This window comes from Acipenser ruthenus, chromosome 14, assembly GCF_902713425.1.
Source record: "Acipenser ruthenus chromosome 14, fAciRut3.2 maternal haplotype, whole genome shotgun sequence".
Taxonomy (NCBI): Eukaryota; Metazoa; Chordata; class Actinopteri; order Acipenseriformes; family Acipenseridae; genus Acipenser; species Acipenser ruthenus.
The window spans coordinates 19,580,093-20,051,849 of record NC_081202.1 but is presented as its reverse complement, the minus strand read 5'-3'; the positions used below and the strand labels follow the sequence as shown (position 1 = coordinate 20,051,849).

The 471,757-nt window shown below is 36.6% G+C and overlaps 14 protein-coding genes, 1 long non-coding RNA gene and 1 pseudogene across 28 annotated transcripts; 7 read left to right on the top strand and 9 right to left on the bottom strand.

Moving 5' to 3' along the window:
* Positions 1-14,103: 14,103 nt before the first annotated feature.
* LOC117419391 (fez family zinc finger protein 1-like) lies at positions 14,104-17,031 on the bottom strand. The gene is made up of 4 exons (XM_034032105.3): positions 15,966-17,031; positions 15,705-15,839; positions 15,334-15,466; positions 14,104-14,822 (listed from the first exon to the last, which is right to left on the bottom strand). The coding sequence occupies exons 1-4, from the start codon at positions 16,755-16,757 to the stop codon at positions 14,557-14,559; spliced, it is 1,326 nt and encodes a 441-aa protein (XP_033887996.1). The 5' UTR covers positions 16,758-17,031; the 3' UTR covers positions 14,104-14,556.
* A 9,888-nt stretch (positions 17,032-26,919) lies between these two features.
* Positions 26,920-186,014, bottom strand: LOC117419891 (calcium-dependent secretion activator 2-like). 13 transcript variants are annotated; one of them, XM_058986045.1, is made up of 31 exons: positions 185,254-186,014; positions 151,548-151,661; positions 139,490-139,822; positions 130,539-130,619; positions 129,822-130,058; positions 128,906-129,027; positions 120,433-120,544; positions 118,150-118,289; positions 105,848-105,914; positions 105,577-105,685; positions 104,921-105,130; positions 98,199-98,335; positions 93,593-93,780; positions 85,126-85,227; positions 78,825-78,888; positions 76,055-76,178; positions 74,484-74,587; positions 70,582-70,738; positions 64,462-64,603; positions 64,090-64,209; positions 60,126-60,155; positions 58,372-58,527; positions 57,915-58,062; positions 57,346-57,360; positions 55,749-55,823; positions 54,111-54,194; positions 53,977-54,009; positions 51,741-51,848; positions 36,007-36,054; positions 31,118-31,222; positions 26,920-27,928 (listed from the first exon to the last, which is right to left on the bottom strand). In XM_058986045.1, the coding sequence occupies exons 1-31, from the start codon at positions 185,575-185,577 to the stop codon at positions 27,758-27,760; spliced, it is 3,960 nt and encodes a 1,319-aa protein (XP_058842028.1). In that variant the 5' UTR covers positions 185,578-186,014; the 3' UTR covers positions 26,920-27,757. The 13 variants fall into 13 exon arrangements, with proteins under 13 accessions (XP_058842028.1, XP_058842032.1, XP_058842033.1 ...); XM_058986049.1 differs by having other exon boundaries at positions 51,777-51,848; XM_058986050.1 differs by having other exon boundaries at positions 104,960-105,130.
* A 4,878-nt stretch (positions 186,015-190,892) lies between these two features.
* Positions 190,893-205,507, bottom strand: LOC117420081 (solute carrier family 13 member 1-like; annotated as a pseudogene).
* A 4,274-nt stretch (positions 205,508-209,781) lies between these two features.
* LOC117419573 (V-type proton ATPase subunit S1-like) lies at positions 209,782-220,068 on the bottom strand. Its single transcript, XM_034032444.3, has 10 exons — positions 219,939-220,068; positions 218,329-218,455; positions 218,167-218,235; positions 217,038-217,231; positions 215,486-215,526; positions 215,154-215,239; positions 212,943-213,184; positions 212,540-212,593; positions 212,084-212,318; positions 209,782-211,476 (listed from the first exon to the last, which is right to left on the bottom strand). Exons 1-10 carry the CDS (start codon positions 220,043-220,045, stop codon positions 211,267-211,269), a joined length of 1,365 nt encoding a protein of 454 aa, XP_033888335.2. The 5' UTR covers positions 220,046-220,068; the 3' UTR covers positions 209,782-211,266.
* A 1,171-nt stretch (positions 220,069-221,239) lies between these two features.
* Positions 221,240-225,126, bottom strand: LOC117419568 (IQ and ubiquitin-like domain-containing protein). Its single transcript, XM_058986504.1, is given in 9 exon segments — positions 221,240-221,409; positions 221,989-222,174; positions 222,700-222,870; positions 222,873-222,956; positions 223,125-223,259; positions 223,904-224,119; positions 224,437-224,497; positions 224,499-224,578; positions 225,118-225,126. Coding segments are annotated over 9 exon segments (1,110 nt in total). The 3' UTR covers positions 221,240-221,241.
* A 310-nt stretch (positions 225,127-225,436) lies between these two features.
* On the bottom strand, positions 225,437-228,320 carry LOC117419569 (NADH dehydrogenase [ubiquinone] 1 alpha subcomplex subunit 5-like). The gene is made up of 5 exons (XM_034032440.3): positions 228,200-228,320; positions 227,744-227,788; positions 227,154-227,270; positions 226,973-227,038; positions 225,437-225,694 (listed from the first exon to the last, which is right to left on the bottom strand). Exons 1-5 carry the CDS (start codon positions 228,218-228,220, stop codon positions 225,593-225,595), a joined length of 351 nt encoding a protein of 116 aa, XP_033888331.1. The 5' UTR covers positions 228,221-228,320; the 3' UTR covers positions 225,437-225,592.
* A 1,345-nt stretch (positions 228,321-229,665) lies between these two features.
* LOC117420137 (ankyrin repeat and SOCS box protein 15-like) lies at positions 229,666-236,917 on the top strand. The gene is given in 10 exon segments (XM_058986042.1): positions 229,666-230,048; positions 230,804-230,856; positions 230,951-231,082; positions 231,873-232,031; positions 232,445-232,690; positions 232,782-232,844; positions 232,847-232,952; positions 233,213-233,771; positions 234,940-235,093; positions 235,721-236,917. Coding segments are annotated over 10 exon segments (1,758 nt in total). The 5' UTR covers positions 229,666-229,935; the 3' UTR covers positions 235,894-236,917.
* Positions 236,918-236,998: 81 nt separating this feature from the next.
* LOC117419682 (leiomodin-2-like) lies at positions 236,999-242,794 on the top strand. Its single transcript, XM_034032675.3, has 3 exons — positions 236,999-237,954; positions 238,430-239,770; positions 240,368-242,794. The coding sequence occupies exons 1-3, from the start codon at positions 237,679-237,681 to the stop codon at positions 240,392-240,394; spliced, it is 1,644 nt and encodes a 547-aa protein (XP_033888566.3). The 5' UTR covers positions 236,999-237,678; the 3' UTR covers positions 240,395-242,794.
* On the bottom strand, positions 242,178-271,528 carry LOC117419683 (actin nucleation-promoting factor WASL-like). Of its 2 annotated transcripts, XM_058986043.1 has the most exons (12): positions 270,871-271,528; positions 258,140-258,274; positions 256,098-256,184; positions 254,611-254,707; positions 253,530-253,553; positions 250,704-250,878; positions 250,556-250,598; positions 249,271-249,424; positions 248,635-248,652; positions 247,416-247,966; positions 244,015-244,123; positions 242,178-243,403 (listed from the first exon to the last, which is right to left on the bottom strand). In XM_058986043.1, the coding sequence occupies exons 1-12, from the start codon at positions 270,979-270,981 to the stop codon at positions 243,342-243,344; spliced, it is 1,566 nt and encodes a 521-aa protein (XP_058842026.1). In that variant the 5' UTR covers positions 270,982-271,528; the 3' UTR covers positions 242,178-243,341. The 2 variants fall into 2 exon arrangements, with proteins under 2 accessions (XP_058842026.1, XP_033888567.3); XM_034032676.3 differs by lacking the exon at positions 248,635-248,652.
* LOC131697418 (uncharacterized) lies at positions 271,255-279,824 on the top strand. Its single transcript, XR_009307260.1, has 3 exons — positions 271,255-271,324; positions 279,149-279,288; positions 279,437-279,824. It is a non-coding gene; the product is annotated as an uncharacterized LOC131697418 (long non-coding RNA).
* Positions 279,825-279,938: 114 nt separating this feature from the next.
* Positions 279,939-288,826, top strand: LOC117420082 (hyaluronidase-like). The gene is made up of 4 exons (XM_058986041.1): positions 279,939-281,472; positions 285,886-286,851; positions 287,442-287,531; positions 287,889-288,826. Exons 2-4 carry the CDS (start codon positions 285,895-285,897, stop codon positions 288,324-288,326), a joined length of 1,485 nt encoding a protein of 494 aa, XP_058842024.1. The 5' UTR covers positions 279,939-281,472; positions 285,886-285,894; the 3' UTR covers positions 288,327-288,826.
* Positions 288,827-302,999: 14,173 nt separating this feature from the next.
* LOC117420084 (hyaluronidase-4-like) lies at positions 303,000-306,337 on the top strand. The gene is made up of 3 exons (XM_034033602.3): positions 303,000-303,941; positions 304,840-304,929; positions 305,362-306,337. Exons 1-3 carry the CDS (start codon positions 303,000-303,002, stop codon positions 305,755-305,757), a joined length of 1,428 nt encoding a protein of 475 aa, XP_033889493.2. The 3' UTR covers positions 305,758-306,337.
* A 9,751-nt stretch (positions 306,338-316,088) lies between these two features.
* On the top strand, positions 316,089-321,764 carry LOC117420085 (hyaluronidase PH-20-like). The gene is made up of 3 exons (XM_034033604.3): positions 316,089-317,073; positions 318,220-318,309; positions 320,485-321,764. Exons 1-3 carry the CDS (start codon positions 316,120-316,122, stop codon positions 320,920-320,922), a joined length of 1,482 nt encoding a protein of 493 aa, XP_033889495.3. The 5' UTR covers positions 316,089-316,119; the 3' UTR covers positions 320,923-321,764.
* Positions 321,765-327,636: 5,872 nt separating this feature from the next.
* Positions 327,637-329,998, bottom strand: LOC117419442 (transmembrane protein 229A-like). Its single transcript, XM_034032185.3, has one exon. It carries the CDS (start codon positions 329,870-329,872, stop codon positions 328,835-328,837), a length of 1,038 nt encoding a protein of 345 aa, XP_033888076.3. The 5' UTR covers positions 329,873-329,998; the 3' UTR covers positions 327,637-328,834.
* Positions 329,999-352,734: 22,736 nt separating this feature from the next.
* Positions 352,735-355,899, top strand: LOC131697467 (uncharacterized). The gene is made up of 2 exons (XM_058986503.1): positions 352,735-353,985; positions 354,427-355,899. The coding sequence occupies exons 1-2, from the start codon at positions 352,735-352,737 to the stop codon at positions 355,876-355,878; spliced, it is 2,703 nt and encodes a 900-aa protein (XP_058842486.1). The 3' UTR covers positions 355,879-355,899.
* A 6,450-nt stretch (positions 355,900-362,349) lies between these two features.
* On the bottom strand, positions 362,350-371,929 carry LOC117419446 (prosaposin receptor GPR37-like). Its single transcript, XM_034032191.3, has 2 exons — positions 370,374-371,929; positions 362,350-365,725 (listed from the first exon to the last, which is right to left on the bottom strand). The coding sequence occupies exons 1-2, from the start codon at positions 371,463-371,465 to the stop codon at positions 364,865-364,867; spliced, it is 1,953 nt and encodes a 650-aa protein (XP_033888082.3). The 5' UTR covers positions 371,466-371,929; the 3' UTR covers positions 362,350-364,864.
* Positions 371,930-471,757: the final 99,828 nt, after the last annotated feature.

Below are 471,757 nucleotides of genomic sequence, written 5' to 3'. Positions count from 1 at the left end.
GCAGTATGTGTTGGGTGATCAAAGGCTTCCAGGACAAACTGATCACAAGGGTCCAATGACAAGATAATGTATGTCCTCTTCACAAGCCTCAATGTCTTTAAAAAGGGATCACCCAAATTAAAGACTACAAAGTCCTTTAAAACTGAGGTAACCCAAATACAAAGGACTCACAAGATTTAAAGTAAAGATTTAAATACTGGTGTATTGCTTGTCCAACTGTGCCTATTTGTCTGCAGGATTATCAAGATTACCTTTTTCATGGCTACAGATTGGCTATTTTTTAAGAAAGAGTATATACTGAATAATATATTGTAAGAAACAGGTCTTAGAAAGATGGCGGATTATGATGTTTAGACACAGAAATGTCTACATTAAGATAACAAATAATCCCCAAAGGAAAGGGTTATTCTAATTAATTTTCACATTATAATCCAGTCTCAGACTTCCAAGATACTGTTCATTTTATTTATTTTTTTCAAAAAATGGGTCAAGTGTCGAGACAATCTCTTAACAAATATAATGGTATCTGCTCCTTCAGCATTAACTGCATCTTGAAAAAAAAACAAAAAAAAAACACCAATTAAATTAGCAACAATATAAATCAACCATATATGGCACCTCTGTAGAGCCAAACATCTAAACTGTCTAAACACACACAGAGCTTTACATATTAATGAGTCAGTCTAGTGTTAAGAATACAATATAAAACCAGGTATTTTACACCGCTAATGAGCTAAGAAAACGTGTAATAAACCATGTCCTGTATTTACAAATCACATTTCCAATTCTGAAATACTCAGTTCAGTTAAAAACTAAATCTTTGTGCACTGGTACCTTACAGAATTCTAATCTGATTAATTGCCATATGGCTCAGCAGCATATATGATATTGTCATTCTTGGGCATGCACTCCGTGACATAATCTGGAAGAACCCGGAGCCACAATCAGGAACAGCTCTACCAGCTGGCCTTTTAAGAACATGTGGATTAAAAAGGTTAACTAAACATTACAGCATATGTAGGTATGAATATAAGAATGCATCCTGACCAGGATTCAACAGAAGCACAAACCTGAATGTACAAACTGGATTACAGATATATAACACTACAAACCCTTGTCTTAATGTGAGTCAGTTTACAAAAAAAAAAATCACTGTATTGCATTACATATTTAACCATTAAAAAGCGTTTTAAATTATCTGATTAAAACTCATGATCCTCCCTAGCCTTGTAGTGAACTTCTGAATGGACAGAGCAAGTTACAGTAATTAATGTAGCTTTATTATTTATTTTCTTAAATTATTCTGTAAATATATGTTTATGTGTAGTATATTTATTTAGATTTTATCAGCCCTTTAAAAAAAAAAATGGGCATAAAAATAATTACAATATTTATTCAGAAAAAAGTCTGAAAATGAATAGTGACGTTTAAAATTGAATGGGAGTGAAAATACATCAATATGATGCTGATTCTCTGGGGCCATTGATTAAGGTAGATAGAATAATGGCTTCAACATTACATTGTTCACTTTTGGTATTTAATGAGGCTAACCATCCCAGTCTTAAAAACTCCCATGTGCTCTCACTTTTTTAAAATGTCTTATTAAAACATCTTTCTAACACATTTGATTATTCCTTCCATCAATAGCTAATCACGACAAAAGCACAAAAACCAGGAAGTTAATTAAAATGTTTTGTACACTAATTGTAAGAACATTGATCTATGCAGATTAACTATACTTTCAAATTCGCACACCATAATACTGTACAAAACAGGAAATGTTAACCATTTACTTACAACCATAAATATAACTGCATTTGGGCTCTATAGACTGTAGAGGATAATTAATAATAATACTACCACTAAATGCTGTGGTAAAGGTACAGTAAGCCAGACATAAGTCTGTTGCCAAACAAAGGGGTAATGTATTGTCTTATAAAGTACTTTTTTTTTTAAAACATGTCAAGTCAGACTTAAATTTACTAATAAGGTCTAAATATCCAAAGACAGGACATTTAACAATATTGTAGTTATTTCATTACCATGACCACATACTGTATACAGTAGCTAACTGAAAAACCTCCACTGCTCCAGCAACACAAACCTATAAGAAGAGAAGGTTAAAATGGTGGGATGCATGCCATTGATAGTTCAGAAAACAGACAGCACGATCCAGCATTGTTGTATGCTATTGAGTGGCTGAATTGATGGTTACTGTTGCATTTATATAACAAGCACCCTTTGAAACCATCTAAAAATGTGGGAGGCAATTATTTGACAATCAAAATCCTGGAATTAACATAAATGAATGTGAAAGGGCACCGCATTAACACTAGAACTACCAGAGTGGTCATTTTGACCGATCACGTTTTTTAAATGCGTTTTTCTCCACTGATTTGGCAGCTAGACGCCTGTGCTTTTTGGACTTTTCCTACATATATGTATTAAACATCTCAAAGCATCAGTAGACCCAGGGTTGCAAAAATTTATGAAGATATAATAAATTATACCTAGAACTACCAGAGCTGTCATTTTGACTGTCATATTAAAAACAATGGGTTTAGCTGCTGGGTTTAGCTGCTGAACTTGAAAGTTTCGAGTTCATTATTATCACAATGAGGTTAGTGATAATGAGTGATAACGAACACAACCACAGCTGTGGCAAGTGCACTGCACTGCACATGTACAGAAGTGGCATGTCTGTGTTGATTGCACAAACTAGACTACATTCCACATTTTGAACAGTTATATGTTCCAGCTTTTGAACATTTGAATAATCCACATTTCTAACAGTTTTATCCTTACATCTTCTGAACAATCCACATTTTGAACAGTTGATTTAGTCTATTTAATTTAGTCCTGTTGTGCATGATTATACTGAAAAAACAAAATAAGAAAGTTAAGAAATAATAGTGTAGCAAACGAGCTACTGCAAGACTGGAGACAGAAATTACCGTTGAATAGCCAACAGAGTCGAACTCAAAATAAAAGATGGGTAAATGGAAAAGACTTGTATAAAATACAAACAATCACATCTCGGGCACTGTAATTCTCTACTGTTCCACATTGTCATAAGCTCCCGCTGCATCCCGAAAGTTGTCTCTGAGGTGCTAAAACCATCCCGTTTTATAGTCTAGCATTTGTATAAACTTACAGCATTTTAAACAATACAACCAATCATAACCCCTTCCAACACCATTTATACAACAACCTACGTTTTTTGTTGACTAAAATGTTTTGTACATTCCACAAATAAAACATGCATCTAAAGTAATTATGACGGGAGTTTGCATTTTTATTATCTCACTCCAAGTGTCTTTCCAAATTTGAAATAAATATACTTTTTTTCCCACCAAACTCACATAGATAATAGAAACACATTTGGTTTAGTCATGAAAGGTGCTTTTTGTTGTGTAATTTAGACCCTCTGACTTAAGACGACGTAACACTGGCCCATATATATTCTTCGTTAGTGGCCTAACCAGTCCCTTGGTTTTAATTTCTTCTGCAAAACAGTATGACAAATATTATAAAACCCATGTTATTTTTTGAAGCAATACAAGAATAAAACATTCTTATTCTACAGGTACTGTTAAAATGATACCATGTTGCAAACCATTGCGTTTTACTACAGTGTGTTTGAAGAAGCTGTCTGGTCAATTATACCCATATTAACTCCTTTGCCAAGATACTTTGCAATGTGATGTACAGTGCCTTGCATAAGTATTCACCCCCTTGGACTTTTCCACATTTTGTAGTGTTACAACCTGGAAATTAAAATGGATTTAATTGGGATTTTTACTATTTGATTTACACAACATCCTTAACACTTTGAAGGTGCAAAATATTTTTTATTGTGACACAAAAGTTAATTAAACAAAAAAAAGACATTTGTTGGTTGCATAAGTATTCACCCCCCTGAGTCAATACCTGGTAGAAGCACCTTTGGCAGCAATTACAGCCGTGAGTCTTTTTGGGTAAGTCTCTACCAGCTTTGCACATCTTGATCCTTCATTTTTTGCCCATTCTTCTTGGCAAAATTGCTCAAGCTCTGTCAAGTTGGATGCGGACCGTTGGTGAACAGCAATTTTCAAGTCTTGCTACAGATTCTCAGTCGGATTGAGGTCTGGGCTTTGATTCTAAGACATTCAGGCTCTTGTTTTTAAACCACTCCAGTGTAGCTTTGGCTGTGTGTTTAGGGTAATTGTCCTGCTGGAAGGAGAACCTCTGCCCCAGTCCCAGGTCTCTTGCAGACTGAAACAGGTTTTCCTCTAGAATTTCCCTGTATTTGGCTCCATCCATCTTGCCCTCAGTCCTGACCAGTTTCCCAGTCCCTGCCGATGAAAAGCAGCCCCATAACATGATGCTGCCACCACCATGCTTCACCGTGGGGATGGTGTTCTCAGGGTGATGAGCAGTGTTTGCTTTGCGCCACACATAGCGTTTTGCGCCATGGCCAAAAAGTTCAATTTTGGTCTCATCAGACCAGAGAACCTTTTTCCACATGTTTGCTGTGTCTCCCACATGCCTTTTGGCAACACTTCCATAAAGCCCAGCTTTGTGGAGCGTCCGGGTTATAGCTGTCCCATGGACGGTTTCTCCCATCTCAGCTGTGGATCTCTCCAGCTCTTTCAGAGTTACCACTGGCCTCTTGGTTGCTTCTCTGACTAATGCCCTCCTTACCTGGTCACTGAGTTTTTGTGGACGGTCTTCTCTAGGCAGACACGGTTGTGCCATATTCTTTCAATTTTTAAATAATGGATTTAACGGTGCTCCGGGGGGGGGGTGTTCAAAGTTTGGGATATTTTTTTATAACCCAACCCTGATTGGTGCTTCTCCAGAACTTTATCCCAGACTTGTTTTGATAGCTCCTTGGTCTTCATGATGCTATTTGTTTAGATAAGCTCTCTAACAAACCCTGGGGCCTTCCAGAAACAGGTGTATTTAATCTGAGATCATGTGACACTTTAATTGCACACAGGTGGACTCCATTCAACTAATTATGTGACTTCTAAAGGCAATTGGTTGCACCAGAGCTTATTTAGGGGTGTCACAGCAAAGGGGGTGAATACTTATGCAATCAAGACTTTTCAGTTTTTTATTTGTAAATAATTTTGAAAAATATGTAGATTTTTTTCCCCACTTCGACATTATGGACTATTTTGTGTAGATCAGTGACAAAAAATCCTAATTAAATCCATTTTAATTCCAGATTGTAACACTACAAAATATGGAAAAGTCCAAGTGGGGTGAATACTTATGCAAGGCACTGTAGTACCAAGTATTCATTTTATTTTGCTTTCCTTTCATGAAAGAAATACAACTCGCCAGTCAAGTGTCTTATTCCAACATCATTTCTCAGAATTATCATATCTCTCTCTTCCTTTTCTAAAATGTAAATAAATAAATAAATACATTTGTGTGACTGAGCTCCTTTGGAGGTCACAATGGAGGGTTTCAATTAAAAAAAAAATCACAACTTTCACAATTTAACACATACAGATCATTTGTAACAAATGTATTTCACATTACACTGTACCAAAGCAGTAAACCTAAAACCATTCATTTCCACAACATTTTAATTACAGAGTATCAGTTAAACTGGCATCAATTAATACACTGCAGTTCAGTTGTAATTTTGAAATGTTGACAGCTTCTTTCATATCAATAGCCATTGTATGAACCCAAACTCTTCCACTAACTGAATGGATGTTTAGCTTCTAGGTGTTTTGCTACTGCATGCAAAGTGGTATTAGCCTTTGGAACTGGTTCTTACATATATATATAAAATCAATAAAAAGGCTCCACATTTTACATATGTTTATTTTATTTATTTTTATTTATGTCCGCATTCTGTAGATGTCTTTTCCAATCCTGTTGTACACACCATCTGAATACATCCATGCTGGCTGATGTTGAAACTGTTCAGCAGAAGTTATTCTGAATAGAAATTATATAAAAAGTAGATGTCATTTTTGGCATTTTAAATATTGTCTTCGGCCCCTGAATCCGTTGCAGCAAAGTGTGGTTTGTGAGTAATAAAGAAAGAAAGAAAGAAAGAAAGAAAGAAAGAAAGAAAGACTGTCCTTAAAGAAATCTGTCATCTAGAAGAGTTTTAAGTGGTTTCAATGGTAGACACTGAACTGAATGGCCATAACAGGCAGTGTTGTGTGATGCACAGCCATGTCACATTCCAACCCCTGCAGGAGAGATAATGCTAAAAGCTCTACAATAAATGTGTCTCTCTTCACGCCTTCCTTTAAAAAGATTGCAGGACTGATGGTGTTTAAGAGAATTCCATACGGGCTCCAGCTGAACTTGTATCATAGAGGGTTGCCAGAGCATTCTGGGGCAGGGAGACCTCCACAGAATGACACATAGGATTGCACCTGAATACATAGATGGAAAAGAAGAAAATATTCCATTCAATCAACTACCCAAAAAAAACATCTCAACATCTGTCAATGAGAGTAGCTAGGACTGGAGTACGTCTGAACACAAACAGTCACTGTCTGATAATAGGGGCTCTGGGTCACCAGTCATTCTTATTTCAAAATCTTGCTGTCCTGTTCACTCCTTAAGGAGTAAACACCCTCTCTCAATCTTAATGCCCAATATGCTCACAAAAACACAAAATTCTCACAGTAGCTTCATCTGCTTTTGCCTGATCAATGTACTCCATTGCCAACATATGATCTAGACCCATTTCATTCACAATGGTTATTCCAGCTTCTTCTGCACTACAGGGGAAAGGATTTAGAGGATAACTATAAATAATGCATTCAACGGCCATACACACAATATAATGAAACATGGGGTATTTATATTTTATTAACACAAGACTTAGTTAAACCTGTGGTAATTTCACTAGAAAATGTAATACTAAATAAGATTTAACCATAACTAAAATGAGTCAACTGAATGTTTCTCTGCAGAGATTTACCCACCACATAAATATTATCTGCACACCTACCATTTTTTGAAGTTATTTCATAGCAGGCGAGAGGTAGCTGGCAGTAAGCATGTTCACTTTGTTGCTAATACAATGTTTTGCCACAACAGGATGGAACGCATAAGGCAGCAAACTGTTATAAAAAAAGTAAAACACAAATTGAAAATGTTAACAAGTTTGAAACTGAAAAACACAAGTACTAGTCCATTGACCCACAAGTATATTAACTTGGTATATTCCTGCAGTTAGAACATAAGAACATAAGAAAGTTTACAAACGAGAGGAGGCCATTCAGGCCATCTTGCTCGTTTGGTTGTTAGTAGCTTATTGATCCCAGAATCTTATTAAACAGCTTCTTGAAGGATCCCAGGGTGTCAGCTTCAACAACATTACTGGGGAGTTGGTTCCAGACCCTCACAATTCTCTGTGTAAAAAAGTGCCTCCTATTTTCTGTTCTGAATGCCCCTTTATCTTATCTCCATTTGTGACTCCTGGTCCTTGTTTCTTTTTTCAGGTCAAAAAAGTCCCCTGGGTCGACATTGTCTATACCTTTTAGGATTTTGAATGTTTGAATCAGACTGCAGTGTAGTTCACTATTCTATATAAGCAACATGACCAGCTATTATTTAGCTTTGTATATGGAAATCATAAGATAAGTTAATACATTCCTAAAAGGCATAAGTGATGTTCTGAATCACTATCCCTGTCAAGCACCCACTGTACTCAAGCCTGTAAAGTAAAACACAAGCTGCTGCTAACCTGATACAAAGTTCATCATGTTTATTAAAATGTTGCTTTACATCTTTCTTAACTTGTACAGCTATCCAAAAAGACTTACTTCAACACTTCCCATTCTTCTTCAAATATAATCCATATTAAAAAAAAAAAAATCCAAAACTGAAGTAGTGTCCTTCAAAAAAGAGGCTTTTTACAGTACTGGACTGGATCTTAGATAATCTGATTTCAGTTCAATGTCAAGAAATGAAAAGTATCATTTTTAGTACATTTAGATTAGCAGACAGACCATTCTATTCCATAGTGTGTTCTAAGGTTTCGCGGCACACTGTTTTTGTTCAAGATTGATTAAAAGTATGATTCTGTTTCCATGGTAGTGCAAATCATTCATTAGTATGCTAATATGACAAGACTGTCTACCCACAATAAACCCATTTTAGAAGAAAGTCTCCAGCTTCTTAGACAGCTCACACAAGACCATGCAAGGTGTTAGGAAGGGAGCCAACAGACAGACCACAACACTGTGCAAGGAACTACAAGGCAGATTAGTGAGGGCAGCCATCTCCAGACTGCCAACTGTTAGGTGATCCAGCAAAGCTACCAGTAAACCCACCACTTGGGATCAAGTTTTTATGGATTTGCACTAAGCTGCTTTTAGTTAACTTGCTTTTTTTTGCCACAATCCCAACATCATGAAGATCAGTCTTCATTTACTATATGATGATGTATCTTCAAAAAGTACACTTTTTGACTGCTTTTTTCTCCATCAAGTGCTATTTTAACCCTCCAATCGCTGTGCCATACCTGAGATACTGATAATAAGAAGCTAATTTACCTCTCATGATCAATATGCTGATCGGCATCATACATACAAATAATATATAAAAATAATAAAAATGTTTTTGTTCATATAAACGTGTTATGCTGCCTTGAATAAGCTACAGCAATACAAAAAAATTATAACTTTGGTAGGCCGCTGGTAATGTGGGTGAGATATGTACCACACTCTTTTGTAATAAATGGTCTGTCCCTGGAATAATTAGTTACATTTTATTTGTTAAAAGGCAGTCTATAAAAGCTGCCTCTCCCTGTCGCAAGTCAGTATCTGTCATTCTGGGCAAGACTGAAGAACCGATAAACTTCTATAAATGCTTCAGTATCCAAGGCAACACATATTTCTGATGTTCCAAGAGGAAAGGTTTCAAAAGTGATAACTCTACAGACACAATTTAAAGACCCTGCAGACTTTTCATGTGAAAATGGTGCCAACACTGTATTGACAGTTTATTATATTACGAGAAATATGATGTTACCATGAAACTAGGAGTAATATATTCATTTACAATGCATTACATAAGCTGAAAAGTAATCTAAAAACTCAACCCCCAACTTCTGGCACTATATCAGTGCTGTCATAAAATATTCTTTGGCTTTATGCTTGAATCTGGAAAGTGATTTTCTAAATGTGCTGTATATATATATATATAAACTTAAAACTACTGTATGGTCTCCTTTGTAAGGCCTTCACAACCTATTCTTACTTCTGTTTGTTTTTTTTGTTTGTTTTTTTGATACATATAATGGTTTTGATTCAGTTAAACTTAATTGGTGTCATGTTGACAGGTAGGCTAGCACAACCCTCCATCTGCATGCCATTAGATCTGAAAATACATTAACCACTCAACACAAGGAGAACGTGTACTCTGAATGTTCTTCGAAATCATGTTTGTGTAATCGTTACTCATATAGACAGAAAATAGGTTTAAATGACCTAACACTTCATTTTCTATCTATACTGTATGTGTAATTTTATTATCCCTGTGTAATTGACACGTTTGGAACTCAGCATTGTGGTATGTGACATATTAAAAAAAAAACTAAATATAATCAACCTATTTCGGATTTGAACTGGTGACCTTCTCCTTACAAGCCCTGGACTTTAACCACTGGACCACGCTGCCTGTAATCATATCAAAACAAGAAAGAAAAAGAAAATGCAACTGATATTGATTAAGGATTAAAACTATAGGAGCAATGTAAAATATTAAGGTAGTGTACAATTCATTTGAGACCCTGACATTTGCAAGTGCCTCTTTAAAACAGTGGATAGCGCATGGATGTTATGTCTTTATTGTGTAGTTCCTTTTAACCATTCAGCTTTTCCTCAAGGTTATCCATTTCATCTGTATCCACATAATCTTAATAAAGACATTTTTAAGAGTGTTTGTGCTTTTATTTGCTCCAGCCTTGCAACTGTTTATAGTATTTTTTATGACTTTATTAAGTTTGTCTTTAAAACTGGATATGAGGTTCTCAATTTGAGTGCTCCTTTACTAATGCTCTGCTGCTGAGGACTTCAAAGCCTCAGTAGTAGCACTGGCATTTAATAATTTCATTAAACCTCTACTCACCCAGACAGTGCTGCTATTCTTTTTTTTTAATTTATTTATTTTGGTGCTTGCATTAAATTCTTATTATTGCCTATCATAAGAGGTTGTGACAGGTGTGCACATTCACTGTATTGAAGATTTTATTTGACACGCTACACAGGCGCGCTGATTTATTTACACAATTCTGGCAGGTGCTATTTCATGGTGCCACCCATAAGGTACCAGCAACGGTAGGGCCTAGGGCAGAGTGAAATAACACAGGGCAAACCATGTGACCGTACCAGCAATGGTAAAGTCCTGGGCATATACACAAACAGGAGTGTAAACAAAGAGTGTGAAAGAAAACGGCAATACAAAATTGCAAAACAAAGCTATAAAATAAAAGGTGGCCAATACGGGGGGCGAGCGCTACCTTCACTATAAGGACGGTCCCACTGACGAAGTACACGCGCTACACACACCTCTCACTAGACTGTATGGGGATCGCTCTTGATCCCGCCAAACTAACCGTACTTTATGGCAACGATGAGTGCCGCTTTCACACACGGTGACTCGGATTGCAATATTTAAGGTCATTTTTTTCCTTCCTGGTTTTGGGTGCTCTCCTGAGTATTAAGCGCTGCCTCTTTTGGTGCTGTTTAGCTGGCTGTTTGTTTCTCTCTCTCCAAGAGTAATCCTGCACCATTACTTCAAGCAACCTGGGTGCGTCTTTTTGTTTGGTTGGACCCTCCTCAGGGCCCGCCCCTCAGTCGATCAGGGATTCACAGTCAGCCAACCCTGGCCGAGCCCCCTGTTCAAGCAAATGACTATCAAGCGATATCCCTGGAGCGTCTGAGCTGCTCATGCAGAGATTTGCATGCGGCGAGAAGCCAGTGACAAGCCTGTCCCTCACATTGTCACAATGTCTTATTACTTTCTACAGTACAGTTGTATAACACAAAGGAGGGGTGAAGGGTATGCGTATCCACAACACCAAAAATTGGAGCTAAAAATGTGCAGGCTTAAAGTCACCATTATTATTTGTTTATTTAGCAGACGCCTTTATCCAAGTGTGGGGGTGTGTGAACTATGCATCAGCTGCAGAGTCACCTACAATTACGTCTCACCCGAAAGACGGAGCACAAGAAGGTTAAGTGACTTGTTCAGGGTCACACAATGAGTCAGTGGCTGAGGTGAGATTTGAACCAGGGACTTCCTGGCTGCAAGCCCTTTTCTTTAACCACTGGACCACACAGCCTCCAATCCACAATTCTCACCCGTCATGGACTTAATGTGTTTCTGTTTGGAAAGAAACATCCAGTAAACATGTATTTTCATTTAAAAAAACAATATCTGGTAGTGTGCTAGGTTAAATAAAGTTCTTGGATTGCTTGAATGATTAGTGAAACCTAAACACATAGGACAGATAACTGTTCCCCTCACTGTTTTTTGTTAGTTGCTATTTTATTTACTATTGCTTGTTCAGCAAAATGTGGTAAAGAATTGTGGTGTTCAGGGACAACACCTGGACTCAAAGGCTTAATAGGTATTATGTGTACTGTATATTAGATCTTCCACACACCTGTTATTATTATTTTGTGTTATTATTCTCCTCTGTTTAAATATATTTGTAAATTACATTAATCTTTAATAATATTACCTACATGTACAAATGACTTCTACAAAGAAAACTGTAAATATATTTGAACTTCTATAAATCTATACAGCCTTTACTGAAACATCTTTGGCAGCAGAAGCCCATGAACACTAATCCCTGCTGTTCTCCACGTTAGGCTTTCTTCTTTTACTTACTTTGATTTCCTCTAGAGCATTTTTCAAGGAGTCTTACAGTTAATCCCTTTCCAATTTACTGACAAGGGGTAACAATTGCGGGTCTTGCAGTATTTATTAAAAGCAATATGAATTTGGGAGGAAGAATACTACAAGAAATTAAAGCAGATTAAAACATATCTGTACTGGCCTAATTCTTGAAAGAAGATTTTTTTAGCAATCCCCTTCAGCATATTACATATTAGTAATCTTACTTAACCAAGTAATCTAATACATCACACTTTAACTAAATTAATTGATCATCCTCTACGGGTAAAATGAACATTGTATGATTTTAATTAACTTCTGTGTCACCTAAAATGGTGTGTGTGTGTGTGTGTGTGTGTATATATATATATATATATATATATATATATATATATATATATATATATATATATATACACACAGCTATCATAAACACTCTATATAAAATATAACAATATACAAATTGTTTTGCATACTCACTTAAAACCGAAAGCTGTTGCAGGGATATCAACGCATGGTTTTTCATATATTTATATTGTTTGCATATACTGGTGAGCAATTTTTTAACACTAATATCAATGATCATTTTTAAACATATACAATTTGATCACTGAATACACATATTAAAGAAATGCTAATCAATGCTTTGGAATCTATTTTCTTACCTCCAACATCCTGCTCACTGGCCAGGAGCCCTATTTGCGCAAGATGTTTTTATTTGACTATTCCTCTCAAATGTTATTTAAAAAAAAAAAAAAAAAAAAAAAAAAAAAAAGTGCAATATTTTCAAAGTTACAACTAATATGAAAAATAGCATAATTCTAGTTAGCTCAGTATTGCACTATTGTGGCCATATCCATACTAAGGAACACCAAACTGCTACCGGTTGTCTTACAAAAATAACGTTAAGGACGATCCTAAACTAAATGACATTAAATAATGTTTGTATTACATACATTTGGAATATTAATATACGTAAATACCCGTGTTACACAAAGTTGCCACAAGATGGAGACCTTTTCTTTCTCACGGGCGTCCAGTGCAAGATGCGGACATGATTGGATGTGAACGATTTGTAAGCAGGGGCGCTTTGCATGGCTTCCATCATATACAGGGGTTACAGTTTTGTTCGATGGCTTCAGCACCCCCACTATAATAAATGTTCCAGCGCCTCTGTTTGTAAGAGCGAACATTTTAAAACAATGACAATGTATACCAAACACATGTTATCAATCGAGTTGACCTCAATGTTAAAAAAAGAATTCTCTAAATATTGGAAAATATGTTTACACATTGTTCTGCTGTTTATTTTAGGCTACACACAATTGCGTGAAACAGTTATTGTGGTTGGCTTTTTAACATCGGTCTACAACAGTTTTTTGAACACTTTATTTAATTAATCAGAACACAACAGTGTAATTAACTCACGAATTAAAGCTTTGTGAATATGGCCCTTATATGGATACTCTGGTCTTAATTCGGTCTCAGTTGGTCTTGGTGGATCTTGTGCACTTTGTTAATGAGCAACTCTTCAATGAAGTTAAATCAGTCTGCAGTACGGATTTCATTCCAGTTTAAAATGAGCCCTCCCTATCGACTTTCTCCTGCTCAATAATATAAAACTTGTAGTAAAAAAAAAAAAGTGCTTAAAGATAAGAATACAAATAAGAATCACTTTGCAGGGAAAATATTTATATTTAAGATATAGGCACATGTATTTTTGTTCGGTTATTGTTTTGGTCATTATTATTATTATTATTATTATTATTATTATTATTATTATTATTATTATTATTATTATTATTATAATGGAATTGTAAGGAATTGATGATCGCTTCTACAAATATTCCCAATGTATGCAATAACATTCCGCAGTTTTACCCCTTTGTACATTTGTCAGAATTATATGCTAAAAAATAAACACGCAATTATATAATGGCGTTTTTGTTTCATTATTTTTTTTTTACTGATTTAAATAAAAGGTATTTGCAATCGGAAAAAAAAAGTCTCTGTAATCTGGCTACAATAAACTTATACTGAGCTACTACAGTCTCAGATGCAAAGAGTATTTTTTTTAAAATTATATATATATATATATATATATATATATATATATATACACACACACACACACACACACACACACAAACAAACAAATTGCTTTCTTAGTTTTTTGTTTAACAATATTTCAAAATTAGTATCAGAGACATTCTAAGCTTAATACCAAGTTTTATTTTCACCAGAAACATTTTTTGTCAGAATAGAGAAACGCATTTTTTTCCGCAGATACATTGCATCACATTTATATACTTATATCAAAAAAATATATAAACAAAAACTAAATAAACAACAATCAAGCATTTATAGCATATCAGTGTCACCACAACAGTAAATATATTTATACATTCCTAAATAGTTCTATAAAGATACAAATAAATTCAAATAAATATGACAAGGCTTTTTACATCCTTAACCCTGAGACGTAAAAATAATCAAATTATTTCGTGAAGCGTTCTTAAGTTTTTTTTGTTGTAGTTGTTGTTGTTGTTGTTTTTAACCAACTAGTCTTGTCAAGAAAAAGTATAGCTCAGATAAACCAAAATGTTGCATGCAAAGGTGAATCTTGAAATGAGCTAGGTGCACACTAGCGTACAGAATATTTCCCGCAAATCGGTGGATACGTTATTGACTTTGGTGCTGTTCATTCAAATTGTCGGTAGAAATGGACTGAGCTCCAGAGCAACTGTCATGCAGCTTCCTGATGTGTTTCTTTAAATCAAAGTTCCGACAGAATCCTTTCCCACAGGTTGGACAGGTGAAGGGTTTTTTGTCGTTGTGGGTGTGCATATGGAAAGTCAGGTTGTAAACTTGATGGAAAGCCTTGTTACAGATACTGCACTTGAACTGCTTTTCCCCGCTGTGTGTCAGTTTGTGGTTTTTGTAGTTGCCTATAAATGTAAGCACAAGAACACACAACGTAAGCACAACTTATTCATGCTCATTTATATTCTATATACATTAAGTATACATTTACAGTTTGCACGTTGCAGGAAAAAAGTCGCTGACATTTGCGTTCGCAAGCTGCAATGATAATGTGCAATTTTCTACAAATATAAGGAAATCATAAATCATTGGAAAACTATCAACCAGTATATATTTATTCAAAATAAATAATATTATAGATAGATAGATAGATACACAGATAGATAAATAAGCCTTAGAACTTTCAAATATTTTAAAAGAATAACCTTTGTCGACATAATAGTCAATTATACATAGCTCTAACATAAATACATATGGCCTACGTTGTGTTTATTTTTTTTTACCTAAATAAAACATGGTTCTATTTAAAAATGATATAAGTTAAAAACGTGCTCACGCTTATACAGCACAGTATTCAGTTCATCGCGCACGTATTTTATTGAGTTCCATTTAAAATATCAAGCACATATTTCTCACCTTTTTGATGAAATCCTTTTCCGCAGAATTCACATATAAATGGTTTATATCCCGCATGGATTCTTGTGTGAGTGTTCAGAGTTGAGCTCCGGTTAAACGCTTTCCCACACTGGTTACACTTGTGGGGTTTTTCCTATTGGAAATAAGACAGATTAGTACTGCATAGAGGAAATTGTAAAACATTATTATCACAACATAAGTTACGTATAATACGTTCACACACACTTTAGACACCATAAAGTTTAAAAACTCGGCATGGCTGAAGTGTCTGCAGAACTTCCACGCATAGTCTATACGGAAACATGTATATTTGGTAGTCTCTTGCACGAATAAACAGCATTTCGGTTAATGTTATAAATTGTATGTTTTACCTGTGTATGGATTATCTTGTGTCTACAGAGAGTGCTTGCCTGTCGGAAGCCTTTCCCACAGACTTTACAAACAAACGGTCTGGCTCCGGTGTGTACTGGCATATGACGGGTTAAATTGTAATGTGCATTAAATACCTGCAATTAGAAAAAAAGGCACCAATGAAAACCTGTTTCTTGTGTTATACTACAAAAAAAATAAGTAATTAAAAACAGAATTATATAAATAATACACTAAAATAGTGTTAAATTATAAATACTTGCCTTTCCACAAACGTCACAAGTAAACACTTTGGGTTTAATATTTGGGGATCCGTTGCTAAGTTTGGAGGCGTTTTTAAACAGTTTTTCAGACAGAATCTGTGCACTCTCTTTCATATAGTGCTGGAGTTGGGATTGAGACAAGTCTTTAAAGGCAACCCCAGACTGGTATTGTTCCACTGAAGGAATAAGTTTGCTTTTCTCCGAAAGAAATGTTTTCTGATGTGGGTTAAGTGGGGAGTTCAGGAGATAGGAAGCCACTGGATGGACGTTAAGAATACTTGCAGGAGGGGGGCATGGGCTGTCTCCACAATTAAGATAGCACAAAGTTCCCATGGTCTGAAACGAAGACTGGTTTACCACCCGTGGTCTAAAAAGTTTATATTGTCCAATCGGGGGGGTTACACTTGACAATTCAGTTTTATAATTTAAGCCAATACTTAACAAATCGTTGGAATTATAAGACGACGTATCTAAATGGTACTTTCTTGGTTCTGATCCAGTGATGCTAAATGTGTGAGCAGCTTCATATGCCAATGGAACAAACGGTATCATGCAAGGAAGTGTGGTGGAGTTCACATGAAGAGCTTGCTTTGGGTCTGTCTTGGTCGTGGGTGTCTGAAATAAGTTCAGAAGTGGCATCGACTTCGGTTCTGGTGTCCTTGCCATAATCCTTTCAATAGAGAAAGCAAGAGGTTTCGAAGTGCTGATCATGTTGTATCCAGCTGATAAATGTTCTCGCACTGAAGATGAACCAAAGATTGACGGTGTCGTATGGCAGAGAACACTGTCCATGTCTTTAAATCCACTTCTTGGTTGGTGTATCTCCTTTGTAGATGCCTCTTCTTAATTCACTGTCCTGCAAGAAAGCACATCATGTGTGGCAACCAGGGTGGATGTCAGCGAATCGTTGACTCCTTACTTATTTCTAGGAAGACTGCTCAATCAAACGTGTTGTGTCAATAACGCAGGAAAGATATCGTCAATCGTTACTTTCCAAGAGGAGAAGGTAAACTAGATAATTGCTCAATTCACTTCCATTAGTCAATAGAGAAACTTTTTTTTCACTTGCCTACTGCTATTATTGGTGACTGAAACACACCCGCCCACAGAAGGAGGTGCTCACTCTTTATTTGTAATCTTCATGTTTAGCTTAAACCCTTCAGCAAATCTGAGATCAGCTCTCCCCTAGTCTTTAAATGACATCAGAAATCATAGAACGACGTGACAAACAAAAGGGGATGTCTGTGAAGGTTAATGTCAGTTAACATTTCCCCCCCCAGCTCTACTTTCTATGTCAAGATATTTCAAGTCGAATTTATGGCTAGATCTGTACAGAACCGCTCTCCGATCTTGAGTCTATTGGATACATGTATATGACTGTAAGTAAATGGCTGAGAATGAGTCTAGGTCTACTTCATTAAAATACAATTTAATTAGTAGGCAATGACATAAAAAAAAAAAAACAACTACAATATAATATTAACATTCCGATTATATTAGAAATGTTGGTGAAAGAATGTTTTTAGTCATGCATTAAAACGATCACCTTCATTTTAATAAATTAATGTTGATATTGTACATATTATTATTATTATTATTGATTTGGGGGCCGTACTAAGCCTATTTGGGGGGAAAGATTTTGTGTCTTTCATGTACCGTATTTTCTGTTTATTATATGAAGGTTTTCTTCGATTTTGTTTTATAAACCAGCTTAAATATTTATTTAATTGGAGGATTCATATTACAGTTTGATTTCTCACACCAGACTAATCATTCATATTAATAGTAGCCTATTGAATTCACCCAAAAATGTATAACTTTGAGGGATATAAATATTTAAATGTTTGACTGTCCATAGGCTATCCTTCTCGTGTAAACACAACTGGTACCACTCAGACGTTACACGTGAATTCTCAGGTGCGTCAAACCTTTTGCCAGCCAATGGGTACCCCCGCCCCCGCCCCCTAAGACTTGGTAAATTTGGATTTCAAGAATGGAATGGATACAGTTGTTTGTATTATGTACACCTTATTGTGCAATTGATTTGGTTATAACAATTGTATTAAAAAATAAACACAGTCAAGAAATATTGTTGGCATCATTGAGTTTATTTCTGCTAATGAAGTCTGAAGATAGAAACCGGGCATAATGGATATAAAGAAAAAAGAAAGGTTTAGTAAATGCGGTCTACAAGAGAATCATAGTAACATGGCAAGTTTAAACTAGTTGGCCAAAATTTTGAGCATGTCACCTTCATATTTTTGCGGGACTCGTTAGTATAATTCAGTGATGCACTAGCAAAAGATTTTAACAAAATATATGCAAATGTTTGCTTCAAGTTGGCCCTACTGCTGCGAAAACGTAATACAATGGAGTTCGATACAAAGACTAACTCCAGAACAACTGTAACTTGCCCGACCGACGATTAATTCAACTGTCTGAAAATGTCATGAAACCAATAGGTTTTGCTAAACTGTCAAGGGGAATGACAAGGTGTTGCAGTTGTTTGGACCCAGCGGAAACTACACCTTCAACAGCCAGTGCAGTGCTGATAAGAGGGACGGGATATTTATCCAAGAAAATGTGGATAATATTCTCAGTGTTTTCAAAGTTCTTTGCATTGCAAATAAAATGAAGATTTTGACAAAATCGACGCGGAACGAGTAGTTATTTTCAGGTAAAGACTGAATCAATACAAATGGAAAAATTGCAAATTCGTGGTTATATAACTTGTAGTAACTAAATTGTGATTGGGTTTATCTTTATATTGATCTAACAAATAACCAAATAACTGATAACTTAGGCCCAGTGTGCAATGTGTTTCATATATATATATATATATATATATATATATATATATATATATATATATATATATATATATATATATATATATATATATATATACTGGGTTTATATTTTACCTACTTCAAGCATTATCTAGGCCCGACAACACGTTTATTTATTTCTGTTATGACTAGATATTCTACATGAAACCCTACCCCATTTTAAACATTTCCTTTAAAAATAATATCAAATCATGATACAAAGATCCTGAATGTCCGCACCATTATGCTTTCAACAAGCAACATAGGCTAGTGACTGATTTCATTACTGACATTGAAGTCATTCTCTATGGTGTTTGAAATTACGATATTAAGTTTGACAGTTGTAATAGTTAATTAAATGAAAAATGCAGTGTTAACGTAGACACAATAAAGCAAAATGATGTGTACAGTGGATTAGCCGGCTCAAATATTTTAAATCACCTTTATTCTCGTCACGTGTGTATGTATTACTTACAGAGGAGCACTATCCCCCCTCTCCCCTCATTTACCTAACTGTTGATGGGGAAACCCTCAGTCTGTGGGGGAGGGAACAGTAACAGATGGGGTCTCATTTAAGACTATAATTGCAGCGTTTTATATGAAATTCAGCTACTGCCCTGCTATTCTGTACAGTGTGTTACCTTCACTGCGAGGGTTCTTAATCGTTTTTAGGAATTAGGGATTGTTTTGTGTCTTTTATTGTATCGCGGATAAATTATTTTCTCTGTCACAAACAACTTAAAAAAACAGATCGTTTCTAATTGCTCTGCCCTGACACTGCGTACATCTCTAGATGTCATTAAAGGCTTTTAACTGAAATAGTCCATGTTTCTGTTTTAAGATTGCGTTACCTAATTATTCACTTTGTGCGTTCGACAATAATATCTCAGCTATTAATGATTTTTTTTATTTTGTTTAGTTTTTATCTTCTAAAACTGCATTCCATGTACGGGCTGAAATTGAGATAGGCAAAATGTAAAAATGCCTATAAATTACTAAGGAAGGATAAATAACTAACCTAATTTCTTTAGCAGACTTTTAATTGAAGTGCATTTGTCAAGTGCACTGGAAAAAGCAAGTGCTTATGACGAATGTCCCAGCCACACATAGGCGATTATATGGAGAGGTAAACCACTGTTGAATCCATGGTTTTAATTTCTTCGTCTTTGCCTGCTTTTTTATTGTATAAATAAAGCACAGAATTCTATGGGGATTAAAAACATGACCGTTTTCTTAAACCGTCCTACTCACTGAAAGGCGAGCGCATCACTTTGGTAATGTATCTGTCCATTAATTCGACTTTCAGTTTGTATCTTATTTATATTTTGCAGGAAATCTCAAATCGGTCAGACATACATAGTTGGCTTTTCATAAATGCATTTTTGTCTCAGTGTCATTGACAAAATGTGTTAGATTCTAACTGATGATTAAATAAGTAATGGGTAATGGATGTGAGAGCGTCACGGACATGTGTACATAAGTACGACATTCATTCCAAAGCCCAACGATTTACAGAATACAACACAAATTTGCCTACTTAACATGATCTACACAATTACTATCTTGGCCGATATGCCTACTGTTGTGTTATGCGTTAGTGATACGTTTGTTCACAGTCGTTTATAAATAAACTATTAAAAAAGCCACAACTTTATGCAAAACAAATATGTATTTAAAAATAAAAATGGAAATGTATTAAGTTACTTTATCACTTGTGCATGCTCTATACAAATGCCAACATCCTTTGAAATATTACAACTGGCCATTTATCGATACATTAAAACAAATAATTCCATACAAAAAATACAAGGCATTTAAGTATCGGTCTACTTATTTAAAACCGTAAAAGAAGCATTAATCTGATTTGAAAAATATACAATTAGGAGTTGATGCAACACCAGTGAAAACAAATTACTGGTTGAATTGAATAAAAATATGCATTTCGCTTTATCAGCTTTGACTCATTAATATTAACCCACATTTTCTTTAAATCTGACATTTAGATATTGTTTTGTGCATGTTAAAAATCAGTTTTACGTTTTAGCAAACGAGGACAGACTACTGCAAATTATGTGCGCAGCCTTAGCTAAAGTGGGATAAGTGTTGGTAAAACAAAAATTCAAGGCGCCTTACACAGGGGATTTTGCGACTTTTCTAGAGTGAGTATAGGGCCCATAGGTCAGGGTGTTCTTGAAGATAACGTTTAAAAAACAATAACACAACATGTAAATGAAATATAAATATAACACAAAAGTATATACACCGTACATAATTAAACACTATAGAAGAGTAAAATACTTCGTTTTGAGTAGCCTACTTATTATTGCGTTTTACTTATTTAAGAGACAGTAACCAAATACACAGTAAAACCTGTCTAATCGACCTTCTAACATACCGGCTTACGTTATGTTGCAGGATAATTTTGGGGTCCTGACCAAATCCTTGTTGAAATTAACAATCCGGAACCTGTCTATTATAGAATCCGACATGATTTGTAAATCATGTGTGTCTATAAACCTGACTGCAGTCTGACATCAGGTCATGTGATTTTTCTTCAAGTATAAATACGCACCTGTGCCACAGTAAATTAATACAATCCTTGGTTTACGTTATTTTTACAGTAGGCCTATTTCTGTAAACTAGCACACTATTATAAGGCACAAGCGACGGGATGCTAACATTGCAATCAGTTTATACATATTTTTCAGTTTGTAGACTTTGTATGAAAAATATTTCATATAAAGACATTTAGCTGACATATTCATTTGTAGTGTTTCTAGATTTATTTATGTTATTTAGTTATTGTATTTCAATATTGGAACGTTCCCACAGGCTATATTTTCACCTCCAGCCATTGTTTGATTAAAGAGCAGCAAAAATGTAATTCTTTATTCATGCTCTTTTTTTTTTGCACAAATCTTAAAATGATAGAAAACAAACATTCAATATAAACTATGTTTAAAAAAAAGAAAAAAAAACTTTTATGTTGACCCTAAATACATTAAAACAAACAAACAAACAAACAAACAAACAAAAAACAATACTGTACCTCCATGGATTCCAGGGTCGTTACAATCTGCAATCGGCCTCAAGGTCATTTCTTTGCAGACATACATATTTCGTACATAAAATCACGTGTCACATATTTACATACTTAGAAGCACATACAACTGGCCTGTACAAGCCCTTTTCGTTGCTGTGGATAGGCTAGATTTCTTTTACATTTTATAATAATAATAAATAGTTTCGTCAACGTAGATGCCTGTATTTATAGATCCAATGTATGTAAAATAAATAAAGTAATAAATAAATACATATTTATATACAGTAGAAGTACAATCCCGGTATACACTGTAATTCCAGGGTTATAATTGTATTTGTACTCCCCAATATGTAAACAAGAATTGTACTACAGATACCTGTAGACACAGTACATTTTCATATTTACGCAATATACTTGATCATACATTTAGAAAAGAAAAATCACTTGAGGTGATAAATTGGTTTTAGACAGAAAAGATTTACAAATCTCGCCAGATTCCATAATAGACAGGTTCTGGATTAGAAGGTATCACACCATTCATTTCAATAGGGATTTTGCCTGTTTTGTTATCTTTAATGTACAACGACTTAAGAAATCTGCCTGATACAACTGATAAACTGATAAATACACCTGAAAGAATAAAACCATATTTAAATGGGCAGTATGCTGCGTCGTAACCAGAGGACACCACCTCGGTGTCCTCACAGCCAGTGTCACCCCATCTGAAAAACCTTGGAGATTGACAAAAAAAATTAAAAAAACAAACAAACAAAAAAAAAACTTAAACCTACACACACATAAGAACTGGAAGACAGCAACTTAAATATATTATTACATTATTTATTATTAATAAATGGAAATATATATATTCTTTTTACATTAAATAAAAACACTTCTCATAACATTTCTGCTGTTCACAAAAATCAGCCCAAACATTAGGCATGCTCTTTATTATATTCATGAGCAGCCCTCTTTGCACTATGCATCATGCATCAAGTGACAGGAAATTTGAAGCAGACACAGTCCACATTTAGCTTGCATTGCATTAAAGCACTGAATGTATCAGCCCCCATATTCTTCCTGTCTTCCTACATTCAGTGTGGATTTTTCTAACCACTGAGAAAGCCCTCTCACAGTCAGCATCGCTATGGTGTAAACTCAACACAGCTCTCATCACAGTTCTTAAGGCATGGAAACCTCTGCTCACACACTGCTGTTTTCATCCTGCACACTTCAGCCCAGAAATAATCCACTATTTGGCTTTTCATCTTCTAGCATGCTGGGCAATGCTTCATCTTCCACCACTTGAAACTCCATACTCATTTTTCAGCGCCTCTGAATCAAAACTGGGGGTGAATCTAACTGCAAGCCTCACAACTGAAAAACAAAGATATACAATATGTAAATATCTAGAATAGTTAATATATAATGCATAATTAAGCCATGTTTATTTTATGCCCCCAAAGACAACTGAAACAATTTAAAGCAAGCAACAATCCTACAGAAAAGCTGGACAGAGATTTCATACTTGGCTCACAGGTAAGTTCATTCCTTCTAGCAGGGTCCAGGACGACTAGATCGTTCAAAACTTTATCATCAAAAGACAACTTCTGAAGCATCTTTTTGACCACAGCAAAGTAGAAACCTCTACCTTCCCTAGAACAGCAAACAAAACGATTTTTAAATTTAATATAACTTACTACACATGAATTGGTACACAAAAAGTAAACATTTGTAAAAATACATGCATGCACACACAGATAAATCTAAACACTCACCAAATTAAATGGCACATGTTAGTAAACATTAAATGCAAGCCCCTTTACCTAAAGAACTTGGTCCTTGTAGCACGGTTAACAGCAATCTCCTCTGCGAGAAAGGTCCTGACAGACATACCACCTGCTAATATGTTATTGTCATGTTGCTTTTCCAGGACATCATACTCCACTTTCGTTTAATCAGCCTTCCCTTTGATGTACCTCATGGAAACACATTTCAAAAGCAATTTCCTAGGCAGATGATCCATCTCTGGTACCGTGGCCCCTATTTTTGTTTCATCAGCCTGTAATATTAACAAAAAAAACTGTTACAGTCATCTGCAAAATAAATCATTAATTAAATAACAGATAATGATTGACTAAACTGTATTATTAGTAGTACTACTATGAATAAGTTCAGCTGGAGCTCTCTTGCCCAAAACCTTCCCTTTAAATGGTCCACAAAAGTTTTTAGATATCTGGAATACAGATTCAACACCAAATTTAAAATAACTGTTTGACCTTAACCACGCCCAAGTTCTAAGAAACATTGCTGAAGATCTCGCAAGGTGGAATGGTCTCCCTCTGCATCTAATGGGACGAGTGGCAGTGGTTAGAATGAACATCCTTCCTAAGATTAATTATTTATTTCCATGACCCCAGTTTTTCCCAGTGCTAACTAGTTTACTACACTTAAAAAAACACTTAAGTTTTATTGGAAAAAGAATGTACCTCGAATTAAATGATATAAACTTCAAAGAAAAGCAAAACTCACTCTGTTAGCTTATTACCCTCCCCCTTATCACTAGTATATTAAAAATAACATAAAGAAATAATTTTGTATCCAAGATTCACAAACTGTTAGGGTCATTAGATGGTGATATCTGTATTCCAATAGATGAGTGAAAGAGAGATCTCAATATCAGTGGCAGTGTAGACTTCTGGAAAGAAATCTGTGCACAAACCTTACTCTCATGCAATTCCAAAACTCAACTCATTCAATACAAGGTACTGCATAGGACCCATTACAGCAGAAGGAGATTATTTCTGATGGGACTTTCCAATACTGACACATGTCAACATTGTGTAGAAGGGGTTCCTGACAATTACCTTCATGCCCTTTGGTCATGGCCACCGATTCAACAATTTTGGTCTAAGATTCTGGAGGTTATAGCTGACTATGGGCCTTAGCAGTCCTGGCTCCCCAGCTGGGTGTCTAATTGGAGACCTCTCTGCCCTTGAGCTCCCCACCCATCACTCAAAGTTTCTGCTTCTTTCTCTCACAATTGGCTTAATCTAATGACCGAGCATGCATCCCTCGAAAGACTCACTGCAAGACTTTGAGATAAAAACTCTGAATTTCATCTTATCTGGGATCCTTTCTTTATATTTCTCAACCAAAAAATATGATTGCCTCAAACACTCAGAATCATAACACTCACCAGCCATTGCCTGTTATAGTGAACAATACTCGATCAAACTGTTAAGACCCAAATCAGCAGCCCTCTCTTCTTTAAACCCTTTCTTGCATCCCTTTCTTGTATGTGTTTTCTATCCCCTCACTTCCCGTCTCTTTCTTTCACCAATGTGTTTTTTGTTTATTGTTTTTTTAATTTTTTTCCTGTAAAAACCGCAACAAAAAATAAAGAAGGATAAATAAATAAATAAATAAATAAATAAATAAAATCTCCATCTGGTCAACTTCAACAAACTCCTGAAACTCTTTGTAGGCTTCCTTCCATTTGGAACTGAGAACAAAAAGCAAACACAAGATGTATATTACTGTAGGATTGCTCATTATATTATATATTATGCTAGTTAAAGTTTTACAGGCAGGCATAACATACCTATCTATATACATATATATAACTATATACAGTATTTTTATATATGTAACTATATACAATATATATATATATATATATATATATATATATATATATATATATATATATATATATATATATATATATATACATACACACTGCATATAGTTATATAGGTATATAGTTAGGTATGTTATACCTGCCTGTAAAATTTTAACTAGCATTGCAAAATTGCATATATCTGACAATGAAGAAAAACAAGCAGATGTTCCTAAACGAAATTTGCTTTAACTGTGAAGAAAGGTATGTAGTCACTACACAACTCTTGTTGTGACCATTTTAGTGGCATAATTAAATACAACTTTTTAACAGTATAAAGCAAAAGCATGAGTCTTCAGGAAGACAGGCACATGTGAGATATTTAAAACACAGGACAATTAACTAGGGTATGTCAAAATAATGAAAAATATCTGTCTTTTTTTAAAATTACGCCATTTGCAGAATTAGTAAAGAAACAATTGGTAGGGTTAATAATTGCAAATGTTTTTAGGAAAATAATTCATAGTCTATGTACAGAATCTAGAAATTTTATATTAAAAAATAGGCGTTTAAGTAACAGTAAATATTTTCTTAAAGTTTTATTTAGTGTATCAACGACGACTTCGTTTGTTCCAATGTTGCAAACAGGCATGTCTAAAATCCTGCTGGCAGTGCCATCATCTTCACATAACCCGACTAGAATGACCAGCCTCTTCTCACCCTTATGGTCATTTGATTCACCAATCATAACCGAGTACGAACCGGTTTTGCACCTCTCAATAACTGGTTTTGTCAGCTCTGGGGCGATGATTTTTTTAAAGATTTGTGTCAGTTTAGTCCTCCTGCACATTCTGGTGATGAATTTGCGAGAGTTGGCAATACTGCCACTGTATCATGTATAAAGGGTTTCGCAGCCTCTCAAAATTATGAAAAACCATGAGTTTCACGGGTAAACATTGAGACTTGACATCCATGATGGCAGTATGTGATTTAGGAGTACAGACAAAACACGATTTTACAAAAGTGAGTGTAGGTACAAATTCAAATCACTACATTGCCATTGTTGGTTGAACTGTAACAACAAATAAACATATTATAGTAAAATACTTTTTTTTTTTTTTTACACTTTTTATTTGTTATTTTTATTAAATAAAAAAATATAATTAAATTATTTTTTGGCATGGTGGTAGGACTTCAGTATGAGTTATTGGTTTAAGAAAAACATATTTCTTAGTAATTCAGTATGTGCAGGCAGAATATGTGTTCCACAGTTTTTTCCGAAATACTGTCAACATCTGCTTTAGTTTCAAAAGCCAGGCTGCATGTTTTAAATTGTGAATTATGTAATACAGACAGATTCATATGCAAGACTCCTATATGGTCAGCATGCCACTTTTTATGGAGGTACTGTGTGCATCTGCATTAGAAGATCTGTAATAAACCATAAACAGCCAGACTTCATGAAAACACTTTATTCTAACACTCAGAAGACACCTGGATGAAAGCAGGTGTAAAAATGACAAATACAAATATGCATTCTTAATGGCAGGTAGTTATGAAGTGGTTTTGTAATGAACATAACTAATATGATCTTACTGAAGTATACTGATATCTTATGATATTAGACATCATTAATCTTTCAAAGAAAATGCACTGAATGTTATGCACAAGTCACCTTAAAAATTTATGAATGGATTGCTTGACACGATTGCCAAGCATCATGTCAGTTTTGTTACCAATTGGAAGCATAAAAACATACAACAAATGACATACCATAACAATGATCAGCATAATGCTTTGGTCATTTGGCCCCCTTGAGAGAATCCCAGCATGAATATTAAAGTAAGCATACATGTTGTAAGATCAGATCTTGGCACAAAGACATCATGTTTATCACAACTGCAGTGACAGTTCTTAACTCAAATTATATATGTTTATTTCAATCTTGTTCATTTCCAGCCAATTGTTACCATAACCTAATATATAAAATAAAATGGTTTTAATTTACAGGATAAATTGCAAACTTAGATTCACCATTGTACAGATTTGAAATTTGTTCAACTTTAAAAACTCAAAAGTAAAAACATGTAAACATTAAATTACCATAACAGTATTCTTCATAATTTCTACTCTTACACATCCTTGGTATTGCGTCTCACTTAGAAATATTATGTAGAAAAATGACTGGCATCAATTCAGTAACAGCGGTACACAGTGGAACAAAGCAAATGTGAAAGTTTCTATTGCTGTAACACTGAATAAAACTGATTGATCGTTGACTGTTCAACTCTTTTGGCAATCACCCCTCTTCTTCATCACTGTCTCTCATTGATATCCCTTGAAGGTCACTCCCATTAGTCACTGAGACGGTGGCCTCCTCGACAGTAAGGCGGTTGTAAACGGTTTCATAGGTTTTGTTGTTCAAGGTTCCTTCCAACACGCTCTGCAACCTGAAATCACGGTATGATTTCTACACCAGAGAAGACAAAAAATACAATATTTTAATAATGAATACTAGTTGCAATATTTCAGAAATTATTGGTCTAGCATAGATAGCTCAACTGAAATTAAATGTCTTTGCAAACAGTTTTATAGGTGGTGGGCTGAAGCAGAGTTGAGTCAAGTCAATAATTTAGAGGATGGATTGTGGCTGCTGCTTTTAATTTCAATCTCAAATCACTCTCAATAATAATAATAATAATAATAATAATAATAATAATAATAATAATAATATACACTCAATTGTGCATAACCACGTTGTAATTCCATTGAGATGTCACCAGACACCTGAAGTGGCAATTCAGACTTCTCAAAAGGTTTTGTATATTTCATTTGTTATAAAACAAGGTATATTCACACCCATTTTGGTGTTTTTCTGAGAGAATAACAAAAATGTCACACACTGTATTTTTTAACTGCAATAGTTTTAAATATCTCTTCTATTTTTCCTTAAGAGTGACTTATTCAAAAGCAAAGTTGAGACACACTTGAACTATTAATATTATCAGTGGGCCATTAATGAATGTTTAACTGTATAACAGTGCACTTCAACAGGAAGGCACTTTGAGATACTATCCAATAACAGGATTACTAGCACTTCTGTGGAGACTTGTTTTGCCACCTTGGCAACAGCTGATTAGCCAACCTACAGCAGAGTTAACAATTGAAAAGCATGCCTTCAAAATATGGAAAGGAACAAAAGAGCAGGTGTGGTGATTTGAATGACACAGTGCCAGACTTGTGATCAGTGGAACACGCAAGACTGGTAAACACACAAGGTTTGGAGTCTTTCATGCTTTGGACTTGCCATAGTGATAAAAGCAAAGATTCCAGGAACACAAGGTTTATCAAGAACATGCTATGCAATTGTTATATCACATGAATTTTACTATATGCAAAACAAGATTATATATTAATACTAAAAGAAAATAGTAAAAATGTTAGGTTACGGATGTAACCCTGGTTCCATGAAAGAGAAGACAACCACCAACAACCACTTTTGGGATATGCCTGCCACAGGTCAGGTATTCAGTGAGCATTTTATATCAGAGCTACCGATAGGCCCCTGCGGGGAGTGACGTCCTCGGTCCTGCCTTTCCGAGGGAACAAAGTGTCACTCCAGGGAGCTCACTTCCTCTTTTGCATCAAACCCACGAAGCAACCTCGCAGGTTGGTGGTCGTCTTCTCTTTCAGTGAACCAGGGTTACATCTGTAACCTAATGTTCCCTTTCAATTCGAAGACGACCGCCAACAATATTTTTGGGAATGTATAGCCGTCGCAAGGGAGCATGAGCGGAGACAGTAGACCAGGGAAGTCTCAAGACCACAAAACCATGGTTAGCAGTGTGAGCGTGCAACCTCAAGGACCCTTGTGCCTAATGAAGACATAGAGGGATCTACCACATTAAGTCGGTAGAACCTGGTGAAAGTATGCTATTTAGCCCAACTAGGCATAGTACATATGTCAGATAGTGAGGCTCCTCTAAAGAGGGCCCATGACGTAGCTACTCCTCTGGCAGAGTGCACAGCCACCCGCCCAGGTGGGGGTAGGCCGACATTAGTATATGCAGTCAAAACTGTGTCCACAATCCAGCGAGACAGCCGCTGCTTTGAGAGGGCTTGATCCAGGGTCCTTATACCATAGCAGACGAGCAGCTGGTCAGACTGATGCAGAGCTCCCGTCCTGTCAACATAACATCTTAATGCCCAAACCGGGAACAGTGAGGTGAACCGTTCTCAGTTCCAGTGCATTTATATGCATGGATGTCCAGCGACCCGACCAGGAGCCGCAGACTCCTCTGCCTGCCCAGACTGCTCCCCAAAGTTTATTTACTTATTTTTTTTAACTGCAAGAGCAGTAGAAGAAAAAAAACACACACGCACATACAACAGCCGAGCTGTGGGGGTAGAGCAGTCACCACGGCAGACGGGTAGACTGAAGGGTTTATTTATTTATTTTTTTAGGCTAAGCACACTGAATGGGCGGGCCGAGACAATTGGTGGAGTTGACTCAACAGCGGGACGCGGAAGAGCCAGGCCCCAGTGGAAGAATCACGTGTGTCTTTTTTTTTTTTGCTGCAAATAGCAGGAACAAATAACATACAACAGCAGATGCTGCAGGTTAGACTATTTTTTTTAAATAAAGCATGGGTACTCCAGCAAAACTTGAGGGAAAGCTCTTTCATACAGACTCAAATCACAGCAACTGGACAGGTTAATATCTTACCTTACTGCGGTGAGAAGCAAAACAGGAAGTGAGCTCTGTGGTGTGACTATTTGTTTCCTCGGAAGGCGGGACCGAGGACGTCACTCCCTGGAGGGGCCTATCGGCAGCTCTGATATAAAATGCTCAGTGAATACCTGACCTATGGCAGGCATATCCCAAAAGTATTGTTGGTGGTCGTCTCCGAATTGAAAGGAACTCAATGAGAGATGTTTAAACAAGAAGTGTTTTTTAATGTCTTAAATTCTGGTTGAGATACACATATACAAATAATAATGTATACAATATGTTGCTGTCATCAATTAGTTTCTCTGCCAATGTGCCTGGTTTAAGAAGAATCACAGTTAATTTTAGTATGATTTTCTTTAAATGAACTAAGAATTAGCATATCTTTGCAGGTATGAAATGTTAGGGATTTTTTTTTTTTTTTTAAATAACGCAATACTAAGGAATAGGAATAGTGCCTTAGAATGTTTAAAGTACTGTACTTTATCAAAACAGAAGTTTAAAAGGGTTACAGAACACCCTTCTGTGTTTACCAGAAACACAGTACTTTGCTATATCTTATGTTGTATGTATTGTGGCAATATCTTTTTCAATGTAATCCAGAGGGTCAGCAGAACTTGAAAATACATTGGGGTGTATTCAATTGATATAAACTGTGGGGAATCTTCATACCACCGCTTTTCAAATCAATTAAAACCTTTTTTTTATGTTGTAACAGAAATAAATTAAATTAATGAGCTCACTTTTTTGTGCTAGAGTTATTGGTTGTTATTAAAGTCATTTTTGAATCATTTCAAGGGTGGAGGTATGTTTAGATCAACTGAATAAACCTCATTGTGTGTGTGTGATAGTTTTACCTGTTTATGTTGGCTAATATAAAACCTCTTCAGAAATCTGTTATGTAAAATAGTAAGATGACATTTATTTTACCTTGACTATCCTGATGAGAGTTTTCAGCTGATACATGTGGAGCTGGAGATCAAGTCTGTCAGTAAGCCAAACACAGATAGCTTTCATTGAACTGGTATACCATTGCTGTGAATACAAAAAAAAAAAAAAAAAAATTGCAGACATTCTACATTTTTTGATATATATATATATGTATATATATATATATATATATATATATATATATATATATATATATATATATATATATTAGTATTTTTAGAATATCAAATACTTTGAACACATAACCATTTATATGTACAGGACTGAGTTTCTACAAGACAGAGAGATACACTTGTGTACTTTTTTCAACCTTGTTATAAAACTGCCCCAAGTGTTTCAATTGCTGTAATTAATATACCAGTCAAGAGAAAGCTTCACATATGTGATTCATTCGTAGATCTGTGCTACCTCTGCCAACTCACCTAATAAAAGCTAAATCAGTATTATTTTCCTATTTATGGATCAACCAGCACTTGCAAGGGCATGCGTTACCCACTGATACATCTCTTTCAGGATAAAAAAAAAAAACAGGAAGGAAACAGCCGTGTTCGACACCGCAAGACCTCTGTATTTATTCACGCTTACTGTGCATGACTGTAGGCTGGCAAATCATATTAGTGGCCTGTCTTTCCATCAAGCTGGTACTTGCTTCCCAACTGGGGAAGGTTTAACAAATCAACAGGAGCACAGAAAACAGAACATCAGTCTAATCTAGTGTTTATGGTGAAGTTTTCAAACCCAATCTAAAATGATCTTCAGTGCCTTGGACAAGCTGAAGGACACAGAAGGTGGTGGCAGTTATGAAAGAGTGCTGAAACAGTGAGGCTTCCTATACTTGTGTGCATTTTTAATAGTAAACAGGTCAACAGTGATGGAGAACCCAATATGCTAACAGTTGCAACTGGATATGGAAATTGCCACAACAGGGTTATAAACATTCTCAGTCCATCAGGTTTTTTAAACACTCTCCACCCCCCTCCAGATTACCTTTAGTCTTGAATTAACAAACTGCTGCAATAAAGAAAAAAAAAGGGACAGGCCTGAATGGCTGGGATTGATCCCTGGCCGTGTGCAGCATTGCTGCAGGCATTGAATAAGGGCAGCTCCATTGTCAATAGAGACTGACAAATCTCCACTCACCTAAATAGTGTAGCCGAGCTCTGTCACTGCAGCTGTAAAGGGCTGCACTCAGAGCTTGGGAGCCCCAACAAAAGGACAAGGCATGGGCTTTTTGTAAGCTTCAGACACTGCAATTTTCTAAGACGGATTAAAGTTGTTTCTGGGATGTGTTTTTTTTTTTTTTTTTCAAAAGAGATTTCACAGCACAGTGGGCATTTCTTTTTACAAGTTGAACAGTAGTTATTTAAAAAAATCTCAAGGGAAATGCACAAATATGTTAAAGATGGGGTAGCAGTTTAAAAAAAAAAAATGCTTTGCTTTTTGGTAGGCTTCTGGTCCTAGACCTAATTAAATGAAGCCTCTTATCCTAAAATAGGTACTTGAACATACTGCAGTACTATGCTGACAGCCAAGTGTTTCCCTGTCAGGAAAATTGCTTTTCTTAATCCATTTTGTCACCTGTTTAAAACATGATAAACAAATAAAACATAGTCCATAACAATGTGTGTGCAAGTAAAACCTTTCACAAAGAATGTGTGCATTTAACACACATACACACACACATATATTTATCAATGTTTTCTTAAGTAAAGCGAACATTATGAATATATTATCAGGTCAATCCATAGAAACCACTCCACTTTAATAAAACAGTTTCCTGTGCATTTCCCAAGATTTATATATTGTATGATTTACTATGCCTTATCTACATTTTTACAATGCTTTACTACACTTTGCATATTACGGCTGTACAGTATATGTTTAACTACAATCAATTCCAGAATTTTGCGGGATTCAAACTGAGTGGCTAAACATGTATTAAATCATACAAAAATAAATATTGGTCGTGATATTGTTTTTTAAACTGATTTATCTTTTAAAATGTGCTTTATTAAATAGCCATTTCCTGTTTTTGAAATATCAGCCCCTCTTACTGTGAAAAAAGCCACATTTGTTTCTTCTAACTTTTATTTTTTATAAATTAAAAAAGAAACAATACAACAATTCTTAATGACAATAAAAAGAGCAGCAGAATAGCACTGCATTATCACTTTTGTGCTACAAAGTACCTAAAGTACTGCCAGAAAAAGCACACATTGCTAATTATTATAGCAACATTTCTGAAGAGGAAGGTGAACTATGGGCTTTGAAAAACTAAAAGATGTTGGCCAGATTAAGCTTTGCTCAATTTTTTAATTGCTCCCCCCCTCCCCTTCTTGGTAGAATGGTGTAGTCCAGCAAAGAACATTTTTTCTTAATTAGTCACAGCTAATTAGCATTCTGGCGCAGACAAGGAAACTGAAATGTCCGAGAAATAAGGCTATACGTCTTTGTAATCCTTTGATAATAATTCAGGCCCCTGGGAGGGTGTCAAGCTGTGGTAAATAGTCGCTTTCAATAGGGTAAAATTAGGTGGGCAGCAGACCATTAGGGCAGAGAATAAGAAGCACTACCAAGTCCTGCTGAGAACCAACAGGCGGCTAACTACACTGCCAGATGAGGTGCCTGTTAAAACCTGTGTTGTTAATTAGCTGATTCCACCATCCAAGCCACACATAGCCAGCTGCATTAAGCCAGAAGAAAACTCTGGCAAAATTTACAAGGTTTACATGTTCCATATTTTTCATGCCATTATAATGCTTTCATGACTTTAGCATTCAGAAACCATGTAAAATGTCATCTGAATAATGCCATTTCGCCAGGGGAAGGGTGCATTTACAGTTTTATGATAAAATACCTTACTTCATTTCCACAAGTGAACCTATTTTGAAGTAAAAAGGCAACTTTCTGGAGAGCAATACAACATTATAAACATATCAGAAGACAACTTACCCGCAGGAAAATTGCCCCCAAATTAAGCAATTCCAAAGTCTTATAGGAGTTTGTACCAAAATCTCAAGATGCTCAAAAGTCATGCAACTGGTATTACATGCACATGCTTAAAAAGGGCAAATAGTTCAGTACATATCACTGGCTGGCTCTGTCTTACCATTTATAATTTTAAACACTGCATTAAAGATCCAGTATCATAGTTTAACTTTCATTCTTTTAAAATTATGAACAATTTTACCTTGAAAAAGTTTGTGTGCTCTGTTTTGCCATTCTCTCATTTTCCCATTTTGGAGAGACCCGCCTCCTGATGGATTACATTCGTGCATTTTCCATTTACATCCCGGAAATAAAATTCCAGCCATCAAAGTGTTACTTAAAAAAAACAAAACACCGACTTGTTTCCAAGTCAATATTTACCTGCTCACCACAATAGAAGTAACCTGTCATTCAAATACTGCGTACTTGTCCGTGGAGAAGGACACTCAGGTTAGATTTTTTTCTAAAATAACTAATAATATAAGTGTTTAGAATCATATTTGTTATAAACATTTGTAAATTATTTATTAAGAGGTGCATTTTCAAGATCCTGACCGTAGTCGAGAATAAAGCGGTAAATATAGGCAAAATAAATATAAAATATAATGTCTAGGCAGCACATCCGCTAGTCAAAGCGATCGTTATTACAATGTTGTAGCTTTAATAATAATAATAATAATAATAATAATAATAATAATAATAATATTAAGTAAAATAAGGAAAGTGAAATGCTGCTTTGATTTATTTCTTGCTGCCACAATATGCAGAAATATACTTTGAGAGGTTTTTCAGAGTTGATTGATATTTTAATAATTCAAAGGACTTTGTAAATCTTTTTTCATTACAGGAACAAAAAAATGAACGAATGTATAAATATAAACCATTATCTAACGTTAAATATTTCTGTGTGTGTGTGTGTGTGTGTGTGTGTGTGTGTATGTGCTCGATATGAACACAAAATAAAAGCAGGTGTATTAAACACAGAATGGCAAATTATTAAAACAAATATTGAAAACATACGCAGTGTATGTTTTCAAAGGAAAAATAACACCGATTTTACCCTCAGCTGCCAATAGTCCACAAAGCAGGCTCAAAAAGAGACCAGGGATTACATGGGAATGGAGGATAACCACTCCCTTAACCCCTTTGAGAGTGGTTCCTTCTGAACAGGTTTGAGCAATACAGTATATGGAAGTTTGCTTTAGCACTGCTACCTCTGCTCTGTGGATAAATAGCCTCCACTGCAGCAAATCCACCAACATCGACCACGAACTCTAATGTGAAACTTAAAGAAAACTTCAGTATAATGGAGGCAATAGCCTCAACTGCTTGATTTAGTTAGCATTTTCCTCAAAATAAAATAAAATAAAAAATGTAACAATGTTATGTGTTTGTGTTTTAATATTACTAAAAAGCGAACTAAAAATCTCATGTGACAGACCATAATATAATTGTTTCAATAAAAAAAAAAAAAAAAAAAAAAGATTAAAACTCTTTCCCTTGCGGACATTGCAAAATGGATCACCTTCTAATCATTTCACACAAAAGATGAAATAGTATTACACCTGTTCTGTAGCTCAAGCTGAAAAGATTACATAAAACAGCATTTCAAAGAGGTAGAGATGTTGACCAACAGGAAAAGCGCTGATCTTTAGAGCTTAACATGGTTAACACATAGTCAGCGACTGGCTACATATAACAGAAGACTTAGCGTGAAAGAACATAACGTGAAGGAAGAATACACAGCTTGATTGCAAGTTCAGTACTGCCTATACAACGACTGGATACAGACCTTGTGCTTTGTATTCTCTTAATTTTTTTTACTTTCAGAGACACGACAGCACAGAACAGCACTGGAACATTTAAGAAGAAACTGTTACCTCAAACAGCCTCAAGTACATCACTGAACTTAAATCATCCATCCTTTTCTAAAGATGAAAAAAGGAAAACAATGGTTATGGCATGAAAAAAAATAAAGCAGGATTGATTTCAGTATGGAAATGTGTAAAATGTTCCATTTGTCTGCAAAACATAGGGCTCAGTTCTCTAACTATTTGTGAGTTACGGTCTTAACTGAAATATATAACCAGTGTTTCATATTTATTTTTTAAATTCTCAAACGAATTTTCTAAAGTTGTGCGTGTGTGCGTGTGTGTGTGTGTGTGTGTGTGTATGTGGGGGGGGGGGGGGGATAAAAACAATGATCTATAAAATGGATCATCAGACCCAGACAGATTTTTTTCACAATTACAAACCTTTTAACTATTACTTACCCAAAAGCCAGGCACATTCTCCATTGCAAACAACTTTGCAGTGCAGGGTTTAAATGTCTTTTTAATGTAATTTAAGTGCCATATATTTATACAGTAGTTCCCATAATATTGGGATTAGATGCAATGGCATACCAATCGTCATTGATTTTATGTAGAGTAGTGCAAGTTGACTTTTTTTTTTTTTTAAACAAAACAAACAAAAATATATATTATTTTCCTTTCCACGTCTCACTGATTTCAAATCTCTGCAGAAACATATTTGCAAGGTAGATCTCAATATTGGCAATAATTACAATAATAATTTGTATCAGGAAAGAAATTAGTTTGTGAATTGGATGTGAATGCTTAAATAGTTTATTACCGTACTAGAAAACAAATAAATTGAGAATTAGATTTAATCATTTATGTTCCTTAAATTTGTGAAAACCTACAATATTTACACATTTTATTCATTACAAATAGATTGAGAATCCCATTCTCATTAAATAAGCTATTAATCATTAAATAACAGTAATCATTAAAAAAGTGGTGATCAAGTGGATTGAATTAATCTCAAAGCATGTATTAGATTTGTTCTTAAAAATCACTACACGTCTAGTAAGCAGTGAAAGAATCAAAATATATATCTATGTATCTATGTATCTATCTATCCATATCTATATATATATAGATGGAACTGTTATATATGTCTATATATATCTATCGGGGCAGCAGTGTGGAGTAGTGGTTAGGGCTCTGGACTCTTGACCGGTGGGTCGTGGGTTCAATCCCCGGTGGGGACACTGCTGCTGTACCCTTGAGCAAGGTACTTTACCTAGATTGCTCCAGTAAAAACCCAATTGTATAAATGGGTAATAGTATGTAAACATAATGTAATATCTTGTAAAAATTGTAAGTCGCCCTGGATAAGGGCGTCTGCTAAGAAATAAATAATAATATATACAGTACTGTGCAAAAGTTTTAGGCAGGTGTGAAAAAATGCTGTAAAGTAAGAATGCTTTCAAAAATAGACATTTTAATAGTTTATATTTATCAATTTTCTTCATTGCAAAGTGAGTGAACAGAAGAAAAATCTACATCAAATCAATATTTGGTGTGACCACCCTTTGCCTTCAAAAACAGCATCAATTCTTCTAGGTACACTTGCACACAGTTTTTGAAGGAACTCGGCAGGTAGGTTGGCCCAAACATCTTGGAGAACTAACCACAGTTCTTCTGTGGATTTAGGCAGCCTCAGTTGCTTCTCTCTCTTCATGTAATCCCAGACAGACTTGATGATGTTGAGATCAGGGCTCTGTGGGGGCCATACCATCACTTCCAGGACTCCTTGTTCTTCTTTACGCTGAAGATAGTTCTTAATGACTTTCGCTGTATGTTTGGGGTCGTTGTCATGCTGCAGAATAAATTTGGGGGCAATCAGATGCCTCCCTGATGGTATTGCATGATGGATAAGTATCTGCCTGTATTTCTCAGCATTGAGGAGACCATTAATTCTGACCAAATCCCCAACTCCAGTTGCAGAAATTCAGCCCCAAACTTGCAAGGAACCTCCACCGTGCTTCACTGTTGCCTGCAGACACTCATTCGTGTACCGCTCTCCAGCCCTTCGGCGAACAAACTGCCTTCTGCTACAACCAAATATTACAAATTTTGACTCATCAGTCCAGAGCACCTGCTGCCATTTTTCTGCACCCCAGTTCCTGTGTTTTCGTGCATAGTTGAGTCGCTTGGCCTTGTTTCCACGTCAGAGGTATGGCTTTTTGGCCGCAAGTCTTCCATGAAGGCCACTTCTGACCAGACTTCTCCGGACAGTAGATGGGTGTACCAGGGTCCCACTGTTTTCTGCCAATTCTGAGCTGATGGCACTGCAGGACATCTTCCGATTGCGAAGGGAAGTAAGCATGATGTGTCTTTCATCTGCTGCAGTAAGTTTCCTTGGCCGACCACTGCATCTACGGTCTTCAACATTGCCCGTTTCTTTGTGCTTCTTCAAAAGAGCTTGGACAGCACATCTGGAAACCCCTGTCTGCCTTGAAATTTCTGCCTGGGAGAGACCTTGCTGATGCAGTATAACTACCTTGTGTCTTGTTGCTGTGCTCAGTCTTGCCATGATGTATGACTTTTGACAGTAAACTGTCTTCAGCAACCTCACCTTGTTAGCTGAGTTTGGCTGTTCCTCACCCAGTTTTATTCCTCCTACACAGCTGTTTCTGTTTCAGTTAATGATTGTGTTTCAACCTACATATTGAATTGATGATCATTAGCACCTGTTTGGTATAATTGTTTAATCATACACCTGACTATATGCCTACAAAATCCCTGACTTTGTGCAAGTGTACCTAGAAGAATTGATGCTGTTTTGAAGGCAAAGGGTGGTCACACCAAATATGGATTTGATTTAGATTTTTCTTCTGTTCACTCACTTTGCATTTAGTTAAATGTCTATTTTTGAAAGCATTCTTACTTTACAGCATTTTTTCACACCTGCCTAAAACTTTTGCACAGTACTGTATATATATATATATATATATATATATATATATATATATATATATATATATATATATATATATATATATATATTGTGATTATGTAATCATTCCATCTTCATTCATGTTGGATCTATAACTATGGCTTATGAAAAGAAACAGCTTGCAAAAGACATAACTGTAATTATATATTACAGACTAGTAATTGTATATATTACAATTACTAGTCTATTAAACAGTGAACACATTTTGCAACCCCAGAGCCATAATACATAACTGTAGCCATGTGGCTCTAGGGATACAACACAATGGTCATTATGCACAAAACAAAGTGATAAAAGCACAATTAACATTTAAAAAAGTGAAATCCTCTGTGATGTTTTTGCATCCCTGCTGTCCCTGTGTTATTTTGTACTGCGTCCAGAATTCTGTATATACATAAACTGATTCTTTTTGATACAATAGCTTCTGTTAAGGAATGTTCCTATCAAGTTTATTAAAAAGAAATACAGCTAAAAATGTAAGTGTGACATATAGTATATACCTGTCCATACACCTCAAATATACAGTCTAGTCTATGTCTGAAGCATATATATTGGACTATAAAAATCCCTGCTTGCCACTGTGACAGAGACACATTTTTTTAACTGCTGTCACTCGATAGGTGTAAGTCTCCAACAAGAGGAAGCGCATACTGGATTCAGAGATGACAAACCCAGGGCTGGTCATTCTGGACTACCCCAGGTGAAAGCCTAGTAGTATGACATAGGCTACCGCAAACACACATTTCCAAGTCAATATGGTATCCAACTAATTCAAGCATACGATTTGAAAATGGATCAACACAGTTTCTTCTCTTCCACCTTGACTCAATTAAGGAACCTACCGTAGGCTTGAAAAGCTTGTATATTTTGTAAAACAAAACAAAAAAATGTTAGTCAATACCAAATCACCTTACTCTATGTTTTCCTCACCCCGTGCAAAAACAACAAATAATTCACAAAGGACTACATAATTTGTTGAGTCCATATAAAAACTACTAAAACGACTATTGTAGCCCTGCAAAACTAAACAAACTAACTGATTGCTGCAACAACCCTAAATGAAGCTGATGCCAATTAACAAAAACACCAGTTAATTTCTCCGGTATTATGAAAATAAAAACCAAAACAAGTGTGTGTATGAAAGATGTTCCCTTCGAATTCAAAGACGACCACCGACCAATACTTTTGGGATATGCCTGCCACAGGTCAGATATTCACTGAGCATTTTACGTCAGAGCTGCCGATAGGCACCTCCGCGGAGTGACGTCCTCGGTCCCGCCTGTTGAGGTATTAAATAGTCACTCCACGGAGATCTTGTTCTCTTTTGCTTCTCACAACCAGGTAGGTAAGGTGGATATAACTAATCTCTTTCCAGTTGTATGATTGTTTCTTAAAAAGCCCATTTATGTAGGGCTGACAGTGTTTTACTAATGCTGGGAATCCCGATGCTGGTGGAGGCAAACTTCTCACCTGCGCGACGGCGTAGTTATGAGTGATACACAGCTGTCAAGTGGTGATGACAGACGCATCCAACTTGGGTTGGGGTGTGGTCTACGCAGGCAGAGGAGTCTGCGGGTCCTGGATGGGTTGCTGGACATCGCTGCACATAAATGCACTGGAGCTTTGAGCAGTTCACCTCGCTCTCCAGCATTTCATTCTTGTGCTCCAGAACATACATGTCCTCACCCACACAGACAACAAGTCAGTAGTGGCAAACGTGAACCGCCAGGGAGGGCTTCGGTCCCCGGGGTTACACCGCATAGCCTTTCGGCTGTTGATCTGGGCACAGAGGCAATTACTATCCCTCCGGGCTGTTTATCCTCACCCGTCAGAATGGCGAAGCCCAAGTCAATCTCTTTGCCACGGCAGAGATGACCCATTGCCCCCTGTGGTTCTCCCTCCACCACTGTGGAGGTCTACTAGGCGTTGACGCCCCAGCCAAGTAGTGGCCACCCAGAACCGGGCAGACTCCAGCTGTGGGTTTGGCCCCTGAGCGGGACCGTCTGTCCACCTTAGGGTTCTCAGATGCGGTCGTTAGTACACTGCAGAATGCTAGGGCTTCCTCCACAAGAGCACTATATGCCTATAAGTGAAGTAATTTTCAAAAGTGGTGTATGGCCAGAGGTCCTGATCCCATCTATTGCCCCATAGCAACTATTTTACAGTTTCTGCAAGATCTGCTGGAGGCACGCAGGTCCCCCTCTACGCTAAAAGTGTACATAGCAGCTATATCTGCATGCCATGTCCCTATTGACTTAGTTTCTCTGGGCGCCCATATTTTGGCGACCCATTTTGGGCCATCACCTCCGCTATGCGGGTCAGTGAGCTACAGGCTCTGTCTGTGCACAGTTCCTGTATGTATGCTTGGGATAATGGAAACAGGCTATCACTGATTACAGTTTTCCACTTGAACCAATCAGTGGAGTTAAGAGGCTTTCTATCCTCCTCCTTTTGATTCGGAGGAGGACAGGAGACTGAATTCCCTCTGCCCAGTGCGGGCATTGAGAGGTTATGTAGATAGGTTGAGAGCGCTGCGTCAGTCTGACCAGCTCTTCGTCTGTCATGGTGAAAAGACCCTGGGTCAAGCCCTCTTGAAGCAGCAACTGTCCCACTGGATTGTGGACACAGTTTCGACTGTGTATATTAATGCCTGCCTACCCCCACCTGGGAGGTTGGCTGTGCACACTACCAGAGGTGTGGCTACGTCATGGGTCCTCTTTAGAGGTGCCTCATTGACCGGTATCTGTACTGCGGCTAGCTGGGCTACTCTGCATACATTGACCAGGTTAGGCGCAAGGGTCCTTGAGGTTGGACGCTCACACCACCAACACTAGTTGGCAGTAGCGACACATCCCTCATATGCTGTCCACTCATACTCCCTCGTGATGGCTTTGGTATACTTTCCCAAAAGTACTGGTTGGTGGTCGTCTTCGAATTGAAAGGGAATGATAGGTTACGGATGCAACCCCCATTCCCTGAAAGAGAAGACGACAACCAAACCTTGCAAGGTCTCATCACTCGCATTTGCGGGTTCGATGCAAAAGAGAACAAGATCTCCTATTTAATACCTTGGTGGGCAGGACCGTGGACGTCACTCCATGGAGGGGCCTATCGGCAGCTCAGTGAACATCTGACCTGTGGCAGGCATATCCCAAAAGTATTGATTGGTGGTCATCCGTAACCTATCGTTCTTTTACTAAACTTCCCAACTTCTCTCAATCCAGTAGGCTACACTGTGATGATTTCTTGGTGACACTAAAAAGTTGGATATATACTTTCTGATTCTGCTTGTACTTCCCATTGTGTTCTTTTCTTTTCCATGTAGCCACGAAGATTATTCATGAGATTTAGGTCAGGGCTTTAAGCAGATATTCAATACATCTGTTTGAAAGAAAGTAAATTGCAAACTCTAAACAAAAGTGTTTGGCACTAAATGACTTGCAGTATTTCAATGCAGAAACAGCTTTTTGGTCAGACGTTTTTGTTATATAAATTTTATTGTTTGACGATAAAGTACAATAACTCTTACTGCCATGGACTGGCTCTGACTTTTTTATTAATCCTTTAGTCTGTCAATGACATCTGACAACATCTCCACTAAATTTTAATCATGAGGGTCAAAGTAAATAAGACACATTCACAAAGTCTTTTTTATTAAAGGAAAATACATATAGCTTATAGACTAGCATAAGGCTTCTTTCTGCAGCCACACCATATTCACCTCTCAAGGCTATGGCTTTGCCTTTTGAAAAACAGAACAAAACAAACATGAATGGTTTTCTCTGTGGGTATGGAATGAATACTTTCTATTAGCTGTCTGCTGTTAGTTTTCTACTTCACAGACCAGATTCTTTTCACAGGTCTCTCTATACTTATTGACACCACATTCCACTGTGAATGGAACTGTTATTTCTGTTAATATTCTCCCCCGAAAGTCCCGATTCAATATTAACAATAGTAAAGTATATCAAATATAGTTTAGAATTTGAACGTGTTAGCATTGCACCTGAGATTTGTTTAGGGTTCCATATAACCTTCACTGTGGCAGTTTTACTGAATGCCACCAACATGCTGAATGGGTGCAATGGCAGGATTAGCTTCAGGTTACTGTACTGATGTGTGTGCATTAGGTGCAATGAGAGGTGCAACTTCTCAAACAGGCGTACCAAGAATGGATCTTGCTAGGTGCAGGCTAAAACTGAACCCACGATGCCGAAGAACTGGCACCAAGAGACAGTAACTTCTGAGAAGAAAATGATTATGAATGCTCAATAGGACACCTGTCTCTCTTTATTTTCTTTTTGACGACATCCACTGGATAGCATTACGCTAACTGCAGTCCAAATATTTGGTTTGCCTATTGTCTGTATAGTTCTTAGGGTTATAATTACGTTCTTCTGTGACTTATTTATTTTGACGCTGTCCTAATTACACTGTTTATAAATGTCATGCAAGATTAATTCCAGAATTAAGTTTCCAGTTACTTACATTATCTCCAGGGGTAGGCTGATGCTGTTTTGTCATAGTCCTCATACTGGTTTGAGGCTTGGTGAAATCTTGGACAAGTGTGGGTAATAACACCACTAATAAATTATACATTTCATGGCCGGCTTGGGAATTTCATTGATGCACCACAGAGGATTTCACTTGCAAATATAGCAATAAAATGTGATAGAAAAAATAAATAAATAGAAAAAGTGAAAATAATAAAAAAAAAACATGCTGCCAGATTCAGTGCAATATCAAGTGAAATCAAATGTAGCTAAGAATGGATTTTGGTGAAGTGCCAGCTGGATGGATGATAATTAATCTACCCCTGCAGGGCATCAACACTTTCATAAAACTTGTTTTCACACATTTATTAACACTCAGCTATTAGAAACAGATGCATTTTTTCTTAATCCTGTACAACTGCAAAGCAGTCTAGACTTGTTGGACTTGGGATGTAAGTATCATTTTGATTGTCCACCATGACACACAACAAACACCTACATAACTTTCAAAGTGACAACTAGACCTTGTATAACCAACACCACTTTAAGTGTTACTGTGAATTACTGTTATAACATTTGCTGTATTTTTTGCGTAATTAAATAAGAAAACTAAAAAAAGGTGGTTAGTGCTAAATGGTGAGAAACTAAATAGACTAAATAGTGCTACTCAACATGAACATTATTGTAATGGATTGTTTCCGTGAGATAATTTGTCAGGTTTTAATCAATGTTGACTGCTTTAAATCGAATAATTGTTTTGACTTCTTACCAGCAAAACATGTCTGAATTAAAATTAGAAAACTTTATGAGACATCTGGAATTAAAATTACATATACTGTGTTGTTTTATTTAATTTTTGGAAAGTATAGGAAGTATTTTACCTTATATTATGCAGTCACAAACATGGCAACAGTATCAAATGACAGTCAAAATTGTGCCAAGCTCAGCAAAGTGTTATGAACCTAATCTAACTCACAATCACTGCTTTGGTCTTGTACTGGTTTGTTACAATGTCTCTATTTTTTACAACCAGTACAAATGATGAATTGGTTTACATCAAAAGCTGGAATATACCTTCCATCCAGTGTCAATGACACCATCTTGACAGATATATCAGCTGTAAAAATTGTCAGAAATCAAAACAGCACAGTATAATCTATATCTAACCTTCAGAGCAGTGGTTAAAGTGGGGCGGCATATGCCGTTATGCATACCAGTAACAAGAAAACTGACGGTATAGCATACCGGCAAAAGAAAACAAATCTAGGGGGAAAAAATATATATAAATGTTTTACTGCTGCAAAACAACCATCCCAGACCTCTTTAGTTTCAAACAAAAATAACTTTGACTTTACTGTCTCTACATAGTGCAAGGATGTTTCACCTTATTCTTTGGAAGCACTTCCTGTGTAAGTCATTGTACCTGTGAATTTTATGCATTACATTTGTTTTGGAAATCGTACCAGTCAATTAGTTAGTTTTGTGTAATAATTTTATGTCAAAATTAAAAGAGCAATCTAGGCCAGCCAAAGCAATCTTATACTGAGCAAATCACCAAGTGACGATTCCGACATTCTGGACAAAACAGAAACATCAGACCTAAAAAGAAGTCAGCACCAAGCCTGAACTAAATCAGCAACATTCTCATCAGCCAGGACCTTCAAAATCTGGACAAGAGCAAAGAAACTCCCCCGCAAGTATTAATTCTGTCGATTACCCTGATTGTTGGAGTAAAGAACAATATCTGGAATACAAAGATGAATAGAACTAGAACTGCCAGGCAGTTTCATGACTTCCAAGCTCAGTACCAGTTGGACATTTTGGCAAGCTGTGTCAGCAACAAGTGTCAGCTACAGATCCGTTTTATGGAGCAGTTTCAATTCAAAATACTGCATTAGTTCATTATCTCACGATGCTTTATAACAATGACCCTATCTACACACTGTAAGGAGTTACAGTGCCTTGCGAAAGTATTCGGCCCCCTTGAACTTTGCGAACTTTTGCCACATTTCAGGCTTCAAACATAAAGATATGAAACTGTAATTTTTTGTGAAGAATCAACAACAAGTGGGACACAATCATGAAGTGGAACGAAATTTATTGGATATTTCAAACTTTTTTAACAAATAAAAAACTGAAAAATTGGGCGTGCAAAATTATTCAGCCCCCTTAAGTTAATACTTTGTAGCGCCACCTTTTGCTGCGATTACAGCTGTAAGTCGCTTGGGGTATGTCTCTATCAGTTTTGCACATCGAGAGACTGAAATTTTTGCCCATTCCTCCTTGCAAAACAGCTCGAGCTCAGTGAGGTTGGATGGAGAGCATTTGTGAACAGCAGTTTTCAGTTCTTTCCACAGATTCTCGATTGGATTCAGGTCTGGACTTTGACTTGGCCATTCTAACACCTGGATATGTTTATTTGTGAACCATTCCATTGTAGATTTTGCTTTATGTTTTGGATCATTGTCTTGTTGGAAGACAAATCTCCGTCCCAGTCTCAGGTCTTCCCATCAATTTTAACCATCTTCCCTGTCCCTGCTGAAGAAAAGCAGGCCCAAACCATGATGCTGCCACCACCATGTTTGACAGTGGGGATGGTGTGTTCAGGGTGATGAGCTGTGTTGCTTTTACGCCAAACATAACGTTTTGCATTGTTGCCAAAAAGTTCGATTTTGGTTTCATCTGACCAGAGCACCTTCTTCCACATGTTTGGTGTGTCTCCCAGGTGGCTTGTGGCAAACTGTAAACGACACTTTTTATGGATATCTTTAAGAAATGGCTTTCTTCTTGCCACTCTTCCATAAAGGCCAGATTTGTGCAGTATACGACTGATTGTTGTCCTATGGACAGAGTCTCCCACCTCAGCTGTAGATCTCTGCAGTTCATCCAGAGTGATCATGGGCCTCTTGGCTGCATCTCTGATCAGTCTTGTCCTTGTATGAGCTGAAAGTTTAGAGGGACGGCCAGGTCTTGGTAGATTTGCAGTGGTCTGATACTCCTTCCATTTCAATATTATCGCTTGCACAGTGCTCCTTGGGATGTTTAAAGCTTGGGAAATCTTTTTGTATCCAAATCCGGCTTTAAACTTCTCCACAACAGTATCTCGGACCTGCCTGGTGTGTTCCTTGTTCTTCATGATGCTCTCTGCGCTTTAAACGGACCTCTGAGACTATCACAGTGCAGGTGCATTTATACGGAGACTTGATTACACACAGGTGGATTCTATTTATCATCATTAGTCATTTAGGTCAACATTGGATCATTCAGAGATCCTCACTGAACTTCTGGAGAGAGTTTGCTGCACTGAAAGTAAAGGGGCTGAATAATTTTGCACGCCCAATTTTTCAGTTTTTTATTTGTTAAAAAAGTTTGAAATATCCAATAAATTTCGTTCCACTTCATGATTGTGTCCCACTTGTTGTTGATTCTTCACAAAAAATTACAGTTTCATATCTTTATGTTTGAAGCCTGAAATGTGGCAAAAGTTCGCAAAGTTCAAGGGGGCCGAATACTTTCGCAAGGCACTGTATAAGCTAATTTTACATTTAAGGAGAGGTCAAAGGTCATGATCAAGGTAATCTTTGAATAGAGCATATATGGGTTCCTAAATGACTTGTATAGTAACCATAACCCTATGTACACTGTAAGGAGTTATAAGTTAGTTTCACATTTGACCTTAGAGAGGTCAAAGATCACAGGCAAGGTGGTTTTTGGATAGAGCATATGTGGGTTCCTATCTGTGTTCTATAGTAACCATTGGCTTATCTGCACTCTGTAAGGAGTTATAAGCTAGTTTTACATTTTAACTTAAGGAGAGCTCAAAGGTCGCAGGCAAGCTAGTGTTACATTTGACCAAAGATTTTGAAAGGTTTTTAAAGAAATGCATCAGGTGGCCATATTTTGAAAAAATCAATTGTATTGACACAGGGATGATGCTTGTCATCTTTGGAGTTAATCAAATAAACCATATTTCAACTGAAGTGGTTTTAAATTTAAGATGAAAATGTAGGTCTGGTGGCCATCTTGTACAAAAGAACACAATCTTTCCCTATTTGAATTCCATTATCCCCAGGATTATGCCTACCAAGTTCAGAGTTAGTTGGTTAAACGGTTTGCAAACAGAAGCAGTTAGATGTTTGGGGCACGTTTTGGCGAATTTGGTGGCAGCCATTTTGATAGTAAAATGTAGGCTTGGAAGCCTAAATAGCTGGGTTTTTTTTTTAGAAAGGTTCTGTCGTGATGCAAATAAATTAGATACTGTCTATTCAAGGTGTTACATGAGCCCCCCAGGGTAACATATTGTATCTTCCCATTTGGAAGCACCCCTAAACTTCAACAGCAGTCACCAAAAAAAAAAGATTTATAAATAATTATTTTATATAGACCTTTTATGATGCATGATCTAAAAGCAACTGACAGTAAAACAATGTTATGGTTTCATTGTATAACATTACAACACTAACAAGTCCTTTAGAAAAGCTTAATAATATCATATTGTAGATGGCATTTAAAAACAATACATAATCCGTAGCTTTGGCTGAATGTGGTAAAATCATCCAACACCCCCCCCCCCCCCCCCCCCCCCCCCGGCACCTTTTTCAAACCACTTTAAACACTGCTTCAGAGGAATGTTGTAATTTATTTGCAGGTTAGCATACAATATAGGGTGTAGTGTGTATTAAATTTGCTCTATAATGACATTTATCTTCAGGCCATTGCTTTTTAAAATCCATTACAATATTAGACAATATGAGTGTAAGAGCAGTGTAATGTAGCCACATATTTATACCAGGGAGGTAGGTTCGGGGAACTGTCCTTGTAAACACCAAAATAAATTAAAAACTCAAGTCACTGGGTTCACTATTTTGATGGTACTTTAAAGACTTTACAATAACTTTGTAGATGAATAACTTCTACATTTTTGCAAATGTTGTCTTATGGTTTTGAGAGAGTTATGAACGATAGGTTAACCCCGGTTCCCTGAAAGAGAAGACAACAACAATACTTTTGGGATATGCCTGCAACAAGTCAGGTATTAACTGAGCATTTTATGTCAAAGCTGCCGAGAGGCCCCTCCGGGGAGTTATGTCCTCGGTCCTGCCTACCAAGGGATTAAGTAGTCACTCCGTGGAGACCATGATCTCTTTTGCATCAAACCCGCAAATGTGAGTGATGCGATCTCGGATGGTTCGTTGGTCATCTTCTCTTTCATGGAACCAGGGTTACATCCGTAGCCTATTGTTCCCTTTCAATTTGAAGACGACCAACAACAATACTTTTGGGAAAGTATATCAAAGCCATCGCGAGGGAGTGTGAGCGGACAGCAGATGAAGGACGTCTCGCTACTACTGAACTAATTTCTGTGGTGTGAGCGTGCAACCTCAAGGACCCTTGTGCCTAATGAAGGCATAGACGGATCTACCACATTGAGTCAGTAGAACCAGCTAGCCGCAGTACAGATGTCAGTCAATGAGGCACCTCTAAAGAGGGCCCATGATGTAGCCACTCCTCTAGTCGAACGTGCGGCAACGGTGTCTGAGGTGCAATTGCGCCAGTATTGCAGTTGGTGTTGGGAGAAGGGGTGGGTCTGAGACCGCAAGCCTTCAGGGGCCCTGCTGGGGCTGCTGAGGCTGTGGTGGAGCCTGTCTAGGAGGCTGCCTTGTGGACGGCCCCGAGTATTGGCTGCCGCGGAAGCCTGCAGGCGATGCCTCAGGTCAGTGGGGATTGGGACTGTCCGGGTAACCGTGGTTACGGGCGGACACCAGCACCTCATCCTGTCCTATACCAGAGCACTGGAAGGGAGCATTGCAGCGCCTGTCATGATGCCTCCCGCTTCCTGTGGGAGCGTTGCAGGATCTCCTCCACCACTGGCCCGAAAGTATGGCCAGGGGAGATAGGCGTGTCCAAGAGGGCTGATTTGTCCACATCCAGAACCCTGGCCTGAGAAAGTAAAGCTGTCTACGCGCCACTACAAGCCCTATCAGGCTTCTTGGAAGCCTGAAATCTGGAGCAGCGTACCTGACACTAGGCGCAGGGAGAGGCGCCGACGACAGGATGCCATCCAAGTAGGCCGTTAGGAGACCTGCTATGTTGGCCAAGTGTGTTACCTGCACTTCAGCTGCGTAAGCCTTCTTAAGGTGGGACTCTGTGATCCTGCATTGGCCATTAGGGCATACAGGATCCTTGGACAGACCTCCTACTGGAGGGTCTCGCACCAGGGCTGCTATGGTGGAATCCACCAGCGGAAACTGCGCTAGTCCCAGCGCCCCTGCGCCTTCCAAGAAGGACAGCGGGCCTGCATGCTTGGAAACGCACGGCACCGAGGCCGGTCGATGCCAGGAAGATTGAACCTCCTCTAGAATATACAGGAATACTGGAAAAGGCTGGGGGTGTGGAGCACTGCCTACAGACAGTATAAGCCTGGCCCGTGAGTAGTCATGTATAAGTAGGTCTGTTGCACGGCTACAGACCTATACAAAAAAGGAGAGAGACAGAAAAGAGAGGTATAAAAAATAACACACAAAGCAGAGCTGAAGGGTAGAGTAAACCATTTTTTTTTTTTTTTAGGCTGCACACACCAAGTAGGAGGACAAGGTACACCCAGCGGCGTCGACTCGACAGCCGGTATGGCAGCGCCGGGCCCCGGTGGAGGAAGAGATTCTCTTTTCTCTCTCTCTTATTTTTTTTTTTAGTTGCAAAAGCAGAGGAAAAAACACAAACAGCAGATGTTGTAGGTTAGAAAGCAGCCTACAATCAGTGAGCAATGTAGGCTGTTGCAAATGGCAAACGCTGTTGCAGCAGCAAAGGTCATTCAAAATGATCTAGACAGAATTCAGAATTGGGCAGAAACATGGCAAATGAAATTTAATAGAGAAAAGTGTAAAGTATTGCATGCAGGCAATAAAAATGTGCATTATAAATATCATATGGGAGATACTGAAACTGAAGAAGGGAACTATGAAAAAGACCTAGGAGTTTATGTTGACTCAGAAATGTCTTCATCTAGACAATGTGGGGAAGCTATAAAAAAGGCCAACAAGATGCTCGGATATATTGTGAGAAGTGTTGAATTTAAATCAAGGGAAGTAATGTTAAAACTCTACAATGCATTAGTAAGACCTCACCTAGAATATTGTGTTCAGTTCTGGTCACCTCGTTACAAAAAGGATATTGCTGTTCTAGAAAGAGTGCAAAGAAGAGCAACCAGAATTATCCCGGGTTTAAAAGGCATGTCGTATGCAGACAGGCTAAAAGAACTGAATCTATTCAGTCTTGAACAAAGAAGACTACGCGGCGATCTGATTTAAACATTCAAAATCCTAAAAGGTATAGACAATGTCAACCCAGGGAACTTCTTTGACCTGAAAAAAGAAACAAGGACCAGGGGTCACAAATGGAGATTAGATAAAGGGGCATTCAGAACAGAAAATAGGAGGCACTTTTTTACACAGAGAATTGTGAGGGTCTGGAACCAACTCCCCAGTAATGTTGTTGAAGCTGACACCCTGGGATCCTTCAAGAAGCTGCTTGATGAGATTCTGGGATCAATAAGCTACTAACAACCAAACGAGCAAGATGGGCTGAATGGCCTCCTCTCGTTTGTAAACTTTCTTATGTTCTTATGTTCTTAATAAGAAGAGTAGTTTTTTTTATATATATATAAACAGCACACAGTTGTGCAACGTTTGCTTAGTCCTCAGACGCCGAGTTATCGATTCCAGGTAGTGGCAAGTCAACTTCCAGCAATTTCTTGCCGTGGAATTACAGAAAGCTCGAAGTGAGAGCTCTTTTTACAAGATACAATCACGCGACTGGAGAGGTTAGTTATACCTACCCGATTGTGAGGTGACTACTTAATCCCTCGGTAGGCGGGACCGAGGACGTCACTCCCCGGAGGGGCCTATCGGTAGCTTTGACATAAAATGTTCAGTAAATACCTGACCTGTGGCAGGCATATCCCAAAAGTATTGTTGTTAGTCACTTCGAATTGTAAGGGAACTAGAAGTTATAAGCCATCCAAAATAATTATTTAAGCCTAGAAAATTGTGTTGTGTTGTCTGAAAGTTAGTAACTTATTTTGTTTAATAGCTTTATTTCTGCTTAAAACTTAGATTTATACAAAAGAAAATAAGCATGCTGGACGGGTAGTTAAAGAAGTACAGAGTACTTGTGACATGCAGTGAGTGTGGCAGAGACAGTGTTAACACTCAGTGAGCATGCTTCACAATACATCTCAAAATGCAACTTATCCCTCCCTTCTAGTCCTTTCTAAATCATTATTTCAGCATGCCTTGCAAGGGTAGTTGGTCACTTACATCAAATAATTTTTCTATATACATATCCTCAATGACCTTGTCTCTGAGAATATCCTGGTTCTGTCGTACAAACGTTATGTAAGTGTCTGCCAGATCCATCCCTGGATTCTGAAAGAAAGATAATACATACATTAATGGCTACCTTGTAAGACAACACAAAGTAACACATACGTTAACACTCATTTTAGAAATGCCAGCAAACACATTTCAGTGTTTTAAAAGTAATTTGATGAAAAAACAGGTATTGGCTATTACCATTGCAGAAACCTGATTTTGGTCGTTCTGCATTGGTAGAAAGTTTGGTCATGAGCATAGCAAATGCAAGACACTACTCTTAGCAGGATATGTGTAATTGCTATTAATGGGGACGTGGCTTATAATAGATTACTAAAGTATCAAGGCAAGACAAAAATATACATGATTTACTGATACATATTATTTTGCAAAACTACTGTTAAGGTAAATTAGTTACCATAGAAAAGTATAACTAAAGGGTTACCGGTAAGTAAATTAAGCTAAAGCAGCAAAGGTGGCACAATGTACCAAGCTGTACCATGTTTCCCCTAACTCCCCTCCCCCACTGCCTGTCTACCTGTCGCAGGCACAAAGCCATATGGGAATTTCACACCTTTCTCGTGCAGCCTCTAATGTGAGACTGTGGCTAATTATTAGTGGAATATACACAACTTAGAGGAACAATCGCAACAGCTGGTGACAGTTTCCAATTAGTGTTATAGTTATTTTAAACTATATTCACTCTCCATTATATGTACTCAGGGTAATTATCTGCAATGAAATGCTAAAAGTTATCTATAATTGGAGAAATCCCAACTTGCACTGGATAATTGGTAACACTTTATATTAAGGTGCTGGTTATTAATGTTTTATAAAAATATAATATATGCTTAATAACTGTGTTAAAGAGTGTTAAAAAAGCATTATAGACAGTTTATAACCATGCAATAGCCATAGATGGAACTACATTATAACTAGGGGTCTACCTAAATCGTGATTTTGTGGAAATCGTGAAATTGAGGGGTCACCGCGAAATTCACCTCTTTTAGGGGCCAATGCATAGCGGACAAGTACGGAGAACAAAAAAAAAAGAAACCTCGTTTAAATGAACTGCTGCACAACGTAAGCAACGCAAACTACATATCTGCCTTCTTTAGACAGTCTTTTTTTTATTCCTTCTCCGTCCTGTGTGCATTGCACTTAGGCAAAAAAAAACAAAAAAACTCCTTAGACAAATAACATTTACAAAAAAAATCTCCAAAAGCGGTTAGCATTCTTGTTTACTGCTCAAATGACAACAATGTTTTAATCAGCCTATCGGTGTCAGTTGAAGGACTATAATAACAAACCATTACATTTGTGCAAGGCAACCCAAAGTGCAATCTAGTATAGAGATACAAATGGAGTTACCGGACTTCAGTAATGGTCATGCGTATTGTTCTTTTTGGCTAGGGGTAACCACGGGGATTCAAGAGACTAAAGTTAAAGAACGGTATAAAAACAAACTGGATTCCGTTTCTGTGCCGACATCAGCAGCTCATCAAAACTGGTAAACCTGTAGGGTTAAATAAGGGTGTAGTCTAGCGGATTAACTTGAAGTTAATTACCAGTTAACCTGGACAGATAAACATGTTGTGTAAAAAGAAATGAAAAAGAAATAAATCCTTGATAATTATATACTACAAATACTATCGCTTCCTGCTGTTACTCCTAATCTCACAGGTGCAGCTTTTAAAAGTTGGGCTGTTCTGGTACTGTAGGTGGGTCCTTTTCCTGAGCTGTTTTTCAGCAACAAGCTTGAGAATAGAATAAGTAGCTTAACCTTTTGTGAGGGGGTCACAAATATGTTCACGGTGAGACAGAACACTGTCACGGTGCTTTCATTACTTGTTTTTTTTAACAAGCCTATAATGCAATACAACCTGGAAGCTCACCTGCACCAGTTGAGAATACTTAAGCTGACATACGCGTTTTCCTGATAATTATTATTATTATTTTTAAATCAATTTTTATTTCTATTTTAAAAAACAACAACTCCAAATCCCCCCCGTCCCCTCCCCTCCCCTCCCCTCCCTTTACAGCAGGGCAAACCTTTTACATTTCAGTCCACTAAGCTGCACCACATTATTCTCAAGTACAGCTTACACATAGTTAAACTGAGTCCCTGGTTTATAACCCTACTTCACAACCTAGTTTTAAATGCCAAGGAGGTCATACTTACAGGAACATCAACATATTTTGCAGCTGCCTTCACCTGGAAAACAAAAAGATAAAGAACTAGCAATAATACCACTACATGTGGAGTTTAAAATTCTACTTTAAAAATGGTGGTTCAAGAACACATTTAACACTTACAGTAAAAGAAAGAATGGAAGAAAATAATGTTCCTTCATCATATCTTGATAGTTTGGCTAGTACTCCTTCCAATACTGCAACAAACTAGAGTAAAACATATTTATTAATAAGATTTATTTCATATATCACATATAAGCAATAAAGCCAAACAGATTACCTTATAGTGGCTACTAAAAAATATAAGGTGAACAAAAGTGAAGCTAAATATCTACTTCCAAAGTCTTTAAAACATGAACTGATTTAGTTAATCAGTTAAAAACATGAACTGATTTAGTTAATCAGTTAAAAACATGAACTGATTTAGTTAATCAGTTAAAAACATGAACTGATTTAATATTTAACCTTAATTGCCACAAACTGTATTTCACAGTTTTTCCCAAAGGTGTGAGCCGGATAACAATGTATCAGGGTATTCTAGTTTCAGTATAGAATATACTGGTATGAAACCACTTTCTGTCCTAACTCACTTTTCAATACTGGCACAGTACCGATACAGTTGCAATATAACTGTCCACATTCATGTATGTTTAAACCGTGTTCGGGTTCTGAACTCGTTTCCATGACGACCGCTGTCATAGCTGTTAGAAATGGATCTGTTGTTATGTAATACAGCACGTTTTGTCGTCCTGTCCATGTACAGTATTTTGTTTTGGTGTTCAATCAGTATTAAGAGACGCGAAAGGATGAGACGAACAAAAAGACGAAAACAATTCGCCGTCTTTAAAAGCATGAGGTTGCGAAGACAAAAGGCTTGCATCACGGCTTTGGGAATGCATGTTTTTTTGTTTGCTTTTTGATATTCCCTCACTAGGGATTTTATTTTAGAGTGGCACTGTCCTGCTGTATGCTTTACCTCATAGTCATCATCACTAATTTTGTGAAGATTATTTTGTCACTTATTTTGGCATTTTTTGGTGTAGCCATGATAAAGGGTCTGCTCACCATAAAATGTAAAACTGTTTAAAGTATTTAAGCTGTAAAGCAAGACGTGTGCGTGCTTCAGAATATTGACTTAACTGTATTGATACTGTGTCGGTTTACTTGTCCACACTTAAGCTGTTCTGAATCATACTGAAACATTCCTGGTACGAAACCTACTCTTTTTTGAGTTTCGTACTGATACAGTTACAGTATATTGGTATGACACAGATAAGAACTCCAGTCTGGACTGACGTTTCGGAATTGTTTCGGTACGGTTCCGCAACAATACTGGTATGAAAATGCTAGTGTGAACAGGGCATAAGTTACATTCATTTCAGGGTGAACCACTAGTCTGTTTGCCTCATATTGTTATCCAATATCTGACTCTGGCTTTTTTTTTTTTTTTTTTTTTTGCAGCAAGCATGTCTGTTATTGTTTCCTTACTCTCAGTGGGGAAACTACTAGAGGAAATGTGACATATACATAGAAGCACCCAGAGCTTTAACTTTCACAATGTCAACAAGTCAGTTATGCTCAACACTTTTACAACATTGAATGTCGCAATGTTTTATCCAGCTTCGAGAAAAAGTCTTTTGCATACACATGGCAAAATGTATTTAAAATATTAAACAGTATAGGGCACTGTACATTTTCACTCAAACATGACAGAATGCAGCATGGCAGCACATATATAAGGGGAGTGGGGTTTGCCAATACCTTTGAAACCAACAAGGAAATCATTTCTTTAAAGGCTTCTTCAATTAAGTCATCTGTTTTCGAATGGTACTGTTGCTAAAAAAATGAAAAATAAAAAAGGGTTTTAAGACTCATAATTCAGTGATATTTCTGTTTAGGCAGAGACTGGCAAAAGCTGCAAAATACTCTATGCCTTGAAGAATTGTTATTATGAACACCACAGACCTGAAACCCTGAACACAATCCACCCACCCAATTCATTTTACATTCACTGCTGAAAATCTTCCCATGTACACTGTTGCGTTAAGCAGCTACAAGCCTATTATTGGAATGAATTGAATTCCCGGTCTCATTCAGACGAAGGAATCTGAAGGATACTCTTTGTCTTCCAAACAATTATGACGGCCATGTATTTTTCTAAGACAGGTCCAGCTGGGAGGACGAAAGACTTGCACAAGATTCAATTAATGCAACATTTAAATGTCTGATCATTCTTATTCACAAGTTATTTGTAGAAAGATTGAAATCTAGTTTCAGGCAACAAAGACAGCTGATCTGTCACAAATTAAAAGGTGCTTGTTGGTCACGTATGATTAAAGTAACGCTGTATTGTTTTTTTTTTTTTTTGTTTTTTTTTTGTAACTACTGGAAGATTTTAATAGTCTGTGGTGAATAGGTGGCAATAAAAATAACCCTTCCTTTGACATTGTTTGTCTGGTTGCAAGCTTCCAATAGCCACTTTTAAGTAAATATGTAAGTAAATATATATAATGGCTGTAGTATGCAAAGGCAATTGTTATGTTAGATAAAGGCGATTTTTCCTGGGTAAATGTAAATGAACACAAGTGTCCATCTTTGCAGAGGTATTTTGTTAAGATACAATGAATTCACCTCAATGAAACAACACTAAACAATAGACAAGTGGATATATGATGAAGGCAGCGTCTTTCTTTTACAGTTTTGGTGTTCAAGCTATTCAACTATTAAACATAATACAAATTCAATATTATTTCCTTGCTGCATCGCTGAAAGTTTGTTCTGACAGCCATCTTAGTATTACACAAAGAAGATGAGGCGATGAACTGCTATTGAAAAGCCATTCAATGTGTTCACATGATGAAGCACGACTTTGTGTTCTAATGAATGAAATAAGGAAATAAAGCGAACAGCAAGTTACCATCAAAAAGGTAACTTGCTGTTCATTAGTGTGTGTTTAAACACTGTTTAAACACTAATTCAATTGATGCTCTTTATTTGTTCCACAACATCCCGCAGCATGAATTATAGGAGCTGATATGCAGATATAAAACTAATTAAATGTATAATTTAGATAACAAATAACATTTAGTATTTAGTTATTATATATGACATCTTTTTTATAGCAAGTGAGAAACAATCTTACCAGCAGCAGAAGGTGGAAGTCGAAATAATTTTGAATTTATAATTTAGAAAATTTTATGAGTTATAACTACATGTATATTTGTTTTCATATGCTAACAAGCACTGATAATTGTTATAACTATTACACATTCTACTTTGACCTGAACAGACTGTATACATGTCTGGTCAAAACTATTCCCCTTTTTGTCCTGGATCTAATGAAATAAAAGACACTTACCCATTGTTTACCAAACTGGATGCAAATAATGGTGGACAGGAATGGCAAAAACAAGACAGAAGATGGGTAGAAGAACATTATAAGCAGTAATGAGGGCAAAATAAACAGAATCTCGAAAAATATCACATTAGCACAAATATACAGGGAAAAAGCAAGTGATGATGATCAGTGACTACAACGAGGCTTATTACACTCAAGGAAAGGTCTCTTATTTCCAATGTGGTGACAGGTTTAGCAGCTTTAACAAGAGTAATATTTTTAAATTAATATTTTAAAAGAAAACAGAGGTCATAAATGGCAAATATTACATTACTGGTATTTATTCACTAGTATAAACTTTAAAAAAAAAATTATCAGAAAACCACATTAGCAGAGAAAAAACAACTGTTATATACCACATCAATGCACCATATCTCATATGGTAAACTTACTTTCTAATCACTCTGTATGTATGTATGTATGTATGTGTATAGATACTGAAGATAATCTGAACTGAACATATTTTTGCATTGATATCATTACTAAACAAAATACAAAATAACAAAATAAAATAAAGTGTAATTGCACACCTCTTGTCCTGCATCTAAAACACAGAGCTTGGTGCACTGCTTCTTGGCATCCATTAGCACATTAAACATGGTACAAACAGAAGGAGAGATTCTGTAATCCGTTGATTTGTTGGCCTTCTGCATCTTGGCATCAAAAGCTATTCTTGTTCTGCTTAACAAAACAAACACCATTCAATCATTTTCAAAAAGTATGACCATGGAGAATTTTAAACAATGTTTTTGAAAAATCTTTAAGTATGAATGAAAGATGCAGACATATATCGTGTATATATATATATATATATATATATATATATATATATATAGAGAGAGAGAGAGAGAGAGAGAGAGAGAGAGAGAGAGAGAGAGAGAGAGAGAGAGAGAGAGAGATAGAGAGAGAGAGAGAGAGAGAGAGAGAGAGAGAGAGAGAGAGATAGAGAGAGAGAGAGAGAGAGAGAGAGAGAGTATATTGTCTGACCTTTTAACAGAGGCCTCCACCATGTCACTGGCCATCAGTTTGAGCCTTTGCTCTAAATGTTGGGCAAATTCAGGCTCGGGCCAGTGCAAGTCACAGACAAACATCTGCAGTGCATCCAGCTTCCAGAACAGGTCTTCTGATGTAGTTGATCCATTGCTAAAAATACAATAAAATAAATAATCATACATTCTTTAAAGTTGCATATTTTCATAAATATATCGTACAATCCTGCTAAAGTCACATATCTTCAGACAAATGAATGATCTAGAATCTCTCACACAGTAACATACAATACTACCACAAAAACAACAGCAACACTGTGCAACGTAACCAACAAAACAATAATTATGCAATGTAACAGATGTCATAGATGTCTTCATCATTTAATTGTTCACAATTTACTGTTTTTTTCCTCATTTTAAGTATCATAGTATGCTGCATGTTATCTCTCTGAACATATGCCTTCACTTCCGCAGACAGCCTGATCTTGTTTAAGGTTGGGTTGTTGAAGCTTCTCTGCTGACCCTACTCCTCCTTAACATGCCTTGAGATAGCGGAGGTGTAAAAGCAGATGGCTGCCCACTTTTGCATCACGTCTGAAGCAAGAATCCTCAATCAGCATGGCTCCGTGACACATGCTTCTTACAGAGTCAAAACACTCAGGCTAACATTCATTAAGAGGGAGGCAGGGAAACACCAGTACCATTTGTGAGTAATAACCAATATGGCATTTTACATTTCTCCCTGTGCTATCCGACCACCTGAAACTCAAAAGGTTATTTTCTCTTGCATACAGACAATCACTCCTCCGAAGTATTTTTTTTATTCAGGGATAAACAACATTTTAAAGGATAACTTACAAGCTGTATTATTATTTATCTAGATTCAATGAAAATGATGTGGATTTAATTATGTGGATACACATATATACAGCACAAAAGAGATGGACCTCCCAGCCTACTTTATAAAAAATGCATTGTGTGGGTTAAAAATGCTCTGAGCTGCACATTTAACAAAATGTACAGCAAAACGCAAATAGAAACTAAAAAAGGCCTGTCTTTAAAAGACTGTTATGTTCTCCAATGTAACATAATAAAAATAGTTTGGACACATACAAACAGACAAGTTACTTGAAACATTAAGTATGTAAGCGTTTAAAAAAAGAAAACCTTATCTCTTATTAACATTACCATTGTCATTTTTGTACTTTAAAAATTGGGATATGAAGGTGTTTCAAGACAGCGATTTACAGTATACAATATCTTGTTCTCAACAATCCAATAATTTTCACAAGCAATAAATTTTGTCTTTGTCAAATACTGCATATTTACCGTACACTGGCACCTGACTATCCAAAAATATTTTAAAATCAGATGTCGTAGACAGAGGTCTGTTGAACTCCCCTGTGTATAACTGATTGTCTTTGAATCTAATTGTTTTGGTTTTTTTATGCTTGCACAAAATTGGATCAGGATCAATGTGAAGAAAAGTTAATACCTTTACTGTAGTTTTTGCATTTTCACATTGCTTTGCGATGGCTTTAGAAGAATTTCAAACTTATATAAAATATCAGGGAGTGTAAAAAGATGTATCAATATTATTTACATTTGGTGAAATACACATCTACACACAAGGTGTTGTAAATATATATTGATTGTATATTGATTGTTTTTTTTAATATTGATAACTGACTAGACAACATACCGAAAACATTTTTTTTTTTTTTTTTTTTTATGAACAAAAGTTGTACTTACAACAAATCAGCTAAACGCATTCCACACAATCTAAAAGGTTAAAAATGAAATAATCACAAGCAGAAATAGGAGAAAACAGCAATGGGCAATATTCCCAAAACTTCAAGGACTGTTAATTAGTGTTTATGAAAAAAGTGCTTTGAAAAATGAGAATAAACCACTTCTAAAACAGCTGAATACATTCATGAACTGGAAACTTGATTTAATTAGTCCTTAACAAAAAATGCTTTTGGAATAGGGCCCAGTACTTGTAGCACTAAAAGCTGTATTCAAGCTGTTCCACGTAATACTTCATATAAAAAAATAAAAAATGTTTGAATTAAAATCCTATGACAGAATAGCTGGGCAGATCGCATTATTCAAAATTTTGCCAAGTTGCTAAAAAGTTAGAGCTTGGTTTAAGGAAAGTAATTGCTCAAAGTCAGTTGTTTAATTTAGTAAATTAAATAAAGTAAAGTTATTGATCTTGACATTCAATTATAGTAAACACATCACATATGATCAATACTAATGTCATCTTTACATATAACAACTTTATTAGGACCTGGATGGGCCACTGTTTGTACTGATCACACCCTGGTACAATGGGCCCTATTTAGCAACGTTCACAAACCCCCAAGGCAATCACAAAACACTTTTGCGAACAGTTAGAGCACCAGAATCAGGCAGACGTGTGGGAAAACAGACTTTGTCCACATATGTGATTTAACAAAAGTGTTTTAGTCCCCACCCAGCAAGTCAGCGTTAGCGCTGGACATGGGCTGAACTTTAGCGGCATGTCCTCATTTACATACAAATGTAGCGATTTAGCACACCATCAACAGTGTTAGCGCTTGCGTTTCAATTGACATGTGAAAACTAGGTCTAAACTGTGCGCAAATTACATGGTCGACTATAAATGAAGATGAAACTACCAGGGAAGCAGGCAAAGAAAAGAGAGAGAAAAAAAGAGAAATAAAATAAATATGTGATTTTGAAACAATTGTAAGTCGCCCTGGATAAGGGCGTCTGCTAAGAAATTATTAATAATAATAATAATAATAATAATAATAATAATAATAATAATAATAATAATAATAGCTACGTGGCCAGACAAAGAGAGGGAGTCATCTGTCTTTTCTGAGCCTGTTGTGACACACAATGTATGTAACAATTTCGCCTCAACAGACAAACAATCACTGACATCTGCCAACTGCTTCATGCTGACCTGGAAGGAGACGTGCGGAGAGCACACTGTTTGCCTGTAGCACTAAGGTACGCGCACCAACACAGAATAGGCACTTCTACGTAAAATATAAGGGGACCTATTCTGTCAATGTGCAAGTAGTGTGTGATCTGTGATGCAAACAAGTACATCACAAATCTATATGCAAACTATCGCTGCTCCGCTCATGACTTGTTAAACCTCGCTAATTTGCAGGTGGCAGCTGCGTTTCAGCAGGATGACACAGTCTGAGCGGTGACTATTGACACCATTGTTCAACCCCATGACCCCTGTCGAAGAGACGTATAACCGCACCTTTAAATGTGCTTGTACTGTAATTGAGCGAACACTTGGAATCCTCAGAATGTGATTCCGATGTTTGGATGTCTCTGGGGGAACACTACAGTACACTCCTCAGAAGATTAGCAATATCATCCTGGCTTGTGTTTTACACAACATAGCTCTCTGTAATGGATGTTGAACTTACAGAGGAAATATTACAGGGTTTGAGGGAAGCAGGTGCTGAATTTGACGCCCCAGTGTTAAAAGTTGTAGATTTTGCAAGTGCCAGGCAGGTCAGACAAAGCCTTATAGACAGGGGTTCACATAACTGTTATGAAGGTATGCACGAGGACCAATAAAAAAAAAAAAATGCAGACTTAGTTTTTGCTGTTTAAAACCCAAATGCGTACCATCAGTTTATATATTTTTTTTTAATAGGAAAGCATTTATAATGAAGGCAGCGACGGTGCTCACGGTTCGAAGGTGCGCTATACTTTAGGAAAACTGATTCTAACCCCCCCCCCCCCCCCCCCCCCGTTACTCACTTGCTCGCTCGCTCAGCAAGTGAAAAAAAATAAATAAAAATATGTAACTTTATTTTGATTATAGATCACTTTTTTAAATTTCCTATTCACTCTTCCCCTCCAAGCTGCTAAAACAAATGTGCAGACTTGCTTGAGGGGCTTGGTCATGCTCTTCACTTGGGCTGCTGGACATTTAAAAAAAAAAATTGCACTTTTGTCTTCCTTCTATCGCAGACGCACAGGTGCTCTTAAAGGGAATGTTAAATCCTTATTATTATTATTATTATTATTATTATTATTATTATTATTATTATTATTATTATTATTATTATTATTATTATTAATTTCTTAGCAGACGCCCTTATCCAGGGCGACTTACAATTGTTACAAGATATCACATTATTTTTTACATACAATTACCCATTTATACAGTTGGGTTTTTACTGGAGCAATCTAGGTAACGTACCTTGCTCAAGGGTACAACAGCAGTGTCCTCCACCTGGGATTGATTAGCTGGGCGCATGATTCGCTATTTGATATGCATTAGCCCACGCATGAGACCCGACTTCTAAATCACGTTTTCGTACACTATCTCGTCGGTTCGTTAACGCTATAATTTTTGCGGTAGCGGCTGCATACATATTTGCTAAATAGGGCCCAATGTAGGATATACTCAACACGGTGCTGGACTTGACAAGTCTCTCCAACCATCTGTTGACAAGAATTTTCCCTTCGTTTTGCCTTAGCTGATACACTGATGACCGATGTCAGCCTACCAACATGACTTACCAATCACAAACAGCCACCATTGTTTCTACAGTAGTTTGCTGCGTTTCAAAATATTTTCTTTAGCATTTTAACACTATCACAAATCAACTAGGAATAATATAGTGTCCATTTATATATTGAAGTACCTACCATATGCATACTGTATGTATCCATGTACTGTAATTGGCATGTCAATATTGCAGAGGTACCACACAATGAATCATTAAATCACTAGCAGCAAACACAAATAACAATCACAATTTTAGTGAAAGCCTAATGTATAAAAAAGTAAATAGGGCCGTCAATCGGGAGTAATAAAAAAATGCATAATGCCATTTCATAAATACCATCCATTACTTTTACAAGAAAAACAGCACATTACAGTAATTGAAGGTCTTTTAGCTCTTTCCCTCCACACTAACCACTGCGAGTTGTATATTCATTCCTGAATCCCAATGGGGGATCAAATTGTTGTGTTTAGAGGATTTTAAATACAGTGAAAATTGAGGCATTGACAGAAATTATGGGCAAAGCATGTGATCCACCCTTGGTATATAACAAAAGGTTCACTATAAATTAACGGAGTAAGGGATAAGGAGTCAAGGCTTCAGTCAATGTGGATGCATTGTATACAATGGAATGGAAGTACTTAGTACCAAGTACTAAAAAACAAGCAATTGAAAAAGAGGTTATCTAAATAAATGTAAAACTTAAAAGTGTGACATATTCAAGTGTTTATGAAAACTGAGTATAGGCAAGTAACTGAGCCAACAAGAAACGTGTTTGTCCTTTGAGAACCAATCAATGTTACTGGAGGAGGGTGGAGGAAGATTAAATTCTATTATCCTACTTTTGCAGGGGATTTTTTTGGTTATATTTTCTCAGAGGCTTATTATACGATTATAGTCGTATAATTTATCAGGGAATGAAACTGATGTTTTTCAATGCTTCAGGATCCATTTGCAACTAACTTTAAATTATTGTACAACAAAAAGGGTAGACTGACATTGTAATTATGTGCATGATCACAAGGCTGGGAACAGAAGTTCATCAATGTGGAGGAAAAGGGGTAGACACACACGCACTGTACACACGGAACAAAACCATTACTCAAAACACCACAGGACAGGTCATGCTCATTTCATTCATGCAAATAAAGGACTCTTCAATGCTGAGAAATACACACGTGTTAGCATATAAAGGAGCCATCCAGGATGGTGCAGAAAAGCTAGGTATTTGAGGAAGATTAAGGGGCAGACTTGGAACCTTTGGTAGAGGCACATTTGGGAGATTGTTGGTAATAGTCCTGCATGGGAACAAACAGCATATCAAGATATATCTTGATTAGAAAAGGGGTGAAAGTCTATTAGTACAAGTCTATGTCCATTAAAGAAAATAAAAAAAGAATGCCTATTGCTTGCATATTATTGCTCACAAAAACTTTTTTTTTGTTAATCTACAGGAGTTGGAACATCATGTCATAGTTGGTGCAATAATAGAATTAGGGGCATTTGTGGAAGCAGATTTTCAAGCTTTCAAGCTTTCTAAAACTGCTTACTTGACTGGCTGCCATGTTTCCTGTTCAAATCCTCTGTGAATAGACTGGGCAATAGAAGACTCCATTAGATCAATGTAGCGGATAACCAGGGGGATAAAATAATCTTGTAAGTGCTTATGAAACTTCCCATTGCAGAGGAGAGCTGTCAGGGAACAAGAAAGAAAGAACACACAATTAAATGCTATCCAAAATATTTACATGCAACCCCCATTGCATCAAACCGCATGAACCAATTCAAAGGATTTTGGTCAGCAAATACAGCAAAGAGAACTATACGTTAGTACAGTGCAATGGAAAGCAATTGCATCTTGGTATAGAGCCTTTTAAAACATCTTAAAGCCCTGCAAATAAAATTACATGAACAAATCATCATATAAAAAAACACATGCGATGCTGTTATGTACTGTAGGTATGCATGATTCTTCCAAAAAAGTGTATTCATACAATAATCAGTTGAATGAATGAAGTACAGAAAATGCATTTCCAACATAAACAACCAATCCATAACTTATAATACATGTTAAATGGTCTCATTGCAAGATTTGGATGTAGAACAGAAAACTCTTTTAAGCAGAGTGTGGGAGGCTGCAGCAGACCTCCTTTCTGAGAATACAATGAATGGCCAGGCGTATAAAAAGAACAATATCAGACACATGTGAAGGAGCAAGGTCGTAGATAGATTTTTTAGTAGGAACTATAAATCAGATGTGGGAAGAGTTTAAATTAGGATAAACGTGGGATAAACCAGCTTTTTTATTAGTCTTTATTTGACCAGCAGCACTCAGCATGACAAAGTCGAGACAAAACATTAGCAGAGATAAAAGCAAACAAGGCACTGAAATAATCAATTATTGTTGAGTTACATGCATGAACTGGTCCTTCAGCGGTTAGCAAAAGACACATTCTTAATTGTAAGGTTTTTCAAATTTTGCACCAAGAAAGGGTAAACTTAGACATTACTGGGTTATGAGATCCCTAAAAGCAGTGTATGTGTTGGTAGTATTTATGAATGTTTTCTTTAAAATTATCTTGTGTTGGCTTTGCCTGAAGTTAATTTTAAGAACGTAGAGCTAAATTCAAAGCTATTTACAAATCGTCATTAGATTTTTTTTTCTGAAAGTCTGGAAGGATAAAAACACCACCTACAATTCTAAAACAAACATAAAACAACTTGATACTGCTCAAATGCAATTCAATAAATGCCTTTCTGGTTTAGAAACTTTCTTCTGTGCGTTTTTCCTTACTGAGAATAATTGTGCTAATAACGGTTTGTTGGAAAAAGCTTTGGGAATTTAGCCCTTTGTGAAATAGAAACCAGAAGGAACAGAGAAGAAACAAATACAGTAGAAAAAAAATGGCTAGGCTCAATTAAGACGATTTTAATTTTTCTGTAGCGGCAACTATACTAAATGATTTAAATTGTAAAGACAGGAGTTGTGATTTGTAAATGGCACTCCCACTAAAAAGAAAACAAGCAGGAGTTTTGGTGGCAGACTGAGTTAGTCCCATTAGTCCCATGTAAAGAGCCTCCAAAGGATCCTGGTTGAAATCCATCTCTGCATCATTTTTACAGTATTTCAAATCTCTTTACAAACAATGCTCCTTGTTTTATTCTGTTTCCAATGACTCATTCAACATCACTGCAACAACCTAAAAATAAATTCATTGGAGCATTCACACAAGTTCACCTCAGCCATTCCCCATCAAGACCTCCTCCTGGGTCCACTGCCTGCACCAGCTTAATCAGAGAAGCACACTTCAAGTTCTACTTTAATCCACTAAGGGAGAACATCCCTTTAACTTAAAATAACAAAGGGTCTGCACGGTTACAGTATTATCAACACTAGCTTCAGTACAATTATAATGAACTTTTTTTCATACAGATAAATTATTTTTATGTGCCTCCAAATATTAAAATATGGGTAGGGCTGTACCATTTCAACACATCTCATTAGATGTGCGTCTCGAATGTATTTAGCAGCTGTCTGAGTTATTATCAATGGTGTCCAACAGTATAATGTTAGAATGCCCTCTGTAATGCTATATTGTAAACCTTGAGATGAGCTTTGTTTTTTTGTTTGCATGGCATCAGATTTCTATCAGGAATAAGAACATTTAAAAAAAATGGAGTTGAGCTTCCCAATGGGATTTTCACATTTTCATTTCCTAATGAGGGATTTTTTTCGATAATGAGAGTTGACTTTAGCAGTCACTCTGGGCTCTATTATGACTAATTTGACTCCACTTCACTCTCCTTGTTAATTATTAACACTAGCCTTTTTATCCTCTTGAGGTTGTTTCTTTGTTTTTCTCATTTGATTTTTTTTTTTTAGATGAAATTTCATTTGTAAATAGTATTCAGAACAAAAAAACAATAGTTTGTTAAGTACTGTATCATTACAAACATAGGGGTCTATTCAATTGATCTAATGGAGGTGCATACAAACAGCGCCGCACTTTAAATCATTAAAGGAAAGAAATTTTGTTAGATCCAGCATCTCTAACAGTGTGTGTGAGTCTCTGAAATATTTAACAGTAAGCAAAAATCCAGGTTTCTTCTTATTTCATTATTGTCTAGTTATTATATAAACATTACCTATAGTAGCCCTAGATATCTTAGTTGTGATTCTAGATATTATAGTAGCATTACATCACCAAGTGAAGGTTACAAATTAAATACAGTACTTTTTGTACTGTAGGCTTATATTTATTGTGATATAGCCCCCAGTCAAGGCTGGGTTGGCACCCTTTAAATAGGTGACTCAGACACAGAAACTGTAAGTTTAAGCACTTTTATTACTCACACAGTAGCACAAAAACAAACAAAACAAAACAAAAGCCTTTCCAATTGGGAGCACTAACCAAACTTGTTTTTCCCTAACTAAAGGGTTAGGACAGCTAAACCATTTTCCCAACAAAATCGCTCCTTTAACCAGGCTAGGCAAAGCCTTCACTGGTTTTCTTTAACTAAACTGGACAGCTAAGCTGTTTACCGGTCACAAAACATATACTCTTCAAGAATACACACACAGTACTTCCTCTTGTGACAAGCTCCATGGCAGTCCTCTCTCTAATGGAGCTTCAAGCTCCCTTTTTATATCCTGTGGCTGTTCCCAATTAGCACCAATTATCTAATTTGGGAACAGTCACATTCTCACATGTATTTGGCAGGGATATGAATTAACCCCATCCCTGCCAACCACCCCCAAAAACACATGACCCCAATACTTTATTTACAGGCAAGGCTCTGCCCTGACACAGTATTTACTAAAACTATAACTGCTTTGTTAGGATTGGCATTTATGTCCCAGTATTAAACAAAACAGCACCAAAACAACTCTATAATTGCTATGCCTTGTCATTTGAAATGTTTTTGCTTCATTGACATTCCCTGTTTGTTTATAAGGCAATTGAAATTGTTATGATTGTAACAGACACAAATAAACATTTAAAACTGAAAATCCTAGATCAAATGATATCACATTTACTTAAATTACTACCCATGTACTTTATCTGAATAATAATAATGCAAGTTATACAAATCAGTCAGTGATATGTTCTTAGATATGAAATCATCATGACCTATTTTTCTGAATATCCAGAGTATACAATAAATGACTTCCACGTTAACTTTTTTAAAATTATTATCTTCAGTTAATGAAGTACATATAGGTGTGCAATTGATCATTGTACATTTATGTAGCTCTTCATACTGTGAGTGTCCATAAACTATATTTAATATACATTGAGGTTCAACAAATTGATCAGTAAAGCAACTATCATTTGTAAAGCTAATTATAGGGTAACTGACTCATTTTTTGTGGCATTCACACATGCATGCAGGGACACAAGATCGAAAAGGAGGACACTCAATTCTCATGATATATTAAATCAGACTACAAGCAATCCAAAAAATAAATAAAAACACACACACACACACACACACACACACACACACACACACACACAACATATTATTTTTTTCTTGGTTGTCTATTTTAGTTGCTACAAATCTGCTAAATCTGATTGTCCTGGATCTTGTTATTATCCTAAAACCCTACAACACATTTATTCAGTTGGTATTCTAAAGTAACATGTATTCAAATAAATACATAAATAAATAGCACACAGTGTGCTGTGCAAGGGTTATGGTGACTCTAATTACATGGTTACCATTCTTAGTAAAAGTGTTTGGTAAAACAAAGTTCAGTCACAATGAAGTACTTCCTTAAACAAAAACAAACTTCAAGCACCTGAACAACCTGGCTTTCTCCCAGAGAACAAAACATCTGACAGCATTTCAAGTGTCTTGGACAAGAGCCTAAGCTGAACTAATGTGTACCTGTACCTTTAACATGGATATGATGTACCTGACCACCTTGTTCCAAGCCATCGCCCACAATGCTGCTGGATTAGCCAAGGTCTCCAGTATTATCTTGCAGATGGATCACATACTGTAAATTCTAATTTGACAAATTACCAATGAAGCCCTCTCATCTTGGATACAATATTGTTTACAGTTTATAAAACTCAACAGCTTTAAGTATCACTTATGTGCAGATAACACTATTCTATACTCCATTGACAGAACTCCCCAGATGGCTCTTGGACACATGCAAAAAGCTTTCAATGTTTTAAATACACGTTGTTTCCAAATGCGAAACTGAGTTTCCATGGTGTTCAAGAGAAAAATAGCTCAGTAAACACGTTTGATGGCAAAGATTAATACAAGATGAATGCATGTTTCAATGACGTTAAACCAGGATGTGTAGGTCAAAATAAATTTAGGTCAAATAATGTAGATTCTGATAACCTTAACAGTTTGTGTGACGGTCTGTACTGCAGACATTTGTATCACAGTTGAATGAAATTTTCTCACACTATTGCTACGTATGTAAGTGTGATATACTTAAATACGTCTCTATAGCTCTGTCGTCAGTGATATGAATCCCCTCAGGGAAAAGTAAAGTACTAAAAAGTTAAAGCCAAATGATAAATTTCATTTTTTATTTTATAGTTTTAAAAACCAATTATATCCTGTTATGGCATTTAAAACCAATGTGATAATTGCTTGTTATGAAAAAATAAATTGTTAATTAAACTGTAGTTAAAGCATGCTTTTATCATCTTTACATAGCCCACTTTAGTAATTATGCAATAGAAAAATTCTGTAAATAGTTCATCCAGCTTGAACTGCTTCTAATTAATTTAAATCACTGTAAAAGGAATCTCAGCCAGTATGAAACACATTCACTTTCTGAGCTGCAGGCCTCGATGATATACAATTTACAGTGTTAAAATCTCTAGTTCAAAATGCATTTTTCAACCTGTTTAAACAAGCTTTTTGGAGGAAAAATGCTTTAACCTCAAAAGAAAAATTGTGTTTGCTGTTTAAACACAAATGTATAAAGATGCAGTCATCTGTGTCTGAAGAAATACCCAAACATGTATGGATATATATATATATATAAAAATAATAATAAAAAAAAAGATACATTTTTGGTAACAATTGTTTTTGGTACTATGCTGTAAGAACAGTGGGAGCACAAAGGTAGGGTACCTTAAACCTCTGTGACAGTACAGTAGGCTAACTCAGGTCAATCCTGAGCTAAAGGTGAGGGTACTTAACTAAAAGACACAAAAAACATTACCTAAAACGAAAACACATTTAGTTTGTGATGCAGTTGCATCTAATCAGTGCTGTGATAATAGCTGAGAGATTGAAGCATTATGAATGTAATTTACTTTCCCTTAACAAAAATGGTTTCTAGTTTAAGCCATTGGCCACAATGTTGCAGGATTAGTTATGGTTTCTAGTAGAATCTTGCAGATGGATCACATATTGTAAATGACCTTGGTTACTATTATCTTAACAGTTTATAATCATCTGTGTAAAACTGCATCACTTATATACAGATAACAAAACACCCCATATGGCGCGTGGACATGCAAAAAGCTGTTTCAAGTCACTTGCCCCAAGTCATTGTGATGTGCTGAACTATCACACCACCTGTTGTACGATAATGATGAAGTATAAATACTTTTGAAACTTTTGAACTGATTTATATTAAATTGATATTATGATTTAAATAAAGAGCTACTGAAAGAAAGATTACTTACTATCATTTCTTAGGTAGTTATTGAGGAGCTGGAAAAGTGGAAAACTATCCCAGGAGTCTTGAGGCTGTGCCTCAAGCGAGGCATCCATGTCAACAGCATATAAGGACCAAAATATCTCTGCGTGTTCAGCCATTATTTCTGGCCACCAAGCAAAGGCCTAAAAAGAAACATGAAACAATCATCATAAACCAACTGAAGGCGTAAACAGTATGGACAGAATCCTTAAAACATGCCGTCCACTGTAAACAGCTTGCATTCTACAAGCACAAATCTGCAAGCCAGGAAAACAAACTAGTCTTCTACTCAACGATATGCTATCTCCATGGGGCTCCTTCAGCTGATAAGCATACACAAGCATAATAAACTGCTGCTGGTTCAAGTACCTCCAGGAGTTACTATTTATAAGTATAGACCTGGCCACTTTGGAGAAGTTTCAAGACATTATTAATTTACACATGAATTATGCATCTTAAAATGTTTTTTTAGCTTCGGTTGATTATGTAAAATGGCACAGGCTTATGTATGAATATCTATAAAAGATTACCAGGCTGAATCTAATTAGAAAAGGGGCAGTGTCACTTGTAAGAGGGCTAATTCTGTATGTCGAATACTTATTTACCTATTTAATATATGATGTATGCTCTAACATTCTCCATTGTTGTTTCTAATTAGATCATTTAATTTATAATACCATGTCACTTCAGAAATACATCCTTTAGGAGTCTTTTCAGAAATGCCCAGTAGTTGAAAAGGGGCATTAGTTATTAAGCCTGGTAAAGAATGATCTAAGCAGAAAAAACTAAAAAGAGAATTGTACAAAACACATACACTGTAAGATATTAAACAGATAAGAAAAAGTATCCCTTTAATCCCTTTAAACCACAATGATCTCTACTGACTTGAATTTCTTTTTTTTCTTTTCTTTTTTTAAACTCAATTACCTTTCGCTTGGACTTTGTGAAATCTGTGACTGAGATCTAACACACTTTTTTTTTTTTTTTTTTTTGCCTGAAGCGTTGACCAGTAAATACATTTTCTCATAACAATGGGCAGGCCAGAAGAAACTATTTCCTTGACCGTTTTCCAGGTAGACTGCACACAAACAGATCCTCCTGTCGGCCCTTTAGGATTAACAACTATTTACATCTTCATAGAGTTCGTGGTAGAGTTCATACAGGGAGAAATCAACCATTGTAAGTGGTGGTGGTGGTGGTGGTGGTGGCAGCGGTGATGGGGGGTGGCACACAGAAACAACACGGAAACAGTGATAGGTTTAATGCAAGCTAATGGTGCAAAATACCAATAGTAGAGAATAGGCACATAAGATGAAAGCAATCTAGTACACGATGCTTGTAAAATATTAGTTTTAAATCATAGATACTACTATACATATTGATTTATTCATTGTAAGCATCTACAAGGAAACCTTCTTACCCAATATACTGCAACCAACTTATTTTCACTTTAAATACATAAATTATACTCCTGCTAAATAAGGTAAATTTACACTAAGACTTTTCTTAATGCAATTGTACTTGTTTTTTTGTATGCATTAGCATTTACATTGGCAATACAAACTGAAAAGGAACATAAGTGCAGCAATGAAACTGTTGTCACAGAACTAAAAAATGCTGTAATTAAATTGTTTTACTGTTTTCCTCTTGTTTGTCACTTCATATGCAAATCTACTGCCCATCAGAGAGAGTGTGTATGTTGTAAAGGACCAGTACACACACCCGTAAATGAGCACAACAATGAAAGCAAAACGAAGAAAAGCTCATCCTGTAAGTCACCACAGTGATATAATGTCTGGGCAAAAAAAAACACAGTTCAATAGTATTTGTAAAGTGTTTGAAATTCATAAAACAATACTTTATTCACAAAAACATAATTTTTTAAATAACATTTATTGTCATTTCATTTGCTGTCAGGGCCTTAGGGAAAATTAATGAATGCTTTATCTACATTGATATTTGAATATATAAAATCAGCATATATAAACATGTTAGTGATAAAACCTTCTGAAAAACTTATTTATAGCTATTGCTCCATCCAGAGAACTGTCTGTTAGTGAAAGTAAAATGCTTTTATTTTTTCTTTTGAAACCCCTCCTTGAAATGTATTTGCTGTCTGATGCTTGTTGGAGCTCAGCACAGCCGGTCATGTTTTTCGAAGCTTCAGACTGCAATATAGATTTAAAATGAATGTTACCAGACAAAATTCACTGGAATGGCACTTTCAGGCAGTTCACACTTAACAGGATGGCAAGAATGTCATGTCACTGAATGTAACAGCAGCAAAACATACCTCTCTTCCCTGGACAAATCCATGCGTTTAGTTTGAGTAAAAGAAATACAAAAAAAAAAGTTACAGATCATCATGCAAGACTGTCAATCTGTCCTCTTCTCTTTAAATAGTGACAAGCAGTAAAACATCTATGTATAAGAAAATCAGATGTAGTGTTATGTATTTCGAGTTTCAGTTCAAAACTTACCTGTAATTTACTCTATAGCATTTATTACAAAATATGCAATGTTATAAAAGCCATTTGGTATAGACAAAAATGAGAATGAAATACATTGCCGTGGTAGGAATATCCGATTGTAACCTATACACGATGGAGGTGTGGTTTTGGGTAAGAGAATCATAGTTTTAATGCATACGTTCAAATAAAGTGGGCAACATTGAAAAAACAGGTAAATGAAATCATTCAAACTGAAATGATTACATATGTAACTGCTTTTTTAGACAATTATTATTATTATTATTTATTTCTTAGCAGATGCCCTTATCCAGGGCGACTTACAATTGTTACAAGATATCACATTATACATTATTTCACATTATACAGACATCACATTATTTTACATACAATTACCCATTTATACAGTTGGGTTTTTACTGGAGCAATCTAGGTAAAGTACCTTGCTCAAGGGTACAACAGCAGTGTCCCCCACTGGGGATTGAACCCACAACCCTCCGGTCAAGAGTCCAGAGCCCTAACCACTACTCCACTGCTGCCCTGACAATGTAAGAATATCAAAACCTTATAAAAACAGGTTTATACAAAACATGTAACTTATATGTATAGGGCCTCTTGCCTACAACTAGATGAAAAAAAAATCTAGAATATTGAAATAGAGATTACAATAATAGCTGGCTACTGTACTCTAATGTTCAGCTGGAAACAGTAATAAATCTTATACAATGTAGTAATAATTTAACTTGATGAAAATAAGTGCAAAACCACAGGGACATTTCAGAGAAAATGGTGGATTATTTATATATTTTCAAAAATGTTCCAACACCACGGAAGAAAAACTTATCACAGATAAGGAGACCTACGTGTCTATTTTACAATCTGTGCTAATTTGAATAAGATGTTTTATAAAACTACACGTGTCTCTTGCTACAAAAGTGTGAAAAAAGGGAGTCAAATTGAACAGATGTTAGGAAAAAAAAAGTCTGAACTGCACTGCAATTTTGTTGATTGAATCACCTACGCAACATCTGCAAAGAAGAACTAGTTGTAGCTTAAGCATTTTTTATTTTACCAAACCCTAATTCCCTTATCCCCTGCCTGGCTGTGTACGCCAAATGCCAAGTCACCGCTTTAGGAGCAACCAGCTGTGGAATAAGGCTAAGGATGTTCTCCTATTCTAAACAGCCACAGGATCAGGAAACATCACGTTCAGAAGAATTGACAATCAACATAAGTGTGCTCTACATAACATTCTTTTAAGACATATTCATTGTAGAAATGAAAATTAATCAAATGGTGATATGAATTTTTCAATAGTTTTAAAAACTGCTCCCTGTACGCTTTAATTAACTAACTTGACAGACAGAAATATATAAGTGGTGAAAGTGATCAGTAAACTCAGCAACTCTTCACTCATTACCTCTGAATGATGTTCTTCGTTCTGTTGTAGTACTTCAATGCACAGCTCCCCCAGTCGCATAACATCCTCTAGTTTTTTAGCAGGAGCAGCTTGGTTCATAGTATCTAGATTCAAATTCCCATAAAAAGGCTGTTATTTTTCAAAATGTAAATATATTACATCAACCAAAAGCAATAAATAAACAAAACACAGACATCAATGTTAAGTGAACTGCTTTATAAACTACGTACTTTCAAATGATAATACATTTTTTCCCTTTTAATATTGATCTTATACAGTAGGCCACAACTACATACTTCCTTTGTTGAAATTAATCTCTAATTTCCTGATCCCAATGGTTTTGAAAAATGTTTTGCTTTGTTTAAAACATATACATTTCTTGCTATTAATCTATTTTTTAATGCATGCATTTCATTTTCACATTAAGGCTGTATGTGTGAAGAGTGTGCTCAACCTTAGGTTTCTATAGTTGCTGTATTAAACAAATGTGACTAAACCATCAAACTTTTTTTTCCACAGCACTGACATCACTAAAGAGCATTTAAAGGGTAAACATGGACATATTTATTCACATAACATATTTAAATCAACTTTGAAAATGATGCAACATTTTAAAAGAAATAAAAGGGTCTGTATTTTAATTTAAAATACATAATTTAGATAAATGTGGTTTGGGTTCTTATTCTTATTATGTTATCATCACATAATGACAACCAAACAACTTCCCCTAACAAGTGCCCTTGAGTAAAAGTATACTAGTTTGATTCTAGTATTGTACATGTTTTATGAGTTAGTAAATGACGGGAGCAAATGCTTTAAATATATACAACCAAAAGTCTTGTTACAGTTTAGTTATAGGATATGTTGTAAACAGTTAATAATACATTGCTAAATGGTTATAAAGCATTGAATGTAACTAAACCATTATAGAAACCTACAAAATACAACATTAAATCTTTCATTACACTGATTAAATTGGTATCCTTTGGTAAATCAGCAACAAAGTAAATATGATTATGGATATTTATCAATGAAAGCTTAGCTAAAGTGTGGCCAAATGGAAAACAATATTTTAAGACAAGCAGAATGGCATATACATAAAAACACAATTGGTATAATACAATAAATATTCACTGTGCTAATAGATTTTTTTTTTTTAATGAGCAAAGTAGAATTTTGATCTTTCTTGAATTCTTAGAAAAATATTTCCTCAACAATTGATGTTAAACCCTCAAGCCATCAATTTTATATTGAAAACTTTTTTAAAGAAAAGAAAAAAGGAGAACTAATCTAGAATGAGTTCATATAATAAAAGGGCTAGGGAGAATGCAACAGGGAAGTGTTATGTAGGGGTTCCCACTAAAGCAGGGTCCCTGGAGGCAGATTAGCTTAGTGAATAGGAAAAGGTTCTGTAGTTCACCAGCTGAGATTTTAATGAGACACTTGCAGTTGAAATTGCTCAGGTTTTTTCAGAAAAGGGGAAAGAAAAAGGAATACTTTTTCTTTTACTATTCAGTTAATAGACCTAGCTCGTTCTTTCTGCCATTTTCAAGTCTGCACACAGTACAAACCTTCTATTTTAGCGTACTCTGTGAGTCGGGAGTAATTGATCAAAGCAGCTTTCTCAAGACATTTGCGTATCACTTTCTTCATATCGTCAGGCAGCACAGGGGTGGAAATGTCCTTCATTAAAACCTAATGAAAGAGGAATTCATTGATATACAGTACATTGTTATTACTGATACTCTTAGTTCACATGCCTGTCAGTGGTGCAGTCCTAAATCTGACGGTACCGAAGCACCACTAAAATACAGATTTTCTTAAACAAGAATTATTCTACAAATTCACATTTTATTGTATACTAAATTTCAAGTAACACATGTAATAGGTAATGCACATCTTTAATTTCTACAAGTATTTCCACAAAGTGTATTTCTTCATCTTTACGTGGCTTCATTTGTGTTTAGGACCACCATCATAGTCGATGCACTGTTGCTGTCGTCTTCATCAGCATTTTTAGCCTTCGTAAAGAAGTAGTATGTAATGCTCTTTTTATTGCATCAAGGGGGCTACTGACTGAATCAGACAGTTGTGCAGGAGATGCGAGTCATGTGACTTAATTAGCCTAACTGCATTTCAGTGCGTTCTGGCTCGACTATACCACTGACGCATATCTAATTTTAACTTTTGCTAGAGACTGAGATTTTCAACAAAGTTTTCAGTTTCATACTGTGCTATTTATTGAGTTTAACCTGTGGAAAATGATGTATAACAAAAAGAAGGTTCTTATTGTCATTATTTAGACTCTGACAACAACGCAAAATGCCACACCGCCAAACAAAGTTTTATAAAAATTCAAACTTATTAACAGATTGTTACTTCCATGAGACAAAATGACAGTCCTGGAGCTCCTGCTATCGGATAAGTCCTTCTCTTTATGCTGAAATGTCCACCATGTTGTCTCTGGCACGCCTGTCAGTTTAATCAAGACAGAATCTGGATTCATCAGTGAAGACGACTGGCGGACATTCATTGATGTTCCACCTGATGTGATCCCTAGCCCATCTCAAACATTCCAGAATAGAAGCCACAGAAAGCTACCTGCAAACTGTCTGGGCAGAAATTTTTAACCCCTGTTGCATTTTGACTTGATTTTAATATGGTCATCTACCGAAGGGGCTGTGATTCTTCTGTGTCCCCCACCCTGTTTTCACTGCTTTGGTATCAACTCTACGCACCGGAGACCAAACTTGACAGCATGTTTCAAACAAATAGTATTTGCCTTTGTCGAACAAAACCTACACTTCTCAGTGGTAGCATATGACAATGTTTTGTTAATGTGAGAAGCCATAAGTTAACAACGGAAATAACTCCCGCTCAGCTACTCTTAAAATTAACAAATACGTTGATTTGCCTTTAAATATTACGATAAATCTAGCCCTACGTATTTAGCAGTGACAGTGTATTGGTACTTTTCAAGTATAATGAGGACAACAATAATCAAGCCAGTTCGCTTCCTTCACTGTAAGCTTTGTGTGGGGAGTTGATATGGGCTCAGGTGCAGAAAAATCCCCTTGCCCACAATCCCCTGTAGTCTAAAAAAGACACTAGACAATGATATGTGTAATAATTCCTTAATTGCAAAAAGAACATACAAATAACTCTTTAGCGCAACGCTTACTGTGTTGAGATACAAGACATATATGGGTTTCCAACCTCATTAAATTCCAGCTTAACTCATTAGATATTACATATTTTCTTTAATACTTTAATACAACTAAAAATGATAAAACATCACCCACAAAATGCATGAACAATCCTGCATTTGATATATTGTACTAAAAAATGTATGACTTCAACTGAACAGTCATTGGGCTCAGCAACAGACTGCTGTCGACATGGACCCTTTGTGATATTTGTTTTTGTTATTGCAGGGTAGCAGGATTTGGAATCCTATAAAAGTGGATGGCAGAGAGGGAGAGAGAGAGAGAGATTCTGAAATACTTTACATGCATCTTTATAATGGTGGACAAAATAAAGCTTTTCCCCCAAAACACCCACCCATAGTCAATGAGATCTAATCATTCATGAGCACACACTGGCATGTTTTGCAGACCCACTGGATATTAATAGATCTATGAGCATAATCATTTGCCAGCACATATTGGCATGATTTACAGCAAACACTTTTCTTAGCCTCAATTTAATTTATTTTCTTCCATTAATTATTGTCCTTTTAATAATTTTTCTTTATATTAAAAAAGTCTCAGGAGATTATAGACCTATTCTCAAAGCTTATTATTATTATTTTTATGTTTTTATGTTTTTATGAACCAAACACAGTTTGATAATCATTAAACTGACTCTTGGCTTACTTAACAAACCTTTGAATAAGTGGTAAGAAATGACCCTCATTGTAACTAACAACTTGGCTCATTTCAAATTCAGGTAATTTTAATTTAAATACACAGGCAGTATCTTCCCTCCTTGTGCTTACCCAAACTATAAAGAGGGCACTGTGTTATTGTGCTGACATTTCTATTGGAACATCACCATTCTGTCGATTCCAATGGACTCATTTTATCTGACTTCTATTTTAATTGGGTTATTGGCATATCTCCCAGTCAGATACTTTCAAATGATACCAGCATGCTAGGCTGTACTCTATCCTGATCTAACAATGGCCTTTAAATGAGATAATAAGTACCTACATTGAAGAATTGGTTAATGCTGTCAATAAGTTTGTTTAATCACTGTGTATTCTGGGTTGCTTCTATTCCATGTGACAAAAACCAAAGAAAACATGGGGAAATCAGGGCAATTGAAAAGTAAAATACTCACCCTTTCAAGCAAGGAAAGTGTAGCTTTTAAAGCACCTTCAGGACGCCCAAAGGGGAAACAATACCTGTAAAAGAATGTGAATCATTTCTATTTTTATTATTTGTGAAATTAAGAATGAATCATAAATAGTACAACTGAATAGGTTGTTCAAGTATTACATTGTAGAGCAACCCCAAATTTATAAAGGGGAAAAACCGACTGCAAAAAGTCCCGTAATGTGCGTGTTCAGTACGGCCGCACTCAGCTAATTAGGTGAAGCAGGCGATTCCGCAATCAAACAATTTAAATACCCCTCACCACAATTAGCGGTGGAGAATTACACACCTCTCACAATAAATAGCGGGTTTGGGTCAACCCTGCGTGTGTAGGCTACACATTCCAAAAGAAAATGAATGGCACACAAAGACCTCAGCGTGGTACTAGCCATAGTGATGAGGATGCTCAGAAGCGAAAACTGAAATTTACCAATCAGGAAGTCGAGATTTTGGTACAAGCAGTACTTGTAACACATGAAGATACATCACCAGGACAAAGGAATAAAATATGGAATGTGTGGTGGCTTCTTATTAAACAAATGTACCACTTCAGAGTTTGTAGTCTAGGTTGCTTATACATTACGACGCATCATCCAGTTACTGTGCTTCGCATATTAGTTCAACTTCTTATTTCGTATAGAATAATTCCAGGCATATAGACTTTTCAAACTTCAGGAACAATACGTTTTATTTACTTACATCCATGGCAGTCAAACGGGTGGAAAATCCTTCCATTGTACAGCAATATGTTCAACAACAATAACTTCATACAGCTTCATACGAACAGTCTTCAGTTTAACTACAACTTATATCTTCTTAAATTCTTATGCAGTTACAACTCTCCCATTTCGTATATGTATGTCTGTATTTCTGACTCTATGTATGATTTTAAAGCATATCTGTATGGTCTATAATACAGCTACATTATTCAGATGTGCCTACAATCAGCTGTACTGTATTTGCTATAGCTACAAACTAACTGCGTCATCTGTCCCTCTGTCCTTTTTTTTTTTTTTTTTACCGTTTTCTTTCAAACTTAAATTTAACAATACTGCCTGAACCAGTATTGTTAAATACCAGAATGCCATATTACAAAACATAAATTCTGTAGGCATTACTAAAATAACAGTGGAGGATGAGCCTTCATTGTATTACATGTATATGATACTTTTACTTTCAAGCGCCTCGGAATATTGTTCCATCTGTTCTTAATCTCCACTGTTCTTATAATGATGCCTACACTCTAGAAGTAAAGGCTCTCATTAGAACCTTGCTTTGCCACTGTGGGGAGACCTTTTTAGGTGCTTCTAAGAAACTTTTTTTTTTACATGGATTCTATACTCTCTATTTTGCAAAACAATACTATTATAAACTGCAATTTACAAACTGACTTGATCAGAAGGGTTAAAAAATGAGCTCTTTGCAAAATGTTAATAAATGTTTCTTTGTCCTTGAAAATGATGTCTCCTTTTTGCTGCAGACAAGTCTCCCACATGACCTTGCCTTTTATATAGCCTACTGTCTGACTGCGACAAATTAACGCCTGCTTTTCAGAGCTCTTAAAATAATCAAGCAAATACGAGGCCTGCAATTACTGGCAGCTTTAATAAATTAGACAGAATATTTAATAGACCTCATTTGCAAAATTTTGGCGGTTTCGTTCAGAAATGCCCCAGAATTACATATGCATGCACAGAATTACATGTACATCAAGGGCTAAAGCGCACAGAGACATTGCCCCCACAATTCACGTGTTAATTGCGTGTTTATGCCATTGCGTGTGTTTTATAAATCCCATCCAAGAATTCAGAACCCTCAGCGCCCGTTTTACAGTCTTAAAACATGTGCTGACAGTACCTACCTGCATTCTCTTGTTCAATGTGCCCCCCCCCCCCCCCCTTCTACCTAAGATACAGTTCAGATGAGGGATCAGGTCAAATTCATGTCTTTCTTGTGCTAGCGTATCACCATTGCCTCTCTTTGCGAGAGCCCCTATGCTCTAATATCTCAATCAGAATTACGCTGGTTGTAGGTAGCCCAGGTGCCAGAGCACACATTAAATTCTAATGTCATTTAGTGTTGGATTTAATGTCATAATGTTGTCTACTGTTGCTCCCAATCAGGGTGTCCTAATGAATTTTATGTTATAAATCTGTTCAATAAACCTGACTACTTGAAAATAGTTTTCCTGCTCATTTTAAACTATATATTAAATCTCCCAGTGCTACAGCAGATGTCAAGCCAATTGGCCACAAACAGCTCCTGTCCCATTGCAATGGCAAAAAGGACTGTGATTGTAATCATGTTGGCTGTTGTGAAGGGGTCAATAATAGGTATTGTACCAACTCATGTTATGTTATATTGTATAATACATGCAGTATCAAATCATATAATAATATGAACTCTCAGGTGCTGCAGTGACTTGTAGCTTTATCTCTTTTTCTTGTACTAAAACAGAAGAATCTTGTTTATTCCCTGCAGTGGTTTACAATATGTTGGCAATTAAGAAAAAAACACCACAATTTTGATGGTAAAACACACGTATTATTAAATATCTATTCCTGCTATTTTATTTCGACAGATATACAGAATATAAATATTTCTGTCAATTTACAAGCAATAAGGTGTCAGCTATGTCTTCTAAAACAGGGGTTCCCAAACTGTGGTCCTGGGTGGGCCACGAGAGCAATGACATTCTATGGATTTCTTTCTATTAATAGCGAACAGCAGGTGCCGGCGGCAGCTGTAACTGTAGGAAAATAAAGTGTAGCAATCAAAGCAGAAATTCACAATTCAGAGCTAACAGATTGCCTACCTGTAGGCCGGATGTAGAGCGAGTGCTCTGTCAATAGGGCAGTGTTAAGGTCATGTAATCGCTCTGCTGGCAGATGTAAAAAGTGTGTTCATTTCAATTACAATATGTCGAATCCGATACCAAAGAATACGTTTTGTATAAAGAATAAAGTATAAAAGAACTAAAAAGGCAGCTACAGGAGTTTGTACCATGTGCTCAGTTTTGAGGTGGTCGAATGGGTTTTTTTCTTTTGTAGAAATGTTTTCATACTATAGCATTCCTTTAAAAATTCAATTGATGCCTATGATGAATACGTTTTTTGTGACTCAGCTATTAACATTAAATATTGAGTAATTTGATGTATGTTTCAATATTAACTAAATAAAGTTATTAATCAAACTGATAAATCTTGTTACATACCGATAACACCGTGTAACAAATTATTTTATTTTTTTTGGTTCCTGGGTAGTAAGTGTTATTTCCTAATTGCTTATGCCTCAAAAGTATAGAAAATGGCTATTATTCCCCACAAACTTTGTTTTTGTAACCAGGACAGTGATATTTTGAAATTTACCTATTTTCCAGAACACTCCAGATAGATTCAGTGCTGAGTAAACTTGGAGTAACTTCTAGAACTTTCTAGAACTTTCCAGTAATATAAATAGTAGTATAAATACAGGGGCCTTAAGCCCACCAGTTCAGTTTAGTTCCAGCTGCCTAAGTGGATACATATCTGCATTTTTCTGAGATGGCATCAAGGTCATAGGAGACTTCAAAATGGTGGCATTCCTGATGGGTCTCCAAGGCGGTTTTACCAAGTTTCCCTGCTATCTTTGCCTTTGGGACAGCAGGGACACCAAGGCGCACTACCACAGACGGGACTGGCCACAGCGGACCGAGTTCTCTGTGGGGAGGAACAACGTCAAGTGGGAGCCACTGGTGGACCCCTGGAAGGTGCTGATGCCACCACTGCACATCAAATTGGGCCTTATGAAACAATTGGTCAGAGCTCTAGATAAGGAGTCGGCAGCCTTCAAGTACCTTCAAGACTTCTTCCCTAAGCTGTCTGAGGCAAAGGTCAAAGCCGGTGTCTTCGTCAGACCACAGATAAAGAAGATCCTGGAGTGCAATGAATTCCCCAAGAAGCTCACTAGTAAGGAGAAAGCGGCTTGGAACAGCTTTGTCGCAGTGGTTCGGGGCTTCCTGGGCAATCACAAGGCCGAAAACTATGTGGAGCTGGTTGAGACTCTGGTGAAGAACTACAGCACAATGGGCTGTAGGATGTCCCTCAAAGTCCATATCCTTGATGCTCATCTTGATAAATTCAAGGAGAACATGGGAGTGTACTCGGAGGAGCAAGGCGAGCGCTTCCACCAGGATATACTGGACTTTGAACGCCGCTACCAAGGACAGTATAACGAGAACATGATAGGAGACTACATTTGGGGGCTGATTCGTGAAAGTCATTTACAGTATAATCGTAAATCTCGAAAAACTACTTGCTTCTAAATCTTTTGTAGTCATTTTTGTATTACTTTAGTATAAATACATGTTAATTTGGATTCATATGTCGTTTTTTTCTGACTATGTGAATGAAAAGAGACAAATTTGCCCGTTTTCTCATTGGAAATAGGTAAATTTCAAAATATCACTGTCCTGGTCACAAAAGCAACTTTGTGGGGAATAATAGCCATTTTCTATGCTTTTGAGGCATAAGCAATTAGGAAATAACACTTGCTACCCAGGAACAGAAATTGTGTTACATAGTGTAATTTATTTATTAAAATGTTTGGATATTCTGCTATTTTATTGATTACTGGCTCATTCACAGTCTTAAAATAACCTTAAAATATGTTTTGTTGGAAAATTATAATAAAACGTTTTTTGACTGATTCAAATTTTTCTGCAGATGGATTTATTTTCATAAGTTTTCTTTTGGTTAAGTGGCACAGAAGCACTCTGCGATTTTTTCTTTTTTTTTCTTTAGGTTGCAAGCCAACTGAATGGGAGTTATGTTTTTGTGCACGTTGTACTGGTTTTACTCAAAAGTGATTCCTGTTCAGGTATTTATGAATGGGAATAATAAGAGACATGCACTTCTTTCTTGTTTGATGACCAAGAAAAATAGCTGCATTTGTAACATTTTCAATAATACAAAGGTACTTAATTTAAACGTTTGATAAAAAACGTCTGTTTAGTTTTTGCAATTTATTTTATTACGAAATAAAGTGTTTCATTTTTTTGCATATTTGTGTGATTTCCATCTTTCACAATATTTATTCAAATGAAAAGTCAGTTTTGATTAAGTTTATGTATAATGTTACAGGTTTAAAAATATAAAATGTTTTTAATTTCACATTTTCCCAAGGAGTGCTAATAGTGGTCCGCAGTGCCTAATGCAGCTGAACAGGTGGGCCTCAGGAAAAAAAGTTTGGGAACCCCTCTTCTAAAATACATTCATTTAAAAACTTTAAATTCAGAAACTATGTGGGCAGGTGCAGATTTGATCTACTGAAGGGTCTTTCACTTGTACCAATAATTTTCCATGTGCTGACACTCCAAAGCTGTCCCTTGGGGGTATTAACAAATTAGCAACATAGGCTTAATCAGCATCAGTGTGTTGCCCCTAATCCTTTTTTTCAAATGAGCTACATGTTTTTGCTGTTGTAGTTCCCTCCTACAGCCTAGTCCTTCTCAAGGTATTTGCATAATCCATACATTCTTTATCCTATTGTTTACTCCCATTAGCCTGTTGGTGAGAGGCTGTTTATGAATGAATGTTGCTGATCCCAACATTACATTCCCTGATTCCAATCAATGGGGGCCTCCACTGGATGTGTTCTAAGGGGCTCTTCACAATTTATGATATGCGAAGAACACAAGCAACCAACAAGGGAGATTAATCCTGTTACAAACAGATTAAATAAAGAGACTCAGTGTTAACTAGCATTTCATCTTCTCAAAATGTACATCTTGTTTTTCTTTCTATATTAAATGAATATGCCTATTCCATGGAGGGTAAATGACAAATTGAGAGAAATTATTCGTATAACCTTGTAATTTTTTTTTCTTCATTTCTCTCTACGAATTCACCACGAACATGCATTTTAAAAATGCTTGTTTTGTGTTTTTCTTCTATTCATGTTCTGAACTTGGGGGAACAATTACAATTTAATCCATGTTAAGAGAGGTTATTTTACTGTTCTGTTCCTAAAGCACAAAGGAGTGTGCTATATACACTGCATTTTTTATTTTATGTTATGTAGGTACAGCGGTAGGGGGTGATTCGTTAACTTAAAAACCTAGTAATTGCACTGTACTGTATAGAACAAAATACAACAGTTGTGCTATTTATCCTTCATCGCTAAAATGTATGGCATCTTTTTTAGTTTTTTGACAAGTCCTGGACATAACAAGATAGTACATCCGTTGTTGGTTAATGTGCTTCAGTATATTGTGTAAGAAAATGTACCTGAAATGGACGATCTGGTTTTCAAGAAGAGACAAAAGTCTACTTTTTATGTCTTCAAATTGTTCTTTTTCTTCGGTGGTCACTGTTCCAATCCCATCAGGCCTGTAAAATGATTTCAAAGAAAATGCTTTGGTACAAAAGAAAGGAAACCATGTGGCACTCTGAATATTACTGACCATTTTATTTTAATATCTCTGACATTCTGAATAATGGCTTCCTGGCAGAAATATATCACAGTACTCTATACAAAATCATATTCTTTGAAAAGTTGAGCTTGTGTTTAAAGGTAGTATTCATTACTTAATAATGTTTAAATCTGTAGCAATAAAATGTAGATCAAAATAACAGATACATCCACAATAATATGTTAAATGGTGAAATAAGTACAAAAACACTATCCTAAATACCTTTGATTTTCAGTTAAATCCACATTTAATTTGTACCTATGCTTAACACCCACTTGCATTTTTCCTCTCACTGAAACTGCAGATAATCAATGAAAAAAAACCCCTACTGACTGAGAAACACTAATCCAAGCCAAAGAAAAGGAAAGCGATTTCATATTCTTTCCTTAGAAAGACCTGCACAAGATTTGAACTTTGTAAGCTAAGAGGTGCAATGCTGTTTGGGGATTTTCTAAGCATTTGCACAGACTGAAAAGTAAATCTCTTTTCATGCAATCTTAAAGTGGAAGCTGGGAGATACTCCCTGCGTAGCCCTCCTCATTGCAAACAGCCTGCTGTGAAATAAAGCCCTCTAAATCTGCAGTTACTCCACCACAGGGGAAATATTACACAAAGGTCACAAATACAATGGTTTCTTACACATCAGTAATCAGCTGTGTACAACATATACCTATCTGTACATTGAATGCATTATCTTAATGAGAATGTGTGCCACAGTCTACATGCTTAGGTTTGCAAAAAAAATTAAATCAGAATAATAGTAATAGTCCACAACCCCAACTTTGACAAAAAACAACCAGATTTTTAATGTTTGTACAGCACACAATACTTTTAACAGCTTATTTTTCCCTAAAACACAATTTTGATATGCCCTGTACAACAGCAGGTTTAAGTATTGCCTATTTAACTTCTGCTCCCATCTTTTACATAAGTGGTTTAAATGCAGTGCATGGCACTACATGCAGTGAACAGAGGTTTGCAAAAGAGCAGTTAGGTGTTGTTTAAGAAATACAAATACCAATTAAGCAGTGGGCTTTAATAAGAATTATTTAGAATACCTTCATCATTTTGTGGTACCCAATTAAACCACCTGTCAAGTCAAGCATGATACCCTCTTTTGTTTCTGAACAAATGATTACACACATGATTACTGTACTTTAAATCCATGTTATTCCTTTTACTACAATTTAATTCTATGTTTTTATTTATTATTATTTGGTACAACCTTAATAAATAGAAATACAAATGTGGTACTGTTTTTTTTCATTACAAATAGCTGGATCAACTCGTAAATCACACTTTCACATATTTGTTTAGCAAAGTTATATTGAGAGAATTTTAAGGTGATGCATTATCAACATTCAAATCTGTCACTGTGACCCTGTTAGGATTTTTGGTAAATCATTTAAAATGCTACCTGTTGCACACAAGTCCTTTAACTTCAAATTGTGTGTGTTAAAAAGAACTAAATACCTTGATTAATCTGTATCAAAAAAGAGAAATTTGGTATGACTCTTTCAAAAGATAGAAAGAAAGAAGGAAAGAAAGAAAGAAAGAAATTTAAAAAATGATCAGTCAAATAAGATTTTAAAGAATGCATGAAATGTTTACACCCTGTTTGGTTATCGATCTATTGTATAATTAAGCATTACAATGTAAATTGTGCAACATAAAACATAACCAAATAATCTGGTATAAAATCTGCATTGTTTTGTGTATGCATAAAAATAAGTAGCTTTCCAAAGTCTAAGCATCACTCTTAAATCCTATCAAACTTCCCATAATCCTCCGCTGCACATGTCAGAGTTCACTAGAGCGAGACAACAGGTCAGTGACAACTGTATTGTCCTAATGAAATGAAGGAACTATGTTTGAGCACGGATAACACTGACCTGGTATAGAGAGGGTCGTGACAGGTTAACCAGATGCTTAGATAGAGGAACGACGTTCCTCTTCTTCAGCTGCGTTTTAAGGGCAAGGGTTACTTACTGAGTCTTAGTTCATTTTTATTATTACTATTATTATTTGAATCCTTCAGTCCTAATGGCTATGAGACTGACATCTATGAACTCTGAAGTGAAGGTTTCAGCAACAACAAAATCAAACCAAGAAGAATCTGGGGTAATGTTAAGAAAACAGTAACTTAAATAAATTGAATGTGAATGAGCAAATACAAGTTATTATTTTTTTTTCTTCTCTTTAGGTCTAGTACATGTCATGTCCCCTTAAAAGACTGACAGCTATGGAAGCGCTGCAATGTTTAAGTACATTTCACCTTCATGGTTGAATGTCAGGGGGGATTGAAGCCTGAAGGGATGAGGTAAATAGTTCTGTCATATGCAGCCTCCCCATAGCAAGTGACAGATACGGCAGAGCGCGCTATAGGTACAGAAAGTGACAAGTGAGAAAGGTAAGTTTGTAGAATGTCACTCCTGTCAACCTGCACTACAGCTCCTCTCAATCACTTCCGGGGAATCTGTCACTTTACTCTGTCGGTTTACCATCATGTCTGAAACAAAACTGTCATATCATATGCTCAGGTTTCTGTTTCTGGAATATTGGGAGATAAAGCGAAGCTTCACCTTTTCAGTTACATTACCTAAGTGTTATCAGTTACAGAAACACTAAAGTGAGTTTGTATTAGTTTACTATAAACCACAGATACTAAGGTCAAAACATTTGATTTTTGTGAAATATGAGGAGGGGAAGCCCTATTAAAACAGACTAAACTTGTGCCGTATTGAATTCAGCACTAGCCTCTTTGGCTGTCAATCATTTTAAAATTGTATAAAGACGTCGGGTGGAGGAAGAGAGAGGATGGTCGTAGGAAGTGACGTAATAGTTGACGCAGTGAGAGAGAGAGAATGAGAGAATGCAGTATGGCAATAAGTTGTAATAGTTTTTTTTTTGTTTATTTTTTTTTTGGTGTCTAAGCTTACTGTTAATTAATATATGAAATCTAGCTTTGACACCACGGATGTTTTTGTGTATGGGAAACTCGTTGGGACAGGAATGATGTCAAGTCAACGATTGAGGAATAAAATGCCGAGTGATTTGAAACGTGCAGGACCAGTGAAGACGCCGACACGGTTTGCAATTTCGAATACACAAATGGTTATTTAATGCGTGGAGAGCAATCCTTATTGAGTTTTTTTTTTTTTTGTTCAAACAATTGAAGCTGCGGGTAGTGGTTTGTTGCACGAGTCTGTGAAAGCAACGTGGATTCTGCTTGTTGTTTTAAACTAGCGAGACTGAAACCTGGAGTTTTTCATACTGCTGTACTACTAGCTGGACAAACCTGGAGTTTTTTGCATATCGCTGTATTACTGGCGAGACTGAAACCTGGAGTTTTCTGCATATTGCTGTATTACTAGCGAGACTGAAACCTGGAGTTTTCATACTGCTGTATTACTAGCAGGACAAACCTGGAGTTTTCTGCATATTGCTCTATTACTGGCGAGACTGAAACTTGGAGTTTTTTTTTTTTTTTTTTTTTGTGTTTTTTGTTCCCTACTGGATTGTTATAGAGTTGTCCTGCACATGTATTTGAGGAGGACGACTGACAACTGTAGCGGGACTTAACCAGTATTATGGAAGTTCCTGTCGTTTCTTTTTTGGGAAAATGACTGTTTAGATCTATGTCACTTCCTTTCTTACTTTGCTTGACTTTATTATAGCCTCTCGGTCATTATTACTGTTACATACCTTAATGCAAACTGCTTGTTTATTATCTGTATGTTGGTTGTTGGTGTAATGACTTGGAAAATATTGCCTGTTTGAAACCAGGTATATTTATGACCAGATTTAAAGAAAGTGTTTGATTATTTTCATACTAATGTTTTTTTTTTCTCTCTCTCCATTTTAAAACTGTATTAACTGAGTTTCTTTGCATATGAATCAGCTAACCTGAATTGCTATTTGCATAACCTGTGATATGAATAGTTTATGAATGTTTGTGTTAAGGGCATAAAATTGATTCTTTGCATATGAATCAGTTAAACTGAATTGATACTTGCACAACCTGTGATATGGATAGTTTCTTTGCATATGAATCAGTTAAACTGAATTGCCATTTTCTCAATATGTGATATAGATGGTTTGTGAATGTTTGCTGTGTGTAAAGAACTGCATCCGAGGAATAACCATAGTTAATCCGTTAAGAGGGCTCAATATGAGTAATTTAATTACCATTTAACTATAAAAAAAATCTTATTGGCTATTCAGTTTAATTGCTTACGCTATGCTTAGGATAATGCGGAGACTATGTAAATTTAGAAATATACCATTGTATGTTTCTTAATAGATATGTTATCAGTAATTGGGAACTAATTGAGTACTAAAGGTGTCAAGGAAGAATGCTCTTAAATGTGTGTTGTGTGTAGTGTGTAAAAAAAGAACATGATTGACAGTACTGGTTATGGAATAAATGTTAATTGGTGTTTATTTAAAAACCCTATTCTTAAGTTATCAAGAGTCAGTTGCAATTTTTATATTGTAGGGTCGCGTAGGTAGAAACTGAGTTTTACTACAAGGTCTGAGTAACGAGTTGTTTTTTTTTATTGGGAAGTTTATATATACTTTCCTGGCACCCAAACTTTATTATTAGGCCAATTTCGTTACAAACTTTTGAAAAGAGTAGATTTGAAAATAAATAAATAAATAAATAAATAAATAAATAAATAAATAGCAGCTAAAAGGGAGACTTTACAGTTCAGATCAAATCAAAATATAGCATCACTAGTGGTAGCTTGTGGCAATTAAAAATGAGACCTCAAACCTACAGGTATGTGGTTGTCACATACACATTGCACTGGCAGCACCTCATATCTCAGAGATCATTTCAGACTTCATATTTGGAGGCAAATATTCTGGTGAATTTGATCTTGACCGCTGACCTAATATGGCTGCTATACTGAGGCCATGTGTCATTAGTACACAGCTGTATTCCATGATTCTCTCAGTCAATTATGATTCAGGATATCACCCTACATAAAATTAGTACCTGTAGTTTTAAACTGAAAGGCATCCACCCTAAAACCAAGAAAATAGTTTTGCAGAAAAGATAACCTAAAAGATAATTGAACCTTTTCATGGCTTTACACAATCGTTTTTATTCCACAAAATGAGTCGAGTTGGCTATTTTAGAGCAATTTTTGTAATTAGATTTGGTACAGCACAAACAAACAAAATGGTTAAATCAGCACAAAACATTCTAAATTGTATTACATATTTGACCAGAAATTAGATTTAGTACTCTCACAAAGCTATATTACCAAAAATTGGATTCCAGAATGCCTGTCTCAGTCCTATTTGTATCTGCATCTCGTAGCTTTGCTATTGCAGAAAAGGATATGAGCAATGGTGGGCTTTTAAATACGATGTAGCATAGAATTGAATATAATAGACTGTTAATCACTTAACGAATATACAGAATACACATATTTGAAAAAAGTAAATATGCTCATTTTAATTCAGATTGCAGAATGTGTCCCATTTTATTGAAATGCCTTGGACTTCAGGTTTAATAACAATCTAAGTTCATTTTCTTTTTTAATTAAATAATTATAATGCCTTTTTAAATGTGCAGCAATGCAATTATTTTCTTTAAAGATGTAAGCACAAGGTCATTATAATCCATATGCTTTTGTACTAACACTAATAACTTGGGAAGGCTATTATCCTCTCTTCACTCCTGGAGTTAATTGGACTGGTCTGTAATTGATGTCCTACTTGAAAAAAAATACAGTTTAAAAATTACAGCTGACAAATGATTCACAGTTTCCTCTCCCCCTAACCCACCCCTTAAAGGCCTTATTGTAGAACACAAGCAGATGGCAAATAAAAAGACCTGAGGTGGGAGTAGTTATGACACCTGGTATGGACCACATGACGGCAGAGAAAAAGATAATAGAACATACGAAGGGCTGCAACAGACAAATACCCCTGCCAACAGGAGCCTCTCACACATAAAGAAATTGATTATATCCAATCTGTCCTACTGTGTCTATATGGTAAAGAAAGAAAGAAAGTCTACTTTTCTTCTTGAAATTTGAACTCTCACTTGTTGGAACTAATTCGGTTGTAGATGTATATTATTTGTTATATTGTTTGGTGACATAACAGACAGAAATTGTAGAACTAGCAGTGTTTATTTTAAGCAACTGAAGAAGTTTTGAGAATAAGACTGTGAAACAGAATTTAAAAAGATACATGTTTTTTTTTCATTCCGAAATATTTTTGGAGGCAAGGGTGGGTGAGCACGGGAAAAACGACATATATTATTACTAAGAATTGGAGTAGAAAATTCGCTTGACTTTTTTGGAGGGTGGAGTTGGATGACTTTCTCGTCACTCATAGCCTGTGTTTTCTGAAGCCATCAGTCTACACTGTAACATCCCATGGAGGGCATGTGGCTGAGGTCATTTTTTACTATATGTATTATTATTATTATTATTATTATTATTATTATTATTATTATTATTATTATTATTATTATTATTATTTATTTCTTAGCAGACACCCTTATCCAGGGCGACTTACATTCGTAAACAAAAATGTATGTTGCTTATTATTTTATTAAGAGTACTTACGTTATTCTCCCAGTCTTCTGCGGATAAAACTTTATATTTGCGGGCCATTGTTGTTTGTTTTGGTATTGACAGTGTTTTGTTGTGTTCAAGTACTGGTGGTAGTTTTTAAAATTGGAAGTTGACACTTTTATCGTCAACCTTATTATACACAGACAATCTAATTATATACGGGTTTCACACCAGAATCTAATCTTATTATACATGGTTCTCGTGCCACTACTCTGTATAATAAGACTATAAAACACTGAAGTTTAAAGGAAAATTATCATACACCATGTACACTAATAATAATAATAATAATAATAATAATAATAATAATAATAATAATAATAATAATACAAAAAACAACCACACCATTGGGCCATTATTAGAAAAGATCACTTAATAATGTTCGCTAAAAAGGACAATGCTTTATATACAATTAGTTTTTTCTAAAAAAGGAGGAGGCGAGGGGACCACCTCCACCACAACCCCGACCGCTAACCCACCCACAAGAATCCAGACCTACTCTTTTGTTTATCCCTTTTATTTTGGCCCTCGCGCCATGTTTAATTTGTTCCTGTTTATGTGTCTGTGTTTGTTAAATAAATGTGCACACCAGCACTTAAACTGCAGCTTTCTGTCTCTGGGTCTCTTTCCTGCAGGTAGCCAGCCTAGGCCATGACGCTACCCTGTCACATAAGATTCAATGTACATTATTTTATTCTTTTAAAATGTGGCTGATAAATCATTTAAAATAATATATTAAATAAGAATTATTAAACCTAGAATGCATACCATTACTTTCCTTCCCTGACATGAATTTTAAATCTTAAAAATCTGAAAGTAATATTTAACTATTTTAAGTTCGGTAATAAATGCACTAAATGTGCTTTGATAAACAGTCTGATTGTGTTTGTTGTTTGAAACAACAACTATTATTATTATTATTATTATTATTATTATTATTATTATTATTATTATTATTATTATTAATAATAATAATAATAATTTAAAATGTCACATGAACACAGTGTTAAGTTTGCACCATTTGTTCTATGTCCTGAAAGGTCGAAATTCCTACAGACTGCGCTCATCAGACTACTTCATATTGGTCAATTGGGTATATTTAGCCAAACAAAAACTCAACCACAGTGAAATCTAATCTCCAAAATCATCAGACATATATTGTGGAACTTAGTCTCCAGGGAGTTCATTTTTCACTCCCATAGCTTCCAAGGGCACTGTATATTAACTTCAAATGGAGAAAAATACTCCACTTATATTTACTTTTCTGTGAGTCTAATACAAAACAAAGGAAACTAGAGATAACATCTTAATGAGCAAAACAACAAACAAACAATAAATAAACAATTCAAAAGGTTACATTGGATAATTTGGTACTATTCTGCATGTATTAAACAGTTAACAATGAAATGGTTAAAATTACTGACAAACACCAAGAATTGTCATACAATCTTATTATGATTAGTCCCAAGCCTGACTCATTAAAATGCAGCTACAGAATACAAATTGGAACAGAAAAGAACGTAAGCTTATTTGTAAAAATGCAAAGCATTCCCTTTCCACGTCAGTCAAGCACTCAATAAAAAACAGCTAAACAAAAGGTGTGCATTAGTGACAAAGAAAATGTCTACCCATTCTCTGAATGTAGGCTATTGATTTCCAGTGGGTGTTAGGATATTAGGTTACCTGTTTCCATGAACGTGAGAAGCACAGAAGGCAAAGCTGTAATGAAGCAAGGTGGGGTCAATCACAGCACTGTTCTCTGCATACTCAGTGAGCTCTTTGAGGTAACAGAGATGTCGATGGCAGCCCCGCACTCCGTATCGGGCACAGTATTCATCCAGCACAAACACCTGGCCAGGACTGAACCAGCCCTAAACAGAGACAATAACGTTCAGTGACAACTTCAAATCATCGCATTTCAGATTTATTTGCTGTGCTAACATTGTAAAATAATGACATATTCTATATACATACTATGTAGCTATGTAGTACCATGTAAAAAGCATTTAAATGGTATGTGTAAGGATTTCATTCAAAAAAAGGAAAAACAGATTGTTTACTGGAGTATTATTTTTTAAGATTCGTTCTATACCTCTTTTTTAACCTTGTCATTATTTAAATATTATTTAAAAGGTATGAATAGTACTGTCATTATTATAATGGGTTTGATGGAATAGATTTTACAATTGCTTAACCAAGAGTTGTTCATAAAAATGGCTAGCAAACTTCAATTGTATCCTAGACCACACACTTTTTTTTTTTTTTAAATACACCTAAACAACACAGTAGTTCCATTATTTGAAATCCTAACAGATGTGCAATAGCCCACTAACCTGGTGTATTGGCCATTAGACCTAAGGGAGTTCAATATTAACGTAAATATGCTGTTGCTTGAGGCCAACAAGACTAGTGTCGCAACCTTGCTAAATAGTTTACTGTAGGAACATAGACAAATACCTTCTGTGGCATTACAAACACGCACCTCAGTACTAACATGGGAAAAGACCCCGACTGTTTGTATGCTTTTATTTTCAGCCCTAGAAGTCTAGTATAAAATCTAGACTTTATTATGAAAACTGCTATGCATGCTTTTGGTGTAAACAGAACTCAAATACAGTCCATAGAAAATGTTTTTTTCGTTTCTATCCTAACCACGCACTGCATGCAAAACAAGGTATTATAGCAATATAAACATATATTTATCAAACACATCCACACTCAGTAGGAAGTCACAGCTATAAAAATTACAATTTACAACTGTTAAAGAAAAATATCAGCATTGTATCAAATGTAAACATGGGTTTGAAGAGTAGGGTTTATTGGCTCGGTGGGAGTTCATGTGGTATTAGATAGACTTTATTAGAAAAGACCTTTGTAAGGACTGACTGATAGGAGCTGTTTCACATTGCTGCCAACCAACATGTGATATCTGTAGAAACAATCCACTCTGGAAGTACAATTTAATGTTTACAGCACTTTCTTACATTCAGATTTAATTTCTGTAAAAAGAAACAAAACAAAACAAAAATTATATTCCCTCTATATACTACTGTGAAGATAAAAAGTCAAAAGAATTGTCTTTTACAGACAGAAATAATTGCATTTTAAGTTTATTATTGCCTTGAGAGACAAACTATAGTTGTCCAATCTGTTGTCCATGCAGTTATCAACATTAAAATAGTAATTGCCTGAACTCAACTTCAGTACCATTTCTTTTTTTGTTAGGAATTATTCAAAACCTGGGCACATTGGCATTAAACTCAAAAAGGAACTTTATAAATTGAAAAACATTCTAATTATTACAATAATTACAGTTAACTGGTGATCTTTTTATGTATAACGTGGTTTTAAAAGACACCCCGCTGTTTACAAAGCTGTTAAATGACATGCTGTTTAATTAACATTTAATTACATTTGCACAAAATCCTGGAAGACAGGAAGATATTGTACTTATTTCTCCCTATTTAGAAATAGAAATTATTCATATTTACACAAGTTAATCAAATATGGGGATGAAGTGGAGTGGATTACGTGGAGGAGGGGCATGTAATGGCAATCATCCCATCTGCTTCTGAATGTTAATTATGTTTAAAGATGAAAAGACATATGTCAGCTTGCATTTTTGCAAGAAAAATACAAAGTATTTAAACTGATTAGGCAATTGCAGCATTGGGCTTATATTCAAAGTAAAAAATAAAGTCTGAGAGACAGTGTTCAACACACAGACAATGATGCTTCTTTTGAGTACAGTATTCAGCATTTGTTTTGAACGCTACCCAAGTATATTTCTGTGTGAAATGGCCTCTGTACATAAGTTTAAAACAAGTAACAAATAAAAGTTTTTTCAATTTATTTTATTTTATGGATGTTAAAAATTAAATCATAACAATAATAATAATAATAATAATAATAATAATAATAATAATAATAATAATAATAATAATAATAATAATAATAATAATGCTGTGACTGCCAAATCAATTTAAATAATTTGTATTTTTCTTGCAAAAATGCAATATATATATTCAATTATTCATAAATAGAATTTGGTAAACAGTTTCACATAAAACAGCAGTTATTTGGCCTATTTTGACTGATTTTAACAAAAACAAAATGTCATTATTGCAGTATTTTAAAGATGTGAGATGTTGAATTTAACAGGATCTGATAGGAAACATGTGCCTTGTTGGAAATAGTATTTATTTTAATTTTGTTATACTAAATTTCATAATGGTAAAAATGTTTTTCTTGCATACAGTATTAAACGTCTATTAAACTGTGTTTTAGAATTACACACTTCAAATGGTCTATATTAGGTACCTGTAGTGTAATTGGAATGAGGACTATTTTCCTTAATTAAGAATGATTCTTTTGAAGTCTAGAGGTAAATTATTTCTAATTCATTAGCATTTAATTGCACTCTATATAGCAAACAAAAGCAGAGGTATGTCTCACAAGGTAAATGTACTATTAAGAGAGAGTAGAAAATTGAACATGTGTAATTACATTACAGCTGTGCATGACTTCCCTCAACATTTCCTGATTTAGGGATAACACTCATGTGAATCCGTCAGGGAAAAGAAGATTCTAAGTTGGGGTGATTTTTTTGAAAAGTGACATTTGCTTTCCACAGATTCCCTAAATCTACCTTGAGGCTTTTCCTGTGGCTAAATATACTACTCAAAAAGCTAAATATTTGTGTGACAGGGTTGCTGTGCGGTGACGTCAAGCCTGAAGCAGGAAACCAAACAAAACTGACACCAGTCCTGCAGATTCAAAACAAACGCAACGTGCTCCGTTTTATTTAAATAATACAAAAAAATAAATAAAAAGGTTTAAACAGAAAACACTTGCTCACAGAGCCAAATAAAGGGTTTAAACAAAACCACAAACACAAAACAAGAAATGATCCAGGTCAGGCTGGGCAGTAGCCTTCACTGACCCTGTATTTACTTTTAAGTTTCGTTTCTGTTTCGTTTCTCTCTCGCTCGTTCCGCTCTCGCTCCTAACACCCACCCTGTGTGCAGAGAGCTGCAGGCTTTTGTGCAGGTGACCATCTCCCCATTAGCAACAAATGAATCACTTAATATTAATTCGGGAGATGGCCACCTTCTGCACGAGGTTTTTCATTTGGATGGGGCTACCCATCCACGCTACTAAACAAAACAAATAATCGGCTACGTCGTCAATGCATTTCTAAATAAATACAAAGACAATAACAAAACACAATAATAAATCAAAAAACACAAATACAAAATAACACAGGGGCGGAGGGGGAAACCCCATTCTAAAAATAAACAAATAATATATTTAAAGAGCAGGGCTTTCTACCGCCCTGCTACAATTGGTATTACATGACGTTAGTCACAGTTCAACAGACAGCGCCCACGCAGTCACTTGCAATACATAATTTTGCTCTCAGTAAAATTATTATTATTATTATTATTATTATTTATTTCTTAGTAGACGCCCTTATCCAGGACGACTTACAATTGTTACAAGATATCGCATTATTTTTACATACAATTACCCATTTATACAGTTGGGTTTTTACTGGAGCAATCTAGGTAAAGTACCTTGCTCAAGGGTACAGCAGCAGTGTCCCCTACCAGGGATTGAACCCACAACCCTCCGGTCAAGAGTCCAGAGCCCTAACCACTACGCCACACTGCTGCCCCTAAAATGCTTCTTATAGTGCATCTATAAAGCTACAATGAAGGTAGATCGCACAAGTTCAATTTCCTAAAACAGTATGCATCATGCCTTAGTTACTTTACACTACTACCTCGGGAAAATGAACAGATTTTCCCATTGCTGTGGTGGTGAGAAGAATAAAGCTTTGATTAAAAACTGTAACCAAGACACAAATTTAACATTCATTGTATTTTTGCAGATTTGTCCATATTTTCTTAGTATTCAAATCTAAAACAAAGGACAACATTACACAATGACACAATGTCTGGCATCTGGTAGATCCATTCTGCACCTTCAAATGCCAGTACCAGTGTTAGTAAATCCTATACAGTCTTCTGTCTATAATTAAGCCTTCTGCCCTTGTTGAGCTCTCTGGGAGAAGCAATAAACCACAGTCTAGAGGCAGCTTGAGTCTATTATCTTCTCTATTGAGTGGCACAGCAGTAGCCTTGGAGTATATCATTTCATATTTGAAACCAATTGATTGTAATCCTTTATCCTAACTCAGAGTATGACTATTAAGAGATCCTGGAGGTTAGGACGACTTCATAACAGCAATTTGGCACCCTTTTTTCTTCCACCGCTTTGTACTCACCAGACAAGAAAAGGAATCGTTCATTCTGTGTTGTAGAGTCTGCTTCTGAAGCACTTGAAACAGGGCAGTGTGCATACACTTACAGGGATCAGCAGCTATAAATTCATCCATCCCAAGTTTCTGGGTACGTTCTGAATCTGCTCACCCAGGAAATGAAAGAAAAGAATACATTCAAAACAGCACCAACTAAAGATGGACAGAAAGATTATTGGTAAATGTATCATTAAAATTACAATTTTCCCATTAGTGGGCCTGGAAGAAACATAGGAAGACCAATACAAGTTTGTACTACCTGCAGTGTTTGTTGTAAAGCACCAAAACAACATAAACCTATTTAGCCACCATTTTCATTTTCAGACTGTGTATATTTTAGCAACATCATGTAATGTTCACAACTGTTCTACCGTATTGTAAGGTACCTATTTAGACTCATGCCTAATACACCAAAGCATTTGGCTCCAGTGTGAAATGTGCCGCATTTCCAAGAAAGAGAGAAATCTCAACAGGTGTTGTTATTTATATAAGAACAGTTATGTCAAAAGCCTTTATTTAAATATAAAGGAATTATGCGCTATACATACATACATAAATACATACATACATTCTTGTCACACGGCTGGCTGAGTGGTGACACCAGAACCAGAAGATAAATAACACAGACAGGACAGATGAGGTGAAATGATGAAGGCGCTTGCTTGCGCCGGTTTATTATAAATAAAAAGGTTTGAACAAAACATAGGACACGGCACTTTAGCCAAAATAAACAGACAAACAAAACGGACTAACACTTAAACAAACGGTGGACGGACAGACACACGAACACGGTGAGTAAAAATAAACAAACAAGTATTGTGCTGGTCCTACCAGCATGCAATAGCAATTGTTATTACTTTATTTATCTTTAGTTCTCCTCCTCTCTCTCCCGTTCACTACTCACCGAACACCCAACCGCGAGTGAGTAAAACGTGCATCTATATATACTGTTGTGCCGGGATTCAATTACTAATTAATTATTCACTTGAATCCCAGCACGTGAATTAATTATGTGCAACCTCGTACTCACATATTATATACTTTAAATGCACGTGAAGTGATTGTCAATCCCGTGCCTAAATACAACTATACATTTTAAATCACACGTGAAACACAGACCCATTTATATCCCGTGTACCAATGCCTATACACCAACATTAACACACCACACACAACATACAACACAGAAATGCACACAGGGGCGGGGCACATTGCCACAATTCTTCATATAGAGCACTAGGTTGACAGATTTTTAAGGCATTGAACATTTGATCTGATTTTCTGTTCAAGGACAATATGGTAACCCGTGCAGTCTCTCATCAAAACTTAAACTAGAAATTAAGAGTTTGGGGGTCATCTTTGATCCTGATCTCTCATTTTACTCATATTAGGGAAGTTACTAAAGTATCTTTTTACCATTTGAGAAATATAGCCAAACTTAGACCAATTATTTCCGTATCTGATGCTGAGAGACTAATGCATGCCTTTGTCTCATCTAGAATTGATTATTGTAATGCACTTTTCTGGTGTCCCAAAACGTGTGACATTCTGACTAAAACGCTAGAATTCTGACCTAAACCAGGAAAAGTGAACATATTACCCCTGTTTTAGCCTCTTAACATTGGCTCCCTGTGCAGTATAGAATTGATTTTAAGATTTTGCTGTTAACTTACATAGCCCTGAATGGATTAGCACCTAGTTATTTGCAGGAGTCACTGACCCCATACCTTCCAAACCGCACTCTGATCATAGGATGCGGGGCTGCTGGTTATTCCTAGGGTCAACAAAAGCAACAGGGAGGTAGGGCTTTTTCTTGTAGAGCTCCTAAATTATGGAATGCTCTGCCTTCGTTTATCAGGGAAGCTAGGGCCGTCATAGTTTAAGTCAAGACTAAAAACGCACTTTTATAAAATGGCTTTCTTATATAGTTTTAATGTAACTATAAAATTGCTGATTTTGTATTATTATGCATATATTGTTATTTAATCATCGTGTAACAATTTTTTTATTTTTTTTGGTTCCTGGGTAGTAAGTGTTATTTCCTAATTGCTTATGCCTCAACAGTATAGAAAATGGCTATTTTCCCCCACAAACTTTGCTTTTGTGACCAGGACAGTGATATTTTGAAATTGACCTATTTCCAATGAGAAAATGGGCGAATTTTCGTTCACATAAAGTCAGAAAAAAACAACATATGAATCCAAATTAACATGTATTTATACTAAAGTAATACAAAAATGACTACAAAAGATTTAGAAGTGAGTAGTTTTTCAAGATTTACGATTATACTGTAAATCACTTTCATGAATCAGCCCCCAAATGTAGTCTCCCATCATGTTCTCGTTATACTGTCCTTGGTAGCGGCGTTCAAGGTCCAGTATATCCTGGTGGAAGAGCTCGCCTTGCTCCTCCGAGTACGCTCCCATGTTCTCCTTGAATTTATCAAGATGAGCATCAAGGATATGGACTTTGAGGGACATCCTACAGCCCATTGTGCCGTAGTTCTTCACCAGAGTCTCAACCAGCTCCACATAGTTTTCGGCCTTGTGATTGCCCAGGAAGCCCCGAACCACTGCGACAAAGCTGTTCTAAGCCGCTTTCTCCTTACTAGTGAGCTTCTTGGGGAATTCATTGCACTCCAGGATCTTCTTTATCTGTGGTCCGGCGAAGACACCGGCTTTGACCTTTGCCTCAGACAGCTTAGGGAAGAAGTCTTGAAGGTACTTGAAGGCTGCCGACTCCTTATCTAGAGCTCTGACCAATTGTTTCATAAGGCCCAATTTGATGTGCAGAGGTGGCATCAGCACCTTCCGGGGGTCCCAGCCGTACTCATCATACTTCAAGGCGTCCAGCAAGGTCTTGATGCTGTTGTAATCCTCTTTGAGGTGCACCGAGTGAGCCAGGGGAAGAGACGGGTACTTGTTACCATTATGGTAAGCACGGCTTTGAGGCTCCTGGATGAGCTGTCAATGAAGGACAGTATAACGAGAACATGATGGGAGACTACATTTGGGGGCTGATTCGTGAAAGTGATTTACAGTATAATCGTAAATCTCGAAAAACTACTCACTTCTAAATCTTTTGTAGTCATTTTTGTATTACTTTAGTATAAATACATGTTAATTTGGATTTGTATGTTTTTTTTTTTTCTGACTTTATGTGAACGAAAAGACACAAATTCGCCTATTCTCATTGGAAATAGGTAAATTTCAAAATATCACTCCTGGTCACAAAAGCAAAGTTTGTGGGGAATAATAGCCATTTTCTATACTTTTGAGGCATAAGCCATTAGGAAATAACACTTACCACCCAGGAACAAAAATTGTGTTACATAGTGTTATGGTAGTTGTATGTGTGACATGCTATACAAATATATTATGGTTTGTTCTTTTTTTCTGCTATGTACTGTACAGTGCTTTGCGATACTTTTGTATAAAAAGCACTATATAAATGCAATATATAAATAAATAAATAAATAAATAAAAACAAACAAACAAACAAACTTTAGTTTAGCTATCTGTTTAGTGATTATAAACAATAGCAAAAAAACCCAAACAGCAACATAATTATAGTCTTATTATTTCTAATCATTTTCTATAATTGTTAATAGCATAATTAATAACATGTTTATATATTGTTTATAATCATTTAGAACAGATGCCTGGGCTAAAGGGTTACAAATAATATTAGACAGTTATTAATAACAACAGTGTTTAGCAAGACAACAGCAAGTTTACATGACAGTTTACAGTATAAATGCGTCCTTGTTTTTGTTATAAACTGTTATGTTGAACGACCTATACATTCATAAATTATTGTTCTTTAAAACCACAAATCTAAGCCAAGCAAAGCAGGCATTCAGTGTAAGATTTATAATGAAAAGTAAATTATAAATTAATTTAAATATGTCAGATCGATATGTTCAGTTATTGTACATTATGATTTTCAATGAACCTAAGTCTTCTAAAATTAAGCTCCAACTAGAGCATTAAACCTATTGAACTGTACACTAATTATACAGTACAGAGATAAAAGAAGATGGATTTAAGTGGCAAACATGGTCGGGAATGGAAAAGCAATGAAGGCTGGTTCATTTCTCAGGCTTTGCATTATGCTCACCACATGAGAAGTCTAAATGAACTAATGGCTAATGTGTAAGCTATCAACAGTAGAACAGCTCTTTTGCTTTCTGTACAGATACATTTTGGATAACGCTTTCTTACAGGACATGGCCACAAAAGACCAAATATAGATTGATCTATACAAATGCATCTTCCGACGCCTTGAACCCCTGCGGGTCTATCAAAAGCGAGCCTTAGTGATTGCTTTTCTTAACACTGCCCTTTTAGGTATGTAAGAAATGTGAATTATTTTATCGGCACTGTAGAGACGGTAAAAAAGCCTTACAGTGCCCGTGAGGGATATTTATTTATTAGCACGTCATTTCTTTTAAAGTGTATAGCAGCATAAATCAATCTGTGATCAACTTAGAATTGACCTTTTCTTACAAAAGTGGCTTTGCCCTTCTTTGTCCCCTTTTAATTCCGATGTAGGTCATTTTATGTTCATTACCAGAAATATACAAAAAAAAAGGAAATTCTAAAGAAAACGAGACAGATTAAATCCAATAATAGAGATAGGAAAACTCAATATTGATCTGGGAAGCATGATGTTAACATTTTCAGTCACATTTAGAAATGTTGCCTGAGATCATATTGATCCATGTCATATCCAACTTTCAGCTATTATTGTAGACAGAGTACTTATTTAATCCAAGCTGAAGGACTCATGGTCTCATGTCTTGAAATTCATCTCACTTGGCTTTCCATTGTCAAAGCAAGAGTCACATTCATGTGACAGTTTTCAGCAAGGTGAATGCAGCATAAGAAATGCTTGGCAGAATATTGACATAGCTTAATAAGATTTCAGGTATCAGAACATTTCTGGAGAAGTTCATTCTACAAGACCTGTTTGTTAAGAAGATTTATACAACCAGCTCTGCCATGCACATTCTGAAGATCAATGACTTCCGAAAAACCTCATCAAAAATAGGTACATTTTCAACTTACCAATTACAAAAGTTATTACCTTCAGTAAGATATGAATTCAGGTCAGTGGCATCTTTCAATAACAAATGTATTTTTGTTTGTTTTATTTTTCACATAAAACAAATCTAGTAGTCAAAGGAATCCTAAAATCACCACTCAGCGAACTTAATTTATTGTTGAGCGAACATTGTTGCTTAAAAACAATAATGTTTCAAAATAAAATAATTGCATTGCTCTAATGTGCATATCAACTTGAATCATACAGTATCCTATCAGGTACAGTCAGCACTCACGTATCCGACCCTATAAAATTTTGACTTCAGTGACGGTTAAACACGTCTGACGCATACCTGATTATTTCATTTTAGCCCATTCCAACCCTTGTATCTTTTTTGCGTTCCCTGAAAAACAGACAATATCAAAAATACATATCTGAAAGTGCTGTGTTTTAAAATACGTAGGCTTCTATTTAGATGTACTGTATTGGTTTTGTTGGTACAGTGCTGTATTTTTAACAGAAGTAGTATTTTAATTCAGAATGATATGATTTTGAAAATATCACTTGCCAAAACGTTAACTGTAATACAGTACATACTTTTGAATAAGGTATGTATTATAGCAGTATAAGGCAATGCAATTTAACAAAATGAAAAGATTAAGAGAAAAAAAAAAAAACATCAACACAGTTTCCAGAATTAAAACAGTATCCAAAGTCAGTATTCAAAATTGCAGAATATAGTGCTCGATAAGGCGCTAATGTCACAGATTAAAAAAAAATAAAAAATACTTCACATTATCTAAAACTGTTTAATGATGAACTGTTACATTACCCTAGCTTGTCTCATTCGCTTTGTTTTGGCTGCATTTTCATCAGGTGAAACTGGACGAAGCGCTGTGTAACTGCACAATACAAGACAGACTGATTTGGCATTAGAGAGAACTTTTTTTAAACGCGGGCTGTGACGGATATTCAGATACATTGTAACAATGTAGAGATGGGCTTTGTATCAGAAAACTGGTGAGAGTCAGAAATCACGTGTGACAGGTAAGTGCATTTATTTGTTATTATACATAATGGGGATTGATTTTATTCTTAACACAAGGGCAGTAAAATGTGAATGACGTGTATCTGGGTAATGGATATCCGAGTGCTGACTGTAGTTCGATGACTATACAATTATAAAATGCATACTGTTTAGTGTCAGGTATGCCTCCTTCCTTTAGTCCCTGAAGACCCTTATAAAATGGTATACGTTAGCACAGTGCAGCTATTTTCAGAACAGCAATGGAAACAGACCACGCTGATTTGCCTGTCTAAATTCCCTGAAAGCTGGGAGCTATGGGCTTGCTCAATGTGTTCAGAGACTGATTAGCTGTTCAGTTTGCCTGCAGCAGCACTGGTCAGAACACTACAGATAACTAGCCCTTCATGCCATTAATTAAAGAGCAACGATTCTACTTGTGGCATTGACAGCAGTTTATAACGACCAAGAATCGGCTGGTTTCTACAAGGATTATTAGCTTTCCCCAGCTACAGGTTACATTAACTAAATGATGCTTGTGCAGAGATAATAATCTCAGTCCAAAGTAATATGTAAAAACCTAAATAAAAAATCTAATCCTAATAAAGCAAAAACTTACTTAGTTGAGACATGGGCATATCTGTGTGGAGGTTCCCACCTTTGAAATTGTGTTTTTGTGCCAGTGTTGGGGCAACAGGTTTATAAGACTGGCCTGTAGCTCGACACATTGCCTGCACCCAAATGTTTCGGTCTTGGTCGTCATCACTGGCAAAAACCACTGTATCCCCTTCTTTCACTGCATTGAAAAATGCTCGTCCACCTGTAAGACCTTCAGAATTGAAAAGTTAACTTTTTAAGCATACCAAAGAAAAAAGAAAGTCTTATCAAGAGTGAAGTATTTTTAAGTCAAATTGTTCCTTCTGTCAATTAATAGAACATGGAAATATTTAACATTTTCACTCCCTTATTATTATCATCATGCATTGAATTGACAACAGAACTGGCAGAAGGCACAGGCGTCGTTGTCTGTCCATCAACAGTCCAAAGCACCTTTGACCATTGTTCCATAATCCCATTTCTGTGTTCTTCTGCATATTTTAGTCTTTTAGTCTTGTTCCCCTTTCTTAACAGAGGTATTCTTACTGCAACACATCCTTTAAATCCTGATTTCAAGAGTGACCATCATACTGCTGATTTGATGGACAACGACACCTGTGCCTTCAAGTCAAATTTTCTTTTGAATGTTATTAAAATATATAACACTGATAAGGGTACCTGGTTGAGGGTCTGTATAATCCACAGTATATCCTTCCAACTGCATTAGCTCCTGAGGTTCAGATTTCTTCTCTCTGTAACTGCACATGGCAAAGGTGTACTGGCTAACCTGAACAAACAGCAGAAGAAAAAATCCACTGGATTTACAGCTTCTGGTATCCCTCACACCGCAACTTAATAATCATGTCATATATATATAATGACAAATAAAGAAATTATAGAAAGTAACCAAGAAGCACATTTCCCTATGCAAAATTGTCAAATTCTTTACCTGAACAAGTACAAAATATCTCCTTTTCCAGCGCTTCCAAACCTTCTGACCAAGTGCATAAAGATACCTAACAGAAAACAGAATATAGAGATGTATAGATTACTTTATTTATATAGATGCATTAGTGTGTGAATGTTTTTTAATGGGTTTGTTGGATTTTAATAATAAACATACATGACCAACAAGCCGCTACGTTTCAATGTAAATAAATGACATTTGATGCAATACAGAAAATGCCTGAGAAAGTATTAGCAATTTGTAATTGCGATATTTTAGATTGATATTTTCTTAAAATTACAAATATTTATTAGAAAGTTTTATATACTGACACTGTTGAATTATAAGATTATTCCAATGTATGGTATAACATTTGTAATGCTTTATTCAAGTTTCCAAATTATCATTACTCATGAGTAATTTGCTGTAAATGTTTTCTAGAATTTGATTTTAATTTTAATGTTTTTTTTTTATTTTTGTGATACATTCCATCAGTTTCGAAATATAACAATGACTGCAGCAGCCAATTAATCTACAAATATTCCTGCATGAAATAACTGTAGTCCAATTACCCATCAGTAAAACATAAAGCAAATGCTTAACCATAACATGGGTCATTAACATATACTGTATATGGGCAGCAGTGTGGAGTAGTGGTTAGGGCTCTGGACTCTTGACCGGAGGGTTGTGGGTTCAATCCCCAGTGGGGGACACTGCTGTTGTACCCTTGAGCAAGGTACTTTACCTAGATTGCTCCAGTAAAAACCCACCTGTATAAATGGGTAATTGTATGTAAAAATAATGTGATATCTGTATAATGTGAAATAATGTATAATGTGATAGCTTGTAACAATTGTAAGTCGCCCTGGATAAGGGCGTCTGCTAAGAAATAAATAATAATAATAATAATAATAATAATAATAATAATATATACTGGTTCCATTACAGCCTTTCCAGCTTGATCTACAGTACTATAGCGTCATACAGTCTGAATGCCTGTTGATTTACTGTCACTGTAAAATGATAGCATTATGTATTATTTAAATGAATTGAATGTTTGTATAGAAGGTATATCTGTACTCTAGCATTCTCTTTTCTCATTCAGTATGCAAAATGTATACAGTACCCTAGAACACGGATAAAAAATCTTTTTGATAGAATTTTTTTATGGAGACTAATACCAATATGAATTTGATAAGTAAACAACAGGCTCTGAAGACCCTAATGAAGAGACAGCATCCTGGCATTCCCCTTAATGCAGACTGTTTATCTCAGCAATACCACTGGTGTTACACAGGATTAAGTAACACCAGTGGTATTAACAGCGAAGCACTGCCTTGTCACAGGGATTTACAAAACACTATAAACACAGCAAGTTAATCCCGCAGTTTAAATCTGCTCCCGTGTTATCTCAAATGGGCTAAGATTTCCATCAGATTAATACCTCAGTCATTATTATATCATGTAAACCAACACCATGGCAGCACTTGTCTCAGTTATGATACAGTATGCATTAAGGTTGGAGTAACACAATCGTATGCTTTTACTGTCATCTATATGTTTAAAAAACATACATATTTTTGCCAAGTGTTTTTTTTTTTTTTATAATACAACTAATAAATATATCATTAACAAAAGAACTCACCTTAATTGTGATGAGCTAACCTCTACCCAGTACCAATTGTATAGTGAGACTGTTGAATTCTTATTGCAGAGTTTTTTTATGATTGAAAAAAAATACTATGGCAGCTCTACTGTGTCTTAAATGAAAAGGTGTGATTCACATGATTATTATGATTTTCTGCTAGCTTTTTTTAATTAACCAAGTCTGGGATGAAAATGATCTGAACATACAGGAAGCACAGGGTTTCCTTAAAGAAAAACTCTCAGTCAAGGTTGAAAGAGCAATTAATGCAGTCTAAGAAATCTGGGCCATTCTGATTGAGTTCGGTTAACATGTGGCAGAAGTAATCATCCACTTGTGAAAATGATTTTCAGTTCATTCTCAAACACCTTTCAGACACTCATGATCCCATTTAACTGACAACAATACCGGCTATCTGTGGGCATCATAGCAATGGATGTGAAAACCAATAGGACAGAATGCCCACAGGCACTTTCAGTCATCACTGGACATTCTGTGCTTGCTGCATAAAGTAAGTCTCTCTAATAGTGCATTCCTTCTTTTATTCACTCGCCACAAGATTAAGCCATTTATTTCTTCATTCAAAAGACAAGAGACATAACCAAATCAACACAACAATATGGACAGGATCATCAAACCCTTACAACGCATCAATAAAATGTATATTCTTCTTGTTGCTTTTTGATTTATTTTGTTTCCATGATATTAAACCATTCCTTGATTTGTAAATTACAAATAAATATTTTTTTTGTTTATTTGTATTAGTTGTGTAACTACTCCACGCAACTCCTCAAGACACACCTCTTAAGACAACACCTGTAAAACTCAACTCTTCCCTTCTGGACAATACAGCACTCTGCCTTAATGCACTTTAAATTGCACTTATCTGCTCCCTATTTTACTGTACTTAATCCTGCACTTAACCCAATCTGTAGTATCTTGTATTTCACTTGCACTCGTATCTAACCCTGATGTAACTATCAACACTGGTATCTGCTCTTGAACTGCCCCGATATCAAATTGTACTGTGTTTTGTATTTGCTCTTATTTGGACTGAAGTCATTGTATTTTGTATCTTGCTCTTAACATATAGTAATATATTTGCTGTACAGAAGTGCACACATTTCAGTGACAGGCTGGAAACCTTACCAACTACAGATGACTCTATGAAATTGATTAAAATTACATGTTCTTTTGTTTATATGAATAACCTCTTCTAGTATACTAGCAGAAAGAAAATGACAACTTAGTCATGAGCAAAATTAGAATGACTGCTGTAGTTTAGCAGGTGTTTACAATAGTTGTAACAGTGCCATCTGCTGGAAATCTTAAGTTATATACGTACATTTTCCAACAGGAATAATAAAAAAAAAAGAACTGTTATAAAACTGGCAAGAAACTAGTCACAACAATAACTTGCTCCTTCCTGTTTCATCATTTATACTAATTGTCTTTCCAAGGCACTGTACAAGAGCATATTGTTATATTAAATATACAATAGCTTTATACTGAATAGGGAAATAAATAGACCAATGGTATGACAGGATATATTTATTTAGCATATACGTTGATGAGTTATAGCCTAGGAATCCAACAACTTAGCAAATCAAGCTACTTAAATATTGCTTATCTAATTGCTAAAAAATATTTTGTGCAATACTTCAAGGTTTTCTAATGAACTAATAACTAAAATACAATGTTTTGCTGTTCTGTGAAATCATATTTCAATTTTATAGTGTCTTCAAATGGAACTCTGTTTTCATGGCAATATATTAGATAACTCCACCAGAAATGTGTCAGACTTCCAATTAAGGAATGTTATAAACTGTGTTATTATAAGTGATGTAGGGATAGCCTTCTTTATTTTGTTTATATCATTCGTTTTTTGTATTTAAAAGAATGTGTTACTTATAATAACCTGTCCCAATTAATAGAAAAGTGTGTTATCATCTAGTAACAGACTCAATTAAGAGAGCCATACTGCAAGTTCCAGTTTTGTTGTCATATGCTAAAAGCTGATATTATAAATATCTCAGCTAGAATGTTGAAACACTACAAACTACAGATGAGTTTATTTATGGATAATAACATAAGGAACTTAAATCAGAATTACATTTAAAAATCTGTCCAGCATGAAAGAAATTTCCCTTTAAATATACTGTATGTACAGTCTTGGCTACAGTACTTAGGTTTTGCGCAATATGTTTCTTATGTAATGGAAAGAAATTCACTCAATAAAGAAAGCAGCAATTATTTGCCAATTACAGTTACTGTACTAATTTGTAATTCTTCCTTTTTCTTCACTTAAAACATTAATTACTTGAATGAAATGAAACTGTTTAATTACTGTATGTATTCAGGAATTTAGGCATAATGCCACTGAAATGCCTCCTCCTTCTTCTCCTCCAAAATTGCAAACAACCACAAACTATTCACTACCCTGCCTCCTTCCCCAACCATATCCTGTCCTCTGCTCACTCTCTCCCCATCACCCTCTGCAACCCCTACTATTCTACCCTCTACTTCTCACCCATCTCGGACTCTGATCTCTGCCCCCTGCTCCAGAGCCATAAACCCACCACGTGCTCAGACCCCCTCCCCACTCACCTCAGCTGACCTGGGATGCTCCGGCACTGCTCTTGTCTGGCTCTCCTCCTACCTCTCCGAGTGCATGTACCGGGTTGTCCTGGCGTGGCTAACCCTCCGCCTCTCTCTCTCTTTTGACAGGTGTCCCCCAAGGCCTAGTCCTGGGACCCCTCCTGTTTTCTCTCTACACCAGCCATCACTTCTATGCTGATGATGCCCAGACATTTCCTCCCGTATCTCAGCCATCTCTTCCTGGATACACTTGCATCATCTCATCCATTTATCATTCTTTGAAATCATTCTCATCCATTTATCACACTTACTACCTGTTCTTACTGGATTTTACTCATATAGCAAATATTTACTATAAGTTTTAACTGCTCTTAGTCGAACTCACTCTTACTTATAATTGACTGTAATCTTTATTTTGCTCTTACTTGATTTTGATCTTATTGCACGTTCATAACTGCTCTTTACCCAACCACCCAGTGTTTGGCCTGAAAAAAACTTTTTTTATTTTTATTTTATTTCACTAAATCAACAGATGCAATTGTTCAGATCTACACATATCTAAAGATGAGCTAGGTCCCATATGCTATGGAACACCATTAAGTTGATGCAACAAACAAAACAATTATATACGTCTAGAGATGGACATCAATTATCCTGCAGGAGTCCAATTTAATTCTATTGATGCAAGAGCAATTGAGATTTACAAGATACTTACTAACATTAAGAACTAGACCCTATTGTTTGTGAAGTATGCTATGAATTAGAGTAAGCTTTTCAATTCTCATATGCCAAGTTATCTGGGTGAGACAACCATTTCAGGCTTAGTAAATTAAAAGGGAATGTACTTTATGTATATCAAACACTCTAAGTCAATGGAACAAACAGTAGCAGCGTGTGATTACAATGAAACGTCTGTCATGTTATGGGAATCTTTGTCTTCAACAGGGTATGAAAGAGAATTAACTTTTTTTTTTTTTTTACTAATACTCTCATATACTTCAGAAAGGACTAGCCGTGACAGATTGTCAACCATTTAGATGAAGTAAAAGTGGCTGAAAAGGCATTCAATCACTCACAAAGTGCCTTTCCTTCACTATTAGGATCAACAGATGGCTGTTTTAGCAGGATCACTCAACCTTAAAATCTGAGGAAAGAGCTAGGGGTCTAAATTCCCACAGCAGCTAGTTAAGCACATTCTCAGGTGCCTGTGAAATTAAATACAGCAGAGAATCCAAATGTCAGGTACAAAACTGACCATCGCTGTATAATTATTATGATTCTTGGGGGTTATATGCCTGTTAATTTTCATTTACAGAATAATAATATTATACTAAATATGCAGTACAGTCAGTTCACGTGATATTTTAAATTAAATATTGATTTTAAAAGTCTTAATTACACTTAAAAGAAATGTCAGTAACATTCACCCCCAGCCATGGCTGTGCATACATAACTTTTCAGTACCATGAAATAGTATATCAACATAAACTCAATATACACACAATAAAAAATGTAAGTGTGACAGGCAGACAGACTTAATATCCACACTTTGACACATTTTGCTAACAACATTACGTAGTGTCATTACTACTGGATAAGTGGTCTTGCAGGAATAGTTTAAAAAAAAACATTTTATTAAAATACTGAAACTATTTTTGAATATGGGTCTGTTATCTATTCAGAGATATTAAACATATGTGGTAAACGAGTGAGATTAAAGGGTGATAAATGTCCCACCACCAGTTATTTGCCATTCCTATTAAATGGGTAACATTTTGGGGCAACACTGCTCTTGTTCGACAGATGTTTCAATTCAATAATTTGCATATATTTGAATGGCAGGTAATTAGCTTTTTTTAAAGAGTCCAATATTTGGTAAGGAAGCAGTCTGAGTGTGGTAAAATGTTCCAGAAACTTAAATACATTTACAATTAGGTCCATTTGGTACAATGAAGACATTTTGTCACAGAATTTTATAAGCGTATTTTAGTATTGCTACTTATACCATTGAGTGTTTTATGCTTATTGCACAACCTCAAATTGAGCTCAATTCAGGCATGAAGAGTGTGGACTGCTCTCATCAACAATACAGCCCAATTATTTAAGGTCAGTGCAGAATGACATTACAATTAAAATTATATCCTCAGGCAATTAAAAACAGGCATTCACCTCCTCAGGACTCCTCATACATGTAGGTCCTCCTGAGTAATTATATTCAAGCCAATAAACAGCTCCGGCTGCTACTCTTTAAATCTTATTCCAGGAAAAACCCTTTAGCTCCTTTATGCAGTAATTGTTTGGGATTAAGTTCCCCAGTCAATCATGTTTACATGAATATAAATGGAGACTGGCATAATGTGCAATAAGTAAATAAAGAAATAGGCAACGTCGCTTTATCAGGCCATCTCCAATAACAGGTTAAAAATAGTTATGCAATATATATATATATATATATATATATATATATATATATATATATATATATATATATATATATATATATATATATATATAAAAACAAAAAGGGATGTGTAAAATGTTGTACAATGTATGTGTTTTTCAAATACTGCAAAGTTTGTCAACAGGCTGATTGCATGAGCCATGAAATTAAGTTCCAGTTAACTGAGAGTGCAGTTGAACATTTTGGGCTACATTTAATATGCCTTTATTCCAAAAGCTAATCAAAACTAGAAATATATTTTTACTTACCATATGCTACCATTAGTTTTGAAAAAAAAAAATCAGTTAGATAAAAGCGGAGCAAAACCTCACACTGGAGATGGAACATAATTAATCTGGTATTAGAGGATAGACAATTGAATAACCTGCCAACCAATCCTTAGCTTTACAATTATAATTGTATATATAAAATGTAACTTGTTAAGATGCATTGCTTGCCTTTCGGTTTCATTAATTTCAGGTAGCTGTGGCTGTTCTTGAATGAAGTCACTATGGAGTAATTTAATTTAAAGTTTTCAATGACTGTTTCAAATTTTCTGATTCATGTTCCCAGTAAGAATTTGTATGTTAAGAACTTTATTTACACTCTTAAAAAAAGTGCTTCTCATGTCCATGTAGAAAACACAAGCCTGACTTATAAAAATGACATCTCAAGTAAAAATAAATTAATAAATAAATAAATAAATAAATAAAGCAAATGTTGCTTCTCATGTCCATGTAGAAAACACAAGCCTGACTTATAAAAATGACATCTGAAGTAAAAATAAATAAATAAATAAATAAATAAATAAATAAATAAATAAATAAAGCAAATGTTGCTTCTCATGTCCATGTAGAAAACACAAGCCTGACTTATAAAAATGACATCTGAAGTAAAAATAAATAAATAAATAAATAAATAAATAAATAAAGCAAATGTTGTATAAGCTAGTTCTGTGAGCAATTTTTTCAATGGGCTTCTCCAGTTGATATTTACTTTAATAAACCGTCTGGTTATTATGGGAAACATGCACTCATTAACACCAGCAACAGAGCACACACAACCACAGCGCGAACAAATAACTTACTAAAGTATACTAAAGTATAGTGAGCTCCCAGAGATATAAACAATACTGCATGGGGTAGTGTGTGATAAATGACAATTTAATACCAACATGTGGCATCCAACCCCTAGATTAGAATGCTTCCAGAATTATTTTTAAATTCACATGTTGCTGTAATTTATTTTAGATTTTGTTTTAGATCCACTGTTTCATAAAACACTGCAAAGAAACGTTTTATTTAAGGGGATTATTTTATTAATTTGCAGTGCCATCTGCAGGTTCTACTAGAAAATGCAAATGCATCATCCTTATTTTTCTTTCTCAAAAACAGTTTAATTAAACAGAATGTGTATAAATCCTGTATATCAGAATGTGTATAATTCCTTTATATCAGATCGGGTTAACTGCAGTCTTGACATTTATGTTCATTAAAAAGAAAACAAGAGATTAACCTTCTCACTTTTCAGCGTGTAGGTTCCAATGCTGATGACAGAATCAAATATTTACAAACAACAAGGAAAAAGCAAGAAGTGTTCCAATCTGTCTGCAACCCGTTTACAGTACAGTACAGACCTGATAAGGCCAGGACATTATAGTAATAGATTTCTGGGGTGCTCAACTCCCTACTGACCAATGGTTCAAAGAGAAAATGAAAGAATTATAAAGCATTCACCTTTACAAATAAATTGGTATGCACCTTTTTCAGAGCCCAAGGAATGTTTTCTTAGTTCAGTTCTAAAAATGGGGCAACAACAATATGATATGGATACAAGATGGAAGTGTTCATAATGATAAGCACGATAAATCTTATTCCAAAAATAAGCTGGTATATCTTTTTTTCATAATCCACGATACATAACAGGCTCCCAGCTCCCTACAGATCAATGGTTAAATGAGAAAACGAAAGATCCACAATCTCATTCCATCCATCAAAACAGGGAATAGATGCTCATGGTATAAAGGCCAAGGAAGACACGAAAACTGCTATTCCAGTGAGATGGGTCAAGTCACATATTTACTGTCTCCCTGCAAATATACAGGTGGGTCCTCCCAGGATCCGACTCATACGGACCATTGGTTCTGGTCCAGAAGGTCAGTGAACATGGGATTACGGAGTTGATGCTACTGTACTTAAAAAACACATTAGTATGATATAATGAAGCTGGAATCTCCATCAACTTAATTAAGATGCATTCATTGAAGTGCTGTGCTTCATCTAGTATGCAGGACATAAATAGAAAAAACTTAATTAAACCGTGTTGACCTTTCATACTGCTACATGATTTTGGCAGTTCTTACAAATGCTAGTTCACTTTTGTTTTTACTTGAATCTTTAAAAAATATTTATTGCGGTAAGGGCTTTATAAAGAAAATAGTTCATGGTTTTTATAGTTTAAACATGTGTAATGTTTCATTTAAACAAATTGTGACTATAATTAACTTAGGAAGAACCTCAATTGTACAACACAAACTAATGAATTCACCAAGGGAGAAGAAATCCCTTATTAAATGGGTATGTAAACAACTTAAAATATCCCCAGCCAAGGACATAAACAACACTTATACAGGTTGTCAGTAACATAAGTATATCACCATGACCTAACAGTATGCAGAATGACATCTTACAAGAAATGCTCGTGCACAGGACAATCAAAATTGGGCAAGCCGTTCTGAAGATATACTTTTTAACTCATGGACAACAAAGTTAAAACTAAGCACTGAGTGCAAAGTTCTTTATTATAAATGTCAATTGCACTATTTTGCTAGATTGTTGTTCTACCATGTACAGTATGTACATGTTCAGGCAGTAGGATTTTAATCTATTTTGCTACGATTCCCTTAGGTGGAATCTCCACCTACAGCCGGTAAATCAATTTATCGAAGTAGCTCGGGCAATTCATACTCACAGTACATGTTGAAATCAGTTAATTTGTGGTTTATAGGTCAGCATTAAAACTTGACCTGGGATTATGGGGCCAGATGGGCTGAAGCTGAAGCGCAGATGGGTCATGCAGCAGGACAATGATCCGAAACACACAAGCAAGTCAACATCAGAATGGTTGAAGAACAAGAAAGTTTAAAGTTTTGGAATGGCCTAGTCAGTCCAGACCTAAACCCCATTGAGATGTTGTGGCAGGACCTGAAATGAGCAGTTCATGTTCGAAAACCCACAAATGTCACTGAGTTGAAGCAGTTATGCATGGAGGAGTGGGCCAAAATTCCTCCACGGCGCTGTGAGAGACTAATCAATAACTACAGGAAGCGTTTGGTTGCAGTTATTGCTGTTAAAGGTGGCGTAACCAGTTATTGAGTCTAAGGGGGCGATTACTTTTTCACACGGGGGCATTGGGTGTTGCATAACTTTCTTTAATAAATAAATGAAATATATATCACATTTTTGTGTTATTTGTTCACTCAGGGTCCCTTTATCTAATATTAGGTTTTGGCTGAAGATCTGATAACATTCAGTGTCAAAAATATGCAAAAATGCAGAAAATCAGACAGGGGGGAAATATTTTTTCACGGCACTGTATATATATATATATATAACATACAAATGGTGTTAAATTATGCATCACAGTAGGCTATTTGGTAATAAGATACATAGATACATATTTTGTTTCAAGGGAAAGTTTAAATGAGATAGAAAGAGCAGGTATTCATTAACTATAAATGGCATGTACGCATCACTTAAGAACCATTTGGTTATCTATCAAGCTACACACCTCTATCACGGCACAACATGTAAACAATTCACAATGAATCATTACATACCCCAGTTTAATACATGTAAACCCCAGGGAACCATTTCCATTTGAAGCTTGTTGTGATTCTACAGGTGACAGGTAGATGGCGCTAGTACACTTTCTTTCACACAAATGAAGATTTTTCACTGTGACTTTTGACTGTGAAATAATACAGACTGCAACACAATCTCCAGCCAAAACAAGCAAACTTAAACACTTAAAATGATCTTGATGGTACCCTGAAGTAGAGAAGATATGGGTTAACAGGGGAATGTAAAAAAAATTAGAATCATAATCAAAGCACATTATCTGAACATCATAAGAACCTAGATATCTGCTCCTTGGTATTGTGTTTAGTACCGGTACATTCACCAAAATATGGTGAGAAGTCATGTTATGAGAGCACAATTGTCAGCCTGGTAGCCATTTGTGAAAGTTGGGCAGACACACACTGTTTAATGTGATCAGCAGGGAATGTCATCTGTGTTAAATTTGATGGAAACAAAGCCAACACTACTCTTTAGCACCGCTTTTGTTAAAAGGAATGTGAGAGCATATTCTGCCCTGGGGGACAGTATATGCACCAGCTGTCACCTGCAGAGTCACTCTGTAATTCCTTCTTAACCCACTGCTCTCAAAACTCACGCATCGCCAATGTATCCTTCATGTGAGCATATTTATCATATTGATTTCCTACAAAGATGTATACCTCCTAAAGAGATGGTTGTTTTTTGGGGTATATTTTTTCAGCGTTTCATGATTTCCCACTTCACTGCTGTCTGGGTTTTCCTCAAGCACCCATACCGCAAAGTTATACATATTAGTGGTATTACAGTAATACTGTACCATTATATGAGTGATCATGAAAAACAATTGGGTGCATCATTGTTTTTCTTTATTATCTAAGTTACTAGTTAGTTATGATCTCAAATTGCTTTAAAAAGGCAACATTTTTATAACACATTTTTATAACACATCTACTATTGATGATGTTGATGTACATTCATGTACATTCTCCACCTAATATCCGGAACTGAACACCTCAAATTAAATACCGGTATTAACTGTAATTGAAAATATCCTTTCATGTTATCTCAACTGTTAGCATATGTGGCATTAACACCACACCTACTACAGGCTTTTTGTTGACATAGGGATTGTCTCTTTGTGCAAATACCTGCTTCTATGCCACGTAGGAACATATCAAATGGTCACGGTTTATTTTGAGGGACACATTTTTAGTTTATGAGCTGTTAACAACTAGCTTAATATTATATTAAATAAAAAAAGATCCTTTTTTGTTACTGGTTAGTTAATATATAGTCACCTATTTATTGATAAAAATAGGCTAAAACTGTTCTGCGAACATTAGAAACCTACTCAGATGCCTGGGATTATATTTGTTTAAAGGCACTTTTAAAGATGCCACTATAGTAAGAGTTAGCAAATAAGGTTTTATTTGATTTATTTTTTTTGTATTAGTTTGTAAATAGGTTCAAAATATTGAACGACATTTTGTGACATGTTAGTAATATAGTTGTTAAGAGTTAATAAACTGTATATTTATTTATTAAACTAAACAAAATACACAAAACAACCCCCCCCCCTCCCCTCAGTAAAACAACACTATTTTTTTTTTTTTCGTACAAAAAATAACAAATGTAGAAATCATCTAGTTTGTTTAGTTTTTATACTTACTGTTAGTCCTGTGTCCATTCCACTCTGAATGGCTAGGTGTCGCTGTCAATCATTTCAGTGATCTGTTAGTATAGTTTCACTGTCACTTTACCCAGTTCTGACAAAAATACCTACCCACAATGCTTTGTATTTGGTGGTTTGTCCATCCGAACAGCAAGCTTTATTCTGAGCTCTGAGTCTTGACTGTTTTTTGGAACTATCATTTTGTGCAGCTCTGGACACTTTGGGCTGTTTGGCGTTGGATACAGAACAACCTGTTAAAGGACAAAGAAATATCTATCAATATTTAAAGCTGTAAGCAAGATAGCCATTGGATATCATGAATATGATATGGCAGATTGAGTGTGGCAGCTTGTCATTGTACGCTTGAATCAGGGCTGGCATTGCTGAGGCTAGGCTAATAAACCCACTAACTCCATCACATTCACTAGATGTGTTTATCACAGATTCATTTATATTCTGACAAATGGGTGTTTTTCTATTACGAACAACACTTTTTCCTCTGATTTTCACTAAAAGCACAACAGTACCTGGTAATGGCGACAGTAAAGAAATGTCGGCAAAAATGACACGCAATTGGATAGACCCCAGGAATCTAAATCACACCTGACAGTAAGCATCCTTATCTGTTTACATGCACAAGTCATGACAGTTTTCCTCACAACCTGTTTGCCGTACTTTTCAGGAAATGCGTTGCTATGCAGTTCTGATTTAGGAAAAACATTGTCCGTACCAATGCAGATTACTCAATTCATAGTCATTTAGAGGAGGGGATATTTAAATGTCTGTGTCTGTCGAGTAATTAGGAAAAGAACGACTCTGAATATCGTGAGGAGAGCTTCATGCGTTGCCATGAAGATAAAAACATTTAACAATTACGCAGCGCATTAGCAACTTGTTTGTCTGGTTACCTTTCCAACACACACACACACACACACACACAATTATATAAAACATAATTTCTACAAGTTTTACTACTTAGAATTTATATTTGTGTGTGTGTATTTGTGGAACATCTAAAAGTTACTTTTCATTAACACTAGAAACGATTTTATCTTGAAGCTAGCCACAGCGCTTCAGCAGAAACATTTCAATCAGAAAGCTGCAGGCTGCAGCAGCTCAACCTGGATTCTGTGCTGCGAGTGACACACACACAAGATAAATCATATGTTACTTTCGTTTTACATTAAAAACTACTTTTGTTTTTACAGTTTTGTATGTGCATATACCTGTTTACACACTCTTTTGAAATGTTTATTTTATTATAGTTTTTCATTTTTTTGAAGTAATGCTTTATATGTGTTAAATTAGAAAATAAACCCTTTTATGTTTAATTGTTCATTTAAATACAGTGTTTCGGCTGTGCAGATATTTGATATGATGTGCTTGAATACAACTTTTGAGTTATATCCGATAGTTTGTCTTTCATTTTAATATTGATGGTGTTTAAAATGTACCGACGGTTGTGGGTATGAGTATACAAGCACGATTCCTGCTCCGGTTTACATGGGTTTTTACAGCTATTTTTATCGTGAGAAAGTGATTGACCCTGCCCTTAAAGTCGCGCTGCCAAAAGGACGTTTTTGTGATGTATTCGTGTGACAACGTCACACAGTAATGACTGTAGAGTCGATTTTCAAGTGCATGTAAACCAAGCCATAGATGGCACCTTTGTTAAATGAAAGCTATAACTACCTATTAATAGAAGACACTACATAGTACACCATGCAGTAATGAAAATGTAACAACTGTAAATCTATGTGAACATGGTTTTTCCTCCATTGTCTTTCGCAGACACTGATTAAGGCTCTTATGAGTAAAGTGTGTGGCCGTTTTTTTTTTTTTTTTAATGAAGTGGTAGCATCAGATAGAATGAAAAACAAAAGTTAACGGCTATATCATTCTGCTGCTGTAAGAAGCAGATAACGTGAATTTAATAATTTCAGCTTTTGAGAAAGTAAAACGGGAAAAGTTAGTGAATTCCACATCAGCTCCTGTCCTCGACACAATTTCTCCCCTGCTGTCACTACAAGCATTTTTATTACAATGTGAGCAATCTACAAAAAACCTTCAAATTTAACTTGAACATTTTTTAACGAACCAAGTGAAAAAAGACTGTAATGTAACTAAAGGTAGTCATTTAAAAGGAGTCCACTTCATTCAGAAAACCTCAGAAGGAAACATCTTTTATGTAAGTTAGGGGTGCAGTTTTAGTAAACAATAAAACACAAAATGCCACAGTGAGCTGCTGGCCTTTATGCCTGCAAACAGACAAAATAAAGGTTAGATTTGGCTGCCAGTTGTAATGCACATCAAATGAAAAGATCCAACAAACCCCTACTCTTCCAGTGAGAACTATAGATCCCAGAGTTCCTCAACTCTGCAGAAAAAAATTACCTTTCCCAGTTCTTTGTCTTCCAGGGCCAGGACCCCAGTACTTTCAGTGAAGAGTTTCACTTTGACAACAGGGAGAGGATGGGTGGTGGTGAAATCCCCTTGGGTCCCCCACCTGCAAAACAAGAACGTTCATTATGCTGTAGAATTGTGGTTCGGGGCTCAATAAGGAATAGTTTGAGAGCGGATTCCTGATTCTCTTTGTTTGGTCATTTATTTTTCTGTTTGTAGTATTAAAAATAGGAAGCTTCATAAGCTGACCATAAATACCGTTAACTATGTCCCCCTATGGATTTGCAATAAATTTGATAAATACCGTTGCCATTAATCTGTGTCCTTGTTTTCATGTTAAAGGAAGGGACATTACCAGTAGTGCTGCAAAGTGCTAGATAGTGATGAAGAGACAGCTTTACCCACACAATACCCGATTCCCCCCAAAACTGTGATTAATATACTGGCAAGCATCTTAAATAATGTATTTTATTTGAATATTCTGAATCAAGGTCATATAAAACAAGAACTGTTCAAGACAACAACATGGACTGCTGGTGCATTTTTGAAGTCAGAACACTGAATATGAACACATGAATATTGACATAACACTTACTTCAACATTATGCCATAAAACTTGCTAAAAGGTTTCTAAACCCAAATAAAATAAAATCACATTAAAAATGCAGCAAACATGCCTTAGGAGAATAATTATTATACAATAAAAGTCTGCTACAAATGTTCAAGCTAGCTGTAATTACTGGAAAGTAATTTTCCAATTATGGAAGAATTGTGTTACCACTTTTGAAAGCTGGAGCCCTGAGGTATATTTCAATGGCATACAGTATATAAGGAGGTAAAACATTTTCTAAAACAGTGACTGAAGTCTTGTTAACACAGTGAGTTCTTCAGTTAACTGGGTGGCTTGCATGTTCTATCGGTATACATTATTTTTGTTTTAAGCAGCTTTAACATGAGGATACAAATGTGTCCCTCAGCTGTATAAATATACGGTCTCATTGCTTACCATTTGGAAAATGTTTTTCTCTTTCCACACTAGATGCTACACTTAACAAGTTTTAACAAATATATATATATCTCACAAAAATTATAAAAGGTCTAGTACAGGTGCACATAATCTTGACCATACAGCTGCTGGTTGAAATAGACAACCAATACCCGGTCAGTCCTCATTACACTACACTCCGTTTGGGACAAAATAATTCCTATACTAACCATGCTAAAATGCTACAGGCCAGCACTAAACCCAGACAACACTGCACTTCTTCACAATTAATTGTATTTTCACCACGAGCACTACAGCACCCACTTTGGACTTCTGACCGTGTTTGTGTTTATTGTGTGTGTTTAAATACAGTGTTTATTATTTTGGGACGGAACCCGTGGATTTAACAGAGCAATACGTATCACTGTGTATTGCATGTTCTCTTTATTGTTTTCTGTTGTCATCAGACCTTGGATTATAAATAAACCACTGTGCTTTGTTGTTTGTCCTTGTCTTGAGCACTGCATCACCTCTACACCTGCGCACTGCAAACCACTTTGCCACACGTGTACAGCCAATAAAGCTGGACAAGTTTGTTATCAAACAGTGACTGCACCACTGCATTGTGCAGGTATGTTTTTTTGTGTTCTCTGTTACTGAAAAGTGTTATTGTGCGGCGGCATGATGAGGAGGGGGGTGGGGTTGCAGAGCTTTGCATCCCCGCTTAGTGAAAAACTGTGAGGTTTGCATCGCAACTGAAAGTAAGCCACAGATGCTTAAATGCAGTGGTAGTCGCGACACTGTACTGTAATGTCATTTTAATTCAAAGGCCATTACACCTAACACCACATGGCAGTTAAACTAGGCACCCTCATGAGACAATTGCTTCTCAAGTATACTGTAGTAAAATAGGATTCTGCAGCCTTGAGTAAACATAATCGTGATCATATAACAAGTTGCTTAACCACAAGGACTTGTTTTGATTGTTTTGATGTATTGTGCTCAGTGATTGAGCACCATTGACATTTGTATACTGTATTTAAACTGCTGATACGCAGAGGCACGCTTTTGCTAAGTGTATCCATATTGGTCCACTTTTAAGAATCAACCTCTTATATGAATCAAATCATCTGTGACGGATGTGATTCTTATAAAATGAGTTCACTGTATAATGTATGGACAGGTTGAAACAGGCAACCAATACCAGGTCAGTCCTAATAATAATGTACGGACAGGTTGAAATATTGCTACAATTAATGTTTCTATCTGTGTAATATATATATATATATATATATATATATATATATATATATATATATATATATATATATATATAGATATAGATATATAGATATATAGATATATAGATATATATATATATTTTTTTTATTTATGTGACAAGAAAATGCTATTTCAGAATTTTCCTTTAGAGCACTGCTCTATATAGGGTGAAGGTTACTAACTAATGTTTTACTCTGTATGCTGCCCTGGATGGCCCTGAATGTAACAGCAGGACTAAATCTGCCCAGTTCCAACTCTTCAAAGCACTTTAAGATCTGATGAAAACACAGCTTGAAATGCCATAAAATACTAAATAAAATAGACCTGTCTTTTAGCAGCAAATAATGTAACCCTTTCACTTCTATGCACTGTAGATTCAAATACATATTCTGATAAAAACGAATACGCTGAGAAAAATGAAAACTGAAATCAATTTGGGAGACATTTCCTGTTATATATTTCTCTGTCTCATCAATGGAATAACCAATTCTATTCATCCTGGTGCCTTTTGAAATTTTGTTATCTTAATTGGGTTCATATCAATAGTTCTGCTACAAATGGGTTTCAAATCAGAAAACACCCATGTGCTACAGTCCTTACGGATTTGAAAATTTGTATTCCTTTTGAAGCTCAATACCAAAAGAACAAAAAAATCATTCCTGTGTAGATCAACAGCACACAAGCACAATGAATGGTTGCCTAGCCTACAGGGACCTGTTCATACAGTAGCTGTATGTACTGCAGGGAGTGAAAACCACGGAGGCTCTGTGTGCTCCCCGACACAAGCCATTCTCAGGAAAGCTGCCATCTCCAGCTGCTCAGTGCACAGGTCTTTATCTAGTCCTTCTTGTCTAGCAGAGGCATCCTGACCATGCTGAATTTGTTAAATGCAAAGAATTACTAACAGTTGCTGACATCTGAAATACATATCAAAAGATTGTTGTATAGTTCGCCTTTTTTTTTATTTAAACTCATGTTTGATTATTTATCAGTGTGTATTGTATTATGTACTTCTGGGATTATCTTCATAGTACTTAGTCTTACTGGTAATGGGTACAAAAGGTAAAAAATAATAATACATCAATTTTCATATTAGCTAGAGCCAAAGGATCTCTTTAGATTTGCATGTCTTTTCCAGCAGAGCAGGATCAATTACACCGAGTACAGACGCTGCTACTAATAGAGGCTTTTCAAACGTACTAAGATTTACCTAAGTTCAGGGAATTACACCAAAATATGTAGTTTTGCATGTTTATAAAGCATTTGATGTTTTAACTACAGTTTACAATATAATGAGTTTAGAGTTTGTGACCCCACAATACAGAACTCTTGGAAATGCCACTGCATACAACTTAATAACCCATAGAAATTTGAAAATTTGTGTGACCTTTTATGGAATCCAAAAAAAGTACTCTTATTTAAAAAGTATGAATACACTTAAAATGTGTTCTGACTGGGATATAACTGGGGGCAGCAGTATGGAGTAGTGGTTAGGGCTTTGGGCTCTTGACCGGGGGGTTGTGGGTTCAATCCCTGGTAGGGGACACTGCTGCTGTACCCTTGAGCAAGGTACTTTACCTAGATTGCTCCAGTAAAAGCCCAACTGTATAAATGGGTAATTGTATGTATGAAATAATGTGATATCTTGTAACAATTGTAAGTCGCCCTGGATAAGGGCATCTGCTAAGAAAGAAATAAATAAATAACCATGGACATTTTATAATTCTACTTTTTAATTAACATAATTCAACAATTGTGACACATGATTTAACTCATTTTCAAACTGCACAGAAAACTTTGTCAAAAAGATCATTCACTCTACATTAAGAGGATTATGAGGTTTCTTGGATAGGTTTTAACTAAACCATACAAATCAGTCATCTTTCATCTTTAGTTATACAGTTACGGTTAGTTTGATCACAACATTCCTATTGCTGCTTCATTTCCAGAGGCAAATCAAAACCCTACATCTCACAATATGACAACTGTAAATATCAATTGACACAGGTTCAGCTGCAGAGATTCAATCTTTATGCATACATATTGGGGCAATGTACAGATACGAGAGCTAAGGAAAGAAATTCCACAGACATTCAATTTAAGGACTATAATAACATATAAGGTAATTCTACTGTAAACTCAATTCTTCTGGCAAAGGAGACTTTCATCCTACAGGAAAGACACTGTAATGAATTGGCATCTTGGCTCATTAAAATTAATGGAAAGGCAAACCATACAGTTCAGAGACAAACACCTTACCATTCAACTAAAGAGCAAGCTCTGTAATTATTATAATATTATTAACTCATCAGCTGAAGGAGGAGAGTCATTACATTCTCCACTCGCTTAATCAAAGCACGTCCTCTAGCCAGCATACATGCTATAGCTTATAATAATGTAAAGAACACAAAAATTAAATTACCTGTTTCAACCACAGGGGTGAGGACTCATACAGTTCCAAGACAAATGACTTGCCATTCAACTAAAGAGCAAGCTCTGGAGTCGAGAGGTTAGTAAGTGACTTATGCTGATCTCAGTATGTTTAACTCATCAGCCACCAGGAAGAGATTCATTACAACCCGCATGGCAATTGCAAACTCACAATCAGACATTATAAAGTCTATTTATGACCTATTCATTTAGGGTTCAAAAACAAACTGTATTTCAAAACACACTATTGTATCCAATAAAATGTTCCTTCCCTGGTACAGTTGGTAAACTAGCCATTGGCCAAACTAAGTGTGTACCATTAATCTTGTGTCATGTTTGCATGGGAATACATGTTTATAATTGTATAAATTAAATACAAAATAACTTACTGCTGTAAATACAGAACTAGAGCTATCAGGAACATGAAAACATAGATATATACATAATATACATTTGCATGGCCATCTCCATTAATTCTATCATCAGAAAACCTCATTTAATCCCATTAAAATTTAGCATGTTGTGCAGACCAGACCTGGAAATTACTGTACTTTATATTATGTAGCAGTTTAGTAATTCCCTGCCTTTCCCAAAATTCCATAAATGAAACTGTTTCATAATTGAAAAACAAAAGCTCCAGGACTTAAGACAAAGCTATTATTATCTCCAAAGCTAAACGGCACATGATTCACAGATTCATAGTTTGATTCAAACATTTGTTTCTTCACGGAAATAGGAATATTCAGAATTCAATCTGAAAATAATAATCCTGTATACCATTGATACACATTAAAAGTAAATAAATCTATTTTGCCCTTCCATTGGTTGCACACAGGAGGTCTCGAATGTGCAGTTTTGAAAGAAAAACACATGTTACAGCAAACTAAGTTTAATTTTCATCATGACTGTGTGACTGCAGCTTTAAACCACCAGCTGGGACACACAGACCTAATAATTGCTTCTATTTGAAATACATCACTAGTGTAAGGCAAAATCATATTCTCTACTGCCTTTATCAGTCAATTTGCCATATCAGGATTTTGTCTGCTTCAAAGTAAGAAAGAAAATCCGTCACACTGTGTACCACTAAGTGATTTTCAATGACAATCTGTCACATTCTACTAATTTGCTAGAGCTATCCCAATCAAAAAGAGCTAAAACCAATCTGAGCAACGTCTCCTAAATTACTTTAGTCTTGTCTTGTGGAATCCATGTAGGTGCTGCTTGAAAAAGATCATTGTCATGCAAATGAGCAAGTGTGTCTGGATTAAAGGGCTAAATCTACATAAAGGATGGAATAATACATGCAAGCTTTGCTATTATTACTCAGTACAAAAGGTTTAATCTCTTTAGGTAAAATAATAAAAATAGGTAGGTAAACACATTTAAATCACTTGAGGATGAATTCCTATGTGGATAATAAAATGTATCATCCTCGACTGGTTTCACACACCCCTAAATGTCACTAGTCTTGGACTGCCTTACCTAAGATAACAGTAGGTAGTCCAAGATCAGTGCTAATCAGGGCCTGTGAAACCAGCTGACTGTTAGTTAATTTGTTAGGCCAAACTGTATGAATGTGTCATATAAATATATGACTATTCCAAATGGGGTTTGTCCTTTTGTAGCTGACATAATTAAATATGCTAAGCGCCAGTGTAATTAAATCAGTATGATTTAATTCCAGCTTTATTAAAATGTATTAAAAGGACCTAGTTCATCTGTTAGAGAACATCCATGGGTTCAATAAGAATCTTAAATGAGATTTGGAATTTGAGCATGAATAGGATTTTTAAACAGGTATTCTCTTCTATTCTTACCACTTTATTACAATATCCACGGTTACAGCAGATTCATTTGACTGAGAAATAAAAAAAATGAAAAATGTTGCATTTGTCTTTTTTTTCTCTTTCTTTTTCTGCAAGATCAAACGGATTCTACCAGCAATCAAAATGTTCCTTTCCTACCGAATTTCACATTTGGATTCACAAATGTGTAAAATGTGTACATGGATCAATGAACTCAGCTACTGCATACTAAATAATGTTGAAGCAGACAAAATGTCCCCCTGATGTCTACACTGTATAATAGTAAAAACTCAAAGGATTAATGAAAATGAGGATGCAATTAAAAATAATGCATTTCTTGGGGTTGCATTATTACCTTTGACCCATTGCGCAACAGTATTAAAGAAGTTTTGACAAACTGCACTGACCAAAATGGATAAGAATAAAAATGACCTAGAGTACTGATACTGTTTTGTTTGTTTGGGATTTATGGGTGAAATACTGTATCTTATTTCTGAGAAAACGGATACATTTTAGAATGAATAGCAGAGGTACAGTAGCTTCCTGACACCAGCAGTGATCTGGCAGGAACTGTCACCAATCTTAAACACTGGAAGCTTGTTTTATGTTGATTCACTCTTCTCACTCAATATTTTAACACTCATCTTGGTATATTGTTTGCTGTTTCAGTACTCCTCCACATCCAAGGACCATAAGCATGGAAAACCTCCTCAGATGACAAATTGAAATACAATTGCTTTTTCAGTGAGAAACACACAAGAATAAGCTTGCCTTTGCAGTGTTGTTGCAACTATTCCAGAGCAATAAAATGCAAATATTAAAACCATTGTGATTTTATTCATATTAAAGCATTACGTCTGAGAAAGATCTGTGGAGTGTATGCTCAATGAACATTCTTTTTCAAATGGAGAGCATTTATCTTAGGTGGTCAGACACTGGTGGTGCATTTTGGGCCTTCTGGTCAAGGGGCCTTTTCCCCATATACAATCAGTATTCAAAATTGTTTTGTCTGCAAGAGAGTTGATGAGATTTTTTTTTTTTTCTTACAAGCATGCAAATGTTTCTAGATCATGCTATTTCTGCAACACTGCTTATTGATTTCAGATATCACAATAAGCAATTACAATCAGAGCACCAGTATTGTTCCCGGAGGGAGCAGGACTGGATGTTTCTCATAAAACAAATCCTTTTTTGTATAGAAATTCTTGTGTTGTGTGTTTCTGGTAAACGATGGTTTCTACTAAAAGGTAACGCTTTAGGTGTTACGCATAAATTATGATTCACTTATTATTTCAGGTATTATCAAGAGTCATCACAGTTTTAGAATGACATACAAAGTGAAGCATTTCAGGGCTGTCCTCATAATACAATAAAGTGAAACAATGAAAATGGACCTATCATGATAATGGAATTCATTTTTGCTTTGCATCCAAGTGGTAGTTGAGGCAAAACAATAAGTTAAATGCTGCACTTGTATTACTAAACTTTTAAAAACAATAAGATGGATGGATATTAAGGATGTTTTTCAGCTATGCAACTCACACGATACGCAGCACTTATGCTTACAATGAAGTTGCACACAATTCATTACAACATCTGTGTAGTTTAACTCACACAGGTGTTTCTAGTGTTCTGCTAGTACAATCTTTATTACTAAACCTGAACTATTCAGCTAAATTCAGCATGTTTACATGTTAGTTTTATCCCTTAGTTACCAATAAAATGTTTTCGCTGCAAACTATAGTACTATAATACCAGGATGAATAACTGCATGTGCAATAAAAGGGAAAAGCATTTTGGTTCCACAGACCCTGATTAGCACACATGTGAACTACCTAATGTTACTGTAGCTTAAATAAAATTATTAAAATCAGGGTCTGTGAAACCATTAAATAATAATAATAATAATAATAATGCATTAATTCAAAACTGAGAAATGGGGAATAAAACGTATTCTTACTGTGGTCTTGAGGCTTCTGCTTGGTCTGTCTGTAGCTTTTCTCCTCCTTCTACTTCCATTGTGCAATACACAATCCTGTTGGGAGCCACTGACCTCAAACCTTGCACCTCGATAATAACAATCTAAGACAGAAATAACAGACCACAATATTAAGCATACACCACAGCACTTGAATGTGTTTAGCTGAGGACAAATATATTGGTAAACATTCAAATCCAGTATTATAATTTTTGAAGAGGACAATATCCAAATAAAAGAAGCTGTCTCAATTACAAAAAAGATTCTTTACAAATAAATATACACGTGTAAAATTGGATTTCAATGAAATTATAATGGCAGTCTTATGTGAACTGATATAAAAATTAATTAATAAATTAAGCAAAATGTTACATCATTATGAAGCCAAATAAGGCAACCATTCCGCCACTCTTGATCAGATCATCCACATCTAATCACATCTAATCACATTTAGAGAACATAACATAATATTCTACTGTTTTGGAGCAATTGTGGTATTATATTGGATAGATGTCAAATAACCTTTTTGGAACTACTGGTATGTCAGCAGTCAATCAGGATGCAGGAAATTCACAAGCCATTTTATAAATACAGTGCTCCCCTTTTATAACGTTGTAGCCAGGAGCCATAGTTAAGAGACTGTGCTATTTGTGTTCTGCCTTATAATGAGACTACTAGTGTTAGTGTAGTGGCATTATGAGGCAAATGGGAGCCATGACTGTACCGCCTTATAACCTGTTCAGCAATATAACGGGCCGCCTTATAAAGGGGGAGCACTGTATAAATTTGAACTTTGAATATTTGTTGTGGATTTGTCCTGGTACAGTTATCTCTGTTACAATATGTCTGAAGCCATTGATTACTCAGTGAATAACGCAGTCTTGTGTACATTCCTCACCTCGAGTGTAAATGACAGAACTACATCTGACTTGGAGAGCTGGGTGTCATTTTCATCTCCAATGTCAAGAAACGAGGAATTCTGGGATCGTTTCAGTTTCTGAAGCTTAAATTCAGAACCACCTTTTGAAACTGGCAGGCTCTCCAGGTTGGCCATGAGCAAATTCACTGAGGATTTCAACTCTTCAATGTACAGGATTTCCATCTCTTTTGCAACAAACCTTGGATATTTCCTTTCCTTAAAACGCAAATAAGAATACACTAATGTTAACATGAATAACTCAATGTAATTGTATTAATAATTTTCCATTTAAAAAACAAAAAAACAGATTGCACTTTTTCAATAATAAATATTCAGTGTTAGAAAACATGGAACATATTACTTTAGGTCAGTCAGAATTGTATTTTATACCTCTTATTCTGATTTTAAACCAGTGCACTCAGAAGATTCCTGTATTGCCAGTGAAAATTATTACATTTGTATTCTATAACCAAATATCAATTGATTCATTACAGTACACCAGGAAATAACCATTTCCTCAGTTTTAGTGACATTCAGTATATCAAGTTACTGTGATTGTCATTTAGGGGTAAGTTGAAACGGTTTCTGACACACATACAATGCCTTAGTACAACACAAGTGAAAACCCATGGAGAGCTGGTTGCAGATTTAGAATTTTGTTTTGTTTTTTTATGGATGAATTCTGTTAATTCTTACTTTAGCCATTTGATCAGCTAGTTGCAAGCGTCCATCCAGTTCCCTTCGGATCTGTGCTGCCTGTTCATCTGCATTGTCCAGCTGATTAAAAAAAAGAAGATAAGAAATTGTGTTCATAAAACCAAAATATAGGTTAAAACAGGAATAGTATCTCAATCAAGCAGGACTTATCTTTGATTTAGCATAGTACACACTTCACTGTCTAACTGCATTTATTATTTTTTGGGGTCATTCTTGCTCACGTGGAAGAATGGGTGGTGTTTCGTCCATTTGTGACTCATGATACATTAACCAAATGGCCATTTATTGACCTTTTCTCCATTTTGGGAGGGTGGGGCTAGACATAAAATAACACAGGAACAAATGAAAAGGTTTAAACTAAATAAATAATTTAACCAAACACTTTTTTGCTGTTCAGACTGGGCAGTTGCTTTCATTGAACTGAACCTCCCAAAACTCACCCACAAACAAAGGACCTGCCTCCTTTTTTATACCGTGTGGCTGTGACTTAATTGATCATCAATTAGTCAATCAAGACCCAGCCACATTCCACACGTGGATCTGGCAGGGACAGAATTAACACCAACCATGCCAAACAAATTTAATTTATTTAAACTTTATTTAAACTAAACAAAATACACTATTTACATCCACTTCATTCCAAAGTGTTGTTTCTGACTTTTTGTGCCTTCAAAACTCATCTATCGTCTACATTACCAATAAGTAAAAGTAGGATCTTTCTTTTTTAGCTGAATCTCACCAATGAAGTTTTTCTCATTTTTTTTTTTTTTTTTTCCTGCTATCGTGAATTTCGGATATAGATACGCACCAAGCCTTCATTTTTCATTTACAAGCAGATTGTGCAAAAGAGATTGTAATAATAAGAGACTAATCTTTATTAAAGCTACAATGAGAGATTTTATGCTGGACACACCTCATTACATATCGCTATGCATAACTGTATTTACATTAACAAAGATTAGTCACTTCTGCTTTTAAATGAAAACGTAAGACTTATGATTTAAAAGCCGATTTAGTTGTTTCACAAGAAAAAAAAAAGGTAAATTAAATACCTTATACTATTAACACATTTCTCAGTTGTGATTGAGATACGTGAATGGCTTAACAGGTATAAATTTAAATTTTTAAAGGAGAGTAGAAAAGTCGGGGTAAAACACAGAAAACCAGAAACCCTAATTTCATGTTAACTTTAAAAAAATATGTGTCTCACCAATTGTCATGAATAACATAAGCGACGAAACCGGGGGGCACTATAAATATGTTTTCACCTCCCCAACTCTGAGCCTGTAAAAATACGTAAATACAGTATTCTTTTATGCATTTTCCTTTTTTGTTCTGCTTGGTGAAAGAAAATATCTGTTCTAGTACACACTTTGAATGTCTGAAGGTTTCACTTCCGCAAGGAACATTTCTTTTTATTCTGTTTAGCCATATTTTTGTTGCTTGAGACAAACCACGAGCCAGATTGCAACAGGGATGAAGAAACATTTGCTTTAATCAACATTTGGGCTGATGGTTCAATCCAGAGAAGCTTGGATGGAAGTATCTGTAACAAGCTGCTTCCAGGGCACTGATACACGCATTGTTTACTTGCGTCTGTCACCCAGGTCAACCCTGCTTTATCAAAAGCAGTGTGAAATCACGTACCCGACCTGCATGACACCGGGTCCTGACCCGGGTAGGTTCCGACCCGGGTAGAGCATGCCAGTGTGAAAGGGGCTTAAGCCTGCTTCCTCGCTGTCCTGTATGTCCAATCTATCTCTTTAAATTTAGTAACTATAAACACACAGCACAAAATACATAACTGTCACTAGTCTTCTAGTATCCCATGATGCACTGAATACAAATGGGTTAACTGATCTAAAAAAATTACTTTGACTGATCACCTAGGAAACAGTATCATATACTTGTAAAATCAGCTCAGCAATGTGCTTAAATTAAAAAGCATATGTGTATATATATATATATATATTATATATATATATATATATATATATATATATATATATATATATATATATATATATATATATATATTAGTGTAGAAATGGTCAGTATGATGATTCACTGCTAAACTGCTACTACTATTTACTGATCACTGCAATTCAAGAATATTTTATAATATTTTATACATCTTACATTATTTTGTTACATTATGCATTATTTACAGTTAAATTACCACTGTATACAAATTCTATACTGTGATATATTTTAGTTAACTGATCAACGTTTAATATAAGCATATCCCACAATCTTAAAAACGTTATGAGATATGTTTATTTTAAACTGGGGTTCATTTTCCCCCCTTACTGCTGACAAAGGGTTAAGTAGTCTCAGTGTCTAATAATGAAAAACAAATGGGCATAGGTAAACATATTAGTATATTAGATCAGTTTACCAGTCTGATGTTTTGAGTGGAGTTTTGTTTCCTGTAAGTTTTGAGATTAAAAGAGTTAAAACATAATGAAATAAGCAAGTACAGAAGTAAAACCAAGTACTATACAGAATGAAAGCTACAGAGCTTTCAGTCAAAGACGTTTAAATCGACAATACATCCTCTATTGAATATGCAATGGAAGCCTGAAATAGAAAAGCTGGAATTGAAAAGGTTACAATTATGTAGGCCTTGCCAAACAGTGCTGTGATTTTTTTCACTGTAAGCAAAGTTAATGTTAAGACAAAATAAGAGAAATAACTCTTGATATGTTAGCATTCCACAGAGTAATCTAAAGGCCAAATGCTTAGATACAATATTATTAAGGTTACAGGAGATCAATCAAATCAGGGGAAAAGGCAATATACTTACAGATAGATATACTCCTTCAATAGGAATAAAAAAAAGAATATTTAAATCTAATACGTGATGTAAATTGACTTTCCTTTCAAAAAAGCACAGTTTTTATTAACTTTAAATACCTTATTTGACTATTCTTATACCCTGCCCCCTTCACCAGTCTCCATACTGTATCTCTCTGTCCACAATGCAGTATACTGCTCTATGCACTTGACAGATCATGCTACCTATTCTGGGGGGGGGGGGGGGGGTTTGGATCATGTTGGTTTAGTTACTAGATTTTAAGCATGGTCTGCCACATAACCATTACAGCTTCTGTGTCTTTTTAGTACAAATACATAAATATTGTTTACTGAGGAATGCTGTCATTTTATAATTTCACTTTCACATACAGCCTACAGAAAATTGGAAACCTCTAAAGCAAGTCTGTAATTAATAATTGTTTCATGTAGGAGGGAGACAGGCAGTGCTAAAATGCACATTTTTCCAATTACACCTCCATGGTGATATCTAAATTTAGACAACACACACTTGTCTGGTTAAAGTGTACATTAGTAGTTCATGAAATCTTGGTATTTTGTAAATTGCTTCAAGTTATAAGAAATTTCTCATACTAGAAATAAATACAGACTTTTTTAAAGTTGAAGATTTCCATACAGTTACAAACACTGCTTGTTCCATACTTAAGAATGCTGTTAACTTATTGGACCATCAAATATCATGTTGTTTCATGTATAATTTTAAATACTTTAAAAATCATTAAACAAAGCCACATAAATGTAATAAACATGCAGCTATGCGATTGTGATTCATATGGCAAAAGATGCCCCATAGAGAACCATTTCAATTGCTACACCTCTAATCATATATTCCCATTTAACCTCTATGATTAACTAGGTTACTCTACCATCAAAAAGCATAAAAACTAAAATACAAATTAAAAAAGCTTAAATCCTTAGTTATTTATTCAGTAAGAAAAGTTAACAGGAGTCCTTTGAGCTTCTACCCCCAGGTACCAGGGGTCTTCTGATGGACTGTAGCTAATGACATTAAGTAGATGAGAAGACCACTGATCCTATCTGCTAGACTAATTTACACTGGAAGGATGTACCTCTATGTATACTTATTCAGTCAAAAAGTAGCAATGTGAAAATAGCAATGGATATTACACTGGCACCCTTAATAAAAACAACAAAACATTAAAACTTCACTTAGCTACCAGATCCTCTTATCAACATCAACAATGTGAAAAATAATAATAAAAGTAGAATGGTTTAAATATATGCTCTGGAAATTCCCTCTCGAGGGGTTGTGGTTAGAAATTCAATCCAATTCTACCAATTATGTAAGAGGCAAGCAATTATTATTTTTTTTTAAATCCCTTTTTCATTGTTATCACTGAGAATAATTTGAACCTCAGAAATGCAGCCAAATGAATCCACGCTGGAATTCTATAATTAAGTGTGATTTATATCCACAATAGTTTTCACAGGCATTAAAGCACCTTTACATGTTTAAAGAACATTTGACATGCTTTTGATTTTTTTAATGGCCCTTTTTTCATTGCAATTAGTTATGAAAAATGTACTGAGGGCACTCCTTGAACATGTTCCAATGCTGTGTTTCCAGCTCCCAGTATTCCTACTTCAAAAGGTCACATGAAGGATGCAGAAACTTGAAAGCATATGAGTCACAAGAACATAAGAAAGTCTACCAACGAGGATGAGACCATTCAGCCCATCTTGCTCGTTTGGTTGTTAGTAGCTTATTGACCCCAGAATCTCATCAAGCAGCTTCTTGAAGGATCCCAGGGTGTCAGCTTCGACAACATTACTGGGTAAAAGGTAAAAGGTAAAATTCTCTGTGTAAAAGTGCCTCCTATTTTCTGTTCTGAAATACAGCCTTCATCCATGTGTGTGTATATATATATATATATATATATATATATATATATACACACACACACACACACACACACACACACACACACACACACACACACACACACACCACTTCCAGCAGGTATTTTAGTACAGTACAACGTAGCACGTAGCAAGTCGCCCTGGATAAGGGCGTCTGCTAAGAAATAAATAATAATAATAATATCCAACCCCCTGTGGACTGGGGAATAGGCGGATATGTGAAAAAAGTCAGATTTGCGAACATCTATAGAAAAAGCATTTACACATCCATGAATAGGTTTGTGAATAAAAACAACATGCAAACTCTTTTAAACATGGGGAAATGTTTTGCTTTAAAAGTAAGCAAGCGTAAACAAGATTAATTAGGCTACAAATATACACAGTGTTGCTATGTGGTTTGCTATAAGCCATCTCTATGCAAAGCTTTAAAAAAATACTAAAACAAACAGTAAATGTACAGTAACCTGCAACTGATGGCTTCTTTCTTAACTCTAGAAGTCACTGCCTCCCTGGTTCTGCTTTCTTAATATATCTGTCATGTATTTTGCACTCTTTCTTGATATTGCCAACAGCCGATAAGCAGCTTGGTTTGAATATTGCTTCGGCTATTTTAAACAAACGGCCGGTAAGCACTGCGTTTATGAAGCTTGCTTTGTTTAATTCAAATGCATTTAAAAGCTACAACAACACGCTGCCAATATCTGTAAGCATGCGCTCCATCATATAAACACATTGCACAAAAAAAAGCTTTCTCGACTGGTGTATTGAAACGTCACTGCTACACGCAGCTGACTGACACACGCACACAGCCCGCCTCTCTTAAGGGGAACGCATCAAAGGCGGATTGCTATAACGCTTTCTTTCTGTTTCCATCACGGAAGCTGCATTTGCTGCCAATGCCCTTACTCTTGTATCCTACTTTTAATATTTATTTATTTACTTAGCAATGCGGTTAATTGATCAGGGCGGTTATGTGACGGTCGGATATGCGACTTTCCTCTGTACATACATGCAATAATAAACTTCTAGTTGACTGCAATGTCCACACTGCAACAAATCAGTTTTTAAGGCAAGCCTCACCCAAGTCAGTTGAACTATCATAGCATTCCCCATTACTGCCCTTCAAACTTACAAAAGGGCAAATTTTCTGAAAAATCACTACAGTAGCATTCAAGAAAACATTTCTGACAGGAAAGTTGATTAAAAATAGACCTATTAGACCACAGAATGTGCGTGAACATAATTTGCAACAGCCTCCAAGATTCTCAAAAATAATTAATTTGTACATGACAAATGCAATGGTTTGTCACATAATCTTAACCTCATTATGTCAAAAGCTTGATTTATGCACACTCCACCATGATTTCGTGATACATAGTTGGTACTTCACAATCAACAGCAATCAAAGCCTATGTTACTGTTTTGATGAGTAGAGGAGAGGAGATAACCAGAGTATAATTAATGTCCCAGATTGTCATTGATGTTCCCTTGTGGTCATAATACAGACGGATGTCTAGGGTTGTCTCTGTTCTTAGATGCTGATGTATTACCATCTGTACATGAGCCCTAGGAGCTATGAGCCCTGTACATGAAAAGGGGGTAGGGCAAAAGCCCTGCCATTAAATGTATAGTTTTGTGTTAGTTAAAACAAGTGTTTTACTTTGTTATTGTTTTGTTATGGTTAGTATTGATTTAAAATACAATGTTTTGTTATTGTTTATGTATAAATGTGACGGCGAGAAGCCGTAGCTTGTTTTGTTTTGCAGCGTGGATGGGAAGCCCCATCCACCTGAACACCTTGTATAGAAGGTGGCCATCTCCCAAATGAATTAAGTGATTAATTTGTTGCTAATCGGGATTTAACATACTGTATGATTGTGTTTTTAAGAAACAAATGTTTTCCTTTATTATTAACAGATAATCTAAGAAATTAAATATTTGAAAATATAATGTATGTAGGAAACTGACAGCAATTAAGAAATTGTTAGAAGTCTCTTTACATTTTATAATCCAACATTCCTATTTTGAGTTTAGAACATAGATGTGATGCAACTTTTTTTCCGTACAATCTTGTGAGTTAAGGAAGCTGAAATGTTTTTCTTTCCTAACACTGTCTCCGTTGTGGGATGAGCATGAGAAAGTTTAGGTCACACACTTATTATAAAGAAATTCTATTTAAGTGCAGTTTTAAAAGTCTGAAAAGCTATAGGGACTATACAGTTGCTTTAAAATTAGACTGCAGGTACAGTATCTAAAACAATAGTTGGAAATTGTATATTAGAGGTATAGCTATGTAAAACATTTTTTCTAAAACTAAAACATTATGTAATTAACACAATACTGTACCCTGTTTTATCTACCCTAAAAAGACAGTATATTCAACGAGGCAATCATTGTCTTACAGTGCATACAACAACCAAATGCTGATTCCAGTTACTAGGTAATCCTCAGTTCAAAGTCTTATATTTTAAAACATCAATAAATTCAAGCTTTCAGAAGTGGCTGGTTTACGTGGTTTGACAGATCCAAATTGCTCCATTAGGTGATTTTCTATGAACCTTCCCTTGATTAAGCAGAGGTAGAGGTAAAGGATATAATTTACTTCAAGTGGAGCTTATGCAAACAAAACCCTTTTAAAATCTCTCAGAAAGTTAAATAGGTTCCGTTTCAGATAGAATATACATAAAAACAGGTGTTTTTTTCTGTTTGTTGGTTATTTATCAGTAGATTCTGATAAACATATAACTAGCAATAGCTGTCCTCAAACAAAAATGCAGAAGGGACGAGCGTTTTGATGCGATCTGATTGAACGATGAGGTTGCTGCATCCCTCTCCAATTTGTTTAACAGATCCTAATTGAAATTATTATTATTTTCCTAACAAATAATCTAATCCATATAGATGTAGTTACAGTTTAGTTTTTGCATATTGTACTCAGTTTGTTACATGAACAGGTATTGATCATTCATCATTTATTACTGGGCAATAACATACAGTTAAGAATAAATATAAAACAAAGATGGTAACTTTACAAGTAAAGTTGTGGGGCTTGCTTTATTGGGAAAGTGGTCAAAGTAGAGGATTTGTGTCAAAAGTCACATTGTTTACTAATTGTCTCATGCACACTACTCCTCTTGCACCGTTTAAGCTAGAAACGCTGTTCAAACTTTAAAACATGTAGACCGGTCTGCAATAGTGTGCTTGTTGATATCTTTTATACTTTTTAAACTATTAAGCTTTTTATCCTTTTTTTTGTCCATCTTCATTCACTTTAATGGGACTTTTTTCAACATTCTAAAGCTCCCCATTGTTTGAAAACTCCCAGACTTCCAACATTCTACTTACTGTAAACGATGTAACTTTTGACACAAATCAGCTACTTTGACCACATGAAATCAAAACAGAATTAACTTTTACCAAGAGGTACACCTGTTTTAGCAACCGCAACAACTATGTTTTCTGTGAACTTTTAGAAATAACTGCCATTTTGACCACTTTCCCAACAAGTTAGACAAATAAAATCTTCCTCTACTTCTCAGCTATTCAAATATGGAAAATAAAACAGGAATGGCATCTACCAATCAAGAGGTACAGCTGTTTTAGTAACCGCATCAACTTCTTTCGGTAGGCTACTTCCCACTGTTGAATTAACGGCCATAGAACTTTGAGAAATTTCAAATTATAGCACATTCTAAGCATGAGACAATTAGTAAACAATGTCTCTTGTAAAGTTACCATACAGTTAGAATTCACTGTTGAAACTATAGATAGATAGATAGATAGATAGATAGATAGATAGATAGATAGATAGACTAGTACATGGGATCCACATATTTATTTTGATTTCAATTCTTAACCTACTTTTGTTCTGTAGTTCTTCATAGCAAAACAATTCCAGTGAATTGTTAGCTCTCTGGTATAACAAGTATTTATTTTCTAGTGTAATTCTACCTGGTGATTAAGTTAGAAAGCTTAAAACTGTCAGAATGCTGAAAGTGAAAATAACGCTAATTTTTACCACCTGTGAAGAGTAAGATATTGGGCTCTTTTAAAATTATAAAAGAGTCCACATATTGTGGAATACACTGGGATTGAAAGGTATCATGTCCTTATATACATTTGCTCAGAATGTCAACTCAAAATGTAAAACCTAAAAGAATAAATGTTCAACATTAATATTCAAGTGTCATACAATAAACAATCAGCATACCCACCTGACAAGCATTGTACAGCAGCTGGTGTTCAAATTTCTTGACTCCCAGAATGTGCTGGAACATTTCATAAAGCTGCTCTTTACTTAGGATCAGTTCTGATACAGCGTTTAAATGCATCCTGGGTAGCTGCTTGCAAAGGTCCTCCTCTCCTCTGTAGATCGCATCAAACTTGGCAATCCAGGAACTCAGGACAGTCTCCTTGCTCAGGCCATCAATTTCAGGAAGGCTGCGCACTCTCTTCTCTATGTTCTTTTTAAAGACTTCTCTGAAGTCATTAGCTGAGCAACCCCCACTTTGAACCAACCTCGCAACACGGTCGCTCTTGAGGAACACCTGGATATAAAAAAGAAAGAAAATACATATTATATATATATATATATATATATAATCAACTTTTTATCAGCTTCTTAAAGCACTGGGTTTTTGTATTCAGCCGATGAAGGACTTGTAGTCCGAAACCTTTTTAAGTACCTGAAATATCCTTTTCTTTTTTCTTATTGATCATTTTGGTACACAGCAGTTTTCCTTTTTCTCAAACTTATATATATATGTATATATATATATATACACACACACACACACACACACACACACACACACACACACACAGAGTGATTAGAAAGTAAGTTTACCATATGAGATCATATATAAAATAGATGGATGAAGGCTATATTTACTTCCTGAAGGCAGAATAGCACAGTTGTGATGTTAAAATGGCATATTCCTCTAAAAGATTATACTTGACCCATATTTAAATTCTGTGCACCCAGAGACCACTTTCAAACACAAAATGTCTCGTTTTCAATCACTCGACAACTCCCACAGCAGTAGAGAAATGTTAATTTGTGAACTAAATTTAATGTAGTGCTGGTACATTCGTATCGCAGAGAAACTGGGGAGGAATGCGAAATGAAAGACATTCCTATCAATGACTTGGAGCAACACCGGGCAAACTTAATCTTTTGTGTAAAAAAAAAAAAAAACACGGGATGGCAGTGAGTATGAACCTGCAACAATTTGTGGTTTTTTAGGCAAAATGATTACCCACATTATGACGACATTTTGCCCGCGCCACATCTAATTTGAATAGGCCCGCGAAAATAATGAAATGGCGGACGTGAGGTCTTCGTCCTTGAACGCAAAAAACAAAGACTCAGACTCCAATTCTGCAACCAGCTGTTCCAATGGACCAGTTTCATCCAAAAGCACTGAAGCAAAGAAAGTCAAAAGCATGGGATTTTTTTCTTCCTCCAAATGGAAACACTGGCACGGTGACTTGCTCTTTACGCACAGTCAATGATTTATCATAACAGCATGACCGATCTACTTGAACACCTAAAAAAAATAACACCCCTTTGCATTAATGAATGAAACAGAAGCCAAAATGTAAGTAATACTTTCTTATCAAAATAAAACATTTTAATTTATGTTCATCTGGTCATTTATAAGAAGGTAAATGACCAGATGAATGAAAGGCCCATTTTAAGCCATGCATGTAATTAATACATTAACTTGTGTCGGTTCAGCCTAATATAATGAAAATCGGAAAATATAAAATACATTTCTTACTTATCAGGCTCACTTGTGTTATATTCCTCGTTATTTTGAAAGGTTTATAACTATGCTGATGCATCTGTCTGAAAATATTTGGTGACTCAAGTTGCAAGTGATTTATATTTTTGCAACAAAGCCCCTTTGTTGAATAATATTTATAATAATAATGTAGGGATAATATTTTGTGTATTTCATTGTTTCATTATTGTTATTCTTTCTTTTAACTCTACCACTGATCGCTAAACACTAAATACTATTATAAATATTACTTAGTGTTTAGCATTCACTGTTGAGTGGTAGTTAAAAGAAACGGCTACAATGAAACAGAAAGAATTACACAAAATACTATCCTTACATTATTATAATTATTATTAAATGAAGGGGCTTTGTATGAAATACAACACAAGTAAAACATTAAGTAAAAAGATGTACTGTATTTTTTAAATCGTTTTTGATATTTTATAAACTATATTTTTCTTCTGTTTATATTGCAGCTCTTCCACAAAATCAAAACATTGGAGACTTGATGCCTTCATTTCCTACAAGCCTTCTTGCAGTGTTGAATGTGCCAAAGCAGTGAATAACAGCATTGTGAACATGCCAGAAAACTGAAGTTCAGCTGGGCAAACATTAGCTGTGCAGGGCACACAATACAATTAGTAGTGAGCAATGCTCTGAAAGTTACAACTATTGACCGAGCTGTGGGAGCAGCAAAATGTCTGGTGGAACATTTTCACAGAAGTGAGGCAGCATCCAGTGCTCTAAAAATCAAACAGCAGCAGATGAGTGTGCCACAACATTCCCTGAAACACGAGGTTTCCACACATGGTCACACGACTGCTAGAGCAAAGATAGCCATTGACTGCTGTGCTTTCTGATTCATTGATGACTGCAAAAAGTCAGCATTACCTGGACCTGCAGTCACACCAGTGGTCTGTACTTGAAGAAATTAAACAGCTACTAGAGCCTTTTGAGGCTGCAACCACCTTCCTCTGTGGGGAGAAGTATGCATCACTGTCAACTGTACCTTCACTCATTGATGCTTTGATAACGGAAATGCAGCCTGATGCTGATGATTCACCATCCATGAGGAATATCAAGACAGCTGCCCTTGAACAAATAAATCAAACCGCTGGAAATTCCTGGACAACCCTTCCCCTGAAACCAACGCCATTGCTGTAGCAGCAGATCTTGACACATGATTTCAGAAACTAAAATTTCTCAACCCAGATGATGTGTTGCAACTGCAAGTTGGACTCACGAACTTAATCTATACAGATTCAACTTCTGTTTCAAGTAGGGCAGAAAGGAGGCAGCCAGTTCAGTCAACCCCCAGCAGCAGTGAAGTTTCTGATGGAGAGCAAATTTCATGTGCACAGAAAAAAGTCACGCAATATCTTTCAGAAAAGTCTAGAGACACTGACTCTTTAACATGGTGGAAGGCAAATCAGGAAAGACTCCCTTACCTGTCAAAATTAGCAAGCAAAATACCAGCAACATCAACTCCCTCTGAGAATGTGTTTTCAACAGCAAGCTCTATAGCTTCAAGGAAGAGGGCAAGCCTAACCCCAGAACACGTTGATATGCTGGTGTTCTTGCAAATACTGTGGACTAGCAAAAATGCAACTTTGTACTGCCATGTGACTGACTTGAAAAGACTAAACATAATTCATGTCTTCCTCAACAAATAATTATAAAATGGGCTATTCATATTTGAAAACAAAACAGGTTATTTGTTTAAAGTACATCCTGCTGCGAAATGTAATAGAAAAGTTTGACCATTTTTGGTCAAAGTAAAGAAAAATGACTTTTTTTCATGTCATTCCATTGACCAAAAAGCAATAATTAACATATACTGTAGTTGCTTTTTGTCTTATGAAGTGGTCAACTTAAATAATTTCTGCTTGTAAATTTGTGGTATGTTTAATTGTCTCAGTGCATTATTTAGTTCAATTAGCAGCAGTGTGGAGTAGTGGTTAGGGCTCTGGACTCTTGACCGGAAGGTCGTGGGTTCAATCCCAGGTCGGGGACACTGCTGCTGTACCCTTGAGCAAGGTACTTTACCTAGATTGCTCCAGTAAAACCCAACTGTATAAATGGGTAATTGTATGTAAAAAATAATAATAATAATAATAATATGTAAAAAAGAATATAATTGTATGTAAAAATAATGTGATACCTTGTAACAATTGTAAGTCGCCCTGGATAAGGGCGTCTGCTAAGAAATCAATAATAATAATCATTTGACCTTGGCAGTTTTTATCAGAAGGATACTGCATCGAGTATTCCTTATTTAATACTTTATTTTAGATGCTTTAGAAATTATAAAGTAATTTGTGTCGCTGAAATAGAAAAGCAAAGCAAGCGTATCGAGACATATATTGTACTGGGTACATACAAATCTGTTAAAAATGGTTCAGCTTGCTAGCTATTGAGTGATGTGTTGGTATTTATCCGAATAATCGATTAATCAAAGCAATAAATCGATAGATTAATCGATTACATGAATAATCGTTTCATGCAGCACTACTGAAGACTACTGATGGTCTGGCGAGTCTTGCCCAGATCAATCTAGTTTCGCCAAGGGCTTCTGGGCGAATCTCGAAGTTACCATTTTTTTTGGCACTTGTCCACATGCAACCGGGTGAATCTAGATTGGCCCAGAACTTGAAAAAGATGAGGGGCATTTAATTTTCCACTATGAGCTGAGTCTGCAGTACATATTTAATATATGAATAAGTCAAAACAATAAGTGAGGCAAGGTTGGATAGTAAATATTACTTTATATATTTTGTTTAAATATAGCTGTATTTTATATAGTAAGTAAATAAATAAATAAATAAATAAATAAATAAATAAATAAACAAACAGAAATGTTTTTGAACTTCATACTGCATAGTTATCAAAGTTTTGTTTTTTTTTTGGATACAGTGCTCCGCCTGGCTTGCTGACTGCTGCATAATCCAGTTTATATTCTGGTCATCATATTTGTTTACATCGTCGAGTTTAATTTGTTTGAATTTCAGAAAGTCAGAAAACAGTGACAGTGACATTTTAATCACCATTTTAGTGTTTGGAGCATCTTTCTATTGTAGTATGTTTTGTAATTCATTTTCTGTTAAGTCACAGAATTGCTGTTCAGAAGATTTTGCATTCATCCATTTTCTCTTGCTATTAGGAGTAGAAGTGAAGAGCGTTCCTTTGAAAAGAGGCAGGACTGACAGTGATGTGAACCAATAACATATCAGAGTGAGACTATTGCCCAGTGGTGTAAGGATGTTAGGGCAATAATTCAATCTATTTTTGCTCCTATGATGAGGTTTTAACCAATCACAGGCCAGAATTTCCAAGTTGTTGAACACTATATCTGTTTTCTTTCAGTTCCTGGCAGATCTGCTCAACTGGTTAGATCCAGCAATCTGTCAGTCTAGTTCATCGTCACAAATTCATATTTTTCTGTGCCAAAATATTACAAGCTGGAAATGCAACATCACAATTAGGGAATCAAGAACTAACCATATGTTAAACTATCACAAATACAGCAAAACAAAAATCAATGATACAAAAGAACAACAATTTAAGGAAGTTTTTTTTATTTTAAGCTAAATATATACAGCTATATACAGGCCATTTTTTTTATTGATTACAAGAAATCAATACTGTTTTTTGGAATACTTTAATTCCAGACTGAAGTGAACTGTGGAGTGATAAACCTCACTGAATTTTCTGTTTTACTTCTCCAACAAAGCCTGTCAAGAAAAAGTATGTTTGCGCAATTCACTGTGCAGCTACACGGTTTTAGTTTCATGTACGTTTTTGGTTTGGTTCTTTTTTTCTCAGGTCAGCCTGTCACTGATCAGTAGATCTTTTTATCATCATTTCACCACCTGTGTGCTTAGTCTCCCTGTTTTATTCAACTATATTCGCTGTGACAGTATTTCTCTAAGAGCATCTGCTTTTCTACCTCCATGTGGCCTTTGGTCCAGCACTTTACTTGTTTCTACTTCAGTTTGCAAATATGTTTTAGGAAAAGGTGCTTAAAATAATTAAAATGGAAATAAACAACTGTGAAGTAATGTATTTTGTGTAAAGGATCCCCACTGACGTTGATGTTGAGCTCAGTTAAATGGAGTGGTTTCCCACAGCATATGCAATACATGAAAGCAAACATCAAACAACTATAAACAGAGCTACTGAAATCCTTCAAAAACTGGTCCCATGTCAGTAAGATCTATTTTAAGAAAGACACATATTTAAATCTGACCAGTAAATGAAAAGTAAATCCTAACTGATGAAATGCTTCTGGGGAAGAAACAAACGGCGCGTTACCAAGGGGGCAAAAGCAAGGGTAGCGCTCAAATCTGGAAATTGTGAGCGAGAGATACCAACACAGAACACTAATTGTGAGGGTCTGGAACCAACTCCACAGTAATGTTGCTGAAGCTGACACCCTGGGATCCTTCAAGAAGCTGCTTCATGAGATTCTAGGATCAAAAAGCTACTAAAAACCAAACGAGCTAGATGGGTCAAAAGGCCTCCTCTCATTTGAAAACTTTCTTATGTTCTTATGTTTTCTATGATGCCAACAGCAAAAATATCAAATGCTCAATATGTGATAAATGAATTTAAATCAGACAGAATTATTACAATAGCATTATATGAAGATAATCAAAGCAATGTTTTGTAGTCTGCTTTATTTCTCTTATAATGTACCTGTTATTGGTTTAAATTCAGTAACCAGATCAATGTAAAGCTATGCTGTGGTTTCAGAGGATTAACTAAACACTGAAAGAAACTTTTAATCTTATTAGAAAATGTCATCCATATTATTGCTAATGAAAGGGGCACCATGGGACTTCCTCCTATCCTGCTGTTACTTTTAATTGGGACTTCAAATCCAAGTAAATTATTTATCATCATCAGGGATCAAAACTGCTCTTATTTTTAATATTATACATTAAGCAGATATAAATGATCCTCTGAGTTTCTAATTGAAGTTGATATCTGAACATAAATTAACCCTACAGGTTGATACGATGCTTTAAAGTTAATAAATCCTAAGTGATCTGGGTAACATTCTACCAAAATATAGGAATAATAAACTAAATTATATTTATATAATAAGTAAATAACAAAACAATGCTAAAAAGTAGATTGGAACAGCTGTGTGTGTGTGTATTTTTTATATATACACCAAGTCAAAAGCTACAACTTGATTGCATGGCCTATGTTTTTATTATTTTTTTATTTACAATATTGTTTAACATTCAGTTTAAACCTGAAAATGCTAATACGTCTGCACTTACTGTAGGCTTGGAGTGCATTTGATATTCTTCTAATCTTGTATTATATTATGAATGTAAACTGTGCAATAATCCCAGTGCATCATGCAGCTCCATAACTGTGATCAGGAGAAATGGTTTTCATAAGATAATTATTTGGCAAATGGTGATCTAATGAACTCATGTCATCTGCAGCCAACATACCAACTTTCATCCAAGAAAAAAGCATCATTTACAAGAAAATACACACATTTTAAAAATAAACAAATAAATAAACCGATAAACCATTCAAATTTGAACAATCATTACAACGTGATCTTAGTTTGCACTCAAATACTAAGCTGTTTTAAGGGTTTGAAAGGTTAACATCACTGATTTGCTTTAATCAGTCTGTTTCTACTTCTGCTCTTCTTTCAGATCTGTATCGTATCTGTGACGGATTAGGGCAGAACTGTAGCTAATTCATCTGGCGCTTCACTCAAGCAAGCAGAAAGTGATCGTTTAAGATGCTGTTTGTAGAATACGCAGGCGTTTTAGTTTTGGTAGCATTACAGTATTTGTATGTTAAATTAAACCATATATAGTACCAATGACCCAAACACCTGAGCCTGTTTCTATTTGCACTTGCTGATTCAATTTAGGCAATCTGTTTTAATCTAGCTATATACAATAGACTGTACACAGACACATACACTATCATATTGTAGCGTTTGGGCATATTTGATTCATAAACCATTTCAGATTAAGAATGTGCATGTACATGTATATGGAGAGATTAAAGGTTTACACATGGTTAATATATAGCACATTTAGCTGTAATATGAAGCATATGGTAAAATGTGAAGACAGTCAAGTTGTATGTACATTTCTGTAGCTAAATACAATCAATTTGAGTCAAACTTAATACGTACAGAATTAAGGCAAATGACAGGATTTATTTTACCGGTAATTTGCAAACTGTATTTCCAGATTATCCTAATTACTGATCCTGTAGAGTATACCGCTAAAGGCTGGCAATTAGGAGCTAATCTTGATAGCATAGATGTTGTAACTATAGTATTTTAGGGTGTAATTAATTGTTTATCCTGTTGCCTACTGGTCCTGAACAATTCTGTAGTGGAGGAAGAGCTGGTGAAGCTGGGGCAACTGCACAGGGGCCCATGCACTCATGGGAGTGCGGAGGGGTACGAAAGTTTGGAAAAAAATATTTAACAGTGATAATATCCTTCACATATATCTTTGCAGATGTTGCAACCTTTATATTCATTTCATTGTAGCTACTGGTGTCAGTAATAGTTTTTATCATCCCTCGTTTCAACATGTACCACTGTTCTCTTGTTGAATTAAAATTAGTTTCCTAACTTTTCTTCTCCCCCTGCTGCAACTGTCTTTGCATGGAGGCTGGTACTAGGCACTGTCATGTGTCGAAGACGTCTCTTTTTCGAACTCTGCAACCACTGTAGCTTAGTATTTATATATTGCAAAACAGTTTCCCACTGTCTTCATGGGAGGTTTTGGGGCACTGTTCAGCAGTCTTCTGCATTTAAATTCTGTGTGCACGATTCATCCTGTAGTTTAGGCAGAAGCTGTTAACGGGTGCTGCTGGGTATCAAAATAAACGAAAGCAAATTACCATGCCTGTAGTTTTGATTGAAAAAAAAGTTTTTTCTATGTGTGAAAATGTGAGAGGATTTCTGCGTAGAATTCTTCACCGGTGTGTGAATTCTGTATTGATTTCTGCAATCCCGGAATCATGGAATCCTAAAGGGATTGGTGATTAAACTTCTTAGCTTCAGATTTAAAATAGTGTAGTGCAGTGCTAGATGTAAATACGCACACAAAATGCAATTCAAGTAGGTGAATAGATAACTTTCTTCTTGCATGTAATCACTTTACCGTTTCATACATGCTTACATTTTGAGAATCAAATATTGGCTTGGCATGTTTGTTTATAAACACGTGTTACATTAAGTTTGGGGCCTTTGCCACTGGAATAATTTGTTCAAAAATAGTAGACCATTGACTGGAATTTATCTCAATATAATAATATAATATAAATATTAATATAATAATAGAGGTACAAGTAAGTCTTGAAACATTTGGAAACATGCATATTAACATATAATAATAAAAATAATAATAATAATAAACATAGCATCTCCTGGGCCAAAACAATACATCTTTATCTTTATGACTTACATTATGACCCAATTCTATGGCACTATAAACCTCCAGGAATACGAGGCCAGGCATCTACATTTCTCCAGACATTAAATACATGACTTTATATTATCACAATTGCACCTGGGAGCTTGCCATTGTTACAATGACCTCCGACTATGTCATTGTTTACACATGCCTGCATGTACATTTTGGTTAAAAATTAACTACAAGCTTTCACATCCTAAAGCTTGGAATTTCTACATAATTGATCTTCAAAGCCAATGCCTAGAGCATGCTTTCAAAGAAGTTAAAAGGATTTCAATTTGAATCTCTAGGGCAGTAAACACACCACTGTAATATGGCAAGATGATGATAAATTTTGTAGGAGCCTCCGATTTAAATTTCTTTAGGACCTAAAATAACAAACAATTTGAGGACTTCTAAATTGCAAAACTCTGAATGGACTTATTTCTCCTATTTCAGTGAAGACCTTAACTACCCTGAAATAACAAAAAAAACAGTATCCTGTAAACCAGTAACCAGTAGCCATGAACTGAAGTATAAACCCATTCCTCTCACAGACATGTTCTGCAAGACATCATGAAACCTAAGAAATCATTATCCTTTCCAAAGTGCTTCTATTTAATAAAACATGTGAAAATGTATTTTCAGAAATGAATGAACAGTCTGACAGACACTTTTGTTAGGGGATTTTCAAAGAATACACACTTGCAGTGGCAAAAAACATTCTGCTGACAGGTGTCTCAGTCTGAGCCAGTCATTCTCTAAAGCCATGACAACTATATAGATAAGAAACATCAGGTTCAACAAAACAATGGTTAATCTTTTAATAAAGGCATTCTTGTGGTCCTCGAACTGCATGTACATTCAAATAAATGTGCAACCTTTCTTCAGGTAATTTATGGCTAAAAATAAATAAATAAAACGTGACTTGCATGGATCAATATGGATTTCAAGCTTCACTTCTCACCAGAAAGCCATTTTTTTTGCCATGAATTCATTGACCTTTCAAGTTGTACATTCCCTGACTGGCTTCTCAGACATTTAACCAGATGAAAGTCTGTAAGAAATTACAGTGGACAGTTCATGCAATCATTTTTCACATGTAAAAAAGAATCAAATAATTCTGCAAGGAACCAATAATAATAATAATAATAATAATAATAATAATAATAATAATCTATTCATTATATTGGACTATTCAATCAATCAAGTTACTTCAACATATTTGCTCAACCTTTAAGCCAGAACATAGAATGCCAGCACTGCATTCAAGGCAGCACAAGATTAATATCTGCTTCACAGGATCAGTGTCCTTCAGTAATTAATACATTGCAAATGCTAGACACAAACGGACTACCTCACAGTCCCCCAAGCATACATGTTGACCTCAGTAGAATTGGATCCCTTTAGATGAGTAAGTACCAGCCTTCAGTGAAATTGCAATATCTTGTCATACTCAGGATCAGTGTAATGTGCAACACCAGAGCGTCACATTACACACCCGAACCTGATTACAAAGAAAAGTGTTCAAACTATTTCATTATGAAAATATATACTGGAAATAATTATGGAAAACACCCATACTATAATATGTGGTTTATACAGAAAAGTATAAGCACCAGGTCAGCTGCAGTGGTCTCCTTGTTTTGCACGCTAGAATATACTGAATATGTGAAATATATTTAACAGTGCATGTACATGTAAAAATGTGTGACATATTGTACAGTCGGACAGACAGGCTCCTTGATTAAACGGCTTCCTTCAAGTTCAACTGCACAAGAATAGTATGGAAGCAGTGATGTGAAATATTTAGATAAGTGAGTTTAAAACCTTGAAATGGTATTATTAAAAAAGAACCAGGATAATAAAACATTCTGATACAGCACTTTGAAAAGCATTTCATGAAGACCATGCTGGTCTTCTGCTAAAACCCAAAAGAATTTGAATCTGGAGAGCAAATTATAAAACTTTCTTTATTTATTTATTTATTTTTTAATGGCCACAGCAGACCGGAATGGAGGATAACAAACAGAAAATGACTAAACCTTGGTTGAAAATAACAGCCAATGTGTTTAATAACCTCGTCAGCATAAGGTTTTGAAACAGGACTGCATGGGGGTGGCATTGTGAATGAAATTAGAAGCTGAAACAACCTTTTCCATGTCAGCTAGAGAGCATGGGATATCTATTTTTTGAATTATATATATATATATATATATATATATATATATATATATATATATATATATATATATATAGATATATATTCCTAATTAGCAGGATTACTCCATCTCTCCAGGTCTGCTAAACTTTGCTATGGGAAATTAACACATTAACTTGAAATGAGGTGAGATTATCCTAAGGAGAATGAGATAGTAACATCTTAGCACAAAAAAAAAAAAAAAAACTGGTAGCTTATTGCTTGCAGTTATTTCTTTGAAAACAAATTGCTCCCTAAGCTAGTTTATCTCTGTAACCCAGACAGCAGATTTAAAGTATTTTAAATTGCAAAGCAGTAAGCAGTAAGTTGTAATGTGTGTTGATTGGTTAGTTACCAGCTGAAACTCTAGCAAGCAATACATCCCATTATAAATGTTTCTACAAGGTATAAACACGTTTGTTCAACTTACAGGAGGTGGGGAAAATTAGGCTTCTTGTGGATACATTACCTGGACACTTGAGCAAGTATCTGACAGCAGATGTTCAGTCTCTATTGTTGCAGAAATAAAATGCTTATTAAAATCACCTGTAATGTCTACAATAACTGCTTTGAGGTCAGCAGAACCGACCTGAAATACCAACTGGAGTTCTGTGGCAGTGATAATTCTTCCCAGCTTCTATGAGCCTAGACTGTAAAATTCAGGATGTAGGGCTTATCTGTATGGCTTGTGATGTTTTCCCATAAAATACTCAATAAAAGAAAACATTTTTTTTTTATTGTATACCAGGATCAATCCCACTATATGTAAATGATGACCCCCATAGCAACATCCGCCTCACTAACATAAATAAATATTTGTTTTAAATGTACTTGCCTCAAAATAACTTCGAATCGCATTGCAAAAAGCTTCATCTGCGACAATCTGGGTCTCTCCGCTCAAAAAGGCCTGGAAACGCTCTTTAATTGTCAGTAGCTGTTGCCTGTTTAGCTGTAAAAAAAAAAATAAAATCTATTAGGTTACAGAAAAATACATATACAAAAAAATAAAAAATCAATCCATACACTCAACTAATTAATACAGAATATTCATTGAAACTGCAGTCCAAAAAATGGCATAACAAAATTTACGAACGAAAGGAGGCCATTTGGTAGCTGATTGATTTAAAACTTTGTCAAGTTGGATCCAAGTGATTCTGCCTTAACATGACTAGATAACCCAGTCCTTACCCTCACTACTCTCTGTCTGTCCAAAGTCTATCACCACTTAATTTCCAGCTGTGCTCTCTGGTCCTGGTTTCTCTACTGCACTAGTATTGGTTAGGGTTAACAAGGTCAACTCCTTTTAAGATTTAAAGACTTCAATAATGTCCCTCCTAGCTAGAATTTAATATTTAATGGGATTGCTAGAACTTTTTCAAATTAATTAAAACAGACATTTACAATAGGGTTTTCTTTTCGGAATGATTAAACATGACTTTCAGGTAAAAATAAACATTACTTTTCAGCAAGTGAACTGACTTATTTAATAAACGAAAGATATTCAAATGCATTTTTGGATGTCTGATTTTCATAACTTTGGGCAGTTTCATTTAAACAATGATGGTCCGGTATAAAAATCCACCTTTAACTGTCTTTAAATACCTATGGTCAAGTTTGATCCAGCAGCTTCATAAGGCAACCTGAATTTTTCTGCATTTCGTAAAGATAAAAGCTCTTGTTTTACAAAGAAAATGTTTAGGAATCATATATGACCATTTAACCTTCAAAAGAACACCTGCATTTTGTGTTGTAATTATTATCTTCCATGGGGTGTTCTGTTAAAGGTTAATTGAGAAGGGGCAGAAACACCCCCTGATTCCAAATCCCATCTTGAACATACAGTATACGGTTTCACAAACACTGATTATCACTAAACTCGGACTACCTTAACTATGGTAACACCAGGTAGTCCAAGACACGCGATGTTCAATACATTTCTCTCATGCTTGGTCTAAATGAGAACACGTGTATTACCTTTATCAATAATACACTAATGGTTCCCACAGCTAGAAAGAAAATATATTCAGGACATTAAGTTTGCTTACTAAAGAACGGCACATTCCTGAGCTGATGTACAGACACAAGAACAATAGAAACCCCACTTCCAATCCACAGTTGCAACAACACTAGAACTGCTTACAAATCTAATGTATTTCTTTATCTACTTGAAATATAGATCAAAACAAAGAATCTGTTTTCATAAATCAAAGTTAAAAATGAATTACTTAAACACTATTCAATTTACATCTGGGAATACATATTTTTCAAAGAATAAAAGTAGACGTATAAAGTATAAAAATAGGATATTTAAGGTGTTTGATCCCTCTTGATCATCCACAAGATGTTTCCATTTAACATCATTTCTGTGCACTAAAATCATATGCCATGCACTATGTGGTTTAAAAAGGGATATGCATGAGGAAAAACACAAATACATGCTCCGTGTGTGTGTGTGTGTGTGTGTGAGAGAGAATTACTAGATTGTTTTACACAGTGCTAAATATTATTATGTATAGTAAAGTTTCTAACACATTTGAGAAAATTCTAGCCAGCTGAGGGTTCAGTGGCTATGCCAATCAAATGTGCCAGTGTTAAATAATTGCTGATGGGCACTTAACCTAGGACATAATAATAAAGACCAATCAGTTGTCTTAGTAACAGCTTTTACTGTTGCCAACCAACCATTCCAATATATATATATATATATATATATATATATATATATATATATATATATATATATATATATATATATATACACACACACACATACAGATTATATGTGGTGAATGAAAACCATAGCACAAACGATTATATATATATATTCTTTCAGTGCTTGTTTAACCACCCCAGAAAATGTACAGCTCAACGTGTATGGAGTACCAGTAAGTACTATGGGTGTTAATAGTTTAGAATTGTGCCTAATTGTTTACCTTTGTAAAAAATATGCATGTCAAACATAGGTGTTAACCTTAGCGTTTACACAGTAGTAAGTATGCAGTTTATTTGTAAATATTTAAAGCATTTTCCACTTCCACATAAATGTGCTACTCAGCACTCAACTGGAGGGCTTCTCGTGGTGGGTTTCCATTCAAAATATGTAAAATGGTTAAGAAAATAGAAAATCCCTTATAAATACGGTGTTAAAGAGCAACTTAGTGTGGGTATGAAACACCACAGTTATCTGAACTAATGATTATCAGTTTCTGTTTCAGTCATCACAACCTGGGGACTTCTAAAACCTTTTAAACTCAGAACTAACCCTATGGCCTCAATACAATACACCTGGTACACCACTGTGTAACCATTCACTTTTCCCCCTGGAACACTCTGCCCCTAGTGGATATTCGTAATGCACTACATTAGTAAAAACACCACGCATTTCTTACATCCAGTGGGGTCCGAGTGCTGCAGAGAACAGATTTTTAAATGTTACACTCTGGTTTATCTGCTGTACTTATAGAAAAAACATGTTTGAGAGCTCTATAGAGGCAACACGGATGCAGAATTAGCACATCAATTCAATGACATAAATAACAGTTTAACTAGAAACACTGGGATTAAACCTTTAAATGTACAGAGGTCAGCTGTATTATATAAGGCCAGGCTAAATATCCATGTACAAAAAACATGTTTTATAATTTGAACCCGATTCATCCTGTCTATTTCTAACTAAATATTAAAATGAAAACAAAAGTTGTCTGTAAAAATAGTGCACACTATTATTCTTGCTCTAAGCCCTTGAAGGGCGCAGGGGGTAGGGTCCTGGTTGTCCATGGTGTAACTGGGGTGTTCTGTTACTGTGTGGGTATCGGCTGAGAGACAAGAAAAACACAGAGGCTGGAGTTGAAAATGGAGCTCAGGCATTCAGTTTTCATTAACAAGACACAGGCAAGTGCAGTGGTAGGTAGCCACCACTAGGGTACCAGCAATGGTAGTCCTAGTGCAGGAGGACATACACATAAGTGTACATGAAAATAATAAATACAAAAATGCAAAACAAAACACAGTTCAAAACAACTAGAAAATAAAAGTTGACCCAACAGTGGTCGAGCGCTACTCCACTAGAAAGGAGATCCCCGCTCCAGGAACAGTCTCCCTGACACTTCCTGTCTATACGTGGGTGGGATTAATACCCTAAGGTTTTCCCCTATGCCTTCCAGTACCAATGATCCTGGTATACACACAGTGATCTAGATAACAATACATGTTTCCTTTTATATTTTTCCCACCCTGGTTGACACACATACAGTCATGAGCGATTAATCGAAAATACGGTTAATTTCCCATTATTAAATTAAACATCGACTTCGAACGATTAATAAACTGCACAAATTCGATAGATTATTATACTATAAAACATCATGTTTTCTTTATGGTCACTCATCATAAAAGTTACTTCTGCATCTCAGCCACTTTCAATTCCAGCAGTTCGCTTCAGGCAACCACTGAAGCTGCTCTCACTCTGGGATCTGCAGTGCAAGATCCTCGAGACCCACCCTCCTGTAAAGCTCCCATAATGCATACAAAACAGCGTCATGAACAAAAACATACAGGGGGCGTAGCGTATCAGAACTCATCATTATAAATACTCATCAGAGAAAGAAAGTGAGCAAGACATTTCGTTCCGCAACAGAAAAGCGGCGGATATTAAATTATATTTAGGGTCAGTCCATGTCAGATCAATCACCCTCGAAACAGAAGTGAAGGTTCATGGATGTTGATATAAATATGTATTTATAAGTCAGCTACCCAAAGTTATTGTATTGTTTTACTGGGACTTTCACTTGTATGTATCTGTTATTGTTGACTTGTTTTCTCATTTTAGTTTAGTCAGCGAGAATCATTTTTTTTAAAATAATAAAACAAAAATATTTCAAATTACTATTTCTTGTACTATGTTTCATTTAATATTATTAAATGAAACGTAATTCAAGAAAGAATGGTAACCTGAAACAAAAGATTATAAAAATCATTGTAATTATTAATTACTGACAATTATTTTTATAATATTTTGTTTCATGTTGCCATTCTTTCTTGTATTATGTTATATTTAATGAGTTAAACTCCCAGTCATGTATTATTATTATTATTATTATTATTATTATTATTATTATTTTCTGTTCTACAGCATTATCAGCCCCAGAGAGTTAGGGATTCAAAAGAGCTTAAGAGAAGATTTCAGGCAGTTGAGAGCAAGAGAGTGCTTTGTCAGATTGTGCGTGCTTTTCTTCTTTATTTAAAAATGGTTTCTGTAGTGGTATTATTTCTATATTGGTTATGCTGCTTTAGCAGTGACTTCAATATATACATATGTTTTGTAGGTTTGAAAGTGCTGTTGAAAAAAACATTGAAGTTGTATTGCAGTTTCTAATTAGAAATAAAGAAAAACATTTAATCATGAACCTTTTTGTGACTTTTTTTCCCCTAAGAATGATGTTATTAGAATAATTGATAATCATAATCGGGATTATTTTCAAATATCGAATCGACTTGTAAAAGTGATAATCGCTCATCACTAGTCGTACAGCCAAACTCGCCTTCCCAGACAGTTTGTATTTCTGCTTGTAGAACAAAAGGAACAGGCTTTTCAGCCCCTTTTTAAAAGCATGTGGCCAGGGTTAATTGATAACTACTTTGTCAATCAACACCTGACCGTCTGCTGCTCATGGATTTCAAGTCGGCAGGGAGGGAATTCTAACCTCCCAGCCCTGCCACATCTAGCACAAACAATTTCCAAATTAAATACATTTTCTTTACAAACATTCACTAAACGGCGGTAAATGAGCAGAATTACCACGTGGCAGGGGGAAGCCACACCGCACACAAAAATGAACTAGTGGTAGTTCTATTCACTAAGCTAATTATATGCACAAACAAAGCTCACTAAATGGGTCATTTGCAAGTTGTCACAACGTGCGGAATTCAGCAGAATTCAACACGCGGAATTATGCATGAGGTTTACAAATGTGGTTCTTTTTCTGCACGCTTTCTTCCACGTCTGCTTAGGGGAAATGGAATACCCATCCGTATTGAATAAAATATCTTCGTTGAAATCTACACCGGAGTTCGGAATCACAATAATTACTTATATTCACGGGTGCACGAAGAAGAAAAGAACGCTAACTTCTAACTAACATTTATTTTTAAAACAACAAGGCCCTAAAAGTTGCTCCACTAAGCAATATCGGACATCAGCTTTTATTAATGTTCAGTTTCCTATAGATGGTACAGCCAATATGTGCAGGGATTCACATGTTCAAAAACGGAAACTTACATTAAAACTAAATCCAGGAACTGTGGACAAAAGCATGTTTCCAAGGGTGTACAATATTACAAGGAGGCCTATGTACATGTGCTCAATGGTGAGTATTCATATGCTATAAAGAGTGCTCGAACTGCAAACATTTAACAAGGGGAACTGCACAGATATATAGTACATTTTGTGACTGCGGGGAAAATGACATGCACTTGAGAAGAATATTTTAGGGATGATAAGCAATGAATAATTAATCGGTTCTCATTCTCTTCTCAAGTGTGTGTAACTTTCTCTGCTGTTTTGAAATGCAATATAATTAATTACAATGCCGTTCCAAGTCCGGCTCTTTACGGCTTTTACCCCAAGTCGAATGTAAATATAAAACAAAGGCTTGAACTTTATATATTTTTATGTGCATCATCATCAAAGAGTCATTGCAGCTACAAAAGTAAAAACAATGTAGCTTGACTACAGTTAATTGCTTTCAAGTTTAATTTAAAAAAAAAGAAAATAGATCAACAAACAATTAACCTTGGTGTGAATTTAATGTGCCCGCATGGTGGACACCTTCACTTACTTCCAACTATAGGAATTTCCGTTACGTTTTAAACATGCAGTAACTCAAAGAATATGTCAGACTCACAATAGCACGTGTTACATTGGTACACAAAGATCAGACAAGGATTTTTGTAACCACTGTTGGTGCAGCCTGGCACTGAACACGCAGCATGAACAGTGTAATCAAGACATATCTTTTTGCTTGTTGGCAATTCTTCAATCAAGGCAAGCCACTTTGTTTACTTTTTATCCCTCCTAGCCTCTCTTTGGGGAATAGAATGTGATGCATACATAATATGTGAAAGGGGCCTCTGTTCAAATGTTTCTGTCATAAGTTTCTGCCTGGTACTTCAACATCAGGATTTAAACTGCAGTCAACAGCTGTTAACAAACTAACAGATGTGATGGCTGAGCTGACGGACACTGGCATTTTTCCAGCACTTCCACATTTTTTGTTCCTGGCTTCTAAAAAGCAATATTTACATTTTGGGCAGTCTTCCCTACTGGCTCCAGCATATCACATACATGCATTACATTATTATTTATTTCTTAGCAGACGCCCTTATCCAGGGCGACTTACAATCGTAAGCAAATACATTATCAATAGTCCAGTCACATATCCACGTACTGCCTGGGATTACCTGAGCACATATCTATTAGCAATTCAACAGGCGTGGGGGCATTGTGATAATACTCGGCTGAGACATAAAACCAACATCCTTCCATTTGCCTGTGTAAAAATGGTTCCCATGGTAGCAGCTCAGGAAGAGCCGTGGCTTTGGCCCCCAGGTCTTGATAGATATGAACAAGACATGGTAGATTAAGTTGGCGTTAAAAAATGATGCAATGCTACTATTGCTACCATCAATTGGTATTATGAAAAACCTTGCCAATGCAGCTGTTTCATTTTGATATAGCTCAGTGCTAAGTTAAATACAGTAATGTAAGATAATCACATCAGCTCTGAAGCGAAGGGGTATCATTTGACTTGCGGTTTTAAATGTTAAGTTACAAGAGACAAATATCACCGAAACGAAATTGTTACTAAAACAAAGTGTGAAGAAAGATTATTGAAATGCAGAATGTGGCAATGAAACATTCCTTTTTATTGGACAACTAATCATAGAATAGTGCTGGGTACCAAATATTACGACTATAACAAAAAGTATGCTGACTTTTTACCCAAGAATTAGGTCAAGGGTCAATGCCACGGTCATCAACGAATGGAACTATTTAACATCTAGCTGAATCACAGTCTATTTACTCAAATTAAAACCATGAAGTAAATGCTTTAATGTCTGCAGTGAATTGAAATTTCTTCACATTGAATGACAAATGCTTTTTTTTTTTTTTTTTTTTTTACTTAACCTATTCTATCACATTAAGCATACAAAATTACAAAGCTTTACAAATCATTAAAGTAATGCAATTCAGTAAAATTAACACGTACAGTTAAGGTAATGAAATACTGTAATTAAATGTACCATATACCAGATTTTGAAAATCAAAGAATATAATTCAGTACAACTTTAACACATTACAGAACTTTAGGAATCACTAAACTTCAAAAATTCAGTAAAATGTTTCTATACTTTGATACTTGCTGTTAAGGCATTGTAATGATGTGCAATTGAAATGAATACCATAAAAGTAACATAGACAGGATCTCTAGCCCTTACTGACGAAACAGACAGTGCTCCATCTGAGGTTTTGGTGGACTGAATAATTGTGTAACTTTCATTTGCCTCAGTCTGCTGGTCCATTTTTTGGCAGAAGCTGTGTGAGTAATAGACCACACAAAATTAATCATGTGATAACAGGTGCTTTCGGTTGATTAGACAGTATGGTTGATCAAAGACTGGATAATTGACTCTACTGTATACATATACATATATACAAATACTATTCAACATGACTGTTATCCTGAGCAAATTCCCATGGAGTTATTGGTAAAAAAAATTGGGGATTCCAACATAGCAGCTACTGTCATAGTACCAAGTGCTTAGTTTGGGATGTTTTTTTTCTGGTTATGAGCCAGAAGATGTATACCTGTGTTTTAAAAAACAACATGACTGTTTTTCTAATTACATTTTCTAGGTTTACATATAGTTCTTGAAAGTGGTTGTAGCTAACAAAATACTTTCATAAATGTTACCTGTCATGCAATTGCATTGACTGTATAGATCTGAAATGAGCAGTTTTAAATAAAAACGTGATACTGTAAACATGTATTATCATTTTAAAACACGACATATGCTACTACACTAGGTAAAAGAAAGTTTGCTCGCCTTCCCTTCCAGGAAATCTGTTACACTTTCACTTCCTTGTCCTTGGGTCATTTCACCAAAGCAGTATCTTTGAGCCTGTCAGTCACCAGGGGAAGAAGCTAGTAATGGTGGTCCCTGAAATGGTGGACCAATTGCACTCGTCAGATGAAATGATCACGTGCAAGACTATCAGAAAAAGCAAGGCATGCAAACAGAGATCTCTTTAACCTACTGTAGTTCTGGATATCATGTTTGTTTTTTTTTTAATGAAGATTTCTTTAAAAACTACACATTTGAGACCAATATAGTGAATGATGGATGTGCATAGCTTGGAGAATGTATGGAATTATTTTGATGGCTACTATCACTTTAACCGTGTGTCAGTCAATTGCCTATTGTGTTTATAACATTATGCAAATATAACAACTGTACTACCTTTGGTCGCTTTGATGCAATTGAGGATATTTACCCTTTCATATTTTAATTAAATAGTCCATTTTAAAGTTAACAAGAACAATACGCTGCAAGCTAGCAGCTGGAAAATATTTTGAAAGTTGTAATGCAGATTTGTACAGCACTTTACTTTTCAAGTTGTTATGTACCAATATGCCAACAGAAATACACTCACTTCATGTTGTCCAGTGCACTTACTGTCATGTAAATCAGTCCCAGTAAGTTTATACAAAAATATAAGTGAACTCTGTCTCTATACTTGCTCTGTCTCTTACAATGCTTAATACAATGGTAAACAAGGCATAATTATTGCTTTCATTACATAAAGAATACTTAGATGTATTATATGTAAGAGTCAACACATACTCAACTTGTCATTACGGCTGTTAAAAAGGTGTCAGAACTTGCAAAGTGGTGAGGAGGCATTAAAGAGTACACAACAGTAGAAAATAATGGTACTTCAGTAGAAATCTGTGCCTAGGCAGCAATCCAGTACAGGGTGATACCTTTTATAAGTTTGCAGTGAGCAGTAATTATAATAAGAAATTAAATGCCATTTGATAGAAGGTTGGAATCAAACCAAAGAGTGTCTTGAGATGGTTTTAAAATAATTATTGCTGCATGTTTGTAAATAGAAGGGAATATCAGATAATTACTGCTGAGACAACATGCCACGGTCGAATAAACCAATCACCTAAAATGTCTACCAAAATGAAAAGGAATATTTACCACAAGACTTCGAAGTATGTTCTGTTGTTGTATTTTTAAATACTGTAAAGCACTTTTTTGGAATTATCCATGCCTAATAAGAATGTACCTGAATACTACTCAACACGCACACTTATTAAAAGGGTAACAGCATTCTGATAAGTTGCTCTTTAAGATCTAATGCCATTTGGAGCAATTGTGTATAGTGTATAAGTTACACGGGCATTTGTCCTATTCAATAGGTCATTTTATAGCAACAAATCCCATCAAACTACTGTACTTTATAGTGTGTACAAATCCTTGAGGAAATCATACAACTGATTCACTACAGAAGTTATGTACATAAGGCCATATAACAATGTATGTGATACTTAAACCATAGAATGAACTACTGTACTGCACTTTGCATAGATATTTATATAGAAACCATTATCAGAATTACATGAGCATCTGAAGGTTGGAGTGACATTAAAACGCAGGTGAAGGAAACAAGATTTTATGATAATGGACATTGTAATTGCACACTATATTAAACAAGTCCAGGTCACTTTCCATCCAGTGTTCCTTTTATTATTACAACACATAATGCCAACAATATGAAGTACCCTCAGGGGATGGCATCGGTCTGCAGATCCACTTTGATAAGAACAAGGTAATGGACTATAGATTTAAATATGCAAAATTGTCAGGCAGAGGCTAATGTCACTGGCTATTACTATTAACAGTAATGGATATTCTGTCCTCTACACTGATTCAGATCCTTATACACCAACGCAAAAAAAAAAAAAAAAAAAAACATTAATTTTTTTTAAATGCGTGTGGGATGTTACAGACACCAGTCAAAAGAAACACAAAGCTGGCTTGAATAAAACTACATTCTTCTTACTAAAGGTAATCTTTCATTACACAGCTGTTTGTTTTAAAGTGTTACACTTTAACAGCCTCGGTGTGTACAAACCTAATCCAAACCATACCGATTCTGTCGTTTTCCATGGGTTTGGGTGGGCGGAGTCATGAACCACCATTGATATCTGTTGTGGATAAAAGCTGAAAGATGTTGATATGTGTAGAAGTCAATTTCAGCACTAAGTAACTCAACAGAAAAATATACAGGCATACACTAGTCTGGACTGGTGTTTTGAGTGGAGTTATTTTTTCTTTGACAATGTTGAACGGGTCGATGATAAATCAATAAATAGATATTTTACTGAGCAAATATCCCTAATAATTATTGTACATCTTAAATATACAGATGTGCTCAAATTTGTTGATACCCTTCCACAAAAAACGAAGAATGCACAATTTTCTCTGAAATAACTTGAAACTGACAAAAGTAATTGGCATCCACCATTGTTTATTCTATATTCAATAGAAATCAGACTTTGCTTTTGATTTTTTATTCAACATAATATTGTAAATAAGAAAACAAATGAAAATGGCATGGACAAAAATGATGGGACCGCTAACCTAATATTTTGTTGCACAACCTTTAGAGGCAATCACTGCAATCAAACGTTTTCTGTAGCTCTCAATGAGACTTCTGCACCTGTTAACAGGTAGTTTGGCCCACTCTTCCTGAGCAAACTGCTCCAGCTGTCTCAGGTTTGATGGGTGCCTTCTCCAGAATGCAAGTTTCAGCTCTTTCCATAGATGTTCGATAGGATTCAGATCAGGACTCATAGAAGGCTACTTCAGAATAGTCTAATGTTTTGTTCTTATCCATTCTTGGGTGCTTTTAGCTGTGTGTTTTGGGTCATTATCCTGTTGGAGGACCCATGACCTGCGACTGAGACAGAGCTTTCTGACACTGGGCAGTACGTTTCGCTCCAGAATGCCTTGATAGTCTTGAGATTTCATTGTGCCCTGCACAGATTCAAGGCACCCTGTGCCAGGCGCAGCAAAACAGCCCCAAAACATAACCGAGCCTCCTCCATGTTTCACTGTAGGAATGGTGTTCTTTTCTTTGAAAGCTTCATTTTTCCGTCTGTGAACATAGAGCTGATGTGACTTGCCAAAAAGCTCCAGTTTTGACTCATCTGTCCAAAGGACATTCTCCCAGAAGGATTGTGGCTTGTCAATATGCATTTTAGCAAATTCCAGTCTGGCTTTTTTATGTTTTTCTGTCAAAAGTTATTTTTCCATGGAGCCCACTTTCGCTCAAAAAGCGACGGATGGTGCGATCAGAAACTGACGTACCTTCACCTTGGAGTTCAGCTTGTATCTCTTTGGCAGTTATCCTTGGTTCTTTTTCTACCATTCGCACTATCCTTCTGTTCAATCTGGGGTCGATTTTCCTCTTGCGGCCGCGCCCAGGGAGGTTGGCTACAGTTCCATGGACCTTAAACGTCTTAATAATATTTGCAACTGTTGTCACAGGAACATCAAGCTGCTTGGAGATGGTCTTGTAGCCTTTATCATGCTTGTCTATTATTTTCTTTCTGATCTCCTCAGACAACTCTCTCCTTTGCTTTCTGTGGTCCATGTTCAGTGTGGTGCACACAATGATACCAAACAGCACAGTGACTACTTTTCTCCATTTAAATAGGCTGAATGAATGATTACAAGATTGGAGACATGTGTGATACTAATTAAAGAAACTAATTAGTTTGAAATATCACTATAATCCAATTATTTATCTTTTCTAAGGGGTACCAACAAATGTGTTCAGGTCATTTTAGAATATCTTTGTAGAATAAGCAATAATTCACCTATTTTCACAGCTTCTTTGCTTTATTCTATGACATACCAAAGGCATGCAAGTATACATGATAAAATAGCTTTTAATTTCATCACTTTTCAGGAGGAATGAAGCATTATTTCAATGAGCTGTAAGGGTACCAACAATTTTCAGCACGTCTGGGATTGAACTGGGAACCTGCTGGTAACAAGCCCATTTATCTAAGCACTGGACCACACATGTATTTATGGTGGAACATTAGATTATATTAGCAAATAATTTGAGAGAGGCAGAATGACAAACACTCCCTGATAGCACCATCATCTCATTTCGATGATCCTGTCATATAAACTACTGCAGTTATAAACTTGTTTGAAAACACAGGCGCCTCAGTAACACTAAATCAATACACTCTGTTTGTATGGAAGTGGATTTTACAAAACAAAGGAAATCAATATATCTGTGACTGGACTTCATAAATATTTGTTATTTAAGACAACATATCTTATGTCCTACTACTACAAAATAAACTTTTTTTAAAACCCTTAATAACCTGAGTAAAAATATATTTTCAAAACTACATGAATAGATTGTGACTAAACCCTTCTTTGTAAAAAAAAAAGAATATCACTTATAAACAGGCAGTGCATGCAGCTCTAGTAAATACTATAACGACAGGAGCATCATTAGGGGGTACAGAAGGGTAAATATCTTTGAACAACAAATAGCAAGGATTACATCTGCCTCAATGTGCCTCATTTTGAGCAAGATAAAAAAAAAATTGAACACAAATGCACTCACTGGAAACATTATGATATTGTCTCAAATGTATTTTGTGCATGTTTTTTTAATAAATCTAGAAAAGTTGTGAAGACATTTTTTTTCAAACTTTGTATTGGATAGTAGTTACATAAACAGTATGTACACTTCTGTGTGCCATTAAAATGGTGTTTGGTTTGAAGTCTTAATGAAAGTCCCTTAATGAATGCGTTACTTATAGCAAACCTAAAACTATTTAGATCAAGAAAAATGGTTAATTCACAAATACTACCAAGAGTAGTAAATTGTGGAATGAATGTTAAAAAATGGCTTGATTTGGCCTGAAAAAGATAGAGGAAAACAGATTGTTTTCCCATTTGGCTAGGTAAAACGCGCAGAACCGTTACTAAACTCAACACAGAAACAACACTAATGAGTCTGCTCTTGCTCTACAATTGTCATTGTTGATTAGCTCTTTAGCATCAAGCTTTAAACCCTAGGGCCAGTATCTAAGGCAAATGATTACATGTAGCTACGCCTTGGCAATCAAGAGTGGGAAGATCTGTCATGTAGGACATCTCAGAATTCATTAAAGAATACCATGGGAGAGATCTTGGAGACTTTTCTACAGAAAAACAAAAACAGACCCATATTAAAGCCATATGTCTTCTTGAGTTAGATTTCTTTTGATTATATTTTGTGGGTATATATATATATATATATATATTTTTTTTTACTTAACTGGAAAAGCTGTTTGAGAGGGACTCACCAGGAGCTGTATAAAAGCTTAGCACATAGATAAATATAGTACATGTAGCGTACCAGTGCACTAAACTGTATGAGAAATTATACAACACAATATAAAAGTAAGGGATGACAAATGACAGGGCGTGCATTGTGTGGCATCAACATATGGCTGTAGTTGGCCTTCACAACCAACAAAGCCGTGTTACAACGCACAAGCCCTGGAGTGTGTTATCTCGCTTATAGAACAGATACAATTACAAAAAAATTAAAATAAACTTTTTTTTTTTTTTTTTTTTTAAAACCGAACAATATTAATATCCTTCCGCTTTGGAGAAAAAATAGTCCCTCAAACTGGAGGTTTTCTACATTTCCATTTGTTGTATCCATGCTTGTCTCAAAACACGCTACAATCTAATAAAATAAAAATAGTGCTTTCCCTTTGAAGCTAGGAGATGAAAGTAGCACCCAATGATTAATTTATGTGCATCTAACTTGTGAGGTGACAGCATGCTTGCTCTTATTGTATTACTTGTATTGTAACACTTGAAATGTATTTGCTTACGATTGAAAGTCGCCCTGGATAAGGGCGTCTGCCAAGAAATAAATAATAATAATAATAATAATAATAATAATAATAATAATAATAATAATAATAATAATAATAATAATAATAATGCTGCTATGACATCCACATGGCCAGAAGACCCAGAGTAGTTATCTTTAGCTGACTAGGAAATAGCCATATAGAAAATACAAATAAATGTGCGCTGGCTATATAAACGTAATTATGAATGCCACTTCATTTATATAACCCATACACAGACCTTAAGCTTAAAGAGATACTTTGGTTTTATATGTGTACGCAAGGTGTTTTTATCATGGTATTCCATAGTACTCTTTTATAAGAGCTAACTGCATCTAAAACTATTTTAACTCATCTTTTGAATTTTATTTCCTACACAAAGTAAAACGAAAAGGAAAATCCAGGACGAATGTGAATGGCCTTTGCTTTTCCTTGATCACAAATGAAAATATGCTGAATATCCCCTGAATCACACCTCCAAATTGACAACTGGCATGGGATGTTGCAGTAGGACTAGAGTGTGTTTTAAAGGAGGGGGAGTTAAAACAGCAATGTTTTTTAAAGTCATGTCAAGTCATTCACTGTACAGTTTGAACAACAGACAGATGCATTGGATAAAACAACTGTAGTTTCGTACATAAATCAGTATAATGGATTTGGTGTCTAATGCTTAAAGTGAGGCAGTTTTTCTCCATCTGCATCAGCTGTTGCTCACCAAAATTACTTATTCAACACTGCTGAAGCATTTGATACTATTGTCATGGCAACACTATTTACAGCATGAGCAAGTGTCAGTTACACAAGCAGGGAATGTAAATAGATTGTGTTACTTGTAACTGGAGGGGGATGCCAAAAAGCATAAATCCCCCCCCCAAGTATTCAAGAAATCCATTTATCAGTGCCAAAAGCAGCCTGCCAGAAGTTTCACAGTACATTCACTTCTCCTGTACCCTGCTCCAAGTGAGTCTGTATGAATCATAATGAAAGGACATCAACCCATGGAAGCGTTTCCCAAAGCAGGCGTTTCCAGGAAGTACAATCCATTCTTTAAAATCATTGTAGCTAACAAAATACCGGTAGCTATTGTGAGCTTCCATTCAATATATAGGTCTCAGATGTCCAGTAGTTAACATGTATTTTTATTTTAAAACATGTTGATGTAACTTTAAAAAGAGGATGGTGAGTAAGTAGATTCAAGAAACTGCACAGAGTCCTTTTCTTCAGTCAGTTATGTTTATTGAAATATGCAGGGAGTCTGGTCCCAGGTACAGGACACAGAATACTCGTTCTTACAATTGTTGCATGACATTAAATACCCTTCTGCATAGGTGTCTCTCTCCTCCTCTTTCTCTGACACTTAACCAATAGAAAAGGTACAACTCATTATCCTGTTACCATACATTTAATTTTGTGTGAGTGTGTGTGTGTGAGTCTAGTGTGACGACCTCTGAACTCAGTGCATTCCTCAAACCCCTGGTGCCCCAAAAAGGTCCATACATCTGGTTTTTGTCATCTTCTCTCCGTTTTGCCTTAGACCCTTCAAGTCCAGTAGTATTATCTCTTACTCTCCCTGTGAACCTCTGGGTCCAACGGCAGTCCCTGGGAGCCTTCTAGCCCCTTTATGCTTTGTATTCCTAAAAGTCTTAGAGCCTAGCCCCTCCTGGTCCATAACACTTGTTAGCTTGCAGTCAATGTTGGACAAGAAGCTTGTAGAAACAAGGTCTCTTATCAATTGTTAGCAGTACATGCAATTTGAACCAAACAGTCTGCTATCTGCAATATTAGTTTCTTTTCAGAAAAGAACACCAGTATAGCTCTGCCAGTCCACATGCGTAGCAAACTGCTAATCAATTCTCAATCCATGTTTTCCAACACATGTTTTATGGTACTACGCATTGTTAAATAAATCTCTGTTTGCAACCACTCTTACACTTAGTGTTGAACCTGCTTGGAGGATGATGATTTATATTATATGCTAGAAGCTGTTATTTAGCTTTGCTGTAATATATGAGTCTTCCGTGCTTTTCCTCTGTCAGGCAACGTGGATTTCCTATTGGCCCGCTGTTGATGGCTGAAGTGCAATGCTGGCTCCAAGGATCAGCCTATTTGCAGCCTCCCTGGCGCATCAGCACACACCATGGCGATGATGCTGGCTCCAGCAATCAACCAATGTGTAGCCTCCCCACAGCATCAGCATGACAACCGCCTAGAACAGCCTGGTGGGGCACTGCGCAGGATACTCTTCAGCCCTTGCAGTGCCTGCTTGATCCCCTCTCCCACTCGGACTGTCCTTTAAATCCCCATCGTACCACCTCCCAGGACTTTACAGGCTTTTCTGACACTGTTGGAATGGCCTCACCATCAATACAGAACACCTTATCCACTACTTTGCCTTTTATGATGGAGATGCTATTCGACTTGGAGAGCTTGAACAGCATACGTGTCCATCTGATATTATCTGCTAGTTTGCCGTTGTAGTTATGGTGATCATGTCATCCATGTATGCTCTAAGTGGTGGCAGCTACATGCCAGAAGTGAGATGATCTCTACCCATTACCTATTTTGAGGCACTAATAATGAATTCCACTGCCAAGAGTCTGACTTTGACAAACCGCCAAGTAGTGGTAAACTCCGGAATTGAAAAAAAAGAACTGCAAGTCCCTGAAACAGGCTTTCACTAATTCTGTTATAGCACTCCAAAGGAGTTAATGTGGCACTGGACGATATGCATTAGCTAAATCCTGGAATGTTACATGGAGCTCCTATTTCTTTTGTCCAGACTGAATCTGTTGCCAGATCACACTGTCATGCTCCAAACATACTGGAAAGTCTGGGATACCAGAAGTTATCAATCATGCGGTTCTTCAGTAGATAGGTGTACAACCTTTGTGCCACAACGCAGAAGATTCTTCATGGTTTGCTTTTGATGTAAAATGCTGGCTGCACAGGCCTGTCATGGTGTTTGCAGAACCAGTCCGAGCTGAGCCTGGCGCAGAGTAAGAATCCTGTCAGGAACGTGCTGAGTTTTAGACATGAGTTGGATTATTTAAACTAACCTGTATTGATTCAAATAATATGATATACTCTTTGTCAATAACTATAGTAATACTGTATATACTCCTTTCAGATAGATCTGTAAACTAGTAGAAAATATTATTATCAGTCTATGAAAGCACCTGCTGGAAGGAGTCAAATTTGGCAGGCTCTTATCATAATGCCTTGTTAACATATTCCAGTTTTATGAGAAAGTAGCTTCTTTCGTTACTTTACTTCCATTACTTCATGTCTCATATTAATCAACACCAAAAATTGGATTGCAGCAAATTATGAACAGGTTACAATGATTTGAACTAAGAAAACTGAACAAGTGCTAATGTTAAAAAACAAAAAGCTTGTCTATGTGCCTTTGTTATTAGTGCACATACACTCGTGGAAGTCTATAACCTTGAAAGAAGCATGGCACTGACAATATTGCAAACATATTGTTAACACACATTTGCGATAATGTTCATTTAATTTAATCAATTTAAGAATTAGTTCAGTTTCTCCAACTAAACAAAAAAGTCTTTAAGACATAACATTATCAATTAAACCAAAGAATACATCTGTTTAGCTTATATAAAGGTTTTACCGCAGTAAGAAACAAAGGTATTTATTCACAGGGAAACTGTAAAGTGAAATATTTAGATGTTTGTTTCAGACACACAGTGTTATTCTGGAAGGGCATTAGACCTTCAAAAAATAAAGCTTGGTCTTTGGCACCTCAAAGCAGGATTCGCTGTTGGCACTTGAAAGCGGGATTTGCCATCCTTTAATGATAACCAACAGAATGTGCTTTAAGAAAGACAGCAGTATGTATCTCATTATATTATATGAAAATAATGAGAGCTGAGTGTAACAGGGGAGATCTGTGCTGACTGTCTGGCGCATGCAGGTACTGCAGGAAGGGGGCAGCAGCCTTGTAGGTCCACCTGTCAGTCATGGCAGTGACACGGAGAGGTGGGGAAGAGGGTGTGTTGGCTTTCCCTCTTTCTGAGTGGCCGAGAGGAGGGCCTTGGGGGATTGCTGACCCTATAAGATAAAGCTGTGTTGTTCCGTCAGCCTGCCCCTCTAAGATGAAACGAGCCAGCTGGCGGAAGATCTGCTGCCGGACCAAGCACAGCCGGAGAAGAACCAGCACCACAACAAGTCAATTAAAAAGGAAAAGAAAAGGAATTTTTAGGAGCGGGGAAAAACTTGGGCAAAACCCCGAACAGTACGAACACGTTGAGGGAACAGGTGAGCTTAGGATGAAGACGCGGGTTGTGAGGATAGCGACGGCCGGGGTATCGCTGCCGAGTGAAGCACCTTTATTTTGTAGTTTTATTACAGTGTTTTATTTTCCCTTTTTCCTTCGCCTTTTGTTTTCATTATTATTTTTCTGCACTTGTATGTGCACTGGACTGTATACCGGTATTGGTAACCCTGTGGTCCCGTTTACTGTTGCCAGTATTCAGGCAACGGACAACAGCTCCCTCTGCGGGTAAAAATAAATCAGTGCACCTGAGCGGCGTTACAAATGGAAGTTCTGTCTCTGTGTCAGTAAATTGCCCACCACCCTTCCACACTAAGTTATAAAAAATAGGATGTAAGCTTTTTCTTATTAATCTGAAAAGATACCGGTCTATACCGGACTTACAATGGTTACAAGATATCACATTATTTTTACATACAATTACCCATTTATACAGTTGGGTTTTTAATGGAGCAATCTAGGTAAAGTACCTTGCTCAAGGGTACAGCAGCAGTGTCCCCACCGGGGATTGAACCCACAACCCTCCGGTCAAGAGTCCAGAGCCCTAACCACTACTCCACACTGCTGCCCCATTAGCAAGTAAACAGGGTGTGTGGAAACCTGCTTGTGCAGGTAACTTTTAGAAACAGAGAGGGGTAAGGCTTGGTCCAACCATGGTACAAGTTAATATAAGGCTATTATATTTAACATGTTTCATTATAGCTTGAATTTAAATTAAAATAACTGGACTTGCCACTGTATGCTTAGTGGTCTTATTCAAAGGCTTATGATAAACCCCTACACTCTTTGTCAAATACTAACACACATTTGTATATGAAGTTAAACTGACCCACTGACAACACACTGAAAAGGTAACATAATATGCAGCTAGGAGGGCCATATATTTATGACTCGACTAAATGTAATCACATAGAGCTGCTGTTACATATTAAAAATATCTGTCATATATACACATATACTTGTATTATATTATAGCAAGGATTCTGTGAACTTTGGTCCACCTGACTTTTTAGAAAAAGGAAGAGTTGGAAAAAGAGAGCGATGAAATCTGTTCCAATATTTTTTGGCAAGAAGTTATATCCAATCAGTTTTGAAAAAGGAGTTGACCAGATCCTTCTAGAATGTATAATTAACTTAAAGATAAGAAATGTCAAGGCCGAGTGATGTATTCAATGGAGGGAAAATCCTATATAAGCCCCGAGCAAGACCCCATTCGATACCATTCAATTTGATCTTGGAACCTGACATGGTCCATGCTCTGAAGATCTCTGAAAAACGGATTGCTGTTTGGTCGAAATTAGTCCCTGCCTTTTGAAGACAGTTCTTATTTTTCAAGAAGAAGAAGAAGAAGAAGAAGAAGAGGAAGAAGCAGCTTAATAAACTAAAAAATGAACAACAGCAACATTATCTGATCATGTGACCCTGTCACTGGGATGGCTGCTTGCTGTTACAGCTCCTGCTACCACATCGCGATTTTCATTTATAAATCGAACAATTTAATCTTCTTATATTCTTTTTGGATTATTTCCTATATAAAATTATCTACTTGCCAGTCTTAAATGGCTACTTCACACAAGGGAACCATTGCTTCCCCTCAATCCACACTGGAGGAAAAGCGTATGAAGAAGTCACTGGGCCAATATGATTGGGACATCTGCCTGACAGAGGTTGCACGCACTTTCCGTGGATCAGTTCAGAAAGCAATTAATGCAGCTTTACAGCCTCCGATTCAAAACATAACCAAAACAGCTACTATCCGCAGCGCTCTTAAACAGAAGGTTGCTGATATTTCTTCCTCTTTGAGGCAGCTAACTGCCAGGCCGGCTAATCACCAGAGCTGATCTTAGCCAATGCAATGCTTGTATTGATTCTATGCAGGCTAAGATGGCGATCCTTGAGGACAGAAATTGTTGCTGTAATGTCAGATTGTTGGGGTTGAAGGTGATGATCCCATCCATGTTCTTCAGCAGAAAATTCCAAATTGGTATCCAACCCTGAAACCGTCCAATGACCACCCTTCTCTGGAGTTAAATAGTGCACATCATGGATACGCAGGTGGCCCTCGAGTTTCCAATAAACCTGCACCATGATATTTCAATGCCTTCATTATACTGATTGACAACAACTCCTCCAGGCTGCTAAAATATCCGCTCCGATCATCGTGCAGGGACAAAAGCTCTCTTTTTATGTGGATTACTCTGCTATCACCACTACGAAGAGGAGGGCATTTGGCGAAGTGAGAGCAAAGCTTCGATCCCAGGAAATTGGCGGCTGTCCTTCACTACTCCTGAAGAGGTCAATTCCTTTTTTGCTTTATGTTTTTCAGGATACGATGGGGTCTATTGATCCCTCTGCGTGCAGGACCCTGTGCTTCTCATCCCTTGGTCCGGATGGAATGTCAGTATAGATGAACAAACTTTGCTCCAGATTACAACTTTTTGTATCTTCACAGTATGGAAGTGAAAACATCTTACGCCAAAGATCACAACCATCATCCCTATGTCAATACAACTGACTTTTTCAAAAATGATGTTTGTGTGTAAACTAATATGGCCACCGGACACATTTCTTTAAAAACCTTTCAAAATCTTCGGTCAGATGTAAAACTCTCTTATAACTCCTTACAGAGTGCACATAGGCTTATGGTTACTATACAACACATTTAAGAACCCATATATGCTCTATTCAAAAATTACCTTGATCGTGACCTTTGACCCCTCCTTAAGGTTAAGATAGGCTAGATAGGGTGATGGTTACTATGGTGTTTAAAGTTATAAAGCATTGTGAGATAATGAACTAATGCAGTATTTTTAATTGAAATTGCTCCACAAAACTGATCACTTGTGCTGCAATGCTACAGCTTGCCAAAATTTCCAACTGGTACTGAGCTTGGAAGCCGTAAAACTGCCTGGCAGCTCTAGTTATTATTATTCTTTATATTTGTGTATTAATGTGACTTTTTTTTTTAATTGTAATGCCTCTCCCATTTCCCTATTCCCAAAGGGTGGAGAAAAGAAAAGGAAAATCAATAAAAATTGTTCACAAAAAAAAAAAAACAGCAACATTATCTGTAACATTATCTGTAGTGGGGCATACCATGTGCTATACTGTAGCAAGCTTGCATTCTGTGTCGCAGGGTGCTTCCATAAATCATCATGCTGCAGTTCTCTTTCTCCTGCGAGTAGGGTCATGAAACTTGAATCTTGCAGAATCTTGCATCAATATCAATAAAGAATCGTGGATTTAAGTTGCATAATTGAATTATAGAAATTGATATTTGTTAAAGCATTCTTTTTTTTTTTTTTTTTTACAATTTTCTAAAAATATAAGTAAGCAATAAGGACGACACAAAGGGCATAACCAGGCATGAAGGATTTGGGTAATGGGGCTATTACATCCAAATGATCCATAATGCCTGATAATGCCTGATGTGAACAGTCTTTTTGCTTTTATACTTCAATGTTACAGCGCAATTAATTATCATTTTTATTCATTTTAACAGAATTTAGTACTCGTTCTAGAAAATATAGTCCTCCATTATAACAACACTGCCTATGAGCTTCTCTATAAAACTAGTGTATGAAACAGCATTTTTAACACGGTACACTTTTATTTGAATAAAAACAATTGTGCAACTGTTTATTATTATCATCATCATCATCATCATCATCATCATCGTTGACGATCCAGTAACCTTTAAGGCTACTTTTACATTGATGACCAGTCACTATTTGCCTGCTTTGTAATTGGACTGTTGTAGACCTAACTGAATAGCGACAGCTTTAGTTTTGATCACAAAATCCAGGCATTTGGCAGAAACATACAGCTTTGAGTATTTTCCTACAAAGCAGGAAATATGGTTTTATCTAGCCATTTCCTTTAATTGTTTAGCTGGAAGTCTGCCTGCCAGGTCCAATATACACTTCTGTCAGGTTCCATTAGATGGAGATAAATACTATCTGCAGCTTTATATTCTATGCTGTGCTGCACACTTCCCTTATGTTGAGTGTAAAATTAAGAACAATACCATAATGATAATGATTCAGAGATCCAATAGACTTCCTGGCAAATAACCATTTTTAGCTAAGAAATCACTAGGCAATCAAATATATGCCTCTCATTCTGCCCTTACAGTAGGTTCCAGAGCATTCTTTCTCCTCATTTATTTAGTTCACTTATTACATTTATCTTTCACAAGAACAAACAGCCAACACATACAGGACCTGAAGTCATTATTTAACTTACAACTTACTAAAATCGTGAAGTATTTGTCTGAGAAATGCAGTATTTTTAGACTCTCAGTATCGCCCCATTCCATTTGTACTGTGGACACAAAACAACAGCAATATTCCAGAGCATACCTAATAATAACTAAAATACCATTCCTAAAACAATCAGTACTCTGTGAGGTCTATCAAACTTAGTAAAAAAGCATTTAAAATATTTTTATATCTGTGTTAGGATTTTTGCCTATGTATTACCCTAACTTTGTAGCTTTGATGCTTGGCTTGTAGCCCGAAATACACCCATGTAGGGAGTAACTGGCTTTTCATAACTCTGAGTGCAGCTGTGACCTCAGAGGGATGATAAAACCTTTGTTTCTGCTTAATAAGCTGTTTTGAACCTATGTACAAACCATAATCAAACAAATTAAAACTGGTTCTAACTTTTGTTAAAAGTGACATGCTATAACTTTGGGTAAGTGCCACAGAACACATAATAACACACTACTGGAACACGTAGGCTTTTCTGATAAACAAGCAACTTGTGTGAGGCAGTGTACACGTTGTTCCAGTTAAATGGCACAAGCTCTTACTGTTTCATCAGTCTTTGTTCCTTTCCATTATGCTTCACATTTAAATGGTAAAGAAACAATTGAAACTGTCTGTAAACATGGTGTGATTTTCCTGTGTTTAATGTAAGCTCTGAATCAATGCAGGGTTAATGCACACATCAGTAGTTTGCAATCACCAGCCCTGTCGTTCGACCTTGTGATGCATGGGTACAGCGCTATGCTGCCTGTGAGAATTGAGCAAAACTCATACCATTGTTCTTAAATGTTACTTCTTGTTATCTGGGTTGCTGCTGACATTGGTAAAGTGAGGAAGAAACGGAATATACACTTCCATCATGTTCCATTAGCTGGAGATAAATACTATCTGCAGCTTTATATTCTATGCCGTTGTGCAGACTTCCTTCTGTTGAGTGTAAAATTTTAAAAAATACCATAATGATAATGATTCAGACTAATTCCAATAGGATTCCTGGCAAATAACCATTTTTAGCTAAGAAATCACTAGGCCAGTGGTTGGCAATTAAATCTGACGGCAGGCCAAATGACCCGCGGGCAGCCGCAAATCGCGCCACTTGCTATACCCGACCCTATAACCAGTAGATTTGCAGCCTATATATGTCCAGAGAACTACGCGACCATGAAGAAGCTGGCTCTGTTTGTGCTCTCCATGTTCGGATCTACTTACACATGTGAAGCAACTTATTCCACAATGCAACAAAAAAACAGATGCACGAAACAGGCTGACACAAGACTCTTGAAGGACTGCCATACGTATCGCTGGCACATCTATCACACCTGGTGTCCTAAAGCTGATCGCAGAAGGAAAGTGCAATTTTTCTCATTAAATTTGTCATAACGCAATGAAGCACTTAAAATAAAAATGTGTGCTACTTTTGAATTTTGTTTTATGTTATCCTCCGTTCCTGTTTATGTAGGAAAGTGCCATTTGACGTTGGTGTTTTGTAACTGAACTGTATCCCGTTAAGACCGCCCACGAAGCATTTGACAGGCTGCACAAAATGTCAGTTTATCAGCCAAAATGATTAGGTCCTATTAGTTGTTAGTTGCGTTGGAAATTTATTATTATTATTATTTTTTTTTATTTCTTAGCAGATGCCCTTATCCAGGGCGATTTACAGTTTTTACAAGATATCACATGGGTTTATGGGTTTATGTGTTATGGGTTTTTACTGGAGCAATCTAGGTAAAGTACCTTGCTCAAAAGTACAGCAGCAGTGTCCCCCACCTGGGACTGAACCCACGACTCTCCAATCAAGAGTCCAGAGCCCTAACCACTACTCCACATTGCTGCAGTATAATTATATACTGTGGTTACTCAGTAAAGCCCTGCCATTCCAGAGCATACCTAATAATAACTAAAATACCATTCCTAATACAATCACTATTCTGTCAGGTCTATCACTTAGTACAAAAGCATTTATTTATAATATTTTTATATCTGGGTAAACCTGATCACACTAGCCTCCTCTATAGGTGCGTTTACACTGGCACAAACATTCCGGATCGAGAGGATTAGAGGACGGGATTCCAGTCACTTTTTGCTTGTGTAAATGCTACTGAGCATGTTCCGGAATCCGTCCTCTTATCCTCTCAAATGCTGAGTTCCTATTCCGGTCACTTTGTTTCAGTGTAAACGTGCTGAGGAAACATTCTGGAAAGTTGGCAGAACTCCAACTCCTAAAAAAGTAAGTGTAACACATTTCTATATTTTTTATATTAAGTATTGATAATATGTTTGATATATCAATTAACAGTGGTGGCTGCATGTTTTTTTTTGTTATGTAGTTCACATTTTTCGATGTGTAGCGACTACTGGCGAAACCTAATTGTTTTGTATTACAGATTTTGGAAATAATGTCTGAAGGACGCTTGTGCAACTTCACTGATGAAGAAAGCAGGGTTTTAATATCTATCTCGAATGAAGAGAGGATCCAATGAGCACTACATGGGCAGTGGAAAAAATCTGTCACTACAGCAGGGCTTCAGCTTCTTTTTTTTCTTTTCCCCTCAAAGTATGCATGCTCAGAGTCTGCCCCTGTGAGAAGTACCCCTCACTGTTTCAATCAAGTGTAAACACACCGTTCCGGTACAGACTGTCCCAGAATCTTATCAGAAAGATTCCGGAATGCTAGTGTAAACGCACCTAGAGTCAATCCAGTCTGCTTGATGTGTTTCTGGGATTGTAACAGGGGAGATCTGTGCTGACTGTCTGGCGCATGCGTGGTTCTGCAGGAGAGGGCAGCAGCCTCGTAAGATCACCCTGTCAGTCGTGGCAATGACACGGAGAGTTGGGGAAGAAGTTGTGTTGGCTTTCCCCTCTCTCTGAGTGGCTGAGAGGCGGGCCTTGGGGGATTGCTCGGCCCATAAGAACTGCACTTGGTTATGCATTCGGGTGGCCGTGATTGGGAATACTCAGAGACGCTGGTTAAGAACGTCAGTGTAAATAAAGACCAGGCAGGAACGCCAGCGGTTGAAGAGGGGATGAAACAGGCAAGCACGGCTGAGGAAGACAGCCCGCCTTAAACAAATAAAACAGGAATTAAAATAAATTATTACGTACCCGAGAGGACATGTGTAGATATACGGGGTACTCTGGCCATCCCAATGTACAGAGAATAACCGAGCGGAGGACGGAGACCCGAGCTGACCAGCGCAGTGGAGGCACTGCATAGGCAGCACTTTTGTTTTGTAGTTTTATTACTGTGTTTTATTTTCTCTTTTTATTTCGCCTTTGGTTTTCATTATTATTTTTGAGCACCCGAGTGCACCTGAGATGGTAACCCTGTTGTCCTGATTACCGTTGCCAGTATACCGACAACAGCGCCCTCTGCGGGCTAAAACAAATCAAAACGGAAATAAATAAAACTGGGCACCTGTGCAGTGTTTTCCAATGTCATCTTCTGTCTCCCGTGTCAGTGAATACCCCCACCCTTCCACAGGGATTAAAACAGTTTATTATCTAGACCTGCTTTGACAGACAGGATTGGGGCAGCCTGATGTTTACCCAGCAATGGCCAATGGCCCAGACTACACTGCACCACTGTTTCACGATCGTTGTCTTGCACCACACCTGCACAAAGAGCACTCACTATCTGAAGAAGTGACTGTGTTGTGTGCTATTATCATTAGTGTCTTATTATTTCGGGACTGAAACCCTTGTTTTGCACGGAGCGGTACACATGGCTGTGTAGAGCCTGTGCTTATTATTCAAGTGTTGTTGACATGCAACCCAGCCAAATTAATTGTGAACTGTCTTGTGTCTGTCATTTCCGGAGCACTGCATCACCACTGCACCTGCGCACTGCAAACCACTCGTTCACAGACACCCAGACAGACACACATATGTCGAGAACAAGTTTGTAATCACAACTGACTAAGCACTTTTCTACGCAAAAAATGTAGTTAAACATAGACAGCGTTTATAATAAACTCAATAATTTAGGCTAAATAAGATTCTTCGAAAGATGAATCCAAATTGGACAAGCGGTTCTCAATATATATCTTCGGTATACCTCCAGACACTGTAACAATAGGCAGCTACACTGACCCAGTCATTTATCGCTCCCTAAAGCCTGAATTGCAATCTGAAATGATTGCATTTACTGTTTGCAATTATTAACTAACACAGTGTCCAAAAACCTTTTTTCCTGCCCTAGCTGCTCGCACCCAGCCCATTCGTGACGGGCTAGCAGTTTAGGCCAATTCCATTTTAATTAGACATGAGCTTGTGATATATAAGTTTCATTTGGTGACAAACCTGGAATACCTCAACATGCAATGCAAAGGGGTCTTACACATCCTTTACTGATAACCAAAAGCAAACACAATGTAAACGTCTTCTATTAATTGCGTAGGTGACTGACAGCTAACACGAAGCTATGATGCGTGTGCAAAATCCCACCGAGCACACACAGGTCTCCCCGACCAGCTCTGCAGGCTGGTGCACAAGTCCCTAAACCAGCTGCCACAGCCTCCTGCAATGCCCAGCTGCAAGCCCAATTAAGGATACACTAGCATATTTTGACTAGCACCCTACTGACCATAAATAACTGTTACAATAATTATCAAAATCTAAATAAAAAGATAACAAAAATGATTTATTTGATCACAAAAAACCCAAATAAAAGCACTTTGTGGTACTGTGAAATGTGAATGTCCTGTTTGAATACTGTGGTTCGATGCAAACGGAGGAGAATATGAAAGCCAACTAGTCAGTTTTCATTGGACGATATTAATAAATCACACCTGACTGAAAAATATCATTTGGTCTTCAATGATCAGGAAACAAAGCAGCCATATTAAGATAGAGGTCAAGGTAACCAGTATGATTGCCAAGGTATTTATATAATCCTGCATGTCAGTGACATTCTTCCCTGCCAGAAAAGGTAGATCACTATGGCCAAAGTTTGACACAGATGGAAAGATTATTCTGATGCTCTCAATATCCAGATCAGATTTCATCACAAATATTTAAGCAATTTTCTAGATGCACTCATTAGAAGGCAGCCCATTATACAGGGGAGCAGGTTATAAGGTGGGTCCAATGTGGCTCTCATTTACCCCATATTGACATCACACTGGCACTTGTACTCTCGTAATAATGGCATGGCCTCTTGCCTAAAGCCCTCGATTATATGTAAAAATGTTGTGATATACAGAAGAAAATAAAATGGTCTCCGAGGTATGCTTTACTACAGTGGTTCTCAAACTTTTTTGTTCACGCACCACACAATAAACAGTATAGCTGACTGAAAAATAAGCACATACAAAAAAAAAAACACTATAATATTAAGAATAACTGCAGTCTTTATTTTAATGCGATGGGTGGCCCTGTTTCTGTGAGCAAAGTTATTTTAAAATTGGAGTTTTAAAGAACGGTTCTAGTTTACTTTTCATTAACACGAATTTACTAAGAGAAAAAAACCCAATTGTTTTATAATTGATAATTATAGCAGAAATTGATTTATGTGACTTAATCATCTGTGAAGTTACACCCATGAGGTACCAGCACAGTCGGAGCTACGAATCTCCAGCTATAATCTTTATTTAGAAAACTGGCTTTTTATTTCCTGGCATCTCATTGGCTAGTACCCTTGGAACGGGGGTACATTAACCTTCGATACACGACCCAGGAAATAAAAAGTAATGGCATAAATGCCTTTTCACCTGGACAGATATCCTTGTGCCTCCTGTTCAAGAAATAACCACCAGAAGAAAAAAAAATGTCTGACAACATTTCTTTCAGTTTTGAACGTAACCCAGAAGAAACCATGAAGAGAATGTTCCCACAGGAAAACGACTCACAAATGCCCCACAGAAGAACAAAATCTGAACAAACTGTAAGTAAGAGATTTGTAACAATAGATGACAGGCAGCTATACCTGATAAAAACAGAGCGTAAGGAAATAAACACACACAAAAAAACACCAAGTGGGTTGTAACAGTATTCGAACAGTGGGCTGGGCACAATAACATCACTGTTGACTGGCACAATGACACTGAGACTTAAAATAATCACCTTCGTAAATTTTACGCAGAGGTCAGAACAGCCGCAGGAGAAAACTACTCCGTGGCCGGCTACCTCAGATCGGCTAACAGCTCAATATACACACAGACCCCACTTTCAACCCAAGCAACTGCACATTTAACTATCCTATAAACTTCATAACCCACAGCAAATAATTGTCTTTACCAACCCAATAAGACAGTGTTTAGTTTAAAGACTACTTTTTTTCTTGTTTTGAAAAAATAAATAAAAATTCTATGTTCAAGTTTTAAATCACAAAACTTGTTTTTGTCTTGTTTTTTCGTAAAAGTTTCCCGTTTTCTAACCGGTGGTATGGGCAATACCACCCACCCTGTCAGGTTTTTTTAACTTGGAGATATTCTCCATGTAGGCATTTTCTTCCTGCTTTTAAGGTCTCAAATTGTGGGTTTGCAACAGGATCTATTAACTATGCAGCCGCTTCCTTTTTGTAATTATGTAACCTTTCCACAGACCACATGAAGGGAGCTGGCGAACCACAGATTGAGAACCACTGCTTTAATAGATTCATCACCTGTAGAGAAACTACAGCTCTGCAAGCTTGTAATTTGCATGGTGACTTATTTGCAAATCAGATCATATTTTGAATTGCGATCTTCTTGCTTCAAGGTGCTTCAACTACTCAGTGATAACATTATACTGTGATTCTAACAGTGTATGCCACAAAGTATGCTCAACAAGCAAAACAAGTTCTTTAGTTTCAAAACCAGACTGAAAAAAAAGCATGTAAGCAATTTCAAATATTTGTGGCAAAAGTATTGGCACCCTTACATTAAAAGCCTGTACAAATGTAATAGAACAAATTGAGAAATATATTCATTGATTGCAAAGCATTACACAGTAACTAAGCTGCTTTATAAAGTCAATAGACAGAAAAAGAGGTTATTTCCAACATCTGATGAAAAAGAACGTTTTGGCAACACAGCTAATGATGGTCAAGACAAAAGAGTTGAATTTACATTTGAGAAAAGCACTCATAGCAAACTACAACAAAGGAAATGGCTAAAGAACAGTATCAAAAAAATATGGAATATCAAAATCCACAATCAGAGCAAGAATCAAGTACCACAGAACAAAATCCAACTGAAATGCTTGAAAGCAGTGGACGTCTCAAGTAAGCTATGGGTACATCTGGTAGGAGAATCGTCCGAGCAGCTAAACAAAATCCAAGATTAACAGCCAAGGACTTAAAGAATGACTTAGAAGAATCAGGCATAATAGTGCACGAAACAACTGTACATAGGCACCTGAACACAGAACAGGATTGTATGCACACAGACAAGGATTGTATGAACACAGACGAGGATTGTATGAATACAGAAGAGGATTGTATGAACACAGACGAGGATTGTATGCACACAGGCCTTGTTGAAAACCACTTCTGAAGTGGTTAACAAATCAAACCGTCTAAAATTTGCCAAATAATATGAACAGGAATCTGAAGCATTCTTCAACAAAATTCTCTGGTCCAATGATACTAAAATATAACTTTCCCCAAAAATGGACCACAGTATGTTTGGAAAAAGAAAGGTCAAGCCTTAATGAAGAAAACATTGTACCTATAGCTAAACATGGAGGTGGTTCGATCATGATATGGGGGTGTTTTAGCAATTCAGGGACTGGAGACATTCATGTGATTGAAGATTGAATTAATGCAGTCACACATCAAACATTAATGATACCAGGCAGCCACACATACGCTGATTGGCAGACAATTTATCTTCCAACACGACAGCAACCCAAAGCATTGCTGTACCATACCTGGCCTTTACAATGCTTTCACTATGCTTTATATGTTGCAATGATGAGAAAATTACCATATGTAGGGTGCCAATACTTTTGTCTGTCACGTTATATATCCTTCGTTAAAGCAGATGTTGGGAGACAAACATGTTGTCCATAATAATGAAGTGCTCGATTTAAAAAAACATCTCAAATCAAATCATAGCGTGGACTGTGCCAGTCTGCCTCATGCAATTCACAGCGTCACACTAAATTGGTTAGTATTGGGTGACATATGTTATACAGCATGACAGTGTCTGTATTAGTGAGGGACTACTGAATGTACAGTATGTCTATATATGTACAAAGGTTTGCAAACAATTTAAATAAATGACAAAAATTAATTATTTTTTTTTAAATCATTTAAACCTTTCGTGTACATCCAAAAAACATTGTTTTCATCAATATATAACAAGTCCTCGTGGGTTACCGTCAGGACTACCACTGCATTTAAGCATCTGTGCCATGCTTTTTTTTCAGTTGCGATGCAAATCTCAGTTTCTCACTAAGCAGAGATGCAAAGCTCCCCTCACCCACCCACCCATCAACGTGCTACGCAATCCCCCTCCCTCTACATGCATATCACACAATAACACTGCTGTACTCCGTATGTATCCAATGAATGTGTATTCACTTTATTAAAACAAATTTCACTAACAGAGAACACAAAAAATACCTGTACAATGCAGTCGTGTGTCTTTCTTTTTCCTGCCATGTCAACACACAAACTGCACGACAGCCTTATGAATACATTGTAACATTCTCTCTGAGGGGATAGCTCCAAACATTCACAGTTCCTTTGTGTTTGTATGGCAGACTGGCCCCCTGAATGTCTGAGCACTACTTTTGTTTTAACTTATTTTCCTGTGTCCCTGTCAGCAAGAATATAAATCTCACAGCAGATAATTACAATGCCTTCTTATGAAGTAAGGGGTCACATCTACACAGAAAGTTTCCTCCCCAGATTCAAGTTCTTTCATTAACTTGTGATAAAGAATGTCCTAACCAACTTTCATCAGATTAGTGGTTCTATAGAACTGGAATACGTGGCTCAAGTACAAGCATCTCCACTATATCGAGTATAATAATGATAATGCTGCTTTTCCCTTAACACCAAGCCTTGCACTTCAAATTAATGCACGGATATCACGATCCTGGAGTATGCGCTTCCGCCCACTGTTGCCCTTTGCTGATGATGTCTTTCCCTCAGAGTTCCTTGCCGACATCACCTTAGACACCGTTGCTCGTGAAACATCAGCAGGTTGAGCTGTCTTGGTCACTGAAGCTCCTGCCAAACTCGCCCCAACAATCACCCCTCTTTCAAAGTCACTGAGGTCTCCTCTTGCAGCCATGCTAGCCATAATTATAGGCAACCAGGCCTGTCCAGCATTTTTATACATGACCCTAAGCATGCTGGGATGTTATTTGCTTAATTAACGCATGAGCCACACCTGTGTGGAAGCCCTTGCTTTCAATATACTTGGTGTCCCTCATTTACCCAGGTGTTTCCATTTTTTTTGTCCACTACCTGTATATTAAGGACTGGACCAAATATATCTTCAAATCCAGTTTTTAATTTAAACATCACATAGAGCACAGATAGATGGTGCATTGAATTTAAAAAAAAAAAAGTCTAACAGAACCTTCCTTTTTTATCTGATGAATGACTATTTGAATTATACTGAAATGCAATTCTTTAGGCTATTTTAAGAAACCTAAAGAATTGTAGTTGTCCCTCATTATCCTTGACTGCTGTAATGCAGCTGTAATGCAAATTTCACTTGTCTCAACCCAAGTACTCTTTGGAAATGTGACCAAACTTTGGTGATCAACAGAATGTAATCCATAAAACTAGATGATGTTGCAACTCGTGGACTAATAGGCATTTTAAATATAATAAAAGCCCTTGTCTGTTTTATCCGTATAGGTCAACAACAAAAAAGCACTGTGTAGCCAATATGCTGTTTGACAGGTAGAATGTGCAGAATAAACAGCACGGGTGATGCATGAATTGTACACATTTAAGTACCAAATACGGCATAATAACTACGAAATGATCACTGCCCTGCATAAAGTTCAATATAATAATGTTCGTTTCATGCAAAAGTATTTTAAACTTGTCCGTAATTAGTGACTAATCAATTGATTTCACGTATAATGTATATGAGAGCTTACCAGCAGTCTCAGGGTGGAACAGTGAAAAGGGGTCCCAGTCTTTTAAATTGTTGAAGGAAAGTAAACACAGTACAAACAGGTCTGTTTCATATCCAGGGTTTCCACTGAGGAATTATGCACCCCTCCCTAATAAACAATAATATGTAAACTGGTTGTTCAGCAAAACAAAGTTCCAACACTTTGCATATTGGGCTTTAATTAAATTCCCTCAGAGCTTTTCTGAACATTATATTTGGTTCTTCATGGAGGCTTCTCTCTCTGTTTGTTTTTTTAATTATTTTTTTTAATGAGCGTAAGTGTTGGAAAATGCTCATTTGACAAGTTCTCTAATGCTGATGCAAGCATACCTGGTGCTGTATGTTTTCCTAAGGGGTAGGATATTTACTGTAACTCAAATATTAGGGGAATGGTTTTGCACGTGGGTTTACCAAGTATATGTAACTGAAGGTTAAAAAACATCTTGGTGTCAATGGGTGTCAGAATGTAGATATTGTATCAGTGCTATTGTCATGTGTACTGGTACAGAAACCTAAGCATCAGGTTTTCTCAATAGTTAAACTACATCTGTGCTGTGCTGTAATCTAACATTTAATAGTGAAGTTTATTCAGTCTGAAGAGCTAGGCGTGAATAGGCATTTTCCCTGACACGCGCGCCCACACACAGACAGACAGTTGTCTATTAACTTACGCAATTTACATTTTTAAAATGCCACCTTCACATGACCATTTGCATTATTATACATGCCAGAAAAGTAACTTTCAGTCGGCTAAGTTATGTGTTCTTGCAGATCTGCAGCACCTGTTGCGTGAAAGGCGCTCTGATGTGCAAAAATAAGATAACCTTTCAGCGACTACATCTCACGAACAAACATACACACATGCATCATGATGGGTCATTATACGAGTGTGTCTTCATACCTTTTGCTGCCTTCTGGACATATCTGTAGGTTGCTTGGCATTAAAAGGATATGCTATGCACCTTAGCACAAACACATATATCTGTAGCCGTGTCCTCCTTTCATCCTCTTCTCTCTGTAGCCGATCTTGGTCTTCCTTCTCTTTCTCGCTGATGACAGCGGGACTTGGGCTTGCAGGTCTAGCGGTACCTGATCGCCTTTCATTCCTAGAATCTCGCCCCTGTGCAGGCAGGGACCTCTGGGAGCCGGCCAGCAGGACATCTCGTCGCTCTTGTTCCAGGACCTCATCACCAGACTCCTCTTCGCTTGAAGATGGGTCCAGCATTTTAACCACTGATCTGGACTACTGAGACAAAGAATTCAACAGGCGCTCCAGTTTTTGGCGATATGCTTTTTTGTACACGTCGAGTTAAAACTGAATGTTTCCTAACAATGATCGAGAGGGCGGAGTTTAGAAAGAGGCGAGTCGACTTCCCTGGGAGGTTCGCTCAAAAATGTTTCTGTCAAGGTTGATGTAAGCAGATCACGGCTAGGAGAAAAAGTAAGGGATGCAGGGACCACAGGTAGGCAACCTGTAACACTCAACAACACGCAACATGTGAGAGCAATTTGCTTCCTTAAGGGGACCTTGCACTAATAAGTTTTTTGTTCTACTCTTATTTTCTTAGGCCACTTTATAACACGAGAATGTCTTTACATGTTTATTCCTAGCATGTCTTTTAAATTAAAATCAAATAAATTAAATACGCAGTTTACTGATTTTTAGTGGGACATGTTATTTTAATCCCCCGTTTCCTGGAATATAGAACAGCCCCCGTAATTGATACAATTTAGATTCTTGGAAGCAGTGCTATTTTTTTTTTACTCTATCATCCGCATTCCTTCGAGCTCAGCAGGCTGTATAAACTGTTCTCAAGAGGGCACTTCCTTGTAACCTGGGACACTAACTGTGGTAATCAGAATCGAGCGCATTTTGCACAGCTGCGATTCCTTTATTAGCTGCATTAGAATTAAGCTGTAACATAAGCGACCATACCAGCTTGTAGATCTTTACCTGTTGAACTGTGACGTTGTTCGAACTTCTTTCACATTGTGCACTAAGAAACAACTTGCTTAAATGTAGTATGGGCCGTATTACCGTACATGAAAACAGTGCGGCGCCAAACAACTAAAAACATTTTTTTTTTTAAATCCTTTTGTCATTAAAATATTCGACGTCGGAATTCCCATGCGTCACAGGACTACTGTATGTGTATCTACATCCATTGCAGTCACGAATTGCCGCCCATCTTATGAACAGCATTCATTTGCAATAATTAGCAGCACAGGAAGACTAAAATATGTTTTGTTATTTGTTTGTTTATGATTTGGTGGTAATCGCACCTCTCCGTTACTTTTGTATTTAAAGTCAATTTGATGTTGTTTGTCATTGTGCATATTGCAATATCACGCATGTACAGCTTCACGTGTTTTGTGCTTTAGCGGCATTGGGACTATTTTTTTTATTTTTGCTCCTGCTGTTATTTATGAAATATAATTTAGAATGTATTTATTTCTAAGTCTATTGGTGTTCATGTTAGCCACAGTTAAATATCCATCCTCCACAAACCCGCACATCAACAGTTGCTAATCCCTACTGGGGCTTATTAGTAGAGCATTCAACACACGATGACCATAAACAATAGAGAACAAAATATGAGGGTGAAATACTTTCATATGCCTGAAAATGTGCACTTGTCACAAATTGTGCCATTTGTCTACAACACAGTCCATTGTGCATGTTGGGATGTTACTACATTATTGAGAATATATTTGTCAGTGAAATTTCATTACAAATTAAAGTCATTAAATGTGTAAGGGTTCAGAAGCAGGACAGAAAGACTGCCAAATTCAGGAGCAGATAAAATTCGCTCCACTTTCAAGCGCAACTAATACTCTACTGTATAATAAGTGTAGAATAAAGAAACTCTTATTTTCCCAAGAAGTAGTCGTCTAATACCTCTAGTCTTGCCTTAATTTTAGATCCATATGTGTCAGATTTTGTTTTCTCCATATTATCATTATTTTGTTGGCTGTTATTGAAAAGTCATTTGTTTGAAGTAAATATCAAAGGACTTGATTGAAAAGGAATAGGAAGCCAAGCAGACCAAACTATTTCTGGTGGTTCATTTTCTCTCTATATGTATTTTGGCAGTATAGGCTTGGTGCTCAAATCATGAGCAATTTAATTAATAAGATAAAACATTAAAGCCCAGAGACCGATCCTCTGAATATTGTATTAATAAAGTTAAAAGCAGTTTGACAAATTGACAGTAGTAAGAAGCAGTACAAGAGTACCGCAGTGCAGCGTGCACCTCAGGAGATTTCCTTCACAGTCTTGGCAGTGTTATTATTATTATTATTTATTTCTTAGCAGACACCCTTATCCAGGGCAACTTACAGTTGTTACAAAGTATCACATGCAAGTACAAGATGATGCAAATACTGATACAATATGGTCCAGTATAGTCTAGAGTTGTGAGGTTTACAGATGCTGTCTGAACAGGTGTGTCTTGAGGAGGCACCGGAAGGTGTTCAGGGACTGAGCAGTCCTGATATCCTTGGGTAGGTCGTTCCACCACTTAAGGCAAGGGTGGACAAGGAGTGGGCTCTGGAGGCAGGGGAGCGGCGGGGGGGGGGGGGGGGGGGGGGGGGGGTGATACAGCTAATCTCCCAGTGGCAGAGGTGGGAGGGGACAAGAGGGGTTGCAGGGAGAAATAATAGTCTCAAGGTAGGAGGTTGAAACAGCGATAGGCGAGTACAAGAGTTGAACTGGATGCGAGCGGCGACAGGGAGCCAGTGGAGGGAGCGGAGCAGTGGAGTAGCATGCATGGGAGAAACAAGGAAGGGAAAAGACAAGGCGAGCAGCAGTTTTGGATGAGCTGGAGCGGACGGATAGCGGAAGCAGGGAAGCTGGCAATGAGGGAGTTCCTGTAGTCAAGGCGGGACAGTACCAGTGCCTGAACTAGGAGCTTTGTGGAGTAGTCGGTGGAAGGGGGAATTCTTTATATATGTTGCTGAGGAAAAAGCGACAGCAGCGTGCCAGAGTAGAGATGTGCTGAGAGTAGGAGAGCACCAAGGAAAAAAAAATACATATTATAATGATTCAGTAATGCTGTGTGAATTATTATCTATAGTAAATAATTATTTTTGTCTGTCCATAAAAAAAATATTATAGATTAGATATTTCAAATATATATCTATACTATATATACAAACAAAAACACCTTTAAAGTAATAGTAATGGTGCACAAGTACAACATAAATACTAAAGTAGTTAGGACGTTTCGGACATAAGCTCTGTGGCATTTTTATGTTGTTTTTTAAAATCCTAAAAGGTTAAAGATGGTAATGTGTAGCCTCCAGTTGCTGACATAGTAATATTTGCACGGCTATTAGGCTGTCAGGATGAGGTTCAAGAAAGATGCTTCTGTCTTCAGAGCTAAAACTACCTTTGGGAAATGTAAACAACTTGGACAGTCAACAGGGTCTGCTACCTGATAAAGTGCTAAATTATGGAATTATATTTTAATGTAAAATGAAAAATCACTGTGAGATGCTGTAGTATTTTAAAAATGTATTTCATAAATTGCAAAAAAAGCTTTCCAAATCCATTAGTGATGTCTGTGTTATGCAGTGAAAATTTTACCACATGGTGGTGCTGTTCTTGTGCTTTATGCGTTTTTACGTCCTGGGGGAAAACTATTCTATGTTTAAAGTAATGCATCTTGGACATTTTTTATTTCATGATCTTATTAACATGCATTTATCTTCTGTAGTACAGATCGCATGTACTCACTTACTTTAAATATAACTGAGAGAATGATAAATTGCAGTATAATCTCCATACATATTTACTGTATATATATACTGAAATTAAAGAGGTACATTTATGGTTCACTGTACATGATTTAGACAGTTGTAATGAATCTGTAAATTCTGTCTCTTGTTATTATAGGACATTAGAACATTAAGTGATACGTAATAATTCAGTACAGTACACTTTTTTAAGAACTGATTTCATTTGCATGTAGTACAGAATATAAATGTAATAGGCTGTATACTGTTTGTCTGCATATAATACTGAACTTAATAAAAAAAAAACTGTAGTACTGTTTCTATAGCTCTTTAACATACCAAACTAACAATTGCTGCATTGTGTATTAACAATTTGTAGAGAAAATGAAAAAGAGAGGTAACATGCACCTTTAATGCACGCAGAAATGGCTGGGGTCTTACAAATGGCTAAAATTGAAGGAAAAAAAGAAGATTCTTATGACTATATCAACATTGTATTGATACATTGTAGATAACAACAAGGCAAGGAAAACTAACAAGAACCAATAATATGTGGACTGCTAAAAAAAAAGGGCAATTAAGCACTAAAAATTTTACTGGCTATGTCAATTCAAACCGGTACATGGTATTATTATTATTATTATTATTATTATTATTATTATTATTATTATTATTATTATTATTATTATTATTATTTCTATTTCATATAAGGTTTTTTTCCCCCCATGTATCCTTATTGCTCTTCCTTTAAGTGGAGTTTCAGATTTGAAAGTCTATCAGTCCAATGTTCCAATGCAGAACAGAAAGGCATTTGATAAATGTTTAACAGCTACACATGCATCACTTCAAGAATATAATAAAATATGATTGCAATTCTGATGCTGTAAAATTTAAATAAAAGAATGTTTCGCCTAAATTTAAAACATAACGTTTGAATCCAGTCAAGGTTTTTTTATTTGTTTATTTCTTTTTTTATTAAACACTAAACAAGTTTATAAAATAGCCACAACAAAAAAATAATAAATGTGTTATTTAATTTTTTTAATCTTTTTTATTACAAATGTAATATATAAAAAAGACATTTCAGCACATTTCACATGAATAACAACAAAAGTCAAAAGTATAGTTTGTTAAAGATTAAATATATTTTAAGTTAGAACACATGACCTGCTTTATAAATGCTGAAAATAGAAAAGTTAAAAACCCAATTATTTTAAAGTGAAATGAATTTTCTGTCCAGACCCTTTCCCGTCATTACACGATTTATTTACATTTGTGTAAACTTCAATGGCTTTGCAATAGTTTTTGACTGTTATCCACTGAATAGCTTCAATACAGTGAAACAACCATTTTCTGTATTGCTATCACTATTTGGTGTTTCCCCATTGCAAGACTATCTGGACCATATTTTCAAAGTGTTTACTCCAGTCTTTAATGAACTGTTATTTTTGGGTAGAGGTCACAATGGCTGTTAATTTGACAAAGCTAGAACCAAACAACTAAATAATGTAATCCAAGTTCCCTTGAGCACCCTCAGGGTGTTTGTTTTTCATTTTGTAACATTAACATGGATTTTTTTCTTTTAAATAATAGGAGTTAATTAAAGACTGGAGGGTGACTGTGTCTCAAACTAACCAGGTAAGAGGAGGATTATTTGAAACGCAGGAGAAGGAGCGAGCCGGAGACAGAGAACACTTTTTTCAAACAGTGTTCTACTAATATTAACATATTTTGTTTTTTAATTAAAATACACAATACATATTGTTATATGTTTTTGTTTACATACTTCAAGTGCTAGTAAGCATTAGTATGTGTATTTAATTTAAATGTAGGGTAACTTGATAATGTAGCCTACATTATTGATTTTTAGGACAGCTCTGGTACTTTTATTTTTTTTTTGTTACTACACCCCTCCTGCTGGCTTCATTAATGTGAGTGTCATTGCCTTGCTCCCCATTACATATCACTCAGCATTTATGGGCCAGTTATGTTGGCAGAGAAATGTGGTGGAGCCCAGGACGGATATGTCTCCAGATCAAAAAGAGGGACTCCCCATACTCGTACACCCAGCATGACAGCAAGAACTCCAATGATGTTAACTCCCAGTCCAGCCTTTACCTGAGGTCGAAAAAAACACAATCATTATCTGTCTTAGGTTATTTTATATTAAAAGCAAATACATTGAACATATAGGACTTACCATATCTATTACTTGTAGGTGACCATAGGTAAAGACAATGGCATTAGGTGGATTTGCCACTGGCAGCAAGAATGCAAATGATGTGCATAATGTAGTTGGTATCAAAATATAGAGAGGATTGACATTGATGGCTTCAGCCTGTCAGGGAAGAAAAGAGATGTACAAATAAATGAACCTCCTTAAATAGCCCAAGTTGACTATCTGAAACATACATTTCACATTTTCATTTGAGATAGCCATGAAGAAATGAAATACACTATCCACAAAGAACATTTATACAGATGCTTTCTGGTACCTTATTACAACAAAATAAATACTTACCAAGGGAGACAGTATAGGCAGGAATATTGTGATAGTAGCTGGATTGCTTGCAACTTCAGTCACGCTGGTTACAATTAAGCTAGACACTGCAATGGTTACCCAAATCGGAAGGGACCCTAAAGGAGTTAGCTTACTTCCGACCCACGCAGAAAGTCCAGAATCCTGCAAATGTAATGTATCTTGGAGTTAAGTGGTATATATCAAAAAGCTTTCAAGTCTGCATAGTTTAGCAGTTTTGATTATTGTCAATTAATACATGACTACAAGAGGAAAGAACAGAAAAGAACACATATGACAAGAATAAAAATAGCAAAAAAAGTTAATTTACCAGCATGTTCAGAGCTTGTTATCAGAACACCCATTAATAATCTGTTGACCAAACTGTATCATACATTGTGGCAGCCTTTAAGAGTAAGTAGCCGGTTTCATAAAAACCTGGCTACTAGCGTTATACGTCCTCACGTGTTGCTACAACTGTTTAAATAATGTACCTGTAATTTTTCTTTTCATTGTTAATATCCTGACAACCTTTTACACTTATAACTTTAAAGTCTGTTTCAAAGTCTGTTTTCAAAATGCCTGCTCAAGTGCACTGGGATTTGAGATCTGTCCTTTAAATCACTGCAAAAAACATAACAACAAGAGCTCTGGCCTTTCTGTTCCGTACCACATTGTGATAGGGGAGACCTGTGCTGGCTATCAGACGCAGGCATGATCCTGCAGGGGGGAGTTGGGAGCCCCGTGGGATCCGCTTGTCAATCATGGCAATGACACAGAGAGGTTGGGTGAGGGTGTGTCGCCTCTCTCTCTCTCTCTCTCTCTCTCTGAGTGGTCGGGAGGCTGGTCTTTGGGGGGGTCGCACAACCAATAAAAGTGACACTTTGCTGTTCCTTCGTTTTTGCCCTTCTAGGAGAAATGACAGCAGGAGCTGGTTTCAAAAACCTGGGGTATCGACCATAAAAACAGATCACCAGTGTCTGGAAGGGATAAGGGTCAAGCAAGACCGGCTGAGGAAGACAGCGGCATAAGAGCACCCTCTGCTGGAATAAATAAAACAGTGCACCCCAGTGGTGTTTCAAATAAACTTTCTGACTCCTGTGTTCAGTGAATTCCCCACACCCTCCCACACGCATCATAGATCATCATTGCTGTGTTACCTGTTTGACAATGTGGGCAGTAATCCTTACACTATCAGAAAAGAGCTGAAAAGAGCTTTGAAACAGACTAAAGTTATAAGTGTAAAAAGTTGTCAGGATGTTAACAATGAAAAGGTACATTATTTAAACAGTTGTAGCAACACGTGGGGACGTGTAACGCTATATTTTTTGGAACCCTGCTACTTGAGCTCTATCAATATTTTGGAAATTAAAAAAAAACAATAATAATACGTGGGTAAAAGTTTCTGTTTATCCTTTCTGTTCTTATAATTGTTTCTTGTCTATTGCGCATGACACACATTCCCTGAAAATGCAAGCAAAGTGGAACTAGCTGAGGCTGTGCATTACCTCAGTGCCCTGTGCCAGTGCAAACCCACCACCCACAAGGAGAGCAATTTGCCAGGGCATGCATGACTGGAATTCCTTCCATGTAATCAACGTAGTGTAGGACAAATCATCTGCAAGACAAAACCATTGTAAGGAAGGCCGCACTTAAGTTAACAGAAGAAATTCTGATGATTGGACAAAGTACAAAGTACTGTATATGCTAGTTTCCTCAGGCCAGATCTTATTATGCAAATAAACAGCTAGCAGGTGATTCCTGTGATATATTAATTACATTTTTATTTGAAGGCTTTGTAGTGAAGAAATTAATTATGAAGTTATTTTGTTAGAGCCATTTTGTCAAATGGCTTTAGCTTTGGAAGGAGCACTTTACATTGTAATCTTTAAAATACAGTATATAGTAATTAGTAGTTTTAATTGACAATAATTGGTATACACTTAGAAAGAGAACTTCATAAGAACAAAAAGCTACAAATGTGTAACACATTATATTTTGTGGGCTAACTATACAAGTTAGTTGTTACCTGGAAATATTTGTAAGGGAGAAATACTATTAGTATGCTGATTACAAGCAAGTTGATAGAGGGTCTCCTCTTAATGATAAAAAAATACCTACTATTTTTGCCAAATGAAGAGTTGGTTGGCATGTTTGCAGGAATGATGAAAAATAGAAGGCCAAGAATTAAAGCTGCAGTAGAATCTGTTGCATAACCCTTGTATCTATGAACACAAATCCATTTAATTAGCAGTGTGGTGTTAGTTGTAGTAATAGCAGTTTATTTGCAACTATATACTATTCCTAGTCTTAAAAAAAATAAAGATGTAGGTAGGGCCATGCTTATTTAAACGGGCACATTTGTATTAACTGTCAACAATTAGCTTACTAAAATGTTAATTTATAAATAGTTTACTATTGTATATATCAACTAACTATAAACAATGAAATATATGTGTTAACATGTTAGTAAGCTAGTTATTAAGAATTGGTTAGATATGTGTGTTGAATCTTTTAACCTTTCATCTTTTATTGAAACAGACCTAAGATCGTTTTACCTAAACCAAACTTGCCTTAGCCTGATAGATGTTAATACCTGATAAGGGACTAGTTCATATAAGGAGATGGAAATAAATGTACAGTTATAGATTGATGACTATTCCTGAACCAGCTGATGCACAATACAAAGAAACATATAACATATTGTATAATAATATAATAAATATTCTAAAATGATACCAACATTAGTTACATGTCAAAGTCATTTCATGAGCTTATTCCATTGGAAAAGCCATATGGTGCTTTGTTATGCTTTAAAAGAAAATGCAAAAATAAACACATCACTGATATGCTATGCTGCCTTCATTATAAGGAGTATAAGTCACTCATACTGTACATAACTATGAATACCCAATGTTTAGCTTTCAGTTCTTCATATGTTCAGTACCTTAGATATTCAGTAACTGCTCAACCTACATTTACTACTGCTGAGTCTGCTGAATTTTGTAGATTATCACCATTTTTCAGACCCTTCAACAATTTGACATTGTATCTCTACAAATTCTAGGCTGGCTCTGGTGTCATAAATTGCATTGATCTTTTTTATGGTAGACACAGTACTGCATCTCTTTTGTGATGAAGTGAAATAAAAGCAGATATTATACTTTATTTGAAATGGATACTGTGTAGCATTCATAACACTTTCTTACAATTTTTGTAGTTGTGTTGTCATAACATTAGTTACTATTGTTGATGCAAAAATGATAGATCTCAATAATTACAGAAAAGGTGTTAAAGTGTTACCAAACAGGCTGTCCATAAGATTTCATCACACAGAACACAATACGGTTTTTTTTCTTCTCTTTTTCTTAGATTAGTTTTAACATAATATATATATATATATATATATATATATATATATATATATATATATATATATATATATATATATATATATATATATAATTAATCATATAATTTCTAATTAACCATTTTCTCTCTTCTTTGCATTGGTGGCACAGTTGCTGGGAGCCGGGGGTCCTCTTTGGGGGCAAGTGGAGCTCACTTCCCAACCTTAGAGGCCGACAACGTTGTCTAGAGAGAGGAAGGTTTAGTTTTCCATTCTCCTACTTAAATCTATTCATTTGCACCCGTGCCAGTCTCCCCCTTCGGAAAGCAAAGCTTGCTCCCAACTTTCAAGTTAGTCATTGACTCAACTTATCGAAGGTGACTCTTACAGCTGGTGGGGAGACCCCTGGCCCTCTTCATGTGTTTATTTCTTTATTCTCTTTTCCAGTGCTTTTGTTCTCCCTGCATAGATTGCGAGGCTCTCCATGCAGCCTCGGAGCGTCAACCGAGTCTGACCTCTCTCAGTTAGACGTCTCAGTAAGCCAGGGAGACCTCTATCCTTCCTTAGTTTCCCTTGGGGGAAGTTCCTCGATTCCTGTCCTTGGAGGCCTATTCTGTTGCTAAAGTCACAAGCACTTAGTCTCTTTATTGTAGTACTCCCTTTACGCAGGCCTGGTTCCTGCCTCGTGAAATGGCTACAAGTCACACAAATGCACTTGAATTCATCACATTCTAATGACAGTACGTTTAGATTATAATTATATATGACTACTACAGTGGCCCTGATGTGCTAAACACATTCAAACTACAAAAAAAGCACATACAGATTAGAAAAAAGAAACACATACCAAGTTATGTTGGACCTAAATTACAAAACACATACACACCAAAAAAATAAATAAAAACACATACAAATGTATTAATGAGCCACGGCTGCCGTCTAGACAACCACTTAGTTTTCAATGTCTTAGTTTAACAATGGCAGTGTGTACTGAGTATGAGTCACTGCTCCACTTAAAATGAAACCATATATTCATTCAGTATTATCTTTTGGGTTGGAAAAACTTTGTCTGTGTTATTGATTCCTACAATGAAATTTTAAACTTATAACCCGACTTGGTGTAGTTTCACAAATCAACACGCAATGTGATTTAATTTGTATGTGGGGGGTTTTCTGGTTTGTATGTGTTTTGCACTTCAGGACCAACATACATGTATGTGTTTATTTTTTTCTAACATGTTACATGTGTCGAATTTCATGAATGGCATTCTACATACTTCATTTTACCTTAGCAGTACACACAACAAAAAATTATGCAAAAGGATCTTGTTCTTAAAAACAATTTGATGCTCTGTAGCCTTCTAAAGTCACTATTTTGTCTCCTTTAATTTGTATGTGAAGACTTGACAAATTGACTTCTATTATAGTGTATATCAAGTTTGAATCTTGACCTGTGCACAATTCTAGCACAACCTTTAGTTTACTGTACAAATGTATGTGAGCTCTAGCCTCTTGTTATAATTGGGGATTAAAACCTCATAACTAAAATACATTTAAAACATATTGTTTTTACTTACTGAGGAAAGAGTGATGACCATCCAGGAACAAATCCAGGATCTCTTGTAAGCCAAAGCAGCGCCATTAAGATAAATATAACAAGTGTGACAAGTTCCTGATTGCTGGAAAAACAAAAACATACGTTTATTGTTCTGTTTTCTTTATGACATGCTTCCTCGTTTTATTATTTATGGGAACTATTACCTTATTGAACCAAGTTGTTTATATTGATCTTCTATGATTTTTGCAGAGGCTTTCTCTTTTTCTGATTTGTCCTTAGCACATTTGAACATTCCGGAAAAGCTGTAGGTTAAAAACAGAAAATAATAATCGATATATAGAAAGTTTTAAACAAAGTGATTATTTTTCCCTTTACACATGAAACAAGACATTGTAATACAGGAGCATCATATAAGGTGAATGTTTAAACCACAGTGGCTCCAGTCCATCTTGCATTTCTAGCATAAAAGTGATATAATTGCACTGATCTTACTCTCAGTGTTTTAATACTTCTACCTTTAGTGGCTACTAAATTTGACGTCACATTCCACAGTGCAGCTTCTACTTTGAACAGTAGTGCGAACACACCCGAGCCATGCTGGGTAGGCTCGGCTCCTCGTGTTCTAGTGTGAAAAGGCTATAATTGTTCGCATGCCTCAACAAGAAGAAGGAAATACTTACTCGAAGCCAAGATAAAGCCAGTGCAGCCAGACCCAGGATAGAATCAGAATGATAATAGTTATCGGGAAAGTGAGAACAAACCAAGTTCCAAAGTTAATGCACTGACAATCTGGGTAACGGCTAGGAGAAAAAGAAAACTGATTAAGGCAAATTATTCAATTGTATGGGTATTGCCTGACAATTAAACTGTGGCTTTATATTAATTACATTTTTTTTAAAAAGCTGCTTGAAGGGAAATAACAAAATGATCCACTTTACTGGTATCTAAAGCCTTCTGACACACTAAAGGGGCAGCTTATAAGCAGAAAATAAATGTACCAGTATTATTGAATTAGTCAACTCAGGTTGCATCTGATACAGTAAATTCAAATTATAGTAAATTCAAATTATTTTAAACACATACTTATTGATGTGTTCAGCAAAAATAAGGTTGGTGGATGTTCCTGTTAATGTGCTCAATCCTCCAATGGTGCAGGAATATGCAATGCACAGCGACATTCCTTTGCACATCATATGATCTTTCTTGCTTATGTATTTTCCTTCCATCTCTGGTTTAGGCACCTAAAAAAATGTAGTTGTGGAGATAAACTATTTTGTTTACTTTTTGTCAGTAATGTCGTGAGGTTGAAACAACACTGAGCTTTTTATAAGCCTTAGATACCATGCAGGAAGGATGTGCAAAATGTAATGCCCCATATTGAAAACAAATGCACACTTTGGTTTTGTTTATAATTAAGCAGCAACCTTACGCATAGTTTAATTCAAAACAAGTTATATTTACATACATTATAATCATAAACTATTAAAAGATAAATATCAATATAAAATTTGCAAAACACTTGCAGCACTTATTCTGGGGCACAGCTGGCTGGCCATTACAAATCCACGACTTATTTCAGTAAAATAATGCATCCTACATGTATTTTGGACACTGTAATTTAGTTTTGCATAGTTAGTAAGAAAATCTGTGGTGTTTGTATTATCACTGGAGGGCTCAAATCATAGATTGTAATGAACTGAGTCACATGGATCCAAAGGACGTAAACTGATCTTGAATCTGATAAGCAACAGGTATAACTAGATGGTAACTTTACAAGTAAAGTTGTGGGGCTTGCTTTAGGGAAAGTGGTCAAAATGTCAGTTGTTTATAAAAAGTTAGAGAAAATTGAGTTGATGCGGTTACTAAAACAGCTGTACCTCTTGATTGGTAAAAGTTATCTGTTTTGATTTCAGATTTGAATAGCAGAGAAGTAGAGGAAGATTCCAATACTCTAACTTTTTGTCTTACTTGTTGGGAAAGTGGTCAAAGTAGCTGATTTGTGTCAAAAGTTACATCGTTTACAGTAAATAGAATGTTGGAAGTCTGGGAGTTTTTAAACAATGGGGAGCTTTAGAATGTTGAAAAAAGTCCCATTAAAGTGAATGAAGATGAACAAAAAAGGACAAAAAGCTTAATAGTTTAAAAAGTATAAAAGATATCAAAAAATTTTAAAGTTTGAACGGCGTTTCTAACTTAAATGGTGTAAGAGAAGTAGCGTGCCAAAGAAGAAGAAGAAGAAGAAGAAGAAGAAGAAGAAGAAGTATGTCGAAGATTTAAAGTGGGGACTCTTGTTTCGCAAGCCCCACTAATTATTCAACATTTCCCTACACAGTTCTTCAGTCTCATATTATCAATGTTTGGATGGTTGCACAGCTATTCCACCAAGTGTGATGTCACCCTTAATGGCTTTGGCTCCCTTTCTTAGTAGAAGAAACCTTTCGGGGGGGGGGGGGGGGGGTCAGTTCTTTTTTTATTATCTTTGGTAGAGTTGTGTTATGAAAGTCTTGAAAACAATATTTTAGACTTAATATTCAATCATTTTAAATGACACTTACCGATCTTTGTGGAGACGTATCCTCCGGGTCTATTTTGCACACAGTATTATGTTCAACTCCATTGCTAAATATTAAGACAAATAAAATGTATAAATGCTGAAATAAAATAAGCATTATTGCCTGTAAACTAACAATAAAATATAATAAAGCTACACTACCTTACTGCCTCTGTGTTATTTTCATGTTTTACTTCATCCTCTGTGAAAATATGATTTTAAATTATTTCACTTTCTTTAATACATGTGTAAAATGTTTATAATGTATTATAGCAAAGATATGTACCATCAAGTTGTAGTCCTAAATTTGATGTTCCATCCATATTTTCCATCTGCATAGCATTAACCTCAGCTTCAGCATTTAGAATCTGCTGAATAACAGCCTCAACAATTGGCATCACCATGGCAGCAGTGGAGGTGTTACTAAGCCACATAGACAGGAAGGCAGAACTGATCATGAACCCCAGCATAAGCCTGAAAAACAAATAAGAATTGTTAGCATTTTAACAAATTGTGCAGGAATGCAGTGATTTTACAGCCTTGACTTAACTCAAAAACAAACTTTTATTGGTACAGTCTAGACAGCTCTACAACATGAAAGTCTGCCTCTTGAAAGGTGCTTACAAAAGGCCTAGCAGCTTACTCCCTGATTATCTATCACAAGTCTATACTGTGATTAGTATTCTTTACCATGGTAAAGATGTATTCTTTACCATGGTAAAGAATACTAATTTCTCAAAAGACTCCGTGCCCATCAAATGTAAATATCCAGTTGACTGACCAATAAACTCACAGCAGTGCTTTCCACACATCCCTTAATATTAATTTACTATGATAGCTGAATAAAAAAACACACTAATAATGCCTTGAAATAGAATAACTCATTTATGTATTTTTGCTATCTTTAAATATGAGATGATAAGTTAAAAAAAAAAAGATGCAATGCAATACTCTATGAAGAAGTTTATGCAAAGTAAGGTTAAGCTATTTAATCGTTATGCTCATTTTTAGTAGTACAAGTAACATTTTATCACAGGTGCACAGTCTAGGTTTGCTAGAATTTGGATAAACTTGTCTTACCAACCCAGGTTGACTCCTACCAGCATAACCATCCTCAGAGCAATGCGTTTGTGCAAATTCCACTTTTCAATCGACGTGGCCAAACAAACAACCCCAATTAGCAAGAGATGAAAGTCTTTGAAATATGCTGAGGCCACCTGCAACGATCACACAAAACAGTTTGAATCAGACTATAGACACATCAAAAACATAAACTTAAAAAAAAAAAAAAATACCATTTTATTATGTACAATTATAGTACATGGTTAGGTGTTTAAGTTTTTTTTACCGTTTTGGATTTCATAATGCCAAACAAAGGAAACATCAGGGCTGGGATGAGAGCAGTCACTGCAAGTGGCATTGCTTCTGTTACCCAGTAAGCAGCAACTACAAACAGTGTGTAAGCACATTGTGCTTCCTAGGAAAGTACAGAGAACAGAAGTACATGTCAACAAGGGCTGAATATCACGTATCCACGAGTTCTTAAGCTGCTCTTCAGTAGACTTTTTTAACATGGGCTAGATCAGCCAAAGTGTCTTTATTGAAGTAACAGGCAGTGTCATCTAGTGACTGGCCACTTATGAGGTTTCCTTTAGTTTTTCTTGTACACCTAATATTATTATTAAAGTCATTTTGTCTAGTCTAGCCTATGTTACATATTTCTATTGCAGGCAGCTAGAACTAAAGTACCTTAACACAGACATTGCAATAAGAAGCACACACAATTTCAATAAGAACCACACATAATAATTAAAAACATCATACAAATATAAGGGAAGAGTATATCAAAAAATGAAATATGATGCTTCTGACTCTTTAATTACATTTGCGAACCATTGGTTCTTCTATAAAATACATATTGTGTAAGAATTCATCAGTGCCACCAAAAATTATAGGAGGCTGTGTGGTCCAGTGGTTAAAGAAACAGGCTTATAATCAGGAGGTCCCTGGTTCAAATCCCATCTCAGCCACCAACTCATTGTGTGACCCTGAGTAAGTCACTTAACCTCCTTGTGCTCTGTCTTTTGGGTGAGACGTAATTGTAAGTGACTCTGCAGCTGATGCATAGTTCACACACCCTAGTCTCTGTAAGTTGCCTTGGATAAAGGCGTCTGCTAAATAAACAAATAATAATAATAATATAGTTTTCCAGTTCTTCTCCAAGGTAACACTGCTATAGCTAACAGGAATTATAGGTCTCTTAAATAAATTCTTTGTTTTTAGGTTTTTAGTGGTTAATTCAAGACTGAAATACTGTAATTTGAGGACTGTAATGCACACCCTAAGTATGACACATATCGCTTCTATAACACGCTCCTCTGGCATACCAAGTTTTTTTTTCAAGTTTTCTGTAATTCTGTAATTGCTAGGAGTCGGCATGTCACTTCCTGGAATCGGTAATTCGGTGTCTGAGGACTGAGCAAATTCTGCGCAACTGTGCTCCGTTTAAAAAATAAAAATAAAAAATGTATTTCTTCTTATTTGAACAGCCTACATTGCTTGCCTATTGTAGTCTGCTTTCTAACCTACAGCATCTGCTGTTTGTGTTTGTTCCTCTGTTTTTGCAGCTAAAAAAACAATGAGAGAGAAAAGAGAGTCGCTTCCTACACCGGGGCACGGCGCTGCAGTACCAGCTGTCGAGTCAACGCCGCTGGGCATACCTTGCCTTCCGAATGACCTTTTTTTTGTTTACCCTACCTTTCAGCTCAGCTGTGTGTCAGTTTTTAAAAAAACAGTATACTCTTCATTCTGTCTCTTTTTGTGTATAGTCTGTAGGCAGTGCACCACACCGCAGCTTGGTGCCCCCAGTGCCACAGAGCCTCACCCCCCCCCAGTACTGGCATTGAGAAGCTAGGACAAGAGCGCTGCATCAGTTTGACCAGTCTGAGGTTAGAAAGAGAAAATGGGGAAGCTCCAAGCCCTCCGTACAGTCGATACAATGCTACCGGTGTGGAGAAGATCATGCACCTGATGTCTGCCATTTCAAAAAGGCAGAGTGCCACTTTTGCAAAAAACGGGGGCATATTGCTCGAGTGTGCCACAGGAAAACACTGGACAAGAATAAAATACCCCTTGCCAAGCGTAAAGTCGGGTTAAGTGCATACCAAGTTACTGAGCCCCAAATCCCTGCTTCAGAGGGAGAGGAGGCAGCATACTCTCTGTTCACTGTGCGAACGCGGTCCCGTAGACTGGACATTCAAGGTAGAGTCCTCCGCAGTCAAAAAAGGATGAAGCAGAAAGTACGACAGCCGGCTCGAGTACTAGCCACAGGGTCAGCTGTTTGGGTGAAGAATTTCACTGGGAAGGTAAAATGGCTACCTGGTTCCGCTATCGCCCAGTCAGGACCCCTTTCTTACAAGGTTGAGGTGGCCGGTAATACGTCAATACATGTAGACCATCTCTTGGCCAGGCAGGCGTCCACTGCGGTCTCCGAGTTTGGCCCAGGGTCTGACAGCATGCCTACTGAATTGGTCTCAGTTCCCCTGGAAGGTTCCAGTGACAGCCCCATCACATCAAGTTTTCAACCTAACCCAGCATCAGCAGGGCCTGCTACTCCTGTGTTGGCTGCACCATTGTCAAAACCCTATTGCTGCCTTCCCTGTGCACGCTACTATATATATATATATATATATATATTTTCTGAAGAGAAATCTCAACTTTCATTTCTGTGTCAATGTACATATTCTTCATTAGAGTCAAAAATTTGATTACATTTCAGTTTACTGTCCGGGAGCCAATTGAGCATTTCCAATCAGTCCTAATCAATAGATAAGTAAAATGCAGAAGCTTGAGATTATGCATGGCTACTAAAGGGAATGTGTCTTGTGGGATGCAATGCCCAGTTTGTATTAAAAACACGTGTATGACACACTGAGTGTACTAAAAGAGTCTTTATTAAGCACAACTGAACAAAATTACAAAACCGTTTAGTAACGCGAGTTAACAAAAAATATGCTTGAGTTACACAACACTTGGTCAGAAAGGAGATCCTTAACGTTACATTAACTCCAAATAAACTGTACAGGAATAACAGAAAGAGGGACGTTTTGATTCTTGTTTTTAAAATGTCTTTACTTACCTTCTTATTAGTATACTTACATTTGTTCTACACACAAAACATTGAATGTGCTAATGGAACAGCGGATTAGTATACAACTGAACAGAATCTTAATAATGGGATCATTATTATTATTATTATTTATTTCTTAGTAGGCGCCCTTATCAAAATACATTTCAAGAATCACAGTACAAGTATTAATACAATTAAGAGCAAGATAAAATACGACTTCGGTTCTAGCAAGTACAAGTATATGACAAAATACGATTGAATAACTGAGCAGACAACAGTGTCAGTGATAGTTACATCAGGATATAATTAAATACAGAATACTACAGATTAAATAACACTTGTGACAGATTTTACAGTACTCTAAAGTACAGGATTAAATGCAGTAAAATAGGGAGCAGATAAGAGCAAGTAAAGCGCATTTATATTAAGGAAGACTGATACGTGGCCAGATGGAAAATTAGTTCTACAGGTGCTGTCTGAAGTCAAGATTAACTGAACAGAACTAAGCTTGGAGAAACAAACCAAGTGCCTAGGTTTTTGGATATGGTGTTACTTGTAAAGTGACTCATTCTTTTTCATTGACCAGCAGAAAGTTAACCCGAACGCTACATCCATTCTCCTGCCTCTTAACTGTATTTAGAAAAAGATTAACACATGCTTATACCAAACCAATACACGTGAAACAATACAGAAGCTTAATATCAACATCAATATTAATTGAAGTAAACGTTCTCTAATTAAAACTGCGAGATATAAACAGATTTTACGAATCTAGTATAGGCTAGTAGATTCAGTTTCCGATCACAAATACGCTTGCTAATTTACCTTCTACTTCATAAATATAACCCTCGATCCAATTGCTGTACCCTTTCTGCTGTATGTTTTTTGGAATGCTCGCATTATTATCTGCCCAATTATCAATTTCGTCAACTTATTTGAGGAACACATATTAAAGATTTCGTCCAGATAGTGATATTATCAGTAGCTGCGGCGGCCATGAGTCAGTTGCTCGCACACCGAGCCTCGTTTTCAAGCAAACATGGCCGCTGCGTGAATAAGGTATATGCAGTACTGACTGTCCCACCCCCTAGTACAGCCTCAGGTCACAGAAAGACAATACAGCAGGCTGCTTAAAACATTGTTGTCATTTGAACAGTAAACAAGAACGTTAACCGTTTTGGAGTATTTTTTGTAAATGTTATTTGTCTAAGGACGTGTTTTTGTTGTTTGTTTGTTTTGTTTTGTTTTGCTGGCTAAGTGCAATGCACACAGGACGGCGAAGGAATACAAAAAAATAACTATCTATAGAAGGAAGATACGTAGTTTGCGTCGGTTGCGTTGTGCAGTAGTTCATTTTTAATTTTTTTCCCGTACTTGTCTGGCATGTATTGGCCCCTGAAATAGGTGAATTTGACGGTGACTCCTTAATTTCCCGATTTCCGCAAAATCGTGATTTAGGTAGACACCTATGTATATTTAAAAACCACCGGCACCAGCATAAGCTAAAATAACTACTTCCGGTATCTTTGGATATCTGTATTCACGTTTTTTTTGTAGTTGCTCTTATCTGAAAGCATTTTCATCCATTCGTCTTACTTACTAGGTGCTTATATGTTCAGCAAGTATGTTTAGTATAATTTATCTGCTCTCGGTTGAACACGCTTACATGTAATTGTTTACTGTATTCTCTATTTTTTGCTCTTATAAATAAAATACATAATAATAATAATAATAATAATAATAATAATAATAATAATAATCTGAAAGTTTCAGAAAGAAAATAGTGAAGCCTAAGTGTCATTTGTACTGCTACCTATATTAACTGATACATGATGTTACAAGCTCTCTTTAAAACAAATGAAATCCAAAGTTCTCAGCTATGGTACTTTATATAAAGGTACCTAATAATAATAATAATCATAATAAAAATAATCCCATTTTTAAGATTATGTTCAATTGTATACTAATCCTAATTTGTTAACTCACGTTACTAAACGTTTTTGTAATTTTGTTCAGTTGTGCTTAATAAAGTCTCTTTAGTACACTCAACACTAAAATATAAATCCTAGGAAATGCAAGTGAAAGTTTATTAACCTCTGTAAAACTGGTAGATTAACCTTAAAATGCACACATTGTACTGCACTTATTTTAATTCCTGCTAACTTTCTTCACCGCATTATGTAACAATATAATACACTAGCATTCTCTTACTTTTGTATCAATGAGTAATGGAAGTGGTAGCAGCAGCAGTGGAGTGAGCACAATAATGAGGATCCTGCGGAAAGTCCAGAGTTTGGTGAAAAAGCCCATCTTCTGTCTTTAGCCAACATCTGGTCCTTCCAGTCATTCACAGATTTTAAATACTCAAGCTTGATTAATTTTTCTCTAAATGGTCACCTTTACCCTCAGCACAGATTCAAATGAAGTTCTAGTTAACAATAAATCTTTATTGTTTTTGAGTCATTATAGAGTCTATGCTTGCTGTGTATGTGTCCTTTATTACAACACATATGATATGGACAGTTCAGGCTCTTTTCTCCTTTCTATATATATATATATATATATATATATATATATATATATATACAGTACTGTGCAAAAGTTTTAGGCAGATGTGAAAAAATGCTGTAAAGTAAGAATGCTTTCAAAAATAGACATGTTAATAGATTATATTTATCAATTAACTAAATGCAAAGTGAGTGAACAGAAGAAAAATCTAAATCAAATCCATATTTGGTGTGACCACCCTTTGCCTTCAAAACAGCATCAATTCTAGGTACACTTGCACAAAGTCAGGGATTTTGTAGGCATATAGTCAGGTGTATGATTAAACAATTATACCAAACAGGTGCTAATGATCATCAATTCAATATGTAGGTTGAAACACAATCATTAACTGAAACAGGAACAGCTGTGTAGGAGGAATAAAACTGGGTGAGGAACAGCCAAACTCAGCTAACAAGGTGAGGTTGCTGAAGACAGTTTACTGTCAAAAGTCATACACCATGGCAAAACTGAGCACAGCAACAAGACACAAGGTAGTTATACTGCATCAGCAAGGTCTCTCCCAGGCAGAAATTTCAAGGCAGACGGGGGTTTCCAGATATGCTGTCCAAGCTCATTTGAAGAAGCACAAAGAAACGGGCAACGTTGAGGACCGTAGACGCAGTGGTCGGCCAAGGAAACTTACTGCAGCAGATGAAAGACACATCATGCTTACTTCCCTTCGCAATCGGAAGATGTCCAGCAGTGCCATCAGCTCAGAATTGGCAGAAAACAGTGGGACCCTGGTACACCCATCTACTGTCTGGAGAAGTCTGGTCAGAAGTGGCCTTCATGGAAGACTTGCGGCCAAAAAGCCATACCTCCGACGTGGAAACAAGGCCAAGCGACTCAACTATGCACGAAAACACAGGAACTGGGGTGCAGAAAAATGGCAGCAGGTGCTCTGGACTGATGAGTCAAAATTTGAAATATTTGGCTGTAGCAGAAGGCAGTTTGTTCGCCGAAGGGCTGGAGAGCGGTACACAAATGAGTGTCTTCAGGCAACAGTGAAGCATGGTGGAGGTTCCTTGCAAGTTTGGGGCTGCATTTCTGCAAATGGAGCTGGGGATTTGGTCAGAATTAATGGTCTCCTCAATGCTGAGAAGTACAGGCAGATACTTATCCATCATGCAATACCATCAGGGAGGCATCTGATTGGCCCGAAATTTATTCTGCAGCATGACAACGACCCCAAACATACAGCGAAAGTCATTAAGAACTATCTTCAGCGTAAAGAAGAACAAGGAGTTCTGGAAGTGATGGTATGGCCCCCACAGAGCCCTGATCTCAACATCATCGAGTCTGTCTGGGATTACATGAAGAGAGAGAAGCAACTGAGGCTGCCTAAATCCACAGAAGAACTGTGGTTAGTTCTCCAAGATGTTTGGGCCAACCTACCTGCCGAGTTCCTTCAAAAACTGTGTGCAAGTGTACCTAGAAGAATTGATGCTGTTTTGAAGGCAAAGGGTGGTCACACCAAATATTGATTTGATGTAGATTTTTCTTCTGTTCACTCACTTTGCATTTTGTTAATTGATAAATTTTTGAAAGCATTCTTACTTTACAACTTTTGCACAGTATTTATATATATATATATATATATATATATATATATATATATATATATATATATATAAATATAAATGTTGCCATTATCTGAGTGGGTTAAACTAATTCAAAACCGAGTTTTAATAGCCTGCTTTAATGCAGACATATCTGAGCCATGTGTGTTTTCAATAATAAGCAAACTTTAAGTTTTGTGTTATACAAAACGTAGAACGTTCAAATATAATATTGTAAAGGTAAGATAACTTTATAGTTTGCATTTCTGTAACCTTTCCCTTTTGTAATTCAGTTATTATTTTTGGCATTGTTAAAAACAGTTTTAGACGGTGGGGGGGGGGGAACAGTGTATTTTAAATAGCTGCAAAAAGTAACTATGCTGAGTATATTGTTTATATTAGGTGAATATTGCAAATGCTGGTAACTGGAAAACATGTTGTTTTACATGCATATAATACTGTTAAAGTAATATTAAAGTACTATTAATATTAAATTCATATTAAAGGTAAAATAATATTAAAGAAATAGACTTTATTTTTGGATATCGATATCTGCAAATAAGAGTTGTAATATATACTAGCAACTTATCTATACAAATAGAAATAATAATAATAAAAATAAAAACAGGCGTGTGGTGTGCAGTGTGATTCATACAATGCAGGTTCACGTCTTGGCTGTATGCAGTCGCCGTCTTCACTGGGGATTCCAAAGGGAGTGTCGTATTGGCTCTGGCACTCCCAGGGGTTAGGGAGGGACTGCTTCTCTTCATCATGCTACAGCCCAGTGAGTTCAGAGCGGACACCTGCAGGACTGGACTTTGTCCTCCATGCTTCATAGATCATGCTTTGTCTAGGTCCCTAGGTTGTAGCTAATCACAAAATAAGCACTTATGAAATACAGTATATGTTTGTTAGTGGCCAAATAAAGGCCTGTGTTAACCATAAAATGAAAAAGGATTTCAATCATTAGTAAACTCAGGGAACCGCAATGCATGTCTGTTAATTTTTAGTCCTGTGTGTAGTAAGGTTGCCATGGAGATAAGAAGTCTGAGGTCACCACTCTAGTTCAGGGGCTATATGTGTATATGTAAGTTCAGAGCCTCCCTGTCCATATTACCACAACCATGTTCGAGAACCAAGAGCAAAACCGAGTTGCCTGAAACCCAACCCAACAGGTTAAGAGCATCCATATTGCAGTAATGAAACTGGGTTAATTAAGCCTGATTGTTAGTGGAGTACAGTATCCCAACAACCCTTTTTAATCTGGAGGGAAAAACAAAGTTGTCTCCATCAAGGATGCTGTATTGTCCCTGTCGGCTATGAGTTTAAATTCCAAAGCCAAGTGCGTCTGCATAGAGAATTGCAGCACTGCAATGGCAGCACAATGGCTTTGTAGTGCGTCTGCTTCAAATGCAGATATTATAAGCAGCATCTTGCTGTTGTGTTAGACAGTACAGAGATCAGTTAGAAGTTATGAGAGAAGCTCCCACTGGTGGGATCTCATAGGTGTGGAAACCTGGAATGAGTAGGGCTGGGTATCGAGCTTCCTGATGTCAAAGCAAACTTTTTTGTTGATTTTTTTTCATCATTCATCTCCCGGCCAACTACCAGCTGTGTTGCAATGTCTGTCAAGAAAAAAAGTGTCCATCACTCTGTGGCAGTTAGCCACAAAATAAAATATAGGACCCTTTTACACCTCTTTGGTGTCGATCGATCCATAGTAGGTGAAATTGTCCTTCAGGTATGCTGTGCCATTATGTCTGTTCTCATACCTAAGGTTATATGCATAAGCAATGTTGAGGAAATAATAACTGAATCTGAGATTGGGAGTGGTGGTGCAGTGGACAGAAACCAGTTAACCAGAATTTGTCCATCTTGAAATTCTATTGAATATTACAACCAAAAGGGTGATTATACAAGTTGTGGTGATAATCCCTAGTAATCCTTTACAGATATTAATATCAGATGGCTGAGAAAAGTCCATGATGCCAGGATGTTCAGAAACGCAATCAAGTACAGAAAGGGGTAGAGTGGCACATTAGTCCCAGCACTACCCAGGATTATCAGTAACGTTGCTGTGCAAGTGGTTGTTCTAGCAAATCCAGCTTACTCACTATTACCCTAGGTAATGAAACCATTCTCTGATTATATTGGCCTAGGAAATGGCAGTTCAAATACTGTTTAAGAGCTAGAATGGTTGTGGAGTGTGCATTTGGGTGTTTGAAAGGGTGATGAAGGTGCCTGCTTAAATGCAGCAAACCACACAACAGAAAACATGCCCACTGTGTTCAGAGCATGTTGTGTTCTTTACAATATTTGTGAAACAAAAGAGGAGGAGCTTCAAGCTCACTGGTTTGGAGCAACCCGAGTATCAGCATATCCCCATGATGACATCTCACTAGCAGAGCAGGGCCGATAGGCCTTAACTATACAAGAAGCATTGGCATATATTTGGGAATAAAAGTAAGCAGACCCTTTTATTTACAGTTGACACTGTTTCTTTATTGAAGAAACTGCTGAACAAGATAATGAACTGCTGTGATGATGAAAGTGCAGAGAAACAATGTCATCAGTTTTCTGTAACCTGAACATTTTAACTCCTAAAACTATGTACATAACTTAGTGTTTTTAGTGTTGGTTAATCATATAACACGCTCGATCATGTAACAAGAGAAAACAAAAGAAAAAAAAGTTTGTAAATTATTTTTTACTGCATTCTGTACACATTTTTGTTGTGCACTAGCATGCCACTTCAGTGTTTTTTCATTGCATGCATCTCTATTAAGACTTTAACACATATTGTACAAACAGTATTACATGTGTAAAACTTTAAAAACGAAACCTCACGATAAATATAATCAGGACCTTCATTAATCTGTCCCGCTGTATCTGATTCTGAGAAAGGTGTTCATGCCTTTCTCAGATCGATTCCAGCAACTGTTTTAAACATTTGCTAAAGCAGCAACCTGCTGCTTAAAAAGGCTAGGTACCAGAGTTTCTTAGAGGTTTATAGCATCCATGAAGCAGATGTATTTAATAAATTTGCTGAATTTAAAACTCTCTGAGCCCAGATATAGGATATAGTTGCTAGATAATGGGAGTACTTAGAATAGGATTTGTATTGCCTGGATTTCACAGAAGTCAAATAATTGAATATAAAAATTAAACAGGTCTATTTAGGGAGCTATGGCAAGAACTAGGCTTTATTAATAATGACAAACGTGTCTACACAAAAAGAACACTAGAAGTGTAGAACATGCCAATTAAAAGCCATGTTTAAAAGAAAATAATAATAATAATAAAAAAAGCCTTCCTGGTAAAGGCAGTACATTTTTTTTTAAAAATCAGGATAGGATGTGTCATGTAACCAAAGGTCCAAAGACAATACATTAATAAAAACAGATTAAATTAAGCTGATTCAGTACAAAACAACTTGTAATAAAGTAAGGTGATACATACTGTAAGCATGGGGAAAAACATGGGAAACTGAAAATGTACCCCAGTAATGTAGTATTGTAAACTCATGTACTGTATAATGTTCCTACAATTAATTTAAATGAAATGGGTAATTGAGTTAAATGCTTTGCCATGTGATACAGTATGATATTCTTCCTTTATAGAAAAACAGTTTGCATGTACTGTATTTATTTATTTTTTTATGGTGTAAACAATTATTTGATTACTACACAATCAAAGTTTCATAATTTATCCTAAAAACAATGATTATCCTTAAATACCTAGAGGCAATCCCAGTAAGTTAGTTTATGCTTTGTACACCATTGAAAACACTTTACAAGAATAAGAGAGCAGTTTACAGAAATCAGATCAGGTTAGATTGCAATCACAATAGAAGTGCTTCACTTAAGCAATTTCCTTTCTGAGCAGACAAGTGTCCTTTTATCGGGCAAAGATACATTGTAACTAATAACTTCACAAGCATTGATTATTAAATACAATAGAGCAGTGTTAATTAGTCTGAGGAACAAAGATTGCTGCACCTTTTGGATCATCAAATCTGTCATTAGTGGTTAGCTGCATAATCATTAAGAGTCCATAGTACAAAATGCTTAACATCAGAAAGGTTGAAATCAGGCCCATCCAGATTCCAGGAGTGAAGAATGATGCACAGTCACTGGCATAGGAAAACATGTTATTCTTTATGTTGAAACCTTGAATCTGGAAGAGAATACAACATACAGTATATGAGATGGTTCTGTAGAAAATAATTTACACAAATAAACAACTACCAAAGCTTTTGCTCTGTAACCCCATAATGCCGAAGAATCTTTGAAATGAGAAAAGCTATTTTTATTTATGTAACTAGATTCCATTTCTTGTATAAAACACTTTTTCCCCCCTGTCCAGCAACATATAACTTATTACATATGAAAGATTCTGGCTTGTGAGACTGGGTTTAAATAAATAATAATATAGAGGGGTGGATAAGCATTGCATCATCTGTGATACAGAAATGGCATTACAGGGTTAACGAGTATGAACAATCTCACAAATGCGCATGCAAACTAACTTTTCTGTCACTGAAAGGTGGTTAATGGTGATGGGTTAATTCATGGAGTTGTAATGTCAGGAGCAGGGCAAGCTAGGGTTTGCAGCACAATATGAGAGCCATGCATGGCTTCAATGTAGCTTGTAACAGCTCTCCATGAATACAGTATTTCTCACCTTGCCACAAATGACTTACAAAAATGACTTTCCTTTTTTTGTGTGGCAGAAGGCAATACAGTTTACACAAACAAATACAATTACATGTTTCTGTAAATACCTGAAAGTCAGAAATGTGGATTTCCCAGGCTTGTGCCTCCTTGTTAGCTGGAATGAATCTTGAAGCATAATTCATGTTTGTTCCCACTAGCTGACAGTGATAAGAATACTCTGCAGGTGCAGAGATGGATGCATTAAACCTTGCAGTATGTAAATGATCTTGTATAATCTCCAGTGAATCAAAGGTAAACCACTTGCGTGCTGAGCCCTTGTAGAACTTGTTGGTCATTAGAAATCTGTAATAAAGCACATAAATGTTACACTTAGTAACTAACAATGAATAACAAGTAGCTAACTGAATATATTAACTATACTGAAATACTGTTTTTGTATTTTAAAATAACTATACTCATTTAAAGAAAGATGCTGCATTCTAACAGTCTCACATTGTAACTGTGTATAGATACAGTAGAGATTTACAATGTTTAGAGATAATGGATGGTCATAAGAATCCTACCTGAGTTCCAATGTATTGATTCCTTCAGCAGGGTTGGAATATTTTAGAGATACCCTAAAAACACAGAAACATAAAATATTAAAGAAATATTTGTGAAACATATACAAAGATTGCATGTAAATAGAACATTACAATGTTCTTCAGCCACAATGTTCTTTTTTTAAACTTATGGTCGCTGCTTGCTATTACAAACACGAGTCATAAAAGTTAAATATTTAAAGATTGATTATTTAAGCTTACATGAAACCTACATAGAGTAGGGAGGTGCATTGTAGGTAAGATTTTTTGAATAATTAGCTATACCCCCTTAATTATTTTAGCCTTGTTTACATTTGCATCAATGACATTATGACATACCTCTTAATTCAATTTGGCAACTTGTGATAACTGAAAAATAACTTACAAAGTGTTGGTGTCGGAGCACTCAGAAGAAGTAGAATTCACTGTGTGGGAAACAAACGTTTCGTTTGTCAGATCAACATGAAGGGTATTTTTGAAAGTTAAGGCTACTTTTGTAGCAAACATGATGATGCAAGTATAAGTGCCATTAGTCACTGTTAGAGGAGAATATCGGGCAGGAGCAGGGATGTCCACAGCCAATAACTGACGTCCAGTGTGAGAAGTCATGTCGGTACTTTTGAACCCCTGAAAGAGAGAAACAATCATTGATTGGCAGGTCCATCACATCTTCATGATTGGTGATGTTCAGAGCCAAAATAAAAAGAAAAAAGTTCACCAAAAGGGAATAACATAATCTTGCTATGTTCATTAATGCATACTTATCATGACCACCTAAAACCTCCATAGATGTATGTGACAAGGATGGCTGCAGGGGTGACATCAGACCAAAAACACAAACCAATTTATTGTGGGGCAAAACTGGCGGTCAATGCTCAATAGAAAAACAAAATACAAAACAGAACAAACAGACTCACAAAACAAAAGGGCACGCTGGCCAAAACAAACAAACAGACGGAACAAACAAGTTAGTACCGTGCTGGTGTAGACTCAGCATGTTTTAGCAATTGTTTTCTATTCACTTTAAAGTTTTACTTCACCACTGACTCATTCCGCCTCTTGAACACACTCCTCACTGTGCAGCCAAAGCTGCAGTTCTTTTATATTCTGGCCAAGGGGTTAACTAGCTAGTAATTATCTTATTATCCCTCAGAGGCCAGAGTCTGCACGGGTTTACTATGGATATGTGACTGTCAGCTAATTTTATATGTAGCTGATCAGTCACGCATTCCCACGAGGTAATTCAAAAACTAAAACAATAACAAATAATGGTGGTGGCTTTTCTTCCACGCCACAAACAAAAATAATACTCTTAAGTAGCCTAAGGCTTTTTGCTGGTTATGTTTACATAAAATAATAATACAATAATAATAGCGCACACATATATATATATATATATATATATATATATATATATATATATATATATATATATATATATATATATATATGCATTTGAACCACACACAGTTATTTAAAACAATTGGGAAAAAGAGACGTCACTCTTAAACTCAATGACCTACAACCTTTCACCAAAACCTTGGGAAAGGTATAAATAGCTAAATAAGATCTGCAATTCTGCTGGACTCTGTAATTGATTCATAAAGCTTCCACATGTTACACTTTAACTGTCTTAATGTATCAAGCTAACCATTACTACTGTCATTCTTATGCAGGCTGGAAACAAGTATAGAGTAACGAGTCTTTACTCTAGTACTGCCTTAGCACCGGTGATGTTACAAATCTTTTTTATTTAATTTAAAAAGTGACTTGTGAGTAAATGCATAGTGAATATGGCCCGTATTTCATGGGAACATGCTGGGATCCTAACCAAACTACTCAGTAAAGACCCTTACCCATTTTTATACTTTATTTTCTAAAACATTTAAGTTAAAAAGTCACAAAATAACACATTATCAAGGATTTGCAGAGGTTGTGTTATGTCAGGTTCTAATACATTTGATCCAAACTGTTTTCAGTTTCCAGAGGCACACAAGAGCATCAAGAACAAAAGATAAACTGAGCTTAATGAAAAGTCTCCAATAAACCCCAAACACAGGGAATTTCAATACTTTCAGATAAAAATCTACTTTTTTCCATTTAGTGGGATTATAGTCACTAGACTGAGGAATGCTTTAAGTAAACAGAATATAAACAGTGAAGTAGAACTCTACAATCACCTACAGCAAACACACAATTCTGTATTATTAGCAAAGCCATCAACTGCTCAAATGAGGCTTGTCTACAGGATATCAAACAGAACAGTAAATGTTCATGTTGTAAAACAAAAGCAAGGTCATAAAAAACACATTGCTTAGCACATTTAAAATGACCTTTTAGACCTTTAAGATAGTTTGGAAAATCAAAAGTCTGGAATGAAAGCTGGGGTGTATACTATACTTAAACATGGTGTGATGTATTTACAGTGTTCTTAGAGACTATTAATATAAAGTGTTAACTAATATTGTTATGATTTCGGTTTTATTAGGAATTAAAATAAAAATAATATGCACATCAAAAAGTATGTGAATCTTCAGCACATCCAATAACTTGATATTTTTAGACATGGTCACGTTTGGAATAATTTTGTACTCACCTTGGAAGGACTAAATGCAGTATAAATGGCTGTAAACGGAATTCCACGATGTTTCAGATTTGTTGTGAACTTTCCCATTATAAGATCTGTATTGAGGCCAAGGGTTGAAACAGAAACTGATTTAAAGTGAATCTAGAACACTGTGACATTTTATTCCCATACCAAGTTGCTCTCTAAGATGCTTCTTATTTTATTAGTTTTAGAATTGTTACTCTTGTTTTTACAACAGAAACAATAAACAGGAAATAATTTTGTACATTTTGAAAGGCTAGTGAATTACAATAATGCTGCAGTATTCAAAGTGTTTAAACAGCATTACATGTATGTCTTACCATTGTCAGCCAGGACATGTGCTCTCGACACATCACTGGTACTATAAGAAAAACAGAAAAAAACCCTGTTATATTGTCATTGTACTGTCATATCAAGTTTTCACAGTAGGGAAATTATAAAGGTTAACGGGGAAAAAGTGAACAGGGTCATGATATTAAAGACTTAAGACATATGTACCATGGTGCACTTGTTTTTATTAAAAATAAACAGGTGCTAGTGTCACAAAGCAGTTCTAGGTAGTAGTCTGCTAAATCCAATTAACTTCCACAAAAGAAAATAACACATTTATCCTTTAATCATGCAGATTTGCTGAGTGGATTTCTACTAAACTTCTATTGTTCTATCTTTGCAGTGCTTTGTGAAACTGGCTCCAGATTTCTAGTGATAACAGGGTACATAGGTGAATTTGCATGTGGTGCCAAGGTTAGTGTATGCAAATTAATGTAAAAGGAAGATTAGTTTAAAATAACACAATATAAAATGTCCATGGTTCATGGCATATGACGTGATTAAAAATCACTGACACAAGTTTAGCATTGATGAGAGTCTGAAGGGTGTCTGCTTTGAAATCTAATCTAAATCTAAAATAAATAAATAAATAACTTTTTGCCACACTATTATTATAATTCTGCAATTACTATGTATATATATATATATATATATATATATATATATATATATATATATATATATATATTTTTTTTTTTTTTTCTCCTGTCAGCTTTGTGAATCACCAGGAAACCAACAAGCAGCCTTTTCCAGCCTGTGCTTTAATTTATATTGCATCTTGAAACAGGAAAAAATAACCTGCTAAAAGGTTTATTTAAAAGAATCTGCATGTTGACAAACCATTTTTGTTACTTCTGTATGCAAACATAATCATTCCAGCAACATCAAAGCAACTGAAAATAACTACCTGTATCTATAACTTTTTTTTAACTGTTATAATAATTGTTTCTGGCAATAGACTGCTTTAATAGTTCAATATGACAGTTAATTACTGCCATCAATTAGAATCATCCAGTGGTCAGTAACTAAAACAAAAACACTAATCTAGCCATTTTGTTTGATTTCAGTGTACAGATACCACTGAGAAAGTTTTAAGAATTGTCAACCCTGCAGTCAATATTATGTAGGAGTATGTCCAAAAACATTTCACATAGCAAGAATGGACAAGTCTCTCTAGGGATAGTAAGAACTAGTAGCTACAGGAATAAAAAGGTGGGGGTGGGTTCAAGTATACTCCAATTGTGTCTTGTTTAAAGTAGCCTTTCTTACATTACATCTTTACAGAGCTGACACTAGTGGCCATAGGAGTTAATTTAATACGACAACTTAATTTAAGATATATATAGACATATATATTAATTATACAAGTGCTCCAAAAAATGCTATACCATGGATTTCCCATAAAGTTCATTCCTGTAAAGGTAGTCATGGTAGTTTCCCCTCATTGTTTGTTCTAACTTGGCCTACATTAATACCCCATTTATTTATTTATTTACAAAAACACTGCATACAACAGACATGCAAAAGCCTTCAATACTATACCTGCTTAGTACTGGTAAGTTAACAAGGAACAAATTAGGTTTGGTTGGATCTATATCCAGGTCTTCTATTGGGAAATGATCTGCGGTGAAGATGTTCCATTCTGTTTGTTTCTGCAGATACTCAGACAAGTGGCTTGAGCCTTGCGTTGTCACTGCTGGTAAAACCAAGGATGAAGCAGAAGTCTCAATTGATATCTATAATAGAAAGCCACCCAAGGGATTCAGTAGTCAGGCTTGGTTTTGTTGTCAATCAAAATAAGCATTTTTTTATTTTAATTTTCATTAACCAAGTTGGTTAAAACTGGTTTTGAATCATATTTCAACTACTGTACTTATACATGCATATTGTACATCTAACCTATTCTAGAATGGTTCCAAACCTTTTATATACCCAAACTATTCTAGAATTGTTCAGAATGTTTGAACCTCTTTAGAATAAGTTAACCCCGTACAGAAATACAGTACATTTTGTAAAATCTTCAGAATTTATGAGATTTACTTTAACATATTATATATATATATATATATATATATATATATATATATATATATATATATATATATATATATATAGATTATTACCAAGATAGCACAGGTACAATAAAATCTAATCTTCCTGCTTTTCTGTATTTAAAACTGCAACCAAATCCTGGGCTGTCACAGCTAGTCAGAAACAATACAGGTAGCCCTAATTAGCATGTCAGTTGACATATGAAGAACTAATTATATCCCTTATGACATTTTCCTTTTGGTTTTCGACTTTCTTCGCCTCATACAGACACCGTTACAGACACATTCGTGAAAGTCACGAAACATCTGCAATATCTGCAAAACAAAGTGAGCTCTTGGATCTTGCTCTGGAGGTATTTCAATACTTGAGGAACTTTATATATTGCAATATTTCAGTGTAAAGTCTTGGTGGCAATGCTTCAGAATGTTTCAAAATGTTCTGTAATGGTTAAATAATGTTGCATCAAGTCACAAGATGTACACACTTGATTTCTCACTTGGATTTTAACCAATTTGCTTTCCAATCACGAGATGCTTGAAGCACATCTAAAATTCACAACATCAGCCACTTTACTGGAGGCTCAAAGGACACCACAAGAATTGGAATTGTAATGCCTTGCCTGTAGACTGTGAAATGGCTTCTCATTTGCATGGTCTCGTCTATAGTATGTGAAATCATCCATGCTGAGCTGAAAAATAAAAAGAGGTCGCCAGTTAGAGAGTGAGATCTCATCTAATTAGGCACATATTAATAACTTGGTGAAAAATCATTAAAAGATTACTTTATCCTGAAGAAACAGCACTATGTTCCTTGAACTTTGGTTAAAGAGTGGCTGCAGCAAATTATGCAGCTCCTGTTCCAAAATAATGTGTCCTTCATATTCAAAAGGCTGACCTTCCCACAGGGAACTAAAAACAACAACAACAAAAATGAAAGATTAAATAATACTTTAATAAAAAAAAGAAAGATTAATAAAAAAAATACATAGCCTATATAAATATAAATGTCAGTATGAAGTGTGTCAGCCTTTGTTTTTGTGACAAGAAAATTATAAATGTTTAGACTGAAAATACCCATAAAAGATGATCTCTGTAGAGAAACACACTTAGAAAGAACAGCATTCCAAGGATCCTTTATACGTTACATATACCATGCTCTTAGTGACTAAGTATATACTGTCGTGCAGAAAACATTAATTTGGTTGTAAAGAAGGGAGAATGACACACATTATATAACTACCTCTAAGCTGATATTCTTGCATTTGGATATACTCTCTCATTGGAATGTAAGCTAGTATATGAAAACTTGATGTTTAAATATATTTAGACTGACTGGGAATCTCTTTTCCAAATACTGAATAGCCTGTTTAAATGAAAAATGTAAGGCAGCTGTGTTCCATAAAGTTCCCAGTGGTTTCTATGACAACAGTGAGCACACACCAGGAGATCCTGTTGAACTAGACCATTCAGATTGAGTGTGCCACTGCTGCCTGGAACAGGCTGGTATCCACATTCAACAAGAAAGTCCAATACCCCAGAGCCACTATTGCCGCAACATAAATAGGTTTGTATTTAAACACATTGTATGGACTGTGTATTGTGAAAACACACAAAGGTATACAATGAGTGTATTGTACCTAAATAAACTATTTACTGTAGCTTATGTCACATATTTTGCATGCACTGACTGGTATTCAAATGTATTTTTCTATTGATGGTAGCATAAATACAAAGCTACATATACTGTCAGAATACCTCCATTGTAAATTTAAGCTGATTTTTATGGAGTCCTGCTGAAGCATTTTCTTATTGATATATTTTCTTTATTATTATTTCAATGACTTGTTGCTCTAAATGATGCAATACTTTTTTTTTTTATTAAACCCAGCTCCTTCCTTTGAGGATTGTGGGGTAATCCTCTGGAGGTTTACCCTACAAGAACATGACACTTCTTAAAGGTCAAACCATTCTTGGTAATATAAAAAACAGGTGGGGTTTTACATTAGATAAGGTAATATGCAGTATACCTTAAACGGGTTACTCCAAACATATTATTTAAAAATAACCCTTTTTTTCATTAGACCTAAACCCTAAAAAGTATACTAATGGTTTGCATCTTTTACAATTCAATAGAACTGTGATATTAGTAGTTATATGGCAATTACATTTTGGGGGTAATAGTCCTATTAATTGAAATATAACAACATGTACAGCAGACTAAAAAAAATGTCAGTTGAGTTTTATGTAAGCTCTCCACATATTGAAATGTTAACATATTCCTTAAAAAAAAACTAAAGACCAACAAACAAACAAACAAACCAAAAAATACATATATAATTACAAATCTAGGATTATTTTAAGATTTCCTCAGTGGAATTATGGCATTGCTTACCTTTGAGATGACCAAATGAGAACAGGAACATGATCCACTGCAGTTGAGGCCTGCAGAATACTTTTTACTAAAATGCAGGTAAAAATCACTCCCAGCACTCCAGCCATGCTTTCTCTACTTTACCACAAAACTAAAGAAGTGTAAAACAGAACATCCTGGTAATCGCATCCTAAAAGGGACATCCAGCTTGATCTGGGTGGAACTTATCAGTGTTTATGTAAACACAGCAATGTAGTTCTAGACCTATTCAACAGATTCTATTTTTTAACATATTATATACAAGTAATATTGTAATGCAAAGACAGTATATACATACATTTAACATACACATTCAAATCTCAACCCTGAAAGATAATTACAGTACATAACAGTAATAGGAATACCATGTAGGTAGCATATTAACTAGACACTATATTAAACCAGAAATAAAGAATGGATATTAAATCAGTAAATCAAATAGAAATATTATTTTAGTTTCAGTTCATTATTTATTTTTTTTAATTCAAACACAATTCTGTTTTTCTGTATCTGTCTGGTAGAGCCTCTCTATCTGTAATACGTACATCCAGGTTGGACATTTCATCTGTGGCACACCTGCTCTTTTAAGGGAAAGAGAGATAACTGACATCTATTCTTCTTGTTCTATTAAATTGATTTTTTTTAAAGTTATTTCAAATTAAGTAATTGTAATAGCATAACAATGTAATAGAGAGTACATTGAAAAAACACATGGGCATTGTTCAAACAGGAACAGACTCGATTCTTCATTTAGCATCAATACAGGAACTACATTTACAGTGGCATTTAGCATGCAAGATATAGTTCACCTTTCTATTGTTCTCCAACTCATTTCTTTTTAATCTGAAATGTCTATTTATATGTAGACCTATAGTCCTACAATGACAAATAGCTAGATAACTGCAGACAGATATGTATAACATATTTTTGAATACCAATCATCATTTACATTACATTTTGTTAGGCAATACTGAAAATCCCCAACATAGCAATAATGCTTTCTTCAGGATGGTTAAGATGAACAAAATCAGGAATTGGTATTAAATTATTTTAATAGAATATTTAAAGAAATTTCAGGATATTCTGACCAAAAATTTCAGAAGTATTTATTGCAATGGTATTAACCCACACTCTTGTCATAGCCCCTCTCCCCAATTTTGATAGTAAAAAGTTTAAACAAAAACAGCTTGTGAAATTAAAAACATTTTGTTTGAATTTATTTCAACTGTATTCATACCTTTCTTTTAAATTAAGCAATACATGAACCTATGACTAGAGTGTGGAATTAGGCCTGGGTCACAGCAGGTTTTGTTACTAAAAGGTCATTGCCAGGAGCTGCAGGCTGAGAATCACGAGAGTGCAAGAACTGAGCCATGGCTGGAATCTGTGAGAAATATTTCTTTGCCAAAGTGTGCTTGTGCTTCATTTTACGAATGAACACAACTCCATATGCCTGCCAAAAAAAAAACATTCAGTCAATAGCAACATCACAAAAGGAAATACTGCTTTGTCCTAACTTGTATTTCACCTAGAAGGCAACAACGTTCTCTTAATTTATGAGTGATTTACCTAGCTATATATTATACAGGTTCTAGCACAGGCTTTGCCAATATACTTTACATAATCACAAAAGCATTCAGTATAAAGAATATAACCTTTCTTATAACCTTGCTAAACCCCTATTACTGACAAACTAACAGGCCTTTCGTTTATATTGCAGTACAAGTCTTTGTAATATGGCTGGCATATCTTATTTTAGAATGCCACCTGCTGGAAGAGATAAAGAACTGAGCTGAACCCAACAGTGATATTTATTGTTAGATACCACACACAATGTTCTGCTGTTTACTTAAATGATATTCTATCACATGCCTTTTTTAAATTTGATATAGAAACACTATAGACTTAGTGAAGATGCTGATTGTAAAACAAGCGCTAGTATGTATTTGTTTCCAATATTCTTGCATAATACAAACTCAAAATGTGAAAAAACGAAAACATGATGTAATCATAATGAACCAAATCTTTTTACCTGCTCAACATTGTCCAGTTTTAAATGTGCAGCTGCCTCTTCTTTTGTTAACAGAATACAGTTCCATGGAGACCATTCAAAGTATTTGTTCCACTGTACCACGACAAGGTCATAAAGGTCATCCCAGGCACTCAGAGCTGACTGAGTAGCACAGATAATCCCAAGCAGATACTGCAGATCTCGTTCCTGCAATGAAAATATAAAATTGTTTTTAAACTGTTCTAAGGTTAAAGTTAGTAAACAAAAATTATATATTACTAATAATTATTATATAATACTATTTGCTAATTATATGCTTACAATACACATTTTTCACAGGTTTCCAAATTGAATTAGCTATACAAGGTGTCAAAGCCATACAATAAATATTATTAGTAAGTGAACACATGATTAAATGTGTAACTAATTATATATATATATATATATAAAAAACCTTTGCAAACGTTTACTGGATTGTGGTGCTCAGTAATATCCTCACTCTGATTCTCTGTTCATTTGGTATCATGATTTAAAGATTTTGTAATTAAATCAGTCAAAGTGGCATCAAAACAAATGACCAAATTCAGCAGTTTAAGTCACTGCTTAGCTGCTGACAAGAGTTCAGTTTAAGAACCTAGCCTATCATGGGAAGTGTTTTGTCATGTTCCTATGTGACCTTGACCAAACAGCACACCAAATGTTCTGACCAAACGAAATACATTTTTTGCATACCTGCAGTAAAAAAGCAATCTTTGCTTTTTTGTCATACTCTGCCTCTGCCTGCCTAAGCTGTGTGAGCATGTTCTTGTATTTATTTAAATCTTCTCGTTGATGGGCTACATTATCCAGCTTGTTACACTGATGACACCTGCCAATTGTGCATGAATTTGCTGTCATGGAGAAAATTCAGTCGAGCACAGGTAACTTCTACATCTTCTACATCCAGGGCAGTAGATATTTTTTTGTAACTGTGATGTATCCTGTGGAACCTAAATATTAAAAATAAGAAAAATAAATTGAAAAAAAATCATATATTATTTATTTCTGTCAATATTTGATCAATGCTTCACATTTTCAAGAAAGCTTCTTCAAATTCCTTTTTTGCAGTTTGCCAGTTGTGGAGGGAATTCTGTTAGCAGTATCCTTTCTTTACTGACCTTTTCCAAAAAGGTTTGTACTGAGTTTTTGATATTCTCTTCATTAGCATCCAGCTTATGCCTCCCAATAGAAGCAATGAGCTGTGTCCCTTGCTCCAGCAGTGCACACAGTGCTGCTTTCCTTTCTTCTCCATTCTTGACACCATTTTTAAATGTACATGTTTTCTTAAAATAGCTCTTTGAAATCTTCTTTCTCTAATCATTACCCTATGACAGGAACATACATTTTCAGGATGTCTAGAAACTTTTGTGATTTGTATTATATATAAGTGTATTTATTATAGCCTGTATATTACTGTACATTATTACATAACCAACTATGCAGTTGTTCTCTGTGTATTTTTATTTAACAAAAAATGTAAAATAAATATAATTCCAACAAAGCAGCTATTTTATTACAGACAGTTTCATACTATTACTATGTTTTCTCTTCCTGTCCATTTATATATTTAGCATATTATGTTCCAACGTTAGTCTCTTTGACAGCTGGCACATTTTAAAATATCTGTATCTATAAATTCAATGGCAAACCCAGGGTATTAAACTCCCCCACAGTTTCTGTCAATGACTCAACATCAAAGAATAACCTATATTCCAATAAATGTAAAATTATAAATAAGCATCAGTTGATAGGAATTGTGCCTCTGAACTGATGCAGTGTTTCACCATAAAAACAAACCACTTGAACCTCTTACTATTATTACATTTAGAGATGTCATATTTTTGAGAACTGTTAACTATGGTAGTTATGGTGTACATCAAGGAGTCTTAAATTAAACCTTACTTTCCAAAGCATGGTACAGTAGGTCAAAGTCTTCCTTTGTTTTGGGGTGCATCCTCCTCTCATATTCCCTTTTCAGCCTGTCTTCCTTCTCCTTCTTCTTTCTTAGTTCCTCCTTCTTCTCCCAATCCAACCTAACCATTCTGTCATGCGACAGCTGCTTTACCAGTCTCATGGCATGCCAGCGCCTGGCATAAGTCTGTATGACTATCACCTTCAAACAGAACACATAGATTAATGGATTGGGAAGTAATATATTACAACGTTCTAACATCTTATTTTTACTGTGCTACTTTAATTGGAACGGCAAACTATGCTTCTATGACTGTAATTATTTTAACACCATTTTCAGTCTTCTCAAAACATATTTCATGAAAATACCACGTAGTTGCCATGTCATGAAAACCCTATGAGTACCTCCACTGTGTCTTGTCAAACACACTTTCCCAAAGGTATTTTAAACATACCAAAACAGGAAGTTGTATTTATTGAATAATAATAGAAAACCACCCCCACCCCTCTCTAACTCACTGCTTTTAGCCTCCTGTAGTGGTATTCGTCGGCTGTGAAATACTTTCCTGGTGATATCAGTGTTAGTAGTATTTGACACGTAACACCCTGTCTTTGTCATCTGTGTAGATGTCGTGTAGGTCACCTGCTGGTGTTGACTCTTCTAACTATCTACACATAAAAAAAAGAAAAAAAAGAAAAAATTACTTAAGGCCGTCTACAATATGCAATAAAATGTCTATCTATCTATCTATCTATATTTAGTTACAGATGTGATTTATAATGTGATATAATGTATACTATATATATATATATATATACTGTATATATATATATATATATATTGTATTTAGTGTGTAATACATTTTGTGTGTATTTGCAAGGTTAAACATGCAAATACTCACTAAATGACAGTATAGAATGCTCTCAAAGCTGGTTACTTGTGTTTCTACAAAATTTTTCAATTCCATTGTCTGGTCTCTTTTTGGAAATAGTCTGTACGCCTGTATGATGGAATTCTGCCCGTTATTTCATGTCGGTATCCACCCAGAAATGTTTTGCGTTGTGTGGTCCTTTCAATTTCAACCACTACATCCTGATATGTATCAGCATCTATAAAAACAAATTGTAATTGTTTATACAAAAGTGTTTTTATTTTAGTTTATGTCCATAGCTGATTAAATATGCCACACAGACTGTTACATCAGGCATGTTGTATTCCTGCTGTGGTTTCACACCAATTCATTGGTATTACATCAGGACCTAATAAAGCCCAGTGCATAGCGTAACCAGTAACATTGATAATCGTGTATTTGTCAGACGCTCCAAAGTCCTTATTTTCAAAAAGTTGTTATAATTAAATCTCAGTAAGTTCTAGTTCTCATTTCAGTTTGTAGTTTACAGCAGTCCACATTAAAAGAGACTGAAATAATACATTTCTCAATTATTCTTGATCTTAATGAGCACTGGTTTATAATCATTTTAACCGTAACAGTGAATTTAATGAAACTACACACCTACATTTAAGTGTTTTATTGATATTTTTATTCAATACATATATATATATTTTTTTTAAATAATGCAAAACTGTATTTACATGATTGGCAACTGTATGACATTAGATCAAGCAATTTGGGACAATAGGTGACATTTTACATTTAGTTCAAGTTTTCTTATTTTAAATTGGCCATTTCCACTGGTTGGTTGGGGGTTCTTCAATTAAAGGTTCCCATGGTTTCCATTCAACCATCTTCCTGGATAACGAGAGCTCATTCTCAGCCTACGGATGTAAACAAATAATCATAAGCCAATAGTCTCTTTAATAAATAACAAATAAAACAGGCAGCCCATTAAACAGCATCCTTTGTTCTGGAATATATGAGTCTCTTGGTTAAGTACAGCAAAATGGGTAACAATTTTGAGACAAACTAATCATACTGGTATTGAACTAAAAAGCTAATTTTCGAGATTAAAAGAAACTTCTGCATTTAAACTAGTCTAGGCTGTATCAGGGGTGGAAATAAGACTTCTGTTGCATAGCAGTTTCACCCATTCCAGGATATGATACAAGCTTGATTTGTCCCAGTGTATAGATAACAAATTCAGGTGTCTTAGTTCAAACCAGGAATGGAGCAAACTGCAATGCAATTGGAGTCTTACTTTCATCCCTGTTTATAATGAATTTCTTAAATATGCTATATTCTATATTCATGCAATGAAACAAAAGGCTACATATATTGTTTAATATTTCTATGTACCTCTAGTGTTTACAGAAAAAAAACAAGATACACCACCTACTTGATAAATCGCGGGTGTCGGGGTCCTATACAAATCCGCTATATATCGAGGGCCGCGATATAGCGAGAGACCCATAGAAAAACAAATAGGCTAACAAATACTATACAACCACTCACTCGTTTTATCAGGGGCGTCAGGGTCCAATATAAATCCTCTACGCAACACGCGTTCTCATTTTTCAAATAAAAAGCAGCACACCGTTTTAATTTGTACAGTGGAGGGTAACTGCTTCTCAACAACTTAAGTCTCCAATTCATTTCATGAATCTTCCTCTCATTTCTCAAATGCCCAAACTGCTGCATTGAAAGAATCCGTTCCCAACATAGGAGGCTTGTTGCTAGGGAGCTGACGTCACTGCCCCGTGATTTTTGCTAGTGCATGGCTTAAAAAAACCGCTTCAGCAAGTAGATATTTAATTTGCTTAGTGTTATTGTGCAATGTGTGTGTATATGATAACAGTATGATATTAATGCTTTGTTTTTAATTGTTCTGTATATTTTAGTTTGTGATGTGCAGTAGAAAATAAAAGGAACAGTAATTCTCTATGTATAGTGCAGCTAAGGCATGCGCAGTCAGACTGTAGAAATGGGGAGCCAACTCCAAGACCACGATACATAGCGAGGGGTGGGTGTATTAGAATTGAATAGTATACAAATATCGTTGTGTATTCCAAAATATTATTTAAAAAATATCAGAAATGTGCATAAACATTCATACAATTATACTTTAAATAAAGTACTTTGATTATTGAAGGAAGTACCTGGACAATAACTTCCTCTATCTGTCCACAGTTGATTTTTCTTTCCAGCTTCTCTATATCCGGTTCCTTAAACACAATAACAAAGATATTTTCAGTTAGCATACTTTAATAGCATACATTTTTGGGGCTTCTATCACAAAGATCAGAAGCAGCCCAATACAAAAGCATTAAGAAGCCTTACCGATTTTACCAAGTCAAATCTGTCATTGATGAGCTGTTCTGTGTACGTTCTGTAGGCTGCATCTTTTGGAATAGTCTGCAGAGATGCAAGGATTTTGGAATAAAGTATCCTCAGGCGCTTTAGGAGAACAAAGAGAGTGGAGTTTATTCTCTTAATAACCACAATCAAACTGCTAGTTCGAATAATGAAAACTGAAAGGAAAAACATCTCAGGCATTTCGTTTGTTATTTGTATCACTGAATATTGGATTTAGCAAGACTAACAGAAAACTGTTTAGGCGAGACACCGCAAGCACTCGTAGGGATGGCAACCAGACTCCAATTGCATAGCAGTTTCATCCACTTTATGGCGCTTAATATTAATATCCCTGTGTTGTGGCTAATAAGTTCACAATAACAGCGATTCACCTGGAATGGCTCAAACTGTCTATTTGCACCCATGAAACTGCAAGAACAAAGTTGTATAATCGGTTGTATAATCGGTTGAGTAAAGTTATGAAGTACCATCTACAATTATGACTATATAATATACAAACATGCAACTCAATACGATATTAAGGGCACAGAAAAATATAATTTTGCATAATTTACCTCATGAGGGTTTTGAGACACTGCAAGCCCCACTAAACCAGTGGTCTGAAAAAAAAAAATAGTCAGGACCTAGTGCAATTACTTATATCAATATTTAAAATCTGTTATTTAACAGTGTTGTACTCTGTCAGACTCAACCACAATACACTTTTGAGGATTCTATAACCTAGAATAAAAACAGTTAGTTAACCCCCAAGTTCAAAGTTCAGCGACACAGAATGTGTACATGTTTAACCATCACTACTCACCTATTTTACTTACAGTAAATAAACACAAGTTTAATTCAGGGCTATTTTTTTGGTACAGTGATACCGCCGTTTTCACAAAACCAAACACCATTGCAGTATGTCATAATTAAACCTATTTTGTGTTTTACTTAATAATAAGAAAAATATACTCCATGTTTGCTATGTCGTTAATATTAATACATATCATTTAAGTGACCTCCATTCTTACCTTCTTCAACACACCAGCCATGATCCCTCGCGGTGTATTCTGGGATGCCAGTACTAATAATGGATTACCGATTAATGTTGCGTCAGAACTGACAGTTCGAGTTCCGTCGTCTGAGAAGTGCAGTATTTTATGTAAACCTCCAAAAACGCCTCAGTAAAGTGTAGTAAATTGACCGTTAATTTGAAATTATATTGGAACCTTTTAATTACTTCTGAGACGAAGTAACAATACAATATATATAGCTGGCTCTTTGAGCTAAAATATATATATATATAAATATATAGAACACCATTACATCATGTAAGAATAAATCATGAATTTGAATGTAAACAATAACAAGTAGTTGTCATGCCGTCAAAAACCTATAAATACCTCCAATGTTTGGATTCAAACACAGGCTCCCTTGAGAAAGATATGTACAACATATCGAAACGTTGGGCAGCTGGCTCTTTGAGCTAAAATATATATATATATATATATATATATATATATATATATATATATATATATATATATATATATACACTGTATATATATATATAGTGTGTGTGTGTGTGTGTGTGTGTGTGTGTGTGTTTTTAAAAGTCTTTGTTGTGTCAGACATTAACAAGATGTCGTCAAAACATTTTAGATAAAGTCATGTGATTACTAACATGAAAGTACATTACTGTTGACTAAGTAAAATAGCTTATATCGGTAAATTAACTACATGTCATCAAATTGCTTCTTGTATTTAGTTATCAACTTATTTAGGCCTGCTAGCTACCCCCTAATGAGAGGTGAAACAAACAGTAAACTATGGAAGAAGGCAGCAAACAAAATACATACTTTAGTGAGCAACTAAAGAATACAACTGAAAATGGAATTCGAAACAACTAGACCCCGTTCACACAACTGTGGTATCCAAGGACTGCCGCATATTACACTTTAAACTGGACATACATGATATTTTAACTTTTGATGAATTTAGATTTGATTTTTGCTCAGATTTTGAAACAAATAGGGTGAAGTGTATATTTCTGAATGCAGGTACTATATTGTGTGACATCTACAAATGAGTTAGAATGCAGTTGTTGCTGTACTAGCCTTCATGTTGTGCACGCTTAGACCTTGGTTGTGTCACAACTGAATGAAGTCAAGCCTAAATATAGTAGAGGATTAATTTACACCAAAACACACTGAGCAGGTCACGACTCTCTTGGTACAGTGTTGCAAATGGTGTTAATGTAATTGATTACCTATTTGAAAGGTAAGAGCTGAAAATTATTTGTATGTTTTAATACATTCAAAATGTTTTAATTTCCTTTATATTAATTTTTAAAACTGGACATAAATTAATTAGGCTAATGTACTATCTATCTATCTATCTATCTATCTATCTATCTATCTATCTATCTATCTATAACATTTTAAGGCATGCTGTTTATGTTAAAATTAAAATGAATTGTATAATTTTTAATATCCAGCCAATAAACCAGAATATACTTAAATACTACCTGCAAATCTCCTAGACTACAGTTATTGTCAGTTATTGCATTAAAATAACATGTACAGTACTGCCACTGGCACCACATAACAGGAAATACCTTTTTAATTCAAATTTTGAAATAATCTGCTACCTCTATTGCTTAGAAACATCTGGGCTGTACATTTATCTTGTGTTAAAGTAAAATACTTTCTGTTTAAAGAGATATCTTTAAATCATTTTTCTCTTTTAATGGCTGGTTATTTAAGCTATGGATACAGCTGATGAAATGGATGAAGACCAACTTACAGAATATGCAATTCAGCTGAGCATCCAAGAGTCAATTCATGCTAGCAAATATCCATCGTCTGCATATAGAGACAGGTACAAAAAACACATGTTATAAAATGTCATGTTAATCTGCTATCTTGGGACTCATTTCTATAGTATGTTAAGTTGTATATTTGATTTGTTTCCTGTTTTTTTTTTTTTTTACAAATCCCACATTTGTATGTTTTCATCAGTTTTTCTATCAATATAATTGACTCACATGTGTTTCAACTCACTGCTAAAAAAAATGCCATTGGAAATGTAAACAGACTGGACATTTTACTGATATGTACTAGATAGCAATTTGTGTACAATTCCAGGTATTTTTATGTAGGTTTGTGTGGTCATTGTTTCATATCACATTGCACCTCTGCAGATTACTTTTTATAATTACAGTATGACATAAGTAATAAATACCTTTTGTATGTATAAAGTTATAGTCTGTGCCTCTAGTTCCTTCCATGACTGAAAGCTATGGCACAGTATTGATGCATTTTGGAAGATAATATACAGTGGTGCTCACTGGGATTGACATCCTGTAGTTTCAGATACTCAATCACCCTCATTTGGGTGTATGACAGCTTCTCAGTCTTTTTGCACAGGTTCTGCCTCTCTTCCCATTTCTAATCTGTTTCAAATCTTCTTTTTAACCAACCTGTTTAATTGAATCCAATCCCTTAGTTGTAATCCAGAGCTTTCCCATCCACATAGTGGCGCACAGCTCTGGTTGTTGCAGCACATGGATCAGTGAGTAAAGGTATAGATAAACAAGAACACTGACTGCTTATTTAATGGCATTCTTTTAACAGTTTGGCATCAGTTAGTGAGGAAAACCGAAGGATTGTATCAGCTATAGAGCTAGGTAAGTATTGAAATGTAATAAAGGAAAAGTAATAATTCATTTTTAAATAATGCAATTCTGGAATTGTGAATCTGCTAATGTCTGTGTTCTTTAGGTGAAATATTTCTCCTCCAGCAGCTGTCTAAATGCACGCTTGCCTTTGGGGAAGCAGATGAAAGGGGGTGGCTTCCTCTGCACAAGGCTGCAGTCCAGCCAATAGACCAAGTGCTGGAGATCGTTCTTGATGGTGAGTCAGCGTTGAATTTAATATAACAGAACAAACTGAATAATGTGTGACCACCAGGTTTGGCAATCGCAAAAAGCCAGCAACTGAACACTATTTTACTTTTAAGACTCTCTCTCTCTAAAGTAACCAGCTATGCATTTCTGTCAGTTCAGTTTTGGTGTAGAATAGAAGAAAGTTTCAATGTCTTGTTCCTGAATGCATCCTTTTGATTAATGTACTGCAGGTGCCGTTCAAATAATTGTAATATAGCAGCAGTGGGTAAACCTCCTAGATAAACAACCATCAACCTGTGACAGCTTATTAGTGTTTAAAAATATCACAACAATTGTACACATTTATTTATTACCCATGAAATATACCACATCCATTGAAAATAATTAAAAAATACAATTTACAGGTTTTTGCAACATACTCAAGTTGTGCAAAGTTACTGAGAATGAGTCTTAAATGTTGGTTGTGCTACATATTTGGCTATTTATGGATTTTGAGGAAAAAAAAAAAACTTTTTACACTATAATGTTTATTTTTGTCATTTATATTTTTTATGCATTGCAATTATACAAAAAAAGATTTGTTTAAAATCTGATGAATCAGACTGTTTTAGTGATAATAGAGTTCAGATTCAGACTGCATTTACATGGATTCACATTAATCAATAAAAACAGAGCTCACATTTTTGCTAAAAAACATACTTTTGTGGTTGATACAATAAGATTTGTGATCTGTATTATATTTGCCTTGTTTCTATAGTTAAGATAGGTTTATTTTTATTATCACTTATGTTTTGCAGCTTCCAGTCTGATTAATTTGGAACAGGCAACATTAGATGGAGAGACAGCTCTTACTCTGGCTGCTCAGGCGGGACATGATGGGAATGTAAAGGCACTCCTTGAGAAGGGGGCTTCCCCTTACACCACGAACAGCAAGCACGAATCTCCTCTTCTTCTCGGTAATGTTACTTTCAAATTCTGTCAAAAAAGTGCCCTGACACTTACCATCTAGTTAAGATCAATTTACACAGGAAGAGCATTATACATTTATTTAATGCTCTTCCTCTGTAAATTGATCTTAACTAGATGGTAAGTGTCAGGGCACTTGTCCTTGTACAGGTATTTTTTGAATAACTAAATAAAGTATACAGTATAAACTATTTTATACCGAAGTTTGTGCTTGTTTGTTCTTTTTAAATTAAATAAAACACCCACCATATCTAGCACATACTTTTTGATACTGGCATTTTAATATTGGAAATTCTCTCAGGGTGGTACTATCTCTAATAACTGATACTTTTGGATTTATTATTTTGACTATGAATACATTTAGATTTTATTTTGATTGATCTGCTTGGTTTGTCTTTCAAAGCTGTAAGGCATGGATCCTATGACATGGTGTTGAACCTTATCAAAAACGGGGCCCCAGTGGATCAGTTTTGTATTAAACGATGGACAGCAATGCATGAAGCAGCCAAGCTGGGTCTGAGCCACATTGTGAGGCTCTTAATAAGAAGCGGTGGGAATGTTAATGAAAAAGATGCTTATGGAGTAACACCATTAGCAACAGCAGCTGAATATGGCCAGACAGACGCGCTGGAGCTTCTAATTCTTAAAGGTATAGTAAACAATGACTTCAGCACATATTCAGTGCCTATTCTCCAAGGGTAATTATATTTAACACTATGTTTTGTTTTTTTCTCCACCAGGGGGCAATATCCATGCCACAGCTGATGATGGAGCAACTGTGTTGTTTGATGCAGCTGGAGGGGGAATCCTGATTGTGTCGATGTGCTCTTAGAATATGGTGCAAGTGCCAATATGCCCAACATATCTGGTCACCTACCAATTCATAGAGCAGCATATCTAGGTCATTACCTGTGAGTATGTATGAAACACTGTGATGAAGGTATGAATACTTATTTTGCTTTATGAAGTATAATGGTTAGTTGTCCAAGAGAAACATAACCAGAATTGTATCATAAACAGTACCTCATTTTGTGACAGAAGGTTATTGTTTTGGTTTGACGTGACAACATAAAATGGCCTAACTAGCATTATTTTATAGGAGGTGTTTAAAAGTGTGTATACAACTCCTGCACTTATTAGTTTAATTAACCTTGTTTTATTCTTTGTGCAGGGTACTGAAAACTCTAATCCCGATAACTTCTAAAAGTGCCATTAAAAAAAGTGGCTTAAGCCCTATGCATTCAGCAGCAGACGGAGGCAGTGAACAGTGCCTTCAACTACTCATAGAAAATGGCTTTGATGTGAACGTGCTGCTCGCCCAATACGTATCTGAGATCTATGAAGATGATCGGAAAACTCCATTGTATTTTGCCGTGTCTAATGCAGATGTTACATGCACTGAGTTGCTGCTTAAATATGGTGCAGACCCAAACAATGATCCCTTAAACTGCTTCCTTGTGGCAGTCCGCGCAAGGAGCTATGAAATTGTGAAATTACTCCTGGCTCATGGTGCTGATGTCAATTGTTGGTTTATGGTAGTGAATGACACTCACTTCCCTACTGCCATCCAGTACTGCTTGAAAGATGAGATGATGATGCGACTTTTGCTGAACAATGGCTATGATGCCAATTTGTGCTTTGACTGTATGCATGGTGACAGCTCAGGAGCTTCCTTTGCATGGAGACATCTGGAGACAGGGTGGACCACCTGTGTGAGTAAGGATACGCCAGTAAGTATCAAACTTTATATCAGTACCATTAAGTGCTGGCAGTAAACTTACAGTATAGAGTAGAGGTCGGCACGGTTACTTGAAAACTCGGAGACGCTCCCATTTTAAAAGTACCAGAACCAGATCTCTTTTTCCTACCCAGATATCAATGTTTAATTTTAATCTCAAAAGGCACAGCACAATAGAGGCTCTTGCCAACACGTACTGAAGCATCCACAATGCTATATTAGACATTCCTTCACCTGGGGAATATTTACAGTACACTTGGATGATTTAAAAAAACCTTCTTAACTTTGTGAAAATGTCTTGTGAAGATTTCCAAGGACATCATTGTTTTTATAGTACTAGCAAAGCTTATGCGCTGTAGGTAACTTGTTGTGTTCTAGACCCCCTTACATTTACAGTCCTTGCAATGGCTTGTTCATGGACATCTTTCTTCCTCTTACTGTTGCTATTGTTATTTGTTATCAGCACAACAACATTCCTTTCCTCTCAACAGAATCTGCTTCACTCCGAAAAGGTCTGAACATCATGTTCCCAACGGCATCATGTGCCCAGCAGACAATTTTTTTTTTCTTTCTAATTAAATTCAAATCACATTTAATACAAGTATTAAGTAACAAACATGTATTTCTTAAAAAATGAATTAATATGCATTGTGCTTCATGTATGGTACCCTACAGTTGTTTTTAGGGCAGGGACAGGATAATTCTTAACTCAAACCCTTGTCTACCCCCCTAATTTGCAACTGGTATGATGGAGGTGCTTAGAACAGAATTTACTAGCCCCCATTGTGACTGAACTGGAATGTCCAAATTGGCTGTGCTGATTTCTAATCCCTTGTACACAAACTACAGTATAAACAGTTATAACTGAGGAATATATTGTGTTTGAGGTTTTTTTTTGTTTTTTGTTTTTTTTGAGTTTAGATTTTATTTTAATTAACATATAATACAAAGAATTGGAAACAATTGGAAAGAGTAACTTTATGTATTCATAGCCTTTCTAAAAGTAAAACGGAAGTAAGTTTGATGTGAGTTCTGGTGACAGTAAAATATGTGTAGTATGGTAGTGTGATGTATCTGTGTATGAAACTCATTAAATGATTCACTTGACATGATAATGTTGAATAAGTCATACCGTATCTTTGTTCGTACTTTGTTTTTAGTTCTGTGACTTTATCACTGTGAGCTGGCTGACTGACGTGGCTGGAAAAGCAGTCCGGATTCTTCTGGATTATATGGACTTTGTTCCAATATGTTCTAAATTGAAGCCTTGCCTGGAGAAGCAAAAAGAATGGCCAGAGATTTGTGAGATACTCGGTAGGTTATTCTAACACCGGTATAGTCTATTCACCATCCATTTATTTATTCTGTGGTAAAAGCATAGAAAAGTGTAATAAAGCATAGTGAAAGCCTGGTGAAGCATGGGTAAGCATTGTAAAGCCCATAGAGATATAGTAAAGTAATATTTAAAAAAAAATGTATAAGCCCTGTAAACTATTGGAGACAATAGTTTTCCACTACACACTATACAGTTCATAATTGTGTACAATACTATGTTTCTTTACAATTTGATTAAGAACCCTAGCTGTTTCAAGTAATCAATTACACCTTCAAAAAAAATTACCTATTTTTTCATGATGATCTTCGTGTTTCAATAGACTTTATTTTCAATTTGACAAAGTCAAAAATGCAGTTTTTCCCAGCAAAAAAACTCTAAATGTATTTCCAATATTAAAGGTGCCCCAATTTGCATCCCTATTTAACTGTGACTCAGGAAGGGAATATAGAAAGAAGACCTAGTACTACTTACAGCTTTTGGGAGGATAATGGTAGTATTGGTACCAAACGTGATTGCCTTAATTTGACCTCATTTTTACATATCTAAATGTTCAAACCACTGGGATGAAAAAGCTAATTGTGTTGTTTTTCTTTTCGGATACGAAGAGAACCCACGCCCACTGAAGCACTTGTGCAGGCTGGTAATACGCAGACAAATGAAGCTATATCGCCTACAGAACCAGCACTTCATGGACTTGCTGCCCCTTCCACCCATTCTTAAACATTATATCTTGTACAGGGAGTATGATTTATATGGAAGATGCATTAACATGAAATGAGTATTGACCCTTTTTTATGACCTTCCATACCGGTATATATTTTCTCTGCCTGTACATGAATTTTGAACATTGCTCAATATTAATTTAAAAATTAACAAAACCTTTTTTTTAAGCTTGCACACATTACGGTTTATATATAGTATTTATAGTATTAAAAATATATATATTGATGCAATATAACAGAAAGTTCTAGAAGTCAAGTTATATATATGTTGCAGATACACAGTATGTGTGTGCATATTAGACTATATTGCATTACTTTTTTTGAAATTGCTTTGGGCTGCATTTTCCACAATGGGCAACAGACAAATTCCTAGTAAATTAATAAAGTGGGCAATTTGCACACAGTAGAACCCTTAATCTTAGTTTTATCTGCAAATGTGTGCATTCACAGATCAGCACTATCCACATACAATATAACATGAATTGTTTGTAAAATGGAATTGGATGATTTAATATCAGTCTGTATTTCTTGTACAGAAATTGAGACAGTCACACAGAACCAGTTTTCATACCGAATTAAGTTACAGTATATAAAGAATCAATACAATGATTCAGAATATATTTTGTTTTAAATGTATTTAGACTTTAATAACGAGTGCAGCATATTGTTGGTAATTGGCAGCCCATCTTCTCTGCGTCTCAAATTTTTACTCGAGTATCAAAAGCATGAGTCATCATAGAGTTCTCTCATTAGCTTTGTTTGCCATGTGCTGTGGATGAGTCGCAGCTTTCAAGGACAGCATTGTTATGTAAATATAGAACAATATTAATCCAGAACTATGTAGGATTACATTGATTTCAGAAGGCCTACAGACAGCGTTTTATCTGTATCCGCAGACACGCATGGGTGTATATATAGTGTACAGTATAAAGGCACAATAAACTTTCCTATAAACTTTATTTTGGCTGTTAATGGATATTGCAAATTAGTTTCAGCTTTATTTCACTGTTTCAATTTGGATCTTTGTCTTTGAATCAGAATAGAATAAAATGAAGACACCTGAACTGCGCTTGTTTGTTTCTTTATATACATATAATGGACACTTTCTAGACACAAAACAATTGACAACAGCTGAGATGTATTAACATTTTTTTAAATAACCTAATTGGGAACGAAACAAAGCAACACCTGCATGCCAATCTAAAGGTTTTCCCACTTGGCTTCCCTGGTTACCCTGTTCCAGGGTAAAAGTCTATATTGGAGACACATTTGTTTTGTGCTTTGTTTTTGTAGCTTTAGCAGTGTGTTAAGCTTTAGAAACTTTCCATACTTTAAGCACATGTTAGTGACCAGAAACATTTGTGAATCAGTTACTAGCATCTGAAATTGTTTTGATAAAGGTGCTATAACGCATACTAATTATAAATGCTTGCCAATAATGTTAGTTGTTTTGTTGTAAATCTACTAATCTTTCTTGCACTTTCAAATAACCAGCTGTTGACTAAGAATAAGGAGAGCATCTTAAGAGATGTTCAGGGGGAGTGAAACTACAACACTGTAGCCTGTGCTTTATTTGGTCATGAGCAATGTGTCAATGATCTCGTGTCAATGATCTCCTGTCAAGCAGAACCACTTCAGTTGGTAAATGCATCTGGTTGACGCCTGGTTCCTAAAAAAGAAAGTGCATCATGACCAGATGCATTGTTTTAAGCCTCTGATGATTCCCCTTCATAAGCACTGTCAGCTGCCAAAGAAATGAGTTGGACATAAAGAAGAGATAAGGACACAGGCATCTAATATTTATTCATTCTCTGTAGCTTAAAATAAAGAGAAGGTAAAAAATGAGTACTTTCGGGTATCGAAAAGAACTTGATAAATATGAGGATATTGATGAAGATGAACTGTTGGCTTCGTTGACATCAGAGGAATTGAAGGAGCTGGAACGGGAACTTGAGGATATTGATCCAGACGGTAATGTTCCTATTGGACTGAGACAGAAAGACCAAACTGAGAAAACTCCAACTGGAACCTTCAGCAGAGAAGCTTTGTTAAAATATTGGGAAAGCGAGACCAAGAAACTTTTAGAAAATGAAAGAACAGCACCAGGAAAAAGCCAGGTAGGTCACATAAACCTGTCCTGTGAAAAGTATGTTCTCTTAGTTCTGAAAGTATTTAGGAATTGTACACTTACAAAGCAAACTATAATAACAAATAATTACAATTTTAAATCGTTTTACTATAATGAGTAATTGTCAAAAGTACAAACAGTTACTAATGCAAATTATTTCATGATTTTAAGTTTTTAGAAAGTCAATATAAAAAGCCAATATGCTTTTGCTCATTGATGGCAGAAGATTTTGTTATACAGATATTTATTTATTTCTGGGTGGAAGTCTATCTATTGAACATCTTTTTTAAAAACATGTGAAATGAATGTTAACATTTTTTAAAACCACATATTAAATGAAGGTCAATTAAAAAAAAAAAAAAGTTTGAAACAAACTATAACTCATGAGTTAAAGCATTGTGAATAGAAACCTAAGATTCTTTAGTAAGCTAGTGACAAATGTCAATATTTTAATTCAATAACAGGAAGAAGAACAAGAGGAAGTCATTGATGATAGTGAAGATGAATGTGTAACAGAAAACAACAGTGATGCTTCAGAGGAAGAAGCATATACAGAAGATGAGGAAGAAGAAGAAAAAGAAGAGAGTCATGTTACTGAAGAAGAGGATGATGAAGAAGAGAGTCCTGTTACTGAAAACGAGGATGATGAAAACAAACCAGGGGATGAAATTGACAGAATGTTGCACAGCACATCAAAAAGCAGCCATGAACAAAACGGACAAAACCAATGTAATGGAAAACTTGGTGGCAGTAAAAACTGTACACAAGAAACAAACGAAGATCCTAATCTTAAAGTAACTGCCAGCAGGCCTTGTGGTAATCCGACTGTACTTGATGACACACTTGAAAAGATCATAAACAATGATCTCAATACACATGAAATAAATCTTAATAACATTGAAAATATAACCAAGGAGATGCTCATTCGCTTTGCCGAGGCACTCAAGAGTAACACCATTGTTAAGCTTTTTAGCTTGGCCAACACTCATGCTGATGACTATGTTGCATTTGCAATTGCAAAAATGCTTACAGAGAACAAAAGCATTGCTAGTCTTAATATTGAATCCAATTTTGTTACAGGGAAGGGCATCCTCGCAATAATGAGGGCTCTCCTGAATAATACTGCATTGACAGAGCTACGGTTCCACAACCAAAGACACATTTGTGGAGGCCAAACTGAAATGGAAATAGCTAAGCTCTTAAAAGATAACACCACCCTATTGAAATTGGGATATCATTTTGATCTTCCAGGACCAAGAATGAGCATGACAAGCATTTTGACACGGAATCAAGATAGACAGAGGCAGAAACGCCTCCAGCAGCAGAAGCAACAAGAAGTGGAAAGGAGAGAAGGTTCTGAGGGACCAGTCAATCCAAGGACCAGTGTGTTACAAAAAGGAACACCAGGATCTTCTCCTTATACATCTCCAAAGGGTTCACCATGGTCATCTCCAAAAGTAGCTAGAAATTCTCAAATAAAAATAACTGTCCCATGCCCTCCACCTCCTCCACCCCCTCCTCCACCCCTCCCAGAGAAGAAAACACCAACTAGGAAAATAGCAGAGGTTATTAAACTTCATGAGCAGTCCAAGGCAAAACAACAGACTGGCCAGCAGAAACCTAAAGTTAGGAAGAACAAAAAAACAGAGAGGGAAAACAATATCCTAAAGGAATTTAAGCATGCTCTAAAACCAATTTCCGAGAAGAAAGCAGATGACAGATCCAGACCATCCACACCCCAGAGATCTCTTCATGATAATCTGATGGCAGCAATCTGCAACAGTAGTATAAAACAGCTGAAACGGGTAAATATTTTAAAACAGCATTCACCTATAAAGGCCAAGTATAGTGTTAGGGGACACCGTTCTGCTAGAGGTGCTGCTATTCTGTTGAAATGTTGAATTGAGGGTCTGCTAGTGGACATCAAAATTCCCATGACACTCTTTTAAAAAGCCGGGTAGTCCCTGTTATCCTGGTCACATTAAGTATATGATAAAATTATCTAGCTAAATTCCTCTAAAAATGAGTACAAGACATGCATGGATACATTAATAAATATATCCAACAAATATGTATCAATGAATATACTGTGAACGAGTTAAACAGACCAAGGCTTAATCATTTTAATAAAAGGTTATCAACAAATAACACTGCAAACCTATTGCTCTGGGATTCTTTAACAAAACAGCATTACAATAATATTGAAGAATGGCATGTTCTTTTTTTGTCTGTAGAGATATAGCACTTTGTCAGCCTATGCTGACAGTGCCCCCTTCCTAGGGAATGCTTTCCACTTACTACTGTTATATTTAGTAGTTTGTTTTGACCTCTGTCAAAATTAGAGCAGAGATGAAATACTCAGTGTACTTGTGCCACTTGAATGATGATTCATTTCTTTACAGGTTGAAGTTCCAGAATGTCTTCGGTAACTGGAAGAGAACCAAATGAAAACAGATGTCTGATTTAAACTGTATGTTGCATTTATTTTAGTAAGATCAGTGTAGCATGTTGTTTGCACTTTGATTAAAATTAACATTCAAATCAGATTAAAAGGTAACAAAAAGATTAGACTTAGTTTACTATTTATGCAATGTAATATAACATCAAGCCATTTGTGCAAGCTTCTGTGCTGATACTTGATAAATGCTGACGGATTGATTTTATTATTATTATTATTGATTTGACTTCTTACCTGTAAATAAAACATTTTCTGTAGTAAATATATTCATGACAAAACATGTAGAATAAACTGGAATTAAATTTCCTTTGTCATGTACAATATGCCCCTTCCTAGTTTTACTTCTCCCATATTGTTACTACAGGAATGCACAGTATTTCTTTCTTGAAATTATTCAGGAACAGTACACCTCACTATCAGCTCTTTGTTTTTAACACTAACTTTTTTTTTTAAATAATCAATAGTGTTAACATTTCAGAAAAAGTTAAAATGTCATTAAATCTACAATATAGCTTTTCTATGTAAGGACATAAACTAGTACTGTATTAGAATAAATTATTTCTTCCAGTAATAGAATAAAACATAGCCTCCTTATTATCGTTAATAATTTCTATTGGAATGCAGAGAGAAGTTCCAGTGATTAAATTATTTTGCAATCAGAACTGAAGTCAAAGATACATTGATTAAGTGTGTTCTGCTCATGGTATAACCCAAATAAGTTAAATAAAAATAGAGTCTTAAGAGATGCGTTTTAATCCACTCCCTTTGTATTTATGTATCTTGGAAGCGTTCCTGGTCCCAAATCCATTCTGCAGCTGTTCAAAGCAAACATGCACATTTAGCTGTAGAGGTCCCAAACCAAATATTCCACCTATCCATATTGGGAATGATTGATGAAGAAAGGAACCAACATTTTATAAAAGACATGAGCAGAAATAAGTAATGGAAAATGATTACAATGGTAACAATATATTGCAACTTTCAAAGCACTACTTTTCATTTTTCTGAATGCTCAGTCTACACTTGTTACTATTGTTTGTAGTAGAAAAGCATTTTTAGTTGACCATGGAAAGTTAACAAACAGTAATGCCTATAAGAAAAGAAAACACATACCTTGTTGTTCACGTGTTCAGAATAAACAAACCATTATATTTCCAAATTTCATCAGCACATTAGTGTGTAATAAATCTCCCTTTTAATTTTTAGGAAAACAAAAACATTAACAGACAAATAAGCAGACTCCAATATATGTCAAACATTTCACAAACCATACAAAACCAGGATACAGCCACAACAGTCAGAGAGATAATGTGCTATAAATAAAACTTGTGATAAATCTGTTCTAAATTTGGCTTCCTTGGCTCTTATTTACATCATTAATCACTAGTGACTGGTAGAAAATAATACTTAAATGAGATGTTTAACCAAGATCCAATAGCACTTAGGAACAAATGGCTGGTCCAATTCCCCCCTCCAAATTTCACTTCAAATTTGTATTTATACCTAGAGAATCGCATGTCAAAACGGATAAAACGTAGTAAAAGATTCTTCACCATGTTATTGTGGGTATCAAGAATCTGGGGAAACTGTACATGGAGAAATGTGTCTCTGATGGAAGGGGGATACAACTAACATAAATGTTAGCTTATTGGTTTTAGACCCCCTATCTTATTGGTTTTACTTCCCTTTTAATTTATACTAATCATACACAGAAATGGGACATTATGTTCTGTAAAGCACAAAGCAGACACCAATTTTCCGTAAATATTAACATTTATTTAAGTATACAATTTAGTATTAGTCCATTCCTTTTCCAACCTATTTGCAAGGTTTGGTATTATGGTATCTAATGCACCACAAACCCAAGAAAAATAAAATAAAGATTGTAAAATTCATCCATGTACAACAATACTGTTAAAAACAGCATTCATTACTGCATAAAGGTTCAATACATAGTTCGGCAGCTCTAACTCACAAACAAGTGTAAAAAGTGATTAACACTTTTTACTGCATCTTTTAAAAAATGAACCACTATGCTATAGTAAACTTGCATGTTTTTAAACAACAAAAAGGTGGAATTAATTTTAAAAAATAATATTGACCTGCTTCCCACAATTTTATTCTGATGACTGCTACAGTACAAAACAGAAAAGTGAATTTCATAAACATAATCAGATATACAGTGTGACTGTTGGAAACAAATGACCTCACTCCAACAGAAAACAATATTGCTACGGTATAAGAGACAAACCAGTACTGTAGATATTTATAGGATGCTGTGCACTCCTGTACTGAATTATAGAGACCATTAAAGCATATTGCTGAACACAGAATTGTGTACACTGTATTCCTGTATTGAATTACTTTAAAATCGTGCAAAAATATAACAGCCTCAACATTCATGTAGCGCTGCATTGCAAATGAAGGGGCAAAATATTCTAAGAGCTGCATCTTTTTTTAATTATTTTTTTAATGTAGTGCTATACTAGAATTTTAATAAGAAAATGATTTAAGGGTACAGAAAAGTAGGGTATGAAAATAGTGTTATCTTGCATTAAGTAACAATTACAACATTATGTTTTTTTTTATTATTATTAATCTGTTCAATCTCATTTCATCATATCGTATGTAAAGTTACGCCCCTATTCATTAATTTTACAGTTTTACTCAACGCCCTTACTTCACTGATCAAAATAAAAATTCAAATCTGCAAGTCAAGTGTATTTGTTCTGGTGTAAAATTGCACACATTAATAGGGAGTAACTTTATAAACTTTTACAGGTTAAATGAGATATTGCACAAATGAATAAAAAAGCGATATACAGCAAATTGATAGAACATTTACATTATCATGTTAACAGGGTTTAGAAAGACAGGAACAATTTAGTGTCTTAATTTTGTTTAGGTAGGAAATAAAACTAGTCATCCCATTCATCATCATCTTCAAAATCCTCTTCATCATCTTCGTCTTCATCTTCATCTAAAAAGAACAAAACAAAAACACTTAGATTGGTTGCCCAACTTGAGGGATGAATCCATACTTTAGTTTAAATTATGGCTGAAATTAGCACTATCCTCTGTAGGTCACAAGGATGCAAATCCAAACCAGTATAATGAAATGTGCTCAATATGTCGATGCCCTTGTTTAAGAACAGCTACATATGTGGAACATTTATATTTTTTCCCATATGGTCACCGGCAATTCATATCAAGATCCTTCACACACTGGAAACAATTTCAGTTCTCGCATTATCTATTTTGAGTCTATTCCCTTTCTGGCTCTTATGTGTAAAGTGAATGCCACTGAGCAGCACTTAAGAATTTCCATGCTGTGTGCTGGCAAAAACATCCTGCACACCATTACAGAACCTCTAAAGCTTGTGTCCATCGAATAACTTGATAAGACCAGCACTTAGACTTTGTAACAGGGTATATGTACCCTGCCGTACACCGCGTTGCTTGCCCGGCTAAACAGTGCCAGTTGGCAGGATTTTGTTCTGTTTTGTAAACAGGGTTCTCTATATTACAGAACCGAATTATAAATACAATAAGACAACAGTAATGCCATACATAGTTATGTAAAACACCTACCTGAAGAATGAATGGCTTTACTCCTCTTCTGCATTACCTCCATTAGTGCCCCTACGATTCCTGCAGTTGGACCTGGTGTTGATGGAGCTGACTCTGGGCCATCAGATACCTTAAAAGACATGAACAGGCCCAAACTTTAAAAGATTGAAACGATTGGCCACCAACTATACAACACTAATGCTATAAACCAATATCACTTAACACACTAGTATAAACAAAAAGTACATTTCAGTTTGTAATCGTCCTTCCCAGTACAGGATTCCTCAAAAGGAATCTGCAGGGAGAGGGACAGGCAGAGGCACAGACACTACCATCCAGTGCTTATTCCAGGTTCAGCAGGATAAACTGACTTTAACGATGCAAAATCATGACCCCATTATTGAATCTGTGATGCTCTAATGACATTCCTAATGGCACAAATCAGTGGTCCAGAGAAGCTGCGTAACTGCCGTTTTTACGCATTAAAAAACCCAAAAATACGCACTAAAATTTAAATGTAATGCTTAAAAATATGCATAGTAACATTGCTGCACAGCTTGTTTGCCTCTCCTAAAACTGCCACTAACAACTACATCTCCCAGAATACAATGTCCTCAGTTACTGTACGCAAGAAAAAACAACCCAACAAGCATTATCCAATCTCTGGCTAGCCCTGTTGTCTTTGCAGCCAATCACAGTAATAATAAGAAAAATTCTAAGCTACACAGTTTGAAGTGTAAACATCCCAGTCCAGCTACAAATCCAACTGGAACCATCGTCAGAGGCAAATCGCTAAAAAAAGGTGCTTATAATAAACAAACTATTTTATAACTTGCATTTCCTTAAATTTATTTATCTGTATGGCTTTATATTGGAGTGTTAACCACACAGCTGTTTATCCCACGATTTCCACATGGAGCGCAAGCAAGTCCAAATTTGTCACTCCCATGAGAATAGAACGCAGGGCGTTATATGTGCATCTGAAAATAGGCAGAATATATGCTACTATAGTCTGCAGTTTTGTTTTTCGCTGGCAGCAGCCCCTAAGAAATGTGCTTGACAGACCGGCCCATCCATAGATAAGCACAGCTGGGCGGCCACATTCGGCGAGTAAAAAATGGACGCCTGCTACAGAGAATGACATGAGGGTATTTATTACTTTATAAGGGTTGTAAGGAATTTATTCTGCTGATGAAGTACACTTCACTGATAATAATTCAGCGATACACACCTGTACCTGAAACTGTGGAAGATAGTAAGAAAATTTACCACATCAATGACATGGTGTGTTGATGTGGTAAACTTACTTTCTAATCGCCCTGGATACGACATGATTAAAAATATGCGACGCAAGTTTAGCATTGATGAGAGTTTGAAGGGCGTCTGCTTTGAAATCTAATCTAAAATAATTTCTAAAGTGATATGACTGCACAATTACTTTTTGCCACACTTATTATAATTCTGCAATTACTATATATATATATATATATATATATATATATATATATATATATATATATATATATAAACATAAAAATCGTTTTATAGGTCGCACAACTGATTTTTTTCCCCTACATGCTCAACATTGATAAAGAAAGAAAGACATGCAGGTTGTTTATAAATAACCCTTGTTTGCAACATTTTATTCCATTAATAATTTGACAGTGTTGTTTTTCGTTTAGTCAAACTGCATTCTAAAATTTTTTTAAAAAAGTAATAATTAACAGAGCATAAAATCAAGTTATACATCCCACATCACATATCTCCTTTGCTTTACTGAACATTTCTTTCCTAAACCATACTTAGACAATAGTTCCCGCTGCATTGGCTTTTAGAGATTTGTTGTATTAATTCAAATTTAAAAGAAAAGTATTAAGCAGTGCTGCTTGCATAAATTAAAAAAGCAAAAGAATAAACAATAAACTAAACAGTGCATCATCTAATAACCAGTAAACAAAACATATTAGTGTTGCATACGGTGCAGTACAATTGCATTACATTTCCAGCTGTAAAAATACATTCATTTTGTTAATCAGAACCATAACCATACCCATACTTTACAACCGTGTTGCATTGACATGCAGAACAAGTTACAGAATGTATTAATGTCATTCAAAGTATTCCATTCAAACCAAATGTTTTCTACATTGGGCCATAAACACTTTCCTCCTCTATATCAGCTTGTTTTTCTTTGGCCATTTTAAGTCTGTCTTTGTTTTGTCTCCAGTCACGTACTGTTTTTTCAGCATTGTGATTAACATGTATTTCGGCAAATTCAACAATGCGCAATTTCAAACCTGTTGAGTAGCATTTTCTTTTTTTTCTTACTGTCCTACTTTATCTAGTCTCACAGTCACCTGCATTATTATAGCATTACAGTTAGAACGAACAGAAGACTTGAAGTTTACTACTCGGCTTTCTAACCAATAGTTATTGGCTCGGGAGGAAATTCATTGTTAACAATGAAGCAACAATGAAGCAGTATAGCTGTGACATTTGAGAGGAGGTCAGTCAAGAGTCTGAAAGCGTTTAACATTTAAAATGACTAAGGGTATTGAGAGTAACAAATTAAAACTTTTAGATCCTGAAAAAATAAATCTGATTGTTGACAGTTAGTTAAGTTTGTGTGATTCATAACCATGGCTGTAGTAATCCCATTGTGGCACCGGTACAGTAGTTTAACGTTAGACACACCGGCGCAAACGTCATACTCCTCTAAGGGCCCCACAAAAATGCCTAGAAAATCGACTTCAGCAGTTTTTACGGTATATAATGCTGCCATTGGAAAAAATATGCATATGTTATGTTGTGATTTATATTGTTGTAATGCTACAATTGTCAACAAATTGTTGTTAAAGTTCTATTTAAATAATATATTTCCATTTTTCATCATAATAATAAAAATGTATTTTGGGGGGAAAAAAAGAGCTAAATTTGTTTTGAAAACTGTCCAAATTGCTTATTGAGGGCTAACAATGAAAAATCTGCAAAAAAAATAAAATAAAATTGACTTGGAAATTGCCAAAATAAACAGGCAGCTGGGTAGTTAACATGCTCACTGAGTTTAAGAATTTAATGTTAAAATATAAGTAACAGAATTAATTTGCAGTCAGTGTGATATCTCGAAAAAAATACGCTGACTCGATAAAGAACCTTGTAGAACACGCAAGTGGTTGTACAGTAGTTAAAAGTAACATGGCAGTTAAAATGGAAGGCTCTTTTTTATGTCTACCCAATTACCATTAAAGATTGTACAGTATTTAAATCAAGATTACTCAGGACTTCAAGGTAATGTAGCATTTTACTCCCTGAAAATACATTTTACTTTGTGTGTGTTCATATTAGAGAGACCCAAAACTGTATCTCAAGCACAATACATCATAATACAAAGGGAAACTAGCAAGTAGTACTGATATACTTACTGTCTTTAGCTGTTTACCCTGCCGTATTTGGTCTAACAGTGCGTCTCTTCCTGTGCTGGACACTGGTCTGTTGCTCTGTTCCACCTTTTTCAACTGGGCCCCTTCCCTGATCTGGTCCAGGAAGGCCGACTTGGTTCCTGCTGGAGACTGGTCACCATCCAAGGCAGATCCAGGGGGCGGAGGAGGTCCGGGTGGAGGAGGTCCAGGAGGAGGGGGAGGGGGTGGTGGAGGGGGCGGCCCGCCTGAGCCCAGCCCTGCAGGGGCAGAAGGAGGTGGAGGAGGCGGGGGTGGGGGGCCTGAAGGAGCTAGAGAAGAATGCATGGGGGGTGGGGGTGGATGGAAGTGGCCTCTGTTTGGCGGTGGAGGAGGTGGTGGTGCCCCAACACCTGGTCTGGAAGGAGGTGGGGGTGGGGGAGCTGCTGTGGGTGCTCTGGAGGGGGGTGGTGGAGGGGGCGCTCCTCTGCCCCTGGCCGGGGGAGGGGGTGGTGGTCCTGAACTGTGTGGAGGGGGAGGGGGAGGGTGGCTTCCTCTAGAAGGGGGAGGTGGGGGAGCTGGGTAAAAAAAAAAAAAAAAAAAGGTTCCGGAAGTTAGTCATTTACCTAGGATACGCTAGGTGGTGTGTGTATATATATGTGACCTCCTGCTGACTTTGCCATCCTACATAAAATATGTCTAAAATGTTCCTTCCTATGGCTCAGAACCCATACATGCTCTAAAAAATACAGGCGGTTGATCCCAAAGCTACATTATCCATCCCGCTCCTATTTTGCTTCTAATTATTGACAAACTAATAAAAAGCAAAACACTGCAGGCAGTAATTCACAGCAATAAAGATCTCAAACTGGTAAAGTTCATGCATGTGAAAATAATTGTTTTATAATGAACACACAAATGTCTTGCCACAAAGGTGAGGATATTATTAACCTTCATTTTCATATCTCCAAGACTGAAATGGAGCTCTGATGGGCAGTTAGAGTTCATACCTGCCTAGCTCATATGTAAAAACTCAAACAGCCACATCCTTAGTTGCATTGCAGGACTACAACTTGTACTTTCCAGGGAACATTTTATTTTTCTACAACATAACTAAAAATCTGGTAATTCTGTGGATACAATTTATTGTTCTGATGTTTTGTTGCATAGAAAAAATAAAGGTTGTCATGCATGTTTATAAATTCAAAAGGTTAAATTCATGCTGAATGGTTGTATTAATACCTACCACACCACCGTGGTGGACCTACAGAACAGATTAATGGATCATTACATCTTACCCAATGAATATCTGAAACATACTTCATGCAAAACATGTACATTACAGCACCCAAACACTATATTTGTACATACAGGTCCAGTTCTTCAAATAACTTTGTTTTATGTTCATAATTATATTTGTTCATAAAGCATTTCTTATTGTGTTCCAAACTTCAATTTGCCTAGGCACTAGGGGCTCTATCCAGGAAGCTTTTGTTTGTGCTGTAGTTGGCTGCTTACGACACTTATCATATAACTGGCATTTAAGACATCATGTTGGCTCAGAGTTTGTTGGCAGCTTGTGGATGTTCCTCAGTGCATGTGACAATGAGTCACTTATGTACTGCATAAAACATCATTGTGAAATACACATTCATCGTATCTTAAGTTTCTTCAGATTTATTCAAGTGTTTGTTTACTTTCTCTTTGGGAGCCAATAGAAAAATAAGAAATAGCCTCCTAAATGATACTTAAGAAATTCAAACAAAGTCCAATGTCTTCATTCAAAGCTCTTTTAGTATTTCTACATTCCGCACAACTGAGTTTTAAATGGGTGGATGACAGAAGTAAAATACGAAAATAGAAAGATGAATATAAAAAATACCTTGTCTGCGCAGCTCATTCTTCACAGCTTCCACACCTCCCTTCTTCTCAATGAATTCATAAATAGCTTTTGAAGTTTCTTTGTCTTTCAGCTGTGCCTCTGATATTCCACACATATCAAATAGGTTTTTCAATTCTGGGTCTAAATTGTTCAGCTGTAATGAAATAGGAAGAGCTCAAGAATGACCAAGCTTCAATGCTTCACTACCCCAATAGCTTAACTATTTCAGCAGCCTTCATAGGCAAGCTAAGGTAACTGATATTCAAAAGGTAAGGTCAATTGTCTGTTACCACAAAAAATATCAATAACAACAACAACCACCACCACCACCAACACCAACAACAACAACAACAACAACAACAGTTTTGTTAACTAGACAATGGCCAAAAACGTAGCCCATTTTACAGGGGGAAAAAGATAATTAAAGCATTGTGCACATTATAGAATAGCCATCTTGGAATAATATTGTCACAAACATTTGAGATACTGACAAGACAAAAAAAAAAAAAAAAAAACTTGAATCACTTGTATGTCAATTTTCCATTTTTTATTTTTATTTTTTAACCCTAATACTAAATTTAATTTATGGGATTACCATTCTTAGATGCTATTTACAAATGTTGAACTGCATTGGAACCCTGGAATGTGGCAATCGGACTACATTTATGCTCTGATACCATGAATTCTAATAACTGTACTCCACTATACATGTTTGATATTGAAACAGGACATACAGTCTCTCAAAAAAATAAAAAAAAGTCACAAGCCTGCCACCAAATGGTATTTTCAGGCAACTACATTCACAAAACAAAAAGTAGCAGTATACTAATTTATATTAATGTTTATAAACCGTGTTTATTTTTTTTTTTTTTTTTGGTAAATCCCAGGAATTATCACAATATTGTCCATGACAAACAAGTGCAACAAAGCAATGTACGTTTGCACTTAAAATGTATCTATAAATCAATGAGAATGTATATAAAAATCAGAGGTTTATGCCAACAAACTCATTGGTGTGGCAAACTAAAGTGACTTAATGACAGTCGTATGTTATTGTTTTTTTTTTGTATAGAGATCAAACAGATTTTTAATACTATAATGTAAGCACTGATTTGGTGCAATGTCCATTCTTTATCATATAATCAGGACGCTTGGTGTTGCTTGACTTACTATCAAGTCACTAAAACTATCTTTCAGGTAATTAAACACAAACATGATAGACACTAAGTGATGAGTTTATTACAGATGTAAATCTTAGATAATCCAATATTAAAAGCAAACTTACATCAAAGCCTGTATTTGGATCCCAGCCAACATGACCAATGTGTCTGAAAAACAACATTTATTCAAGATTAAAACAAAAACTTCAAAATCTATGAAATACTTGATAATTTAACACACTAATTTGTAAGAAGAAAAAAAGGTTATCTTACTGGAAATTACTGGGAGTGCCAATATCCGCCTTTGTCAATTTCTTTCTTTTACCTTTGGCCTTTTTCTTGTCCTTAATGTGGATAGGCATGATGTTATTAACTTGAGAATTATTAAATCGCATATTGTTGATTTCTGGATTTTTGATGTCAACTGTTGCCATTGACAGGACAGGTCCTAAAACATAGGAAAAATAAAAACAAATGACAGTTTTATTAATGAATATGCTCTACTGTATTAGAATCCATTTCTCTAGCACGGCAATCAACTCGAATGAAATCAATCAAAACTTCAAATTGTTTAATGTCTTTGCAAAGTAATTTTACTGAAACAAGCTACACAAGCATGATTACATGTTACATGAAGCATGACTCAATCATTTTAGAGGCTTTACCTATTTTTTGAGCACAGGTCTCCAGGTCAATTATTTGTCACAAAAACAACTACCTCTGTGTTTAGTTTTTCTTTTCTTTGTGTTAGACATGCATGCAGGACTAATGTAGTTCATATGATTGATTATCTCCAAGAACAGCCCTGTTTACATCTAACAGTATTTTCCCCATCATCACACAGGCGCTTTCTTTACCTGTTATTGGCAGTTTAGAAAGGAATGGGAGAGGCATGTAGTTAATCTTTTGGACACACAAGGCAATACAGTGGTTCTAATCACCCACTGGTGTTATAGTCCAACAGCTTCTTGGATGGAGATTCATATTACTGTACGTCAATATGGTACATCTCTTCCTACAATTTACTTGTAAGCACGTATTTAAAAGACTACTATCTAGTCCATCAATGGACTGCCACAGAAGAATGTTTAAATACTTTTTTTTGTTGTTTAATGAAGTTAGGGGAACATGAATACGGACACGCATTGTTTGAATACCAAACCAAAACAGAAAGACAACCCATTTAAAAAAATAAAATATTTGCACTCTCAATATAATAATCATTGGTACGGCTGACTACCTTCCCAAATCTCATTAAAAAAAATTGCGCTCCCCACCCCCTCCCTCCCCAGACTCTAACAAAGAGAGAAAGTGTTTATCCAATGAACCTGTAACTGACAAATACAGGGTCCAGGTAAATTTACAACAATTTACAACACACAGGTAGGTTGAGGCGTATTCTGAATACAAGCATTCCAAATAAGTATTCTGGATCGTCTGTTTACATGCAAGTGGAATATAATAATCCACCATTCTTCCACATTCACATGCAGTCAGAAACATTCAGAATACAACACACTTTGAGCACGTGCAGTGACACTATGACACTAAACTATACTAGAAGTTTTTACAAAGCAAGACTTTTTAGCAGGAGTAATTTGATGATGTCTTGAATGTATTAATTACAATAAGTAAACATGACACTGACAATCTCAGCGTGGACACAACTTTATTCCTTGCAAATAATGGAATATGTACCATAGCTATCTTATGAAATATTAGTAGCCAGTTCCCAGCAAATAAATCGGACTTGCAGCAAGTGTGTGTCAATGCTGACAGGAAGAACGTATTGTGGAAGTATGTAGATAAATACCCAGCCATGTGAAGTTTAAAGCTTTACTATGAAGATTGTAATTCCAGAAATTGAAGTGTATTTATAGCAGCTATTAGGTAATTTATTTCACTGTTAGGTTATAGCTCAGTTTAAAAATAAATAAATAAAAGAAACTGGTATGAATAATAATGTATATTCCTAGTGTTGGATTAAAGTTTGCCTTACTTTGTATTTGGATCTAGTACAGGTACTGTACTAGACTCTGGTTTAAATTAAATATTTGCCAAGCAACTGTTATAGTAGTTCCTTTCCGACTTACAGGATTCTGCATTTTTTTCAGACGACACAACACATCAGCTGCCTGTTCATTGCATAATTTGAATAACCATAAAACTAATATAGTGCTCACAGTTATAGCTGTATTACCCAAATACTGACTTGACCAGTTGGTTTAATTGTAGAAACACCACTATATAATTGCAATTATGTAAATGTGTACAAAAAAAGTTTTTGCATGCAAGTAACTTCAACCTTTAGGTGTTATTATATCCGTATAGTAAAATTATTTGCATAACTTTGTTTAAATGACATGCAAAGCTGAGCTGTAAAAAGTACAGTACAATCGTCAGTTCAAAAAAATAACATGGTTAAAAATGATCAGATATTTCCAGAATATTCTCGCGTGTTTAAACCTGTTTAAAATTCAAGATTAAAAAAGGCAAATGAAGGGATAAGGTGAAATGAGATGTAGAGTTCTGCTAGTTTATCAGAATCAGCCTGAATAAACCAAAAGATTGGTTTGAAAATGAGAATGTAAAACTTACAAACTAGAAGCTGTTTTAATGTAAGATTACAATTTCAAATTAGCATCAGAATAGTAATGATTACATAACAGAAAACTAAATCTGTGAGGGACAAACACTGAAAATATTTTCTAACAACAAGGACCATTTCTGCACATGTATTTGCATATAATAAGTACACAGCACGGGATGTACTATGCAGTTGTTCAATGTGAAAGTCGAAACGTTCCGACCCACTATTTAAAGCAACCATCTTTGTAGCTACCCTCCAGATCAAACATTGTGTTAACATGTGGCACAAAGCTTAAAATTCAGAGTCTGTAAGAGCAAATCAACTAAAAAGTTCTACAGTAAATACATTACCTCTAAGACTGCTAAATAGTACCCAATAGTAAATTTGTATCTTACCCTCAAACGTCCCTAAAGTCTGCTTTAAGCCAACAATACAGATACGAAACTATTTCTTGATTTTTTTTTTTTCCTATTTCACTTATGTAGATTTAATGCAAATTATTAACCTACCATTTGGAGGGTCACGTCTTTTTTCTGTAAAAAAAAAAAAAAAAAAAAAAAAATGAATAATGTAACTTTTGAACTACATGTCAGTATTACAAATTAGTGAAACAAAAACAAAAAATAAATTAAATAGAAGGAACTTCCAAATTCTAGAATATACAATTCTAAAACTGTGATATGAAATCAAATAGGGCAGTAGTTGCAATGCTAACTGGTTCAAAAACAAAACAGGGGTCTAAATTACATTTTTAAAAAACAATTTATGGCTCTTACTTAAAGGGGTGTTCTGTAAAAACTTGGCAAAATTAAATTAAACATTTTGTTTACCCCTTCTTCAAATGTCTGAAGTTGGAGTAGCAACATAAAACAGGAAAATAACACAGGCCTTAAAAGGTGCTGTATTTTTTGTTTGAATCTACCTTTTAGTGTGAGTTACGGAAGTGCCATCATTTTGATGTAATCCAGGCTAGTGTGAAAAGCAAAACACTACATATGAACTGTCCAGAATATAAGGATTTCTAATTAAGCACGCCATTCTTAAGATTGTCCTCTTTGCTTAGATTTCAGAGAGAATGGTTATTGAAGGGTTCCCAAATGTAGGATGAATAAGCACACAGAGCATAATAAATGAGAAGGGTCAAGTGCAAGCTAAATCAATCAATCAATTTCCCTTTCCAAGCACTGGATTCTACATTAAAGCAGTATGTATGTTTTGCATCTGTAAATGATTCTGGAACCAATGTGCTAAACAACAAATTTTAGAATTGATCTAGACAAAAGTAAACAGTCTAAGTTTATTTAGCAGATGCTTTTATTCAAAAAGAGACTAGGGGGTGAACTATGCATCACAACTGCTTCTGCAGAGTCATTTACAATATGACCTCTGTTTTATGTCTCATCTGAAGGATAAAAAACTTCTGTTTTACATTCTCAGTGTTTGGGAGAGGTGGGAGGCACAAAAAACAAAAAAAGCATGATAAAAAAAAGAACTGCTGTAACTGTTTTAAATATTAAAACATTAAATGATGTTCAAGATCACACACAAAACTTCAAAGCAAATATAAAAGTTGAAAAAAGGGATATTCACCAGTTCTCCTTTGCCGCCTCCCAAGTAATTCTCCTACTGCTGCTCTGAATCGTTTTGCTTCTTCTTCACTAGCAAAATTGAGTCCAACCGGACAAGTCTAAGTAGACCCAAAACAAGCCACACATAAAACCATGGTAGAACAACCAATATGTACTGTACATTGCTCACACTGACCTTTCTTTGACACTGTAAAGGAACACTCATCTGTGTGTTGTGTTTCGTTAAAGGAAATTGAAATATTAGCTTTTCCTTTACTAACTTGACACCAGACTCACAATGTAACAAACTTAAATATATGCAACCGTAGACTTGCACATGTTTGGATTAGCTAGTCTGTGAAATACTTACAGTGGTCTTTTAATTCAGTTACTGAAACAAAAAATCTGTTCCAAAAAAAAAAGTAAAAAGGATTCAAAAATGAATATATAGATGCACAGCACACTTTCACTTTGCATTACTGAACTATTTGGGGGACATGTTTAAATAACTAATATGGTTAAAGAGAAGCACTGTAGCTAATAGAACACTGCATTAATGAAAGTGATGGGTAAAGTGTTTGAGTAGACATTTCTCATTTTGTTACACATCAGGGCACTCTCTTTGCATGTGGTATATTTTGTTACTTACTCATTTATGGCAACCCACTACTGTGGACTGCAAAAGGCATGTTAGAGAAGTGTTTTATCAAAACATCTACAAGAAGTCTAAAATACATTGTGTCTGTTACAAGATCATATTTCCCTGCCAGTCAAGCAAACATGACATCATGAGTTAGGAATGTCTGTCTGCCCCTGTACACTCATGTGTGATTCTCACATCAAATTACATTTCTAAAGAAGGACATGCCATGAATTCCATGCCCTATGAACTTAGACAAGAAGCAAGGTCTTGCTTTCAAAAAAGCAGAAATAAGCAACAGCTGCAACAATAGTACAAACATATTTTAGAAATACACACAATTTCTTAATTAAGAACTCATACATTAATTTGTTTTCCAATGATGCATAGGGGTGGTAAAGTCGAATTCAAGAACCCTGAGAGCAAAGCCACAGAGCTTATTCTTATAGTGTACACAAACTACGGACAAACACAGTGTGCAGCTGTAAGCAGTCGATGGATTACCAGAGGCTGAGCATCATCAACAATAATCATATTGGATCATCATCAGACTACAATATATTATTTATTTTTATTCTAGCAGATAAGGTTTGTCATTACCTCTGACATTAACCAATTTCTTGACACAGGGTTAATCCCCAATTACTTTCAAGACATTGGGCAAGTTTCACAGCACCTGATTAGATAGACCTGTGATAATCAGGTTCTGTGAAACCAGATGACTACATATATATCATTGTTGGAGATACAAACGTAACTGAAAATGTATAAATGGTTTATGCCAATACAGTAAATACATTTAAAAAAAAATTAAAATAAAATAAAAACCACAAAACAGAAATGGTCGGCGACAGGAAACGGAGACTTACGTCACCAGCAAATGTATGAAAGTACGATCTGGAATGATTATATGAGAAGAAGTTGTAGAGTTCCTGCTCCCACAGTATCTTCCCATCCTGCAAAAAAGTATTACCTTTAGCCCAATGACACATTCATATAATAATGTAAACAGAAATGCAGTAGCACTTGCACCAAATGCAGTAAGAGATCCATCGGCTATGCTCAATTCCACTGGTCATCTTTGGTTAGCCGCCATCAGCCATGTTTAATTATACACTATGCATCCCTTATTGTAGCTACGTAACTACAGCATTCGATCATTAAAATGCACCATAGAGAGAGGCAGTCAAGCCTTTTGCAAACCTGCCAGACAACCTGTTTGTTTTGAAGATAGTGGTTTTGATTGGTGTTGCAGTTGTTTCACTCTCACATACCAAACAAAAACCTTCTATTTGTATTTCCTATTTCAAAAGGACATGTCAAACACCGATATAATGTAATGCAAGTAGGAGGAGACACTATGAATGACTAATTATACATACATACATACACACATACATACATACATACATACATACATAACATACATAACATAAAATAATAGATGGGCTTCAGTGAGTTACAGGAAAATAATTCCATCCAGGGTTTCTGTGATGTCATAAATTACGAGACCGAAGGTCGAGTAATTTATAAACTGTCACAGAAACCTGAGATGGAATTCTTCACACAAACTGCAACCAGGCAACGGGCGTGAGAAGCAATCTACGCTGGATAGGTTTTTCAAGAGAAAGGACATGTAATTACTGTATTAAGCATGTAAGTGTACATTTTTGCCTTATTCATTTCTTTACTGTTTTCCCTGCACTGGGGGAAATTAGCGTTGGTGTAATTTATACGTGGAAACGGGTTTGTTTTGTGTGCTTTTTGGAGTTATGTTTGATCAAATGATTGATTTACAGACTGCAGCACGGTGCTTGTGAAGGCAATGCCCAGCCAAGGCTGTGTGAAGCAGCAGGAGTCGTCGTAAGAATACCGGCTCATAAGTAGGTTAGTTTAGGGGATAATGATCCCAAGTAATGTATAGCAAGGGTTACATAGTATCGGAGGTTCCTGGAGCGGGATGCCTCATTCAGTAAGCTAGCGTTTGTCCTGTGTTGCACCTTTTATTTGTAGTTTTTGTACTGTGTTTTATTTTGCTTTTTGTACAGCTTGCTGTATGTGTCCTCTGTGTGTTACCCTCGTTGGTAGCGTCACATGGCCAGTTTGTTTACTTTCTATTTTGTGGTTAATAAATCCTGCGAGCCTGTGCCAGCGTTTCTCTGTCTTGCAATGTGGTTATCCACACATGACACAAGTACCTAGTCACAATACTGTTTAAATGTTGACCAATGTGAGGGAATCTTCCCAACTATATATTCATGTTCAATTCAAATTTGCCATTTTGTCATTATTCTCATTTTGTCATTATTCTTATTCTGATATATTTTATGATGTTACAAAAAAATGTTTTGTTAGGCTGAAAATGTAGTGGTGTGTTTTGGGAAGGGTAAGGAAATAAATAAGTAAAATAACAGTTGGCTGTAAAGGGGTTAAATCTGTACGACAAACTAATCAACCAAAGAAACAAAACACTGAAATACACAATAGCAGGAACAACCTAAGAAAGAGCAGTAACATTGCCCAGGTATGTTTTAGCCCAGTAACTGGGTAGTTTCAGTGTTGGAAGTAATGAAGACCTTTCCTCTTATAGTTGAGCAGATAGACAGGATTCCCCCACACTATCCCACCAATGTCTTTAGCCACTGCATTACTGCAGAGATGTGCTTAAAAAAAGACCTTGTTCCTCTTGTAACAAAGCATGCTTTGATGATGAAGACTGAGCAGGTCCTAATAAATGACTGTTCTAACCCAAGCTGAAAACAGTATTTTGGAATGTGAAATATAATAAGGATATCTAAACAAAGAATGTGTTTTTTGCAATTAAAAAGGGCTGGCAGAGCACTCTCTAATGCATTAACATTTCCTGAATGGAACTACTGCAGTACAATGTCATTGTTGAATGTGTCCTTACCTTAATATCGTATACTCTGATAAAATAAGACCTTTGTGGATTGTCCTTCACAAGGCAAGCAACACCACAGCACTTCTTTGACCACACTGAGTTACGGTCAGCTGTATATACTTGAACTACAGCAGAAGACAAAGTCTGAAAGAAAGAAAAAAACAGGGATATATTATATATATATATATATATATATATATATATATATATATATATATATACATACACACACACATTTGTTTTCCTTTAAATCAGATAATGATTATTTCACAATCACACACAATGTCTGGTTTTAAACTGTGCTGCATTTGACATTTGGTGCAGGACTAATCATGTTTACAGCAAGCAACTCTTGGTAATAATAAATGACCATGAAAGGTATTGGTATATATCACAATACCTTTCACAGACCATTTTCCACAAATCTAAAGCCAGAGAAAAACAAAATGACTGTTTTAAAAGCCATTAGTCAACAAAATGTGAGGTGTGATTCACAGAAAGTACAGTGGTGTCCACATCACCAGTCAAGGTACTGCACATTTTCCCTATCAGTGCAGCCTGGGAACTAACACCAGAAGATGACATTTGTATCCAAAATATGTCCATGTCCCTAGAGCAGTTCAAATAAGATCTACTGTATTTATTATTACAAACACTCAAAAACCCACTGCAGCATTCCTCGCTGCTGAAGTCAAAAGCTGGTAATTCCTACAGACTGAGCAGAAGGAAAATTCATTCATATTTAGCAATTTCATCACAGCACAGACAGCCAAGTTGTCTGTAGAGCTGATACAAGTATTTTCCATCGTCAATTGCCCAAAAAAAAATGGGGAGCATGTGCCGCATCTACAGTATTCAGTAATACTAGTTTTAGTAAAAAAAAAAAAAAAAATCACTATTAATTAACATTAACCGATTGCATATGTTATAGAGAGTCCAAGTTCCATGGCTTTATTTATTGATTAATCAAGCTTTACAATTCAAATGTAGGATTGGTTACTTCATGTTAGTGTCCTGGATTTAGCAGGGTGTGTAATTTTTGTCAGGTGAATTATGTTGTTAAAGTCCCACAACACAATTCTCATATACTCTAACAAAAGTAGTGTTTTGCATTTGAAAAATACTACAGTTTAGTGTGTTAAAAACAATAATTCAGGGGAAAATTTTGTGTTAATTTTGTTTTTATTCAAGCAGTACCAGAAAATAAAATTGGGCTCCATGTTTTCTCTGGTGGTACAGAACAGCACCAGCAGTTTTGGAGTTCTGCCCCTTTGCGTGATATCATCAAATCCACCCCCTTCCCTGCATCCCTCTTGATGATGTGGAAACAGGAATGTGGAAACAACTCCCTTGTTTTCAGATTTTTGTTAAATACAGAGGAGAAAGAAAAAAATGGCAACAGCAGATAATGACGCACAAGCAATTTACAGCTTGATCCAGTGATTTAAAAAAAAAAAAAAAAATCAGACAACACTGGATCAACAGACAAAATGAAAAAATACGACAAAAAAACAAAAGAAAACACACATTTCATAAGGGAACTAAAAAGTACTCTTCTAGTAGTTCTGCAGTTAGGAAAAGCTGAATCAAAAGTGATTACAGGACTTTTTAAAATCTCCCAATAGTATAAATACAGGATATGTCATGAAAAACCACGACATATGGCATTTACTTACTTATTCATTTACTGCTAATGATTGAAGTTGGGTTAAGAATACAAAGAAGCACCACTGAAGTAACTTCAATTCATGCCTTTTACCTCTTGAGGCATGGATTCTAATTAAAGGAAGGTCATGGTCTTCTGCATTTACTTCTCCATTTTAAAATACATAAAGCTGCGGCGATGCCTAATTTTTCACCGTCGACGTAACTTTTTCCAAAAAAGATTATGTATAATGTATATGGAGCTGTGGATTAATGTACAACATAACTAGTAAAGGTTTAAAAACAATTTTACTGATTAAATTGCATCAGTTTGTGCACCAATATTTACAGGCCTTGCAATACATCCACAACCATACCTGCAATCTGCTTTGCTCTGTCACTATTCGGAGCTGCTATTATTTATTTATTTATTTATTTATTTATTTAATTAATTAAATTAAAAAAGAAACAACTGGTGATTCAGGTTTACTTTTATAGCATAGGCTGCACTTCACTTTCTTGCCGTCTTCTATTTTAGTAAATAATTGACAAACGTCGTTGTAGGCGTTGTATCGTGGTTTATATTTGTTAACTTGCTCCGTTGCTCATCCTGAAGACTCCCGCGCTGATGTATGGAGCATCATTAGTGCAAAAACTATTAATTAATTTGTCAATTCATCAATTAACTTGGTAATTCATTGATTCAATCGTCAATTCGTCCATCAATTCATAAATTAATTTGTCAATTCATCAATTAATTCATCAATTTGTGTCAAACTTGCATTGTGCCAAAAGGCATAACCATTTCTAGCCAATTGGAGCAAGTACTAAAATTGCAACCAATGAGAATCCAGTCTCAAGGAAAACTGCTCAGCCAATAACCTTTCAATCACCTTGGCCACCAGCAAAAAAGCATTTTACTTCAATGGTGTATACTAAAGACCTCAACCGTAGAACAGAACACAGAATCCATCTTGTATGCACAAAGAACAGCTGCAACTACTGCCTTTAAAACCAGACAGAAAACTATGATAATGATTCTAAAAAGATGTTAACTGCATAGGGTAAATAGATACACATTTTTTTCCGTAGAGTAACGTATACTATTAGATTCACGATATTGATTATAATGAATAAAGGAATACATAGGATATGGGCTTCCATAGAATAGTGTAAGACACACGTTATTAATTTTGATTCACGAATGAGATTGTGGGTAGTTAACGGCTTATGTCATATTGGCACTAACATTTAATTTATTTGAGTACCGATTAAAATTATTTTGTTAGGGTTTTCTCTTAACAGACATTTGTTTTGGCCTTTTTATCGCTGTTATTTATTGGTGACTCATGAATACTGGTAGCTATACAACACTGAAGTATTGGCAATTAACAGCTTTGTAGAATCGGTATGACAGTTTTTGTGTCGGTGATTTAAAGGCAGGAATGGTATGTCCGATCGTAAATACACGAGCACAAAAATGGGAAAAACAGGTTGTACCGAGCAGGTGGGGTCTATACCGTATTTCCCTATTAAACGTGGAAGGCAAGATTTTCTTCAGCATTGTTGCTCAGAGAACTGCTTCATTGACACTTCAGTACAGAAGGCTGGCATTCCAGGTTTCCCAGGATGCTTAGAGCACATCAGTGTGATGTGGCAGCAAATTCAAACAGCTAAAAGGAGAAGGAGCGCCATGTGAAATTCCTGGATTTAGCTAATGCAAACGGTTCAGTACCACAAGAACTACTTTTGGCAGCATTTGATTTTTTCAGTGTACCGAGGACAACAACAAACTTAGTGAAAGCCTACTTCGGAGATTTGCAATTTTGTTTTTCAACTTCAGAATTCACCACTACATCGCAATGTCTTGAAACTGGAATAATGGCTTTTACCATGGCAATGGAAGTCATTATTATGGTGTCAAAATGGGTAGTAGGAGGAGAATGCTTGACTTCTGGAATGTGACTGCCACCAATTAGAGTATTCATGGATGATAATCATGACTAAAACAGTAGCCTGCACTAATCGGTTATTGGGCAAATTAATCAATAACATTGAATGGGCACGAATGCAATTCAAGCCCACTAAATCAAGGAGCATCTCTATAGTTAAAAAGATAAAGTAGTGGATAAGAGGTTCTACATTAACGGGTGAGGCGATACCAAGTGTATGAGAAGCCTGTGAAGTCTTGGGAGATGGTATGAAGGGGACCTAAAGGACAGTTCGTGTGGGAGAAGTGAAACAACAATCAATGCAAGGGTTGAAGAGCATAGACAGCAGCGCTTTACTGGGCAATCTTAAACTCTGGTGCTTCAGTTTGGTCTACTGCCAAGACTGCTGTGGCCATTCACTGTGTATGAGGCTTCCTTGACAACAGTAGAGAAGCTGGAAGCGTTAATCAGTTCATACATCAGGAAATAGTTAGGAGTTCCACGCTACCTCAGCAGAGTGGGACTGTATGGTTAAGGGATACTGCAGCTGCTAGTATCAGCTCTAACCAAGGAGTTTAAGTGTGCCAAGGTTCCATGACATTGGTAGTCACACGATGAGGGAGTGAGGTGTGAGGGAGGCAGCACCTGTGTTGAAAACTGGAACAAAGTGGGCGTCAAAGGAAGCTGTGGAAGATGCAAAGGCTGCCCTTTGTATCAGTGATATCATGGGGCAAGTACAGCATGGAAGAGGAGGCCTTGGTCTCAATTCAGCTCCTCCTACATGGCACAAAGCAGCCCCAGCTCAACAGAGGAAGCTGGAAGTCAACGAGGTGCAAAAGCAGGAGGAGAGGATGAGGTGCGTAAAGGCAGTTTCCCAGGCCAAGCAGGGAGGATGGACGAGATGGGAGAGTGTGAAACAATGCAAGATCAGCTGGCGAGATCTATGGACAATGGAACCGAGCAGGATCAGTTTCCTCATCAGGTCAACATATGATGTTCTCCCATCACCACAGAACTTTAATCTATGGGTAGGAGGATCCATAGTGTCCTTTGTGTTCATTGACAGCTACATTAAGGCACATTTTGACAGGATGTAAGGTGGGTCTTAGCCAAGCACAGTTTACATGGCGTCATGTCCAGGTGCTCCAATATTTGGCCTTAGCATTGGAAGACAAACGCAGCATGATCAACAGGTTACCACCAATTCCAGCAATATATGACACACGAAGAACAACATTCCTCCACCCACGGGAGCAACAACCAAGAAAAGGTACTAAAACCAAAACTTGTCTAGGACAACTGGAAGCTGCTAGAGACTGGAAAATGCTGGCAGATGTTGGACAATGACTTATTTTCCCAATGGAGATTACCACCACGACCTGATAGGATCAGCACGCCTTGTTCACCTGGTACAGTTAACAGTGCCATGGGAGGATGCTGTGGATAAGGCGTATGAAAGGTAGAAACTGGTACACTTAACTAGCTGCTGAAGCGGAACAGCGAATATGGAGAGTCCAGGTTTACCCAGTGGAGGTGGGTTGTAGAGGATTTGTGGCACACTCCACAAACCGGTTTCTCAGGGACATCAGATTCAGTGGTCAAGAGTTGCGACGCATAGTGAAGAACTTATTTGAAGCAGCAGAGTGGAGCAGCAACTTGCTCTGGTTGAGACGAAAAGATTCTGGTTGGGGACATCAAGCATAGTAGAAAGAAAGCAACGCCGATGGTAAGGAAGTTAAGTAAGCTGGGCTTAGCTGCGTGGGGGACGGAGCGGGGTGATGCTGGGATGCCAGAATCACTGTCGAGCCGTCATGAGGTGTCGTAGGCTAGTCGACAAAACACCAAGAATGGAAGGTGCCCACTTCAAGACCCCAGAGAAGTTCCCTACTCAGCTCAGTCCAGACGGTTGTCATGCTGATGCACTAGGGAGGGCACACTGTGGTTTATCTCTGGAACCAGCATTACACAGCCATCAACACCAGGCAGAAGGATATCTACATCATCAGATGGAAGGAAACGCAGATGAATCACATTAGTTTACAGTGAAAGAAGCTACGTCTTAGTTGGTACTCATATTGGCGAGAGCCAAGTCCAATATCAGCATGAAGTTTTAACACCTACTCTCCTGTAAATCAACGTACCTGTAGACCCCACCGATCTACCCCTCTGATCTCACTCTACACACTGATTTACAGCAGCCTGGATCCAGCAGTGCATCACCAGCTATATCCTGCCACCCCACTGGACTGATGCATTCTGCAAACTTCTTATTAGAATACTGCTTTCTTATTAATTTATTGCAATCCTACCATATTTGCTTTACTTATTTATAGACGTGCTCAAATTTGTTGGTACCCTTACAGCTCATTGAAATAATGCTTCATTCCTCCTGAAAAGTGATGAAATTAAAAGCTATTTTATCATGTATACTTGCATGCCTTTGGTATGTCATAGAATAAAGCAAAGAAGCTGTGAAAAGAGATGAATTACTGCTTATTCTACAAAGATATTCTAAAATGGCCTGGACACATTTGTTGGTACCCCTTAGAAAAGATAATAAATAATTGGATTATAGTGATATTTCAAACTAATTAGTTTCTTTAATTAGTATCACACATGTCTCCAATCTTGTAATCAGTCATTCAGCCTATTTAAATGGAGAAAAGTAGTCACTGTGCTGTTTGGTATCATTGTGTGCACCACACTGAACATGGACCACAGAAAGCAAAGGAGAGAGTTGTCTGAGGAGATCAGAAAGAAAATAATAGACAAGCATGGTAAAGGTAAAAGCTACAAGACCATCTCCAAGCAGCTTGATGTTCCTGTGACAACAGTTGCAAATATTATTAAGAAGTTTAAGGTCCATGGAACTGTAGCCAACCTCCCTGGGCGCAGCCGCAAGAGGAAAATCGACCCCAGATTGAACAGAAGGATAGTGCGAATGGTAGAAAAAGAACCAAGGATAACTGCCAAAGAGATACAAGCTGAACTCCAAGGTGAAGGTACGTCAGTTTCTGATCGCACCATCCGTCGCTTTTTGAGCGAAAGTGGGCTTCATGGAAGAAGACCCAGGAGGACTCCACTTTTGAAAGAAAAACATAAAAAAGCCAGACTGGAATTTGCTAAAATGCATATTGACAAGCCACAATCCTTCTGGGAGAATGTCCTTTGGACAGATGAGTCAAAACTGGAGCTTTTTTGGCAAGTCACATCAGCTCTATGTTCACAGACAAAAAAATGAAGCTTTCAAAGAAAAGAACACAATACCTACAGTGAAACATGGAGGAGGCTTGGTTATGTTTTGGGGCTGCTTTGCTGCGCCTGGCACAGGGTGCCTTGAATCTGTGCAGGGCACAGTGAAATCTCAAGACTATCAAGGCATTCTGGAGCGAAACCTACTGCCCAGTGTCAGAAAGCTCTGTCTCAGTCGCAGGTCATGGGTCCTCCAACAGGATAATGACCCAAAACACACAGCTAAAAGCACCCAAGAATGGATAAGAACAAAACATTGGACTATTCTGAAGTGGCCTTCTATGAGTCCTGATCTGAATCCTATCGAAACATCTATAGAAAGAGCTGAAACTTGCAGTCTGGAGAAGGCACCCATCAAACCTGAGACAGCTGGAGCAGTTTGCTCAGGAAGAGTGGGCCAAACTACCTGTTAACAGGTGCAGAAGTCTCATTGAGAGCTACAGAAAACATTTGATTGCAGTGATCGCCTCTAAAGGTTGTGCAACAAAATGTTTGGTTAGCGGTCCCATCATTTTTGTCCATGCCATTTTCATTTGTTTTATTATTTACAATATTATGTTGAATAAAAAATCATAAAGTTGAGTTCAATCACATGCAGATTCAGCGTGTCAGACCTGAGGTGAGCAGGGGAAACTGCGCTGAAATCCAAGAAATGATACCGATTCCAAAAAAAAAAAAAAAAAAACTCCCTTTGCTTAAAACTTTTACACATAAACGATGCACAGGCTTCACTACTGATAGTGTTCAAATGATACGATGCATCGCCTCAGCCTTAAATACAGTAAAAGTTCTGTACTTTATGAAGTTGAAGCAATTTCAAATCCCACTTAATACAGTAAATGTCATTTCTTCATGAGCAAAGAAAATAAGAAACATGCTACTTTACAGTCTCAAGATTTTCAAATTGGAATAATGCACACACATGACTCATGTGGCTATTATTCAACTTTTCCAGATAAGAACTCAATCCTTCAAAGTTACTTTTCTTTCTGTCCTTACATTTTCATTGACAAACTGTTCCTACACATGCTTTAATGATTGAATTCCCAGACAGACTAGTTGTTTCCATTGACTTAATGATGGAAACAGTGTTCAAAACAGCAAGTCCCAAAAAAACACTGCAGTCAGCAAATACAGATCAAAGCCAGGGCCAGATGGTTAGTCATTACAGTTGCCTTGGCCCTTGGGTTATTTTTATTTATTTTAAATAAGACCACTGTAGTACAGTTTTTGAAGAATACATCAAATACTAGCAAACTACATACCCAAATATAAAGATTTGCCAGGTACATATTGTAACAGCATTATTTCTTCGGAAAGCACATCTGGAAATAGGTCTAAACATAGGCAGAACAGTCTGTAAAATTAGAAAAGTTACAATACTTTATAAGTCTGGAATCTGAATTTGTGAGCCTACTTGCCTTAAGCAGACTAAATTTGCTCTGGCTAAGCTAATGTTGCAGTAATACAGTTCCTAGGGACTGTTAGTTTTTGCTTAAGTTTCTTGACAGTTTATTATTAATTATCCAAACAACACGTGCACAGGTTTATGCACACCAAGAAACAAAAGTGTTTTGATGATTAACCACTTCAGTCCCAGGACATACACAGCTATGTCAAAAAAGACTATGCCATATCTGCGTACATCAAGGTGTGGCATTTATTCTATTGGGTCTATTCAACCTGTTTCATCAGTATGCATGCTGGGGGGGAGGGGTTTGGGTTGTCCGGTGACATTTTTATCCAATCGTATTTTGTGTGAACATCCCTTGCATCTGTTAGTGTATTGTGAAGAATGGAAGATACAGCAGCAAACCATGGCATGATGTGTTTTAGCTGATATGATGAATTTTGTAATAGTCACAGTAAAATAAATATATATATATATATATATATATATATATATATATATATATATATATATATATATATATATAATTTTTTTTTGTTTATAAAAAATATTTTTATATTAAAAAATCTTGTTTTTGTAATGCTTATTTTATTGTTCCTTGCATGTGTTGCTATTTACAAAAACATGTATTTTTATTTTTATTGTACATGATGTTTGTGTTCTTCTTTTCAAGTTAGTATTTTATAGCAACTTCATGAATAAAAAATAGCAATTAAAATGATTTCAAAAATCTGGTACCTGGCATGCACATTCATTTTTCACATCTGCAGTTTAAGTGGTTTAACACAGATTAGCTGGATAACCTGCATGCCACCCCCAGCCCCAATTGTACATGACTAACAGTTTGCACTGTTTATGAGATCTGGGGGACATGTCGGATTAAGGGAGTATTCACATGGGAGCGATTAGAGCAAATTATCTGCATCTAGGAACGTTTTAGACTGATTGAAGCTCCATATTAATGCCTGCAAATTGACCCCAGCTTGTTCAAAACGGTCCGACCCGAGAGCTGAAAAATAGGTTGTCTCAGCTTGCATAGCATAATATTTTACATTGTTATTTCAATGATGTGGTATTATTTAAAATGCAAATGAGAATAGTAAACAATCGGGCTGGTTAGACAGGGTAACAGTGGGCGATCTTTTCCACCATCGATACAAGCCTGGGTCATTTGCAATGGCTCCTATGTGAATACTCACTCCTAGAAAAACAGGTGATTTGCTTCAGACAGATTTCTTCAGATTATATTATTTATTGTTAACCCTTTCATACCTATTAATGACCTAAATGTTTGATATAGAGCTCAATGATAAAGTGGCAAATTACATCCATAGTGAAGGAGTTTAAAACAAGTACACCCACTTAGCAAGTACCATATTTATTTTTTCTAGTCCCATGTTAAAATGATGACAACACAAAATGGTTTACTCGTAAGGAAAATAGGAGGTACTGTATGCATAACCCATAAACTGTTTACTTGTTACTGTATACATAACCCAGAAAAAGCAAACCAAGGCACTTCCTGCTAAGACTGCTGACTGGTAAAGTAAGTACATTTCTACTGTTGACTCTATTGGTGCTATGTGAATTGGCTGGGATCCATATTTAACCAGAACTAAAACTGCTGAGAAAGAACGAAAGCAGCAGTGACAGCCAATGCTTCCTTTCTGGCTCAGTTACAACATGAAGCCTTCACTGGTTTTTAAACCACTGTAAAATAAACTGAATGATAGCATTGGGCAATTTGATCATAATAAGCACATGTTAAAATGAATAACTAGCCTGACAATCTTATAACACTGAACAATACAATTCGGTAAAAATAATTGATTTAATAATGAATTACAAATGGTTAGTCTTGCTAACCATGACACATTGAAACACATTAGAAAACAGAAAGTATTTGCTAGAACACACTAAGTGCTGTCTGTGATGGTATGTTCATGCAGTGCACATTAATGTAGACAGTAATTTTGGATCACTGCAGCAAACTTTCTTTTTAATAACTCAAAATATTTTTTTCTTCTTCTGTTCCCAGTTTTGATTAGCCATTCTTTAACCAAACATTGTGGAATGTTTGGTTAAAGAATGGCTAATCAAGACCTTAATCTATTTTCTTACCTCTTACTAGAACTAACAATATTATCACTGATACCCTTCTGTTGAAAATGTTTGAGCTCATTACATGTATTTTTTTTTTACGATCCTTGTTCAAAACATGGGGAGCCTTATAGCTTATTGTGTTTATAAGGCCTATTTGTTTCTCAGTGCTGTATTTTTTGTAATTGATTTAAATAATCTTCAAAACAAACATTTACACTGACAAGCTGTAAAGAAAGAAAGAAATAAAGATGTTAAGCTATTTTAGCTGAATCTGGCTTGACTTACTGATTTACAATCTATACCCCTTTTATACAAACGGGTTATGACGGCTCAGAACCATGTGTGTGAAAGGGGTAGAAGACCTACTGAGATTTCAGACTACACAACAGATCTAGCAACAAACCACTTCAAACACTTTAAATACCACAGAGGAAACATTATTAAATTCAGCTTCCTTTTTTGCAACTAGTAATACCATAAAACAACCCAGCAACCTCGAAACAACCAAGTTCTGCTTTGTTTCTGCTAACCACAGCACTTAAATGAATAAAAATGACCTCATTTATCTAAATATTTGTCTAAGATTTACCTAAAATTTTAGGCTTGAAATTATGAATAAAAATACAAAATCAAAGCCATTAGTACCAAGAACATATTAAAATGGTAGTGGTGCTGTACAAAACACTGTTGTATAGGTCCATACTGTACATAATAAAAATCTTTAAAAAATACACTTGGAAACAAACTTTCCAGAGATGTGGTAGGTTCATTTGATTTTCACATATGAAATTATTTGCACTCACTAAGATCTTTTGCAAATCCATTTCTTTTAATGTTTCATACCTGTCATTGTTTCATGTTTGCAGCTAATTCAATTACTGTGGGAAACCAAATCAACCCAGGATCCAGATGCAAATGATCAATGAACTGTGTGTTCAAACTGTGAGCCCTGATTATTATTTTATTACTGTAGTGCAATGTATTATTTCACATCTCTTAAACTTGTAGACCAGATACAGCAACTTTGACGTCCATGAAAATAATGTTTTGGCTTTTCTGCAAACTTTATCGCAGTTTTACAGCACAGTAATAAAATGCTACTACCAGATTTCCCTTCCAAAATAACATTCCTGTAGCTGTCGTGTACTACATTCCTCCAGTTTAAACTTGTTGACATTCCAGTTTGTTGTACCCTCAAAAATGAGTTTAGTTTTAGGGGCACAAGTTACCTCTCCCACTGTGTCTTGCACACCAGTCTACTTAGTTTTAAATATTCAAGTAAACAAAACAGAACTACTGATAACTTACATACAGTTAAGTTTTGTAGTTAGTTGTATTATGAACGTCTATCAAATTAACAACATAACTTGTTTTCTACAATACCGTATAAGTAATTGTGGCAGGTTATCACATGCATTTACTTTACTATATAGGTAACGTTCCTACAGCTCATTATCAAAAATAACTTTTGCTGATCAGATCATAACCAAGTATGAAGAACCTTTCTTTTTTGCACGGTAGCCGTTTTCTATATCCAGTAGAGGAAGTCTGTCTAAATTCTCAATGGCGCAGACTCAGAGCAACACAGGTAAAGGGTGTGTTACGAGTAAAGTCGAAAATAACCATTATTACGTCTTTGGAAATCTTGCACCAACAAGAAAGTTCATGTCGATGGTGCAGTTAGTGAATTGTTATGCAAATAATAACACTCAATTACTGTTTACTCAAGAACTATACTTCTTTGTGTTAAAATAACAACAACAACAACAATACCATACTGGAGCTAAACACAAATATATATATATATATATATATATATATATATATATCGTCCAGCGGAATCAATGTAATGTTATATGTATACACAATTTAATTTGGGAAGAATACATCTATAGCGAATCAAACAGATGTAACTGTTAATGTTATGTAATGGTATCATCATAAAAGACTATGACTTGCACTTAACACTACTTTCCTGATTCACTGTTCATCTGGAATGAAGTAAACAACATTGCAATACGGGGGGGGGGGGGGGGGGTTGACTGGTGAGACCGAGTGTAAAGCCAGGCCTCGGGTCTACGTTGGAATCTACCGACTTAATTGACTCCCAGTCCCGGGAAGCGAGCAACCAACACCCCTTCTCCTCCAACCGGCTACACAACCAAGAATTTTAAGGATCACAACATTTAGAGTACAGGCTGTCACTATGTTGTGTTATGTTCTTGACTTCAGACAGTTTTGTTGGCTAGCTGTGTACACAGACATAAATCCCATAGCTTAGGCCAAAAGTACTATACAGTAATTGAAACTCTCGACAACATACTTTCAAATAATATTTCCCTGCACAGTTTCTGATCAAGTTGCATAACAGTAAATGCAATTTACAAATTAAAACTTACGATGCATTTCCTGCCGAGGTAATTCTGGAGACAATCGTTCTCTTGCGGTGTTAGGAGCAGCGAACTATTATTGGCGACCCGCCGCGGAGGTGGAGGATGCTGGTTGTTCATGGTCTTTTTTTTTTTTTTTTTTTTTTAAATAATAACAAACAATTTATAACATTAATGAATTGTATCAAATATGTTCAGTCATTTGTCGGCGTGGCCTTGGCTCCAGGTCTGCCCATTGATGCTGGTGTTGTTTCGAGTCCAGGGGAAGGAGGTGGACAGTTTAATGGTCTGCTGTTCTTGTAGTTCGGTAATAAAATATCGCTACCCTCCTCTACCTCTTTGCGTGACTCAAAAACTCAGACCTCAAGGAGACAGAAAAATCTAAACTTTAATGGGAACTCCAACAGCATCGGGATCACAATCCAACATGGCAGCAGGAAGAATCAACCACTAGTGATCAGGGGTACGCAGAAAAACATGCCAAAATAAATGTAACATTCACTTTACTTAGACCGGTCGACTATGTATACAAGTCAATTTCATAAATACGTCACGTCTGTAACATGCATTGCATAAACCGCCTAAACGTTTAAGATATATCTGGATCTAAAAATAATTCCTTGCATTACAGAATGGTCTAGCCCTGTTTTGCCTTGAGGATTTTGTAACACAAATGCAGTTTGCGGAGGGGTTAGCAGGGCGGGGATAAATTCTGCATATTGCCAAATCAGTAATGCAAACTAAGGACATTACTTGAGACCGCAGGCATAGGGAAAATACGATAAAGGTATGATAAAGTATACTATATGAAATTTTAAGGAGTTCCAATTAAGTACTCGCTTGGCAGTGTCTTTCAGTTATGCTTAACTATGACAAATATGGTCAACTTAATAAAAGTGTTTTTTTTTTCTTTCTTTCTTTTTTTTTGAATTAAGAAATAATATTTATAGGGGTGTAATTTAACAACCCCCAATTTAATAAATGAGGCACAACCCCAAATATTGTGAGACAGGGTACATCCAACTATTCTATGTTATGTGAACACTGTTTCCAGTCATGGCAATTCAGATATCATCATGATAAAAAAGCTATTTAACATCACACTTGGACGATGCAAGTGCAATTAGACAGCAGGTAGTTTTTTTTTTTTTTTGTATATAAACAATAGGGTTGCTGACTCTTTCAACATAGATTTAGGAGTCATTTTGCTGATCCTATACCCACTGGGATTAAACCACATCATATTTTATTGAAGGATTGTATCAACCACTAATTTTGTGTGCTACTCTTGCCAGGATCACTACAAGAGGCTAAGGGTAATTGCAGGTGTTTTTCTGCTTTTAATAATCAAGTGTCCCTAGGGCAAAGGAATTGTATAGGATATTATAAATATCCCATTCAGATCCACTGAGCATTCTGTGGGATTACAAAGGAAGTCTTCTCACTAAAAGGAAAGAGCATGGATCTGTAAAATATCCTCTTTTACTTTAGCATGAATAAAAGAGAAACAGCAGTATTCAGAAAGCCAATACAGTGATTCCGTTCTTGCCTGTTCTAAAACCACTTGCACCTGAGAGTACTCTTGTCGATCTGTGAAAGAAGGTTCGATGTAGATTAAGGACAAGTACACTGTTCTTTAGAGGCATAGGGGTGTTATTGTACTGTAGTCTGTTTGCACAAGGAATTAGTTTATGTCAGCTTTCCAGTGAAATAGATAAATGCAGCAAAATATAGAGCAGGTTTTACACGGTAGTAAAAAAAGTATAAATAGGGCTAATGTCCTCAAAAGCAGATTAAATGCAACCGTCATGGCCCTTACAACTTTTTTTTTTTAAATGTTTTTTTTTGGAAATCAGGAATATAAGTATCATTGTTTTATCTTTATCAAATAACTGTAAACATCATTTTTTAAATAATGTTTTAGACACTGCCCTTCTTGCTTTATAATGTGTCAGTGTGGCACCCTGTACTAATGGGCAGTCTTTAAAATTGTCCCTTGCTAATGTGAGAAGAAATTACACCATTGTTAATTTACTGTTTCATTAACTAATCCGTCTTTGATAAATGTTTGTTTTTATTAGGGAACAAAAATGTTGTCTGACATAACGTCACAGAGTAAGACTCAATACATTCCTGTACCAGCACAATGCCTTAGACAAGAGATTATTTTTTTTTCTTTCTAAAATGAAATCCTTCCTTGGAGTTTATCTGATATGTCTAGGCCTAAGTTGCACGCCACTCCCTCGCAGATTTCTTGACATCAGGCAAGACAACCAGAAAAACTGGCTTGATTGTGAAATTTACGGTCCAAGAGTTCTCTGGGACAAACATGAAGCTGAAGTTAGGGAAATTCTTGCCAAGGTGTATCTATGACAACAATTGAATGATCTAAGGTAGGTGGCGTCAAAAAAGTGATTCAGATAAGGATCCATTTTATTTCCTAAAGAACAAAGATGTGACTCGGATAATAATCCCTTTTTTATTTCAGCAAAACAAATGTATAAGGGGAGTATTAAAGAACCAGTTAAGGGCATTGTCTGGTAATACAGTATGAGGGTTAACACCTTTATGAGTCTGGTAATAAACACAATTACCTGTTCCAGCGTTATTTTCAAAATAGCACTTCCATGTCTGCCAACATTGTTTTGCTTTAGACAACAGCAGTGTCTGTCTAAGGCCCCTTTGGTCGTTTTATAGCTCTCTGTATAATTTTTTGATTATTGATAAAAAAAAAAAAAGTTTTAAAAAAGAAAACCTCAAACATTCTTTGAAACACTAGCAATTCATGTTTAAGGAATATGATTCCGTCAGTTCTTTAGACTAGAGTATTTAATGCTGTCACATTGTATGGACTGAAGAAATTTAACAATATTATTAAACATTTATTTATATTTTATTGAAGGCTTTCTATAGTAATTTGTAAGTATCAGCGTGTTCAGTGTTAACTTATATGACCATATCCACTCATTCTTGTTTGTGTCTCTGTAGAACAGTCAGAGACTGTGAAAAATGTTCTTGCAATTTAACAAAAGACATATACCAGTACAAGGTCATCTTGTGAGTCTTCACCATTCAAATAAAATAACATGGTATAGTATTGACCATCTTTTTAGTTTTCTTTGGGACAGTGTATAGCTATATAGTAATCATGTTCTCATAATTATTTTTTCTACATATATATGTACACACACACACCAACAATAACATACCACATACAACATAAAAAACAAAAACTATGCATAAGGGCGGGGCACCTGTAGAACAGCGTTCACGAACTTTCACCTTCGAAGACATGGATTCTATTCATATTTGGATCACAAGAGAAATGAGTCAAAACACCTCTGCAGAATCTGGCAGACATCCATCTGGTATAAGCATGGTTTCTTTCTGTGGCCTTAATATTAACGTAGATGATGTAGCCGGATTATACTGCTCTAATTCTATACCAGATACCAAAGAACAACTGGCTTGAAAGCAGCAGGATTATGTACAAGCTTGGGTTTGACTTTGAACCTATATTCTGCACAAAAGAGACCAAAGATTGCATGGGCACATATACTGAACTCCAAAGTAAGTTTGAGTATTTCTTGCAGGGCAATATGCCACAGCTTGTACTATCACTGTTGAGACACCAATCCAGAACATTTCATGAGTATGATCGTTCTTAACAAAACATTTCATTAATGAATTAATTAGGTTGTCTTATGTCTATTATATATTATATTAATTAATTAATATAAATCTACAAGCAATTCTCATATGTTTTACAGGTAGAAAGACATGGGACCAAATTTTAAAACCAAGTTCCGGGGCATTTTTAAACCTGACCGGCATGTCATATCTGTAAGGATGTAAAACTGACAAGGAAAAGCTACTCTGATAAAAAAAGAAACAATTAAGCATTGAGTTAGCAGCATTTACATTTTAGCTACTGTAACCACTTTATCTTTCATTTGAAATGAGATCATTTGTTTCCCCGCTAGCGACATTATCTAACCTTCGAAATTTGCAAGCCAAAGGCCTTATCTGCATTATTTAAAATGACAAACTTTGGTCATATAATCCAAATTGATAATAAAGCAAAAACGGACAGTTGACTTCACAGTGTGACACAAGCATTATTGTATTTATTATTGTATTTATAAGCAGTATAATTCAACTATACACTATTTTTAAAGAATCGTAAATTCTGTGGTCAAAATACAGTATAATGATAACCGCTGACCTATATTGTATAAAAGCACAGATGTGTCTCCCCTCTTATAAAAAAAAAAGACACTGAAGGTACCCTTTTTAACACACACTGTATAGCTAAACAGTTAAATAAGTTGCAGGAAACAGCAATGTTGTACAAGCAGATGGAGAGCTAACTGGAGTAGGAAATCCACTAAATCTAACATGAGGGTTTACCATCTGTCAAACTGAATAACTTATCAAACTATCTTTTTAATAGTATACTAGGGTGAAAACTGTAGCACATATAGCTCAATTACACAGCTTGTCCATGTATGTACACAAAACTTCAATTTTCTTTTCTCTGTACTGTGGTGTACAGTAAAGTATGTGTAAACATAAAGATAGCTACTGTATTTCTTTTTCCAGTACAATATACTGACAGATGGGTTAATTTGTAAACAAAAAGGTACCGGTTCCTATCATGGAAGAGGGATAATATTTTAGTTTCTATACCTAATGTACTAACCTTGATTCACAATAGCTTCCATAGGATATGTGCTTCAAGGTCTCATCGGCTTGTGGCTTTTGTGCCTTATTGTGGTGTTGGTAGCTGCATACCGACCTAGCCATGCCTTACAAAATCTTGAGGTTTGAACAACACCAGTGGCCGGGCCGACTAATCTGATGATCAGGAGCGACGACACTGTTGCTGTTAAGAGCGCTGGTTTTCTGATGTTTTTCTGTTTGGGTTGTTTAAAAAAAAAAAAAGAAGTAATTTTCTTACTCGTAGATGTTGCATCTTAAAATATATCGTAACTGTCATGCATTACATACGTGGAACAGAAAAGTGTTTTGTAGAGTTCTTTTGTGCAAAAAAAAAGTTTTTAACATTTTATTTCTGATATCACTTATCATTTTACAGTAATGAATTCATGAAGGGAATGTAATGACCCAGAAGGGGTCATCATAGTACACATTGAAAGGGTTAATCCAAGGTTGATGAAGTTTCTTTCCCCTCAGTAGAATAATAACTTTCTCACAAGGGATTTTCAGTTGGGCATTTGCTTTAAATATTTTATTTACACTTTGTTTCTAATGATATTCATTGTGTTTTTGAGAGGTAAGTGTAAGACTTACTTTTAAAGCTTTGATTGTAAGCCTTTGAGTTAAAGTTTCAGGATTTTTTTGATCCTATTTGACATGCAAAGATTCAAAATCACATACAATACACTCTTTGGAAAGTGTCCATATGTTATCACATAGAAAGGCTTTGATAACAATGTTGTTTTTTAATACATGCACACATATAATACACAACATGAGTTAGGGTACTTTACTTAGGTATAGCCTGTGCCCAAATGCTAAATGCGATTGCAAGAAACAGAGCACATTTTGATTGAAATGTCTTTTTTTTAAATTTGGGAATATTAGTTCATGAATATTAATTAAATGGTTGTCGGGGACAGGATTCAAACCCACTGCTGGGAGCTGGCCACCTCAGTGCTACGTTTTAGGCCACTGGGACACTATTGGCTTCAATTACTCTTTGCACCACCATAGGGCATGGCAGTAATGAAAGGCTTCAGTTACTGCCTTGGCTTGACATTGTGTGCCCCCAGTGGTAATAGGAGGAAAATGTACTGTGGGGGACGGGGACTGGGACTGGGGAACTGTAAAAGTGCTACAGGGCATTTGCATTCCCAAGCTCACATCAATCTCTGCTGCTGAGTTTAATGAAGTTGTCATTCATTCAATTTAGGTTGAGCATATTTAAGACAAAGAAGAAAGGAGAAAGAACAATGTTATGTCAGGGTGTCTCGATCGGTACAGAATTTAGAAACAAATTTAGCATAACTCTGGAAATACATTTGCCATAAAAACCAGGCCTGTACTGTAAGCTAGTCTAACTGAATCCTATCTTGGGTGGAGACACTGTCATGAATTAACTTTCTTACATAGCAATGCCACTGATAAAAAATAACAAAAAAAGAACAATTTCAAGTAATCGTACCATTAAAAATAAAATATTATTTTTAGTTTCATGACAAGATTCAGGATACTGAGGAAATGTTGTTTTATGTATTACTGTACTGGATACAATGGATTTTTTTCTATTTCCTTTTCTCAAGAGTGAAAACCAATACTGATTTGTTTTCTGTAATGAAGAGTTTCAGGACTTTACTGTTTAAAACAATTATATATATGGTGAATGTTAAAGTAGTTCTTATTATAGCTTCTGGTGTGGATACAGGATCTTACCTGTTTAACCAAACAATACAGAATTAAATTGTAGAACTCCTCTGTTTGTATCCTGGGACACTATCACCCTTCATTTAAATATGCTTTATTTTGCTCTTATCTGCCCCCTATTTTACTGCATTTAATCCTGTACTTCAGAATATTGTAATCTGCCAAGTGTTTAACCTGTAGTATTTTGTACTATCACTATTTAATCATATCCTGATGTAACTATCACTATTATCTGCTGTATTATTGAATTGTGGTTTGTCACACTTGAAAAAATTATTGTATTTCTTGCTCTTATTGTATGACTTGTATTGTAACACTTGAATGTATTTGTATTTGCTTGCGATTGTAAGTCGCCCTGGATAAGGGCGTCTGCTAAGAAATAAATAATAATAATAATAATAATAATAAATTGACCTGCAGTGTCCTCTTCAACCAACAGGGGGCTCCATTTATTTCTCTTGATTTTAAAGGGATGACGCCTGTGCTGAAAAAAATGACATGTGCTTACTTGCAGGCTCACATGCAAATTGTGTAAGCACACATACAAAAAATAAAACAGGCAATTACCACTTCTTTAATTGCAGTCTTTTTGTTTATAAGACACAGCTAAATGAACCTATTATAGTTCCCATTATTCCAGATAGGCTTTGGGTTTGGGTTTGGGAACTCTTCTGAATACTTTACCTTTTTCACTGTTAATTCCTGACCACAGAACTAATACAAAACTGTGTATTTTGCCATTCGGTGAATTTGTAGTCAACATGTTTCAGAACATCTTAGGAAGTTAATTGGCAATCTCCATGCTGTAGAGGCTGAGTGGACATAAACCAAATATCATTAGCAGTGGCAGCTGGTTACCTAAAAAATGTGGAGGCAGAAAAAGGGCAGAGGGCTTGGGTCCCCAGCTTGAGCCCTTGTTGTATTTTGACTGATAACACTTTTCATATCTTCTTAACATTTTACCACAATTTGGTTGTTAAATGCATTTTCTGCACTAGCCAGCAGATAAAAGAAAACAGTAGCCCATCATAGTTTATTCTAATAAACTGTTACATGCTGCTTGCATATGTTTAAAAATGCACTGTATACATCATTAATATAGTATTTAGATTTCAAGACCATGTCACTAACATACTCTGCATAAAATATTTTCTAAAAAAAGTTGTTAATGCAGGAGAAAGGCAGGCAAAAATCAAGCACATCCTATCGATTTCATCTGCTAAACTTACATGATCAACAAAATAATTATACACTGTTCAGTACATGTGAAACATATCTATTTAATAAAAAGGAAGCAATGTATCCAGACTTTAATTCCGGAGCAATATACAGTACAATTTGAAAAAACAGACAGAAATTATAATTAAAAAATATGTATTACAATTGAAATGAATTAATCTATTGTGATTCGCTACGTCCTTTTTATCCAAGCTTCATTCCTTTCAATCTCGTCAGTACTAGCATCTGAGGTCATCAATGGGCCAGTGTACATGTGTAGTTTTTTTCACGTGAAGTGGCCATCAGTAATTTTTTTTGTTTGCAGTATTTTCCTTATCAGATTGATGTTGCAGATAACCCCACTTCTTTCTCTGTCTTCCCTAAAACATTGCATAATGCTAATCATTGTTATTATTTATTTCTTAGCAGACGCCCTTATCCAGGATGACTTACAATTGTTACAAGATATCACATTATTTTTACATACAGTTAGCCATTTATACAGTTGGGTTTTTACTGGAGCAATCTAGGTAAAGTACCTTGCTCAAGAGTACAGCAGCAGTGTCCCCCACCTGGGATTGAACCCACGACCCACCAGTCAAGTATCCAGAGCCCTAACCCCTACTCCACAATCATTCTTCAGTCAGCAGCCGGAGCATCGTCACAGTTTGTCACACAGCATGCTGAACGGGTGGAGGAGGAAAGAGGTGGAAATAGAGGCAGGAACCTGGATTGCAAGTCCTCCTCTGCACACACAATCTGGTGTGGCAGCTGACCGAGGACGTGAGTCACCATCTACTTTCATATAACTGCGATCGTTTTATTTTAAACAAGCTGTATGAATTGGTCCTTTGTTCTTTATCCATTGATAAATGGATACTGTCCAATGTCTGTTGTATATATATATATATTTGTTTTTAATCACCCCTAGGACATCAACAATACCCTTCAACGACAGAGTACAGGCGATCCAGCCTCGTGGAAACGAGACTTGAGACGCCAAATGCAGGCCACCGCTGCCAGACAACAGGTGTTGTTCCAACAAGCAGAGCATCGTCGTCAACGTGACTGGGCTTGGTGGATGAGACAGCAAAGTTCTCAGAGTTCCTGCAGAACATTGCTGAGACTGTGAGACCAACCACGCTTATGGTTGACGTTGGCACTGTCCCATTTCTGATGCCCAGCCTTTTCTCTTCTGGCAGGGGACGATCTAGCGCAGGGGTGTCAAACATACGGCCCGCGGGCAGGATCCGGCCCCTGGAATGTTATTTTTTTATTCAATAGGATACAGATAAAAAAAAATGAAAACAAATGAGTGCTGCGACAAATATCTGAAATCTACAAAGGCAAAAAAAAAAAAAGTGTCCATGTCCGTCAGTAATTATTGCATCCCTGAGATTTTATATGTATTGTTGCAGAGGCTGGCGGTGGGATTTACGCTGTTGGAGCCGCTGCTCACTTTCTCTTGCTTGTCACCTGCTTGCCATTGTCACTGCTGCTGCTGTTGTGAGTCGGGGGCGTGTCCTGCCGGCGCCCCATTTGCAGGCGCGGAGCAGTGGAGGATTGAAGTGATGTGCACATGTTTCCATCATATACAGTGGTTACAGTTTTGTTCAATGGCTTTCAGCACCCCCACTATAAAAACTGTTCCAGCGTTATTGCCCTCACAGATGATGCGTGAAAAGCAGTGTGAGTGACAAAAGTAAAACAAAGTATTAAAAAAGCAGGTATGATCCATCTGCGAATCAAAGCTTTATTAACCATTTACGTCAAACACGATGTCACATGGATTTCCTCAGGAGAGTCTCTCATGTAACCATCTCTACCCATGTAAACAATATTTTTGGGAGTTTCCTGCTAAACTGCACAAGAATCAAACTGGGCCTTATGCATGGCTAATTTAAATATTAACCCCCCCACACCACCATTAATTTGCATAACGTTGGGGGAAAAGTCAGCATTCACAGGAAAATTAAAGGCTTCACATGGAAATGCAAAAAAGGTACCAAGTCCATGTTTATTTCAAGAGACAGAAATGTCTGGAGTAAGACACATGTAAATTAAGCCAATGTGGGATTGGCTAAAACGGCTTTACTCAGCATTCCGTGCAAGCTATCTGAAGAAATTGAAGAATATGATTGGCAATAGACGGGCTAATCATAACAACAGAGGAGACATGAGCACATCTGCCACCTCCAAACATACAGCAGTGACTGAGTGGAGAATTTGGATTGGCTGCCATGTAAATGCTATATATTTATTGTTGCATATTACCAATAAATAAATAAATAAGCTCATTTATTTTAAAAAAAATTCAAGTAGGCAGTGCCTCATCTGCCTCCTCTGAGGAGCCGCCACTGATCATTACAGTAAAGAGGGATTTAAAAAGGCATTTTCAGGTTCATATCTGTTAGTGGTGATTGCAAGAGACCATCAATACAAAGTGTAGGTGAGAGGACTCTAATTATTATCATTAAACAGTAATTCTATGGTAGAATGCTGAAATAACACTATTTATCATGAATAATGGACTGGAGTAAATGGACTGGAGTAAAAAAAAGCAGTGAAATCACTGAACATTGACCATTTTTTCTCAAGAATAGCATTTATGTTTTTTATGCCATCCACATTCAGCCAGTTAAGCTCATCATAAAAGGATACTTCTGCTTTTGCTCATGGGTTTTGTGATACTGTATTCTATATTGCATTTTTTTTATAGAAATAAAGACCTCTACTTGACGCTGTATCATAGACCCTATATTAGATATACTTAGCATTATTGAAATTCATTTCAAATCAAATTGAAAACTGTGTATAGAATAGTTTAGGAACTTCGGTACCCTTTTCTCACTTAGAGTAAACTAGACCAACCTATAAGGAGGAGCCACAGCCACACACAGGGGTTTAATTCCAGCCCAATGGGTCAGTGAAGAGAGACCATTTCCTTGTTCTCATTAGGATCCATCGGTATGTATTTATTATTAATTAGTCCAGTTATAGCAGCAAATAGTGTTAATGTGTTAGTCTGTCGGGTTTAGTGTGCTGTTATTACAGTTAGAGTTTATGCTTTGTTGTTTAGCAAACAACTAGATGATTTTCACACCAAATGAAAATGTATTATATGCATTCAATTTAAAATGAAAAATGAAAGGAGCAGAGCTCTAATCTTGCTATTATGGTAATGGACTTTACTGACGTGTTTTGTCATGTAACTACATTTTTATCATTCAAATTAAAAAGTTAATTTCACAATGACATTTTAGAAATATTTTTTCTCTTCAAATACGTATTACTTGCTCACCTACAGTAGAACCAAAGATTGTTCTCCACTGATGTACTTTAAATGTATATATTTTTTAAAAACTTGCATTTATGACAGTTTAGAATTTAAGAAAATGTAATACGGTTATTGTGTGATTAAAACTCAATTTTCACTAAGTTTTAAAATTCCGAATTTGTATGCTTAATTTGTTGGCTAATTCCCTAAAGCACGGCTCTTGCCCACATTTTTTAAAGCATCGCCAGGACTGTGCCACCAGTAGGATTCAGAGTTTATGTATAATTATGGGTTCATTATAAACAATGGCCTGTTTGTTGAGATACACATCATTGAAAAGTGTACTAATTATGTTCTTGCCAAGTTACTTTTATGCAAATCACTGATGCATAGTTACAGAACTGGATTTAACCTCATTGAAAAATGAGATTCTCAAAAAAAAAAAAATTAATTAAGTATTCACAAAATGAGGTTCTCTTGCGGCACCAGCCCATAAAAACTCAACAGTTTACCCAGAAAGGGATTCGCAGTAAAGTTATTAAAAGTTTTTTTAGTACCACGACATAACAGCAGGTGTGTCTCTAACAATATGCTAGTTCATTCTGTGTACCAGCATTTTCCAAAGTTAGATTGTTCTGCCAATAGCATATCCTTTTAGCATGTCTTGTAGATTCCTAGAATTCCCACCTCCACTTGTATCCCTTTCTATAATAACATCTCTGTAATAATCATAATCACTCACTCTGTAATAATCAATATACAAAATGGGAAGAAATATGCAGATGAGCACCCGCAGGCAATCTAGTATCTACAGCTGCTGCTCCTGAATATGTTTTAAGATGAAGGCAATTCATCTGATTTGATGTGTCTCTTCAATTTATAGCGATAACCACATGTCATATTGAGGCAACTGTTATCAGCATGTATGCATTATTTTGTTACAAATACAAGTCATTTTCTTAACTCTAAGCCCCATACATCCCTTATTTCCATATCCGTTAGTAGTCTGGACTTCCACTATTTCTAAAAAATCTATTTTATTTATATACTGTATAGCGATAATTGAAAACTTAACTGGCCAAGTATAAACAGTTTTACAGATGCTGTGGGTTTGAAAGGCTGCCATCTGGACCACTAACAGTGCATTAAGGATTCATATACAAGATATGAACTATTATTTCTTAGATATTCACATGAACCAACTAAACAAACATATAAAAAGTAAGTTTTTTCATTCATTAATCTGAACAAAATCATCAAACATGGAGCCACAGTGACTCCTGTCAGATTGCCAATTCAGGGAATAGAATGCATTTGTTCTTCGTATAATAAAACCACCAACACACATGGGAATCTTATTCACTGTGCTTTTGTGCAAAGAAGCCACAAAAGACAGACAAGCAGTGCATACAGACTGGGATATAAAAACAATGAAGTAATGGGGTTAGCATACATTTCTAAACACTGCAGAAGTAGGACAACAAAAGTCATGTGATAAATTGGATAACCAAATGAACATGAATTCTCTGTTGCCCCAGTCTTGGTTGTATGTCATTCTTTTATGTATATGGGAGCTTCATACATTACATAATACACAGATAATACACACACTTATGTAATCTTTCTTTTTTAATAATAAATACCTTCCCGTGTAAAAAGTGGTGCAACAAGAAATAGACTGCAGTGTAAAATTGATTGCTGCTCTAAAGATTCTCATGTCAGATTTTCATTTCAAATAAGGCCAAGAGAAGGGGCTTTGTGGGGATATTTTATATTTTCTTTCCTTTTAAAACCACACAATGTTAACATTGTGAAGCAATTTACCAATTTAATCTGTAAAAAAACAATTTCAGAGGTCTATGGCTTACCACACAGAATACCCAAAGCTTGAGAAGTGCTCTTAGGTTTAGCCATTTAATTGTTCAAATGATTCGTCAGCTTGGTGGCCCAGCAAATTCTCTTGAATGTGCAATGCTTTGCAGAAAGCTTATTTTTCATTTTTCGTGATCTTTTTAGTAATTACTGGTAATTGTACTGTGGCCTTTATAGAAAAATGTTATGAACAGCTCAAAATACAACAGATCTAAAAAAGCATTATCTAAAATCCACATTTGCAAAATAAAGAAATACAAACAATAACAAAGAAATGTTTTGCTAGTGCCTGTTAAAAAAACACCATACATGTATTATAGCATAACTGGAAAAAAGTCATTAAAGTATTATTGTATTTCAAAGACTTTTGTCTTCAAACTCTCTGGTTCTCACTTCAGACACATAATTCAGACCAAATTAAACTGGTGCCTCCTTTTTTAAATATAATAATGTGTTTGCATTATGGTTCTTTTCTCAGTCATGTAAATACTTTTTTTTCAGAAAAATGCTAGCTTTGATTTTAGTGTGGCTAACAGCATTTGTGTGCTCTTAAATCTAAACCAACAAGTGTTGATTGTGCTTTTTAATACATTACCAGATGATGCTGGAATAGTGCATGTATAATTGTAAGCTTTTCTATTGTCAAAGACCATATTCATCCTAATTACATTAAATGCTATTTTAATTTAATCCATATGAATCTAGTCTCCTAAACCTACACAAATCTAGTCTCTAAGTGTACAACTAACTTTTCCCAACCAAACCAGATGTGTAAAATATGGTGTACAGTTTTATTTCTACAAACTAAACTATTAACAAGCAAACCAATTTTTTGTGCAGTGCATTCCACTGTTTTTGTTTTAGTTAAATGTCAAATAATGATTCAAATATTTTGCATATTTATAAAGAGCAGGCGATTGTCTATTCAGTGATCCCAAGATATTTAAGTTAGGGGTTTGAGTGAGCTATAAAAGCTCTGTTGCAAGACTACTGTAAATATACTTTTTGCAGAGCAGTGTATAGCGACCAATAAAATATACTTGGGGATATAAGCTATGTTTACATGTTTTGCCCTGACACTAACTCTAAACCAAACCCCAACACAAACCCTAACCTTAACCCTAACCCTAACTATGACCAACTAGGACTCGACAATTTTCTTTTTACAGCAGAGAGGAAAAATGAATGTGGGGGGCTGACTTAAAAAATTTCTGTGGGCAGCACTGACTATACCCCTAACTCTTATCCTTTTTATTTTATCTTGTTTGCTATACACAGTACTATGAACTGTTTTTAGAAACAAATAACAGCTGAATTGCTCATTTTTAGGTTTCAATATTCGTAAGTAAAAACAAAAGTTTATGTTGCACAAATAATTCTAGATGTTTGGATTTTCTGGTGGTAAATTTCCTAGTCTCAGCTACTTAACCACAATTGAACAGCTATTACACTTGGCCTGAATATGACTTTTTTGTAACTAACCTCAAGGGGGTTGAACTCTCACTGAAACGAACCAACCCACATTAATGCTCCTCTGTTAAAATGGGGAAAAAGACAACAATTACCCAACAACTTAACAGGATTAATGATGCAAAGGAGAATGAATTATCAGCACTTCTATAGTGTTGAATATTTTGCCTTTTCATTTAAGTCATACTGATACAAATGTGTATATAGAAGATACACTAATAATGTTCACAGAGTAATTTAGGGGCGTGTGTATTCTTTACAACTATCCACTTGAGTGAAAAAAAGCATAGCACTCCATGTAGTTTAATAATCTGTTTATATTACAAATACAAAACATGGAGCAGACAGTATTCTTAAACCTTAATTAAGCAACCGATTTTGGGGAAATACTTTCCTTAAAAAAAGCTTGGCATCAGTTTAGCAATGCACCATAATGTGGGACAGTGCATTCCCCCTGTTATTCTGGTGCTGGATTTGAATAAAAGCAATACTGTACAGTAGATTCCAAAGTGAGATCCAGGAGGAATAAAAAAAATCATCAGCATCATGTGTAGCATCAAATATGAAAGTTACTCAACATTTATTTTATTTTATATATATTATATACGATATGAAAAACATTCATCCATATCCAAATATGAAAATGAAAGCATCTCAAAACAGGCTATTGTTGTCTTGAGTACATTAACTGACCCATGCTTGCAATTGACATTTTTATTATTATTTTAGCAAACATTTGATCTCTTTGTTTTGTTTTGAAGGAAGACTACATGTTGCTTGTGAACATGCATGTCATGAGTGCTGTTAGAAGTACGATTGTGATGGGCTGGCTGGCATTTATGTTTTTGATTTTGGATGTCTCTTGCCAACAATTTAAACAAGCTAGGGCACCATTGCTACAACACAAACCATTCATTGTAGTCTGGAATGCTCCCACTAAGTCATGCAGACTCCGTTTTAAAGTTGATCTGGACCTTAGTGTTTTTGACATAGTGGCAAACTCAAATGAAACCCTGAGTGGACCCAATGTTACAATATTTTATCACACTCACCTCGGCCACTACCCATTCTACTCAGATGATGGAACTCCTGTCAATGGAGGACTTCCACAAAATGAAAGCCTCAACAAGCACCTGAACAAGGCCAAGACTGATATCGACAAATTCATACCATTTAAGGACTTCAAAGGCTTGGGGGTTATCGACTGGGAGAACTGGAGACCTCAGTGGGTTAGGAATTGGGGATCAAAAGATATCTACAGGAATAAGTCGAAAGAACTTATGAGGAAGCTTCATCCACATTGGTCAAATAGAAAAGTTGAGAAAGAAGCTAAAGAAGAGTTTGAAAAGGCTGCTCACAATTTTATGAATGCAACTCTTTTATTAGCAGAGAGTCAGAGGCCTAATGGGCTTTGGGGTTTCTATCTCTTCCCAGATTGCTACAACTATGAATACAAACAGCACCCACACAAATATACAGGTGAATGTCCAAATATTGAGCATGTACGCAATGACCACTTGCTTTGGCTCTGGAAAGAAAGCACTGCCCTCTACCCTTCTATATACTTGGATTATGAACTGAAATCAACTTCCAACACTGTAAAATTTGTCCATTATCGTGTCAAAGAAGCCATGAGAATTGCATCTATTGCCAGGAATGACTTCATGCTGCCAGTCTTTGTTTACTCAAGACCATTTTATGCCTATACATTTCAGGTTTTATCTGAGGTAAGTATGACTTTCATGTCATGTCTGAATTAAAATGTTTATTTTTTTCCTAAAAAGTTATAGGCTTCATGGCATTTTAGTTTAGAAAGGTGCATGTTCCTCTTGCAAATACAATTGAAAGCTACAGTATACAGGTTAGCATATTTTATCACCATTGTCAAAAGGAAGTCTTGGAGTTAAGGGAATTACAGATCAAAATATCTCATTTCAGGTTTTATAATATTAATAAGAAAGTTCATCATGATATACTGGGCACCATAAAAAAAGATTTAACACCTGGCTTATTTAAATATTGGTTTTCCAATGTCTGTTTTGGTTAACAAAATAGCATTTGATTTTCAGTAAACTGCACTATTGTTAAAAGAGACAATCCTTACCCTTACCATATTCTCCTATTGAGTCTAAGCAATATCTTTGACAACACAGTAATGGCCATTGTAGAATACCCTTACCCTGACCTTGATCTGTAGATTAATAAATAAAGTGATCCTGAATCATATCTCATTAAACATATGTAAAATGTATGTTTTTAATACTAAATACTAATTAATAGTACAGGAACCTAAAATATATTTACTGTTTTTCTTTAGGTAGACTTAGTCCATACTATTGGCGAGAGTGCAGCTTTGGGGGCAGCTGGAGTGGTCTTATGGGGGTCTTCAGAATATGGACGATCTAAGGTATAGTATATATTTTTACTTTTTAAGGCTGTGAATCTTCATATTTTGGTGATCTTAGCACATGTTATTTGAATATATTGCATATATTTGAATATACAGTATTTGTCAAGGTACTTACAATTCTTGTTTACATGTCTCCTGTTTAAGTGATTGCTGAAAAACAACACCCATATATATTTAGCGTGAGAATTTACCAAATTTGGCCATTATTGTGAAGACAGCAATTGAAAAACAGCTACATGCAATGCCTACAATAACTGCAATTATCTTGATATATATTAGTTTGTCTCTGACTGAGCAGGATTGTATAGAGATATTGAAACAACACATGCTAAGAAACTTTTCTTTCCATTACAGAGTAACTGTCTAGCGGTAAAGAAGTATATTGATGGACCCCTGGGGCACTACATTATAAATGTGACATCAGCAGCCAAGCTTTGCAGCAAAGCCCTGTGCAAGAAGAATGGTAAATGTATCCGGAAAAGCCTGGACTCTGGTGCCTACCTACACTTAAACCCCAGGCATTTTAAAATAAGAAACCATTTTGGTAAGAAAGGCCCACAACTTTCTATAAGCGGACACCTCAGTAATGAAGACATCTCAGTCATGAAACAGAGGTTCACTTGCCTGTGTTATCAGGGCTGGACTGGAGTGTTCTGTGAGCAGCCAGATTCCCAAACCATACAAGCTGCCCATTTCAGCTGTAAAATAGCCACCCCTACCTTGCACTTTACATGCCTTTTAGGTATTCTGTTTCTCTGTTTCTGTCTCATTGTTAAATGTTCTGTTTATTAGGTACAGTAAGTCATTTCTTAGAGGCATATACATTTTAAAATACAAGGATTGGTGTTAGGGTTAGAAATGTCAATTTATATGAAAACAAGCCGGAGATAACTGGTATTTCTTTAATAGACAACAAAGCTAATATTCTGTTTCTATGTCAATGTTTGTTTGCTAAGAGTAACTTTTGATTTTCAATGGATCATTACTGTCAAATGTTAATATAATAGTGGATAGATTTTTTTTTTTTAATAAAGCGAGAGAGGTGTCCTTCCTCTGAAGTACAGTATCACGTTTTCCCACTTTATCATTCATCTCATTCCAGTTCTCCACAGAAGTAACTATCAAAGCATAGAGGGGACCAAGTGCATGTTGGGTCTGTTGGAAGTACGGTATTATTATACAAGGTTATGGCAAAGCACCCAGTTCTCAAAGTCTTCTTATTGTGCGAAGAGCTTGCTCCAAAAAAGCCAGAACTGCCAGAACTGTATAGTAAAAAAATAATGAGTGAAAAACAAAAAGGCATGTAATGAAAAAAAAACAGATTGGAGAAACCCAAGTCACACTTTGTTCAGAGTACATTTCAAATGAAAAATCTATAATATGTAGGCTTAATGGCTGAATGAATATAATACTGTAGATGTTTGTTTTCCCTCAAAGTACAAACAGATTTAGTCGATGTTCCTACGTGGTACTTCTTTCAGAGTACATCCTTGCCAAGAAACTTTTGTTATTCTGATATTATGAAATAGGCAGATCAATTATTTTAGGTTTAGGCTTCATGTGTGGGTCTTCCTGTTTGTAGGGTTTCTTATATTCCTTTTGTAGCTGCTCCAGCTTTGTGGCGGTCCTTGGATCTGATCTGGAGAAGGTAATGATGAGTAGCTAAACATATATCCAAGGTAACTAGGGTTGCCACCTGGCCCCATAATTCCGGAACCCTTTGGGATGGGACAGGGTTTTTAAGTTGCCCTTAAACTGAAAGCAATAAACACGTGAACTGAGCACGAAACACTCACTTCATTTATACTGCTTCTTAATTATCCGAATCATTGTGATAATACAAATCTTGCAAAATAAAAAAAGCATCTTGAATAAACATGTGTATAGGTTTATTCAAGATATATTTTTTGTTTTGTAAAATTAGTATTTCAGTGCTGCATAGCGGTTAAGCTTACCCAACTGCTCTGAAGAGCCATTTCAAACCACATCACTAAGAAGCTTTAACAGCAAAGTATAGACTATTGGACAAGCCTGAACAACACCAACATACTCTGTGACTTCATGACTGCAAGTCACAGAAAGCAACCCCACTACATAAAATTCATCAGGAAAACAACCCAAATCCCACTAATTAGCTATATGAAAAACACATATTCTTTCTCCGCCCAGTCCCCCTATTTACATGTCTGGTTGGCTGGGTTAATACTGTAGGTTTCTCTGCCTCTACACAGAAGGCGGCAATGGGGGCTCATCAGTGCTGAATATAAGCTGTAATTTAACAATATTCATAACCAGAACGGGTATAAACTTCTGTATTTGGAACACCAGTAAGCTACAAGTTTAGTCATCGGCACAAATGTTTCTACAGCTGTAAGATAAAGCTTTGTGACACACAGCAGCAGCAAGGTTGTAGGGACTACACAATAAACCAAGTATGTCAATAACATACATCACCGTCATGATGAAAAACTTGATGGCCATGAGATGTATATTAACAGTATGTATAGAAGAATATAAAATACGCATGAGCAATGAAATGTTTAAACCCAATTTGATAAGCGATTCTTCAGATATATGCAAAAATGTAAGTGTGACATACAGACAGATACCATCACATATCCCTAGAATCTGATGCTTGCAATAATATATGCAAAATAATGTTAATATCAAGTTTTAGGACAATTTGATTAGTGGTTCTCCAGATATATGGGACAATGTGAGACCTGCATAATTAAAAAATAAATTAATTAATTAAGTGTGACATATGAACAAACAGACTATATCCTCAGATTGAGATGCTCTCAATGTAAAGAATGACCAAGTTTTATCACAACTAAATATGCTGTTCTCTAGATATATGTAAAACATTTTTTTGGGTCATACACACATAGGAAAAGACAGACAGCCAACTGTGAATTAGGTGTCTCCACTATATCCTCTTTGCAAGGGATATGCATCACCAGTGGGAGGCAATGAATAAGATGCCCTTTGGCTATAATTATCAATATACCACAGTAAACAAATGAAATATGCCTTGAAACAGAGGGGGTAACTGTTTAACCAGAAGAATACAAAACTTTGCAGCAAATGAAAATTACATTATTTGAAGCCCATCCTTAAAGAAGAGATTCAAGGAAAGCTGACAATTATAGTTCATTCACTGAGTCACCACATAATAGTAGGTTTCACTGTGCATTCACAGTAAAACTTGCAGTCACCAAATCTTCTTGCTCAGGTACTGGACTTGGAGACTACAAACATAAAGGTAAAGAATGTATGTACTACAGTTTTATAAGTATGTAATATGTTAAAATAATAATGATTCTTTTTTTTGCTACTGATCAACTTTTTGAGTGATCAAAATTAATGCTCTATTAGCATTAACTTCAAATTATGTAATTTTGAATATCATTATGATCTTTGCAGAACTCTTATTTTTTTCATTTGTGAACAGTTTTAAGAGCTAGAACTCATTGATGAGAGTGTGACTCAAGTTTCTTTAAAAACGTGAATGTATCAACATGTAATATTCTTTCCTCAGTTACTTGTTGCTGGGGGTGTAACCTTTATATTTGATAATATTTGGTATATGGATTTTTTATAGTCTACCTAGGTAAATTAACTTTTAGGTTTAGACAAAACTAAAGTACATTGTGTTTTAAAACATTATAATTTTTTTATTTTTTATTTTTTGTTTAAATCTACAGTAGAAAACAAAGTAATTTTACATGTTGGACAATGTCTTATTGTGTTGGACTGGTAACAATGTGGAGTCACAGTTCTGTCAGGAAGCATAATTCAGTTAATTGAAATTATATTAAACAGCTTAATTTATTCAGAGTGGGAAGTTCTGGCATAAACACATTCTGTGGTGGTTTATATAAAATACTGAGTGTCTGGAGAAAATATTTAATGTATATTTCAAAGCAAGCCACTGTCTGCTTATTTTAGGTGATATTGACTAGCTATAATACGATATTACTGATTTTCACATGTATGAGCTTGTAACAATTGAAATAACACATACTGTATTTATGTTTTTTAATATTTTCTGTTTTTATACACAGTACATGTAAGAAAGTGGTGCTATGCTTTAAAAATCAATTATTTGCATTTATGATTGCATTTGAAGTTTGCATATTTTGAATTTCACGGGGCGTTTGCGGTGGCTGTAAGGATAGAACAGAGGAAGTAGAAACGAGCTGTTAGTAAGACAGAGAGAGTCTGGACTAGGATAGTGACGAGCTGCGTGGCTCGGAATTAGGAGCGGGCTTAGAGAGGCCCGGGCTTGAAATTAGGATAGAAAAGAGATCCCGATCGATGGGCTGTCGAGGACTGAGCTTGGTCGAAGGTCACGTTCATGAGGATCTGAAAAAATATAAAAGGGCTCTGCTCAGCAGAGGCACCTCTCGGAGTGATAGGAATAGTACAGTTGCATTAGGACCTGAAAGGAGAGATAGTAAAGGGTGCTTGAATGGTCTGGTGCTGCCCTCGAATGGGGTGAGGCACAGGCCTCCAAAGCTGGGAGCGGGAACCTGCGACAGAGAGAGATGAGTTAGTCTGGGACTTGGACACTAAGAGCATAAAGCGGGCCATGTCCCGAACGAAAGAAGAACAGCGCCTCACATGGTGAGGTAGAAAAGGCGCACAAGCTGTGCAAGGATAGTGTGCCCTCTGACTCACTAGGTGAGAACCCCCCTAGTGCAAGGACAAGGTAGCGTGGCTGACCTGAGGTCGAGGAGCTTCTAGATGACATTTTATTTAAACAACCGAGTTCTGGTTTCAGCATTCTGCTTGCTATATTTATTCATCCTATGAATCTATTGTGGAAGATTGTATTAACATTATTGAAAATGACTAACATCATTAAAAAGCCCAAATCATGAGCCTTGTTTCAGAAAAGACTGCTTATGCCCACTTTCTGTTGTTTTACTAGCTCCCTCTCTTTCCTGCAATTTAGTGGTTTAGTTTAGGTTCACATTATTACACAACTCGGCTTTAACTGAATGCCCTTGAGAATGACAGGGTAGACAGCTCCCCTTACAATCCAAATAAATACCATTTACATATACAGTACTAAACATTCATTAGGAAACACTGGAATTGAAATATAAAGCCATTCTATCTGTTGAAAGTTTGGGAAGTTTTAAATATATTCATGTACTGTAATTGTGAATTTGACGCCACTTCATTTGGGGTATTGAGGCATTGACATACAGCAGGCTATTTTTTTTATTTTTATTGCATTACATGAGATGCCATATTAGAAATAGCAGTAAGCACTATAGAAGTACTGACATATAGAAAGTTAGCCAGTTGTCACTTAATCTTAAATCAAGATTTCACCCCAAGCCTTTAACATACTCCTAACATTAAAGTCACTGTAAGTTTCCAAAATCACTAGTCAGAATCCCAGCTAGATGATTGAAAAGTTATTATTATTATTATTTATTTCTTAGCAGACGCCCTTATCCAGGGCGACTTACAGTTGTTACAACATATCACATTATTTTTACATACAATTACCCATTTATACAGTTGGGTTATTACTGGAGCAATCTAGGTAAAGTACCTTGCTCAAGGGTACAACAGCAGTGTCCCCCACTGGGGATTGAACCCACAACCCTCCGGTCAAGAGTCCAGAGCCCTGAGCCCTAACCACTACTCCACACTGCTGCCTATACATCAGATGGGATTCAACGTGTGGATGCTCCTGAGGCACTTAGTACCAGACAGATTAACAACCTGCAAAAAGTTGATAGTATGCACTGTGGAATGTTTGTCTATATGTCTAAAATCCAAAAATCTTTGTAATTGCTTCCGTATGTTTAATATGAAATATGGAAAAGGTGATGGGCTTGGAGGAAATGCTATATTTGTCTGTCTAAGACGGTGGTAAGTTTAGAAAATATATTTTGTCAACAAGAAACATTTAACTTGAACTCATGAGTTATTTAAAAACTGATTTAAAAAGTGTCCTTTGATGGATCACAAAATCTTGATTTTCATGAGACTGTTCTATACAAATCTTTTTGTATCCATGTGTTAAAGCCTTATGAATAAGGTTGCGTTTTTTTATATTCTTGTAGCCTACATTGTAAGATTACTGTACTAATCACTGAATTCTACAAATGGCTAAAGGCAGGGTGGGAAATATTCAGAAACTTAAATGTGCCTAATTAAAGGAGCTGTTCTATACCTCTTTTATGGCAGTTTCTGTTTCCATGTCAAAGCCAAGAAAAAACAGTTGAGAAAAATGCTTTCTTTGTTATTGTATTCAACTTTACCAATTATTATGCGCCAGTGCTCAATCACCCACAGTCATACAGAAAAATATAAAAGCAAATTTGCTATGGGCTATTGAGAGTAACAAGGGCATTAATTTCATTTGAATTACATAAAGTGTTACCAAAAATAGTACCTGAATGAAGAAAACAAGAAAGGCTTATTGTTTCTATCTTGATGTACCTGTACATTATTATTTCGAATTTCCCCAGTTAGTTATTTATAGTTCTTGTACCAATAACATAATCATTATGAAATTACAGTTGTCCCACTTAAAAATATAGTATGTGTTGTTGATTAAATCTTAATTGTATACAGATCATGGAAGAAAACACCCCAAAATGAGCACGTTCAAGAAGCCAGCCTTCCTACTTACTGTGTAATCGTCACATGTAATTTATTTGGCTGACTGATAGTGTATAAGGTCTAAAACAGCTATTGTCAGGCAGCAAAGAAAGCTTTTGACTTAATGACTTGCAAAAGTCATTGGGGAAGCCAAGATAATGGCTTTTTTAATACTCATTATTATTATTAGTAGTAGTAGTAGTCGTAGTAGTATAATGATGACCCCGGATTTCCTATATTAACTGCCTCTATGTAAATCCATATGATGTTAATTTTCCAAATGTATGGTAAAATGCAAAAAAAAAATAATGTTTCTGTTCTGGATTACTTACATACAGTATCTCAACTGTAACATCTTTACTGTTCGAGAATGCCTTTTTATTGTTGTCTCCCTCACCTACTACATTACCAATGGTACGCTGTAAGCTGCCCAGAGTTGCGTTGTCCTCCGATGCTGTAACTCTGGGCTGGCTGCATGGTGGGCCTGCAGAGTGAAAAGAAGCGGTCGGTTGACAGCACACGCTTCAGAGGACAGCGTGTGTTCGTCTTCGCAGTTCCCGAGTCAGCGCAGGGGTGGTAGCGGTGAGCTGAGCCTAAATACAATTGGATATTTCAAATTGGGGGAAAAATGGGGTAAAATTAATTGGCGACTACTACATTTTTAGAAAATAAATAAATAAATAAATATAAGCCCCTGCCAGGATTCAACTTGTGGTACTAGTGGGCACCTAATGTATATTATTATATTCACTGAGAAAACATTATTATCTTACTGAGGCTAGCATAAGCAAATTTGTTGTTTTGACAGGAAGGGGGTTTTGTTTGGGAACCAGGCATGAGGGGTGTGTTTGAGCAGCTTATCTTTAAAGACATTTCTAAAATAAAATTCAAATAGCAGTGAAAATCCCAATACAATCAGATACAACAATCACAATGTTGGACTTTTCATATGAAGGCAAACTTTTCTTGTTTGATTTCTTTGGCCTTCTTGAACTGTATTTTAGCTGATACTTCAGAACATTACTGTAGCAGGATAGGGTCAGGAATGAGAGACTCACAAACAAGGAGATACAGTTTAAGAGTTTAGGCGCACTTTTAATAAACACACAAACAAAGAAAAAGGCACAAGGGCCAAAAGAAACAGAAAACAAACCAAAAAAAAATACAGGGTGGGTTTGCCTTCACTATTAAGTATTGTGACAGAGAAAGAATGAATCTTAGTTATAAATCTCCCTCCCGACCTGTGAGGGCACTGTGTAAAGGGAACAGTGTGCCCCGGACTGGATGGTTTGGCAGTTCATTCCAGGGTCAGTTGGAAGTTGGCCACCCAGGAAGGGGGTGGAGCCATAGCACACCAAGTCATCGCCCCAGACAGGAAGCGATGTGGCAATCACGGATTGGAGGAAAAGCGATTGCACTCGCTAACCAAGGGGGTGTGGCTGAAGGTACAAAAGGGGATGTGGCTGAGCGAACTGCTCCTTTGTTATGGTTACGAGAGAACCGCTGAAGATATACCATGAGTGTTTAGTGTTTGTTTGTTTTGTCGTACTAATTGTTAACGTTTGATCTTGTTAGATGGCTAACACGTACGAGGAGCTGTCGCTAAAGGCCAGCACCAACCTGGACAACACTGCACTACTGTTCACAAATAATTGTTATTTCACCACTCACACTTAAAAATCACTCACATTGGACGTGTTTGTGTTCTGTGTGTGTGTATTTACTGTTATTATTTCAGGACTGAACCCCGTGGGTTTTACTGACTAGTACACATAGTTGTGTATTGCCAGTGATTATTATTTACAGTTGTCAAGTGACTTTGGATTATAAATAAACCATCATTGCACCGTGAACGTTGTTGTTTGTCATTACTTGAGCACCGCATCACCTCTACACCTGCGCACTGCAAACCACTTTGCCACAAGTATATACAGTATATATATAAAAATAAAACACAGTGTAAACCTCACCAACTCCAAACTCAAAAACCTTCACCAAACAAAGGACTTCTCCCCTTTTTATACATATGGCCACTCCCCAATTTCGTCCTGCCACAATTACTTAAATGTTTTTATTTGTATTTTTTATATCAGCACATGAATTTCTTATTTAGTATATTATGGTCCGTCCATTAGTCATAATTACAGGAAAAATTGATCTACTCTGGGTTGGCATAAAATGCAGTTGTTATTTTTTTTTTTTACTTGGCTTTGAGGCTGAGGCATGAGGTTTGTTTGGTGGTTTCCTTGACCAAATTGATGTTATCTCAAGATTTTTTAGTTCAGATAAACAACTGTGTGACCCTTTTGGACTGGGACTGTGCTTACCCTGTAAAGCAGTGGTCGGCAAATGGCGGGCTGTATCAAGGGCTGAGCGAGAGTGGAACTTCATTCAGGGGCCTGTCATGATTCCATGTATGAACTTCATTCAGGGGCCTGTCATGATTCCATGTATGAACTTCATTCAGGGGCCTGTCATGATTCCATGTATGAACTTCATTCAGGGGCCTGTCATGATTCCATGTATGAACTTCATTCAGGGGCCTGTCATGATTCCATGTATGAACTTCATTTCTTGCGAGTAAGCAGAAAATGAAGTGTTTTGCAAAATCGATTCCAAAGTACAGATGAACCCGTTTTATATCACCTCGCTTAATATCATACACCATTTACTATCACGATTTTTCAAAAACCACTTGACATGCACCATAGGTTCAAATGCTGCATGGCAGGGCTTTACTAAGTAACCATAGTATATAATTAATTTCCAGTGCAACTAACAACCAAAAGGACCTAATCATTTCGGCTGATAAACTGACATTTTGTGCAGCCTGTCAAATGCTTAGTGGGCGGTCTTAACGGGATACAGTTCAGTTACAAAACACCAACGTCAAATGGCACTTTCCTGCACAGACAGGAATGCAGAATAACATAAAACAAAATTCAAAAGTAGCACACATTTTTATTTTAAGTGCTTCATTGCGTTATGACAAATTTAATGAGAAAAATTGCACTTCTCTTCTGCGATCAGCTTTAGAACATCAGGTGTGATAGACGTGCCGTTGATACGTAGGCAGTCCTTCAAAGGTTCTTGTGTCAGTCTGTTTCATGCATCTGTTTTTATTGCATTGTGGAATAAGCTGCTTTGCATGTGTAAGTAGATCCGAACATGGAGAGCACAAACAGAGCAAGCTTCTTCATGGTCGCGTAGTTCTCTGGACATATATAGGCTGCAAATCTACTAGTTATAGGGTAAGGCATTTCAAGTGGCGCGATCTGTGGCTGCCTGCGGGTCATTTGGACCGCCGTCAAATTTAATTGCCGACCACTGCTGTAAGAGACCTATTTCTCAGGAGAAAATATTCAACTTGACTATTCTTTTCCTGTTTCGTCTGGCAGTAAATTGTTAACCAGTAATATTAGTTTAAGAACTCCATCAGGGACTGCAAATTAATGAATGACTGTTTTAAAAGCATATTTTAATTTGAACAATTTTACTTGCCTATTTTAGTCACAAAAATGTTATAAAACATTTGTTGTACATAATAACATTTCAGCAGAGGGGTTAGTTTTTTATGTTGTTGATGTGGTGCAATGCTTCTAGAGGGAAGTTTAAACTTCCACCCTGAGTGGGTGATGGATTATATCATTAAAGCAATGGAAGCTGTCTTTTCCTGTGTTACTGTAATTGAAATACTGTAGTAGAACAAAAGGTGTAGGAGTATTATCTGATGACCTCAAGCCCTTTAGGGAAGAAACGAGTGTCTCATATCCTTCAGGAAAAAATAAAATGACATCAGTCAAAACCTTCCTATTTGAAGGGTGATTATTTAAATTTTAAAGGGATGATTTAAACAAGGCTAAGATCAAATTACAGTTACAACATACTTTTTCTTAGTTCAGAACTAAACACTGCATACTTCTCTCACTGCTTCAGACTGTGTTACTGCACATGTGCTGCTGTATGGAAACATAGTACAGGTAAGAAAATAATTTTGATAAAGTGGTTGGAGTTCAATACAACTGTTTTAACCTGCATCAGTAACCAATAGGAAAACAATATATTTGTTTTATAATGTATAGAAGCATTTTTTAAGTTATTGTTCTAATCATCATTTAGTTAGGTGACGGGCTTCACCTAGATGGCTAATCTTTGCTGTTATACTGTATCTATTTTTTTTTACTGTTGCCATGCAACAGGACAGAGTGTGCTGTATGAATAAGAAAAGTAGTTGGAAAGTTGGTATTTTGGGAGGTTTTGTTACCTTAGTTTCCCTGATATCAGCAATGTCATAAAGAAATGTCAGCTTACCACACCTGCTTTTAAATTGTTTACAGGTGTTTGACCTACATTTAGAAGATAAGGTTTGTACCATTAAATGTATTTACCTTTCAAATGGAAATTAGTTATATTGTATCAAATGGGCATAGTGCCTGGCAGTGCTTGTGCACAGACTTATCTGGTTTCAACTAGGTTTGGTCTCAGACCAATACTAACAAGGCCAGTGGGTCTGGCTCTTCACCAGTCCAAAGGTTTAGTGAATCCTGCTTGGGAATAACCTTTTAGTCATATAAGAGGTCCTAAAACAAAAATGGAAATGTAATTCAACCCAAAACTTGAAAACTGGTCTGTAATCATGTGTAACTTGCATGAGCCTTGGACTGGTTTTACATACAGTACAAATAATAATAGCCTTTTCGGTTTATCTTCAAGGAAGTGTGATGTATGTATATTGAATTAAAGATTGATTTTGTAAATCTGGATCTACATCAGCATTCTCTATATTAGAAGGGTTCAGGTACAATGACAAAAATCCCACTTTGGGTTTTGCTAATCACCAGGGATCTTAGTTTTCCGCAAAAAAAAAATAAATCTCAGATTAAATTTTTTTTTAAAATCTGTGTTATTCCACAATTAAAATAAAAGGCTAAAATTGAGTCCCCCTGTCACATTATAAGATACACAAACAGTACTGTTGAATAACACTTAACACAGGAAGTATTTATAGGTACACTTTCAGATTTGAGGGAAGTTACAGGCTCACCAGTGCCAACAATCAATAATAAAAACAAGTGTACCATTTTACTTTAAACATTACAAATGCGTCTGTGTAATAATAATAAAAACCAAAAAAGAGTATTCATATTAGTTTATCTCAGTTAGTCTTTGTCACCTGGATGGCTATTGCCAAACTCATTGATCTGATCTTTAGGTGTGATTTTTATAGTTTTCACCATCTTAAACAGCTTGTTCAGTAGTAACAACATAACTGAAGTAAACTGCATCTACGTTTCAACACGAATGTGACACTGACAGTGCTCCTCGTTCAACCTTGACCTCTGTACACCAGAAGCAGTTTTATTGAACAAGTGTGTTTACTAAATGTAAAGCAAAATTGCCTGATTATATATGATAAGTGTATTGATTTGGTTATCAAACAACCAAAAGAAGACTTGCATGTTTTTTGTCCTGCCCTAAATGTAAAACTAAAGATTCTCTGACAGCATCGAAAATCTGTGTTTTTCCGGATTATTCTACAACAAACTGATTCCTAGGATCCCTGCTAATCACTACATGTGCTTTAAGTATTATTATGAATAGTTCCCTTTCATCTGGTATTGTTTCTGACTCCTTTAAGGTTGCTGTAGTAAAGCCATTGCTTTAAAAACCTACTATGGATCCAAAAGTTCTTAACAATTTTAGGCCTATTTCTAATCTCCCCTTTTTATCCAAAGTTCAAAGTTTTAGAGCAAGTAGTAGCTAACCAGCATATTACATTTCTTGCAGTACATTATATATATATATATATATATATATATATATATATATATATATATATATATATTGGTAGTTTCTTCTCAGAGTTGAAGGCTGAAATGAAAAATCTGGGTGTAATGTTTGATCCAGTTCTTTCATTCGAGCCACACATTAACAATGTATCTATAGTGTCTTTTTTCATTTAAGAAATATTGCTAAACAAGATAATAATGTCCACATTTAGGGTGGCTGAGACATACTGCCCAAATTCAGCAAGCCACGATGGATGCAGAGTTATACTGCACATGTTTTAGCATTACACTGTATCAGAGACCAGACTAGTGCTTTTCTAAGCTGGTGTAAGGCTTATTAAGCTTAGGGATGGACTCTGCCATTAATAAGGAAAGTGCACAGATGATGGCATGAAGTCAAAGGGTTTACACACGCGTCACTATCATTCTGGCTGAATTTGTAATCACAGTTGATCTTGCTTTTTTTTCCCCAACATGGGCTTTGATCAAAACCCCTCTCGGGAGTAGTTTCCATTCAGTTAAAGCGTTTTTGGGGGTCTTGTGTTTCAGTTTTGCAGAGTGAAGAAAAACATACTGGAATCCCCATCCAGCTGTATTTAAGGAGCTTTGGAGGCATTTCGAATCAATGGGTAAAAATATTTTTCTTGTTCATTAATATCTTCTTAATACACACAGCATGTATGCAATATAATACATACTTTGGATCCTTTCTGTTTTTAATGCAGAGGTTACTTTGAGCTGAAACTCCTATTTAAAGCAATATGAAGAAAAGTGCTCTTAAATGCTTTGAACACATTGTGAGGGTTTTCATTATTATGTAATGCTTTAATAATGTTTTTAGTTTTTTTTTTTTTACTTTTAAATCTTCAGATGAATACTATAACAGAATTAAAGAGATGGAGAGCATACCTTAAACAAAGATGCTTATAAGTGTATGTTGGTATGACTGAAATATTAAGATCTTGTATGACTATCCTGTGTTAGGGATTTGAAATGCTTGGAGACATTGAAAATTCTAGTCAAAGTTATTTTGTAATAGAAGTATTTTGGGATTTTGAATGTTGAGTGACGATGCCTCCCGGTGGACAACTTTCTGTAACTACTGCATTTATAATAACTCTTCTTTTTATATTCCTTTGTTGGAATAAAAAGCTGTAATACTATAATGCATCATAGCCCCAGTGCTAAGTATATTTAAGACATTTACATATACAGCTATGGCCAAAGGTTTTGCATATAATTTTGATATGTTATTTATCATGTACTCAAAGAAACTGCAAAATGATATTGCAAAAGTCTACCGGAAGCCATAATAGTAGTATAGTATTTCGTGTTAGATTTCGAAATGTCATATTTGTCAACTTTTGTCCGTTTTTTGTTAAGCATATGGAAAATTACAAAGTGGTATATAATTAAATATGTTAACGTAATATTATTCAGCAGGTTTCATTCAACTTTATGAAGCAAAATGTGTTAATTCTATAGGGTAATACAAAACTTTTGGTCATAACTGTACACAAACCAGTAAAAAAAAAAAAAATAAATAACTATTTATCTTCCTAGATTATAATTGTATAACAATCTTTAAAAAGTCTCTGTGATATTTGTGCAACCCTCTAAATCTAATGCGGCTTGAATTGGTTTATTTTCCAAAGCCACCACAGTAGAGTATTGTACACACATTTTATTAAGATACACGTGACACATATTCCCAGAAACAAAAGAATAAACACTTTCACTCACAATCACGCTATTTTTACACAGAAAATGCCAAGTAACACTGTTATTAAAATGAAATTACAGTAAAAAGATTTAATATTTTAACTGCATGGGTATTATGATAATTTACTTTGCGTTGTGTGTTCTATAGATGAAAGCATTACAAAGTAGTTCCAGTATACTTTTTGTCAACCACTGACTGATACATTTTGTAATGGATCTCCTCCTAGCGGCTGATGAGTTAATAGTGACATCAATATATGACATGTACTCTCAATTACAGAGCTTGTTCTATAGATTCATGGTAAGACGTTCGCATCCAGCCCTCACCTTCCTATTCAATTCAATGGGTTGCAATGCTAATTAATTACAATGTAATACTGTAATTCATATAAACCATATTTCCATTCTGTCCCCCCACTCCCCCACCCAATAATTTAGGTGTATTGTAATTACATTGTAATAACTGTGTTGTCATTATTCTTTAGTTTCTGGTACAGAATAAGTCGCATAATTAGTTTCTTATATGGCACAATTGTGAAACCATTATAATGCGAGTGTATAACACTGAAGGAATGGTATTTGGACTGTTGGCAATCCAGAAGTTACAGGAGCTTACAGGCAAACTGTAGGTTTTCAAAGAAAAGGAATGTTAAAAAAAACACAAACTGAGGATTAGCAGCACTGCTGTAAATAACTTTCAAGTACCATCTGCTTCGCTTTTGGAATCACTGGTGCTTTTAAAATATTAAAGTAGTAATACATATTAATTTCTAATTGCAACTACTTCAAACAGACTGAATGCATTTTGTTCTCCTTGCGGAACCATTCTAATGATATAGGCACAGAAATGCTGGAACATGACATGGAATTCCTAGTCTATGGCTGGCATTAGCAAGCTTCACAGACAGTACTCTGCAGTTCAGAAGCTCATCAGGGTGCTTTTTGCATTAAGATTATCCAAAACGCAGCATGTGTTCAAAATAAACAGGTCGGCAATACTCTAATTTTGGTAAGAGGTATTTGAGTCTTTTTGGAAGCAATACCTATCATTTAAGTTATGTGGGCAGAATGCTTTCTTTTGGCTTCTCAGTTCTGGTTTGGTGTTTGGTCAACTCTTTGGGTGTGAACTATACTGACAGTTCTTAACCTCTGAGCCTTTGAGACACCAGCAAAATAAATTACATTGGCCTGGTCACCATGGGAATCCACATGCTACTGTTGATCCAGCAACATGTATTCTAGGCCTCATGGAAATACATTTACCTTACATTTATATATAAAGCGTTTTTTGTTTCTTTTCTAGGTTGAATGAAATTCTACAGAGATGAGAAAAGTAACATCAAACCATGCAGTACCTTTAACATGCATTTTGAGCTGCACATGGATGTTGATTCTGATTTCTTCTTCATTTGCACTGAAACCTGCCAAAACTCCTGTGATAGGAAAAAAACCTTTTATTGCTGCTTGGAATGCACCTATAGACCTCTGTACAACAAAGTACAATATAAGTGTCAATCTCAAAATGTTTCACATCAATGGGAGCCCAAGGGCTTCTTTAACAGGACAGAATGTCACCATATTTTATGCAAACAGACTTGGATTCTATCCTTTCTACACAGAACAGGGCTTACCAGTAAATGGTGGGATTCCACAGAACTGCAGTTTGGAAACTCATCTACTGAAAGCAGATGAAGACATTAAGTTTTATATACCTTCAGCTGATTTCAGTGGACTGGCAATTATAGACTGGGAATACTGGAGGCCACAGTGGAAGCGGAACTGGTACAAGAAGGACATATACAAGAGGAAATCCAGGGAGCTAATATCCAAGGCCTATATAAATGTTACTGCTGAGCAAATTGAACATTTAGCCCAGGACAGGTTTGAGCGAAGCGCCATGGCATTCATGAAGCAGACAGTTGAGCTTGGAATTCAAAACCGTCCGAAAGGCCTGTGGGGCTACTACCTGTACCCAGACTGCCACAATTACAATCTTCATGAAGAGAACTATACAGGCTCCTGCCCTGTGTTGGAAAGCCTTAGGAATGATGAACTCTTCTGGCTATGGAACAGCAGTACAGCTCTCTTCCCATCCGTAGCTATTAAGAAATCTCATGCGGACAGCATCAACAACTTACACTTCTCCAGATTCCGAGTCCTTGAATCCATGAGGATTGCTTCCATGACATCAATGGATTATGATCTGCCAACATTTGTCTACACTCGCCTTGGATACCGCGATGATCCACTGTCATTTCTGTCAATGGTATGTATTGTTAAGCCAAAAAAAGAGATCCCTTATAAATGACTACTGTGGTAAACTTTATCAAATTATAGTAAAACACACACTGTGGTAAACACATATTATTGTGGGAATAGTCAAAGTTAGTTATGCAAAAGCCATTTCCATTTGCTGAACAGTATTCAAATCTTGTGAACCATAAATGTTGGATGAAGGCAAACAGGCAGAGCAGTGTGTGGCCTAAAGCAAAAGGTCCAAGAAAGACATATACATGCCTCAGTATAGGTTTAAACATGAACTCACCTACCAATTTACCATGATTCCAATTGCATGGTATCTGGTGAGGTGAGTTGTTGTCCTCTGAATAAGTAAACAAAAATACATTTTAGTACTGAACGCACTGATCCTTACATATTCTCTCTATAGTAGTCTGTTTCATACATACAACTTAATTCTTCATTTTGTGGAAAGGAATTGTTAAACAAAGTTGTAAACATATCAATCTCTAAAGTACTAAGTAATCTTACTTTCTGTAGAAAAAAAGAATGTCCCTTGAAAAGCCAAGCTGAAAAGCTCAACATTCTTTTCCTTTCAATTTTTTTTGCCAGTTCCGTTCCAATTATGCCAGTTCCCCTCTTGCCATATATCTCATAAAAAAGTTTGTATTTCCTAAATATGAAACTAATGGAGCAGAATCCCCTAAGCATGGTATACCACTTAAAACTGTACCAGTAGGAAATCCCCAAAAATGGAAATTCTTGAAAATTCTAAACAATATTCAATGGTAAAAGGAGTAAATGTGAATATGTGGTTGCCTTTTAAAGTGATGCTGACATGAATGAGACCCAGTGCTTCTGTGTATGTATTATATTGCCTTATTAGATGGTGCTCTAACTAAAGCACAATTTGTTTCAAATTCCAGCAAGATCTTATTTACACTATTGGTGAAAGTGCAGCTTTGGGTGCTGCAGGATTTGTTATTTGGGGAGATCTCAATCTGACCTCATCCAGAGTAAGTATGTATTTATAATATATATAGTATTAATGCTAAAATAAATTTGCTAAATGGTATGACAAACATTTAAACAGAACAATGTCCTCAATTGAAGACATGGAAAACACTGAAAATGGTTTCTAGACCAAACGTCTGTCATATAATTTTGTACATTTTAAAAAATATTTCTACATATACCACCATTGAGTGTTTTATAATGTAGTTTTTTACTCAATATTTTGTTGTCAACTAAAGAGGTTTGTGGAGCTCATGGGGAGTAGCTGTAATGTCTCATGGTGCTAAATCTGGTAAACTTGCTATTTCAGGGTGAAGAATTAAGTCCCCGCATGTAACTAATTTTGATAAAAGTTAGCGCTTTCATTCACCGGCGCTGTTAAAGTTTTGGTTTATAATAAATTGACTGCTTTTTTCTTTTTCTTTTTTTTGCAGCACAACTGTTCCAAAGTAAATTTGTTTATGAATTATGAATTGGGTCTGTATATCACAAATGTGACAAAAGCAGCTGAAGTGTGCAGCGAGTTTCTCTGCCAGAACAACGGGAGGTGTGTGAGAAAGGATTGGCAGGCCTTTCACTATTTACACTTGCACCCAAATAGCTACATGATACAGCCTTCAAATGAGGGTGAGTTTATTGTCACAGGACAGGCTTCAAGTGAGGAACTCTCAGACTTGAGAGAGAAGTTTTCTTGCCACTGTTACCAAGGGTACGGTGGACAGAAATGTGACATCCTGGACAAACCAGGAAAACCTGATAGCTCCACATCCAAACCTTTCAATTCTGTGGTGACAGTTTTTTTACTTTCTGTTGTGAACTTCATTGTATGAAGACTATGGACCAATGATTAGGAATATAGGACCACTATTTCAATGAATGCATATGGATGGCATATTCATCAAACTGTTAGAAGCCTAAGATGAAATTTGGGGGAGGGATTATTTGAATGAATGATTGCTTTCTTATTAGATCACTTCCTTGTATGCTATATAAATCTCAGGTAAACTCACCTGGCTGTTGCCGTTGCAACCCCAGTTGTAACCCTATCCCCAACCTCCACCTTAATGCAGGCAGTCCCCTTGATGTGGGGAACGGGCATGGCTTTGACACAGTCCACCCCTGCTAACCTGGCGTCCTTAACAGGCAGGACCAGCGGCCAAATAGTCCATAATCACCACTTCACCATACCCAAACAAGCAGTCATGATCACTGCTTAATTTGTGCCGGGGCTAGCCGGGGCTCAGCCCAGCCGCCTCTAGACTTATCAGTTCATAGCCCCAACACCTCTTGGCTTGCTGCAATCTAGTAATTCAAGTAAATATCTCATTTTTTTTTTCTTAAAATTCTCAACACAGTATCCATTCTGAAAGTCCTTTCATGCACTAGAGATGCAAGCAGCAGCAACAAGGCAGCGATCCGCCTCCACGTGCACATCACATGACTCACTCAGCTGCTAGCTTGCCTTCAGGTTTTTTTTTATTTTTTTAATGGCAGTGAAACAATTGAATCTGCTGGCCAGGGTTTTTTTTTTATGTGGTATGAAAGGTTTACATTGTTATCATATAACACAAGGATATTAAATGTTATACGTTTCTAAAGATTATTGCTGCAGTATTGTCACTTGCCCAGTTTATTCAAAACATCAGAAAATACTGCAGCTGTCTGTCAACACAACACCCAAGTTCACCGCGTGTGAGTCCCGGAGAACAGGAGACGTGCGATAGAAGTAGAGAAATAAAAACTGGAATTTATGTAACAAAGTTAAAATGAAAAGAGTGTGGTGCTGCATGAAGTAATGGTGGTTAAAATAATAATAAATGGCAAAATCAATCAAGCACCAAGGAAATGTTTTTAAATAACTAAAAAGATAGCCTGTTACATTCAAGTAGTTACAGTATAGTTCTGAATGTTTTGAAACATGACTAAGCTAAGAAACCTTATTGTATACTGTTACCGGTATCTTTCTATTTACCATATCTATATCAGACACCTGTATATACTGTGTATGGCAGCCTGAGCTAGCTAATCTGTGTAGTATTAAAATTGCCATAATCATTAAAAAAAAAAAATGCACCAGCTAGGCCTACTACTTTATATGTGATATAGAATAGAACGCGGTTGTAAACACTAGAAGTAGTTGTACTTATAGTGTGTGAAGACCATAATACTGACTAACGTTCAAAGTCCTAAGTTTCAAAATTAAAATTAAATCTTTGCTTGAGCCCCGGCACCTCTGTCATTACAAATTAAGGACATTGAATAAGCAAATTTTGTTGTATAGTTTTTTTTTTTTTTTTCATACAGTTTTATCTGATTCAGAGCCACATATTACATGGATTTGTTGGCTTTTTATGTACTTGTTTAATAGATATATGATTTGAAGTCTATATTAGGAACACTTGGATTAGTTCTCCAATAGCTCACATAGTAAAGGCACATAGACGTGCAAGTATAGGGTGAATTATGTGATCAAAAGATTGCTGGTTCAAATCCTGTTGGCACCAATTTGACAATATTGGCTGGGGTGGTTATGGTAAAAGAAGGGAGACTTTGACAAGATAAAATCCTATATTAGTAGACTCTGTAGTATGCAAGAAAGGTTGATGTGGAACAGCATATCTACAGTGATGGTCCCAAATATTACATCACTTTTATTTACATATTTCACAAATGTTGTTATGTACATATTTTCCCTAATTTCATCTTAACACGTTTTGCTGGGTTTGCACATGATGCATCGACTGTCAAAGTCCAAACAAAAAAAGCCCTTTCCAAAAATATTCCAAAGTCTTTCCTGTTCTCCATGCCCAGTTCATGGCGCCATATACCCATGATGATGTAAATCCTCCTTTTAAGCTTATTTGTAATACAGTAGTTCCATATTTAACTTGAAACTTAAATATCTTAAGTGACTGAAAAATGTGATACAATATTCACTGATCTAGTAGATTAATGTAGTGAAACAATTACCTACAATGGCTGACAAATGTTTCAGAGAAAATCTTCGGCATTGTTATATTATTTTTGCGGTAAATACTGTGCCTTCCAGGAGTTGGTTTTTAATATATGTTTTTTTTAAAAATATTTTTGTTGTTGTTGTTGTTTTGAGGGGTGGGTTGAGGGTAATAGGATGTAAAACTGGTTATACTTAAGAGGCAACAGAAACTGAAGACAATATTAAAGCAAACGTATCCAAGGACTTTTTTTAACAGATTGAAACAATATTTGTAGAATAGTAAGTTTAAATGGGTGATTCATTCAGTGACATGAAGTTGAATGTTATATATAAAGCTATAAAAACATTAAAAAATATATTATTTAGCTATGAAGTCTAAAATGGTAGAACAATATCTGTGTACATGTACATGATTGTGATATAAAATGAAATATCCATGTATCTTATTGTGGTATGACTGATATTGGAAAATTGTACTGTAGCATCATTTTAAAATGTTTAAAATGTTTACGTACTTAGAATGTTTATATGATTATATAAAATGTTTGTGTGACATAATGGGAACAAGTGATTTGTTTTGCCATCAGTGAAACTTTATTATATACAATTTGATAAAAGTTTGGACTATTATCATCAAATTATTGAAACATTGATTGGGTACAATTTTTTGTTTATTATAAGAGTACATATTTTTTTTTACTGTGTATTAAGGTTTAATAAATGTTCTATTATAAATATACTGTTTCCTACAAAGGTATTTAGAGCTGCTTGCACCGATTATTAAATGTATGGAATATCCTAGTCACTCCATCTCTCAAGAGATTCTAGTCTAAATACAAAAGTGTGAAAAGAAACTATGTGTGCACTTGTGTGTTAAGGAGCGCACACAACAAGGATTTAAGCACAATGTAACACATTTCCTTTACTTATTCCAATAATCAAAACTTACACACATATTGCATAAACATTGTCATTTAGACATAATAATGTAACACCTAGTTATGAACAGAAATTAAGTAGTGGTCAATTACCAAGTCTTCTGGAAGAAGCACAGGCATGGTCAGTCATCAGGAGAGGACTCAGATAAGCTTTCTGAATGCACCTTCAAGCGCCTGCTGTTTTATATAGTCTCTACAGCCTTTGTGCAAAGTTTAGATGCTGGCTTATCTCTGTGTGTCAGGAACATTTTGAACAGACAACTCTTACTTGCACCAGGTCAGTTCTGTTCATTTTCTTTTCCTGATAACTGCAGCTACATCTCAGTCATGGTTTTGTACTTAATTCCTTACAGGTGGGTGCAAGCTCCACATGATAGGCAGGGACGTTTATGTCTCTTGGTGACAAGACTGTAATTGAAATTCCCTGAGTACTTGTGTTTACGCTTGAGGATAAGCTTTGATTAAGCCTTTTTTTCAGTGGAAAAACCTGCCACACAAACACATATTTTGACAATTTCTATTTTTAGGTTTAGATCAATTACAAAAATATGAATTAACTGAATCTGGGGCTGTTTATGCAAATGTATCACGAGGAGTAGTTGGAAAACTTTCCTACTTAGAGAGCCGCCATATTAAAATTGCCAACTGGTTGTTTAAAACAGAGGCACAGAATCATGGAGAGTTATAGCACTCCATGAAAAAGCTTTGCCAACGTCAATGCAAAATCTGAAATGTACGTAGGATTCTCAATTGTGCACAATTATTGGAATGGATGTGTTCAAATCATTCTTCTGGGTGATGATTTAATGCAACATGTTTGAGAAGAAGAAAATCGATTTAAACTAAGGATTAAAAATAAATTCAAACACAATTATGGGACACAGAACTCTTAAATGCTGTGAGGGTCACTGTGAACTAGATGGCTGTGGGGTGGTGACGTCAGACTAGAAATCCAAACACACACACAAGTACTGGCTGGTGAAACTGAGACGCAATGGCGCTCAGCGCGTTTATTAAATAATAAACAAGGGGCTCCCGAGTGGCGCATCCAGTAAAGGTGCTCCACGTGGAGTGCAAAAGGGCACGTTGGCCAAACAAATAGCAACAAGTTGTGTTGTGCTGGTGCAAAGCCAGCATGTCTCGCCATTGTTATCTTTAAACTCCAATGTTACCTCAGTTCTCCACTCTTTCGCCACTCTGAACACTCTTTCCTTGAACAAGAAAAGCTGCAGGCTTTTATATTCTGACTTGAGGGGTTAACTAACTAGTAATTATCTTATTACCCCTCGGCCATAGTCTGCACGAGTTTAATAAGGATGTGTGACTGTTAGCTAGTTAAATAATCAGTAGCTGATCAGTCACGCATCCTAACATGGTTTTTAAAATCAAAAATACAAAACAATAACATGGCAGACAGCGTCTTGCTTGTCCGGCCAAAGATCTTGGCTTTTGCCGTCATATTTATATATATATATATATATATATATATATATATATATATATATATATATATATATTGTAACAAAGTAGGGGTGCCTTGCTACAATTCGGGACCTTCTTGATTGTAAAAAAAACATTTACTGGACCACAGAGGTTATTTAAACAGGACAGGGCCTGTATATTTATTCATAAACCCCAAACAAAACAAACAAAAGCCTAACTCCTCAAAGGAGTACTAACTAAACACACAGGAACACCCTTGTGACTACAAGTGGAACAGCTAGGCCGTTTCCCCACCAAACAATAAACAAAAAACCACACAGGTTTAATACAGCACACTTTTACCTCACGACTGCCAGGAAGCAGAGCACTCCTTTCTGCCTCCTTCTCCTCAGCAACCCTGAGCAAACTGACTGCCTCTCTTAAATACCCTGCACCTGGTTCTAATTTAACAATAGCTACCAGGTGCAGGGGATAATTAATAATAAAACAATTAACAAAACCCTTCCCCAATTAACAAAACTACACATTTTACTGCGGGGAGGATTTCAACCCCCTCCCCGCTGTGCTACAATATATATATATATATCTATTTCCCTATTAAACGTAGAAGGCAAGATTATCTTCAGCATTATGGAGATTGTCTTATTGACACTTCAGTACAAAAAGTGGGCATTCCAGGTTTCCCAGGATGCTTAGAACACATCAGCGTCACCTGGCAACAAATTCAATCAGTTAAAAAGGAGAGGAAGGAGCTCCATGTGACATTCCTGGATTTGGTTTATGCATATGGTTCAGTGCCACATGAACTTCTTTGGGCAGCATTTGATTTTTTCAGTGTACTGATGACAATAACAAATTTAGTGAAAGCCTACTTTGGAGATTTTCAATTTTGTTTTTCAACTTCAGAATTCAGCACTATATGGCAATGCCTAGAATTTGGAATAATTGGTGCATGGTTTACATAACAGTACAGTAAACCTAATCTTTATTCTTTCATAACAGTATGTTAAATATATTCATCATAGCTTAATACAATTCAGACATGCTACAAGAACAGGATGACTTTTAGTGAGTGGGTTTAAACTGACAATTATTGTGTATTATTATATTACTGAATATATTGTGATGTATGCTTGTTTAATCCTGACAATTATGTATTATGATGTATTTAAGTCATGTAGTCATGTACAAAGCCTACATATTTTTAAAGAAACTGCTTCAATGACTATTTGTTCTTTTCAAGGCAATACTCTGACTGCCCTTGTCTTACATTAAAAAAGGGTCTTTTATGTTGAGTTCAATGTGGATTATGCTTTTTTCTAATAAATGTGTTACAGATAAGCAAAGATAACCCCTCCCTTTTCTTAAACTCAAAAGGTTGATAGTATAAATGCAAAATATGTTTAGTCGAACAAAGGGGAGAGGTTCAAAATGTTATTCATGTGGTGGGTATCAACACACTTAAGTTAATGTGTAAAGTTAAAGTTCAACTGCTTGTAAAGCAGACCCAATTCAAGTAAGAGCTATTAGCAAGAGATGGGTTAGATGTTAACCTGAACTACAGTTTAGAGGGTTTACTGATGGTTAGTATAATCTCAGCTTCTGAAGCTGTATGCTGAATAGTTTGATTTCTTTATTAAAATACTAGTAAGTGACAAGGGTACATTTTTCTTCTAACATGGATCAGCCCTGGGAGGTGTGTCCCACATATCACAGGGGGTTCAGATTTACCACAAGGGTGTACCTGATAGGGTTGCACAAGAATTAACATCAAACAGGGTCAGAGGGGGTTTGGATGTGCCTGTAAAACCTGCAGGAATACCAGACAGTTAGCTGAAAACAAAAGCCTTGGATTCAATTACAATTAACATCAGAGATAAGACAAAATCCAGGTAAGTCAAACCAGTGCCACAATTCTGTGGTTTGCAATGCTGGTATTTACATTTCGACATAGTTGTATACCCTCTCCCCAAACAAACAACAACATGGTATTGGAAACAGAGGATCTAAGGAGTAACAAAAGTTGGAGACTGATTTTTCCATACAGACCAAATACATACAATGCATTCCATAAAGAGGATGACTTTTATCCGAAACATCCTGAACTTTTATGTTAAATCAATGTGTGTATGCATATTTTAAGCTTATCATTAAATAGATACGGAAACCATTTTTTCATTTACCGTACAAGCATCACAGGGAACTTTAAAAACCAAAATATAGGCTCTACATTGCTATAGATAAAAGGGTAGATGTACTAAGGCCCTGTCCACACTATGCCTTTAAACCGTATTAGTTGGATTTAAGCCGGCTTAAAAGTGCTAAATACGGTTTGCGTCCACGCTACGCAGCATTTAATACCGTACTCGAGAACCGGACTCGAGACCACCTCAGGAGGTAGTCTCGAGTCCGGTTCTAATTAGATCGCATCAGGTAGTGCGGTTTATCAGAAGTGTGGACGCTGTAATACCAAACTACATTTTTGTGTGTATCCCCCAATATCCCAAAATGCTTTGTGGTATGTTTGGCGAAATACTCAGAGCAGGCGCCTGAAGGACTTGCTATCAGTGTACACTCCGCACTAAGTATTCATTTTTATGCTTCAAAAAATCTGTCAGGACATCTCTGTTAAACTAGTGGGGAAAATAACAAAAACACAACGTTAAATTAGGCAACTGCAAAAATGAAATGCAAGTTAAAAGTAGGATCGGGGATGAACAAATGACGTAATTTGTCAGCTCTGTTTGAAATAAAATTAAGAGGACTAGAATTAGGCTCAGGCAAGATATGAAGGTAAAAACAAAGATTGTTTCGTAATTAACAGCTTTTTCTGAGTTTAATTATAAAACAGAATCATCTCAATCTGTTTAAAGGGGCTTCACCTGATTAAAAATAAAACCTGAAAACTTCAAGCCCTACTTGTGTGTGTGTTCGGATTTACTTTTTCCACAATACTTGTTATATTTCATTTATGCAATATGGACCTCTGTTAATATGGGGCATTTTTCCACGGTTCGTTGCGCTGCTGGGAATTGTAACTGAACTATTCTAATGGTGTGTGGACGCATTAACCCTCACTAAACATGAAACGGTACTTCAGTGTGGACGCTTTGCTCTGTATTAATTAGAGCGGTTTCGAGTACGGTTCTCGAGATCAGTTATGTAGTGTGGACAGGGCCTAAGATGGACCAGTCGCAGTGCAAACATACCGCAGTTTGCATTTTCGTTACGACAATTCGCAAAGTGCACATTTTGTCGTATGTACTAAGAAAAAATATGTTAACGAAGAGAGCCGCAATATACTAATTTAAATATTATTTGCGTCATCTTAGTGAGCTCTCTAGCGAGAGCTGTGCAACATTTATTCAGATAAAATAGCAGCAACTGAGTTGTGGTTTGCTGCAGCAGAGAGTGCCGAAGGATAACATCTATACATGCAAGGCTGCAAGAATCAAATAACATTGTTTTTGTTAAATGTAAACGTCATCTGTACAATGCATTCTGTTCCGTCTTCATTTTACCTGTTGTAATACTGTTACGTATATAAAAAATGAAAGGTAGTTTAATCCCATCAGTCTATAGTGGGGCCCTAACCTTCACTCCCAAAAAGCTTCTCAGAATCATACAGTAGCCTCTCACTAAACCGGACATGTTTGTCCAACATAAGGAGGTGTCAGGTTTAAAAACAATATAATAAAATCGCACACACATACATTTATAGTTCTCGATGTATTTTAAATATAAATCATTGTGCTGAAATAACACTAATGTGTTTTGGGTAGGCTACACATTACATTATGTAAAAATATAAATCTGAACAATAGGCCTATACAGTATACAGTACAGTAGTAAAATCAAATGAACACCTAGCACACTTTTTTTGTACTTTAGCCTACTGGTAACACAAAATAAATCATGCTGCTGCATTAACTTGGTCTACTTAGTAGCCTAGACAATGAACACACAATAGATCAGTCTATTGCTCCCAACACGCTTGGGAAAACCGGAAATGCCATAGAAAAGTGTTTTCAAGGCTTGCAAGTACACCGTGACTTTAGTGAAAATTATGTACTTGGGTGTTCGTCTCAAAAATACATTGAGCACAACTGGCAATACACGAGAAAAAGCAGACTGGGAAATGCCAGCAACAATTGTGACTGTTTAAAACTTTTTAAAGCTTTCAAAAGTTCTTAACAAATTGATGCAATTGTGTCGCAATTTCCCGCAGCTTTAGTACATCTCATTACAATATCTTTTATCCCTCACTTGCACTCCACCCATCTCCATCCTGTTTTTGCAAATTTCTGCAGCAACACCCAGAATTACATATTCATTTAAGGCTAAAGTGCAAATAAGAACTGTGGCTGCAAAGCATTCGTTAAAATGATGCTCACAGCGTTGCGCTTGTTTTGTACATTTCACGCTACACATCTGACTGGTTTGCATGTGGTTTGCAACAATTGCAGCAGACACAACACTTTAGTACATCTACCCCAAAGTGTTTAGCCTAAGCATTTTACATAAATGCCATTGGATTCCAATGCATGTCAGCGTGTTAATAGTTAACAGTTATCAGTTAGCTGATTAGATGGTGTTGATATGCATCAATCCCCACCACCCTCTTCCTCCAGCAATATCTGGACAAAGTTGACTATTACCTGATGTGTGATAGTAGGCAGTGATTAACAGGATCTTTAACTTGCATATCTGGTAATATTGGTTCTGCAATTTTAACCTTTCATTTTAAGTGCCTAACATCACAAGAATAAACATATATTCTACAGGTAAGCCACTTTTTTTTATTATACAAGCATAAACTAAACATTCCAGCTTGAAAATGTTCTGGTTTTGTTTTCTAAGTCAAAGTCCACACAAGCCTATAGGACAGATTAAGTTGCCTTTTCGATTTGGTTTATTATTATTATTTTTATTTCTTAGCAGATGCCCTTATCCAGGTCGACTTACAATTGTTAACCCCACTTCTTTCTCTGTCTTCCCTAAAACATTGCATAATGCTAATCATTATTATTATTTATTTCTTAGCAGACGCCCTTATCCAGGGTGACTTACAATTGTTACAAGATATCACATTATTTTTACATACAATTACCCATTTATACAGTTGGGTTTTTACTGGAGCAATCTAGGTAAAGTACCTTGCTCAAGGGTACAGCAGCAGTGTCCTTCTCCTGGGATTGAACCCATGACCCTCCGGTCAAGAGTCCAGAGCTCTAACCACTATTCCACACTGCTGCTCTGAACAAGAACATTTTTCAAGCAAAGTCAACTTTACTGCAACATTTGTGGGAGGAAAGATTGCAGGTAACAGGCACCAGCAAGTGCTATAGGTAAGTGTGATTTAGTGTTAAGGTATTGTGTTATTGTGGAATTCTCATAGTGTATTATGATTTTTTTATGAAATGGAATTCCATGCATTATTAGCCTTTCGCCACATTAAATATTCTGCACTTCTTTGGTCAATGAAAATGTGTGGACATATTTTAAACATGACAAGTTGCACCAGACTATCCAATACAATTTTTGATGGCTATTTTACCAGTCTCCTTTTAGTAAGAAATTGCTGTTTGCTTTTACTCCCAGATACCAAACACAGTACAATCATGTCAAGTTTGGCACTATGTAAATAAGACTAATGGAGGCTTTAGTTTCTTGAAGTTTTAGCCTAACTTCAAATAAAAAAATAAATTTGCCATAGTAAGAAATAGATAAGTTGTTTGGATTCCCTGCTGTTCCTCTTTGAAATGCATTGTACATGATACTTGATTTTTATGATTTTTTAACGCTTTCCTATTTCAGACCTTTAAAGGTATTGGTGATCCATACATTGAAAAACAATGGTAGCTTTCAACCCCATGCAACTCTTCTGTGGCATAAAATTGTGGAGATTGAGCCAGTGGATTGCTGTAGCAACAGTGATTTCCTTATGCAAGTCAATGCCTCAAGCTGCTCCTCCATTATTAAAAAATGTGCCATTCATTTTCATGTGGAATGCTCCCACAGAATTGTGCAAGTCAAGATATGGACTTGATCTGGACCTGAAATATTTTCAATATGTGAGCAGTACTTTGAAAACTGCCACCAATCAGACGGTTTCAATATTCTACTCTGACAGATTTGGCATTTACCCTACTGTAAATGAAATAACGGGTGAGTCATTCAACGGGGGTCTCCCCCAACTGGTTAATTTAAAAAAACATTATGAACAAGCAAAGAAAGATGTTGATTTCTACATTCCTTACGACAACCCTGGCTTAGCTGTCCTTGACTTGGAGGACTGGAGACCACAGTGGGTTAGAAACTGGGCTGAAAAAGACATCTACAGAAGATATTCTACTGATCTCGTTCAGCAGAGGGACCTAACCCTAACCTTTGAAGAAGCTTACCATGTTGCCAAAGATGAGTTTGAACAGGCAGCAACAAGTTATTTTAAGAACTCTTTGAAGCTGGGAAAGTCATTAAAACATAAGCGTGTATGGGGCTACTACCTATTCCCTGAATGCTACAATCATGACTACAGTCAAACTATAAATTATACTGGAAGATGTCCTGATATTGAACTAGAAAGAAACAATCAGCTTCAGTGGCTTTGGAATGAATCCACTGCTCTTTACCCATCAATATATCTGGAGATAATATTGAAGGCTTCCCCTAAGGCCCTGCTGTTTGTTCGCCATCGTCTGCAGGAAGCAATGCGAGTTGCCATGCTTCCCAATCCGTCATACTCTCTCCCTGTGTATGCATATACTCAGCCTGCATTTAAAGACAATAATACAGAATATCTATCTGAGGTGAGTTATAGTTTTGTAATGATCAGTAATACTTTTTAGTATTAGCAGTAGGACTTTTTCACTTGTATTTTCATAGCTACAGTAGCATAAAGTGAGTACTAAAGAGAAAAGCAAATGAAGAAGTTTATGCTTGGAATAATAAACCATTTATTAAAAAAAAATCCCTTTCTTGAATCTGCCAAAACTGGTAATAATAATAATAATAATAATAATAATAATAATAATAATAATATAGTGGTCCTGTTAGAGCCTACACAATGTCCTCCTATCTCTTAGATTTATAATGAAGGAGCAGATAGGTGTTTGCAACTTGGAGCAGTTAGATACCTACATAGCTTCAACCAATGTCTCATTCCAGTCTAATTTCTTTAAAGTAATTGGACATTGGGCTGGGGTTTCTACTTCCTCTTAAAAAGGTTGTATTAAAATGCCTCTTAATTTTAGTTAAATATCCTAGTTTCATGGGGATGTATGAAAATATAATTTAAAAGACAAAAATGTTAAATATAATTACAGCAACAGTGATTAAAGCACTTTTTTTACTGAGTTAAATAAGTAATAGAGTGTAATTTATTTTGTTAGAGCTGAATGGTTGTTGAACCTGTTTAATAGTAAGGCTATAGCATGCAATGTACACAAGAGAGAGCAATCAATCAGGGCAACTGCTGAGACCACTGATTTTGGCCAGATGCACAGGACAATGCTCACCATTTTTGGTTGTGACCAATAATTTAATATTATTTTTATAATCATTACTCGTGTTATTTCTGATTAAACTAGAATCAAGTGTTCTGCTATCTGGAGCTATGATCGTATATGAAAATCAGTGCAGACACATAAAGAGGGCTCTCATAACCCTGTAATAAGAGCACAGTAAGTGAATGATGCAATCCAAAACGTATATAGGAGGCTAGGATTGAATAATAAAATGTGTGTGTTACAATGTATAATGTATATTATAGTGATATGTAACATACGTCATACTAGGTACTGTACTTTGTATAACATTGATTCTATCCATGTAACACTTTCAATTTAGATGCATTATAATTGTACTATTCTGCGCCTTGCTTTGTGGACCATAGATAATTATCTCTAAGTGTTTGCCACCATGTCTCCAATGTTTTGTTTTTGTTTTGTTTTTAGATTGACTACGTGCATACATTTGGAGAAGCTGCGGCTTTAGGTGTTTCAGGTATTGTTCAGTGGGGAAGTCTAAATTTTACAAAGAGCATGGTACGTATTATCTTGCTATATTAAAATGTAAAAGCCTAAAACAGTAAACATGAAAGAATATCCAGTATATTTTTTTATTAAACATGCTAAATGTTACAAACTTTTGTGATATGTATTTTTGTTTTGTAAGAATAATATATACTTTGGACTCCAATTTTGTCTTGCAATTACAATTCTAAAATTGTTTGATAAACTAAGTTTGCAGCCCTGGTCCTGATGTACCCCCAACAATCCAGATTGTTGTTTCAACCAGGAACTACTGTATTTAAGTATTTGTTTTAAACACGTATTGTTTTTCAGTGCATGGAGAGGCTTGAATTATACAAATTATATTATTATTATTATTATTATTTATTTCTTAGCAGACGCCCTTATCCAGGGCGACTTACAATCGCAAGCAAATACAAATACATTCAAGTGTTACAATACAAGTAATACAATAAGAGCAAGAAATACAATAATTTTTGTTCAAGTGTGACAAACCACAATTCAATAATACAGCAGATAATATATACCAATTTTATTTTTATTATTTATTTCTTAGCAGACGCCCTTATCCAGGGCGACTTACAATTGTTACAAGATATCACATTATACATTATTTCACATTATACAGATATCACATTATTTTTACATACAGTTACCCATTTATACAGTTGGGTTTTTACTGGAGCAATCTAGGTAAAGTACCTTGCTCAAGGGTACAACAGCAGTGTCCCCCACTGGGGCTTGAACCCACAACCCTCCGGTCAAGAGTCCAGAGCCCTAACCACTACTCCACACTGCTGCCCATATTTTGTAGTGAATGATACCTGATGTTCCAGGGACAGCCTCTTGTGTCTCCACTCCAAGACCATCACTATCAATAGCATCTTCCAGTGCTGTCATCAGATCTGGTATCCTTGACTTTATTAGGCTGTAAATCTGGGGCAGAGGCTCTCCAGATGAATGCTGCTGGCATTGCTTTGTAACAGCATTGCGTGGCTCTGCTTTCAGCCTCTTCCACAGATAGTGGTGTAGCGCACAGCACTTATGGAAATCTGTTAAAGAGAATGTGGTTCTGGGATTTTAAAATAGCATCAGAACTACATTTCCCAATGCCTAGTGCTCCTAATGAAGCCAGCAATGACAACCATCTGGGTCAATTGCGATGAACTTGTGGATTCAGTACAGAGCTGCATACTAAGCTGCGGAGCAGCTAATCATAATCTACTTCAAACAAAAGATGGAGGCATTGTTGTTAAAAGTCCCATTTCCAAGTATTGAAAATGCCTGCTCTGTCTTCTATTCCTGATTCTGCAGTTTATAAATCCTCCATCCCTGATTCTAACTTCCATGCAGGCGTGTGAGATTGCTGTTTAAAATCTCACAACCTTGCAATCTAAAACACTACAAATAATAATGACTTGAAACTACAGATCGATAAAATATCTAAGAAGAGCATTTCCAAAAACATAAATAAAAAGTTATAACAAACTTGTAACAGCGGGGAACATTTTACAGGAAAGCGTAGAACTGAAACGGGCTTCAAAGCAACATCAAGTTAAACATGTAAAAACTATTTTTATAAACCACAGAGCTATATAATACTCAATGACAAAATATATGCCTGATTGCACATGGATCGCTTGTATGAGCAGACAGCAGTTTAAAAGGTTGCTCCAGTCATGGTATATATAAGAAATGCAGAAACAAGGACATCTACAGTATTTATTACTGGAGTTTTAAAATGAAATCCTTGATTGATAAAACACTGAACAACATTTAAAACAGCATTTAATACAGGCAGCAAAGCATTTTTAATACAGATTTTATTTTGTTTAGTAGTCTCGTTGTCAAACAACAAATTGATATTAAAAACACAGAACCTGCGTTTGTTAATAGAGTACCCGAGAGAGAGGGCAGTATTAAACACATCCTGAGCAGAAATCATCTCGTTAAGAAGCAATGGTATGCAGCCCATTACATTCCTAAAAGCTCTCTGGTGCCCCCTGCTGGAAACAGTACTGCTTTACACTGCAAGCTGCCCGCATGATAACTGCAGTACACTGTGCTGTGTCTTGAGGTGCCGCAGATTCACCGTGGTATCGGTATTATTTATAATGGCTGACTTTTATTTATCGCAATTGCTGTTCTTTAACAATGTTTGTATTATTATTTTTTTGTATATTACAGGATACTTGTGTAGCCTTAAGAAGTCACATTGAAAAAACTTTGAATCCATACATCCTGAATATAACCACAGCAACAAAACTCTGCAGTGCAGCACTTTGCAAAAACAAGGGAAGATGTATCAGGAAGAACTGGAACTCCAGTGATTACCTGCACTTGAATCCACAAAGCTTTGAAATTCAGAGGTCGAAAGGTGGTGAGCTGTCAGTGAATGGGAAACTGTCACAGAAAGATGTAATATCACTGGAAGAAAAGTTCACCTGTCTCTGTTTCACAAAAGAACCCTGTAATGAAATAAGTATTTTAAATAACTATTCCAGAGGAATTTACAATAAGGGTTTTATTTTTTCACTTTCTGTGGAACTTGTCCTTGGTTTATTTATTCTTATTATATTCGGTGGTCACGTTATGTACTACAATGACCCTATCATATGTTTTTAACATACACCAGTGCACTACAGGTGTTTGTAATTTGAAAGACAATAATGACTAAGAAGTGTATGATTAGCTTTAAAGTGTGTAATGTTGTTTATGTGCCGTTTGAAGTGGACAAGTTTGGCACACATACTAAGCTACTTCCTTGATAAGTTAATACTATAGTGTGTGTGTGTGTGTGTGTGTGTGTTTGTATGTATGTCTGTGTGTGTGTGTGTGGTTTGGGGTGTTGGGTTAAATAAAGATGAATTCATTTTAATGTAAGTTTGGTAGGGATAGGGTTAATTTCATCCCTGCCAGGACCTGCAGGTGTAATGTGGCCATTCCCTTATTAGATAATTGAGTGTTAATTGGGGAATGGCCACATGTATATATAACAAGCAAACAACCATTGTTTGGTTGGTAAGGTTCCCACCTCTTGATTTACAAAAAACTGGGACACCAGAGTCATTTTGTACAAAAAAAACAAAATCATAATTTGATGGCATTTAATGTCCCGGGAAGTCTTACAAATTTCCCAGCACAGCTGCCTCAAAAAGAGAACAATCCAGGCAAAACCAGAACAGGTGTTTTTTTTTTTTTCTTAGGCTGAGTATGTGAACTATGTTTTGAAGACGAATGCCCAGCCTACAAGTGTTTATTCTTTTTGTTTGAACCTTTTATTTCGGCCCCTGTGCTGTTGTTTCTTTGTTTCATTTGCATTTTGTTAATTAAAGTGTGCTTTGTGCGTACAACTGCGTTTTTTGCCTCTGAGTCTCTTTCCTGCCGATAACCTTTGGGGCCACAGCACTATCCTGCAACAATTAATTTATGCTTATGTTAACATTTCCTAGGAACAATATTTGCTATTTGCACTGGCTAGAAGATGTATTACGCTGTGTGGTCCAGTGGTTAAAGAAAAGGGCTTGTAACCAGGAGGTCTGTGGTTCAGTTGATGCATAGTTCACACACCCTAGTCTCTGTAAGTTGCCTTAGATAAAGGCATTTGCTAAATAAACAAATAATAATATAACTACTAGGGCGACTACAATAACTAACACTGCTAATAATAATGGTGAAATAAAAATCATGTATTTGTGAACAGTGCCCCCACGGGAACTGCTAAGGGTAGTATTAAGTGTTCATGTTTTTTTTTTTTTTTTTTTTAATGTACATAGTACACAGCATTGGGGTTGTTTGACAACCTGTGTTCAAGATAGAGACTGATCCATCAGAAAATGTGTATTCTGGTCAAATTATCTCAAAATATGATTTTGAATACACAGAAATTACTTGGATTTCTATGACAATTTTCTCTATTTTATAAGGGGATGGTCAGCCTTTATTAACCTTTTTTAGTAACGTGTGATCCCTTAGCCATTTTAGGAGAGTAAATCTCAGTATATGTAATGCGATATGGGCAGCAGTGTGGAGTAGTGGTTAGGGCTCTGGACTCTTGACCGGAGGGTCGTGGGTTCAATCCCAGATGGGGGACACTGCTGCTGTACCCTTGAGCAAGGTACTTTAGCTAGATTGCTCCAGTAAAAACCCAACTGTATAAATGGGTAATTGTATGTAAAAAATAATGTAATTGTATGTAAAAATAATGTGATATCTTGTAACAATTGTAAGTCACCCTGGATCAGGGCATCTGCTAAGAAATAAATAATAATAATTACTCATTCAAATGCAAATATATAGTAAACACCTTTCTCTGACATCATAAGTTCCCCTTGGAGGTTTTGATCAGAATCTATGAGACAGGTAAAACTTTTCATACTATGTTGTCTGGCACATAAAACGTCATAAGAAGCACCTGAAGATCATTCTCTTTTGTCGAGCTGGAATGTTCATCACACTAAAAATAAATTACTATTGAATAAAACAGGTAAGCTACATCCTGACATGTCCACTATGATTCAGCTCTGGGTCCCTTTCAAATTAGGAAAATCTCCCCTTTAAGAACATTTTCATTAGATACTATGAGCACTGTGATGAATCAGCAATATTCATTATATAGCCATACTCGGGCCAAAATTAATTTTGACTATTGATGTGTGTACATTTTAGTATAAACCTTGCATCAACTTGAACCATTGAAATGTCGAAGCATCAAATATCTAGCAGGAATGCAGGCTAATTCTGAAGTTGGCTATACAATCATCACGGCTCCAAATCTTGTAATTTCAAAATGTGATGCATCTCCTTACAGCTGTGTTTTGAAAGGAGAAACACAAGTGGTTCATTTTACAAAATAGAACCAAATACCAAAAAAATACAGCAAGCCAATAGCTCCCCCTTATGGAAAAATAAACAGCAATCTAGTCAAGATCATCTGTAGTTCTTTAACATATTTCATAAAGTGGTTGATATATTCACATCATATACAGTAGGCCTGCTGAACATTCTAGACCTAGTGAAGAAAAAACCTCAGTATGTTCTAAATATAGGCTACTACACGTTTACACAGCACTCCGTTTAGATGCCAGGCTACCTACACTTTGTAAGAGAATGTACGGTGATATTTACCTGATAGTGTGCCACACAGAAATATTCCACAATTTAAAGTGGAATAAGTCTGTATTATTACTCTTATATTTTATATCACATTTTTTTAAATGATCCTTTTGTGCTAAAATTTCATTGGTGCTGAAACTAGCCTACTGCTAACAAGTTACCATACAAATACCCAGAATCCCCCTTCCTCTTCATACCTAGTTACATTGACTTTATTTACCTTTCCTTCTTGACATTCAAGAAGGATGGTAGGGTTACAGTATCTCATAATCAAGCACCTGGTGTTTTCTTAGTGCCCTATAACTGCCAGAAAGGCGTGAATGAGGCTGCTTAAATAACATTTTAGGTTGTAAATATTTGTGGGGATGTGATGCAAAGGTCTAATATAGAAGCGTTGACAGGCATAACAAATCAGCTGTGGCATTCATTATACAGTTGGTGGAAAAAGATGGTGTCACAGCCATTTTGCTATTTCCGAATCCTACAAACAGTTGCAGGAAAGTTGTAGAGAAGACACTCAACACTGAGACAGGATTAAAATAAAAAGAATCCTGTGGAAAATGAGTGATCTTCAGTTCCTGTCCTTGTTCAGTTAACCTGACTGAGCAGTGAGTAGGCTACAGGGTTGTGGCCCCACCTGGTCTGTAGAAATAGTGTAGGATTTTACAGGCTCAGATATGCCAGATGAATCTTGATACAGAGAATAAATTATTAAAATATAACACTGGCAGGGGCCCCCGGTCCCCGAGTAGCTCACCTGGTAAAAGCACGGCTGTGTGGTGTGAGGAAGAGGCCAACAGTCAGGGAAGTGCTGTGCGAAGTCACCGGTCTTCTCTGGAGATTCTAGAGGGAGCATCGCATTGGCTCTGGAGCTCCTGCGGTTAGGGAGGCAAAACTGGCAGGGGCTGTTTCTCCTCATTATGCTACAGTGGGCCCTACCGGCCAGGCGCCCAGTGAGCTCAGGAGGACACCTGCAGGGCTGGTTTTGTCCTCCAGAGGTCTTTAGCTCGCTGACATCCGCTCTCGAGTTCCTGGGTGTAAAAGGGGAAGCTGGCTTGGTCGTGTGATTGGAGGTCGCCCACTGAACATTCAGTTCTCCTGAGCTGTGTGGAGATCTGCTGCGTTTAGGGGAACAAATAATTGGACATTCTGAATTGGAAAGAAAGTTAGGGGATCACTTTGCCTCTTACTCTGTAAATGTGTCTGTTTGTAATAAAATACTTTAAAATTAAAACTAGTCTAAGGTGTTAGTTCTAGGTAACAAGAGGGACCTTCCAAGTGCTTTGGATGAAAAATAACTTTGAATATAAAGTTAGCAAGGTTTTCAGGCAGGAAATCTACAGTATCATTAATACAAGTTCCTAGTACATTCATTGGTCAATCTACAAGCCAATTACTGGCAAGTTCCCATCAACCTATAAGGTAAATAAACCTACTTCGCAAACTCAGCCCTGCCGTGTTTTCGAATGACCACCTCCTCCCCAACCACCACCACCTCACTCCCCAACCACCACCACCTCACTCCCCAACCACCACCACCTCACTCCCAGCCTTGTCCGGAGGGGGGAGTATACGATGCTCCTCTGCCTGATATTTATGGTTCACCGGGATGAACATTTGCCGATATCCTAGGGCCTTATTGAGTACTATGTGTATATGCTTGATAATTCCACTTGAACAAACAAACTTTAAAGATTATTCCCCTCAGGTCAGATGTGATCTAACTCCGTTTAAATGTTTGATATGGACCAGTGACAATCCTGCATTCTAAATACGCAGCCTGTGATTATAAGTGGTGGCCATTAAGGGTGTGAAAAAACAGCAGGGTGGCAGAAAAAAAGCCTCAGCTAAGGTGGGCTAAATGTTGGTATTAAAACAAAAAATCACAATGCCGTCCAATTGTTTTTGTATTAAAACAAAAACTCAAGGCACTGTATGTTGTAGGGAGTGTGTCATTTTAACATGGGATAAAAACACATTCATGCAAGCATTGTAGAACCCGTATTAAAAACTCAAGGCACTGTATGTTGTAGGGAGTGTGTCATTTTAACATGGGATAAAAACACATTCATGCAAGCATTGTAGAACCCGTATTAAAAACTCAAGGCACTGTATGTTGTAGGGAGTGTGTCATTTTAACATGGGATAAAAACACATTCATGCAAGCATTGTAGAACCCGTATTAAAAACTCAAGGCACTGTATGTTGTAGGGAGTGTGTCATTTTAACATGGGATAAAAACACATTCATGCAAGCATTGTAGAACCCGTATTAAAAACTCAAGGCACTGTATGTTGTAGGGAGTGTGTCATTTTAACATGGGATAAAAACACATTCATGCAAGCATTGTAGAACCCGTATTAAAAACTCAAGGCACTGTATGTTGTAGGGAGTGTGTCATTTTAACATGGGATAAAAACACATTCATGCAAGCATTGTAGAACCCGTATTAAAAACTCAAGGCACTGTATGTTGTAGGGAGTGTGTCATTTTAACATGGGATAAAAACACATTCATGCAAGCATTGTAGAACCCGTATTAAAAACTCAAGGCACTGTATGTTGTAGGGAGTGTGTCATTTTAACATGGGATAAAAACACATTCATGCAAGCATTGTAGAACCCGTATTAAGTACCACAGTTTTTTTTTTTAAGATAGATTCGAAGTTGCTCTTCTACAGCTCACTTGAAGATTCACCTTTAAAAAACAATAACAAAACCTATAAATGAAATGTAAAATGGACATAATATCATACCAAAGTACACTAAACACAAGCATACACTTTACAAGTGTAAATGACACAAACCCTTTAAGAAAATAGACCTTTTGTATACCAATGTGTACCTTTTATTGTGTTTTTATTGAGAGACCAGCATTCTGTATCGGCATAATTTTGGGGTCCCAACCATATCCTTAATGAAAATAATAGTGTGGTACCCTCTAAAATCCGGAACCTGTCGATTATAGTATCTAGCATTATTTGTAAGTCTTCTGTCTAAAACCAATATAAACTTGACTGTGCAGCCTTTCATTAAGTCCCATAAAACTTGCACTGGTCATTTCTTTATTAAAATCACACATCGCATTTCCAGACCCTTCCAAAATAAGAAATCAAGAGACCTGCCAGCATTTGTTATTCATCCACTTGACTAGACTACCTAGTATTCAAATTCCTGCAAGAAAAAACACAGGTAAACGAAAAACATCTTAATTCACATCTATAATACTTCCCTGTCCGTGCCACACAAAAATGATATTTTGTGTGTTGTGTAATATGAGTCATAATAAGAACCCATAGCTTGTCTAACACGATTATCAGTAAAGGGGGAGCAAGCAGGCAGGTGCTACATGCTCGGTATATAAGCAGCAAATGAGGATATCTATTTCCTGAGAACTGCTCATCCAATTATACTGAAACCTGGTATGGGCAAGTTCTTCCTATTGGTTGGATAAATAATGCTGACCCCAGAACACTGCATTTTGTTTGAAGAGATTAGAAAAAAAGAATGATAGCCGTTTTTAGGCCTCGTTGAAAACAAAGTCAGCAAAAATATGAATAAGGGTATTAACTGAAATGAATTTGCTTACGATTGTAAGTCGCCCTGGATAAGGGCGTCTGCTAATAAATAAATAATAATAATAATAATAACTCTTAGAAAACATGTTAATAGATATAGCATGTCTTTTTTCCAACAATTGTTTTGTCTCTCAAAACAGGAAGTTGATTGTGTATGACTCACAATCACAATAGAGGCATTTTCATAATGAAAATGAGTAGCATCTTTTTAATGCAGCAAAGGGTAAATATAATAAATTCAGACAAAAGATTTGAATGGCATAAGGAAAGTCCAGGTGCATCATGCAAATCTTAAGCAATTCTAAAACTCTTTTTTTGTGTGTTTACAATAAACTAACACTTTTAAGATTTCGGCTTTCAGATATTGGCTTCTGTATATGATTTTGTAAGTAAAGTTGTATTGCATCATATAAGAAAAATCTACCTTTTTGTATCAGTATTTTTACAAAGCTGCTGCCATACCCTCAAGGCCTCATATCTCAGTTGAACATAAATTAAACAAAACAAAACTTGCCTTGTTCTACATCCACAATGAAACTAGACATATAACAAGAAAAATAACCAGCAGATTATTCATTTTTAATAAAACTAGGTTTAAATGTTTTTAATAAAAGGTATTCAAAGTTATAGCTGGCTAAGGCTTTTAATTGAAAACTAACAGTGAAAACTGCACAATGTACTTGTTAAATAATCAATGTAATATTTAATCACTACTAAGTGTAACAAATATGTTTTGTGTATTAATACATAAATGTGCAACAAAAAATATTGCTTAGCTGATTTACAATTAACATTTATTGATTGTTCTGACAAAATTGTCCAAATGCATGCCAAAGTATATATTATTATATATTTGTAAAATTTACATTTGACTTCTGTTGCCAGAACCAGAATATATGCAAATATCACAGTACTCCAGTGTTAACAGACAGTAGAACTATAGGAAAAGAAAAGTATTTGCCTGTGCCATCCTTTATGTTGGGTTAGTGTACTAACAGATTCAAAACATCCGCTTAAATTATTGCACGTAAGGGGAAGTTCATTTTCAGGGTTGCAAACCTCTTCGACAGTATTTGTCACGGATGGACATTCTTACACGTATGTAACTCATAATAATATTAACTTATGTTTGTCTTTTACTGTGAATGGATTTTTAAACCCCTATTGAAAATAATTCGGCAATTAAATTCCCTCCTCTATCACTTGGATTAGAACTTTGACATGTCAAGTTCTAATAACAATGGAAAGGAATTAGTGCATAGTGACATACGTTATACCGTCTAAAATGAGTTTCCCCAAATTTACTGAAGGTTGGCAACCCTGTTGCAATATTAAGTTCATATCATATAAGCATTATAGTTATGTACACTAACTTTTTTTTTTAATTGTCCATTGTCAGTTTGCTTATCCCATAATTGAATCAAATATCATTATATAAACATTTGCTTATTTTTTTTTTTTTTATTTTTTAACGTTTTATAAAGCAAGATGTCCTTTGCCAGTACACCCCCTTGATTCTGTATTTTAAAAAAAAGCGTTTATTATTTGTACATAAATGGCAGTTGACCTGGTGTTGGTTGTTTAGATTAATTCTTGGTGTATTATTATTCTTATTATTCTTATTATTCTTATTATTATTATTATTATTATTATTATTATTATTATTATTTTATATTAAACTATTTATAAACTGTATAAAAGGCTGCGTTATACTGATATATCAAATACACTCACGATTTGAGCTGAAAATTAAAGCATTTTTTATTAAAAAACGTTTTTGTATATAAAACGACAGTGAGACAGATGCGGCTTTATTGGTGAAGTTAAATGTCCTTTGACTGGCATTCAGTGCCGTCCATTAGCAGAGATTTTTGAGTTTTTACTTTCTGCACATACCACACGCAGCAGCACGTTAGACAGCATGTCCTGGTACAAACTGATGCAGATCCACCCAGGTAAATACACCAGTGTTACAAGCCCCTTAAAATTCAAAGGATAGTGCGAATAGTCCCATGAACAAGCATTGTACTGTCGAAGTCCCAATCCCCAGGAAAACTCCCAAGTGTAAATAAATAGTATGTATATTGGAAGCCTTTTCCAGGCTCCCCAGCCTCTTTTGTAATGAAGATACAGATACAGTTTTTCCACCACGAAACTGCAGCTTCCGTACATTAGAAAGGACCACAGCGAGGTGTGCCCAGTCAAGGTTTGGTCTGAATTTTCAACAAGATTGAAAAATGAAGTGAAAAGGACTTCATCTAAAAAACCATGCATGCCAAAGAACAAGAATCGAATAATGTCAGGAAGTCGTTGAGAAGACATGTCTATAAGTGCTGTCGGTGTGCCTTTCTTTGAGCAATGGTACTGCAGGCGTAAGAATCGCTTGAGAAACACTTGAGAGTAGTACAGTGCGATGAGGTACAGAACAGCAATATTGACTACAGACAGACATTTGGCGTTATTTGTGCTGACAATCGTCTTCCCCACTAAAAGCTGTATCCCTATATAGACCAAAGGATACAAGATAAAATTAAAAACAACAGCGCGCCCCTGGAAGCTCTTCTTCTGCAGATACATTTTCTCCAGCGCAAAATGGGTAATTGAATGGGCAATGCAAAGATAAGGAGAGGAGAACCCCAGCAGCTTCATATCAGTGGTGTATACAAATCTCTGCACTGACGAAATGAGGATGTCCAAAGAAATCCCCTGCATTCCATAGACATATAGGCGCATCCAGACTGGAAGCGCTTGAAATGGTTTACCTGCATTTTCAGGACTGGACAGATCCTTTAGCCGGGGTCTCTTTGACAGATTTTGACTGGCGCGTTCTACTGAACAGATCCGCTGACTCTCACGCCGTCTGCTAGTCATGATCACTCTCATTTCCCCCCCTAATGAGCAGTTTAGATTTGTGCTCTCCTTTGTTTACTCGGCATAGTGTATTTCCTGATGTACAGCAGTACCAGGACTAAGTAGCTGGTTGCTGTTTTCTGAACTCCAGCAACTGACAGCGCCTCTATTTTGGCAAACTGGAGAGATACGTAACGTCTGGCTAAAACTAGGACGTCCCCGGTATGACGTCCTTTCTTCTGTGCTCCAAAGTAAAAAAAAAAAAAAAAAAAAAATGCAGTAATAACGCTGAACTTACAGTTTGACTGCCGTTTTGTCGTATACGTATTTTGAGTAAAGGTTAAACAGATGTTTAGAATCAATACAATTCAAGTATATGCTGTAAATATGATTTATTGTAATGGGATTTGGGTCTAAAATATGGGGGGGGGGGGGGGGGGGGTGTTTGTGGGTGGGTGTGTATTTCTTCTTTTTGGGAAACATTCATTTGATATTAGTTTTAAATTGTTTTGTGATTCAACTTTTGGGTTTAATATATAAGGTTCTGACTCCTTGCTTCATTGTATGTGTGTGTGCGTGAGTGTGTGTTGTGAAGCTGCTCGACCTTTGCCCAATACAATGTTAACTGTGTTCCAAAACTGTGTAACTACCGTATTTTTCCTTAGGCGTAATTCCTCAAGTGGCGTCCTCCCGTTCTCACAAGTAGCATGTGGAATTTATTTATTTATTCTTCAGAATGAACTTCACAACAAAGTGTGCAGATGACATTCAAAACCACCGGTGCAAATCTCTGCAAGTATAGACACTAAATAGACCGATGCTCTCATTGAGACCAATTGCGGATCATTAACCTATTTGTGCGTGTTGAGTAATGTACATTGCTCTTAAGATTACATAGGGCGCAGTGCAAAATATTTGGCTGGCCGCAATGCAATTTGAATTTTGCATCCGTAATTATTAAGGCCTATACTTACATCACTCGCTGATGTTACTGAGTTACCGATAATTGTTATAAGCAACGCTGTAACAGCGCCCTCTGGTGGTTACTGCCAATTACTAGAGCCTAACAGATATTGCATGTAGCCAATGAGAAGTTTGACACACGTGGCAAGTAAATAGAAATGTACTTGTTTGTGTCCTGCTTATGCTGTATATCACGCTTACATTTTAAATATATCTAAATTGCTCAAATGACGCATTTGGTGTAGTTTTGTAACCAACATATTAACAATTTTCATGTTGATTATACCTCAGGAGCAGTGTTCAGATTCCCATTTTATACTGGTAATGTGTATACTTCCTCATTGCTTGTTTAATAATACTGGTGTTTTATTTTATTTACGTTTTGGGAAAAGTTGGTTAAGACTGGATTTTAGTGAAACGTAACCTTATGTCACAGGTATTTGTTGTAATTCAGGTTGTGACTGTTTTAGGTCATTAGCTGTTTTCTAAACCTAACTCTTAATGTTTTATGCAGGTAGCATTGTCACTCTGGGATAGTTATTCAACAATGACGGGCTAGAATTCACAGAAGGGGTTTCAGGTGTTGATTACAATCCTTTTGAACTTCTGGGAATTTGTTCTGTTTACAATCTGAAGGCCTCACAGATGCATAGGAAAAAAAGCAACACTGTAACAGGGGTGTTCTTTTACAGTGTCGGGTGTCGGGCCAAGTGCTGCTCCCACTAAAAGGGAGGTCCCACTTCAGGATCCTTCTCCTTGCACAAACTTAAATAAACTTTGGTGGTATTAAAATGTTTTTATGACTGCAACCTTTGTGAATGGACAATTACACAGGTAAGTCCAAATAGGAACTTTATTTTTATACACACAAGTCGTACATATAACTGAGCATGTTTTAGTCTGTCTCTGAAGACTGCGTCAGATCCTATTGTTGGACCATACTGTTGTTTGTATTTACATAGGGAGTTGTGGACTATACCATCTGTTGCTATTTCTTTAACAGTACAGCACCATATACAGCACCCCCCTTCTTCAAGGACTAAAGCTATCCTCTTTACATTTGACATTTACTTTGTCATATATAACCTTTGAACAATTCACTATTGTTAACAGGAACATTTTTAACATATTATCTTTACTATCTGTTAGGGTCAGAGGTTACAAGCACTTAACCCTGTTGGAGTGCAGACTTTACCAGTGCCTCAAGTCAAGACATAAACTTGTAGTTTCAATGGAACCCGTGTACGGCGTCCAGCTCTAGTAAAACGATTGTTTTGTGTGTCCTGAGCTGAATCAGTCTCGGAGGGTTCACTGCTGCACTTTTTTTACAAGTTCACAAGTTCACTTTCTTGTGCTGTTGTCACATCCTTACCGCTTGTGGGTTCTTGACCCACTGTACTGATCTCAGCTTCAATCAGTGTAGTTTCTGCTTCCTTGTTTGCACACTGGACTGTCCTGTCCAGTCTCAAATGTCTCCTGTTTCTCCTGTACCTTTCTCCAGATGGTGTGACAATGTCATAAGACCTTGGCTCATCACAGATTCTCACTACTGTGGCAGGCTGCCATCCTTCAGCTGTTTCCATTCATACTCTCTCTCCCTCCCTGAGAAAATAAAGCGACGACACATTTCTGTTATAGAGTCTTTTTTGTTGCCTCTGTAGTCTTTTGAGAAGGTTGTGCACATTCTGAGGTACTGCAGGTTTCAATGCTGCCTTACTTGTTGGTAGTGTTGACCTGAGTACACGGCCCATTCGTAATTGTGCAGGAGAGTATTTCAGCCCAGTGAGTGGCATGTTTCTCAGATGGAGTAGCACCAGGTGAGCATCAGTCTTAGTCTGCACAGAATTTATGAACACTCTTTTAACAGTTTGTATCATTCTTTCAGCCATGCCATTTGATTGCAGGTAACCTGGACTAGAATGAGTTACTTTCAATTCCCAGCTTCTGGCAAATTGCACCATCTCCTGGCTCTAGGATTGCCAACTGTTCTTGCGAATCTTGCTTACTCACTTTTCATTGCTGTTTGGATATTTCCATTCTTGCTGAGCCAGTCCTTTCAACTCTCCACTGTGCAACATTTTTTTTTTTATTATCGGTCCGTTAAGTTTGAGAACTACACTGTAATGTATTCTGCATTATTTTTCCATTCACTGCTTAGCGGGATACGATTACTGAGCATCTATTATTTAAAAGAATCACTCCATGTATAGAGTGTCTCTGAGTGGACTTGAAAGGGTGTCTGCTTCTTTCTATCAGACCACCCCTTGTTGTGCATTTCTTTAATATCTGCATGTCACAGTCTGTGCTAGTGGCTTGTTTTAGCTGGTGCTGTATATCTCCACCTATTGCCTCATGTAAACCTACTGCATATATGAGCTTCTCACTGCTGAGATCAAAGTCTTCCTCAGCTGAGCTATCAGGTAAGGCCCTGGACAGCGTGTCAGCTATTAACATGTCCTTTCCTGGGGTGTACACTCACTATCTGTATTTCTGAATTTGAAGTAGCATTCTTTGTAGCCTTGCCTGCGCCTTCCCAATAGGTTTGGTTATTACAGCTTCTAGGGTATTGTGGTCTGACTGGACTCTCACAGGAACCCTGTACACGTACTGATGGAACTCCTTTATTGCATACACTATAGCTAGGAGTTCCTTTTCAGTTTGTGCATAATTGTTTTCTGTATTACATAGGGATCTGGACACATATGCTATGGGTCTGTCTCCTTGGAGTAGACAAGCACCCAGCCCATCTTTTGAAACGTCTCCCTGTATTTCGATCTGCTCTTTTGGGTCATAAAACCTTAACACCGGTGCCATCGAGATCGCCATCTTCGGCTTCTGTTGTTCGGGTTGCCACTGCCATATAATGTCCTTATAGTAATCTGAGAGGCGCTGTAAGAGCTCTTCATTCAGAATGTATTGAGCTAGATATCACGTCATTCCTAACAGTCTTTTCTATCACAGGACGGCAGCATCTGTTTGATCGCTTCCACCTTAGAGTCATCAGGCTTAACCCCGTCTGCAGCTGTGATGTGTCCCATGTACTTTACCTCACTCACTAAGTACTGGATCTTGTCTTTGTTGAATTTCACTTTGAGCTGCATGGGTCTGTCCATCACCTGTTTCAGTATGCTGTCATGCTCCTCTTTTGTCCCTGCAGCTATTATCATGTCATCTGCAATTACAAAATCTCCATTAATGTCTCCAAAATGCTCAGAATTCTTCTGTTGGAACACTTCACTGGCTGACATAACTCCAAATGGTGGTCTGTGAAATGTCTACCTTCCCCAAAGGGTATTAAATGTACACAATTCAGCAGATTCTTTATCTAGTTTAATCTGCCAGTAGCCATCTTTCTCGTCGAGAATAGTGAATATCTTTTTTCCAGCCAGTTTGCACTGAACATCTTCTCTATTCTGGTTTGGGAATAGAGAAGTGCCTCCACTTAATAGCCTTATTCAGATCTCTCGGGTCCAAGCAAGCCCTGATTGTACCATTCTTTTTCTCTGTGATCACCAGACTGTTAACCCAAGCTGTCGGTTTTGTGACTTTGCTAACTACTCCAATTGATTTTATACCCTTTTTCTCCCAATTTGTCCAATTGTAGGCTCAGCTCACCGCTAAGCCAGCTCACCCCTGCACTGACTCAGGAGCGGCGAAGATGAACACACGCTGTCCTCTGAAGCGTGTGCCGTCAGCCAACCGCTTCTTTTCACTCTGCAGGCCCGCCATTTTTCCAAGGAGTGTACAACTTTGTCACAGCATATGTCAATTGCTTTAGCCAGACAGGTCCAAAATTTCTAGCAACCTTTCTCTGAGCCTATCATCGGTCATGCTAAAGACTATTTTGTGATACTTCATATGAAAAGTGCTATATAAATGTAATAAATACATAAATAAATAAATAAATAAGTAAACTGGGGCATTAGAAATGCACAGAAATTGTCCGTTTTCGATACTTTCTCATGATTTACACTTGTACGAGGTAGGAAAGAACATGGTCAGCTCTGTGTAAACGTTTGTATTCTTGTTGCATGGTTAGTTTAATTGGTGAAGAACTAAGGTACCAGTATTATAGAGTAGAAAGCTCCCAGGACTCAGGACTAGAGTACTTAATTACATCTGGCTTATAGATAGGTGTTGTGGGAGCATCTCCAAAGATTAGGATATAATGAATTCCTGTTTGCTTTGGAAATAACTGTTGAGCAGTGAATTAAATGTACTGCTTCTGAAATTGGTATACTTAAGTATATAGAATTTTCTGTGGACACCCCAACAGATTGGTTTTGAGGCCTTTATAGAGCCATGCACCAGTTAACCTGGCAATGCCCACTGTTGCAACACATAATCTGTTGCATTATTGTGTTTACACAGATTTGCCTGAAATATGTTTTCTTTTTTGTTTGTAACAATGGGTAGGACCTAGTTACATGCATATTGTATTCCAAAGAAAAGGAAAATAGGTCAATACTCGGTAGTATCGTGAATGGAGGGCGTTGGTTAGGTGTTATTTGCTGCTCAGAAAGGTCAGGAGTGGAAAAAACAGGTTAAAATAACTGGATGAAGGAAATAAAAACAAAGAATAGAATCATCTGGTGGCGGAATGTGGATTTATACACTAACCTTTTGTCTCTGGTTCTTTTTTTTCTATTTCACAGATGATCTTTTTTATGAGTGTACTTTACTTCAGCTCTTGACACAAGAAGGAAGGAGTTCTCAAAACCTTTGAAAATTGACAAAATGGTCTTAAAGTAATTACAAAATGATTGTATTACTCAGATGAGTAAGTACATGTTGTAAAATGTGATTAGTTTTCTTGATTTTGACAAAAGAAGAAAAATCTGCATATAAAAAGCAGTCATTACCCTCAAAGGGCAGTTTTCAAGGAAAAGTTAAACTATTAACACTTGCTAAGGGTGGTCCCTCCCAGACAGGCTCAAGCTATACACACTGTTAGTTCAAATGGCAACAGCAAGCTATAACCTACAAGCACCTGCCACCACTGTTTAAACACACACTTCTTTGAGACACATATATTTCAGAAAAAATACACCTTTACTTTTCTATGAACTAAATAGATAAAGATAGCAGAGTTATTATACAAATAAAAAATACATGAGTAATAAAACTCAAACTGTAAGCATGGGCAAAATCAATGGCAATAAAATACAAATACTTACCACAGGTTCCTTTTCCAATCACTGTGCAGAAAAGATAATCATTTTTATTTGCCATTCTTTGTATGCATACATTTCTTATTGGCACATTAACGGTTTCTAGATGTTGAAAATAATTATCTTTTGAGGTATTATACCTACAAGCATAAAAAATAAATTTTAACTGTGACCCATTTACCACTGTGCATAGGGCATTAGTGAAATTGTCCCTGCTGACTAACTGGTCTGGATCGGCTCCTGCAAGATCCGGCTGTCACAAATGGTCACTTTAGTGAATTTGACATGCTAGTCATCAAAAAGGATGGAACAGTGAATCCAATGCAGAATAATGACACAGAAGGGAAAAATGCTGTGGTATAGTAGTGATGAAACCTGAAACCTGGAGGTCAGCATTGTTCTCCATGGGGTCTGTTTCAATCATCAGAATAACCTATTTAAACCTACTCTCTTGCCAACCTCAGTCCGCTTTATGTGGATCATTCCAGCTCAAGTGGACCAAATACTGTGGATGTTTTCTTAATTTGTAATTGATTGTCAGGTAATTGCAAGGAATAACCATTTGGGCCATTTTGATGTCTTCGATGTGTGTGGGGAGGACCTAGACCAATAAAGTAATTAGCATTTTTAAGCATGTCTCAAGGGTTTTACAACATTTTTTTTTAACTGACTAACATTATTGGTGTAAGAGGCTGAGTAATTTCTGTTGGTCCACTTAAAGAGTAAGTAGTGGGGTTCCAAAAAATATAGTGTTACACGTCCCCATGTTGCTACAACTGTTTACAAAATGTACCTGGACATTTTTTTTCATTGTTATCATCCTGACAACTTTTTACACTTATACCTTTTAAAGTCTGTTTCAAAGCTGTTTTCAAAATGGCCGCTCTAGTGCAATGATAGTATAAGGGTTATTGCCCACGCTGTCAAACAGGTATGTGACAGAGAGCGAATGAATCCAAGTCAACAATCTCCCTCCCGACCTATGAGGGCACTGTGTAACAGGAACAGTGTGCCCTGGACTGGATGGTTTGACTAACTGTCAAAGGGTCAGTTGGAAGTCGGACATCCAGGAAGGGGGCGGAGCCACAATATCCGAAGTCATCGCCCTAATACGTTAGGCGAGGTGTCAATCATGGATTGGAGGAGACTTGATTGAACTCGCTACCATAGGGAGTGGGACTGAAGGTATATCAGGGGATGTTGCCGAGCAATCTGTTCCCCTGTTATGGTTATGGAATGACCTGGAGGAGTAACGAGAAACCGTGAGTGTTTAGTGTTGTATTGTCTGTCTATTTAACTATTCTTGTTTGTCATTGTAGACGGATAAATGTCCGGGAGATGTCGCTGTTAAGCCAACATTAAACCTGGACTGCACTGCACCACTGTTAAGCACTTGTTTTGTATTCAAAACACCACTTCCACCCGGAGCACTCACTGCTGGACTGGTGACCGTGTAGGTGTTTTAAAAGTATGTGTTTGTTATTATTATCATTTTGGGACTGAACCCCATGGTTTTACTGAATTTACACATTGTTATCGGTGCACAGCTCCTGTATGCATATTTGGGACGATGGCAGCAGGGTGTCACTGCGTACAAACCCTGCTTTCCTCCCCAAGGTGATCACAGCCTTCCACATGAATCAGTCTGTGGAACTGGAGTCTTTCCATCCACCTCTGTTTGCTTCAGAGGAGGATAGGAGATAGAATTTCTTCTGCCCGGTGCGGCATTGAGATGTTACGTGGATAGGACCCGAGCTCTGCGTCATATTGACCAGTTCTTTGTCTGTCACGGTATATGGACCTTAGGACAGCCCCTCTCGAAGCAGCGACTGCCGCATTGGATTGCAGACGCAGTCTCTGCTGCGTATGACAGTGCTGGCTTCCCCACCTGGGAGAGTAGCTGCACACTCTACTAGAGGTTTGGCTACATCTTGGGCCCTCTTCAGAGGGGCCTTACTGTTCGATATATGTATGATGGCTAGCTGGGCTACACCGCATATATTCTAGGTTCTACCGCTTGAATGTGGTAGGTTGCACGCTCGTACCGCTAACCTAGGGTTAAGCAGTTCTGACGCGTCCCTCGTATGCTGCAGTTCCTTCTTCCTCGCGACGGCTCTGGTATACATTTCCCATATGTAATCTTTTGGTGGCCATCTTCAAATTGAAAGGGAACGTTTGGTTACTTACCGTAACCCTGGTTCCCTGAAAGAGAAGACAACCACCAACCGCAAGGTTACATCGGTCGCCCTCATGGGTTCGATGCAAAAAGAGAAATGGCTTCCGTGGAATGACGGTTTTAATCCCTTGGTAGGCGGGACCGACGACGTCATCCCAGGAAGGGGCCTATCGGCAGCTCTGGTATAGAGAGCTCAGAAAATACCTACCAATAGGCAGGCATATCTCATACGTAATGTTTTGGTGGTCGTCTTCTCTTTCAGGGAACCAGGGTTACGGTAAGTAACCTAACATTACCCTATGGGGTGGTTTACTGACTGACCTAATAGCATTACTGCGTACAAATATACAGTGAATTGCACCTCTATTCTTAATTTTGTCTCTTTTGTGTATTACTGAGCTCCCCCCCACTTATGCTATAATATTGAGAAGGAATATATTTAATACAGTTATTACAGTAAAACCGATAACTGAGCAGTAGTTCTAATAATGTCAAAATATATTATTTCACTAGCATTAACATTACCTTTCCACTAAAACATTTATTCTTCTACAGTACAACTTGTCATATAGTGTTACTATATTATATATCAACTTGCATGGATGAAGGTTGTTTTAAGAAGGTTGCTTAATACCCATTCACTTTCCTACCAACAGAGTCTCCTCTTAACATTTACATCAGTGCTTTCTCAGATTGGATGTGGTGCTGGTTAATTTGATTTCCACAGTAACTGAAAAAAAAAAATACAAAAATCAATAAAACTGACATTTAATTTTAAGCTATCACAATAGTCCTGACTCATTATTAGAACCCATTTGAATGTGAAATTAAAAGTTAATTAATTACATACTTAATTGATTTGTGTATATTTGTGATTTAATGAATATGAAACTTTATTTAAAAAGCATTATTTTAACCACTCATGAGTCAAAGCTTTGAGGATAGGCTCCTCTGTGTGAAAAAAGTGCCCCCAACACTGTACTGAATCTGTCTAATTTCTGTGCCAAGTTTGAAAAAGTAATTGGAATCGACTTTTAGGGCTACAGTCTATCGAGACCACTTTAAATCTTCTATACTCTAATAATACAACAGTTATGTTCCGTTAACCTATCATCATAAGTCATACCGTTGAACCTTGGTATTAGTCTAGTTGTTGTTGTTCTTTAAACTATCACCAAATCTGCACTAATCTTTTGTAGCTGGAAACCAAACTGATCTCAATACAATGAAAAGGTCTTTTTTGTAGGAGCCAGTTCTAGTTCCACCCTTTTGGTACACATTTCCTCATTTTTTGTGGCCAGCAACACTTTACTTTGGGGTCAGTCCATTAGAAATAACCCCTACGACCTCAGATTGTCATTACTCTCTGCCACAATTCTGCATCTGGCTTAAATTCCTTTGGATCATTCTAAATCAAATTGCACAATGTATTTTTATTAGCATACCGTTTCAAGACATTGTTATGTCATAAATGTTTTGGACAGCTATGCACAGTTGTGGAATTCAAAACCCCAAAGTGACAGCTCAACATCATGCAGCTGACAGCTGACATGGTGACAGCTGAGTGGAGCTGTTCTGATGCCACACTGTATTATGTCTTTGTGAATGCTAGCTTTAGGCTTTCAGACTTAAAACAGTTTTCCCATTCACCTCTAGTCTCCTATGTCATAGAGTTTGTTGACCACTGGTCTTGCAATCTGAATTTTAGTGACATATTTATTTCACAAAAACCAAACACACCATATTTAGTGCATATCAAAATATTGTAAGTATATACTGCAAGTAGTATACATTTGTGCTCATGTACTTTAGTTACAATGAGGCACTACATTAAATGACTTTAGCTAGTTTAATACATCCCCCTTGTCCAGTTTTAGTTAATTTTGGCAGGCCTAAAACTAAGTGATTACAAAACCAATTATAGAGAATTATAATACATTGCATTTAATGATCCTTTAAAAAAAAAAAAAACAACGATATTGTAAACAAAGGTCTGCTTTACTATGTAATCATGGATTTTTATAAGCAGGAAACGTTCTTTAACAAATGGCAAATCCCATGTGGCATATTGGTTACCATGGTAACATTACCTAATGCTGTGCAAATGGTATACCATCATACAAGTCTAGTACAGCATATTAAAAGAAAAGTATAGAAAACCTTAGCATATCACATAAAGCATTGATGATAAAACTACAGTTAATCAAGAGAATGCCTGGGAATAGCTTTCTATAAGCACAAGAAAATGCAAAATGACTGTGCGGATTTACCTTGGTAAACTGGGGTGTCCATCTTCTTTCCAGTCATAGGGTCAGATGACTAAATGTTATTGCTGTGACCATGTTTTTTAACAAAGCAGGACTTTCATAACAACTCTGTACACCAGTTTCACTAATCAAACAAGTGCTCTCTATCCACGGGTAGCAGAAACTTGCATACGGCGCAATGGAACAAATATTCCGCAAAAACTATTTTAGTGTGCTAAGTCTAACCTTTTAAAACTGGGCACACTCTCTTCCCAGTCTGATTGAGCAGATTTGAATCTACAGTACAGTAATAATAATAGAATCAGAAGAAGAGGTCATACTGGATTTATTGTTGTTTTCTTTTTTATACCGGGTGATTTATTTTCTAAAGTAAGTTGGCCACTTTAATATTTTTGTAGCAGTATTCCACTAGGGCAACACACAGTTCAATTGTCAGCATGGTGACTCTCAGCAGATGGATTAACAGCTTCTTTTTATATGACCATGTGATGTGTTGGTAGCGCCCTCTATGGGCATATGTGCCATCTAGGTAGGGGATGTCACTTCCTTACTGTATATGTTGCCCTCATTGTTTCCTGCAAGTGGTGCATTCATTTATAAAGACATCTGCTGCTATGTCATTCTAAAGTGATCCACTGTATGACCACCATGTATATTAAAGGTATTATAAACACTGATAGCACTGTGCATGCAAATCCCAACTGATACTTTATGCGACCCCTAGTGATTGGGTATCTCAGGAAGAAGGGCTATTTGACAAATATTGTTGATACAAACCATTTACTTGATGTAGCTTAAAAAAGGGTTTAATTAAGTATAATTTCAGCTGCATCCTTGTCTAATGCAGGCAGTATACAATGAAATGTCAAAGCTGTCAGAAGCGTTAAAGTAGTGTAGACAGAATGCTGTTTAAAATAAGAAGCAATTGCAACACAATGTCAACTTGAAATACTGCCGCTGGCCATACTGTTGCAGTGCCACTTTAAATCAGCATTACTTCTGACTTCTGACTCCACCTGAATCCAGGGAGATTTTCAGGGAGAGATCATTGTGTCATATTAACACACCACTAGATGGCGACTGCCTGCAGATCTGGACATTTCAGTATAGTTCAGTGTTGTGGTTAATGTAAATGGATTGCTATGCTTCTGTCTGTGTTATTAATAACTGAACATGTATAATTATTATGTTAAATCAAAACCAATTAGTTACTGGTAATTTAAAGTAATGCCAGCCCTGTAAACCAAGGTACAATCTGGGCAGCAGTGTGGAGTAGTGGTTAGGGCTCTGGACTCTTGACCAGAGGGTTGTGGGTCCAATCCCCAGTGGGGGACACTGCTGTTGTACCCTTGAGCAAGGTACTTTATCTAGATTGCTCCAGTAAAAACCCAACTGTATAAATGGGTAATTGTATGTAAAAATAATGTGATATCTGTACAATGTGAAATAATGTATAATGTGATATCTTGTAACAATTGTAAGTCGCCCTGGATAAGGGCGTCTGCTAAGAAATAAATAATAATAATTTAGCAGTATAGTATGTTTAAGCCAGTAACTCTGTTTATACAGTATTTTTGATACTACCCAGTATTTCTATCTACTCTACACCTTGGTTATATCTGCAATGATCACAACAATAACTGTGACTTCCTTGCAAATCAACAAAGACGTATTTGTTGTAATTGTAAGATGTACATTTACAATTAATCTAAATTCAGTTTGTTGTAGCAAACAAAATCATTCTGTAAATCTTGCCTATAGTGCACTTCCATTTTGAAACAAACACATTATATGTACAACAGAAGTTTTCTGAGTTTGCTTGCTTTACCTTCAGGAAGCCTGTAGCTGTCTCCATTCCTAGGTCATTACAGCTCAGCAGTGTCTTCAGGATCAAAGGATGTTATTGGCTGCAACATATGTCAGTCAATAGAGGAAGCAGCTAGTTGGTTATTGACAGGACAGAAGGCATATACAATTTCACCCTAGGAAGTGCTACTTGTGTGTAAGGCTTGTAAAACAGATTTCTTTAGTGTAGTTCCAAATAACATGTTTTAAAAATAAAGCAGTGTGTGTCTTTCAAATTTACAATGTTGAGGCCTATATATAAAACCGAAGTGCTCAACAGATAAGATTACTGGAATTATTTTGTTAGCTTCAAGTACCAATATCAATTATGCCATTGCTATGACTGCATTGTCAAAAGTGTACTCAAAAAAATGTTGTCTGTGTTTGAAGTTTCATAAACAGTACTGCAATGCACATTAGCAAGCTTGCACATTCATTTTTACTTAATCTATGCAATTATGACAATTTGGCACAAATCTCTCTCTCTCTCTCTCTCTCTCTCTCTCTCTCTCTCTCTCTCTCTCTCTCCCGCTCTCTCTCCATTTTTTATTTTTTTATTATTTATTTATTTATTTACTGTAATTGCTTTGTATTTTCAATGAGCTTTTTCTGTTCAGTATTGAACTGTAGATTAACTGTGTCAAGGGATTTAGCTAATGTGACAGTATGCATTAATTCACAGAACAATCCATTTACGTAAACCGGTGTCCTCTTTTTTCTATTCAGTGCAAGTAAAGGGCTGCTAAACATAACAGAATAATTAGATGCTGTGAACCAAATCAGGGAATTGGTTCCAAGCTTCTGTAGCAATGCTTTGGAGCGTTTCATTAATTGGGAAATGCATGATCATTTCATTAATTATCCAACACGTAGGGTGGTCATACAGTTGGTTTAGAAGTACCGGTAATCTGTACCGTCATTAAATATTTTCAAATCATGGTAAGTTTCTTTTATGCTTACTGACTGGTCATGATTATTCTCTAAAATGCAATAACACTAGGGTTTGTTCAACTTTCAGATATGGGCTTGGAGGTAGTGCTGTGCTGCTGGGATTTCATTTATAATGCTACACTGAGCATGTTGTCAGTCAGAGGACTGGGATGTCACAAAGCTTTATGTAAGGAGATATTCAAATATTAAATGTCAGCTAGAATCTGCTCAGATTGTGTTGCCTTTTGCCAGTCTGATGAGACATCCTGGATCACACTACATGAATGCATCTTGTCAATAGATGTCTTCCCAGGATGTTGCCAGAAGAGGTTATAGGTAAATGTTTCAGAATGTTAGTAATTTTCCAAGCACATAGAAAATAGAATAATTAATAGACAAATGCAAGAGAAGAACACAGGATCCCTTGGCACTCTGGTATACCTTTGGTGTATATGTAAGTCTTAATATTTAATCTCTGAAATGTATATAAAAATGGATAGTAACGGCATACAGTAAGTTTAAACAATTCTCTGATTGCTCAAGTTAAATGAATAGGCTCTCAGTCTGCACTCAGTAGACTAGATGCAATAGAAGTATGACATGGAGTATGTCTTTTGGCACAAGCACATTTTCATTTTAAATGAACCTTGATCTTAGGCAAGATTAACATTATCATTGAGGGGTATAATCTTCCGATGTCCAAGGAAATGTCTTAATTCTCAATTTTGTCAACATGTTATAATATGGGGTGTTTTTTTCCTGGCAGATGATATTCTATAGGAATACATTTGGAACATAAGGTGACAAAAATACCCCAGTTCTCTGTTCTCTACAAAGTGCATTTCGATTGTATTCATGAGTTTTGTGTTGATTAGACAAAAAATAAGTTATCTTTTTTTTAGCTATGGGTAACCAATTTTTACCCATTTTACACCAAAACTTGTTTAATTGAGTGTCCAAAAACAATTTGCAGTCCCTGGAATCTTGTCCTACACATTTGAAATACAGCATAGTTTGGCAAATATTTTTGCTCAGCAGTAATAAAAGACTAATAAACAAGGACGTCAGTAACATACACCCCCCCTGCCACGGCTGTAAATTCAAACTTAGAGCTGAAGAAAAAGTGGATGATCACGACATATACTGTACCAGCAGCATTACAGAATAGTATAGAACCTGAAATTAGAAATGAACTGTTTAGTCACAATTTGATAAGCAATTCTCCAGATTAATGTAAGAATGTGTCACATACAGGTGGATGGATGAATGGATATACAGAACCCCCTGCCCCCCCCCCCATATCCCCAGAATCTGATATTCTCAATAACTTAAATTAATAATGTTTCCACCAAGTTTCATGACAATTGGATAAGTAGGAGATAATAAGACAAATGTTTCAACAAAACATCTTCATCAAAACTCTAACAGATGCACCAACCAGTCATCAATCATGCCCTTTACAAACACACTTTGGGGTAGATGTAAGTATAGGCGCAGTGTAAATAATTGCGGATACAAAATTCAAATTGCATTGCAGCCAGGCAATTATTTTGCACTGTGCCCTATGTAAGCATAAGAGCAATGCAAATTACTCAACACACACAAATAATGATCCGCAATTATGATAAAGGGTCTAAATGAGCTCATCGGTCTATTTAGTGGCCACACTTGCAGCACAGAAGTGACGGAGTTAGGAATACAGAGAGCAGTAGGCGCTGTATGATAAAAAAGCACGAAAATACAAACCAAAAAAAAAATGTCAGAGGAAGTGCAGCAAAGTCCTCTTGGCACACAGAAAAGAAAATAAACATTTTCTGAGAAGGAGCTGTGAGTCCTTATGGTTGAGGGTCACTCATCATGGAACAGAGTTGTTTGGAAAAGCCTCAGCCAACATCAGTTATGCTAGTATCTTTAGGAAATTATATGTATTGGCCTGCCCTTTTTAGCATGACATCCAGGAATTTGCCTAGCACTCTGGAAAAGGTGGATTGGGCTATCCCTCCAGACATTGCAACTGTGTTCTGAAAGGAACCAGAGGCTAAGTAGTGCAGAGAACACAGCACTTTCACATGTGCAGGGATAGCGGTCCCTAGATTGATGCTGGGGTCTAGCTCATCCCTCAATTCAGCTAATAGGTTGACCTGCAGAGTGAGACGCTAACGCTTTAGCATCGCATCCTGAGATTTAATTTGCAGGATCTTCTTCGTCTTGCCCTTCCTGCCTCTCCTCAACAAGAGCCAATCATGTACTGTACCACAGCAGCCATCCTGAAGCCAATGACAGGCCTCGGCAGGTGTGTGCTTTTATACAGCTCTTAGTTACTCTGTGGTTTGTACCTTGTATAAGAGGTGTAAAGTTTTTGGAGGGTCAACAGTTGTCTAAGTGCAAGGAACAATCCTTACATTATAATGTTTGATAGAACCTACTGGTGAATTACATTTTACAAAGAAAATCAGTTTCTCTACCAAAGTGTGCCACTGTTTTGAGTAATAAAGAGGCATTCAAATCATCCAGCATTTTGACATACAGTAGAATATGATAATGCAAATCTAAATGGATAATAAATGCCAAATTACTCAAGGCATCTTTCTATTAATTTTCCCGCTGCTAATAGTTAGCATTGTTATCATGGAAATGATTGCTTGGCTTTCACTCACATTCCATAAAAGAACAACGCATGGCAGTAATGGTTCTTTCTCAATTTTACAAAGGATTACAATGGAGCAGGGTTTTTTTACTTGTTTGTTTCTAAAGGAAGGTTCACTTAAGTCTGTCTTTTAATATTGCAGTAATATCACAAGCATTCATTTTGTTACACAGTCTTCTTATTAACTGAAAATTGTGCTTGACAGATCCCTAGAGGGTTGAATGTGCAACCAAGTTTGCTTTTGCTCCAGCTGTTTAGCTCAGAGTTAAATGGCTGATCTATCTTTAAAGCACCAGTGTTCTGACTTGCTGCTTACTCTTGCAAACCTGATGATAGTTATCAACAACTGACTGATGGAAAGTCAATAACCTGTTCAATGCCATCCCATTAGATTATTTTGCTTTCATATTGCAGTACAGTACTTCAATGAATTGGCTTTCAGTCAAAAGCTGTTATCAGTAGAATACTGTACCTCCTCTCCAAACTTGGTCAAAGCCTGTGGATAGTTAGTGTAGGTGGGTTGCTTTGTGAGCAGCTAAGAAATGTGTAGAATTTATATTTTGCAAATCAGCAGTTGACTACAAGGCTGGTCAAAATTGATAAGACATTCAGTGATATAAATATTTTAAAATCATTAAAAAAAAAAAATAGACTAAAAAAGAAACAATGTGATCAAAGGCGTATCTACTGAAAATAAGGCTGTCATTTAAAAATTTGTAATCCATTAAAATAAAACCATGTGTTTTTTCAGAAACAAATACACTTTGCAGTGACTAATATGTGCAGTTGATGTTTGTTTTCCATAACCACGGTATACAAAGAGCCTTATTAATTATCTACAGTGGCTATATTTAGACAACTACTGTTGCATTCAATTAGATTTTCTGATGAACCTGGTGCTGAAATCATGACCTATCTTTTTTATCAGCTATGAGAAAATAGGTCTTGAACCTGTAGGCTAAACCATTATGGTTCCTAAACTGTATTGGTTGGACACTAAGCATCCTGACTCGGAACCCCCAGTCATTGAGTGTATAGAAAAGCGAATAGTTATAATTGCCCCCTTTAATGTATAATGGCGAATACAGTCCTTGGTATGAAGATTGTCAAAACATTAGCCTTTTTTGTAAAGTTGCATTTATCATCAAATAACATATATTTTTTAATTGTGTGCTTTGAAACAGGAGACTGAATTCAGTCAGTGTCTTAGAGCATCAAGCCATTGCAAAATAGCATCATTTGGCAGTAACATCATGCACTTGGTGCTTTTCTATTTTGTTCCTCTGGCGAGCTGTTTATACCGGGTGGAAACAAAGCAGAGTTTGTTAACAGCTGGTAATTTGTATTGTATTTTAATGTTGCCCAGCATTAATGATTCATTTCATTTGACATTGATAAAGAAAGACTTTGTTCTGTTTAAGCTGTAGTTTATAAGTAACCTACAGGGATAAAAAAAATGTGATTTTCCATTCTAAATATGAATACAATAGTCTTCATTGTGCTATGTTTATTACCTTAAAAACAAGCTCTAGTCATACTTATTCATATATTGACTAGCAAAAGCAACAATACACAGCTTGGTCATGTTATTTTGGTATATGGGTTTTTAATTCAGCCCCACTTCATTACAAAAATGTGATTTACTGGAATTCGCTAGTTGCCCCCAATAGCTCACATTTAGCTGCAGAAAATGCCAATCAAAGTAACCACTCCCTAGAAAACTGAGGAATTCACAAACAAAGGAATGACAAATTGACACTGGTCATCATTTAAATATTGAGAACTTTTAACCCTTTAGATCTTGTAGTTTGAGTGGGTCCCTGTTATATGGTTGCTTGTTGGATCTTTAAAACACACAAAAAAGATGTAGAAAAGGGAAGGGGCACTGATTGGCATTCTGAAACTCTATAAGATGGATGCTTAGAAATGTAGACAACATTCTTTGATGAAAGTCAAAAAATAAACATAAATAAAGTCGACGTGTGCTGACCTGCTGAATCTTAATGTTACTAAAACTTGTAATGTTTAAGATACCTGTATGAGATATGCTTCCAACTCTTAGCTGAATATTAATATCAAAGATGATGGTACTTGGTGTTAAAAACGGAGGCTGCGTACTTAAGTGAACAATAACTTATTAAAGTTATATTTATCTATAGCCTACTTGTAACAAAATGTGTTTCCTTTACATTTATGTTTTCTGCTTCCTCCCCATAGATAATAATTGCCTCAGGTTTAACTGTGGTTTCTATTAAGACGAATCAAGGAGAAAAAACAGCTGTGTTCCCAAAAGCTTTGCCTGCTCCAGATCAGCAGTGAACCGCACAGGCTGCACAATAGGTACTTCAGTCTTTCTTCGCCTCAGAGAATTAAACTGTGAATCCCTGGTCTCCACTCACATAAATAAGAAACATTTTTTGTTTGTGTGACAGAAATACAATGATTCTTGGTTGTAAATCTCCCTCCCGACCTGTGAGGGCGCTAAGCAGCGAGAACAGAGTTCTTTGGACGGGCTGGTCTGACAGTTCTTAGCCAGGGTCGGGAAGTTGGCCAGTCTGGAAGAAGGCGAGACTCATTTGCAAGGGAAACGACATGGCAGCCTCAGATTGGAGAGGCGGTTGCACTCGTTTACCAAGGGGTCATGTGTGACAGCATAAAAGTGGACGGAGAATCGTAATCTGTTCCTTCGCTTTTGGTTTGTGTAAATAAACTGAGAAGGACTGTGAGAGACCCCGTTCCTAATCGTAAAAGTACCGTGAGTGTTTTGTTTGTTTTGTCTTGTCTTGTCTTGCACATTACCAGACAGCTAGCACAGTTCCGGAGCTGTCGCCAAGGGACAGCACTAAGCTGGAACGGCACTTCACCAACAGTCACTAATTAACCTGTATCACCCACCACGAGCACTACTGCACGCACCAAGGACTGGTGACCGTGTATGTATTATTGTGGGTCAGATATTGTGTTTATTAGTTGGGACTGCAATCCCGTTATTGTTTACCCCGTGCAGTACACATTATTGTTTTGGTCACCAGACCTGGAATAAAAATATACACCACTTTTCCAAACTGGATTACAAGGCTCTGTCTGTAATTATCGCACTGCATCACTGATCTCACTCAGCCACTTTGCCACAGTCTGTCACATATTCACACTGATAAATAAATAAATTGTTTCAACTACAAATTAATTATTTATTACATGGGGTAACCTGAACTTTACTAAGGATGATAAATGTACAATAAATACAATTAGAAAAAAAAAAAAATCCACTTTAGTTTAAGCTAAAAAATACATTTTAAGATTAATTCATATTTAAAATATATTCCCTTATGGAAAAAACATATATTTTTAATATATGATAGAAAAGTATGATCCTTATTTATTCTTCATATGAAAGTATGATCCTTATATATTTAAAATATATAGAAATTGGCCCATTTTATATATTTAAAATATATGGGATATATTTAAAATATATTTTAGTCTGTAATGCATATATTTAAACAAACAAAAATGGGATACTTAAGCGCTAATTGTTTTTGAGTGCAGTATTAGAATTTGGAATGTTGATCTATGAGTTTTCTACATCTAGCAACAAATTGTTTCTATTATACTCCTTCACTTTATAGAAAATATCCTCAGCCTCTGATCTGTTCTTTTCTTCCTTGAATTAATATTTGCTTTCTTCACTGCTGCAGAAAAACTTTGAAGTTATCATGGTTTGGTTTTATTTTGTTCCATTTAGAATGGGTCAATTTTGTACACTTCTGAGATAAAAAAAAAGTGTAAAATAAAATAGAAGTGTCTCATGACATAATTTACGACAACATGCAATAGGTGTGATGGTGCATTATTTATTTGCAGATTGTATATGTTTTTATTAGTTTAGGTGAACAGCGCGGGAAAAAGAAATTTTCAAGCTACAGAATATTTTCGCCCACAAGGCAGATGCATCCAGTCATAAAAGTAAAAATGGGATTACTGTGAAAGATATTGTTTGTAGGTTGTTGGTTATTTCTGTTCCTTGATCCCCTGCGTGAAAAAAATGTAATCTATTGTTAGAAACAGATTACTGACCTTTCAGAAACAATTCCATGTGGGTTTATGTACAGTATATAGTTTTACTATAGTAAGTTGCTACTATAATAATTTAAAATCCACTGCTCTGGGGATTTATAACAAAATTATTTTTGTTCAGATTTTTTAGTTTTATTATTACAACTTTAATAACTTATTCACGGGGCGCATATGGCATGTGGTTGGAACCGAAAACATATAGGACAGGGAGAGCCCCTACTGCTCGGAGGACCACGTTCTAGTGGCCTGGGTAGACTCGGCTTCCCAAGGGGCAGAAAGGTCTCATACCTGGAAACACAAAGAGTATGACAGGACCGGCACCAGGTGGCGTCCTTGAGCTGAGGTCGTGCCAGGCGTCGTGAGCCCTGAAGGGACCTGAGAATAAGAAGACAGTTAGAGGCTAGAGCTGCGAGAGTTGAGCTTGGCTAGTAGAGACAGGATTAGGATAGAGCCTATGCAGAGGCAAGCGCATGAGCTGCGAAAGGCCGGGGGTCCCCTCAGGCTTCTCTTGAGAGCCTCTGTTGTAATGGCATATGGGCGGCGCGGCCGGAACCCGAAGCAGGGGGAGTGAGCTTCACTGTCCCCCCAGAGGGAGCCCTGTGCATTTGCTTTGCAGTGTAGAAGGAAGTGGAGGAGTAGGGAGGAGGAGGAAAAGACAAACGCAAGATGAAACCCGGTAGTTGTGATCAAGCCTTTATTTGGAGAGTATAGATTGACAGGTGATAGCCAAAGAGAGTCCTTCTCTCCCCCCCCCCCCATATATAAAACGTTCTATAGTATACAGATAAAAGTTCTCAAAGCAGGGGAAATCAATAACACACTTAAAATCAGTCTTTGATCAAAGTTTAAACAAACATTAGCAATGCTTTTTGATGGTCAAAAGGGCAACACAAAATGTGCAGACATCCCAAATGTTTAGAAGTGCCCATTTATTTTAAAGCAGTAGATAGTAATTGCTCATTGTTCCATTAATGGAAGGCAGCCCTAGCCACAGAACAAATTCTCACATCACAAGTAACATTTATGCACTCAAGCATTCACTGCTAGCGGTGACCTAAAATGAATACCAATTAAACAAAGGACACTAGTACACAAAGAAACCCCTATCCTTGGCAAATTATATTCAATCCGTCTGAAGTAACAAATTATGTAAAATAACAGCTCGTACTGGTACTGGGATTACATTTAATTACAGCATTGCTATGCTTATAGCAGCTTGAAAAGAAGTACACTTAATCTAAGCAAGCAAAAACTATGAGAACATAATTACAATTATCGCAGTTTCTGAACCATTTTAATAAGCATGTTTCTTTTTTTCTTTTTCTTTTTTTTTTGCATGAGGTATTTATACATTTTTCTTTGTAGGAGGATGCCTCATAGAAAACAGGTTCAATCTTTACGACTGACAGACAGACACAGATAATAAGGGTATTGTTTTATTAAATCAACCAGCAATATGTGGAAGCTTGAAAAACAGCCATGTGTGTTAGCAGTCAACATCTGAACTTGTGATGCACAGGACTTAGACTTTATTAGATAAAAAAAAGGTTATACTGAAAAGAACAAATGTTAAAGTTTTAGAGCATTATATACTGTACCCTTTTACCTTTCTTGAAACCTCAGGCCAATACATATTGGTTACAGGGGGTTTAATGGGTAATTGATACGTTAATTTTAAGTTTGACTGTGATTTTATATATACATTCCTATGCAAAAGAAACTATATATTTTTTGATAAAGCAAAAACAATCAATAATTACTGTTTAGGATATTTACACTATCATTTTTTTTTTTTTTTAGTGAAGGGTTCCTGATGTTCTCTAATAATTATTTTGCGATAACTTTACACAGTACATTAAACAGAAATCTTACACAACAGATTATAAACACATTATATATAAATTCCACTAACTATATTGGTATTACTTGTGTAGACATGGGTTAAGTATATAACTGTACAATTTAGTTGTTAGAAAGATCAGTGGGCCAAATGTACAATATCAAGCAAAGTGCAAGCTGCTCATTTTTTTCTGAAAGGAAAATCAACCTGTTTGTAACAAGAACAAAAAAAACCTCTAACAACCAATATTTTAATTTGTAAGTTTTACAATTACATGTGACTGCAAAAAAGCATGGTTTGTGTGGTAATCGTTGTAGATTGCTTCTGATGACTTTGCTTTTGTGTAATCCGTTGACTGCTTATAAACCAGCTTTAGTGTTTGCATGCTCATAAATAGCTGGGTAATGCCTGAGATTTTTCCTTGTCTTACTGTCCTATTGTCTATTTATTCAGAGCTTAAGCACCTATGTGAAACTCGCCATTTTTCATAATAGCAATGTGTTAGTTTGCGCTCTGCATGCTGCTAACTGGGATTCAAGAAAAACAATGAACTTCTAGAATTTAGCCATTAGTATCCACTGAGAATGCAGTGAAAAAAATGGTAAATGCAAAAGAAAGAGTGGCTTTGTTATTCTCCAGACCTGTGATGAATAGGCATCCTTACTGCCAACAAAATACTTTTTTATTTAAATAATTTTCATAAGAGTACATTTTTTTTATGTTAGCTTGCGTGGTTCAGGGGGCGTGGAGCTGGGTGCTTCCAATCTTTCAATCTCCCAATTTTCTAATTTCCTGTTAATTAGCATCTATTTTCTATTTAAGCTCTGATCACCTGCACCTTTTCTGTCTAGTGTTTCGTTTTTGAATCCTGACCGGTAGTGTTACGCATTACTCGAAGAAAATATATATATATATATATATATATTACGAAGACCATCGTTTCATCAAGATTTATACGCGCAGTCTTACCTGCTTCCAAATGGAGAAGCGTTCAGCCTACGCCTTTCCTTCCGACTCAGACGAGTTCCTGCCTCCGACCCCTCCACCGGTCCGTCTCTGTCAGGCATCCCATTCCTCGTCTCGGTCCATGACCGCACCAGCCCCGCCAGTCAACCTTGCTTCTACCCGTTCTTCAGCTAGGCAAGAGCGGGGCTCAAAGCGCGGTTCCGCTAGCCAGCCTCCACCGCAGCTCCACTATAAAGATTGGACGACACCCAAGCTGCTGAAAATACTCTTTGAAAAGTCCATTCCCATTCCCGTTGGTGGAGATCGCATGTCTCTATTTCTTACTTATTGTGAAGCTTTGTCAGCCGAGCCGATTTTTCCCCCCCGCTTGCAAGCTTCGGCCGTCAGGCCCTCCTCTCCTGCTACGTTCTCAGTTCCTGTTCATGCTGCGCATGCGCAAGATCCTGCTCTCGCAGCCCAGCTCCCCCTGCCAGCGCAGTCAACGCAGCCACAGCATCTGCCGCCGCAGTCACTCACCCCGCCCGTCCCCTCCTCCAGCAGCGCTCCTCAGGTCACGTTTAATCAACTGCAATCTCTGCTCCAGCCCATTATAGACTCTCAGCTAGCCCTCAGCGCCCGTCTTGACAAACTGGAGAACCCTTCTTCGGCTCCACCCGCCTTCAGTTCCAGCACTCCTGCTTATACTTTTGGTACGTCTTCTTCAGTACCCCCCGCTGCTCTTCCAGAGTTCAACCTCTCTTCAGCCACTGTAGCAAGTTCCTCTTCTCCCCGTGCTATCACCAGCCATTCTATTTCTCCAAAAATTAGGAAGCTAATAATTGAAGGCAAGGATGTTAATCTCGTTTCTATTCTCATTGCTTCTTCTGAGTTTTTAGATCACAGAGTGGTTGACTGCGGAGACGTTTCAGTCACTCTAAAGTCCCGCGACCCACGTCTTCAAAAAAGCCTTTCCGTGGGAGAATTCGTCCTTGCTTTCTCCGTCTATCGTGACATTCTTTGTTCTGTCTATCCACATAGATTACAGGAGCTAAATCAGTATCTTTTTCTGGTCGTCGAATTGTCTGTGCGCTACGGAGGCACCTTGTTCTATCAATACCACCGTGCCTTCTCAGCCAAAGCTGCCGCCACCCTCTCAGCCGACAACCGTATCGTGGATTGGTCCCGTTCCGACCCAGATCTTTTCACCCGCATTTTCAGCGGAATTCGTGCCAACGCCTGCAGTGCATGTGCCTCCACAGCGCACTCCTCTTACCTATGTCCTAAGGTAGCAGCTAGTGCTCCCCAACCCATTCCTAATCCTTTGCCTTCTCTTCTCAGTTCAAGACATCTTACCCCTGCTTCCATCCATGCTTCAGCTCCACCCACCAGATCTCAAGCTCAAGATGTCTATGGCCGTCCCATTAAGTTTTCAGGTGGCAGGCAAATATGCAATAACTTTAATTCTTCTGTCTGTTTCAACCGCGCCTGCAAGAACCTCCATGTCTGCAGCTTCTGCAATGATGCCCACTCCCGGTCCATATGTCCTCTTAAAGCTAAGTGACAATCAAAGTTACTTCAGGTTTTTACTCCTATCATCGTTCCGGCTCTAGCTAATGCGCTTCTAAATCATCCAGACAAGGCGTTCGTCTCCTATCTAATTAGTGGACTTACAAATGGCTTCTTCACTGGCATTTCTCACGTTCCTTCCGAGTCTCACATTTGTCAGAACCTCCGTTCTGCCATCACTGAGCCAGAAGTCGTCAGTTCCCTTCTCCAGGCCGAAGTCGACAAAGGCTTCATGGTCGGCCCCTTTGCAGCACCCCCCTTCACTACCTTTCGCATTAATCCCATAGGCATCGCTACCCGCAAATATTCTGGCAAGAAACGCCTTATCATTGATCTATCCGCTCCTCGGGGCGGCTACACACGCAGCATTAACTCCCTCATTTCAAGCGAGGAGTTCGCTCTTCACTACATTAAGCTCTCAGATGCCATTTATTTCATCAAAATTGCAGGTCATGGAGCCTGGCTTGCCAAAGCCGATATCTCTGATGCATTCAAGGTCATGCCTATTCATCCTTCCCTCCGTCACCTTTTCGGAGTCTGTTGGGCAGACAAGTTCTATTTCTCCACCCAGCTCACCTTTGGTTGTCGCAGTAGCCCAAAAATATTCGATTCTTTGTCAGAAGCCCTCTCTTGGATTTTGCTCAACTCCTATCATGTCCCCTTCCTTCTCCATCTAATGGATGACTTTTTGCTTATTTCACCCCCTTTGGATCCTCCAGCCCAAGCAATTAACCAGCTTAAGACCCTCTTCTCCCTAGTTGGTGTCCCTCTCTCTCAAGAGAAAACCATCGGCCCTGTTAACTCCCTGGAATTCCTCGGCATTACACTCAATACCGTGAAATTCGAAGCCAGCCTGCCTCCTGCCAAACTCCAACGCTTACTCTCACTCATTAACAGTTTTCAGATCTCCTCTTTCATTAAGAAGAGGGACCTCCTGTCTCTCCTCGGTCATTTTAATTTCGCCATCCGCATCATTCCTCAGGGCAGAACTTTTATTTCACGTCTCCTAGCCCTCTCATCAACTGTTAGGAATATGAATTCTCACGTGAAAATCTCAGCCGACGCCAGAAAAGACATAAAGATGTGGATCAATCTCCTTACTAACTGGAATGGCCTCTCTCTATTTTATGACGACTTCATTTCAGCCCCTCATGACCTTGCCCTCTTCACCGACGCCTCCTCCATCGGATTCGGCGGGTTCCTCGCTCCCGAATGGTTCTCCAGCACTTGGCCCTCTGAAATTCAGTTCCTTCCCCCTCAAGAGAAATCTACAGCTCTCCTAGAAATTTATCCAATCGTAGTGGGCGCTGTCCTTTGGGGTCACCAATGGTCAAGAAAATCAATCCTTTTCTTCAGCGATAACAAACCCACAGTGCACATCATCAACAAAGGACGTTCTTCATCCCCCCTCATTATGCGCCTGCTCCGTCGTCTCATATGGTCTTTCGTATCTCTCAACTTCCTAATACAGGCCCGCCATCTGCCTGGTATCCACAATAATGCTGCTGATGCTCTCTCTCGCCTACAGGTATCCAAGTTCCGTCAGCTGGTTCCTTCTGCCTCCCCAAGCCCTCTCCAGATCCCACAGTTTCATCAGCTGCTCCTAGACTGAACTCTACCCTTCGCAACCTCCTTCAATCTGCTCAAAACTACATGTCTACAGCCCTCGCCCCTTCTTCAAGAGCCTCTTATTCTACGGCCTGGTCAGCATTTTTAAGATTCTGTGCTCATAATCGTATCCACCCTATTCCCTTCAATCAAGACTGGATCCTAGCCTTCATCGTTCATGCTAAAGAATCTCTCCATCTTTCCCCAGCATCCATTAAATCTTATATTTCAGGAATCCAATATCACTACCGCATCATGTCCGTGCCTTCACCCATCATCCTCTCCATACCAGTCGTTCGTCTGACTCTCCGCGGAATTCTCAAAAGCTCCCCCCCTGCTGCATCTTCCCGCCTGCCTATATCAACAGACATCCTCCATTCTCTCATCTCTACTCTTCGGAAAGGTTGCTTCTCCCCCTACGAAGATCTCCTAATGGAGACCATCTGTCTCGCAGCCTTCTTCGGATTCCTCAGAAGCTCAGAATTCACGGTTCCTTCAGCTTCAAGCTTCCCCGCAGCGGGTATTCGTGTATGTGACCTCTCTTGCATTTCCAACTGCTATTTTATAATTCGGCTGCGTACCTCAAAGACAGATCAACTCCGGCATGGTCAGTTCATCCAACTTTCAAGGATTGAATCTTCTATCTGCCCTTTCTCGGCTATGTCAAAATATCTCTCCATCAGGAAATCCCCCCCCCCCCCTGGACCCTCTATTCATCGATTCCTCCCACGCTATTATTACACGTCACTGGTTCTCAGCCCACCTCTCCACCCTCCTCTCCAGAGCAGGCCTCCCTCCTCAGCTTTATTCTCCCCATTCATTTCGTATAGGCGCAGCTACCTCCGCTGCAAGGGCCAGCATCAACCACAGCCTGATCAAGACCATGGGCCGCTGGTCTTCTTCCGCAGTAGATTCTTACATTCATTCATCTCCCTCCGATATAGTTGTAGCCCATTCTAAAATCGCTAGTATGCCCGGAGTGGGGGCTACCTGTCCGCCGGAGCCACCAGAGGTTTTTCCCCATTAGGTTCATGGGGTTTTTTTTTCCTCTCCACTGAGCGGCAGGTATACACATAATCACAGCTACTAATAATCTAACCATCTCTCTGTTTGTCTCGTTCGTCTTTACGTACTTTTGTTTATGTTATGCGTTGGCATGTGCTGTCTCTCGTTTTCTTCACGGTGTGGGAATTTTCGTGAGGTGCCGGGGGTCCATCCTTTGGGGGGCAAGTGAGTCTCACTTCCCCGACCTCAGGGTTAGGCATCCGCCTCCCTTACCTTCAGGGGGGTTCTCACCATGTGAGTCAGAGCGGACCCCCGGCCAAAATCTGTTCTATCGCAGCTCCTGCGCCTATCTTACCTGTCGAGGCTCTGCTCTGTACTGCCTCTCTTTCGGGACGTGGCCTCTCGTGCTGAGTCCTATACTAACTTCAATGCTTTGTCCTTATTTCAGGTCCCAGGCAGCGTGACATCTCGGCCTATCAGGGGTTTTACGAGCGCCTCTTACAGAAGTCTCAGATGCTGGGTACCTCTCCAATCTCCTCTTGAGGGGCGGCTCTTCGAGTCTTCACCCTCATTAGTGTTTTCGGTTGCTGGGTCCTCTGCCCCTGGGATGTGTCGGCATCGTCGCCCTCAGTCAGCGACCTCTTGTCTATCCTGCCCTCGATTGCTGGGTCCTTCGCCCCTGAGATGTGTCGGCATCGTCGCCCTCAGTCAGCGATCACCTTGTCTATCTCATTTCGGTTGCTGGGTCCTCTACCCCTGGGATGTGTCGGCATCGTCGCCCTCAGTCAGTGACCACCTTCTGTCCTACTAACAGCCCCTTGCTGCTTCTTCTGCCTTACTCTTCAACCCAGCTCACGCCCCGTGAAATGTTAGCTTGCGTGGTTCAGGGGGCGTGGAGCTGGGTGCTTCCAATCTTTCAATCTCCCAATTTTCTAATTTCCTGTTAATTAGCATCTATTTTCTATTTAAGCTCTGATCACCTGCACCTTTTCTGTCTAGTGTTTCGTTTTCCTCCTCCTCCCCTCCTCCTCCTTCTTACATGCCTTCGCATCGGTCGTCTCTGGGGGGCAAGTGAGTCTCACTTCCCCGACCTCAGGGTTAGGCATCCGCCTCCCTTACCTTCAGGGGGGTTCTCACCATGTGAGTCAGAGCGGACTGCCGGCCAAAATCTGTTCTATCGCAGCTCCTGCGCCTATCTTACCTGTCGAGGCTCTGCTCTGTACTGCCTCTCTTTCGGGACGTGGCCTCTCGTGCTGAGTCCTATACTAACTTCAATGCTTTGTCCTTATTTCAGGTCCCAGGCAGCGTGACATCTCGGCCTATCAGGGGTTTTACGAGCGCCTCTTACAGAAGTCTCAGATGCTGGGTACCTCTCCAATCTCCTCTTGAGGGGCGGCTCTTCGAGTCTTCACCCTCATTAGTGTTTTCAGTTGCTGGGTCCTCTGCCCCTGGGATGTGTCGGCATCGTCGCCCTCAGTCAGCGACCTCTTGTCTATCCTGCCCTCGATTGCTGGGTCCTTCGCCCCTGAGATGTGTCGGCATCGTCGCCCTCAGTCAGCGATCACCTTGTCTATCTCATTTCGGTTGCTGGGTCCTCTACCCCTGGGATGTGTCGGCATCGTCGCCCTCAGTCAGTGACCACCTTCTGTCCTACTAACAGCCCCTTGCTGCTTCTTCTGCCTTACTCTTCAACCCAGCTCACGCCCCGTGAAATGTTAGCTTGCGTGGTTCAGGGGGCGTGGAGCTGGGTGCTTCCAATCTTTCAATCTCCCAATTTTCTAATTTCCTGTTAATTAGCATCTATTTTCTATTTAAGCTCTGATCACCTGCACCTTTTCTGTCTAGTGTTTCGTTTTCCTCCTCCTCCCCTCCTCCTCCTTCTTACATGCCTTCGCATCGGTCGTCTCTGGGGGGCAAGTGAGTCTCACTTCCCCGACCTCAGGGTTAGGCATCCGCCTCCCTTACCTTCAGGGGGGTTCTCACCATGTGAGTCAGAGCGGACCCCCGGCCAAAATCTGTTCTATCGCAGCTCCTGCGCCTATCTTACCTGTCGAGGCTCTGCTCTGTACTGCCTCTCTTTCGGGACGTGGCCTCTCGTGCTGAGTCCTATACTAACTTCAATGCTTTGTCCTTATTTCAGGTCCCAGGCAGCGTGACATCTCGGCCTATCAGGGGTTTTACGAGCGCCTCTTACAGAAGTCTCAGATGCTGGGTACCTCTCCAATCTCCTCTTGAGGGGCGGCTCTTCGAGTCTTCACCCTCATTAGTGTTTTCGGTTGCTGGGTCCTCTGCCCCTGGGATGTGTCGGCATCGTCGCCCTCAGTCAGCGACCTCTTGTCTATCCTGCCCTCGATTGCTGGGTCCTTCGCCCCTGAGATGTGTCGGCATCGTCGCCCTCAGTCAGCGATCACCTTGTCTATCTCATTTCGGTTGCTGGGTCCTCTACCCCTGGGATGTGTCGGCATCGTCGCCCTCAGTCAGTGACCACCTTCTGTCCTACTAACAGCCCCTTGCTGCTTCTTCTGCCTTACTCTTCAACCCAGCTCACGCCCCGTGAAAACTCATTTAAAAATGACAGCCACATACGTTGTAATTTTCATGAAAAACTTTTTTTTTTTTTAAGTAACTTATGTGAAAATGAAGTCCACTTGTGAAGATCAAGTACAAGATATGTCATAATCAGCTCATCAATGCTACTGAGTATAGTTATCTCAATAAACATGCAGATAAATAGAATAATGACCTTTATATACAGCATATCAGTACTAGGGCAGTAGTGTGGAGTAGTGGTTAGGGCTCTGCACTCTTGACCACAGTTGCTCCAGTAAAAACCCAACTGTATAAATGGGTAATTGTATGTAAAACTAATGTGATATCTTGTAACAATTGTAAGTCGCCCTGGATAAGGGTGTCAGCTAAGAAATAAAGCTACACCAGTTGTGTGCAGTTTTTCGTAGATACTAGAATTATGGTATTTATCAAAAATGTTAAACCAAATAAATAAGCCCACAATGTATCTCTGTACCACACTGTTTACTGCCTAATAAAAACACAATGAACCATAGATAACCCTAGTAAAAGCTAATAAACCACCAAATTACAGTACAATAATTTCACAATGCAGTTTCTGCCTGTGTCAGATGATAAAAGCCAATAAACAGAAGCATAGCATTTACTGATCTTCTGCTGTGTCCCAAAGACATGCAGAAGTGATAGAATGTAAAATTTGGTTTAAAAAAAAGTGTAAAGACACCAGTCTCAATTCACAAACACAGCCTGTATGTACTGCCTTTAGATTTTATTTTGTGAATTATACATAAGCATTTAAATTTGGTCTGTTACTGAGATCACAGATAAAATGAAAGATGATATTCGATACCACCTTTAGTGGTACACCCATAGTAAAGTAAACTCCCATAGTCTTTACCTCACCTAATCCTAACAGTATGTCGAAACAACATCTGCTATCTCCTGGAATATCTCTGTTCCAAGCAGGGGACTAAAAGCAGCAGGTCTCCAAACAGCAGGTGGTCAGACTTCCATCTAACACTCAGTACAGGTCAACCTTTCGTATTTCGCCAGCCCTTCCCTGCTCACTGACAGTAATTTCACTGGCATAATTAAATGTCTACCACGTGCTGCTCAAATGCCAATGTCAGATTTTCACAGTTACTACAACCTTTCTTTTTTTCTGCAGTATCTCTTGACAATAGCACTACTGTTTAGCTGCTTACTCGGCAAAGGCTCACCTTCAGTATAGATTTGCTTCAAAATTGTTTACCCAGGATGCAGTAGCTAGTCTTTATGAAACCGTTTTTCTTTGTTTAGTTTTTTGCTGAGTGGACAACTCTTCAGCTTTTCACCCACCTCCAACACCCGCCCCTTGATTTCTGTCCATTTGTCTTGCCACCCTAGCAAAAGAGCGCCCATTAAAATGTGTATTCATTATAGAACAATCAATACTATTGTAAATTTCCTTTTGCAAATTATTTGTTTGTTTATTTAGCAGACACCTTTATCCAAGGCAACTTACAGAGACTAGGGTGTGTGAACTATGCATCAGCTGCAGAGTCACTTACAATTACGTCTCACCCGAAAGACAGAGCACAAAGAGATTAAGTGACTTGCTCAGGGTCACACAATGAGTCAGTGGCTGTGGGATTTGAACCGGGGACTTCCTGGTTATAAGCCCTTTTCTTTAACCACTGGACCACACAGCCTCCTAAATTGCTGGACTTAAGCTTCTCAATTGGCAAAGCACTTTTGTATTTCAAAAATACACAAAGATGTGTTTTTATCTTTAATAGCAAATTGATAGCAGCTTTTCCTGTAAACATACTGGTATACAGATTTAAAAAAAAAAAAAAAAACAATATAAAGCACATAGTTTAGTGTGCATCACTTCATCGATTTCAGTTATGACTTGGTACTGCAAAGCAGGAATTGGTTTGTCACCCTGGGGTTTTCTTGAATAGATGGGAATACTACTCTGTCTGTTTTTGATGGAAGCTTGCAGTGCTGTGCAATTACCAGCCTCTCTCTCTGACAAAGAGGCCCCTGCTGCTTTACTTTTCATTGACATTAGTTACTTATAAGAAGGAGCAGGATGTTGGTAAGATCACACAATGAATATTGCATTAAAAAAAATAAAGAATAGCAGTTTTAGTTTGCATAAATTCAAATGTCTAGCCTAGCCTCAAGCCTGCATCATATGAAAGTGAACTATACCTATTAGTGTATAGCTTTCAGGATTTATATTCTAGTGTTCTCATGATCGTGTAATAACCATGCAGTATGTGAAAGGTTCAACATGTTTGTATAAAATGGAGTTTAGCAGATTATAGCCATTTTCAATGACAGATAGTGTCCCCATTTTTTGAGGATGCTAAAATCTTATAACTTTTATTATTTACTTCAGAACAAAAATATATTTTGTTTTCATACTTCATGAAATTTATTAACACAATGATACGTGCAACGTATAAATGAAGGTGTGTATGAGGTTTGCTGTTGTTTGGCAACATGTTTAAGATTATCAGCAAGGTGCATAAAGAGGATCACAAGGCAGGCTGGTTTACGTTAAGTCCTCTCCCCTGTGCATATACCAAAATAGCTAATCACAACCTCACCTAAAAACAACAGTTCTATACTTAAAAGAACTAGCTGTATGTAGGAGGAGAAAGTGTTTGGTAAACAGATTAAAATTACTGGTTCTTTAATGATGTCTCTATGTATTCCATCACAGGAAAGGTTTCTACCATAAAAATCCTTCAAAGCATCAAAATGTGGAGGTGGGTTGGTTTGCAGTGGACTACAAAAATATAGGCTGTGTAATATCTAATAAGGAGATTGGTCAGTGTTGCTAGTGGGCGAGAGCAAGGCTGATTACAGTGTTTCCAAGGACAACCAAACGTTTTTTCATTATTGATCATACAGAATGTCTTCAAAACATTGAATCTGTGAAAAGTAATCCATATACAGTAGGTTTATTAGTTAAGCACATTTCTAAATCAACATGCTGGGTTAAATAAAAATGAGTTAATTACATTTAAAACAAGTATACATCACCCTCCACAGCTGTAAATTCAAAATGAAAGCTATCCGTATGGCAAGTTGATGACCATACTACAGTATATGCTAAACAGTGGAGACCAAGTTTCATTCCAATTTAAAATGTGATTTTCCAGATATATGCAAAAATGTAAGATGGGCGGGTGTACAGACAGACAGACACCCCCAATTCATCCCCAGAATATAATATTCTAAATTACTTATGCTAAGGAATGTTAATACCAAGTGTCATGACAATTGGATCAGCACTTTTCCAGATATATGGTAAAACGTAGTGTGACACACGTACGTATATGAACAACCGCCTCCACTACATCACCGTTGGCAGGAATTGAATCCCCAGGGGATAATAAAGCTGGCAGTTTAATTTAGGTAGTTAATACATATTTGCTAGGGTCCAGGTTGCACTAATACTTGGTCAATGATATATGCTACAATAGCAAACGTAAAGTAACTCTCATATACACGGAATTACTGGTACTTATTGTTATGCTGTCAAAGTCAATTGACTAGTATTTACCTCCTTGTCTTTATTACATTTGTTCCAGACATTTGTCTGCAGTTGATCTCCTGATTAGGAAGGGAAATTGATGTTTGGTTGCTTAGTTACCTGAAACATTCAAATGCATCCTCACCACTATAGCTATAACAGGATTTTATAAACCCTGGATTAGGATGTAGTTTATAAATGCAGGTACTGGTAAATTGTAATGTTCTCTAAACATTCAGTAGTTTTTGTGCTGTTAAAATTGTTTTGTCACAAAATTTGTTACACAAATAATCTATGGAGACAATTCATAATAATTTCCCACTTTGTGTAAATTAGATTAAAGCCTTTTATCCTCCAATGTTGTGGCAGAATCATAATATTAATGAGTCTCAGAAACATGTTCCAGGCAAACTACATCAGTTATTCTGCCCCTATAAGTTTTGAGGCATAAGGAAAGGAGTTTCAAAGGTCAGTCCTATTAAATATTAATGACTACTGGCAGTCGGTAGCCATGCTTGTTTAGTGCCCTTTCTTTCCTGGTTTGGTTATTTTCTTTTCTACAGGCTAGCTTTGCAGTAAAACCTAATTATTTGTTTCAACTCTGGTTCCCAGTTAATTTTTTCCTGTCTGCATCTGTATTTTTCAGTCAACAGTTAAATTCACCTCTGGAAACTGCAAAAACTGGGCTACATTACAAACCTTTTTATTGCATAAAGGCCTAATCATTAGCATGCAGCACACCCAATAAAGTTACAAAACCCAAAATAAACAGCTCAAATATTTAATCTAGGGGCTTCTAAAGTACATTTTAATTAGTGTTTTTTCTTATCTTTCAGAATAAAAATATTTGTAAATCTAGCCCTCTGCATTTTATATTTCCAGACATTTGAACAAATTGAATACTGTCTATCTTCCATCAGTTTGAATAGGTGAGAGGCTAAATGTTATTGACACAGTAAAATACCGATTTTATTATTTGTTGTGTTCTAGACTTTAAATTATTAATGTGATAAATACAGTAATACCAAAAAAAGTTACATTGGTTTTCCACACTAAAAACTGATTTATCCATCCCAGGCTGTTATTACTGCTTACTACTTACATACTTACTTATTTACTCCCAACAAAATTAAAACCCTCCCAGAAATTGAAAGTGACCCAGCAGATTAAACTTTCCTTATTTTTTGCTCCAGCAAAACACATTTTAGCAAACAAACACCTATTGTATTGAGTCAAGCCTGTACTTTCACTGCTAATATAGTGGATTAAATTCACTGGTTCAAACTGACTGATAAAAACTCACAAGCACTTCATCACTGATTCACAAGAATCACCATTATCGAAAAACATATCAATTACACTACGAGCTTTAAATATACAGAGCAAACATTTTGCACATGCAACAAATAAAAAAGTAACAAAGAAAATTGTTGGAAAATTATCATGTACAGTATTGTACTATACAAACGTAGAAATATTTTCAAAGCACTAATGTTTAAGATTATTACATTTATAAAAACATGTTTTGTTTCCACTTGGAAAGTAACTTAAAAGAAGGTTATTGTAAAAACTAATCATTAGGGGACTCCCGAGTGGCACATCCGGTAAAGGCGCTCCGCATGGAGTGCAGGATGCGCCCTATAACCTGGACGTCGCCAGTTCGAGTCCAGGCTATTCCACTGCCGACCGTGGACGGGAGCTCCCAGGGGGCGGCGCACAATTGGCAAAGCGCCACCGGGGGTGGCGCTTGGCCAATTGCAGTGAACTGAGCCTAAAAAATTAAATAATTGCCTATTCTAAATTGGGAGAAAATGATAGTAAACTCTTGTATTAAAAATATGTTTTATGAATTTTATGCATTTTCCAGTGTATACAGGTAGGTGTTATTGTTTCAGTGTTTCTTCAAAGGAACTGCGTGTGCGGTTTAGCAATGAGTACCGACAGAGATGTTAACAGATGTCTTGCGTCGTATTGTGCTGAAAGGAGACAGTTCAAGTTCTGTAGTGTAGTCATTGTCATTGTCATCACTCGTCACAGTTGAAGACTTTTGGACACATTCTTCACAACAGCAGCAGCAACAGTCCACAAAGGCCCTGCTGAAAGGCTTGCAAAGGCAGAAGAGAAGTACTGGGGTGACGCCTGACTTGAAGAACAAAAGGAACTGGCTAATGAGTTGAAGAAGGTCTGTAGTCTGTTTAGGGACCCCTGTGGACATGTAGACCGTGACAATGTTGCATATATTTTCAGGAATGATACAAAAGCCGTACAAAATGGTTAAGGCCACCACTGTGCAGTTCATCTGACTTTCCAGCTGAATTTGTTTCTTGTTTCCTCTAACACAGGCTTTCTCTGCTTTTCGTATTTTGCTTGCTGTTATAAGAGAGCTGCCAATAGTGAAGAGCGTTGGTAAACAAAAATAGCACCCAAAGTACCACCACTGCCTGGCACCGTCATACGTCAGCGCAAGAACATAAATTGTGTCAGGAAGCTCTGGGGAGATTTTAACCACACACCGCTCTGCAGCAGACCCAGCGGCTGAGGAACTAGTCACCGCAGAGCCGGAGGCTGCAGTACCGGTGGCTACAGGATCTTCTGTGACGAGCTGACGAAGAAGCACCTCGGGAAGGGCCAGCAGCAGTGCCCCAATCCAGATAACAGCTAGCTTGGCTGTGGTGGAAGTGCAGTTCTCAATCATCTCGTAGTACATCTGCACGTTTGCTGCAGCACGGAATCGGTCAATGCAGAGAGCACACAATGTGAAAGTAGTAACTCCAAGCGAGGCCACCTGTAAGAAAACAAGAAAAACAATAAATACAGTTTCTAACACAGAACAATCTATACATATATTAATAAATAAGCTTAACCAAGATCCCTTCTTCACTGTGGTTCTAATTTACAGTACTCTTACCTACAAATCACACCTGTTTCATTAAGTTTTAATTGGATACACAACTTCGGAGCTTTGTCATTTACACTTATCAATTGCCAGCTCATCTGATTTCCAACCAGAAAAGCCAAACTCCAATGAATGAATTGCATTAGTGAACACACTGTAAAGAAACATTGTAATAGAAATATATTTGTCTCCATTCACAACAAATAAACCAATTAAACCATTACACTGTCCATATTTCCAGACTTATTTCTATCCCGAAATAGTCTTTAATATTAATTCATTTCACATAATTAGGTTTTCATAAAACAGTAAAAAAAAAATTATAAAAAATGGTCTGAGCTGACTGCAAACAGATCTTTAGCTGTTGCACAAGCAGTTACACATTGCTGCACTTGAATTTACTAGTTCAGTCTTGTACTACAGGCCACAGATGTTCCAAATTACCAACAGAGCAGCATTTATAGTTCACTACCGCAAGTGTAATGCCTTGAATGGCCCATTAAGTATGGATACACAACAGATGACTAATGTTTTCTTGAGAGGCTGGGCAGACCTACAGTACCATGGTTTAGTACGCCAGCCACAACTGCAACTGTATAATCATGAACCTCAGGGTCATGCTCCTTTAAGGAATGAGGAAAATTCAGAGAATACTACTGGTACTAACTGATAGTGGAGAACGACATGAGCATGGAAAAGAGTCAACAGAAAAAATAACTAAACTGCATCTGCCACTAGAACAGTGTTCACCATTACGCCTAATACATTGTATAACAAACTTAAGTGCCATGGTAGTTATTCATAAATATCTTTTTACATGGAAAAGAAAAAAGCACAGAAAGTGGCACAATAAACGGTATACTCTATTCTTAAGGCTAAAACAAAAAATACAAATTATAAATTCAAAAAAAGTTGAAATGCAGTAAAATAATTAACTCATTTTAAATCATAGCACATGGTTTGCCTTTTTGACTGTTACCCAACCCCTGTAATTTTAAGTGAGTTCTTTAACATTTTTATCAATCGTACTTTTCCTTGTTAGTGCCAGGTTACATTCATCAATGTGCTTACCAACTGCTACAATCTATTACAGCAGACAATCGCTTTAATCAATTGGATGTTTTTCTGCCACTGAATGCATTCTTCTTTTATACACAGGATACAATATACTGTCAGAATTGAACTATGCCGATAAATTTAATGACAGCATGTTTCTTGTGTTACTGCATTCTGTTTCTTCACTATTATTGAGGCTCTGTACCTTCTCCATCTTCTAATAATATTATATGTAGTTTCTTTTTTTTTTTTTTTTTTTTAATTTTAGTCGTCGCCAATTATTTTTACCCCGGTTTTCACCCCAATTTAGCATGCCCAATTATTATCTGTATCCCCGGCTCACCGCTCGCAACCCCCCCGCCGACTCAGGAAACGGAGGCTGGAACACGCGTCCTCCGAAACGTGCTCCTTCCAAGCCGTCATTTTTCGCACTGCAGATCCACAGCAATGCTACCAGACCTATAGTGCCGGAGGACAACACAGATCTGGCGGCTCCGCTGCAGAGCCACAGGCGCCCTATCGGCCACAGGGGTCGCTGATGCGCGGTGAGCCGTGGATTCCCCTGCCGACCTAAGCCCTCCCTACCCGGGCAGCGCTCAGCCAATTGTGCGCCGCCCCCTAGGAACTCTCGGTCACGGTCAGCTGTGACATAGCCTGGATTCGAACCTGCGATCTCCAGGCTATAGGGCACATCCTGCGAGGAGCGCCTTTACTGGATGCGCCACTCGGGAGCCCTTATATGTAGTTTCAACATTTGGAAAAAGCCAGTTATACTGGAGAACTAGACCTCAATCCAGACTGTCAGATGGAACTCTGCGGAGCAGCTTTGGACAAACTGCATATTTCTTCAGGCGAGCAGACAGCAGTGGGATGGGCTGGGTCTTTGTATTGAGGCTGAATGTAGCTAATCTTTAAAAAATAATTTTTCACTAGGATCTTATTCTCTGTCTGTATTCTCAATAATTCATTTTACTTTTAAAACACACATGACTGGTAAATAAATAAAGCCCCAGGAACAATGTGTTGGTGATTTTACTGGAATGTGAACATGTACTATCTTGTGGATTCAGTTCAAGTGTAACACACCTACAGATAACGAACACTCATCTGTACGAACAATAATAATAAAAAAAATAAAATAAATTGTGAGTGTCAATAATGCACTTACAAAAAATATGGTACCGATTAGATGGTAATCAGCACAGAAAATACATTGTATCTTAATGTATTTATTGACTTGTTCATTAGCAAGTGTGTGCAGTACAACACAAACTTAGTCATTTGCTTTGGCACCTCATTTTAGTTTCGATTTGTACTACTTTACTTGCATTGCCTTGATCAATTTGCCCAAGCCACTAAAACTTAATACTGCGTCATCTACAAACCCTTGTGTAATAGTTCTTCATTGATTTTAGTGTACTTATTGTGAATGTTTTTGTCTGTAACTAAATATTTTTAAACATTAATGAACTGCAGTATGCTGATATACATGTGCAGGAATATACAAACCAGACTCTCTCTTATTTTTCAAAATAATCATAATTGTGTAATTAATTTGAGAAATAAATTATATTGAAACAGGAGCATTGTGTACAATATTTAAAATCTACTCAGGCTGAATATTTATTATATGATTTTAATAGTTTGTCATAAAAAAGAAACCTAATTTCCGGACCATTAAACATGTTGGATTTTATGTCAGATAAAATACTTGAACCCATGAAAATGGATACTACCGTCACGTGAATTTAAGATTATAAAGGCCAGTCTGCCCAGTTTGCCACTCTGGGAAGATGCATCACTCGTAGGGACAGCAGGTTCCATGGTGCCTAAATCAGGAGCCGGAAGGTGATGCGATGCAACCCCAGGGACCGGAGGCTGCCCTGGTGGTTGACATATGCCAGCACTGATGTGTTGTCCGTTCGGATCAGCACATGTTTCCCGTGCAACACTGGAAGGTAGTGCTGGAGAGCCAGGAAAACAGCCTGCAGCTCCAGCATATTTATGTGCAGGGCAATCCAACGGCCCGACCAGGTGCTGCGGACTGCTCTGCCTTCCCAAGCGTCCACACACTTTGAAAATGTACAAGGAGCCAGGGAGAGGCCAAACAGCAGCACCAAGAACTCGTAAACGCTTCCCTGAAAGGAGAAGCCGAGGTACTTCCTGTGCTCTAGACGAATAGGAACGTGAAAGTACGTGTCCCATAAGTCCACAGTGATGAACCAGTCACCTGACCGGACTGACTGGAGAATGTGACGGTGAGTCAGCATTTGGAACCTCCTTTCCTTCAAGAACTTGTTGAGGAATCTTAGGTCTAAGATGGGGCGAAAGCCGGCGTCCTTCCTAGATACCAGAAAATATCTCGAGTATAATAGAACCCCTCTCCGCAGTAGGTGGGGTCTACAAGACGAATGGCTCGCTTGCACAGCAAGGCGACCACTTCCTCTTTGAGTACCGAGACCTGAAGAGGGTCCGACATGGATGTGTGCGTGACTCGTCGAAAGGGGGGAGGTCCCAAATGGAACTGCAGTGCGTAACTATTTTGCATGTGAGCACACCATCTACATATGCAGTGAGAATACCCGCCGTGTTAGCCAGGAGGGTCACCTCTCCTGAAATGTGTCTCCGTAACCCTACATTGAGGGTTCAGGCACATAGGGCAGCAGTGTGGAGTAGTGGTTAGGGCTCTGGACTCCTGACCAGAGGACATTGGGACTCAAAGATCTTTTTCACAATACGCTCAGATACCAACACAGAGGGTCTTACCTGACCGTCTTGAGAGGCAAAAAGAGAAATGGCTTCCGTGGAATGACGGTTTTAACCCCTCGGTAGGCGGGAAGGAGGGCGTCATCCCAGGAAGGGGCCTATCAGCAGCTCTGGTATAGAGAGCTCAGAAAATACCTACCAACAGGCAAGCATATCCCATACCTAATGTTGTTGGTGGCTGTCTTCAAATTGAAAGGGAACTTGGTAGTAGCGAGGCAACTCATTCCACACAGGAACATTATTATACATGTAGTTATTATGTAGGTGAAGGCTTTGGAAAATGAATGTTTCCTGGCACAAGTAATATAGCTTTGAACATCTGGGAGCGCTGCAATAGATGTCCAAACATATTACCACTTGGTAGGTACTAGGTATGGGTAGGTGTTACAGTATAGACACATTAGTGTAATATAAGCTTATCTATAGGAATAGCCAAACAAATGTACTCTTAAAATATTAAATCACTTTACAATAGTAAATAAATACTGATAAGGGCTTTCCATGTTTAACATGTTTTCTTTGGTTTAATAGATTTTCCATTGTGTGTGAATCCTCAACCCTCTCTCTGACTTAAAGCTGCTTTTTTATTTCCATGATCACCTCATCTCCTCACAGAATGTGAGGCAGATTGATATGTTTTCTGACTTTAATAAAACTATAGCGATAACAAATAAAAAATTAAAAAATAATTAAAAATATATAGTTGAAATATTACCTCAATGTATGGTATGATTCTGCATGAGAACTCTCCCAATAGCCACTTTTTCGTAAGTTCATGGAATATCACAAGGGGCAAGCAAAAAAAGATGTTCAAAAAATCCCAAAACGCCAGGTTGGCTAAAAGTGAATTAGAAATACTCCTCATGTAGTAGTTGTGGCAGACTATGCACATAATTGCAATGTTCCCCATTATACCAACAATAAATATAATCACAGACAAACACATGATTGCATATGCTCCATAAGTTACGTCTGTTAAGGGGTAAAACGGGTTTTTCAGCTCATTTTTTCTTCCCCGTGTATTAAAAGGCATTGTAGGGGTTACAGACAGGTCCTCTGGTAGTGTGTAGAGTCCATCATTTCTGGTATAGTCATTTGAATAATCGGAGGAGTCGTTAAGTGGGAGGGGTTTGGGGTGTTCCCATGTAGGGGTTACCTCAGTAGAACCATTTAAATGAGTTGATGCGTGGCCATTATTCTTTGGCTTTTTGTCTCTGCTTTTTCCTTTTTTCTTGTCATTTTCTGTGTTGGCGGCACCCCTTTTTTGTCTTTGATTCCTCGCTGCTTGCAAAACGAATTCATGCCCCTTTGAATCAAATTGAAGTTCCAAGTAATTGTATCCCCTTTGTGTTTCCATGGCAGCCAGGTTGGAATTTAACTTTTCTTTGCGACGGTACTTAAGTCTCCTGTGTAGTTTTGCAGGCGATTGCTCCGGGAAGGTTCTGATGATGTTCGCTGCGGAGTCATAATGCATATTTCCTCTGCTGTTCGTCAAACCTTTGGATTTGATTTGCAATGCCCTTTCAAACGATGAGGCATTATTTTTTCTCAACCATTTTTTTATTATGTCCAAAGATCCACCTGTAGAATGCCTTTTGAAATGGCTCATGTCCATTGCTTTTTTCCCATAAATTATCAGCCATTTCCTATGCAATTCTGAATTAGAACAATTTACAACATCCCTTGCAGAAAGGTGAGTCTGACCATTGCCCTTATTGATCGTTCTTAATTTCTCATCATGTCGATATGCCAAAGCATCAAGACTCCACACTAGAAAAAGAAGACGGCTTAACAGAAGTGACTGCATGATTACAGCTCTGTTTGAGATGTGTCTGAAGTTGAAGGTTTGTACAAACAGTAATCCAAGACCGCCCTCCCATTAAAGTAAAGCTTTAGAGAAGCCTATAGGTGCATTACTGCAAATTAAATGCTGCGCAGATGTGTAGCCTACTGTAAAATTCTTGAACAAAAGACAACTGTCCTTAACGCGCACATTTCCTGAACACTTAAGGTGTAATTAAATCGCTGTTGTCATTTCCTAGAAAGAAAAAAAAATCTCGTTTCTTTACCTTGTGAAGTTCCTTTCTTTAGATTAAACAGTTGGTCCGGTAATTAGATAATTGCATTTCATTTTGAATTCGCTTGGATTACACAGAACGTGCTGCGATGAGAGTGTGTGGCTACAGACCGGTTGTGAAAGAACAGACAGAATATTTATTTAATAAACGGGGAAGTGCTCAAAGATGTGTCCTGCTCCCTCTGCGGCTGCGATCTGTGTGTATCTCGATGAGATGTTGTTAAAAAAATAGGTTCCCCTGGCGGCTAACCCGGATCTGTCACAGCAAATCCATCAGGATCAGCCTTTCAGTCTAAGCAGTTGGCTTTTAAAAAAAAAAACAAAAAAAAAAACCCTTAGCCACAGTAAATTCATTTTTATAAATGTGCACGTTAAATGTAGTAATTACGCTGTATACACAGTATTGGCCATTAAACTGTAGCTTTCAATATCAAATGGTCTTAACTGTGGCCACCAACGATGTGTTCAGCAGTATGTTGTTTTGTTTTTGTAGATGTAGGCGTGTTGTCGTGCAGATGTTTGTAGTTTGAGAATGGAGAAAACTTCGAGTCAGACAAACATACTGTACGTTATTACAAAAACACAATATAATCATTTATAAAATTAAGTTCCATTTTAATAACTCATGAATTCACAAACAGGATGCTCATTTCCCTTTGATATGCCACATTGTAATTATTGTTTATTCATAATGTAATTTTAGTACCAAATACAATACATATGTATTAATAATACCAACATATACAACTGGCAAGATACTAAAAAAGTATTATGTTAAAAACACTATTAATACCTTCTCATACGTGTACGGTATGTGGTAAAAGTGAAAGTCTAAAGTAGCTTAAACATCTAGAGCAATACAATCCATCTATTGTTTTCTTAGTAATTTTTGCCTTCTGCTTAACAGTTCACAGTTATTACTAATGTTAATGACTTGTATTTCATTGCAATACACCATAAGTTATCCCTATTGTGCTTTCCATGGATAACCAACTAAATGGACTGGACTAAACTAGAACTGACAAGCTAAATACATAATATATACTTGAATGTGCATTGTGAACAACACGGATACTTCTTGTTAAACATACAGTCTAATGTACAGTATACACTACAGTATTATCATAAACGTGTATTAAGAACATCTCGTTTTGAGTAAATGACTAGTTTAAGTAAATGATTATACATTGTAAAGAACTGACATATGGTTGCATGTTGGCTAACTAATTAGAAGAAGAACAGGAACTGTATATTAGTGACAGTAAAAGAACAAGCAGTGGGGTTTACAAGCAGACTCAAGTTTTAAGGTGGAGATACAGTAAGTTATTACACATTGAAATCATTTCAGTCAGCCTTCCAAAGGGAGTGATTTTAATTAATTGAATGCTGTAAAATACTTTGGATCTCTTAAATAAATACATTAAATGTTAATGCCTGTAATTTGTGGAAATCATGGACAATTAACTGAAAATAATTATTTGCTTGAAATAATGTAACTCCAGGGAACTCAGTAAATGTATCTACAGCAGCTCTTGAGCGCCCTCTGGTAAACACAAGCAGAACTGGAAATAAAGAACTTCTGTGGTGCATCCATTTCTTTTTTCAGAATGTTCATAAATAGTCTGAAAATTGTAGATGGTGGGTGTTTATGATAAACCTGTTCCCTTCGCTGTTTGCACATGCAAACTAAACTAAAAAAAAAAATCTCACTTCAACAATAATTTAAAGGTAAGGCAGTGTGTCTCAAAGTAATGACTAAATAATGTGTAAAATGATGGCTTATTTACTGGCAGGCCCTCTACAGTATGTGTTACATAACAAATTATTTACTGTTAATAAAAAAGCTGGGGCTTTTTTCCTCATCTTAATGTTTACCAAATATTTGTCTTTTTGAAATTGTACATGGCCATAGGGTTAACAGCTCATGCCTGTAAAACATACAGTATTATTAGGGTTAGGAGTTTTTGAGTGAACTGGAATTATATTTCATGTTACATGTAATCTTTGGCCTCAAACCCATTGAGCCAATGGCAATTTTTTGGCTGTTGGACAAGGAAACCAAGACCTTATCATCCCCCTTCTCTGCTTTTGAGAATGATATTTAGACCAAGCTCCAGTCTGAATTTAGGGGGTGATGCAAATGGAAACATACTTACTGATTTATTGAGAGAGACTGCCATGAGCTTGGGTCTGTCCAGTTTTTTAAACAATATTTACTTCCATGTGTTCTTTTTCCAAACAACGTTGAATATATTTAACTGAAATTTAACTGAGTTTTCTGCATTGTCAACTTTTGCTGAAGTGGTGAGTGGATTTAACTTAGTTCAGGTTAAAAATATTGATTAAACAAATTAAGATTGCAAAGATATTGTGACTGCTTTATGCTATGGAAGTAATTCTGCAAGATAAATAACTTTTTAAACATCTTAAGTACAATAATACTTTAATATAAAATATATAGATTGTAGAGTTCTATATGGAGTGTGTAAAGAATAAATAACTTGCTAGTGTTATACTGTCTATCTATCTATCTATCTATCTATCTATCTATCTATCTAGCTATCTATATATATACATACAGTATATATATTGTACAGTATATATATATATATTATACAGTATATAGATTGTAGTGTCCTTTGTATTGCATGTTAAAGCCCCAAGTATACTAAAGGAAAAAGAGACAGAAATGTACAAAGCCTTAGGCTGTGGCACAGGCAACATCAGTGGTCAGTAAAACCATTAAACACAAAATGTTTTTATGATAAAAATGACTGAGTAGCTGAATAATAATAAATCTTCTGCAGCCACAGCTGTCAATCATAAGCTACCAGTTGCCTAAAAAGGATATGAATGAGGTGCTAGATTGTGGGCAGAGCTGTGAACCTGTCATCTTGAATGACAAGGAAACATTGGTGATTGATTGCTCCTGGATCAAGAACCACTTTATTCACCATTTACAGGAAATGGAATGGAATTAATCTCCCATGTCTTCATTTATTTATTTATTTATTTATTTATTTTTACAAATTATAGATTTATTTAAATTGCAGTTTGAAAATGGATTATTAAAACAGTTAAGGGCAATACAATAAGGGCAATACAAATGAAGAAGAATAAGTTACTGTATGTATTATGTATGTATTATGCCACTCATTGTATGTCTACCTGAAACATTGGAATCTGTAGCACATTTCATACTCGCTCAAGTAAAAGACAACATAACTTGGCAATTGACCCATTGCTCATGTTTCTTTTTTATAAACAGTAACAGCTACTCACATTTGCCTACAATACTATAGCTACTGTAGATGTTAGATGCTACTTTTTTTATAGCCATTACTCATCTCTCTCTCTCTATTTGCACAAATACTGCTGGCAAAATAATGCTCAATTTCTGCCCTTAATTAGAAGCAGTATTCATTGTTGTATGAAGTATTAGGAAATATTGATATCCCCTTTAGATGTGCAGTAGCAGTAACACTTTAAAGTTAAGATCATTAGTGATCATTTAAAACCCTACCAAAGGAACAAAAGTGCAAATATTATTATTAAATTCAATATCAGTGATGTAGCTATGTCTGCCTTTTGAAAAACACAGCCAAATTTGGAATTCTAGTTTCTCATTATTAAATTGACCACTGACTCATATTACAATACACACACATACACATATTCAAGGCAATGCTTTTTCTTAATTTTACTTATAATGCTGCAGGGGGAAAGGGTTCAGGGTCATTATTTCCCATGTGTTATTATTAATAATCTTTGTGGGAGATAAGTATTTTACTTATTTACATTTGGTCTTCACTACTTCAGATGGTCATTGATGCTCCATCTGTCTGTCTGATTACTTTAAGTACAAAGATTATGTATGTCATGAGACATTTCGGATTAGCAACACATTTTCTTATACATTTCAGCTCTAGCTATGTTTTTTTGTTTTTCAAACCAGGCTGATACTTAACAGTTTGGCGTTGGTATTCTTGTAACAGTTGGTTGGACACAGGTAATCATTTCCAAGGACCGAGGTGGTATGCATATTTTCTGCTTTGTGGAGTTTTTCTGTCTGTGTAGAAATTAGATTGAAGAAATCACCTTGTAAACTCATTTCTTCTCTAGATCATGTGTGCTTGATCAGCCTGCATAGAAAATCCTTCATACTTTTTTAGTTTAGTTTATTTATTTTTTTGTGTAACTGAGTAAATAAGGGTGTTATGATTAATACCAAGAACTGCTGCAAAAATACATATTCTCATTTAAAGTTATTGACTTTTTTTTTTTCAAATTCCGTTTTTTATTAATAAAATACTGCGATATTCATGAAGCTGTTTTAATCTAGCTGTTTTATGTAAGTGTGCTCACAAATTAACCGTTGTTTTCTTCAAATTTAATATAAATTTAATATTGTCTGATAATATTATGTGGTCCAAATTGCATCTCTGCTGAACCCTGCCTTTGAAAGTAAATGCTGTTAACTGGTGTCATTATGAGCGCTAACACAGTGATTAGATTTTTCTGTAAAAAACTGTCCATTTGCTGATTATTATTCTTTATTCCACTTTAGGGCTCATCTTATTAAAATGTGTGTGAAAAAAGGTGACATGGCTTACTTTGTGCTATGGTTGCAGCCTCCCATGACTCTTGCTGAAGGAACTGACGAAGAGGTTTAACATCTGTAACAATAGAACAGTTTTTGCACCTAAGGGAATAAAATTAAAAAATAATAATTAAAAAAAATGTCCATAAAATCAGTACATACATACACACACGGTCATTGAAAAGTGTGTGTGTTAGGAAAGCTGTAATATTAGAAGTATGGCAGGATGTAGAAATTTTCTACAGGGCAGTTTATAAACCTAAAGCACGAAGAACTTGTACCTGGCACTTGCAAACTGTCCAGCTGAATAATGAACCTACATAAGAAGTTCTGAGCACTTTTGCAAAACCTAAACAATTGCTAAATAATTTAAATGTTATTGTGGAATTGACATTAACCACTAACATTTAAACTAAAGCAATTAACAGCAAATACATCTTTAAAGAAAATCAATAGTATAACATATGAATGAACACAATATAAAACCACTACAAAAATGCATTTAGTAGTTTGACACATTTTAATTTGTGAGCAATTATATATAATGCAGAACAGACTGAAACTTGCATTGATAACATCCTAAGAGAATAATTCATGTTGAATTCCATACTCGTAATAGTACGTCTTTCCTTGGATGAGAAAAGGAGCTGAACGATCTAATAAAGTTAGCTGTTCTTCTTGAAAGTTGAAAGATTTCATTCAGTGAGGCTCCTGATAGATCCATAAGAGATGTATGTGTTAACAAGTGCCATAGAGTAATGTGCATAGAACTGAAAATGTTTATTTTAATCTGAAAGATTTCCAAAAATATATATATATATATATACAATGTTTTTTCTGCATCTTCTCCCAATCATCCTCCACAAGAAAGAGGAAAGCAATCTGTTGTTTGTTCTTTGTACACCCAAAAGCAGTCTTGTACCAGAAAGCACTGTGTAGGTTTAGGTTGAGATATCTGGTTGAGGCATCTTCAAACAGATGTGCAAGGCTCTCATCATCTGGGATTTCCTGCCTGAAATCATTTTAAGCAGTAAAAAGAGCTTGGTTAACCTTAGCTGTCAATCACGACCAAAAACAGATGAATTGGGATCTAAACGTGACCTTGAGATTGATATAGTTTTAGAATCATGAAAGAAGGGCAGACCTCCTCATTGATGATGATGTTAGTGATTATCACTGTGGTGTGGGGATCAGATTCTAGGACAAAAGGAGGTATAACAAATACAAACCAGATCTGTTAAATCAGTATAAAACCAATATAACCCTATACACAGTGCTCCAGATAAGCTGTATACCGGGTGTTTTACCCACCAAGATTTTGTACAGTAGTTCAAAGTAACATTACAGTTAAAATGTAAGCCTGTAGTTAATGCACATAAGTTAGCATTACAGTATGTACAGTATTTATTGACTTCAAGGTAATGTTGCATTTTACTCATCCCAAAATACATTTTAGGCACATAGGGCAGAATTATTCCACCTTTAATCTGTTAAAAAACATCCTCCTATGTTCTAATGTGGATGGCGGATAACATTTAATACATAATTTCCTGTGGTTCTTAGGAGCTTTAAATGAATAAGTAATGAGCATTTAAATGATGTAATCTGCCAAAAAAAATGGATTCGGTTCAAATGTGTTAGCAATGTTATATAAACACAATCGAAATCTGTCCCAAAACAGCGGGAAAAAACACAAATGCAAACATATATATTTTCAAAAGTTATTTTTGTATTATTCTTTTTAAGCTTCCAAGCCAGAATGGTTGGGAAGGCCATTGTTATTGTTAGGATTTTTCTTCTTATTTTTCTTCTTATTCTTCCATCAACTTCAAACTGCTCCTGTTCGCACATGGTGTAACCAATCAACATGAAACTCGGTAGGTATCATCCTGTGTAGATTACAGTTCAGATGCAAAAAAAATCCTGCTCTCCTGTGTCAACCAAGATGGCGGCCTGACAATTTTTTTGGAAAAACCTTTCAAAATCTTCTTCTTGGGAAGTGGTGAACTGATTGATCTGAAACTTCGCATACGTCATCAACAATTGAACCTGCTTCAAGTTTGCAATGCAGAAGTTGCTGCGATAAATTTTACTATCAAAATGGCTGCCACTAAATTCGCCAAAGCGTGCCCCAAACATCAAATTGCTTTCTGTTTGCACACCGTTTAACCAACTAACTCCTAACTTGGCAGACGTCAGAATTCTTGGTAGACAACAGAATTTAAATATGGAAAAATTGTGTTCTTTCGTAAAACAAGATGGCGGCCAGTCTTACGTTTCGTTCTTAAATTTAAAACCGCTTCAGTTAAACACAGTTTAGTTGATTAACTCCAAAACTGACAAGCATCAGTTTTGGAGTTCTGGTGTTTGTGCGTAAAGCAAGATGTATTTATAGGCACTGTATGCTTCCCTGGGGATGTGCATCAGTAACTTTATAGGCTAAAAATAAATTTTAAAAAACAGGCATATTAAAATGATTTCAATTAATTCCCGTCTCTCTCTCATTTTTGTCTGAACCGGCTCCTCATATGAGAAACGGTGTATGTATGCCTACTTTCTTTTAATAACAAAGCAGCACCTTAGTTTGCCGCATTTTGTGACGAGCTGATTTTAGCATGTGGTGCCACTGAGCATTTACATAGGACACTTTCAATAACCATTCTATACAAGCTTCTAACACACGTACCAATGTCATTCTGATGTCCCTCATGAAAAAATCTATCAGCATGACACCGGAGCGCAACTCAATCTGTGGAGCTTCTGACTGTCCTTGTAAATAAAAATCATAACAGTATACAATTTGTTTGCTCTAAACGTTTTATGGTAACCATGTTGTAAACACTGTAGCAAAAAAAAACCAAAAAAACTATACAACGTTGCACAGTTAAATCAGTTACTTGAAATATAATAATACATTTAGCACTGTTTTACACTTAACTTTTTCCTCATAAGAATAAAAAAAGTTATAATATAACGTGTGTCTAAAAGCAAACGGTAGCCTCTTTTAAAAACTTCTTACCAGTGTAAAAGGGGAGCATAAAGGGTGCACGAAAATGTTAAAGGGGGCGCAGTAGTTGCGCCTATGATCTGAAGTGCGGTCACTGTTTTTGTTGGCGGACAGACTATTGACCATTCTGAATCAGGCGGAAAACAAACTGGTGGAAGTTTAAATATTTGCCACTTTGATCTTTCGAAAATAGGCACAGATTCTTAGATCTTCTTTGAAAATAACCACCATAGTGTCTAAATTGGCGAGTACATGACTCAATGACCCAAAACCTTATCTGGAGCGCTGCATACACATGTTCTGCTTCATAAGCTACAGCAGAGCTTGTAGATGTAATTATTCCTCATCTTACATTTTTGGCTCACAGAGTGATACATTGACAAGTGACTTTCAAAAGGAGAGGTCCTGCAACTTGAGCACAGTTTGATAGTCTTATTAGGTCATCCCAAATCACCTCCACAGCCTGTAACATTGTAATTCATAGCACGCATTTTACTGAAAGAACGAAAACCTTTATCAGCATTTAATGATGGTCATAATTTTAAATAAATAAACACTGCTCATCAGCAGTCATTTTCTCACTTACAGGATCCTGCACTTGGGAAAAGCAACACTTCACAGACTAATAAAAGCTTTTTGGTTCATAAGATTTTAGCTTGGCCCTGATCTGAAACTTCTGAGTAGGTTTGCAATTCTTAACATTGTTGTCTTCATATGCTGATGAGCAGTAAGCACTGAAAAATAAGGTAATACAAAAACCATCATGTGCACAAGATAATAGTATACTGCAATTGATCCAATACTTTGAAAAATAAAGGGATTGTAATATTTACAGCTTAATAATTGGCATCTGTAATATTTAACTAGACATCTGTGTTTTTGTGACCAAAACTAAAGCTTCTCAGGTCATTATGTAAGGGTAATGGCACAACTGACAGAATGATTTGTAAAGATGAAGGAAATTAAGCATGATGTTGACATGATGTATGTAACAAACAAACAAACAAACAAAGATTAATTTGTATTGTATGAACGCTACATAACCTTGGGAATCATAGAATACAGTTGTGTAATTCAGGTGAAGGTAATATCAAAATCATGACCACAACACGGTAGTTGTAACATATTAAGATGAGGGGTGATCAAAGTGAAAGGAATTGCCCAAGGAGTTTCCATAACACTGAAAATAAAGATTTGTCTGTAATTGAAAGTTTATAAGATATGAGCTGTTAAAAAAATAAAATAAAAAATACAATAATAATAATAATAATAATAATAATAATAATAATAATAATAATAATAATAATAATAATAATAATATATCTCTGCAGCACAACAGGAAATCTCAATTACATACTGTATATAGTATAAAAGCATGGTAGTTGCTGTTATTATTATTATTATTATTATTATTATTATTATTATTATTATTATTATTATTATTATTATTAAAACAACAACACTGTATTGACAGAACACCAGTATCATAGTATCATAATGTTCAAAACAATATCATACTGTACAGAACAGTTACATTGCAAATGCAGTTAACTGATTACTTGACATCTGTCAAAAGAAATTAATGTTTTTATTCAGTGGTCTTTTACATGTAGAGCATTACTAATTCCTTGATCAATTCAATGCTGTCAAGCACGCAAATGCTGGCTTGACGTAACAAGACCATAGCTTGGGTTCATACAAGTTTCCCCTAGAGGGTTGCATCATATGCTTATTAAGGTTTATATATAGAATATTTTTTTTTTTTTTTTTTTTAAATGTTGTATGCAAGAACTGTTTTATCTAAAGGTCCACAAGCTATTTTATAAGATGTTTTCAGTCATTTCAACAGGTTGTGTACCTGTTACAGATTGTTGTTGACATCGTTCCAACTATGCATGTAATGTGCCCTTGTTTACTGAAAAAAAAGATAATTTAATTTACCTTTTTAGAGAAATCTGGGACCTAACGTTATTGGCTTATGAGAAAGATAAGTTTGTGAAGTATATGCTAGGCTTAGACAAATTCTGAGTGCTAAGTTAAAAAGCAAAATTATATTAATGCTAATGGATGAAAACTCTCATTTATATAAACAACGATAGAATGAACTTTGATAAATTATGTAACAAGTGAGGTTTCAATATACATATAAAGGGTTGGGGCCAGTGCAGAAGCTGTGGCAATTCAGGTGGCACAGTAAATTTGATGTACTGTGGTACAGCACGCCAGTAGTAGATATAAAGCATTTACTACATTGAGTCATGTAGTTTATATCCGTAGGCAGGTCACAGGCAGGTATAAGATCTCAGCTTGATTAATATATTAAATAAATATGAATAGACAAAAAAAAAGTTTATGTGTGTAGCATGTAAAGCCTAAACAATGTTTTCATTAGTATGAGATTAAAATACAAAATCAAGTTAAATCATTGTTGAGGCCATTTACTTCTAGCATAACTAATACTGGTTTTCAAAATGTGAAATTAGACCAAAGAATCAAAAGAACATAATAATAATAATAATAATAATAATAATAATAATAATAATAATAATAATAATAATAATAAAACACTTACTTGAGAAGTCCAGCAAAACGGAATCACTTACATTGGGATGGACACTAACTTCTGCTGATTCCAGCTTCCAAGGGGGAAAAAAAATACACATCATTCTGATTTGGTATTTTAAGGTATGTTATGTGACATTTGCAAACTTGTTATCAGTTTGAGACTGACAATTTCATTTACAATGAGATTTGTACTAAATGTAGGAAAAAATGCCATAGAGTCACATCACTGTCCAGTACATTATTTTGAGCACTAAAAACAGTAGGTAGACGTTTTTCAAAAGTTATATATATATTTTTTTTAATTTGTAATATTTTTAGTTCACAAGAGAAATGGTTAGAAAGTAAAGCTAATGCAACATGTTTAATCAATCCATCCATTTCTCTTTATCTTACAAGGAACAACTGTATAAAACTAAAATTTTGTTATTAGTCGCACTATTATAGAAACAACAGGGTCACACAGTAACAATGATATGAAATAAAGGTTATTTCTCTCTAGTGTAGTGCATGCCAAGGACGCTGGAACTAGGGGTGCTGGGGTTGCGGCAGCACCCCCTGGCTTTGCATGGATTCCATCATATACAGGGGTTACAGTTTTGTTCAATGGCTTTCAGCACCCCCACTTTAAAAACTGTTCCAGTGCCAATGGTTCATGCTTAAATGGTGTTTGAAATGGGAGTTTGTATCATTTTGAAAGCTTCAGTGGGTTTAAATGTCTCTTGTTGCTCCCTTCGGAAAACAATCTCATCAGGCCAGTAACAGCAGGTGATTTCTTAATTCAAAGGAATGTTAATACAAGCTTCACAAATATATCTCTAAAGTTTGTAAAGATTTTATATATATAAGTAACGGTGGCAAGCATTTAAGTGAAATGTTTTTGTTTTTTTGAAGGTAAAATTGCAGATGATTTTCATTTGATATTTGCTTTTTCGCAGTGGAAGCGTGCAACTTTGCATGGAGATTGTTGATTCGCAGATAAGCCCCTGGCTGCAGAGAGCACAGATTTACTAGTTTAGTTTTTTGTTTTTGCAAAATGTTTTTCTTAAAACGAGAATCTTGTTGTTTTGGCTGTCCAAGTGTTAAAGCTGCTATTGTGACTTTAGTGTAGCTCATTCAGGTAAAATTACAATTTAAAGAAAGTCCACTAGATGGTAGTATAGTATTAAGCAAGATAGCAACTTGTGTTTTTATTCTATTGGCTAAAATGTCTGCATTACCATGTACACATCATTAAAATAACTTGTCATTATTGCAAATACTAAGCATGTTATGTATTTTATTAAAAAATGACCTCTTGGTTCACAAGCTTCCTCCCCTTCATACCCATTTGCCACTTACATTAGGATTAAAATATGCAACATAAAATAACAAAACAAACAACAAGAACTTGCTGGTCACGATGAGTTTAGATGAACCTCCTGATGCATTCACACTCAGCAAGATGCTGTCTACACTGCATTTGATGGCACCCTCCCACTCCACGTAACATGGCAGGGCATTTAAGCATTCCAGTATGCAATGTTAATATATTATGCAGTCGGTCGCTGCTCTACATCGACCTCTGTCTAGTCTCAGTTTTGTAAAAACCATTTACTATGTATTTAAGATTTCTTGTGAAATGTATCTGTTTGCCCTCAGGGTGTACTGCCCCCCCGTCACTAACAGAGAACATAAAAAAACATACCTGCTCAATGCAGTGGCGCAGGCACCGTTTCATTACAAACAATGCAGTGTTTCCTGCATCACTACACGATCCACGCTGTGTATGTGCCCAATCATGCGAAATGTGATCAAATTCTAATTAAAAAACAGCTTTATTGGCTGTACACGTCATTGCACTTGATCAAGTACCGTATTACATTTAGTCAGTTTGCCTCAAAATGATTCTTACAAGCGGATTCTTTTACATTGGTTAGTATAGGAATGATTTTGTCCCAGTGGTTCTGATCACTATATGCGGTTGATTCTTATATCAGTGATATTTGTAAAAGGAGTGCACTGTACTGCAAAGTCAATTTTAAGTTACAGTGTCACACAGTTGTATCCCTAAATCCTACAGCAGCAAATAATGTAACATTGGTAAGATTATTTTCTGCTTCAATGTTAGAGAGGCCTCTCTCCAAGATACAGTCATCCTCAAACTCAAATTCACAATATAACCTTTCTGTCTTCTCTTCTTACAGCTCTGCAACTTCAGACAAATATTGCCTTATCTTTTATTAAGCCACGTACTCAGGATAACCCATCATTTACAACAGTTCTGATACTACACAATTTTACAGTTGGTAGGACTGAAGCACAAACGAGACCAAGCGATGTGTCCAAGGTCACACTCTGGTCAGTGGGCTTATACACCTAAGGCATTGTCTTTCTCTCTCTTTTAATATGCCTATCCACACATCTATGTATTTCTGCCTAGATGCTTCTTCAACCTACCACTGTTTCTGCCTGCCCTTTTGACACACCCAGCTTGCTTAATGTTTTCATTGTTGAACCTTCTCCAGGGCAACAGAATCTACCAAACATCACCCTTAAAGGTCACTTTGTGTTCTGACAACACAGGCTAGTTTTCGTGTTAGCATGGGTAATCTATTAATACCAGTCAGGCATGGTAGCTCAGAGCACCAAAGCACTATGCCTTTGCGTGCTCGACCTCGGCACTCAAATTGAAACCATGACCAGAATGCACAGTGTTTCCTCAACTTGGAGGCTATTTTCGTTGGTGATGCAAATAGGTTGTTTGCTCTCTTGAAAGCTGTAAATCTAAGCTTGATATTCCATATCAGCCATGCTTCTCCCATGTTAAAAGCTGTACCCTTTATTCTCCTTGTCAGGATACTTTAAAAACAATATTATTTCCATAGACTATCTAAAAAGAGAGGCTTTATCAATAATGTTCAGTTGTTCTCTCTTTTCTTTGGAATGACCTTCCTGAGGTGAACCATGTGCCAAATATTGACTAACCAAGATTACTGCAGTGCAGTAGATTTTCGATGATAAAAAACGGCAAAACACATTTCTTGTAGAATCCTTCATCTCAGAAAACAATAATTTAAGAGCTAACAATTATCCTCATTTTGTGTTCAGGATAAGTCTCCAAAAGCGTATACATAACAGTCAACCTGTTCTTGGCAAAAAAAGTAAAAAATGTGATAGCTTTGTTCAGCTTGTATATGCAAGAAATGAAAGCTTTTAACTGGTTCAGACTTTATGCATACATTAGCAGTTGAACCTGTCACTCATCCTGTGTTTACTACTCTTCTGGCATTCGATTTGGCATTATGAATGTGTTTTCTAATCTGTTTTCTTTTACAAGGTCTTTTTTTTTACAGAATATATTACAGTGGGGCAGCAGAATTTAAGTGGAATTCCAAATTCACTGTGTAGTCCTTTCCACACTTGATATTGGGATTGTTTTTTGTTCTTTTAGTAACTCATTTGGTAGCAAAACTTCCTCTAGGGGTAGGGTTAATTAGTTTTGTGGTTAGATGAATTTGCTAACCATTCTTCAAGGTCAGATGCACATTCAAAACAGGATTAATGTGAGAACGGTGAAAAAAAAACCTGCACTTCTTATATAGGATGTGCCGTAGCAAATGCCTTATCCTACCCACACCAGTGATCTATGTGCTTTATCACTGTAGCATCTAACACATTCAAAATCTTTCAGGCAATTTCTATCTTGCAGTACATCTCTCAGAATCCCAAAAGGTAGACTTCAGCTTTTTGAATAATTTAGTTCTTTGTGTAGTGACTTTCATCCTCTGTTACAGCTAAATTCAAAATAAATGCCATCAGTAACATGGAAAAGTGGATCTCCAGGACCTATACCCAATGTTAGTGCATGTAAAAATGTAAATCCTTCACATACCCCATATTCTGAACTCTCAATAGCTTGTGCTAAATTATGTCCAGAATTAGTTTCATTATAAATAAACAAGCGCTCTCCAGGGCTGGGTGACAACTTCTGTGCTTTGTGTTTAAGAAGATTACAAAGAGGTGGGGGGGGAATTGTATATCCTGTCCACGATAAACCAAATGGAACAAGCATAGTCGAGTTGTGGCAGATTGAGAAACCAGGAACCTGTGTTGTTTAGGGGGAACTTTCTTAAAATATCTGGGTGGTGAGTCAGGGGAACACAACTCTAACCTAATGATGTTGGCTCAGTTTAATCTAAGGGTCACTTATCCAGACTTTTGTCCTTAGAGGGCAAAGTGCAAGTTCTTAAAGCACAAGCAGTGGAATCTGAGCTCAAAGAACCACTATAGCAGCACATGAATGGTAGCCAGCTGTGTCTAAGCCTCCTATGCAGGCCATAGTCAAAAGACAAAAAGGGGCTGAAATGATTTATTATTTTATATTGGTGGTCTTTGTAGAAGTTGTGGCAGGACTGGGGCACTGCACATGGAAAGAGCGTGTTTTGAATATTGTTTGGGTTTTGTAAATAAAGCTTGTTCAAATGCATATGTTTTTCTAAATATGGCAGGGCTGAATCCCCTCCCTGCTAAAAGGTGTGGAATGTGGCCAGATACTAACTGATTCCTCATGACTGAGTGTGTAACCATGGTAAGCAAACTAAAGCCCAGGACACACGACCAATCCTGTAAAATCGCATCGCAAAGTATAATACACTGCCCGATGCGACTGAAAAATCGCACCGGGCAGTATGTTATACTTTGTGATGCAATTTTACAGGATCAGCCAATCGATTTCAGTTGGCCAAAGTTTAAACTTGTTTAATATTTAGCGATGTGATTCCCTCGCATCGGCTAGTGTGTTATGCCCACTCACAAGCCTCAATGTCAGCAACCAATGAGTTCACTGGTCATATGACTGGAGACATGCATGTATTCTCTCTTTCTATTAACTAAATCCATCCATTATCTGTAACCATTTAATCCTATAGAGGGTTGCAGTGAGCCGGAACCTAACCCGGCAGACATAGGGCGCAAGGTGGGACTACACCCTGGACGGCACACCAGCCCATCGCAGGGCAACTAAGGGGCAATTTAGAGAGGCCAATCCACCTAGCCAGCATGTCTTTGGACTGTGGGAGGAAACCAGATTACCCAGAGGAAACCCACGTGAACACAGGGGGAACATGCAAACTCCATACAGGCAGACCCCTGAGGCTGGAATCGAACCCAGGACCCTGGAGCTGTGAGGCAGCAGCGCTAGCCACCAAGCCACCAAGCCACCGTGCTGCCTTCTATTAATTAAATAAATAAGTAAGTAAATCACACACACACACACACACACACACACACACACACACACACACACACACACACACACACACAATGTATTCCATTGGTTTGTATACAATGTCCGTGTCGACATCTTTTGAAAACGAGCAACTATTAGTAATATAACTGCTGCTATAACCATGCTGCATGATTCATTTGTTTTTAATAGCATTATAATTATACAATATCACATTTTTATTTACAATGAAGGGAAAACATAATACATGTTTTTGCTGACATCATAAGCATTTGTTAATAAAAACGTGATTTTGCATATACACCACTCACTTGATATATCGCGGGTGTTGGGGTCCAATATAAATCCACTATATATCAAGGGCCACAATATATCGAGAGACCCATAGAAAAACAAATAGCCTAACAAATACTGTATAACCACTTAGAGGCTTGTTGCTAGGGAGCTGACATCACTGCCCTGTGACTTTTGCTAGTGCATTGCTGCCACAAGTAATCACCTAGTTGGCTAAAATAAATACCGCTTCAGCAAGAAGATATTTAATTTGCTTTGCGTTATTGTGCAATGCGTATGTATATGATAACAGTACAATATTAATGCTTTGTTTTTAATTGTTTTGTATATTTTTGTTTGTGGTGTGCAGTACAAAATAAAACAAACAGTAATTCTAATTAATTGGAAGCACCCATCAAATCTGGTACGTTACACTGTTTTCGGTCTGTGACATCTTTTTAAACTGAATTTATCAAATTTTCCATAGTTTTTAATGTAATTTATCATATTTTCCTACCATTATGAAAAACAGTAAGCAAATATTTATCAAATGCAATACATTGGGTCTTGTACATTTTTATTTTACTTGTGGAACTTTGCGGTGGACTTCTTGTGAATTGTTTTTTCTTTTTAGAAAAACTGATTGTTTCCAGTTTAAGTTTGCAAAATAGTGTATAATTAATGGTAAATGTACCTCATTTTGACAACAGGAAAACACCCATCAGATCGCAATTGATTGCACCTGTACTGTTGCAAAATCTGACAGCGTACTACTTTCTGAAATTAAACACGTCAAGTTTTGGTATGCATACCACATTCTGACGATGTACCACTTTCTAACACTACACAGGGTCTATAGTTCAGATAAACTTCAGGTACATTGAAATAGTATTCCAATTCCAATTCCAAAAGAAAAGGAGACGGACAAGTTGAAAAAGGCATGCAGATGGAATAATCTAGCTAGAAAAAATAAATCATTTTTTTAATTTTTTTATTTGTGCATTTTTCCTGAGGGATATCAGACAACATCCTTTAGGTAAAGTGTTCCCCCACTACTACCACTAGTTTAATGAAAATTGATTTGAGTTTGTTTCAAGGACTCAGATTCAAGGACTCGTGACTCTGACTCGAATGATAGTGACTCAGATCCTGATGACTCAGGCTCGAGGTTTGAGGACTCAACTACAAGTCTGAGATATTATATATATATATATAAAATCAGACAGTGAGAGAGAGAATACATGCATGTCTCTAGTCATTTGAGGTTTTCATGATCACGTCGCCTTCCATCCAAAATTGTAGATATTAGTACTGCCATAGCCTTATGTTTTCACCTATTGATTCACACCATTGCCGCTGTACTTTATGCATCAGGAAAAACTCGCAAATTGTGCATCCCTTCTTGCGATTTTATCAGGCAGTTTGTGATGTCCGCTCCCAAAGATTTTTTTTTTGCGACGCAACCTCCACTGAGATGTGATGATCGCATTGGGCAGTATGTTCTGGGCTTTAGAAACCATGTACTAGAGATCACAGTGTGTATACCAGGATTGTAGTGAGTGTACAGGAAATTAGCTTCAGGGACTTGATTCCACGTTAGTAAAAGAAGGGTGTACAGAAGGTTCCTGGAATGGGACCTCCTTTTTAGTAAGAGTAGCACTCGGCCACTGTTCCTGGAGTGGGACCTCCTTTTTAGTAAGAGTAGCACTTGGACACTGTTTGGTCAGCTTTTATTTTCTAGCTGTTTTTGAACAGTGTTTTGTTTTTAATATTTTGTGTACGAGAAGCAACCCTGCACTATGGCTACCCTTGCTGGTACCCTAGTGTTGGCCACCTACCACTGCAATTATTGTAAATATTGTAAATAAAACTTCTGCACACGGTGCGGCGTTGTCAACGTCAACCTCCTGTCGGTCTCACTCTCATCTTTCTAAGCAGATACCCGCCCCCTTTTACAGGTCTATTAAAGTAATGTATCTTCTGGGGGTTGGGAGAAGAAGTCACTTGAAATAGGTGGGCCGTAGACTGGTATCACCTTTCACTTTTATTCCTCTTGGACTATACACTTTTACAATAATGTACTTACCTTTTTTTCAGTATTGCCCTTTTATTCCATTTAGATTAAAACCTCTTAAATTGGTAACTTAAATAAACCAATTTTCAACTGAACAGCCTTTAACCAGCAAGCTGTTAAGAAGGTTGATGGGTCACTCCACTAACAAAGGAAACTAACAAGCTCAGACAAGCACACTTCAACCATGTGCAGCTCTTGAATTTACTTCCACTGGCTACTGCATGTAACAGAACATTACCCATTTATCACAGCTGTTTATGTCAATTCCCAATAGGCTACCCACACTTTAAAGAGGCTTTGTGTTCAGATATAGAATACAAATTCCAATCTCCAATTTCTTCCCCACTCCGTAATATAGACTGCCCTCCAACATGTACTGCAATGTATGGTAAATTATGTATCTATGGCAACAAGAAAATATGGTATATAAACACAATGGTATATACCTGTCAATACATGAGCTTATATTAGTATATTAATTCTGGGAAACCCTAATATATTCTGTGTGAGTAATAAAACAAACAAAAAAAAACATGAACATGTTCATTTAAGATTTAGTTCAGTAGAAAGATGATATCCTTAATTCAATTTCAAGCATCTTTCCTAAAATAAAGAGTGATCTTGCTGCTGCTACACATTAGTAATTAATCTATTGCCAAGCCAGACTGAAGTGCATCAGTAAGGAGAAAGATATTCTCTCCTGCAATGTGATGCTTGGTTAGCATTCACTCCTGTAATCTTTGTTTGCTTTCAACTGACTAAATGCATTACAAATTTAATTTGGCACTCTCCATGGAGTAGATTTGTATCTTATCTTTATTTTTTCATGGTGCTTTCAAGATGACATTCTAAAATATTTCCCTTCTTAAGCAAAAACAAAATTATATATCTTTCAGTGCAGACATTTCTTCAAGGATGTTTGTATAAAAACTCTGCAACTCTTAATTTGTGAACAACTTTGTAAATGTGTATCTGCCTTTATAATGGTGGGGATACAAAACCTGCACATTTGCAGTTTGTTATAACAAACCTACCTACTGGTTATTAACAGATACAGTACATGAGCCTCATCGTTTGTGACATTGGGGTTTTAGTTAGGATGCATTCATGATTTTGATATAGAAAAGGGTTTATATATAAAATGTGGTATTCTACAGTGTTTAACACTGCAGCATCCTACATTAACAGAATGCCTATTCTTATATTAATAGAATGCCTATTAGCAGTCCCTTCTGATTATGTTCCTATGTTTCCCAAAAGTAATTGAAGCTGTAGAGACTGTCCCCCTTTCAACCCGATTGCCACTATGCCAATCAGACAGGTTCCTGACCACAACAGAAATGAAGAAAAGGGGATTGCTTCTTTTCCCCATAAATTAAGTTTGTTACACCAATAATATTTGAAAGAAAACATCTGACATTTACACCATGGGCCTTAAATATGTTAACAGTATTTTAAGGCAGCTTAGCTCTTAGGATGTTTTTTTTTTTTTTTTTGTTTGTAGTGTAAACGTACCCGCCCTAATTCCAGCCGTCTCAAAAGTGGCTTTGGGCTATTTTTTGCTTCACTATGAACCCTGAGTCGGGTCACGCAGAGGCACGTTGTGAGCATCGCCCCCAGTGTCAGTGTCACTCAACCGTCTCCTTGGGCACAGGGCACATAAACATACTCCGCTGAATCTGCGGATATGAGAGGCCGGAGAGATCAGATCCAGGTCACACACTTCAGTTCAGGGGCTATGCACATGCATACAGCTGGCTTAGAGAGATGCTCAAGTGTAAATGGGTGGTTCAAATAAGGACATTTTAAGCCAGCTCAGGTCAGTTTAAAGTATAAATGCACAAAGAGAAAGGTATGTTCTTACACAAGGCTGTGTTTGTTTTTGGCGGTGATCAGACCCTATAATATATATATATATTAAAGTATTTAAAATGTACTCCTCAGAAAATCCCACCTTCCTGTAATTAATCTATAACAAAATGAGTTAATGTCTCAGCTGAAATAAAATATTGTGCTATCTCAACTACTGTCACATTTGTAATAGTTTAGCTGTGGAAAGATAAGAGTTCAGCAATTGTAGCAGAGTGATAAATGAATGAGAGCTAAATAGTGCATCAATCAGTAACCATATTGTCTTCCTGTTTAGAACAGATTGAGGTACATTCAGCGCTCCAGATAAGGTGTTGGGTCTGGGAGTAACTTACCCTAATTTTAACAAAGAGTAAAATGTATTTTCAGGGGGTATAATGCAACATTACCTTGAAGTCATGAGTAATCTCGATAAATACTGCACAATCTTTAATGCTAATGGTAGGCATTAAAAAAGAGCCTTCCATTTTAACTGCAATGTTACTTTGAACTTCTGTACAACCGCGTGTGTTCTACAAGGTTCTTTATTGGCTCAGCACATTTTTTTCAAGGTATCACACAATGCAAATTAATTATGTTAATGATATTTTAACATTACATTCTTAAACTCGTGAGCATGTTGAAACTTCAATATAATTGATTTCCATTACATGAGAGTAGGTGTTAAAACTTCATGCTGATATTGGACTTGGCTCTCGCCAATATGAGTACCAACTAAGACGTAGCTTCTTTCACTGTAAACTAATGTGATCCATCTGCGTTTCCTTCCATCTGATGATGTAGATATCCTTCTGCCTGGTGTTGATGGCTGAAGTGTAATTCTTGCTCCAGGGATTAACCTATTTTTGCCTCCCTGGCGCATCAGCACACACAACGGCTGCAATGCTGGCACCAGGGATCAACCACAGTGCAGCCTTCCTAGCGCATCAGCATGACAACCGTCTGGACTGAGCTGAGTAGGGTACTTCTCTGGGGTCTTAAAGTGGGCACCATCCATCCTTGGTGTTTCGTCGACCAGCTCACAACACCTTAAGAGGGCTCGACAGTGATTTTGACGTCCCAGCATCACCCTCCTCTGTCCCCCACTCAGCTAAGCCCAGCTTACTTACCTTCCTTTACATCAACATTTTTCTTTTATTTCTACTATGCTTGAGGTCCCCAACCAGAATCTTTTCGTCTCAACCAGAACCAGTTGCTGCTCCTCTCTGCTGCTTCAGTTAAGTTCTTCACTATGCGTCACAACTCTTTTAATACCTTTTCTTTTAGGTTGCTCCCCTGGACAGAGAAATTTTCTTCTTCGTGTGTCATATATTGCTGGCATTGGTGGCAACCTGTTGGTCATGCTGCGCTTGCCTTCCAATGTTAAGGCCAAACATCGCAGCACCTGGTCATGACGCCAAGTAAACTATCCTTGGCTAACATCCTGTCAAAATGTGTCTTAATGTAGCTGGCGATGAACATAGATTAAGGTTCTGTGGTGAAGGGAGACCATCATATGTTGACCTGATCACAAATCTCTCAATTCAGAGGCAGTTGACTTGCTTATGTGATACATGCTTTTGACATTACGCTGACAAACAAACCAAAAACTTCACAGATCACGCAGCATCAAACCTGACACTGAGGGTAGTAATGTTGGCAGTTTTAACGTCAATGTATAAAGCATAGAAGGGGCCTTGATTGTGATGCATCCTCAAATCCTTAGCCTGGAGGAACATTTGCTCAAGCAGCATAAACAACAGGACTACAGACAAGATACACCAGTAGCCTCTGTATTTGCCTACCAAAGCTAAAAAGTAATGAAATCAGACGCGATACAGGAGTATATGACATAGTGCATTCCGTCCTGAAGTGTGAACCCATCAGGAAAACCCAGAGGGCAGACACCACTAGAAGAAGAGCCACTAGGACCTCAGCCTGTGGTAGAACAATGGTGCAAGGTGCCTGGCATGAAAGGCACAAATACAGCAAAATATGAAAGAAAATACTGGGATGGAAGAACTAACAGAAGCCAAACCACACACGTGGGGTAAACTTACCAATAAACTGATCCAAAACACCACATCTGTTTCCTAATTTGTTTCTCCAGTGGCTTGCATTCTTGGTCCTAGCGGAACTCAGCAAAGGAACTGAAAGCTCTTTATAGGGAATGGAGTCCTTTACTGTATCTCACCCACTGTGGCCTTGGTCAAAAGAATGTTCCAACTACAATGATGCTTTCTGACTTGTATAATGATTGTATGAGATGTATTACTTCAAATACAGTGGTAGTATAAAGGTTAGTATACAGTGGAGGATAGTGTTAGTACTACTAGCAAGCCTGCTAATCAACAGTGGGGACAACCAGAGACAGACAATCATAGTGGGGGATTACATTCTAAGGCATGTAGACAGGAAGTTTTGCAGTGTCTCTTTGGTGCCAGAGTTGAAGATATGAGTGACAGAGTAAATCAGGTAACAAATGGGGCAGGTACAAAACTAAGTGATTGTAGGGACAAATAATATACAGAACTCGCTACCATGCTTAAAAGAGAAAAGAGTCTCTTTAGTGCTTATAGTGCTGAGGGCAGTGAAGGAGAGGCGTAGCAGAATGATTGGTTTAAATTAGGGCTGTCAATTAAATCGCAGTTAACTTCTGCAATTAACACGTTCATTTTTTTGGAGACTAATTTTTTTAATACGCGTTAAATCGCATTGCTGTGTCTTGAGCCTTTCGGCACACCATACTTCAATCTGTGGATTGAGTGTCTGAGTGCAGTTATTGTTGTAACAGAAAGTTAGTCACTGAACCGTGTAATGGAGCAAAGCACTAAAAATTAATGAGAGATTTTTTTTTATATATTCTGACGGCTCACTGGACAGAAAGACTGTAGCTACATATTTATAATTTTATTAAAAAAAAAATTATTTCAGTCCACAATCACATTTAAAAATAGATATCCTACTAGAGTTGCGTCGCACAGTGAAGAACTTATCTGAAGCAGCAGAGAGGAGCAGCAACTGGCTGTGGTTGAGACGGAAAGATTCTGGCTGGGGATATCAAGCACAATAGAAAGAAAGAAACGCTGATGTACAGGTAAGTAAGCTGGGCTGAGTTGAGTGGGGGACGGAGGGGGGTGATGCTGGGACGCCAGAATCACCGTCGAGCCCTCTTGAGGTGTCGTGGGCTTGTCGACGAAACACTGAGGATGGAAGGTGCCCACTTGAAAACCCCAGAGATGTACCCTACTTAGCTCAATCCAGACGGTTGTCATGCTGATGCGCTGGGGAGGCCGCACTGTGGTTGATCCCCGGAGCCAGCATCGCAGCCGTTGTGTGTGCTGATGCGCCAGGGAGGCAAAATAAGCTGATCCCTGGAGCCAGCATTACACTTCAGCCATTAACACCAGACAGAAGGATATCTACATCATCATATGGAAGGAAACGTAAATGGATGGAGACACATATGGATCACATTAGTTTACTGTAAAGCTACGTCTTAGTTGGTGCTTATCTTGGCGAGAGCCGAGTTCAAATCAGCGTGAAGTTTTAACATCTACTCTCGTGTAATGGAAATCATTTTATTCTGTTTTATGATTTCTGTATGCTACTGATCAATCTTGAACTGCACATTTTATTGTGTTGCTTGTATTTGTAATTCCTAAATTATTGCCCCTAGTAAATTTTGGTGACTGTCTCAATGGGTACATTTCCTGACTTGTCTCGTGTATCTGATCCACAGACACAAAAAAAATATATATATTTATTGGAAAATAGGTCCTTGTGCCTTCAATGTTGCCATTTCTCTACTTTTGTAAAGATTTTGTCTAAAAATGTTAGTTTACTGCACTGAGAAACACTTGCATTCACGGCTCTCTCCTGACATGATCCAGTGCTGGAAATACATGAATAAGACCTCGTTTTGAAGCTCCAAGTCTCCTCTTTCAAACGGCGGACAAGAAAGATGGCTTACTCCTTAATGATAAGGGAGCAGCTATTCTAGCATGGAGCATAGAAAGAACCCTTAGGAAGACTAGAAGGGATTTAAACTAGGCAGGGGGGTGGGTGGGAACCAAAATCAGGTTCTGGTTAGGGCTAATAGTGTAAGGTCACATAGAATCAAAAAATGAAATCCATGTGTCAATGCCAAAAAATAAATTGTTAGAACTAGTAGCAAAGTAACTAAAGTAACTAAAGTTGTTTTCTACTGGCGTATGTTACATTTGGATTGATATTCTTGTTGGATTGATCATCTTCTGTACACTTAAAAAAATAGAGTTTTGTGGGGTATTTATACTTCAAAGCACTTTTTACACAGCCTGTTATATTGATTTTAGTACAACTCCTCCCGTTTAAACAAGCATGAACAATTGATTGACATCAGAGCATAACTCCAAACCAGCGCAGTTCTCAGGTTTCTTTTGGCACCTGGTGGGATGACTAATGAAGGTGCAGAGACAATATCCAATATGACCCCCTGTCGAATACAGCTGCACACTCCACTTTGTGAAAAGACACACAGCAAATAAGGAAAGAATGAAGGCTGGGTGCCCTAATGCCCTACATTTCCTAAATTAATCTTATTTTTTGTTGCAACAACCTACAGTGACTAAAGTGACTTAGTATCCAACCACACAGTACAGGATATTTATACAGTTATATTTTAGATTACTTATCTGAAAAAAAAGGCATTTGGTTTTGTTGGTAATGCGAGAGTCGAGTTATTTCATATTCAATTGTTTGCATGCACAATGAAATGTGAGAAGGCTGCATACAGAACAGAGTGTCTCCTTACTTGTTAGCAGTAGAAAAGCATCATCAAGCAATTCAGTGACATTAGGCTTATGTCAGGCCCAAGATATTTTTTATGATGGGTCTATCCTAATCCACAGAAGTTCAATCATTAAAAAGTCTTGGGCTTGCCAGTAGTCTGATATTGATGACTTACCTAATGTAGCAAATGTTACATTTCTGTGAAAAGACCCTTTTCCTTTAATTTTGCTTTTCCTAAACACTTGGAAAAATCTGGACCAATGAGACTTAAAACCACATTTTGAAATTACATATACTTTGTAAACACCTTGTATCAGCATTGCTAACCTTGCTATTCTGCCACACAGTGCACATTTTATATCGTCTCACATGTCACTACTATATGAGTTTTAGGATGCCATCTATCTCTGACATTTGAGTTAACAGACTACCTGAAATGCAGTCTACTGTGAAATTATTTTCAGTTACATTTTATTCAAAAATATCTCCAGTGCTTTTTTCAAAGGGCAGTGTCACAGTACAACTGTCTGTGTCAGTGTTACTTGTAAATGTTCTATGGGTGGTCAAATTTTCACTGAAGCACTTCTATGTTAACAAGAAGCAAAACATGTGGATTTGAATGGTATGCAGTTCAGACAAGTGACAGTACATATCTCTTATTATTGACCTTGTATGGATGACAAACGTTTTCTAATCATACATTTGGATACATTTTAATGATCTAAATAAATAGTGTTGAAGTAAATATAGTTTCCCTTGAATAGTTTAATGAAATGTCTATTCTTTACTAATCGGTAGCCAGCAATGCACTGCAGATATCCCAGAGCAGTCACACAGAACAGATAAGGCCACTTGAAACAGCCAAGCCTTACAGGAAATGACATTTACTGCTGTCCAAAGATATTTACATTGAACTTGCTATATGTTACCATCTTTAAAAAAACATGTATGGATTAGTTAATTAAGTTTTCTCATTAAACAGTATATTCCCATGAAACTTGCCCATTATGGGATTAAACTATACAAACTGTGTGAGAGCTCCACTGGGTACACTCATCGGTTCAGAGTGTACGCAGGGAAGGACTCTCAGATTGAGATACCTGGCTGCCCCCCATGGTTTTTCCCCTCCTTAACCTGGGCTACCATTTGTACATAGATAATTTCTACACAGGAATCCCACTGTTTAGGACCTTGTACACATCCCAAACAAGGTACACTACCCATGAAACCTTTTGAGGCCTGGAGAGAAGTGTTATATTAGTCCAATTAATCATACAATTAGACCAATTAAGTAATTGACAGCTCAGGTGGAACGAAAGCCAGAAGACACTGCGGCCCTCCAGGAACTGAGTTTGACAGCCCTGGGATAGATCATTCTGCATAGACAAAATAAAAACGATTTATATGTACAACGTGTCTAAAATAAATGACTGTCCCGAATTATTAAAAGCAAATTGAACATTGTATTTGTTGCTATTTCACGCCAACAAGAAAGGCATCAAGGTGTTATGTTTAACTGAGAAAGTAAATTCAGTAATAAGGATTAGATCTAACCAGTGTCCAAAAAAGTTATTATTCACAGAATATTCCCATCACAATTCTTTCTTTCAAGTAAAGACAATGCAGTGTTATTTATTAAAAGAGAAGTTCAATTTACTGTAGTCTAATTAAAGATGCCAAAACGCTTTGATAAGCACGCTAACAAGCTGTGGTATTTAATCATCTTAATAACAGAATCAAGGTCTTTTTACAATGTGTGAGTTTAATACACCCTGCAAATTCAAATCGTTTGTTTTCTTTTAAACATCATAGTATGTTTCTTTTGGAGATGAGAGACATGCTATCAGATATCCTCTTCTATTTACATTTATAAGCAGTTGTTAGATTTTTGCAAGTAAATGTAGATCATTCAAATAACAACAATGAATTTACAGTTACATATTGTTCTCATTGCATAATTATATAGACAATCTACAAAGAGATTTCGGTAACACTTTAGTTTAGGGATCCGATATAAGTGATTATAAACAATCTATAAACATGTTATTAATTATACTATTAACAATTATAAAACATGAACAGAAATGATGAGTATTATTACACACTTTTGTCATTGTTTTTTATAGTTTGTCTGCCTTTTCAGGTCTGTTTCTCTTTCTATGCCTGTGTGTCTGTCTCTGTCTGTTTTTATATGTCTGTCTCACCAATTGTATGGGTTGCTTTGTTTTTGCAATACAGTTATTCTATACTTTTGCCATTGTTTTGTTTTTGCTATTGTTTATAACCACTTATAACGGATCCCTAAACTAAAGTGATACCGAGATTTTACATAAAACTATTATCGTTTCATACTTCAAAAAACATTACAACTGTCAAATATTTCTCAACTCTGAAGACTGTAAAAGGTAAACATGAGTTTTTGAAGTTAAACAAGTAATGACTATTAAATTAAAGAAATTACTAGACACAGTTAACTTCTCTTGGGTTAAGAGCTTGTGTAACAGTTTAAAAAGCAATCAAGTGAAATGTTGAATGGCACAATACAATCGTCTAATGTACTCAAAATGGAGAACTGGTATCGCAGTGGTGCTGTTACTGCAATCACATTAAAATATGTATTTAGGGCTTTAGTATTAACTCACTGCTTTTCCTATCATATTTCCATTTCTGTATATACTGTAGTCCCTATTATTGGTGACAACAGGACCAGTATCCAACAACTCAAGAAGGTACATAGGCTCATCCACTTGCTCCAATTTGGTTCCATCTAATGTGCTTTAAGCTAATGAACAAATAAATAAAATTAGAGAGGGCCCAGAAAATATTCCAATAACCTTTACCTCTCGTCCGAATTACAGCTTTAACCATTAAGGTTTTGCAGATATGTATATACTATACTTATGCTTTGAGATACCTTATCCTTATCCCAATATACTGGTAAAATCTGTACTTTTAAAGGTATCCGCACGTAATATTTCTACGTGCCTATATAGTATTGTTACTGCGCCGTGTTCTAATTTAACTACCCTCTGCTCTTGCTCAATATTACATTGTGTGTCATTCCAATAGTATCTTTTAACCACATCAACTCCAGATGTAAAAATGAAACCCCTTCCCAGGTACCAGATTTTGAAAATAATAATAATAATAATGTTTTAAAACCTGTAATTGCTATAAAATGTTAACATATGATAAATAAAACACACATACATGACCCAAACTGTGTTTTTAACTAATTAAACAAATAAAAGTATGCATGATCTTAGACAATTTGCTGCAGAATCTTTTTTTACATTTTAATGGAATGGTAAATTTAAAAAAAATGGGCGGGGGGGGGGGGGGGACGGGGACGGGACTTTCTTTCATAAGAAGCTTAATAGTTGATTGTTTCATTAAACAGTTACATATTTTAATTACTCATGACATTTTCACAACATCACTTAATATGTCAGTGACAAATTATACTAGTTCAACTTGTTGTTACCCTAACCTGTTAATTGATGCATCACTTAAATAAATAAAAGCGGAAATATACACTGGTAGATCTAAAAAAATCACCACCACCCAGGATTAATTGCAGGGAAATCAATGACTCGCGGTAAGTGGTTATTAGTTTGACTGATTATTAAATTGAATCTGCACAATAATAAGTTAATCAATTATCTGTGACAATGTTATTTTGCAGACATGGACCCACAAAATGAACAAAAGAGACTAAAATATCTGTCGCGGCTCATAAGACAGGTGATGGCATTTGCAAAAACATTTGTCTGTTTTACTTTATAGGTTTACCTCAGAATTGATGATGTTTATTAGCATTTAAGAAGCCTATCAAATCTTGACATTCATGAATAAATAGATTGTATATGGGACAATGGGCAAACCATTTAGAGTAATTATAAAACATTACTAAAACATTACTAATCATATGCTAAAGCTTTATGAATTTGCCCCATAACATTTTTTTTTTTGTTCCAGATATAAATTAATCAAATACAAAATGTGAATAAATAAGTACTGCAAGAAGAATATCTTGCATTAACATTTAGCTTTTTAAAATCTCACCACATGCCAGATATGGAGTTGCATTGTTTTAGTTTAATGCAGTTCTTTCCCCAAGATTACACTTTCCATTCTCTTTAGCTGTCACCATAAGCCATGTTAGATGTTTCAGATCATCTACAAAACTATGCCTCCAGGACCAAACATCAAATACATATGAATTTACAAAGATACAAACTCAATTGTGCATATGGAGGCAGTTTGTGGCTGTCTGCTATCACACAGGGCATTCTCATTTCCAGTCGTGATTACTCAAACCTGTTTTTTTTTCCCAATTTGTGAACTGTGGTATTGCTTGGCATGTGCATAAATACAGGGGTCTGATCAGCATTTCCGATCTGTCCAAGCTGGCACGGTTTGTTAGAAACGCTGAATTCCTCAAGAAGCTAATGATGCTTCTTTGAAAATGGCTGCCTATGTCATGGACGATTGGAGATTGGGCAGTAACATTTTGGTTCATTTTTTCTCAGCAGTAAGTCACATTGCTGCTTGTGTATTTGTGCAGTGACGTCTTTGTTCACCTTTTCTTGGCAGTTGGTCATGTTGCGGTTTGTGTACTCGGGTAGTCACGTCTTTTCTTGGCAATTTTTAATTCCAAAAATGGTTAAAAAAGTGAATAAAGTATATTCTTTGAGTTTCAATGTTGAATCATCAATTTCCATACTGTTGGGTTCTCTGGAATATTACAGAAGGCTTATTCCCTTTTGAAGCTTGATTTCTGTATCTATGTGTGACTCATTTTAAGATCTTGTTACATCTTCCAACAGAGCAGACACCCACTCTTTTACAGAAAGACTTTACAGATTGATTGGATTAGACAGTGGATTTAATAAATTAATGCCTTTTATTTCTCTGTAGAACATAATAAAAAAAGTATCAGGTATCAAGTATCAGTCTATCAGGTACTAGAAATGTCAATATAATAGTGCAGAACCTAATTCTAGAAAAGTCTAGAAAATGCTGGATTGTAGGTAAACATACTTAGAATAAAAGGGTTAGGCATAGGATGATTGCTGTCAATATGGGAAAAAGTAAAGAGCTATCTGAAGACCTTAGGCAGAAAAGTATTTATTGACATAAAGCTGGAGAAGGATACAAGAAGATTTCCAAGCATCTGAGTATCCCAGTTTCAACTATTGTTTCTATTATCAAGAAGTACAAGACTCATGGTACTGTCACAATGCTCCTTCGGTCTGGAAGAAAGAAGGTTCTTTCCCCAAGAACAAGTAGAAGAATTGTGAGGAAGGTTAATAACAATCCGAGATTGACTGCCAAAGATATTCAAAGTGAATTGGCTGCAAGTGGGACTGGGGTTTCCATTTCAACCATAGGTCGAGTATTGCATGGTGAAGGTCTCAATGGTCACAGGCCAAGTAAAAAGCCACTCTTTGGAAAGCATCACAAGGACAATCGCTTAAAGCCTGCAAAATGGCATTTGAATGATGGTCAAAGGTTTTGTGGAGTGATGAAACAAAAATCGGGCTATTTGGTCATGCTGACAGTCGTTACATTTAGAGAAAGTCTGGCGAAGTGTACAAAGAAAAGAACACCATACCTACTGTCAAGCATGGAGGTAATAATATCATTCTATGGGGCTGTTTTTCCCCTAATGGCACCGGACATTTAGTTCCAATACATGGTAAAATGGATTCCATAGCATACCAAAAGATATTGGGGGGAATAAAATAACAATGCAGTTATTATTATTGTTATGTATCAAAAGGCAATAACAAAAACTATCTACTCTTACAGCAACTAAAATAATGTTAAAACACACTCATGACAAGTACTTGCATTGTTGTACATAACCTCATTGAAAACAACACAGAGTGTAACAATAACATATTTTAACAGCTTAATCTGCAGAAGTTAATTGTTGTTAATCTTGGCGAGTAAAAGTTTTAGTCTTTGGCTCTGGGGCTGTTTAAAAAAAGCTACTATGGATTTTTAGTGTTCATTTTTTTTTCTTTAGTATTAATTAGTATGTACTTCCGATGATAATACAAAATAACGATTTGAAATACAGCAACTGAATGACATTGACGTAGTTGAGTTTCATTGGTTAATTTTCCTTGCTATGGTGCGTACAGCACTACTGTTGGATGACAATGATGGGTTAGTGAAATCCAAGACTAATCCACTTTTATACAGCCGAACTTCATGATCCGGCTCCAGTGAAACCAAACTCCATTCCTTTTTTTTTTTAAATCATGTTATAGAATGTACTACTGATCTTACAGCTTGAAATGCTTAGACCAAGCTTTTTGAAGTCCGTTTGTGCAAAATAGATGCAGCATACATTTACAATTTTAATAGCTAATGTGGCATCGTCTTTCCCTTGACGTATGACCAGTACTTTCTCGGACATGAGGTAAATTACAGCTCTGTACCACTTTGGTGTTTAATAGTTGCCAATGCTTTGTTGTTGTTGTTGTTTTTTTTTATTTCCACTCTCCTTGTATATTTACGGCAGCTCATTAAGGACATCTTAAAAAAAAAAAATCTTTGTTATGTGAAGATCACAAGATAATTTATTTCTGGATCTTGATATTACATTCCATTATCTCATGATCACAAGATAATTTATCTCACGAGCTCGAGACAACAGAAGTCATTACTTCAGTTTTCCTGAGATAATTTAATTTATCTTGTGATCGACAAAAAGACTTGTACTGTCGAAAGTAATGACTTCTGTTTTCTTGAGATTCTGGGATAAATTATCCTGTGATCACGAGATAACATAATGGTAATATCGAGATCTTGAGATAAATTATCTTGTTATTTTGACATAAAAGTGGTTGAACGAGCCGCCGTACATATTGATTGTGAAGCACACATTTTCCTTGACTTCAGGCGATTATAATCGGAGGGGCATTGCACCAAGTTTAAAGAGTGGGTGGGCAATGGCCCTTTGGACCCCCCTGTCTCCGCCAGCTATGGTTGGAGGTCATGGCCTTCACATGACATGTAAAAATGTTGTTCCATCTGCTGTAAATTGCAGAAATGATTTGTGGAAGATGATCCATTCCCAAATACCAGGCATGGAGTTAGGATGTTTTCACAATGATCATGTGTCCTGGAAAAGCAAGCTTTTGAAAATCCTGTCAAATAATTCATCATAATAATAGGTTTGCAGTTGTGACAGTTTTGTTCTTAGAAATGATTTATTGATAGCTTACCCCTTGTTGGACAGCATCTGAAAAAACCTTTGCCAGCATGCCAAAGAAATAGGCATTGATTGACATTATCCCAGAGGATGACTGCTGAGTTACATGTTCTGAAACAGAATCACAAATCTAGTTAGCAATAGCTTTACAGCTACAGTACAGAGCTACTATATAATGCCTACAGTTAGTAAAAGCAAGAGAAGCCAAAACAAAAACAAGAATTGAAAATTAAATAATTATTACCTGACAGAAATGTATTTTCAACAGCCATTCATTATCACTGTAAATGACAACTCAATTTAGGCACAACAATACATCTTAAAATTACATTATGTTTTCCAAATAAAAGCTATTCAATTTGTTTATTATATGTGTGTGTCATCACAATTTTTCTCACTTTACCCTTTCACAAATTTCTGCATTTAATGCTTGGCAAATGATTTGCTTCCATACCAATTACTGTATTAAACAGTACCGTATATGTAGGCTTGCTACTATTTGATTTTTATTTTTTTGCCAAATCGACGATTAATGTCAATGTTTATTTTATTTTTTCGATCTTTATTTTTCAATTCAAGCAGAGAATGGGTGAAATCGACCTTTATTCTTTAAAAAAAACAGACTTCTTATGCCACTGAAAAACGTCTCATTTAGTGAAACCCCTTTATCATATTCAACATGCAACAAAAGCATGGTTACCAAACAGCTGAGCTCTACATTTAAAAATTGTCTCAAATAAACAGCAGTAAACGTAGCATATAAAAGTATATTACACAAACCTTTATAGGATAAATTTACGAGTAAAAATAATATGCACAGAACAAAACATTAGATAGTTGAACAGAACTAACTGAGCTCCCCCTCTCCTGCTTTAGCACAGCCGGACTCACAGGCAAGGCAGACGGGCCCGCTTCGTCCTGCCACAGAGATTTCAGCCATCGGGCAAGGTATTCTGCACAATATTCATTAAAGCTTACATAAACCTTAGCCCTCTAATTTCAAATTAGGCGCTTTGAGTGACAGGCACTGTAGCTGGCAAATCTAGCACTGTTTCAGTCAACAAGATCTGTCACAACAGGGTGAAACTACAGTATTAACGGACCACTGAGATGACTGACAGCAACCCCCAGGCAGACAGCAAGTATAAAAACTGCACAAACTAGGGATGATTTCTAAATGATTATTTTTGAACAAGCTTTACCGATTAATATCGAAAAGTGACAAGCCTAAGTATATGCCTTCTGATTTGCACATGATATTACAAAATCAAGATGCAGGTCCTGGATGGTAAATATTTAATTCTGTATTGAATGTACCTTTGGGGGTAGGATTAGTTCATTAGTGGATGAAGTAAACTTGTTGCCTACTATCCCTCTCCTGTGAAGGCTAAATACAGTGTTAGAAAAGTGTAACCCGAGGGCACACTTAATGCCATTTTAAAGGTTAGTGTGAAAATGGTATACTGTAAGTCAAACTACTAAATAAAACAGAAATGTGTATGGATTTTCTATTAGATTTACAGTATAAGCAAATGGAATTCAGTACATTGAATTACAGCCTTGAGCATCTGTCTACCATTTGGCAACACAGTTAATGGATATTTCAGAACAACATGTTCCTAAAAAGGAAACAAAGAGACACAAACTATAGATTAAAAGGAATGGATCTAGATTTTTTTTTTTAAATAATACTGTATTTAGGAACACTATAAGGAATTCTACTAAAACAGTGGATTGTTGAAGAATTATCCTTTTTGAAAGTCTAACATTCTCATTGAAGTCTGTTTTCGGATCTTTCTCGAATAGCAGACTGTTCACGATTCTACTAAATATCTTTATCTTAATTAAAATATGTCATCAAAATTAATAAAAATAAATTAATAAAAACAGGAACAGAAATGGGAAATATTGTTTAGACATACTTTGAAACAGATATGAGTTTTTAGTTTTTCAACCTCTAAATTTGGAATATACCTGGCATGCATTGAAATTCTACAACAGAATGCCTGAGCAAACTGCAGTGTTTATGTTCCACAAATTATTTTGCATGGCTAAAGCAGATGGTTATTCATTCCTCCTCATTTGTGGAATAATTAGCGTGCTCCATGAATGTTCATGAGTATCCTCTATTTACCTTAATGTATTTGTCCTCACATTCTGAATCGAGAGTCAGTTTCTTTATTTCAGCTCTTTGCAGGTGGTTTGGTATCTGTGCTTCAGCTCTACCACCTGCTTCACTGAGCATATGCACAGGCATGTCTTTTGCTCTGAAGAAAAAAAAAAAAAGTGTATGTTAATATTTGACCTTCATTGTGTTTGCATGAATTTAATTAAGTACCATGGTTTCACAGCTAGTCAGATTAAGTTCCCATAGAGCTTTACCCTCTCCTCATTTGAGATAGTAATATATCCTGAACATGCCATAAAGGTCTAATGAATGACTTGACATTCAACTATATCAGAAACCCAAATCCACAATGAATTGCGATCTTGGCTGGGGGAGTGCTGTATTGGCCTATGTAATGGGTTAAGGGAGGAAAATCTTTTCACTGCTGCCCCACAAATATACCGCAGATTATTAAGATTAATGATCTGTTCTACTCATAATTAAATACATATTTGTTTAACCACAAAATTGATGTTAGCCTTACAAATATTTAAGTATTCAATATTTCTATTAATCATTGTAAAATTGACACTTGCATTTATTCACTGTAACTTTTAAACTGTACAGTATATTCAAAAGGTAAAACATTACTGTACTTGGCATGTAAGACTGCAATACTGTAATCTAATTTTCTCCTTAAGGCACTACTCTTAACATCTCCCAGCATCCCTCTGTCTGTTTCCACTAATATATGACTCAAACTACACCTAAGTTGACCCCTAAGCTACCCTTTGTTTCCATCGTTAAACTACAATATCTTCTCCGGCCTGAATGGCAAAATTGCATACATCAAGCTGAGGATATAGTTATTGGAAACCATACTGTGCAAATGGCAAATGATTGAAGAGGTGTAACAATGTGCAAATGTCACCATAGTATACATATCACAAGGTAAGAGCATATGTGATGGTATCTGTGCACTAAATTCTATGATACTGAACAAGTTAAAATTATAATTTACGATAATGTTACAGTACAAGGCAATATTACATTATTTGCATTTTGGTTAAAGTCTTTGTATCAAAATACTTCAAATCTATTTATCCTTCCTATTCTACTACCAGAAGATTAAGAAAATTAATATGTACTGTATTGAGGCAAGGAAAGGGATACAGTGGATACAGCTAAAGCTTTTGCACAAAACGTCCCCCAATTTTCTAAATAAAACATAAAATCATGTTAAATATCTCAAATCTAGTTAAAAAACTGACATTCAATACACTTTTAACTTTTAAAAAAGATATATTGGTATTAAAAAGTTTATATTACACAAATGGAGCAAACTTTACACCTGGTACACAAGGTTAGTACATACAGACGTGCTCAAATTTGTTGGTACCCCTCCACAAAAAACGAAGAATGCACAATTTTCTCTGAAATAACTTGAAACTGACAAAAGTAATTGGCATCCGCCATTGTTTATTCCATATTTAATAGAAATCAGACTTTGCTTTTGATTTTTTATTCAACATAATATTGTAAATAAGAAAACAAATGAAAATGGCATGGACAAAAATGATGGGACCGCGAACCTAATATTTTGTTGCACAACCTTTAGAGGCAATCACTGCAATCAAACATTTTCTGTAGCTCTCAATGAGACTTCTGCACCTGTTAACAGGTAGTTTGGCCCACTCTTCCTGAGCAAACTGCTCCAGCTGCCTCAGGTTTGATGGGTGCCTTCTCCAGACTGCAAGTTTCAGCTCTTTCCATAGATGTTCGATAGGATTCAGATCAGGACTAATAGAAGGCCACTTCAGAATAGTCCTATGTTTTGTTCTTATCCATTCTTGGGTGCTTTTAGCTGTGTGTTTTGGGTCATTATCCTGTTGGAGGACCCATGACCTGCGACTGAGACAGAGCTTTCTGACACTGGGCAGTACGTTTCGCTCCAGAATGCCTTGATAGTCTTGAGATTTCATTGTGCCCTGCACAGATTCAAGGCACCCTGTGCCAGGCGCAGCAAAGCAGCCCCAAAACATAACCGAGCCTCCTCCATGTTTCACTGTAGGTATGGTGTTCTTTTCTTTGAAAGCTTCATTTTTTCGTCTGTGAACATAGAGCTAATGTGACTTGCCAAAAAGCTCCAGTTTTGACTCATCTGTCCAAAGGACATTCTCCCAGAAGGATTGTGGCTTGTCAATATGCATTTTAGCAAATTCCAGTCTGGCTTTTTTATGTTTTTCTTTCAAAAGTGGAGTCCTCCTGGGTCTTCTTCCATGGAGCCCACTTTCGCTCAAAAAGCGACGGATGGTGCGATCAGAAACTGACGTACCTTCACCTTGGAGTTCAGCTTGTATCTCTTTGGCAGTTATCCTTGGTTGTTTTTCTACCATTCGCACTATCCTTCTGTTCAATCTGGGGTCGATTTTCCTCTTGCGGCCGCGCCCAGGGAGGTTGGCTACAGTTCCATGGACCTTAAACTTCTTAATAATATTTGCAACTGTTGTCACAGGAACATCAAGCTGCTTGGAGATGGTCTTGTAGCCTTTACCTTTACCATGCTTGTCTATTATTTTCTTTCTGATCTCCTCAGACAACTCTCTCCTTTGCTTTCTCTAGTCCATGTTCAGTGTGGTGCACACAATGATACCAAACAGCACAGTGACTACTTTTCTCCATTTAAATAGGCTGAATGACTGATTACAAGATTGGAGACATGTGTGATACTAATTAAAGAAACTAATTAGTTTGAAATATCACTATAATCCAATTATTTATTATCTTTTCTAAGGGGTACCAACAAATGTGTCCAGGCCATTTTAGAATATCTTTGTAGAATAAACATTAATTCATCTCTTTTCACAGCTTCTTTGCTTTATTCTATGACATACCAAAGGCATGCAAGTATACATGATAAAATAGCTTTTAATTTCATCACTTTTCAGGAGGAATGAAGCATTATTTCAATGAGCTGTAAGGGTACCAACAAATTTGAGCACGTCTGTAATATGTAGACCACCATCTCAAACCACACACACATAGAAAGTACCCTCATATCGTACTATTAGCAATAATATTCTCAAAGAAGTTTAGTACAATACACATGGTGATTTTAGAATTAAGACAGACAAATAATGGCACTGTAGACCATGCTGTGGAATATGAAATTATACCCCTGCTGCACCCTCTCAAACATGCTGCTGTTTAATTAGTTATCACTACAGCAGTTTAAGCCCTTACACCCTGATCAGGAAAAGCTTTATTTCTTTTTAATAACTGCAGCATGTTTGCAGGCACTAGAGGTGAGATTACTGAATGTCAAATTAAATTCAACTAATTTAGTTTAGATTATAAAAGAAAGCACTTCAAGTTATCATCCCAAAAGACTATAGTACATTATCAGCTAACATTTTCATTACTAAAACATTAGTACAGAACAATATGATTATTAAAAGCTATTGTTTCAGTGTTTTTTTAATTGATAACTTCAATATGCACAAAGTCAGAAAATATGCCATACTATGCAAATTGTAGTTTACTCTTCAGTATTGGTATTCAATCTTAATCACCTTTCTGTGCCAATAGGTTGGCAAATCATTTCTTCCAGACTCCCCTTGTAATTGTTGCTCTAGTTGATTTTGACTGTGTGAACAAGAGGGCAACAAACAATACCAGCCAATCATATCGGATAACTCATCAGATTTCCTTCACTGTAGGAGTCACATCAAACATAACACAATTAACTCCTTGTCCATTGCCATTTCCAGAAATTGGAGTAACATGTTCTCTGGTTGGTAAAATCTTTATATATATATTTTTAGTTCATTACATAATGATAATAAACACGTAAATACAATTCTAAATAATTCATTAAAAACTAAATAAACACATATTGTAACCAAATATATAATTCCTTTTTGTGTGTTATTTAATTCTGTATTTTAATGTATCTCAAAAATACAAACAGACTGGTCTCTTGTGTGACCAGTGTTTTTATAAGGCAACAGACATGCAAAAAAGGTTTCTTGTGACTGTTGATGCAAGACAATGCCTTAATGGGCCAATACAACTATTGCTGCTATCAGTATGTTTATAAATACTTTATGACTATGTAAAGTGGGCTGCTCAAAAAACTAAGATATTATTCCCAAGCACTGGTCTTCTTTTGTCAACATCAATTAAGAAACATTCAGTTCTTGCATCTTAACAAAAAAAAAAGCTGACTACGTATGAAGACATGTTTCTTTGTATTGAATAGCAAGCTTAAAATAGAATGTAATGATACCTCAATCTTCTATTTTTAAAATACAGCAGGGAAATAGTATTCTTCAATGACTGATATATTGGCCACAGTACAGTAATTTATTTCAAGTACAGAAACTGCAATATTCTGGGTGACCTACTAAAAAAGTAATTTATTGTAGAACTGTCCCAAAACTAGACCTAAGCACTGTCGCACATAAGTGAAATCGGATGACAGTCCCCTGGGAACTAAGTGAAATTGGACGCAAGTTCACTCAGGCCACAGTGAAATCAGAGATCCCGTTTGGCTCGTTCATGTGAATCAACTGTAATTGTGTCAACACAGACTAATGGTAAAACTGTCCCATGTTAACATTTAAACTTTTTTATTATTATTATTGAATAAACATTGTTTTGAAGTGCTGAGCTTTTAAAAAAAGATATTGAAAAGAAAGTGCTACAGTACCAATAGTACTGCTCAATGGTAAATTATGGCTTGGTGGAGGCTGTCGTATTTTAAAATAAAACAACATTTATATACAGTATGAATAGTAACAGAGTAATAAACTGAGTATGCAATAAAGAAATAATATAAATTCCAGACAAAACAAAAGGAGAAGTATCATTACTGGTTCTTTGGCTTTACTTCTTTTGTATTGCCATGCAGATTCATAATTAGAAAGCAGATTCATAACAAACAGATCCATATGGAAAGCTGATTCTACAGTAGTTATAAACAGGCCCTATTCACAAAACTTCTTCAGCAGTCTGTATGTATACATTAATACAATGGTACTATACTTCTGGGTCCCCTACATTGTTAACCATTTGTCAGCAGCAGGTGGTGCAAATGCGCCACAGCGTGTTTAAAATGGAGATACAGTATCTCATAACTCTTCCTGGGATATCCTGACACGTGACTAAACGTTAATCGATTACCTTTATTATGATACTAAGCATGTCCTTGTCCGACTCGGGAAACAGTCGGACAAGGACATGTGTATAATACATGCAGCAGTGTGGAGTAGTGGTTAGGGCTCTGGACTCTTGACCGGAGGGTCATGGGCTCAATCCCAGGTGGGGGGACACTGCTGCTGTACCCTTGAGCAAGGTATTTTACCTAGATTGCTCCAGTAAAAACACAACTGTATAAATGGGAAATTGTATGTATAAATAATGTGATATCTTGTAATAATTGTAAGTCACCCTGGATAAGAGCGTCTGCTAAATAATATAATACATCAGTTTCCAGCACTGTATTTGATTTCTGAATTCTTTACAGTACCCTGCTTATCATCTCTTATAATGGCTTCGGGGATTATAGCCCCGTCGGTAACAATAGTCTTTCCTCAGGTCAATCATTTTCCACTACAGCCCTCCTCTCCAGTCCATATATATATATATATATATATATATATATATATATATATATATTCCATATATATATATATATATATATATATATATATATATATATATATATATATATATATATAATTTTTTTTTTCTATAACGTCTTTCATAAACTAGGCGACCACTACTGATAGGTGCTATTTGGCCACTATCAAAGTTTGTATGCAGTTTCTCTTTGTGCACCAGGGCTAGATTCTCAAAGCTATTTACTCCAAATCGTCATTAGCACAATTTATATCTGAAAGAAAAAAAAAAACACCATTACAATTCTACAACGACAAAGAAACAACTTATAAAAAATGTGCTAATGACAATTTGGAGTAAATAGCTTCAAGAATTGTACAGTTTTATTATTTTTTTTTTATGCACAGTGCAGCTTCATAATGAAGCACAGGTGTTTGTTGACAGATTGTTGGTTTTTAACTATATTTTGTACCCTGCCACTGGAAAACAAAGAACCAATGAAATGAAAGTAAGACACTGACGTAACAACAGACCAACTTAAACTGAAGAACTAACAAAAACTACATAAAAATAAGAAAATCGAACAAAGCCCACATGTGATTAATCGAGTAAGAATCCTAATTTTTTATATATATTTTAGTAGTACAATTGTGTTTAATTACCAATGATTAACCATTGTTGTCAGGTGCGGTATGTATAAAATGCTCATGATGAACCTTTTTAACATTTGCTCTGATGAAAACATGTTAGCAAACACTATTTTGATATGTCAATGTAAGAATAAAGTTTGTTTTATTAAATATCTGTTACGGATCTGGATTTTGTTGATGGGAGTTGCCGTCTTTTTTCTTTGCTACGGTTTTACTGCTAGAAGGTATTAATTTGTCACACACACACACACACAAACACACACACACACACACACACACACACACACACACACACACACACACACACACACACACACACACACACATATATATATATATATACAGTACTGTGCAAAAGTTTTAGGCAGGTGTGAAAAAATGCTGTAAAGTAAGAATGCTTTCAAAAATAGACATGTTAATAGATTATATTTATCAATTAACTAAATGCAAAGTGAGTGAACAGAAGAAAAATCTAAATCAAATCCATATTTGGTGTGACCACCCTTTGCCTTCAAAACAGCATCAATTCTTCTAGGTACACTTGCACAAAGTCAGGGATTTTGTAGGCATATAGTCAGGTGTATGATTAAACAATGATACCAAACAGGTGCTAATGATCATCAATTCAATATGTAGGTTGAAACACAATCATTAACTGAAACAGAAACAGCTGTGTAGGAGGAATAAAACTGGGTGAGGAACAGCCAAACTCAGCTAACGAGGTGAGGTTGCTGAAGACAGTTTACTGTCAAAAGTCATACACCATGGCAAGACTGAGCACAGCAACAAGACACAAGGTATTTATACTGCATCAGCAAGGTCTCTCCCAGGCAGAAATTTCAAGGCAAACAGGGGTTTCCAGATGTGCTGTCCAAGCTCTTTTGAAGAAGCACACAGAAACGGGCAACGTTGAGGACCGTAGACGCAGTGGTCGGCCAAGGAAACTTACTGCAGCAGATGAAAGACACATCATGCTTACTTCCCTTCGCAATCGGAAGATGTCCAGCAGTGCCATCAGCTCAGAATTGGCAGAAAACAATGGGACCCTGGTACACCCATCTACTGTCCCGACGTGGAAACAAGGCCAAGCGACTCAACTATGCACGAAAACACAGGAACTGGGGTGCAGAAAAATGGCAGCAGGTGCTCTGGACTGATGAGTCAAAATTTGAAATATTTGGCTGTAGCAGAAGGCAGTTTGTTCGCCGAAGGGCTGGAGAGCAGTACACGAATGAGTGTCTGCAGGCAACAGTGAAGCATGGTGGAGGTTCCTTGCAAGTTTGGGGCTGCATTTCTGCAAATGGAGTTGGGGATTTGGTCAGAATTAATGGTCTCCTCAATGCTGAGAAGTACAGGCAGATACTTATCCATCATGCAATACCATCAGGGAGGCATCTGATTGGCCCCAAATTTATTCTGCAGCATGACAACGACCCCAAACATACAGCGAAAGTCATTAAGAACTGTCTTCAGCGTAAAGAAGAACAAGGAGTCCTTGAAGTGATGGTATGGCCCCCACAGAGCCCTGATCTCAACATCATCGAGGTTGTCTGGGATTACATGAAGAGAGAGAAGCAACTGAGTCCACAGAAGAACTGTGGTTAGTTCTCCAAGATGTTTGGGCCAACCTACCTGCCGAGTTCCTTCAAAAACTGTGTGCAAGTATACCTAGAAGAATTGATGCTGTTTTGAAGGCAAAGGGTGGTCACACCAAATATTGATTTGATGTAGATTTTTCTTCTGTTCACTCACTTTGCATTTTGTTAATTGATAAATATAAACTATTAACATGTCTATTTTTGAAAGCATTCTTACTTTACAGCATTTTTTCACACCTGCCTTAAATTTTTGCACAGTACTGTATATATTCAGAGTCTTAATCCATTAATCACACATGTGGATTGATTAAAAAATAATTGATCAATTAATCTTGTCTGCCAATGTGGAGGGTCTTATTGCATACATACAGCAGACAGATAGATAGATAGATAGATTGATAGATAGATAATTAAATCCTTACCACTTCAAAACAATGTTTATTCAGTAAATTACTTAAATAATAATAATAATAATAATAATAATAATAATAATAATAATAATAATAATAATAATAATAATAATATCAAACAAGTTTGTGTGTTTTTTTAGTATGTGGGGGCCATTTGCATCCCTTTCCGCCTTCCATGTGAGCCCTATTATTGCTGCTGACAGAGTTAAGAGAGTGGTTGACTATGGGCTAACTGAACTATGTGAGTTTGGAGTCTGGGCAGTCTTGGCCTTGATTTACAGTAAAACTAAGAAGGTTGTAGACATCTTGGAAAAAACAGCATGCGAGTTAAGCCCTCAGCCTCAAAGCTTGCATTTTGTAAAGATGGATGTTGCTAGCAGCATAAGCTCAGAGATACCCAGTACTTGTTCATTCCAAAGCTGGCAATACAGCAGAAACCGTGAACTGCCAAGAACATGCACTGGTGTGTGTTTACTGTATCCCTCCACAGACATTAACTGAAAAATGTATTTAAAAAATATTTTTCTAGATTAAAAGGGTATGAAGCATGAATTTACCAATGTCAACATAATATGATAGAACAAATATGAAAAGTACTGTGGGAATAAACAATTAAGCAAATCAACAAACTGATTAATTAAGAGGAAGACACAGTGGTATTTTAGATGTTGTGCCACAGCTTACAAGACATTTGTTAAAAGGGACATTTTCTAAATGTTATGATTTTTCATAACAGTTCTTTTTATTTATTCTACAAAAATTCTACAAAAGACAATGTGACCAAAATGCATACCAAGACAAAAGACTTGTCATGCTTGGAGTGTTGTTTTGTGGTTTAGGATACTCTTTCAACTTGAAATACACTGTGACATTTCTTTGCTAATGTCAGGTGCTGCAGCTAGTTTAAAAATAATAATAAAAATAATAAAACAATTATATGTATATATATATATATATATATATATATATATATATATATATATATATATATACAGTGCCTTGCGAAAGTATTCGGCCCCCCTGAACTTTGCGACCTTTTGCCACATTTCAGGCTTCAAACATAAAGATATGAAACTGTAATTTTTTGTGAAGAATCAACAACAAGTGGGACACAATCATGAAGTGGAACGAAATTTATTGGATATTTCAAACTTTTTTAACAAATAAAAAACTGAAAAATTGGGCGTGCAAAATTATTCAGCCCCCTTAAGTTAATACTTTGTAGCACCACCTTTTGCTGCGATTACAGCTGTAAGTCGCTTGGGGTATGTCTCTATCAGTTTTGCACATCGAGAGACTGAAATTTTTGCCCATTCCTCCTTGCAAAACAGCTCGAGCTCAGTGAGGTTGGATGGAGAGCATTTGTGAACAGCAGTTTTCAGTTCTTTCCACAGATTCTCGATTGGATTCAGGTCTGGACTTTGACTTGGCCATTCTAACACCTGGATATGTTTATTTGTGAACCATTCCATTGTAGATTTTGCTTTATGTTTTGGATCATTGTCTTGTTGGAAGACAAATCTCTGTCCCAGTCTCAGGTCTTTTGCAGACTCCATCAGGTTTTCTTCCAGAATGGTCCTGTATTTGGCTCCATCCATCTTCCCATCAATTTTAACCATCTTCCCTGTCCCTGCTGAAGAAAAGCAGGCCCAAACCATGATGCTGCCACCACCATGTTTGACAGTGGGGATGGTGTGTTCAGGGTGATGAGCTGTGTTGCTTTTACGCCAAACATAACGTTTTGCATTGTTGCCAAAAAGTTCGATTTTGGTTTCATCTGACCAGAGCACCTTCTTCCACATGTTTGGTGTGTCTCCCAGGTGGCTTGTGGCAAACTGTAAACGACACTTTTTATGGATATCTTTAAGAAATGGCTTTCTTCTTGCCACTCTTCCATAAAGGCCAGATTTGTGCAGTATACGACTGATTGTTGTCCTATGGACAGAGTCTCCCACCTCAGCTGTAGATCTCTGCAGTTCATCCAGAGTGATCATGGGCCTCTTGGCTGCATCTCTAATCAGTCTTCTCCTTGTATGAGCTGAAAGTTTAGAGGGACGGCCAGGTCTTGGTAGATTTGCAGTGGTCTGATACTCCTTCCATTTCAATATTATCGCTTGCACAGTGCTCCTTGGGATGTTTAAAGCTTGGGAAATCTTTTTGTATCCAAATCCGGCTTTAAACTTCTCCACAACAGTATCTCGGACCTGCCTGGTGTGTTCCTTGTTCTTCATGATGCTCTCTGCGCTTTAAACGGACCTCTGAGACTATCACAGTGCAGGTGCATTTATACGGAGACTTGATTACACACATGTGGATTCTATTTATCATCATTAGTCATTTAGGTCAACATTGGATCATTCAGAGATCCTCACTGAACTTCTGGAGAGAGTTTGCTGCACTGAAAGTAAAGGGGCTGAATAATTTTGCACGCCCAATTTTTCAGTTTTTTATTTGTTAAAAAAGTTTGAAATATCCAATAAATTTCGTTCCACTTCATGATTGTGTCCCACTTGTTGTTGATTCTTCACAAAAAATTACAGTTTCATATCTTTATGTTTGAAGCCTGAAATGTGGCAAAAGGTCGCAAAGTTCAAGGGGGCCGAATACTTTCGCAAGGCAAGAGAGAGAGAGAGAGAGAGAGAGATCTATATCTATCTATCTATCTATCTATATACAGTATATATATAGAGAGAGAGAGATCTATATCTATCTATATCTATCTATCTATCTATCTATATATACAGTATATATATATATTTATATATATATATATATATATATATATATAGAGAGAGAGAGAGAGAGAGAGAGAGAGAGAGAGAGAGATAAACAAAATAAATATTTTTAACTAAAAACTCAAAAAGCAATAAACCATTCCTCTCACAGGGTTTAAAAATCTGATTTGTTTTTTTTTCATAACAGTACAGTCTGAGGTACAGTCATCCTATTCATTTGCAACTAAAATGCTATTAGTTTTTAAACTCTGACCCACAACATGTCAGCAAAAAATTAATTATGCACAGAACAGCTTCAAAATGTGCTGTGTCGTTAAAAAAAAATAAAAAATCTATGCATAGTGTGACAACTCATTTAATGTTTAAACAAGTAAAAACAAATACTCTCTAGTCACTGAATTACTGGAATACAATGGTAGTAAAACGCTTGTTTACAGAGATACATAGGAAGTACAAACTCAACCAAAATACATCCAGCAAAAACACTAGGACATACTGTATATGCTTGTCAACAGTTGTTATAATCGGTTGTATCTCTTTTCCAAGAAGGTACTACGGTTGAGGTTGGTTAGTCCTAATGAACGTTTTAATAAAGGCCCTGTCCACACTACATAACCGATCTCGAGAACCGTACTCTAAACCGTTCTAATTAATCCAGCTCAAACCATCCACACTGAAGTACCGTTTCATGTTTACTCAGGCTTAATGCGTCCACACACCATTAGAATAGTTCAGTTACAATTTCCAGCAGCGCAACGAACCGTGGAAATGAATACGATAGTATCCCACCATGCACTGTATTTTATTGTTAAATAATGTGTTATGCCCCATATTAACAGAGGTGCACATTGCTAAAAAGAAATATAACAAGTATTGTGGAAAAAGTAAATCCAAACACACACACACACAAGTAGGGCTTGAAGTTTTCAGATTTTATTTTTAATCAGGTGAAGTCCCTTTAAACAAATTGAGCTGATTCTGTTTTATAATTAAACTCAGAAAAAGCTGTTAATTACAAAACAATCTTTGTTTTTACCTTCATATCTTGCCTGAGCCTAATTCTAGTCCTCTTAATTTTATTTCAAACAGAGCTGACCAATTACGTCATTTGTTCATCCCCGATCCTACTTTTAACTCGCATTTCATTTTTGCAGTCGCCTAATTTAACGTTGTGTTTTTGTTATTTTCCTCACTAGTTTAACAGAGATGTCCTGACAGATTTTTGTAAGCATAAAATGCAACTAATACGGTTTAAAGGCATAGTGTGGACAGGGCCTTTGCCACATATTAACATATTCTCATAGATCTTTTGACACATTTATGTAAACCATTTTTATGACAGAGAGCAAGTTACTACTTTTTTGTCTATGAGCTCTTATCTTCCATTTTTTTATTTTCCATTTTCCATTTTTTCCATTTTTTCAATTCTGTCACACACCCTTTCTTCAAATATAACTAACATCATGGCCACTGGGGGGTGCTCTTTGTGTTGGACAGAGTATGCATTTCAGAGGAAATATTGAATTATATGTCAAAACAGATTTCAACATCACCTGCATCCCTACCAAGTGCTGGCTGAGTGATGTCAATTAAATTATTATTATTTATTTCTTAGCAGACACCTTTATCCAGGGCAACTTACAATCGTTACAAGATATCACATTATTTTTCATACAATTACCCATTTATACAGTTGTTTTTTTACTGGAGCAATCTAGGTAAAGTACCTTGCTCAAGGGTACAGCAGCAGTGTCTCCCACCTGGGATTGAACCCACGACCCTCCAGTCAGGAGTTCAGAGCCCTAACCACTACTCCACACTGCAGCATTTGTACCACAACTGCCTCAATAGACAAGGCCAACGACAAAGTCAAATTATGTTCGTTGGTTAACCGTTATTAAATATAGTTTTATCACAAGAGTTGTCCTGACTGAAAATAGTTATGTGCAATGGCTTCTAGTTAACTGCAAAATAAAAATTCTAATATAATAAAACTGAAACAGACCACACAATAATATACACACATATTCAACAAACAAATGCATCGTCTTTATAGGAAAAAAAAAACGGACTCAGTTTGAAATATGCAACACATGAAGCACACCAGATCAGTATTATACAACATGAACTAATACAATCATCACATTTAAATAAATACACTACAAATAACAGGGAGAAGAAAGAAGTGTTTCCCTCAATGACTTCATCTTACTGGGAACATAAGGTGGAAATGGCTTACTAAAGAGAAGAGTGGATCATACTGAAAGAGATCAATGCCATACTACTAGAATGCAGGGTTTCTAGCACACTGATCAAAAGAGAAAATAAATAAAATACAGATGAAATCTCTCCATAAAATGACTCTCAGCCATCTAAGTATGAAAGCACTAGACACATAATGCTTTCATCTTGCTGTCAAAAACAGCAGTCTCTGTGTTGCATTAAAACCTAGTCTGATTACTACCTACTTGTGGCAAAGTGATTAACAGTGTGCAGGTGCAGGAGTGCTGCGGAGATTAATAAACTGACAGACAATGATAATCCAGGTGCAATGGTGTTTTATTTTTATATTCCAAAGTCTGATGACAAAACACAGTAAATAATAATGAGAACAGGCAATACAGTGGCGTGTATTGCTTTGTTTTAATCAATGTGTTTGTCCTGTAATAATAGTCCCGATCTTAAACACCCACACGTAACACAAAACACAAACACAAGTCCACAGCGAGTGCTATAGTGCTCATGGTATAAATACAGTTAATCGTGAACAATGGTGCAGTGATGTCCGGGTAAGTGCTGGCCTTTGGTGACAGCTCCGGATCGTGTTAGCCGTCCGAATAACAAACAAGCAATTAATTCTTAAACACGACAAACAAACAATACGGGTTTTCCTTCCGGTTCAGCATTAACCAGTGTGGAGTAGTGGATAGGGCTCTGGACTCTTGACCGGAAGGTCGTGGGTTCAAATCCCGGTGGGGACACTGCTGCTGTACCCTTGAGCAAGGTACTTTACCTAGATTGCTCCAGTAAAAACCCAACTGTATAAATGGGTAATTGTATGTAAAAATAATGTGATATCTTGTAACAATTGTAAGTCGCCCTGGATAAGGGCGTCTGCTAAGAAATAAATAATAATAATAATAATCACTTCGCTATGTCCCCTTTTGTACCGTCAATCATGACCCCTTGGTTAAGGAGTGGAACCGCTCCTCCAATCCACGGCTGCCACATCATTTCCCTTCCGGGTCGATGATTTAGTGTACCGTAGCTCCGCCCCCTTTCTAGATGGCCGACTTCCACCTAACCCCAGGAATTAATTGTCTGGCCATCCAGTCTAGGGCACTCTGTTCCCTTTATACAGCGCCCTCACAGGTTGGGAGGGAGATTTATCACCAAGAATCATTCTGTCTCTGTCACACTACTGTACTAGGATCACCTTTCAGGAGGCTTCTTAAACCACAAATGCATGTGTATGCCAACAACCTCTAATTGATCTATTTCATGAAATATAATTATATTGTTATTAGTGATACTAATCTTTATCAATTGTTTGTTATTAGTTATACTAATATTAATCCATTATTTATCAGCAGAGTGAAGGTGTAGATTTGCAAGCCTGGGTTTATAAATTGGGGGCCCTGTTTTCTACCAAAAATCTAATGTAATTAAGCTAAATATATCAAATCTCTGAGGCAACCATGTCTTTTGTACTCTTACTGTAACTAACATTTAGGCTATTCAAATATTATTATTATTATTATTATTATTATTATTATTATTATTATTATTATTATTATTATTATTTAAGTGGCATTTAAATGTTATAATATTATTCTTAAGGTTTCAAAAATATGTTATTATGGCTGGGGAAGCATAATGATCAACAGGCTTCATGTATTTTTGTATCAAACATGACTTTTAAAAAGTGCCTGTCTCTCATTGACCGCTGCAGTTCATATCTGGATACTTACAGTGTTTTTCACCCAATACATAGATACATCTGTTAGACCCCATACACACTTGAGATTTAGGGCCACCATTTTGATGTGTCCCAGGTCCTGCAATAGCAGGGCTGGCCTTTGCATATATATGAATGCAAAGCAGACTTAGGGCTGCCTTTTCCAATTCGGTTACGTAGCTCAGTAGACACTCCCATACTCGCGAAAGGTAAATAGAGCCATCTCCATACTCACGTGCGAAAAGATACAAAGTGCATACGTAATTAATTTGTCAAAATTACCTTTTCTTCCTGTTATTTTGTAAATAAGTGATAAATATTAAAACTGCAGGATTCTGGATTTCAATAATGATCAATAAAGCTGGCGACTTGGCATATTCAGCCACTATTGTTTATTTTGCACACAATGATATACCTAGCTACAGAAGTGTGCCTCTTTACATTAAAATACTGACCATTTCTTTTAGCTGCTTGCTTTTAGACACACATAAAATATTGTTCTCATCCACAAATATTAAGATCGTTGATACACCATAACATTATGTCAAAATAGTCAAGAATATATATATTTTGTTCTAATATATACCATAAAATTGCTACTGTGTGCATTGAAAACATATATATTAATAAAAAAAAAAACATCTGCTACAAACGGCCACTATACGGTTGTGATTTTAACATATTATCAGTTAATCTGACGCAGACCGAAGGGTCGAAATGTTATCGTTTCTTGTTCTGATGCTGATAATAAAGACTTTCTAGGACAGTCATCTTTCTTTGTGTGCAGTTAACTCATTTTTCTTTGAGAATATTGTTTTGACAACACACCAACAACAATCTCTTGAATGAGCGCTGCAGATTGTACTTGAATAAGACAATTGTATAATTATTCTAGTCAGGTACTTCTGAATGTGATTGATGTGTGTATGTGTGGAACACTCTCACTGTTAGAGCAAACCACCATTTTAAATTACATTTCCAGAGAGAAATAATATCAGTAAGATAGATCATGCCTCAATTAGAAGCAGCTCTTCGTACTGTACCTATCTAGCAAGTGTGATTTAGAGCCACGTTCAGTTTCCATCTGCTGCTTAGTACCATTTCCAGAGTCAATGTCCAGGGTTATCCAGCCGTGTATGGTCATTAGTTCTTACATTGACAAAAGAGGATGAAGTCAACTTGCACAGCAGTGATTTCTAAATCTTGACACTGTGAATTATAATAGGGGCATAGAAGAGATTTCCCTGGATTTTCAAATTGTCCTTATTAAACAGGTGTTAATTGCAGAAAAAAAAAGTATATATATTTTTTTGTATTATTTATTTTTTACCTTACATTAAACACTGTAAGTCATTACAGCACAATGGGGACAAAGGGTCCATTGTAATATAACAAAATGAAATGCAATACCTGACACTGAAGTACCTACACATTTGATATTTAAAGCTACTCCTATGATCCAGTTTACTATACAGTTTACAGCCTTGGGACACTGAGGAAGTGCAGGCTCTAGTTTATCTGTGGGCAGATAGAAGTGTTCAGGAACATCTGAAGTCGTGCATCAGAAATGAGAAAGTTTATGCCTGAATTTCTGATGATTTGAAGCAAATGGACATAAACTGTGGGTATGGTACACTTAACTCACACACTCAAAAACACAAAATTCTACCAAGTTTCTCATCCTTGACCTTTTATTATATTAATATAAAGAAAGAAAATAAAACAATTCTAAGCTTATTTGCAAAAATAGTCAAACAAAATACTGTAGAGCTGTACCATACATAAAACTCACCCAAACAAAATACAACTATCCTTAAAACAGGATATCTTTGGCAAAACATATTTTTAAAACCTTCTTTTTTCCCCTTCAACAGAACTAATTGAACTTTAGTAGGGATACACCTAATCCAGGATTTGGTTTCGTATTTGGCCCGAATACCTACTTTTTGAGCAGGGTGAACCGAATCCGAATAATATATCCGCCCAGACGCACATCCATTTTAATACATCCCTCCAATGTGTGCGGTTCTTCTTTAAATATCAAATAAACACAAAACCGATATTGAATATAACTGTTGTATTTAATAACAAGAACATATTTGATGAACTCTAACACAGCTCTCAACTCCCTAAATTACTGGTGGCGCATGCACTAAACATGTCACTGAGATGATGAATGCAAACATACCTCCGTATGCAACAGCACAGTCACATCACACTTTTCATGGAGTAAAGTTATGCAGTAAACCTGTAAAATATAATAACAGCAAACTGTTGTAGACTTGTGTGCTTTGTTGCTTTGTCTGAGAAACGTGTTCTAGAGGTCATACTGAGATAAAAAAAAATTGGTGCACAGAAATATATGTTTTTTGTAACTTTACAACTGTCAGATGTGCAAGACGTTGTTGAACAATATGCTTTAGTAAATTACATTTTACGTTACTGTAATGTGCCAATACAAGTTAAACCATTTGGGAACTGCTGTGTTTTATTAAAATCATTTTTAAACTATTTTGTAGCCTATTTGATAGGTGTTACACACATGGTGCATTTAAATCAACGTGGGTTTTATTTCACAGGGAGATTCAGGTCACTCATCACGGTAATTTTTTCCTCATAGCTGTCAGATCAGGTGACACAGGTTGAAACGTCATTAAAAGAATAGTGGGTTATACCAAAAATGCAACTCTCCTTTCTTGTAAAGGTAAGCAGTTCTGTATTTTAACATTTCTGTTATGGGGGCTAGCGGTAAATTGTGTAAGTTTCAAACTGAAATCTTTTTCAGGGATATATTTCCTTTCGGTAATAAAAATACTATGAACTAAAAGCCTGAAAACAATAGATGGTGCGTGTCCCTTGTTAGTAGCTGCCAGTCTGTTGTTAATTCAACAGTTTCCTTCAGTTTTCTTGACAGTTTTTGTAGATTCAGTATTCAGTTTGGTATTCGGCCAAATCTTTTGAGATGGATTCGGTATTCGGCCGAATCCCTAAACTTTATTAAGTTGATATAAATCAGTAAATTTTGTGGATTATAAAGAAATTCCTAAATATATTTTTAAAATATAGCAATACAAGATACAGCTGTACCATTGGTCTATTAATTTTTGAACACCTTGTTTGTGCATCTTTTGGCAAACTGAGTTAATTAATAACAATAATTAATAACAAGTGTCTTTTGTTGCGTGTGACAACCCAGGCACCCCTTAACCACAGTGTGAGGGCTCGGTATGGCCCTGGTGCGGTTGTACAGTTGAAAAAAGGCATTAGAGACTGTACTGTATGCAGCAACCTGCTGATATAGAAAAAAAGGAAGCAAAGCTTATGCCAGATCATAAATGTTTAATGATCGAATTGGATCTCAGTTGCTTCAAACTGTACTTTGGTTTCTGTTTCATGGCATTGACTTCAATTTGATTTGACAGATTACACATGGAGACCTTTAGCATTTAGCAGTCTATGACAATCCTGTCCTATATTCTTCTATTGTTTGGAACCAAACTATAGTAACAGATGGCAATAGGCATCTAAAATTATTTCTACAGAGCACTACCTTTCCCCTGCAAGGATAAAGAAAATACCAACAGATTAGAAATAATTAAATACAGTGTAGCACAGATACTCTGAACAAAAATGAACTAATATAGGTTTACTTATTAAGTATGAAGCAAATTATACAGATTTTACGCCATACTATGCAACATGGTTGTGATCAGTGAGTTACAAGCTACAGTATGTAAAAGCTGAAAGTGGTTGAACCCAATGCAATACAACACATACATGGTCATTGCAATATCCAAAGCAAAAACACATTGCAGTAGCTTCCATGCACAAACTGAGTTTAGAGGAAGCATATTGTTCACTGTTTTGCTTACATAATATGATTATACATGAGGGATTTTAGAGTATTCTCAGTTCTAGGAGCCTGTTTTGTCTTAAGGCTACATTACAGATTTCATTTTTAGGATGGCATTTGCTGCTAATTTGTCTTTTCATTGCACATTTTCTTCCACAATTTAAAGGACAACAATGCTGAATAAAAGAGCTTCAATTCTGCCTCTGGAGCAGCAGTAGGATCTCTGGTACCAATCTGTCAATTCAATTCTTCACACTCTGAGGGCTAAGACTTCTCAGAGCTAAGCCACTGCTAATTTCACCGGTGACAGCTGTCACATTGAAAAGACAGCCAGTGCCATTTGTCAGGGTCGACTTAAAACTTGCCACTTTACAGAACAACATTTAAATCAAGTTATCATTTTACAACTTCATTTAATAATATATTACATTCTAAAATGCAACAAATTGATGTAGGTGTGGTTTCCCACAACGGTGTATCAGTTAAACTCTCAGAAAATAATGTTATGTCCAAAGTTCAATAAAATATAAAATGAAAGCTATAATGCCTCTAACAGTACTGTATTGTAGCACATTAACAATTAGCTCAGTAAAGGGTCACAGGGCAAAGTGTCAATTTACTTAACAGAAAATCAGAAAACTACCCTTAATATGCTTAGTCATAATGTACAGCTTTCATAAACATTACATAAAAATGCTTTAAGAGACAGAGACATACAATACAGAAGACAAGAAAGTAAAATCTGACAGCTGACCAGGTGCTGCTGTGTTTGACTTTACAGAACATAAGTTCAGGGCCTACTCATGTGATTCCAATGGCCAAAGAAGTTATGACAATTAGTTAATGTCTTTCCATGAATACTTGCATTAAAAAATAACAAGATACAGTGTAAGGTGTATGTCAAATGTATTAACCCTTTTGATACTGTAACACTGTTTGTTGTTTGATTTTTCCGGTATTATTATGAAAACATGGAAGATTGTAATTCTTCTTTGGTAGTTACTGCCATATCAATATCCACTGAACCACATATTGTACAGCTATATTTACTGTCTGTTTTTTATGTTTATTAGAAAACGGATCGGAGGTTCCCATTAACCACAATAGCAACTAGTTTGAATCACAAATTGAAGAAATCAAATAACTGGATGCAGTCTGATTGCTTTCAGCAAGGTTAATGGATTATGAGTGTCATAACTTCTTGGGAATGAATCACTTGAATAGGCCCTGATCTACTGTTCTGTAACATCAAACACAATTGGAGAAGCAGCTCATGTGGTAGAAAAGGACATTTTTCCTAATATATTTTACATCAAAATCCTTATTCAAGGAACATAATTAAAAAATCAGTAAATCAACATACAAACAGGAATATGTATATGTGAGATTCATTTTTGAAGTTATAATTTACAAATCAAAAGTGCTTATGATACCTATAACCCAGGAAGGGTACTATTTTTAACCCACAAACTCGGGCAATCCGGACACAGATACTGTGGATGCTGGTGATGGTAAAGTAAGTTTGTCAGTGTCTAATTTAAAACTAAAATCTGCTGTCAAATCATTCAGAATTTGTTTTGAAATTTTTAAAAGAACCATTAGAATCTGACAGAAAGCAATTATATAAAACATAATGCTGGCTTTCCAGTATTATTTTAATAAGGTAAACTTGTTTGTAGCACTGTGGCAATAAGCAATAACCTGACTCCATACATACACAGTATGTCTAATTATCCATGATAACTCTTTACAGCATTGGAAGACCTTCTCTAAATGATTCTCACCTGCGCTATCAAATTTCCAATAAATAAACCTTAACCAAAATCCACTAAAAGTAATTTTATCACTTAGTGTTTAGTGCTAAAAAATAAAAAAAATAAAAAAAAATATTTACCAGATCTGTAATACAGTGAACTCAACTAATCGGAATTAGCTGGGACCAAACCCTGTTTATATTAGTGGTATGTTCAGGGTACTGATTGGAATACGTACCATACAAAAAAAATGGTAATATCTAGAACTGTGTTTCTAAAACCACTTTCAACATGTATTTCATTACGATAATAATAATAAGATTGCAATAAAGCCTGCATGCACAGGCAGTATTGTGGGGGAGAACCAAGGGGATGGCTTGTAATACTCTTGTCAAAGATTACAGTTTTATAAAGGGGATAGTTTTTAGCCATCTATTGTACTTTGGAATGTTTAAACGTAATTCTGTCTATGGCTATTGCATGGTTATAAACCATATATAATGCTTTATTAACACCCTATGACATAGTTATTACACACACACATATATATTATACATTTATAAAACATTAATAAGCAGCATCTTAATATAAAGTGTTACCCATTAATTATTGTAGGTAGTTTTTTCTCACTCACATGTTGTAACCCCCAACTCCACAAACCAGCCAGCATTTTTGTAAATAGCAACACATGTAATGAACAATGAAATAAACATTTTATTTTTGTGTCATTGGTGTCAGTTTCAGGCAGAGCTTCATGGTCAGCAAGATGACACAGCTGATCATTTTCCCTGTGTCATCCTGTCTGGTGCTGTCAGTGTCAGTTTCTCAGCACACAGTACAGCAGTCGCTCAGTAATCGCTCAGTAACGAGGTGCAAACAGGTGACTGACCGATCTGTAAGGTGGCTTTGTTAAAAAAAATATATAACAGTGGTTATTTTTTAGGAAAATACAATTTAAGCCTAATATTTTTTACTCTGGACTCTTGACTGGAGGGTTATGGGTTCAATCCCAGGTGGGGGACATTGCTCCTGTACTCTTGAGCAAGGTACTTTACCTAGATTGCTCCAGTAAAAGCCCAACTGTATAAATTGGTAATTGTATGTAAAAATAATGTGATAACAATTGTAACTCTTCTAACAATTGTAAGTCGACCTGGATAAGCGAAAGTATGCATTGAAGTTCCTTGTGTATTCAAATGGGGTGGGGCATTATTAGATTTCATTTAATTACCCTGACAATGATTCTTATAAAAGGATGTTGCTAATACAGGATAATCAAAATGTTTTACCAATTTTATATTTCTGAAATTCTCTGATGACTGCACTGGAAATCGCTAGTACGCAAATATGGTACTGTACAAATAAGGTACAATGAAATGTGTTAGAAGTAACCTGTGTATCCTGTCTCAATTATTTATAACTCTAAGCTCATGCATGGTGGTAGAATCCATTGCTCTGCATCACCTGGGGTTACCTGCTGCTCTGCATTGCCTGGGGTTGCCTGCTGCTCTGCATTGCCTGGGTTTGCCTGCTGCTTTGCATCACCTGGGGTTGCCTGCTGCTCTGCATTGCCTGGGTTTGCCTGCTGCTCTGCATTGCCTGGGTTTGCCAGCTGCTTTGCATCACCTGGGGTTGCCTGCTGCTCTGCATTGCCAGGGGTTGCCTTTTATCCTGCTTCGCCTGGGTTTGCTGCCTGTCCTGCTTCACCTGGGGTTACTGCCTGTCCTGCTTCGCCTAGGGTCGCCGGCTCTGCCTCGCCTGGGGTCGCCATCACTGCCTCGCCTGGGGTCGCCGGCTCTGCTTCATCTAGGGACGCCAGAACTGCTTCGCCTGGGGTCGCCGGCTCTTCTTTGCCTGGGGTCGCCGGTTCTGCTTTGCCTGCGGTCACCAGTTCTGCTTTGCTTGGGGTCGCTAGTTCTGCTTTGACGGGGTGCCTGCCACCGCCCCCCCCCCATATAATTTGTGTTGTTATTATCATTTTTACTGTTATTTTCATTAAGATTTTCATTATAATTATTGTGGTTGTCATTATCGTGATTGTGCTATTGTTTATTGTTTGTTTTGGATCAGCAGGGAGGGGGTTAAATTCCGCCCTGCCAAATACATGTGAGAATAAAAGCCAGGAGGAATCCTTTGTCTGGGTGGAGTGGTTTGGAGAGACACACAGAGAGTAAGTGTTAGGATTGCTACCTGTAATATTTATATATATATATATATATATATATATATATATATATATATATATATATATATATATATATATATATATATATACATACAGGTACTCATTGTATGCATTGGTTTGTGTTTTGTTGCCTTGGCCCTTGTGCCCAATTATTTTAAGTCTTTATTTTGTTTAATAAAACACTGCTCAGCCTCTTAGTTTTTGCCCTGCATTCCCACCTTTTGTGTACTGCTTACCTGAAACCTGACGTCACATACATCACCACCCCCCTTATCAGACACAAGTTATCAGAACATTGCAGGCATGCTTGCTTAATTTCTCTAGGGAAAGCATATTTTCCATTTCTGAAATATGCTTATTACCACTGAAATCTTTTGTTCAACTGTGCCAGTAACTTCAATTTAAACCATTGTTTCAGTATGTATTTAGTTCATTAAGATAAACCAAACAGGATTAGAGAACCTAAGGTGACATAATGGTATTATCTCATGGAACTGTACTGTTTGCCAAATAACTTGTGAAGCAATGGCTAAAGGGTCAACTTACGGGGTATTAAATTGATTAAGAAGAGGTTGTAGATTACAGTATTGTATAACCAAGGAACTTCTAGCATAATGACCTATTACTGAAACCAATAAACAGAAATCATATAGAAATTACTATTCAAGGGCTGTGGGTAAAATCACTGTAATTGTTTTTGTTTTCATTTTTTTTTTTTGTTTAGGTTACTTCAAAAACACTTTACAGTTGTACTTAACCTTAGATAAACAAACAAACAAACAAACAAAAAGCAGTGAGGAGTACTGAAAAACAACCTGAAGGTAAAGCATATCCCATGTATTTAAAGAGGAATGTAGGTTTTAATACAGGGGCCGGTGGTCTCTCATTGAAATTACTATAGGACATTCAATTATACAGAAAATTGAACATGGTGAAAGAGCGAGTTGGGATGCGCCCCCTACATGCTATATTTAAAAATAGTATATTTATACTAAATGTTCCAAGGCAGTATTACTATACAGTGTGTTAAGTAGCTTTCTCCTCATTGTTTCAAATTCAAATGAATTGATGTTTAAGCGGTTTACATTGGGCAGTAATTGGCATAAAACCTGTCAGCATGGGTTAAGCATAGAGTGTGTACGCCCACTCACTCAAACAACAGCAGTACTGCTGCATGCAGCACATTGTATGAATAAAGGACATAAATCCTTTTCCTCAATATTCAATGCTGAACATTACATTACATTCCCTTGTTTATGACTACATTTCCCCTTGACACATGATTACCAATTATGTACTGAACAGCACTGAATATTATACATTAATTGTATCTAGTTCCTTTGATGGCCAAGTAGAACCACCACATGTTGTCATTGGCCTCACCCTATTAGTCGCTAAATTAATTTTAAATAGACTCTCGCTAATCTGAACCAGTTGGAACTGGAACTTCAAATGAGTGATTTATTCTGAGCAGTTATTATTATCTGTACCTTACAAACATGTATGTCAGTTACATACATCCCCGAGCACTGCTGTAAACTCAGAATTAGAACTATCAGTATGATGAAAATTGTCATGACCATAACATGCTATATATGAACAGTTTGCACAGAATAGCACAGAAAAAGAATTAGCAATGAAATGTGTAATCTCAATTTGATCAGATCTCCAGATATACTGGGGGTGATGTAAGTATAGGCGCAATTGCAAAATTAAAATTTGCGGCCAGGGAATTGTTTTGTGCTGCACCCTATGTAAGCTTAAGAGCAATGCAAATTACTCAACACACACAAATAATGATCCGCAATTATGATAATGAGGGTCTCAGTGAGCGCATTGGTCTAGGGCAGCAGTGTGGACTCTTGACTGGAGGGTCGTGGGTTCAATCCCAGGTGGGGGACACTGTTGCTGTACCGTTGTGCAAGGTACTTTACCTAGAGTGCTCCAGTAAAAACCCAACTGTATAAATGGTTAATTGTATGTAAAAATAATGTGTAAAAAATAATGTAATTGTATGTAAAAAATAACGTGATATCTTGTAACAATTGTAAGTCGCTCTGAATAAGGGCGTCTGCTAAGAAAATAAATAATAATAATAATAATTTAGCAGCCGCACTTGCAGAGTTAGCAGTACAGAGAGAGAGAGAGAGCAGTAGTCGTTGTATGACATTTGTGGAGCACAAAAATAACAATGACCAAGTCTCTGAAAAAATAAAAAATGTGTATACACACCTATAAACAAACATATAACAGGAACCCAATGACATTATGTATCCTGACTGAGGACCCCTACCCAATGAATCCATAAAAATGTAGTTCTTACTTTCTTTGCAAACAACATTTTGAAAGAATTTAATAAAACAAATAAAAAAGTAATACTATTATTTTCAAAATGTAGATTGTAGAAATGTTCTCCTTACAATCACCCCCTGGTCTGGGTAACATTGCTTTGCCAGGCCCCCTGAAAGGATCGTGTGACCCCCCAGGGGCCCCAGTTTGGGAACCCCCATCATATAATGTGATGATGTGTATATTTTTTGGTGGGTTCACATTTGAAAATTAAAATTTGTATTTGTATGTTTCATTGAAGAAAAGTTATGAATCAAATAAACAACACACTAAAATACTTTGAAATATTGTATTCATACCAATACAATTGCTGAAATGTTTCTTCTGTTTTAGCTGTCTGCTTCAGCTGTCATCAGGGATGGACTCTAAATAAACTCGAGACCCATGGGTTCAGTCTTTCAAGCATTGGTTTTGACGCAGGTGTTTCTGAGATTGAGGGAGCTCAGGGTGAGCTGTTGATTTTAAGGTTGATATTCCCATAGTGTCTGTTTCTATTTGGGAGACAGGTTTGCATTACTGCCTCCAATATTTTGTTGCTTTGTCAATCAAAGCATTCAATGTGGAACCTGCAGGCCACTGATTTAATTTCAGTAACAAAAAAAAAAAAAAAAAAAATGATTATTTAAAAAAAAAATCATCCATTTTTTATTAGTTATATTAATTACCATGTGCAATACAATATTATATTAAAATACAGATAAATTACAGCATGAAATAGTGTACTACCTGCATCACAGACTGTAGTTATCCCTTGCTAATTATTTTAAAGTGGTTGTAGTGCCTTTCGGGTAATTTGGGTTTCCATATAGTTTTCTTTTAGACCCCGCTCTCGCAGACTCTAGGGGTATTTTTCGCTTTAATTTCTTAGAAGCCTTGGGCGGGTGTCTCCAGCATCCTGTTAGCTGGATACTGCAGACAAGGGTCGCTAACCCTTACCAGCCCCAATGGGGTCTCTTTCCTCCTGTCAGCTGTCTCTCCATGCTGTCACCAGGTCTTTCCCTTGTTGCCAACTGCACTATTCACAGCAGTCACTGGACATATCCAGATCTTCATGATTTCCATTACATGAGAATAGATGTTAAAACTTCATGCTGGGGTCCCGAGTGGCACATCCAGTAAAGGCGCTCCGTGTGGAGTGCAGGATGCGCCCTATAGTCTGGACGTCGCAAGTTCAAGTCCACGCTATTCCTTTGCCAACTGAGGACAGGAGCTCCCAGGGGGCGACGCTCAGTTGGCCTGGGGGCTTCCCTGTAAGCTGCCCAGGGCTGCGTTGTCCTCTGACGCTGTAGCTCTGGGTGGCTGCATGGTGAGTCTGCAGTGTGTAAAGAAGTGGTTGGCTGACGGCACATGCTTCGGAGGACAGCGTATGTTCGCCTTCGACCCTCCTGAGTCAGCGCAGGGGTGGTAGTGGTGGGATGAGCCTAAAAATAATTGAACATTACTAAATTGGGGAGAAAACAATTAAAATAATTGGCGACCACTAAATTAAAAAAAAAAAAACAACAACAAAAAAACTTCATGCTGATTTGAACTCGGCTCTCACCAAGATAAGCGCCAACTAAGATGTAGCTTTACAGTAAACTAATGTCCATCCATTTGTGTTTCTTTCCATCTGATGATGTAGATATCCCTCTGCCTGGTGTTGATGGCTGAAGTGTAATGCTGGCTCCAGGGATCAGCTTATTTTGCCTCCCCAGTGCGGGATCAACCACAGTGCGGTCTCCCCAGCGCATCAGCATGACAACCGCCTGGATTGAGCTACGTAGGGTACATCTCTGGGGTCTTCAAGTGGTCACCTTCCGTCCTCTGTGTTTTGTCAACTAGCCCACGATACCTCAAGAGGGCTTGACAGTGATTCTGGCGTCCCAGCATCACCCCCTCTGTCCCCCACTCAACTCAGCCCAGCTTACTTACCCGTACATCAGCGTTGCTTTCTTTCTATTGTGCTTGAGATCCCCAGCCAGAATCTTTCCATCTCAACCACAGCCAGTTGCTGCTCCTTTCTGCTGCGTCAGATAAGTTCTTCACTGTGTGACGCAACTCTTGGCCACTGAACCAACATCCCTGAGAAACCGGGTTGTAGAGTGTGCCACAAATCCTTGACAACCCACCTTCACTGGGTAAACCCAGACTCTCCATCCTCGCTGTTCCGCTTCAGCAGCTAGTTGAGCATACCAAAGTTTCTTCCTGTCATACGCATCATCCACATCATCCTCCCATGGCACTGTTAACTCAACCAGATGAACAAGGTGTGCTGATCCAGACCACAATGTTTGGTCGAAGGTTAGTGGTGGCAATATCAGGTGGAAGCCGTTGACCAACATCTGCCAGCATTTTCCAGTCTTTAGCAGCTTCCAGTTGTCCTGGGCGAGGCTTGGTTTTAACACATTTTCTTGGTGGTTGCTCTCCTGGATGGAGGAACAATGTCTTTTGTGTGTAATGCTTTGATGGAACTTATTGGTCATGTTACGCTTGTCTTCCAATGCTAAGGCCAAACATCACAGCACCTGGTCATGGCGCCAAGTAAACCGTCCTTGGCTCAGACCCACCTTACATTGTGTCAAAATGTGCCTCAATATTCTTTATTAATAATAATAATAATAATAATAATAATAATAATAATAATAATAATAATAATAATAATAATAAATACCTGAATCCAAATTCCGCTGGGGCAGTGCAAGGCTCTCGCCAGTAGAATGTAGTTAGATATTTTGTTTTTGTTGTTGTTGTTGCTGTTGTTGTTGGGGATCCAGTATAACAGTAGTTTATACAAATTCAAAACATTTCTCAGTAGATGCTAATTCCCCTGGCATTTTTGTAACTTTTTATAACTTTGTTATGTAAATCTTGCAGCATGCTGATGTTAAGCCCCGTATTTGTCTTTTTTAACAAATTTGTCGAACCAACAGTTTTTTTTTTTCTTTTTCATGTTTTGTTCTTCTGAAACAAATCTAGCCTAATGAATTAGTTAGATTATTTCATGTGATTAACCAACTAGCTCCTTCCTCTATTTACTGACATGCTTTACAGCCCATAATATGTTTGACCTTAAAGACACTGCTGAGGAGAATTGGCCTAGAAAGTGAATCAGTAACAGACTTGCAGACTGAAAGGCTATTGATTACCCAGTTGGATTTTTTTTCTCAATTTTTGATGTATAGTTTTAGCAGTTAGGTTAGAAAAGAACCAGACAGAGCACTAGGGGGGTTCCGTTAGCAGTGATTTAATAGGAGTAGTGCTCTTCTTTCATTTACAGTCTGACTGACTTCTGTGGGATGTGTGATTCTGTAAAATACAGGGTGTTGTGGACACTTACTATTTGCGTTGCTGGAAACCAATTCAATGTAGAGAAAGGTATCATTTAAGAAGGAAACACCAGAGGCTGGGAGTTCTCACACTACCATCAATTTTTATAAAGCAATAGTGACTTTATCGCCACTATGTATTATTGGCTACATGTTGCAATGCAGCTGGATACAAAAGAGAAAATCTAACTGTGTACGCCACTAGTGCCTCAATATAAATACATAAATACATTGTTTGTACACTGTGACAGAGATCGAATGATTATTGGTGTTAGATCTCCCTCTCGACCTGTGAAGGCACTGTGTAAAAGGAACAGAGTACCCTTAACTAAATGGCACAACAATTTATTCCTTAGGGTAGGTGGAAGTCAGGAAAGGGGTGAAGCTACGGTACCTAAACTCAGTAAACGGCGTGGCATCTGAGATTTGGAGGAGCAGATGCGCTCGTTAACCTAGGGGTCATGAGTAAGGGTATAAATAGGGGACATAGTGTAAGTGATTTGTTCCTTTGTAAATGGTTAGAACAAACCAAGAAGGAGAATCATGTGTTGCCAAAACATGAGTGTTGTGTTTTAGTTGTCTGAGTAAAAACTGTTTGTTTGTTATTTTAGACTGCTAATAAAGATCCGGAGCTGTCGCTATTCTGCCAGCATCAAACCCGGACACCAACACTTTCCCTTTGTTCACGGAGAACTGTCTTGCACCACGAGCACTAATATCACTCACTGTTAACTGTGTTTGTGTTTTGTGTTTCGTGTGGGTGTAATAGAACTGGACTTTTTGGTTACGGGTCAAACCCGGGGATTACAATTACCGAGTGATACACGCCGCTGTATCACTCCATCATTATTATGTACAGGTATTTGCCATAAGGCTCTGGACATTGTTAAATAAATCAATAAACACCCTTGCACCTGAAAATAATTGTATGTTTGTTTCATATCCACGCTGCACGACACGCACCTGTAATCAATCACCACTTTGCCACATACACTTATTCATGTTTGCGTACATTTCTAAAAATCTTGGCAATGCTTAATGATGCAAAGTCATCATCGGCCTTTGAAACAGCTGGGACCTTTCATTAAGTGAACCAAAATTTTTAAGGCTAAATGGAAACTCGAGGACTGTGAACACGTGAAAAAATTACATGATGCTGACAGAATGTAGGATGCTGCTTTTTGCCTAAGAAGGAGTATTAAAAGTAAATTGCAGAGGTTAGCAAATCTCTTTCTGAGTGAATTTGCAATAATGTTATTTTCCTCTGCCCTGAGAAAAAGAATGACCTGTTTTATATAGGAAAGCAGATACTAAGAAGCCTCAGTTTATTTTTTAATCTAAAAATTGAATTGAGAATGATACTGTTGGCAGGAACTGACTAGTCCTTGAGGTCTGGATAACATGTGTTATTCTGCTACCAATCGTTTATGAATGCATAGAAAAAAAGATATATATATATGTGTGTGTGTGTGTGTGTGTGTGTGTGTGTGTGTGTGTGTTCTGGCAAGCTAATCAATTATTCTAGTGCATATCATATTGAATATACTAGACTCAGATTCCTTATGAAACACCAGTGCTTCATGAAATGAACATACCATACATAACATTATGGAATTATGTAATGTACCAAGTAAAGGGTAAAAAGGTTCAAATGAGCTTTCCATTCAAAATAAAGATATCAAGAATCTATACATCTAAACAGTGATGGATATAAACAACCCCTCCCTGTACATTTCAAAACCTGCTTTTTTACAGACCTAATTTCACTGTAATTTTTTATATATGCAGTCATGTTATTAAGTGGGTTAATAAATCCACTCACGGGGCAAACAATGGTTATGAATTACTATCAGGCAATACACACTGTAGTTGAGATGTCCCATTTTTGAAAACACATGATGATGCTACCACTTTTCAACAGGGTAGTGGGTGTACACACAGTGATGTGTAACGCAGGATTTCTTACAGAAGACAATTATCAATGTGCTAGCCTGGCCTGCATTTTTATTTTATTTAAACCCCATTGAACATACCAGGGTGATTTAGAATATTGACTTCAAAGTCATCTAGGTCAACCCACATTTATTTTTCTGAGGATTGAAGGGTTCCATGACTCACATACTCAAAAGTGGAAGTGTATCTTGTAAATGCGTGCCTTAAAGATAACACTAAAATATGTGTTCCTTGGTGTGTCGACATTGAGGATTAGAAAACAATCATCTCCAAGAAACTGTATTCAACATAAATTAATAAAAAAAAAAAAAAAAAGCAAACCAAAAAGTACCAGTATTTAAGTAAGTACTTTAATGATCTGTTTTATATATATATATATATATTCAGGCTACACTCTGCACTTTTTCATGACTCGTCTCCGAATAAAGATACATTCTGAATTAGCAGGACCTAGAAGGAAAAGGAATATATTGCATTTTCAAGTTCAAGGACAAATTATAAAGCAATAGTGACTTTATCGCCACTGTTTGTTTAATATGCAGTATTTGGATAAATGAGATCTTGTAGTACAGCACTGAAAATCAGAAAATCAATTTTTGTCTTGTTTTGTCAGCAAGTGATCTTTTAAGAAGAGACCATGCTGACACCAAGCCTACCAGCTTGGCACCTATTTGTCCAGTTGCCTACAAGAGGATAATCCGGCTGGGAAGTAAATCTGTCAAGGGATCTTTTTAAGCAGAAAAAGGAGCAGCTTCAAGCATTTCCAAGTAGCAAGCACAGACAGAGTATCCCTTACTTAAGGAAGTTCCATACAGCTGTCTGACATAGCGCTTACCCTTGGGATAGCTTGAGACTACTGTGGTACAGCAAACAACTGTATTGGCGTTATCTCTGGGCAGCTCTTGGAAACTAAATTGTCCCTGGGACTGACTGTCTGCACAGCCCTCTGGGTCAGGTGGAATGAGAGCATATTTTAAACAGGTTTCCATGCGTGGTGAGTGGTGCCAGAGACAGTTGTCTCAATAACATCAGAATGGTGCCTGTCTCTGTCTCGAGACCTTGAAAGCCAGTGAGGAAGGAGAGTTATCCTGAAGCAGTTTGCACCTGCTAATGACTAACAATATTATAGTAAGAGCTCTTAGGGCATACAACGTCTTTAATTGAAAGAAATGGTCTTTCCAGCCATTTACGCAGGATAGTGACTGGAAATATACTGTATTAAATCAATCGATTGAAAGTTGAAGGGGCACATTGCAACAGATTATTTTGGTTTTAACGGTTGCAATCATTATATAGAAAGAATGGTAGGACATGATGAGCTAAAATGATATGTACTATTGTATTTTGTAAACCTTTTTATGTAGTACTCCCTAAAAGTTACTGCTACTAAAAGTTTACTTCAGTAGTAAAGTGCTGTAAAAGCATGGAATGACAGCAAACAGAGAAGTATGGTATTTGTATGAAATAATTAATTAAATAAAATAGTTTTCCATATACATTTTTAGTTATGGATTGATGACAGATAAAAATGGTCCAGTGCCTTTTTACAGACAGCAGTGAAGAGAAACGTTAGTGTTGTCATGTATAAAAAAGTATCATTGTATGGTATTTTAAGCATAATAAGAGTGTCTGTTGTTGAAACATGTATTTTTCCTGGTTTGAGTGGGAATAGACTTAAAGTTTAGTTACTGGAGATTAAAAAGCCCCATCATCAGTATAGTTTATTTTTTATATACAAACATTTATTTAATGGTGATTTGATACAAATTCCAAATCAGAGATAGAATAAAATTGAATTTAATAAGAACCATGTAGCAACAATCACTAAGTTAATGGATGACTGTGACATTATAACTACAGTCACCTTGCTTGTTTTTGTTAGAAATTAGTGATTATGTTACACATAGTAAAGCCAGTTACAGGCCATTAATAATTAGTCATGACTATATAGAAAGATGACCCACTGAATATTCAAAAAGCATTACAAGCAAATGAAAAGGAGTAAACGTGTTGAAGGTACTGCCATGAAAGCACTTCAACCTCTCTCTCGAGACTCCTAGTGGGTCATGGCCATAGCCTAGCTTATGGGTTGTAATAAGTCAGTCCTGTGAAAAAAATATAAAAAATGTATGCCTTGTCTAAACAATTTGATCACCCTTTTAACAGTCCCCCGCTTACTGTAAGACCTATTAGCAGAATGGAGCAACAGCCAAAGCACTGGATGTTTAAAAATCAAACTAGCTTTAAATGACATTCTAGCTTTTTTACTTTCCCTTAGCTTTAATAATATTTTCAATCATCTTAGTAGTTCATTTTTTCCGCATTTCCTGGGAAAATTCAGATTCACAATATGATAGTGTTGTGACTAACTGATACAAATAACAAGCACTTTACTGGAAACTGTATTGAACTAACAACTGCATGAACTCATAGTTAAACATGCATCAATTTAATCGAAAGGCTCCACTTTCAAAAAACAAGGCAGCTTCAGTTTGGAATTGAACTAAAGGGACGTTGCTGGTAGCCATGGGAATTTGTGTAATGGAACTCAGCATTACTCGGAACAGTTGCACATATAATTACCCTAGATTGTAGGCTTATTCACATACTGTTTTGCAAACTTATTACTGTTTCTTCTTTTTTGCGTTTTGCAACTCATCCATAATAACCTTCCTTGTACATCCTCATTCTAACGATCAGAATGGCACTCACAGCTGCTGCTCCTCTGTTCTGCAATGCTTTGCTTATTGCAGTGGATGTGGCATGTTTGTTCGTCTTTACCTCTCTGATAACCAGTTGATCAACTCTTTCATCTGTCTTTTTGTGGTCTGTTTTTGCTATTCATTATTCTACTGGTTTCAAACTTCTTTACAATATACAATAACAGCTTGATAATGTTAGCAGTTCTTCTAAAGCTTTTTACTCTGTGATAAATATCTGGCACACTCCCTGCGATCAGCAGATCATTCCTTCTTTTTATGTTGGTCTTTTGAAAGAAGAAAAACATGTCATTTTTAAGTTGTATTTCTGTTTTGTTGTTTATGTATTTATGTATGCACAAGGCATAGTGTATTGTGTTCCAGATGGTCAATCAATCTATACAATTCCCAAAGCTGATCATCTGACTTCACAATGACCTTAGTTGAAATCTCAATACCATTTCTGTTCTCATGGAGCAATGATTGCAATTGCTGATTGTTATTTGCTTCTAGTCAAATACCAAATATAGATAACATATCTTGTAGTCCCAATATCCTATTAATAAGAAATGAAAGATGCTTAGGAAGTCATGTGAATGTCATTGAATAGCATAGACATGTGTTACAGTAGTCATTGGAGTTAGTTAAAGGCAGTTTTGAAAGTGTTACTAGTACCATAATAAGAATGATTGTTTGTATTAAAACTTTTGTGCTTTCAATTCAATAACAAAGAATAGCGTTTTGCAAAAATGCACGTTGTGTCACATAAAAATAAAATCTTTGCAAGCATAACACTAATAACCACTAAACAACATGTGGCAGATTCTCAAAGCTATTTATTCCAAATCATCATGAGCTTATTTTCTTAAGAAAGTAAAAACACTCACAAACAGTGTACCAAACCAGAATTAAACAACTCAGACATTTAATTGAAAGGCTTGTCAGTGTGTAATAGAATTGTAATTGGTGTTTTTTTTTTTTTTTCTTTACTGACGACTTGGAGTAAATTAATGTAGCCTCATGTTATACACTACCACCACCGGTTATTTTCAGCCTAACTGTTTTCATTTACCTAATCAGAAAATATATCAAATCTAAAGCATAATTGTTAGCATTTAAACTTGCATGGTTAAATTGGTTAGCAAGAAGGGATCAAAATGGATAGAGCTGTATAAATGTAGTATTTATAGGTCTATTCAATACATATTCATGATACAATGTAGTCTAATGAATGTTGGCCATCGTCAAAATAAGGCAGGACAAAAAACGAAAATGGAAATTAAATATTTATAGTGATCCTTTATGATAAGCAATTTACACAGATTAACAACAATTCAAATGTTCATTAAATATAAATAAATTACAATTAGTTGGCTGAAGTACAGTCAAATAGTCATTGATCGATTGTAAGTGGCAAAATAATATAAATATGATTTTGCTACTGATCTAAAAAAAGGCAACAGCATTTTGAGCATTTCACCATGTTTTGCTCACAATACTTGAAAAGTTACTTAAATACAAATAGTTTATTATTGCTAAAATTATTTTAAAAAAGGAAACACCTTATCTGGTAACACTTTAGTTTAGGGATCCGATAGAAGTGATTATAAACAATATATAAACATGTTATTAATTATGCTATTAACAATTATAGAATATGATTAGAAATAATAAGAGTATTATTATACACTTTTGTCATTGTTTTTGCACTGTTTATAATTGCTTATAACAGATATAGTCTATCTGTCTTTTCAGGTCTGTTTGTCTTTCTAGCCCTGTCTGTCTGTCTCTCTGTCTGTTTTTATATGTCTGTCTCACCATTTGTATGGGTTGCTTTGCTTTTGCAATACAGTTATTCTATACTTTTGCCATTGTTTTGTTTTTGCTATTGTTTATAACCACTTATAACGGATCCCTAAACTAAAGTGTTACCCTTTATCTTTGTGTTTTTATTTAATTATGTAAACAGTACTGTGAACGGGAGTGAATGAATCTGAACTGTAAATCTACCTCCCGACCTGGAAGGTTGGTGGCACGCCTTCACAGGAATGGGCCGACTCGATGGTAGGACGGAACTGGAAGTCGGCCATCTTGGTGAAAGGGCGTAGCTGTAAGACTGCTGAACAGCTCTATTGTGATCAGCTGTGATGTGTGCGGCGATTGGATAGAGCGTGGCGCCGTACTGATCACAGGGAGGAGTTTAGCAGTACAAAGGGGACGCAGCTACATGAGTACCGCCCCTTACACTGATACAGTAAGACGCCGGAGTGGTGTAGTTGTTGTTGTTGCCGTTGTTGTATTTTGGCAGACAGACAGCTTGGGAGCTGAAGCTACGGAGCCAGCACTACCACCCAGAGCACCTGCACTGCCACATCACCTCAACCTGTACCAGCACTCTGAGCACCTGCACTGCCACGTCACCTCAACCTGTGCCAGCACTACCACCCGGAGCACCTGCACTGCCACACCGTTTAATCCCTGATACCATTGCTGGTAGAGGGGATTGTCTTGTTATAAAACTGACTCATTGTAAATACCTCCACTGTTGTGGACATTGTATCCTTACCCGCTCTACTCACATCCTGACAAGTACTTACAGTACATATTATTTTCCACATATGGAATTATGTTTTTAAACATGAAATGTTTAAAACTATGTATTTCAAAGGTCTTTCCTACATATTGTAAAATATATTTAGCACATTTATACAGTATATTTGTCTCTATACATGTTAACAATAATGTATGCTGTCATGTGTCGTGCCGTGTGATCCACTATACTGTACCTGTGTAATTTGTGTGATAGTTGTATGCAACTGTTCTGCAAAAATCACAGAAAAGCAGAAGGATCTCAGCCCAAAGATGTGTGGAGAGGCTAATCTGGCCCAAATCACAGGAACCTTCAGCACTGGACAAACCCAATTTTCCCCCTAAACAATTCACTTGGAGTTACATGGTCAGTGTAGAAATATGTCGTTTATGAGCCCTTAACCTGTAAATTATGTTTAAAGTAATCGCTGTGGAAATAGCTCACTGCACCACCAATCCTCTTTCTTTTTATGTTTAAGATTAAAGCAATACTCCTTGAAGGGAAGGAGTTTTAAATTGTTTGACATTTGAATAGAAAACATATAAATGCATTCCCCTTATCTCTCAGGAACAGATGAACCACATCATCAAACTGAGCCCCAAAGCATTTAAAATTCTCTCACTAATAAACACAATTTGCAAGTTGTGTATATATACAGTGCCTTGCGAAAGTATATATATACAGTGCCTTGCGAAAGTATTCGGCCCCCTTGAACTTTGCGACCTTTTGCCACATTTCAGGCTTCAAACATAAAGATATGAAACTGTAATTTTTTGTGAAGAATCAACAACAAGTGGGACACAATCATGAAGTGGAACGAAATGTATTGGATATTTCAAACTTTTTTAACAAATAAAAAACTGAAAAATTGGGCGTGCAAAATTATTCAGCCCCCTTAAGTTAATACTTTGTAGCGCCACCTTTTGCTGCGATTACAGCTGTAAGTCGCTTGGGGTATGTCTCTATCAGTTTTGCACATCGAGAGACTGAAATTTTTGCCCATTTCTCCTTGCAAAACAGCTCAAGCTCAGTGAGGTTGGATGGAGAGCATTTGTGAACAGCAGTTTTCAGTTCTTTCCACAGATTCTCGATTGGATTCAGGTCTGGACTTTGACTTGGCCATTCTAACACCTGGATATGTTTATTTGTGAACCATTCCATTGTAGATTTTGCTTTATGTTTTGGATCATTGTCTTGTTGGAAGACAAATCTCCGTCCCAGTCTCAGGTCTTTTGCAGACTCCATCAGGTTTTCTTCCAGAATGGTCCTGTATTTGGCTCCATCCATCTTCCCATCAATTTTAACCATCTTCCCTGTCCCTGCTGAAGAAAAGCAGGCCCAAACCATGATGCTGCCACCACCATGTTTGACAGTGGGGATGGTGTGTTCAGGGTGATGAGCTGTGTTGCTTTTACGCCAAACATAACGTTTTGCATTGTTGCCAAAAAGTTCGATTTTGGTTTCATCTGACCAGAGCACCTTCTTCCACATGTTTGGTGTGTCTCCCAGGTGGCTTGTGGCAAACTGTAAATGACACTTTTTATGGATATCTTTAAGAAATGGCTTTCTTCTTGCCACTCTTCCATAAAGGCCAGATTTGTGCAGTATACGACTGATTGTTGTCCTATGGACAGAGTCTCCCACCTCAGCTGTAGATCTCTGCAGTTCATCCAGAGTGATCATGGGCCTCTTGGCTGCATCTCTGATCAGTCTTCTCCTTGTATGAGCTGAAAGTTTAGAGGGACGGCCAGGTCTTGGTAGATTTGCAGTGGTCTGATACTCCTTCCATTTCAATATTATCGCTTGCACAGTGCTCCTTGGGATGTTTAAAGCTTGGGAAATCTTTTTGTATCCAAATCCGGCTTTAAACTTCTCCACAACAGTATCTCGGACCTGCCTGGTGTGTTCCTTGTTCTTCATGATGCTCTCTGCGCTTTAAACGGACCTCTGAGACTATCACAGTGCAGGTGCATTTATACGGAGACTTGATTACACACAGGTGGATTCTATTTATCATCATTAGTCATTTAGGTCAACATTGGATCATTCAGAGATCCTCACTGAACTTCTGGAGAGAGTTTGCTGCACTGAAAGTAAAGGGGCTGAATAATTTTGCACGCCCAATTTTTCAGTTTTTTATTTGTTAAAAAAGTTTGAAATATCCAACAAATTTCGTTCCACTTCATGATTGTGTCCCACTTGTTGTTGATTCTTCACAAAAAATTACAGTTTCATATCTTTATGTTTGAAGCCTGAAATGTGGCAAAAGGTCGCAAAGTTCAAGGGGGCCGAATACTTTCGTAAGGCACTGTATATATACCGTAGGTGTAGGCAAAAGAGAAAATGGCTTCCATGGGTTGACTGTTTAATTCCTCAGTAGGCGGGACCGAGGACGTCACCCCAGGAAGGGGTCTATAGGCAGCTCTGATATAAAGAGCTCAGTGAATACCTACCTGAAGCAGGCATATCCCAAAAGTATGTTGGTGGTCATCTATGAATTGAAAGGGAACTCCTAATTAGGAGAACAAATCAATCAGAGTTCCATTCCAGCCACAACTCATTATGCACTTGAATAATTTTTCGATAATATCCTCTCAGAAAAACTGTGCCTTTAAATATGCAACATGCTGTACTGTCCTGTGCAGTAAGAAAAGTGAAGTAATAATGGAAGCTCAGATAATCAAGGATTCACTGTGTTTCTATTCATGATTTAGATTTAGAATAAACAAATGAATAATTTACCTGGGAAACATTTAAATATATCGGCTAGGTAAGCAACAGCTTGTGTAGACCCCAAGCAACTTTATACCAGCAATGCAAAGAAAGCATAAAATACAAGGAATAATATGTTTGTATAAAATTTAACATGGTTGTGGGACAGTGCTTATGGAATAAATATTTAGGTCAGAAGTAACAAAAGTTCATTACAAATTATAATATCTACTACTAAATACTTTTTAAATCATTGAATGTAATTGAGAGTATGTATAACAGTGATGTAGAGGTGTATAACAGTGTACATTTATGTGGGTTATTGTAAGGTATAGGCATTGCTTCCAGTAGTGCCATTACCTTCTCTTGAACTACTGCAATCATTGAACGATTAGATAGGATTGCAGTGTTTAATTTGGGGTTAAGTGCTGCAATTATATGTTGCCTCGCAAATGTTTTTGTAAACCTGCAACAATAAAGTATTGCTATTAACTACATACAGTAAGCCACCCATCTTGCCAATTTCCTGCAGTTTTAATTTGTGTGTGTAATGAGGCATTCTCATCTGATCCCAATTATAGATTCATAGTACTTTACTTGACAGATTTTTTACATTGTGTATCTCAAAAAGAAAATTATAGTGGGTGCCAGAACAGCAGAACTCAACATGTGTCTTCAGTCAATTCCAAGTAGGAGCTTTGACAATTCTACCTGCCTGTTATTAAATATCCAGTACCATAATTTAACTTCCATTATGTCATATATGCAAAAGCCTTTGTGTGGCAGAGGACTAGCTGATGCAGCCTGTACATCTGCACAGGGGCCCATGCACTCAGAGGGCTCCAGAGGGGTCCGAAAGTTTGGAAAAAAAGATTTAACAGTAATGATATCATTCACATTTATATCTGCAGATGGTACAACCTTCATATTCATATCATTGTAACTACTGATGCCAGTAAGTCAGTTTTTATCCTCACTCGCTTCAACAGGTATCGAGGCTGTGTGGTCCAGTGGTTAAAGAAAGGGGCTTGTAACCAGGAGGTCCCCGGTTCAAATCCCACCTCAACCTCATTGTGTGACCCTGAGCAAGTCACTTAACCTCCTTGTGCTCCTTCTTTTGGGTGAGACGTAATTGTAAGTGACTCTGCAGCTGATGCATAGTTCACATACCCTAGTCTCTGTAAGTTGCCTTGGATAAAGGCGTCTGCTAAATAAACAAATAATAATATTGTCTTTATTATGTTTACAAAATTGTTGAATTCAAATAAGCTTCATAACTTTTGTTTCCCTCCACAACTGTCTTTGCGGGGAGGCTGGTATGAGGCACTGCCTTATGTTTCGTCGGTGTCTCTTTTTTGAACTCTGCGACCACCTGTGCTTTAGCTTTGTGGCCACTCAATATTGCAAAACAGTTTCCCACTGTCTTTATGGAAGGTGTTGGGGTTCTGTACAACAGTCTTTTGCAGTTATATTCTGTGTTTACGATTCATCCTGTAGTTTAGGCGAAAGCTGTTAATGGGTGCTGCTGGGTACCAAAATCAACTATGTATGGACGTGATAGCGGCTCTTTAAAGCTGCAGTGATACAAAATTAATTTTACGCTGTCCAAAGTGTTTGTCTACTGCAGGGATCTCCAACCCTGGTCCTGGAGAGCCCCAATTTTCTAGGTGTCTTTACATCATCAATGGCTAAAGATCTGGAACACCTGTTAATCTTGACAAATTAAGCCAATAATTGGTGCAATTAAATAACTGAGAGCCCAGTTGAAACGGAAACTAGAAGACCCAGCAGCTCTCCAGGACCAGGGTTGGAGACCCCTGGTACTGCATTTAGACTTCTCTATACTCTCACTGTTCAAAAGGGTTTTGTGGTAAATGATGGAGCACAGGTACACTTTTCCCATGTTCAAACCATGCATAGCTGTGATTCATTTACTTATCTTTTACCATGTTTTTACTACACTCTGCTACACTTTTATCATAGTATACTGCAATACAGACATTGTCCAGTTTTCTTTTCTGCCTGTGGTAGTCTTTAACTACATGTATAGTGGCACTGCAGTTTTTTAAGTGTAAGATTTAATTGCAGGTGGCAATGTCATTTAATGCTGTCATAAAGGGGGAATCTAATCTGCATTAAACCTAAACTGTTCCTAAGATTCATATTGCTTCATGATGACTTTCTGAATATCCTGCTATACTACTGAGAGGCACCCATCTCTTCTCAGGTGGTCTAGCTGTGTATGACTCACAGCTGCATGAACAAAAGAAAATAATTGCTGGGAGCTCTTATTGCCTGGCCTCTCTGGTATCAGCTGTTATACCCAAGCCTTTTCTTTGTAGTTGTTGAGAAGCTGATAGACATGAGATGAAGAAGATATACTGCAACCCCCTGACATGCTTCCAGGGCTTACTTGATGTATTTAACTCCAGCTTTCGTACCATAATTTTACAATATAGTGCACATCCTGTTAATGTGCATGTGAAAGGACAGTGTCCCAGCCAAGGCTGAGGAATGGCAACAAGCAGACCCAGAGTCGGAAATCTGCAGTTTTAGCACAGATGCGCACTTTTATTAACAATACAGGACAATATTAGTATGATGATATTCATATTAATGAAGAGTTTCACTTCACCTTGAATGCACCTGAAAATACCTAATCCTGCAAGGGTAGAAAGTAAAGATCCCTCCTCTAAAAAGCACATTCAGACAGCAGTTGTTCTTTCTGATATTTTTTAACACAGGCAGTGCCTAGTGACAGTTTAATCTGTCTCATTTCTGCATTGATTGTGCCTAGACTGATAAAACAGGCATATTGTTTTACTGGTGCCGGGACTTTAGAAAAGATGAATGTTACAAGTGTAAATAGCTGACACAGTGGGCTGGGCTTTGAATGGTACATTAACCTGAACAGATTTATGTCATTATTTTGAACATTAACTTAACTCATTATTTGAAATGTGTGTTTGTCCGTAGGATTCTGTTTTTTATTTTTTATTAAAGCATGTGTCACTCTAAGTGGGCATAATTAAACATGAAGAACCAGGGTTGGGAATGGCTTGTTTTGTTTCTATGACTCAGAGGAACATACACATCCCTTTATATAAATTATGAATATATGTTGTTTAAAAATAAATGATGGAGCACAGATAACCCTGTTAAACAAATTAGTACTTCAGCGTTTTTCAAACATTTTTCAAAGCAAGATATTTTCATGAATTTCATTGGGGTCCATCTAATATTAATACATGTCAGTATTATTACACTTAAAATTAAGTTCCTGTTCATGGTGAAAAAAATGTGATTCATGTTTTTTCTTTCAATAATAGTGAATTCAGTATGCATTCAATAGCAAACTATTGTCTTTATTTTTCAAGTTCTTTACACCAATATGCAATTTTCACCATTTAAATTAAATTAGGCAAGTAACAATCAAAATGGAAGAATAATTTAAGACGACACAAATATTGTGCCCAAGATGTTTGTTGCTGATAATGTAACATTTTTAGTTTATTTTCAGCAAAAAATGGCAAATTGCATTTTGGTATAAAGACCTTGATAAATGTGCTTTTAAATGTGCATTGCTATTATGCTTATTATCATTATTTTTGATAGCTAAAAGCTACTGTACATTTCTCTGCTTGTTAGTCTTCTTGAACAGTCATAGTGGAAACCATTCCTTTAGCCATATTTAAAAGAATGTGACTTATGTACTGGTCCATGAAAATTATATTGCATTCATGTTTATACTGTGTTATTCTTTTTGACATATTGTCTTAGCCACTGTTCTTGTTAGGCTTCATCCCATACTGTTGGCTATCCAGGGCCCAAAGGCATTGTGGTTTCTATCATTTGAGTCTAATCATAGCTCTTCAGAAGGCATTTCTGTAAAGCTGTATTTCCGTATGTATTAGAGCAGGGGTCTCCGATCCTGGTCCTGGAGGGCCGGTGTCCCTCCTGGTTTTTGTTCCAGTTGTACCCTAAATTAATTAATTGCACCAATTAAGATTCTAATAAAAACTTAAATGGTCCAATTAAGTAATTTACGGTACAGGACAAAAACCAGGAGGGACACCGGCCCTCCAAGACCAGGATTGGAGACCCCTGTATTAGAGAATGTTGTATCTGAGTACATAACAAAAAGACTGAATCACACACAAAAACCACAGACATAAGCTTTTGTAACTTCCATTATTTATATTGCCACCTATATTATAGAGCTGTCTTTACTGAAGAAATCAATAATACAAAAATAAAAATATAAAAGACATCCACCAAGTCAGAACTCTTTATTGTGCTCAGATCCATTGAATAGCCAAGCAACAGCACTGAATCCCGAATAGCCAGGTGGTACAGCAACAATAATTCTCTTTACTTCAACAATAACTCTCTACTTTCTTTTTATTCCACACATAAGAGCTGCTATGCCTAACATGCTTTAATATATTTCAGGTTTTCCACAAAGGTCGTAATTGCATTTTTTTTAATGTGTTGCAAATGCATTTTTAGTGACTAATGAATACTGTGATTTGTACACACATTTACATATAACGCTTATTTTAAAAAAGCTTTATTTTTTTTAATAAAGAATTGATCCTTCTTTGCTGTTTGTGCTAATTGAATGTTTTAATTAACATGCTAATTTTCTATCAGATGTAAACTTGATAAAGAACACACACATGTAAAATAAATTATTATTTTCACTGGAAACCTTTTTGTTAGTTTCTACTTTGTGGGTATGTTTTATATAATGACGTGCTGAATATGTTTGGCTCCGAAAGTGAATTTGTGTCTTTGATGATAAGAGACTACACATTTGAAATAATGCATTGAAATCAGCTAAAAAGCTTAGTGTACTTATAATATTTCAGTTTAAACTATTTCCATAGCAACAATTGTTTATTTCATATATATATATATATATATATATATATATATATATATATATATATATATATATATATATAGCATTTGTTTTTCTTTTTATTTCAATTAGGCTATTGCTGTTACTTAAAAGGCAACAGAAAGGACCAGGGGTGTCATTTGCTATAGGGCAGGGGAGGCTGTTGCCCCCCCCCCCCCTCCCAGGTGATCGACATGATATTATGTCTTCCACTTTTTTACACCCCCCCCCACACCCCACCCCATACAAATAATATAATCACATATAAGATGGTCGAAGTTTTCTTCCCAAACAAATAACATACATTTTTCAAACATCATTCTTTTCTAATCTAACACAGATCTGGAATGAAGTCAGTAATGGTTGCCATGGTGATCGTCGGTGGAATTCATTCATTTTGATTGATCATCATTGTCCAGTGATTATATCGACAACACAGAATAGCATTGCATTTGATTGTTTCTATAATATAATATCATGATGAGTCAAAGGGAAATGTCGGATATGTTTGCCACAGCAAGTGGAAAATGGAAGAAATTAAACACAGCGAGACGACAAGGAACGATACACTTGCAGAAGAAACTATTATTATTGCTGATTCCCAGGTACAATTATTTATACATGCTCTAAAGAAAAAGTAGCATAGATTTTAAAATTAGATTTAGGATCATGTGTAGGGCTGTGCTGTGCATTTTCAGGTTTGGTACTGGAATGCATAGCTGCTCTATAATGTCTTTTTCACAGTGGATCGGCATTACTGTTTTAAAATGTTACAGTACTTAAATATGCATTTATATGGAAAGAAATGATTAGGCAATGTTATACATGAAAATCAATGGATTTATCTTTCGAACAAATTTTTGCCGTATGCAAATGTTGGTATTAGTTCGGCAAATGAAAGGTTCTTTTCATGCATGAAAAGGGTCAAAACATACCTGCTTACAGCTACTGGGGATGAGAGATTGAGCGATCTTTTGGTTATTGCAAAATAACCCAACAAGCAAAAACATTAGAATTAGACAAATACAGGCTGGTGTTGAAAGATGAAAGCGAGACGCCATCCCGTTTTATTTTAGTTTATTCCTGTTTATCTGTGTAAACATGTTATTTAAAACATTGCTACATATTTCTACTTTTGACATTTACAGGAATGTGGTGCTTATTTAGCAGTTTCATTGGTTTATATTTGATACAAAATGTCATTCTTTGTGGAAAGCAGGAGAAATGTATCAAACTTAACTCAAGGTTGTAAGCATGTATCAAATCTGGTGAAATGTATTCAGATGGATGCTCTAAATTAAAGAATTAAACTGTGTTCTTAACCCTGGCACTTAAAGCCCATGCAGAGAGTAGTCTAATGTCCCTCGCTGCTACTGTAAAACGATTTTAAAAAATGATGTTGTACCACTATTTGTTTAATGTAGCAGTAGTATGTAACTGTGAAAGGTTTACTTAACTGGGATATCGAAAGCTGGCAGCAGAGCAATTCGGTTAGTGTTAAAGCCTTTCCCCACTATAAAAACACAGTGAAAACGACAACCGTAATGTTACGCACTTTATTACTATAAAATGAGACGTGGTGGAACGACATTTTTGAGTTTGTTTTAAACCAGTGTTGTGCTTTAAAAATACTTGCATTACATATGTTGTATAATTTATTTTAAGAATAAGAACAATGCTGATAAAGCGCAGCACGCTATCTTGTTGTAAACTGGCCCAATTACTGCCTGTTTTTTTCATTCATGACCCAATTTGGGACAGAGAATGTTAAATGTTGACACAACTTTTTTTCCCCCCCACCCCTAGAATTTTTCTGGAATGACACCCCTGGAAAGGACCATTTCACTTTAGAAGTAGCAAATTAATAATAATTTGAAAATAACCTGAAACAATTTAACATGTTCATGGCTACTAGCTATGGTATGGAATTAATTTACTATTTGAATACACTGGTAATTCAGTGGTGGCAAACAGATCATTGTTAAAGTGAACAGGTGGTGCTAACTATATAACTCAGTAAACCAACAGATACCATCTAGTCTGACAAAACATGCCACCATTCAAACAAGTCTAGGACCAAGCTTAAGGACCAGTTAAACCAGATAAATAATCAAAGATAATGTTTTGAATATCACTTGTATTTCTGGGAAGAATTAAATGAAAAAGAAAACTGTACATACCTCTACCTCCACACTTGGCTTTTGCTTTAACTTCAGACTTCATACTCAGATACACATGCCAGATCTTCAGAAAATAATTATTGAGTACTGAGACCAAGCTCTTTCTATCAAAGCAAATCCTTCAACAGATTCTTGAATGTAGTAATAACCTGACTGTATTCAGAGCACTGCAGTTCTTATTGGCAAGTGGAATTACTGACCCCAACAAGGGACAGAAATGTCTAGGTTACTGTTATATAGCACCCCCTGCTATGCAGGCACTGAATCAGTTTCTGGGTCAACAACAGTGCTGGTAAAAATAATGGAGCCTTTCACAACTATTAGTTTTCATAATTAGGCCACTGGTCCTTTAATAACATAAACATAACAAAACCTAACTCCCACGGAGTCTGACCCTAATACACTGGAATATTCTGTTTTTAGAAACCTAACTAAATAAACAGGCAGATCGTGTTTTATAGGCTCGAGTCCAGGCTATTGCACAGCCGACCGTGGACGGGAGCTACCAAGGGGCAGCACACAATTGGCCGAGCGTCGCCAGGGGAGAGGGAGGGTTTTGTCGGCCAGGATGTCCTCGGCTCACCGCGCACCAGCGACCGCTGTAGTCTGGCTGGGCGCCTGCGGGCTTGCCTGTAAGCTGCCCGAGAGCTGCGTTGTCCTGCGACACTGTAGCTCTTGGGTGGCTGCATGGTGAGTCCGCAGTGTGAAAAAAAGCGGTTGGCTGATGGCACATGCTTCGGAGGACAGCGTGTGTTCGTCTTCGCCCTCCCAAGTCAGCACAGGGGTGGTAGCGGTGAGCTGAGCCTAAAAAAATAATTGGCCATTCTAAATTGGGAGAAAATAATAAAAAATTATTGACAACGACTAAATTTTAAAGAAAAAAAAAAGTTGGATGCGCCTGTCGTCACCACCTGATGGCTGTGGATCACCCCCATCCTTACACCTTTGCGCATGTGAGAGGCTTGCCTCCACCAGCGCAGGGCTTCCATGAGACACGGTCAGCTGACTGTCTGTTGTGTTTGGGATGTAGCCGGAAAGCATTGAATCACACTTGAAGCGGGCACATATGGAGTAAACCAAGCTGGAGGGCTGATGAAGCCAAGGCCATCAGACCCAGCAACTTCTGACACAACACCAGAGGTACTATTGATCTCTGTTGAAAAAGGGATAGACAGTTTTGAATGGCGTCCACTCTGCCGTCTGACAGGTAGGCTCACATTGTAAGGGATTCCAGCCGGAGTCCCAAGTAAACCGTACTTTGCACCGGAATGAATTGACTTTTGGCATCGTTGAGGGGGAGACCCAGCCTCGACAGATGTTCCATCGTATGGGCCACTCCCCTGCACAAGGTTGTCCTGGAAGAAAACTTGCTTCCTTCTGCTCTGACAATCTTCCCCAACTCTGAGGATTGGTTTTTCCAGCAGGACAATGCTCCATGCCACACAGCCAGGTCAATCAAGGTGTGGATGGAGGACCACCGGATCAAGACCCTGTCATGGCCAGCCCAATCTCCAGACCTGAACCCCATTGAAAACCTCTGGAATGTGATCAAGAGGAAGATGGATGGTCACAAGCCATCAAACAAAGCCGAGCTGCTTGAATTTTTGCGCCAGGAGTGGCATAAAGTCACCCAACATCAATGTGAAAGACTGGTGGAGAGCATACCAAGACGCATGAAAGCTGTGCTTGAAAATCAGGGTTATTCCACCAAATACTGATTTCTGAACTCTTCCTAAGTTAAAACATTAGTATTGTGTTGTTTAAAAATTAATATGAACTTATTTTCTTTGCATTATTCGAGTTCTGACAACACTGCATCTTTTTTTGTTATTTTGACCAGTTGTCATTTTCTGCAAATAAATGCTCTAAATGACAATATTTTTATTTGGAATTTGGGAGAAATGTTGTCAGCAGTTTATAGAATAAAACAAAAATGTTCATTTTACCCAAACACATACCTATAAATAGTAAAACCAGAGAAACTGATAATTTTGCAGTGGTCTCTTAATTTTTTCCAGAGCTGTATATCTATATAGTGCAATAACTCTTATGGTCATCATCAAAGAGTTCACTTGGAGCTCTTTATTCAGTTAATTGAAATTATTGTTACAGGTGATGACTTTTATCTTTTTATGTTGAAAGTAAGTACTAAGTGCAAGATAAGTAATGTCTTAATCTTTTCCCCAAAGAATTCTTAAAGTGTCAGCTAGACTGTTTAATGCTCCTCTCTTTTTACATTTGCTTCCCTTTACTGTAGGTCAACTCAAAGCACTTACATTTCTGTCTATTTCTCATGGAAGAATTTGCAACCTGATCTTAATTTGTCTGCACTTAACACCTACACACAATTCATGTGTATGATGGATCAAAGCCTACAGGATGACTGAAATTGTAACTGAAACTTCTCTGAAGCCTTTTGGCTAAAACAACTCCATAAGTAATCCATGTAGTGTTTATTGTTTTTTAAAACATTTCTGAGATAGAAATACAGTAGAACCCCTGTTATCCATACTACAATTATCCGGGTCTCCATATCAACCGAACCACCCCTTTCCACTTTGCCTCCAAAACAGCGCACACCCAGAAATGCAGGAACTGCAGGATATGTTTCTGTGTATGTCCCTGTAACGGTTTAGCTTTGTATTAATGAAGTTGCGCCTTTTCAGCGCTGCCAAATGGCTTCAACTACCTCAGAAAGCAAACAAAAATGTGTTGTACTACCTTTACACATTAAGGTAAAGATTATAGATAAAATAAAAAAGGAGTCACTCAAAAGAATTTCAGATGACTACGGTCTGATACCTGATATTAAACTCAACGCAAAGCAAATTATGAAATACAGTACGACTAATGAAGTTGATTCTGCTGCTTGGCTGTCACCATGAAAGACCATGAGAAAGCCAAGGACTCTAATCTTGATGAAACCATCAATCTGTGGTTTATACAAGCGAGAGAGGAAAATATCCCTGTTATCGGTGCTTTGTGTGAGAAGGCTAAGAACTTAAATCAAGGACAAAGGTTGCACTGCTAGTCAGGGATGGCTCAACCTTTTTCAAGAGTCACAGCATTCGACAGCTTACAATCACCAGGGAAAAACTGTCTGCCGATTCAGGGGTTATTGCTAACTATATATAAAAAAAGATATATTGTAGCTGAGCACAACTTGTCACTGGAACAAGTTTATAATTGTGATGAGACAGGTTTGTACTGGCTACAAACAGAGCAAAGAATGTTTGACTGTCCTGGCATGTGCCGATGCCTGAATGTAAATCTGAATGTAAATAACATAACATCAAAAGCTATCTTATTGATGAACAACGCACCCGCTCACCCTGATGGCAGATCGCTTACCTCACAAGACGGTACGATCTTCGGTTTCTGCCTCTAAAAGTAACGTCTCTTGTGCACTACTGATGTCAGACGAAGCATTTGAAAGTAAAGGCAGTGTGTTGCAATAGTGGATGAAAATGTATATTAAGGATGCTATATATGGGGTAGCAGAAGCATGGGAAGACATCCCCAGGTCAACGTTACAAAAATCATGGAAATATCTGTGGTCTGAAATTATCTGGGATGGCTTAGCCATTTTAAAAAAGAGTCACACCATTCGACATGGTAAATTAACCGGGGAAAGCTGTCTGCTTTAAAAATTTAAGTTAAAAGATATTCCAAACTTTTAATTTTACGATCTGGTCCTGGTCGCAATTAGTTTGGATAACAGGTGTTCTAGCGTATTGGCTATAGCTGTCCTAACACTACTGTATTATAAAAGGAGGTCCCGCTTCAGGAACCTAACACACCCACTGTTGTATAAGCAGAACATGCACACCAGCCATCCGATCATCAGCTGCGATTCCCTGTAAACAAATCTCAGCTGGCAGCTCATTACAGGCGACACATCTGTGCAATTAACACTAGAACCGCCATGGTAGTCATTTTGACGGGTTTGGATTTAAAATGTAAACAAATCTGCGTTTGTGAATGGAATGCGGTTGTCTTTTTTTTTTCTTTCTTGTTTTTTTTTTTTTTTTTTAAACGGACAACCACATTGCATTGACAGTACGCAGATTCGTTTACATTTTAAATCTCATTAATCCCGCGGCGGTTCTAGTGTTAACACAATATCAATTAGAATTCGTTTTAATGAATCGTCTCATTGATATAACTGAAATCAGGATCAGTAGGACCTTTTGTTCCTTTGCAGTTGTATGAAAGAAATGATGCTCTCAGGAACCATTTTCCCCAAGCTTCTGAAGTACAGTTTCCATTTAAAATCTTTCATGAGGAATCTACTTATCTCAGTGCATCTATAACAATTGTGTAGAATAGGCCCAGTAGATAATCAGATACACTATCATGAAAGGATGTTATGTTGTTTGTTGTTATTGATGTCATCAGCCTGATTCAGACAACTAAAAGGCAGTTTGGCCCAATTCCATAGTAATAATACAAAAATGCTAATGATTGTTCTGAATAACCTAATTAGGGTTAAAATAGCTTATATGATACAAATTTAAAAGTTACATTTCCTTTTCAGTTATGAGTAAATATAACAACAACATTATTGACAGATATTCAGCAAAGTGGTGGTTTAGGCAAGGAACTCACTTTTAAGCTAGTTTAAAATCGTAAACATTAAGAATATTATGCGCCTCCATCACCCGAACATTTGTCAGTCAAATGGCTAGTATCATTTGTCATTCGATAAGCAACACATCCAATGATCAGCTAAAAAGGGCTTTATAGATTACCTCAATCCAGTCGTCCCTGCTGTATGTCAGAGTTCGCCTCCGCAGCCTCCACCTGTTTTTTGGCTTTGTCTAAGGGGGAGGGCAGCTATCCTGGCACCCTGCCCATGGTGGCCCTGCAGACAGCCTCTCCACTATCAGCAAACTAAATATTGGGCACCGGTACCTCGATGGGGGCGAGGCCAAAGATGTAATGAAAATATGTATAATGTAGTATTTGTTGTCTGAGCTTTAATAAATATTGTTCTCTGTCACATGAGTATTCCTGACTGAAATGCAGTCTCCAGTATGTTGTGTTTGTACATACTGTAGGGAAGGTAAAATACCTGCTTTTTAATTGCATTTTTGTCCAGTATATCTTCTGAGTCTAAGATGTCCACACACCATCATTCAGAGCAACTCCTGCCAAAAAAATAGCGGGTCCACACAGATTTTTAATGAAGAGGGTCAACACTTGGCTGACTCAAAAAACTAACAACCTTATAGTATTGGGTGTAATTTGTATTCTTTTTTAACAAGGATATTTCAATCAAATTAAAACCTTTTTTCTTTTAACCTTGTTTTTTTTTGTTATTTTCTCCCCAATTTAGTAGTATCCAATTATTTATTTATTTATTTATTATTTTAACTCAGCTCACTGCTACCACCTCTGCTCTGACTCGGGAGGGGCGAAGGTGAACACACGCTGTCCTCCGAAGCGTGTGCCATTAGCTGCCGGCTTTTTTACACACTGCAGACTCACCATGCAGCCATCCAGAGCTACAGCGTCGGAGGACAACGCAGCCCTGGTCAGCTAACAGGCAACGCTGCAGGCGCCTGGCCAGACCATAGGGGTTGCTAGTACGCGGTGAGCCAAGGACTCCTTCCCCCAGGGTGGCGCTCGGCCAATTGTGCTCCGCCCCCTGTGAGCTCCCGTCCTCGGTCGGTAAAGGAATAGTCTGGACACGAACCGGCGACGTCCAGACTATAGGCGCATCCTGCACTCTACGCGAGTGCTTTAACTTTAGGTTCTATTATACCACAGAATAGCTCAATGTAACCCTGTGAGACCCAAGCATCCAAGTACAAAACAATATTGCAGTGTAAATATATAATAGTTGTATACCTTCAAGTGCATAAATATATATTTGTGGATGTTTTTTGGAATTGTATCATATATGCAACACCGGGCACGAGAGACTAACAAAGTGAAATTGCTAAATCTGTCTACACACATGGACACTCAATAGAGATAACATTATTAGTTTACCATTGTTGCCAATGATAGTATTGTATTGAATATTAACCCAGTTACAAACTTTTTGGTTCTGTTTAGGGGGTTGTGGTGGAATATCAAGGCTTATAGTGTGCTTAAAGATGTTCATACACCCACACTTGGACTTTATCTGATACATTTACTTGACAGTGAACTAGTCTAGAATATCTACACCACTCACACATTTATTCTGCTGGCGACCTATCATGGTACAATCAATGCCCCAGCTAATCAGTTGGTGGTTGATCAATGTCTATTTGATGTCAGCATGTTTACCTGACAGCAAATGCTATGACTGTAGTGTTGATCATCCATATTATAGTTCTATGACCTGATGTTTCATATTTGCAACACACACAACATGCTTCTAAGACATGCTACAGTGGGGGATTTCAACCAAGATTTTTAGTTGTAGTACATCTTCTGTCAATAAACAGATCCACATGGAGGAAGCCAAGGTTCTCTTGGTTTTGTATTCTAATACTGTTTTCCCTGCAGATGGCAGCACTTACTGTTGCGGGGAAGGAACTGTGGGTCTCACATGGTATAAATAATCTAAAAAAAAAAATGTTTGAATCTTTTTATTTATGAATTGTCATTTGACACTTCCAGGGAAAGGGAAAAAATATATGTTGCCCATTTGCAACGCAAACGTGCTCTGTGAGTGTGGGTATGCATTAAAGTAAAGCATACAATATACCTATGTAGTGATAGCTAAGATACATATGATTTGTTCTGTTTCTTTTCATATTGATATTCTGTTCACCAGCTGCATAACTAGAACATAACAACATTTTCCAGCAACAGTTTATTGATGTGTATGCCTCTTTGTTTATTAGTATTACCACTAGAGTTAACCCATTACAAACTGTTTAATACAGGTTATTTCTGCTGGGGAAAAAAAGCACTTCATGCAGTCCTGTGCTATTTAAGAATAAGCGTACCTGTCTGTAAATTGTAGGGAACACTCTACAACACTCTTTCCCATGAGGCAGTCCCTTGTAGTCTACCTGCAAAACTGTTACCTGTGCAGGGTCAGAACATCTTCTGAGAATGAGCATAGCCTCCTAGAGACTACGTGCATCTTTTTCACATTTCAGCATATATTACTCGACACACTAACAACACTATTATAATATATTTACAATATTTATTTGGTATTCTGATTAAAAAAGTACGATATTCTAGTGAAGATTAATTTTAACATTTGAAAATCAAATTTTAAGAATACAATTTTGTTAAGCATTAACGTCTGATGCAGTTGTCATCTAGTACTTGCTGGATAGTTGATTGTGACACCAGTTAAATGGACCAGGGCACTTATTTAAAGGTAATGCCAGCTGCAAAGGAAAGTGTGTTTCTATAATAAGGCCATTGTTTTTAGGTCATTTTGACTGCATCACTTCAAATTAAGTAATAATATTCTAATGTCCAAGTAGCTTTAGAAGGCATCCACAGGTGAGGCAATGAGCACTCTCAGATACTGCTTGGCTGAGATGATCCATGCTCAGATATGTTAAACAGCTACTTCTCTAATTCTATGGTGTATGGTTCTATAATACAATATATTGTGCATGGTAGGTTGATGTGTAGACTTTAACAGACCTCAATGTTCCATAGTCCTCATTACATTCTTCCTTGTTCTGCATACAACAATGTATTTAGCATTCTAACATTTTTTTTATGTACAGTAAAGACCATTCTATAGTCGAGTTGTTCAGTTTCTCAGGAAAGACTCGTCAGGGCATATGATGGGGTACACCCCGCCCCTGTGTTTATTGTATTATTTTTTATTAGTATTATTTAAATGTATGGTGTACTGTTTTACAGCATGGATGGGGTTAAAATCCTCCATCCAGTTAAAACTTGTGCATAACGTGGTCACCTCCCAAATTAATTAAGTAATTACTAATTGGGAGTTGGCCACGTATATAAAAGCAAAGCAGCCACTCATAGAGGGTTGATGAGAGTGGCAAGTAGGAACGAGAGAGCGGAGGGAAAGTGACAGTAGGATAACACCATAAAAACAATTGCTACGCGTGCTGGGTCAAAACCAGCACGATACTTGTTTGTTTGTCTCTGTTTATTATTTGTTTTGGCCAGTGTGCCTTTTGTTTTGTTCAGTGTTTGTTTTGTTTAAACTGTTTGTTTGTCTGGCCATCAAACCCTTTTTGTTTATTATTTAAAGTTTATTTAATTTAATTTAATAAATACAAGCACAGTTGTGACTCACCTCCGCAATACTGGTGCCTGTGTCTTCCTAGTCTGACGTCACCACTAAGCCATCCTGTCCACAGAGCACCAGACTCTTTTTCCCTGGTGCACTTCAACAAATCTTTGACATTCAAACCTCAGAACACACCTTGGTTTCGAATCTCTTGTGAACAAAAGCTTCTCTAACAGCACAGCACACACACTGCACTGTATTGCTGTGACCATGAAGATTTAATTAAACGTATTTTTCAGTCCAGCTCTTAATTGATTAAATGAACAAATTGAACCAAAGGTTTTCTATTTCATTTGAAAGCCTATACTGAAAACCTGGACTTCTTATTTATAAGGCACTAACTTTAAAAATCAAAAAAGATTACATGCTATGCATGATCAAATATTCCACATTTTCAAATGGATAACAACATTATTTAAAATACTGGTGTTGCTATTGTACAGTACTGTATGTCACTTCCAAACACAGTATTGGCAGAGAGACAATACTGGACTTTACCAATGTTTGTTTATGCCAATTCTACAATATGTTCTATATAATGTTTTTTTCTAGTTGGATACTTTGTTGTATCCAAGCATGTGTAGATCTCTTCTCACATCTAGTTTTCCCCCTATTTCTTCAGTAGATTGAGCATCACAATTGCCATGGGGTTTATACAAAACAAATTGGCAACATGGTTCTCCACATCTGGCAGTCAGGCAGCTGAAGAAAACTCAAGGAAGTGAGTTTGTTTAATAATTCATGGGTTCTCAGCACAAATATTTTGAACATAAATAATGTTATGCAGTCTAAGGGATCTGTCTTTTAAAATTTCAATTGTCATAATTTTAGGCCAGTGTAAGGTTAAAGCACTTATTCAGTACAGTTTGTTCCTTAACTTCCACTCAGACAAGGCTGTCTCTTGGTCTAGAGGGTGCCCATACTTGTACTTTCTAAGTAATTACCTTTAAGAAGTATTTGTCAGCAGGTATTAAATAAATCCAGTCATTAATGTGTTGATTCCAAACCAAGAAAATCTGACCTTCCATCACCTTTACAATTGAGTAACAATCAGTGGCAATTAATCTTAGTGTTTTACAAGGCGTTTGGACCTCAAGGCCGAGAGACTGCATTGTTTTGTGATGAGATATTAACAGGTTTTGTTCCATTTAATTAATACCTAACAACTTCACTTTTCTTAAAGTTAATTACTTGGAAAATACGAGTATCATCTTCACAGTATCAGTCACAGGTAAAGCTGAATTCCAGACAGGCAGCAGGGATGCTGAACCCAGCACCTGGGTGTGCCAAGGACATATGCTTTTTTAGACATGCAGAACCCTGATTCAGATACTGTTGATATTTTAAGGATCAGTGAAGGTTATTCAGTTACTGTACTGTAGTTCCCCAAAAGAAACAATGTAATGGGCTGAAGAGCAGGGGAGAGATACATTGACAACTGTATGGAAGAATATGGCAGTTGTTGTCCATCTGTAATGTTTTTGGCAGGCATAAACATGGATAGTTGCATAAACTTGCCTTTTCCTTCCAAAGTCAGTTTGGCTGCTGTAAGATATAAGGTTCTGGTGATTTATCTTTTAGCTGGTGCTGTTTACCTCTACTTCATGGTTGTGGATGATAACACTCATGACAGATATTCAGTCAGTATCTGGAGGATGGGGTGTTTGAGCTCCATCACACAATAAGATATGAACTAAAACACGAGGCATTCTTCAGAAATGTGTTTCCAGCAGAAACACGCTTCATGATGTTGGAGGAATTATTAAAAACCAGTGAAGCTACTACCATAGGCTACTCCATGAATAGAAACAAGTTTGTATCACTTTACCCTTGATTTTGTTGGGTTGGTCTTTTTAAGGGTTTTTATTTTCTGTAGTCAAAATACTGTACTACCAATTTATCAGAAATTGATGAATTTATTGTACATTTTTTAAAATAGTAATAATAGTTATAACATTGCAGTCAGTATCAGGACTGTCATATTATTGGGACAATTTCTATAGATAAAAATCATGACAATGAAAAATTGCATTTGTATAGTGAATATCTACACTGGATCTTCATTGTGACACAGTACATTATACTGTAAAAAGGTAAAAACACAGAAATGTCATCTCTGGCTCTCAGTAACCCTTAACATAACAGGTCAGAGATATTGATTGGCTTGCAATCTGTATCTAATTATGCAGTCCAGGCACACAAAAAGTGTTTGTTGCAGGTGGTTAATAAAATTCAGTTTCAATGCAGCTTTTAGAATGACTGCTCAAACCTGGAGCGAGTCCTGCTTAAGAATGCATGTTTCACTGACAGTCAGTGAAAAATACAAATTACCACTGAGTCACGAACAAAGTAGCGATAAAGACCCAGTCAGTGTCAAAAAGGGAAATTACAGTCATCTGTAAACAGTATCTCCATGTTTGTTTAATGTCACTTTAATTAAATCAACAAGGTTTGGCTATTATTGCAAATGTTCATTTTTTGTTGGTGTTTGAACAAGCCCTTCATGAAGTTGTAAGGAGAGTAATTTCCTCTAAAACTATTTATTTACATTTAGGTGGTTAGTAACACATCCTGTAGCAAATTTCTGCTAAAAATCACACACCATGGCCAACCATGTTTCATTATCTTTAGATCCAGCAATGGTAGTTGACATTGGTTACCATTTTCCTATCATATTAATTATGCTTCCTGAGCAAAGACCGTCCTATGTCATTAAGTTTAATCAATATAAAGCTTGCAATGTTTTCAGGCAGGAAATATATAGTACAAGTGCCTGGTATATTCATTGGTTAATCTACAAGTGTATTACCAGCAAGTTCCAATTAACCTATAGGTATATAACCCTATTTCACAAACTCTTGCAGTGCTTTCGAATTTACCGCTTGTCGTATGTTTGGTTGCCTGTGTTGACATTGTCCCTTACCATTGCATCCTGGATTCGACTCTCCAAGCATAGACCAGTCCAGGATTTGGGAGGAAAATGTCCTGACAGGGATTGTCTTAAAAACCACATCCCCTTACAAACGCTGCAATGTTTCATTTTACAGCAAGCACTTCATCTCAGTCACTCTTTCGCCAAACTTTTCTAGTTCCTGTAATCATCATGCTCAGAATCCATGAGGTAGGAATGTAAAATGTAGTCATATTGTTACTTCTCCTTGAATTGCATAAACATAAAATTCAGGACTGCGACATCTTGCTTGTGCAAAAACCTGCGACCCATATCCAATGCACTGTCAGGAAGCATCAATGCCATGGGCCGTAGCGAAGAGCAGTCACGCACATCAGGATTTAAAAAACAAAAAAATCAATTGTTCACAGTTGGTAATGTATCATAGGATCACAACATAACATTCATACTTTACAAAGTTAGTCTTTCCAAAGGCAGCGTGTACTCCATGTTTTGCTATTCTAGTAGGGTGGTCAAATATTTTGCATACCAGTCTGTCACAGATATATGTACAGTGTGAACAAATGTCTAAGAATATCTGGATGGATTTATTTTTTAAATTGTAGACAATTTGACTAATACCGTCTGCAACTAATTCATAATTTGACCTTGAACTCGCAAGGATTTCTGGGGGGAAATTGGTAGTATTTTCTGCCAACTCACGTGATAATCAAAAACACATGGAAACGCCTTCTTTTTCACCAACTCGAGTTGTCCATCAACTCGAGTTCTAGGAGAATTCAGGTAAATTGGAGAGCACTTGAGTTGGCTGTCCATGGAAACGAGGTATACTGCAAAAATGCATAAGCGTTATTTTTAAATGCATGGGTTTTGGTTTATAATATGCAGAAACGTGGCGTGTTGTAGCTCGTTTTGAAGGGATTTGTTTGTCTGAGAAATTGTAGTACATGTTGTGCAATGTTTTGCAGTATTTTTGGGGGTTAAAAAGTCACATCAAAGTTGTGCATATTGATATCTTGTGAGGAATGTTGTTGTACAGGATGGGATTCATGCATTAGGGCAGCAGTGTGGAGTAGTGGTTAGGGCTCTGGACTCTTGACCGGAGGGTCGGGGGCTCAATCCCAGGTGGGGGACACTGCTGCTGTACCCTTGAGCAAGGTATTTTACCTAGATTGCTCCAGTAAAAACCCAACTGTATAAAAATGAGTAATTGTATGTAAAAAATAATGTGATATCTTGTGACAATTGTAAGTCGCCCTGAATAAAGGCGTTGGCTAAGAAATAAATAATAAAATAATAATTATGGATGTTGTCCAATTTAGACAAAATCTGTGCATTGATCAATGTATTTAAATAGTCTAGCATATCTGAATGGGATCCACTGGGAATTGTGTCTGCACTGTCTGTCTCGGCTGCCCTGTGATGTTGATTAGTCATGCCGTCTCTGTCATTGCTGCACTCGCTCATCTGCTTGCAGGGGGTAAAGAAGAAATCAGTTTCATTTTATTTCTATAAGGATATATCGCGTTTGAAATATGCATCACCCCATTTGTTAATGATATGTCTGGTTGACTTCTGATTGTGTGTGTTGTCATTGGGAACAATTCCTACTTCTGCTTCCCACTGGTTGGCGCTCTGGCAATCGAGCTTGTGCCTGGTGTTGTCTCACAGCGGAGAGTGGGCTGAACTTGACTGATGCTGGTCAAGACTTCTGGTGCGTGTTGCTTGGTTCAACTCGGTATCTCACAACCTCACAGGATAGGAGAATGGTGTGCGGAGGCGTGTCTTCCTGGCACATGGCACTAGCCAGTGGTGGAATTTTTGTCGATTTTCTAGTCGGGAGTATTTAAATAGTTTTTAGTGTTCTGCGTGCCAGAGTTGTTGTCAATCGGGTCTGCAGAGGGCATAATGGTGTTGAGTTTATGTGGGGGCATTTTGCGTGTGTGATATGAAGTGGACCATGAGGCCAGGTAAATTTCTGATTCATAGTCAATCAAAAATGTTTAGACCGTGATGTTTAGACCATTTATAACACAGGTGTTCTCAGTATTTAACCAAAATGTTCAGCAATAAACACATAAACAGTGGAGTTACATTATACTGTGAGGTTTATTCCGTTCAATGTACCAGATTTCTCTAAATGTCACACAGCCAATTCTTCAAGATCAAGAACAATTCAGTAATTTGCCCAGGACATTCAATTTCGTCATTAGCATTATTTCTCTAACCACAGGTTAGATCAGCTTACCAGAAGGGAATTACAAAAGAAGAAATATATATATATCAAAATTACGATGAGACTGTGTTCAAAATGTTCAGAGTAGGATCTTCAACCCTGTGGAATTTCAGTTACAAAGAGACATGTGGTATTTCAGGTACAAAGAGACATTTTTACACATTTTTACAAAGACTGCTCATCTCCTTAGAATCTATTATATTTGCTTCTCTAATTTATTGCTTCTAACCTCTGATAAACTGGATGTTATATCACGCTCAAACACCAATCCTCTAGATCAACAAACCATCTCAACGGATCCAATAGAAATTCTATTCTAATTCACAAATGTCGCTGTGGGATATTCAAGGATCATCTCCAACATTCAGGATACAAATGTCACTGCAGGATCTCTAAAGATCTACTCTAACCTTCATCTTCCAAACCACCCATCACAAAAGAGTCCTGAAGTTCTGTCAACATTCTGTATTAATTGCTCTTTCTGCTTCTAGCTGCCTGCCGAGGTGTTTTGCTGCAGTTCATATGGACCTTGAACTTCAGTTTCGGGTCACATATTCCGTGCATTTGAAGAGTGTCGTGCTGGTTGCATTTGTCCTTTTCTGCTCCCTCTGGCTGCCTGTCGGGGTCCTGTTGCAGTTCAAGGGGTGTTTTTTTTTTTTTTTTTTGTAAACAAATCTGATAAATTAAGGGAAGGAAAAACTGTTTACATTGCTTGCACTAATTCTGTTTGTTTTTTTTGTCCCCACACTTCCATGCTGAGATATCTGGCCCCCAGACCCCAATCTGCACCTCTGCTGTTTCTAACTGCGCAGAATGCAGCAGTGTCCAGGTCCTGGTTTCTGCAAGACTCCAAAATCTCCAAAAAGGCGGCCTTTCTTCCTTGAACTATCGTGCCATTCCTTCAGGATTGGAGCTGCAACCACAGCTGCTCAGTGAAACATTCCTGTGCATGTCATAAAAAGCTTGCTCGGTGGTCAACAGAAGCATAAGATCTACATAAGAACATGTGACAGAGAGTGAATTAATCCTAGTCAACAATCTCTCTCCCGACCTGTGAGGGTGCTGTATAACAGGAACAGTGTGCCTCGTACTAGATGGTTCATTCCAGGGTAAGTCGGAAGCCGGCCATCCAGGAAGGGGGCGGAGTCACAATACCAGAAGTCATTGGTTACTGCAAGGACCTGTAAAGGAAACCGTGAGTGTTTGTATTTGTTTTGTTAACCATTGTTTATTTGTATTTAGTAGATGGCTAGCAACCGGGAGCTGTTCCAGCCGCATTAAACCCGGATTTCAAATACTGCACTAGTCAACAATAATTGTGTATTCACCACCAGCACTGGAGCACCGCGAGAAAGGACACAGAGCCGTGCTTGTATTATGTATTATTGTATTATTATTTCGAGACTGAAACCCTGAAACCCCGCTTAGCTGTGCAATTGCTGTGTAGTTGCCAGCATTATTATTTGACTGTGCCAAACTCTGACAACAATTAAAAGAACTGTTTGGACCGTGAACACTGTGTTATTGTCGTTGTTTGAGCACTGCATCACTTCACTACACCTGCAAACGACCAATTACTTTGTCACAGAACAATATTAAAGACATCCTCGTTGCCCAGCAACATCTGGAACCAGCATCCTAAAGAAGGACTTTATTCCAGGATCCAACACTACCATATCCTTTGTTATATTGAAAGAAAAATCAAAACCAACTGCATTTTGCTATATGATGCTACCTATTATGTATAATTATGCTATTTTTATTTTAGTCCTGGAGGGGAGGCAGCTGAAGGTCTTGTAGTTACTGTACATCTGTATCTGTACACAAGATGGCTGCCATTATTTTAAATCCTGTGAGGCAGTGCAGTGATTTTGAATATGTGACAAGGCTCCAACTGTCCGTATCCGGACAGCTGGAACCTTGCTCAACCAATCACATTGCTTGTTTCACGTTCCATTGCCGGCCCTGGAATAAAGTGGAATTATTAGACCGCTTCACCAGCAATAAACAAAGGGGTGGTGTATTGTAGAGTATCTATACAGAAAATGACATAAAAACACAGTCCATAATTTAAATTATGCTGTATTGATTAATGGAGTGATATGCTTTTAAAAAGCAAAGGCAATTTTATGCAACAGGTTCCTCCTGACATGGAAACACAAATCGTATCATAATCATAAAGCCCTTATTTGATTATCTTTGACTTTTACTGGCAATCAACTAAAAAGTGCAGTCCGTCCCTTGAAAATTTATGGGCCATGGATATTTAAATAATAATAATAAAAAATAAAAAAAACATTTACAGCCAGGTTCCATTCAATCTTCATCAAGCTCATAATGGCCATGCCCTGGTTCTGTGACATGCCTCTTAAATGCAGGTTTTAATGAGCTGATGTGTGAGCGCATTTCCTGTTGCCAGGGTACTAAATAAGCCATTTTGAACAGAAGTTTAATAATGTGCCCCTTGTCTGCAGTTCCCATCTTTTACCAATCACTTTCATTCTGCTCACATACTGAGTGCCCTTTTTAATTTTTAATTGGCAGAATGAATTCTGCTTCTCCAGCAAGTAGACGTCAGGACTCTAGTCAATGCAGACAGAGGCCAAACAAGGGCTAGTGCTTCTTTTATTTTCAGTGTATGTATTGTTGTGAAGTAATTACATGGCATTTGCTTTTATTTCATTTTTAAGGTGGTGTAAAAATCTTCTTCCTCTTCTTTTCCTTCTTCTTCCTGCCCCATCATCCTAATGCAAAGAACAAAACAGATGGTTTATTTAATAATGAATGTACTACAGGAGTGTACATCTATTTGCAAAACAAAACGTTTCATTTTCATTTCGGTGGAAATGGCAAAATCTGCTGAATTTCCCCCTGTTAATCCGTTAAAAAAGATCTGCTTATTTTCTAACGTGATCCTCAGTTTTATCCATCGGCGGATCACATTTCATGCAGAATTTTCTGCAGCTCTAAATTAATAAGTAGTGATCATTTAAGCTGTTTTATCTGCCAAAATAATACTTCCAGTTCAATTGTGTTAGCAATTGTACCAAACAAGCAGCATCAAATGCAAACATGAGGACAAATTATTTATTTCCAGTCCTACCAATCACTTGTTTAATTAGGGCAACATAAAACAAACAAACATTATCGGAACAAATTATGGGAGTTTAAATGTAGTGTACAAAAATGAAAATGAATGAAATCGTGTTTTTGGATGTACACAAAAGGTTTAAATGAATCATTTATTGAAGGACGCTTAACTGTTTCTCTCTACACAGATGAAGACAGACTTTAGTCTAATATGTCTTTAAATAAATTATTTTTTAATCACGTAAACCTTTTGTGTACATCCAAAAAAAAAAAAAAAAAAAAGTTTTTGATTTTTATGTTATGATCCCAAGTAGAAATACAACCCCATTGCCTTGAGGATCGTTCATTAAAAAGCCAAAATCTTATTCGTCTTGTGCAGACAATTTACTTTACCAAAGCCGACCTGAATAATACCAGAACCAGAACAAGATCTGACCACCCCTTCGTGCCAAAGTGAGACTAGTTTGAATTATTTTCCAGGGTAGCCCCAAATGTGTCAAACTATACTCTGGAATCAAAAATGTAAAAAGTAATAAATAAATAAATAAATAAATAAATAAATAAATAAATAAATAAATAAGTAAACTCATTGCAGACATATGCTTTTAAATAAAATCATCAAACCATTTTTAAACGTGTACACGGTATATCTGAAGTGCAAAGCAATGTGTACACTCATTGTTGAACATCAATCTTTACCCCTAAATAACATTTTATTTCCTTAGTATATTTGTAGATGTTATAGTTTCCTCCAGAATGGTTTGTTAAATTGACTTTTTCTTGTCATTTTGAGTATGCTGTCTAACATGGAAAGCAAATTCCATGTTAGACAGGGAAGAATATATATATATATATATATATATATATATATATATATATATATATATATAGTTTGTTTGGGGTTTTTTTGTTGTAATTTTTTTTATTTTATTTTTTTTTTTTTTTATTTGGAATCGCCAGTGTTTTGTTGCCCCGTTTTCACTCTAATTTGAAATGCCCAATTTTAAGCCCGGCTCACCGCTGCAACCCCCGCGCTGAATCGGGAGAGATGAAGCCGAACACACACGTCCTCCAAAACGTCTGTCATCAGCTGTTTGCTTCTTTTCACACTGTAGGCCCGTCATGCAGCTACCTCAGAGCTACAGCGTCGAGTGGACCACGCAGCTCTGGGCCGCTAGCAGGCAGGCCCGCAGTCACCTGGCCAGTCTACAGGGGACGCTGGTGCGCAGTGAGCCGAGGACACCCTGGCCGACCTAAGCCCTCCCCATCCTGGGCGGCGCTCGACCAATTGTGTGCCGCCCCCTTGGAACTCCCGTCCACGGCCGGCAGTGGAATAGCCTGGAGTCGAACCAGCGACCTCCAAGCTATAGGGCACATCCTGCACTCCACGCGCAGTGCCTTTACTGAATAGACCACTCAAAAGTTGCCTACAGTTTGACACATTTGGGGCTACCCTGGAGAATAATTCTAATTAGTCTCACTGGTCTTTTTCAAATCGACTTGAGGTAAAGAGAATTGTGTGCATTGCAATGGGAATGTATTTCAGCTTGGGATCGTAATACACACACACACATACACTTCAAACATAAGATCCATGTTGAATGCCAGGGAGACTTGGTCTGACTTGGTGTCACTCTGTTTTTTACTGGCAGATAGTCATATTGACAGTGCTGAAGCAGGCGGAAAGCTAACTGGTGGAAGTTTCCATTATCCATCACTTTTGTCTTTAGAAAATAGACACAGATTCTTAGATCATTACGTATTTCACCAAAAGAAACTGTCAAAATAACTAATGAACCAAACTAGCGGATAGAGTCCCGCCATGGTTTGCGAAAATACTGAATCGGTGGGAAAAACAGGGGTGCAGAAAAATACGGTCAAAATAATGCAATCCTCCAGCGGATCTCCTTTGAAAATAACCCCTTATGCCTCCTGAGGAAACACGCTTCTATATCACTAAGTTTAATCAAAGATAGTTCATGGGCCTGAGGCATATTGTAAATAATGTTACAATAGTTAATTATGTAACAGTAACAGACCTACCCATACCACATAATACCACGAAATACCACTATTTAACCAAGCCTGTAGAAAAGAAGGAGCTTGAACTGAAAGATTATACGTCTGAAGATGAAGAAGAGCTGCCTAGTTTTCTGTGAGCCATTCTCCAACCGTTGACGCGGAGGGTAGGGGATCCAGTGTGTGGACTGTAAACGCGAGTGGCTTACATACAATAAGGGTCAAGCTTTGCTTCTCCCAGTGTGACGAAGGTAGCTGTTTTGTATTATGGTATTTATTATTTTTCTTTAATTATTTAGTGCTCTTGTTCTTACTTAATTAACAGCTGCAGTTCTAACACTGGTTTGTGTTCTTCTGTAATAAAATAACTGTACTTTCAATATATTGTGATGAAAATTCAATACAACATTTGGATATTATGTGGGCATACACAATATTAGTGGGCCGCTGTTTTCTCACCTTTCTAACAGCTTTATTTTTATAGTTGTACATTTATAGATTTTTCCATCCTTGCCTTGTGCAGTTTATGACTAAGACTAAGTACTGTAAGAAGTAACAAAAAATGTGTTTGTGTTGTATTTAACAGGAAACAACCAACATCTAGGACACTACACCTTTAAATATGCTGTACACTCTAGCACAGGGCCCAACATGCTTGGCTGCAATACCAAATCAGTGCACAGCAGGAGTTTCTTAATACCAAATAGCACATGCCCCCAGGGTGTTTTTGGTATTTTGCTGTTTACACAATTAAAAAAAAAAAAAGGCTGATAGAAAATGAAGCATATCTAAACCTATTAAAGTGAAGTTTGACTTTTGAGTGATCTATTTCCAAATACACATCTTTTTATTTCTGTTGAAGTTTCCAGGTGGCTCAGCAGTCTTTCAGTATAAAGCAGGGGTTCTCAAAGTTTCTTGGCTCAAGGCTCCCTATGACAGCCATCATGACCGAGGACCCTCACCCGAAATGTGCATTTTGATGCCTTTAGTAAGAGCGCTTGTTTGTTTGTACCGGTTGAAGTACAACTGCTTACATTATGGTCAGTGTCATTTCTCGGACGTTTGAAAACTGCCCTTTAATTACCTTACTCATTTGTACAGCGTTTGACTGCAAAAACATGAACCTGCATGTAAAGGTGAGCGTGAGAGGTATGGTTTAATTTATTTATGTAGGAGGATGAAAATATATCAAGAACTTCAGAAATAACCCTAAGCACCTAACAGCAGCATTCATGTAAATTAACTGATCCCCCATTCAGGGTCATTTAGGACAAAAACACCCCAGTGACACCCCAGGAGTCGCCGGCCCCCAGTTTGGAAACCCCTGGTATCCCAAAATGTATTGCCTTCCTATGTTTAAAATAAAACACACACACCTCTTTTTTTTTTTTTTTTTTTTTACTAAACACTGTAATAAAAAAAAAGGAAGTATACTGTATGGGGAATTTGTAATTGGCCAACTGAAAACATTAGATTTACTTTACTAGTTAGCCCTGGCCTTTTCACCTGAAGACATAGAGGTCATGGCTAACAAATAAAACTAAGTCAAAAATTTTCAGTTGGATCGTGGCATATTACATTTATACAACAATTCTATTAAGTGTATTAAGTAGTTGATTGCTTATTTGCTGATTTTTATTTTTTCTTTGGTTGTTAGGTTTAAATTGGGACTACGCTGTGTCCTTCTGCAGTCTGCAATGGGCTATTGTTTTTGAGCTAATAAATATTTTCCCCAAGATGCTGTCATTAATAGACCTAAGCATTAATGTGTCAGCTCTCTGGCACACTGAGCCTTTCTCATGGCAGTGGACCGAAAGCATGCCTGTGATGATTACATAACTTCTAGTCATTTCATTTTAGGCACCAGCTATTTTAAAAATCTTAATTGTGCAATGTCATGTGGTTTTACATGAAGTTGATTGCATAAGTTATTGTGTCATGGTGTTCTGGAAATGGACTAGAAACAATAATATAATTGATTAATTGCTTTTTTCTTAAAGTAGTTCAATCAATCAATCAATATTTATTTTATATAGCGCCTTTCATAGTGGACCACCATCACAAAGCGCTTTACAAGATAGTGAGGAACTATGCATAATACAGTAAATACAGTGAAATACAGGGCACAGTACATTAAATACAAACAGTAAAAAACAAAGCAAATGCATTAAATACAGGCATAATACATTAAATAAAAGGCTAGGATGTGAATTCTAAACATTGTGGATGCGTGTGTCATACAGAATCATACGAATAAGATGGAGTGAAAAACCTGAAATAGCAATTTAGACAACAGCTAAAAACAGATATCAGGCTTAAAGAGCATTGAAAGCAAGAGAGAACAAGTGGGTCTTGAGAGTTGATTTGAAGCAAGCGAC

What these genes read in the sequence shown, in the direction of transcription:
- LOC117419391 (XM_034032105.3), bottom strand. Translation starts at nt 16,757, where the DNA reads ATGGACAGTGTTCTCTGCCATACGACACCGTCAATCTTTGGTTCATCT. An exon ending in ACAAGATAATCCATACACAG is followed by an intron (nt 15,467 to 15,704) that starts GTAAAACATACA and finishes TATTTCCAATAG; the next exon opens with GAAAAACCCCACAAGTGTAA. An exon ending in AAAAGGATTTCATCAAAAAG is followed by an intron (nt 14,823 to 15,333) that starts GTGAGAAATATG and finishes TTACATTTATAG; the next exon opens with GCAACTACAAAAACCACAAA.
- LOC117419891 (XM_058986045.1), bottom strand. Translation starts at nt 185,577, where the DNA reads ATGCTGGACCCATCTTCAAGCGAAGAGGAGTCTGGTGATGAGGTCCTG. An exon ending in TTCTGTCATTTACACTCGAG is followed by an intron (nt 129,028 to 129,821) that starts GTGAGGAATGTA and finishes TTTCTGTCTTAG; the next exon opens with ATTGTTATTATCGAGGTGCA. An exon ending in GCAGAAGCCTCAAGACCACA is followed by an intron (nt 120,545 to 128,905) that starts GTAAGAATACGT and finishes CTTGTTTTGCAG; the next exon opens with GTGGGGGACCCAAGGGGATT.
- LOC117419573 (XM_034032444.3), bottom strand. Translation starts at nt 220,045, where the DNA reads ATGGCTGGAGTGCTGGGAGTGATTTTTACCTGCATTTTAGTAAAAAGT. An exon ending in TGCTGTTTCTTCAGGATAAA is followed by an intron (nt 218,236 to 218,328) that starts GTAATCTTTTAA and finishes TTTATTTTTCAG; the next exon opens with CTCAGCATGGATGATTTCAC. An exon ending in CTGCATTTAGTCCTTCCAAG is followed by an intron (nt 213,185 to 215,153) that starts GTGAGTACAAAA and finishes TCTCTCTTTCAG; the next exon opens with GGGTTCAAAAGTACCGACAT.
- LOC117419569 (XM_034032440.3), bottom strand. Translation starts at nt 228,220, where the DNA reads ATGGCTGGTGTGTTGAAGAAG. An exon ending in TGTCTCAAAACCCTCATGAG is followed by an intron (nt 227,271 to 227,743) that starts GTAAATTATGCA and finishes GTTCTCCTAAAG; the next exon opens with CGCCTGAGGATACTTTATTC. An exon ending in GATTTGACTTGGTAAAATCG is followed by an intron (nt 227,039 to 227,153) that starts GTAAGGCTTCTT and finishes ATTGTGTTTAAG; the next exon opens with GAACCGGATATAGAGAAGCT.
- LOC117419682 (XM_034032675.3), top strand. Translation starts at nt 237,679, where the DNA reads ATGAGTACTTTCGGGTATCGAAAAGAACTTGATAAATATGAGGATATT. An exon ending in CAGCACCAGGAAAAAGCCAG is followed by an intron (nt 237,955 to 238,429) that starts GTAGGTCACATA and finishes ATTCAATAACAG; the next exon opens with GAAGAAGAACAAGAGGAAGT. An exon ending in GTATAAAACAGCTGAAACGG is followed by an intron (nt 239,771 to 240,367) that starts GTAAATATTTTA and finishes ATTTCTTTACAG; the next exon opens with GTTGAAGTTCCAGAATGTCT.
- LOC117419683 (XM_058986043.1), bottom strand. Translation starts at nt 270,981, where the DNA reads ATGAACAACCAGCATCCTCCACCTCCGCGGCGGGTCGCCAATAATAGT. An exon ending in TTCATACATTTGCTGGTGAC is followed by an intron (nt 254,708 to 256,097) that starts GTAAGTCTCCGT and finishes GGGTCTACTTAG; the next exon opens with ACTTGTCCGGTTGGACTCAA. An exon ending in AAGACGTGACCCTCCAAATG is followed by an intron (nt 250,879 to 253,529) that starts GTAGGTTAATAA and finishes CCTATGTTTTAG; the next exon opens with GACCTGTCCTGTCAATGGCA.
- LOC117420082 (XM_058986041.1), top strand. Translation starts at nt 285,895, where the DNA reads ATGTTGCTTGTGAACATGCATGTCATGAGTGCTGTTAGAAGTACGATT. An exon ending in CATTTCAGGTTTTATCTGAG is followed by an intron (nt 286,852 to 287,441) that starts GTAAGTATGACT and finishes GTTTTTCTTTAG; the next exon opens with GTAGACTTAGTCCATACTAT. An exon ending in CAGAATATGGACGATCTAAG is followed by an intron (nt 287,532 to 287,888) that starts GTATAGTATATA and finishes TTTCCATTACAG; the next exon opens with AGTAACTGTCTAGCGGTAAA.
- LOC117420084 (XM_034033602.3), top strand. Translation starts at nt 303,000, where the DNA reads ATGAGAAAAGTAACATCAAACCATGCAGTACCTTTAACATGCATTTTG. An exon ending in CACTGTCATTTCTGTCAATG is followed by an intron (nt 303,942 to 304,839) that starts GTATGTATTGTT and finishes TTCAAATTCCAG; the next exon opens with CAAGATCTTATTTACACTAT. An exon ending in TCAATCTGACCTCATCCAGA is followed by an intron (nt 304,930 to 305,361) that starts GTAAGTATGTAT and finishes TTTTTTTTGCAG; the next exon opens with CACAACTGTTCCAAAGTAAA.
- LOC117420085 (XM_034033604.3), top strand. Translation starts at nt 316,120, where the DNA reads ATGGTAGCTTTCAACCCCATGCAACTCTTCTGTGGCATAAAATTGTGG. An exon ending in ATACAGAATATCTATCTGAG is followed by an intron (nt 317,074 to 318,219) that starts GTGAGTTATAGT and finishes TTTTGTTTTTAG; the next exon opens with ATTGACTACGTGCATACATT. An exon ending in TAAATTTTACAAAGAGCATG is followed by an intron (nt 318,310 to 320,484) that starts GTACGTATTATC and finishes TGTATATTACAG; the next exon opens with GATACTTGTGTAGCCTTAAG.
- LOC117419442 (XM_034032185.3), bottom strand. Translation starts at nt 329,872, where the DNA reads ATGAGAGTGATCATGACTAGCAGACGGCGTGAGAGTCAGCGGATCTGT.
- LOC131697467 (XM_058986503.1), top strand. Translation starts at nt 352,735, where the DNA reads ATGGAGAAGCGTTCAGCCTACGCCTTTCCTTCCGACTCAGACGAGTTC. An exon ending in CCTCTTACCTATGTCCTAAG is followed by an intron (nt 353,986 to 354,426) that starts GTAGCAGCTAGT and finishes CACATTTGTCAG; the next exon opens with AACCTCCGTTCTGCCATCAC.
- LOC117419446 (XM_034032191.3), bottom strand. Translation starts at nt 371,465, where the DNA reads ATGCAGTCACTTCTGTTAAGCCGTCTTCTTTTTCTAGTGTGGAGTCTT. An exon ending in GAATCATACCATACATTGAG is followed by an intron (nt 365,726 to 370,373) that starts GTAATATTTCAA and finishes GTTTTCTTACAG; the next exon opens with GTGGCCTCGCTTGGAGTTAC.